The sequence below is a fragment of the Puma concolor genome, chromosome D2 (assembly GCF_028749965.1).
Source record: "Puma concolor isolate L17-30 chromosome D2, mPumCon1.1.hap2, whole genome shotgun sequence".
NCBI lineage: Eukaryota > Metazoa > Chordata > Mammalia > Carnivora > Felidae > Puma > Puma concolor.
In genome coordinates, this window is record NC_141677.1 from 10,468,494 (window position 1) to 11,045,209 (window position 576,716).

General features: G+C 39.8%; 2 protein-coding genes and 1 long non-coding RNA gene across 6 annotated transcripts in view; 1 reads left to right on the forward strand and 2 right to left on the reverse strand.

Annotated features, from left to right (window-relative positions):
* Positions 1-24,396: 24,396 nt before the first annotated feature.
* LOC147575772 (uncharacterized) lies at positions 24,397-302,691 on the reverse strand. The gene is made up of 3 exons (XR_015241962.1): positions 302,509-302,691; positions 163,646-163,734; positions 24,397-24,723 (listed from the first exon to the last, which is right to left on the reverse strand). It is a non-coding gene; the product is annotated as an uncharacterized LOC147575772 (long non-coding RNA).
* A 219,044-nt stretch (positions 302,692-521,735) lies between these two features.
* ZP4 (zona pellucida glycoprotein 4) lies at positions 521,736-529,314 on the forward strand. The gene is made up of 12 exons (XM_086681297.1): positions 521,736-521,907; positions 522,172-522,293; positions 522,360-522,459; positions 523,680-523,829; positions 524,526-524,713; positions 525,252-525,349; positions 526,218-526,348; positions 526,753-526,942; positions 527,019-527,166; positions 527,496-527,574; positions 528,877-528,993; positions 529,211-529,314. The coding sequence occupies exons 1-12, from the start codon at positions 521,736-521,738 to the stop codon at positions 529,312-529,314; spliced, it is 1,599 nt and encodes a 532-aa protein (XP_086537423.1).
* A 42,749-nt stretch (positions 529,315-572,063) lies between these two features.
* RYR2 (ryanodine receptor 2) overlaps positions 572,064-576,716 on the reverse strand; it is a 760,386-nt gene continuing 755,733 nt past the window's right edge. For all 4 annotated transcript variants that reach the window (XM_086679587.1, XM_086679586.1, XM_086679585.1 and 1 more), the window contains 3 exons: positions 575,289-575,389; positions 574,241-574,292; positions 572,064-573,515 (listed from right to left, as the gene is read on the reverse strand). In XM_086679587.1, the coding sequence (XP_086535713.1) occupies positions 573,420-573,515; positions 574,241-574,292; positions 575,289-575,389 (249 nt within the window). In that variant the 3' untranslated portion in view covers positions 572,064-573,419. The remainder of the gene's footprint in view (positions 573,516-574,240; positions 574,293-575,288; positions 575,390-576,716) is intronic.

Sequence of the window (576,716 nt, forward strand, 5' to 3'; positions counted from 1 at the left end):
ATCTCTGTTACGGGCACAGGAGCCCTCATTACCAATCACAGTTGAAGCAAGGTATACAAGACCGGTTCAATGTTAAGTATAAAGACTAAAATGTCTTCCACCTGTGACAATTTGGGGTGGAAGTATACAAATATCACAGAAGGAGAACATGCCCCTCTGATATAATAGATTATCGCTGATGTCACTGATATCATACCCCTCTGAGAGCAGAGACTATCATTGGTTCATTAAAACAAGGAACACATTTCTCTTGTAAGATGCTATGAAAGGTTTGCTAGGCAACAATGGGATGGATCATTATGTTAGTGTGCACAGATAAACACTAAACCTCCATGAACTTTTATTTTATCATCAACAACATGGGGATAATTATTTATTTCTTATTTATTTATTTTTTTAGTACTTTTTTTTTTTCATGTTTATCTTTGAGAGAAAGAGAGGCAGAGGAGGGGCAGTGAGAGAGGGAGACACAGAATCTGAAACAGGCTCCAGGCTCTGAGCTGTCAGCACAGAGCCCGACGCGGGGCTCGAACTCACAGACTGCGAGATCATGACCCGAGCCAAAGTCGGCCGCTTAACCGACTGAGCCACCCAGGCGCCCCAATATATTCTTAATGTTTATGCTGCAAATGAATTTAAATGGTAAAGTTGCAGTTTTATTTTGAAAGCAGTTCTCTAATTCACAGAATACACTCTACTGTGTTACACACATGTATGTACACACATATATACATACATCAAGAATTCATAGGTTTTGTATTCATAACAATCTTAATATTTTTAGTTACAGGTAACCATCAACATCATGTAATGAAAATTTACCACTCTAAAAGCCTGCAAAAAAAAAAAATGTATTGCCTCTGGCTGCTAATTTTTATAAAAATCAGTGATTCAAGGAGCCAGACACCCTAAGCAAGAACAAACAGAAACAGTAGAAGACATCAAAACACTTTACATGTGGGAATTTTGAGATATTGTTCGTTCGATTTAATTCCTTATTTTAAACATATAAACGAAAGTTATAAACTCACTGAATGGATGTATATATAACCAGATGAGAAAGAGTTGGCAGAGATAGTAGAGAAGGGAAAATATTTCACTGGCCATGAGTAAGGGCTTTCAAATTAATTTAAAAATTAAGCAAACCCAAAGCAGGGAAGGCATGAAGAAATCCACAGGCAGAAATGTCTTGGTGAAATAAGAGAATATAAAAGACAAAAGACTTTAAGAAAAGTCTTAGAAACCATCAAAAATATTTTAGGGTCGCCTGGGTGGCTCAGTCGGATGGGCATCTGACTTCAGCTCAGGTCATGATCTCATGGTTGGTGAGTTCAAGCCCTCCATCAGGCTCTCTGCTAACAGCTCAGAGCCTGAAACCTGCTTCAGATACTGTCTCCTCTCTCTCTGCCCTTCCCCCACTTGTGGTCTGTCTCTGTCTCTGTCTCTCTCTCAAATATAAATAAACACTAAAAAATATTTTAGGGGAGGAACCAAGATGGCGGAAGAGCATGGAGGTTTTTTGTGCGTCTCGCATCCATGAAACACAGGCAGACCAACACTAACCCATCCTCCACACCTAGAAAACTGATTGGAGGATTCACACAACAATCTGCACAACCTGAACCACAGAATTCAGCAGGTATGCGGCGCGGAGAGGTGAATTTGGGGAGCGAGAAGCCGCGGAAGTTAGGGAATCGCTTTTGTGGGCTGAGAGAGGATGAGGCTGGGGAGGGAGGGAGAATGGGGGAAAAGCACCCCTCCTCAAAAGCAGCTGGAGAGAAGTGGAAAATTGGAAACAGCCACAGGGACTAAACTAAAAAGGGAAAAAGGAGAAAGGAGAGGGTTTCAATTCCATTAAGACTGTAAACAAGGGGAACGCGAAGGCTGCAACTCCGCAGCTCCCTACCTGGTGGTGCTCTGATGGGAAGGGCGAATCCCCAGGAGCAGAGTGGGGTCCGGGAGGTTCTCGGGCCACACGGGGAAAAGCGGTTCCACTGCTGGAAGGACGCTTGGTGGAGACGGTTGAAGCCACCTGGTCCCGGCAGACCCCAGAAAACTGCCACATTTGCTGGGGCTGGAACAAGGTCCTTAAGGCTGCAGTCTGGTGCCAGATGTGTGTTGTGATTTTCCATAATCCCTGAAAAGCACCTGCTACACCATCTCGCGAACTTTTTCTGGGGCGGCCGGCACCCGGCTGCAGTCTCGGGCACCGGCAGCAGCAGGGTCCAGTAAGCGTTCCTGAGTGCGGCCCACACTCAGCCATTGCTCATTCGGCCATTGCTGGGTGAGACCCTCCGCAGAGGGCGGAACCGGTCAAAGCCGCGGTCCTTCAGAAGTAAGGGGCCGGGGAAAACAGCTGCATCTGAGACAAAACTTGGGAGAGAAGTACTGCCTGGGGCCTGGTCACGGAGAGTGAACAAGTGGGGAGTGGATGAGAGCAGAAGGTAGAGGACTGGTGCGCGATTGCTGATCCGGGAAAACAGAAGGGGTAGATGGGTGGCGCCATTTTTACTGGTCCCGCGCATGCGCATACGCACCTAAGAGCGCCGCAACACTCCACCCGAGTAGGCGAGCTGCGCCATCTAGTGGAGAGCAGAGCCGTTACACCGAGCCCTGACCAACTGGGCCAACTTCCCTCCTCAAGAACACAAGCCTCACCACTGGCTTAGTTTATGGACTATAAAACACTACATAGACTGACTTCCAGGGGAAAACAAAGCACTTTCAGTCCTACTTCAATCTGTTAGCAGGTTCATCTATTCAATTTTCTTTCTTTTTTTTTTTCTCTTTTACAATTCTTTTCTTTTTCTTGAATAAAGAAAAAATTATTTTTATTTTAAATTTTTATTAAAAATATTTTTTTTATTTTTATTACTATGTTTTTTAGTTTTGTGTAAATTTTTTCAAATTATATTTTATTTCCATCGTTTTATTTTAGTCTACTTCAGTGTATTCACCTTTTCAAATTTTCAAACAATTTCCTTTTTTTCTTTCTTTTTCTTTTTTCTCTTTTTTATTTTGTTTCTTTTTTTGAATGCAGAAAGAGAAAATTCATTTTTACTTTCAATTTCTATTAAAAATATTTTTATTAAATTTTTATTACTATATTTTTTGCTTTTATGTAAAGTTTTTCAAATTCTATTTTACTTCCATTATTTTACTTTAGTCTACTACACTGTATTCACTTTTTCAAATTTTCAGATGATTTCCTTTTTTCTTTTTTAAAATCTTTTTTCTCTTTTTTTATTGCTTTTCTTTTTTCTTGAACACAGAAAAAGAAAAAATTCATATTTATTTTAATTTTTATTAAAAATATTTTCTTTAATTTTTTTGTACTATATTCTTTACTTTTGTGTATATTTTTTCAAATTCTATTTTACCCCCATCATCTCATTTTAGTCTACTTCAGTGTATTCATTTTTTCAAGTTCTCAAACGGTTTCCTTTTTTTCCCTCCCCCCTCCCCTTTTTTCTCTAATCTGTCAAACCACTTTCAACACCCAGACCAAAACACACCTAGGACCTAGCATCATCTATTTTATTTGTGTGTGTGTGTTTAACTTTTAATTTTAATATTTTTAATTTAATTTTTTTATTTCAATTTTTCTGCCTCATTAACTCCTTGTCTCCCTTCAAAATGACAAAACGAAGGAATTCACCCCAAAAGAAAGAGCACAGAGAAACGACAGCCAGGGATTTAACCAACACAGACACAAGCAAGATGTCTGAACAAGAATTTAGAATCACGATAATAAGAACACTAGCTGGAGTCGAAAATAGATTAGAATCCCTTTCTGCAGAGATAAAAGAAGTAAAACATAGCCATAGTGAAATTAAAAATGCTATAACTGAGCTGTAATCATGGATGGATGCAGCGGCGGCAAGGATGGACGAGGCAGAACAGAGAATCAGTGATACAGAGGACAAACTTACAGAGAATAACAAAGCAGAAAAAATGAGGGAGATTAAGGCAAAAGAGCACAATTTAAGAATTAGAGAAATCAGTGACTCGTTAAAAAGGAACAAAATCAGAATCATAGGGGCCCAGAAGAGGAAGAGAGAGAAATAGGGGTAGGAGGGTTATGTGAGCAAATCATAGCAGAAAACTTTCCTAACCTGGAGAAAGACACAGACATCAAAATCCAGAAAGCACAGAAGATCCCCGTTAGAGTCAACAAAAACTGACCATCAACAAGGCATATCATAGTCAAATTCACAAAATACTCAGGCAAGGAGAGAATCATGAAAGCTGCAAGGGGAAAAAAAGTCCCTAACATACAAGGGAAGACAGATCAGGTTTGCAGCAGACCTATCCACAGAAACTTGGCAGGCCAGAAAGGAGTGGCAGGATATATTCAGTGTGCTGAATTAGAAAAATATGCAGCCAAGAATTCTTTATCCAGCAAGGCTGTCATTCAAAATAGAAGGAAAGATAAAAGGTTTCCCAGACAAACAAAAATTAAAGGAGTTTGTGACCACTAACCCAGCCCTGCAAGAAATTTTGAGGAGGACTCTCTGAGGAGAGAAAAGAGGAAATATATATATGTATATATGTGTGTGTGTGTATATATATATATATATATATATATATATATATATATATATATGTAGCAACAAAGAGTACAAAGGACCAGAGAGCACCACCAGAAACTCCAACTCTATAAGCATCATAATGGCAATAAATTCATATCTTTCAGTAAGTACTCTAAACGTCAATGGACTCAATGCTCCAATAAAAAGACATAGGGTAACAGAATGGATAAGAAAACAAGATCCATCTATATGCTATTTACAAGAGACCCACTTTAGACCAAAAGGCACCTTCAGATTGAAAATAAGGGGATAGAGAACAATCTAGCATGCTAATGGTCAATAAAAGAAAGCTGGAGTAGCCATACTTATATCAGACAATCTTGACTTTAAAACAAAGACTATATCAAGAGATGCAGAAGGGCATTATATCATAATCATGGGGTTTATCCACCAAGAAGACCTAACAATTTATGTGCCAAATGTGGATACACCCAAACATGTAAATCAATTAATCATAAACATCAAGAAACTCATCAATAGTAATACCATAATAGTAGGAGACTTCAACACCCCACTCACAGCAATGGACAGACCATCTAATCAAAAAATCAACAAGGAATCAATGACTTTGAATGACACACTGGACCACATGGACTTAACAGATATATTCAGAACATTTCATCCTAAAGCAGCAGAATATACATTCTTTTCCAGTGCACATAGAATGTTCTCCAGAATAGATCATATACTGGGACACAAATCAGCCCTAAGAAGCACAGAAAGATTGAGATCATACCGTGCATATTTCCAGACCACAACGCTATGAAACTTGAAATCAACCACAAGAAAAAATTTAGAAAGGAAACAAATACTTGGAGACTGAAGAACATCCTACTAAAGAATGAATGGGCTAACCAAGCAGTTAAAGAGGATATTAAAAAGTATATGGAAGTCAATGAAAATGATAACATCACAGCCCAAAACCTCTGGGATGCAGCAAAGGCGGTCATAAGAGGGAAGTATATAGCAATCCAGACTTCCTAAAGATCTCAGATACACAACCTAACCTTACACCTTAAGGAGCTGAAAAAAGAACAGCAAATAAAACCCCAAACCAGCAGAAGACAGGAAATAACAAAGATTAGAGAAGAAATCAATACTATCGAAACAAACAAAAAAACATTAGAGCAGATCAATGAAACCAGAAGCTGGTTCTTTGAAAGAATTAACAAAACTGATAAACCTCTGGTCAGTTGGATGAAAAAGAAAGACAACAGGACCCAAATAAATTAACTCAAGAATGAAAGAGGAGAGATCACAACCATCACGGAAGAAATAAAAACAATAATAAGAGAATATTATGAGGAACTATACACCAGTAAAATGAGCAATCTGGAAGAAATGGACAAATTCCTAGAAATATGTAAACTACCAACACTGAAACAGGAAGAAATAGAAAATTTGAACAGATCCATAACCAGTAAGGAAATCAAAACAATAATCAAAAATCTCCCCAAAAAACAAGAGTCCAGGGCCAGATGGATTTCTAGGGGAATTCTACCAAACATTTAAGGAAGAGTTAACACCTATTCTCTTGAAATTGTTCCAAAAAACAGAAATGGAATGAAAACTTCCAAACTCTCTCTATGAAGCCAGTATTACCTTGATTCCAAAATCAGACAGATACCACACTAAAAAGGAAAACTATAGACCAATTTCTCTGATGAACATGGATGCAGAAATCCTCAACAAGATATTAGCCAACCGGATCCAACAATATATTAAAAAAATTACCAAGCAGGATTTACACCTGAGATGCAGGGCTGGTTTAATATCCACAAAACAATTAACGTGATTCATCACATCAATAAAAGAAAGGACAAGAACCATATGATCCTCTCAATAGATGCAGAGAAAGCATTTGACAAAATACAGCATCCTTTCTTGATGAAAACCCTCAAGATAGTAGGGATAGAAGAAGCATACCTTGAGATCATAAAAGCCATATAAGAATGACCCAATGCTAATATCATCCTCAAGGGGAACAACTGAGAGCTTTCTGCCTAAGGTCAGGAACAAGACAGGGATGTCCACTCTCACCACTGTTATTCAACATGGTATTGGAAGTCTTAGCCTCTGCAATCAGAGAGGCTGATTTCTACAACACAAAGAAATAAAAGGCATCCAAATCGGCCAGGAGAAGGTCAAACTTTCACTCTTTGCAGATGACATGATACTCTATATGGAAAATCCAAAAGATTCCACCCAAAAACTGCTAGAATTGATTCATGGATTCAGCAAAATTGCAGGATGTAAAATCAATGCACAGAAATCAGTTGTATTCCTATACACCAACAATGAAGTGACACAAAGAGAAATCAAGGAATCCATCCCATTTACAGTTGCACAAAAAACCATAAAATACCTAGGTATAAATCTAACCAAAGAGGTGAAAAATCTATACATTGAAAACTATAGAAAGCTTAGGAAAGAAATTGAAGAAGACAAAAAAAATGGAAAAAGATTCCATGCTCCTGAATAAGAAGAACAAATATTTTTAAAATGTAAATACTACCCAAAGCAATCTACATATTCAATGCAATCCCTATCAAAGTAACACCAGCATTCTTCACAGAGCTAGAACAAATAATCCTAAAATTTGTATGGAACCAGAAAAGACCCCAAATAGCCAAACAGATTTTGAAAAAGAAAACCAAAGCAGGAGGCATCACAATCCCAGAATGCAGCTTAACTATAAAGCTGTCATCAAGACAGTATGGTACTGGCACAAGAACAGATACTCAGATCAATGGAACAGAACAGAGAACCCAGAAATGGACCCACAAACATATGGGCAACTAATCTTTGACAAAGCAGGAAAGAATATCCAATGGAATAAAGACAGCCTTTTCAGCAAGTGGTGCTGGGAAAACTGGACAGCGACATGCAGAAGAATGAACCTGGACCACTTTCCTACACCAGACACAGAAATAAATTCAAAATGGATGAAAGACCTCAATGTAAGACAGGAAGCCATCAAAATCCTTGAGGGGAAACCAGGCAAAATCCTCTTTGATCTTGGCCACAGCACTTCTTACTCAACACATCTCCAGAGGCAAAGGAAACAAAAGCAAAAATGAACTACTGGGACCTCATCAAAATAAAATCTTCTGCACAGTGAAGGAAACAATCAGCAAAACTAAAAGGCAACTGACAGAATGGGAGAAGATATTTGCAAATGGCAGATCAGATAAAGGGTTAGTATCCAACATCTATAAAGAACTTATCAAACTCAACACCCAAAAAACAAATAATCCAGTGAAGAAATGGGCAAAAGACATGAATAGACACTTCTCCGAAGAAGACTTCCAGATGGCTAACCGACACATGAAAAAATGCTCAACATCACTCATCATCAGGGAAACACAAATCAAAACCACACCTTACCTCACACCTGTCAGAATGGCTAACATGAACAACTCAGGCAACAGATGTTGGCGAGGATGTGGAAAAAGAGGATCTCTTTTGCATTGTTGGTGGCAATGCAAGCTGGTGCAGCCACTCTGGAAAACAGTATGGAGGTTCCTCAAAAAACTAAAAATAGAACTACCCTACGACCCAGCAATTGCACTACTAGGCATTTATCCATGGGATACAGGTGTGCTGTTTCGAAGGGACACATGCATCTCCATGTTTATAGCAGCACTATCAACAATAGCCAAAGTATGGAAAGAGCCCAAATGTCCATCGATGGATGACTGGATAAAGAAAATGTGGTATATATATGTGTGTATATATATATATATGTATATATATACATATATATACATATATATGTGTGTGTGTGTATGTATACACACACACACACACACACACACCACATTGGAGTATTACACGGCAATCAAAAAGAATGAAATTTTGCCATTTGCAACTACGTGGATGGAACGGGAGGATATTACGCTAAGTGAAAGTAGTCAGTCAGAGAAAGACAAAAATCATGTGACTTCACTCATATGAGGACTTCAAGAGACAAAACAGATGAAAATAAGGGAAGGGAAACAAAAATAATATAAAAACAGGGAGGGGGACAAAACAGAAGAGACTCATAAATATGGAGAACAAACTGAGGGTTATTGGAGGGGTTGTGGGAGGGGGGGATGGACTAAATGGGTAATGGGCACTAAGGAATCTACTCCTGAAATCATTGTTGCACTAGATGCTAATTTGGATGTAAATTTTAAAAAAATAAAAAATAAAATTAAAAGTAAATAAATAAAGCAAAAATCTTAACTTTAAAAAAGTATTTAAAACTTTTGTAATTTGATGAATATACTATTTATAATGTAAACATATATAAAAACATATAGTGAACCTTGTACAACTGTGTCGAAATACACTGACAGACGTTTTCTCTTTGAACAAACTAACCAGGCTCCTCTGAATCATCTTCTCAACTGGGCTTCGGCACGGCCCTACAAAAACTACAGATGCTCAACACAAAAGATTTTATCCACTCACACTCCTCCCACATTAAAAGACTTAAAAATAATACAAGTTTCCAACAGCTTAACACTGCATGGCTAGGATGACCCAGCCCCTCATAAAGTGTTCGCCTAAGAAAGCTCAAGGCCGCCAATAGAATTTGGTGTTTGTTCAAGCCAACACCTGGGGATAGGCTCCTGGTCACTTTCCAAAAAGGATTTGCAATTGTGAATTCTTCCTTTGTCTCTTTGGGCTGTATCTCCCACCATGCAGTAGTGTTTTCCCCAAGGAACTGAAAAACATTCCTTCGGAACATAACCATCAGCAAGGATGGGGCCTCTGATTCTGGGTCTCTCTGGGCGGATGGAGCCTATCCTAACTCCATTAATTGCCAGCAAGCAGACAAAATTGGCCTAATCAGCATCTACCCTGACTAGCCTCCTTGTACAAATATTTATAGTATATTTTTAGAACTGAGGAAGAATTATTTGCATTCTTCTAATGAGGATCTGCATTCGTTTCTGACAGATATCTAAGGCAGTGCAAAATCCAGGTGATAGGATGTTACATCAGGGCTCACTGGCTGGATCTTTTTCTTGTGTTCTAACACCAAAGTGATTTTTTCCTTAGGTGCTTGGAGAAAGGGAATGGAGGAGATTTAGTTTGGTTCTCTTTTACCATAAGGTCATAGGTCTGGAATTAATAGGTGGGGAGACAAGAGTCTCCTGACGCCCTCTTCATCATGGACAAGCCCCCCTTGCCTGTAGTGAAATCATGAAAACCCCCAACTGTCAGGGTGCTAAATTCAACTCAATGAGTTTTGCCTTCTGGAGGTGCCTTCACCTATGTTCAGGCATGATGAATTCTCCTAAACCAAGTTTGTTTGTTGATACTTTTATCAACACTTAACTATGAGTTGTTTTCTACTGGTAACTAACTTGATTTACCATATTACTACTGGAAATGAATTTCCTGGAAGCCTTTTAAATATTAAAGAAATTGTACAGTCCCCAAATCCCACAAACCTGTGATTTTTCTACCCTTGAAGCTACATCTGAGTTAAGGTTTTTCAGCAGGACTGGCTGGGACTGTTAGCCTTTAAAGCTCCCAGAGAGGAGGCTTATAATCAGAAGTTTGTACTCCAAACTAAAAACAAACAAACAAACAAATTAAAGGGGTGCCTGGGTGGCTCAGTCGGTTAAACGTCCAACTTTGGCTTGGGTCATGATCTCGCGGTACGTGAGTTCGAGCCCCACTTCAGGCTCTGTGCTGACAGCTCAGAGCCTGGAGGCTGCTTCAGATTCTGTGTCTTCCTCCCTCTCTCTGCCCCTCCCCTGCTTGTGCTCTGCCTCTCTCTCTCTCTCTCTCTCTCTCTCAAAAATAAATAAACATTAAAAAAATTAAAAAGTGGCAGTTATAGTCATGTGAAGTTACAGCCAATGTGGCTGTATGAAAATTTCAAAAGTCAGGAAAGGTTTTTCCCCAATGTTCACACATAACAAGAGCTGCGTTCTGAAGGCTTCATGATCCGTACTCTCTCTGCGAAAGCCATGGTTCAATTTAAAACATTCACCTCAGTGGCATTTTCAATCATACTACTTTTAATCAGAAAATATAATCACCACATCATTTACAGCGTAACACTCCTATTATTGTGACTGGCTAAATATCCATGTGCAGGTTAGTAATAATATGTGTACAATAGCAAAAGAACAACGTCCTAAACTTATTGAGTAAACTGAAGGGAAAAGACTATTCCCCAGGGTATTTTGCAAACCACCTGGGAACTGAGTGGTGGGCAGGGGAACACAAGAATCTGGGATAAAATAAATATGCATCTCTTAGCCAGGAGTCTGAACGATTTTTACACAGCTAGAAATTTTAAAGTATGTACCTCTCAATCAAAAATATACCACACACACGTAATAATCAGGTATATAATATCTTGAGCTAAATTAAGGGGAAAAATCTGCCTTCCAAAACAAGCATCTGATTAGCTATTCAAAAGCTATCCAAACTTGGGGTACCTGGGTGGCTCAGTCAGTTGAGCATTCGGCTCTTGGTTTCAGCTCAGGTCATGATCTCACGGTTTGTGAGTTCGAGCCCCACATTGGTCTCTGTGCTGACAGCTCAGAGCCTGGAGCCTGCTTGGGATTCTCTGTCTCCCTCTCTCTCTGCCCCTCCTCCACTCACGCTGTCTCTGTCTCAAAATAAATAAATAAACTTAAAAAAGAAAAAAAAAAGGTAATCCAAACTTTATGTCCTATCACCTCACAGATCGCCTGACTCCTTGAAAGTAGAAATAGCTATGCTCACAGAGAATTGGAGGAATTACATGATATTGGCTTAATGCTAGACTGTATGTGATGAGTACTACCAAGAAATGTTTCTGAGGATTTATTGTAAAAACTGGTGTTTTGGAAAATAATAGAACATTTGGGACTATTATATAAATTTTTTTAATGTTTATTTATTTTTGAGAGAGAGACAGAGCATGAGCAGGGGAGGGGCAGAGAGAGAGGGAGACACAGAACCCGAAGCAGGCTCCAGGCTCCCAGCTGTCAGCACAGAAACCAATGCGGAGCTCAAACCCACGAACTGTGAGATCATGACTTGAGCCGAAGTCAGATGCTTAATCAACTGAGCCACCCCAATGCCCTGGAATTATTTTAAATAGAGAAAATCTAATGAATGAATGAAAGAAAGAAAGAAAGAAAGAAAGAAAGAAAGAAAGAAAGAAAGAAAGAAAGAAAGGAAGGAAGGAAGGAAGGAAGGAAGGAAGGAAGGAAGGAAGGAAGGAAAGAAAGATGGTCAAAAAGTAGAAACTTCCAGTTATAAGATCAATAAATTCTGGAGACATTAACATGTGACAACATGGTGACTATATACTTCACAATACTGTATTGTATATTTGTAAGTTGCTAAGAGAGTAGATCTTAAAAAAAAATGTATCTATATATGGTGATGGCAGTTAACTAGACTTCTTGTGGTGATCATTTGTCAGTGTATACGTGTCCCAAATCATTATGCTGTACAACAGAAATCACCATCATGTTGTATGCCATTTATATCTCAATTTATTAAAAAGAATGAAAAAGGTAATGTAAGGTTTTATTGTTATTGTTAAGTAGTACATTTGTCAGTAGTAAAAGTCTTTATTGCATTTAGCCACTTCAGGATTCCAAATGCTAGTTTCCTCCTTATGAATAAATCAGTTCATACCAGAACATGCTGAAATTCTGATTTAACAACTCCCTGAACAATAGGAGCTAATAAATTTGAGTCAATGACTTATTCATTTGTTTCATCTCTACTATCATTTCTATTATACTAAAAGTCCAAGGTAGTCCAAGGTGACACAATGCCTAACAAATAACAAAAAACGTTATGATTCAGCCATCTATTCAGATATAGTTTTTTTTTTTAATTTTAAGTAGGCTCCCCACCCAACGTGGGGCTTGAACTCACGATCCTGAGATCTAGAGTCTACGAGCTCTACTGACAAAGCCAGGCAGGTGCCCCCAGATTTAGACATTTTCTAATCAGACATTTACAAGATATTTAGAGTAGCAATACTTAATATTTATTTTGTGGCTGGATGCAACTGAAGAAGGTATTACTAGGGCATTGCATGGGCAAAAAAGATTTTAAAATAGCACATAGGACATGTGATCAAAATATTAATTAACTGATACTAATAGTCATTCTGTGACTGCATAGACCTAGTGCATTTTACATGATGATATTTATACATTGCCTTCTTTTGTATGTCTAAATTTATAATCATTAAATATATATTCAATTTTAAATATTCTGGAGGATGATAAGACATTAGAAAATATTGTTTCATATTGTAGTAAATCCAAAAGTCAGGTAAAAGTAAGATTTTTTTTTGTTGCTGTTAGTTCATATTTCACACAAGACTTTGAAGGGACTACAACACTAATATGCACTGAGGAGGTCCAGTGGAGAGATACACAGATCCAATACAAAGACTACGTTTTGAGAAACAAAATAACCTGCATTCTCACTAAGGAATTGTTTCAACACAAGAAGCACTGATGTTTGACTTCTGGAATAATTTATCCTGATCTAACTCTTCATAATTTACTTTGCATTATGTATTCTATAATCAAAGTAATACATTTTGTTTAGAAAATATATGTTGGGGCTCCTTGGTGGCTCAGTTTGTTAAATGTCTGACTTTTGATTTCGGCTCAGGTCATGATCTCATGGCTCGTGAGTTCAAGCCGCATGTCTGGCTCTGTGCTGACAGTGTGGAGCCTGCTTGAGATTCTCTCTCTCTCTCTCTCTCTCTCTGCCCCTTCCCACCATTCTCTCCAAAATAAATAAATAAGCCTAAAAAAACCCATATGTTTGTATTCTCATTATTTAGCATTAAGATTTTCCTATGAAATTAAATGTATGCCCCAAATATGATATTTAATAGCAACATCCTGTTCCATTTGTGGGTAAATTTTGGTAACTATTCCCTGAGTTTGACCATTTGGATGGCTCTTAGTTATGAGTAACAAATCATCTTTTGCCATTTTCTGTGCATGAATATGTTTCAACATCTCTGATTTGTGCCTCGCGGTAGATCCTTATACACAAGCATTGAATTAAGGAGTTTCTAACCCTGTGAGGCTCTCATGCTCATCACGCTCTTGAGAAATTATGTTAAGATATTTTTAAAATCATGTAGATTAAAAAGTTTCATATCTTTTCAATGGTTAATATCCAATCAAACTTACATAACGGAAATGTTTCTAATTACCTTCCTGGATATAAACATTTCACCTATTATCAAGTTCTTTTTTTCTATTAAGGTTTATCAGTCTAGATCTTTGTAAGCTCCTGCGATCTTGACTTCAAGCGATTTACTTCCTGTTGGCGGTCTTTTATCTTGACACATCCGGTGTGCTCCATCTAAGTGCCTCTTCATGGAGACCTCCAGGGCATTAACCGGAGGGGCATGTCTGTATCTGTCATACCCTTACTACCCTCCCTTTCTTACTTGCCTAACATGGGTTCATGGGCAAACATGCTAGGCATTCATCTCCACTGTCCTTGTGCAAGGACTACCCACAAGCAAGGGTGTAGTGCAAAAGTAGTGCAAGGACTACTACACAAGCACAGCAGCCAAAGGGAAAAAAAAAAAAAAAATAAGACCAGGATGCTGCCAAGTCTCCCTCAGAGTTCATGACCCCAATTCTCAAATGCGCACTCAAGGGTAGAGCACAGTGTGGCATACTGACTGAGATAACAGATTCTGCATTTCCTTAAGACTTACCCAAGCAACTTCCACACCATATTTTCATCTCAAAATAAGGATGCTAAAACAGAATGTGCCACAAATTATGTTGTGAGGGTTGAATGAGTTAAACGATGTAAAGCTTGTGTAAATGCTCTGTATGTACTTACTGTTATTTCTGCATTCTCTAAACTTTACAACAAATATTGATCATCTCTTTTTTTTTTTAATGTTTACTTATTTTTGAAGGAGAGAGAGACAGACTGTGAGTGAGGGAGGAGCAGAGAGAGAGGGAGACACAGAATCTGAAGCACGTTTCAGGCTCTGTGCTGACAGCACAGAGCCTGAGGCGGGGCTCGAACCCGCAAGGTGGGAGATCATGACCTGAGCTGAAGTCAGATGCTCAACTGACTGAGCCTCCCGGTACCCCAGTATTGATCATTTCTTTTCTTAGATTTCTAACCCTACCCTTCAACTCTCACTGTCAGCTGATAACTGTGCCTTAACTCTTTGACAAAATAAAAGCGCTAGGGACTAATTTTTTATATCCCCTCCTCCCAATTTATCAGCCTAGCCCCCACTTTTCCTGCTCAAAACAACCTGATCCAGTCACAGGAAAGTACATGGCATGTGAATGGGTCAACAAGCATGTGCGGGACTCTACACAACGAAAGGGTCTGTTGGCACACCAGGTACTTCTGCTCTCCCGATGTCCATTTACCACAATCACTGCAGACGAGCTGTTACCAACAGAGACAGGATCCCCAGAGACAGAGAAATTCTAAATAAGATGAATACAAAGAGCACCAAAGGAAAACTACCACCATGAACAGGAGGCAAAACACTCAGCAAACAGAAAATATCCCTCAAGAGAAAAAAAAAAAAACAAACCCACAAAGGAATTTAAGTGTATGCCCCCCCCCCAATTATAGATAAATAACCCATCCACAAAAGAAATAAAATGTATTGCCAAATTTTGGAAATTAAAATATGATGGTTGAAATAAATGAGTTGATAAGTGAATAACTCAGTTAAATAGACTAATAACATGGCCAAAAAGTGGAGAGGGAAGCTAAAATATCAAACCAAAAAATTCACCAGAATACAAAATTTGAATGTAATAATATTTAAAAGAGCCTATATGGAAAATATTTTAAAAAACATTCTAGATAGATTCGGAACTTTAATACCCATACCAGAGTGGCTTCAGAATAGAGGAAAAGAGAGAATGGAACAAAAGGAAGCAGGTATTTTTAATAATAATAATAAATTTTAAAGCGATAAAAGATTATTACTGACTTCTGATTGAATGGTGGTAGAAAGGGTGAATGAGAAAAATAACTTGAAATTCCAATGCATTTCTTCCTTATCACAGGGCGTTCTGAATCTCTGTGCTTCTAATTTCATTAAAAATACCTGTGGAGGGGTGACTGGGTGGCTCAGTCAGCTAAGCTTCCGACTTCGGCTCAGGTCATGATCTCAGTTCATGAGTTTGCGCCCCACATCGGGCTTTGTGCTGACAGCTCAGAGTCTGGAGCCTGTTTCAGATTTGTGTCTCATTCTCTCTCTGTCCCTCCCCCACTCACACTCTGTCTCTCTCTCTCTCACAATTAATAAATAAACATTAAAAACAAATTAAAAAAAAATACCTGCAGGATATTCATGTGAAGTATTTACAGAATACTTTCTTTTTTAGTCACCATACTGTATATTAGATTCCCAAATCTTATTTACCTTAGAATAACTTCCAGGTATAGTTTCCATTCTAGATGTCAGAAGTTAAATTAAAACAGAGGAGTATGGGGGGGCTCAGTCTCTTAAGCGTCTAACTCTTGATTTCAGCTAGGTCATGATCTCACGGTTGGTGGGACCGAGCCCTGTGTTGGACTCTGTGCTGATGGTGTGGAGCTTGCTTGGGATTCTCTCTCTTTTTCTCTCTTTGCACCTCCTCCATTTGCACCATCTCTCTCTCTCTCTCTCTCTCTCTCTCTCTCTCTCAGAAATAAATAAATAAAAAGAAGGTAAAATAAGTTAAACAAAAACAAATCAACTAACTTTGGGAATTGGTTAGAGAGCACCTGGGTGAATCAGTTGGTTAAGCCTCAGACTATGGCTCAGGTCATGACCACGGTTCGCGAGTTAGAGCCCCGTGTGGGGCTCCATGCTAACAGTGCAGTCTACTTGGGATTTTCTCTCTCTCTCACTGTCTCTTTTTTTCTGCCCCTCCATGACTTATGTTTTCTCTCTTTCTCAAACTAAATAAAATAAACTTTAAAAAAAGGTGTGGGGGGGGGTGGGGGGTGGGAATCAGGTGCCTGGGTGGCTCAGTCGGTTGAATGTCTGACTTTGGCTTGAGTCATGACCTGGCAGTTCTTGGGTTTGAACCCTGCATTGGGCTCTGTGCTGACAGCATGGAACCTGGAGCCTACTTTGGATTCTGTGACTCCCTCTCTCTCTGCCCCTCTCCCGCTTGTGCTCTGTCTCTCTCTGTCTCTCAAAAAATGAATAAATGTTAAAAAAGTTTTAAAAAAAATTAAGGGAATTGGTTAGTTGCCATATGTCTGTAATGTCCTGCTAAGAGTCTGTAAACCTTACAAGTAGATTTCATTCATGGATCACCAAAGTAATCGTACTGAGGAGAAAAATATAAATAGCTATTCTGCTCTGCAAACTAGTTAATAGTTTTAAATATAAATTAAAATTTGGCCAAACATCTATGGTTAATAATAGAGAAGTAGAACAAACAAATTTTCATATTTCTTCCTTGCAATTGTGTATATTACTTTTCTCAGCTATCCACATTCAACTTTAAACTATCTTTCCATGCACAATTTTTCCTAATTATAATTTCTGCAGACAAATTAGCCGAGTTTTATAAATTGAGTGGAGGAAAGACTGCATTTTGTATCCCCAGTCAGTTATGGGTAACCGTATTCCAAATAATTTAGAAAGGTGAACAGTTGAGGCTAGAATTACCTAGGTCTTTCCTGTGTTTTCCTACCGATCAGATAATATCTTCAATTTTCCACACACATTCAGTCAAACTGGCATACAAAAGATGATGTGTTCCCCACCCGTTTGGTTAGGACTAGGAATGTTGTTATGTTTCCACTGCTCTGAAGGATTTTCTTCTTTGGCTTCTGATACACAGAGCTTCAGAGCTTCCTTACATTTAAACTTCACACAACTCTTAAAACCCCAAATCTCTGTCTTCCTCCAACATACATTATCTAACATGTCTCAAATGGGGAAAACGTGCAAAAGAAGAAACATCAGCATTTGGGTGAGAGACACCATTTCATCTGCCTCAGCTCCTCATTGTTTTGTAGAAAGAAAGAAAGAAGAAGAAAGAAAGAAAGAAAGAAAGAAAGAAAGAAAGAAAGAAAGAAAGAAAGAAAGAAAGAAAGAAAGAAAGAAAGAAAGGGAAAGAAGAGAGAAAGGAAGAGAAAGAAAGAAAGAAAGAAAGAAAGAAAGAAAGAAAGAAAGAAAGAAAGAAAGAAAGAAAGAAAGAAAGAAGCAAGCCAGAACGCTAACCCTTCATTCAACATAGGGTCATTGTGATGACTGGGCATTTGGGAATCACAGCATATAATGCTCAGCAAGACCCAATACATGCTAGTTTTCTTCCTTCTTTTCCCAGTTGATGGCGCTGACAGATCTACCTCTCCTGTGCACTACCTGCCCTATACTGGAAAAGACACTGTGATGTTCATCTTCCTTCCATCCAATCTTCACTCCTGCCAGGTGGAAGGTTAGGGCCAATTAAGCTACCTCTTCAGAAGCAGCTCTGCCAGTCATGACAAACTTGACTTTAAAGCACATAAACAGCTCGGAATATAGGGAAAGCCATTTGGGCTCCCCAGGTTGCCAAGGCTGAACATCCCTAGGCAACACTTCAAATGTATTAAATCAATCTTTGGGTGGTGAAATCAAATAATGTGTCTTTTTTCTATGATCCCGAAATGATTGTGATGTACTTGAAGTTTGAAAATTGGCCTTTTAAACCTATCTTCTCAATCCTTATATCAAATTCTTCTCACATGAGAAAAGTGACTTGCCCAAGGGAACACTGCCTGAATTATGGATTAAACAGTGAACCCACTTGAATTTACCCACTTAAAGCTCCTATGAATTAAACCCTTAAGATTTCCTCTCCTATCACTTTAGGCATTACTAAACCTACTGGTTTTGTAGAAACTTGATCTTGTTTAAAATGAAAAAAAAAAAAAATGCTCCCCTCTAAGAGAAAGGAACTATCAGTTTGGTAGGAAAGCAAAACCAAAACCACAAGAATATGATGCATCAGAAATCAATGGGAAAAATAATTTCAAGGAGGAAGGCATTATAAATTCTGTCACATGCTGCTGACTGATCACTAAAGTAAGACAAATATGTTCATTGAGTTTAGCAACTTGTAAGTCCTTGACTATAAATATTTTTACTTGCCTTGGGGCACCTGGGTGCCTCTGTCTGTTGAATGTCTGCTCAGGTCATGATCTTGCGGTCTGTGAGTTCGAGCCCTGCATTGGGCTCTGTGCTGACAGCTCAGAGCCTGAAGCCTGCTCTGGAATCTGTGTTTCCCTCTCTCTCTGCCTCTCCCCTCCTCATGCTCTGTCTCTCTCACTCTCAAAAATAAATAAACATTAAAAAATTAAATATTTTTACTTGCCTATTTGTATTTATTTTGAGGTCTAACGTTTTGATTTTCCTAATTAATTTTACTTATTAATTAGAAATATTAATTCTTTATAACAATTCACTATTTTATATTTCCATTGTTTAACTGACTTTTCATTGTAGACATACAATTTTTCATTGTAGACATACAAATTTTTGCCATTTTGATTTCATATTGTACTTTATTTATTTATTTATTTATTTATTTATTTATTTATTTATTTATTTATTTTAGAGAGAGAGAGAGAGGGCATGAGCAGGGGATAGGGGCAGAGGGAGAGAGAGAAAGAGTCCCAAGCAGACTCCATGCTCAGCAAAGAGCCCAACATAGGGCTCAAAGCCATGAATCATGAGATCATCACCTGAGCCAAAATCAAGAGTCAGATGCTCAACTGACTGAGCCACCCAGCTGTCCTCATGTTTTTTTAATAATAAAGAAAACTGGCTTTATCTTCTGACCATAATTGTTAACTCTTACTCATTAAAACTCAAAAAATAAATGTGTCAGTAAAAAAAAATTACCTGAAATCCTGCTTTTATATCTTAAATTTCATAAATGTAAATGTGTTTGCAAACATTCGTCCAGAAATATTTCTGTACATGCACATACTCCATACACATATTTAAATAAGATTATACTTAAAATGCTGATCTTCATATTTTTACATGATAGTCTATTATGAAAAAATATATATATATATATTCCACTTTTTTCAAGATCTCCATGTGAAACTATTTAGAAGTAGAATAGAGGGTCAAAAGAAAGTACATTTTATGTTTTCATACATATGCCAAATTATCTTAAAGTTCATACCAATTATTTAATCCTTCTCTAGTGCTTTCAGACATTTTCACAAATTGTTTGATTCTTGTTCCTTCAAAGAAGTAGACCTTAATTCCTGTCCTCTTGAGTATGGTCTGTACTTAGTGATTCATTTCTCATAAATAAAATATGCGAAGTGTTGATGTGAAATCCCAAGTGTGGATCATAGAAGTTTACAGATTCTTCTTTGGGCTCTCTCTCTCGATCTCCTTTTTCTCTCTGTTGGATTACTTTCTTTGCAGAAAGCCAGAAGCTATGCTGTGGGGCCATTCTAGCTGCCCCTTGGAAAGGTGTACATGGTGAGAATCTGGGGACCCTGGCTCACAGCCATGTGAGCATAGAAGAAGACCTTCCAGTCCCAATCCAACTGTCAGATGATCGCAGCCCTAGCCAGACTTGGCTACAACCTCATGAGAAACTCCGATCTGGAACCTCCAGCTGAATCGTTCCCCAATTCATGATTCACAGAATCTATGAGACCATAAATGTTTATTTTTCTAAGCTACTAAATTTGGTGGGTAATTTGTTATGCAATGATAGATAACTAATACAGAGTTTAGAACCCAGAAACTGGGGGCTGCCATTACAAAATCATGAAATTTTGGGATTGCTTTGAAACTGGGCAACAGTGAAAGCTGGATAAACTTTGGACAGGGTGATAAAGACAGAATGAGCACAGAACAGACCGTGAAGCATGTGCTGGTAGAAACATCAGGGCCTTTGGGGAGGCTGCAGGTGTGGCCTTAAGGAAAGGTGAGGAAAGTAGCTTGCCAGTTAGCATGCATGGGGTAGACAGAATTCCAGCCTGTGCTTTTAATTCTTAGGCAATATTGGAATCAGAACCCTCTGACTTGGAGAAATTGTAGAAAGCATTTGAACATCATAGGGATTCAACCATGTGATAAAAAGTACTTAGGACTATTACTTTTTAACATTCTTTTCCCCCCTTTTTAAAAGTTTATTTATTTATTTTGAGAGAGGCAGAGACAGAGTGGGAGAGGAGCAGAGAGAGAGAGGGAGGGAGAGACAGGATCCCAAGCAGGCTCCACACTGCCAGCACAGAGTTCAAGGCAGAACTCAAACTCACGAAACCATGAGATCATGACCTGAGCCGAAACCAAGAGTCAGAAAGAGTCAGCTTAAGCGACTGAGCCACCCAGGCACCCTTTAATATTCTTATTTCTAAAAATTGACATGTTAAGGGATTTCAAAAACATTTGTTTAAAAATTAAGAAATCATGGGCCGCCTGGGTGGCGCAGTCGGTTAAGCGTCCGACTTCAGCCAGGTCACGATCTCGCGGTCCGTGAGTTCGAGCCCCGCGTTGGGCTCTGGGCTGATGGCTCAGAGCCTGGAGCCTGCTTCCGATTCTGTGTCTCCCTCTCTCTCTGCCCCTCCCCCGTTCATGCTCTGTCTCTCTCTGTCCCAAAAATAAATAAAAACGTTGAAAAAAAAATTTTTTTTAAATTAAGAAATCATTATCTCCCATTGAGGAAACATCCCTAGATTAAGTGGTATTGGGTTACAGTGTACAAGAAGCTACTTAACTGCACACATTTCAGTTACTCAGTTTTAAGTTAAAAAAATAAAGAGAAATCCCACCCCATTATTTATTAATTATACGTAATTGCAGGGTGTAGACAAGGGAAAGATGAGTTTTTCTAACAAAACTATACATTTAAATGAACACAGACATAAATGTTTAAGACAAAAGAGATAATGGAGAAAACCATGTTGCATTTCCTTTACTAATCATTATTTTATATTCTAAGTTAAAACAGCATATTGAATTCTGGTGGTAATCATCCCTAAAAATTAATTTTACGTAAGCTCTTTCCAAGTATGCTTCCAGAGAGAAGAAGAAATTAAATACCAGTGATTGAATTTCAATGAGTAAGAGTCTCAGTGGCCAAAACAGTAAATAAGTTTTTAAAAGTAAAACAGATTCTTTTTTAAAAAAATTGTTTTAATGTTTATTTTTGAGAGAGACAGAATGCAAGCAGGGAAGGGACAGAGGGAGAGGGAGACACAGAATCCAAAGCAGGCTCCAGGCTCTGAGCTGGCAGCACAGAGCCTGACTCGGGGCTCGAACTTGTGAGATGTGAGATCATGACCTGAGTCAAAGTCGGACACTTAACTGACTGAGCCACCCAGGCGCCCCTAAAAATAAAGCAAATTCTTTAAACAGTTACTGGTATCAAGTAAAACTTTTCACATGTTGAGAGAATTATGGTAGGAGAGCTTGTAAAGTAACCTTTTTTTCTTTTTGTAAGGCAGAGAATAACAAGAAATTGTGTTAATTAAAACTGCAAAGGAGAAAACCCACACCTCTCAGGAATTCCTTAGCCTTGAATTTCATATTTAGAAGGTGTCATATTTGCAAATACTTTCGGGTTTTGCATTGGGCATAACTAATCTTACTATTAATTTAGTGGGTGATTTGCCTTTTATCTGAGGATGGTTATGCCCTGAGTGAAAAAGGATTTGATTTACTTTTCCCAATTCGTATGATTTAATCGTGACTGGATTGAAGCTTCTACATAGAGAATTGCTCAGCTTACTTTCTGTGAAATTAGTGGAGGGAATAATTAGGACTGCAGTGACTTCTGTGGATTGCAATTCATAATGTCTCATCCCCTTCTGCATGGCATTACTTTCCTCCCTCAGGATGGAATTTTGCATTGAGAACAGTCTTTGGAGTATGCTTGCCAGCTTGGTGGAGAAACGTAGAATGAGCTTCTGATTTTCAGAAGCAGTGCCCCATCCATCGAATCTATTTCCATTCCAGGTCAAGATATTTCCATTCCAGCTCAAGATAAAACAATAGTTCTTGTCTACCTTCGTATTTGCATTCATCCTTACAAATGGATTTACTAAGGGAAGCCTGGGTGGCTCAGTCGGTTGGGCGTCTGACTTTGGCTCAGGTTATGATCTCACAGTTTGTGGGTTCAGGCTCTGCATTGGGCTCTGTGCTGACAGCTCGGCAGAGCCTGGAGCCTGCTTTGGATTCTGTGTGTCCCTCTCTCTGCCCTTCCCCTGCTCACACTGTATCTCTCTGTCTCTCAAAAATAAATGAATGTTAAATTAAAAAAAAAAAACAAAACAAAAACAAATGGATTTACTGAGAAAACAAAATCCTACCTAGTACAGTTTGTTGTAAGAATAGAAAAAGTTCAGACTTTTGTCCCAGAATATTTCCAAAGACTTTCTCCAGATCTCTCATTTGCAGGCAGTTACAAATCTGTCAGAGTTTCTATGTTTCTGCCCACAGCTTAATACCAAAAGTAAACATGGTACTTGACTTTTGGCAAACTGCCTCGATCATAATGCTTTGGGTAGAGCCTACCTTGGTTTAATTCACAAAATAGATCTGAATCACCAGTGCACATTCTCTTTTCTTTTCTTTTTTCTTTCCTTTCCTTTCCTTTTCCTTCTTTCTTCTTCTTCTTCTTCTTCTTCTTCTTCTTCTTCTTCTTCTTCTTCTTCTTCTTCTTCTTCTTCTTCTCCTCCTCCTCCTCCTCCTCCTCCTCCTCCTCCTCCTCCTCCTCCTCCTCCTCCTCCTTCTTCTATATATTCAAGTTACCTAATATACAGTGTAGTCTTGGCTTCAGGAATACAACCTAGTGATTCTTTTCTTACATATGACCCTCAGTGCTCATCCCGGAAAGTGCCTTCCTTAATACTCATCACGCATTTAGCCCATCTCTACACCCCACCCCCTCCAACAACCCTCACTTTGTTGTCTGTATTTAAGAATCTCTTATGATTTGCCTCCCTTGACAATGAAAAAAATGAAATCTTTCCATTTGCAACAACATGGATGGAACTGGAAGGTATTATGCTAAGCGGAATAAGGCAGAGAAAGACAGATATCATATGATTTCACTCATATGTGGCATTTGAGAAACTCAATAGATGAACATCAGGGCAGGGAAGGAAAAATAAGATTAAAAAAAAGCACATCCTCTTTTTAACAGATCTCGAGCTTCTTTGTTCCAACTAAGAATCCTTCCTTTTAAATCTTGGCTACTGTCTAAATACCATTTCAGAAGAATTACTGCTGACAAGATGATTAAGGGAAATAGTGACCTCCCTGACATGAGAATGTGACGGCTGCCTGGATTTCTCTTAAGTGACTCTTCATGTCTCAGTCCCATGCCCAACCACTTGGATTTAAATCTCAACTCAGGAAAATTACAAATGACTATGGTTATTGACTTTCTGCATTACTCACAAATAATGAAAAACACACATTTTTAACTTATATAATTTTACATAGCACATATTTACCAGGGTCAAAAATATACATAAAGTCATAGCTGAGCTAGATGAAACAGGATGTCACCTATTGCTTCAAGATCTTTTCCTTGTGACCATATCCCTTTTCTCATTTCTGGCACTACATGTGTCTAGTTGCCCAGAGCCTTCTAGATCTTGCTCAGTTTACCCTAACCTGCTCTCAAGTTGCACACCTAAGCCAGAATGTTCATGATAAACTAACTACAACTGCCCACTGAAAGCTTTTTCTCCACTGTTCTTTGTGAATCCAGAATTTATAATGAATGGTTTGTAAACACTCATTATCATATCATTTGGAGATAAATATCTCTAAGCACATATCTGTGTATATGAACTTGGTCTTCAAGTCTTGAAGTCAATTTAATAATTAAAACAAAAAGATAATTTCAGTAGCAGTGGAAAGCTCACGGCATTAAGATTAGAAGGTTTATGAGGAGTTGGCACTGTGAGGTCACATCAGGGTAAGCCTGTCCTGGTCACTTTCACTAATAAAAGTTAAATCTTTCTCAGGCCATTCATCCAGATGAACATGTTTCAAGCTCCAGAGGTGTTTGAGACAAAACTGTAGGATTGGTTCTTACCTGTAAAACTAGATGTGGTCACCAGACCCCTGTTGACATTTCAGTGATAAGCTGACTCCACTTTAAAAATACACTTCCTAAAAAATAAATAAACAAATAAATAAATAAATAAAAATAAAAATACACTTCCTGATTGGTAAGCCACTTAAAGGGACCTGCTGTGGCTTTGTCAACCCAGACTCTTCTCTAAGTGTTAAATGTACTTCAGAAACATCTTAGAGTCCTAAGGAATATCTTCCCTCCTTTGTTCTTTCAATGAATATTAATTATCTCTCTTCTTTGGGAAAAAAAACTGTGTGGCCTTTGCCAAATTGTGTCATTTAAAAATATATACTCTTCTGAATCATCAGAGTGGTTGATGTGTGTGTGTGTGTGTGTGTGTGTGTGTGTGTGTGTGTGTGTGTGTATTTTTATCTGCGAAGTGGTATGTTTGGATTAGCTGATTGCAAAGAACCTTCTACCCGGAAACTATTTCCATGTGTTTTCTCTATGTATCTAACCACCACTTCAAGGGGGTGAAGTACATAAACTCAAATGAGCATCTATTTTCTAGCATTATGCAACAATATAGTTTTCTGATGCATGATTAGTTGGTAAGAAAGAAATATGAAGAGACGTGTTGTTGTGATATGGTGTTTGAGCTTGTGTTCTAATTCCACCCTTCTAATAACTATAGAACATTATGTCATTTAAACAGTCTGACCCACCATCTTGTCATCTGCAAACTGAGATAACACTATCTATCCAGAGACTTCACAGGGTTAAGTGAAACAAGACTGAAATACACCTTAAAATGTTTGCACCATTACAGAGCTGTACAAATGTCAATTAACTACTTATGTATCCAAACTTATTGCTTTGTTTCAACTTCTCTCATGGAGGAAGTTCGGAGATGATTGAGTTGGATGATAAATAAATAAGGGTGATAAAGATCACAAAAATGAGCCAACCGGGAAAAGAAGAGTTTTTATAGGAAATAAGACCATTGCAAGTGTTTATTTATTTATTTTGAAAGAGAGAGAGTGCCAATGGGGCAGGGGCAAAGAGAGAGGAGAGAGAGAGAGAATCCGAAGCAGGCTCTGCATTGTCAGCACAGACCCTGATGCAGGACTCGATCTCATCAACCATGAGATCATGTCCCGAGCTGAAATCAAGAGTCGGACACTTAACTGACTGAGCCACCCAGGAGCCACAATATTAGTTTTTATGTAAAAATTTAAACAGGTAGTATTTTCCCATCCATGTTCATGACTCTATATATCTTCAATCTAGACCTATTTCTCTTGCACAAAAAATGAAAAAATGGACACAGATAAAATTCAGAAAATGATAAAGATGAAATGATAAATTTCCACGGAGAAGCTTCCACATAAAGTGAGTCAAAATAAAAATCAGAATTCTTTAGCCAGAAACATTTTTAAAATGGTGGAAGATACGATTCAAGAGAATGCATAAGGTGGATATAGATTCTTTTAAGCCAGTTCTAAGACACTATAATAAAAGAATGCTAATGCTGAAGATTATAGCCCCTGCCTCTGCCCACTTCCCAGTTTGACACCCTTAGTCATGTTTTTTCATCTCTTTGTGCTTCCTTCCCCATTTGCAACATAAGGGTCACACTATATCTCCCTTGGATTGTTTATGACCATTAAATGCATTACTATGCTTAAGCATTTAGAGTAGAACCAAGTACATGAAAAGTGTCCATTTTTTTAAACAAAGAGAACTTTTTTGTTTTTAAAAGTTGTTTGTTTGTTTGTTTGTTTTGAGAGAGAGAGAGAAAGCACGAGTAGGGTAGTGACTGAGAGAGACAGGAGAGAGAGAGAATCCCAAGCAGACACCCCACTGTCAGCACAGAGCCCAATGCGGGGCTCAAACTCACCAACTGTGAGATCATGACCTGAGCCAAAGTCGGCCGTTCAACTGACTGAGCCACCCAGGCACCCCTGGAGAGAAAACTTCTCAAAGCTCAAAACAGGTAGGTTTACAGAGAGAAAAAAAGTAAAAAAAGAGGCACTATTTGTACATTGGATATTAACATTTGATATACACGCCTTATCTATTAGGTCACTGGGGTTTTAACATTACACACATATGGCAAACTTGAAATAAAGATTTAGGAACACTTATGGAAACTAAATCCATGATAGTTTTAAATAATTATTTGACACTTACATCTAGTTTTTGAGAATGCTATCTAAATGTCAACCATAAAGGTGTCTGTGCCAAACAGAAACAAGATAATGGTGTTGGTGGAATTCAGGACTGAGTCCATAGAACATTTCTGGGGTTGTTACATCAATTCAGCAAATAAAGCAGATGGTCTTGTCTCTTTCATAGCCATGATGTCGTCTCATGTGCCTCCAAAGAGATTAGTTTTACAATAAGTGTGATGCTTGTTATAATTCTACCTAGACAAGTCAACCTTCGACTTCTCAATTGACAGAAAAGTTTAGATGCAAAATCAGACCTCTGCATATGAAGGAACTCTCAATGGTAAGCAGGACACAAATTTCCAGAATGAGCATTTGCGATAGAAATGTTATGGACAAGAACAAAGAAATTACAAATGTGAGTAAGGCAGCTCTTAGTTAGAAACATGTAGTTAAATTATAGAAATATATACTGGGGCGCCTGGGTGGCGCAGTCGGTTAAGTGTCCGACTTCAGCCAGGTCATGATCTCGCGGTCCGGGAGTTCGAGCCCCGCGTCGGGCTCTGGGCTGATGGCCCAGAGCCTGGAGCCTGTTTCCGATTCTGTGTCTCCCTCTCTCTCTGCCCCTCCCCCATTCATGCTCTGTCTCTCTCTGTCCCAAAAATAAATAAACGTTGAAAAAAAAAATTTAAAAAAAAAATTATAGAAATATAGGCAGTAAAAACATCTACATTAAAGAGTTTTTAAAAAGTCGTTGAAGGGAAGAAAAACATCAAATCCTGCCAACATTAGTTCTTCCTTGAGTAGTACATAGGAAAGCTCTATTTCCTTGTTCCTTAAATTCCTTAAGTTTCTCTAAATGTAAATATTTAAAGTCCTCTTATATTTAAGGGCTTGAAAACAATATTGCTTATTTTTATTTTCTGTAGTAGTAAAATGTGTAAAAGGCAGACTTTTATAAGTGGGATGCATGGCTATCTATAAAACATGATTTTTCCTTAAAATCTTAAGGGAAATTCACTTTAAAATAATAAATGCTTTGAGAGCCTTGTCATGAGAGTTCAATCAATACATTAGCTCATGAAAAAGATGTCCACTAATGACAATATACAAGCACTGTCCAATTCAGTATCATATCATCCCATTCAAATGATCTGCATGGCACTTACCACTGCTTGACCTTTTTTCTCTAAATAGTCATTCAATAAAATTTTACTGAGGACCTACTGTATCTATTGTGTTAAGTGTTGGGTATCCATCAGTGAGTAAAATAAGATAACAAACCCATCCTCTCTGTGCTGACGGCTCAGAGCCTGAAGCCAGCTTCAGACCTATCCACCATAGGTTATCTTCCCTTACAGTCTAAAAAGGTTTAGTAAAGAGAGAATACAGCAGAAATTGCCATACTTAAGGGGTTTCACTAGGAACCTCCTAGAAGGTCAAACTTTAGAAAGTATGGCCCAGAAGTCAAAGTATATAACAAATTTAATGAGTGCTATTCTGGCAGGGGTGAGGTGGGGGTGAGGGATTTGATTCAGAGCTGCAGCCTGCCTCAGGCTACCCCCAGCCCACTCCTAGGCACAGAATTTAACAAAGACCTCTCCCGTTCAAAGATTAACAGTAACAAAGGGGCCTAGAGAGACTGTTCATATAAATTAAATGCTTCAGTGTAAGAAGAGACAAATTACCAGCATTCTAAAAAATATAATCTGGAAAACACAATATAGATAGGCACAAACTCAAAGAGGGAAAAGTTTCTAACTAATGAAATGCTATCCAACAGCAATGACACAGGGGCGCCTGGGTGGCTCATTGAGGGATGGAAGAATGGGCAAACAGGAAGGAATAGATGTTGTTTCAAGTTGTAGCGAAACAATCGGGGCGACTGGATGGCTCAGTTGGTTAAGCATCTGACTTTGGCTCTGGTGATAATCCCAGGGTTGTGGGATCAAACTCCATGTCGGGTTCCAGCTCTGCCCTGGTGGAACCCCCTTCAGATTCTCACCTTCTCCCTCTGTCACTCTCTCTCTCTCTCTTTTAATATGAAATTTATTGTCAAATTGGTTTCCTTACAACACCCAGTGCTCCCCCCAACAGGTGCCCTCCTCAACGCCCGTCACCCATCACCCACTTTCCCCTCTCCCCACCCCCATCAACCCAGTTTGTTCTCAGTATCTAACAGTCTCTTATGGTTTGCCTCCTCCCCTCTCTCTAACTCCCCCCCTTTCCTCCCCCCTGGTCTTCTGTTAAGTTTCTCAGGATCCACATAAGAGTGAAAACATACGGTATCTGTCTTTCTCTGTATGACTTTTTTCTCTTAGCTTAACACTCTCCAGTCCCTCTCTCTTAAACCAACCAACCAACAAACAAATAAAATTGTAGCTAAAACACATAATGCATCCATATTCTCAATGATTTTCATAATTCTCTCATTAACAGTGGCACAAAACAGTTGTTGGGAGCAAACCAAATGCTGAAAAAAATTTTTCCCTGAAATTTAGCAACTCCTTGATTGTTGCTACAGATCATGTTTTTTGTTAAAAGCGAGTAAAAAGTATTCATAGATTACTAAAATAGTGTTGTAATAGTGCAGCTTTATTTTGGAAAATATTCATAGATAAGACGGGTAGATAGATGATATTGATAGGTATGCAAAATTGATGATAGATGATAGATAGATAGATAGATAGATAGATAGATAGATAGATAGATAATAAATAGATAGCCCTCTCTCTCTGTGTACACACACACACACACTGAGAGGGACAGATAAATATTTTAATAATTATGTCAAATGAGGCTTAAACTCTTTCTGCAAGGAGTATTTTGAGGATTTGGGTGTTTACTTTTTTCTTTGCATCTTCTTATATTCTTAATTTTGGAACTCTATAATGAATACGTGTTATTTTATAATTATTATATTATTATAATGTTACTTTACCTTTAAAAGACCATCAATTGGAATATGTATCACATATTAGACATTATATATATATATTAAATATTCACATACAAAATGTTTAGGCCTTGAGTCATTTATTGGCAGTGGAGATGGAAAGAAACTGATAGGTGTGAGAGGTTCTGGAGATATTTCATACAAAGAACATAGAGTATTTCAGGAACATCTGGGTGTCTGGGGTGGAAAAGAATAAGGAGGAGTTGAAAGTACTGAGGAAGAAATATCCAATCAGGAGGAGTGAAAAATGATAGTGTTCTTTGGGGATGAAAAGTATTTGTGGGGTTATTAGGGCTTAGGTGATCATGCAGCAGTTGGATAATTTTTTTTTATGGAGGTCAGGAGAAATCTAAGAGTTTGGCAGTCATTAGGGAATTATTTCCTGAAACCTGTAAGTATAATACATTCAATGGTGGTTGTATATAATTTATTTCATTTCAAAGATGCATGTGAGTTATTATGTAGATTTTAAACATTTTAAAATAGTTTTTGTTATGAATGACTTCTGATAAACAGAAAATTCATAGAATAAGGCAATGCCCATCATTCTGGAGTGATCTACCACCCAGAATTAAAATGTAATGGTACATTTTGGGGCGCCTGGGTGGAGCAGTCGGTTAAGCGTCCGACTTCAGCCAGGTCACGATCTCGCGGTCCGTGAGTTCGAGCCCCGCGTCGGGCTCTGGGCTGATGGCTCGGAGCCTGGAGCCTGTTTCCAGTTCTGTGTCTCCCTCTCTCTCTGCCCCTCGCCCATTCATGCTCTGTCTCTCTCTGTCCCAAAAATAAATAAACGTTGAAAAAAAAAATTAAAAAAAAATGTAATGGTACATTTTGTCTTATTTGCATCAGACTTTATCTAAGACATAAAGCATTGAAAATGGAGTTAAAGTCCGTTTGACCCATACCTGGCCAACCCTCATAATCTCCTTAATGGTAATCAATATCCTGACCCTAATTAGTACGGATGCTTTTTGACCATGCCTTTCTACGAAGTGTGCATACAAATAGCTCCATGAAATCTTAGGACTGGTGTGCCTATTTTTACCCTTAACATCAATATTTTCCTGTAGTTTCAATCACTTAGTAATATTTTTTTGTCATTTCAGGAAAAAGTTGTTTCTGAGATTTATTCTTGTTGAACTGCGCTCAGATAGTACACTCATATTAGTTATCACATGGCATCTTACAAGCAGTACATCACATTTTATCCATCCTTTGTTATCAAATTTTTCAACTATAAAGACTTAGACTTTGAACATTCATAAGCATATCTCCTTGGGTGTGTGGAAATGGAACTCCTGAGTCAAAGGAAGGTATTGTAAAATTGTGTCTGAGGAGTGTTACAACTTATCTATGAGAAGATAGAAGAGTAGCTATTTCCCACATTGGTCAAGGCTTGCTGTTGTCAGACTGTTAAATATTGCTGATCTGATTAAGAGCTGAATTATTTCATCATTTTCTTATTTTTTTCTTTCACTTATTTCTTTCATTTAATCTATTAGCATTGTAGGTAATATTGACACAATGTCTGATGTAAGTTTTGCATATTTGGAATTCTTCTTATATGGTTATATTTCATACACATTATGGCTTCAGGAAGCTCATACATCATTAGGAATTTTGTGTTTATGTTCACAGTGAAATCGATTTAATTGATGATTGCTTATACTCTCATTTTCCAGGTTTGTTATACATATTCCGCTAGGTATTTGAAAAATAAGTTAAACAGGAGCACCTGGGTGGCTCAGTTGGTTCAGCGTCCAACTCTTGATTTCTACTCAGGATCTCTAAGTTTGTGAGATCAAGGTCCACATCAGGCTCTGTGCTGACAGCACAGAGTCTGCTTGGGATTCTCTCTCTCTCTCCCTCGCTCTGCCTCTCTCCAGTTTGTGCACACGTGTGCTCTCCCTCTCTAAACAAACAAACAAACATTTTTAAAAAAGGAGTTAAACAGAATTCCCTAATTTTCCTGTTTTCTTAAAACGGTTCTATCAAATTAATAGTAACTCTTCTCTGAAGGTCTGGTAAATTCAGTTATAAAATACTCTCGGACCTGATACACTTGGTGAAGTGTGTGAGTTTTCTAGACTATTCATTTATTTAAACAGATAGCGATGCATACAATTTTCCTGTTCCTTGGGAGTTGGGGTGAGTAGCTCATCTTTGGTTTCCTCTTCAATGTTCCCACTTTTAATACTGATGCTTCCACACTCTTGGAACTTCCTCAGTGTCATGCCATCCACACAGTTGGTCACTCTATGAGTGGAGTCAATATTGGTCACTTGTGCCGTTAGAAAAGTAAACAGTTTGATGGGATTGTAAAACTTACTGGAGTAAATATGCTTCAAATGTTGTCTGTGTTTTGATCCCATTTGTTCAAAGAATTCCTTAACTCCGTCTGCTCACTTATGCTTGAGATCGGACATGCTGGGAGTTTGTCAGTTTTATTATTCTTTACAAAGAATCAGCCTTGGGCTTATTGATTATTTCTACTGTTTTCCCATTCTTTACCTCATTTATCTCTGAGCTACCACTTTCATTCGATTTCACCAACTTTCTCTGGAATCTTGTTCTCTCTCGACATTATTCATATGGATAGAAACCTATTCATCTATCATCCAGCTGGGAGCCAGACCATAGAATTAGAGGTCACATGCTATTTGTCATAAGAAAGGACATAAAAAGTAGAAAAGTTTTGCAGATTCAGAGGGTAGGGTACCCAAGAATTGAAAAAGAAAGAGTTAATAACCAATTAATCAGTAAAAAATAATTGCCTAATTTAACTACTTCCTTGACCTTTCTTTTATAAAACCAAAGTTTAAATTTTTGCTCAAGATACTCAGCTATGTTTTGTCAATGGATTGTCACTTTATTCCAAAGCTTGTCTTCAAAATTAAAACTGTTAGAACATTAGGTTTGGGTCAACAGAAACCATTTGAAGACATTTAAATGAGCACTGTCCTTAATCACTGGACCTGAAGTCTTTGAATTATTTCCCTTCTCCATTTTTATGATAAATTATCCATTTCTTGGGATGTAGATCTCAAGTCAGTTGGATTGTAAGCAGCAGATTGATGAAAGGCACATCTTTGGAGATGGAAATACATGGCAAGTTGTTGACATTCCTATGTATCATCTCACGCTGAGGAAGAGGAAAATTAACGAAGGCAGAAAGGTGATAGAAATGTCAAAAGATTTGCCATTCATTCATTTTGGTTCCTCTTCAGCAGTGCTGGTTTTCCATCGACTGCTTATGTATTTGGTACTGTATTTCAGAATCGTGTTCCTCCTAGGGCAAATGGAGACAGGTTGGATCAAAGTGGGAGAGACACAGGTGAAGTTGTTGCTGTGATATTTCTGGCAAGCATTTCTCACCCTCATGTCACAGCAAACAAAGAAATGTGATAAATGTATACATATATATATAATAAATATACATATATTTATTAAATATATAAATATGAATATATATAATATAAATAATAGATAAATACATGTATATTTATATTATATATAAATATATAATATATATATTGCTGATTTTAGCAAGAATAAATGGATAAGCCAGGAAAAAGATTTGCAGCAATGCCTTTGTTACAATATTTGCTGTATCTGCAATGTAGTATCTATGTACCTTATCTTGATAGCAGCAATACATTTTTCTTTGCTAAAACCTTCCGTCCAACACTTTATTCCATAGTATATGGGTATATTAATTCTACCCATAGATCCAGAACTGCATATTCATTGACGTTTCTAATCCCTCGGCCAAATTACTTGATATAGAGATGTACATTATCCAAATTGACCCAATTAGCTATCTGAAAACATATCACCTTTCGGTTGATCTAGAAGCCCTATGGAGTTTGACAGTATAATTCTTCAATTTTAAAATTTCCATACACTTGTGACACCAGAATGATCTTAATCAGTGCAAAGTTAACTTTGTGGTTGGACAAATTCGTAGTTTATTAAAGATACCGAATTTGCTTATAAACAAAGAATGACAAATGGTAGACATATTTCTAAAAACAGAACAAAAAGGAAAGTCAGACCTCAATTCAAGGTTTTCTTTACTTTTTCAAATTATTGAATTAACTCTAAAATACTGTTTTTAAGTAAAATTTTCTGAATTTCATAAACCAAGCTCTAGTTTTTTTACATTTCAACATTTTTTTTTTTCTGAGCTGAAGAAAGGTTAAGTCACCAAGGCATAAGCAACTATTTAAAATGCAAAGGTAATTTCCAGGGAGACAATTTCAGACTTTCAGGGAGGTCAGTCTTACATATTTCCTTTTTTTTTTTCCTATGCAAACAAACGATAGAGGGAAAAAATGACAAAATGTTCTTTTTCTCTTTTCCAAACCCTATTTGCCCATGTGCAAAAACACAGCAAACATGCAAATACACACAGTTTGCCACAATATTTGCAGAAGTCGTTCTCTCGGTGACAAGTTAATGGAAGTGGAATACCCTGGCTGCCGGTTGAAAATCAGAAATGATCACAGGTGACTAAATGATAAAACATCCAGAACTGGATTTTATTTTCAATCGAAGTGAATGTATTTTTCAAAAAAAAAATTATTTTCTTTCCAATATTTCAGACATTTCAGCGCAAGTTTGTTAGTGTACTTGAAATCACCATATTTAAACGCAGAGTACTGAGATTACTCAACATCTTAGTATGTAAACAATCATCACCTTCCTTGACAGCTAAGAAAAAGGATCAGTAGGGTTCTTCTTATCGTGCTCTAGGCTTCACTTCGAGAAAATTCTAGGTGATGGACAATGTGCTAAGGGCCATGAGCATAATTAATGGCTAATATCTTTTCTGCTTATCTCACAGACAGTTCCAGTTCTGATTGTGTGTCCTCTCTCTTTCTCTCTTTCTGTCTCTCTATCTGGTCATTTTCTGTCTTTGTCTCTGCTTCTGTGTCCTCTATTTCTGTACTCCTTCCCCCCCCCCCCCCCCCCGTCTCTTCCACCCTCTGGTTCTCATGTCCATCTGTGAACTACAATAGTCTTCACTGTGTCTCTGCCAGCCATGGTAATAGAACCAGGACTTTGGAGGTTAGGCGTACTGGCCAACACGTGGGGAAGGTAATTCTCTTTGCCACTGCTGCTTGCTCACAAATCTCTGTTGAAACATCAAAGAGACGATGCATTGAGTTTTTACACTCTTAGATCTGCTGGTCACTAAACTCCCCAAAACTTCACAAAGATTACTAACTGAGGATATCTTAAGGCTGACAGATTAATACTTGAAGAATGAATAGTAGATTTATGAAAAGAAAGTTCATTTGCTTCTCAATCTCGGGTAAAGCTAACCCCAAACAAAATTCTAATAGCAGAGCAGATATCCCAGGAAATACCAGCTCACACTGTCATAAATTCAGATCTGCTATGACCTAAAAGGAATGAAATACTCCAGAACTATTTCTAATATAACATGAGAAAAGCACTTCTTAATACTTCCATTGGCTAGAGAATCTCAAACAAGATACTTAGTGAAGCCCTCGGTCAACGCAGGAATCATAGATTTCATAAATGATATTTCGGCAAACACAGGATATGCCTCAAAGTGTGATATATATTTCAAGTTTTAGGGTTATTTATTGAAAGACATTTAAAATTATATTCCTGATATCCCTTCCTGAATCTATTTTCATCAGTGTGAATGTTTGAGAGTATTTCCACAGGTTAAATTAATTCCCCAAAGGGATTAAAGAAGAAATAAATCATGCAAGGTCTACCTCACAGAAATTCAAACTTTGCAAGGTATTTGCAAAGTAGGGAAGTTATGAAATGTTTGATGGGAAAATGGTTTTAAACAACTCAGCATGAAATTGACTTATGAGGTCTTTTGGTCTTGGCAACTGTGAATTTGTTCATAAAATCATCTTCCCAAAGTGCCAAATCATTGCATTCCTATATGCCCTGCCTTGAGATAAAGAAGGCAGCCACACAGTTTAACAATATTTTATCTAAGCGATTTTTTTTATCCACTTATAATTGACCATTTCACACTTCAATATGTTTCATCCAGTGCTGAAAGAAGTCAACGATAAAATGCAGGAAAAAGCCCTGTAGGAGATGTTTTCAGAACTAAATCTAGTGACAAAGTGAACACTGTATGGGCAGTAATGCATGTTCTCACTTGCATACTGGTATCGTCAGTCACATGTCTGCAGCAGACACTTGGGTTAGCAAGGATTAAGTATCTTCCCCACACCCACGTTGCCAGGCTCCAGAAATTGGCCCCAGGCTGTCTCTTCTGCAACACTCTGCCACTGCTACTACACCACACAAAACATCTGGTGGGGGGTGAACAAGAAAATGGGAAGAGAAGCCTGTCCCCCTAGGAAAGCAACAGGAATTTGTAGCCACTAGAGCATCTACCCAAGTCCAAGCCTCAGGGAGAACATCTGCAGCCTCCGTATCGGAGTCATAGATGGAAAGCTTTCTGCGGCCTAGAATCAAAGTTGGAGAAGGTAGTGATGGTTTGCTGTGGGAGGGAGAGAAACCAAGATGGCTGCCTGGAGGAGAGGAGAGGAGGAACTTTTGGGAAAGGTGAAGGCAAGCAAGCAAGCAAGGTGATCTACCCTTGATTAACACCCTCCACAAGGAACTGCACCTGAAGGAACTACTAACTGATTCTTTTGTTAATTGATTAATTAAAATGTTTATCCTGTTATTGAGACAAGTGGGGGAGGGGCAGAGAGAAAGATGGGGACATAAAGAGAATCCCAAGCAGGCTCTGCGCTTTCCGCACAGAGCCCCAAGTGGGGCTCGGACTCATGAACTGTGAGATCATGACCTGAGCCAAAATCAACAGACTGACACTAACTGGACTGAGCCACCCAGGTGCCCCTGACTGTTTTAGCTAAAAGATTCTATTTGTTTGCTATGAAATAATTAAGATACAAAAAAAAAGATGCATAGATTGTTGTTTCAAGGGTGACTGGGGTGCTTCAGTTGGTTGAGCGTCCAACTTCAGCTCAGGTCATGATCTCACAGTTGTTAAGTTTGAGCCCTACATCAGGCTTTGTGCTGACAGCTCAGAGTCTGGAGCCTGCTTTGGATTCTGTGTCTCCCCCTCTCTCTGCCCCTTGCCTGCTCGCACTCTGTCTCTGTCTCTCTCTCTCTTTCTCTCAAAAATAAGCAAACATTAAAAAATGATAAAAATTAAAAAGAGTCGTTTTAGACAAGGAAATCTGAAGGAAAGGAAGGTTTATTTTTACCAACTGGTAGAGAAGAGAGCTTCTAACGGAAGTGCTTTGGAATAAGCAGGGAAGGATTTTTCTAGGATTTGGGGGAATGGAGACACTGAGGACAAGTAGCAGAGGTTTTGGGAATGGAAACGCCTTTTCAAGCACTGCATCATTCAACTTTTCAGTCTCTCAGAATGTTGGTGAGCGTGAAAGTGGACATAATGACACTCTGCTGCTCGCTTGAGAAACACACAGGAGGTTATACCCCAATGACTTCACTTTAACAGGGCCAAGTGGTGTGAATTGATCCTGAGGGGAATGTTATGGGAGCAGAAGATTCCAGGTCGTCAGGAAAACTAACTATGTAACAAGTTCTAGAACTTAAGAATAACAATGTCCCACTACAAAAATATGTTCTTTGTATATTCCCTTTCCCACTGCCTCCCATTACCTCCTTGGCAAGTAACCACTATGGAAGATACATTTAGGTGAACCAAGAACTTTTACCCAAAAGTGTATCACAATACTCTTATCTCGGAATGCTACTTTTTCCATTTTATTCTTGTATAAAGAATATTACGTGCAATCTCATTTTTTTTTCTTTTCCGAAGTGTGTTTGCAGGAGTCACGCATGTTAAAGGGGTAGCTCTAGTTCATTCGTTTGCCCCTCACGACCTCTCTCCTTTAGGAATGTACAACTTTTTATCCAGTTGTCAATTGATGGAATCTCGATTTTTAAATTTTTTTTAACGTTTATTCATTTTTGAGACAGAGAGAGACAGAGCATGAATGGGGGAAGGTCAGAGAGAGAGGGAGACACAGAATCTGAAACAGGCTGCAGGCTCTGAGCTGTCAGCACAGAGCCCGACGCGGGGCTCGAACTCATAGACCGTGAGATCATGACCTGAGCCGAAGTCGGACGCCCAACCGACTGAGCCACCCAGGCGCCCCAGAATCTTGATTTTTAAAATAATCTTTACAATTATTAGCAATGCTGCAATGAACACTGCTGTGGCTATCTCTTAGTATATGTATGTGTGGTTTTTTTCTTTTATAATTCTAGATATGGTCATACCTCCGAGGTGGAGAGGGTAAACTCCTTCCAGACACATACAATGATTTCTGGCAGCCTACAGAGCCTGCCAACACTTAGCCCTATCACACGTTTTCATTTTATAAACCAGAATGTAAAAACAACTATCTAATTTGTCAGTAATTTCAATTTTCCTAATCAGTACTGAGGTTGACCATGTTTTCATATGTTTACGAGTATTCTTGTTGACTTTCCTGTGGATTTTGTATTTTTGCACATATAATTAATTTATTACTTTGTGGTAGCTCTAAAATATATTTTAGAACAATAATGTGTTTATGTGTGAAAAATACCTTCACTTTCTAAAGCGTGTAAATAAACAAGGCTTTTTTTTTACTTTGACATAGAAAAAAACTAGTCTTTTATTTTATGATTATACTCAGTAAATAAATCATTCCTTATTTAAAATTTAAAATGCATTATCCTTAATTTTTGTCTAATTTTTTTTTTTTTGAAATGTACATGACTCTTCAGCAAAGGGCTGTCGAGTCTCTGCTTGAAAGAGGTTATTTCTCCCTTGTGGGATCCAGTATCTTTCTGAGACAGTGGTATGAAGAAAGGCATACTAACCACATCATCCAGAGTTAGATGCCGGCTGGTTAATGGCTGTCTCCTTTCCCTTCACACATGTGCACACACATGATTGACCCGGTGATTCCTGGAAAGATTCTTTCTTATTCATTCCTCATCCCACAGCAGAAGGAGAGGAGTTTGATCTAGAATATGCAGACTTTGTCCAACAGTGAATCCGAACTCCTCCCTCTGCCCTGGCTAACAAATGAGAGTTCGGAAAAGCACCTTCAGCTTGCTTGGGGAAAATAAGTTATGACTTCACATCTACATTGTTTCATACCCTCCTGATTATTATCCAACTCTTCCTTCTGGCAGGAAGATAGCTTTACTTTCAAGATGAAATCTGACCCCAATCAGAGTCAACAGACATTGTTTTCTATTTGTAATTTTTCATCTCCAACTCAGAAATTTAACAGGAGTTCAAACAAAATCTTAATGGTGGTGGGAATAAGAAGAAATGTGATGGCGGCACCTGGGTGGCTCAGTCAGTTATGCAACCAACTCTGGATTTCGGCTCGTGTCATATTCTCACAGTTGGTGGGACTGACAGTCGTGTTGGGCTTTGAAATGAGCGTGGAGCCTGCTTGGGATTGTCTTTCTCTCTACCCCTCCCCTGCTCTCTCTCTCTTTCTATAAATAAATAAATTAAATAAATAAATAAATAAATAAATAAATAAGAAAAGAAACATGACCAAGTTATTCTAGGTTTCCTCGACAAAGACTTAGGAATAGCTTAGAAAGTTTGGAAAAGAAATAACAATAGTTAACACTACATTTTGAAAATTTTATTAAGTCACAATTAACCATGCTGTGGAGCTCCTGCACAGATAGATAGTGAAAGGGAATAGGAAAAATCCCAGGAACAAACATAAGACTATAATAAGAGGATATTTTGTAGCAGTGATAGCCAGCCTGTTTTGAATATGCTGTAATAACAACATCATTAATGTGTATATTACAATGACATTGGGAAAATATTCTCTAGCTAACATCAGTCAAATCATTTCCAAAGAACTACCAACATTATGAAGAGTAAATCAATGCTACAACTCAAAGAAAATCAATGTTTAACAGCTATTTGAATTGGAATGATTTTAAAGAAGAAATTCATGGGAAATAAGTATATATTATACTTATTTATACTTATTCATAATTTATATTTATTATTTAATTATTTATACTTATAAGTATAATTATATATATTTAACTATAGGAAAATTTGAAAATACATTAAAAAAAAAAACCCATGGATCAACTAAACAACAACTGAATGAGTTAACAAATACTTGAAAAATGTTTATAATGCAATATATTTTATGTAGTATATATCATATAAAATTAATAATACTTATAAACTATGAAATATATAATGTAAACATATCACTATGTACCTACTTCATTTAATTTTCTGTAAAATATTTTATATTTATATATTTATAATATTCTACATTTTATTTATATAAAATACATAATACAATGTACAATATATTCATAACTCTTACATAAATATAATTTATGATATATAAATACACTATATATTATTGGATACAATGATGTATAAAATTATAAAATGTCCTACTTTAAAGACATTTAATATTATGAAGTATTATTACAATTCAATATTTATTCTTAAAAATGAGGTGTTCCTCCATATTGGTATGTCATTGGTGGAGCTTCTTTAAGGAACATTTAGGAAAAGCCATGAATAAAATAATCATCCACACACTTTAGACATAACAATAAAAATATGCATTTAAAGTACTTTACCATACTACTAATCAAATAAATGGAAAATAGTATAATTTTAACACTCTAGTGCTTAGATATTTTTTAAAAATAATATACAAATCCAGTTAAGACATGGGCAGAAAACATGAATAGAAATTTTTCCAAGGGTCAACATCAGTCATCATCAGAGAAATAAATACAAATAAAAACCATGATGAGATACCACCTTACACCTGTCAGAATAGCTAAAATTAATAGCACAAGAAACAACAGGTGTTGATGAGGATGCAGAGAAAGGGGAACCCTCTTACACTATTGGTGGGAATGCAAACTGGTGCAGCCACTCTGGAAAACAATATGGAGATTCCTCAAAAAGTGAAAAATAGAACTACACAATGACTCAGCGATTGCACTACAAGGTATTTACCCAAAGGATACAAAAATGTTGATTTGAAGGGTCACATGCACCCCGATGTTTATAGCAGCACTATCTAAAAGAGCCAAATTATAGAAACAGCCCAAATGTCCATTGACTGATGAGTGGATAAAGAAGATGTGGTGTGTGTGTGTGTGTGTGTGTGTGTGTGTGCGCGCGCACATGTGTGTGTGTGTGTATGTGTGTGTGTGTGTATAACAAAATATTACTCAGCAATCAAAAAGAATGAAATCTTGCCATTTACAACAAAGTAGATGGGCCTAGGGTGTATTATGCTAAGTGAAATAAGTCAGTCTGAAAAATACCATACAATTTCACTCATAGGTAGAATTCAAAAAACAAAACAGATGAACATAGGGGAAGGGAAAGAAAAATAAAATAACATAAAAACAGAGAGGGAGGCAAACCATAAGAGACTCTTAAATACAGAGGACAAACTGAGGGTTGCTGGAAAGCAGGTGTGTCGGGGGATGGGCTAAATGGGTTCTGGGCTTTAAGGAGGGCACCTGTTGGGATGAGCACTCAGTGTTACATGTAAGTGATGAATCACTAAATTCTACTTTGGGAACCAATATGACACTATATGTTAACTAACTAGAATTCGAATAAAAACTTAAAAATAAATAAAAATAATATACAATTATAAGATGGTTATAGTGCAATGGCACCAGCATACTCTTGTGGTGGTGTAAATTTATGTGAACATTCCATAATATTTAATTAAAACCCATTCACTGTGAATATTTCATATAGGAATTTTCAAATAAAATAATCAGATGTACCCAAAGGTATATGATTAAAAATCTTCAGTGTAGTACTACATTAGCATAAACAAGTTATATTGGAAACCAATTCAATCTTGACAGAAAAAAAATGATACTAGATACAAGATTTATACATTGGAACACCATGCAATGAAAGTTTGATGCCATGAAAAACTCTTATAATAAAATGATAAGTAAAAAGCAAATTTACACCCACATACACATACACACACACACACACACACACACACACACACACACACACACACAAGCTTTATTGGACATACATAACCAGTTATCCCTAGATGTACAAGTGGAATTTTTTTCACTTGTATCTTCCAATGTTTTTTGCAATTTTCAAAATTGCTATACACGTATCATTATTTTACAATAAAACATTTGAATAGCTCAAACTTTTGAGCAGTAAGAAATTGTTTTATGGTTGGAAAGAAAAGTGTTAGTGGAAGGTCTACAGTGTATTTCTCCTTTACAGGGAATGCCTGGGAAAGAGAAAAACAGATGAAGGGGTCAAATCCCCTTACAAAGAGGTGAATGATAGGACACTGTTGGTATTTCTACCATTAGACCAGGGAGAATCCATGAGAGAATGCTTGTCTATGAAATACTTTCAGCAGAATGTACAGTCAAACTAGGTTAATGGAATATTAAAAGGAGATGGCCCATACCAAAGGGGCTCACTTTGTGCAAGTGATGCCCTGATGCCCTATTAGACCCTCACATGTTAACTTTTAAATAGAGCAAGTGGTAATGGAAGAAGAGAGGGATCTCACATTGCTGGTCTTAGACTTCTCCACATTTATTCCTGTTTCTTGCAATTGCCTGTATCCTTTGCGTTAATGGTAAAATTTGGTAGTGGTTAGATCTATGATTATTCTAAGTCTGATTTGATTTGATGCTGTGTGTTGTCTAATAACAAAGTTTCTAAAGGAGGCAAGTGCACAGCATGAACTAGAATTACTTTGTATACTGATGAATTGGAAACACTAGATAATGCTCAGCACATTAGCAGAATCAATATATATTTGTGTTAGGTTTCTATCCCTCATGGTTCTCCACATTACCCATCTCAATTTTGTCTTGTGTCACAGAATGCCTTTCTAAGATTTTTCTGCAATGTTTAACTCTAGTTTACATAAATTAAAGAGAAGAGAAGTGACTCCTCCAGTCCTGAAAACATGGCGGCAGGGAGGGGAATTGGGTTTTGCTAATATGAGAGGAGTGTGTGGAGGAGACAGCTTTTGCTCTGTACCTGGGGTCCATTTATATCTCAGTAAAGAACAACGAAGAACAGACACATTTGTAGAGTGTGCATTATGCTAACGTGACTCTCGAAACAGTTATACAGGATTTAAGAAATTGTACAGGGGCATCTGGATGGCTCAGTCGAGCCTCCAACTCTTGACTTCAGCTCAGGCCATGATCATAGGGTCATGGAATTGAGCCCCACATCAGGCTCTGCACTGAGTGTGGAGACTGATCGAGATTCTCTCCCTCCCTCTGCCCCTCCCCCCAACTTTTCATGTGCTTTCTCTCTCAAATTAAAAAAAAATTACAGCATTATTTATTTCTGACTCAGTATAAAATACTTATTTAGAGGGATTTAGTGCAGCCAGCAGTTCTTCTGAGTCCTGGAAAAAGAAGCAATCCTAAGCTCACAGCTAAAGAATAACCCTTTTTTTCCCCCTCTGAGAAGTTGAGTAATATATAAGCAAGGCAGCGAGCAGAAATTTATAATAAGAATTTGTTAAAAACCTAAGTAGTAAATAAAAGTTCTTGGGAAGCTATCTCTATGATTAGGACAACATAGGCATATAAATGTTAAATTAGTTGTATCAGGAAATTGTATGCACAAAAACTTTTACAACCGCAGATGCACGCACACACACACACACACACACACACACACACACACACACACACACGCACATAACATAGAAAGCAATGTCTATTAGCTAAGCATGAGTTTATGGTTCCTAAGACCTTAGTACTACTCTGTCCTTTTATGAGACTTAAGATTCACCTCCTTGCTCCCCAACTGTAAAAAGAAAATACAGTTTCCTATCTCTTCTGGCTTTAGACAGTTGTCTGAAATGCTTTACCTACTGGCATATTAATCAATATGCACACAAATTCATACATCTTTGTAACTAGTATTTTCCTAATTTCCCATCCTTCTCCATCTTTGCCTCATTCCTAGGCAATAATTACGTTTTAATTGGTACCGTTGAGCATATACCCTGAGCAGGTACCTCACAGCAGTTACTGTGATAGGCATTTGGAATGAGCTTGTTTATTCAGAGATTATATTTGTTCATGTTGTATTTTCACTAGAATTGAATTTTAAGACTTGAAGGAAACTAGAGATTTCTCCATCTCTGGCTTGAGATCATTAAATGTAATTAAATGAAAGCATTGTAGGGCTCCACTTTCTGCACATAATTTAAAATAGGTACTTGGGGTGCATGGGTGGCTCACTCAGTTGAGTGTCTGACTTCAGCTCAGGTCATGATCTCATGGTTCCTGGGTTCCAGCCCCATGTCTAGCTTTGCACTGACAGTGCAGAGCCTACTTTGGTTCAACTGTCTCCCTCTCTTTCTCTCTCTGCCCCTCCCTTGCTCACGGGCTCTCTCTCTCTCTCTCTCTCTCTCTCAAAAATAAAAAAAACATTAAAAAATTTTTAAAAAATAGGTACTCAAAAATTGTAGGGTCAACATATATTTATTACCAAGTATATATTTCATTGTGTTGAAATACCAAGAGATGATAAATCTAGTCATGAATTAAATACTTCAAGTATATTTTACTCCTGGCATTATTTTATAAAAATAAAGGAAGGAAGGAAGGAAGGAAGGAAGGAAGGAAGGAAGGAAGGAAGGAAGGAAGGAAGGAAGGAAAGAAAGAAGGAAGAAAGGAAGGAAGGAAGGGGGGAGGGAGAGAGAGAGACAGAGAGAGAACAGGAGGGAAGAGGAGGGGAGGGGAAAGGAAAGAAGGGGAGGGGAGGGGAGGGGAGGGGAGAAGAGGAAAAGAAAGAAAAGTTTAAGAGATTTTCTTCACATGAAAAGAAATTGTTCACTTACTATTAAATGATAAAAATCAACACTTGTTTCAATTTGAAATTGAAAGAGCCTTGGTGTAGATGCTGATATAACTCCTATCATTTTCTCCTATACATTATTGAACATGTAAATGGAGGAGACACTTCCACAAGTAGTGAAGTAGAAAATAATTAAGAAATTTTATTGGAACAAAAGTGTTTTGAACATTTAATTTCCTTTGAGAACAATTATACAAAAATATTTTGTATATCTTCCAATGCAAACAAATTTTAATTTAATAGCTAGGTATTTGGAGCATTCAGCACATTAAATTTACATCTTATTTCTTTATTGATTCTATGCTGTCTATTTAGTAGATTCTGAATTTTTATCTTCATCTCTGTGGACCTAAAATTAATCTGATTCCTTTTTCTGGGCACTCAGTGCCGTGATTGAGTGGTTTAATCTCTATCCCCAGGGGCAGAACCCAAATTCATCTCCACTGAAATCTTGACTCCTCTGTGACTTGGCTTTGCATCTGTGTTCCCATCTGTCAGACATTTCACTAGGTTTTCTTTGTTCTTTTCTGGGAAGCTGTTTGAAGACAATCGGAAAAAATGCATGGTGGACCCAGCAATGTTCAGCTGCTATAATCATAATATAGCACCTCAAGGTTGTGGTGATTCCCACCATTGGATAAATAAAAAAATGGAACACAAGAAGCATTGTAAGTTAATCAGTGAACTGCTCTGTATTGGCTATTTTTGGAGGCTATTATTTCTCTCTTTTCTCCATGAAGTACATGAAACAATGTTTTAAGCTTAAAGCATTCCTTAATTCTCATATGTGTCTGAAATGATCTAATTAAAAGTTTAATAAGAAAATTTCTCTTTCTTACTTCTCTCAAAACTTTGATATTAAATACTACAAGCCTCTAAGATTATCAAAATTAATGCAAGGAACTTTTATCTCACCTAGGAGAGAATTACGGTGGTATATTTCTCATAGCATGAGTCTTTACACCATTGTTAATTTTTAATAATAATATAAGGAATAATAAGAATATAGCAGTAATTGGAATAGTGTTGGTGCTGTTGTTTATAGTTTGAAGATAAGAGGGAGATACTGAATTCAATGTTATTTTCACAACAAAATATATATATTTTTCATATATATATGATACGTTATACTTGATTTAATATTCAGTTTACTTGGTGCCAAATAATCTATTACTTATGCAAAAATAAATCTGTGTGCCATTTGTACCATAAATTAAAAAAAAAACAAAACTAGTCATGCCATCACAAATTTTTTCTCTGGGTAATAACTTTAGTTGAGGGTTCAGTGATTTATTCATTGTAAAAGTGAACATCTACTTATTTTGTTTACCTACTTGGGGCTCTTATATCTCAGCATTTTTATATTTGGTAGTTTTAGCATATTGGGGATAACATTTCTGTGTTCATTTTTACATGTTTCAGAAAATGTACGGTAGTGGGGCACCTGGGTGGCTCAGTGGGTGAAGCGTAGACTCTTGGTTTTGGCTCAGCTCATGATCTCACGGTTTATGAGTTTGAGCCCCACGTTGGTCTTTGTGCTGACAGTGTGGAGCCTGCTTAGGATTCTCTGTCTCCCTCTCTCTCTGCCCCTCCCCTGCTTGTTCTCTTTCTCTCTCTCACGCATACACACTCAAAATTAATACACTTAAAAAAAAGAAAATATACAGTAGAAATTCAAGGCAAATTCACAATGATAAGAGGAATAGGAAGCATTCATATCTACCAGGCTCTTTGTTTAGGGGAATATAAACATCTTCTCACAGTTTGATAGCATCCTTCAGTGCTCTCCGTCTGTGTGTCTGTCTCTGCCTCTCTCTGTCTCTCATCTCTCTTCCTCTCTCTGCCCATGTGTCTATTTTCACTATATATTCTTGCTGCTTTATTGGATTTTCAGAGAGGAGAACGTGGAAGTTACAGTGAGATGTAGTACAACAACCAATTCATTAAAATAGTTTTCATTTAAGAAAGTAGTTGGAGAGGACTTTTAGACCAGAAGACCTTAAAAATTAGCTTAAAACAATAAAAAATAAAAATCGGCTTGCGACATTTGCTGCTTTGTTCAGTAGGCGAAGGGATTTGGTGAAGACTTGCGTACAAGGAAGTGATATGTTAGAGAGAACCCTAATCCTGATTCCTCTGGCATTACAGGGAATACCTTGAGGCAAAGACTCTATGGCTATCATTGGTACAAACCAGGCAAGCGTGAGATGTGAAGGTCTTGAATCTACTCTAAAGCTAAGTCAACTCTTACCTCCAAGATCCCTGACCTGGGATCTCCAGGTGCCTGACCCAAGGAAGTGAGCAACTTTGGAAGACAAGCATTGTTGTAATAGACTCTTCCCTTAAAACACACGAGACAACCTCCTGGGACAAGGAAAGCACAGGGCATTGTGAAGGACCCTCACTGGGGAGACAAGCATATTGCCACTGGTCTCAACATTCCCTAAATGTATGGCCGTGGGATAGTCTCTTAACACCTAGACATTCCAATTCTCTATTTGATACAAATGGACCAAAATTATCTCTAAGAATCTTCCTGCTACAACCTTGTGACACAAGGTGATCCTGAATTATCCCCTCAGCCTCTGAGTTTGAGCATGGAAAGAATGCAAAACTGTGTTACTGTGCTTTGTGCCACAAAATGGCCGGGCTTTGGGCTCTCACAATGAGCATGTCAGAAGGGGCTCCCTTGCATCAAACTCTGTAACAGCTGGAGACACACGTGATCTTTTGCTCCCCCTTCCTGGGCAGCTGGGAGACTCTCTACCAATGGCTGGTTTTCTGAACTCTTTTATTAAAGTTGTGATTTCAGGAGCACACAGTGGACCTCCTTTTCAGTGAGACTATGAATTCTTTGTGTCCTTAGAAAACTGTCAGAGAACTCAGAAGTGGAGGAGGTCAAGGCACATAAGATTTCCTTTAAGTCTTCTAGAAAATCGATACTCTCCCATTTCGTTTTCCCACCTGCAGTGGAAAAGACCCGACTCGTTGATATTTAATTTTCTATCAATAACTTATTAAAAATGTAAAGAAGCAATCCATCAGGATAAATCTGCTAAATGTTAAGGCTTTTTAAATGGATTAAACATAAGGATGCCTTGTAGTTGCTCAGATCTGTACTCTCCATTCATTTAGCAGAGGGGGAAGGGGAAAAATGAGAAAGAATTTTCTTCAGGCAGGAATATTCACTTATTTTTGAAATGCTATGGATTCTTTGGATCAGAAAATAAGTAGACTTCATGCCATTTTGTCTAAATATTTCATTTCTGTGAATAAGCTGGTTAACTGGCAGGTGGAGAATTGCCTGGGCTCTGGGCAGAGTTAGAACCCTCATATCGTCCCTGGCTGGGGCTCACTCTATGGCTTGTCTGGTAGGAGACATTTCCATCAACTGTGAGTGATCTGGTAGTGCCCATATGCACAATAGAAAGGAACACAGTTGAGGAGGGCCTGGGAGGCTTGGTCGGTTAAGTGTCTGACTTCAGTTCAGGTCATGATCTCACAGGTCGGGAGTTTAATCAAGCCCCATGTCAAGCTCTGTGCTGACAACTCAGAGCCTGAAGCCTGCTTCGGATTCCATGTCTCCCTCTCTCTCTGCCCCTTCCCCTGCTCATGCTCTCTCTCTCTCTCTCAAAAATAAACAGTAAAAGAACAATTAGAAAGGAACACAGTTGAAAGTTTTGAAAAAAATCTGAAGTTTCTGCAAAATCCATATTAGTGCATGGTTTGAGTTCTGACCACATCCATACAACAGAACTCTATTATTTGACATAGTATTAATCATTTATATTTTGTAACTTAGAAACCTGCTTTAAGAGATCAGTTCAGTAGTTTTGCTTCTAACTTTTCCATTAACAGTTAGTTGTATGGAGTGCTTTCAGCCAAACCTTATTTATCTTCTGATGTGTGATGTCTTTTCTGGGTATTTCCTCGCAAAGGCAGTCTCCTTCCCTCAATTAGCTACAAAGTCCTAAAATGTTAAATGGCTATGGGTGCCAATACCACACTGTACTCTAGAAATAGTGTTAAGAGTTACAGAAAACATGTTATCAAGTTTCTAGACACTTCAAAAGCATACGAATGTTGGCACATCAAAGATTCGGATTCATTTTTAAAGTAACACAGAACAAGTGTTTGAACTTAATGATAAATTGGCAATTTGCAATGAGTGAGCTATGGAATGCTGATTGGCTTTGAGCCTACAGGAAGAATTACAGGAAAACTTCCTATTCTGAAGAATCAGTGGAACCCAGCAAATAGAAAAGCATATGTACACTTCCTAAAGTTTGCTGGCTGGTACCATTCCTCTGCCTTGAAAAACTAAACTCATTAACCAATTGAATACAAAGCAGGGCCTTCCACAGTTAATCATGTCTCTCCAGGCACATCAGATTAGCTCTGTTCAGAGAAGCATGATTTTTACTAAGTCCATAGCCTCAGAAAATAGTATCTGGGAATTGGGAGTATCCTATGGATTGAAAATCAGTCAGAAAGGAAATGGAAATAGAGCTTAGAAAATAAAAGACACTCCATTTCCTAGTTAGAATATATAAAAATCCTGGCAGTTTGCTTTCTTGTGGGGCTTGGTATGTATGTCTTGCGGTCAAAGAATACACGGAATGACCACTGTACAATGTGCACTATCTTAAGGAACGAGAGGGCTAAATCTAACATCCTAAATTGCAACATTTTGCAAAATAGTAGGAAATACAGAAACAAGCACAAAATGATAAAACATTTCCAGGCCTGTGGTCCATGCAGATACTACCTGTGTAAAGAGACATAAGAATGGAGGCAGGGGTGCTTGGGTGGCTCAGTCGGTTGAGCGTCGGACTTTGGCTCAGGTCATGACTTCACGGTTCATGGGTTCGAGCCCTGCATTGAGCTCTGTTCTGACAGCTGGGAGCCTGGAGCCTGCTTTGGATTCTGCGTCTCCCTGTCTCTCTGCCACTACCCCATTCAATGCTGTTTCTCTCTGTCTCTCTCTCTCAAAAATAAATAAACAACAACAACAAAGAATGGAGACAGAATAACTCGAGGAATCTGATATTGAAGTATATTTTGAAGTAAGGAATTGAAAACAGTTGGTATACAAGAATATTAAACTCAACGTAATTCACGGTTATCAAGTACACAGTATGCACCAGGCATTCAGCTAGGTACTAGGGATGCCAATGTGAACTGTACCTCATTCCTCTAATAACAGGCAGAAAGGAGAGGAAACCTGCCCTATGTAGGATATCGCAAGCATTTTTGCTTGGAGGATGAATCAGCATTGCATGGCAAGAGGAAATAAGGCAGTATGATGGGAAGTCCAGCTAGAACGTATACTTGCCATTTTAAACAGCCATGTGATAATGGGGAGAAAAAAAATCAATTGGCCTGGAAATGCATTTGAAAGTAGTGTCATTAGAATGTCATGAGAATGATACCAAATTGCCAGTGGCATGCTAGATTTTGCAGTCAAAGCCCCGTCAATATTCAATGATCACTCAATCTGTCACATTGACCATATGGCAATTCAAGTTGAGCTTGGAGAAAGCCAGGGTAAACACACGTTCTCGATGATACATTGTTTTCCAGCTCTGGGTAATGCACTTCATGAAACAGGACTGCCAAGCTCTGATTCTATTGAGCAGAAACCAATGTCAAGAGGCCAAAAACTCAAAGCAAAACACTTCTTCTCCATGTTACTACTACAAAGCACTTGAATTGCTGGGGTATAATCAAGTTAAGTGATTCAGTCATGGGGAAGCAGCTAATAAATGCACACTTCACAACCCAGTGAAAGGATGCTTTTCACAGATGGCTGAGCACTGCAGGAATTATCATACAATGAAGCTAATTCCTTCCCCTTATGCAGGAGGGATTTTCTTGAAGTCTGTACCTCCTTCCTTCTCCAGCAATGCTGGACTACACAACAGAGACTTACGCCATTTGCAAATTAGATGCTGCTGTCTCAATGACAAAATTATGGTCAAGCTCCCAAGACAAGTTCCCAGCAGAAGAAGCAACTTTGAAAGAGACAAGGCAAGTGAATGAGGCCACAGTGGTGGCCCTGGCATCTGGGATCTGCTGATGTGTTCAGGAAGCAACATTTGATTCTTTGAAATATTTTAACACAGGTATGTACTTAAAAAAATAAAAATAAGGCAAGCATCATCTTGCCAAAACATCATTACACTAAAACCACAGGTTAATTTATTTGATGAATACACTCTAAATGGCATTTCATGCTAAGTGCATCAAGAATATGATAAAGAGCTCACCAAACTCCACACCCGAAAGACATATAACCCAGTGAAGAAATCGGCAGAAGACATGAATAGACACTTCTCTAAAGAAGACATCCGGATGGCCAACAGGCACATGAAAAGATGCTCAACATCGCTCCTCATCAGGGAAATACAAATCAAAAACACACTCAGATATCACCTCATGCCAGTCAGAGTGGCTAAAATGAACAAATCAGGAGACTATAAATGCTGGAGAGGATGTGGAGAAACGGGAACCCTCTTGCACTGTTGGTGGGAATGCAAATTGGTGCAGCCACTCTGGAAAACAGTGTGGAGGTTCCTCAAAAAATTAAAAATAGACCTACCCTATGACCCAGCAATAGCACTGCTAGGAATTTACCCAAGGGATACTGGAGTGCTGATGCATAGGGGCACTTGTACCCCAATGTTTATAGCAGCACTCTCAACAATAGCCAAATGATGGAAAGAGCCTAAATGTCCATCAACTGATGAATGGATAAAGAAATTGTGGTTTATATACACAATGGAGTACTACGTGGCAATGAGAAAGAATGAAATATGGTCCTTTGTAGCAACATGGATGGAACTGGAGAGTGTGATGCTAAGTGAAATAAGCCATACAGAGAAAGACAGATACCATATGTTTTCACTCTTATGTGGATCCTGAGAAACTTAACAGAAACCCATGGGGGAGGGGAAGGGGAAAAAAAAGAAAAAAAAGGAGGTTAGAGTGGGCGAGAGCCAAAGCACAAGAGACTCTTGAGGACTGAGAACAAACTGAGGGTTGATGGGGGTGAGAGGGAGGGGAGGGTGGGTGATGGGTATTGAGGAGGGCACCTTTTGGGATGAGCACTGGGTGTTGTATGGAAACCAATTTGACAATAAACTTCATATATTGAAAAAAAAAAGAATATGATAGCACAGGTGCGCCTGGGTGGCTCAGTCAGTCAAGTGTCCAACTACAGCTCAGGTCATGATCTTATAGTTCCTGAGTTTGAACTCCGCATTGGGCTCTGTCCTGACAGCTCAGATCCTGGAGCCTGCTTCCGATTCTGTGTCTCCCTTTTTCCCTGCCCCTCCCCTGCTTGCTCTCTGTCTCTCTCTTGAAAATAAATAAATGTTAAAAAAAAAAAAAAAGAATATGACAGCACAGTTCCCAAACAGCATTATTTGTTCTACTTATCTCATTAACAAATGGACCAGCAGAGAGATTAAGCTATTTTAAAAAGGATTTGAAAAGTGGGGATTTATGTCATCAGTTTTTAAAAGGATACCTAATAAGACTGCTAAATTAATTAGAAAACCGGCTAACTTCTTACAGTCATGAAAGCACCTTCAATTTTTGCAAATAAAATTCTAACTTTTGAGGATGTATTGGTTGAGGATTGCTGGCCACATTAACTGTCACAATAAATTTCATATGGGACTCAAGGAGACTTTCTAGAACATGCACCAACTTGACAGAAGACACATGCTGTGATCATCATTGTCTCTCTCCATGTGTGGGACACATTTTTGTTTCACAAGGAAATTCTCCTTCATTGTATTCATTTCCTTCTGTCCGTCATATATGTTCTTGATTATGCAGACACAGCCCCTCTAGGCTCAGATAAATTTACACACTAACTTCAGAAATCACCACCCTCTTTAAAGAAATCTTGTTACCCCCTACATTTTTCTCATGTTGAGTTAATGGCAAGACAGGGTTAACATGTTACCCAGATCATACAAGTCTTTCAGAAGCGGGAATGGGTCTGGTTCCCAGGGTTCCTGACTTCTCTGTAGGACTCTTTCCAACATAACCATGCTGCTCATCTGTATACAAATTATAAAACTCAGGCATTCTATAAGTTTCATGCATTTCATGTAGGATTAAAGAGGAAAGAAATTTTATGATGGAGTTTTTACTCTGTGGTTCTCACTGGGCTTTATTTCTGTACTTCCTATATTGCATCATTAACTAAGTTTTTAAAGCTGAAATGGAGGAGTTGAGCAGGTAAAGCGATGATTATAATTGCCAGCATGCATGGCTAGTAAGTAAGCCATAGACAGCAGTGCCCTGGGATGACTGACTCCTCAAGATCCCTATTCCTGATCACAAAAACTCAATACTGAAAGCACAGTACTAAAACAGAGACTAAAACACTGGGGGTCATAAAACTCTGTATACACTTCAAGACATGTAGTTCTAGGGAGGAAGATGGCTAAGTCAATGGGTCATCTGTTAGAGTCGAAGCTCTGAACCATTGCCTTGAGGAAGAAAAAAAAATCCTCATTTTCCAACTTTAAATTTCAAAGCTAAAACGTTGCTGGCCCTGAATTTTAATATCTGGTTTCTTTCAGTTAAAAAATATTAAATGGATAATTTTCCCTAAGTTTTATCATGTTGATAGAACTTCAATGCCTTATATTAAACAAGTTCTAAACTACATGTGTGATTTTTGTCCCACAGGATAAAAGTTCATACATATTGAACAAGTAGTGGCAAGGATTCCAAGCAATAAATACCAAAGCATCTTCCAAACTTAATTACAAAAATCGACATTCTAGAATCTGTAGACACACTTCATGTTTTGTTTTGTAGGGGAGTAGACTTTTATAATAACTTCAAATTATCGTTACTAAATGAGCCATATCATGCATATAAATAGTTACTAAAACCTGTTTTCTTTCATTTAATGTAATTGAAGGAGAATGAGCTACCCCAGAATTCTGAAATTGGGGGAAATAGCTAGGAAGAGAGAAGAAAACACTGTAAATTGTTACTAATCATTTATGCATAAAAATTATGCAAAAAAAAGTTTTCCTTTCTCCATTTCCTTTTTACCAGCCAATAAAAAATATGTGAAATGAATGCATATAATTAACTTTCCTATAGATGATATAATGTAGGGTTCCATCTAATTATGTGGTTTTAGAATATTTGTATGTATTTATTTCTTTATTTATTTAGATAGAGACAGAGAGCACGGGTGGGTGGCGGGAGAGAAGGAGAGACAGAGAATCCCAAGCAGGCTCTACACTGTCAGTATGGATCCGGATATGGGGATTGAACTCAGGAACTGTGAGATCGTGACAAGAACCAAAACCAAGAGTTGGATGCTTAACTGAGTGAGCCACCCAGGCCCCACTGTACCATTTTATTTTTAAAACATTTTTAATGTTTATTTTTGAAGGAGAGAGAAGCAGAGCATGAGCAGGGGAAGAACAGAGAGGGAGACACAATCCAAAGCAGGCTTCAGGCTCTGAGCTGTCAGCACAGAGCCCGACATGGGGCTCGAACTCACAAACGGTGAGATCATGACCTGAGCTGAAGTTGGATGCCTAACTGACTGAGCCACCCAGGAGCCCCTCGCACTGTATCATTTTAAATAACCAACTTGACTGTCAAGTGCCATAAACACAAAGCTCTGTATTCTATGACTAATAACACATATTTAAAGTTATGCATAGATACCATCATCATCACAAGAAAATTAAAAAAATATATATATTTTTAAATAGCTCCCTATAACTTCAACAGTTTTGTACTTTTTAGAATGTCTGCCATCTACACGGGGATCCATAATGGTTACTGTTAATGGGTAGACTATCAGATAATGCTTACAGTGATCAAACATATTTATGCCTTTGCTCCTGGTTTTATGGTACCAGTGAGAAATGTAATATCCAGTAGCTATCAGTTATAACAACTGCTCACGTTCCAGTGTTTTATTTAAAACAACACTCCCTAGGGGCGCCTGGGTGGCGCAGTCGGTTAAGCGTCCGACTTCAGCCAGGTCACGATCTCGCGAGGTCTCACGTGATCTCGCGTGAGTTCGAGCCCCGCGTCGGGCTCTGGGCTGATGGCTCAGAGCCTGGAGCCTGTTTCCGATTCTGTGTCTCCCTCTCTCTCTGCCCCTCCCCCGTTCATGCTCTGTCTCTCTCTGTCCCAAAATAAATAAAAAACGTTGAAAAAAAAAAAAAAACCACTCCCTATACCACCTTCAGTGCACAGTATGTGCACCTTCATTTTAGAAACAGAAACACAAAGCTGTTCCAGGCAAACAGGACAGGAACTGGATTTTGTCTCTTGTAGCATTAATCAGCAAAATGCCTCTTTTCATTTCCTATCACTAGTCTAACAAAATCCCAAAGATGCAACCCTCCTTGGACTATATTTCCTTTTATTCACATCCTGAAATCCCTTGATAATGCCATCATTCACTTATTAACTCCACTGATATTTATCGAGCACACATTCTATGTCAACACTGTGAGTGGGAAAGAGAAAGGCAAAGCCATCACAGAGTTGACATTCTAGTTGGAGAGAGAGAGAGTAAATAAAGAAATGTAACTCAAGGCAGTGATGAATTCTAAGAAGAAAAATAAAGCAGGTAAATTGATAAGAAGTGACCCACCAGGATGGAGGAAATATTACTTTTTATAGTGTCTTCATTGAAGACCACTCTGAGGCAACTCTTTAAACAGAGACCCAACTGAATTAAAGGGATACACTAAATGACTGTCTAGGGGAGAGAGGTCAGATAGTGAGAACAGCCAACGTAAGCACTCTGAAGCAGGGAAGTGTTAGAGAAACCAACAAGAAAACCAGTGGGGCTGAGCAGAAGAGGGTAGCAGTGGGTAGAGGGGGAAGAATGGTGCATGCGGTACAAGACGTCTTGAGATCTAGGAAGGGATAATTTCATGCAGGACTTGTAAGAGAAGCAAAGAGTTTGGATTGTATCCCAAATGGGCTGGTAGGCCACTGGAGGGTTTTGAAAAGCAAGTGATGTAGTCTGATTTACCTTTTTAATTTTTTTAATGTTTATTTATTTTTGAGAGAGAGAGAGAGAGAGAGAGAAAAAACGGTGTGAGCCCGACACAGGGCTGGAACTCAGGATCCATGAGATTGTGACCCGAACTGAAGTTGGTCGCTTAACCAATTGAACCACCCAGATGCCAATGATTTACATTTTTAAAAGATAACTCTGTTGCTGTGTGTACATTAAGTGTATAAGGGAAGCACAGCAGGGTGAATACAAATTAGAATGTTAGTAGGTGAGAAAATTAGATTAGTCTAACACTTTGGCAAATGGAGGCAATGAGATGCAGTTGAATACTGGATGCATTTTTAAGTTAAAGCTCACAGGATAGGCTGATAAATTTAATACCAGGTGATAAGCAGGAAAACTGAGGCAAAAATCACACGTAGTGTTTTTGGCTGAGTAACTGGGTTTCTACTAGTGCTATTTAATGAGATGAAGATGGCTATGAGAACCAGGTTGAAGAGGGATAGAGAATTCTGATTTTGATGTATCGGGTGTGGGATACTGAGTAAACACACAAAGATTTTGAGTCGATTATATTCTGGGCTGTTCGGTAGAACTTTGTGTGATAACAGAAATGACTAACAGAGCAGCCATTAAATACATGTGGTTATTAAGCACTTAAAATGTGACTCACATGTGACTGGGGAAACTAAAATTTAATTTTAATTAATTGAAATCTAATTAAACACATGTGGTTAGTGGCTACCATATTGGACACATCAAATTTGGAGGGATGGAAGGGGAGGAAGAGCCAGAAAAGGAGAGTTAAAGGAAGACTCAGGAAGACAGGAGGCATATCCAAATTACGTGACACATGGAAAGACGTTTTTCCAAAAGGAAGTACAGAAAGTGGAGGAAAAGAGATACATATGGAGCCAAATATAAAAACAAAATTATTGGTAGAAATTACAGTTATCTTTTGGACTAATGGAAATGATTCACTAGGAAAGAAAGAAAGATTTGGAATATGCCTATGATGGGGAAATAAACTTGTTCTCTTCTTTTCTTAATGATTCTAACGTCCTCAGTGGTCTCTTTAGTTTAGGAGGGTGGAGTTTTAAATCCCCATTGTACCTTTTGTACTCAGAGCTCCGTCTCAGCTTCTATTTCCCAGGAAACTCAGTACTGCACAGTGAGTACCCGGAGTGTCCAAGAAGGCAAGTGGTAGTATGGGATTTGGGGACCAGATCACGGACTGCAGGGCTGGTAGAGAGGACCCCATCCTACTGCGAGCAGGTAGTACCGACCTCTTCCACACACCCTTCTCTTCTGAAACTTCTCAATATAATCAATGCTTTTTGTGATGTAATTCTTTGTCTTCAAATTATGTGACCTCCGCATAATCTCAGAGATGGCCACTCTCTCCTTCTTGAAATATTCTTAACATTTTGGGCATTCATATCATTTCCTTTTCCTGCTCTTTCTAAACTGACTTTGTTCTCTTTTCCACTCAACCACTAAGTGATGCCACTCTTTGGGGACAGCTTTCAGGCCTCCTTTTAACTTAGTGTCATAACTTCTATGATTGGGTCATGCTTTTTTTTTTTTTTTTCACCGAACAGCAAGATTAGTGCTCTTAAAAATCTAAAGAAGACCATGAGATTTTCCTAATTAAAGTTCTCTGGCAAACTGAAACGCTTTTCCAGCTTGAACTTACACCTGGCTATCTAACTGGCTTCTCATGGAGTGCCACTGTCTCTCACCCACTCGGGGTTCCTTTTTATTTCCTTGAATTGGTCTCACTTTTGTCCAATGCAGGGTCTTTGTACATGGGATCAACAATGCCTGTAATGTCCTTTCTCCCAAATTATACATCAACTCATCCTTTACTTATTATTTGTTCCTGTAAATTAAAAAAAAAAACATTTTAAATGTCTATTTATTTTGAGAGAGAGAGACAGAGAGGAAGGGGGCAGAGAGAGAGGAAGACACAGAATCCAAAGCAGAATCCAAGCTGTCAGCACAGAGCCCAATGTGGGACTCAAACTCATGAACCACAAGATCATGACCTGAGCCGAAGTCAGATGCTTAACCGACTGAGCCACCCAGGTGCCCTATTTGTTCCTTTAAATGTAACCGTTCCATGTAAAGAAGTTGCTTCAATCGTTCTTTATTTCACCATTTTATTTCCTCTGTAACTTTTATTATAATTTGTAATCATTTATTATTCCTGTCTCCTAACAAAACAAAAATGTAAAGCCCATGAAGGCAAGAATGGGTATTCTATTATATTTCTTATCTACCAAAAAATACAGCTTTAATAAATATTGGTAAAATGCATGAATAAATAAATTGATAATCACTTTATAGCCCTGTATTTTTAAAATGAAGATATGAATATCTACCTAAATTAAAAAATATATATTACAGTAAATATATGCAAACATCTGTCACAGTGTCTAGGGCACGGTGTTGTGCAGAATAGAGTAGATACATTTTGAAATTATAATTTTCATCAGTTTTATGGATAAACTCTGTTTATGACAAATACAATAACAAGTTAAAAAATAAAGAAAATATAAAATAAATAAATAGAAGAAACTCCAGGACTTGTTTCTTTATTAGATAAATTCAGGCCAGAGCCCAGGGAAGGACATTTATTATCCACAAAACTTCCCTGATAGAAATTCAAAGTCAAGCCAAGCTGAACTCTTCTCTAAATTTTTAGAAATCCTGGTGTGCAAAACTGAAGACAATAGTTCTTCAGGAACTCCCTCCTTCTTTCTGCTTTCCTCGCTGAGCCCTGCAAAATTCTCACAGACTCAGCTGTTCTCATTTCTGGAAGTCAGAGCTGTATCTCAGCCCTGTCCTGGTCAAACAACGGGCACTGAACGTGTTTGGCAACCACAGCAGGTAATCTGAAGTGACACCCTCCTGGAAGGGTCTTGAAAACAAATCTAAATTGAGACCAAGACATATTTGCGTTGAAAGAAAGAGCCTAAAGAAATTGGCTTTGGTTTGTGTTTTTATTTACCTTTTTTATCCTCAGAAAAAGCATGCCTAATAGTCAATAATGACTCTTGTAGACATACAGATCTACCTAGTAACATAGTTATCTATAGACAGAGATATAAATAGATATAACTCTCTGCCACCCAAATATTGTCTCAGCCATTGGTACTATCAGACATTTTCTAGTATTTGAATCAACTCACTTGAAGAAATAAATGAGCTCTGATCAACTTATTCAAAACTAATGCTAGATGCTTAACTAACCATAGAGTAACTGAGCAATTTAATGCTTGTTTTCTACAATAGAAAAACTGATCTCTTGCTAGAATGTAGTATTAGATAAGTTGCTTCCCTCGACCAGTAAATATTTCAATGGCAGCTTTGTAGCATGGAAATGCTTTTCACCTACCAGCATTGTGATGAGGATTTGTTCCCTGGGCAATCTTCTCTGTCACTGAGGAAGCACCCCAAGCAGCCTGATTAGTGCTGAGCTGAACCAATTCCAACTGAATTTATTTCCTTTGTACCACTTAACAATACTTTCAAATTATCTCTTTCCTCCATACTCCTTCCCCCGTAGGATTCTGTAGAACAAAATGAAGGCAGAATGGGCAAGTATGAAAATGCCCATCTGCTGGGAAGTATTTTCTCAAATAAAACATCTCTGTAGCAATGCTTGCTTGCTAAGAAATGCTGTTAATGAGAACAGTTCGCAACCTTTGAATCTATTAACTTATTTTCCAGCAAATACCCCTATTTCTTGGCTTAATGGAAAATTATCACTTTTAATTTTAATGATACATTAAAGACTATTTCCTTGATAGACTGTAGAAAGTGATTCCTTCAAGTAATACGTTTTTCTATATTCCCTATCTGATTTCTTTCATGTTAATAAAGGGAATCCAGCATACATGCTACTGATACATAATAGCTAATAAAAAAAATCACAGATAAGATATTCAAAGTATGAAATTATTTTAGTGCTTTTATTATGAAGGTTTCCATTACCTTTTTTTTTGTTTGTTTGGCAAGTCAAGAACTCAGTATAACTTAAATATATTTTGGTCAGTATTATTCCACTTCTAGTATATTCAGAGCACAGTCTTCAAACTCTTACCTTCCTAATTTTGAATTTGAGCTGAAATCACATTAACTTTTTATTTTTGGCCAAAAAGATAAAAATGCTAACACATATAGAACTATATACAACTAGTAAATATTTTTCATGTGGCAGAGTCAGTTAAAATGAAAGGTAGGATGATTTAAAGCCTGTTCAGAGGTTTTTTTTTTCAATGAGACAAGAAAGAAAACTAAGAAGTAAACAAGAGATGAATTGATTACCATCACTCTCCATGAGCTCTGAATGTTGTGTGAAGGATGCAAATTCATCTCTTGAGAGTATACCGGGGTTACCTTAGAATTTGTGTGTTTTCAGAGCAACCAAATTTTATTTTAGGAAGTATTGATTTAGTTCTTAAGAACTTCTAATAATAAATTCCAAACTTTTTATTATTTCTTTAATTTGGCTCATGCTTTATTACTCTAAGTTGTGTCTTGTACTTTCTTTGATCTTTCTCATCCATTGATTCTAGGTTTCATTTAATTTTCTTGAGACAATCACACACTTGCTCTCTTAATTTTCTTTCATTGCCCGGAATAGATCTTGGCTCAAAGAAGGAGATCTATGTAGATAGAGTCTAGTGCCTTTTCTCTTCATACTCAAATGGCAAGAGGCAGCTATGACAGGGACCAGCACATCTTTTTAACGTTATATCTATTATTCAGGTATTGTCTTCGGTCCTTTTCCATGTCTACTTTATAAAAAGGAATGGACTTTCTTTGACTTACTTATATAATATCTACATATTTGGGGTAAACAGAATATCTTAAACTAAGCTTACTACCTGTGTAGATCATTAAAAATATATAAATCCGTTTAGTTTAAAATTAACACACTAAATTAAGAAATTAATGAGTATTTGCTTCAACTTCTACTGTAATTATGCAAATTTCTCTAGAGTACTTGAAAATCATGTGTTCTATTGTGGAATACACTCTCTTTATCTATGGTTTATATTTATTGTTGGATTTCCCCTCTTTAGATAGCATATAAGTAACTCTATTAGCCCTGCTTTAGGGGTTATATGTTCTAGTAAATTCCACATTTTTGAGATTTATAATTTTGATATGTTTGCTTAGCTCACGTATCTAAACTTGGATGAGAAAAGGAAGTAGCCTCTTAACTGATATATCAGCATAGAAAATTGTGAATTTCAATTTACTGAGATTAACATACATGCATCAGTGATTTTCCTTCTCTTGGTTACTATTGTGGATAAAATCAAAGCTCAAAATTTGGAAAGAAGCTGGTTTCTTTCTGCACATTAAGCTTCTTAGGAAAATACACATTTGGCTACAGAGTATGCCATCCATCTGAGGAAACGTAAAATATAGGGCTTAGAATTACATTTTTTTTTTATTTTTTTTTCAACGTTTATTTATTTTTGGGACAGAGAGAGACAGAGCATGAACGGGGGAGGGGCAGAGAGAGAGGGAGACACAGAATCGGAAACAGGCTCCAGGCTCTGAGCCATCAGCCCAGAGCCCGACGCGGGGCTCGAACTCGCGGACCGCGAGATCGTGACCTGGCTGAAGTCGGACGCTTAACGGACTGCGCCACCCAGGCGCCCCTAGAATTACATTTTTAATGCAATCTACTACAGATTCTTAATCCTTAGTAATTATAAAAAAATAATTGATATGCTAGGTAGTTGGTATTTGAACATATTTTCTTTTTGTACAAAATTTAAGTGCAACTATCTCTTTAACAATTATTTTTATCCCTTATGATTTTCATAACATCTTTTAACTTAGTTTTATCTCGAGACAGAATCTTTATTTTCTTTAACTTTCTAGAAAACAAAAATTATGTCATAATTTAAAATATTCTCAACCATTTTCAAATTGTATCTTCTTGTTAAGAATAAGAAAAAGATGAGTAACAAACTTCTAACTGTGGAAGTAACTTCATCCAATTTCCTTTTACACAGGCTTTAAAAGTACATACATGCCTCAGACGCATGTAGTTAATTTTTGCTTGAGTTGCTACTATCAAAATCAAGGTCGGGGAAGTTTTGAACTGCTTAAACTTACTTTTTTCTACTATTCATATATGTGTTTCCCAAAATTTTGAGCCAAAATCACCTCATATCATTTGCTAGTCAATAAACATTTACTGAATTTCTACATTGCATACATAGGATTCCCCAGCTTTATGTAATGTTAATATTTTAAGAATTCAGCATAAGTTTTGAAATGTTACGATCTCTCATCATTTGCTAATCAATCTCTCAAGATAAAGATATAAATGGATGAAAAAAGGGATAGATGTGAGTGGCAAATTAAGCTAAAGAAAGCAAACACCAAGCCCACTGCAGTAAATATTCTGGATTATTTTAATGTTTGTGCAAGTAATGGTGCTTGAAAACTGCTTGCAAATCTGCCTAAAAGTCACAGACTACAACATGATCCCTCCTCCCACCTAACAGTGCTCCTGTCTGATATGAGAGAGATAGGAAGCAAAGCTCGGAGGACCAATGTATATTCACTGGAAGTAGCACTGGAATGGTAAAATCCTGAGGTTAACTTCCAGATAAATCATTAGTTGCCCCCATCAGGTTCATTGAAGTTTTCCAATGAGGATTTTGCTTCCATGTCTGTGAACATGATCCAGATCATTGAATCACTCAGTTCTGCTTTTTAAGATACATATCCCCAACTTTAAATATTCATCACCTAGCAAATACTAGTTGAAGAGAAGAGATGTAGTGTGGAAGAGATTTATTCATATGGTAAGAGGATTCTTCACTAGACTGGAGGCTTACACTTTTTACGAGGCTTACACTTTTTGAGCATCACAAGGTTTCCTACAAATAATGTATTATTAAATTTTAGAAATTCACTTCTTGAGAATTTCAAAGTACACCACTACTACACTTGACCTCTAATATATCGTCATGTACTTAGTTTTCCCACCACTTATATTTTGCCTGGCTTAGAGCTGCGCTGTCTATGATTGGGGCATCAACACTGGCATGGTTATCAGCAATCTGGGAATATATTGTCTAAGGAAGTATTTTTTGCTTGTTTTGAAACTGTTTCACCAAATTATGAAATAGAGGGAAAACTTGGTGGAGCCTAACCCTGGTATCTTTGGGGAGTTTTTGTGATATCACTGAAATTCAAAAGAATTTCCATTTTCATACATAGCAAAAACAGCTCCAGACTGAATTAAGGCTTTGAAGCAAGGGTACTAAAAACATGGCTATCTAGTTCCTAAGGAATAACTACATAAAAGGTCATCCATGCATTCTAACAGCCAAATGCTCAGCTTCTGAAAATCGTCTCAAATGAAACAATATTTGCTTTGTAGGAGCTGTTTCAAAGACAGTGATAGACCCTGGGTGATGGCTGAGATCTGGTTGAGCATTCCTGTATTTTGCTTGTCATCGAATGACTCATATTTACACTGAGAATTTGTGTTATCAGTGACTTGGAATAAAAGAGCTTCTTGGAACATGTTTCTTCTGAAGTTTATAAGCAATTAAAATTGGGCTAGAAGTTGCATTGCATGTTAAAATACAGATAAGTTGTTTAATCATGTCGTTTAATGCATTATATCCTTCTAAGCACTAATGAGTTCCTTACATGAATAAAGATGGATGGTAAGACTAACAAAGATTGATAGGAAAGAACAACGTATAATGTGTCATTTGGTTACAGAATGATGAGGATTGCTTTCTGAATATTTTTAGTTTATTTTCTGTTAACTTAAAAATGAATGAAATATATACTATTTGGATGTAAAATATTTTTCACTGCATTCTATCTTTAAGTATATAAAACATAAAAAAAAAAGTTAATTAGCTGGGATATGCTGTTTTTGATGCCAACGGAATATTATATCAAAGCTACCATACACTTTGGCTTCTCTGGCTGCAATGTTGTCTTCAGGCTCTAAGAACGTCTTAAAATGCAACCATCAATTCTGTTTTATTTGACCCAATTTAAATATAAATTTTTGTGTGAAAATTTTATTCCCTTTAGTTTCATTTTACTTTGCCAAGATTACTAACAATCAGGGTGAAGTCTTACAAAATGTAAATTTTTATTCACACTTTAAAATAAAAATGATGAATTTCACATGTACGTAGTTTCAGCACGAAACACACTAGATCCACTCATTCAACAAACATGTACAGAGAATCCACTTCATGCCAGCCACAGACTTAACTGCAGAGAAAAACTACTGTCACACATTACTGACGAACCAATCTACTCATATGTGTGCTGATATAGGTATTGGGTGTCACCCTACTAGAACACAAGCACGTAATAGGTCCTTGATACATGTTTGCCGAATGAAGGAATGGAAGCTAGTAACCAGTACATAGCTTTAGAGCTGCAGGCCTACGTTCACAACCGTCTTAGAAACAAAGATTCAGCTAAAAACATACCATAAATCCAATCTTCTCCAATGGTTGTGTTTCTTTCTCATAGTTCTTTGATACTCTCTACTGCTACTATTTTCTGTTTGAAACATTGCTGTTTTCCAGGCCCAGACATTTTTAACCTTTTAAAAGGAAGATCTTTCAAACCCATTTGTGTTGCAGTGGGGAGAATGTTGAGCCAAGCAATTTTTGAAGACAGTACTCCCAACTTTCACATTCTGACTGTATGATTACAGCTATGAAATGAGACCAAGCCATTAATAGCAACAATACTACACACACACACACACACACACACACACACACACACACACACACAGAGATTTTAGCAGTATTATTGACCATGTCATGACTGTAAATGTGGTTGAAATGCAGAGATTATGTTTGGGCATAATCATTTTTATCCAAATATCAGAGTATCTCCATTGGTCACAGGATATTATGAATTAGCCCCAATAAAAATAGCCAAATATTATGTAATTTTCATCATAAATATACCGAGAGGTCAGATCACCATTTTTTTAACTTTGTTTATTTTAGAGAGAGAGTGTGAGTGGGGGAGGGGCAGAAAGGGGGAGAGAAAGAATGCCAAGCATGCCCTGAGCTGTCAGCACAGAGCCCTACAACAAAGGGCTTGGACCTCAGGAACCTGGAGATTATGACCTGAGCTAAAATCAAGAGTCAGACACTTAACTGAGTCACCCAGGTGCCCCCAGATCACCATTCTAATCCAAGAACACAAAGGATGAAGACAGACATGCTTCCCCCACACTGGAACTGGTTTGCAGATTTCAGCCTTCCCCAGCCCCTCTGCTCATCATCCCAGTAGTTGCATCAATTTAAAAATGCAGAAAGTAGAATGTTTTTTATTTTTTAAAGTTTATTTATTTTTGAGAGACAGAGACAGAGCGTCTGCAGGGGAGGGGCAGAGAGAGAGGGAGACACAGAATCTGAAGCAGGCTGCAGGCTCCGGGCTGTCAGCATTGAGCCTGACACAGGGCTTGAACTCATGAACTGTGAGATCATGACCTGAGCCGAAGTTGGACGCTTAACTGACTGAGCGAAATTTTTTTTGTTAAACAGAATTTAAAAGGGACAGGGTTCTTAATTCAGCAAGTGACATTTATTTTAGTCCTACATATACGTATGGTCCTTTTGCAAAGATTTCAACAGACGTGTGTATTTAAATAAATGTAACCCTCAGTAACAGCTCTTTAGATTTCTAAAGACATTGTTTTCTCAGTTATCAGTTAATCCGTAGTATAGGCTACGGTTTACTGATATGAATAACTTGCTTTCACTATTAAGCTTAGGCATGTAGCTCTATACTTCTTATCTTGTTAAAACTCAAAAGCACTCTTTTGTATTCTTGAGGGTAAAGTGCCTTTGGTAGCCCACTCCAATCTTTTTCTCATACACACACACACACACACACACACACACACACACACACACACACACACACACAGACTTAGACAACACAGCCCAACAAAGCAAAATTAATAATGGAGCCAGTTTATCCCACACAGCAAGTCCACATTTCACAATCTGATCATTTGTATTGGTCTATTTCCAGTGGAGATAAAGAAGTGGAATGACCTTATTTATGAAGGACGTGTTCCTTAGATTATTTGGCAACTTAATGGCAGACTACTAGAATTCCCAACATACTTCTCCTGTGAAAATTTGATTTCACAATTAAAAAAAAAGTTATATGCAACTCTAAAGCAACACATAACTCCAGAGAGCTTAACTCTAGTTAATTGCCAATTAAAAATCATATAATTTGGGGTGGGAAAACTTTGTCATATATAATGGAATTTCCAACCTTCTAATGGCACTTATCTTGTTTGTCCAGCAATCTTTTTGCTTCAGATTCTACATGAGTATTGGTACACTGTCCCAGAGAAACTCAGCGCACTAAGTGTATGATTGATTAACCACTATGTTAAGTTTTAGGAGCCATTGACAGATGCATTGTAATATCTGAGGTAAACTCAGGTAAGCTCGAGTAACTGCTGCATGATATCTTTTCACCAGGAAAAGGTGTAAGCCAACTTTTGCGGTAAGTTGTGCTAAGTGAACATTGTATTTTTCTGGAAGCCTACAGTAAGTAATAACCAGAAGATTGACTCTTGGTGAGATGAAATCTCCCCTTCTCCTGGAGTTCTATGAATGAACATGACTTTCTAGCTTCCTCAGGACCATCCACCTCAGCAATTCTCTTGTGGACGCTGGATCAGGACTGTGGCTTCCCACCCAGGTCATACCTCGTAGGTACGTGGGAAATTTTCCAACATGCTCATGCCTCTGTTCCACAACAGAATGGACAATCAGAAAATTTAGATTCCCCCCCCTTTTTTTTAGAAGAATCCAGTGAACTGTTTTCCACTATGTTTAGTGTAAGTTTTTCTTCAACCTTGTTTTTATGCAAACAGTTTTGAAATAATTTCCAGTTTTCTCCTTGAAATAAATAAACTCAACCCCATAACTCTTTTCTCACAAATCATATTGATACATGGATTATCAATTCTGGAGATTGTCAGTGGTACACCCACCTACAACAAATGAATCCTAATTATGAAAGAAGTTCCTTTTCATTTCATTAATTCAGATGGTGAAGAAAGAAACATCTATTTATTACTGCAAAAATGAATAATTCATGTGATTTTGTAGCATATTTTTACATTTATTATTGTGAGTCATGGTTGATACAACCCCTTAGGAATAGCTGACAGTCGAAGTATTAATGTCACTAGACTTTACATGGATTTCATGTTTTATTAGTTTGGATACATATTTTACAACTTGCAATTTATACTTTCACTACTATAGTGGGAAAATAAGTTATTGCCCATTTTAACCAATAAAACATCCAGTTGCTTACACCTCAGAGACAAAAGTGCACAGAAACTGTGACAGTGAAGAAATTGGCTACACCATCCACCACTTGTATGTTATAGTGGTAATATTCATAAATTTAGGGACTTTATAAGATTTTCGTATTTCAGACCATTAAGTGAATTTAAGGGATTTAGTTAGAGGTCAGTCCAATCAGGCAAATTTTCCGGATTATGCAAGCAAGATTAATAATTTTAACGAACAATTGTAAACACCTTATTGAAATGTATCAATACTGGCCATAGTAGGGTCCTACTTTCTATCAACTTCTTGAGAATATGTAAATGTCCTAACTAGAACTGAGAGATGGAGACAAGATCACTGATTTAAATTCATTAACTTTCTTCATTCATGTTAGCAATTTACCCATCAATAACAGCCAGAGCCATCCCATCATCACACAAAGTGACTTACTTAAAATTATTTTTTCTTCCTCTAAACAGCCTCTAGTAGACATAAGAAACAAAGACATAATGGCAAAATCTGGACAGCACCAAATTGGAATTCCTCTTATGTGTGGGATCTCAACTTGCCATGATTTGAACGTTACAGAACCAGTACTCAGGAAGTACAGACTCTGACTTTTATTTAGCATAACCACCTGCCATGTTCATTTGGAGTAATTTGCAGGTACAAGCTTATATGTGAGATTCAAGACAAGGGCTTGAGACTTATAAATATGATTTTTTAACATTCAAGGGGCACCTGACTGGCTAAGTTGGTTAAGCTTCCGACTTGAGCTCAGGTCATGATCTTGCAGTTCATGAGTTTGAGCCCCATGTCAGGCCCTGTGCTGATGGCTCAGAACCTGGAGTCCACTTCAGATTCTGTCTCTTCCTCTCTCTGTCCCTACCTCGCTGGCACTCTCTCTCTCTCTTTCTCTCTCTCTCTCAAAAGTAAACATTAAAAGAATTAAACTATTTAAATAAATTAACTTGATTTAGACTATTACATTTAGAAAAACTTAAAGCAGAATTTTAGAATATTGAAAGAAAAAAAGAATATTTCTACAATTTAGTTGCAAGCCTAAACATATATACAAATTCTAGCCATGGTTAATGTACAAACTGATGAACCATCCTTATGTAATAAGAGTATATAACAAATTTGTTTTGTCCTAAAGAAATGACCTCTCAGTTAACGCCCCTGAGCAAATGTAAATATCTATATATAGGTTCTGTAAATGATATGTGTTCTATCGAGAGAATAATTCCTCCCAGTAGAAGATAAGGTTTTATTTTATCATTAGCTGAAGTCTGTCTCCAAAATTTAATATAAAATTTCAGTGAGCTAAGCCACATGGTACAGAGATTTCTTTTCCTTTCTTTTTGCTGTCCCTGTCTCTCTCTGAAAAATAAATACACATTAAATAAATAAATAAATAAATAAATAAATAAATAAATAAATAGGGAATATTTCTGAGCTCAGTGGCCACATAAGAAGTCCAATAGAGAAAGGAAGAGAGATTTTTGAGGGCCATCAGGGAGCCAGGCCATGTTTAAAACCGTAGCCCAGGGGCGCCTGGGTGGCGCAGTCGGTTAAGCGTCCGACTTCAGCCAGGTCACGATCTCGCGGTCCGTGAGTTCGAGCCCCGCGTCAGGCTCGCGTCAGACTCTGGGCTGATGGCTCGGAGCCTGGAGCCTGTTTCAGATTCTGTGTCTCCCTCTCTCTCTGCCCCTCCCCTGTTCATGCTCTGTCTCTCTCTGTCCCAAAAATAAATAAACGTTGAAAAAAAAAATAAAATAAAACCGTAGCCCAGTATAGAGGAGAGAATCAGAGAGAACCTATTCACATATTTACAGTATTTTGAAAAACCTTCCAAAGCGTTGCTTGTTAGGAGTGCGCCCAGGAAATTGTCTTGGTATTCAATTCTGTGTGTCAGTACTTTCCCTCCTCCTTACAAACAAATAAAAGATAAAGTTTATATGTATTTTTCAAGTTTATTTCTTTATTTTTGAGAGAGAGAGAGAGAGAGAGAGAGAGAGAGAGAGAGAGAGAGAGAGAGGAGAGTGATGGGAGGGGCAGATAGAGAGAGAGAGAGTTCCCCAAGCAAATTCCTTGCTGTCAGTGCACAGCCCAGCGTGGGGCTTGATCTCACAAACGTGAGATCATGACCTGAGCTGAAACCAAGAGTCAGACACTTAGCTGACTGAACCACCCAGGAGCCCCATAAATAGTTTATATTTTTATCACAAGGAGTTCTGCTGGCTTCCACAGACACTTAGTCAATTTCACTTTTTTTTTTTTAATTTTTTTTTTTAACGTTTATTTATTTTTGAGACAGAGAGAGACAGAGCATGAATGGGGGAGGGTCAGAGAGAGGGAGACACAGAATGTGAAACAGGCTCCAGGCTCTGAGCTGTCAGCACAGAGCCCGACGCGGGGCTCGAACTCACGGAGTGTGAGATCATGACCTGAGCCGAAGTCGGCCGCTTAACTGACTGAGCCACCCAGGCGCCCCGTCAATTTCACTTTTTAATAATTATTGGGCAGATCTACTACTTTTACCACAACTCAAAATATTTATTCAGTACTGATCATCTTCAATACTTTGTGCTTGGCATGGTGAGACATATAAAGGCATGCTACACATATGACCTCCTCTCAAGGGACTTATAATACATCTGACAAGATAAGATACTAGATACAATAGGAGAAACTGTTATGATAACCATTATTATATTTAATTTATTTTTCTAATTTTTTGATAAGCACGATTTAAATTGATGGCACAAAATAGCACTTTTATACGCACAGAGGAAGATGCTATCATTTCTATTTGGGGTTGTCAAAAAAGGCTCAATGTAGTATTTGAAATCTGAATGGGTCTTAAAAGTTGAGTCATATTTGAGTAGGAAGAGAAAGGATACTGCATGTCAGGTGGGAAGTCTTGATAAAAAAAAGGCATGGCAACAGGAAAGAACAAGCTATGTTTATATACATATATATTTGCAATAAAGCTGGAGCAAATATCCAATTTATGTAAGGCACTGTGTTCCAGAGGGCAACATGCTACCTAATTTATAAGACTAGAGCTGAGGATGAAGGGTTCACCTAGGAGTGGAATAAACACAGTCAGTTCTGGAATAAGGAGACATTTGCATTCCTAATAGTTGCTGCACCATGTAAAACTGAGCCATAAAACCACGGGGCTTATCAGAAAAGTGGCATAGGGTGCAAAACTCAAAACTCCATCAGTATACAGGAAAAATAAATAAGTCTAAAAAAACCCAGTAGATATATATGTATTTAAGAAATACCTAAATAACCCAATGAACAAACACCTAAACTTGAAAAAGACTTGAAATGTAGTGTGGAGGTGGCTGTTGGAAGGGTTGCAGTTCATGAGTCGCTGTGAGGTGGAGAAGAGAAGGATATTTGAAGGCAGATAGGAAGTTGGAAGAAGTCGGATGGGGGTAATATGGCTCATAACACATGTAAAGGGAGGCAGCTGGTAGTGGCTCATGATGCGTTGGTGTGTATGTTTGTGCGTTGCTACATAGCTGGGTTCGGCTGTGGGCAGTTTTCTGTGTTCACCTAGTGCTTCTCACAGGCAAAATCACAGGTAACATGCATTAGGTGCTAAGTGTTCCACAATTTATCAACTGTACTGGAACAAAGTCATGTTTTCAGGACAAGTGCTAGAGCCCAGATGATTGTATATGTCGCCATGAGTGCATTCAGACCTGCAGTCTACCCCCAGGGAAACAGTGCTATATGATGAAAATACAGGTAAGCCAGAGAAATAGTGGTTAGGGTGTTCAGTTAGATGAATAAAGGAATAACAAGTGTAATAGTCTAGGCAAAAATTATCTTTTGAAATTCTGTGTTAGTAATTAAACTTTTCCTCTTCTCTTACATAGCTCATTTAGTAACATTTAATTGTCTTGGCCAGGTGCCCCTTCTTAGCAAGGTCATGCAGGGTTCAGAGTCCAGGGTTCAGGGCCTTCCATTATAAGTGCTAAGTCAAAGGTGTAAAATGTATTCGAAAGGTTTATGCAAAATTGGGCTTAGCTGATCTGCAAAGAAGATCAGATAAGGATCTGGAACTAAAACTTAGATAATAATAGAAATTATTCACTTGGGATATCTTTGAGCAAATATTCTTTAAGGGCCTGATAGTCTAGAAGGAGTAACATAGGCAATGAAAATATTGAGGTGTTCACTGATGTTGACATGGTTAACATTGTTTAGCATCAGACATTATCTATGTCTACTCATAGACATAAATACTACTCATTTTCATGGCAATGAAAATGTACTTATTAGCAATATCAAAACGCTACTGAACAAGAAATGGTATGAATTGATAAACAGAAAAAAATGATTTAGAAGGTCAATTCCCTACATATTTGCCCATAAATGTTATGGGATTTGAGTGAAAATGCCAAAGATACCATTTGGGCAAAGATTTTGTTGACAAAAATGAAAACATTTGTCTGAGAAAATATGCATGCTTATATGAGCAGGATATTTCTGGGGAGAAAAGAAAGGGAAAGAGATATGTCTGATTCTTTATATGTAAGACTGGGGCACCTGGGTGGCTCAGTTGGTTAAATATCTGACTCTTGATTTCTACTCAGACCACGATCTCACGGTTTGTGAGATCAAGCTCCGTATCAGGCTCTGTGCTGATGGTGCACAGCCTACTTGGGATTCTCTCTCCCCGTCTCTCTGCCCCCCACTCAAAATAAATAAAGGAACATTTTGTAAAAATACTGGCAAACTTCTTTTAAGCTTGATAAAACACAGTTCTTGGGAGAATGGGGTTAAACACATAATCTTGAATATAAATATAAATTGGTGGGACATATTTGGAGGAAATCTGTTAATATCAATAAAAGAAAGATGGCATATGCCTTTCATGCTGACATGTCACTGTTATGAATTCATCCTACAGATCTCCTTGCAATAGTACACAAGGATGTTCTTTGAGCATCATAAGATATTTAAATATTTTTAAATGTCTTACTTTAAAAATAACAAAATTCCTGGGGCACCTGGGTGGCTCAGTCACTTAAGTGACCAACTCTTGACTTAGGCTCAGGTCATGATCTCATGGTTTGTGAGTTTAAGCCCCACATCCACTCTGCACTGACAATGCAGCACCTGCTTGGGGTTCTCTCTCTCCCTTTCTGCCCCTCCCCTGCTCATAATCTCTCTTTCTCTCAAAATAAATTAAAACATTAAAAAAATTCTTAAATAACAAAATTGCTAATACTTAAAGATTACTTATACATTTTATGTTTTTCAAATTCTTTAAGTCAATATCATCCCAGTCCCTAGATGTGTCTATTGCCATAATAATATTTCTCAAGATGGGTTCCCAACAGTTCTATGAATCAGATAGTCAATAGATTGTAATTAATTTTGTATATCAATATCATCTGGGAACTTTGGAGTTGTAAGAATGCTTTGTTTTGTTGTTTGCCTGTAGTTTTAATTCATTGAAATGGGGTCAGAATGGCTGTTCAGCCAAACAATATACTTATTCCATTAAAACAATACTAAATATGAAATTCTTACTACACTTAGTCAATTCAAATAATATTAAATTTGTATTTAAACACTGTATCTTAATCTGACCTCTTCACCTAGCATAATGGCCTCTAGGTGTCCGTCCACATTGTTGCAAATGTTAAGATCTTATCCCTTTTTATGGTTGTGTAATTACATATATGTCACTTCTTTGCCCACTCATCTACAGATAGACACTTGGGTCACTTCCATATCTTGGATAGTGCAAATAATGCTGCAATAAACTTAGAGGTGCATATATCTTTTCAAATTAGTATTTTCATTTTCTTTGGGTGAATGCCCAGTAGTGGAATTATTAGATGATATTTTTTCTGTTTTATGATGGAATTCACATGTGGAATCTAAAATCAAAACAAATAAATGGAAAAACAAAGAGCAGAATCAGACCTACAAATACAGAGAGCAAACAGGTGGTTGCCAAAGGGAAAGGGGTTGGAAGGATGGGCAAAATGGACAAAGGGGAGTGGGAGATACAGGCTTTCAGTTATAGAATGAGTAGGTCATGGGAATAATAGGTACAGCACAGGGAACATAGTCAGGGATGTTGTAATAGCATTACAATGGTGTCATCTAGCTATATTTGCGGACCTGGGGCTATTAAATCACCATGTTGTACACCTGATGCTAATGTAACATTATGTGTCACCTATACGCAAATTAAAAATAAATAATATATCTTGTTTACACAGAATTGGTATTCTCTTTTTTGTGGGACTTTACTATTCATAGGGCACTCAACCCATTAATATATACTCTCATACAATTCTTAATTTATATCCTCTGAAGAAAAAGGAATCAGAGGAAAGCATATTAACCTAAAATAAATTCGGTTATTATATATAGGTAACATTGATGTTTTTTTTAAATTTTCATTTAAAATATTAAGTATTGGTGGGGTGCTTGGGTGGCTCAGTCAGTTGGGTGTCTGACTTCAGCTCAGGTCATGATCTCACAGTTTGTGAATTTGAACCCCATGTCGGGCTCTGTGCGGACAGCTCAGAGCCGGGAGGGTGCTTCGGATTCTGTGTCTCCCTCCCCACCTCCCCGCCACTCAGCTGCTTGTATTCTGTCTTTCTGTCTCTCTCAAAAATAAAATAAAAACATTAATTTTCTTTTTAAATATTAAGCATTGGCTTGAAGTTTCTATTGAAAGAAAATAAACTGCCAACCAATATTCTGATTAAGTATGATTAAATTCCATAGTCTAAACTAATGTTTTCATATGTTCAGGGAACCAGTCAGAAGCCTAGAGCCCACTGAATTTAATATACTTTTATTCCATCTGACAAGACATTAGTGCAGCAGAGGGATAACTTAGAAATATGCTTTTGAGCTATTTCATTGAGCTAACATTAGGTACAAACACCAGCACTGCAGTGCATGAAAGGTTTATGGTCCCTGTTCTATAGAAAAAAGAACATGCCATGGGAGGCACATAGAAATAACTACATGTGAGGGAAATTTATGTGAGTTCAAAAGAGGTAGAGGGTACATTGCCATCCCAGCAACAGTGCATTAGGCTATGATCTCAGGAATGAGGTAAGGCTTGCATCAAAGCCATAATAATGGGGAGGAATATGGTTCATGCCATGAGAAATATATCAATAAGGGAGAATGAGTCTTCAAATGTGAGACAGATGACCTTTAACTTGAGAGGGAAGGGAGCAAATTAGTGAAGGAAATTCCAGTTAGTGCTGAAACAGTGTAGGATCAAGGCATAGGAAGATTGACAGACACATTGTCCAGTTAGACATTTCAAAGGTTGTTTTAACAGAATTAAGGGAATGTGAAACTGAGAAAAAAAAATAGTTTGAGCCTAGAATGTTAAAAAAATATATATAAGCCAGGACTGTAAGTTTAGACTCCACTGTGTTGGCAATCAGGAATTTCACAAATTGAAACAGAGACAGGTATACACATCAGTGCCCAAAGGAAATTCATCAAGAAACAGTGTATCAGGCACAATACAGGAAATATATGATTAAGGACAGTAATTCACATGAGTATATTCAACATACAGACCACACCACTTAGAAAGTATGAACTGTTAGAGAATTATATTCTCCAAAAATGCTATTGTTTCTTTATAATCTGGCTTCCTTCCTTCCTTTTCTTCCTTTTCTTCCTGCCTTCCTTCTTTCCAGCCTTCCTTCTTCCCTCCCTCTTCTTTTCTTTTCTTTCCTTTCCTTTCCTTTTCTCTTCTCTTCCTTTCTCTTTCTTTCTTTCTTTCTTTCTTTCTTTCTTTCTTTCTTCTGCTTCTCCTCCTCCTCCCTCTTTCTTTTTTGGCATTTGACAGTCCTTTAACTGAAGATATACCTAACAAAGTTATTTATTCTACATAGATCTAAAGGCATTTTTCACATATAAAGATAGACACACTCAGCCCAAAGACTTTAGGACTATCTTTACTAAACTCCTATCTGTAATGAAAGGTCTCCATTCTTCATATACTGTATCTTGGCTTCTGAGATTGGGCATGTTCAGAGGAGTATGGTGGTAGACAAATACACTGTATCTTGGGACAAGGGCTGGAGAGTATGTTTAGGAATGTCGGAACTTTTTATTTTCTCATTCTCAATTCGGCTGTTTGAATATGGACGCCAGAAGTTGGCTCTGAGGGGCTTTCCATCATTTACACGTTTTTATCATATGAGAACACCCACTAAGTATCCCAATAATTGATTTGATACACTTTTTATTTTTTTTTAATTTTTTTTTCAACGTTTATTTATTTTTGGGACAGAGAGAGACAGAGCATGAATGGGGGAGGGGAAGAGAGAGAGGGAGACACAGAATCGGAAACAGGCTCCAGGCTCTGAGCCATCAGCCCAGAGCCTGACGCGGGGCTCGAACTCACGGACCGCGAGATCGTGACCTGGCTGAAGTCGGACGCTTAACCGACTGCGCCACCCAGGCGCCCCTTGATACACTTTTTAAAGATTTTTTTTTAATTTTAGTGTTACACAACAAGTTAAGAAGCCTGAAGATACCGGGGTCCCTGGGTGGCTCAGTCAGTTAAGCATCTGGGTCATGATTTTGGCTCAGGTCACAATCTCAAGGTTTGTGGGTTCAAGCCCTGCATTGTGCTCTGCATTGACAGGGCAGAGCCTGCTTTGGATTCTCTCTCTCCCCCTTGCTCAGCCCCTTCTCTCTCTTTCTTTCTTTCTTTCTTTCTCTCTCTCTCTCTCTCTCTCTCTCTCTCAAAATAAGTAAATAAACTTAAAAAGAAGAAGAAGAAGAAGCCTGAAGATATCCAGTATCAAGTACATGTAAGGAAGTAGATATACTGGATCATTCATTTACTACTGGTGGCAAAGCAAAATCATTTATCAGTTTCTTAAAAAATTAAGTTATAACCACGACATGCTCAATTCATTCCATTGCTAGTTATTCACCCAAGGAAAAAAAAAAAAAAAAAAAAGCACGACCATCCTAGACCAGCACGTGAATGCTTGTGGAAGCTCTATTTATAGCAGCCAACATCTGGTAACAACTTAAATATCTTAGCAACAGATAAATGGATAAACAAAAGATACTGTCTCCATACAATGAATAGATAAACAAAAGGTAATAATTCCATACAATGAATAGATAAACAAAGGTAATACGTGCATATGATGAAATGCTACTCAGCAATAAAAATGAAAGCATGAACTACTGATAAATGTAGCAACACAGATAAATTTTAAGGTTTCGCTGATTTAAACAAATCAGGCCAGGAAAAAAAAAAAAAGAGTGACTCTATTTCTGATCCTATTTCTACAGCTTTCTAGCAACCGTGAACTAATCCATATTGACAAAAAGCAGATTGTAGTTGCTAGGGTTTGCAGTAGCATAAGGGACAGACCACAGTGGAGCATGAGAAAACTTTGGGGATTAATGGAAAAGCTCTGTATTTTATTGTGTTGTGTTTTTCCTCCCACAGGAGAATACATGTGTCAAAGCTCTTCAAAGTGTATTCTTCATACTAATGCAAGTATCGCACTTAAAATATTCCTCAATCGATTTAAAAAAATGAAAAATTATATAATAGCTCAATATAGAAACACAGTGCTCTAGAAAACATGACGGAAGAGGCTCATCGAGTCGTTTCTCTGATACTTACAGTGTGAGTTTAGGAGCAGTATGAAATTTCTTTGGCAATTTCACAACTAAGAATAATTGTTTGACCAGAGTGATAAAAAGATTACCCACTGATACAGTTTCCCTCTTCTGTCAGCAAGAAATCAATATGTTAAGTCTTGTCACTCAAGCAAAAGGATTATGGGGACGTGGTGGTAGGATAAGGGGAGTAAGTGCCATAGACACTCTGTTTTATAAAATAAAAATCCTCCAAACAGCTAAGGAAGATGATCAAGGTTGATAACCATTCTATGTATGGCATCATCCAAAAGGGAAATGCATTTGCAACTAAGAAGTTTTGAAAGCGGGAGGGGGGGGGGTTCTAAATCCTATTTGTCTTCTTCAAAGTGTACCTGATGTAACTCTATTGTATACATTCATTATGGAAACTTACAAAATGTAGTCACGGATTCAAGCTTGGGAGTGGGAAGATTGGGTCACATGGAGGAGTCAATCTTGTGTGTAAGAATGAGAAGTAACTTTAAAGTATTGGAGGATAGGTCTTTCACATACCAACTGTACCAGACAAAAGTGAGAGGCTAAGTTAAATCGTACATTCAGAATAGATTCTAAACCTTTCTTATTGTATCTCTCATCACTAAAGTAGCTGGAGCATAAGAATGTCTTCATTTATTAATTCACTTATGTATTTATTACATAGTTGGCTCTTGTTAATTATAATCATAGACAAAACAATATTATGTACATTACAAAACAGAAGACTCTAGTGTATTATGCTAAGTGAAATGAATCAGAGAAAGATAAATATCATATGATTTCACTCATATGTAAAATTTAAGAAACACAACAGATGAACATGGGAGAAGGAAAGGAAAAATAAATAAGGTAGAACAGAGAGGGAGGCAAACCATTAGAGTCTCTTAAACACAGAGAACAAACTGAAGGTTACTAGGAGGGGTGGACGGGGGATGGGCCAGGTGGGTGATAGGCACTAAGGAGGGCACTTGTTGGGATGAGCACTGGGTGTTCTATGTAAGTGATGAGTCACTGGGTTCTACTCCTGAATCCAGTACTACACTGTATGTTAACTAACTTGAACTTAAATAAAATTACAAAAAAAAAAAACAGAATAAACGTGAAATAAACAAGATTTTAATGAATTAAAATTTGTATTTTCTTTATTAATAGTACAAAAATGGCTGCATACCGCTTTGTAATATAGTTAGAGAAGTGTGTGAATCTATATTAAATACATATATTTTTAAAAAATTTATATTTTGGCTTTAATCATTCCCCAAACAGAAAAAGCAACCTTTGAAAGGTACAGTAATACCTTGGTTTGCGAGCATGCGTTCCAGAAACATGCATGTAATCCAAAGCACTTGTATATCAAAGCAAATTTCCCCATAAGAAATGATGGAAACTCAGATGATTCATTCCACAACCCAAAAATATTCATATAAAGATGATTACAATACTGTAATGTAATATAAAATAATAAAGAAAATACAAAATATAAAGAAAAAAACAATTAATCTGCACTTAACCTTTGAAAACCTTTGTGGCTGGTGTGAAGGAGACAAGAGAGAGGAGGGTAATTGTGTAGGACGACTTTCACTATCACTGATGGAATCACTGCTGTTTGTTGGTTCAATGGAATCTTTTTCTTTTCGTGCAACTTGAAAAAGGAACCTATCCAATGACCTAGAATGAAGCAAAGCATTCCTAAGCTTAGTCTTGCGTGGAAAAGCAAAACACTGTCCACAGATGCCTTAAAGCGACAAAAAATACACTAGTGCCCGTTGTGGGCACCTTCCAACGTCCTGAAACATCACTGATTTCTGCCAAACGTTGTAGTCTGAGACTGAGCATCTGAGCATGGGAGACCAAACCCACAATCCCACAGTGAGAGAGAGAGAAAGAGAGAGAAGAGCCATTGGCTCAGTTGTGATCATGTGACATCCAGCATCATGTACTCCTAGTACTGAAAGACATTGCTCACTGATCAGGTTAAAATTTATTAGAAATGTTTGCTTATCATGAGGAGCACTCACAGAACAGGTTACTCGCAATCCAAGGTTTTGCTGTATTTGGTATAGATGAGAAGAGGACCTAATTTGCTTGTTTTTCGATCCCACCTCTACTTTTGAGGTCAAGTTGCCTTTTGAGTAAGCTTTTATGGAAGAAAGACGTAAAACTATACACACACACACACACACACACACACACACACACACACTCTTAAATTTTGCAAGGAAAACAATAAAAAATGAATCCAAAATTAATAAGAAGTATTTACCTCTTGGCAGAAGGAGAACAAATGTTCAAAACCTAGATCTGACTTTGTCACTCCATTACTTAGGTGATTTACCAAGTCACTCAGGAAGAACACCAAAGCCCTCACTTACTTACTAGTAGGGTTGCTAGTAAGTAAATTTAACCAAAGGTCGGGGTTGGGCAGAGGATGCTTAGACCTGAACTAGCTAATGGTTGTGACAGTTTTTCATGGAGATGAGTCTTTAATTCTTCAATGTCGATGACAGGCTCCAAGGGCATGATGAAGTCAACAAACCTTGATCGTTTGTGTTAGGGTTTCCCTAAAGAGCAGAAGTGCAAGGAGGGGTTAGGAAGGTCACCTATGAAGCTAAGAAAAGGAGTAAAAGCAAATTTTATTCTGCCTCTTTAAACCAGTTACCCTTGGGGCACCTGGGTGGCTGTTTTTAACTGTCCAACTCTTGATTTCGGCTCAGGTCCTGATCTCACAGTTCATGAGTTCCAGTCCCACATTGGGCTCTGTGCTGACAGACAGAGGCTGCTTGGGATTCTCTCTCTCTCTCTCTCTCTCTCTCTCTCTGCCTCTATCCCGTGCGCACCCTTGCTCTCTCTCTCAAAATAAATAAATAAAGTTAAATAAAAAAGTTTAAGTAAACCACAGTTGCCCTCAAGATAGAATGTTAGAAGAAGAAAAGGCTATTTGAATGCAGACAGAATCAGTATCGATTTGTTCTTTAGCAACAGAAAAAAAAAAAAAACTTCATTATTTTAGGGGAGAAATTATTGTAGGATACCAGATAGCTGGCCACACAGCCTTGAGAAAGGTGGAAAATCCTTGGGGAAAAGCCCAAAACCACAAGCAGGTTCCAATATGTTGATTATGCATGAATATATTGTATAACACCTGCATGGTTTAGACTCATCCTCACATGCACACCATGAATAGAAAATATATTGAAAAGAAATATGTTTCAGCATTTACAGGGGCTTTTCTCAGCACTGGCATTATTAATGGATTTTATTATTCTCAATTTCATCTCTTTTTTCAATTATACTAGAAAAAATATATTTTATATTTGAATCAGAAGAAAAGGAATTCATTTCATTAAAAACTACGAACCAGTCAAATTTTAAAGAACACTTTTGATATCTCTTAAAATTGTATGTCAATTTATTTCAAATTACCTTTCCAAGTTTGTGGGGTTTTTTTAGGATACCTTTTCATCTATTTTGAATATTGTGATTTTTTTCTTACTATAGACCCTATATGACCTATGATTCTCTATATCCAATAAATTAAAGTTTTTTTCAAGCTAAATCGTTTTCAGATTTTAACATTTTCAAAATTGGAATGAGTCTTTCAATTGATTTATATATACATTTTTTTATTGTTTGCATCCCTTGGAAGGTTTTTTTCTCATATATATGGTGTCTTTTACATAAAAAAAAAACTTGTTTTTGTTTTATTTGTTTATTTATTCACTTATTTATTTAGAGTGCAAGCAAGCAGTGGATGGACAGAGAAAGGGAATCCCAAGCAGGCCTCTTACTGTCAGTGCAGAGCCCATCATGGGGCTCGAACCCACAAACCACGAGATGATGACCTGAGCCAAAATCAAGAGTTGGATGCTTAACTGACTCAGCCACCCCAGCGTCCCAAGACAAATTCTTAAAATAAAGAAAATATATTATTTATTGAATGTCAGCTATATACTGGGTACTGAGTGCTAAATACTGAAAATACAGTTGTAGACAAAATAAAATCTGTCCATTGAAGTCACATTCTGATAGTGGGTGATGCAGTTGTTACATAGGTCATTGCACAAATACAATTCTCAATTTTGTTACTTTCTCTAAAAGAAACTGCAGACTGTTTTGAGAGTTATAGATTGGGGTCTGGATGAAAAATGATTAGTGATGAAAGAACTCTTTGAAGAAGTGATGATTTAAGATCTGAAAAATAAGAGGTTGCTTGGAGGTGTGCCCACACCTGAGGGAACAGGCAGAACAGAGATGACATACAACAACAGGTCTTTTCAACTCTGGGGACCATGCCTTTTTCTGGGACTTTCTGACATCTAAACTTCGAAGGATGCTTAATGAAGATGTAATGAAATAATGGAAATCACTGATTTATAATGGAATTACTAATTTAGTTGTAAAGTTAGCAAAAGACACAAAACTTTGAAGCAGGCAATACAACCTTTCCCACTAGACAGTGGGCATTAGACTTCCCTTGGGAAAGTCTGTATGTTCTGCTTATGTGAGTAGATGGGCTTAGCCCATTTGGGCTGCTACAGCAACACCCATTGGCCAATGGCTTGTATAGAACAGAAATTGATTTCCCATTGTTCTGGAGGCCAGGAAGTCAGAGATGAAGACTCTGGCAGATTTGGTGTCTCGTAGAGCTGCTTCATAGACAGTCTTCTTGCTGTGTACTCACATGGTAGAAAGGCTTACGGGGCTCTGTAGGGTCTCAAGTACAAATCCCTTTATGAGGGCACCACCCTAATGACCTAATCACTTTCCAAAGTCTCTCCCCTCCAATGCCATCACTTTGGAAGTAGGCTTCAATAAATTTATTTTGGTGATACACACATTCAGTCTATAGCAACTTTTTTTTTTCTATAAGGAGATAGCATGATTTAGGCTATAACTTGATATTTAGTCAAGTGCTCAGATTCATCAATTTCTTTTTTCTTCCTCTTTATAACCTTAAAATTTTTGTCTTTTAATGTGACACCTGCAAATAGCCAGTCTCATCCAATATTCATTAATTATTCATTTCTCACAATGTATTTTTTTCTATTCCTCGAGTACATGGGTGTGGGGCTGAGATGAGTTATAGATTCCAATAGACTGTGTATTCTTCTTGCAGACAAAATCCGTTTCATTGTTTGTTATATTGGTATCAGTGCCTTGGAAAAGTCAAGGAAGACATAAGTACGGCATGACAAGTAGAAAGGAAGGAAGAAGGAGTAAAGAGAAAGGGACAGGGAAAGAAGTAAGAAGATCAGGAAGAGAATTTAACATATAAAGCAAGAATATTGGGGTGCCTGGATGGCTCAGTCAGTTAAGCATCTGACGTCGGCTCAGGTCATGATCTCATGGTTCATGAGTTCAAGCCCCGCATCGGGCTCTGTGCTGACAGCTCAGAGCCTGGAGCCTGCTTCAGATTCTGTGTCTCCCTCTCTCTCTCCCTTCCCCACTTGCTCTCTGTCTCTCTCTCTCTCTCAAAAATAAATAAACATAAAAAACTTAAAAAAAATTAAAACAAGAATCTTGTTTACAAAGGTTATCACTCTAGCTATTGTGCAAGGGTAGCCACCATGTGTTGGCAATTAAACCAGGCATGGTGAAATGCATATGTATTTTCTTTGTTATACCACTGAAAGACACTGCTAGGTGGATATTATTATTCCCATTCAAGAAATTTTGAAAACTAATATTCACCTGAGTAAATTATTGAAAATAATATAGCATGAAATATTGAAATGAAAAAAATGTCCATTGATAATTTGGGAGTTGGAATCCATGTATTTTAAGTTTATTTATGTATTTTGAAAGAGAGAGAGTAAGAGTATGTGCATGAGCAGGGGACGGGCAGAAAGAGAGAGAAAGAGAGAGCGAGCAAGAGAGAGAGAGAGAGAGAGAGAGAGAGAGAGAGAGAGAGAGAGAGAATCCCAAGCAGATTCTCGCTGTCAGCAACAGTTCAATGTGGGGCTCATCCCATAATCCTGGGATCATGACCTGAGCCAAAATCAAGAGTCGGACCCTTACCCAATTAAGCCACCCAGAATCCATGTATCTTGATCTCAGGGACACCAAGGGTTTAACATCAAAAGAACGTCCCATTTTGATGCTTTATTCATTTGTTATTTTTATTTACTATAATTATAAATGACTAGTTTTATTTAACAATACAGTCATTTGGATTGTGCATAATTGAGAATTATTTCATGACATTTTGTGTTTATGTAGTTCTTCCTATTTATGCTTTTAGGATTTTAGGATGCAATGTTCGGCCTTTTCTTTCAAATTTCCACAGTTAACATTTGACTATATATTCCCTCACTACATCGTACATCATGGGTGAAATGTAAATAATTAGTGGTTCAGGGGGAAAGTACCAATATGATAATAAATAATAAACTACTGAGTATAAGTGCTTTCTAAGACTCGTTTCAGTTAATAAAAACAAAAAAAGTTTTCAGTAGGAAATAGAAAAATACAAACTCTTAATTCTGTATAAATCTTCAGTCTCCTGAGCAGAAGTATTTTTCCAATTGAATAGGATTATTTTACACAAATCTGATGTATTTTTTATTTGTATTTTTACTTATTAGATATTCCTTATTGAATTAAAGCAGGTTAACACACTCAGGGAAATTATATAATTTTTGAAATATCAAAAACTTGTGTTAAGGTGATTTAGTTTGCTTAGAGCAATGTCACCATTTAGGAATTTGTAACACTACATAAATGCTTTTAATGAGTGAATAGTTTGTCTCTAACTTGATGAATTTCAACTAGGAAGAGCTAACTACTATAAATAGATGTATGTGATATATAAATCATATATATATATGTGTGTGTATAAATGTATTATGTTTTAGCATCTATACCTATATCACTAAACTATTTGTATCTATCTACATACAGATAGAGGTGATATCAAACATTCCCAGAGGGAAAGAGACACTGAATTAATTTCATTCCAAATATGTCAGACCCATTCTGAAATCCATAAGGCAGCTCAAGAGAACTTTTGCATTAGGTCTCAGAAAGATAAGTTGGATGCTACATTTTTTGATCCAGTGATGAAATATGGAGTAAAAATATTGTGACAGAAAGTTTAGAAAGGGAAAGAGATTTGGAACTTCATAGAGAATGAAACAAAACTCATTTTTAAGCCAATATGTAGCACATAAAATATGAAATTCTCGGTAATATGATGGCAGGGCCTCATGCCTTTTATTATTCCTTACGACACTATCCAGATTATGAGTGTATGAAATAAACACATGCATGGGTGAATTTATTCATCAATCTAAAATTCAATTAAATAAATGTCTGTTTCTCACAAAATAAGCCGTCTTTATAAAAACAAATGTAAAGTTTTGTAGGTCTTTACCAGAACTCTGAGCCACATAGAAACTTCAGGAAGACCCTTTAAATAGTAGAAAGTAGAATCCATATATTCATACATAACTGTGGCACAGTGAGAAAATAATTGAGTGATGGTCTGCCTGCCCATTCTTCTCCAGTCTAAGAGAATATATAAATACAGAACAATAGGGGTTTAGATACTGCTAACATGGCTGAGTACTCAGGGAAGGGGCTCTTGGAGGGAGAGTAAAGGTTATCAAGTTGCTACAACTGAAGAATCATTTCTATCAAGGCATATCCTCAGGTGAATTTTTTGCATTGCTTATCTTTAGGGGAAAGAGCACACCAAGGAAAAAAAAACATCTTGCAGTTAAAATGCATGTTAAATTTGCAAAGTTTAATTGACTTCACAGGCCATGTGAAGAAACAGGCACAGAGGAGCTAACCCACAGGATTCATCAAAGGGAGAACTGAAGGTAGGAAGGAAGGAAAGAGAAAGAAAAAGAGTCTTGGAGAAATGAAGAATAGTAATCAGTACAGACAAAACAAAGTTTTGGTTTTTCCTTAATGATTTTCATAAACACCACGACTCTTAATCATGCATAAAAATGACCAATTATTGATAGTTCACTATATGTTGTGCAAATTTTTTAAATTACTGCCTTAAACAACACCACAAGTTCAAAATTAATGACATCTTTGAGATGGGATTGCACCACCGAAAACCTCACTGCTGCTGATAATGGTGGAAAGTTCTGAACTACTCATAAACTCTGGCATCGCCATACCCTAAATTCAGAAGCTTCTGCTAAAACCTTATCAAGAAAATTGATTTTATTGACCACGGATTTCCTCACATTGTTTTTCCGAATCATTATTGATTGAGATTAAGTCTGATGCTTATGCAAAGGCTTCTAAAAATAGGAAATAAGAATGTAGACTAGGACAAGAGAAACTAACAGTATCGCAAATAATATGAAGCAACATCAGTGAAGGGAGTGGAGGCACTCAGCTCAGGACCTTTCCAAGAACTTACTGAGTAAGTAATCACCAGTAAGCTTGGAAGTGGATCCTTCCCCAGTAGAGCTTCCATTTAAGATTGCAGGCACTGGCTTACGACACCTTGACTGTAGACATATGGTAGGTGGAGAGATAAAGGGCCCAACTAACTAACTAGTGCCTGGATGGCTGAGTCACAGAAACTGCGAGGTGATACATGTGTGTTATTTTAGGTCACTAAGTTCTGGGGTAATATGTTGTCTAGCAATAGATAATGAATATAAGCAATTATTTATCTCTTCATCTCATTAAAATGCTTTCCAATTAGACACATCATAGTCTACCACCCTTCTATTTTATGCATTCCCTATTTCTGTCTTCCTACCCAGAACATAAACCCAAAGTTGTCCTCAGCAGCTCTCATTTTCTTACCTGTAAGAAGTCTCTAAGTGATGTTACACTAATCTACTCTCTGCCCTTTGTCTCTACTAATGCTTCCTTAAGTCAGGCACCCATCATCCCCTCAACCTGTACTATTAGTGACGACCCAGTACTGCATAAGCTTGATTGTCTGACTCAGTTTCAACTTTGACTTTAATTTGATTGAAGAATTTAGAAAGCTGAAAATACACATCCCAGACTCCTTGAAACCCAGAGTCCGGAATCTCAACACTAGATGCATTCACATAATCTTAGGAAGGCAGGGGTAAGGCAGAGGCCATACTCCTTATTTTTATTTATTTATTTATTTATTTATTTATTTATTTATTTATTTTTTTATTTTTATTTTTGGGACAGAGAGAGACAGAGCATGAACGGGGGAGGGGCAGAGAGAGAGGGAGACACAGAATCGGAAACAGGCTCCAGGCTCTGAGCCATCAGCCCAGAGCCTGACGCGGGGCTCGAACTCACGGACCGCGAGATCGTGACCTGGCTGAAGTCGGACGCTTAACCGACTGCGCCACCCAGGCGCCCCCATACTCCTTATTTTTAACACAATATGCGATAGTAGTTACCCTAAAGTTTTGTTATTTTGAAAATCAGCCCCGTAGTTTTGCCTAGAACAAGTCCCTGACACCTTTCCAACGGTATTGTAAACCCTCATTCCCTTCTATTAATTTCCTTTTGATTTAAATACCTAGAATAGTTTTTCATTTACTACATCTCTTACTGACATTGTCTCCACTTTGAAGCTTGCCGATTCAGTCTGTCCTCAGTTTTCTTCTTAAAAAAGAAAGTATTTCAAACATCTCTGCTAAAACTTTCTAACCAGGTAGGGTCTAAATTCTTTGGCTTATGAAACTGGGTTCATGACCGGGTTTTTGAAGGTAAGAAGTAAATCATATTCATATTTTTTACTTCCAGAATTTTGCAAGCTACTTGTCATAGGATAAGTGTTCAATAAATATGTATTGGATAATTATATATTGATAAACATGATTGCTTTAATTAACATATGAGTAGAAGGATAGATGTCCAGAGGAGAGGATAAACTTGAATAGCTGTAGTAACATGCATATATTTATCTATCTGTATAACATTTTATTATATATTGCAGTAGGATTCCATTATACAATTGTGATGGGAATTGAATAAACCTTCCTTACCAGGGCAGAAAATCTGATCATTAAATAAAATGACCTCAATAAAATGATAACTGGTTGCAGGTAATTCACTTAAAGTAATGTCTAAAACAGAGGAATTCCTTTGAATCTTTAATTGAAGACTGAACCAGCCCTCCTCCCCACCCTACCCCACCCCACCCCGCCACAGCTATATCTTTGGGTCACAGAGAAATATTACCAAAGGATACTATAAGCGGTAGAACAAATTTACTCGGAAGAAGCAATGATAAGTATAAAGTAGATGATGAAATGACAATTAGAGTTGTCACAGTATCTTGATGAGAGTGGATTGCTTTTTTTTTTTTTTTTTAACGTTTATTTATTTTTGAGACAGAGAGAGACAGAGCATGAACGGGGGAGGGGCAGAGAGAGAGAGGGAGACACAGAATGGGAAACAGGCTCCAGGCTCTGAGCCATCAGCCCAGAGCCCGACGCGGGGCTCGAACTCACGGACGCGAGATCGTGACCTGGCTGAAGTCGGACTCTTAACCGACTGCGCCACCCAGGCGCCCCAAGAGAGTCGATTGCTCTTGATGAGAGGAAGCTTATAGAAAGATCTAGGATCCAATATACCATGAAAAGGGAAGCCATGACAGATTCTCTCAGGAGAAAGGCAAAAGCCAATCTCATGATCAAGAAATGAGTACTATTAGGAAACCAAAGAATCACTTGGGCACCTGGTGGAAATATATTTTGATCTTAAGTGAAGTTTTCTGTACTTTTAAAAGGGAAAACAAACCAGTCACGGAATAAAGCAAGACAAGAAGGAGAAAACACTGGAGAAGCATTATGTGTCTTCCAGTGCAAGTTCATAATCAAAAAGAATAATCACTTAAAATTGCATTTCAATTACTTGATTGGAATGAGATTAATGATGTATATAATACAGTTTGCCCATAGGAAGATGACAACATTTACAAAGAACTATTAAAGTTGAGTAACTCTATTTTGAGATTTATGGTAAGAATTGTAGCTAGCATACAGAACTTCAGCTATCCAAGAGACAACAGAGGGATTTTAGCTTGAAATTATTTTAATAGGCTACTTCATAAAAAGTCAATGGAGACTTTGACATCCTTAGCTTTTTTTAAAAAATAAATAGCCTATAATTAAATGTGGAACTTTAATGATGAAGAACAAAGATTCAGACTGATACATAGAACAAAATTATTTATGTGCTAACCAAGTATATCAGAGCAATGAATTGAAAGCAATCAGAAGTGCCCTGCTCTTATGGGAATGCGTCTGAGATCCTGGCATGCAGAGGCACTCAGATCATGTTGTAATTGCAATTCTTGATTGGATCGGGGCAACATGCCCCAGTGTGCTTGCTAATCCCTCTCTGGTATTAAAGATCTATTTTTTGTGAACAAATCCACGCTGTTCCATTGAAAACCCTCAAAGGGCTTTATTTAAAGCAAAATTTAATCACTGAATGTGCAAATGAGAAAATTTTAATTTTTTTTTTTCCACCTAAAAAGGCAACAGGAAATAGGGGTGCCTGGGTGGCTCAGTCCGTTAAGTGTCTGACTGGGTTTCAGCTCAGGTAATGATCTTACAGTTCATGAGTTCGAGCCCTGTATTGGGCTCTGCGCTGACAGTGCAGACCCTGCTTAGCATCCTTTCTCTCTCTCTCTCCCTCTTTCGCTCTCTCTGCCCCTCTCGCTCTCATTCTCTCGAAGTCACGAATGAAAAAGGCAACAAGAAATAGAGTTTATGGGGTATGAAAGGAAATATTTTGTTACTTAAGCTTAGAAAAGGCAAATGTGAGGTAGAATTATGTCCCATTAACTATTTACATATCTAAGGAGGCGCTGAAATATGGATAAGTACAGAGAAATATAAGGTAGCATACTTAGGGTAGCATCCATAAGTAATGGGATCTGACAGATAAGATGAAAATAGAAAAAAGTTTGAAAGTAGGAAAAAATCATAGGGAACACAAGGTAAATTGTGTTGTATACATTTGGTGAAGAAAGGAAAATAGAGAAAAATCAGTACTGGGTGCTCAAAGAAGCAAAGCACAACCAAACCGAAGTCAAAGTATTAGTTAGAGATTGACCAGAGAGTGGCTTCAGTGACCAACATAAACCCACCCTTAGTTAACTATCGTATTTTTGCAGCTCATATTCATGGAGACAGAATTTCTATAGTTTTGCATCTTGTGGATTCTGTCTCCCAGAAGTTAACTTTATAGTTTTAAAAACTTTCAAATAACCCTCTTCTCAATGGCTTTTCATTTTCCACTCATTCTACATTGCCATTTAATGATTTGCTGTTTAAAATTTGCCATTCGTACCCTTTAGAATTATTCAATTATCTCAGTATTACTTGTCGATGGTTGAGAGTGTTCATTCTCATAATTGGGTTCCTTTTATCATCCCATTTTATGTTTATTAAATTATCTGAAATTTCCTGTGTTTTGAATTCTGATAGACAAGAAGATTATGCAATACTTGCCTTGTGTTATAATTGCTCCAAATCAGTTTTGATGACAAGGTATTAGAAACAAATTCTTTCAAAGTAAATTCTAAAACCCCGCAGGCTTTAATTTACTTTTTGGTCTACATCATTTCAATTTAGAAAGACAATTTCTTCTTTTCCTCTTGAGGAAAACACTCCAGCTTTATTCCCTCACTGACTAACCCCCCTCCCCTGCACACATATGCACACATACACACACACAACGACATCATTTGGTAGGTAGTTACAATTTTTTATTACAATCTGTATATTTAAAATTAAACCTTTATGTTGTATGTCAGTTATATCTTAAAAAACCTGAAAAAATGAAATTAAACTCTCCCCCTCTTCTGTAGTTACTGAAAAACCAAATGATGCTTGTATGTATATATCACTTATGATAATGACCTACCTCTTCAAACAGCATGATCTGGTCAACCACATATTTGAATGATGAGAGAAGGGAAGTAATTTTACTGAAACTGACTCATTTTATGATATTTTGCTTAAAATAAATGTGTTTTAAGAAATGTAGTATTGGCTTGCATTTAAGAGGAAATCTAAAGCAAAACTTTTTCCTTGCAGTAGAGGAAGAAAATTATATTGAATCCCAAGTAGAATGTCGTATTATATTTATGATGAGACAAATACCTGTTTATAATTATAAACATTTTTAACTGCGGAGACCTGAAGATGTCAAGCGGATACACCAGTGTGAAATACAATTGGAGGAGTTGAAAATATAAACACAAAGTAATAGAGATGAATCTGTAAATACCGCTTAAGTTAAAATTAAATCCAAAACAAAAGGAAAGAAGTGAAAGACAACCAAAAACTGACCTTCTTCTGAAGTAGCCAGGCACCAGGCTTATAATCTAAAATTGTATCTATTATGCATATATAACCAGCTGGTATGTCATATAATAAAAATAGTCATATATTTATAATTATTGTTTCATAGAGCTCCATATACATGGATATATTTTCCCTTGCATTCTCATTCAAAAGTTGGCCAATGAAGCTGTTGGTTGTTGAATTTTCTTCTTCTTCATCAATATGCAGGTTGTAAGTATGGTCATAGTAATCATTTGGATATTTAAATATTTTTACATACAAGAGAAATACATTTATGCCTCTTTCATAAATTGCATATAGCCATAACTATTCATTTAAATATAACACTTCTGGAGACATTACATGCAAACACAGGTGAGCATCATTTACTGTGGCCTAATTTAAACAGACAACTATAAATTCCGCTATATGTGTGTGGGTTTATATATATACCCATAGCCACACACTTTATATGAATAGTACTATATATACTTCGTATATATACTATATATAGTAGTTCACATAAATATAATTATATTAAAATGTCCATTTGAATTAGATTTATGAGACAAACCAGAATTATTTAGATGAGGTTGAGCTCAATTATCTAATCTCTACTTCTATGACCTGTTATGCATCCTCAGTTTCTGTTATTTGCCAGTAAGAGCCTGTATGACTGTTAAGTACCAATCCCTATGTGAAAAGAGCTTATTTCAACGTTCTTTCCACACAAATTGAAATGAGAAAACAAATGTATAGGAATAGCAAAATTCACCAGATTTCCCAGTTTTCTATTCCATAGGGGGAGATTCACTAGCAGATAATCCACAGATAACTATATCTGAGTAAATAGAGCACATAGTCATCCAACCTTAACAATACCCCTGTTGACAAATTCCGCATTTTGTTCTTGGGGTGACTGGGGAATATTTAGGAAAATGGTGTTTAATGGCTCAGGTAGGAAGGAACACAAATGGAGGAGGAAGGGAAAAGTTTGTTTTACAAGAAACAAAATGTGAAAAGAGAGAATTCCAAGAAATAAGACTTCACCCAGCCCTAGCATTGTGCTCAATAATTAATCTGGCAAACAGCTTCGAGATTAGTGACTCCACATTTGGCACAAGTGAAGTTTTCACGGATGGAGCACAGAGGATGAGAATAGCGAAATGAAATTACCCCAGTGGAACATATACCCAGGTGTTTTTTGTTTGCTTGTTTGTTTCCAACATTTAGGCGCTTCACAGCATCACAGACACTCCTGAACAAGGACCCATGATCAGCCTTGGCCACTCTGTGGCTCAGCTACTTAACAAATTTGACTTGAAAGACTTTGAGAAGTAAATAAGTCAATGCGTTCCCCCAGCAGTTCCCAGCTACAGTTTGGGGACCGTTGGATATATTGTGCTCATGTTTACCATATATCAGGTTTAATTTGATATAACTAATAAAATTTTCAGGTTATAAATTAATTACATTCATTAAAATCATCTGAAAGTTCTAGGTCTTTTTTATGTTTACTTATTTTGAGAGAGAGAGAGCACGAGCGGGAGAGGAGCACAGAGAGAGAGAATCCTAAAAAGGCTTCCCACCGACACTGGGCTCAAACTCACGAACCATGAGATCATGACCTGAGCCAAAATCATGAGTTGGATGCTTAACCAACTGAGCCAGCCAGGTGCCCCTGAGAATTGTGTCCTTTTAAGAGGTATTCTCAATCACGTAGAGCCAGCTTGCTGCAAACTGACATCTTAACCAAACATTTATGTTATTTCCAGAAATGAAAAGTACTATAGTCTAGATTTACCTACTCAAGGGTATTGCACACATGAATCTCCTGTCTTATTTGTATTACAGAAGAAAAGGAGGATGAGAATGACTAAGTAGCTACAGATGAAAATTGAAAAATTAAGTGAACAAATGTGTGCAAGAATATGTGTTTGTGTGTATATATTAGTAGGTGTGTGCATGAGCATATGTATATTCTATGTTGTTCCAGCCAAAGCAATTTTTTGGTCTCTCTTGCTCACCATTGGTTCTCTCTTGCCCACTAATGCTCTTAGAACAGCATCTAGCATCATATTAGATACTCAGTAAATATTTGAAGTCTAAGAAAGTGAAGGAAGGAAGTTGTCCTGGAAGAAAAGAACGTGGAAACTTAATGTAAGATGTAGCTATTGCCACAGTGGAAAGGGGGCTTCTCAACATCAGCGCTATTAACATATTGGAGCAGGGAGTTCTTTGCTGTAAGGAATTGCCCCATGCATTAGATGATGTTTCTTAGATCCCTGGCCTCTACTCATCAGATGCCGTTTTACCCCCTTCCCTAGTTGTGACACCAAAACTGTCCCCACAGCAGGGAGAGAAGATGAGACTATTCCTTCCAACGTCTTAGGAAATTAACATGCCAAGTTAAGGTGTTGCGAGGAACACTCTTATCTCATCGTCTGTCCCTGATTTACCTGTACAGGGAGCGGGAGCACATTCTTTGGTAAAACTATTGGTAGTAAGTGTTCTGTTAGTAATAAGGCTACTGCTTCATCTCCTTCTTTCTGATACTTCTGTCTTACTTTTGAAGCTTGTTTCTTACTTGGATGAAAACCTGAAAGTGTCATTTATTGACCCCCCCCCCAAAGAAGCCCCAAATTGAAGAAAATAAGTCTACTTTTCATTTGATTTGATCCCAAGCAGAGAAGCCAGCAAAATCAGTAATTTCTATACAAGGAAGAGGAAGTTGAAATTTGGGGCTTTAATTAGTGTCTGAAAAGTAATAGCTGCTCCATAAATATCTACTAGCTGAATACAGAGGGCATTTGGGTTGGAAGAAACAAATGACCAGTGTCCCTGTATCTACTAAACTCAAAGTAGATATAGAATTGCCTCGAGTTGTCATTAGAGAGATGGCTTGCCGTTGACTAAGTAGAATGTTAATTCAGTAGGTAAAAGAAGGCTGAGAACCCTGTACGTAAATGATTCCCAATACTCTTTAAATTAAGGTGACCAAAATATCTGCATGTTTTTGCATTCCCTTAAAAAGTTGAACTTTATTATGCTATTGAGTAAAAGCCCCTGCTGCAAGCACACAGCTCAGCTCCAAGGACAATAATGACAAAGGTTATTGTTCCCCAGAAATGTGTTTCCTTTAATCAGATGGCCCCTTAGAAGAATTCTATTTCCTTTCCCTGAAACCTCTGCATGTCACACTGTTCTGGACGGTGAGTTAATTAAGGATAGAGTTATTTTAAGTTTTGATAACCTTGACAGATACGGAAAAGATACTTCACGTGTTTTTCAACCCTTTCCAGTAAAAGCAAAACAAGCATTTTCTTCCAACTTATTTTATTCTTATCTTAAGAATCTAGAAAGTATTTTTATTATTTTTATTCCTATTTCATCACTATTTGGGCAAATGTTTATTTTCCCAAAGTTATTCGAGGCTTGAAGGACCCATTTACTAATTCTATTTTTTTTTACACTTATTTATTTTTGAGAGACAGAGAGGAACAGAGTATAAGCAGGAAGAGGCAGAGAGAGAGGGAGACACAGGATTCGAAGCACGCTCCAGGCTCTGAGCTGTCAGCACAGAGCCCGACACAGGGCCTGAACTCATGGACTGTGAGATCATGACCTGAGCCAAAGTTGGATGCTTAACCGATGGAGCCCCTCAGATCCCCCCCACCATTTACTATTTCTAAAAGCATTTTAGAGAATATTATGTACTTCTCAGTGAAATATAGAATATAAAATAAAGAACAAATATAAAAAAACACATATTTTCACACGTCACTATATAGTAAGGCAAATGTCAAGGAATAAAGAGCTGTGTACCTGCCATCCAGGTGAAGACATTGATCATTTCCATTATCGCCGATGTGCCTGTATTCCCATCCTTAACTTCATCTCTTTCCTCTCCCTCCCAGGGAAAACACTATCCTGAATATTATGTTAATATTCCATTGCTTTTCATTATAATGAAAAATTATATTGTATAAATTTATAAAATTTATAATTTAAACTTTATAAATTTTATATATCTCTATATCTGCATGTCTATTTATATAGGTCTACATGTATATATCTATGTGTATATATGTATATATGCCAATAACTCAATGTATAATGTGTGTATAATGCAAGTATGTAAGTGTATGTATATACACTATACACTTATGTAATACTAAAACTAAATATGAAATAAGTCATTAAATCTATATATGCATATAGAATGTATTCATTATTTAGTATATACCATTTACATATATATATAGAATTAACAATGTATTTAGTATTTAGTTTCATGTGCTCTCAACTTCTACATAATAGGAATTGTACTCTGTATACCACTGCAATGCTTTTTCAGTCAGAAAAGTGATTGTTGGGGCACTTGGGGGGCTCAGTCGGTTAAGCATCCAGCTTCGGCTCAGGTCATGATCTCACGGCTCGTGGGTTTGAACCCTGCATCAGGCTCTGTGCTGACAGCTCAGAGCTTGGAGCCTGCTTCAGATTCTGTGTCTCCCTCTGTCTCTGCCCCTCCCCCATGCATGCCCTGCCCACCCTAAAAAAAAAATTAAAAAAAAAAAAAAGTGATTATGGTTAATGCATTATGACGCTTTTGCTGTTATTCATTTTATTTACTGAATACATTTTTATTATATGACAACACCATCATTTATTTTTTAATTTGTGTGTTACTGTACACTTAAGGCATTTCTTGTGTTATAATGAGTTGTGATGATAGGACCCCACTCTTGAAATCAGCATTTGGAGCATGAGAGCAAGAATTTCTCTGTAGATGACATCCAGGAGTAGAAAGTATATTCAACTTCACAAGAAAATGGTCTCTGAACATGGTTTTAACAGATATGTTTTGAAATTAAAAAAATAAGAATTAGCATTAAGCATGAAATCTCCAGTAACTGGATTTGACAGCTTTTTTGTAATTTCCCAGGTCTACTGGATTTAGAATAATATTTTTTGTGGACTCAATATACAATTTCTTAATTACCAGTGAGGTTGAACATGCTTACGTTTTTATTCCCCGTCTGTGTTTGCTCTTCTGCTAAATCCTTCTTGTGCTTTGTCCATTCCTCTAATTAACTGGCTTTTCTTTTCCCAATGTAAGTACAAAAATTGTTAGTACATTTTAATTTATATCTCTTTTCTAGTTATACAAATCAGAAGTATCTTCTGATGATGTGTAACTTGGTTTTATATTTTCACCATATTCATGTGGTATGTGCAGCACATTTTTAAAAATTTAAGGAAATGAATTTCAAATCTTTCTACGATTTCTGGTGTTTGTGTCTTGTTAAGTGATTCTCTACCCTGTAGTCATATACATATTCTTTTATTTTGCCACTAATGATTTTGAAGTTATTTTTCCCACATATAAGCCTTTCCCACATTTAAGCCTTTAATTACATAAAATACATCTGTGCACATAATGCAAAATGAGGATCCATTTCTGTTTTGCTCACATATTGAAAAAAAATTTTGCCCAGTATCATTTATTAATCATTTGATCTTTTCTGTCTGGTCTGTAAAGCCATCTTCGTTATATGCCAAAGACTCCATGTATGCCTGGATGTGTTTCTTAGTTCCATATTCTGTTCCTGGACAGGTAAAAAAGTGGGACAATACCGTAGGGAGCATGGAAGTGAAGATGCGTGATGATGGCATTCATGTAAAGGTATGGCAATACCGGCACCAAGAGAGATTGCTTTTATACAGAGGAGCTAGTCAAAGAAGCAAACATAGTAAGGATAATAGAAGATGGGCTTCTCTCTGTTGAGCAAGGAGTTACAAGTTTGAAAAGGGAGTAAACTACAGCGATCCCTATGATGATGGAGAGACATTGCTGGAGGTAGATGTACAGATGCGTGTATGTTGGATGTGTGTATGCACATATGCACACACATGCACATGAACCATTAGCAGTGGGCATAAAGCATGCCTCGGTTTAATCTCTACATACAGTGTTCCAATAAAAGGAAGCAGGACTCTCTGAAAGAATGGCTGAATCCATAAGTGGCTCAAAGAATACAAGATAAGCATAGAACATCTTCTGGTGCTAACACAGAAATTCTCTGATAAGGATGGGAACATGTCAAAAAAACCACAAAGATTACTTCGAAGGGCCCCCTAGTAGCAGAATTTGGGAGTATTGGAACAGTGAAGGGAATAATAGTAATAGATTATAACCCATTGGGATAATGAATGATGTTCCTTCACCTGCCATATAAGACAGGTCAAAAATGCAGGTATTTGCAGCGTACATCATTTCCACCCATGGGTCTAGAACCAAAATCACATCAGAGAATGATTTCCTTATTCCAGAAGAAAACAAAACCTAGATCGACAAGATAAGAGCAAATACAACCTGGCATATTTTCAGTATTTAGTAGTGAAAATCGTCAAGATATTAATATCCACTTGGCTTTCCCAAAATAGAAACAACTCATAATGTAAGGTCCATGTTAACTGTAACATGAATGGCAGTATTTTTGCAAAACTGTGCCTAAGGATCTAGAGAATGAAGTAATTAAATACAAGACCTAAATAATTTTTTTTGAGAAAGTTGGCATAGTCTATATAATTTTATGAAGGTTTTTATTATAGTGTAACATCTATAAGGCTTACGTATTTTTGTACCCTCCGTGCTTCAGTGGAGTATCACAGCCAAGTAACAGGATGTCTAGGCCTCATTAATCTCACTGATATAGAACACTAATATTCCAGAAACCAACACTTGAGAAAACCACACACATTCTTTTCAAGTGTGCATAGTGTGTTCACCACAACGAATGACATGCTAGGCTATAAAACAAGTCTGACTTGTAACTGAAGGCTGTATGAAGAATATTTTCTGACCATGAGAGAATCAAACTAAATATTAATAACCATAAGTAGCAAACCACAAATAAAACCAAATATGTATAAATTATAAAGATGAGTCAAAGATAAAATATGATGGAGAAAATTATAAAAGTATTCTGGGGGCACCTGGGTGGCTCAGTTGGTTAAGCATCCAACTCTTGATTTCAGCTCAGGTCATGATCTCATGATCTGTGGGTTAGAACCCTGCATAGGGCTTTGCGCTGACAGCGTGGAGCCTGCTTGGGATTCTCTCTCTCCCCCCCCCCCCGCCCTTCCCCCACTGGCTCTGGCGCGCGCTCTCTCTCTCTCTCTCTCTAAAAATAAATAAATAAACTTTAAAAAATTGAAAACAATATTCTGAACTCCATAACAATGAAAATAAAACACCAAAATTTGGAGGCTGCAGCAAATGCTATGCTTTTTAGACATTTATAACTTAAAAGTTTATATTGAAAAGAAGAAAAATCTAAAGTCAATGACCTAAGATTATATTTGAGGCAGCTAGAGGCAAAAAAAAGCACAACAAATAAAAAGCACTTTGAAGAAAAAGAATGTAAAGGTAAGAGCACAAATAAAGAAACTAGGGAACAGACAACAATAAACATAATTAAAAGCAAACGCCGGTTCTTTGAAAAGAGGAACAAAATTTATAAATCCCTGGCTGTACTGATGAACACAGAGGGCACAGATCACCGTAACAGTAATGACAGAGACCACAAACCAGTTTTATAAATGGTCAAGTACTTGAACAGGGTTCACAAGAGAAAGTCTGAACATAAGCATCTGAAAAGATCCCCAATGTCTTTAGCCATGGGGAGCAATGCAAATTTAAACCCTAATGAGAGATCCTTAAGCCTCAGTAACTGACCAGAAGTTTTAAAGGCTAGCAAAACTGGGGCACCTGGGTGACTCAGTCGGTTAAGCATCTGACTTCAGCTCAGGTAAAGATCTCAGGGTTCATGGGTTTGAGCCCCATATGGGGCCCTGTGCTGACAGCTCAGAGCCTGAAGCCAGCTTCAGATTCTGTGTCTCCCTCTCTCTCTGCTCCTCTCCCTCTCGTGCTCTGTCTCTTTCTATCTCTCAAAAATGAATAAATGTTAAATTTTTTTAAAAAATTACTTAAAAAAAGGAAAGACTAGCAATACTAAGTGTCAGGGAGAACGTGAAGCAATCCTCATATTTAGCTTCTGGGAGAGTGAACTGGTACATTTACTTTAAAAAGCAGCTTGGTTAAGGAGACTGTCTTTTTTTTCCATTGGATATTCTTTCCTGCTTTGTCAAAGATTAGTTGGCCATACTTTTGTGGGTCTAGTTCTGGGGTTTTTATTCTATTCCATTGGTCTATGTGTCTGTTTTTGTGCCAATACCATGCTGTCTTGATGATTACAGCTTTGTAGTAGAGGCTAACGTCTGGGATTATGATGCCTCCTGCTTTGGTCTTCTTCAAAATTACTTTGGCTATTCGGGGTCTTTTGTGCAACGTGGATGGAACTGGAAAGTGTTATGCTAAGTGAAATAAGTCATACAGGGAAAAACAGATACCATATGTTTTCACTCTTATGTGGATCCTGAGAAAGTTAACAGAAGACCATGGGAGAGGGGAAGGAAAAAAAAAAAAGAGGTTAGAGAGGGAGGGAGCCAAAACATAAGACTCTTAAAAACTGAGAACAAACTGAGGGTTGATGGGGGGTGGGAGGGAGGGAAGGGTGGGTGATGGGTACTGAGGAGGGCACCTGTTGGAATGAGCACTGGGTGTTGTATGGAAACCAATTTGACAATAAATTTCATATTTAAGGAAAAAAATAAAAATAAATAAAAATTTTTAAAATGTAGTTAAAAGCAAAAATAGATAGATAGATAGATAGATAGATAGATAGATAGATAACAGCTTGGCTGTCTAAATAAAGTCAATCACATATATGCCCATCATTCCACCCCTAGACATTTACAAAAGATAAATTAAAACACATGCTCCTGCTCCCATGCTTGTACGCGAACATTCATAGAGGCTTTATTAAAACTGTCCACAAACCACAAGTAACTCAAATGTCCATCAATGATTCAACGGGGGAAAAAAAGTGACATAGTTTAACAATAAGACAGAATGAACTCTTGATGCCCCAACAACGTCAGGGAAAGGATCCAGAGACAAAAGAGCACATACTTATGAAATCTGTATATATTTATGAAGTTCTAGAACATACAGAGCTAAGAATGGAAATTAGATACAAATTAAAACAATATGACCTCTGAGCATAGAGTAGGAGAACTGACTGGAAAGTGGGCATAAGAGAACTTTCTGGAACAAACAAGATGGCTTATGTCTTTCTTGGCAGGTCTTTACAAGAGTGCACACTAAACTCATTGAACTGCATGCTTAAAATCTGTGCATTTTCTGGGGCGCCTGGGTGGCTCAGTCGGTTGAGCCTCCGACTTCAGCTCAGGTCACGATCTCGCGGTCCTGAGTTCGAGCCCTGCGTCGGGCTCTGGGCTGATGGCTCAGAGCCTGGAGCCTGCTTCCGATTCTGTGTCTCCCTCTCTCTCTGCCCCTCCCCCGTTCATGCTCTGTCTCTCTCTGTCTCAAAAATAAATAAACTTAAAAAAAAATTAAAAAAAAATCTGTGCATTTTTGTTGTATGAGAATCTCGTATTGATTTGAGAAAAATGCAAACATTTTGCAAATGGTTGTAGTGTTTTTAGAGGTCTTCATGGGTTTTTTCAAATGCAAATCTCAAAGTAAAAAACCCTTTACTATATGTAGTTTTTGTCAGGTTTTGTGTTTGCTGAAAGCAACAGAGAGTAATGTTGTTTTATCAAATTTGGCAGTCCAGATATATTTCAAAGTGAGCAAAGAAATAATACCAATGTACTAATGAAAGAGAGGAATAGTATAGGGGATCTGTTGCTTCTCTGCTGAGGCCATTCATGGCTGTGGTATTTGGTGCTGTTTCCAAAAACATTAGTATGGTTTTCAGAATTGTTCATCCAGAAATGCAGTTGTTTCAGTGACCTCAGAAGGTCTCAGGCCCTCTGCTAATGAACCTGATCACAGATGGGTACATAAACCAGTTTCTCCTCTTAGTGTATCTGGGAAAAATTCATAGCAATGAAGATACTTATGAGCATGGTGTCAAAAAGAAAGAGAACGCCTTTTTTGCTTGTTTGTTTGTTTCGGCTGCTTTATTTCAACTATGAGATGGCTAATTGCTATGTTCATGCCTTGTAGTCACCATACCTATCATCTGAGCCATTTGCATTTGCTACGACAAATTCTTATGCTTCTTAATTCTCTACAAAGATAGTATTTAAAACATCTTGCAGGACTATAAATTTATCAAACTGAGCTTGATTTCTACACGAAGCAACACACAAAATACTGCTATTCAATTGTAGTCATATTCTGTTCAGTTCATGGAACAGTGCAGGGAGGCACATGGTTGGGGACAGCTGGAACACCAAATTGAGGGGGGAGAAAAGCAGGGAGATGGGTCTTTCAACTGGTGCCCCAGAAAGGTCAATGGGAAAGGAATTTCAACCATTAACTGGTCATTTTTATAGAAGGCAGAACATTTCCAGGATTTTATTTTAATAGAAGAGGGACATTCGAAGGCTACAGATCTCTAATACCCGTGGGGAGCAAATAAACGTGCTTGTGCTTCGTAGCGATTATGTTGCTGGAAGCAATGCCTTGTAGCAGAACTGCCCTGGGAGGCTGCAGGAGCAAAGTCAGTTATTTTTTTCTTTTGCAACTTTCTTTTTTCCCCCCTCCTAATAGCATCTCTTGAAGGGCACATGGGCCAATATTTGATATATTTAATAGATGTGTTTACTTACTTATTTCCTAGACTGCCTGTCTTTAATTTTTTAAGCACTGGGCTTCTCTCACAAGAAATGGACCATTTTCTTCTGGAGGAAGTAGGAGGACTCAGCATGATGGCAGCCGAGCTATGGGTTGACTTTTAAATAAAGGTTTCTTTGTGGGGTTTGGTGTTAAGTGGACCCATGATGTGAAGCCAAATGAAAAAACAAAACAAAACAAAACAACACAACAACAAAAAACCTTCCATTATTTGGGACACTTACCATCAAACTTTTACCTGTCACCTTTGCTTACATTTTTATACCAGATACACTTGACAATGGGAAACTAACCCAAAGTAGCATAATATAAAGTTAATATAAACTGGAATACTGTCACATGTTTTATCATATTGGTTTTTCATTTTAATATAACTCTCCCCAAAATCAGCCTAGTAGTGATACATCAGACTTCCTTCCTTCCCTTCCTCCCTCCCTTCCTGTCTCTTTACAAATAGTTCCCCCCCCACCTAGTTTATTGAGGTATAATTGACACTCACTTTTGATTGTAGAAATCTATGAGTTTTGATAGATACCTTCAGCCATGTCACCAGCATAGCAATCAATATATAGAAAATTTCCATTATCCAAATTTTTCTTTTGTTCCCCTTCGTTGTCAATATCATCCCATACCTACCACCTGGAAAACACCATGCTATTTTCTATCCCTATTTTGTGTTTTTTAGACCATCATATAAATGGTATCATAGAGTATAAGCATTTGAATCTGGCTTATTTCACTTAGCATAATGCATATGCTGAATATGTTGGTGAATATATTGACATTCCATTTTATTATCAAGTAGTATTTTCTTGAGCGAACATACCTAGTTTGTTTATCCAGTCATAAACCGAAGGACATTTGGGGTTTGTCCAGTTTTTTTTTTAGAGTATAGATAAAACTCCTACAAACTCTCATATAAGTTTTTATGGGACTGTATGCTTCCATTTGTCTTAAATGAATATGTAGCAGTAGGGTTGATGGGCTACATGGTCAGTATATGTTAATCTTTATAAGAAACTATTAACCTGCTTTCAAACCAGCAGTTCTATTTGGCATTCCTGCCAACAAAATATGAGGGTTACTCTACCTCCTTGCAAGCAGTTTGTATGACAGAGTTTTATGGGTATTGTTATTGTTGTTGTTGTTTGCTTCCTTGTTTTGTCATTCTAATAGGCATGTAGTAAGTGGGTTGTTTCTGAGTAAGTAACTAACATGCCACAGTGATCTATCTATCAGAGCTGGCTCTCTGGCAGACTGTGTGTGTCTCTTCTCGATTCTGCAATCAGTTGTGTCACAGTCCATAGCTTGGAATTAGCCCTGAAACCACAGAAACAGTCAGAAGTCAGGGTGGCTGTTCTGTTATTTGTTTTATTTTGTATTTTGTTGTGTTTTCTTTCCATGTAGTCAGCTCCCTAACATTCACCAGCACACCCCTGGTCACTGCCTTCACCAAACACATGTTTTAGAAAAATATGATGAGTGCACCAAAGGGGAAAACAAATGTCTTCCAGAAAATAGGGGGGAAACACCTCACTATAGTGTATTAAGCTATAATAGGGAAACTAAAGGTGTTATGGGTGCCAAATTCAGACACAGATCTTCAGAGTAATTTCAAAGATTAAGTAATGCCTACACTGAGAACCACATAACAAAATGATCTGGGTCAATGTTCATGGTGGGAAGAGCAGAGTCAGGACCCGCTGGTGAGAGACACCATTAGGGAACACAATGAGCCAAGCCTGTAAACACACAGAAGGCACGGCAAAAGGAGCAAAAATGGTGTCTGGAGGTGGAAATCTCTGTCAGGTAGTAAAGGGTCTTGTGAGCTGTGTTAAAAATTTGAACTTCATCCTAGGGATTCACGGAACCTGGATGAGTCTAAAGTGTAGAATGAAATAATCAAAATTTTATTTTCAAGTAAAATGTGGCGATGATGAAAAAATTCATTGGATATAGGAAGACCAGAGCTGGGGCACCACTGCAAAGATGAATGGAAGAGAGTTCAGGAACCACTGGTGGTAGTAGCTATGGTGACCCAGAAATGCGGTGTGAAAGCCCACATTCAAGTATGTTACACGGTAGCTGACCAGATTCAGAGTACCAGGCTGGCCTGAATTACAAGAACTGGTGAAATAATGAGAGACTTGGGTAAGCATGCCATCACCTCAATTGACCATCCCCATACAATCAACACACATCCAGTGCGAAGGGTGTATGGGTCAGGACACAAGGAAGGGTATACACATCATGAGGCACGGAGGTCCTGTGGTATAGACAGAGTGGGGAATTAGCCAGCAGAGAGAGCTTAATACCATGGAAACATTTCATAACACAACAATAAGAGAAGTAGACACTATGTCTTTTCAGCACGTAAAAATTTCCCATATCATTATGTAATAAGGAAATCTTTGCTGTCCTACATTTACTACTTTCTGATTCTACCTCTTATTCTGTCACCCAGTCTTTAGCAAGCTTGACTGTGTCTTCATATAAATGCTTGCATTGAAATGAAACTAAGAGCTGTTTTTTTAAAGAAAAAACACAATTAATAAGCCCCTAGCCAGACTTATCAAAAAGAAAAGAGAAAGGACCCAAACAGATAAAATCACAAGGGAAAGAGGAGAGATCACAACCAACACCACAGAAATACAAAAAATTATGAGAATAGTGTGAGAAATTATATGCCAACTGGGTGATCGGAAAGGAATGAACAAATTCCTAGACACTCACACATTACCAAAACGCAAACAGGAAAAAATAGAAAATTTGAACAGGCTGATAACCAGCAAAGAAATTGAATGAATCAATTATCAAAAATGTCCCAACAAATAAGAGTCCTGGGCCATATGGCTTCCCAGGGGAATTCAACCAGACATTTAAAGAAGAGTTAATATCTATTCTCCTCAAACTCTTCCAAAAACTAGAAATGGAAGGAAAGCTTCCAAACTCATTCTGTGAAGCCAGCATTACCTTGATTCCAAAACCAGAGAAAGACCCCACAAAAAAGGAGAATTCCAGGCCAATATCCCTGATGAATCTGGATGCAAAAATTCTCAACAAGATACTAGCAAATAGAGTTCAACAGTACGTTAAAAGAATCATACACAATGATCAAGTGGGATTCATTCCTGGGCTGCAGGGCTGGTTCAATATTCACAAATCAATCAATGTGATACACCACATTAATAAAAGAAGGGATAAAAACTATATGATCCTTTCAATAAATGCAGAGAAAGTACTTCACAAAATACAGCATCCTTTCTTAATAAAAAACCCTCAAGAAAGTAGGGATAGAAGGAACATACCTTAACATCATAAAAGCCATATATTAGAGGCCCACAAATAATATCATCCTCATTAGGAAAAAAACTGAGAGCTTTCCCCCTAAGATCAGGAACACAACAAGGATGTCCACTCTCACCACTGCTGTTCAACATAGTACTGGAAGTCCTAGCCTCAGCAACTAGACAACAAAAAGAAAGTAAAGGCATCCAAATTGGCAAGGAAGAAGTCAGATTTTCACTCTTCGCAGATGACATGATACTCTGCATGGAAAACCCGAAAGACCCTACCAAAAAACTAAAGAACTGATACACGGATTCAGCAAAGTCTCAGGATATAAAATCAATGTACAGAAGTCTCTTGCATTTCTATACACCAATAATGATGAAGCAGAAGGAGAAATCAAGGAATCTATGCCATTTACAATTGCACCAAAAACCATAAGATACCTAGGAATAAATGTAACTAAAGAGGTAAAATATCTGTATGCTGAAAACTATAGAAAGCTTATGAAAGAAATTGAAGAAGACACAAAGAAATGGAAAAAATATTTCATGCTCAGAGATAGGAAGAACAAATATTGTTAAAATATCAATACTACCCAAAGCAACCTACACATTCAATAAAATCCCTGTCAAAATAACTCCGGCACTTTTCACATAGCTAGAACAAACAACTCTGAAATTTGTATAAAACCAGAAAAGACCCTGAATATCCAAAGTAATGTTGCAAAAGAAAACCAAGCCTGGAGGCATCACAATCCCAGACTTCAAGTTCTATTACAAAACTATAATCATCAAGACATGATGGTACTGGCACAAAAACAGACACATAGATTGATGGAACAGAATAAAGAACCCAGAAATGGACCCACCAATGTATGGCCAACTAATATTTGACAAAGCAGGAAAGAATATCCAATGGAAAAAGTCTCTTGGGATGCCTGGGTGGCTCAGTCAGTTAAGTTTCCGACTTCGGCTCAGGTCATGATCTCGCGTGAGATCATGTGAGTTTGAGCCCTGCATCGGGCTCTGTGCTGACAGCTCAGACAGAGCCTGGAGCCTGCTTCAGATTCTGTGTCTCCCTCTCTCTCTTCCCCTCCTCTGCTCATGCTCTGTCTCTCTCTCTGTCAAATATAAATAAACATTAAAAAAAAAAAAAAGAAAAAAAGACAGTCTCTTCAGTAAATGGTGTTGGGAAAACTGGACAGCGACATGCAGAAGAATGAACCTGGAGCACTTTCTTACACCATACACAAAAATAAACTCAAAATGGATGAAAGATCTAAATGTGAGACAGAAGAAAACCATCAAAATTCTACAGGAGAAAACAGACAGCAACCTCTTTGACCCTGGCCAGAGAAACTTCTTACTCAACACATCTCTGAAGGCAAGGAAAACAAAAGCAAAAATGAACTATTGGGACCTCAAGATAAAAAGCTTCTACACAGTGAAAGAAACAATCATCAAAACTAAAAGGCAACTGACATAATGGGAAAAGATATTTGCAAATGACATATCAGATAAAGAGTTAGTATCCAAAATCTATAAAGAACTTATCAAACTCAACACCCAAAAAGCAAATAACCCCGTTAGGAAATGGGCAGAAGACATGAAGAGATACTTTCCCAAAGAAGACATCCAGATGGCTAAAAGACACATGAAAAGATGCTCAATGTCACTTATCATCAGGGAACTACAAATCAAAACCACAATGAGATACCACCTCACTTCTGTCAGAATGACTAAAATTAACAATTCAGGAAACAACAATGTTGGCAAAGATGGAGAGAAAGGGGAAACCTCTTGCATTATTGGTGGGAATGAAAACTGAAATGAAAAATAGAACTACCCTACAACCCAGCAATTGCATTACTAGGTATTTATCCAAAGGATACAAAAATGCTGATTTGAAGGGGCAATTGCACCCCCAATGTTAATAGCAGCACTATCTACAATCATCAAATTATGGAAAGAGCCCAAATGTCTATCGATTGATGAATGGATAAAGATATGGTGTATGTATGTGTGTGTGGGTGTGTGTATATGTGTGTGTGTGTGTGTGTATATATATATATATATAAATATATATATGTATGTGTGTATATATATACATATATGTATGTATGTATAGTGGAATACTACTCACAGATGAAAAATTGACATCTTGCCATTTGCAACAACATGGATGGAACTAGAATGCATTACATTAAGTGAAACAAGACAGTCAGAGAAATATAAATATCATATGATTTAATTCATATGTGGTATTCGAGAAACACAACAGATGAACATAGGGGAAGGGAAGGAACAATAACATAAAAACAGAGAGGGAGGCAAACCATACAAGACTCTTAAGTACAGAAAACAAGTGGGGGGGGGCAAGGAGTTAAAGGGGTAATGGGCATTAATGAGGGCACTTTACGGGATGAGCACTGGGTGTCATATGTAAGAGATGAATTGCTGGATTCTACTCCTGAAGCTAAGACTACACTGCATGTTAACTAAATTGAATTTAAATAATAAATACATATGTGTGTACGTAATATACATAAGTATATTATATGTCTATACACACATACATATTGAATGAAAAAAAATGAAACGAAATTGGAAAACAAAACTTTCTATCCCATTTAATGACTGAAATTTAAATATTGAATTATGGCATCGAGTTCAGGTTGTTAAGAAACAAAGAAACAAACAAAAAGCTTTGTATCCAAATTTACATAGACATATCTCTCAAAGTTATTTTTTAGATTTCATTTTTACAGTGGTGTCAAAATAATACCACTTCTCCTAAATTCCATATTGATGAAAATATTTATAATGTAAACAAGGGATATTGTGTATTTCAGAGAAGTTAGAGAAGGGCCATGTCAGCTGTTTAATCTTTGAAAAACTGGTTAAATCTCATGAGAAAGTCCTTTTTTTAGAATGAAAATCTCAGGTGACCCCAATTTGGCCCACTCCCTAATCTAGTCTGATTAATTAGGTCAATGTCACATATGCTATGCCCCATCTTTCTGTCAATGGGAAGAGTGGGATCAAAAGAAGGATAAAATAAATACTTGGAATCTCATGACATCTAAAGAATGGTCTTTTATTGTTTTGGATTTATGCATATTTAAAGCCAAAAATATTTGATAAAGAAATGAATATTTATTTTACTAGTTCCTCAATGGAAATACCAGCTTTAATACTGCAATTCAGACATCATTTATATTACCCAATTAATACTGATTTGATATCTAATAGATTATAGATAGATGGAATAATAGATAAATAGATAATAAATAATCTACCTTCTACAGGTGTGTATAAGTTTTTAAAACCAGGAAGAAATCTTATTCAATCCAGAACTCTAATTGGAAAGCTAAACATATGAGAAACTCTGGAAGACCATGTTTCTCTAGCAGAATCCACAGTGTATTTTCTGCTTGAATTCATTCATTCAGTCATTCAAAAAATATTTATGAAGCAACTACTAGGTACTTTTGAGCTCTTCCATGCTCTGGGCCCCAGTAGTAAGTAGAATAGCATTCAAATCCTAACTTTCATGAAGATAAAAAACATTGAGTGGATCTGAGTTGTATTTTAGGACACAGATTAAGGATCTGAGTAATTCAATGTGAGGGATGAAGAAAATGAAGAGTCAGAGACAAGTGAGTTTTGGAAGATAGGGAGGAAAGATTTGGAAGGAGATGTACCAAGGTTTTAACTCAAAGTGTCTTGGAGAATTACTTTGGAAATAATAGGTAGGCACTTGCATGTTAAATTGGATCTTAGAGGAAGCATCTGAGAGAGAAAAATTAGAAGCTGTGAGAATGTGTGTCATATTTTATTTTATTTTTCTAATGCTTATTTAGTTTTGAGAGAAAGCATCCTGGCAGGGGAGGGGCAGAGAGAGGGGGCAGAGAGGATCTGAAGCTGGCTTTGCGCTGACACCTGATGCAGGGCTCGAATTCATGAACCGTGAAATTATGACCTGAGTCAGTAGTTGGACACTCAAGTGACAGAGCCACCCAGCTCCCCTGTGTGTCATATCTTTAAAAAAAATTTTTTAATGTTTATTTATTTCTGAGATGGAGAGAGACAGAGCATGAGTGGGGGAGGAGCAGAGAGAGACAGAGACACAGGGTCAGAAGCAGTCTCCAGGCTCTGAGCTGTCAGCACAGAGTCTGACACGGGGCTCGAACTCCTGATCCGCGAGATCATGATCTGAGCCAAAGTCGGTCACTCAACCAACTGAGCCACCCAGGCGCCCCTCTGTGTGTCATATCTTAAATCATTGGGGTCAGTGATAATACAAGACAGAAAAGAGAACAGGGTGATGACTGAGCCTTGAGGACCCCCAAATGTAGAGATGAAGTAAAAAGGAACAAGCAACAAACACCAGGAAGGAATCGCAGTAAAGGGAACTGGTAAGCTTTTCTACCAGATAGTGTGAGAAAAGCCACTTTATGCTATGCATACACTCGCACTATTTACAATGTTATACCAGCTGAATTTAGGAAGGCACAGTCAATTCCTTATGTCAACCTGGACAAGTCTGAGTTCTCTGTGCCCTCTCTTGCACTTCAAGCAGCAGACGGTACATTTTCACAATTCGTGTCTCTGTGATGTAGCCAGGTTATAAAGAACAATCACTTGAGTTCCATGGCTCTTCCTAGGCCTTACTATGGGGCCTAATGCATTGAAAGACTGGTTACTGGTTACCGGAGGTAGGTTATGAGCAAGAGTGATATTGTGAAGTCGGAGGCAAAAAGGTGAATGTCCCTGAAACTAGGGAGGGAAGAAGAGAGACAGGTCAATTAATTTACCCACGCATCTGGGTACCCTCTTCCCCATCCAGATCTTGCACAGTGGTAATGGAGGAACACCTAAGCAAAAATGCCAATGTGGGGCACGTAGGGAGAATGCAACGCACTATAGATGTTTCTAGTCCCACCAAAGATTTCTCTTTCCCAAGAATGGCCTAGAAGCAGAGAACATCAAAGCAATGGGGAAATTCAAGACTTGGTGGGACTGGGTGTCCTCGGGCAACATCAGAGGGCTCTCCGGTATCCAGTGCTATGGCTTTGAATAGACCTTGGAACTTCAGTGAAAATCAAACACCGAGGAACACAGTGTATCTCTCAGCAGTACAGGCTGATCAGTGACAGATGAAGGCTGGACGTCTAAAATTAAATCAAGTTTTATTTTATTTCTTTTTACTTATTTATTTTTTTAACATTTATTTTTATTTTTAGAGACAGGGAGAGACACAGAGTGTGAATGGGGGAGGGGCAGAGAGAGAGAGGGAGACACAGAACCTGAAGCAGGCTCCAGGCTCCGAGCTGTCAGCACAGAGCCCAACACAGGGCTTGAACACATGAACTGTGAGATCATGACCTGAGCTTAAGTCAGACACTTAACCAACTGAGCCATCCAGGTGCCCCAAGGTTTTAAAAAGGAAGAAATTCCTATTTCTTGCATACACTTCTGAACTAAATTGAATTCATTTCGAAGTGAAGGAATTCACTACCAATATTTCCGACTTAAGGTGTATGGAAAAGTCCTCATGCTTCAAAATATTTTGCTCATTCTGTGAAATAACTCTTTAAATAATAATTGCACATTACTACAAACCTAACCCTCAACAGTGACTAAAACTATTTCACATTTTAACGAAAGGCAACTTAGCCATACACTTTTCTGTACATAATTTGTTGAATTACTTCTTTTTTTTGATGCAGTTAAGGGTAGAATATGGAGCAATTTTTTTATAAAGCTTATTTATTTATTATTTCAGAAAGAGAAAGAACACAAGCAGGGGAAAAGCAGAGAGACAGAAGGAGACACAGAATCCAAATCAGGCTCTAGGCTCTGAGTTGTCAGTACAGAGCCCAACACAGGGCTTGAACCCACTATCCGTGAGATCATGACCTAGGCCAAAGTTAAATCAGATGCTTAACCAACTGAGTCACCCAGGTGCCCCATATATGGAGTCATTTTGAGCATGGAGCCTTCAATAAGATTTGAGATAGTGGGAGGAAAACAAAGGGAGGAGAAGAGCAAGGGTTCACTGATGAACGGAAGGTGGGGAGAGAGTGAAGGGAAATACGGCACAAATTTTAATAAGGGAAGATAACTGTTCTAATTTTACTGAAGGCTGGTACTGCTGATTACCCAGTCTAAGCCTCAACAATCCTAAAATTCTCCTCCAGACCCTACACTGCCTCTGGTATACACTAAAATGATCAGACTAGGAACTTGGACATGAAGTATGAAATGAAATTATCTTGAATTAAAAACAAAAAGTCATGACAAGGATACAGGGAGAGACAACAGCACAGTGAACTGTGCTAGTCTGCAGTTACGGTATTGCATTTCATAGCGCCTTCTAGTGGCCGGGTCTGTGCTGGGTCATTTTATCATCAGAGGAGTTCAGCAGTTATAAAGCACTGGGTGATGTATGGAATCGTTGAATTACTATATTGTACATCTGAAACTAATGTAACACTGTAGGTTATCTGTCTTAGAATTAAAATAAAATAAAATGAAGTTTTAAAAATGCCCAGCTGAAATTGTTTGCTCTTTATTAAATTTCTGAGTAATGATTCAAAGCTCCATTCTTGGTCAAAATAATTGAAGACTATTGTGAGAAATTCCTATCCTACAGAAGATCGTTGTTTTTTTTATAGTTAATTAGAAGTGAAAGTTGTTTCCCACTGTCCTCTCCTCTTTAGAAAGAGAAGGTTGAAATCTGACATCCCTCCCCCCACCAAAGAAAAGGAAAGGAAAATAAATTTACCAAAAGGATTAACATGCGTTTTCTCAGGCACTGTCAGATTCAGAGATTATTCTTTACTGTTTATGGTTTACTCCTCCATAAGTATAGACCTTGAGTTTAAAAATTAATGGAAAAGGGGGCACCTGGGTGGCTCAGTCAGCTAAGGGTCCATCTTTAGCTCAGGTCATGATCTCGCGGTTCATGAATTGGGGTCCCTTGTGGGGCTCTGTGCTGACAGCTCAGAGCCTGGAGCCTGCTTCCGATTCAGTCTCCCTCTCTCTCTGTCCCTCCGCCACTCACACTCTGTCTCTCTCTCTCTCATTCTCAAAAATAAACATTAAAATTTTTAATTAATGGAAATGAATAACAACAGTAGATTTAACACAAATTCCTCAGATTACATGTGTTTGCCAAAAAACCTACCAAACTTCTCAACAAAATGGCACCTCCTATTGTACAGAAGAAATTTAAGGAAATGTGCTGTGAGATTTCACTTTGCCTCAAACGTTTTGCTTTTGAAAACAGCTTTCTGGAACATAGAAGCAATGTACACGCCTTACCCTGGTATTTCTTAAGGTGCCATAACAAAGAGACCAATGGACAGATATGGACATGGGGAGGAGGGATGGAAAACTGCTCAATTCAGAAGTTAAATTGGAGAAGTCCATCGAGATTTATCGGCGTTTACAAGTACAATGGTTTAGTGCAGTGTGTATGCAACCCTGAGGGCCCCGTGCCTGACTGACAAAAGGGGACCTGAGATGCCAAAACCACAGAGCTCAATCTTTCAGAGACGATGTATTTTCTTAAGGTTAACCTTGTGGTTTTCTGTGCTCTGAAGTCCCTTGACCTTCCTTGGAGAATGAATTTTTGGATTAAATCTTAATGGATTTTCAGAGAAGACTGATTATAGGAGCATAAAATAAAATGAATTATGTAATGAGTTTCTTCATTACTGCAGATTGATGGCTTCCTTATTGTCTGGTTGGCTGAGAATGGCTTCCTAAAGAGTTTGAGACAAGGCACCAAATGATGGAAATAATTTACTTCTTAAGACAAATCATTAAAGTGTCATGTAAGTGTAGTGTGTGTGTGTGTGTGTGTGTGCGCGCAGATACCTATTTACACATGCTTCCTGGTGAATCAGTCCAACTCCTTAAAAAGTATTTTCGAATTAATAAGAATTACTCAAGGAACGATTATGCAGAGATACAAAATCCATGAAAAAAAATTTTTGTGGCTCATATTACTATCCAACAGTACATTTTGCACCTATATGTTTGGTCAGCTATCGTTTGTCAGTTCCACGAAAATCAAGAGTCACTGGTGTGTGGGGGGCGGGTGGGGCTTTGTTCTACTTCAAGCTGTATGTTTGGTACCTGGGAAGAGCCTCAGTAACACAGTAGATGCAGAGAGCTATATGAATAAATGAAAGTATATGTTTATCAAGGAAAGGAAGCAAATGTGGCTAGTTAGTAGAGTCTTTGCTTCTGCTACTTGTCAAGAGAAGATAAGTAGTATTTATAATGGCACTCCTCCACAACCAACCTGTGTTCTCTTGACTTTAGGCTGCATCTCAATTGTTTGAAGATCTTTCATTTGTGAAGTGACCTAGTTCTTGACTCTTAAAGGGTCTGAGCCCAAAGCAGTCTCGCCACTGGGTTGATGTACGTGTCCATCCTATTTACCATTAGGCTGGAAATATTAGAAGGACTCCCAGAGGGCATCCTCATACTTTTCTCAGCACCCATTATGTGGTGGAAATCCAATTTCCCCTCTATAATCAGAGGTAATAGCCAGTCAACACAAGAACCACCTTGTGGTACTTATTGGTCCAGTGACACAAGGAGCCACAATGGCCAGGTGGCAGTCTTAATTTCCAATTAATGCAACTATCATGTATCCTGCAGTGGAACCATTTTTTCTTGCAACTGAGCCCAAATATACAGGATAAAAAGCAAAAATGTTATGAGCTAGGCACGATATAATAGAGTGACACTCCCTACATCCAACCTTTGGCTTCCGGACCCATGAGATCTAGCTCTGAGAGAAACGGTTCCAAATACCAGTTGCTTGTTCAGTGCATATACTGTGTCTTGTAGAACAGCACCACAGCCTTGCACAAACTACGTATTCAATAGATCTGTTCATCATTTTATTTAGCTGAGGTGTTTTTACCTAACAAGGGCAGGATAGTATCAATTAATCCCATGGTTGTGAGCTGATTATCTCTTCTATTTCTTTATAAAACAAGCTCTTTATTCAGAACAATTGTTGTGTGAGACACTGCTGGTGGTGAATAAGGCATTCAGTTATTCTCTGGGTCATGACGCCGGCTGATTCTTTATGGTCAAGGTAAGCAATCCCATATCAAGAATAAACAACTCTTGAAGTGACACACACTTTCTCTTCTTCATGAAGGAAACCTGTTTTTCCCTTTATCTAATATGAGCAACTTGCCCTCAGGTGGCTGAAACACAAGGTGCTTTATTGAGGTCTCAGCTTTGTCTCTGCTCTTTGCAGATTGGGAATCGGTAGTGGCGTTAACCATTTCAACCTTGGTGAGGGAAAGTCAATGGATTTAAATTTATATATAATTTCTCTCTCTTTCACTAAAACCACATTGCTCCTGAGCCCATGAGGAAGCACCAGGCAAGGAGCCTTAACAGGCATCACACAACATTGCATCAGGTTATCCTTACAATTTACAGCCATTTTTACAATTGACCTGCGGCATCTTTTGAGGAACATTAATTTCCTCACGCAAATCTCCTCATAATCTGGCCATTTGAAGTCCATTCTTATGTTTTTTCATCAAACTTTCTTGTCATCAATGTTATAATTTTGCCCTATTTCACACTGTATGTCTTTTTGCTCTTTAGTGTATCTTATAATTGTTGGCTTTTATATTTTTCAAATGGCTCTAAGCATTTCTCTGCTTTACCTAGTGAGTTTAACTTGTTAACAACTACTATGTTTATTGTCATACTAAGATTTGGTGATGTCATTCATATTTTCATTTAACAATATTTACCTTCTATTTGTTATTTCTTCATTTATATTTTCTATCAGATAAATCAACTTACGTGCTACTGATTTAAAAGTTATACATTGGGCGCCTAGGTAGCTCAGTCAGTTAAGTGTCCGACTTTGGCTCAAGTCATGATCTCATGATTTGTGAGTTCGAGTCCTGGAGCCTGCTTCAGATTCTGTGCCTCCCTCTCTGTCTCTTCCCCTCCCCTCGTGCTCTGCCTGTCTCTCTCAAAAATAAATAAACATGGGGGGGGGGGGGTGCGAGAAGCCAAGATGGCAGAACAGTACGGAAGCTTTTTGTGTGTTTCATGTCCATGAAACACAGCCAGACCAACACTAATCCATCCTACACACCTAGAAAACTGATTGGAGGATTAACACAACAATCTGCACAACCTGAACCACAGAATTCAGCAGGTGCGGCACAAAGAGGTGAATTTGGGGAGTGAGAAGCCGTGGAAGTTAGGGAACTGCTTTTGTGGGTAGAGGATGGAGACTGGGGAGGGGGGAAGAATGCGGGAAAAGCACCCCTCCGCAAAAGCAGCTGGAGAGAAAGTAGAAAATTGGAAACAGGTACAGGGACTAAACTAAAAAGGGACAAAGGAGAAAGGAGAAAGGAGAGGGTTTAAATGCCATTAAGACTGTAAACAAGGGGAACGCAAAGGCTGCAACTCCGCAGCTCCATACCTGGCGGTGCTCTGGTGGGAAGGGTGAATCCCCAGGAGCAGAGTGGGGTCCGGGAGGTTCTGGAGCCACACAGGGAAAAGCGGTTCCACTGCTGGAAGGACATTTGGTGGAGACTGTTGAAACCACCTGGTCCCAGCAGACCCCAGAAAACGGCCACCTTCGCTGGTGCTGGAACAATGTCCTTAAGGCTGAAGCCTGGTGCCAGATGTGTGTTGTGATTTTCCATAATCCCTGAAACGCTGCAGCTACACCGTCTGGCGAACTTTTTCTCGGGCGGGTGGCACCTGGCCGGAGTCTCAGGGCACCGGCAGCAGCAGGGTCAGCAAGCGTTCCTGGGTGGGGCCGACACTCTGCCATTGCTCATTCGGCCAGTGCTCGGGGAGACCCTCCCCGCAGAGGGGCGGAGCGGGCAAAGCAGCGGTCCTTCAGAAGTAAGGGGCGGGGGGGGGGGGGGGGGGGGGGGGGGGGGGGTGGGAAACAGTCCCATCTGAGACAAAACTCAGGAGAGAGGTACTGCCTGGGGCCTGGTCCCGGAGACTGAAAAAGCGGGGAGAGGACTAGAGCTGAAGACAGAGGACGGGTGCGCAATTGCTGATCCAGAAGAACAGAATGGGTAGCTGGGTGTTTTTTGTTTTTTGTTTTTTACCGCTCCGAGCATGCGCATAGGCACCTACAAGCACTGCAACAATCCACCCCAGTAGGAGAGCGGCGCCATCTAGTGGAGAGTGGAGCTGTTACTCTGAGCCCCACTCAACTGGGCCAACTTCCCTCTTCAGGAACAGGTCTCGCCGCCTGCTTAATTTATGGACTATAAAGAGCTACATAGACTGATTGGTAGGGGAAAACGAAGCAATTTCAGTCCTACTTCAATCTGTTAGCAGGTTCCTCTATTCAACTTTCTTTCTTTTGTTTCTTTATTCTTTCTCTCTTTTACAATTCTTTTCTTTTTCTCTTTATTCTTTCTGAATACAGAAAAAGAAAAAAATTCATTTTTATTTTAAATTTTATTAAAAGTATCTTTATTTATTTTTTGTTACTATATTTTTTACTTTTGTGTAAATTTTTTCAAGTTCTACTTTATTTCCATCATTTTATTTTAGTTTACTTCAGTGTATTCACCTTTTCAAATTTTCAATTTCCTTTTTTTCTTTCTTTTTCTTTTTTCTCTTTTTGTTTCTTTTCTTTTTCTTGAATGCAGAAAGAGAAAAACTTAATTTTTACTTTCAATTTCTATTAAAATATTTTTAATTAATTTTTAATACTATATTTTTTTGCTTTTAGGTAAGTTTTTTCAAATTCTATTTTACTTCCATCATTTTATTTGTCTAATACAGTGTATTCACTCTTCCGAATTTTGAAACGATTTCTTTTTCTTTTTTTTTCTTTTTTATCTTTTATCTCTTTGTTTCTTTTCTTTCTTCTTAAATACAGAAAAGGAAAAAATTCATATTTATTTTTAATTTTTATTAAAAATATTTTTCTTTAATTTTTTCTACTATATTCTTTACTTTTGTGTATATTTTTTCAACTTCTATTTTACCCCCATCATCTCATTATAGTCTACTTCAGTGTATTCATTTTTTCAAATTCTCAAACAATTTCATTTTTTTCCTCCCCCTCTCTTTTTTTTCTCTAATCTGTCAAACCACTTTCAACACCCAGACCAAAACACACCTAAGATCTAGCATCATCTATTCGATTTGTGTGCGTGTGTTTTTAATTTTAATATTTTTTTAATTTTAATATTTTTTTAATTTCAATTTTTCTGACTCATTAATTCCTTTTCTCCCTTCAAAATGACAAAACGAAGGAATTTACCCCAAAAGAAAGAGCGTGAAAAAACGACAGCCAGGGATGTAACCAACACAGATATAAGCAAGATGTCTGAACCAGTATTTAGAATCATGATAATAAGAATACTAGCTGGAGTCGACAATAGATTAGAATCCCTTTCTGCAGAGATAAAAGAAGTAAAAGATAGCCAGAATGAAATTAAAAATGCTATAACTGAGCTGAAATCATGGATGGATGCAGCAGCGGCAAGGATGGACGAAGCAGAAATGAGATTCAGCGATATAGAAAACAAACTTATAGAGAATAACGAAGCAGAAAAAATGAGGGAGATTAAGGCAAAAGAGCACGATTTAAGAATTAGAGAAATCAGTGACTCATTAAAAAGGAACAACATCAGAATCATAGGGGTCCCAGAAGAGGAAGAAAGAGAAACAGGGGTAGGAGGGTTATGTGAGCAAATCATAGCAGAAAATTTTTCCTAACCTGGAGAAAGACACAGACATCAAAATCCAGGAAGCACAGAGGACCCCCATTAGATTCAACAAAAACTGACCATCAACAAGGTATATCATAGTCAAGTTCACAAAATACTCAGGCAAGGAGAGAATCATGAAAGCAGCAAGGGAAAGAAAGTCCCTAACATACAAGGGAAGACAGATCAGGTTTGCAGCAGACCTATCCACAGAAACTTGGCAGGCCAGAAAGAAGTGGCAGGATATATTCAGTGTGCTGAATCAGAAAAATATGCAGCCAAGAATTCTTTATCCAGCAAGGCTGTCATTCAAAATAGAAGGAGAGATAAAAAGTTTCCCAGACAAACAAAAATTAAAGGAGTTTGTGACCACTAAACCAGCCCTGCAAGAAATTTTAAGGGGGACTTTCTGAGGGGAGAAAAGATGAAAAAAAAAAAAATATATATATATGTGTGTGTGTGTGTATACACACACACACACACACACACATATATATATATATACATATGAAAAGTAACGAAAGATTAGAAAGGACAGAGAACACCACCAGAAACTCCAACTCTACAAGCATCATAATGGCAATAAATTCATATCTTTCAGTACTCACTCTAAACGTCAATGGACTCAATGCTCCAATCTAAAGACATGGTAACAGAGTGGATAAGAAAACAAGATCCATGTATATGCTGTTTACAAGAGACCCACTTTAGACCTAAAGACACCTTCAGATTGAAAATAAGGGTATGGAGAACCATCTAGCATGCTAATGGTCAATAAAAGAAAGCTGGAGTAGCCATACTTATTTCAGACAATATTGACTTTAAAATAAAGACTGTATCAAGAGATGCAGAAGGGCATTCATTATATCATAATCAAAGGGTCTATAGACCAAGAAGACCTAACAATTGTAAACATTTATGTGCCAAATGTGGATGCACCCAAATATGTAAATCAATTAATCACAAACATAAAGAAACTCATTGATAGTAATACCATAATAGTAGGAGACTTCAACACCCCACTGACAACAATGAACAGATCATCTAATCAAAAAATCAACAAGGAAACAATGGCTTTGAATGACACACTGGACCACATGGACTTAACAGAAATATTCAGAACACTTCATCCTAAAGCAGAATATACATTCTTCTCCAGTGCACATGGAACATTCTCCAGAATAGACCATATACTGGGACACAAATCAGCCCTATGTAAGTACAAAAAGATAGAGATCACACCATGCATATTTTCAGACCACAGCGCTATGAAACCTGAAATCAACCACAAGAAACAATTTGGAAAGGTAACAGATACTTGGAGACTGAAGAACATCCTACTAAAGAATGAATGGGCTAACCAAGCAGTTAAAGAGGAAATAAAAAAATAGATGGAAGTCAATGAAAACGATAGCACCACAACCCAAAACCTCTGGGACACAGCAAAGGCAATCATAAGAAGAAAGTATATAGCAATCCAGGCCTTCCTAAAGAAGGAAGAAAGATCTCAGGTACACAACCTAACCTTATGCCTTAAAGAGCTGGAAAAAGAACAGCAAATAAAACCCAAAGCCAGCAGAAGACAGAAAATAATAAAGATTAGAGCAGAAATTAATGCTATCCAGACCAAAAAAAACAGTAGCACAGATCAATAAAACAAGAAGCTGGTTTTTTGAAAGAATTAACAAAATTGATAAGCCACTAGCCAGTTTGATCAAAAAGAAAAAGGAAAGGAACCAAATAAATAAAATCAAGAATGAAAGAGGAGAGATCACAACCATTATGAGCAATTATATATTATGCATATTATGAGCAATTATATGCCAATAAAATGGGTAATCTGGAAGAAATGGACAAATTCCTGGAAACATATACACTACCAAAACTAAAACAGGAAGAAATAGAAAATTTGAACAGTCCCATAACCAGTAAGGAAATCGAATTAGTAATCAAAAATCTGCCAAAAAACAAGAGTCCAGGGCCAGATGGCTTTCCAGGGGAATTCTACCAAACATTTAAGGAAGAGTTAACACCTGTTCTCTTGAAACTGTTCCAAAGAATAGAAATGGAAGGAAAACTTCCAAACTCTTTCTACGAAGACAGCATTATCTTGATTCCAAAACTAGACAGAGACCACACTAAAAAGGAGAACCATAGACAAATTTCTCTGATGAACATCGACGCAGAAATCCTCAACAAGATATTAGCCAACTGGACCCAACAATACATTAAAAAAATTATTCACCACGACCAAGCGAGATTTATACCTGGGATGTAGGGCTAGTTCAATATCCGCAAGTGAATTAATGTGATTCATCACATCAGTAAAAGAAAGGGCAAGAACCATATGACCCTCTCAATAGTTACAAAGAAAGCATTTGACAAAATACAGCATTCTTTCTTGATGAAAACTCTCAAGAAAGTAGGGATAGAAGGATCATACCTTGAGATCATAAAAGCCATATATGAATGACCCAATGCTAATATCATCCTCAATGGGGAAAAACTGAGAGGTTTCCTCCAAGGTCAGGAACAAGACAGGGATGTCCACTTTTGCCACTGTTATTCAACATAGTATTGGAAGTCTTAGCCTCTGCAGTCAGACAACACAAAGAAATAAAAGGCATCCAAATCGGCCAGGAGGAGGTCCAACTTTCACTTTTCGCAAATGACATGATACTCTATGGAAAACCCAAAAGATTCCACCAGAAGTGATTCATGAATTCAGCAAAGTTGCAGGATACAAAATCAATGCACAGAAATCGGTTGCATTCCTATACACCAACAATGAAGCGACACAAAGAGAAATCAAGGAATCGATCCCATTTACAGTTGCACAAAAAACCATAAAATACCTAGGAATAAATCTAACCAAAAGGTGAAAAATCTATACACTGAAAACTATAGAGAGCTTATGAAAGAAATTGAAGACGACAAAAAAAAAAAAAATGGAAAAAGATTCCACCCTCCTGGATAGGAAGAACAAATATTGTTAAAATGTCGATACTACCCAAAGCAATCTACATATTCAATGCAATCCCTATGAAAGTAACACCAGCATTCTTCACAGACCTAGAACAAATAATCCTAAAATTTGTATGGAACCAGAAAAGACCCCGAATAGCCAAAGAGATTTTGAAAAAGAAAACCAAAGCAGGAGGCATCACAATCCCAGACTGCAAGCTATACTACAAAGCTGTCATCATCAAGACAGTATGTTACTGGCAAAGAGCAGACACTCATATCAATGGAAAAGAATAGAGAACCCAGAAATGGATCCACAAACATATGGGCAACTAATCTTTGACAAAGCAGGAAAGAATATCCAATGGAATAAAGACAGTCTCTTCAGCAAGTGGTGCTAGGAAAACTGGACAGCGACATGCAGAAGAACGAACCTGGACCACTTTCTTACACCAGACACAAAAATAAACTCAAAATGGATGAAAGACCTCAATGTAAGACAGGAAGCCATCAAAATCCTTGAGGGGAAACCAGGCAAAATCCTCTTTGATCTTGGCCACAGCACTTCTTACTCAACACATCTTCAGAGGCAAAGGAAACAAAAGCAAAAATGAACTACTGGGACCTCATCAAAATAAAATCTTCTGCACAGTGAAGGAAACAATCAGCAAAACTAAAAGGCAACTGACAGAATGGGAGAAGATATTTGCAAATGACAGATCAGATAAAGGGTTAGTATCCAACATCTATAAAGAACTTATCAAACTCAACACCCAAAAAACAAATAATCCAGTGAAGAAATGGGCAAAAGACATGAATAGACACTTCTCCAAAGAAGACATCCAGATGGCCAACTGACACATGAAAAAATGCTCAACATCACTCATCATCAGGGAACTAGAAATCAAAACCACAATGAGATACCACCTGACACCTGTCAGAATTGGTAACATTAACAACTCAGGCAACAACAGATGTTGGCGAGGATGTGGAAAAAGAGGATCTCTTTTGCATTGTTGGTGGCAATGCAAGCTGGTGCAGCCACTCTGGAAAACAGTATGGAGGTTCCTCAAAAAACTAAAAATAGAACTACCCTACGACCCAGCAATTGCACTACTAGGCATTTATCCATGGGATACAGGTGTGCTGTTTCGAAGGGACACATGCATCTCCATGTTTATAGCAGCACTATCAATAATAGCCAAAGTATGGAAAGAGCCCAAATGTCCATCGATGGATGACTGGATAAAGAAAATGTGGTACACACACACACACACACACACACACACACACACACACACACACACACAATGGAGTATTACTCGGCAATCAAAAAGAATGAAATCTTGCCATTTGCAACTACGTGGATGGAACTGGAGGGTATTATGCTAAGTGAAATTAGTCAGTTAGAGAAAGACAAAAATCATATGACGTCACTCATATGAGGACTTTAAGAGACAAAACAGATGAACATAAGGGAAGAGAAATAAAAATAATATAAAAAACAGGGAGGGGGACAAAACAGAAGAGACTCATAAATATGGAGAACAAACTGAGGGTTCCTGGAGGGATTGTGGGAGGGGGATGGGGTAAATGGGTAAGGGGCATTAAGGAATCTACTCCTGAAATCATTGTTTCACTATATGCTAAATAATTTGGATGTAAATTTTAAAAAATAAAAATAAAATTAAAAAAATAAACATAAAAAAATAATAAAAGTCATATTATATTTTAGTTCTGACAGTTGTAGCTTAACTTAAAACCTATCAGTGAGTTGACTGATTTTTTTTTTTTTTTGGAGTTATCAGTATCTTTATCTTTTCTCTAATAAGGCAAGTCCTTAGAAGGCTTCATGTTTCTTTCTTTATATATACCTTTCATGTCACTTCTTTTTTTTTAAATTTTTTTTTTCAACGTTTATTTATTTTTGGGACAGAGAGAGAGCATGAACGGGGGAGGGGCAGAGAGAGAGGGAGACACAGAATCGGAAGCAGGCTCCAGGCTCTGAGGCATCAGCCCCGAGCCCGACGCGGGGCTCGAACTCACGGACCGCGAGATCGTGACCTGGCTGAAGTCGGACGCTCAACTGACTGCGCCACCCAGGCGCCCCTCATGTCACTTCTTAAGAGAACTCCTTGGCCTGGTTTTCTAGCTAATTAATAATTATCCAGCTATATTCACTCTATCATGCCACTCCAAACAAACTTACTTATGGTTCGTCAGCTTGGAGTAATATTATAGTAACTGCAGGGGGTGGTATGCACAGAGCAAATCTTAATGCGGGCTGATAGTGGACGTCTATCGATGTATTTCCAAATTATTGAGAGAAAGTTTTGGTGAACAGGTTTTAGTGGGACTTTGTATAACTGTCCCAACCTGGCTGTCTGATAAGGCATTAAGAACATTCAATGCCACCAAACAATTCATGGTTATTTGACATCCTACAAAGGTATATTTACAAACTTAGCAAATTTGGGAGACAAATGGTTAACCAGTTGCATGAAAGTTTGACTTCCCATGATACTGACATTGTTACCGTATGAGTTTTATTAACATACACGAGTCCCTGAAGTCTTTTGATTCTGGATCAGATTAATAGAATTATTAACACCAGAAACCCGAAAAACAATTCCCTCTATAGCAAAGATGACTGGTGTGAACTTGCTTACATACAATGTAAGTGACAATGTTGCTCTTTATCTGATGCTTTCTGTCACAAGTCAGATCAGTGCCGGTTAGCATTTTGTATGAGCAGTAACTGTGAGTGAATTGATGCTATTTCAAGGGTTCAGAATACATTTTCCAGTTCTTTTTTTACTTTCTTAACTGAACCTTGACAGTATGAGGTTTTTAAAGAGCGGTATTAGCAATGATTAAGCAGAACAATCTAGTAAACTGGCCTGCTGCAGCTGTCTGCACATGAAACTGGATGTAACTGTCATCAGGGATTGAACAGTAACATACATTTTGTTAAGTGTGTGTGTGTGTGTGTGTGTGTGTGTGCGCGCGCGCGCGCGCGCGCGCGCGGGCGTGCGCATGCACATGCACGTAATTTCAACCTGGAACCAGAAGGTTTGATAACGTAAATAAAACATTGTACTTTTAAAAAGGAAAATATTTACTGAAGATGGAAATAAACTAACATTCTCCAGCTTACCTTGAATCAAGGATCAAGGAATAAAGATTCAGTAATACGAGGAAAAAAAAGTCCTTATGGAGGTTAAATTGTTTTCTTATCAATAGATGACCAAATACATTTTTTTTTCCTCATTAGATCAATACATATGGCTAGAACACTTTAAGAGGGGCACCTGGGTGGCTCAGTTGGTTAAGCATCCGACTTCAGCTCAGGTCATGATCTTGCGGTCCTTGAGTTCAAGCCCCGCTTTGGGTTCTGGGCTGACAACTCAAAGCCTGGAGCCTGCTTCAGATTCTGTGTCTCCCTCTCTCCCTGCCCCTCCCCTGCTCATGCTCTGGCTCTCTCTCAAAAATAAATAAACATTTAAAAAATGTTGCATTAGAACTACCCTATGACCCAGCAATTGCACTACTGATTTTTACCCCAAGGATACAAAAATACTGATTCAATGGGGCACATGAGCCCTGATGTTTACAGCGACATTATGAACAATAGCCAAATTATGGAAAAGGGTCAAATGTGTACTGACTGATGAATGGATGAAGATGTGATACACACACACACACACACACACACACACACACATTCATATATAATGAAATATTTCTCAGCCATCAAAAAGAATGAAACCTCACCATTTGCAATAACATGGCTAGAGCTACAGTGTATTATGCCAAGCAAAATAAGTTATTCAGAGGACAACAAATACCAATATGATTTCTCATATGTACAATTTAAGAAACAAAAAAAGAACATGGGGAAACAAACAAACAAACAAACAAAAAAGACAGAGAGAGAAAGAGAAAGAGTTAGGCAAACATAAGAGAGTCTTGCCGTAACTATAGGGAATAAACTGAGGGATGCTGGAGGGGAGGTGGGTGGGGGATGGGCTAAATGGGTGATGGTTATTAAGGATGAGCACTGGGTGTTATATGGAAGTGATGAATCGCTAAATTCTACTCCTGAAACTAATATTATCTTTATGTTAACTAACTAGAACTTAAATAAAAATTTGAAACCTTAAAAAAAAAAGTTCTGGGGTGCCTGGGTGGCGCAGTCGGTTAAGCGTCCGACTTCAGCCAGGTCACGATCTTGCGGTCCGTGAGTTCGAGCCCCGCGTCAGGCTCTGGGCTGATGGCTCAGAGCCTGGAGCCTGTTTCCGATTCTGTGTCTCCCTCTCTCTCTGCCCCTCCCCCATTCATGCTCTGTCTCTCTCTGTCCCAAAAATAAATAAACGTTGAAAAAAAAATTAAAAAAAAAAAAAAAGTTCTGTTACTTTGGGCTCTTAGCAATTCAAAATGGAAGCAAGAACAGTACCTCCCAGAGCTGTTGAGAAAAGTGATTGGTCATATTTTAAACACAAAAGCACATTCCTCTGTTATGCTAGTTGTAAGTTTTTGTGGGGGTAGAATTTGTGTCTTCTCCTTCTCATAGTGCCTCTCTCTACCTTGCGCTATGTGCTACGCAAAACAGGTATTCAATCCATGTCTCTTGACTGGTTGACACGACTGTAGGAAGGTCCCTTTTTTCTCTATAGTCTATATTACATGAGAGATCTGGAGCCAAAGATACTTACGAATCTTCATATCCCCATAACTTCACATCTAGCTTGAATCACATCATGAACTAATAAAAGCTTCTGAGTCTCACATAGCAATAGATACTAAAGACTTTCTAATTAGAGTAATATTTATAAAGTTCCCCAGTGAGTATGGTGTTGCAATAGACATAAAACAGAATTCATCAAAGTGACTCTTGGTTCTTTGAGGATAATATTTTAACACAACATGCTTTAACTCACCAAACAACCACTAACGAAACCAAGATAACTCTGTAAATTATGCTTGGAAGGTACCTCTCTGTTGTTACTGTTGCAAATTCTTTACAGTTACAAATTCGCTTTCAAAAATCTCTGAAAGGACGACACTGCTGTAAGCCTACTCTGTGACCCCTGTATCTTGCATCTCTGCTTAAATTAATATTCTGGAGTGGGGAGGGGTTGTCCCTTGGGAAGGAGAAAACAGCAGTGATGCTCTCTGACGGTACAAGGGCGACCTCAGAAAATGAAATGAGTCACCTGCTTATGCAGTCCGATGAGTGGCTGCAGCAAAGGGGTAAAATGTGAGGTAAAGGGTAATCCTATTCTCCTACCCTCAGGAAGCCTTCTGCCTGCTGGGTCTAGATCCTTTTTTTTTTTTTTTTAATTTTTTTTTCAACGTTTTTATTTATTTTTGGGACAGAGAGAGACAGAGCATGAACGGGGGAGGGGCAGAGAGAGAAGGAGACACAGAATCAGAAGCAGGCTCCAGGCTCTGAGCCATCAGCCCAGAGCCTGACGCGGGGCTCGAACTCACGGACCGCGAGATCGTGACCTGGCTGAAGTCGGACGCTTAACCGACTGCGCCACCCAGGCGCCCCTGGGTCTAGATCCTTAATGTGTCCCGTGGAACAGTTGGGTTGGCACAAGTGTAACTGACTATGTGGGGCTTTAGCACAACTGGCATTAAAGTTAATACATGTCAATAATATTGGAATTAAATATACTATTTAAAATTCAACATCATGTACCGTAAAAAAGCCAGGGTTATTTCTGCCTTGTAGACAGGACCCGATGCCTTCCGATCTTACCGCTGGCTGCCATCACGGACACACAGCATTCTGCTGCTGTGTTTGGATTTAACTCGTTTCTTCTTCTCCAGGCTACATATTTAAAAAATTACTTACTCAGACATTTTTCTTTTCAAAAATTAGGTTCCATGCTCTCTCAGTCTCGCCCAATTCCAGCTTATAGAGTTTTGTAAATTTCTCATGTCTGCACCTCACTTCATATCGCTCCTCCTGTCTGGAATGTCATTCTTTCTTTCCTTTCTCTTCCCCTTTGTCAGGCTCCTGCCCACATAGTAAAATATTGCAACACTGTTAGCAAGGACACTGCTGGAACTTTCTCTCTCCTTTTGCTCTCTCCCCATCAAGCTGCATTCTCTACAAAATACATTCTTGCCTTCCCTAGGATTCCCAAGGCAAACACCCTTAACTCAATTTACCATAATCTTCTTTTTTTTTTTAATTTTTTTTTCAACGTTTTTTATTTATTTTTGGGACAGAGAGAGACAGAGCATGAACGGGGGAGGGGCAGAGAGAGAGGGAGACACAGAATCGGAAACAGGCTCCAGGCTCTGAGCCATCAGCCCAGAGCCTGATGCGGGGCTCGAACTCACGGACCGCAAGATCGTGACCTGGCTGAAGTCGGACGCTTAACCGACTGCGCCACCCAGGCGCCCCTACCATAATCTTCTTACAGGAGAGCCCTGCTTGTTTTTAAAGTTTTTTTTAAAACTTTTATATAGAAAGAGATGGAATCATGATTATATAGAAATTCCCTAGAGAAATGTAATGTCCTACACATATTTTCAAAGTAGAAATTATTGAACTGAATTGCTCTGTCCAACCTGGGATTCGGATGCATTTTACCCACCCCTGTGAAGTTCCTCAAGGGTGTAGACCTTAATGTAGCATCTTTTGAAGAAATACAGTTTAGACTAAGGACAGAAAACTCTGGATCGAGATACACTTTCGGTTGGAATTCGACACCATTTTCTGTTATGTCTGGGACCTTTGGCAGGTTATTTAGTCACTGTATACCCCCTTCCAGATTATTCTTTACAGTGAGCTGTCCTGAGGACTAAATAAGATAATGCATGAGAAGTAGTACAAATACCACAAGATGAAGTTATTAGTTACCAGCTAGTTAATAGTCATTATCGTTTAACTGATTAGCACTGTAAATACTCCTCAAAAATTTTACCAGAAACGTTCATGTATTTTTTTTTTACTTTATATCATTTAATCAATGCATAATGCATTAACTGGGCTAATATATTGAGAAAATATTACTGTTGGGGCACGTGGGTGGCTCAGTCAGCTAAGCATCTAAGTGTCCGACCCTTGATTTCAGCTCAGGTCATGATCTCATGGTTCGTGAGATGGAACCCGGCATCGGGTTCTGTGCTGACAGTGCGGAGTCTGCTTGGGATTCTTTCTCTCTCTCCCTCTCTCTCTTTCTGTCCCTCCCCTCAATAAATAAATAAATAAATAAATAAATAGGCTTTTTTTTTTTTTAAAGCTTATTGCTAGCTGTTGCAGGGCTAGGTTACACAAAAGAAAATTTGAAAAGGACACCTGAGACACAGACAAATTAGAATTAAAAAAAAAAAAAGGAGGTGCACCTGGGTGGCTCAGTCGGTTGAGCATCCAACTGCAGCTTGGGTCATGATCTTTGGTTTGTGGGTTCGAGCCCTGTGTCAGGCTCTCTGCTGGAGCCTGGAGCCTGCTTCAGATTCTGTGTCTCCCTCTCTCTCTGCCCCTCCCCCACTCACGTTCTGTCTCTCTCTCTCTCTGTCTCTCAAAAATGAATAGATGTTAAAAAAAAAAAAAAGAGGCCACAGGTTGAGATGTGCATTATGTTCACACTGTGATAAGTGTGGCAGGATGTAAAAATATTGTCATGAAGCTCACAGGTGTCTACTTGTGCAATCTTTTTAAAAAATTTTTTTACATTTATTTATTTTTGAGAGACAGAGTGAGACAAAGTGAGAATGGGGGAGAGGCAGAGAGAGAGAGGGAGAGGGAGACACAGGATCGGAAGCAGGCTCCAGACTCTGAGCTGTCAGCACGGAGCCCGAAGCAGGGCTCGAACTCACAGACCGTGAGATCAAGAGTTGAAGTCGGACGCTCAACCGACTGAGCCACCCAGGTGCCCCTACTTGCGCAACCTTTAGGTGCTCTGGTAGGACTGCACGGTCACCAGAGTGGATAAGACACAGTGCCTGCCTTTCCAAAGCAACTTGCCACCTGCCACTGTTCAAACTCTGTAGTCCACTTCTACAGAGCACACGCTTTTATGCATCACATAAAAGTGGATCGAATGAAGAGCTGGAATTAGCCAAGTTAAATAAAAGTTTTTGCCAAGTTTATGGCAAAACATACATTTTAGCCAGACAGGGGCAAGAGAGGAAGGAAGTAAATTGTTTCTGAGACAAGAATATTTGTGAAGTTATCTGAATGGAAACCACGGATGAAATTACCCAGAAACACACAAAGCAACTTGCTTCTATTTACAGCTAGAAACAATTGTGTTCACAGTTTGGTCTCTCTGAACGTTTGCTGAATTACATAGAGGAGGCAGCTGCAGTGCACTGGCCTCGGGAGACAATGGATACAGAGAAGGCAGGCAGGGATAGAAACAATCAATGCGATTACAGGAAGGTCAAAGATTTGTGTCCAGAAAAATGGGAGCCACAAGCTTTTGCCTAAAAATAGTGGGAACCTCCTATTAGTATCTATGCCTCCTATGTAATTTCTAGAAAATAGCCTATAATGAAAGTCAAAGGAGAATTCAGAACTGGGAAAGACTGGAGTAATGAGAGGCTAGAAACATCTAAGAAATATGCAAGGAGTGGCAACATAAAAGGTGAGGGAACCAGGGACGCAGTACACCTTGTTCCGGAGATTTGGGTCTCTTCTGTTTCACACCTGCTCCCAAATCACCGGATTCACCCCAATCCTTCCTTCATACTGATGCCAACAGTGCTCTCAACTTCCTTTCTTTTTGCATTGCCTTCTGTGCACTTCTGTGAAAAGCTAATAGGCCACCCTTTAGCTCTAGGAAAAGCTTTCCAATGATAGTTTTCAATGGTTTAAAACCACTCGATTTTGGGGGCACCTGGGTGGCTCAGTCAGTTGAGTGTCTGACTCTTGATTTTGGTTCAGGTCATGATCTCAGAGTTCTTGAGATCATGCTGACAGCTCAGAGCCTGCTTGGAATTCTCTCTCTCTCTCTCTGCCCCTCCCCTACTCTCTCTCTCCCTCAAAATAAATAAACATTAAAAAAATAAAGCCAAAAGATCTTGCGAATCTAAAATCTCACCTTATAACAAGTTACTTTGAATGTGATCATAAATAAAAATGTTAAGCGTGTACCTTCAGTTTGCAAAAGTTTACGTGGACCAAAGATAGCAAAATTCTTAAGAATAAACCCCACGTGTCTGGGTGGCTCAGTCAGTTAAGCATCTGACTCTTGGTTTTGGCTCAGGTCACGATCTCATGGTTAGTGAGTTCAAACCCCAAGTTGGGCTCTGCACTGATGGTGCAGAGCCTGCTTGGGATTCTCTCTCTCCCTCTCTCTGACCTGTCTCTGCTCTCTCTCTCAAAATAAATAAACTTTAAAAAAATAAAAAGAATAAATTCCATGCATGTTATATTGGTCTGTCTCTAGAGTATTCAGCGCAGCACCCGATAATCTTTAGTGAATCTATTGCAAATGCTAAGAGAGAAAGGAATGAAAGTACTTCTGGGTATTTGTACAACTTTGTTTTTGATCAATATGTAGTAGACAAAACGTTTAGGGGGATTTTCTACAAATTTCATAAAGAATTTATCATGATTTATATTTTCATTGAATCATGCAGTAACATGGACTTGAAAGGATAGGACTTAGGAATGTCTACCTAATCTTGAGCAAGGTACTTAACTCTTCATAGTATATTATTTATGCATGAATAGAAATAATTTTTTATATGTGGGTCACAGCTCTGTTATGAGGACAGAATAAGCTCATATTGTAGGGACATTACAAATTGGAAAGTACACCATTTCTAACCAGAAATGGGTAGATTCTAGATATATTTAAAAAATACAGCCAAGAGTAGATCTTTGAAGAAAAAGCAAGGGTCAGAGTGCCAAGATTTAGGACAAAAAGCCTGGAAGGACGAGTTACCGCATACTGAAAGGGGTAAGACAATGAAAGGATTAGGTTTAGGAGTTTGGATTTGTATATATAAATTTAAAAGGACTCCATATCCTCCCAAGAGGAGATATAGAGTGAACAGTTGGAAATATGTGTCAGGAGGTCAGGGGAGGGGCAGGAGGGAGGTAAAACATATGGGAGACATTGGTTTACAGAATGCATTTTATTTATTTATTTTTAAATGTTTATTCTTGAGGGAGGGAGGGGCAGAGAGAGGGAGACACAGAATCTGAAGCAGGTTCCAGGCTCTGAGCTGGCAGCGCAGAGCCAAGTGTGGGGCTTGAACTCACGAACCATGAGATCATGACCTGAACCAAAGTCAGACACTTAACCTACTGAGCCACCCAGGCGCCCCTATCGATTGCATTTTAAAGCATTGAGACTGGATGTGGTCACCACGTGAGTGAGGGTGGGTAACGGGAAACCATCAGAAACCCAAACACTGAAACGCTGTGGTGTTTGAACATTGAGAATAGATGAGAAACCTGCAAGGCCAGATCAGTGGGATAAAAATTAGGAGAGTATGATGTCCTGGAAGCCACGTGAAGAGAGTCTTTTGAGGTGGGCAAGGCATACTGTTTAGATCTATCATATACTGATAAATCACGTATGGTGAAGGAGGGACATTGATCATTGGATTAACAGCATGGGTGCTATGGTGACCATGAAATGAGCCATTTGGTGGAAGGAGAAAGAAGGAGAGTAATTGGAATATAATGAACAAAAGAGAAGAGTTGGAGAGACCAACCACCATAGCCCTACAACCCTTTCATGGAGTTTGGTGTCAGGGATGGGGTCGGTGAGGGGACAACACAAATGGTGACTCAGGGAAACTGAAGGGACCCTATAAAAAAAATAAGCCACTTTTTTTCCTTTGCTTTTTTTCCTGCTTCTGTTCTTGCTAGGACCTGCACCCCTGCCTTACACATATACATATAGTAGATGGCCTCCTTGTAAAGGTCAAGGAGTTAATGATTTCTCTGGAGTCCGCCAGCACCACAGATGATATCTAAGGAGTGACAGGGTGGGCTCATCATAAACCTTCTCTGGGACCACTGAGTCTAAACACTTTGAGACCAAGACTTCTGGCTCCAGGGCATAAGTGACCTATGGAGGACACCAGAGCACTCGTCCTTGACTGAGCAGTTCCTGGATTCCAGAAAGGACACATGCACCTGACCACAACTGTCATTAAAACCCCAGACCCCCAAAGCAAAGACGACACTCACGATCCTTTCCTTCGAGTCTCCCACAAACTCCGTCTGTGTCTGTACTCTCTCTTCACCTTCAGTAAGTTCTGCCCTCACCTCACGTTTGATTTCTATCCTGTGTGAAGCCAAGAACCCTCTTGGCTTAGTCCTGTGGGACCCCCTCTGGGTCCTTGGACCCAGCCCATCAGCATCAATGGGACAAGGCCTGAAGTGACTGTGGTATTTTTGTTTATTTTTAATGGAAGATATTGCAGTATATTCTTTTTTTTTTAAGTTTATTTATTTATTTATTTATTTATTTATTTATTTATTTATTTATTTGAGAGAGAGAGAGAGATGGCGTAAGTCTGGGAGGGAGAGAGGCAGAATGCCAAGCAGGTTCCCCACTGCCAGCTGTGCAGAGCCTGATGTGGGGCTCAAACTCAGGAGCCTTGAGATCATGATCTGAGCCAAAATCAAGAGTCAGGCATTTAACCCACTGTGCCATCCAGGCGTCCTGCAGTATGGTCTTACGTTAATAGCAGTGATCCAGCAGGGGAAGAAACTTTAGTAATGCAAAGAGAGAAAAGGATGAGTAGCTGAAGTCAAGACCTTGAGTAGGGGATGCATTACAGTTTAAAAGTATAAAATTGGGGCGCCTGGGTGGCTCTGTTGGTTAAGTGTCTGACTTCCGCTCCAGTCGTGATCTCACATTTCTTGAGTTCAAGCCTCACATCAGGCTCTGTGCTGACAGCTCGGAGCCTGGAGCCTGCTTCATATTCCATGTCTCCCTCTCTCTCTGCCCCTTCCTGGCTCACTCTCTCTTTCTCTCTCTCTCTCTGTCTTTCAAAATAAATGTTCAAAAAAATTTAAAAAATAAAATAAAATAAAGGGGTGGGTGTAGGAGTGCCTGGGTGGCTCAATGGGTTAAGCTTCTGATTCTTGGTTTCAGCTCAGATCATGATCTTGTGAGTTCGAGCTCCACGGCAGGCTCTGTGCTGACAGTGTGGAGCCTGTGTGGGATTCTCTCTCTCTGCCTCTTCCCCACTCGCACTGTCCCTGTGTCTCCCCAAATAATAAAAACTTTAAAGAAATTTAAAGAAAATAAAGGGTGGGTGTAATTTGCTGCAACACAGAGCATCAAGGACCAACCGCATGCTACAGGTTTCACCCTGGGTATAAAGCTTCAGTTCAGTCTCTTCCTTTGGAAAACCATAGGTAAAGGAGTAAAGGTAGCAACCTATGTGAACTGCACAGGTACTCGATTAATACCACCTTTTGTACTATTTTGATTATTTGTGGCAAAGGTTTTGCCTGTCACTTCCACTCAGACCACCTTGCCCTTGTCAGTGTCAGCTTGTGACTGTTTATTGGCTGAAAGTCAACAAACAAAGCCTTGATTCATTGCTCAGCTTGTCTTCTCCTTCTGGCATGTATTTCAGGAGTGGCATTTCATCTTCATGACTTTTCCACAAATACATAAGTAAGACCTTTTGGTTCTCTTCTGCATTTCACAGTAAATTAGTTCTCAGGCCCCTCAGTGGATCAAGACCCACAGAACTGAGTCTGGATCATTTAACTCTAAGCCTATGAAGGGGGTGAAGGACTTACAGGTTTAAAGGATTCTTAACTCCTGATTCTAGCACTTTGTGGAAACGCTGTGCATGTGGGATATTCCTCAGACCCACAGAACCTGGCTCTCTGCCTCTCCACCTCATATGAGGAGCCCTCGCTCAGAGCCAGATAATTCATATTCTGGGTGAGTTTCCAAGCCTCCTTGAGAAGTGTGCACCATTAGGGTGCTCATGTTTGGGTTTGGAAGCAGTGCAGAAATGCTAGCTTCATTAATATCAGGAAGCACAGAGCGAGGAGCCAAGTTTGTTATAAAAAAGATAACAGAAAAAAAAAATCCAACAACCACTAAGCGACATTCTGGCAACTCAAAGTGATTTTTGGAAAAATGATAGTTGTATTAGGCTAGGGAAAAATAAAATAGAGATGAATACTAGCAAAGAAAAAATTCTTTTTTCCTTAAACTCTGTGGCTCATTTGGAACAGAGGTAGTTAACTTCTTCAACTTGGCATTTAAACCTTCTTTATATAATTGAAGGTTAATTTATTATTTGTAGAATTATGGAGCCATCTACCATTTGCCAGTGAAGTGATCTAAAATCTGGTTTTAGTCACTTCAATTCAAAACTCATCCCTTATTGTGCACCCAAAAATAATATAACACTGTATGTTAACTAACTGGAATTAAAATAAAATAAAGAAACTCATCCCTTAGTATTAACTCTTCCACAGGTAATATGAAACCATTCAACCTTCCATATTGTGAAGATATGCTTTATGTGCAATGTTGATGAACATTTAAAGTGTATGTATCACTTAATTCCCTATGTTGTATTAGAAATTAACTAACACAGGTGCAAAAAGTAAGGATATCTAAAAACTCACTTCTTACCAAATAGCATAGTAGTCGAAAGTGGGCAGTGCGGGGGCAAACATCTGAGTTAGAACTCCAGCTCTGATCCATGACTTACATGCTCTGGGTTTCCAGCAGGTTACTTTACTTGTCTTTGCCTCAGTTTTCTAAAGTACAAAATGAGACAAATAATTGCTCCTACTTCATAGAATCACTATGAAGGATGAAAAGAGGTAACATGCATAAAGCAATTAAATACTCCCTGCACACAGAAAGTGCTCAGTAAGCATTAGCTGACTTTTCAAAATAGTTTTTATTGCTATTTGTTATTGCTATTTGTTACCATTATTATTATTACTACTTGATTATGCATCCCCAGGAACACCAACCACATTCTGGTAGGCTTGAGGACTAAATAAAATATGGCAGAGAATCTTGGTGATGGAAAGGTGCTCACAATATCAGCCAGATCACATGGAAACCTGGCATACAATGGGCACACTGATTTATGTTGGAGGGAGACGTCAGGATTTATAGCCAAATCGTGACTCTCGGGGGCAAATCATCACTGACATGGCAGCAAATTGTCCTTGGGGTGCCCTTCTCTGGGTTGTTCCCCTCTGCCTCATAGCATCCTATAAAATAAGTGGGGGGGGGGTCTGGGAACAGGTGGCTCTAAAGGTCACTAGAGAAACCGTAGACAGAATAAGCTTTTAATCCAAGAAAAATTATGAGAAAATATAGAATCAAAACATTATCAACAATATTGACTTATTTTTAAATACAGAATATAGTGTGAAATATAATACAGAGGACTGAATTAAACATGTATATTTTAACAAATAAAATGACCACTCATGGAAATACCCAACAGGTTAAGAAATAGAACAATGCCAGCACCCCAATATTAGCCACCACCCTGCTGCGGGCTCTGCCCAATCATAGCACGACAGCTTTGAGGGAGACCCTTATCCTCACCTTGGTCATAACCATTTCATATTTTTCTTCTGTATGGTTTTACCAATTAGGTATGCAATGCTAATCAGTATTGATTAGGCTTGCCTATTTTTGAACTGTTTATGAATAACTCATGCCATTTGTCTTGTTTTGTTTCTTGATACTTTTGTTCAACGTTATGTTTATTTGTGTCCAGGTTGTTTGTTTGGTTGTTTGATTAGTTAGTTGTTGAGTTTTGGGTTGTTTTCTTGTTTTGTTTTTTTGTTTTGTTTTGTTTTGTTTTGTTTTGTTTTGTTTTGTTTTTTTTAGGGAAAGGGCTAGAGTATACAAAGCTGACAGAATATTTATGTTATATGCAGTTTGGTGCATATATGGGAGATTTTGTTTAGAATATGCATAAAGGGATAGAGCTGTTATGCCATAGAATGTTTATATTGGGCATTATTAGATAATGCAAATAGTTTTCCAAAGTAATTTTGCCAAATATCAACAAATGCTGCATCATAGTTTCACTGGTCCACATCTTCAATATCATGATCTGTATTACACTTTGTAATTTTACATGATCTATTGAGATACTTACGGTATCTTTTTGTGGTTTTAGTTTGTACTTATTAAGTTAACTGTTTTGCTCGCCTTTTTGGTGAAATGCCTACCCAATTATTTTGTCTACCCAATTACTGTTGTGTTATCTGACCATTTTTAAAAAATTGATTTGTAAGAGTTCTTTGTGTGGTTTGGAAACCAGTTCATCAATTATATGTGTTGCAAATATCGCCTGGCAGTCAGTAGCACATCTTTGTGCTCTATTCATGCTGTTGAAACAGAGAAGCTGTTAAACTTAATGGGGTTGATGTTATCAATTCATTAGTTTATGGTTTGTTCTTTTTATGTCCTGTCTTATGTAAGAAATCCACAATGTCATAAAAGCATTTCCAGCATTAACCTCTAAAAGATTTATAATTTTGGTGTCAACATTTTCACTCTGTGCTGTTAGTTTTTCACAATTTATTATGAAGAATTTCAATTATAGAACAAAACTGAAATAACTTTCCAATGAGCGCCTGTATGCTTTCAATTCAGATTCTAACTTAACCTATTGTTATATGTTTTATCAAGTGCTTATCCATACAGCTATTTACCCTTGTATAATCTATTAATCATCCTTTCTTCATACATTTCAAAGGAAACTGTAGACAGCCAGAGACCTCCCAATAGGTAATCCGCATGCATATTATTAACTAGTGTTCAATACTTCCTTATAGTTTTTCTTTACATGTGAAATTTACTAAAATGAAGTGAACCAATCTGATGTATACATTGACTTTTGAAAAATATATACACCTCTGAAATGCAAACTATTATCAACATATAAAATATTACCACAAAAATATAAAATTTCCTCACATTCCTTTCCAATCAATCCCTGTGCCTCAGCTCTCACAAATAAAGTACTGCTCTTCTATTTTTCACGTACAATAGTTTTGCCTGTCCTAGAGCCATACTTAAAAGAAATTAAACAATACACGATACACGATTATGTATCATTCAGCAAATCTTTTTTAAGTTTCATTTACATTGTTGTGTACATCAGTTTATTCCTTCATTGCACTGACTAGCACTGCCCTGTGACCATGCCACACATGACTATTTCTGGTACCGTTAATCAATTTGTGTGGAGTTTAAATTACATGTGATATCAATTTCCTAATACCTAAGGAAACCACTTCACATTTCTTCTTTCATTCAACTTTATTTTACTTTCATGTTTGAAAGATATTCTTTGTGGGTGTAGAAGTGTAATACAATCTTTTTTTTTTTGAGAGAGAGAGAGAGAGAGCACGCATGCATGAATGGGGGAGTGAAAGAGAGGAGAGAGAGAGAGACAGAGAGAGAGAGAGACAGAGAGAGAGAGAGAGAGAGAGAGAGACCCAAGCAGGCTCCATGCTGTCAGCACAGAGCCCCACTAGGGGCTCGAACTCACAAACCTCGAGATCATGACCTGAACCAAAATCAAGAGTTGGATGCCTAACCAAATGAACCACCCAGGTGTCCCCCTCTGCTTTTTCTTAATTCTTCAAAGATTCTGTTCTTTTCTGGGTTTCATAGTGTCTTACAAAAAGTCTCTTATAAGTGTTATCTTTATTCCTCTGTATATAACATCATTTTTTTCTCTGCATATTTTAAGATTTCTTTTCTTCATCATTTGTTTTGAAAAATAGATTATGTGATTTGACATATTTTTTTTCATATTTCTCTTCCTGGGCTTCTCTAAGCTTTTTGCATCTATAGGTTTATAGATTGCATCGTATTGGCCAAATGTTGGCCATGATTTCTTCAAATATCTCTCAGTCCCTCCCTTTTCTCTGAAACACACACCTTCCTTGTCTTCTTACCACATTTTCATATTCTCCAGTTTCTTTTGTTCCCCTATACTATATGCTTCATAATTTTTTTCTGACTCTTTTTCCGTATCATCTTTTTTACTATCAGCAGGTTCTATTCAGCTGTTAATCCTTCCACTGAGTATTGAATTTTGGGTTGTTTTGCATTTTTTTACTTTAATTTCTAGAAGTTCTAATTTTTCAAATATACTTAGTTATCTTTTAAAGTTCTCTATTTTACTCAAGCTTTTATTTTTCCCTCCATACACAATATGGAGGGAAAATATACTCAAGCTTTTATTTTTCCCTCCATACACAATAACCTAGTTGTTGCATAATCTATTTGAAGTCCAATATCTTGAGTCCTGATTAGTCTAAATATTATTTTTTCTTTATTATTTCTACAGGTTTTCCCTCACTGTGCCTCATTAATGCCTTCTTAACTTGATTTTTTTAAAAAATTTTCTCTCCATGTTGTTCTTTTAAAATATGCAGGTGGAGATTTGCCAAGTCTAGGATGAAAGATTCTTCCTTTGTAGTAGGTTTGAATTTCTTTCTGTCAGGCTCATGGAGGCACTGATAGTCTAGAACCACTTAGAGCAAGTTCCTGTGTAGGGTTTCCTGGACCACAGAGAGACAGTGCATAAGGAAGATGTAAATTCCTGTCAGAACTGGATCTTTGCCACAACCACTTGGGGTCAAGTTTTTCCCTTGTTCTACTCTGCTCACATAGAATCAAGGTATGGTAAATGGCGTTGCTATCCTGACCACACTGTATCACAACTCATCATTTCCATTCATGATGATGGCATCCTACTACAAGTTAGAGATTCATTCTTTGACCACAGGTATATCTTGCAGACAGGGTGGAGATGCTGAGGACGTGGCCATGGACAACTCTGAAAACAACCTTCCATCAATGATGAATGGAAGTTGGTGGAAAATACTGGTTACTTTGTCCTTCTAAGGACAGTTCTGCAGTGTCTCCCAAGGCTCCCCAGGGAGACTGAGCCACAGTTATTCTGAGCAGTAATCAGTTGCTTTACACAACTGACATTGACCCTCTTCCCTTCCTGGGCTCACAGCCTCACTCTCTGGGATCACTTCCTGTCAGTTTGGTTTCCCAGGAAACAAACCCTGAGGTTCTGAGATGTTATATACAGAAGACTTACTGGAGAGTACTTTCTCCATATGTGAAGACAGAAGAAGCAGGATTGGGCAGAGATAAAAGTTGAACCTAATATAATTGCACCTGAAGCCCCAAGTGACCCCACAGGGAGGGAGCTCCAGAGTTAAATGCCTTCAGACATTTCCCACACTGAGACAAAGAGGGCAGGTCTGCGTACTCCTGGCAGAGACTGCTCACTGAGTGTGGGCTGCTGCCAGGGAGGGGATGACCTCCCATGAGAAGCTCTCTTCAGCGGAGTGTATGTCCTGAATAGGGACTCACCTGAGAGCCAGCTGCAGCCTACACTCCTCGGTATAATGGAATGAGTATGTCATTCCTGAAGGGGGAATATAGTATGCATAATACAGCGCCCACTATACCTGCCAATAAACCACTTGCACTCAAATCTAGCTCTAACGTCAGCTTCTGTGGAAACCCAATGTATGGTTCAAAGCAACCATTTCCCTGCTGCCCCCTGTGGTGGGTGAGGTGTAAATGTAGATATAATTCACCTCTACTCTGACAGAGTTGACTTTGGGATCTCAGATTAATGCAAAGCATTGACACCTCTTTTTGAGCAGACAGACCGTGGTCCCACCATCTCTGAGATCCACAAATAACCTCAAGCCTAAAGGGCTGTGGTCATCAGGTCCCCCAGCTATTACGCTCCTTCGTTTCCTCTTAGATGTTGGCCAAGAAGCACCTTACTTTCTAATTAGCAATTTGCTGTTTCTAAGGAGTTTATAGGTAATTTCATTGATAGTTTGATTTGAACACCCCAACTTGACATTACTGTCAAGAATTTCTGATGAAAAAATTCTAGTGGCACCTAAGTGGCTCAGTAGGTTAAGTGTCCAACTCTTGAGTTCAGCTCGGGTCATGATCTCACAGTTTGTGAGTTCGAGCCCCGCATCGGGCTCTAGGCTGGCAGTGCGGAGCCTGCTTGGGATTCTCTCTCTCCCTCTCTCTCTCTCTCTCTCTCTCTCTCTCTCTCTGCCCTTCCCCTGCTTGCACTCTTTCTCAAAATAAATAATAAACTTAAAAAAATTTTTAAATCATAAATGAAGGATTTCTGGTAGTCAGTCAATAGTAAAATGAGCCATTTGGTCTTGAAAAATGCTGCACACCATTCGGTTCTTTGTAAAGCAGATCTTTACCACAAGGAGAAGGAGAAGGAGAAGGAGAAGGAGAGGGAGAGGGAGAGGGAGAGGGAGAGGGAGAGGGAGAGGGAGAGGGAGAGGGAGAGGGAGAGGGAGAGGGAGAGGGAGACGGAGAGGGAGACGGAGAGGGAGAGGGAGAGGGAGAAGAAGAAAGAAGAAGAAGAAGAAGAAGAAGAAGAAGAAGAAGAAGAAGAAGAAGAAGAAGGAGGAGGAGGAGGAGGAGGAGGAAGAGGAGGAGAAGGAGGAGGACTTTCTTGACTCCATGTCAAGAAAAGGAAAGATATATACCCTTATCTTTTTATACTACCAGGAATAAATGTCTGGCTGTCTGAGGAAAGGACTGTATAAAGGCAAGCTGTGTGGAAGGGATAAAATGCAGCTTTGTGGGGGTTCTTGCAGAGATTTGGAATATATGGCCTCAGCATATTCTGCGGCTGACACCTCAGAATCAATGCTCTGGGCATGAAACCATACAAGTGAGTATAACTCAAGATGTCAAAGTTTGCTGATCTCTTATTTTTTAAATAATATAACATATTTGGAAGAAAATAACAAAAAGTCACATAGTCAGTTTTACTCTCAGGTCTACTATAAGTTGAAAGCACCTCCCATTGTGCTGGGTAGTCATGCATGTTTTGCAAGCAGTTCTCATTTTGTGACTTCTAACAGCACTTGAAAAAAAGTTTTTTTGGGGGGAAGGGGTAGGGGCAGAGAGAGAGGGAGACACAGAATCCAAAGTTGGCTCCAGGCTCTGAGCTGCCAACCCAGAGCCTGATGTAGGGCTCGAACCCACGAAACTGTGAGATCATGACCTGAGCCAAAACCAAGAATTGGATGCTTAACTGACTGAGACACCCAGGCACCCTATTTTCCAGAAGCAGTTTGCGTTGCTGTCTTGCTGCCTTGCATCTTCCTCACTAAGCACTCCCTTGGTGTAACTCACACAGGTCTGACGCCAGTCCACTGGCTCACAATATGCAGCAAATCTATCAATATTTGAATACATGAAGAAAATCCCATGAAGATGCAACTTCAAAAATACTGGGAAAGATGGCATGAAAAATCAAGAAGAAGAATTAGGAAAAGACTTTGCGTGGCAGAGAAGTGATTTTTTCTGTTCAATATGACCTAGCTCCATATACTCTCCCCACCTTTTTTCCTTTAGATTTTAATGCCAATCAACCAGAACTGAAAATAAACCTGAATGGTTTAAAATCACATTTGCAACTTGTTCATCTCTGTTTTTCTTGTTTCCGTGATTTTATTTCAGTTTTTTAAAGGTTTATTTATTTTTTAGAGAGAGAGCACAGCGGGGAGGGGCAGAGAGAGAGAAAAGGACAGAGAATCTGAAATGGGCTCTGCACTGACAGCACAGAGCCCGATGCGGGGTTCGAACTCAGGGACCCTGAGATCATGACCTGAGCTGAAGTCGGACGCTCAACTGACCGAGTAACCCAGATGCCCCTTGTTTCTGTGATTTTAATAAGTTATTTGCTTTAACAACTCATCAGAAAAAAATTTTCAGGCAATAGGAGTCTCGCTGGATTAAGTCTGAATTTCACTCTCTATAAAGAAATCCATTTCGTGATGAATTTTTCAGCGGTGTGCCTATTATAGATCAAACCCTGTAGTGATGTTATATGTAAAGCAAATATTCCTCTCTCTCACTGAGTCATTGTAGTCATATTCATAGGAGCCTCCCCTTTGAGCGCTAACCGTGCACTAGATGTGCAACAGACACTGCCGGTGTGCAATCCGGATGCTCGTCCTCGGAGTCACTGACCAGTGCATGTAGGGCTGCACTTGATGGGGGTACACAGTGGGTGGCAGGGCTGAGAAGCAGAAGGAAATGGCAGAAAGGTTTTGACACTCATGCATTCAGCGGCCAGCAGCCTTGATTCAAAAGCCACGTGTCAGAGAGCAGATGAGTTTCTCCAAGAGGCACCTTTCAGACACACACTGGACTTTGCTGACCTCTCAAGGCTTCCTTGCCCAGCTCCGGTTCCCCATCCTCTTTGTCTTTTATTGCTAAAATCTCGTCCCAGGACCGGCCTCTTTTAACAGCACCCAGCTGGTGCACAGGAGACATATGGATTCCTGCGCAGGGGGGAAGTACAGTCCCCACCCCCTTCCTCCCTCCTCACTACACATGCCTTCCACTCCTGGCCAGGGTCTCCCAGCTGCACCAGTACCCCCTTGTATCCGCCTCACTTCTCAGGACATGCTTCAGGACCTTCCTGAACATTCTCACCTTGCCCCATACCATGATTGTGCATGACCACACACCTCTCCAGCACATCTCTGTGCATACCTTCTAGAGACTTCTCCCTTCTAATTTGAACTGGTCTTGGAGAACACACCCCTCGCTCCCTGACAGAAGAGAAAATGCTCCCCTACTGTCATGGGGCTGACACTCTTTTACTCCCATGAATGTTTCCCAAATCCTTTAGTCTTCTCTTATTATAGACCTATGGAGATGGGCGTTTGAAGGTCACAGTAAACCCTGGAGAGGCTCTCAGGCTCCTCCTCAGCTTTACCTTTCGAACGAAAGCGGATTCATCCCTCACCTATTGGTCTCTGCCTTGCAACTTCTGCAGGACGTGTTGTCTCCACTTCAACAAACTTCAGACTTCCAATCACACGAAATTTCAGCCCGCGCAGACTGGACACCCCTCAAGCATCCATGAATAGACGTCTGACGAAAGCGTGCATTGCCTTTGTCCTAAGTCGGTACATGACACCACTTAGGATTTTACTTGCCTGCGAGCATTTTTGTTTTCCAATAAGCATGTGAGTTGGACCCTTTGTTGAATTTTTAGAAGAGGAAGATCTTTTCGTGGCATGTCTCAGAATTGAAGAATCGCTTTCGTGACTTGGCCCCTGTTTGGAATCCTCACCCATAGCCCGCCTGCCATCTTCCTCTCAGCCTTAGGTGGCTGGTAGGGAATAGCACATCACACCCCTTTCCTCACAACCACAGAACTAATTCAAATTCAGCGAGACTCCCCAAATTGAAATCCAGAGCTTGCCTGACCTATCTAATGATTGTTCTCTTCAGCAGCACGCGAGCTCTGAAATGCAGTGTCTTGAGCCGGAGTCTGAGTGGCATTCATCCACATTTCTACTGCTTCCATTTAACAGAAAGTGGCAGGACAAAACCCTTAGTAAATGAGGTTCTGAATTGCCAGCATTTCTAAGAATAAGGGGCAAGTTTATTGGTCTCTGGGCATACTAAACTAAACACGTCGGGGGTGGGGGAGGGATAAAACCGTAATACAGAAACAACCATCTTGGAGAATTGGATGAGGGCAATTGGACAAAAGCCTGGAAATGTGTAAGGAATACATCACAGCACAATTCAGTCAGGGTCACCAGCATATTCATAATGGAGAAATCGCAGGGCAACTGTACCCCATTCATACAGCAATCAGAATGCTGGCCCTTCTCTCTGAGCCAACGTGCCCCGCTGTCTGAGAGGTTTACATACAGCAGGCTTGCTTAACAGGCAGCAGGCCCGGAGGTACCTGCTTTGAAAATGAACAGCCATGACAAGTATGGGAAATTGCATCATTGGTATGCTCCCACAGTAAATGACTTTCCCGAGGCAAATTTCATCGTTTGCCTCTTTATTTCAATAAGTAGAAAATATTTGTGGGCTCTTAATGTCCAAGAAGTGAGCTCAGGCTTTGAGAAAAGCAAAGATAAATATATGTTTCCTACATATTTCTCTTTCTAGCAGTCCTGAAAATAGCTGAAATCCAAGGCTACGCGCAGACATCAAAGCCTTCTGGATGATTCGTGGTCATCCAAAAATCTCATTCACCTCAACTGAACCCAGTGATATGTCCCCACCTTTCCAGTCCATGAAACTACAAAGCATCTTGATTTCCACTGACCTGGTGCTAAGGCCACAAGTCATAGAATTCTGTAGAATTCTATAAGCTTGATGAGGATAACGGATGGCCAGAATCTTCACAGATGTAATATTGATATCATGCATCTGGTTGCCTTATGGATGATCACTCTCCCCTTTCTCAAAAAAGACTGCCATGTTTGTAACTATTTCACTGGAGAGGGAAATCTTGGAGCAAGGAGAGATCTGGGAAACTCCAGACTATTTCCTTGTTTGGGTCAGAGAACTTATTCACCCTGAGTTCCTCTAGAGGATTCTCAGTTCACCGTGTCACCCAGTACTAACACATTGCCATATTACTGTCTTACGATGGTAGAACGGTGCTTTAAATGCTGCATATGTTACATCATGTCATTTTTACAACTTACCGAGGGAGAAGTTCTGCCCTGTTTTACAAATGCAAAAATAGAAATTCATAGAGGTAAGAATTATGTATGCTTGTGGAAGTGAGTAATTAGTAAAGTTAGGCCTAAAAATATAAATTTCATTTTGCAATGTAGTAGAAGTTAGAAAGTGACCCACTGCCTCTGTCAAGCCAGTTGATGGAACTCTAGGGGATCGTGGGTTAACCTTGAAGAAGGAAATGGGGTTTTCATGGAAGGAGCTTGAGCTCTGAGTAGGATAGAAACAGACAACACATTCCATATCTGTCTCAAAAGTCATTTGCCCCCCTGCACAAAACTTCACAGACTTTGTACTAAACCTTAGTGACCAAGGGGCTGCAAATCCAAACCAAGAGACACGTTGCTTTTGCGAGACGTCAGGGTGTAGGCACGAGTAACAAATTGTCAAACCAGCTGATGGTGGACACAGCATTCTCCCCACACCACACAGCTCCATCATCCTGCTGGTAATTCCAGAGATCAAGAATGTGCTACTTGGACACTCTCCAGGGACGCATCTGCAGTGGCAGTGGTAAGTGGTAGCAGAGGAACCAGGCATAGGGCCAAAATGGGAGAGTGAATTGATGATTACACTTGGAACTTAATAAGCCCTTCTCATGAACATCATTGCAACGTGCTCTAGAGACTCACAAAACTAAATGCAGACATTGCACAAAGGTTGGAGACTCTGCGACTACTGGTGGGGGCAAATGTCAAAGTAATAAGAGACTATTGCTCACTGACCCCATTCTAAGCCTTGAGATTATGCGGCCCGAGGTATGAAGCACAAGTCAGGCAGTGAGAGACTTCACTCATATGTGGAATCTAAAAAACAAAACAAAATACAAGACAAAAGAGAAACAAACTCATAGATACGGGGGCGGGGGGGAAATGTTGGTTACCCAAAGGGGTTGGAAGGTGGGAGGTTGAGGAAAATAGGTGAAGGGGATGAAAATATACAAGCTCTCAGTTATAAAACAAGTCATGGGGATGTAATACACATCATAGTCAATAGTCTTGTAAAAACTTTGTATGGTGACAGATGGTAGCTACTTATTGTGGGAATCATCTTATAATGTATAAAAGTATTACATCACTATGATACACACCTGAAACTAACGGGATATTGCATGGAAATGATACTTCAATTTTAAAAAGTGGTTCAAAGAACTCTGGAGATGGATAGTGTTTAAAGAAAACACCATCATCACCATCACCGTCATCATCATCACTATAACCAACAGGAAGACTTGCATGTGAGAGGATTATAAATATTTTTATAATTTAACATTTTAACGTTTCTATTAAAGAAAAAGAGTAAAGTGTGTTTAGGGCAGTTCAGTGTTTCGTGTCCTTGATTCTCCCTTCTTTTTACAGCCATTCGCCCCCGCCTTCCAGCACCTCAGCACAGGGTTCCCACACAGCAGAGGTCTTAGATGCTCGCTGAATGTGATTCTCTGTAGCTCTGCTCTAGATATAACCTCCACAAATCGGTAAACTCAAAGCACAGTCCAGGAGAATAATTCCTATGTTGTTGGAAAGCAAAAACTTTTCCTTGAACAGACTTCAAAGGAAAACCTCAGTGCAGCTGCAGCATATTAAGGGATCTTGCTTCATGTGGGTTATCCCCAAATCCACCTCCACACTATGGTCTGACTTGTAGTAATTCAGTCAGGAATAGGAGAATCAAAGACTTGATTCTCAAAGTGCAAGTGTACCTGACCATGTCCCTGAATGCCAGTGGCGGGACTATAATGCTCACTTATATAAATAACCCTCCAGGAAGAAAATAGTACTCATGTAACCAATAAAAGTGACTCCGTGGAGAATGGATTGCTTCACTTTAATCTTGGCAGCTATAGTTTATTAGAGAAGAATCCACGGTTGCACCGTGATTTTTTTTCCAACTATTTCCGTAGTTTTAGCATAAGTTTACTACAGATTTCCATCAATTCCCAGAGACTGAGACATAATGACCTGCATTCTTTGTTTTTAATAGACATGATATATTGGGAATTAAGTCTTGTTAATGCTTAAAGTACATTTTTGTTACTTACCTAAAGTTCCCTGGCTACAATTTTTTAGCTTCTGTTGAAATGGGACCAAAATATGGAACAAAATTTGTGTCACTAACTGACCAAATGTTTCAGCAGTAGAAGCATTTTTATTTTCTTTTCATGAAGCATGCATAACCACTATCAAAGTAATTAAGGTTTGTTATAGAAAATGTGAGAATATATTAAAAAAAGAAGAAAGTTGATAATCATCCATAGCCTCAGCATCTAGAAAGGTGACAATCAACCATCTTGCTATATTTCTTCAGAAACGTTTTGCTGAGTATTGTATTTATATAGCTGCAGTCTTGTCAAACTTAACAATTATTAGGTGCCTACCTTCTTGGAGGGAATGGGGTAGTTGATACATGATACAAAGTAACATAAGAACTGGGATTAGCATAGTTCATGCATTTTAATAGCTCCAATATATTTTTAAATAAAGAAAACATGCTAAATGTCATTAATTATTTCGGTAAATATTTACTAAGTCTCTACCACATCACCAGGCATTGGACGGGTGTATTTAATATCTAATCAAATGTTTTGTGGTTCATAATGGAATGTGTTTATTATGATGAGCATTGAGAACAATACCCAGAGCTATCTGTCTGTCTGGAGCATCTAATCATAATATGTATGTTGACTGTCTCAATCCTCTGGTTTGGGAAGGGTTATGAGTGGAGCATTTGACTTGTTCTATGCTCACCCTATGTCTTCCTGGTGCACACGAGGTCTGTTTAAATTTTTTGTAATGTTTATTTATTTTTGAGAGAGAGAGAGAGAAAATGACAGAGCGTGAGTGGGGGAGGGGCAGAGAGAGAGGGAGACACAGAATCGGAAGCAGGCTCCAGACTCTGAGCTGTCAGCCCAGACCCAGGCGCCCCTTTCTGGCCCTCATTTAGCAAATGTCACTCAATTGCTGCAGTTCTGAGTGGATGCGAACTTCTGCAGTGTAACCTTACCTTACATATTTGTACACACCTCCACCCTCCCATCAAAGTGTGCTATGTGGATTCAGAGAAAATTTGAAGCGATTGTCTTTAAGAAATGAGTGACATTAGGGGCGCCTGGGTGGCTCAGTCAGTTGAGCATCTGACTTTGGCTCAGTTCATGATCTCAGTTCATGGTTTCAAGCCCCGCATCAGGCTCTGTGCTGACAGCTCAGAGACCGGAGCCTGCTTCCGATTCTGTGTCTCCCTCTCTCTCTGCCCTTCCCCTGCTCGTGCTCTGTCTCCTTCTCAAAAATAAACATTTTTTAAAAATTAAAAAAAGAGAAATGAGTGGCATTAGCCCTTTATGGTTTGTTCCCCACTCCCTTCCTAAATTCTGTGAGGTCCCTTCTCATGTATTCATCACTTCTATAGTCATTCGATCAGTATTTTCAATACCTAATGCATTCCTGAAGACAAAAAATTGATAGGAAATACAGAGACATAGGAGTTGAATAGTTTTTGATAGGTCTATCTAATACGACAGAAAACTGACAGTAAATCCAAAATGGAAAATAGGTTTGACCCACTTTATGGGTGGTGGCTACTGGAATACTGTGAAGATTTGCAAAATGATGTTAGTGGCGGAACAGGGTGCTGCCTGTCAGATGGCCACAGCTGCCACGTGCAAGAGAGGGGCAAGTGGAAACTTCGGAATCGCGATTGGCAATACTTGTCCTCTATGCTTGAGAAAATTAAGAAAAGGTTTAAAATTCACGCTGTGCATATCTGTCTGCTTAAAACTAAGTTTCTCATTTTTTTGTCTTTTTTTTTCAAACTTAGATCACCATTTATATAAAGATTGACTGAATTTGGATTTCTGAACATTCCCAATAGACCATGTTATTGGTACATGATAATATCTGCATGCAACGAAGCATCATGTTGGAGCCACATTCAATAACAGGTGAGCCCATGCCTCGGTAAAACAAATGCTCTGTTCGTTCGCTCCAAATTCACGAAGTATAACATCCTAATGAGGTTGCTCCATGGTATACTACAGTGTGAAACGGTCATGACTAATTGTGGGGTTTATTTGCAGAAAGAATTTCTCTTCACTTTGCATCATGGCTGTAGCAGCGGTGGGGGGTGGGGGGTGCGGAATATAAAACACATCCCTGGATCTGTTAGCTCTTTATCCAATTTATCAAATCCGATTGGTTTAATTGGTATATTGCCAATTATGCACATCAATATCTGTCATCCTCACCTCTCCCCCAATTTCCCTCAATTGCTAAAAACATTATATAACTTTTAATTAGATAACTGATTAATTCAATTTGGATGAAGTACATTTGCTACCTAATGATAAAGAAGAAGTAATGAGGCTTCAAATCAAAAACACCCAACAACAAGGGAATCCTTCCAGCTCATTGGGCGTTCATTGTTGTGGAAAATGTACTGGAGTTTGTATTCACTCTCTGACGGAGGCTTTGTAGAGATACTTTTGCTTTTTTTTTATGTTTATTTATTTATTTTGAGAGAGCGAGAGAGAAAGAGCAGGGGAGGGGCAGAGAGAGAGGGAGAGGGAGAGAGAGAGAGAATCCCAAGCAGGCCCCACACTGTCAGCACAGAGCCTGATGTGGGGCTTGATGCCATGAACTGTGAGATCATGACCTGAGCCTAAATCAAGAGTCTGACGTGTAACCGCCTGAGCCATCCAGGCGGCCCCAGCAACCTTTGCTTCCCACAAATTCAAAAGGGATTCCCCCTAGAAAATCAGTGATTAAATTAAGGTCACATATATGTTATTTAAATAATAGTACCTATGTTTAAAGAGAGAGGGAGAGAGAGACCATTAAGAGAGCAAAAGTTTTGAATTACAATTAACATACAACCCTAAATACAATTCAACTTGGTTTTATCACCAACTTAGTAAATTTGTGATTCACATACTGGAATTTCAGAAATTAAAGTACAGAGCCTTGCAAGTCAAATTCTGCTAATGGACATTCTGCCAGAATGTATGTTGAACATGTCAACTAATATTAAACTTTCTTTCTCCTTTTCTATTATGGCTTTTGACTTTTATTTAGAAGAATATATCTTCTGGATGAAATAACATTGCATTACAATATCCTATTATTCCCCCCAGATGACTATTCTGTGGCAATATCAAACAACATGCTTCCTCACATTTTTGCCACTTACGGATTTACCATTTGGCAGTTCCTTTCTGGTTTAAAAGGCATCCTTGAAAAGTTCTGTGGACATTAAAGGCATACAAGACATGGCCTCTTGTGTCACTGAAAATCCATTGATGGATATAATTATCCAAGTGTAATGTTCTGCCAACCAAAAGAAAGTTATGAAGAATGTTGGAAAATTTCCAACAATGACTGCTAAAATTTAGTCTAAAGAGTAATTGCTTTGAGTGTCTCTTGAAAATGCAGCTTCTAGATGCATCCAAAATTCTAATACTATATATCTGGATGTTATCATCAATCTCCATAAAGCCTAACAAATCCAAAAATCCAAATAAAATAGTCTTTGATCTTGAACACTGTTCTTTCTTATATAGTGTCTAGAAAAAATGCCATTAGGAAGCATTGCTATTTTTATGAATTTATAGCATTCAATCCAAGTAAAAAAAGCATATATAAGATGTTGACACCACATTAAGACAGATACTTTAAGCACTATGACTCCTAAAACTATGTTAAGAAAATGTCTTCTGTAGTACTTGCTATAGAAATGCCAAAGGTGCCTCCAGGACAAGAAATCTGTATTTTTTTAAATGTTTGTTTGTTTATATATAGAGAGAGTGCACATGCAGGGGAGGTGCAGAAAGAGGGTGAGAGAGAATCCCAAACAGGCTCCATGCTGTCAGTGCAGAGCCTAACACTGGGCTTGATCTCATGAACCATGAGATCATGACATGAGCCAAAACCAAGAGTCAGATGCTTAACCACCTGAGCCACCTAGGCATCCCAAGAAATCTGTATTTTTAATAAGCTCCTTCCTGCCCTCATCAGGTAAGTCTGGGCAACTTTCGGATAGAGAGATCAGTGAATCTTTATAGACACGCAGAAAATTTCAAGTTGAGAAATTTCACGCACGGGTGACAATGCAAGATACATTCTAAAAAAGTACATAGATGAATTTATCTGGAGTGTAAGTCACCAGCTATACAGTGACCTGGAAATGGAAAGGTAAATTGTAGACACAGGGCCTATAGTGTGGGCCATGAGGAGCTTTGACATTTGGAGCAGGTGAACGCCACGACCGGAAGTGTGCATGAAGAACTGTGGGTGGTTGGACAGGAGTGGAAACAAAACAGATGCAGACGATGGTTTTGGAACAAGTGTAACCCACATTTGGCAGAAAACAGTGACCTGGAGAAGGGAGAAAGAAAAGCAGAAGCCAATTAGAGACAAAGGTCCCGGTGAATCTGTTTCCAGTCCTGCAGTCCTCACATCTGTGCAGGACTGGCCTCCACAGAGAAGAGCCCCCTCAAGAACACACCGTATAATGGAGGGTCCTTCTCACTGTCTTTCCCTTTGAGAAGATTTGCTTTGTCTCTTTGCCTGAAGGTTGGCTCTTCCATCAACGTGCCCAGGCTCTCACTACTGAAGTCTTAATCAGAAAAATGGCAAGTATCTATATTCCTGGACACAATCAAATGTTTCTGAAAGAACCCCTTTATCTGTTTTTGATTGTCAGGCAAAGAACAGCTTTTGCTTTCCAATTTCAGTTTGTGGACTGCTCAAGTGATACTTAACCTCAGAATAGAGACATTTTCTAAAATGTCACAAAGGACAGATTGGAAATGTCTTAATCACATTTGGTTCCACTCCACCACTTGAATTTATTTTCCAGCATTCATTTTTAATGTCACATTTTCATAAGATGTGATATATTGAAAAAAAAAATTCTCAGGCTGAAGTCAGAAAATGAAAATGTTGATCCTAATCCTTGCCTCTTATTCAGTGCAGTACATCAGCCACGTGCCAGGAAGTGTGTGAGGGTCTGGGAAAGAGGACACATGAGGCAGTTTTTACCTTCAGGAAGCATGCCGTCTGGAAGGGGAGAGAGAGAAATGTGAACATGGAATTGCAATATCATGTGATAAATGGTCAGGCATAAGTTTGCACACAGTGTTCTAGGAGCGCGGATGAGGAGCCTAATGACTTTGGGTGAAGGCTGTGGGAGAAGATGGCTGAGCTGAGCTGAAAGTCAAGGGAAAGACAAGAGCAATGGGCTGGAGGGTGTTCCCTGCAGGGACAACCATGAGCAGAGCTGACAAGCAGCATAGCATGTGCAGTGGTTTCTCCTTGCTGTAGGATACAACACCGCTTCCTTGCAAAAGTGGTCTTAGATGGAGCTGGAAACACAGGAAGGAGGAGGACCACAGAGGTCTTTGAGTGCCCTTCCCAGAGCCTTTGAATCTGTCCTGAAGACACAGGGAGCCATTGAAGGGTTTTAAGCAGAGAATCATACTCTGCAATCTGTCTTAGATGCATCACTATGAGAGAAAGGTGAAATACTAAATCTACAAATGGACAATGGCCAGACCATATGCAAAAAATAAAATTCTGACCCACAACCTGCAGCATCTTGCCCAGGAAAGCAACCACTTATGTATAATAAACAGCCTAGGCTGCTATAGGTCATACTTATAAAAAGACAGACTGCTATCCCCAGTAACAACCCAAAACTCAAACAATAGCTTCTATAAAATTGGCCCAAAGTGGTCAGGACTTGATTAATAACTGACAGTTTTTCTAATTTGTATGTCCCTACTTCCAGCTTAGGACCAACCAGGCAAAACTAAATATGTTCCCCTAACCACAGGATGCCTTGTTTAGAGTTAGCTTGTCTCCAGCTTCCTGATGCCAAAAGCCTACAATCAGGGCATACCTGATGTTTCCTCATTTTTCCTTTATAAAGCTTTCTCACTCTTCTGCCTGTCTCTAGTCTCTGCCCAAATGTCCGTGGTGATGACTGACTTCCTTGCTATAGCAAGCTCTCAATAAATAACCTTTGCTTTTCTCATTTGGTTAGTTTTCATTTATCTTTACCAAGATCAAGAATAGACTACAAGCACTAAAGAAGAGTAAACCTGGAAGTGGGGGGAGGGGCGATCAGATAAGAGGTAATCATAACCAATAATAAAGCAACAACTATAACATGTTCTAAGCATTTACTATGTATCTGTACCACACTAACCACTTTCCCTCTTAGAATTTTACTGAATTCTTGAAACAGCCTGTTACACTATGTGACATCATCTCAAATATGCTATGAGACCGAGAAAGAGAAATTTTCATTTCTTGATGTTTACATCCAGTTAGTTGTAGTTACTAGGTCTTTCTGACAACAAGGCATATACCCTAAGAATTCTGCAAGCTGCTTTAACACCAAAGTCAACGTAGAGTCAGGGCTTACACTCACTCAAGGACTTCATTACATTTCTGTGTAACTCAGATGTGAGATAAAAATGATTATATGGTAAAATTTATTTGGGAAAAAATGAGAATTTGGAAACTGATAGGATACGGCTGATGGACTGAATAAAGAATCCAAGGTAAATCCATGCCCTGAGTGATGGTTGATCCCCAACCCCACCCTGTTTACTGTTGCCCCCCCGGACCTCCCCCACCCACATACAAGCTTTGAGAGAGAGGAACAAGGGCTTTAGGGGCTAACTCTCACTGGGGCATTGGGCTAGTCATCAATTTCATCCATAAAATGGCAAGAATGACTGTCTTGCCTATCTCCCATGACTGTTTTCCATATCAAATAAAATAATGGATATAAAAATACTGAAAAGCTATACACAGACACTGGTTTCACATAATTTCTGGTAATATAGAAAATACTTTGTGACACATCTGGTGATAAATTAGAAGAGTTCCATTGTTTTTCAAACTTAAATTCAAACTCAAAGAATTTAATATGAATATTTATCACACAGGTGACTTAATGATCACTTTTTAAAAATTGTTTAAAGTTTTTTTTTTTTTTTTTTGAGAGAGCGAGAGTGCACAAGCAGGAGAGGGGAAGAGAGAGAGAGAGAGGCAGAACCAGAATCCGAAGCTGGCTATAAGCTCTCAGCTGTCAGTGCAGAGCCCGATGGGGGCTCAAACTCATGAACCGTGAGATCATGACCTGAGCCGAAGTCAGACATTTAACCAACTGAGCCACCCAGGAGCCCTGATTTAATAATCACTTTTATTTTGTATGATCACTTCTGTCTTTTGTTTTCACACTAAAGACCTAAGAAATTGCCTGAAAATGTTGTTGCCTTTCTAGCAAGTAAACACAGCTGAGACTTCTTACATAAGAGTATGTAAAATGTCAAATCTCACTTGGCCAATACTCTTTGTAACATCAGGAAAATAATGTAGTCTAAAAGATATAAGCATGCAGAACCATTCAAAGAATAAAATTTTGCCTCAAAGTAGCCACGATGCTTCAGTTTCCTTTCTGCTTCTTGACTATTTAGCCTGCCTTCCTTGTCACAACATGGTCCTTATTTTTCAAAAGAGTAAACCTATTTTTCAAAAGAGATAGATTTAAATATAAATATCTGTTCTGGGGTGCCTGGGTGGCTCAGTCAGTTAAGTTTCCAACTTCAGCTCAGGTCATGATTTTGTGGTTCATGAGTTCAAGCCCCATGTCGGGCTCTGTGTTGACAGTTCAGAGCCTGGAGCCTGCTTCAGATTCTGTGTCTCCCTCTCTCTCTCTGCCTCTCTCCAGCTTACACTCTTTCTATATCTCAAAAATAAATAAAAATATTTTTTTTAATTATGAAAAAATAAATATAAATATCTGTTCATATAAATTTTGGTATGTAAGTATAGTTATATAATATTTTCCACACTAAGTAAAAAATATAAAAGTAAATACACACACCCATTCCTTTCTTTGGAATTCAATAGTCAAATCAGGACTGCTTATAAAATGCGATGAAAATCAGACACTTGGAATACAAAGAGACAATATGCTAAAATTGCCTTTAGGAACTACTCTGTAGGTAACTTTGGACTTACTGGTCTGAACTCTGTGTTCTGTGAATCCTTTCCCTTCTTGTCTTGGCCAGATAGATCTTAAAGGCAAAGCCACGTCATATACAAAGTGGTATCAGAGGATTCGAATGGTGACTACAGCAATGAACCCCTACTACATACCAAGATCTGCACCATTCCACTTAAAAAAATCTTATCTCATTGGGGTACCTGGGTGGCTCAGTCTGTTGGGCGTCTAACTTCAGCTCAGGTCATGATCTCGCAGTTCATGAGTTCGAGCCCCATGTCAGGCTCTGTGCTGACAGCTCAGAGCCTGGAGCCCACTTCAGAATCTGTGTCTCCCTCTCTCTCTCTCTGCCCCTCCCCTGCTTGTGCTCTCTCTCTCTGTCTCTATCTCAAAAATAAATAAACATTAAAAAATAAAGTTTTTGCTTAAAAAATAAACCAAAAAATTTTGTTTTAATCTTATCTCATTTAGTCTTAATAACCCTAAAATCTAAATACTATTATTCCCCCAATGTATAGCTAAGGAAACAGAATAAGGAAGTTGAGCAGTTAGCTAAATTTCACATAGCTAGTAAATTGTGAAGCAGACGTGTGAACCATTCATCAGTTAGGATAGGTAAGTTAGGCTGCAGCAAAAAATAAACCCAAAATTTCAGTGACTTAACATGATGAAAGCGTATTTCTCTTTCATGCTGTATGTCTATCATGAGCTGATAGCAGGGGTCTGCCCAACAGTTTGTCAAGAATCCAGGCTGATGGACCATCTACCATCCCTAGTTCATCATTACTTTTCTTTTCTTATTTTAGACATAGAGAGAGATCACGAGTGTGGGAGAGGGGCAGAGGAAGAGAGAGAGAGAATCCCAATCAGGCTCCATGATCAGAGTGGGCCCCAAAGTGGGGCTCAATCCCACAACTCTGTGTTCTTGACCTGAGCCAAAATCAAGAGTCAGACATTCAACCAAATAAGCCACCCAGGCACCCCTCTAGTTCACCATTTCTTTTAAGACAACAGAAGATCTTGAAATAGTAATTAAGTGCTTCAGCATAAAATGAACAATGCCAACTAATTTCCCAGAGCTTATGACATGATCCCATGGCTAACTCCCAAAGAGGTCAGGACATGCAATTCAGAAAGCTGGAAACATCTGGGGAGGAGCAGTAGCAACCATCATAAATCATATCTATTCAGAACCTGTAGTAGTGCTCTTTCCATTATACTGGGTCAAACAAAACAATTATTCCACAAGGCATCTGGGTCTTTGACAGCATAAACATAAAATTTCCATTTGGAGTCTATAAATTTTACTATGTATTATAATTTTCTGGTCTCTTTTGAATTAAACAAGAACCTCTTAATATAAAGATCTAACTGAATCAGAGAGATCATTCCATAAACATTGTTATCACCTGCATTGGGTTTTTTACTGCCATGTAATAAACTGCCACAAACTTAGTGGTCTAAAATGATACATATTACCTCACAGGTTCTGTGGGTTAGGAGTCCGAGCATAGTTTAGCCGGTCGCTGTATATAGTGTTTCACAAGACTGCAGTCAAGGTGATGGCCAGAGTGTGTTTTCATTTGGAGGCTTGACTGGGGAAGAATCTCTTTCCAACTGAATGGCATTCAGCAGGCATCGGTGGTATAGTGGCAAGCATAGCTGCCTTCCAAACTGAATGACACATTTGACAGAATCCATTTTCTTGGCAATGTATGACTGAGGGCCCTGGCTTTTTGCAGATTGTGGCCTTAAGCTCTACAGGCCACTCACAGTTTCCTGCCACATGTCCCTCAACATAGGCAGTTCAGAACATGACACCTTGCTTCTTCAATTTCATTAAGAGAGGCTCTCACAGTCTGCTCAGACAGATTCTTATCTAATGTAATAACATCATAGGAGTAAAATCCCATCACCTGTACCATATAATCTTGGTTAGAATCAAGTTATAGGTTCCACGTTCATTGATAAGGAGATTTCAAATAGATACGGACACCAGAAAGCAGAAATTATCAGGGATCACATTACATATCCATCAGATCAACAAAGAGCTCAAATATGAAAACTGGTTCCTTGCATGATGTCTCATCTACCCAAGTTGTCTTTGACTTCTACTATGTAGATCTCTGTTGCTATACCTCTATTCATTATATAACTCTGTAACTCTTTATAAGCTAACCATCTCTTACTTAATAATAGCTATAAATATTCATAATTAAACCTAAAATGTCTTAGTCTTTAAAGTGCATTAGTCTTTAAAGGAATCTCATTTTCTTTTTCTCTTTCTCTTTCTCCCAGACACTTTAATCTTTAAAGTTCTTGGGTTTTTTTTTTTTTTTAAATAAAATCATTAGTGATATTTCTGGTCTCAGGTCCAACATGTAAAGTTCTCAGAAATTATCACTCCATGCTAAGAAAGACCTGGACAATGACTTTTCATGAGTCCATCAAAGAAATGGAGTTGCAGTGTGAATAACCACCCCAAAATCTGGAGAGACAGAGCATATAGAGAGGCTCAGTTGAGGTCACCTTACCTGGAGCAGAGGCCACTAGAGCTATTAACCAATAGGAGAACTTAAATGGTGATTTTGATAAATTGCTGGAGCAGGTGGGAACCTGTGTGTGCCCTCCTGGTAGGCACAGGTTGTGGGCCAAGGTAATGTGGGCTTTACCTTCAGAAACAATACCAGGGTCTCATGGTGAAGGTCCAAGAAGTTCATCGTGGCTCTGGCGGGGGGTAAGGGGCAAGGAAAGAGTAATCCTTGAAAAACACACAGGATCCTTCTTAACAAAGGCCTACTTGTTGGGGTAAAGGACTGTGCAGAGCATTATTCTTTATTCCTCCCACTTTAGCCTCTCTGTTGCAACTAAGGAAGGAAAAGCAAAAAAAATAAAAATAAAAATATACTCAATGGGACAACAGGGATTCAAGGAAATAGAACAGAGGTCAGTGGGGCTGGAGGGGAACACCAGAGAAACATTTATGAAGGTTACAACATGCAAGAATAGGTAATACACAGCATGATGATGCAGAGAAATGGAAACTCTAAGATAAAGTATCAAAAGGAAATGGTAGAAATAACAAACATACAAACAGAAAGGAAGGATACCTTTTACAGGTTTACCAGTAGTCCTGACAAGGCCAAGGAAAGGATCAGAGAACTGCAAGATAGGTCAATAGAAATTTTTCAAACATAAATGCAAAGAGGGAAAAAGATGGGGGGCTGGGAGGGGAGAACAAAATTTCAAGACCTGTAGAATGATTTACAAATGTCTAACATAGATATGATTGAAATACCAGAGGAGAAAAAGTCTGGAAAGCAGTCTGGGAAGACAGGAATCTTAACTATAGAGGGAAAAGAATAAGAAGTTATTCAGACATCTTGTCAGAAATGATGTAAACAAGAAGAGAGTGAAATGAAACACCCCACCAACTTAGAATTCTATATCCAGGGAAATTGTTTTTAAAAACTGATGGGGAAATAAAGACTTTCTTAAATGTACCAAACTGAGGGAATCCATCACCAGGAGATCTTCTTTCAATAAATGTTAAAAGTTCTTCAAGTAGAAAAAAAAAGGATGTATGTAAGAGAGTTGGAACTACCTGAGAAAAATAGGTGTGTCAATAAGAAATAAATGAGGGTAAAATAAAAAATTTCATTTTTATTATCCTTAATATATCTAAAAGGTGCATTTCTGTTTAAAGAGATAAAAGTAATAATGTATTGGGTGGTTATAGTACATGGATAAGTGAAATGAATGACATCCATGTCACAAAGGATGTGAAGGAGGGACTGGGAATATTTTGTTACATTGTATCATCACTAAACAGAGAGCAGCACAGTGTTATTAGAATGAGTATTTATGTTAGCTGACCTATGATCATGCCAACCAGTAGGTTATTTTAAAGTATAACTGATATGCTAAGAGAAGAGATAAAACTGAATTATATAAATACTCGATTAGGCCCAGAGAAGGGAGAAGAAAACAAAACATAAATATTCAGTTAATGGAGAAAAATTACGAACAGGGTAGATATCAATCCAACACTATCAACGCTATAGCAATGAAAATACAGGTCATTAGCCTAGATAGGAAAACAAGACTCAAATATATGTGTTCTAAAAAGACAAACTCTGAAGACTCGGATAAAAGTAAAGGGATAGAGAAAGATATACCATTCTTTCACTAAGCAAAAGAAAGCTGGAGTGGCTATGTTAATCTTAGACAAATCATACTTCAGAACAAGAAAGATTATCCATATTAAGGAGGAGCTTTACATAAGAATAAAGTGGTCAATGCTATGAAAAGATATAACAATCTCAAGGGTTTATGTACCTAATAGCTGAATGTCAAAATACATGAGAGAAAAACCCATAGAACTGAAAGGGGAAATAGATAATCCCACTACTAGAGTTGGAGACTTCAATACCTCCCGTCAATAATTCATAGATCAAGCAGACAGAAAATCAGTAAGGATACAGAGGTCTTGAAAAAGTACTCTCAGTGATTTCTAATCTAATTGATATTTATAGAATATTCTACCCAACAAGCACATTATTTTCAAGCTTGCATGCAATATTCACCAATATAGAGAAGATGAGATTCTGGGCCTGGCAACACACCTTAACCAATTAACAAAATGGAAATCATAAAAAGTATGTTCTTACTCTACAATGGAATTAGACTAGAAATCAATAATAGAAAGAGAGTGGCAAAATTCCAAAATAACTGGGGATTAAACAATATACTTCTAACACCTGGATCAAAGAATAAGTCTTAAGAGGATGACATAATATATTCAGCTAAGTGAAAATGAAAATACAAGTTAGTATTTGTGAGATGCAGCAAAACGAGTGCTTAGATGGAAATTCATACCATTAAGTACATATGTCAATAATAATTAAAATATAAAATAAAGGACGTAGCCTACATCTTAGGAAACTAAAACAGTAAGATAAAATCAAGCCTAATGAAGCAGAACAAAATAAAAAGTAGCTGAGAACTTGGAATAAGAACCTTTTAACACTGAATATGTGCTCAGACCTTCATATCATATTAGAGTTTCCACAATGACATAAAAACTAACTTATATATACTTTTAGTATTTACATATCAAATTTTGTAGCAATTTTTACAAATATAGATGCCTTATATGTATGGGATCTATACATATCATGATACATACCCTATCATTGACATCTTACATTAGTATAGTACATTTTGTCACAATTAATGAATATTTTTTTAATTTTTTAACGTTTATTTATTTTTGAGAGGAGAGAGAGAGAGAGAGCAGGGGAGATGCAGAGAGAGAGGGAAACACAGAATTCAAAGCAGGCTCCAGGTTCTGAGCTGTTCAGTACAGAGCCCGATGCAGGGCTCAAACTCAGGAACTATGAGATCATGACCTGAGCCGTAGTAGGACGCTTAACTGACTGAGCACCCAGGCACCTCAATGAACTAATATTAATATATTATTATTACCCTCTTTCACTGGTGGTGGGAAAACAAACTGGTGCAGTCCCTCTGGAAAATAGTGTGTAGGTTCCTCAAAAACTTAAAAATAGAATTACCCTACGACCCAGCAACAGCACTACAGGGAATTTATCCAAAGGATACATGAGTGCTGATTCATAGGGGCACAAGTACCCCAATGTTTATAGCAAGGCTATCAACAATAGCCAAAGTATGGAAACAGCTCGAATGTCCACCAACTGATGAATGGTAAAAGAGCAAAACTAATGGATTGAAAACAGGAAACAATAAATCAAGTCAAGGAAACCAAAGTCTTGTTCTTTGAACAGATTGATAAAATGTACAAATCTCCAGCCAGGCTGACCAGGGGAAAGAGAAGACACAAATTATTAAAATCAGAAATGAAATTCTGAGAAGTGCATTGTAATTCTTGAGAATTGCTAATTCAGTTGAGCCTAGGATTGGGCAAAGTTTTCTTAAACGCAATAGCAAAAGCACAGGCAACAAAAAAATACATCAACTGGACTTCACCAAAATTAAAAGTTTTGTGCTTCAAAAGACACCATCAGTAAAGTGACAAAACAACCACAGAATGGGAGAAAATCTCTGCAAATCATGTATTTGACAAGAGACTTATAGCTATGATACATAATGAACACTTATCACTCAATTAAAAAAAAGACAAAGCAATTTTTTAATGTTTTATTTTATTTTTATTGTTGAGAGACAGCGTGAGCATGTCAGGAGCAGAGAGAGGAGACCCAGAATCTGAAGCAGGCTTCAGGTTCTGAGCTGTCTTCCCAGAGCCTGATGTGGGGCTTGGAACTGTCCAGGAGATCACGGCCTGAGCTGAAGTCGGACACTTACCCTACCGAGCCACCCGGGCGCTCCAAAGACAACCCATTTTTTAAATGGACATAGAATTTGAATAGAGATTTCTCTAAAGAAGGTTTTTAATTGACTAATAAGCACATGGAAAGGTATTCAACATTATTAGCCCTCAGTGAAACACAAATCAAAACCACAGTGAGATATTCCACTTCACACCCACTTAGGATGGCTAGAAGACAGCCAAGGAGATGGAGATACAGAGGTTAGTATACTGATGGTAGCAATATGCAATGATGCCCTTTGGAAAAAAGTCTGGCTTTTCCTCAAAGGCTAACCAGAGTTACCATGTGACCCAGCAAACCTATTCCTAGTTACATACCCCCCCAAAATAAAAACAAATATAAGCAAAAGTGTCTGTACATGAATATTCATAGTAGCATTGTTCATTGTAGCCAAAAAAAGTGTCAGTTGATGAATAGATAAATAAAGGTGATATATCAATATAATGGAATATCATTCAGTAATAGAAAAGGTCTGCCTTTTGTTGATACTGAAATATTCTACAAGATGGATGAACCTTAAAAATACGATTCTATGTGAAAGAAGCCAGCCACAGAGGGTCACATATATATGATTCCATTTACATGAAATGTTCAGAATAGTCAAATCTATAGAGACAGAGGTGGTTTCGTGGTTTTGTAAGGCTGGGAGTGATGAGAAGATTGGGGACAGGGAGTGATGGTCAAGGTGCACAGGTTTCTTATTGAGGCTGAAAATGTTGCAAAACTGAGTATGGCAATGGATGCACAATTGTAGGAATACACCAAAAGCCATGGAATTGTACACTTCCAATGGGTAAATTGGATGCTGTATGAATTATATCTCAGTAAACGATGTTTGGAAAAAAGCAGGGTCCTAACAAAAGTGCCCAGTGAAGTGCTTAGAACAGTGCCTGAAACAAAGTTAAATGCTATGCATATTTGCTAAATAAATAATCCTGTATACATACCACTTTAAAAAAAAGAAAGAAAAAAATCACAGAGTCTTCGGACTTGGACTTCAGAGGGAGGTAGTTTGTCTTCATCTGACAAGTGGGGGCATTCAGCACTCCGATTTGGGAACTGAAGCAATTTTCCTTTTCTCATATCAGGAATTGAAATATTTTCAAGAACTAGACCTCTACTCTTCCTGATTTCTATTCCAGGGCTCTTTGCTCTGGACTGGACAGCACAATTTTTTTTTTGGGGGGGGGAGGGCTTATTTTCAATCCACTACCCATATTATGGCCAGGCTGATATAGAAGGTAAGTTTTTGGTTTATCTTCAGGATTCATCTATGAAACACAGTTGTACATGGATTGGTACACTCAACTACATTCAGAGCTGCACCAAATATGATGTGGAAATATTTGTTAAATTTTTGTTTACTAGAGCCCTTTTAAGTATGCAATGATTTATGCTGGAGAGTATTGAAATGATATTGTTTAACGATAATTTTATGGATTTAAGTTGTTCTGTTTTGAAGTGTGGCTGAGTAGCAATTGAAATCTGAATTTCAAGTAGCCACCTATCACAAAAACTATTTTGACTGAGCTTACAAATTGCAGCATGTGTCTAAAATGATGTTCTAGTTATTTCCTTCTTACTATAACAATCCTGTGGTTTCTAGATATTGAAGTCATGATGCATAATGATAAAGACCTTAGAAGACAGAAGGGGATAAATGTGAAACCTCATGTTTTTTAATATTGTCTTTATTAGCCAAAAGAAGCTGTTTGATGAAAAGGATTGAAATGGCTTCAGCTTTGAGATGTCAAACTGAGAAAGGTTTTCTTTTCTCTCTTTTTTTTCACCGAAAATGTGACTTTATATTAATTATCTTATGGATTGTCTTAATTAGATCTCAAATGAGACGTTCTGGTGCGTTTTTACAAATACTGCTAATTACAGTCTTTATGTGGTCTACTCTAATCTTAAAAATTAGTGGAAAATATTATAATAAATAATAAATACTACTGCTTTCTTAATCACTATGGCTGAAATTTAGGCACAGTGATAATTCTGAAATAGTATAATTAAAGTTTAAGATTGATTAATGAATATACTGGCTTTTTTTCTCTAGCAGTAATATCTATCCCACTGAAGCAACAATAATGAGTCATGGCTGCAGCTGACATTTACAGAAGTTATCTATCTATTCTGCTCACAAACAGGAATATGTCAGAATTATGCTAGAAAAGGAGGACCTACGCACATATTCTCATCTCTGTTAAGTTGCTGTGCATTTTTCCTTGAAGAAAAAATTTATATTTTACAGTCCTTATATCACAAAACTCCTTCACCTATTAAAATTTTTTCTATCTTGTATCTTTACATTTTTATGTTTTATGTAATTTACCTGTAATGACTCATTGAGGCTAACGAATCTGAAGATCTTTTGTAACTTTAAACTTAGAAAAATTCATAAACAATAAATAATTAATTTGAACTGTAATGCTCCCTAGCAAATATAGCACTTTATAACTAGATAATATTTCTTTGACTGTGTAGAAGTGTGGAACTCTTTAGACTGTCTGGAAATGTGCTTTTCATAGGAAAAGCTTACTTACTAACTAGCTATGTGACCTTAGGTAAACCCCTCCACAGACAATACCATTCACTGCAAGACAGATTTTCTAAAGATAAGAGAAGCGTACTCAGCAAGCCAAAATCCACCTCGGTGACTCTGTGGTTCTAGAAGCGTGTTCAAAATCTTAGGTTAGTTAGCAGTGGACTGAAAGCAGTGAGGATTTCAAAGGAAAAAACCAAACCACAAACCTTGTATTTGAAGTCTGCTTGTGACTTTTAGCAGCTGCTGGTCTTCTGGGTCAATTACAGAATTCTTTTGAAATCCAGTTTCCTTGCATAAAAAATAATGCTAACACCCAAGTAATAGCATCTCTTCAAGTTGATGAGAGTTTTTTAAAGTTTTTTGTTTTGTTTGTTTTTTTACTTTTATTCATTTTTGAGGGACAGAGAGAGAGCGCGAGCAAGGGAGGGGAGAGAGAGGGAGACAGAATCCAAAGCAGGCTCCAGGCTCCGAGCTGCCAGCACACAGCCACAGAGCCAGGTGCAGGGCTCACACCCACAAACTGTGAGATCATGACCTGAGCGGAAGTCAAACGCTTAACCACTTAACTGAATGAGCCACCCAAGCGCCTCAATGATTATTTTATAAAGCAGTATTCTGCCTCTCTGCCAGCCCCTTGGGTCACTCCTCTGCATAGCTGGCTGATGGCATAGTCTGCCTATCCTGCTAAAGGATAAACTGCCTCCCCCAACCCCAGCCCCAAGAAGTGCAGTCAGAGGCTCCCCACTCTCCCTCTCATTCCAGAGATGTTATTTACACCCATGGTTTCATAACCTATAAATAGTTGAAAATCTGAAATCCAGCACTGAACATTGAAGTCAGGGGGTGCATGACAATATATATGTATATAAATTCTAATAACAATAAAAGACATCATGTCATTAGTGAAATAAATGAAAAAATGAATACCCATAAAGTTTTAACAGAGAGAAGGATAATATGTAGTAAGAGACCCTCCATCATTCTTGCTTCCTGCTGTATGAGATACTCCTTTGACAAAATGTTGTGATCAAATTAGTTTCATAAACGTCCCATATTGTATTCTCCTACATTGACATCAGAAAACCAAAGGCTCTAAGGAACACTCCAATGTAGAAATGCCAGCTTTGTTCAACTAGAATTTCAAAAATTATTTGGTGACTGAAATTATTAATATGTAGTACCTATTAATATATTGCACCATATAGCTTAGGAAATGTTGTCAAGACCTGTTCTTTTTAAAAACTTTGATTTACACCTGAAAAAGTCAATGGATTTAAATACCATTGTTCATATCATCCAGTCTAAGGGAAGCACAGTTGGAACTCCCATTGCTCATAGACTGTAAATTCAGCGGATAATTTGATCTGAATTCTCTGCTCCCATTTGGAAGAAATACCAGCTCATACCTTGCAATGAATGAAGATTGCAATATTTCTTCTGTAATATATCACTGAAGAATATCATCATCTTTTTGGAACTGGGCTTTTCCCATAATCTGTATAATAAAGAGCGAGAAAAAATATATACTGAATTTTAATGGGTTTTTTTTCACATGGTAGAACCATAGATAACCAGTCTCCCTTTTTCATGACTAATACACACTTGAATGTGTGTATTCTTACCAAACACAAATACAAATATTCTTTATATAAATGTAACTATCTGTATGGTTGAATTGTATCTTCCAAAATTCATATGCTAAGGTCCTAACCTCCTTCATATGTGACTATATTTGGAGAAAGGGTATTTTTTTTTCATTTAATCCTTTTTTTTTCAGTTTTGATTGATTGATTGTGTGTGTGTGTGTGTGTGTGTGTGTGTGTGTGTGTGTGTGTGTGACAGAGAGAGAGAGAGAGAGAGAGAGAGAGAGAGAGAGACTGCAAGTGGGGTAGGGAGAGAGAGAGAGGGAGACAGAGAATCCCAAGCAGGCTCTGCACTGGCAGTGCAGAGCCCGATGCAGGGTTTGAACTCATGAACGGTGAGATCACGGCCTGAGCTAAAGTCAGGTGCTTAACCGACTGAGCCACCCAGGTGCCCCTGGAGAGAGGGTAGTTAAACAGGTAATTAAGGTTAAATGAAGTCATGAAGGTGGACCCTAATCCAATATGACTAATGTCTTCATAAGAACAGCAGATGAGGACACAGATCCATAGAGAGAAGACCGTGTGAAGACACAGGGAGAGGGCCATCATTTACATACCAAGGAAAAAGACCTCGGAAGAAACAAACCCTGCTGACTTGGAGCCTCCAGAATTGTGAAAAAAAGGACTTTTTGTTAAGCCGTACAGTCTGGTATTTGTCAGGGTAGCCAGCACAGACTAATATGCCATCCGTGTAAAAATGATACTTGACTAGATGAAAGTTAACATAGAACTGAATTTCAACTGGAAAATTGAAATGGAAATTGAAAAAGTTATACACCTGTATCAGCGAAAGATTTAAACACAGAGAGCACAATGGTACCACCACAGTGACCCCATTATCCTTGGCACCCAGCTTCAGTCTGAAGAGGAACCCATGCAGTATCAGCTCTAGCATTTTAGACTTTTTTTCAAACCTTTGCGTTGTGCATAACTGGGCATCTTGGAATCATCTTAGACTATGGGAGAAAGTAATTTCTAGTAAGATCACAGAAAACAAATTCGTTGACATTTATTTCATAACTGCCATTTAAATTTGTACCATTTTGAAAGACTAATATTAACTTAGATCAAAACAATGGAAATATCTGTTTCCAATTATGTCTAAAAGTGGTGAAATAAATCTCAAATGACAATACAGTACACTTAGGGAAAATTTAATAATCTATGTATTTGACATTTTTTTAAGTAGGCTTCGCACCCAGCGTGGAGCCCAATGTGGGGGGTTTGAACTCACAATCGTGAGGTCAAGACCTGAACTGAGATCAAAAGTCAGATGCTTTCTGACTGAGCTACCCAGGCACCCCAATGTATTTCACATTTAATGCCATAATTAGCCACAAGACAATTGAAACATGACTTAATTGATAATATTGAACATACCCATAACTTTTCGAGAATATGTCTTTTAGAGTCAATGTAGACCTCTCTGTCCAGAGTTTAATTTCAGATCAATAGGTTATAAAGCTTCCTCTATCCAGACTTCAGTTTTTTCATCTTTATATTTTGATAATCATATTCTCATTATATAATAAATTACATATGGTTTCAAAGTCTTAATGTTTATGACATTACATGTTTATATTATACAGCGCAGTTAAAAATTATGTTTAGATTTTAATTGTAATTCCTTATGTTGTCTTCATAAAACTCAGAAAGCTTCTGTACTGTTTCTCTGGAGCCACTCTGCCACAAGCTGGAGAGCTAGAAAGTACGGATGTTTATTCTCTCACCATTCTGAATGCCCTAAGTTCAAAATCAAGGTGTCAGCAGGACCACACTTCCTCTGAAGTCTCTAAGAAAGAATCTGTCTCTTCCAGCTACTGGTGGCTGTCTGTATTCCTTGACTAGTGGCCACATCACCCCAATCACTGGCTTTGTGGTCACATTGCCTCTTCTGTGTTCCCTCTTTTTGCCTCTCTCTTAGGAGGACGTGTGGGTTTGCATTTCTAGTCCACCTGGATAACGCAGGATAATCTCATCATTTTAGGATCCTTAACATGATCACATCTGCAAAACTCTTTTTTCAAATAAAGCAACAGTCCATAACCCAGGGATCATGACTTGATATATTAGGGTGGCTCTTACTCAACCTATCACACCTTCTTTCCCTTAAAAAATATAATGATATCCCTGTATTAATTATTATTCAAAACTAATATGTATTATTTGTATTAGATAGAATGTGCTAAATTCTACATTTTTATTGATTGGTTTGTAAGCAAATTTTTTCACCTAATGTATACTTTTCTGACTTACTGAGACACTGATGTATAATTTCCTTTGTTTAGTGTATTTGTTACATTTTCCCTAAACTCTACAGGTTAGATAAATGGGAAGGTTGTAATTGTTCCTATATTTCTCTTGATCTCTTCTCCTCCTAAGTCCTTCACAGATACTAAATATTCCCACTCATTTTCAAACCTTCTCACACCACGATAAGCATCTGTTTCTGTAGAAAACATCCACATAAATGAGGTTTAGTGAAGGTCAAACCTTGTTAAACAGATACTACAACATTGAACATCTCTAATTAGTGAAAAGATTATCAACAGTCCATTGCTGATCGGATTTCAAGAAGTTCCTAACACGACAAATATTGTACGACACAGATAATGTGCAAACTACTCCATGCATATTATAATGAGATTTGACCTGTAATTTAATGATATTTGATGCTTTCGATCCTTCCCTGACCCTTCATCCTCTATTGAATTTAATACCAAGTTTCTGTCTCATCTCATAAATATTTTCTCAGATTTTGCTGCATGTGGCAAGAAGGCAGAAGATTCATGAACAGATTAGGACTTTAAACTTGAATCTGAAGGAGAGTGGGGCAAAGATGAATCATCTTAGATGCAGTTCCTGCTCTCAAGAAGTCTGCTGTTTGAGAAGTGATACGGTTAGTCACCCACACAGTCATACTATAAAGCAATCAGGGATAATTGATACCATAAATCTGAAAACAAAACACAGAAGAATAGGCAACAAATTCGGACTGAAAAGATTGGGGGGATTTAACGAAGACTTGCCATCTCTTCTCCATTTATTAAATGCTTTCCACTCTTCTTTCAAGTATAGCAAGTATTAAGTATATCACCCCCCTGGGAAGGCTGTTCCCATGTCTTCCATGACAACCAATTGATATCATTGAGGCACTCGTTTTGCAAATAATTTTATAAGTAATGTATTCCAGTTAGCATATAGCACATTGTATTTTACTTATTATTGTGTATGCCATTTTTGTTTTTGTCTTTGTGTTACCCTGGGGTTTTAAGATCCTTGAAAAAAGAGATTCTATTCGTTTCCAAATTATCTACGCTAGCACACTCCATGGTCGATGAAGAACTAAGTGCACGTTTTTTGAATAAAGCACTAAAGAAATCCTGAAATGTCCACTTTTGTCCATGAAATTAGTAAAATTTGTCAGAATATTTTTCCCACTGATTTAAACTCATAACCCAGGAAAACAAAAATGAAACAGCTATTTAGAAGGGATGCAAAGGACATGATTTTTGCCACCATCTCAGGTCACCTGGAAGATGTTTCTGCAACACAGTGCAGAGAAAGAGACCCTAGAGAAACATGGAGGTCTCTGTGACTTGAGAAGACAAGGATTATTGTTCCAGGAGACAAAAGTGACCAGGGAAATGAAGGCATAAATGAACACATATTTAGCAGATGAGAAAAATAAGCTTAGAGAATCTAAGTGACTTGCTCAAGTAAACATACTTCTATTACCTTAAACAAATTAAAATACATGAACTTCATCAACACATTGAGGTCATTTTTTTTAATTGCCTTCCTGCAAACCAGGACAAATAAATTCAGAGAGGATATAAGCTCCCCAAATGTACAAGGACAGTAAGAGAACAGAACAAGCATTTAAACCCAGATATTCTGTTACCAAGTTTATCCTCTGAAGCTAAAGGCAATTTGACCTCTCCTATCTCTTCGTATGACTAATCCCTAAATACTTGAACACAAATTATCCTCTCAACTTGTCCAGACAAAATGCCCTCAATTACTTTCATCACATTAACTTTTTAAATAGCTACATCACAATTCTAAATATTCTCAGGTTATCGGTGAACAAATACTGTTAACTGTTTTTTACATATTGACTCAAGAAAATAAGCTCAAATGGTCAGCTACGTACGTATACGATGAAAGAAACTTAGCTTACTGACCAATGTCAGTGTGAGAATAAGGCTTACTGTCAGTAACTGATTATTTACTATTAGTTCAATCTGAAGCAATTCTGATGCCTGACTCCTAAAAATACCTGCTATAACCTTCAACAGTATTATAGGAAGAGAGCACAGTCTCCAATTTGGAAGTAACAATCCCACTTCCTCCAATAACAATGTTGTACGATGTTCATTTCTAGATAACACATAGAGAAACTGAAGTATGTACACAAATGAGTACACACAAATTAAGATACTTAACCTGAAAAATGAAAAATATGGAGAACATTAAGTGTTAATATTTAACATTTAAAAGTCCTCCTACAGAGAAAGGACCAAGCTTATTTTGCATAGCTCCTTCAGATAGATACATGTTTAGAATTGTGAGAATTTGGGGTGAACACAAAGAATAACATCCTAACAAAGTAGTAAAAATTAGTTTCCAATTGCTACTGGAAATATCAGAACAGAAGCTCTGTGATTTTTTCAGAAATGTAATGTAGAGAACATGTAGGCACTCTGATCCAGGTTTCTTTGAGCTAGCCCCAAACTTCCAGACATCCATGGGCCCAGTGAGTAACAGATGTGAGCCACGGCCACAGCGTATCCTTAAGATAATGAGATGGGTCTCTCTTCTCTGTTTCAAATATGCCTACTTTCTTAGTCCTGGCTCTATTTCCTATTGAAAAATGGCTCCTGTCCTTTCTGTTTGTTATTGATATTTGAATTCTCAGAATCTGATTTCTCTTTCTAAGTGTTCTAACTTGGAGTTAGTCCCACTGGGTGTTCGTCTTTCCTCTTTGGAAACTCCCTATTCAACTATGATGCAGTCTAAGGAGCTAAACCAAAAATGGGGTTGTATTGTCAGTACTGCATGGCAGATTGATTAAGATAACCTACAAAGTCCCCAGTTACGCTAAGATCCATCATTCTATTAATATTCCCTGAAATTTCATCAATATAGCCTTCAGATTCTTAAATGATACCAGTAATTAATTGAAACGGTTTTACTTACATATCACAAAACAACAATTTTGGTTATCGTTTTTACAAATTAAAATTTCAGTAAACATGCTTATCAATCAAATTCATCTTTTCTCATCAATGAAATCATTGCCCTGATTTCTGTTGTTCCAGTGGGAACTGGAATAGCTCTGGCTCCCAACTGAGAAATTATTTTATCTTACTTTGATCTCTCCTCACCCTCTTCTCCCTCCTCCTTACCCTCCTTCTTCTTCATACATAGATTTGTCTGTTTCTTTTGCTCCCCACAGTTTCAACTTTATCCTGAATTTAAAATAATCATGTCCATTATTATATGTCATCTTCCTGTACGTGACTGAAACTTTCACTGAGATTAATAAGGAACATGAATTCTTCATTATCTCTTCGTAGTACATATTTCTGTAGAGTTGTCACCCTTACGCCAAGTTTTCTATAAGGTTTAGCAAATTTAGTGGGAATATCATTCTTCACTAATGTAACAAAAGCAAACATCAAGACAAAAAGTCTTGATGACTTTTTAACAATTCTGTAAGAATTTTCTTCTAAATTTTTCAAAAATATAGTTCAGAATGTTGTTTATATATCATCTTTTTCAATTTTCCACAGCTTATTGATCCTGTTAAATCAGTAATAACATGAGGTGGTAAAGAAATGACTAGTTCTTCAAAAACTGGAAAGGAAACAAATGCTATCTAGAAATGTTCTTTTATGTAATTTTTTTCTTTAAGTATTTAACACAAGTATAAATCCATGAAAACCTTCAAATGATCTAGAGTCAATCCATACTGATTTTTTAATAGTAAATTAGAAAAGATAAACCATAAAAAATTTTGAAAGACTTAAGGTTTAATGATTTTCTGATAATTTCAACAATGCAAAAAATATATATAAGTTTTGGATGCCTTGTTACAGGTGGTTCCTGTGACTTATAATTTTTAAATTTATTTTGATTCTATCCTGATTTCCCTGTTATGAAAGTAAACTTTAGACACATTTGATCTATAGTTTGAAATTCTACTTCAATTGAGATTAACCAACTTTAACTTATTTTTAGCACAGGTAGATCGGTGGGCAATTTTTTAACTCATTAGGGCTCAGTAAGTTGCTTTTTGTCTTAATGCCTAAACACCCATATTTTGGTGTAAAAATGGAAAATGTCTGAAAAATCTTCAATGGAAGGCCAACTCATTCATTGACTATGTTTCTACTGATGACAGTTCCAGAGCATTCGTGTGTGTGTGTGTGTGTGTGTGTGTGTGTGTGTGTGTGTCTGAAAATTGAACCTCTAATATGTTGTTTACAAATTTAGGCTTCAGTTCCCATGGCATAGAGACAAAATCAGAGAAAATTGTAAAGAAATCTTAGAATCCTGAATTTTCTACATGAATATCTACAAGAACAAAGATGATAATAAGGATCAGGAACAACATAATTGCTTCATACATTTCACAAAGTGGAAATCTTCTAGTATGGGGATAACAAACTTTCTGTTAATGGTCAAATACTAAATACCTTTAGCTTCGAGGTTGAGAAGGTCTCTGTCACAACAATTCAACTCTAGTGTTTTAGTACAAGGGTAGCCATAGACAATAAGTGAGTAAATGGTCACGGATGTGTTCCAATAAAACTTTATTTGCACGAACAGGCAGTGGGCTAAGTTTTTTTTTAAGGTCCATTTTTGCCAGCATCTGCTTTAGGGCATAGTCTTCTAGTCACAAGTTTCAGTGTGCGGTAGGTACCAGCCCTTACACTTTAGAGAGAGGCACACAGCATCAATTAATCCAGAGAGTAGATTCAGTGAAGAAGTGTTAAGAGTTTTCTACTGTAGTTATAGTATCACAGCTTCATGCATACTACCAGAAAAAATGACCTTGATTTTGAAAGTATAAGTTTAAATAAAATGTCATTCATACTCTTTTTTCAGAATGAGATATTTGACCCATATTTTGTCTTTGGCCCATATTTTAATAAAATTAAGCAAATGACTCACAAAGCAGTATTGAATTTATACTTTATTTTTAATGTCGATTTTAAAATATAAAAGGAGAAGTTTAGTTTGCCTTAGGCATAAGGGGTAAAGTTTAAGAAATGTCCTTTCAAAACATTTGTAAGAAGGAAGCTGGGCTGTGATGCAGCATTGATTTTATGATGTATCAGTCATCAGTTCATTAGAAATGGTACTTAATCTTTAGGATGTGAGTCATCTCAGACCCACAGCCTCCAGAAGTTTTTCATAGAGTCACACGATATAAGGAAGCCATTAGCTGAGGGACAATAACTCCAAAATGACGCATATATGTTATTGGCAGCCTCTAGATTGCCACCCTTTGGCAAAGCCCTCTCACATTTCCGGTGCCCTCTATATCTGATAAACTTTCCATGCTGAGGAAGGCCTTATCTAACCCAGATTTATTTAATGCCCTTGGGTTCCAACTTGGCCCTCAACACCACAGCTTGCTGTTCGAGTTTCCTCTCTTTCTCAAAGAGCATCCCACATTAGCTTGCTGGCCATATTCCCACAAAAATTTACCTGAAGAGGGTCTGAACTACAACCAAAAGTGCTGAAATTTTCAGAATTCAGTATTGCTTTCATAAGGGCAAAACTCTAGGGGCACCTGGGTGGTTCAGTCGGTCAAGCATCCGACTTCGGCTCAGGTCACTATCTCATGGTTCCTGAGTTAAAGCCCCACATCAGGCTCTGTGCTGACAGTTCAGAGCCTGGAGCCTTTCAGAGTCTGTGTCTGCCTCTCTATCTGCCCTCTCCCCCTCACACCCTGTCTGTGTGTGTGTCTCTCTCTCAAAAATAAATAAATAAATATTTTAAAAATCTTAAATAAGGGCAAAACTCTAGGTCAATGGTTAGGGTTATTCATTCAAAACATACACATTTATTCACAACTAGGTATCAGGGCCTTTTTAGGTGCTAAGGGATCAATTTAGTACCTTCCTTCACAATGCATAGTTAAGATGTATGTGTGTGTATGTGTGTATACAATAAATATGTAAATCAATTATTGCAGGAAAATTAAATTATTACAGCATAAAATTGTGCCATGCACAGGTACAATGAGTACGCAAAGAAACAAATCATTACTATCCTGTCATGGATCAGGCAGAGAGGTTAGTTCTGAGGCCTTACAAAGAAAGTGAAATAGTCTGAGCTTTAAAAATGAGAAGGAATTTGTTCATTTATTTATTTGTATGTTTATTTATTTATTTTTAGTTTATATTTTTTGAGAGACAGAGAGTGAGACAGAGAGAGAGAGAGAGAGAGAGAGGCAGGGAGGGGCAGAGAGATAGAGGGAGAGAGAGAAAATCCCAAGTAATAGGGAACTTTGAAAAAGGGAAGCGGGGTAACATAATCAGTTTGGTGATTTATGTTGATTGCTAAATGATTTCCAATGAATGTGTTGGATACAGAACTCACCAGAGAGAGTTCTAGGACGGAGATTCAGGTTTGAGAGTCACCCACACGAATATGATTTCTGAAAAACAGACTTAGACAGTAAACAAAAAAACTAAAAAATAAAATAAGCAGAGAGAGCAAGAAATGCAATTCTAAGGAACATATACACCTGTAGAACAAAGGAAACTGGTGAGCAGTGACCATAGAATAAAAATAGAAAACCAGGAAACAACATTTCTAGAATATGGTCATTATTAAAACATAACATGTAAAATAAGGAGTGAAAAGATGATATAGTATGAAGACCATTATTTTAACAGAGTTATATGAAGTGAGCGGCATGGGTGATAAACAGAAATCTGTTGAAAGGTGAATGGGAGGTGAGAAAGTATAAACAGAAATAAACAGCTTCTGCACAGTGAAGGAAACAATCAACAAAACTAAAAGGCAACCTACAGAATGGGAGAAGATATTTGCAAATGACATATCTGATAAAAGGTTAGTATCTAAAATATATAAAGAACTTATAAAACTCAACCCCCAAATACCAAATAACCCAGTTTAAAGATGGACAGAAGACATAAATAGACATTTTTCAAAAAAAGACATCCAACAGACACATGGTCAACAGACACATGAAAAGATGCTCAACATCACTCATCATCAGGGAAATACAAGTAAAACTTCAATGAGATAGCACCTCACACCTGTCAGAATGGCTAAAACCAAAAACACAAGAAACAATAGATGTTGGCAAGGATGAGAAAGGGAAGAGAAAGGGGAAGCCTCTTACACTGTTGGTGAGAATGCAAACCGTTGCAGCCACTATGGAAAACAGTATGGAGTTTCCTCAAAAACTTAAAAAATAGAACTATCCTATAATCCAGCAACTGCACCATGAGGTATTTTCCCCCCAAAATACAAAAATGATTCAAAGGGATACATTCACCCCGATGTTTATAACAACATTATCTACGATAGCCAAATTATGGAAAGAGCCCAAAAGTCCAGCAACTGATGAATGGATAAAGAAGATGTGGTGTGTGTGTGTGTGTGTGTGTGTGTGTGTGTGTGTGTGTGTGTGTAATATTACTCAACCATAAAAATAATAAAAATAAAAAGCAATGAAATATTACCATTTACAACCACATGAGTGAAGCTAGAGAGTATTATGCCAAGCAAAATAAGTCAGTCAGAGAAAGACAAAGACCATATAATTTCACTCATATGTGGAATTTAAGAAAACAAATGATCGTAGGAGAAAAAAATAAAGAGGAAAGCCACAAAACAGATGCTTAAAAATAGAGAATAAACTGATGGTTACCAGAGAGGAAGTTGGTGGTGGCATGGGTGAAATAGGCGCTGTGGAGTAGGGAATGCACTTGTGATAAGCACCGGATGTTGTATGGAAGTGCTGAATCACTAAATTGTACACCAGAATCTAATATTACACTGTATGTTAACTAACTGGAATTTAAATAAAAAGTAAAAAAAAAAATTTAAGATACCCTCCTTCAACTTTCAAAAATCAGTCAATGTAATTCACCACATTAAAACACTGAGGAAGTACAAAACACATGACCTTCTCATTACAGAAAAATCCTTTGACAAAATTCAATATCCTTTCTCGATAAAACAAAAACTTGTAGCAACCTAGGAAGAGGAGATCCCCTAACCTAACAAAATGATTCTAGAAAATACTTCAGTGTTAATATTATAATTAATGGAGAGACTGAAATTTTTCTATTAAGTTTGGGAACAAGAAAAGGATGTCTTCTCTCACCACACCTATTTTCTATTATAATAGAAGTTCTTGCTAATGCAATAAGACAAGAAAAATAAAGTCATACAAATAAAAACATAAAATTGTCTCTATTCACAGACAACACAATTGTTTATATAGAAAATTCTAAAGAATATTTAGAAGAGCAATACCAAATCTAGCTGTATACCAAAGAGAAATAAAAATGTATATTCACACTTGGCAATTCATACATAGTAGGCAATAAAAAAGTATTAATCAGGCAACATGGATGAATCTTAAATGCATTTTGCTAAGTAAAAGTGGCAAGACCATAAAAGTTACATATCCTATTATTCCATTTTTTCTGACACTCTGGAAAAATAAAAAGTGTATCCTAAGGCAATCAGTTATTGTTGAGGTCAGGAGTGGAGGGAAGAAGGTGTCTGTGAAGGGATATCACAGGAGAACTTAGGGTTGTTGGTATTGTTTTGTATGAAGTACAGTAATGCATATACAGTTCCAAACACTAGTCTAAACTGATTGAACTGTATATCCCAAAAAGTGAATTTTACTATCTGTTAATTTTTAAAGATCTACCAGATTGTGAAAAAAGTGCATTACAAATGAATCACATGATCATACTTAAAGATATGTGGAAGAAATAAATGACTTAGCTAACTGAAAAAATACAAATTTGACTAGATACTGTAATGCTAAAGAAAAAAAAAACTCTACACAAACACTATACTGTAGTTCATAAATTTGTTTCTCATGGGGGTTTGGATTATGAATCTTAACATTATTTTAATTATGTATCAGGACTGAACAGATTAATAATGTGTGGTAAATGATGAAAGCTGGGTTTCTTAATTTTGAAGAAAGAAGTTAAAAATAAGAAAAGTGGGAAAGCTAGAATGAACTCTATAATGCTGGACTGGAGTCAGAGGTATTAATATGGGCTCGTAATTTAACATACAGACACCAATAGACACAGAAATGTAGTTGTATGCATATGCATGAGGTCTTATAAAGGCATGTATATCCTAGTTCTCTTCATTGTAGGATGTTTGAAGAGGTGGTGTTGCGACAGTGAGCATTTCTGGTGCTTAGGTTCTTGTTTCTAAATAACCATGCTGCAATAAGGGATCCAGGGCTCATTGGTGAGACGGGTGATTCCAGGACTGCTGTAGGAAAAATACAAGATGATCCTGGAGTGCTGTGTGTGCTGGCAAGTAAGAAAGTGCCAAAAAATAAAAAATAAAAAAAAGAGAGACATAGATAGAGATGATATAGATATAGATATAGATATAGATATAGATATAGATATAGATATAGATATAGATATAGATATAGATATAGATATAGATATATAGAAATAGATACAGATATAGACACATAGAAACAGAGACAGAGGGAAACAGAAAATCATGAGAATAATGACCAAAGGCAACATGTACCAAGGAATATTAAATCATATATGGTTTTGAGCTACACCAATTCTAACGCCATGTTGTAGGACAATAAAATCACTGTATTGTTGCACAAAACAATAAATAAATTCAAATAATTCTGTGAAAATACATTTCAACATCTATATAGAAATAGCTATAGAAGAAAAAAGGACAATTCAGAATTTCTTGCATATGTTATAAATATTGGGCTTAAAGTTTGAAATTTGGATGGATTAGGGGCACCTGGGTGGCTCAATGGGTTAAGCGTCTGACTTCAGCTGAGATCATGATCTTGCAGTTCATGGGTTCAAGCCTCACATTGGACTCTGTGCTGACAGCTCAGACCCTGGAGCCTGCTTCAGATTCTGTGTCTCCCTCTCTCTCTGTCCTCCCCCATTCTCTCTCTCTATCAAAAATAAATAAACATTAAACAATTTTAATGAAATAAGAAATTTGGATGGATTAAATGATTGGCTAATTCCATGAACATTTCATGTCAACCTTGATTTTATAGTACAGTCACACAAAATTATTACTTTATTTACAATACACTGAAAAAGTCCGTCTGGTTCAGGCCATTGACAAAAAAAATAATTATTAAATATTATTGAACAAGTGAAATTTCTTAAGTGATCCCATTCTCTACTTCCTTGCCCCAGGATCACTTCCCCTAATCCTATGCCTCTTCCTGCATTCCAATGATGAACAATACCACCCTTTGAGCTCCTCTGACCAGAAATTTTGACTCATCTCTTCTCTTCCAGTTCATTCACTATGCCCCCAAGTTATGTGGATTCTCATAAAACAAATCACCTATCCCCATCCCTGCTGCTAACACCTCAGTTTAAGACTGTTTCTTTACTGGGTTATAGCAACCACCTCATAACTTCTCTTCCTATCTCACTCCGGTCAACTGTCAAAGTGATCTTTGAAAGATACAAATCTGAATGTTCCAGTCTCTTCCTTGAGATCTTCCAGTGACTCATGAATTTATGCATGAAAGCTCCTTATGGGTTGTCCTTCCTGATAAAACTCATATTTATATTTCCAGCCCTAATTATTATTTGCAGTTCTCTGTAGGTCACATTTTCCTAAAATGGCCTCTGTACCTGCTCCTTCTCTCCAAGGAGACCTCCCAACTCCCCCTTCCCCAATTCCAATACTGTCAGCCTCCAGCTTTCCTTTAAAGTCCCCTACTTGGCTATCAGCTCCTCTAGAGTCCTCTTATGGGGCCCAATAGCCAGGAATTGGTGCCCCATCTATTGACCCCCCATTCCCTTTGCTCACTCCTACTGGATCACTCTGCTGTTTCCTAACTGCTTGCTTAGTTATCTGCTCCCCTCTATACTGCAAAATCTAAGATAATTACATATTGATTATTGCTTTTAAAATAGGCTGAGACCAGAACTGTACCTGTAAAGGCACATTCAACAATTAATGAAAGAATGGCTTTAAAAGGCGTAGAGCACACTGTGAGCAAACCTACTTGTCACCACTCTTAAGTTGCACTATCAAATGATTTCAAATGACAGTTTCATCACATACCTGTGGTTGCAATTATCCTTAACAATCAAGATTTTCTTATAGATGCCAAATTAAAAGAGTCGGGGCTTTTTTTTTTTTTCTTCCTTACATGGATTATTTTCTCACCATTTGGTCTTTAAGGAAATTACTATTGGACCTTATCCCATGTGAAAAGTGTTAACATATTTCTACTAATTAAAGAGCTTATAAAACACCTACTTAAAATTGCATTAAACTTTATGCACCTTAAATGCTAAATGTACAACTTTTTCATTTAGAAATATGCTCTGAAGGCCTAGTTGAATTTTCTCCTTTTAAAATCTGGAGGATTGAGGGAAGGGATTCATGTTCATAGACTACATGAGCTCATTAAGGATGGGCAATGAATCCTAAGTGCATTCTTCCAGGGAAGTTGCAAAGCAGATTTTAGATACCTCTTAGGCTCCTGAGCTCCCCTGTCTCTGTCCTGGCTCTTGGTGGGCTCTGTGTCCACACAGATGCAGTCTAACAGGACCTCACATCTTGCCTTCCTGGCGCACGCCTAGCCCACCACCACTGGCTTCCCTCTCAATGCTGCTTCAGGGTCCTGCTTGGCGCTCATGCTCACTCACACAGGCTCAACCTGGAGGTTCAGAGGTTAGTGTCTTGCAGGATGAACATTTAAGCAATTGGAAAAGGGGACTGGTAGCTAAAGTAGATAAAGGGAGTTAGTGGAAAACTCACCCTTTGCCCTCTGAGAGATGAGCTGCATGGTACCATCTTATCAAGTGGTCAGTTCTATAACTCATCTTTGCATTGGCTCTCCCCCCTTCCCTGTCTCAGTCTACTTACCTTCCACTTCCGCTTTCTGGGTTAGGCTTTCCAGAAAAGTCATAGCACATAAACTCTCTCCCTCTGTACATACATTCTGGGAATCCCAGGCTAAGATTCCTTGTCTAGGAAATGTGTCTTTGCATGTCTCTACTCTTTGGGTTAATCTTGGGGTTGATAAAATGCTAGGTTTTAGCATAAATCTTTAAAAACAGATCATTTCTTCTGTAGCCTGGCATTCCAACATCTGAATGTACTCTATATCGCTGATTCAAAAGAAGTAGGCCACAATTTGTTACCCTATTCTCACTGCCATTGAACACTATTCTCTGTAGCTTAATTCCAAAGATCTGACAATGACCTATACTTATTATTTCTTTTGATTTCATAGTGCTTCTAGACATGGCCCACATCTCTAAATCTCTAAAATTTATTTATTTATTTATTTATTTATTTATTTATTTATTTATTTATTTATTTATTTTAATTTCTGAGAGAGACAGAGACAGAGCATGAACAGGGGAGGGGCAGAGAGAGAAGGAGACAGAGAATCCAAAGCAGGCTCCAGGCTCTGAGCTGTCAGCACAGTGCCCGATGCGGAGTTTTAACTCACAAACCATGAGATCACAACCTGAGCCAAAGTCGAACGCTTAACTGACTGAGCCACGCAGGTGCCCCTCACACCTCTAAAATTCTGCATTAATTTACAACTTCATTCCATATAAATTCAGTTTAAATTACTTCTGCTGTGTTGGTGTTATTGTTGTTTCTAAGTGCAAGATACTTTGCCAGGCCAGATGTGGATTGCAACCGTGAGTCAGGGACTTTTTCCCTGCCCTCAGTGAGCTCTCTCACTAAAGGGCAGGAATGATAATACATATAACTCCACAAGTCATATAGAGGTGTTGTAACAAGTTCCTGAAAAGGAGGTCTAAAGGAACAGAGAATAGGTAGGGCTACATCACTCAGAGTAACCACAGAAATCAGAATTTCAAAGAGGGGTCACCATTCAACTAAAAGTGTGCATGTTACAGTTCATAAGGTTATAGTTCATAAATATTTAGCAATGATCCACATAATGTAAAAGCCAACCGAATTGCTGACACTGACATAAACTCCAAAGGAGCCCAAAGCAGCAGAGATAAAATGTTTCTTTCTTTTTTTTTTTTTTTAATTTAGTGTTTATTTTTGAGAAAGAGACAGAGCAGAGCATGAGCTGGGGAGGGGCAGAGAGATGGGGAGACACAGAACCTGAAGAGATAAAATGTTTCTTCAAGTCCAAATCAGTTTTTTATAGATCTCTGCAGCCTCCATAAAAACCTTGTATGTGTTAGTCTTCCACACCCTATCAGGACATTAATTGTTTGTAGGAAGGGTGAATGCATAAATTCACAGTAACAGAAGCATGCACAGCAGCTTCTCTCTTCAAAGTCTTTCCCTCATGGCAAACTGCAGCCCAACAGGCTTCTAGCTCCTGGCTCCCCCAGGCACCCTACCTGTGCCTACTAGAATCCACACTCTTAGCCCTTTAAGGTTTGAATGATACCAGCTGTGCTCAGTGCAAAACAGAAAGAGAACGCAAGAACTTTCATTCTACTGGGTAAGGCTCCAGGGAAATGCTAAATAAATGTTAGATACTCTTTGTGCAATGTTCCCCCCCCTCCCCCGCGTAAAGACAAACTGGTATTTATTTGAAGATTAGAACAATGTCGTGCTGATTTCAAAAGTTAAGATGGGGAGATTATTTGGATAACATAGAACACAATTCAACTTCACATTTAAAATGTCTTCTATTTGGAAGGCTATCAGCATTTCCTCAATTATTTCTTGACATTCTCTGGTTTTGTTGCTATGTAGAACTTTGGGAAATATAAGATCACTTTTTTTCTTTTGCTTTCCTTACAATATGTTCATAATTTTGGCTTACTTAGTGTTCTTACCAAAGGCATTCCTTCTGTTAACTGTTTTACATCCCTTCCCCCCGCCCCAGGTACTAACTAGCTAGTCTGAATAGTCTACATGTCCTCTCAGTACTGGGAATAAAGCATCCTTGTAATTCTATGTATCCTCTTCTAGCAATAAGGCATCAGGATGGGTTGTTTGAGCACTAGTGAAACAGAAGATCAGGCAATGACAAGAAGCTTGTATATGTTATCATAGATTCTATTGTTTTGTAACAAATATCCCATTTTCCTGTTTCCATTGACTTTCTGGGGGCTGGAGGTAAAGGTTGGGTGGTTAGACAAACCATGTGACTTGCTTCAGCCCATAACATGTGAGAAGTGATGTGTATCATTTCTGGGCAGAAGCATTAGGTGGCTCATTACGTCTCTTTTACTCTGTCATCATCACTGGCAATGTTCCAGAAAAAGGACGCTTTGTCACTTAGGGTCCTAGAGAGAAGATGATGCAGGGCACAACAGAAACCAAACTTTGATAACTCATGATCATGTTTTCATAAGCCACTGAGCATCTGAAGTTGTTATTACAACACAGTTAAGCCAATATTGACATACATAACCTTTCTTCAGAGAATTCTCTATCCAAAAAAAGGTGTCCTGCCAAGCGGGGTAGGCAGAATGCCCCCCAAAAATGTCGATCCCAAAGACATTCCCTAATCCCTGGAACCTGTGACTATGTTATGTTCCATGGCAAAGTGTGTAACTAAAGCCATGAACCTTAAAAGAGGGAGGTCTTCTGGATTATCCAGGTCAGTCCAGTCTAATCACATGAACCCTTAAAAAATGAAAAAAATTCTCTGGATGGTGGCAAGAGAATTATAGCAAAAGGTGAAGTCAGAGAGATGATTCAAGCATGAGAAGGATTCCATGGAGCTGTGGCTGATTTGAAGTTGGGTGGGGGTGGGAGAGGGGTTCAATGTTACTAGGAGCACAGGTGGCCATAAGGAATTGGGAGAGCCTCCCATCCAAGAGTCTGCAAGGAAACAGGGACCTCAGTTCCCCAACCACAGGGAACAATCAGATTGGCTAACAATCTGAACGGATGAGCTTGGGACACAGATCCATTCCCAGAGCCTCCAGAAAGAAGACATGAATCATTGGAAATTGATTTTGATAGTCTAAACAAAGGACCTAGCCTGAGCTACATACAACTGGACCCAGCATTCTGACCTACAGATCTGTGAGATAATAAACTTGTGGTGTTTTGTTTTTGTTTGTTTTTATTTATATAACTGAATTTGCATTAATGTGTTATGACAGCAGTAGAAAATGAAAATACCAACTTGCACTTGGAGTAATGATATGCATTGACTAGTAAAGGGACACTCGCCTTTCCAGGGAAGATTAGACGATTTAACTGAATTAACCTTGGTGGTCAGTGACAGGGAAAAGCAGATGCTAATAACAAGATTCGGTCTCTCACCTCCCAGCTACTCTGCCTATGGCAAATTACACATTTATAAGAGTTTCCTAACCTACAAAAGAAAACTAAACATGTTTACTTAAAAGAGTTATTGGATACATTTTTTAAGTTAAATGTATATAATCCAGTCTCTGACATATGATCAATGATCAGATATTGACAGTTATAAAAATATAGAGATTAACATACAGTTACTGAAACTTGCCAAATGACCCAATTTGTAGGAGTATTAGGTTTCTTATATCAAGATAAAACAATATTATTTATTTAAATTTTTAATGTCCATTTACTTATTTTTGAGAGAGAAAGAGACAAATTTTGAGTGGGGGAGCATCAGAGAAAGAGGGAGACACAGAATCTGAAGCAGGCTCCAGGCTCTGAGCTGACAGAACCCGATGCAGGGCTCAAACCCACAAGCCGTGAGATCATGACCCGAGCCAAAGTCAGATGCTTAACTGACTCAGCCACCCAGACACCCCTAGATAAATCAATATTCTATCCTATCTATGCCTATCTTTGATGTTTACGGCACATCTGCTTGACATAGACAACACTGTTATTTTCAAAACAGGACAGGAATTACCCACCAATATATTCAATTAATTGCATTTATCTATTAACCTTTAAGTATCTACTATATGAAACTATTTGTAATTTCAACCTTTGTCATGTCTTCAGGTCATATTTACAAATAAGATTGCCTCATCATTTCTAACCATGCCAAGTTAGCCCATGTATTGAGAATATTTCCCCAAATTCTGAAGGAATGAGATGGAGAGAAATTTTGAAAACAATCTTTCACAGGACTGCAGTTTCTTACTCAATCATCCATTCATAATTTTCCTGGACAAACAGTTATTGAACATTTAGCATTTACTTAGTTCTACTTGTAAGTATTAGAATGAGTAGAGATGAAAAAAATATGCTCCTTCTCCTGGTAAAGATCATAATTAGAAAGCCAAACACTGAAACAACCATTAATGTTTCTTCGCTGTGATAATATTGTCTAGCACAAAAGAGGGCAAAAGAGAACTTAGCTGAAAGAGTAGGAAAACCCTTACAGAAGAGGATAAATTTGATTTGGTTCTTGAGTGATTATTTGCACTGCTATTCATTTTGCATTTGCCAACTCAAAATTGTTGTCTTGTGATACACATCATTTCAATGCCAGAAGCCTATCCATATATATATCAAAATTTATATAGTATATATATTTTTGTCATAGTATCTTCTTAAAATGGGCAAGACAAACTTTTCTCTAAAAAGCCAGAGAGTAAATATTTCAGGCTTTGCAGCCACATGGTCTCTATCACAACTACTCAACTCTGCAATCCTTGGGAAAAAGCAGCCACAGATAATATGCAAATAATAGTATGTAAATTGTGGGTAAGGCTGTGTTCCAATAAAAGTTTATTTACAAAAACAGGCAGTGATCCAGATTTTATCTATCCGGTGCTTATTGCCAACCCCTGTCTCAGATAATTAAAATAAAAATATAAACTAATTAAAGGGTATTGTGCTTTGTTCCATGGCTTGTGAAGACACAGAAAAGAAAAGGGAGACTGGTTCCTGCCTTCAAAAAGTTTACCAATGTACAGTCTTCATGTTAAAGGAATTCTACCAAAATTTAAGCTTATAATTTTAGTCTGAAACTCTCAATACCCATATTGAATGAGGAAACCATACTTAATCCGGTTTCATCTCATTTTGATATGTTGCTTCAAGAATTAACCAACTTATTAGGATTTGTTGGTTTGTTTATGTATTTCAACGATCCGTGTCTGTTCTATAGACTTCAGTCCCTTCTGGTCACAGGAAAACATTCTTATGTTTCAACTGAGTTGTGATGCCCAAGGGAGTCCACATTAGGCACAGTTATAAGGTAGGACTGTGTTTCTAGATTAGAATTAGAAACAGGGACCAAAAGGAAGAACCAAAAGAAATTTCATTTTTATGTGTGTGTGGGGAAATAGATTCTACTACATAAATGGGTTAGAAAAAGGCTTAGGGAGGAAAGCCACCACCGCGGGGTGAAAGCACCCAAGATTAGCTAGTGAGATATTGTAATGGGATCATGAGTAACTTGTTAGATCATCTGCAGAAAATTACTTTCCATCTGATGCCAATATACTATTGTACTCTGGCCACAAACTCCACTTGCCCCCCAGACCCTTTGCTTCTTACACACACAAGTTAACAATTACTGTCTGATTGTTTTCTTCATATTCACGTGTGTGAGATCTTGTTTTCTTCACGTTCACCACGTGAGTAATATCTTGTGAGCTCAATAAGTATGGAGACGAAACCCTGTTCAGGGCTCTTGTCTCCTCCTGGACATTAGCCTCTCTCATATTCAATTCTGCATCCACTCTCTTTGTGGACAAAAGAGAACTCCAGACTCATAGTCTGCCACATACATAGTCAGATTTAGTAAAAGGGGAGAAAAGCCTGTGGTTCAGAAATAAAGGATAAGGCTGGAGAGGTAGGTCACCAGGCAGCAAAATATGAGGGTCTGAGATACCCAAGACCCAGCCGACTCCAGGGTAAATTTTATGTGCTGAAGCAGCTTTTTACCATATAACAATACTCTCTTTAGGATATAATTAGTGCCTATTTAGACTAGGGCTGGGGTTAATGTAGGAGTCGAGAGATGTTCAGAGCTTGTTGATAACTAGGCTGGATGTCTAAGCTTCAAATTTGATATGGGACCAAATCAGGGCACTGAGAAATGGAAAGAATTTAAAGGAAGAAAAAAAAAAAAACAAAAACACTGGATCCAAGGAGAATCAGGATACTAGCCCTACCGGAATAGAGGCTTCACATTAGAAAAGACTGGCGGCAGGAGGCACCTGGGTGGCTCAGATGATTAAGCGGCCAACTTCAGCTCAGGTCATGATCTTGCAGCTTGTGAGCTTGAGCTCCACATAGGGGTCTGTGCTGACAGCTCAGAGCCTGGAGCCTTCTTCAGATTCTGTGTCTCCCTCTCTCTCTGCCCCTTCCCAGCTCACACTCTTTCTTTGTCTCTCTCAAAACTAAATAAACGTTAAAAAGTATAAAAAATAAATAAAAGATTGGGAAATAAGATGGAAAACAGGGCAAATAAAGAGTTTGGAGACCTTTGCAAGGAGAGTCTTGATTTGAAACGTTACAGAGGCAGAATTTAGATTTTTCAGCCGAGGAGTGACATATTGTTTGAGAGATATTTTTTGGTGTCATAATTACAGATGAGTTTTGGTGTGGGGACAATATTCTTGAAATCCAGTCAAATGGTTTGCTGAGTAGAATAAAAATGAATCACTATAGGCCCAGATTTAGAAGGTGTCAGGGGGAACAGCAAGAAGTTTTTAATTTTTTGACATCCTGAGAAAAGCAGAGATCTGTCAGAGAGAACTCCAAGGTTTTGAGTGAAAGTAATTGGAAAAATGGTAATATCCTTAGAAGAGACAAGGAAATTGAGGAGAGAATCTAATTTGGAACACATAAGGCAGGTTCACCTAAAGACATATCTGGAGGAAGAACTTTCTATTAACTTTCAATCTGGTGTAAATGTGCAGGAGGCTTTTTTTTTTTTAATAATGGAGAAGTAACTTTGGAAGAAATAAGCACTAAGTTTCTAAGTAGCCTCTCTATCCAGTATCAAGAGTATTTGATTACAAAAGTTGGTTTAGTAACACAAGGCTACTCCTCACACCTGACAAACTCACTTCACACAGACTGCTCTCAGCAGGATATAGACCAAATTTGGCTTCAGAGTCCAGGAGACTTTGGGGGGCCTACACCGCCAAACCTCAGCAGTAACTTGCCTGAGATCTTCCAGCTGTCCAGATGAAGCAAATGGTATAATTTATTCTCTGAGGAAATGTTTTGTTTTATTTTATTTTATTTTATTTTATTTTATTTTATTTTATTTTATTTTATTTTATTTTATTTTATTTTATTGTTTGTGTTTGTTTATTTGTTTGTTTGTTTGTTTTTGAGAGAGAGAGTCGGAGGGGCAGAGAGACATAAAGAGAGAAAGAATCCCAAGCAGGCTCTGCACTGTCAGCACAGAGCTGATGTGGGGCTCGAACTCATGAACCATGAGACCATGACCTGAGCCAAAACCAAGAGTTGGGTGCTTAACCAGCTGAGCCACCCAGGTGTCCCAGGAAAGGTTTTTAAATAAATATCTGTGTGTCAGTGTCTTCATCATGGAATACAATTCATAATTTTGTAGTACCCACTAATAGAACATGGAGACTAATCTGATGTATACTGATTTATGAAGAAAGATTTACATAAAAGTGTAAAGGTCCAATGTGTACTTTGAGACATAACAGTGGAATTTCCTGTGAGTTGAAGGCTGGAATCATCTGTGTATGTAGCCACTGAATGTGAACCTGTAAGAGTAGGTGAGTTCTCCAAGTGTGAGACTATAAAGGAAGGAGCAGAGAGTGGGGACCAACCACAGGAGATGGTTTCACCGACATCTCCCCTACATAAAACTGGTACACAGTGGGAACCATGAAAGGGCTTTCTCATACAAAAACAAAGGCTAGTGTTATGATATCCTGCCAATAAATTAAAACAGGAAATTGAAATGTATTAAATGAACTCTGTAAAGCTTGAGTAAAATGACAAGACTATTACCTGTATGAGAGAAGTGAACAGTATTTTTCCACCAAGAAAAATTTTCCAACTCTCAGAGTAGCCTTTAGTGAATAGAGTTAGAAATCAACGTATCTCTAGGAATCTATCTTGATATCACAAACTTTTTGAGGCAATACAGAATATTGTTTTTTAATGTTTATTTGTTTTTGAAAGAGCACAAGTTGAGGGGAAGAAAGAGAGGGGGACGGATGATCAGAAGTGGGCTCTGCTCTGACAGCAGAAAGCCTGATGTGGGACTCGAATTCACGAAGCGTGAGATCACGACCTGAGCTGAAGTCAAACGCTTAACCTACCGAACCACCCAGTCACCCTAACAATGAATTTTCTTAATGAGACCCTCAAAATCCTTTACTGCAAGTAATAGGTCTTCCTTGTTGGGAGAGGCAGTGAAGAGAAAAGAGACCATCTAAAGAGTATGGAGGGTGAGACTAAGAAACTCAGGGAATAAGTCAGGAGACCTAGGACTCATCCCAATCACCTTGGTGTTTGCTTCTGCTCTTTCCTGCCTTCTTTACTCTGTCCAAGTGCCCCCACCCACCCACCCCAGGTTTAGATCCTCACATAGATACTTGCATTGGCCTTTGCCTCATTTAGCAAATTGTCACACTGTGCTCCAAGCATCTGTATGTCAGTTCCATTGGCAGATCAGATGTCAAAATACCTCTTAGCAATGCTGCTTTGTCTAAAGAATAACAAAAAATTATTTAGGGAACAAAATTGCCTGTTTAAAATACCTTTGCACTCAGACTAAATATATTTGCTATAATTGTACGTTCTCCAAAATTGACTCAAAAGAGAATTGATGGGGAGCCTGGGTGGCTCAGTCAGTTGAGCATCAGCCTCTTGATTTCAGCTCAGGTCGTGATCCCAGCATCAGAGGCTCTGCACTGGGCATGGAGCTTGTTTAAGATTCTCTCTCTGTCCCCCTTTTCTTCTCTCCCCCACTCACACACACACTCTCTCCCTGTCTCTCTAAAGTAAAATTTAAAAAAGAGAGAGAATTGGCTTTTTCTTTTATAAAACCAATGTCCATAGTTGAGAGAATTGGCTCCTCCTGTGTGGTCTTGGTATATGAACGATATGTGTGTTGTCAACCACCCATGTGTCTCCTTTCCCTTGAACTTGAACAGAATCTGTTGTCATATATTTTATCATGACAATTCTCACTTCAGTCAGGAGTGGAGCCAAAGCTTCTCTGGAAACATGGAAAAGATGTAAACAACCTTATTTACTGAAATAATAAGAAAGTGCAGCTCAAAAGAGTAAAATGCTAAAAGGTGGAAATATTATTTGATGTACTAAAAAGTGGAAGAAGTGAAGAAAAAAAATCCCATTATATTGTCAGAAAGTGGGCAGCTTAAAAAGACATAAAGAGAAAGTGATGGATTATAGTTAAAAGGGAAACTTGAAACAGACAAGGAAGTTTTTGTGCATATGTATGGGGAGGGGGGAGAAAAAGGAAGAGAACACTTGAGTGATATGGTAAAAAGCCAGTAGCAAGGCCAAGTTTAAGGTGTAAGAGAAAAGGAAAAGGGAGAATGTTTCATGGATTTAGGTCTAGAGTTGTGAAGAGAGTAGGCAGGTGACAGCTTTAGAAAGGAAAATGTCTTTTTTTTTTCTTTTGTAACTAGGAAGGTAGAGTAATTAGTAGTAATGACACTGGGGAATTTCGAGGTGGAACGGCAAAACTTTAAAAATTTTTTTTAAATTTTTATTTATTTTTAAGAGAGAGAGACAGAGTATGAGTGGGGGAGGGGCAGAGAGAGAGGGAGACACAGAATTGGAGCCTGGAGCCTCTAAGCTGTCAGCACAGAGGCCGATGCAGGGCTTGAACCCACAAGCTGTGAGATCATGATCTGAACTGAAGTCAGACGCTTAACCAACTGAGCCACCCAAGCGCCCCCAAAAAACTTTTAAAAATTGAAATCAAATTCGTTCTTTCTCTTCTTCTGGGAGTAGGAAGAGAGGCCATCTTGGAAAATGAGATCGGACCTTTGAGGGAAGTGAAAAATCAATCAAGCAGCCATTACAGGGCATAACATAGACATGTTACAGAATGATTTATAAAATGACCATAAGAAGAGGTGTCTAATTGAGATCAGGTACTGACATGGTAGCTGATAGACTAAAGGAACAGGGAGAGATGGGGGGAGAGACAGGCATACAGAGCAGAGAGAGTGGGAGAAAAAAGGAGAGAAAGGTAAGAGGAGGGAGGCTTTCATGGAGAAATCATGAAGGTGGCCAAGGTCCCTGGAGGCACCATGAGTGAGGGACACTAAGGGAATAAAGATTTAAGTTACTGAAATTGAAGAATTTGAAGAACGGTCATTTTCTGCAAATATTCTAACTGAAATGCACGGGCCAATCCAAATTCTTAGCTTAGCCCATCAATGCCTGTTCATCTAAACATCTAACTTTATCTACTTAATGCCTATTCATCCTTAAAATCTCAGCTCAAGTATTACCTGCTAAGGAAGTCTTTGCCAACTTCCCAGAGTCAAATGTCCTTTTTATAGGCTCTCATAACACCATGCACTACTTGAGAATTTGGCACAGTTAGTGTGTGTGTGTGTGTGTGTGTGTAAACATTTCACTTATTTCTGGTCTTCTAAATAGACTGCACATTTCATGAAGGCAGGGTCCCTTTCTGGCCTTACAATGTTATGCCCACAAACCTGTCCATGTCAAACAGAACATGTTACATGACGGACTGATGATTGAATGGATCAGGGTCTTGATTATCTCATAGCCTCAGGGTAAAGGATGTTACCTACAACAGAGAAATGGCTAAGAATACGAAACATCTTTTAGGAATTTTTCTTTTTGGGGGGGGGGGATAAGTAATTGTACCATTTACTTTTTTCCTCAGGGGAAAATTGTATTTGTTTTGTCTAATTTGGTTTGGAAGAACTGAAAGAAAGAAAAGAAACTTGCCCCACTTTTACCTTTTTTCTCTCCGTGGACCTTCTATTGCTTTAAGGCACATTCTAGTATGTAATTTTTTGCTCTAGTTTTCTGGTTATTAAAATGACACCTCAGGTAGATCAAGTGGTGAGTTGTGATTATACAGAAATTGTCCCCAAAGAAATAGCAGTTGAGGCTTTGAACTCTTTAGTGAAGATCTAAGTTATCTAGAACAGGCAGTAATGCACGCAAGAGTGGGGGCTATGGAGTTCCAAAACACCAAAGGATTTTATTCTGTGTAAAATCACTCAGATTCCAAATTTTTTTTGACTGTGTAATGGCCAAAAGACCACATCCTGCTATTATCTAGTGTATCAGACATCTTCCTATGGTTTGACTTGATTTGTTTTAAATCCCTAGGCTAAGTAGTAACAGGCTATTTAGATGCAAGCTGTCAAGTCAAAATATGTAGATATGTATACCTACCTACCTACCTACCTACCTACCTACCTACCTATCACTTCACTAACACTGTGCTTTACATCAAATGTTGGAAAAATAAACCCTGAAGTGTAATTGTATACTTGTTAATAGGTTGATGAGATGTTCGATTTAATTGGCTTTCTTCATGCTGTGTTTCTGGTGTCAGGGAAAAAAAAATAGTACTTACTGTCAATTGCTTCCTAATTTATCTTGTATACTATGCCCTCTGCCAACTTACCTATTTAATTACAGCAATATCCATTTATTTTACTTACAGGTTAGCTCTGGAATGACCTGCATATTTGAAAGAGATGATTAAATGAGCATCAACTCTGTTACTTGTGGTAATGGAGGACTGGGATACTATGATAAATGAAATTCACTGGTAATCCAAAAAAAAAAAAAAAAAAAAGCTCATTTTAGATAAACACATCAATATTCTACTAGAGTGACTGTTATTAGTCTTGGCAGCAAGAATCAAATAGTTACTGCATTTCCTTCCTCAATATGTCACTCATTAGAAGTGCAAAAGGGCAAGATATTGACCAATAGGGAAATAGAGAAAATAAGTAAAAGGTCCAGGGGGATATGCACATACCAAAGTCAGCTTAGAGAGAAATAAATGAGCCATTTATTTGTTTTACTTTATTTGATTTGTTTAAATGAAAGCAAATAAATAGGACATTTATCCTGGAAGAAATATTGAAGGATTACTGTGAAAATATCTAATTTTCTTAGCTATTAAAAGATATAATTTTATTGTTAAGGTAAGCAGTAGATAGTCACTCATTTTTATAAATAAGGAAAATATGATTAATACCAGAGGCAAAAATGACAAAAACATAAGTTCTAAAATAAGCAAGAACAGAGGACAAACTTCAACACTGACTTCTACCAAACCACGTTTGTAGTCTTTTCCAAACCATAAGTAATTTGGTATCTCCATTTTTTTCCATCTGTAAAATAGAAACTAATATTAAAGTCTTTTCCTAAAATCACATAGTTTGGAGTCTATTAAATAAAAATAATAAATATGAGTGGTAAAAGCTAGTAATTTTGAAAACTGCTTTAGATATGTTGAAACTACATTTTGGACTAAAACAGAAGGTCATTTGTAATGGTCTTGTCTGACGCTGTTTTTTCCTGATGCTATGCCACTTTCTTATAAAATAACCAATAATTAACACTACTTTGAATCCCTAATTTATTTGAACTGTAAGTAAATTATACTGCATTCATCAATCACCTTAGTTTGATTGCTCATATAAAACGTTTTTAGCAACATAACAAATAGTGAACCTACTGAATGAGAGAAGATATTTTTTCAAATGATGTATCTAGTAAGTTACAAATATATAAAGAACTTCTACAACTCAACATCAAAACAACAAATAATAATAATAATAATAATAATAATAATAATAATCTGCTTAAAATGGACCTTAATAGACATTTTTCCAAAGAAGACATACAGATGGCCAACAAACACATGAAAAGTTGCTCAACATCACTCACCATCAGAGAAATGCAAGTCAAAACCACAGTGACATATCACCTTACACCTGTCAGAATGGCCGAATCAAAAAGACAAGAAATAACAAGTGCTAGCAAAGATGCGGGGAAAAAGAAATCCTCGTGTACTGTTCTTGGGAATGGACATTGATGCAGCTAGTGTGGAAAACAGTATGGAGGTTCCTCAAAAAAGTTAAAAATAGAAATATCATATGATCTAATAATTCCACTATTGGGGATTTACCCAAAGAAAAGGAAAACAGTAACTGGAAAATATATATATACCCCTATGTTTGTTGCAGCATTATTTACAATAGCCAAATACTAAAGCAACCCAACTGCCCATTGATAGAGGAATGGATAAAGATGTGGTACGTATATGCAATGGAATATTACTCAGCCATAAAAAAGATGGAGATCTTGCCATTTGCATCAACACAGACGGACCTGGAGGGTATTACACTAAGTAAAATAAGTCAGAGAAAGACAAATATTATGTGGTTTCACTTATATGTGGAATCAAAAAAAAGAAAAAAAAAAAAACAAATGAGTAAACAAACAAAAAGCAAGAGGTTAGAGTGGGAGAGAACCGAAGCATAACAGACTCTTAAAAACTGAGAACAAACTGAGGGTTGATGGGGGGTGGGAGGGAGGGGAGGGTGGGTGATGGGTATTGAGGAGGGCATCTTTTGGGATGAGCTCTGGGTTTTGTATGGAAACCAATGTGACAATAAATTTCATATATTGAAAAAAAAACAAAAACAAAAACAAAAAGCAAAATCAGACCCACAAATACAGAGAACAAGCTGATGGTTGGCAGACTGGGGAGACTGGCAAAATGGGTGAAAGGGAGTGAGAGATAAAAGTCTCCCAATTATGGAATGAATAAGTCAGGGTGTAAAAAAACACAGCATAGGGAATATAGCGGATGGTACTGTAAAAGTGTTGTATGATGACAGATAGAACATATAGAGATACTGAATCACTATGTTGCATACCTGAAACTAATGTTAATGTTCTGTGTCAACTACACTCAAATAAAAAAATCAGCAAGATTTGAAAACTGTATTAATTTCAGGCTATTGTATCAATTTATTTGATGAACACATATTTAGTTTTCATAGATGTCTCTGTTGTATCTTTTCATTATTATTTATATATGCTTGAATGATTAATTTAGACATAATATTTTTAAATTCTATTTCCATACAAATAAGATTTCATCCTATTCCTCTCTATGCTGCACTGAAAACAAAACAAAATAAACAAACAAAAAAACCATCTACTCACTTGAAATCTTTCACAAACCCACTGTGTTTGATGGCAATGGGATAAGAGAAGAAGATATTTTTAAAGTGAGAAATGTGGTAAATTGGAGGGGAAGTGTAGGAGAAATCTTGAGAGAAGTGTTATTCTCTTCACAAATGTTCTATTTCTGGTCCATTCTGGGGCACCACTACATGTACATTGGATGGAAGGTTTAATAATTTACACAAAATCAACAACATATGAGTGCATCCTGATGTCTCCTAGTTTAAAGAAATGGGAAGAACCTTTTTCTGCCCTCTAATCCCACCCCCAGTAAATGCCCAAGAAAAGTAAATATAATTTTCAGGAAAGAAAAAATAAGGTTGTGGGACATGCCTATAGAGAATGCAAGACTTATCCCAAAACTACAAGTAATTTTGCTGCAGGTTTAGAAAAATACATTACTGGAACAGCATAGACCCCAGATACATGCTGATATGGAAATGAAATATACAGTAGTGATAGAATTGCAGATGTATGGGGAAAGAAAGGTCAGTGAAGTAGATGGTGGTTGGGTGACTACTTATCCACAGGAAAATCTGAGCCCTGCTACACTCTAAACAACAAAATCAGTTGCAAGTAAATTGTAGATCTAATCACTTTTATTTAAGGGTGCATAAACATAAACGAAACAATTAAGCCACAAACAAAAAACCTCATTTCACTTTATATGCTTAGGAAAAACTGTAAGTAGATATTTGTATGACTCTAAAGTTGGAAAGATTTTATTCAGCAGAGCATCAGAAGTACAAACAATAACACCATGACAATGAAAATAATGGTATAGTGATAAATATGACTATTTTTAAATGGTATAAAAAAAGGCACAGTAAATAAAGTGAATAAGCAACTTCAGACAAGGAAAATATATTTGCTGTCCATGTAAATGACAGAGGTTCCATACTCTACACCTAAAAATAACTCCTATAAATTAATAAAGACAAAAAATAGAGAAATCACAAAGGATATGAATAAGCAATTTAACATATGCCTAATACTCAAATGAAAAGGTATTCAATCTCACTAAAAATCAGAGAAGAACAAATTAAAATAATTGATGCATTTCACCCACTGGAACAGAAAAAAATACTGATGTCTGATAATACCAGGTGTAGATAAAGATTGGAAACATCTCTTCTCACACTGCTGATAGGATTGTGAACCTGTGCATCAGGTTTAGCAGTAAATCCTCCAAATCTTGTCAACTTGCACTGCATTGAAGAAGTGATTACATTCCTAATTTCGTACTCTAGACTAGAGGCGTTGATTGATATGTTCAATGTATATGTATATACATTCAAGGAGATATTGGAAAGACTATTCACTGCAACATTGTAAATGACCAAATTGCTCACCAAAACCAGAGCAGATAAATGCATCACAATACTATATTATTCAATTACCTCAAAAACGTAATTTTGAACTCGAAAAGTAATTTGAAAAAGGATGCATAGTATCTGATACACTTCACATTAATTGTGAAATATGGTAGACAATATTCTACAAGGAAATAATGACATTGATTTCAGAAGATTAGTCTTCTCTGAACCTGAGAGTGAAATGAAATGGCAACAGGGAAGGGCATGCCAGAGGCTCATTTGAGTCTGTTATTTTCTTTGAGACTCTGTGAGTCTGTTATTTTCTTTGAGACTCTTTGAGTCTGTTACAAGCAAAGATAAAGGGCGCCTGGGAGGTTCAGTCGGTTGAGTGTCTGACACTTGATTTAGGCTCTGGTCATGATCTCATGGTCCGGAGATCAAGACCCACATGGGGCTCCACACCGAGCTTGGAGCCTGCTTGGAATTCTCTCTCTCCCTCCCTCTCTCTCTCTGCCCCTCCCCCCACTCTCTCTCTAAATAAATAAACAAGCAAACAAACATGGCCTGATAGCAAGGGTATGTATGTAGGTTTACAGTGTTTCACAGTACAATAAATGAATTTAAATAAAAATAAGGCAAACAGTGTGCTATTTCTTACACTGGATATTGTTGAGAAAACAGCAAACAACAACAACAGAACTACACAGAACTCAAGGGACTAGAAAACCCAGTCCGTCTGTTTACCAAATATCAATGATGAAAGCACTAGTTTTCTATACTAATTTTTACTGACCACACAAAGGGCACTTTCTCCATCCCTTTCTGTGTACTAACCTGTTCAATGCCCGCAACAATCCCAAGAGGTAGAAAGAGGCACAACTTATACCAGGTCACTCCCCTCCCAGATGCCAAGATTACCAGATTACTACTACCACCACCACCGGATTACTTCCTGATATGGCGGCAGAGTTCGCAGCTGAGAGGCCTTATCAGCTCTCCATGAACACTGGCATCATAGGCTGGGGTCAGATTGCTACACTTCCAGAATCTTTCTTTGTACACCATAGCTTCTCCATTTTAAAGTAGTTTGGTTATAATAAACATTCAGGGTGCGTTGTGGTGAGCCATCCGAATCCCCTTTTCAGGACTGAGGCAACCTTCCCCAGCTGCCCGAGTGCAGGCTGCGACAGACAGCTCATGGCTAAGGCCCTGTCTCAGAACTGCGCTCAATGGGAGCTGCCTTTCATACAATGACTGGTCGATGTGGGGCTCCAAGGCCTCTGGCGCCTCAATTTACAACTCTGAGTGACCACCCCAGCTCCATGGGATCCCCTGAGGCCTCACTTAAGAGCTGAATCACACACAGTTCTCTTGCTCCCCTGCCTCACCTCCTTGTAGGCTGCGTTCCTGAGAATGCTCCCCACTGAGCCTCCAGCGTGCAAAACTCCCTTTGGGATCTGTCTCCTAGAGAAGCCAGCCTGACAGAGTCAGGGCAGGAGTGATCCCAGGAGTCCAATTCCAAGGCAGGCTGACTGAGCACCCCCTGCCTGCCTGCTGGCCCCGAGGACTGCAAGCTGGCGATGAGCAGAGGCTCGGGAGCTCCGTGCAAGGTGTAATTGTACTGAGTTGTCATCCCCATGGTGACAACTGAGGTGGGAGACCAGTGGAGGGGACACCACCAGCCGATGCATTTGCAGCAGTCATTGCGAGGACAGAAGAACCAGGTGAGTGGTACGGAAGGTCATCAAGCCACTGGGGAAAGACCAGGAAAGCCTGAGGGTGACTGATCCGCAGTGCAAGGTGAAGTGTGAAAGCCTGCGAGGCTCCTCCACGGCATAAGCAGACATTCTCATCTCATCTCATTATGACAGCATAAGAGAGCAGAAAACACTGATCAAGCCCTAGACACAGAGATCAAAGTGACAAGCTACTGCATGGCCAGAGGAGCCCTACCCATTACTGTAATCCACTACATTTAAATGAATCAAAATAAATCAAAATTTCAGTTCCTTGGGTACATTAGCCAGGTGTAGGTGCTCGATAGCATACGGACTGTGTAGACTCAAAGGGGCGTTTCCATCATCACGAAGCTCCAGTGGTTCCTACAGAAGGAGTGATTTCACTGGGGGGGGGGGGGGCACAGGAAGGCCCCATCAGTCTTTATGGTGTGGTTGCTCTCTGGTCAACTTCAGGTTCCTCAGGCAACGAAGGGTGGAACCCAACGGGCTAAGCATTGACGCAGATTATCAGAAGGAGGTAGGGCTGCTGTGGGCACAGGAAGGAGTTGGCTTGGCATCTCAGGGATGCCCTGGAGGGTCTCTCAGAAGTCCCTGGGCCAGTGTTGTTACACAAGGGCTGGAGAATCTGGAGTGGGTGGTGAGAGACAAAGAGCAACTGTGTTCTCAAGAGCAGCTGTCGCAGGGAGGGCTGCAGCCTACCCTTTGGGTTTCCCTTTGGTCAGTTCCCCAAGAAACCAGCCAGCTTTCCGTAAGGCCTATCAACTTATGATACAGAGCAAATACATTCCAGTGGCAACGCCGAGGAGCTCTGTGCGTCCCACCCTCCCAGCTGTTGGGGGTCCTGCTCGCTGGCTACTCACAATCTCTCTACCGCTTGCCCTCAGCTACGGAAAGGTGCCGACTCAAGGTTTTACCGCTTTCCACTGACAAACTGCATCCACTGGTCGATGTAGGGATACAAGAGCCACATCCTGTTGCCTCAACTGAAAGAACTCTGAATGACCCTCTGTATTAGTTTGCTAAGGCTGCCCTAACAAAGTACCTCAAAGTGGGTGACATAAAAACAGACAAGCATTGTCTCAAGCCTGAGATCAATGTGTTGGATGTTGCTCTGTGAATCTTCTAGGGAAGAATCTGATCTCTGCTTCTTTGGTTGGCTTTGACCATATTTGGTGTTCCTTGGTTTCTGCTGCATCATCTGACCTCTGCCTTCATCTGCACACAGCTTTCTCATGATGTGATGTCTGTCTAAATTTCCCTTTTTTTTTTTTTTTTTTTTTTTTTCAACGTTTATTTATTTTTGGGACAGAGAGAGACAGAGCATGAACGGGGGAGGGGCAGAGAGAGAGGGAGACACAGAATCGGAAACAGGCTCCAGGCTCTGAGCCATCAGCCCAGAGCCCGACGCGGGGCTCGAACTCACGGACCGCGAGATTGTGACCTGGCTGAAGTCGGACGCTTAACCGACTGCGCCACCCAGGCGCCCCTAAATTTCCCTTTTTAAAGACACCAGTCATATTCAATCAGGGACCTACCCTATCTATTTGACCTCATCTTAACTAACTATATCTGTAATGACCCTATTTCCTAATAAAGTCACATTCTGAGGGACTATGAATTTGAGGGTAGGGCAAAACTCAACCCACAATACCTTCCTAATATTAATCACTGATGCCAACTACTTCCTAAAATAGCCAATCTGCATCCCAGTGTTTCCCAAAAATCCAACAAAGACAAAGCATCCACAAGGTAATGACTTCTTGGAAGATACAATGTTAATCCTGTATTAACCATAGTTTCATTTCAGTGTTTCGGAAAAAATTTATGGCATACCTGCAATATTCCAGGAATTGTCCTAAGCTTTGGAGAAATCAATAGGTAACAAAGTAGACAAGATCTTTACTAACAGATAGTTTTTAGGGGGTGGAGATACACAAAAAGCAAGTAAGCTAATTAATTGTGATAAGGGTTTGCACCAAATTAAAATAAGACGATATGTTAGTGAATGATTGGATGGTTGCATTACACTAAAAATGTAGTAATTAGTCATTGCTAAGTAGTATCATTAGTAGCACTATTAGAAATTAATTAACATTGGTAATTAATATTAGTCGGTAATTAGTAATTCCTGAATTACTCTCTGCCTCGCTGTCATTTAACCTGGAGTCTAAATAACAAGAAGGAACCAGCCAGGCAAAAGAATAAAGCTTCAGCATCAGGAGTAGCGGCAGCCTGCGGATGGAATGAGGTCATTTATAAGGAATAAAAATAAAGCGAGTGTTTCTGGAGTGTGGTGGATGAGAGACGAAGGAGGTAGAGCTGAAACTCAAGAGACAAAGAGGCTGCATCACAGGTGGGCATCTCCCCACAGGTTAAGGAGATCAGGTACCATTCTACATATGATAGGAGTAATTTGGGGAGTAATATGGCACGACTGACATTTATACACAACTGGTTAATGACCAGTGCTGCAAAAGTGGAAGGAGAAAGACCAGTGAGGGCAATTTGGCAATAACCTAGCTTATTAACCACCCTGCCATTCCCTGGATGATATTCGTGGATATGGAGAGAAGCAGTGGGTTTAGAGTATGTTTTTTGACCTGCATGTAACAGGACTTAGCATGACTGGCCGATACACTGAACGTAGGAGTGAGGAAATTAGATGACTCAGGGTGAATTCATGTTGATTGGCCATTTTAGCGGGCAGTAGGTACCAATTATTGGCATGAAGACCCCAGGAGGAGGTGGATCTCTGGGGATACATCAAGAATTCTTCTTTGGCCATGGTAAGGTAGACACGCATGTTGGATAGCAAATAAATACATCAAGCGTAAGCAGTTGATATATGATTTTAGAGTTCTAGCATTGGTCTTGGCTGGAGCTACAGGTTGAGAAGATATCTGTATATAAAAAACCACTTAAAGCTTTGTTTGGATAAAGAAGAGAATGTGGTTAGAGTAGAGAAGCCCCAGTCATGACAAAGCTCTCAGGGACTCCACGATTTAGAGAATAATTGCTTATGAAATAAAACAGAAATCACCCATGAATTTGTTAACATTTAAGATCTTTGGCAATGTCTACGGAGAAGTAGAGATAGAAGTTCTATGAAATGGTGACAGAACAGAGAAAATAATAATGAGGAAGCAAAGGAAGAGTATAAACTCCTTCAGCAAGTTTTAAATGGCACTGGATAACAGAATGATGGTTAGAGATGCATGGTCAAGGAAAAGTTCTATGTTATTGCTTTTGTTTGTTGTTTGTTTGTTTTTAGGAAGCGTTGGTGACAGGGGCACCTGGGTGGCTCAGTCAGTTAAGCATCTGACTTTGGCTCAGGTCATGATTTCACAGTCTGTGAGTTCGAGCCCCACGTCAGGCTCTGTGCTGACAGCTCAGAGCCTGGAGCCTGCTTCGGATTCTGTTTCTCCCTGTCTCTCTGTCCCTCCCCAGCTTGTGCTCTATCTATCTCTCTCTGTTTCTCAAAAATAAACAAATGTCAATTAAAAAAAAAAAAGCATTGATGGCAATGATTTTGTAGAGCAGGTAAAATTTGCTGATGTAAGAGAAGAGGTAATGATCATAGGATTGCCTTTGCACAGCATGAAGTAGTTATTCTTTGTCACAAGCTAGCACAACCATATTGAATTTCAGATTTCACAACTTTTTATTTCTGAAATGTATCCAACTGTTTCTATTCTCTGCCACCATTGTGACAAATGTAAATAGAAGACCTTAGTTTCTAAGGTGAGTTTCCACACCCAAGATCTCCCTTCTGTAGAAGGCCTATCAGGGACTGAATCACATAGCATCCTGTCAGGAAACAGAAGGCACACTCAAATGGGATTCTTGTTGGAGAAGTGTGAATTGAATCAGAAACCTGGTAGTTGAAGAGGAAGAGAGAACCAAAGAATTGTACTTTGTTAATGTTTTTGGTTTTTATGATAGGAGATTACTAGAGCATATTTATATTCTAATGGTATTGAATTAATGGAAGAAGAAAAATTGCTCAGGAGGGAGAAGTAATAATATTAAAAGTAAAGTTTCTAATAAGTTGACCAAGAATATGACAAAGAGGACAAGTGAAGGAGTTTGCATTTTATACGAGCAAGAATACATCACCTGCAATGTAGCCAACCATGCACTAAGCTAATTCCTCTCTCTGATCATACAACGATACTTTCCATGTATCTTGCATCTAAAGAGGGCCGCGTGATTGGCTGCAACAAAAGGAACACAGAAATAAATGAAGTGTCACTTCATAGCTAGAGCTGTTAGGCCTTCTCTGCCATCAATCTTTGCCTTTATGGTGACCACAGAAGCCATGTATTGAAGATGGCCTCACAACAGGAAAATGATGTGAATCTCTAAAGCATTGGTTGAAGGAGAGCTGCACAGAAAGTCGCACAAAAGCTCCACTGGACTGGACTCCATGTGAGATAAATAGCACGTCACATGGGAAGCCACTGACATGCTCGAGCTCTTTCACTTATATCTCAACCTACCTTAGTAAATATTCAAAGTATGAAAGAGAGCACATCTCTGGACACATATGGATTGACAAACTTCATAATGGGCAGGTGGGGTTAACATCTAAATTTGCGTTATTTAAAAATGAAGCGAGTCCATCAAAGAAGGAGGGAAAGGAGACTGGGTATTGGATGTCTGAGGAGGAAATTGATAATAAATCTGTCATTCTGGTGAATGAGAAGGTGAATATGCTGGAGAAGTTCAGTGGACCTGCTGGGTAATGGCAAAATCCTATTTGAGAGTTGAGTTCACAAATTTAAAGTGCTGCTTGTAAGGTGTTGCTTGTAAGACATCGCAATTCGTGAAACATTAAAATGAACACATAAACTCAAGTTTATCTTAAAATTAAGGTAAAGGAGTCAGACTTCATCTACTAATTACACTGATGAAAAAAGGATATTATAAAATATTTAAGACTAAAGACAATAATTTCAGGTGGACCTAACAATAGGACAAGAAAAGGCAGAGCATGGGGCAATGGCTTTTGTTGCTGTAAATAACACTTTGGGGCTACAAGGGAATCTAAGGGAGAGAAAGTTGTGCAGGAAGTTTGAAATAACTACTGAAGACTTTTTCTCTTGAAACTACGCATCCTGTATGTTCCATTGGTTCCCCATTTTTGGCATCCCTATACCACTCTGCTCCCTATTACTATTTAACTTGCCCTGAGTGTAGCATCCCAAGCTCACCCAATAGCTTGTTGGTTGACAGGGACAATGTAGGAACTTTCTTTGAGTTCTACAGAACCTACAATTCTATTGTGAAGAAGTGCTCAAAAGCACTTTCCTGATGGACTCTTTCCTGGGGAATAATAACACCAGTTTATAGAAGGCTGACCATGTGCCTAATGGTGCCCTAAGTAGGTTACATATATGTAATCCTCACTATAAACCTGTAAAGCAGGAATTAATCTAAAATTTTTTAATGTTTATTATTCATTTTTGAGAGATAGAGTGTGAGGGGGACACAGAATCAGAAACAGCCTCCATGCTGTCAGCACAGAGCCCGATGCAGGGCCCAAACCCATAAACCATGAGATCATGACCTGAGCCAAAGTCGGACACCCAACTTACTGAGCCACCCAGGCACCCCAATAGGCATTGATTTTAATGTCCTCCTTTTAAATAGAGGAAAGGAAGGCTTCATGAGTTTAAGAGACTTGCCTAATGATGAGACAGTAGAAAGTTGTGTGGGGCATGAGATTCAACCCTCTACACCTGACTCAAGAACCACTGGTTTCTGGAAGCCCTACTACCCGCTCCCTCTCTGCTGAGGGCCTCTGGGTAAAATACGCAGCCCTGATTCCTTCATCACCTCACTCCTCTGGGGCTGGAAAAGGAGCTGAGGGAAGCATGAGTGTGCAAGAGACAGTGTGCTTCCACTGGTGTTTCCACAAAATAAATGAACCTTTAACCTTGAAAAAAAATCATTAAAAAGCACAGAAGATGCTGATACCATTCTTATTTTCCTCATTCTCCTAGCAAGTTCCTCTAAAATTTCAAGGAGAGAAACTGCTTATCAAGTTCTGTTTTTAAATGAAGAAGCTATATTTAATCTATGTGGGCTTACTCTTCAGTCAAAATACACTTCGGTCTCTTACTCTGCCACACTATCACTGCTTTGAGGCAATTAATTCTGTTATGTCAATTTTTTTTTAATTTTTTTTTTCAATGTTTATTTATTTTTGGGACAAAGAGAGACAGAGCATGAACGGGGGAGGGGCAGAGAGAGAGGGAGACACAGAATCGGAAACAGGCTCCAGGCTCTGAGCCATCAGCCCAGAGCCTGACGCGGGGCTCAAACTCACGGACCACGAGATCGTGACCTGGCTGAAGTCGGACGCTTAACCGACTGCGCCACCCAGGCGCCCCTGTTATGTCAATTTTAATGTAAAATTATTTGCTCTAAAATGATTTTGTTTCTTTGGAATTAACTATAAAATAAAGGTGCCATGAGATCACCTACATGTCTTCTGTCAAGCATATGTCAGTAATGTGACAATTTCAGTGATTTGGGGTGACCAAAGTTCACCCAAGTGAAACTTGGCATTATGACCTGGATCACTATCTGTGTAAACAAGTCACAAAAACAAATAATTGCAGGGTCAAATTAGTTTCCTCTAGTTCTAATGTTATCTCCTAGCTGATGTGCTGCCCTTGAAAGAGCTAAGATTTCAATATGGCTTTTTCTGTTCTGTCTTCCACATCTGTGAGTATCTTCATCCATCTATATCCTCTGTGTTTTATGAATTGAATGAATCAAGTAAAACTCATTAACTGAGACCACTAGGGAGGGTCCTTCTTAGCCTCCTCATGTAATTGCTGAAGGGAAAGTAGAAAATGAATACATGAAGCCACTTAAAGATGTTAATTCTTGTAGCAGCTAATATAGAGAATATATATAGGTACAGATATATAAAATTATGAAGGAACGTCAGTGATAGCACTGTCCTGAAACATCTGGGTTGCTTTGAAGGCTGGGATAGTGTATCAGTTTCCTACTGCTTCTATAACAAATTACAACAGACTTTGTGCCTTAAAACAATATGGATCTACTACCTTACATTTATGAAAGTCAGAAATCCAAAATCAATTTCACGTGGCTAAGATCAAGGTTTGGCCAGGCTGCATTCCTGCAGGAGGCTGCAGGGGAGAATCTGTCTCCTTGCCTTTTCTAGCTTCTAGAGGACACGTGCATTCCTAGCCTTCTGGTCTTTCCCTCCACTTTTTTTTTAATGTTTATTTATTTACTTATTTTGATGAGAGAGAGAATGCAAGCCCGCATGAGCAGGGGCAGGGACAGAGAGAGAGGACAGAGAGAACCCCAAGCAGGCCTGATGATGTCAGCATAGAGCCCAAGGTGGGGCTGGATCTCACAAACTGTAAGATCATGACCTGAGCAGAAATCAAAAGTCAGATGCCCAACCAACTGAGCCACCCAGCTGCCCCCACCCCCACCTTTAAAACCAACATCTTCTCTCCTTTCTGATCCCTGCTTTCATATGTATATCTTCTCTCTCTGACTCTGACCCTCCTGCCTCTCTCTTATAAGGACCCTGGTGATTATATCGATGTCCCTGGTCATCCAGGGTAATCTCTCCCATCTCAAGATCCATCACTTAACCACATCTGCAAAACTCTTTTGCAGGCACATGTTACTTTGTGGGTAACACATCCACAGGTTCTGGGGAATCACGGTGTGGATATCCCTGAGAGACCATTATTCTGCCTACCACAGGTAGTGGAATCAGGAGAGCTGGATTCTAGTCTCCCTTCAGCCATAATTGGACATGACAGCCGGGGTGGGACTCAGATGATCTGGTGCACCACCACACCCACCCTACTGCCAGACATCCCAGGTCACACCTGAGAATCAAAGCCCAGAGAGGACCCCCAGATTACCCAAAGCCAAAAGCCAAGAAGTATCAGAAGAGGAAGAAAATCACCCAATCTCAGAGGTTGGGAGACCTCTGAGTGTGGCCTCTGCTGTTTCACAAGAACATGTGACCTGGCACACCCAGTGTGTGCCCAGGGGATTGTTGAGAGAAACAAGTGAGATGGTACAAGTGAAAAGTCTTCTGCTTCTAGAAAATGCTATTCTGTAGAAGGCACTTATATTGCTTCCACAGGAATAATACAGTGCTGTCAAAAGGGTGTCAGATCTCTCCCCAATGGGCAAAGACCAAAGCTTTGAGAGGAGAGAACATAGCAAATGAAACTTCAGTGCTTAAAGTAAGGGGGGAAGGGTAATTAAATATCATTTTCTGGCCAGTAGTTTTGCTGAAGGCCAATCCCAGACAGAAATATTAAACCCAGCATCAAACTGGTTATTTGCAAAATGCTTAGATATTTAGAGAGCAAAAGAATTTCAGGAAACATCAGCTTTCCACTCAGTGTCCACGGTGCTGACTCACAGGTCATCTACAGAGATAGAAATTCTAAATTAATCTTCAAATGCAGTTAGGGTCTTTCTCAAAATTAAATGGCCCCGACCATTCACAGAGTCCTATTTAGTCTCTGGTTGTTTCAGGGCTAAATTTGACTCTTTGGCACATGGGAGCATAACGAATGAAATAAAATGATTAACATTTAAATTTCATGGATTAAATTCAGTAACGTGGCAATCATGAGAGAAGACCTAACTTTTGGCTCCTCTGTGGCTTGTGAGGACACCCTTCAAATCCCGGAATTACTTTTGAAGAGGAGGGCCTTCAGGAGAGAGTTAATATGTTGAATTTGGGAAAAGGCAAATGGGCTTCACTCAACAGTTTCATCCCCAAAAGGATTAAATTACTTAAGGGAAAATGGAAGTACAAAATTCAGTGACTGAGTATGTGAGAGGCTGGCCAGTCTCATACAGTCTGAATTTGATTAAAAAAAAAATCCTACAGGTTCTGTGAGCCACTTGTTTTGTTAGTTTATTTATTTTTTGAGAGAGAGAGAGAGAGAGAGAGACAGTGACAGAGAGAGCGTGCAGAGGAGGGGCAGGGAAGGAGAGAGAAAATCCTAAGCCGACTCCACGCTGTCAGCACAGATCCCGATGTAGGACTTGAACTCATGAACCGTGATATCATGACCTGAGCCAAAATCAAGAGTCAGAACTTAACTGACTGAACCACCCAGGCACCCCTGTGAGTCTTATGTTAAGGAGAGGAAAAGCCCTTGCTATAGACCTTACTAGAAATCTGAAAGTAGAAACTCTTACTCATTTTGGCCATTTTTTGTAGCCTTGACATTCCTCTTGTAGCCTGAATCGTTCCATGCAGTGTTTCAAGACTGGAGCCCTGTGCCCAAGCTTATACAATGAGCAGGGCACTTAGCCTGGCAACATCCACCTCCCACACTTTCCCCACTTCACCATAGTTGACAATCTCTGAATTTAGCAGCTTTAACAAACTGCTTTAGACAATAAAAAGCATTAAATAGTCACAAAGACCATTGTGGATTCTATTTCCCAAGTTCAGAGGTTTCTAGGTTACATCTTGGTGTTAGAAAGCAGGGCACCTCGTGTATTGGAGTTCACTTTAGGGAACAAGATGCAGGAACCCCAAAAGGCAAAAGGGAACTGAATCAGGTGCATTTCCACAGACTTGTCACTTGCACATGACCGGGGTACAGGGAACACATGTGGAGGCAGATCACATACAGTAATAAGCCTGTCACCACTCTTTGCCCATCAGAATCTTGGTATCCAAACATCAAAATTATGTCATTCTGAGGCTGGGTCTGCTGGAGAGGAATTTCCTAGCACATATGGGTCCAACCATTCAGTTGATAAAAGATGTTGTATCCTCTCCTCACTGCATCTACAATACACACACACACACACACACACACACACACACACACACACACACACCTGAATCAGCCCTTAACCATGGGTTCTCTATTCTCTACACTTGTGGAAGGAACAACATAAACCATAGAAAAGCCTAAATACTTGTTGTTTTCTGACTTGTTTCACTTAGCATAATGCCCTAGTCTATCTGTGTTGTCATAAATGGCAGGATTTCCTTTTTGTAGGGCTAAACAATATTACATGGTGTGTGTATACATATACATACACGTATGCGTATACATATACATATACATACACATATACATATACATATAATCCATTCATCGTTGACAGAAACTTGGGTCATTGCCATATCTTGGTTATTGTAAATAATGTTGTAACAAAAATGGGAGTGTGGATATCTCTTTAAGATAGTGATTTCAGTTCCTTCAAATATACACCCAGAAGTGGGATTGCTGGATTATATCATAGCTCTGCTTTAAAATTTTTGAGGAACCTCCACACTGTTTTCCGTATCAACTCACATTCCCACCAATGATACATAAATGTTCCCTTTTCTCCACAACCTCACCATCATTTGTTATCTCTTGTCTTTTTGCTAATAGCCGTCCTAAGAGGTGCGTGGTGGTATCTCATTATGGTTTTGATTTGCATTTCCCTGATGATTAGTGATGTATGTTTTTAGCTGCCAAGTTGTATGTGTTGTTTATATTTTGTGGGGTTTTTTTTCAAGTTTTTAAATTTAAATTCTGGTTAGTTACCAGACAGTGTAATAATTAGTTTCAGGTATATAATTTATTGATTCCACACTTGAATACAACACCCAGTGCTCATCACGACAAGTGCCCTCTTTAGTACCCATCCCGTACTTCACCCATTCCCCCCCCCCCCCACCAGCCCATTCCCTTCTGGTGACCATCAGTTTGCTCTCTGTAGTTAAGAGTCTGTTTCTTGGTTTCTCTCTCTCTCTTTCCTTTTCTCCTTTGTTCATTTGTTTCTTAAATTCTACATATGACTGAAATCAGTTGCTTAGATTTTGGATATTGACTTCCTATCAGATAATGATTTATGAATATATTTTCTTATTCTGTAGGTTGTCTTTTCATTTTGCTGATCATTTCTTTTGCTGCACAGAAGATGTACTTGATGTAGTCCCAGTGCTTTTGCTGGTTATGCTTTTAGTGTCATATTCAGAAAATCATTGCCAAGACATGTCAAGGAACTTTTTCTCCCCCTTGTTTTCTCCTAGGAGTTTTATGGTTTCAGGTTTCATATTTAAACCTTTAATCCTATTTAATTTTTGTAACTGCTATAATATAGGGGTTCAGTTTCTTTCTTTTGCATGTGGCTATCCAGTTTTCTATGCACCATTTATTGAAGATATTGCATTTTCCAAATGATGTATTCTGCATTGTTACCAGATACCCAGTGGCCAGCTCCATTGGGTCCCCCAGTGATCCCCATGAGGTGAGACCTGAGTGAACCTTCCGGGAAGCAACCTGTAATTCTGGGGAAGCTCTATATTCACTGTGGGTTTTCTTTTTCCTCTTTGGAATAACTATAGGCTTGGGGCGGGGTTGGGAGGGTGGCGGGCGGGCTCTCAATATTGCACTATGCTGGCCTGGGGGAAGAGTTGTGCACACCTGGTTCTGGGATTTTCACAGTGGTGTCTCATCTAAGGATAGTTGCTAGTTGGTCTTCTAGAAGAAGGCTGAAATCGGGAATACCTATGGCACCATCTTGATGACATCATTCCCCTGAAAGGAAATCTTACGTCCCCTGAAACAGTCTTGTCTGGTATATTTCATGCCACATCCCTGCACAAAATCCATTCCTTGAATTCACACCCTTAATTCTTAAATCCTGTCATGACTGAAGAGAATCTCCTCTTTTGTCATGGAAATCCACCTTTGTTCTGCCTCTTCAGGGTCTTTGTAGCACATGAAGATGGGGAGGGATCTCATTTACACACAGAGCTCAGAGTTCTTCCCCCATCCTCTTTTCTTAGCAAAGCCTGCCTAATGCGTGTGAGGATTACATTGAAGATATTTCCTTTTGGGGGAAATCTCTATAGTTTTAATCCTTCTACAGTCTAAAGATTTCAGGCAACATCTTGAGTTGAAACTAAAAATATTAAGAATCACTTATACAAATGTACCACTTTGGTGGGAGGTGTTGATAATAGGGGAGGCTATGCATGTGTGGGGCAGGGGATGTGTAGAAAGTTTCTGTAGCTTTCCCTTCATTTCACTGTGAACCCAAAACTCCTCTAAAAAATAAAATCTTACTTTAAAAAAAAAAAATCAAGGATGCTAGTGATAACTTCACATCCCTAAGGAAGGGTCTAGTTCTCAACCGAGCACTAATTTGCTCCATCAGGGAACCTCTGGCAATGTTTGGGGACATGTTTGGTTGTCACAATTTGGGGAGGGAAACTACCGGCATCTAGTAACATATTCATATCCATATTTATGTTCTTCCAGATTATGGAATGGACATCTTTGGTAGAGGGGGACTCTGATGCTGCTCACCAGTTACTGGTGTGTAATAAACCTGAGACGGTGATATCTTAGCTCAAGAGGAGTAAATTACAGAATATTATAGATGCATCTGGGTAGTCATGGAACTAAGCTAGGAAATGTATATTTCACTGTGGTTCTTAATACTACCAATACCATGCCTGATCTCCCACAGAACTGAGTGGAAGATAGCAAGTGAAATTGGTCCTAGGTCAAAAAGCTCTAGACTATCAGCAGTAGAGCTCCATAATCTCATTTCTCAAAATGCCTCTCTGCTTACAGCCTTCTTTCTTACTTCTTTCCAAGCACCCCATGCTTCTTTAATAATGAACTATTTCTTGCCTCAATGTTCCTTCTCACAATGTTCCTTCTGTTTGCCTAGTCACATCTGTCATTAGCATTTAAGGTATCCTTCAAACCTCATCTAATCATCCACCAGGTCCTTTCTCTATTACCCAGTTCCCCGCAAGCCAATACCAATCCTTCTTAAATTTCTTGTGACTCTTCATCATCTGTCACATGAGATTGTAAATGTGTAGAAGGAAAAGAGAATGACAGTGCCATGCATAGTTTTCATTAACAAATATCTGTTAGAGTAAGCTGAAATTTTTAAAATTTATTTTTGTGATATATATATATATATATATATATATATATATATATATATATATGTAGTATTTATCATTGTAACCATTTAAAAGTGTGTAATTCAGTGGCATTAATTTCATTCTCAGTGCTGTGCTCCCATCACTGTTATCTATCCAAGACTTCATCATCCCCAACGTACATTAACTCTGTACTCATTAAACGATTACTCCTCTTTCTCTCCTCCTCCCAGCATCTGGTAACCTTATTCTGCTTTCTGTCTCTATGAATTTTCCTATTTTATATACCTCCAGTAAGTGAAATCATATAGTATTTGTCTTTCTGTGTCTGCCTTATTTTACTTACCCCAATGTTTTGAAGGTTCAACCATGTTGCAGCATACATCAAAATTTCATTCTTTTTCATGACTGAATGCTATTATATATTGTGTGTATACTGCATTTTGTTTATCTATTCATTTGTTGATGGACATTAGAGGTTGCTTTCACCTTTTGGCTATTGTGAATATTGCTACAAATGGACATGGCTGTTCAGCTATGTATTCAAGTCCCTGCTTTCAAATTTTTTTTTTTTTTTTTTTTTTTGATACGTAACTCAGAGGTTCTTGCTGGGTCAATATGGTAGTGCTACATTTAACTTTTTGAGAAATTGTCAAACTATTTTCCACAGTGGGTGCACTATTTTACAAATGAAAAGAAAATAATTTTTCTAATTGGTACATTCATTCTACAGCCAAAGCATTTGCTTTGTTGTGCAATCTACAACCTTCTAAGAAGCAGTAAAATATATCATTTATTTTAACCTCCTATTCTCAAAGAGGATAGGTAGCAAATACATCTCTTAAATTTTTAAAATTTTTACAGTTGGTGAATACTGGCAATAATATGGAGGTGTCTATAGGGACCCTAAAGTAACTAGATAAAATATAAGTTTTGTAAACTATATAATATAGGAATGATAGATAAAATAGCATAAACAAATGTAATGATTCTAAACAAATGTTGACAAAACAATCTGACTATTGGATGTGTACCTTGGAAAAAGATGTTATTGAAAGCCATAAAATTTCATTTAACTTTTATAATATATCTGTTAACTAATTTCAACAAACTAAGTAATGTACAGTGTTAAATATCCTGCAAATTTCTTTTCAGTTAGGTCAATTACCTCCCTTTCTTTACAAAGTGAGTTACTTTTTTAAGTCAGATCTAATTTAGAGCACAGGAAGACAGAACTCCCATTCAGCAGTGTCTCATTGTTGGCAGAATTAATTTTTGTTACATTTGTCATATTTGTTAAATAAGAAACCAGAATGTTTTAATTAAGTGATGGTATCGTGGAGGGTTTTTTTTTTAATGCGCACCTTCTGACTTAAAAAGATTCTAATATAGAGTACAATTTAAAAATTAAAACAATGGTGTCTTGACTCTTCAGAACTAAATTGTTGAAATACTAGAAATGTAATGTCTAGGTCAGTTATATGCTGCTGTGATTGACATGTACTGACAAAATGATTTTTTATTTTATCTATAGAGGTCAGAAGAAGAAATTTTACTCAGTATGTTTAAGAAATTTGAATGTTTTGAATTGAGAACGTCACAAGGACTCATTTATTGTAAAGCCAGCAGACAGCACTTAGGTTGCATAAAAAGAACTGCTGTATCTCCTCAAGCATCTTTAAAGACTGTTGATGGTGCCATGTCTCCACCACTTTTAGCTATGGTAACTAGAGACTTTGGTCTCCACCCATAATCTTGCCTTGGTGCTAAGCCAATCCTGATGAGGACAGGAGGCTGTTCAGACAACGTTAGGTCCACCATTTGGAAGAATCTAAGTTATTCTGCCATCAGCCTGGAACTTGGATCACTAAGGATGAGCCATGGGTTTCCATGCACAGTCAAGTCCACATTTCCCTACTCCTGCCAACAACAGAATTTCTTTAAAAGCACTTCTGTGTCCCACAATGACTGGATACTCTCCCCAACTTCCTAAATTAAACTTTTTTGTTTGTTTGTGACTGAAAGGGAATAGGTAGACGGAAAGGCAGAAAAACTGCTATAACTTGTTTGTGTAGTTCCTTCAACCATGTGGGTCTAGTTCCTCTCAACTGACCCTTCTGTTGACTTTACAAACTTCAGAATGAAAATAATACCTTCATGTAAAGCCAAAGAGAAGAGTCTCGGTTCACTTGCATTGTGTCCTGACCAGGTAAGCTTATCTCTTCAGAACAATGTCCAAAAGGGGGCTGGATTATTCATGACACTCTTCTATCCAGCCTTATCCACCGCACTTGTTAGCCTCATTTTCCACCTCACACTTTTGCATTCTCTGCGCTGTGTTCTTGGGGACCCCTCTATGATGTCATCCTCCTGGCTACCTTGCCTTCTTACTTTCTATTAAGTTCTGTCAATGGGATGCACCAGAAGGAGCCTCTGTGGTGGTAGCAGACAGAATTCTGGGTATTGCTTCCCCAGCTCTCTTCTCTCCTCTGGTTCCAGAGGAGGCTGCATCCGTGGGACTAAAGGACTTTCTAGGACAGCCACTTCTCTGTGGTTCCAGCTTTTACCTCCCAAGGGTCTACAAATGGAAATGGGCTCCCAGTTGCCACAGTTACTAGTCCCCGGATGCCTCAGCATCCCCTATTGACTTCCTAAACCCTGAACACATTTACCCTTGTAAATCATCCCTTCATTACACTGTCTTCAGAATCTGATCTGATGGGTCCTGGGCCTCCTGCCAGAATTCTGATTGATAAATCCAAAAGATCTTCCCTGGAGGGGTGAATTTGGACTTAGAAACCCGGGTTGGAACTCTAAGGTCTTATACCTCTATCCCAGCACACTCACGATAGAAAACAAAAGGAGTCGGTGGGAAAGTCTGAAATGTAAAACCCAGATCACATCCAATATGAGGGCATCAGACTGTGACAGGCAGCACACAGAATACTTATTTTCACCCTGTGCAAAGCCCAGCCAACCGATCTGGAGAAAAAAGCGCATCCACTGAATACATTTCAGCTCCCTTCAATCCGATGTGTCATGCTCTGAATCTGTTAGCTCTGACAGGTCTCAAATGTTCAGCTGTGCCAACCTTACTTGTCAACATTTTTGAACTACCTGTAACTATAACCCTTTCAAAAGCCCTTTCAATAAAACAACTCTTCTCCCTGTTTAAAACTCCGTTATTTATCTTGACTAAAGTAGGTTCTGCATGGTAAGTAATATTAAATATTACCCCCGGTGACTTTATAATCTCAAGCACTTAACAGATGGTTAATGAGGATTTGCCCTCCTCCCTCTGCAGAGCTCTTCCCCAGGTGTCAGTCCAAATAAGAAGAAGGAATGAAATGATTTTTCATTATGTTAGTAATTTGAGTCATAATTTTGTTTCCCTTCCATTTACAGAAGCAGCATGGTGAAACAAAATCAATGCCCTCTAGACAAAATATCATTACAATTGGAATTTAAAATGTATTCTCAAATTTGCTGTGTTAATAAACTGCTTCATGGTTACGGTGGCCTGATTCTTTGGAAGGAATTATTAAGTGATATCAACTTACTTTCTGTCCCTTGGTGACACCATCAGTCCCTTGCCCGTTACTGATGGAGTACTGAATAAATGTTGTGCACATGATCAATAAGGACCTACAAGTGCATGCACATTTGTGAGGAAGGCTCCCCGCCAGGGGTGTGTGTATGCATGTGCGCATATGTGTAGGTATGCACATGTCAAAATTTTACCAGAACACACTTCTTTCTGTCAAGGAGAACTGACACAGGATATTTCACTACAAAATACATCTAGATCCTGGTGCAATTCACTCCAGGGTCCATTCAGATTACATAGAATCGTCAAAAGAAATAGAGTAATGAAAGCCTTCCACATGGGATCAGACAGTAGAACTTAATGGGAAGAGGTAAAGATAGCTTTACGTTCCCAGGTGGTTATCCAAGTCCAGTCATCTGAGAAACGCCAGCCTGGTGACCCACCAGCCCAGCCTGGTATAAACCAGAGTCAGAATCACAGAGGAAGCTTCCACAAAGGAATGGGAATCTTGAACTAAGGGGATGGAGAGTTGTATTTTTAACCATTTGTCTTTGGTAGCCTGTGTTTCTCCAATCCCTGCCCCTTGAAGCAATCCTCTGGCTATGCCAATACATATCCTGGCAATGGTTTGGAGTCATTTGCCTGCAAGAACCCATGTAATCTTTAGGCGATTATGGCACAGTATCTGATTCATCAAGATATTCTGTATAGGCATTCAGATTTCTTCTTATCATGCATGTTACCACAATGAATTGATATACTTTGATCTCACATGAAATGAACTAGGTATTTCACTTGGCTGCACATCTTTAATACAGCTAAATGAACATGTATTCATTTTCTGACACACTGAAAATATCTAAAATAAGGAGGAGTCCTGAGTGATTTAGTAGCATCCATTAGAATTATACCCACTACTCTTTTACTTTGTAGCTATGGCTTCTTGGTATTTCTGGATAATTTGGAGCAAGAGAAAGACCCTTTTGATCAAAATATACTTAAAACTGTGATAATCCTGTGTCATTCACCATGCCTTAGGACACAGCTGACAGCCTTCTGTGGATCTCCCCTAAACTTACCACTCTGCTAACACTGTACATGGAGAGCAAGAGGGATGTACCCGGATGCTGTCCTGTTCTGAGCCTCCTGCCCTTCGAATTTGCCATGGTGGACACAACCACCATGGTGACTTTACATTGTCAATTGAACTAGTCCATGTACCAGTATCACTTTATTCCTATTAGGACAATAAGGAAAGCAGAAGACACCTGTGAAACACATAACTGGGTCACTAGAAAGAGCGAAAAGAACAGCAGGAAAGTCAGTTATAACATCACTCAAAGTTATTCAGATTTTAGAAGCAAGTGTAAAACTTTTCTGCCTTCACTGAATTTTCTCTTTGTTTAAATAGCAATTTTATATAATTACCGAACACTCCTTACTAAACAATGTTGGAATGATATACTCTTCTCTGCCCATAAGTGCCTGTAACACAAGTCCAGTTCATGTTTTTCTTGTCTTTTCTGCTAGTATTTCTCTCCCTTATCACACTTGGAGTTACTCTTATGATTTCTACTAGACTAGGTGTTTCCTCAGGAACAGGGAACATTTCTTTCAGTTTTAGTGACTTCAAATGGCAAAATCACTGACAAGGTGGGATCTCAAGAAATAGTTGTTGTAGGGGCGCCTGGGTGGCTCAGTTGGTTAAGCATCCGACTTCGGCTCAGGTCATGATCTCACGGTCTGTGAGTTCGAGCCCCGCGTCGGGCTCTGTGCTGACAGCTCAGAGCCTGGAGCCTGTTTCAGATTCTGTGTCTCCCTCTCTCTCTGCCCCTCCCCTGTTCATGCTCTGTCTCTCTCTGTCTCAAAAGTAAATAAACGTTAAAAAAATAAAATAAAATAAAATAAAATAAAATAAATAGTTGTTGTATTAGTAAAACAATGTTTAAACAAATTAATAATAACATATCTTGATTCCAAAAGAGAGCCTGGTTGTGTCCTCACGTCTCTGATTAAATCTGGAGTCGACTTAAAATAGGGGTGTATTGGGGCGCCTGGGTGGCGCAGTCGGTTAAGCGTCCGACTTCAGCCAGGTCACGATCTCGCGGTCCGTGAGTTTGAGCCCCGCGTCAGGCTCTGGGCTGATGGCTCAGAGCCTGGAGCCTGTTTCCAATTCTGTGTCTCCCTCTCTCTCTGCCCCTCCCCCGTTCATGCTCTGTCTCTCTCTGTCCCAAAAATAAATAAACGTGGAAAAAAAAAATTAAAAAAAAAAAAATAGGGGTGTATTGGGGTGCCTGGGATGGCTCAATCAGTTAAGCATCTGACTCTTGATTTCAGCTCAGCTCATGATCTCATGATTTCGTGAGTTTAAGCCCCACATAGGGCTCCATGCTGACAGGGCGGAGGCTGCTTGGGAATTCTCTCTCTCTCTCTCTCTCTCTCTGCCCTCCCCCATCACGCTGTCTCTGTCTCAAAAATAAATAAATAAACTTTAAAAAAAGTAGGGGTATGTTTTATGCAGCCCCCTCCAGATTGTCCCCAAGGAACAGAAAGGTACAATTTATAAGTAATGCAGAGAAACTCAGAAGATCATCTAAGCCAACCCTTTCATTTCACAAATGAGAAAGCGGGCACAGACATATGAAGTGGCTGATTCAGGGCCACAGTGAGATAGGCACAGAGGTCAGGGATACCATAGTGCAGGACAAGCTGGGGAAGGAGGAGAGAGAAAAATGGGCCAATTTTAGCACCAGCTTCCCCCCTGTAGCCTCAACAGGAATGACAGAAGCCAAGCTAGGGAACGTTCCTCCCCACAGTCATAGCCCTGAAGATGCTCCTTATAATCTGTTTGTGTTTCATAGAGGTTGACTCTCTGATTTCTCAAGAACATACTTGTTAGTTACAAATTTAAAAACATGGATGGGCACCTATGTGGATTAGTCAGTTGAATGTCCAACTCTTGATTTCGGCTCATGATCTCACTATTTGCGAGTTAGAACCCTGTATCAGGCTCTGTGCTGACAGCTCTGTGCTGCTTAGGATTCTGTCTCCCTTTTTATGCTCCCCCGCCCCTTGCTTGCATTCTCTCTCTCAAAATAAATAAAAATAAAATTAAAAAAATGGAAAGACCTGTGGTACATGTTATTGTTACCTACCCACCTGGCACTGATTTTGTTCAGATTGCTGATAAGGGTCAGTGGTTTTGAAAACCAGTGGATTTCAGACTTGAGCCTGCATCAGAGTCAACATGAACACCTTGTTAAAATACAAATTGTTCGGCCTCACACCCAGAAGTTCTGATCCAGTAGTTCTTGGGGGGGGGGGGGGCAAGAGTGTGCATTTCTAACCCATTCTCAGATAATGGTAAAGCTGCTGGTGTGGGAACCACACTTTGAGAACCACATGTCTATACCTATCAGGGCAATTCTATTTCCTTTTCCAGAGATTGGATAGGTGGAATAATTCCAATGGGTTCTCTCAATAAATGTTTATTGTGCACAAATTATGTACAAGACATTGATCTGTGGGCTTGGGATACCTCAGTCAATAAAACAAAGATCCTTGTTTTTCTGGATCCTATATTATGATTAGGGAAACATACAATAAATAAAAAAATAATAGATAAACTTTAAGCTGATGCAAAAAAGAAAAAGTAGAACAAGTAAGAGAATCAGGGATGATACAGAAGTGAATGCTGCAATTTATAGAATTAAATATGATGGTCAGTGTACGTCATACCAAGAGGGTGCGATATGGCTAAAAGGAGGAGGGAGAAGTCAGCAGGAAGTTCTCTGGGGAGGAGTGTACCAGATAGAGGGAATGGCAAGAGCAAAGGCCTTGCTATGGACTGAATGCTGTGTCCCCTCCAAATCCATATGTTGAAGTCCTAACTCGCAATGTGATGGCATTTGGAGGTGGGGCTTTTAGAGGAGGTCATGAGAGAAGAGCTTCCATGATGAAATTAGTGTCCTTATAAGAAGATAAAGAGGGACTCCTGGGTGGCTCAGTTGGTTAAGCGTCAGACTCTAGATCTCAGCTCAGGTCATGATCTCACAGTTTGTGAGTTTGAGCCCCACATGGGGCTCTGTGCTGACAGCTCAGAGCCTAGAGCCTACTTCAGATTCTGTGTCTCCCTCTCTCTCTCTGCCCCTCCCCCACTCGTGCTTTGTCTCTCTCTCTCTCTCTCTCTCTCTCTCTCAAAAATAAATAAAATTAAAAATACTAAAAAAAAGATTTTCCTATTAAAAAAATTAAAAAATTAAAACAAATAAATAAACAAATAAGGAAGAAGGAGGAGGAGGAGGAGGAGGAGGAGGAGAGCAGAGCTCTTTCTCTCTGTCTCCACCATGTGAAGACACAAGAAGAAGGTAGTTGTCTACAAGCCAGGACGAGAGCTCTTATCAGAGCTCAGCCATGCTGGCACTGTGATCCTGGAGTTTCAGCCCACAGAACTCTGAAAACAGATGTCTGTGTTTAAGTCACTCAGGCCATGGCACCTTGTTACAGCATCTTACATGACTAAGACTGGCCCTTAGGCTGGAGTTTGCCCAGAGCATCAGAGGAGCAACAAAGAAGCAGGGGTGGTGGCATAAACACACAGAACACCCAATGTCCAGGTCCTTCATCTCAAAACTCTCACAGGCCTGATAGATTGGTTCATCCAAGTGAGTATAAATGTGCACCACCGTGTGCTGGCTTTCAAGTCAAATAGATGGCTACACTTCTGAGGTTGTGAACTGAATGCTGCATTCCTACATAGCAGCTGTTGAGGAGCACTGGACTAGGAGTCATAGACCAGGGCATTCCCAATGATTCTGTCATCAATTACACAGGTGATATGAGGATAATTACATGAGATCTCCGGGGTCCAGTTTGCTCGGCTCTATAACGAATATGAATATGAATATAGTTTTTTAATGTTTTATTTTATTTTTTGAAAGACAGAGAGAGGCAGAGCATGAGCAGGGGAGGGGCAGGGAGAGAGGGAGATGCAATTCAAAGAAGTCCACAGCTCTGAGCTGTCAGCACAGAGCCCCACGCGGGGCTCAAACCCACGATCATGAGATCATGACCTGAGCCTAAGTCGGACACTCAACTGACTGAGTCACCCAGGTGCCCCTATAAATATGAATATAAATGATGATGCTGGATTGCATCATCCTGCAAGGTCTCTTCCAGCTCCCACGTTCTTTCGCCTCCAGTGAGTTTTCTAAGGCTGTAGTGCAGCAATTACCAGCAGTGATCAGCAATACACTGCTATAAGCCCACTGAAATAACTTCACATGCTCTGGCCTGACTGTGTGGCTGGGAAAGGCCAGAGGTTGATGTATCACAAGTCTGAGAAATATAGTCACATTGTCAAAGAGACTTCAGGTCCAATTTAAAAGCCAAGTCAGAAATGAGGAAAGGCATTCCAGAGAACAGTGCAAACGCTAGCAAAAAAACATACTGTGCTGAAATGTGGTAATGAATATTGATCCTGAGTTAGATTTCAAGTCACAATTGTACCTATAGATCTTAGTCAACACCGCCATATTTGAAATAGATTATACGAAGACTTCCCCAGCTATTAACCTTACTTGTCCTCAGACATAACATATGTGTGTGTGTGTGTGTATATATTGTTACTAGCATTATTTGTTGACCATTTGAGCAAGTTATAGTCCTGATGCCTCACTACCCTCATAATATAACCCTCCAAGTTAGGACATCATCGTGATATGACATCACCTTCCAATCCTTAGATGTCATTCAAATTTTACCAATGATTCCAGTGAAATCTCTATTTTCTTTCAGGTTCAGATTTCCATTCAAGAACACACATTGCATTTCGCTGTCATGCCTCTTAAGTTTTCTCCTAACTAGAAAATCTCCTCCATCTTCTGTGTTCTTCTCGAGCCTCAGAGTTCTGAAGAATATAGCTCTTAAATATTGTCGGATGGCCCTGAATCTGGGTCCACCTAAGGTTTCCTCATTACTAGACTCAGGACATGTTTACTTGGCAGGAAAACCACAGAAGTCGTGCATTTTTTCCATGCTTCACATGAGGACCCCACGATGGTGATACAGCTTACCAGTCAGGAGGTTAACCTTTAACACCTGGTGATGTTCATTCAACCAGGTTTCTCCATATATTCCCCTTCCTCCTCCTCTTTTTGTAACTGATATATTCCAGTTATGGGGAGATAGTCAAGGATTCTGGCAATATCCCGCTCCCCATCGAACCACCACCCATCAGCTCAACCCCCATCGACGATGCCCACCTGAATCAATTGCCACAGTGATAGTGGGCCCGTGATGTCTTTGGATTCCATTATTTTTTCTTACATTTATTATTAGCATTCTACTGTATGGAAGATCTTTAACTTTTCCCCAGTACTTACTGACTCATTCAGCCAGTCAATATTGGTATAGACTCACAAATTCTAATTTTTATTCAGTGGGTTATATTCCATCACTATTATTACCCATTTTGTAGCTCCAACTATCCTCAATTTGGCCAGTGAGTGTATCCAAAGTGGCATTGTGGCATGTTCTTATCATTTGTTAAGCATTTTCTCATTTTCTGACACAAGATATTCCAAGAGAATTTGCCCTAGCCTGGGTATCAACGATTCCTCCAAAGATTCTTGGCTCAGTGTAGGATTTGTATTTGGAAACCAAGTACTATATGCTTATTGTGATCACTGCTATGAGAGTGTCAGCGTGTCTAGGCTTGTTCAGTGGACACAGCCAGGAAGTACACACATGCATGCATGCACACACATACATACATACGCACACGTACATACATGTATCTCTAATTCTGCATCCCTATATACATACAGATACAGATATAAATACAGATATATTTTATCCATATTTATATATTTTAACAATATATAAATACAGATATATGTTAATATTGGTCCATACCAATACTTCCAGTTACATTCCATCGCTTCAGGATATTTTTTCAGCTTTGTTTGTAAATACCTTCTCCAGCAATGGTAAGCTTGGCTTTTATCACCATCCTCCGTATTTCGATTTATGTGATCTGTCTACCTCTTCTCTCAAGCCAAGCAGATTCCCTATGCACCCCAGTGCTCTGCATCCTCGGGCACACTGTTGATGGGCCTTCACACCTGTCAGCATTACCTCCCAACCTAGTACCCCACCCTTGGGAATCTGTGGGTGTGCTCCCGGCAGGCCTCCATGCAGAGTGTCTGCCTTCATCTCATGGCCCTGTGGGCCATGCTCCTCCGTGCCGAAGAGAGAAGGACCAGTATACCTGAAAATGAATGATGACTACAAAAGAACAGAGCTTGTCTGAGGCAAAACCGGATGCTAAGAAAAGCTAAGTTTTGACACCACTCAACCCTCTTCCTCTGTTTTCTGATGTGCTGGCCTCACACTCCCTTCCCAGCACTGTGCATTCTTTAGCCTTATGCCGCTCTCCATCAGCCCAGATGGCCTCACCAAGGAGCCCTGGCCTGCCTTGCCTTTCTTGCTCATTACCAAATCCTCCCTGACCCCTTCTTCCCTGCAGTTTGATTAATCCTCTTTAGGCATGAAAAGAAAAATTTAGCAAAAGAAGAAAAAACAACAACAACAAAAAGCCAAATAACAGAAACAAACTCATAAATATGGAGGACACACTGTCGGTTACCAGAAGGAGGAGGGCGGGGTGGGCAAAATAGGTGAAGGGGATGAAGAAGTACAAACTTCCAGTTACGAAATGAGCAACTCACAGGGATGAAAAAGTATAGCATAGGAGGAACAGTCAGTGATATCGTAGTAACGTTGTATGGTGACAGATGTTAGCTACACTCACTGTGGTAAACAGTGCATGAAATATACAATTGTCAATTCGCTAGGTTGTCACCTGAAACTACTATAACATTGTATGTCAACTATGCTTCAACTTTAAAAAAGGGGGGGGGGCGGTAAATTGGGGTGCCTTAGTGGTTCAGTTGGTTAAGCATCTAACTTCAGCTCAGGTCAGGATCTCACAGCTCATGAGTTCGGGTCCCGTGTCCGGCTCTGTGCTGACAGCTCAGTCGGTTGAGCATCCGACTTCAGCCCAGGTCATGTTCTCACGGTTTGTGAGTTCGAGCCCCGTGTCGGACTCTGTGCTGACAGCTCAGAGCCTGGAACCTGCTTTGAATTCTGTGTGTGTGTGTGTGTCTCTCTCTCTCTGCCCATCCACCACTCACACTCTGTCTCTCTCTTAAAAATAAATGAACATTAATTAAAAAAAAAAAAGGAAAATTAAATGATCTGTCATTGGGGGAATTTTTGACAGCACTGGAAAATGCAATCTCTTTCAAACAGGGACACATTGAGGGGTGGGGTACTTCTCAGTCTCCCTTACCGCACTTTAAAAATATGACTGTACTCTGATTAACTAAGGTTAACACACATGCGCCAATGATTTTCCTTACGATCTTTCAGATTCCATAATGAGAAGCAAAATCACATAGAGAAGAAATGTGAGATGCATTTATTATCAAAGTATTTGAATAACTATTGCAGAGAAGTTTCAATTTTCTGTGTTAGTGAGTAGATCAGTGTTTACAACTAATTTGGACTGATTCGGAAAAAAAAAAAACACTGTTAAGTAGCCAAATTAAGCATTAAATAACAATCATTAAAATAATATTTTTAAACTATAATAAATGTTTTCCTGTAGTGCAGCTTTTTACTTACAATAAATATTTTAAGGTAAAATTTAGATATATCTTAATTATAACCATAGACTCAAACTGTTAATGAAAACAGCAAATAATTATAATAGAGTTCCCGTAACAATGGTGGTGCTATAAATGCTATGTAAACATGGATGTATTTTTCATTTTATCCTCACATTGATGGGCCTAGCCACTGCACACACTGCTACTTATTAATATGGTGACACATTTAATGATTAAAACATATTTTTTTAATGTTTATTTTTGAGAGAAGGAGACAGAGCACAGTGGGGGAGGGGCAGAGAGAGAAAGGGAGACACAGAATCTGAAGAAGGCTCCAGGCTCTGAGCTGTCAGCACAGAACCCCGACACGGGGCTCGAACTCACAGACCGTGAGAACATGACCTGAGCTGAAGTCGGATGCTTAACCGACTGAGCCACCCAGGTGCCCCCAAAACATATTTTAAACAAAGATAGGACTTCTTCTTTTTCTTCTTCTTTTTTTTTTTTTTTTTTTTGAGAGAGAGTGAGCAGGGGAGGAGCAGAGGGAGTGAGGGAGAGAGAGGGAGAGGGAGAAGGAGAGAGAGAGGGGGAGAGAGAGAGACTGACTCTCAAGCAGGCTCCATGCCCAGTTGGAGTTGGGCTCCTCCATTTCAGGACCCTGGGATCAGAACCTGAGCCAAAATCAAGACTCAGATGCTCAACTGACTGAGCCACCCAGGGGCCCCAAGACAACATTTAATTTTTTTTTTAATTTTTTTTTAACGTTTATTTCTTTTTGAGACAGAGAGACAGAGCATGAACGGGGGAGGGGCAGAGAGAGGGAGACACAGAATCTGAAACAGGCTCCGGGCTCTGAGCTGTCAGCACAGAGCCCGACGCGGGGCTCGAACTCACGGACCGCGAGATTATGACCTGAGCCAAAGTCGGCAGCTCAACCGACTAAGCCACCCAGGCGCCCCGACAACATTTGTTTTAAATGGCACTTCTCAAACGGTTCCCATTTGTGTAATATACACGTAATAATGTTACTAAAGTCCTGTGTTTTGAGGACACACAATTACTTTCTCACAATAAGCAATCGGTTTCATAAATGGGATATTAATTTATACCCTCACCACACCTATCCAGCTATGGAGAGTGAATTCAGTTGTTAAGAATACCCAAGCCACAATCCCCATGTGGGCAGGGAATTGAGTATGCGAATATTTTATATCAAAAAGGGGGGATGAAATAAGTGCCATGTTTTAATTCTAAAATTTTAGTGAAATGAAAACAAAACCAGACAAATCACTGCATTCTTTGCCATCTCAGCAAAAAAGAAAAAAAGATTGCCTATAAGAGAGGAAATTTGTCTTTCTTCCTTCTTAGATATGATGTAAAGATTCTCCCTCTTTCCCTCTGCCCCTCTTCCCTGCTCGCACTGTCTAAAATAAAAGTTTAAAAATTAAAAAGTTTAAAAATTAAAAAACACGTAAACATGGATAGGATCAACTCACTCAGGGAGTTGACTGGAAAGATATGCTTTAAAAAATGGCTGTTTGGGGGCACCTGGGTGGCTCAGTGGGTTAAGCGTCTGACTTCGGCTCAGGTCATGATCTCACGGCTCGTGGGTTCAAGACCTGCATTGGACTCTGTGCTGACAGCTTGGAGCCTGGAGTCTGCTTCACATTCTGTGTCCCACTCTTTCTCTCTGCCCCTGCCTGTTCATACTCACTCTCTTGATCTCTCTCTCTCTCTCAAGAATAAATAAGCATTTTTTTAAATGGCTTCTTTCATCTTGATAGGCAAGTGATGGCTTCAGGGAGAACTTTCTCTGTTGCTGCCATCAGCACATTACTATGCAAAATGTGTTGTACAGAACAGCAGCCGTTAGCATCACTGTTGCTTATTAGAAATGCAGATTCTTGGACCCTACTCTAGATCTGCGGAGTAAGACTCTGGATTTTCCGCAAATCCCCAAGGGATGCACTGCTCTAGAATGTGGTAGCGTGCTGACTGGCCCTCATCCAAATTATTTGTCAAGTAGCCACTAGAGGGATTAACAAACCAATCTGCGACATATGTAACCCTATTTAAAACCCTTTTATGGAATTTTGCTGTGCTTCTAATAATTCCCCAACTTCTCCCCATAGCCTCCGAGGCCCTGACATACGTGGTTCCTGCCCCCCCTCTTACCTCATCCCGAGCAACTGTCTCCCAAGCTCATTGAGCTCCCTTCCCATACATTCAGGACCTCACACACGTTTCTTCCGCATGGGATGCTCTTTCCCTTCCCTGTTCATTTGGCTAACTAACTCCTACTCTTACTCTAAGCTCTGCTCAAATGTGAGTGCTTTCCTCAAAGAATCTCTTTCCGAATCCCACACACAATTCATCCCCCATTTCCTGGCTGTTCTCCATTCTTGTTTTTTATCCTTCAGAGCTACTTATCTTTTAGTCACTGTTGCCTGTGTGTTAGAGTGTGCAATCACTCACCTGTCTGTCTCTTTCACTAAACTTATAGTGAGGCTTCTAAAGCCCTCAGAGGGCAGAAACAATTATGTTTTGCTCAAAATTGTATAGTTATTACTTATAGGACCTCCTGAATACTTGTTTTTATTGAATGAATAACTGTTGGAAAAGCAAGTCAAAGAGGAAAAAAAAGGAATTAATCTCTAGTAACTCTTTAAAATGTTATCCTTGGGGTGCCTGGGTTGGGCACAGTCAGTTGGGCATCTGACTTCAGCTCAGGTCATGGTTTTGCATTTCGTGAGTTAAATCCCCACATCAGGCTCGCTGTTGCCAGCACGGAGCCTGCTTTGGATCCTCTGTCTCTCTCTCTCTCTCTCTCTCTCTGCCCCTCCCCTGCTCACATTTTTGCCCTCTCTCTCAAAACTAAATATTAAAAAATAAAAAAATAAAATGTTATCCTTTATTATTTCATACGTATATGTCAAACACAAATAAATGGTATAAAAATTATTAAACTTAAGTCTAGCTTATGGGTTGATTAAATCACTCTGTCCTTTTAAATTTGCTCGACATATCCATAAATTTACAAATATCATTTATTAACTCTGCACAACAGCACAGGTTCTGACCTTTTTCATCTCAAATGCCTGGATCAGTCTTTTGTCTACTTGTTTCTATCCATTTCACAAAAATTACAGAATGTCTTCCTTCTGCCATGCTTATTTAAAGGTCACTTGTTACAATTTCCCTGAAAACAGAACCAAACCCAAAGGGTAACAGTTGACAGATATGAGATTCCTTTGGTTTCTTGTACAGCCCAATGTACTACTAGTCTATTGCCTGGCAGTGTGTTTCTACAACCTCTTTGAATTCCAATGCACGAGTTTTTGCAAAGGCATATTTAGACTTCTTAAGACTGTTACATGCGCTGCTTTTCAACATCACAGAGATCTGTGGAAGAACATTTCAAGTGAAGTCACTATTTACTGGAGATGATGAGGGTCCCAGTTACAGCATTCATGGCAGCAATGGAGAAAAGCTAATACTCCAGAGATATCCTGGGGTACAATCAACAATGCTTGACTACTGCAATCCTGTGGAAGGGGAAGGAGTAAAAATGATTCTAAAGTTGCTTTTCTTACCTTTCTTTTCCTTTTTTCCCAGCTTTATGGAGGTATACTTGACAAATAGAAATTGTATATATTAGGGTATACGATATGATGATTTAATATACATACACATTGGGAAATGATTATTGCAATTAAGTTAATTAGCATATTCATCAACTGACATAGTTATTTTGTGTGTGTGATGAGAACATTTAGAATCTACTCTCTTAAAAAATTTCAAGGACACGTTACAGGATTATTAACTACAGTCACCATGCTGTACATTAGATTCTTAGGACATATTCATATTATAACAGCAAGTTCTGGCATAATTGAAGGGAAAAATAAAAGAAGCATCATTTCAGGTAAATGGTAATGAGTTCAATTCAGTATGTATTGACTTTGAGGTATCATGAGATACAAAAGATAAATTCTATATGTGTGTATGTATGTGTAAATATATGTGTATATGCATATACATATAAATATGTACATATATAAAGATTAGTATACACACAAATATACATATATACACGTATTTGCACATGGATATGAATAGATGCCAGTGAAAGATTAGTGAATAGGAACACCTGTTTCATTCATCCACCAAATATTTACTGAGCACTTGTTACTTGTTAATAAAGGGTCAGATCCCTTATTATGCTCTAGAGATAATAATAAACCAGTAAAAAAAAAAATCCTTGCCTTGTGGGGCTTGCAATCTAGTGAGGGGGAAAATAAAATACAGATGTAGACAGATATAGATATGACATATGTATAGATTTGCATATACCAAGAGGAGATGAAATTTTAAATAAAGTGCTTGGGGAAGACCTCCCTGAGAAAGAGACATTTGAAGAAATACCTGAAGGACGTAAGGAAGAAGTGAGCCATGAGGATATGGGATGAAGAACATCACAGGTAGACAGAGCACTGAATGCAAGCTCCAAGGTAGGACCATCCCTCATCCCAAGATGGGACCGTTCCTCATCTACACAAGGACCACTGTGGTTGGTGAGAAACAAAGGGAGGAGGATAAGAGAGAGAGTAAGAGAGAGTGGGAGATACGGTTGATGGTGAAATTTTGGCTTTCTCTCTATAGGAAGGAACTGATCAAAGCAGTGATAAGATCTGCCTTTCATTTTGATAGACTCTCACAACATTGAGAATACACTGAAGAGGGGGATGGGGAAAGTACTAAATAAAATTAGGAGAATGATACATTTACCCAAGCAAAAAGTATTGGTGGTCTAGTCCCCATGATGATGGCAGAGGCCTGACAAGCAGTTAATCTCTGGGCATATTTTGAGGGTAATAGTAACAGAAATTGCTACTGGAATGGATAGGCAATATAACACAGTGGTAGAATATGGGATAAGACCAGATTTTTTCTGGACCAACTGTAAGGATGGAACTGTTTTATGCTAACATGAGGAAGACCAATAGAGGAACATAATTAGGGATGACACAGAGATGAAGAACCCAGCTTTGGACCTTTTTATTTTTTTTTAATTTTTTTTTAACGTTTATTTATTTTTGAGACAGAGAGAGACAGAGCATGAACAGGGGAGGGGCAGAGAGAGAGGGAGACACAGAATCTGAAACAGGCTCCAGGCTCTGAGCTGCCAGCACAGAGCCCGACGTGGGGCTCGAACTCACGGACCGTGAGATCATGACCTGAGCCGAAGTTGGACACTTAACCGACCAAGCCACCCAGGCGCCCCTGGACCTTTTTAATTTAAGGAGACTTCATTAACCATCACAAAGACTCAGACATCCTACTCGGAGATATCATGGGACCATTGAATTTATAGGAGTGTGGCATTTACAAGTGTGGGGGAGCAGGGCAAGCTGGGAACATCCATTTGGAATGTGTAAGTTGTAGAGATCATATTTAAAGTCACAAGACTGAATGAGATTGGTAAAGGAGTGAGTCAAGAGAGAATAGAAGGATGTAGTCGAAGCCATATAAGTAGAATGTTTTCCTAGGGACTATGTAGAGTCAGAAGGAATGGTGGTCACAGAAAGAATGGAACCCTGTCCACTAAAAGAGTAGTTAGAGGGGAAATGAGAGCCTTGAGAGTGAGGCAGAGAAAAGGAAAGTGCTTTCACATTAGCCTTTGAGAAACAGCGCTTCAGAGAGGAGGCCATGATAACCATGGGAAGGTGGGACCAACCTACTTCCACTGAGAATGGCAGCCAAGAGTGAGTAACCAATATATTGAGATCGCTTTCACTGCGCAGTTTGGTAAGAAGTGAAACTGAAGGGGTGCCTGTGTGGCTCAGTTGGTTAAGTGACCTACTCTCGATTGCTGCTCAGGTCATGATCTCACAGTTCGTGGGATTGAGTCCCATGTTAGGCTCTCTGCTGACAGCCTGCTTGGGATTCTTCCCCCCCACCCCCTGCTTTGCCCCTCCCCTGCTCACACTCTCTCTGTCTCTCAAAAGAAAGAAATAAAATTTGAAAAAAAATTTTTTTTTATTTTTTTTTTTTTCAACGTTAATTTATTTTTGGGACAGAGAGAGACAGAGCACGAACGGGGGAGGGGCAGAGAGAGAGGGAGACACAGAATCGGAAACAGGCTCCAGGCTCCGAGCCATCAGCCCAGAGCCTGACGCGGGGATCGAACTCACGGACCGTGAGATCGTGACCTGGCTGAAGTCGGACGCTTAACCGACTGCGCCACCCAGGCGCCCCGAAAAAAAAATTTTTTTTTAAGTGAAACTAAAGTGGAGTATGAGTAGGATGTTAAGTCGAGAAGATGGCACCTGCAGACTGCTCATGGAAGGGAAGGAAGAAGACAGGGCAGTAAATAGAAGGTGACAGAGAGGTAGGAAGAAATTCTGTCTTTGGTTTTCAGTATTTGTTTTTGTTAAATTTGGGGAATGTATGTGCAACAGTCTTAGCTTTTCTAGACTGAGGAAAAGAAAACAAGGAAGAGGAGCAGGCTGAGGTCGAATAATAAATGAGGAAAACTAATAATGCATGCCCCAGTAAAAATGAAATGGTTAGAACCAAAAGAAGTTGTCATTGGACAAAGAGAGAGATGCCTTTCGGGGTTTTTGTTTGCTTGTTTGATTGATTTTTTGAGATCTAGTAAGTATTTAAGGTGGGTATAAATGCAATATGCCTTAGTAAATCATTAATTTATATATTTACATAGTTAGCAAATAGAATCACTGGGGTAATATATAGTACAATTACAATTTTCAGTTGCAAATTGTTAAGTTTTATTCCAAACATAGTTTAAATTACAGGTCTTAGCTAAACCCTAATAAATACGTGGAAGAGAATATTAATGCACTGTACATGAGAAAAATAGAATTAGTATCAGAAGCAGGCTTGAACACCACTATATATTTAGCTAATAGTCAAAGAAATAAACCCTCAAACAATAATGAGCTATAATTTCTTAACTTGTTAAATTACCGAAAATATTTTAATCACAATCTGCAAGATTGGTTCGGATGAAATAAAAATAGTACATTTATTCATTTATTCATTGCCACTCTGAGTATAGTTAGGACTATATGGGAAAATAGAGATGGGCCATATGGGAAAAAATAAACGTCCTACATAGCTTTAAGGATTATAGAAATGGAATCCATAGATATCAATTTGTCATATGTAAGCAACAGCCATGAAATGCCGATACTTTTTTGCTTCTTGTGAAAATGACACCAGAATTAATTCTGGTACCCACTCCGCCCCGCACACACCATGGGCAGTGAGGAAAGATGATGCCATCCATACCTGCAAGTGTGGGGCATAATTCCCTGGCCCGAGTGGGGCACAGACTGCCATACTCTTCACCAAACATGTTTCTTCTTGTTGTTGGGCCCACAGCTAAGATATTCATCCCAGCCTCCTTTCCACTTAGATGGGGCTGAGTTGCTGAGTCCAAGCCAACCGGATGTAACTGGAAGTTATGTGCATCGAAAGTTTAGTCCTTAGAAGAATTCCCATACAAGCCTCCCTGTGTCAGCTGGCTTAAGGCAGTGAGCATGGTGACCTTGGAAACCACAAGCTGAAGGTGGCAGCGGGACACAATGAGTGAAACCTGGGTCCCTGAGCCACTGTTTAGTGAAGAGGTAACTATCGGTCAAGTGCACCCATGTCTTAGCCATTGTATATTTAAGACGGTTTGGGACACCATTGTCACTACACTAACAAATCAAAAATCTCTTAATTTTGGTGCAGTCACGACAAAACACTAACTTTCATAGAAAGATAATCCTCTGACTCCCCGCTCTTGATCATAAATATTGGTCTAAGAAGGGCCACACACTAGTGTGACTGCAGGAAACATTGGCTAGGGGTTTCAAGGAGAGAAGTTTTTTCTTTGTTTTTGTTTTTGTTTTTCATCTTTTCTAAAGAGCTATGGCAACAAAGCCCGCCTGTCCTCTGGATGGAGTTGTATATGCTGAGCTATCTAGACCTACTGCATGCTGTTTTCTGCCATAAGGGAATCCAGACTGAGGAAAAGTTGCCAGAGATGAAAGGAAGAAACAGCAACAACAACAGAAACGAGGCTTAGCACTAGACTCAGAACTTTAATCAAATAGGATTTCTGGATAGCCAAGAATATGCATCATCTGTATCCTTAAAGCCAGTTTACTTGGATTTCTATTACATACAAATAAGGCATGCTACCTCATAACTCTGGATGGATTATCATTTCTGGAAATGCAGTTAAAGAAAATGCACTCTAAGATTTTAAGTAAAATTAAATTTGATATTTTTGTGTTTTTTTTTTTTTTGAAGGACAGAGAGACACAGCGTGAGTGGGTGGGGGCAGAGAGAGAGGGAGACGCACAATCTGAAGCAGGCTCCAGGCTCCGAGTTGTCAGCACAGAGCCCCACGCAGGGCTCAAACTCACAAGCTGTGAGATCATGACCTGAGCCGAAGTTGGCCACTTAACCAACCGAGCCACCCAGGAGCCCCAAATTTGATTTTTAAAGATAAATTCTTTTGGCTACAGTTGTTCATTGAAAATTTACATGTTTTAAAACGAGGAAATCATCAAAATGTTCGTCAGTAAGGTAAATGTTAATTTAAGCATAGCATATAATTATATAGGATTATGTAGACTAAAAATAAGGACAAAAAAGTGCATGGCAGCATGGATGGGACCACATTCACATACGACAGACTATCCCAACCTGTGTCAGGAAAGATGTACTAGTAAGCTGAGAAAATACTACAAATATCCTGAAAGGTTTCTATATAACTGCACAAATATAATTTCCTTGTGTTTCATGATATGTAAAAGTTGCAGGGAACATGGGGCGCCTGGGTGGCTCAGTTGGTTAAGCGTCTGACTTTGGCTCAGATCATGATCTCATGATTTATGAGTTCAAGCCACTTGTTGGGCTCTGTGCTGACGGCTCAGAGCATGGAGCCTGCTTCGGATTCTGTGTCTCCCTCTCTCTCTGCCCCTGACCCACTTGCATTCTGTCTCTCTCTCTCTCAAAAATAAATGTAAAAATAAATAAGTTGCAGAGAACTGATTCATGCAGTGACCTCTACATGTTCCAGTGATTATATTTGTGCTATTTTGTTCTTCATCTCAAACATTTCGTAGGGCAGGTCTATTGCATTAACAGTGGAACAAAGAAAATGAAAATACAATATTATTTGACAGCCTGGAAAAAACAAAAGGCTTAAGAAATGAAAATAATAGTCAGAGATCTTTTTCTCATTGAAACTGAATCTGCTCAATACTGAATTGCATATCACGTTATGTTTTATTTCTCTTAAAATGTTCAGCTTTTGAAATCCTAGCTCACATGTTGTCAGAATGAAAGTCTGCAAGGCAGGGAGAGCAATATACAGCAGCGGGGAAGACCAGGGATTCCCAGTCCCTTGTTAGTTCCAATTCTGACTCTGAAGTTGCTGTGTGATCTTGGGCAAGTTACCGAAACTGTGCCTTAGTTTCCCATTCTGTAAAGGGGTGGATAATTATAATTTTCACCTCAGGAACTGTTTGACAGTTAAATGCCTATATATATGCATAAAAATATATATGCATATATATTTATATATATATTTATATATAGTCATATATAGTTATATATATGCTTAGCTAAGGATGTGGCAGGTAATAGCAAGCAAGCACTCTAAAAGTTTTATCTATTCTTATTCTAAAGCTGAGACACACAGACATTTCTATCAGGCTGACACTATAATAATTCAATTAGGAAAAAAAATGGAAGTAATGTACAGTATATTGGCAATTGTAGGGTTTTTAAAAAATCATTAGAGGCATACTCAACTCCATTTCCTCCTCAAAGTTATCTTCCACCACCACACTTATTATTTGGCAGCTCAAATGACGAAAATGGCCCCTGTGACAGCAAGGTCAAGACAATCGCTCCTACTGTGAAAGAGGGAACTGCTTTGTGCATCCCGTATTTATAAAGTTATTCAGAAAATATAACGTTACATCCTATAATACCTTCAGGTAAAAGTAATTCTCACTGGACAAACACAAAACAAAATAAAAACACATAGGAGTAAATGATACTGGTAGGTTAGGAAGAAGGTGTAGCGTTTGTACCTAATTCCATTCCACCAAAAAGGAATTGGTGGACTGGACTGCTGTTCAGTTCAGAGTTTTCTCTACACAGGCAAGCTTCCACAATCAGGTGCACGCACCTGCACACTCTGATACAGGAAACAGTGTCCTACTCCTTCTGAGACCATCACTGCTGATATGTAATAGCGTCTATGAAGCAAAACAGTTGGACAGTTTCCGTAAGGGAAGAAAATAAACGGTCCTCCATAGCTTTGGAGACGATAGCAATGGAATCTGTAGATATCACTCATATATGAAGGGGAGAGAAAAGGATAGAAAGAGAAAATTGTATAGAACTTGACATTTTCCAATGCCCTTCCACATTCATTGTTTCTTTTATGCGACACTTTTATCAGGCTGAGTGAGCAACACCAAATTTCACCAACCCTCCCCAAGTCACTGACACCCCCCCCCCCCCCCCCCCCCCCCCGGCACCTTACCGAAACCACTCAACATCTCTCAGGATCCGTGTCTGTAGAAGTTTTTTTTTTTTTTAATTTTTTTTTTCAACGTTTATTTATTTTTGGGACAGAGAGAGACAGAGCATGAACGGGGGAGGGGCAGAGAGAGAGGGAGACACAGAATCGGAAACAGGCTCCAGGCTCTGAGCCATCAGCCCAGAGCCTGACGCGGGGCTCGAACTCACGGACCGCGAGATCGTGACCTGGCTGAAGTCGGACGCTTAACCGACTGCGCCACCCAGGCGCCCCAAAAGTTTTAAGTCCGTCAATAAACAATTAGAGTGCAATTGTGAAGATAAATAAATGTGCAGTCACGTGTGAAAACTCACACACCACACAGAGATAAACTTATTGTTACCATGGTTCCTAAACACAAAAGTAGTTGGCTATGCATTTCTTTTCAAATGCAAGCTACTGATTGAGAGAATTTTGCATATAATTAAGATGCTTTAGTGATATTAGCTGAGTGCAAAATGTCAATTGCTCTCAAGGGCAACGTTTTCTTTTATTGTTCTGTACCAATTATTCAAACGTGAGAGGAATTGAGATATAATTACACATTAGCTGCAAGTATTTTCTGTGAAAATGAAGAGGTCACTTTTTTATCTTCAATCAAAAATTAGAATTTGTTTTTTAATGTTGGGATTTGGATTTATTCTTGGAATATAAACATGAGTAAATAAACATATTAACCTTATTCGTGTCATTTCCCCAAAGAAAATGACAAAAAAGCAAAAGTTGTAAGTGGAGAAACCAAAGATATTATTTTTACACTGGTCTGTGTAACCTTGAAAATGTGCTTTGGCGGGGTGCCTGGGTGGCTCAGTCGATTAAGCTTCTGACTTCGCTCAGGTCATGATCTCATAGTTCATGGATTTGAACCCCACATTGGGCTCGGCACTGACAGCTCAGAGCCTGGAGCCTGCTTCGGATTCTGTGTCTCCCTCTCTATCTGCTGCTGCCCCACGTGTGTTCTCTCTCTCACTCAAAAATTAATACATAGGGGCGCCTGGGTGGCTCAGTTGGTTAAGCGTCCGACTTCAGCTCAGGTCACGATCTCACAGTCCGTGAGTTCGAGCCCCGCGTCGGGCTCTGGGCTGATGGCTCAGAGCCTGGAGCCTGCTTCCAGTTCTGTGTCTCCCTCTCTCTCTGCCCCTCCCCTGTTCATGCTCTGTCTCTCTCTGTCTCAAAAATAAATAAACGTTAAAAAAAAAATTAATACATAAACATTAAAAAAAAAAAAAGAAAGAAAATGTGCCTTTCCATCTATTTATTATATGATAGGATTCCCTACCCCGATTGCCTCGTATGCAATGAATAAAGACATCTCAAGTTTTATGAGCCATTTTGGAAGAGGACTTGACCATTATAGCAGGAATCTCTAAGAAATGGACTTCTAGAAAAATCTCAAAATGACATTTTTCAGTGTTCAAAAACACAATAATAACTGTATCTTTTTCAGGAAGGCCTTATTTTACAATAACGTTGCTATATCTTGTGTGCTGTTAGTTTAGGAAATGTATGTAGGGTCAGTAGTTCCATGAGCAGATTACACCTGCTCATGCAATATGTATGTTGAGAGTGAATAATTGCAGTAATTCAATTCCTCCGATACGTTGACAACTGGGGAAAGAAGAGCCTTGAATGTTTGTTCAGATGTCCTAAATTTCTAGGTTTGGTTCAGTGTATGATAAAAATGTTCAAAGACATATTTAGCAATTGGCCACAGGGGGTGCTATACGTCAGGGTCCTCCAAAGACATCTACCTACTTGGAGGTTACTCTGAAGAAGCACTTTATAGAAGGACTGGAACACATTACCTAAGAGCTTCTGGATGAAAATATCTACACTCCTCTAAAGATAGATTCCGATCAAAGCAACAGCATCAACATAAATACATGCAGTAATACATCCACAAATACACATCATGGATTTGCTATTTTCAAAGTTGTAACATATTTATGCTGATGACCTCAATTCCACTCTTCCCTCATTTTACCTTCCATTCATTTGCCGTTGGATTCCTCTCTCAATCCCTTCACATAAAATCAGAATTAGTAGTGGTTTAACAATCACGATAATCTGGAAATAAGCAATTCTTTTTTTTTCTCCTGTCGTTTCCATCCAAGGACTTACTGCATATCGAGTCACAGACCCAAAAACACTGCCTTCAAGTGACATATGAATCATCACTGAAAATAGTTTTAACACAAAGCAGAAAGCGAATCAGTAGTGTCCACCTGCACTTTGTTTTTTTATCTGTTTTTCGCAGCCCAGAAACATATAGGTACTTCGAAGCTATCTGGTTTTTTTTAAACCATTCATTCCTATTAAAACTTACAATAGAACTCACAGAATGCAAATATAATGTTCTGATTTTTGAAGACACTGTTTAAAACACATAAATGGCAAGTGTATACATTCACAGACCTATTGGAATTATAGGTAGATTTCAGCTTACCATTTTTGAGAAACACTTTAAGAATCTCCAAATAGACTCCGTTCTCCATGCCAAAGAAACTGTCAGAAAACCTGTCAAGTGAGGCCTCATGCTTAACTCAACATGGAGGGGAGGGCGAAAGTGTGAGAAGGACACTCACACAGACAGTGTGAAACCCTCCATCTCCCCCCAAAACTTTAAGAGTGTTATGACTCACTTGCGCAAGACACATAGTTAGCTGGCTTTGGGAATAAAACATCGGCGAGCAAAGGACTCGGAGCATTTATTTGAGTGAAAATATTTCAGAAAAAGAGAGAAAGATCAGTGTGAAGGATGCAATATATTTGTGTTTAAAAAGATGTTGAAGGTTCCAACTATATGGTGCATTCTGGAAAAGGCAACACTATGGAGACAGTAAAAAGATCAGTGGTTGCCAGGGATGAGGGAGAGAGAGAGGGAGAGAGAGGGAGAGGGAGAGAGAGAGAGAGGGAGAGAGAGAGAGAGAGAGAGAGAGGAAGGGAGGGAGGGAGGGAGAGAGAGAGAGGGAGAGGGAGAAACGAACAGAGCACAGAGGCTTTTTAGGGAAGTGAAAAATACTCTGTGTAATGTATATGACTTTATCCATTTGTCCAAACCATAGAATGCACAACACCAAGCGTGAACCCTAAAGTAGACTGTGGACTCTGGGTGATTACAATGTGTCAACGTAGGTTTATCTTGGTCATAAATGCACCACTCTGGTGAGCCATGTGGGGTGAGCTATGCATGCGTGGGGGGCAGGGCTGTATGGGAAATCTCTGAACTTTCCTCTAAATTTTGTTGCAAACCTAAAACTGCTCTAAAAAAATTTGTCTTATTATTATTTTTTTAATCAGATAGGTTGATAATCAAAGATGCAAGCATTTCCTTACACGGTCAAATATGATGGAACCCTTTTATGAATGTTGTGTTAAACATAGGATTTAAAGGCATATAGAGAAACATATCTCTTTATGATTGTGTCTAAATAGAATCTTTATGATAATAGATTGCATCATAATTGGGTTGTAGTATTTACTTTTCCCTACACCAAAAGATTACTCGCATGGTGTGTGCTTCATAATCTATAAACAGAGATGGAGGGAGTCCATAGATGGAGGCTTCCTGTGGTAGTGTATGTGAGCATCTGGGCTCTCCACTCTTGGTTGCTGACTGAAACCAGAGTATGGTAGGATTTCTGTACCTAGTGCAATACTTATAAAATGGAAATGCGATATCTACATTGCAGGATTGTTTTGAAAAATAAATCAAGCAGTATGCTTTACATGGCATCGGCACTCCATAAATGTTAGCTCCTCTCTTTAACAGACTATGTCCTACGTTAGTGAACACTACTCTCTGGGTACCTATGGATTGTACCATAGGAATGGTCATTACATTTTGCAATATAAATTTAACTACTCAAATTCATCGCAGATGACTGTAAGTTCCTGACCTCTTCCCAAACTGGAATATGTTGTAAAGATGTTTTGATTCCCTACCCCCACCCCAGTTTGGGCCAACAATCCTGTCTTCCCGCCCCCCCCCCCCACCTTAGTATTGCTAATCAAATAACAGCTGAACTTTGGGGAGGTCTTTTGTTTTAAAAAGAACCATTCTTTAAAAAGAATGAAAAAGTTATCAAATATCCACTCATTTGTACATACAACATGATTGATTAAATTGGCTTTTATTTACAATTATCCTCAAGCATGGGGTTTCTAAATGAATTCTCCTGTAAACAAAGTACAAATCACCCATTCTGCTCTGATTTTTTTTTTCTTTTGAAACGTTTAAGGGGATTATATACAGCTTGCACCATTTTGTAACAAGGAGAAACTTAGCAAGGCTGACTCTGTTTCCTTCTCAGCCGTGACCTATAGCTTAGAAACTTCTGCTTAGCCCTACAGGTAGGCATGTTAGTCATTGAAGGAATTTTGCTTACAGCTGAGATTTGCAGAAAACTGTTTTTACCCAAAACCTACCTGACTCAAGGAGATAAGGAAGTATGTACAGAAATGACTATAACATGTTTAAGATTTACAAGAACGACATGGCCAGATTCCTGTACACAAAGATCATCTGACCAAGGAAAAAGAAGTTATACAACCTTCCTGTCAGTCACCTTTTGACTCCAACCCCCTTACCCCTCCCCCTAATGTAAAAGAAACTCACATCTCATGCTGGGGGAGATGGTTCTTTGGGACAATAGTCCATCATTTCCCTGGTTCTCTGGCTTGCTGAATAATTGTTAATCATTTCACAATATATACATATATCCAGTATACTTTAAATATATTTTGATTTTATGTGTCATTTATACCTCAGTGAGGCTGGAAATGAAAAAATAAAATGCAATGTCCAGAAAAAATAAATCAGTCTGTATATCTATCTACTGTTTATCTATCTATCCACCTACACATGTTATAGGGTCAATATTTGTAGCATGAGAATAATTTGATTATACAATTACATAACTCAATACAAAATAATAATTTTGAAATGTATCTGTATTATTTTTGGGTATGTTTATTTTCAGATAATATTTGTATGTTTTCAGAATTATTAATGCAGAATAGTCAAATATGACAGGAAGTATTCTAGTGGAAGCAAGAAATATAAAGTAAAATAAAAAAAAATCAGCAAAACCTTGAACGTGTCAAAAATTCTTGTATCACAGTAGAAACTAAAACAGCTAATGGTCAAAATCATGGATTAAAGAAAAAAAGAATCGGGGTACCTGGGTGGCTCAGTCAGTTAAGCGTCCAACTTTGGCTCAAGTCATGATCACACAGTTTGTGGGTTCGAGCCCCAGGTCAGGCTCTGTGCTGACATCTCAGAGCCTGGTGCCTGCTTTGGATTCTTGTCTCCTTCTCTGTCTGCCCCTCCCCCACTCACTCTCAGTCTCTCTCTCTCTTTCTTAAAAATAAATAAACATTAAAAAATTTTAAAGGGAAAAAGATTCATGCATGATAAGACAACACCAGACACTTCAACCAATAACTAACTAAATAAAGACATCATGGGAATCAGAACACCCCCAGGCATAAGACTGAAAGATGGAATATGAAGATACAAGCATGAGTTCATAAAATTGTCAGAGTATGGACAAAGAAAACCAGCCGTTTTGCTTCAATAAATTTTATGATCATTGAGTAAGACCTGGTATTATGAGTAATGAACTCATTCCCTTGTATACAGTTTGTATTCAGAAAACACAGTCCATGGCTTTTAAATTGTGATAAAATAATACCTACAGAGAATCAAGCATAAACATATTTACTACTTTTTAAAAAATCACTTTTTTATTGTAGTAAAATAGACCTCAAATAAAATGTGCCATTTGACCCATTTGAAGTGTTAATTCAGTGGAATTAATCCATTTGCAAGTTGTTCAAACATCACCACTGTCCATTTCCATGACTTTGTATTATCTCAAACAGAAACACCATAACCTTTAAATAATCACTCCCATCATTCCCCAGCTTCTCATCCTTGGCCAAACACCGCCTGTTTTTTTCTAAATTGTAATATTTACACTGTTAGTATAGTACATTTTATTCCAAGACTAAAGTTCACATATATGCTTTTGTTTGTATACTGTGCTCAACAAGACAGAGATCACTGACTTGGAAAAAAATGAAGACCCCAGGAAACACTAAATGGTTATATTGACCTGCTTTACCCCCATATCATTATCCCCACATCAGAGATGTAGCAGAGAGAACAGTGTGCTCACCTCTAAGCATATAAAAGTACTTATCTCAGTATTCACTGTCTTATATAGCATGTCTGCCTTTCAACCAAAAATTACGAGACACACAAAAGGGCAAGGAAAAGAAAAAGAAAAAGAAAACACACACACACACACACACACACACACAGTCTAAAGAAACAAAGCAGTCATCCAGTGCAGACTAAGTAATGACACAGATGTGGGAATTATCAGACAGGAAATTCAAAACGACTATGATTAATATATTAAATGCTCTGATGGAAAAATAAGTGACATTAAAGATCAGATAGGTAATTTCAGCCCAGAGATTAAACTAGAAGAAATGATTCAAATAAAAATGCTAGGATTAAAGAAAATTGGTAATTGATGCAGTTTTGGAGTGGTGGTGAGGATCCAGAGCCAAAAGCCAAGAATGAATTCTTGAGATGTCCTTGTCTTTGGTGCAAAAAGGTGATTCTATGAAAGCTTGGGACAGGACTCAAGGGCAGGAAGAGCTGTACTGGGGTTATGAGGAGAGACTGATTATACAATCTGTAGTTGGGAGAGGTCAAGGCAAAAGGAAAGCCTCCAAAAGGACTTTCATATGCTAAAGAGGACTCTTAAGATAATGGAGGCCTAACCGTCAAGCTAAGGTTGTTTTTCCTCCTAGCATAGCCTTAAAAGTTCCTAGAGAAATGTTATATACTCAGCCTGCCCCAAGTATTTGTCATTAGGCTGTAAGTTATAAGGAAATTGAATTTTATTTACATTTTCCTCTTGTCTCTATTCCCCACACCACTATGGAAGGGAGGGTAATGTTAGGGTTCCAGGAAGCTGTGTCTATGGGTTTCTGGAGGTTAGGCTTTGATAAGATTTACTAAGACATTTGTAAACTAATTTGTTAACCATTTGTTTGTTTTGTTTTGTTTTTTCCTTTTTTAGCTTTAGGGCAGACAGGAGTGCCTGAGGAAGTCCCCCTTACCCCACCTGAGGCGAGGAGGGGGTTTGGAGGGTATCAGCTTGCCTTATGCTCTCTCATTAGTAATAAAGATAAGTAATAACTTTGATAAGCTCATCAGATGGTTCAACTAGGAAATCACTAAGCTGAAGATAAGTTAATGGAAATTATCCAAACTGAAATGTGAAGAGGAAAAAGAGTAAATAGAACAAAACGAAAACAAAACCCAGAGCATCTTGAAAGCTATGAAACAATACCAAAAGGTCTAACATATAGGGCATTGGAATCCCAGAAGGAAAATAAGAGAGAAGAGGGCAGAATAAATACTTAAGAAAACAACCGATGAGGCTTGGAGTGGTGGGGGTTCAGGTAAGATGCCAATGGCCCAGAAAGAATTGAGTCATCTTTGATGCAAAAAAGGTGATTTAATGAAAGCTCTGGGATGGGAACTGTGGGTAGCAAGAGCTGCACTGAGGTTGTGAAGACTGACTGGTTATAGACTATGGAGTTGGGGGAGCTAAAGACAAAACGGGGGGGGGGGGGTGCTCCAGAAAGACTTTCATATGCTAAAGAGGACTCTTAAGATGCCAGGGCCTTGCTATTGTCAAGGTTGTTTTCCTTCTAGTAAGGCATTAACATTGGGACAGTAGGGGGTTCCTGGAGAAATGTTCTACTCTGTATTTGCCTCCAGTATTTGTCCATGGGCTGCAGGTTTATAAAGAAATTTAATTTTACCTGCCATTTTTTTCTTGCCTTTGTTCCCCATATCATTGTGGAGGGGTGATGTTGGGGCTCCAGGAAACTGAGTCTATAGGTTTCTGGAGATTCGGCCATTGATAAGATTGCCTTTTTCTTGCAATTTACTACGATATTTGTAAACTGATGGAGACTCCTGTCCTACATGATTGTGATCTCTACAGTTAACTATTTGTTTTCTTTCCTTTCCTTTGTTCTTGGGCAGCCAGGAGTGCCCAAGGAATATCACACATGTCCCACCTGGGGTGGGGTTGGGGGAGGGTGGTGTTGTTTGCAAGGGGTCAGCTTGTCTTATGCTCCCTCATCACAATGTCCTGGTCTGATTCTGACACCAATTACAATGTGCGTGTGTGTGTGTGTGTGTGTGTGTGTGTGTGTGTGTGTGTGTGTTTTCCACATCACCAAGCAATTAATTCTATTCTAACACTGTTTACTTGAAGATAGCATCAGATCCGACAGGTTCAGGGCTCAGTCCTATGAGACTTTAGACACCAATTACTAATCTAGGTCATCACCTGTGCTTTTGTCCACCCTGCTATTAGATGAGGTTACAAAGACCCCCTCCTTGGGTTTAATGTACTAGAATAGCTCACAGAACTGAAAGAAACATTTTACTTACTACATGACCAATTTATTACAAAAATGTATAACTCAGGGCAGTCACACGGAGGGCATGTGCAGCACAAAGTATGTGGAAAGGGTGTGGAGATTCCATACTCTCTGGGTGTGCCACTCCCCCCAAATCTCCACACGCTCACCAATCCAGAAGCTCTCTGAATCCCCTCCTTTTATATTTTTAATGAAGGTTTACTTACACAGGAGTGATATATACAGGCCAAATCTTTGGCCATTACTGATATGAACTCAACCTCTGGCCTCTCTCTCCTCCCTGGGAGGTCTGGGGTAGGATTGAAAATTCTACCCTCTCATCACATGTTTGGTTCCTCTGGTGACCAACCTTCCCCCAACCCCTGCCCCCCCCACCCTGCCCCCCACCTCCTTAGGTTAACTAGGAGCTTTCCAGAAGTTGCCTCACTAACATAACAAAAGACACTTTAATAGCATTCTACACTTAGGAAACTCCGAAGGTTTTAAGAGCTCTATGTGTGGAGTAAATGCATAATTCCTTATTATAAACCACAATATTGCACTGAGTGTTTTCCAAAATTAGTGATAGATAGCAAACCGTGAATTCAAGAATCTCAGAGATCACCAAGCAGGACAAAAACCCCAACAAAAAGCTCATCTTGGCAAGTCATCTTCAAACTGATGAAAATCAAATATAAAGAAAAAATCTTGAAACAATAGGAGAGGGAATCACATCACTTACAGAGAAACAAGTATAAAAATTACCATGGGCTTTTCATCAGATGTCATGTGAGAAGGAAGACCAGATACTTTAAAGTGAGAACAAAAAAAAAAAAATCTGTGAACTCAGAATTATTTACCCAGTGGAAATACTCTTAAAAAAAGTGGAGAAATAGACTTGCAGACAAACAAAAACAGGGCATTTGGTGCCAGCAGACCTACACTGATGAAAAGTTAAAGAAAGGGGCACCTGGGTGACTCAGGCGGTTAAGTGTCCAACTCTTGATTTTGGCTCAGGTTATGATCTCAAGGTTTGTGAGATTGAGCTCTGCATCTGGCTCTGTGCTGACAGCCTGGACCTGCTTGGGATTCTCTCTCTCTTTTTCTCTCTCTCTGTCCCTACCCCACTCATGCGCTCTCTCTCTCTCTCTCTCTCTTTCAAAATAAATAAATAAACTTAAAAAAATAAAGTAATAACTCACAATTATAGGATGCTCTACAGTTGATTGGCATGAGGTGGAAACTTCACAAATACTAACAAACAACTTTGCCAGAATTCTCTTCTGAACGACAGAAAAAGGGAGATGAGGAATAACAGTTTAGTTACTTTATCCTAGTTTAATAAATCATTTATTCTAAGACATTGTAAGAATACACCATTAGGATATGGTTTTCTCGCTGTTTAGAAAGATCAAGTGATTATCCAATATAACTCTTCCCCAATAGGGGAGGAAGCTCATACTCAGATCAAGTAACTTTCCCATACTCAATGGTATTGGTTGCAGGGTTGAGATGACAATTCAGTTCTAAGTAGATTGTTGCTGAAATGTGACTGGGAAAAGGAATGGGATGAAATAGGACTTCCAGAGAGGACGCCTCTAACCCAAAGGGAAGTGGAGAGCTCTCAAAGCTGAGAGGCTAACCCTGCCAGAGCCCCAAGGGCACAGAAGCTGCAGGGGTCAATTCTCAGGTTCACAGTCAAATTTTAGGTCAACCCCGTGGATACTATTGAGGAACATCCTATGATGGAACAAGTGATCAATCCGATTGTTAAAAGAGTTGCCCTTCCAATGAGTGCAGCTCACGCATAAACATGCCTTCTGGGAAGACTTTACAAACTGCTACTGGAGAAGGCTTTCAGCTCTGAGGCTAATTCAGGTCACCCTCTTCCGGTCCCCTGCAGCACCCTTACCCCCACCTCCTACCCTTTCTACTCACCCACACTAGCCACCATATTTCTACTCAACTCAGCACTAGTTACTTCCTGCCTCGACAGCAGCCCAGTGTAGAATCATTTTCTCATAGGACCACAGAGCTTCCCTTTGCAAGAGATGAGTTTTCACTTCAATCTTAAGCAAATCATTTGCTACCTGCAGCTTTTCTCTGGTTTCCCAACTCCAGAGCAGTGAGTTGGCTGAGAATAAGTAAAATGCAGCCCCAAGATTATGAAGGTCTATAATTTAATGTAAAACACTGGATGCAACCCCTGAAACACTGGTGAGTGTGAACCAGAGTTCACAGTGTCTCTGAGTGTGATCTACCCCAGGATGTCTGTTTCCTGTAGTTACTCAGTCTCTGGCAATGTCACCAAAAGAGCATGTTGACTGCATATCAGTGCCTTTCAATCCAAATGGAAGAATCAGTACAATCAGGTCTTTTGCAAGTTCCTGATACCACCTGCCTCTTACAACTATCATAACTGAATATTAATAAGCCACACAGGATTGTCGCGGAAGGGCACGAAAACATACGGTCCATTTTAATCCACTTACCATAAATCACTCTGCCTTATGTTGGGTGGAAACCCCTGAAGAAAAGTCAAATTCATTTGATTTCACTCCTTTCATTTGAAATATAAAACTCCTCTTTCTAAGGTAACATGACAGGGGTGCCTGGGTGGCTCAGTCGGTTGAGTGTCCGCCCTCGGCTCAGAACGTGATCTCGCAGTTTGTGAGTTCGAGCCCTGGGTCGGGCTCTGTGCTGACAGCTCAGAGCCTGGAGCCTGCTTGGGATTCTGTGTCTCCCTCTCTCTCTGCCCCTCCCCCGCTCACACTCTGTCTCTCACTCTCAAAAATAAACATTAAAAAAATGTTTTAAGTGACATGACACAATCCTAAATGAGTTTTTTGGAACTTGTGCCAGCTTTATCCAGTAAGACAAGCAAATAGATACACATTGTTCATACCATTTTTATATGAATAATTTAAGTTTTTAAATTTTGCTCTCCCCTTGTGTCATTACTAGTACACTAGAAATAGTAATACAAAGAGTAAGTGGCTAGTATTATTTAAATAATAACACCATTTACCTAAATGGTTTTTTCTACCAACTATATGCCAGGACCAATAAATTTGTTATTTATATTATACCCATAATGCTCAGATGTTGAGTATTATAATCCCATATTTATGACAAAATTGAGGTTCGCAGAAGTTACATGATGATCTCAAGATTACACATACAGCAAAATTTTTTTTTCTCTGCTCTATCCTATGCATAAAATAATGTTTGCACAGAGTAGAATGGCCATAAATATTTGTTTAGTGAATAAATGAGCATGAATACACACAGGTCTGCCTGTGTCCAAAGCCTATATTTTACTCTATACTGTGTTTAGCTTCATCTTCTGATGTCTAATAAATATTTCACCGGGTTGTAAGACGGGGCACATAAAATGGGGTGCCTGGGTGCCTGAAGATTTACAGAGTAGTTATTTATTGTGGCTCTAAGTGAGAAGAGGGGGTCTAATTTAGCAGGCTAGGCCTTTTGCTTGAATCAGGAATCTCTGTTTCTCCTATGACCACAGCTTTTGATGGAAAAACTCATCAATAGTCAAGAGAGTTACCAGGTTTTCCACTTGCAGACATTACTCAGCTACAGCAAGAAAACAACATACACAGGGGCACCTGGGCGGCTCAGTCTGTTAAGCGTCTGACTTCAGCTCAGGGCATGATCTCATGGTTTGTGGGTTTGAGCCCCACATGAGCTCTGTGCTGACAGCTCAGAGCCTGGAGCCTGCTTGGGATCCTGTGTCTGTGTCTCTTTCTCTCTGCCCCTCCATCGCTTATGTTCTCTCTCTCTCTCTCTCTCTCTCTCTCTCTCTCTCTCTCTCTCTCTCTCAAATAAATAAATAAAGCTTTAACAAAAAAAGAAAACAACATACACAATAACACAGGTGAAGAACAGTGTTTCAGTTTGACAGTGCTTTCCAGTGGGGTTGAAATGCACGGAGTTAAAACTGACCCACCCTAATTCAAAGGACCCTGTTATAGACAATGATGGTTTCCTCTCCCTGGATCCCCAGCGGATGGATTCACTGACAGGAGGCCTGAGCTGCTCACAGGTCTACTGACAAGAGAGAAAACACATCAATAAGCCACACAGATAAACAAAGCTTGCCACTTCTTTTATATTTTGAAATGGTGGTTTTATAGTATAAGAAAATACCAGGCAGAGTTTTGTTCTCTGTCAGCTATAAATAGTGCCAGCCAATCTGCAAGTATGACAAGATGATTATACATTCATTGGGATGATAATTGTCTCTACTGTTCTGAGTTTTCATCATATAGAAAATTTATCACTTGCAATTCACTCCAAAATATTATTTTGAAAGGGAAAGAAGTATAGATATCATCTTATTTTATAACAGTCACAATTATTACAATTGCACAAACCCAAAAACCTACTACATTTTTATGAGAATTCCTCATTTTATAAGTAATGTGGGTTACTCTGTCACTCAAGGCAAACCTGCTGAAAACTGGAAGGTTGGAAAGGTAATGGTTACTTCAATAGTAGTGTTTCATTAAGGTGTCACAGATGAAAATATGGTTTTTATAGAATGCAGAAATATGAAAGAAACCTGCAACAAATATGTATCAAAGGTAGATATACTTTTAAATTGCAAAAATAAGGACAAAAAATATTTTATTTTCCTTTCATACGATTATATAAATTTCTAACCATTTTGAAATATAAAAGTAGAATACATTGGTTATGGCGTTGAGCAAAAAAAAAAAAAAAAAAAAAATCACCAAACTGATTTTTTTTCTTTTTTTTCCCCTCAGAACCTAGTAGAGTCTGATAAAGGGTAATGTGAGAACACATCGTAGGTCTAAAGGAAGCTCGCTAACTCCTTCAAACTTCAAATGTGGGATGGGTGCGTCCTGGCCTGACAAAACTCAAGGACAACATAGACTCAATTTAGCAATCCTGACACACAGATCAAAGAAAGCCAGCACACCTGGCAGTTAGCAGTGTGGATTCTAGAGGCAGATTCAAAAACACATCGTGTGACCTTGAGCAAGTAAGCTCTTCACACTCTATTCCTCAGTTTCCTTATCTGCAAAATAGGGGTAAAAGCATACCTACCTCACTCCTACCTAAAAACCTACCTTACTTTTGTAAAAATGAATGGAGTTAATATTTGTAACAGGTCTGTAACAGTGATATGTAGTGAGAGTTATGTATTTGCAAGTACTGCCATTATTAGTATGTGGACTCATGATACTGAAGGCACAGTGATAGCACTCACTGAAACGTAGTTCAATTACCGCCTGAGATTTGATAGTATTAATACCACTTCTCTTTTTTTTATTAAAATTTTAAACGTTTATTTATTTTTGAGAGAGGAACAGAAAGCAAGCAGAGGAAGGGCAGAGAGAGGGGGAGACACAGAATCTGAAGCAGGCTCCAGGCTCCGAGCTATCAGCACAAAGCCCATAGCAGGGCTCAAAGCCACAAATTGCGAGATCATGACCTGAGCCGAAGTCAGACACCCAACTGACTGACCACCCAGGCACCCCAATACCACTTCTCTTTTGAGGCTAGAGTTAGGAAAAATATATCAGTCTGGCCTAAGGGGAAGGTACAAATTTCTTTTTGGTCATGGTGTTATCTTAGATAACAGTTGTAAAATTCAACTTTTAGTAAATGTCATTGAGCTTCCTCCATATTGTTGACAATTTGTTGGAAACTAGGAATAGAACAGTAAGTGAAAAAATACCAGTCAACATCGATGGACTTGGTTTTCAAAGTTGTAATACAAAAGGCCATTGAGAACTTTAAAAAAAGGGTATGCATTAATTTTATGAGCATATATATGCAGACACATATACATGCATACACATATACATATATATATAATATATACACATATGTATATACATATATACATATCATATATACACATACACATATATGCACATATACATATATGCACATATACATATATATACACATATACACACATATACATATATAATATACACATGTGTATATACATATACACATCATATATACATACATATACACACATATGCATATATACACATGTGTACATATATATACATACACATCTATCTCCATCCCTAGTGATTCATAGAACTATAAGATGCCTGCCTTTAATAAATTAGTTATTGTTTTCCCTATACCTTGGAAGGTACAAGAGCTGAAAAAAGAGGAAAGATTAAAACAAAACAAAAACATGTCATCAAAAACTAATTCAATACCAATTTGTGGGAGATATGTTAATTCCTGTTACTAAATGCATTAAATACTATTAAAATAACACAAAGACAGAAACTAATCATCACAGAGGTCTATCAGCCTTTATGGTGATGACTGGTGTCATTCATGTGGCAATCAATATATATTTATTGAGTGTCTACGATGGCCCAAACACTGGTCCAGTTTCTAGTGAATATAACACTTAAAAAAAACACTCGTAAAAATATAACACATAAAGTGTGCTATGTACCATGAATAAAGCAGAGTTAAGAGGCTATATAATATCTGAAATCTACTTCAAAGGTTTATATAATCAAAAAAATGTGTCCTTTTATAAAAAGTTTGCATTGCCTACTATCACGGTGTCATGTTACCATCAGTTCTATCACGGTAGTAATCCACATTCCACAGAAAATATAAATTGGGAGGATTTTTATCAGCATATACCTGAGAATCCAACCTGCAAAATGTCTTTCACCTCCAATTTTGAGATCATTCTCCTGTATTTGATGTCGCGGGCTCTGGGAACAGGGTTAGAGCAGCACACTTGTGCAGTGGAGTGTTGATGTGGCAGGACCCAAGACTGCCCCACTGAGCAACGCCAGCTTGCCAGGGGAGCCCTTGGCCAGAGACCAGGAACTGGGATTCCAGGCCAGTTCCCAGCACTGCCTAACTAATGAGAAGGTCCTCCTGTGCCTGTGTTCGTGCTAGTGAAATGTCAGTGTAACCAACATGGTTGTCCCTCCTCGGCTTTCCTCCTGGGAGTGTTGGTTCACACTCAGCAGTGGGTGCCTACATGACCGGCCCTCAATAAAACCCTGGACATGGAGTCCCTCATGAGCCTCCCCAGGGGAGGATGCTTCACAGTTGCTGTCACAATTCAATATTCCAGGACGTAAGGGTGTTGTTAATGACTCTACTGTGAGAAGACTGGATGTTCGCACCCGGTTTCCTCTGGAATTGGCCCCATGTGCCTTTTCCTGTGCTGATTTTCACTGAATCCTTTCCCTGTAATGTATCTTAGCCATGAGTACGATTGTACGCTGCATCCTGTGAGTCCTCCCAGCAAATCACCAAATGTGAGGGTGGTCTTGCGACCCCCAACACAACGCCCAAGATGCGTATTCGCTTTCTCTGCAAGTTGGCAACGAGAGGATTCAGGTAACTGCCCCCCTCTCATAACCTAACTGAATAGAGCAAATATACATCAAAATAGTAAGACAGTCCCACATGGTAAGAAACCCTGCAACAAAGAAATAAGAATTCACAGGGTAACCCAATGACCCTTTAAAAAATTGAGGGCTGCAATGGTACTTAATCATAAATAATAAAGATAAAGGGAATACTAGCCAGATAATATTGCACCCCTTGCACCCTAAGCAACAAACAGTATAAATCCTTCTCAATGTGTGTCATTTTATAAAATTTGTAAGTTAGAAAACAAGTATAGGGGCACCTGGTGGCTCAGTCGATTAAGCCTCTGACTCTTGATTTCAGCTCAGATCATGATGCCTCGATTTGTGAGATCAAGTGGACAGCACAGAGCCTGCTTGGGATTCTCTCCCTCCCTCTCTCTCTGCCCCTCCCCACTTTGGCTCTCTCAAAATAATTAACTTATTTTTTTTTAATATTTATTTATTTTTGAGAGAGAGAGAGAGACAGAGACAGAGACAGAGCACAAGTGGGACAGGAATGGGGCGGGGGGCGGGGGTGGACACAGAATCTGAAGCAGGCTCCAGGCTCTGAGCTGTCAGCACAGGGCCTGATGCGGGGCTTCAACTCGGGAACAGTGAGATCATGACCTGGGTTGAAGTCAGATGCCCAAGTAACTGAGCCACCCAGGTGCCCCTTAAAATAAATAAATAACTTAAAAAAATTCAAATTATTTGAATAATCCTCATATTTTCATTTTAACCCATATAAGCCTCTAATTTTTTTTTCTGAGGAAAGCTTTGGTTTATAAGCTGTTTTTTCTTAACATAGGAAAAATTGTAAAAAAAAAAAAAAGTATAGAAAAAAAGAACTTCAATAGATATTAAATATTTTCAGTGAGTGGATTCACGCCTACTTACTTCAAATCTATTCTGTTTAATCTGAGGTGTGATATGGGTATATAAAGATGAACGACAAACACATCACCCTGACCTCAAGTATCACATAATTGAAAGAAAAGAAAATATACAAACCCCACAAATAAAAAGTTTAAACATATGTAGGCAGTCATGGTGATTTACCTAACCCAGCACATGGGCCTGGGGAGAAGGCTTTCTATCGAGGGTGGACATGAACCGATTCTTATCAAATAAGAAGTAGATAAAATAAGAAATACTTCACTTTCAAAATATATTAATGGGGCACCTGGATGGCTCAGTCAGTTGGGGGTCCAACTTCAGCTCAGGTCATGACCTCGCAGTTCCTGAGTTTGAGACCTGCGCTGACAGCTCAGAGCCTGGAGCCTGCTTTGGATTTTGTGTCTCCCTCTCTCTCTGCCCCTCCCCTGCTCACACTGTGTCTATCTCTCTCAAAGGTAAATAAACATTAAAAAAATAAAAATATATCAGGTAACAATAATTTTTATCACGTGTAGGTATTTAATAGTCAAAGTAAGGGGTGGTTGTTTTGGGGGTGTGTATGAATTATGTTCTAGTTGCATTATTTTGTCACTGTCACAAGTATATAAAATAGATAACAAGTTTATATATTACAACTCTGAAAACATATATCAGGCTCAGAGGAAAATAAGAAAGGGTATTTCTTGATTTGTTCGCTTTCATTTTTTTCACAAAGAGACTGTAGTGAATTGTCAATTAGAGACTCAGATGTGGAATCAGAGACAGACTCAACCAAATAACTTTCTATGAATCATAAAAATTTGGTAAGACAAAAAGAATATCAAGAACATTTGAAACTTTGCACTTTCTTTAAAACCATGACAACTATTGTGGCAAAAAAGAATACGGTGTTAGGTGACGGCAGCTGAATGTGAGACAGAGGCGGTCACAGTTGATGGCTGAAGCCACCCTTAGAGACTCTACAAGCCCCATGGGTCACATCTAGGCCCCTTACTTGATTCTCATTTAAGGTAAAATCAAAGTGAGGTATTTCAGTATATTTTTATACGAAGTATTTACAGGCTCATAAGTTGTCAATAAACAAAGTTCTTCAAAAACAATTTTGGTGGGGAGTGCCTGGGGTAACTCAGTCAGTTGAGCATCTGACATCAGCTAGGTCATGATCTCACGGTTTGTAAGTTCGAGCCCTGCATCGGGTTCCCTTCTGTCAGCCCAGAGCCTGCTTTGGATTCTCTGTCACCCTCTCTCTCTCTGCACCTCCCCTACTTGCACTCTCCCTCCCTCCCTCCCTCCCCCCCTCCCCCTCTCTCTCTGTGTCTCAAAAACAAACATTAAAAAATTTTTGGTGTGGTAAAATATATATAAGATTTGTCATTTTAACCATTTTGAAGTCTATAATTCAGGAGTATGTACATTTACAATGTTGTGGAATCATTATCACTGTTTCTTTTTTTTTTTTTTTCAACGTTTATTTATTTTTGGGACAGAGAGAGACAGAGCATGAACGGGGGAGGGTCAGAGAGAGAGGGAGACACAGAATCGGAAACAGGCTCCAGGCTCTGAGCCGTCAGCCCAGAGCCTGACGCGGGGCTCGAACTCACGGACCACGAGATCGTGACCTGGCTGAAGTCGGACGCTTAACCGACTGCGCCACCCAGGCGCCCCTCATTATCACTGTTTCAAACATTTTTTCATCCTCCCCTCAATAGAAACCCTGTAACCGCTAATCAATAACTCCCTTCCTTCCCCCTTTCTCCCAGCCCTTTGAAACTTTGATTCTACTTTCTGTCTCTAAGAATTTGCCTATTGTAGATATTTCATTTACATGGAATCATGTAATATTTGTCCTTTTGTGTCTGGCTATTTTTTTTTTACCTGGCATGGTATTTTCAAGGTTCATCCATGTGGTAGTGTGTATCAGAACTTAATTCTTTCCATGGCCAAATAATATTCTATTGCATATATATATATATATATATATATATATATATATATATATGTGTGTGTGTGTGTATATATATATATATATACACACACACACACATATATCACATTTTGTTTATCCATTCGATTGTTGATGGATATTTGGGTTGTTTCTACCTTTTAGCTATTGTGAGTAATGTTGCATTGAAGCAACATTTTTTATTCTTTTGGAATACACTCAGGAACTGAATTGCTGAATCTTATGGTAATTCTGTGGTTAGTTGTTTGAGGAACCACCCAAGTATTTTCCACAGTGGCTGTGCCATGTTTCATTTTCCCTAGAAACACATGAAGTTTCCATTTCTTCTGCGTTCTTGCCAAAATCGGTGATGTTCTTTCTTTAAAATTACATATTTATATTTTGTAAGCATAGCCATCAAAAAATGGCATGTTATGGTTTTGACTTTCACTTCCCTAATGACTAATAATGTTGTGCATGTTCACATGTGCTCATTGGCTCCCTGTACACTTTGGAGAAATGTCTATTAAATCCTTTAACCATTGTTTTGGGGGGTTGTCTTGCTTTGTTTTGTTCAGGAGTGGTTATTCATTTGGGATATTAAACCCTTATCAGATATGATTTGCAAATGTTCTCACATTCTGTAGGTTGCCCCTTCACCCTCTTGATAATGTATGCTTATGCAGAGAAATTTTTAATTTGATGATGTCCAGGTCATCTATCTTTTCTTTTGTTTCCCGTGCGGTTGACCTTATATCTAAGAATCCACTTCCAAATTTAAGGTCATGAAGATTTACCACTGTTTTCTTGTAAGATCTGTATGGTTTCATGTCTTACACATTTAGGCTGGAACCCATTTTGAGTTAATTTTTGTGATTGGAGTGTGGCAGGTGTTAGCAACTTCTTTTGAATCTAGACTGAAGCGGGAATGGTAATTGTGGTCTCTTTTTTTCTCAGGAACAGTTCAAGGTATAAGTAAATAATGTGTAAGAATTTGTTGTCTTTAAGTATAGTGTCTCACTCAGAGCAGATTTTCCATGAAGCTAATGAAGCTTAGCCTTTAGGCCTCCACATTTGTGAGGGCTTCTTTCAAGACCCTGAAAGAAGCTTAGCAGGTTCACACGCTCATGTTTTTGTGAAATTGAAATGCTAAGATATTTTTGCTGCAATTGGTTAATGCCGCTGTCTCTTTTTATTTTGACTTTCCCCTTCTCTACTTCCCTCATATCAAGAGGCTTTGAAGTAGCCAGAAGCATTTCTGAAATCCAGCTAAAGGGAAATTGGAAATATGCCATTTTAACTACAATTTAGAAGGACATTTGGGACATTCCCATTTTTTTTAAATGTGAGAAATTTAAGAGGTTTGTCATCCTCAAATTTATTTATTACAGAACAAAGACAAAATTCTGATGAAAAAGTAGAAGAAGAAATAAAGGTAATAAAAATGGGTGATGAAATTAAAACAAATGGTTTGATATCAAGGAGCCAATTATAAACAAGATATTCTTTTTTCAGGTCATACCAAAAGCAGCAATGCATTACAAACAAGAGATAAATTGTGAACAAAATAATGACTAGGCTTTGGCTTCTTCCATAAATCCAATTAATAGACAAGAATGAATCATATGAACACAATAAAAAAGGTTATTTTTTTTCCAAAATGTTATAGTTCATTAACATATAGTATAATTTGGGGTTTAGGAAATTTTATAGTGGAAATTTTGGTTTTACATACAACACCCAGTGTTCATCACAACAAGGGCCCTCCTTAATACCCTTCACCCATTCAACACTGATGAAAATAACATAAAATTCATAATGCATCCCTACACCAAGGATACTGATGATTAATGGATGTAGATAACTGAAAGAATATTTATGATAGTTCTCTGGGCAAAATCTTGTAATGCCCCGAAACCTCTCATACTACTTATATATGAGAAAAACTTGATACATGTTTTTCCAAATTTGGCTGCAACACTTATTAACATTGAGTTGTAAAGGTGAAACTTTTCTAAACTCCCATCAATGAGACAATAACTGATAAACTATGCTAAAGACTGAGTGATCATTTTGTTCTCTCCACCAAAATGGTATCAGACCATCACAGTTGCACAAAGAGGCCGATAAAATACATGTGCTCCACAAATGTAGAACAAAGTGTGTAGAGATGAGTCAGGCAATTAATGAAATTATTGTTATTTTCTGGATTTCAGTGATGTTTGTAGAATTTGGCAGTTTTTCAAAATCAGCACTTCATTGTGGCTTTTATTTTAAGTAAATATTTACTTCTTCTGTACTTAATATTGTACTTGTATTTTTAAATATTTTTTTTTTTTTTTTTTTTTTTTTTTTTTTTTTTTTTGGAGGAGGACCCTCTATAAGTTCTGCAATGACTAATGTTGCCTAAAGATTCCCAGGTCAATTTTTATTTATTTAATTATTTTTAATCTTTATTATTTATTTTTGAGAGAGAGAGGGAGACAGAGCATGAGTGGGGAGGAGCAGAAAGAGAGGGAGACACAGAATCCAAAGCAGGCTCCAGGCTCTGAGCTGTCAGCACTGAGCCGAACGCTGGGCTTGAACATGAGATCATGTTCACATGAGATCATGACCAGAGCCGAAGTCGGATGCTTAACTGACTGAGTCACCCAGGTGCCCCGCAGGTCAATTTTTAAATATATTCTTCATGTATTATTTTATGTAATGCAGTGCCTTTGAATGCATTTGGTTGGGGAATTATGGATCTGTATTTTAATATTTCAGGGAGTTCAGATTATCTTGGCCCAAGAACATCACATGATTCCAATTACTGGAGATATTTACATAAAATTGTAACTGCAAATACACATCCATACACACTTTCTGTATATATGTAATTTATTATATGATTATTTCAAAATATAAATTATAAATATTTGCATATTTTAATATAAATATATATCCTATCAGTTCTCTTGTTTTGAAGAATCTTGACTAATATGGAGTGCTAATGAATTAGCCCTAACAGAACTAATAATGTAATAATGAGTAGACTTCCCGGTTTTTGACATTTGTGGACTCAAATTTCTGTTAAGATGCCTCCCAAGTCTGGGATTTAATGCATTTAATTCTATAATGGCCAAGTAAAAAGAGGTTCATTGGGATGCCTGGGTGGCTCAGTCCATTAAGCGTCCAACTTTGGCTCAGGTCATGAACGGACGCTTTGTGGGTAGAGTCCTGCGTTGGGCTTTGTGCTGACAGCTCGGAGCCTGAAGCCTGCTTTAGATTCTGTGTCTCCCCCTCTCTCTGCCCCTCCCCCACTTACACTCTGTCTCTGTCCCTCTCAAATAAATAAATAAATAAATAAATAAACAAACAAACATTAAAAAAATTTTTTTAAGTGGCTCATTTTTTTAGTCTGTTAAATATCCCTTTAAGGCAACAACAAATATTAATATGTAATTAAATTACCACATTCCCACATTTTGAAAAAGCAACGTTAACTCACACCTACAAATGCCCTCAAGGAAACACTATGTCACTGATCTTTCTTGGTGATAATCATAAGATTACTTAAATATGATTGACACAAGTTCTTCAGATTTTTAATGGCTAGAAATGTCTGTTCAGCCTAACAACAATAGATACACCAAGTAAGAATACCTTACTCAGTAAGTGAGGAAGCAGTCAGTCTTACTAAGTAAAATTGATTGAATTAGAGTACGAGAATAATCCCCACAGAAATAAAAGCCACATTGGAAGTTGCACAAAGGAGAATGGATACTGCTGGGCATGCAGGAAAGGGTGTGCAGACAAGCATGAGAAGAAAGTAACGTCTCAAGTGAAGAAACTTTTTAAGAAGCAGAATGAAAACTGTAGCTATGGAAGACAGAAATGGGGTGCTCAAACACACAAAACTGAAGGTGCCAAAAAGTGAAAATTTGTGAAAAGTGAAAAGAGAGACTATGAAAATCGGGTATTCAATTGACACCTTATTTGACAAAGACTGTACTTTTTTGGTTATGAGTCCATAATGAACCTCAGCCTTGCACCCACCATGGTGTCTGCCCGGGGTCATGCACGTGAGAAGTACCACACAAATGTCCTGGATTAATGTAGGACAGTCTGAGATGCAACCAATAATGTGTACATTTTCTTTACTGAAGTCACAAGTTGATAGTAAAGCATACCCAGTAATTTAAAACATTAATATGTTAACAGGAAAGCTGCCATAGGTCATAATAAAAATTTTATAATTTGAAATCTACTGAGGCACAGAAACGTACTTTTATTTTATTGCAGATATTTTCAACTACACAGCATACTCACTTCCCAGTTTAATAATGGAAAGCAGGCTAATGTCCCATCTGTTATAATACAGCTTTCGGCTTCAACGTGTGGTCTTGGTGAATTCTCAAATAATTAGCTGCTGGATGGGAAGCAAAGATCTTTTTTGACATGTAAAATGCTGTTCATGAATATCCCTCTGTGTGCTCTCACATATTCTAATCCTATCTATAGATTCTCCTACACTAAAACTATTAAATGAGATCTGAGGTGACTTGGAAAACAGTTCTACTTCCTTTACAGTTAGATTTGTTAGATTTAGAAAAGGACACACAGTTATATTCACATTCCAAATAAACAATCATTTTTCAGTATAAGCATGAATGTTTGGGATATACATATACCAAAAAAATAAACTCGCTGGGGGCACCTAGGTGGCTCAGTCGATTAAGCAGCTGACTTCAGCCCAGGTCATGATCTCATGTTTCATGAGTTCCAGCCCTGCATTGGGCTCTGTGCTGACAGCTCAGAGCCTGGAGCCTGCTTCGGATTCTGTGTCTCCCTCTCTCTCTGCCCCTCCCCCACTCGTGCTCACTCGCTCGCTCTCTCTCTCACTTTCTCTCTCTCAAAAATAAACATTAAAAAATATTTTAAAAAATAAGAAATTTGCTGTTTTATTTGAAATTCACATTGACCAGGGCAGCCTATATTTTATCTGATAATTTTTATGATGGAATAAAAGCTCTTTCTTATGTGTAGTATGATACCATTTGTTGCTTTCTTAAATGCAAAAATACAAATCACATAGACCTTATTTTTGGTAGGGCAAACGCGAAAGGATTACTCGTAGTGGTAAAGTGCAGAGCAGGAGAAAACAAGGTGTGTGCCACACAGGGGCTCACTATGGCCACTGTTACATCTTCCAGAGGGCCAGGAAATGGTGTCTAAGAACATGAGGCAACAGACAATGGAGTGTGCGATAGACAAATTGGAATAAAACATAAAACCATAATAGAGGTAGGCGTCCACACAGCAGGCAGAATGTGATACTGGAAAGGCAGGGCATCCCAGGCTGCTTCTAACACGTATGACTTCGTCCAGAAGGAAAGCAGCACCACTAGTGGGAACAAGAGCCCTGGACTCCAAAATCAGAACTTCGAGATTCATGCCCACTGTCACTTCAGGCACATCTTTTACCCTCTCTGACCGTTCATCTCTTTGTATGTAATGAAAGGAGGGTAGTATCTGTGTTGCCAATGGCTGGAGGACCAAATAAGATAGAAACTGTCTTCCATGCCATCCATTATACAAACACAATTTGTTGTGTTTCTTCCACTGCTGATTAATATGACTGAAGTATTATGATATTATCAGTACTAAATTCTAAGCATGCAAGTCAGTAAGGAAGAAGGGATTTAAAAGGTGACACTTTTTCATTAGTAAATACAACTATATATTCAGGTTCTAACTAGATTATATGGCTCAGCATAGAATTATTAGGGAAAATTCTTTCTTTTATGCTCTTAGTTTTTTAGGTGGGGAGAATTTTATTTTATAATCTTACTTCTTTCAGGCACTAAAATATCTCATCATTGGCTTCATCTACTTCCCAATTTCTCCCCCCCAAAATTATTTGGCTTCTATGAAATTTATATTCTTACATTTACACTTTTTGTTCTGCCCTTATATACAGAAGGAGATATTTCAAAAATAAAAGTTTTCTACTGTCCAAAGAAATCTCAGAAAAAAATTTTAAAAAGGTAGATACAATCAAGCTGCCTCTATTGACATTAATCTTTTTTTTTGGATGTGAACATTATTCATGCAGCTCATTTTCATTCAATAAAGGGTGGCACGTTCTCTTAAAAAGAACTACCATAATACAAATAGCTACAATAAGCTCATTTCATCTAGAAAGTCAAGGTTCCGTTTTTCCTCAATGTTCGTCTGCTCAACAAGGTCATGCAGATGTTGAAAGCGATCTTGCATATATTTGTTCCAATAAAATGGTGAAATAAAATGTGACAGGACTCATAAAAGACAGAAGAATCAGATAGAATGGGATTGTCAAATCCTGGCTATATTACACATCTTCCGAACATAAAATAATCGTGTGTGTGTGTGTGTGTGTGTGTGTGTGTGTGTGTGTGTTCTTGACACTTAGTCCAGTAACTAAACAGGCTTCTAATATTTCAAATGCAAAGTTGCAATTTCTAAGATGATTTCTCCTCATACGTTCAGACTTAAAGTGAGATATACATTCCATTCTCACATAAGATGTTCCTCCTTGGATTGTTCAGAGCTGATAGTTGTAAATGTCAGTGAAGGTTGACTCAGTTGGTTAAAACTAAATGCAAGAGCACTACATTTGTAGGTCTCAGCCCCTTGCCTTGTGTGAACTTTTCTCTGTTGAATAAGTATAACCTGTATAACCTGAGTCCTGGTCCACTACTTACATAGCCATGGTCAAGCAGGATGCACGACAATAAAATACGAAAAAGGAATGCAGTGGGCTCCCTTCATAAATATTAATGAGGGTGTCCGATGGGATAGGCACTGTGTTGAGTGCTGGAAATGTGCCCATGGGTAAGACAGATGGAACCTACATTCTAGTAGGAGACAAAAGGAAGGAAGGAAGGAGGAAGGAAGAAAGGAAGGAAGGAGGAAGGAAGGAGGAAGGAAGGAAGGAAGGAAAAGAGGGAAGGAGGAAAGGAAGGAAGGGAGGGAGGAAGGAAGGAAGAGAGGAAGGGAGAAAGGAAGGGAAGGAGGGAGGGAGAGAGGGAGAAAAGGAGACAGGGAGGAAGGCAGAAAGGAAGGGAGGGAGGAAGGAAGAGAGGCAAGGGAGGGAAGGAGGGAGAAATCACAAACTAAGCACTACAGAGAAAAAGCACTGATAAGTAATATGAACTTTAATAAAGAAATGAAATAAAGGTAGATATAAGGAGATTTTTCTTAGACTGGATGATTAAAATATATCTCTCTGATGAAAAAAACCTAACTTTGAGCTAGTTTGGAAATAAGCTAGCCATTACCACTATTTGGAAGCGAGTTCAAATTAATGAGTTCTTCTTTGGATATTATTATACCTAGCATGTCTCAAATTAAACCAGATTTTGTTGAGATAACACAAATTTCAAATTTAAGATGAGATTGGACTTGTCATGAAGTTTAACTTCATCCATAAAAAGCCAGTGTGCTTAGAATATCATTTGAGGGACAAGATAAAAGACTCAATGTATAAATTGCTTTGGGGAGCAAGGTTATTTAAACTGTTAGGGGTGCCTGGGTGGCTCAGTTGGTTAAGTGTCTGACTCTTTGACTTGGGCTTAGGTCATGATCTCATGGATTGTGAGTTTGAGCCCCATGTCAGACTGTGCTGATAGTGCAGAGCCTGCTTAGGATTCTCTCTCTCATTCTCTCTCTCTCTCTCTCTCTCTCTCTCTCTCTCGTTCTCTCTATGCCCCTCCCCTACTCATTCACATGCACGTGCTCTCTCTCTCTCTCTCTAAAAATAAATAAATAAACATTTTAAAAATTAATTAAAAAATAAAAATAAAATACTGATAGGGGCACCTGGATAGTTCAGTTGGTTAAGCGTCCAACTCTTGAGTTCGGCTCAGGTCATGATCTCAGGGTCGTAGAATCAAGCCCCACATAGGGCATACTAGGCATTCTCTTCTGGAGTGTGGAAGGACTGAAATCTGAATAAAATATCCTCGGTCCCTTAGCATATATTCTGAGTTTAACACGTTATTTCTATAAGCAAGTTGTATTTTAGGAAAGAACTGCTTTTACTTCAACTTATTGAAATTAAATCACCAAGTCTTGCATGAATACAAATCTTTCACTAGCTTAAATCACGTGTTTCCACATAGGTGAGACTTTCTGGTGACATCCAGATGGATGATCACCTCTGGAGGAATTCAGTGATACATAAAATTCTTCATGAAACAGACATGTGTCAGTGCCTCACTTTATATCAAACACTACTCTAGGTCCTACGAAGTCCACATTAGAAACAGTAAAAGGCCATTTCTACTCTCAAGGAATTCATATTATCAGAGACATAAACAAGTAAAATCTAATAATAGTACAGTGTGATAAAGGTGTTGCCATATCAGAGACACTCATACAAAGGAGCCAAAGCTTGCCCTTGTCTACTAACCCTTGACTGTGTATTTCTTTATTTTTTTTAAGTTCATTTATTTACTTTGAGAGAAAGAGAGAGAGTGAGCACACAGGAGCAGGGGAGCCACAGAGAGAGTGGGAGAAAATCTGAAGTAGGCTCTGCATGAACAGCACAGAGCCCGAGGCAGGGCTCGAACTCCCAAACCGTGAGATCATAACCCGAATTGAAACCAAGAGCCTGAAGCTTGACCTACTGAGCCCCCCCAGGAGCTCTGGCTGGGTATTTCTTTACAGTGCTCTGAGACCTATTTGCCCACCAGCGGCAAATTCAAATTTTTATATGTCAGTTGTTAAACATCGCTCAAGCAGATTTTTAGCCATTTAGAGTCTCCCTGCTTTGTAAACCTTGCATAACTGTACCCTATGCCTGCTACCCATAGATAGGATAAACCCACAAGTCCCAAGCAGATACCCCCATTAAGAGCTGTCTGAAAAGAAGAGTCCCGGCCAGGGTGCTGAGCAACATCACCTAGATGCAAAGGCTCCTCCCCTTTGGGAGTCTTGCCCTCCTCCTTTTCTAGATGGTGGTCCCCACACCTAACTGTCTCCTGCTGTGGGATACCTCCCCTCCACGCATAAGTAGCAAAATAAGGGGCAGTCGGAGAAAAGGATAAGGGCAATCACAGCAACGTGGACAAAATGTGTAAAGATCTGAAATGTAGTGCATTCTGAATAAAACCTTCCAGGAATTCAGTGAGTGTCAAAGGCAGAATAGTGAGAAATGAGACCAGACAGGTACACAGCAGGTAGACAGTGTCATGCCAAGGGGGATGAATTTATCCTGGCAGCATTGGAGAGCTGTTTAGGAATTTTAAGCAATGGAATAAGTGATCAGCATTGCATTTTAGGAAGATCAACCTGGCAGCAGTGTGGAGAATGGTTTTGAGGAACACAGTACCAGCAAAAAGTTGCCAGAACAAGAAGCCATTACAGTAATATCAGTAAGAAATTATGAGGCCTTCGATAAGATGTGGTGGAAACTGTGGGAAAAAAAATGAGTGTTTTTGTTGTTTTGTTTTATTTTTTTAAGAACAAGAATTGATAGGATTTTTCCAATGGATTTGACATAAAGGGTGAGAGGCTATGAAGGAAAAAAAATAACTTCCTGGTTTGGGCAGAATGGATGCACCGTGGTGAGTTGATTAAAACTGACACAGACAATTTAGAAGAAGGAATAAATTTTTGTGTTGGCAGGTCGACATTAATTTCAACTTTGGAAGTGTTGGGTTTGAGCTTTGGAGTCATTCAAACTATCACAGAACTGACTAGAAGTCAAATGTCAGAAACCGTGGATCTAATCTATGAGCAGTAGCCCATGAGCACTCAGAGGAGTGACAGGATTGTCCAAAGACAGTGATAAAATATAGGAAGGGAGAGTGGATCCCTGGAAACACAAATACATAGTGCGCAGTGAGCGACTACAGAGAGGGGTCGAGGACACAATAGTGATGTGCAAGTGAAGAAAGAGGAAATGCACAGAAAGAAGGAGAGGGATGGAAGCTTTCCACAACCTCTTGATCTGATCAAATTAGTTAATTTTAAATTCAAATCATCGGATTTTTGGTTTTTACCCTGAAATTTCACAATAATTCTGAACTCATGACTATCTTTAAGCTGAGCTCTGCACACTGTGGAATGTGGTCCATGTGCATCAAAGTCACCTAAGACTTTGGTTTAAAATTCAGCTCCGTCTCCAGGAATCTGAGCCAGTGGTCTAGGACGCGGATCCAGGAATCTGAGTTTCTAGACTTTCCAGGTTTCTGGATACATCTTAGTCCTACTGCCTTGCAAGGAGCTTAAGCTAAGAGCTCCCCAAGTAAGGAGAAAAAGTGAAAACCAGGATTTAGGACATGACGTTTGATTCTAAAGATCTTTTTAATCACTTTCTATAGTGTACTCAAAGATGATAAAAAATAGTTAACCATACAAGAAAGATCACACTAGTCATCAGCTTCTGAGTCCAATTGAAAAGTCAAATACTTGGAAAACAGAATAGACTCTATTCATGAACAATTATCTATATATTTTTAACGATCATACTTAGATCCATAAAATACTAATCTGTGCTGAAAATTAACAAAAGGAAATGAGTGTTTCTCTTTCAGTTATTTCAGCAAAGCCAATGAAGTGTAAAATGTCCACTGAATTTTAGTTGAACAGAAATCTTTAAAGTGTATCTTACCTTGTTCTTTTTTAACACAAAGGTTAAGAATAAATGAGTTGTTGAATGATCAGCTCCTGTCATAGAAATAATAGCCCAGGAAACTTTATAAGAACAGGGACCACAGCCATCTGCTTTGTCACAGCATCCCCAAGCTTAGCAGCCTTTCTGGTAAGTAAGGTCCTCAAAAAATATGGTTTAAATAAATGGGCTTGTGATCCAAACAGATCAGTGTTCCAATACACATCTACCAATCCTCTGACCTTGAAAAATCATGTTACCTCCCCGTATTAGTGAGGGTTCTCTGGAGAAACAGAATTAGTAGGTATATTTGGATATATAGAAAGAGGTTCATTACGAAGGATTGGCTCAGAATTGTGGAGACTGAGAAGTCCCAGAGTCTGCCGTCTGCAAGCTGGAGGCCCAGGAAAGCTCGTGGTGTAGCCCCAGTCCAAACCCTAAGGCCTGAGAAACAGGGGAGCCAGTGATGTAAATATCTCCAAAACTAGGCCTGAGAGCCAAGAACATGGATGGCCATGAGCGAAAGATGAGAGAGTGAGAATTCCTTCTTCCTGTGCCTTTGTATTCTGTTCAGGCTCTCAACAGATTGGATGATGCCCACATATTGGTGAAGGGGATCTTCTTTTTTTTTTTTTTTTTAATGTTTATTTTTGAGAAAGAGAGAGAGTGAGTGGGGAGGGGCAGAGAGCGAGGGAGACACAGAATCTGAAGCAGTTCCAGGCTCTGAGATGTCAGCACGGAGCCTGACACGGGGCTCGAACTCACAGACTGTGAGATCATGACCTGAGTCAAAGTCAGATGCTTAACTGACTGAGCCACCCAGGTGCCCCAGAGAGGATCTTCTTTACTCAGTTTACCAATTCAAATACTAACCTATTCAAGAGACACCTACAGACACACCCAGAAATCATGTTCTACTAGCTTTCTGGGCATCCTTTAGCCCAATCAAACTGACACATAAAAGCAACCATCCCACTCTCTCAGACCATTTACCTGTAAACTTATTCCAACATTACATGGTACAGTGTATGACAAGTGACTCACACAGCATAAACCATCTATACATGCAGAGGCAGACTAACCTCAAGCTAACAAAATTTAAGTCAGGGCTCCTCACTCACAAATGCGCCTTCCAAGGCATTGGGGGTCTCTATCAATGGGATAATATGGTCTGGCATCTTTGCAATGTTTACACAAGTAGCATATTTTTCATATTCATTTTACTAAAAGGGTCCCCTAAATAAGCTTTAGGTCCCACAAAACTTGTGAGTTTGTCTAATATATGATAGAGATTACTATCATCATCATCATCATTATTACTATTATGCAACCTATAGAAAATTCCTAGCACATTATTGGCACTCAATAAATAATTTTTATGTATGCTTTAAATTGTTTATTTACAATGTAAGTTTTTCCAGCAAGAACACATGGTGGTTTATAAATATATATACAATACATCAAAATAAAAATGAGTGGAAGATGTTAGAAACGAAGTTTTCTAGCAGAACAGATGTAAGATGAACCCATACACTTTCTAGCAGTCGAAGCAAAAAGGAAATAAAATTAGGTACTTAACAGTATGCAGAAGGCTAAAACAGATGAACTGCTAAGTAGAAACGCAACTATTTCCAGTATGGAGTAAGATATTTATTTTAGGAACTTTTTGTTAAAAGAATACTATATTGGGAGCGACTGGGTGGCTCAATTGGTTCAGCATTGGACTCTTGATTTCTGCTCAGGTCATAATCTCAAAGCATCAGGCTCTGTGCTAAGCAGGGAGCCTGCTTAAGATCCTCTCTCTCCCTCTCCCTCTACCCCTCCCCAGCTTGTACATGTGCTCTGTCTCATTTAAAAAAAAAAAAAAAGAATATTATAATGTAGTGAACAGTATCTTCAGGGCATTCTGAGAGTTCAATCAGCAACTGATATCACATGTATGTTAAAGTCCCAATAAGAAATGTGCGGTCATGATTATAATTCTATTTTTAGATGTCATGAATTCTTGGTAAAAGGATGTGAAAAAAGAAAGATTTAGGTGTGCACTTAGTTGTTGAATGAAGACGTTAATGGAGAAGATAGGAAATGCCAGCTGATGGCAGATGTTTGCTAAACAAGGTTGCATTTGAATGGTAGTAAGTACAGCTAAGGGAGGAAAAATTTGTGTAGTGGCCTGAACAGTGGGAAGGTGGTTAAACACAGATGCGAGTATTTGGGGTGGAAAAATGGATTCAGGAAGTATTTACATAAAATTCTCTGTATAAAGTCTAAAACATAATGGTGGCTGCGAGGCTGTGACATCAAAGTTCAGCAACGTAAGGGATTAAAGGGCATTCTACAAACAAATAATAGGATAACTTTATTTTTCGAAACGGAATCTGCTTTGTCCTAGAGAATGTCAATTAGAAATTTAACATTTTCTAGGCACAATATCTAAATTTTGAATACCCTCAATGAGGGGTTGGCCAACCTTTTCTGTACACGGCCATGGAATGAGTATTTGAGGCTTTGCACGTCACATTGTCTCTGTCTCAACTACTCCCTAGCAGCAAAACAGGAGCCATCGGCTGTGAATGAATGGGGAGGGCTATGTACCAATAGAAGTTCCTTTAGGGACAATGGCATTTGAATTTCCATATGTCAGACTACTATTTTGATTTATAAAGTCATTCTTGAATACTGCAGTGTTCCAAAAGAGATGGCAATCAGTATATCACCATTAGGAAAGAGTTTGCCAACCCCTGGCCTAGATGTCATTCAACAAAGATTCCTTTTTTTCCTCCAATAGAGTAATAATCTTGATTAGATATAATTGGTAATGAACCTAAAAAGAGATAGTGAGGAATAAAATTCTCCTAAATTAAGTATGATGTGACATTTGTCATTTTAAACAAATAAACAAAGTATCCCAAAATATTAGAGAATTTGTCATATCTTGAGAAAATACTTTTTAATAATAGGCAGTAAACTTGTTATATTTTTGGTTGGAATTTTAAAAAAAATAAGTACCAAGATGTCTTATATGTTAATAAGTCTTTGCCTTCTTTAAAATCACTTTGAAAAAATTTTGTCTCCCTCTTTTCAATCTGCGTGTCTGCTTTAATGCCTGATTGATTTTGAGAATATTGATTGAACTAATTTAACTTTTTTAAAAGTCTTAATTTTATAGATAACCTTATCTCCTTAATATATAAATATTTATAAAAGTTTCAAAGTAAAAATCATATGGCCTGAAGCCTTGCCATTCCCCTTTTAATATATAAAATACACATTCAATATCTTATTTTTTACCTCTTCAATTTATATGCAAATATTTGTGTGCTATTTCATATTCAAAAATCCTAGTTCAAATGATCTTCTTTGCAATAAGGTAATTTAAATAATTCTCTCCTAAAAGTTTAAATTTAACCAAAAAAATGTATATATGCATATTTCTTAATTTTAAACCCTTTCTTTCCCACCAAGTACATTTTTGTTATGTACATGCATTGATAATGCCATTTCTTTACTGGTGAGACCCATGGTATCACAAACCAACCAAAAGTACACAGACTATCCCATCACCGTGATTGAGAACTAATTTGTTATGTAGTGGAGACCCTAAATTTCCAGTCTCTGGTAATGGGCATTTCAGTATCTTCATACGCCAAACAGCCAAACCTATTCAATTTTAAGAACATCTTGGTCTCCCTCCCTTCTGCCACAATAAAGTGGATGGCACAGGTCCCACCAAAGATGGCACTTAGTATCTAACCCTCTCTTGCCATCTCAAGGAAGGATCTTACCCTACTGTTAATCGCTTCGATTTCCTGCACATTCAAACTCTCATTGTCAATGGATTCTTTCTAATTGGAGGTGGTTGTTTTTCTGTTGTTATTTTGGACTTAATCAGGACCTAGTTAGATTCATTATAATCCTGTTTCATGACACAATCTCATCATTAATCCATTCATGTGCCTGTTTAATTAATTAGCTAGTTACCAAGTTATTTTAAATAATATAGCAAACAGACCTAAGCCTTCCAACCAAAACACAAAGCCAAGATCTTCACCTATACCTAATATTTCGTCTTCCTATCTGATGTAGCATCATTCTGAATTTCATGCTTATTTCATTGTTCTCTAGATATATAATTTTATCATGTCTATCTATATAGTTAAGAGTATATTTTGCGTACTGTTAGCTTTATAAAAAGGATATCATTCTGTACTCCTTTTGGAGTTTTTCCACTGACTATTCTGATAGTAAGATTTACCATACATTGTTTCATTGTAGCTTACTCATATTGACTGCCTGTATAATATTTCATTGTAGGAATATAACACAGTTTATTCTTCCATTTTCTCACATAGAAGAATTGAGTTGTTTCTGTTTTTATGAAAACAGTGTTGGGCATCTGGGTGGCTCAGTCGGTCGAGCATCTGACTTCAGTTCAGGTCATGATCTCATTGTTTGTGGGTTCAAGCCTCACATCAGGCTCTGCACTGACAGCTCAGAGCCTGGAGCCTGCTTCAGATTCTGTGCCTCTCTCTCTCTCTCTCTCTCTCTCTCTCTCTCTCTCTCTCTCTCCCCCTTCCCTGCTCATGCTCTGTCTCTGTCTCTCAAAAATAAATAAACATTAATTTAAAAAAAAGTGTTTCCATGAATATTCTTATACATGTCTCCTATTAAGGCAAAACTTCCTTTTAGACATGTACCTAGATGTTGAACAGCTAAATCATAGCATATATAAATGCTTGACTTTAGGAGGCAATGTCAAAAAATGTTTTCATAGTGTCTGCACAGTGAGTTTAGATTTCTATTTACTTTCCCACAAGCAAAGTATAGCAGATTCTAGGGACCCACATCTCTCCTACACTTGGTATTAACAAAATTTTTCATTTTGCCAATAGGATGGTTATAAAATGCTACTTAATTATGGTCTTGAATTACATTCCCCTGGTGACCAATAATCTTGAACTTCTCTCCATTTATTTATTCCCTTGCCTTTTTTTTCCTGATGGATTACCTGTGCTCATATATTCTTGATACTAATCTAGTTATGTGTATTGTGAATATCTTTTTCTGGTTTGTAACTTAGGTTTGAAATTTCTTTAATTTGAAAATTAGTATTTGATGAAAAGTGATTAGTCTTGGTATTTTAAGTTTAGTAAACTTGTCTTTTATAGAAAATTGAATCATGCCTTATTCAAGACAATACCCATATTCTGAGCTCTAACAATATTCATTTACAATTTTTTTCAGTGTTCAAATGTTATGTTTTTTTTTTTTTATTTTTTTTCAACGTTTATTTATTTTTGGGATAGAGAGAGACAGAGCATGAACGGGGGAGGGGCAGAGAGAGAGGGAGACACAGAATCGGAAACAGGCTCCAGGCTCTGAGCCATCAGCCCAGAGCCTGACGCGGGGCTCGAACTCACGGACCGCGAGATCGTGACCTGGCTGAAGTCGGACGCTTAACCGACTGCGCCACCCAGGCGCCCCAAATGTTGTTTTTTAGATTTACTCCTAAATCTATAGGGAGGTTATCATTTCATTTTATTTCATTTTTTATTTTAGAGAAAGAGAATGTGAGCGGGAGGGAGGGGGCAGAGGAAGAGAGAAAATCTTAAGCAGACTTCACATTCAGCACAGAGCCCAACAGGGGGCTTGATCCCACGACCCTGGGATCATGACTGAGCCACCCATGTACACCTGGAGGTGAGTGTTTTAATGGTGTGTGGTAGGAATCCAATTTCAACATTTTTCCACATAAGTTATTTTTCCAACTCAATTTATTGAAACATCTCTTCATTCATTCCCTGCTCATCAAACATACTACCTTTGGCATATATTTAATATCTCTACCTACATGCATCAGTCAGTCTCTGATGTATCCTATTGGTTAGTTTGCTTTTCTTGAGCAAAAACCAGTCACATATGCTGCCACTTAATAAAAAGTCGAAGTAATTATTCTTCCTCTACATACATATATGTGTACACACACACACACACACACACACACACACACACTGCTTGGACATTGTAGAATTATCTGTAGGCTCCCTGACAAATCCTGTTCAACATTGCATGGAATGTAAAGATCAATTTAGAAAGAATGACAACTTCATAATATCAAGTTCTCCTATATATGAACATGATTTACCTGCCCATCTGTTTATTCTTCTTCAGTATGTCTCAGTAAAGTTTTTCCCAGTAAAGATCTTAAACATGCTTTGTTATATTTATTCCTGATTCTTTAATATATAGTCTGATAGTCTCATAAGTAATATATTCCCCTTTATTATATTTCCTAATTATTCACTGCTGATAAATAGATTTCTACATTAACCTTATATCCAACTGATATTGTAAACTGTCTTATTGTTTCAAATAACTTATCTATATATTCTTTAGGGTTTTCAATGTAAATGTAAAAATAGATGGAGATCATTAATTTTGAGGCAGTCTTCTTTATAAACTACTTAAGCTATAACTTTGTACCTTCATACGATATTACAGCCCACCCCCCATCGATACAAATAGTTATCACAGTCGTTCAATCTTAAATAATGTTTAAATTTATATTTTTATTATTTTGAAAACCCATGCATCAGTCAGAAGGTTTCACTTTTGCTTCAAAATATTCAGGGTTTTGTTATTGTAGCTTACTTTTCATTATTTAATTCTACATTGATGATTGTGTGGTCAAAGATCTTGATATCAAAGATCTTGATCTGTATGAGATCTATTTTTAAAGTATATGGAGGGGTTTTTTTTCAACATCCTAATAATCATTTTCTATAAATGTTCAATGTGTGCTTGAAATAAATGTGTATTCCTTCATTGCTGGATGCATAAATCTCTTTTAGTTTATTTTAATTCTATTTAAAACACATGGTCCATCTGTTCTAATATATGTCTGCTTCTGTTCAAATCTGTAATATTGAAGACTTTTTTTTTTTTTGTTCAAATGATTTTGCACCACCAAAGTCTTTGTGAGCAATTTTATCTCAGAAGGAGAAGTGTATCTGTAGGATAGGGAGTAATTTATTCAGCTTTTTTATCAAATGAGTCTCTGCAGCAAAGGGACCAGCGATTTTAAATTCCTCTAAATATATTAAAAGGGATAAGGGAATTTGAAATAAGAAAATAGAACAGAATGTAGCTACTTTCTCAAAAATTTGGAAGGCAGAAGGATGGACCATGCTCAGTGGGCAGAGAACAGGTAAAGCCTGAGGGGATGCACATTCCTAAGCACTGCTGAGCCCTATCTATCTACAGAGAACCGCAATTATTCACCCTCTCTAAAAACAATTCTTAGGTCTGATTTTCATCCCTCTCCTAGGGCACCGTGATAAAATACAGATTCTACTTTAGGAGGCCTGGATGGGGCCTGAGATCCTGCACTTCTAACAATCTCCCAAGTGATTTTATGCTGCCAGTCCTAGACAACATTTCAAGTACTAGGCTAGATTAAACTTAGGTTTTGCTTAAACTGGAGGAGCAGCCTCCTCTTCTCAACAGGAAAATGACAGGGAAACCATATCGAAGCACATAGGAGAGGCTTAGACACAATCCGCCCATGGACTCCTCCTCTGGTACAGTGACCCACAACTGGGAGGCAACTCAAAACCTGGAGCTTCTCCCTGAAGAGCAAAGCATTCCAAACCCACATTGGGTGCCCCAGCATTAAGACCAGCACCTGAGAGATGAGCCCCCCAAACATCTGGCTTTGAAGAACAATGGGGCTCACACCATGAGACCTGCAAGGCTGTGGCAAACTGAGGAATGGGTCTTAAGCAATCCGAAACAACAACCAATCCTAAAATTTGTATGGAATCACAGATGGCCCCATAGAGCCAAAGCAAGCTTGAGAAAGAGAAAAGAGCTGGAGACATCATGCTCCCTGATTTCATACTATGTTACAAAGCTATAGTAATCAAAACAGTATGGCATTGGCATGAAAATACATAGAGATCAATGGAAAAGAACAGAAAGCCTGGAAATAAACCCACACATATACGGTCAATTCATTTATGATAAAGGAGCCAAGAATATAGATGGGAAAAAGACAGTCTCTTCAATAAATGGTGCTAGGAGGGGCGCCTGGGTGGCTCAGTTGGTTAAGCGTCCAGCTTCAGCTCAGGTCACGATCTCATGGTTTGTGAGTTCAAGCCCTGCGTTGGGCTCTGTGCCTACAGCTCTGTGTCTCATTCTCTCTCTGCCCCTCCCCCACCTGTGCTCTGTCTCTCTCTGTCTCTCCAAAATAAATAAATGTAAATAAATAAATGATGCTAGGAAAACTGGACAGTCACATGCAGAAGAATTAAACTAAACCACTGTCTCACACCAGTCATTGTAATTAATTCAAAATGGATTAAAGACTTGAACATAAGATCTGAGACCATAAACTCCTGGGAGAAAATATCGTTTAATTCTGCTGTGATCCAAGAACGTATTTTGTATGATTTCAATTCTTGCAAGTGTTTTGAGACTTTCCTGGCCCAGGATATTATTCTGTACTGGCAAACACTCCTGCGTGCGCTGGAAAAGAATATACATTCTGAGGTTTTCACTATTTTGATGGAAAAAGTATGGTGGTCTTCCCTGCCAGTTAGCAGACCGCAAGCTGATAGCCAACTCATAGATAGTTTAAATTTTTCCTCAGTTACACAGCAGTGATAGTCTGACATCAGGTTATCAGGGCTGAGTACATGCTCACAGGTAGGCTTGGCATCTACTGCTACGTTGTACCTGACTTACCCAATCTGATGCGAGAAAAAAAAGGTGAGGTGGGGGCATAAAGTAGCTTTGCCTATCAATGCTCCCTTTAATTTTATACAGAATGCAAATTGGCTAATGGTGGATGAACATAAATAGAGTGTTATCTACCGTTGATCATTAAGCATGAGTGGTAACAAAAAAAAGATGAAAATTTCAAGTCTTTTACTTTTGACACTGCACTGCGTTCCTTTTGTCGCTGCACAGGATTTTTATGAATCTGCAGAATTTCCTCCACAGCTTATTTAAAGACCAAAATTTTTGATGCAACCTCCGTATCTGGATAGTTATGTTTAAAAGACGTTTCATATAATAAACTCTAGGTAGCTAGCTAAGCAGACACCATTCTTTTACACGAGCGTTGGTTTTAAATAGAGGAATCAGGGCAATAACCAAAAGCACTACAGTTTCTGGCTTCTGGAACTATAAAATTAGCTAGGTAATGACATACTTTTCAGCTGATTAATTTTTTTTTTTTCTAGCGGGGACATCTGTTGTCATTTGAAAACTGTCCAGTATGAGTATATGAAACAGATGGGAACAGCATGGAAGATGTCAAATTGGCTTGTGGTTCTAAGTAATATTTGCTTCTTTTGGATAAGCCTTCCACAGAAAAGGATTGCTATTTCCTATCAGTTTCAGCCTTAGGTAGTGGTCAGCAATCACAGGTGGAAGTAGGCTCAGCATTCTGGGGGAACTGCCTTCCATAAAACAAAGTTTACAGGGTGCTACTTAACATGGCCGTGACGGTTGCACGTCGTGTGATTAAACACTCGGTGAGTTCCTAGAGCTGCCAGCTGGACATGATTTGACACCCTTATTAATCTTGAGAAATGTTCCCATTTTCATCCAATTAGAAAGTTTTGGAAAAGCCCTCATGCCATGTGTCTGTGTCCCTTCCAGCAGATAATGCCAGTTGGCGGTTTTCTTTTCATTAACTGGACTGAGCGCTTCCGAATAATTCCTGTTTGTTGTAACTTCATGGGTAAAGGCTGTCAATGGAAAGTGGATGCTGCCTAGGACAGGCACCTGAGAAGTTCTGGAAATCCTTAAAGATCTCCAGCTTCCCTCCTGCCACAATATGGCGTGAGTCCTTTTGTGACGGGTTTCCTTCTGAAGTCTGGCCATGAGCCTCAATTCCTGGCATCTGGGTGTTGGTACATGACTTTGCCAATGTCACGGTCATCAGCTGGGCTCTGCGGCAGAGGAACAAAAGAGCATGGAGTTCTTGAGCCTAAAACTTCAGTCCTTCGAGAATAAAATTGATGTGGAGTACCCATGATGGTTTGGACTTTTTTGTAGGTGGATGCACAAATGACTGAGAGAATACCTATTCTTCGAGATCTCACAGACTAGTGAGCCACGAGACATGCAAAAAATAATTAAATGTAGCAAGTTCTATCATATATTTCTATAAATAATTATGAAAGAAAATAGGGTAGAATGTGGAAAAACAAGTTGTTAATCGAGTCTTTAAGGATCAAAAGAATTCATTAAGCCACACAAATGAGGAAGTATTATTCCAAGCAGGAACAAATATATGCAGGTATAAAAATACATTTGTAGGCATTAGACATGCATCAAATGAAGGAACAGAGAAGAGACATTCAAAGTCAGTGGTGCCCAAACTCCATGGTCTCAAACGTGTTTACACTCTTAAATATTATTGAAAAACCCAAAGAGCTTCTTTTATGTACGTTTTATTTATCTGTATTCACCATATTTGAAATTTAAACTGAGATATTTTTAAAATGTTTATGTATTAATTTCTTTTAAAAGACACATACGGGGCACCTGGGTGGCTCAGTCGGCTAAGCGTCTGACTTTGGCTCAGGTCATGATCTCACGGTTTGTAGGTTTGAGCCCCACAATCAGGCTCTGTGCTGACAGCTTGGAGCCTGCTTCAGATTCTCTGTCTCCCTCTCTCTGTCTGCTCCTCCCCCACTTGCACTTTGTCTCAAAATAAATAAACATTTTAAAAAAGACACACATAACGTGCTAACATAAATATTGCATGAAAATAATTATATGTCCTAAACAATAGAAAATAGTAGAGAAGGTGGTTTTTGTATTTCTGAATATTTCTTTAATTTCTGGGTTGCTGGATCACCATTAGATTTTTGTATCTATTTCTCCATTCAACCAGCTGCACTATAGTGTTTTGCCTGAAGTATATGAAAAAAATATGTGGCCTCACACAGATAGGTAACTGGAAAGATAATGAAATTTTCAATAGCCTTTAGAGATAATTGTAGATATTCTTCTTTAGTACTACACAAAAAACTCAGTAAGTGGTCCTTTCTTAAATGTTTGTTGCAATGACAAATCTGACTATACTAATAGACTTTTCATACTTGGTTACCTTAAAATCCATTGATCTGTCTTGCACTGTGAATGAACCTCTTACCGATGAATGATTTTGTAACATCATATGTTGGCAGTTTGGAAAATATCGGTTCACTAAGTCATGTAGCTCTTCTAAATGTTGACACTTTTTATCACACAATATTAAACTTTACATCTGTTCATATTACCACTAATCCCATGATGAAGGTCCAGAGTGGTAGATACAAGTTTTCTGGAATTCCACTTTTTGCTGGAAATCTTGAGTTTTATTGGTCATTGTCCTTAAAGCAAGAAGCCAAACCTGCACACCTAAAGTCAGTCTGTCAGTCATTCTTCCGACAGAACATAGCAGCAAGTGCAACTTGTAGCTCAAGCTTACAAATGTTTTTTTTTTTTTTTTTTTCTCAAGAAGACCGGAAATACTCACTGTGTGATTCCTATTTCATCATCCAGAATATTGAAAAGGCATGACTCAAGAGTCAAGACTTAATAAAATTAGTAATTTTTTGCTGCTTCATCAAGGACATTCTTACATGAAACTAGCTAACTACCTTTTTTTTTTTTTACCCCCTGTAAGTGTATGGAGGGAAAAAATACAATTGTTCCTTGTAAAGCTTGGTGCCACTGCCCTGATTTGTGCTCCGGCACCGCAGTTTTAAACACCACTGTTTCGGAACTATCGGCACAAATGCCAATGTCATAAAAAGAGAAAATAATTCCCAGTTTTGATTTGAACGTCCTAAAAAGAGTCTTGGGTATCGTATTTTGGAACTTCTATTCTATACACAATTATGCAGTAGATAGAAGACAGGAAACAGAAGAAAAAAATAATACTCATTGAGCAACACTATATATTAGGAACTAAAGAGTATTAGGGTTCATTTGGTTAAAAATGATCAAAAAATGAAAACAGGTAAATGAAACAAAAACTGACAAATTAGCTAAGGCAAAAAGGGATTGTACTGGTTCACAAAGATGAACTGAGGTCAGATTAGGGAAATCACAAGAACTCAAGAATAATTGAAAATTTAAAAACACACATCATCAGGCCATTCTCTGTCTCTCCCTCTGGCCTTGATCTGAAGACTTTATCCTCTGACCAGTTCTTCCCATGAAGTTAGGACTTGGCTGCCACAAACTACTGGCTCATCTTTCTAGCTCTGTAATCAGATATAAGGAGACTCTCTTCCATTACTAGCTCTAATGTGAAATCCCAAGCAAAGACTGCATAATTTGGGGGGAAGTGCCATCTCCATGGCCAGGATGGGGTGGGAGAGGGAGAGATGGGAACACCTTCTGGGACTGGCAGGGCCCACTGGGGTCATCTGCTTGGGCTAAGAACAGGAATCATTCCCCAAAAGTGATATGAGAGTTGTTGCTTTCAGAAGAAAGGAGATGTTTTTGGCAAATTAAAGAGATATCTATTGCATAGACAGATGATAGATGGACAGATAGATAGATAGATATGGATAGATGATAGATTAGATAGATGTAGATAAATATTGAGATATTATTCCCTATATTATATTGAATATATTATTATATGTAATATATATAATTACATATATTATGCATATTACATTACATAGATTATATCTATATATCTATATCTATATCTCCCTCAAAATACATTATTCGTCAGCCAAATTGTATTAGCCATTTTTTTTTTGAAATGAGCAACCTAATGGTCAGAGAGTTTAGGTTTACTGTCCAGCATCACAAAACTATTAATTTGGGGAGCTGAATCTGAATGCCTGGTTCTGAAGCTTCTAATTTCAACTTTGTCTTGCTCTTTTCCAGTGAATGAGTGTGTATTCACTGGAATAGGAGAATGAGTGTGGATGATTCAAAACATAAACCCGTCCATAAAGCACAGAAAATCTGACTGTTTTCAACAGATTTACTTACTGAGTACTGCTTTCTTAGCCAAACGTTAATATTTAAAAATTTGCTGGGGCTCTGTGGTGGCTCATTTGGGTAAGCATCTGACTCTTGACTTTGGCTCATGGTCATGAGCTAGAGCCCTGCTTAAGATTATCTATCTCCCTTTCCCTCTCCCCACTTCCTCAGAAAAAATACTGATTTTATGATAGTAGAAAATGATGAATTTCTCTTAAATGCATGATTGGATGTATGGCATAAACTTTCTGTGATAGTTTATCCACAAAGAGTTGCTATAGTATCAAATTGTGCCATACTGATGACTACTATTTATTGATTACTTGCATGTGTTGAGATCCATGTTAAGCATTTCATACATATTGTGATGATTTAACCCCTTCACCAGCTCTATTAGCCAGGTAAGGATCGCTACCACCATTTCCTGGGTGAGGAATCGGACTTTCTGAGAGGTTAAACACACCCCCAACCACCACATCACCCACCCACACACACTATTAGTCAGGATAGGCTGGGTTATACAGGGTCAAAAAGCTTGGCGGTTTACACACCTTGTTCTTGCCCCCACTTTCAGTTTATTGCAGGGATGAAGGGGTGTGCCGCTCATTATAGCTCCTCCGGGACCCACAATGATGAAGAAGCCAACACCTACGAGGGAGACAGAGTTCTGCTGGGTTTCCCTAGTAACTAAGAGCTCCTGCTGAGAAGTGACACATGAGTCTTTAATGCACAACTCAAGCCAGAACTGGTACAAAGGACTGCCTAACCCCAATAGGCAGAGAAAAAAACAAACCCATGTGTTTAGAAGAAGAAAAACCAAGAATATTTGACAAACAGCACAAATACCAGAAGTATCTCCTACCTCTTCTCATTTGCCTGAAATTATGTCTGGAATCCCAGTGTTCATTGCTTCCACTGAAGATATTACTTTCCATAAGTATAAATTGCTATAAGAGAAATGTTAATGGCTATAAGATTAAAAGCCATTCTTTTTAATCTTTAGTTTATGACACTTGCTGAGGTAGGAATAGAAGTGTTTCAACAATACTCATCCAAACCAAAGATTTTTTTAGAGTCAAATTATATACCTTTAGGCATGGCTTTTAGTTAATAATAGAGGGTTCCATAAATTGGTTATACACCTGGCTATAGTTTATTACAGCTAAAGGATACTGATTAATATTGGCCAAGGGAAGAGGAACATAGGTCAGAGTCCAGGAATATTCTAAATGTGGAGTTTCCAGTTGTCCTCTTAGAGTGGATTCATGGGCATCTTTACTTTTCTAGTATCACTGTGTGACAATAATCATGGAGCCATGCCAAGTAAGGAAGCTTCACCCAAGTCTTGGTGTCTAGAGACTTTATTGGGGCTCCATCACTGAGGTATGGTTAATTGTCCACATGGCTCATCTCAGTCTCCAGCTACTCTAAAGGTCAAGCTGAAAGAGTGACCCAAAGCTCTTACCCCAAATCACATTCTTAGACTGCCTGGTATGACCAAACCCCACTCTCAATCGTATTGCTACAGTCACATCAAGGAATGACATTCCAAGGGTTTAGAGATTACCTAACAGGGGTCAAAGGCAAAGGCCAAGGGATGCCTGGGTGGCTCAGTAGGTTAGGCATCTGACTCTTGATTTCGGCTCAGGTCATGATCTCACAGTTCTTGAGATGGAGCCCTGTGTCAGGCTCCAAGCTGTCATTGTAGAGCCTGCTTGGAATTCTCTCTCCCTCTCTCTGTGCCCCTCCCTCAGTCTCTCTCTCTCTCTCTTTCTCTCTGTCTCTCAAAAATAAATAAATAAGCTTAAAAACACAAGGCAAAGGCCAAAGCTCTCCATGTGTAAGGTTAAATGCACATGCACACACATACACACACACAAACATACATACACATAGAGAGCTATACCCAAATCTTTCACACTGAAGCCCATTCAGAAGTCATATATTGTCCACTGGCAGAAAAAATTGAACAAAAGCAAAATGCTGTTTATTGTAGCCTCTGACAACAACTTCTGTAAATGCTACCTTTCATTGGGAGGATTTTGGAAAGAAACAACAATTATTCCAACTGTTTCAAGAACACATTGTGCAATCTATCTACAAAGTAAAAATGAGGATATTAGTATCCTTAAAATGAATGAGCTTAATTAAGAGTTTATCACTATTTTAAAGAAGCTGGAAAACTCAGCCTTACATACTCTCCTTTCTGTTGACCTAACTAACTTGTTCTCTGGAGACCTCTAGATTCACTCTGAAGTTTAGGGCATGTCACTGCTGATGAACAAATTAATGGTATAGAGGAATCAAAATCAAAATTAGTATGGAATTAGTATCCTACTGCTCTCTTCAGGGAAAACGAAATTTATTAGGAGATGTCTGGATGAGAGAGAATCAACTCTGACAATAAATTTGGTTTTCTTTTTTGACAACTTTTATATAATATTGTCATTAACCCCAGGCTATATCAAAAGCATAACATCTCGGCCCTTATCAAATAATTATTAACTATGATCACTGCAGTATTTATGGTCTTTAAGAAATAAAAGTTTGATACAAAAGAGAGTCTAAGCCATGAAATTGGATTGATTACCCTTTAAATTGATTTTATTTATGTTCACCTGGTAGAGACTCTTGGAGAAGTGGGGGGGGGGGACTGTTACATTTTAATGCAGCTCACTTTAGGGAATCAAAGGAAAGAATATTCATCTAAATGGGCTTTAGAAAATAGTGATAGAAAGAGCCAATATAATAAGGAAGTACCCACTCAAAAATAATCAACACTTAGCCAAAGTTTATATCGTCCATAGCACTTTGGAATTACTATTGTTGTTGTTGTTATTATTATTATTATTATTATGTTTATTTATTTTTGAGAGAGAGACAGAGCATGAGCAGGAGAGGGGCAAAGAGGGAGGGAGACACAGAGTCTGAAGCAGCTCCAGGCTGTGAGCTGTCAGCACAGAGCTGGACACAGGGCTGAAACTCACGAGCCATGAGATCATGACCTAAGGCTGAAGTCATCTGCTTAACCAACTGAGCCACCCAGGCACCCCTATGATTATGCTTATGATTATGATTAATTACTTTTATAGCATGTCATACCAGGGAAACTTCCCAGAAAAAAAAAAAAAAAACAGACTTGGAGAAAGGGATATCATGGGACAACAAAAAATTCAAATGTACATATTACTAGAATCTGTTTCCCATCAGTGTCTCTCTCTCTGATTTTTTCTAATACTTTTTTTATGTGTGTTCCTTATGAAAATTAAGGAAATGTTTATTTTCCAATTGATTTCTTCTGAGCATTATAAACAGGTTGTCTCAAAGTTGAGTTGACATAATTAATATTTGAGAAAGACCATTTAAAATATTTGGAAAATCTAGGGTGCCTGGGTGGCTCAGTCGGTTAAGCATCCCACTCCTGATTACATCTCAGGTTATGATCTCATGGGTTCTTTAGATAGAGCCCTGCATCAGGCTCCATGCTGACCTTGAGGAGCCTGCTTAAGATTCTCTCTCTCTCCCCCCCTCTCTCTCTCCCCCTCCCCTGCTCAAGGTCTCTCTCCCTCTCTCTCTGCCTCTCCTGTACACACACACACTATCTCTCTCAAAATAAATAAATGAACTTAAAAAATATTTAAAGTATGTGAGAAACACACGGTTTTAGGACCAGGTGGTCTAAGACATACTGAATAATCACAAAGCAGAGGAGGTTAGCAAATTATAATCTAACATCGTAACCCTAGGCTTGATTATGTTTGAAGCAAAAATCAAACAATATGTTTGCCTTTCCAGCAAACCCACTGTTGGAGATATTGTCAAATTTGATATTTAAAATCCTCTGTATAAAGTAAATGAAATGTAAAGTAGATCCTTTTAGAATGTAAAGCCAAGGAATGGTTTGCTCTTCTAAAGCAAACACATAAAATACACTTATCTGGTGTATTTTACCAGATAAGAAAACTCTCTAGCAAGTTATGTTTCTCCATGTTGGTTACCAGGAAACTTTGAGCCAAAAATGCTCTCTTCCCAATCTCTTGGTGGTTGTCTTTCTCCCCAAGGGGGAAGGTGGCCTCCAGCAACACAAAGAAATCCACACTTTCTGTACTTAAATCTTAAAATAGGCTCTGGAGATAGGAAGAGAACAATGACTGCACAGTGCTGACATGATCTCATGACCACTGCTATTCCCGTGGTTCACCGTGCTTAAGCCTGGGTGTGCTGGGTATTTCAATGACAAGAGTTAACTAAATGCTCAGAGAGAGCAAGGAGAAAAGAAAACATCAACAATTTCTCTTGTTTCAGCTTCTTCCAAAATATGTTGGCTCCCAAGGTCTCGGAACCCTGCTCCCATTGGGCATCCTACACAGAGAAGGAGAAGATGACCCCTCACTCAGATGCTTCGTTTCCTGGTGAAATTTAGCATCTTCTGGAATTTCTCTTATACGTTTCCCCCCTCCATGTTTTCTTGACTTCAGTCCTTATTTTTAGCTTCCATATGTGTGTTTATATTGTAAATTGTTTCAAATTACCTCTCAAAGTAAAGAGAGACCAAAAAGACAAGTAAATCAACACAAAAATTGAGAGCTGGGCTAATTTATAATGCTAATGAATGCTTCCTGAGGGACTGAAGGCCTAGTTTTGGATCAGATTGGCAGAGCATGTAAATACCTTATGGGTTGTAAAATTCGACAGGCCCTAGGAGATTTGGTAGAAAACAGCACACCATTCACACTCCTTCTCCATATTAAACAATGTAAAATTATTTTTGTATCTCTGTGAAATAGCAATTCAAAGCAAGGGTAAACTTGGTCTGTTTTCTACTTCAATTTTCTTGCTTTCCTTAATCGTGACATGTATTTACTCCCTCTTATAACCAGTTTTTCTGTTTTAGGTCATCTGTTTGCAAGCAGACAAGGGGAGATAGGACACACACCGCCAGAAAAATGAGTCATGCACGTAAATCATTCTGCAAGGGGGAAAGCCTGAGGTTTTGTGCTGTTACTCATGCGATGGGGCCAAAAAAAATTCTATATATTTACCATCTTCCCATATATATTAGCACTATTTCCTTCCGATAACCTCTTCTGATCCTGTTCTCTCCCTGCAAAGAGCTGGGTGACGGCATGGCATTGCTCAGTGGAAGATTTTCTCTTTCCCATTGTATTTGACAATTGCTACATGGTAAATGGAATGACAAAATGGCAAGGTGATAAACAAAGCTAGAATCCCATCTGTTCCTATGGAATTTGAACCTCGCATTTGGCGGGATGCAATACAACTACGATCTGATACTTATTGTATCAGGCTGCACTTGTCCTCTGGACTCTTCCTCATAATGAGCTATACATTCTGTTTCGGCTTCAGTTACCGATACATCATGATTTGCTACAAATGCTGCATTTTCCCCAAAGAGAAGGGAAAGGGGATTGATAAATAAGTCCCATTGCCCTCATTCAGAACAAATGAGAATGCAGGACACAGGGAAGAATGGTCAATTCCAATGTGTTTGATGTGATTCTTTACATAAGTGTTTAAAGATACCATCCAAAAAAGAAATAAAAATTTTAAATGCATATGCAGAGTATGCATGTTCTCAAAATAAATTCTATTACAAAATTCAGATTACTTATATATATACATATATATTTAATATTTAATATAGGAGTTCTGCAGTATGAGTTCTGTAAAATCTGAATTTCTTCAATGCATGTCACTTTAAAACTATATATGTGTTTCCATGTAAGCCAAGTATGTATTTGTTTATATACAGAAATACGTGTGTGGATACATATGTATATATCCAACTACCTATATATATGAGTATGTATATAATGTATCCACATGCATGCACACACACATACATACAACTATAATGCCTGATTGCATTTGAGAATCATAAGCACAGGCTGCTGATATAAAATTCCAGCTTTCATTAAATTCACTCCATTTACTCATTTACTCATCCAACAACTAACCTACTTAACAAATATTTATTAAGCTTTTTGTGCAAGCCATTAGGCTCCTTGATGGACTTTTAAATGATTAAGACTGATGCTTGCCCAAAAAGAGGTTATAATCCATTAAAGGAGATAAGACAATTTACAAACAACTACTATGGAAGTGAGAATGATTAAGAATGACTGACTGGTGTGGATGGAGAACTTTTCTTTCAAATAAATGGAATTTGGAAAATTATGGAGGATGTGTGACCTCAACTAGGACAGTTAAACAAGTACCGTGCCAGAGGTTAAATGAAAATTTAAAACATTTAATTCGAGTAAGTGACAAGGAATACAAAGCAAGCAAAGAAATTTTGGTTGAACCTGAGAGTCATCGAACTTGGTACAATGTCAGCTATATTTTTAGGCATGATTATGATGAAGCTGGACGAGGGAGTTAGATTCGGATGGTAGAGGATCCTAAACGTAGGACCGAAAGGCTGTCTTCGGTTAATATGCACGAGGGAGTGATTGAAGTCTTCAGATCACTAAGTGAAACAAACAGCTCACGCAGCAAGCTTTATCCAGTGGCGGCATGAACCACAGATTGGTGTAAGAAGACACCAAACAGGAAGCTTGTATCAGAGGCCGCGTGGAAGTGATAAGAGGTTGGATAAGAGTGCTGAAAAGCAAAGAGGCAACCTGTGCATGTCTGCATATGTGCCAAACACACACATGCAACGCATTTGGCATGGGGTTCTATTACAGATCTAAGGGACAGATGGCTTTTCTGATATTAGAGGCTTACAAGAAATAAAAATTAAATTATTCCAAGATTCCTGCCTGGGCAACTGAAAATACAGTAATGCCATGAACAGGTGTTGTATAAGGACATCAGGCGGAGAATAGTTCTAGAAAAAGGAGGGAAAAGATACAAAAATGCTGACTCGAAGGGGTACATGCAGCCCAATGTCGATAGCAGCACTATCGACAATAGCCAAAGTATGGAAAGGGCCCAAATGTCCATCAACTGATGAATGGATGAAGAAGATGTGGTATATATGTATACAATGGAAAATTACTCGGCCATCAAAAAGAATGAAATCTTGCCATTTCCAACAATGTGGACAGAACTAGGGGGTATCATGCTAAGCGAAATGAGTCTGTCAGGGAAAGATAAATAACATATGATTTCACTCATATGTGGAATTTAAGAAACACAACAGATGAACACAGAGGAAGGGAAGCAAACATAATATAAAAACAGGGAGGGAGACAAACCATAAGAGACTCTTAAATACAGAGAACAAATTAGGGGTTGCCGGAGGGGTATTGGGTGAGGGATGGGCTAAGTGGGGGATGGGCAGTAAGGAGGGCACTTGTTGGGATGAGCACAGGGTGTTGTATGTAAGTGGTGAATCACTACATTCCACTCCTGAAAACATATTACCCTATATGGTAACTAATTTGGATTTAAATAAAATTAAAAAGTAAAAATAAAAGTAAAATTTTAAAAAGAAGAAAAGATAAAGGAGGGAAGTTCTATCTGGACTTAAGAATGGAAATTTTATTGACTTAGCAGTCCCTTTTGCTTTATTAAAAATGTTGAGGGGCGCCTGGGTGGCGCAGTCGGTTAAGCGTCCGACTTCAGCCAGGTCACGATCTCGTGGTCCGTGAATTCGAGCCCCGCATCAGGCTCTGGGCTGATGGCTCGGAGCCTGGAGCCTGTTTCCGATTCTGTGTCTCCCTCTCTCTCTGCCCCTCCCCCGTTCATGCTCTGTCTCTCTCTGTCCCAAAAAATAAATAAACGTTGAAAAAAAAAATTAAAAAAAAAAAAAACAAAACTGGAAGAGCCTGGGGCGCCTGGGTGGCGCAGTCGGTTAAGCGTCCGACTTCAGCCAGGTCACGATCTCGTGGTCCGTGAATTCGAGCCCCGCATCAGGCTCTGGCCTGATGGCTCAGAGCCTGGAGCCTGTTTCCGATTCTGTGTCTCCCTCTCTCTCTGCCCCTCGCCCGTTCATGCTCTGTCTCTCTCTGTCCCAAAAATAAATAAACGTTGAAAAAAAAAATTAAAAAAAAAATGTTGAGGCAGGGCACAATACCTATTCTATGGATGAAAACTCTTATTTTCCCTTGGATGTGCTTCTTTCAACAATTCTTACCTTCACCCTGAAGCTGTTGATAATTGGATGTGATCCACTGAAACTTGTCATCTACTGTTTTATACGTTTTGCACCATTCCTCCTCTGAAACCCCCAGCAAGCTCCAGTGGATGAATGTTTTACAGTTTCACAAGAGGCAAAGAACTTACAAAGATAAAACCAGACAGCTGGGAGAGGCCCCAGGATGATTCCTCCAGCATCCCACCCCATTTCACAGTTGGCCCTTGTCTTACTTTTATTTGTCCAATATTTCTCTTCCCTATCATGCTGCATCTGAATCTACTAATGAGGCCCTTTTGTACTTTTGGGGGCCGCTATGCTCCTGAGCCAATCTTGTAGGGCACAAGAAGCATAATAATAGCGGTAGTCTGTCCAGTGTGCCAACATGTGATCGGGACTGATCTTCAAACTCTCCCTGACCCTTCCGCCTCCCCCTTCTGCTTAGAAAGACCCTTGGGACTTCATGGCGTCCACTTGAATGATCCAGGATTATCTTCCCTTCTCAAGACACTCCGCTTAATCACCCTGCAAAGTCCTTTTTCCCACACACGATCATAGTTTTGGGGATTAAGACATGGACATCTTTCAGGTGGAGGTTGGGGCATTATTCTGCCTGCCCCTTAAAATCCCTAGTGGTCGAGCCCAGCAATCTGCACTTTCAGGGGCTCTTCAGGTTAAGTTTATGCAAGTGTGGAGGCCTAAGGATTGTTTAAAGTTCTGAACAATCAAAAGATTTTGAAGCTAGACTTGTGGTGTCTATGGCAAATATAATTCTAAAGTGTGGTAGGTTTCCTGTGTGCTTCCAATCAGTCCCATGTGCCATTATCCATGATTAAATTACTTTTCTAGAAATATATATTATGTCTTCATTCTTCTATTTATTCCTCACGCTATCTCTGCCTCCCTGGCTTGCTTCTTAACAGCAGTGATCTCAAAGGCATCTGAACAGGCTGGGCAAAGCAGGAAGGGGCCTTAACTCCCACTGCTTGGGAATTAGGAGCATTTGGTTTTCCAACTATAAAACCCCCAATATCCCAACTTTCTATTCTCCCTTCTATATTTGTCCTTAAACCCGTGATTTTTTTCCTGGAGCTCACCTTCTGTGAAAGATCTAAGCAAAGGCAGGAAATAAAGTCACTATAATAACACTTCCTAAATGGTTCTCCCAAAGCTATAGGCAGTCACAAGGTCTGCCTGTAAGTTAGGACAGTGGGTGTTTTACTAAATGTGGGACTAGGCTTTGTCAACTTCTCAGAGTATAGTATGTGTCATATGACAGTTCCAGCCATCCAACAATAAGGCCAGCGTTTCCTATCACATTTAGCACAGCATCCTACTTCAGGATGCCTCTTTCTATATTAGAGTGCAGGAGCAAATAGACCTAAAATATGTGCATAGCTCATTGCAATAGAAATGTTTTGCTTTATGATAGGCTGATGCATATGTTCCTTGTGATGCATGGTTTTCCCCCAGATGGTGATTTAGAGACCTATGTTCTGTCCACCTGGTGACCCCAGCATCCTTACAGTTCTCACTCATCCTGAAGCACATCCAACCAGTAGAAGGAGAAGACAGCAAGGGAAGGATACAAAAAAAAAAAAAAATGACACCGATCATTTCCACTTACATCCCATCGGACAGAGCTCAGTGACATGAGTTATACGGCACATCCAATTTCAGTTAAATCAGGGAAATGTAATCAATCCACTCTTAGAGGAAGAAAAAGTAAATTTGTTTTGTTTCTGGTAAACAGCTAACAGTCTCTATTGTACCAGCAAATGATATATGCCTGCATTTAGGTTATTTGTTGTCACTTGAAAATAAATAGAAAACTTGCTTCAGCCCATGTAAAACTATTTGCATATATCGCACATAGCCTGAGACACATAAAAAAAAAATTAGCCAAGTCTAATCTAATAATTTTTTTAAGAATCTGGGTCAGACTCTCGCTTCTAGAAATGTAAGGAAGAAAAGAGCTTTCTCATCTGGTCTTCAGAAACCTTATTCCCGTAGTCCCACCCCCCCACACCCCATAAACTGGCACACTATGGATGGCCACTCACAGAAGAACCCCGTGAAGTGTGCTACTGCACAGAGTTCCCTGAACTACCAGAACCATTAAACAACTGGCAAGATATCTCTAATTAGAAAGGGTCATTCCAGTCTACCCTGCTTCTTACTCTTCCCTTTGCGATGGTCCCAGGTGTCCTGGGGGGTCTAGTACAGATTTAGGAATCGGAAATATGCTTGGGGTCCTGTCTCATCTCAGCATTTATCCTCTGTCAAACCTTACTGAATTACTTGTTTCTTTTCACACCCTGTTAGTTTCTCACGCCTGCTATAACAAATTATCACCAAAGTGGTGGCTTAAAACAAAATGGAATTTATTCTCTCGTGCTTCTGGAAGGCAGAAGTTGGAAATAAGTACCATTGGCTGAAATTGAAGTTTTGGAAGTGCCACACTGCATGCTCCTAGAAGCCCTAGGAAAGAATCTGTTCCTTATTTCTTCCAGTTCTAGTGGCTTCCAGCATCCCTTGTCTTATGCCACATCCTTCCATTTTTAAAATCTCTCTGCTCTGACTTCACATCACCTCCCTTTCTCTGTGTAGTGGGATCTCTGCTTCTCTGTTAGGAGGACACTTAAAATGGCATTTAGGAGCCACCCAGGTAATCCAGGATAATCTCCCTATCTCTGTTTTAAGAACCTTATCTGAATTTCGTCTTCACAGATATTTTTCCAAATAAGGTAACATTTGTAGGTTCCAGGGATTAGGAATTGACACTTCAAGGGGATCATTTTTCAGCCTGCCAGTTTATTATCTGTTCTCCAAAGATTCACCTCCATTTCTAATGCAAAATGTATTCACCCAATGCCAGCATCCCTCATAGTCTCTGACCATTATAGTATCAACCCAAGTCTAAAATCTCATCCAACTGTCATCAGCTCCAAAATCTCAAATATCATCTAAATCAGTAAACCAAATATAGGTGAGACTCTGGGTGTGATCCACCACAGGATAAAATTGTTCTCTATCTGCGGATGTCGGAAGCTAGAAAACAAGTTTTTTATTCCCAAAATCCAAGAGTGGAACATGTGTTGCACAACAGTTCTATTCCCATTCAAAAAGGGAGAAAATGGAAGGAAGAAATGAGTCATCAGTCCCAAGCAATTTGAAAATCCAGTAGGGAAAGCACCATTAGGTTTCAAGTCCCAGGGAAAATCTTCTGTGGCTCATCCTTCTGTCCTCTCTACCAACAGCTCCACCATCTGGGCTCAAGACTTCGCCTTAGGAAGTTGCCCCTTTTTTTTGATGTATATACAGCACATGTTTGCAGCAGAATTATTTTATAAACCTGCTTCATGCCTATAAAATTTTAGAATCTGGACAGTCTTCTTTTAATTCATCTTGTCCCTGCCTTAATCAATCCAAATGTTTCCAATGAGGTAACATTTCCAAAAGCCTTGAGCTTCTGCTGTGTATGTCATGAGAATTTACCCCATTAGACAAGAGGGTCCTCCACAGATCTTTCATGGATAATCACATCTCTATTCCTGGCTTTTGCTGAGATTGTTGACTGAGCCCATGAGTCACATACCTAATACCTTCATCACGCAAAACGTTGTCCAGCCAAATCCTTGGCCTTCCCTCCAGAGCATGCTTTCCTAACAGTGAAGCACCTAATATTAGCATTTTCTGCACTCTGCATAGGTACGGAATTTTAATATCAGCAGGTGATGGTTACTTTTTGTCTGACGATCCTTTTCTATCACACTTTATTGTAAGAAGCAAGAAGAAACAAAGAAGTACCTTCAACGCTTTGCTTGAAAATCTTCCCAGCTGAATATCCAAGTTCATCACTCACACGTTCTGTTTTCCACACAACCATAGGACACAATTCAGCTGGGCTTTTGGCCGCAATGTAACAGTTTCAAATAACAATTTCCTCGTTTCCTTCTGAATTTATTCAAGGTCTCTAGACTTTTCAGTCAGATCTGTCATTCCTATTTCTTTTCCTGTGATCTGCTCACTACCCAATTCTGAAGACCACATTTTTTGGTAGTTGATACAGCAGTTTGCCAGTTCCTAGCACCAAATCGGTTGTATGTTTTTTCCCCCTGTGGCCTCTGTAACAAATTACTACACATTTGGTGGCTTAAAAGAACAGAAAATTTCTCTCCCATAGTCTCAGAGGCTGGGAATCCAAAATAAGTATCACTGAGCCTATCACTGGTCAGCAAGACCACACTCCCTCTGGAGGATCTAAGGGAAAATCATACCCTGCTTCTTCCAGCTTCTAGGGGCTGTTAGCATTTGTGATGTCTCTCCAATTTCTGCCTCTATCTTCATATGACCTTCTCCTCTTCTATCTGTAAAATCTAACCTGCCTTTCGCTTCTAAGGACACTTGTGTTGGCATTAGGGCCCATCCTCAATCCAAAGTAATCTCCCCATCTCAGTATCTTTCATTAGTCACATCTGGAAAGATCCCTTTTTCCAAATAAGGTAACATTTACAGATTTCAAGGATTAGGACCTGATAACTTTGGGAGTACCATTTTCAATCTCCTACATACATGCCCAATGTTGAATTTTTTGCTTCAGAGAAACATAAACACAAGAGGCTGGGGTAGACCAGTTGTCGTGTTAGGCATGGGCTATGTTTGCTAATCAAACTGTCTCCATGTCCCCACTTTAATCTCTCCCCAGTGACTGGATAAAAAGCAAGAAGAAATTGGTCTTCTTTCCCCTTTTTGCTTATGCGTCATAAAAGCAAAAAATAGATAAGAGAATTTTAGATAGAACCAAATTATATTGGAGATTTACCTTAGTTTTTACTTGAGTGTTTACTCAAAAGAGTTGAAGATACCATTGAAGGTAAACGCCACCAGTAAGACACGTGCTGTCTGGTATAACTCACCTGTTATAATCTCAAACAGTGACTGGCTTTCATTTTCAGTTGAGAATCATAGACTCCCAGAGCCAAAAGCAGTCTCTGAGATCATCAATTCTAATTGCTTTCCTTTATAGATGAAAAAACTAGGTCCAGAAGGCAGAAGTTTCTTGCTAAAGTCACAGTAGCTAGCTTGCAGAATTACGCTATTGTTCCTTTTTGCCTCCTTGTAGGATCCTGACCTTTCAGAACTATGGCTATGATTGCTTTCTTTATTGTTTTGCAGGTTGGCAGTGTACCATTCTAATCATCCCTAATATAGAAAGGTCTAGATGTTGCCCTCTGAATTCTCTATTCACATTTAGACGTAGAATAAGAACTCTCCCCCAGAATCCACTTCAAATATGTGGAGGCAATGTAGACAGAGAAGATAAAGAAAAAGGCAGGAGGAATATAAAGGAAGTCACTACCACAAGAAACAATATCTGGCCAGTGGGACCACCATTACCTCTTTAATAAGCCTAAATTTTATTTTATTTTATTTTATTTTATTTTATTTTATTTTATTTTATTTTTATATTTCAAGTTTTTATTTAAATTCTACTTAGTTAACATATAGTGTAATATTAGATTCAGGAGTAGAACTTAGCGATTCATCATTTACATATAACACCCAGTGCTTATCACAAGTGCCCTCCTTAATGCCCATCACCCATTGACCCATTTCCCCACCAGCAACCCTCCAGCAACCCTCAGTTTGTTCTCCATAGTTAAGAGTCTGTTTTTATGGTTTGCCTTTCTCTCTTTTTTCCCCCTTTGTTCATCTGTTTTGTTTCTTAAATCCTACATATGAGTGAAATCTGAAGTCTTTCTTTGACTTACTTTTTAAAAAATTTTTAATCTTTACTTATTTTTGAGAGAAAGACAGAGTGTGAGTGGGGAAGGAGCAGAGAGAGATGGAGACATAGAATCCAAAGCAGGCTCCAGACTCTGAGCTGTCAGCACAGAGTCCGACGTGGGGCTCGAACTCACGAAAAACAAGATCATGACCTGAGCCAAAGTCGGACACTTAACCATAACCAACTGAGCCACCCAGGCATTCCTTCTTTGACTTATTTTGAATAAGTGTAAATTTTAAAATAATGTGAAAGTAAATAAAGTGACAAGTAACTCAACTTTGAAAATTAAAAAAGAATTTAAAATATTACCTAGCATAGGGCACCTGGGTGGCTCAGTCAGTAAAGCCTCCAACTCTTGATTTTGGCTCAGGTCATGATCTCAGGAATGGTAAAATGGAGCCCTGAGTCGGGCTCCCTGCTGACAGCATGGAGTCTGCTTCTGATTCTCTCTCTCCCTCTCTTTCTCTCAAAATAAATAAAGTTTAAAAAATATATTACCTAGTATGGAGAGTATAATGCTAAGTGAAATAAGCAAAGGGGAAAAACAAGAGAGAAAGAGAAACAAACCAAGAAACAGACTTGTAACTACAGAGAACTGATGGTCACCAGAGGGGAGTGGCTGGGGGGGATGGGTGAAAAAGGTGATGAGGATTAAGGAGGGCACTTGTGATGAGCACATACTGTTGTATGGAAGTGGTGAATATTGTACACTTGCAGCTAATATAACACTGTATGTTCACTAACTGGAATTAAAATAAAAACTTTAAAAAATAAAATATTAAAATAAAATAGAATAAAGTAGAATAGAATAACAGTCTTTAAAATCATTCTCTGAAGTCCTTACAGAATTCAATATGTTATTCTATATTTAGAGAGAAGCATTATCTGTGAGGCTTTCTTCAGAAAATACAAAGGAGAATTAAGGATATATCAAAAACAGAAACATAACAATCCATGACAAGGTTTATCTCCTTCCCCGGTGTTTACATGCTAGCAACCTATTCAAGCGTCAAAAATACGAATCAATTCATCTCAGCAGTTAAAACAATTTGAAATTATCACCACGGTTCTGGAAAATAAGCGAATGAATGATATGCCATGTTTTCTATGTAAGCATTCCAAGGAAAGCCACTTTAACTCTGGTGTGTGGCAGAGCATTGCTAAACCCAGGCCCTAGATTTATCTCTCATTGGACATGACCTAGAGTTGCTTTGCGAATTCTATAGGATTGATTTTATATTTTGGACATACCTTTATTGAGTGTCAAGCTATTTACGGTTTCAGACCATAAGAGTGAACTTGTATATTCCCAAAGAAATAAATAGAATGAAGTCTGAAATTATGGCAAGTGACTTTAGTCTACCTGTCCATGCAGGGGGTGACAGAAATGCCACATTGGAGAAGAAAAGAGAGAGGCATTTTTGTGAGTGCCTAATATATTCTGTGCCAAGCACTATGTTAAGAATTTATTTTATCTCTATAACTCCCTTTTCCATCCCCTTCCTACTCCATCAGTGGAATGACCATTAGGATACCTTTTCCTAGTCCACCTTTCCCACTGTAGAAGTGAGATCTCAGTGATTTTCTTGCCCTATTGAGATATCAGTTTCCTCATCTTGTTAAATAAAGGATTTGGACTGAGCCATTGCTAAGGTCTCTTTCAGCATGTATGACCTTCAGGGTCTTCCATAAACTACTGGGCCACAGCACAAGTCCCTGTTGTTTCAGTAAATTCCTCCCCAAAATTAGAGATTTACAGTACATCCATTCCTGCAAAGATGGGGCTATGGCTTATAAACCTGAATAGGAGAATAATTCCTATTCAGAAGTAGCTTCTACTAAGACATATTTTGAAAAAAGTTACTTCCTACGCCCTTTGTTAAATTGCTTTGTGACCCCCAAACAGACAGAATATAGCATAATTTGTGTGATGTCAATGATACAGATAATTATTTAATGTATTGTTGTATGTTCCTATCCACCATTCATTTTCTCCTATAAGGAAAATGCATCCAAGATACCAATAGCATTATTAATAATCATGACCTAATTACAATAATAAAATATTACACCCAAGAATGGAAGAATACATATTTTGAGTGCACATGGAACATATACCAAAATTCATCATATGCTGGGCTATAAACAATTATCTGTATGACCTCATTCATACAGAACATGGTTTCAGTTATATACAATATAATTAAGCTGGAAATAGGCAACAATAGGTTATAAGAAAGCTCTGATATTTGGAATTTAGGCATCTATTTCTATATATTTATGAATGAGAGATAAATCAGTGAATGATTTAAATATGACAGAACTTGTATGATATAGCTATGCATTCTATAAAGAGAATATTTAGAGCTTGAAATGTATATAATAGAAACATAAAAGGAAGTATAGTCAATCATTCAAGCATGCATTTCAAGAAGCAAGAATGTAGATCAAAGAAATAACAGATATGGGGCACTTGGGTGGCTCAGTCCGGTGAGCATCCGACTTTGGCTCAGGTCAAGATCTCATGGTAGGTGAGTTCAAGTCCAGCATCTGGCTCTGTGCTGATAGCTCAGAGACTGGAGCCTCCCTCTCCCTCTGCCCCTCCTCTGCTCACCTGCTCACTCTCCAAGTGAATGAATGAATGAATAAATAAATACATAAATGAAAATGTTTAAAAAACTACACTGGTATAAGATTGGAAGTTGGTCTACCCTTGATAAGAAATTGTCAACAAAGTTTTGTTTTTGTTTTTTTGCCTTGAAAAAAAAACAGTTTCTATGCTTTGCCTTTATCACGTCTTTGATTACTTATGAAAACTGAATCTTCTTAATACTGAAAAAGCCAAGTTTAGCTAACAACTAAACAAGTATATAAACCTCTGCAGCATCTCTTATTGCCACAATAAAACCTTCTGGTATTTTTTTTTTGACAGAGTTCCCCAAATTCAAAGTCTAAATGAAGTCTTCTTGACTAAATAGGCTTGTTTATTTGGTATGGGAAGTGTTATCAACTGAGCAGTAATAAACCTTCTTAGGCTACGTTGTATGGGAAAGTGCTATGACTCACCTAGAAATTATATGAAGTCTCTAAAGTTCTAATATCTCCTGGCATAATGTCATCACTTGTATTTCTGATTATTGAGATGTCGTAAGTCACAAAAATACTATAGCCAGCAAGGAATATAAGGTGTCAAAGAAAGGGCTGATGTGGATTAATACCTCAGGTGTCATCAAAGTAAATATTAAGAAAATGTTGAAATCAAGGGGCACCTGGGTGGCTCAGTCAGTTAAGCATCCAACTCTTGGTTTCAACCAAGGTCATGATCTCACAGTTCATAGGTTCAAGCCCCTCATCAGGCTCTATGCTGACAGTGCAGAGCCTGCTTGGGATTCTCTCTCTCTCCTTCTCTCTTTGCCCCTCCCTTTTCTCTCTCTCTCTCTCTCTCTCTCTCTCTCTATCCCTCTCTCTCTCTCTCTTTCTCTCAAACTAAATAAATAAACTTAAAAAAAGAAAATAAAATCTCGAACCAAGCAGCTTGGTTGCAAACCTTCAGCCAAAAAGGAGGATCCCCGATGAGGTCTTACAGGCTATTCAAAGGGCACTACACATCTCACATGGTTTCTCCCCTTTCTGGGGCCACTAATAATCCTGCTACTCTTACTACTTTTTGGACCTCATGTATTTAACTGTTGGCTGCAACTTGTGACCAAGCATATAGAGGCCATGAAATTACAAATGTAGTAACACAAGGGTACAAGCAGCTTGGGGCTAAACCTGGTAACACACAAGCATATCTCAGACTATCTGGGAAAAGTTCTGTTCCCCTACTGCTCCCCATGACAACACCTGGGCCCAGCAAGAAGTTAATAGGTCCAGCACCTGGGTGGCTGAGTTGGTTAAACGTCCAACTCTTGATTTCTGCTCAGGTCATGATCTCCTGGTTGTGAGATGGAGCCCCATGTTGGGCTCTGTGTGGAGCGTGGAGCCTGCTTGAGATTCTCTGTCTCTCTCTGTCTCTCTCTCTCTCCCTCGGCCCCTCCCTCACTCACGTGCACACACACTCTCACATGCTCTCTCCTCTCTCAATAAATAAAAGAACAAAAAAAAAGAATGAGGAGCAGTATAAAACCAGAGGAAACTCCTAGAAGCTTTTGCCTGACAATTTTAACTTTTAGAAACTAACAGACCGCTAGTACAAAAAGAAACATTTGAGGAAGACACCTGTGCAGATGATTCAGAAAGTGCCTTGCCCTTATTATAATGTTAGTAACTCCCTCTGGATATTCCTTCCAAGCCCCAGTAAAAGGATCCTGTTTTCCCCTCATTTGGTGGAGTCACAGCTTTGGAACTTATTCCCTGTGATCTCCTTATTAGAACCAATAAATATGACTCTATGAGGCAACTCCCCCTGGTGTGGTCTCTGGAGCAGACCCACTCCAGTCCAGATAAAAAAGCAGTACAGGTAACGAACAGGAACAGGAAGTTTCCATGAATTGCAAGGTAACTAACTGGGAAATGCTATAGACAAACTGATAATAACATCTAGTGGATTACCATCCATTAAAATCACCATCTAACATTTCCTAAATACATACATTCAGACTTTACAATAGGAAAGAAAAGTACAATTGTCATTTTGTTGATTCTGCATGTCAATTAAAACTGTGGAATGAGGGGGATACAGATGAATTTTACCACCATGAAATCCTTGCCCCCAGACATGACAAGCAACGTAAAGAAGTACATACCTCTTTTTAAACATGCATTTTTTTTGGTGGATCTGTTTAAAATATGGAAACGAGCACAATAATTTTCCTTGACATTTAATTTTTTAAAGACCTTAGTCACTTTCCACAAATTGCACTATTTGAAGTATAAAATAAATTCACTTGAGTTTTACAATATTAAGAAATTAGAGGGGCACCTGGGTGGCTCAGTCGGTTGAGCAACTGACTTCAGCTCAGGTCATGATCTCATGGTTCTTGAGTTTGAGCCCCTTGTTGGGCCCTGTGTGGAGCGTGGAGCCTGCTTGAGATTCTCTGTCTCTCTCTGTCCCTCTCCCTCTCCCTCGGCCCCTCGACAGCTCAGAGCCTGGAGCCTGCTTCAGATTCTGTGTCTCCCTCTCTCTCTTCCCCTTCCCCACTCATGCTCTGTCTCTCTCTGTCTCAGAAATAAATAAATACTAAAAAAAATTAGAGCTTAGCTAGAATTAATTTTATTACAAAAAAAAATAACTAATAAATATCAAAACAAAAGTAAAAGACTTTAACAATTAGAGTCTATTTCAATTGCACGGAAGTCAGTTCAGTGGGCATTGTCTATTTAAATATTTGATTTCCAAAAAAATGTGATCACTTATGTTTCATTGTTTTTAGTGAAAAAAATTAAAAATAATTCTTAGCAAAACTCAAATTGTTTTATTGGAAAGAATATTTTTCATATTAAGGAAAATCTGAATTCTGCATTATAAAGATAATCTTTCTTATTTTACTTGAAAAAAATATTGCAAAGACAGCTTACAGACAGGCTTTTAATTTAAATAGAAGCTGCCAGCCACTCACACTGGTTGAGCTCATTTGATCTACATTAGTGAGGTCGGTAATGAAAACAACAAATGTTAAAAGTAGGATGCATCACGCTAATTTAAGTGGGTTTTTTTAATGTTTATTTTATTTTTGAGAGACAGAGAAAGACAGAGCATGAGCAGGGAAGGGGCAGAGAGAGAGAGAGACCCAGAATCCGAAGCAGGCTCCAGGCTCTGAGCGTCAGCACAGAACCTGATACAGGGCTTGGACTCACGAACCGTGAGATCACGAACTGAGCCTAAGTCGTACTCTTAACCGGCAGAGCCACCTTGGCATCCCTAAGTGTTCTTTGAAGAGGGTGACAAACAGTCCCTAGTGTGCCTCCCCACATTCGCATCTTGTATCATCACCCTGTCCTTGAGTGTGAGGGGGACCTGTGATTGCTTCTAACTCATACAACTTGGCTAAAGTATTGGGATATCAGTCCTAGGATGAGGTTACATTTTATGTCAAGGTAATGAGATGTCACTCTCACAGTTATGCTTTTATATACACATCAGGCTCCACCAGGATAAGGAGAAGTTAGACTCCCATGCTGGCTATGAAAGAGTGGGCTGCCTCCCTGAGAGGGCCTATGGACAGAGCCATGTGGAAGGGGCTATGGAGGGCCTCCACTCCCTTTGGCCCAAAACCATCAAAACTGAACAAACAAATGCAGAATGGAGACAGAGGAGGGGACTTCAGTCCCACAGCCACAAGGAGGTGAACCCTGCCAAACCCCTGAATGAGATTAAGAGTAGACATTTCCCCTGCTGGGACTGCAGCCCGGACTGACATGTCAACAGTAGCTGGGTGCAAACATCACCCAGAGAGCCTCGCTAAGCTTCGCCAGACTTCCCACCCACAAACACCATGAGGCAATACACATATGTGTGCTTTACGCTGAGAAAGTAGAGGGAATTTGTGATATAGCAGTAGAAAACGAATACAAATAGTAATTGTATAAAGTTTTCATGTCAGTTTTAGGAGAAGTGACATTTTCAGACACTGTCTTCTCATGTATGAATATGGCATCTATTTCCACTTGTTCTGATCCTGTCTTATATTCTTCAGCAAGAGCATAAACACGTCCTTATAACTTTTCTATATTTTATGTTATGTATTTCTTCATTGAGGCTTGTATATTTTTGTTAAATTTATTTTTTTATTTAATTTATTTTTAAAATTTTTTAAGTTTTATTTTATTATTTATGTTAAAAGAGAGAGAGAGAGGGAGAACAAGCAGGGGAGGGCAGAGGGAAGGAGAGACAGAATCCCAGGCAGGCTCCACACCATCAGGGCAGAACCCAATGTGGGGCTCGAACTCACAAACCAGGAGATCATGACCCGAGCCAAGATCAAGAGTCGGATGTTTAACCAACTGTGCCACCGAGGCACCCCAAATTTATTTTTAATTGTATTATGATCGTTATCACTATTATGGAAAATATTTTCACAGTTTTAGTTCCAGGTGAATTAGTATTCTCAGTGTACTAATAGAGAAAATGTATTTGATTTGTGTACTTATCTTGCATTCAGGCATCTTATCAAATTCCTTTTCTAACCTACTTGATTGTGAATATTGTCTTCTGGATTTTTAAAGATGCAACCATTTCATCAACAAAAGTGATAATTTTATTCCTTCTTTTACAGTATTTTTTTCCTTTTTTATTGGAACCCTTCTACAGTAACCCAGATGCCGACCCAGTAGCTTCTAGCAATGATCTTACAGTATAAACTCCTCTAAATTCACTTTATATTCTTTCAGCTTTTTATGTTTTATTTTGTTATAGTAGGAGGACTGGTTTGCTTCCCAAAGCTGCCTTTGTCCCTGCATTACTATTCCCGGTGATGACTTTAAATGTCAGAAGAATTTTTTTTTTTTTATTTTTTTTTTATTTTATTTTATTTTTTTTTTTTTTAATTTTTTTTTTCAACATTTATTTTTGGGACAGAGAGAGACAAAGCATGAACGGGGGAGGGGCAGAGAGAGGGAGACACAGAATCGGAAACAGGCTCCAGGCTCTGAGCCATCAGCCCAGAGCCTGACGCGGGGCTCGAACTCTTGGACCGCGAGATCGTGACCTGGCTGAAGTCGGACGCTCAACCGACTGCGCCACCCAGGCGCCCCAGAATTTTTTGAAGCATATAGAAACCATGTAATATTTCTGGAATCAAAGTTATATTAGAGTTTGACATTCCCTTTCTACTGTATGCTATGTAAAATGTGGGAATGTTGAATATAATACATAATACGGGGTATATGCACATAGATGAAGCAAGTGAATCTGGGAACAAGGAGGATTTTGTTTCAGAATCCAAAACAGGAAAGTACTAGGAGAACAGAAAATACTAATTCTCAACAATCAAAATGATTGAACCAGTGATGATTCAATGATAGGCAACAGTATAGTGTCTGATGTGAAATTTAATCAACTAATGATACAAGGTCATTAACGTGCTTACATAATTTTAAAGCACAGCTAACTCTCTGAAAAAACTTTTTCAGAACAAAACAACATCTTCTAGATTAAAGTCACATATTAGACCTCTAAAAGTGAAAAATAAACCAGAAAACAAAATCATAATTTAAGCTTATACCATTTATAGCAAAACCAAGTAAAAATCATATGACCACCAAGGATTTTTAAAAAGCAACAAATTAAATGATTAATAATATTCTGGGATCACCAGGGTGGCTCAGTCAGTTGAACTTCCAACTTTGCCTCAGGTCATAATATCATGGTTCTGGAGTCAAGTCCCACATGGGGCTCTCTGCTGACAGCACAGAGCCTGCTTGGGGTTCTTTGTGCCCCTCTCTCTGACTCTCCCCCACTCGCACTCTCTCCCTCTCTCTCCAAAATAAAAATAAAACATTAAAAACAAAACATTTATAATAATATTCTGGGTGGGGCAACAGTCACCAGAAATATAAGAATGGGGTTCCCATTGAAGCCACTAGACTTAATGTAAAAAAAGAAAAAAAATACACATGGCCTCCATTTCAAGGGGTTCAGTCCTCCCTCTTACATAAAGCAGAATGCTGAGACCAGCTTTGTGAAGAATGTGGACAGTTTCCTTGAGGCATAGTCCTAGGGACATTGGGTTTGAAAAAAGAAGAACAGAACAGGAGGCATTAGCCCACTGTGTTCCAGATAAATATTTTTCTTGCTTTAAGTGAAGACAGAAGAACCCAGATTATTGACTGACTTCTACTCCATTCAGGGTCCCGGTGCATTGGAGAAATTTCTGTACGTGCGAATTACCATCCAAATTACCATTTATTTATTGTTATCATTTTGTTCCCAGTGCCTTACACAGCACCCAGCACCTAGCATCTATTGAACTGGATTAAATCAATTAGAGCTAAGTGACTCCATGACTTCAGGAGGTCTAGAAATAAATGTTCTCCTACCCCAGCACTCAACACACCTCAAAACACCTCCCCAGATTTGGTAACTTTTCTTCCATAACAACAAAGCAAGCTTAAAACGTAACCAGTGCTGGGAGTAGAATGCCAACAACCTAAATTTAAGTCTTGAAGTAAAAGTTTTCTTTAAAAAAAGTTTCTGTCAGTTGGTTAAGCCGTCGGCTCTTGATTTCAGCTTGGGTCATGATCTTACGGTTCAGGATCCTGCCCCGTGTTGGGCTCTGCACTGACAGCATGCAACCTGTTTGGGATTCTCTCTCTCCCTCTCTCTCTCTCTGCCCCACCCCAGCTTGAGCACATGCACACACTCTCTCTCAAAATAAATAAATAAACTTTAAATAAATAAATACATAAATAAAGTTTAAAAAATCTTTCCTAAAGGAGGAAAAAGATATTATCAGTTGAATGTATTGAGATGAAGGCTAATCAAAGAGGAGACATTTCACATAGAATGAAGGTGGGGAGAGGATCCACTTCTGATACTCAAATGCCAAACTTTTAATTTTTTTAACGTTTTCTTTTATATTTGAGAGAGAGAGAGCACGCGCGCAAGCAGGAAAGGGGCAGAGAGACAGAGTTTCTGAAGCAGGCTCCAGGCTCCGAGCTGTCAGCACAGAGCCCGACGCGGGGCTCAAACTCACAAACCATGAGATGGTGACCTGAGCTGAAGTTGGTCGCTTAACTTACTGAACCACCCAGGTGCCCCTTGAAGGCTAAGCCTTTAAAACTCAGAAACCTTTTTCTCTGAAGAAACTTTGGGTGGTTTTCAAAAATCTATCTGAAAGTAAGGATCAAAGCATCATCAGTTCAGTTTTTATGTATCTATTAAAACAATGCTACCTAGAAGCCTAAGTACAGAATTCCTTAAACCGAGAAAGGGAGAGCTAATAAGAAATAATGCGAACACACACACACCATCCTAATATTTCAGAATGCCATGTCATCATATGACCACATGATGCGACAGTATGAAAATCACTTGGAGATTTGACAAGAATAGTTTACTGGCAGTTAGGGGACAGAGAGCAAGATAGAAGTAGATTAAAGAATGTATTTATGGGCATGAGGAAGTTAAGACAATGTGCACATAACTGTTCCGGGGGGAAATGGCAATAAAAGGCTGTATGGGTTACTGACGATCATGTAAATAATGGGAATATTTGGTAAGCTGGTAGGGAGTGGCATTTCCTACAGGAAACAAGGAGGAAAGTTTTATACTGTGGCTTACTGACAGAGAGTATCAGAGTTGTATAATTGTTTCAGAGTTGTTCTTTAAACATTTATTCAGAATTCTATGTGCTATGTATGCGCGTGCTTGTATACACATGGAGGGGTCACACTGAAGAAGACGCACATCCTGTCTTCATAAAAATTAAACTTTAGTGGAAGAGGCAAGACACGAACATAAATCAGAATGGACTCGATAGAGAAAAAGAGAGTGGAAGAAAAACAAAAGAATCGGAAAATATCCAAAAATGGACAATTCAATCAATGAACACATCTCCATAATTAGTTCTGATAAGCTCATTTTGTTAACGCTGTTCTGATTTTTTAGGGACAAAAATGCCATCTTTGCTTAATTCATTGTTGTTTTGAAAAGGTAACGTTACATTTATTCTTATTCTGGTATGTTTTTAAATAACATGCCAACCTCTTTCAGTTCGCTGTTAGGAACTTCCTGTCTGCTGTCTGGTGATGAACTTTTCACCATGTCATGACACCTGACGCTGCTCACGTCACTGTGTCTTACTAAACCTCAAAGCAAAAGTGTCATTCGTAACTTTTGCTGAATGACTGATGAGAGTTGATGGGACAAGTATTGGCTCATATTTTAGAGAACTTATTTTGAAATTTTTAAATAAAACTTATGGTCCATATGTATACAAATCACAGACCTGGGGTAAAAGATGTATCATTTCAACCTAAGAATTCAACGGTTGTAACAGACCACATGCCCAAAGCCACCAAGTTGCCTGTGGGAGCTGGGGAAGGCTTAACACAAAAGGTCACACTTGATATGATTCTTGAAAATGTTATACTAGCCCCACACACTACGGTATTTTGACATCAGACATCTAGAAAAAGCAGGACTGTTCACTCAAAAGAGTCATTCATCTTTATATTGATCTCTCTCTCTCTCTCTCTCTCTCTCTATATATATATATATATATATATAAAACCAAAAGAGAAAAATTATGTTTCACTTATTTAATTGACAAGATACTTAAATCATTCTAGAGAGATGTTTTATATGATCATATTTACTGTCTTTGCCATATTTGTTATAGATTTTCTAAAAAATGCAAATGAGGGGCACTTGGTGGCTCAGTTGTTTGAGAGGCTGACACTTAATTTCAGCCCAGGTTATGGTCCCAAGGTCATGGAAACAAGCCCACATTGGGCTCTGCACTGAGCACTTAGCACTGAGCATGGCGCTTGCTTGAGATTTTCTTCTCTCTCCCTTTGCCCCTGTCACCTGCTCTATCTCTCTATAAAATAATAAATAAATAAAATAGTTCAAAGGAAAAAATCATAATGAAAAGGAAAACTCAATGGTACAATCCAGTTTACAACATACTCATTTCTAATCATGTGTTTTATCAGGACACACATTGCCAACCATTAAAAGATAAACTGAGGGATTTTTCAATTTTCAAGAATTTATGCGTGTATATATACATCTGTTGGAATTGGACACTGCCAAACCTGATGTGGGCCGGGTGTCTTCCACCAGCCAGGGCGAGGGGAGAGAGTTTTATAGAGAAGAGGTGGAAACAAAGGAAGGAAATTATTTCATTGTCTACAGCTTAAGTAGTTGCCTGACTTGAGAAAGCCTGCTTGGCTTATTGTGAGTGGTTGTGCTTACGTTTCTTTTCCTCTGATTCAAAGGTGCTGTCTCTGGTTTAGGTTCTGGTTTGCTTTCGCAGGGGATTAGAACCACCCCCAATCTAATGGCCTCTTGCTTACTTACTTTGACAGGTCTCACCCCTTATCTCACATTTAAAAACTGGACTGATATAAACAGTGGCATTCATGTCTTTTGTCATCAGTGCTCTATGCTCCATCCAAAGCTTCTAAAAACTCAGACCTAAAAGATACTCAGCAGTAGTTCTTTATGTAGATTGGGGGAGTGTGTTCAGAAGTGAGCCCTGCCTGATTGCCTACCCTTCCTAGCGCACAACTGAAATGCACATAAAGCAAATCACTAGTCTACCTCTCAAATTTACACCATTTCCATTGGAAAACAAAGTCAAATGAAATAATCTGACTCAGGAGTGTGGTGGTATTTACATTATCTCCATAGAAATTACAGTAAAACTCTGGCCAGGATATGAAGGAAACACGTACTCCAGTACCACTGGTTTATCAGAAATGTCCCTGATTCCACTGGGGAAAAAAAATCTGCCTAAAATACATGACCAAAAATACGAATTTTATAGTGTCTCTAGTTTGCAAACTCTGTCCAGGCAGGGATTTTGTCCTATTGATCTGTCTTATCTCAAAGATCTTTTGCAATAATGGACCAAAGGGATATAGAATGTCTTAGGGAAGTTTTCTAAATACCCTTTCCCTATCAATTCTTCACATGTTCAAGTGAAAGAATATCTTCACCTTGCAGTGAGTGACGTAAGGCAAAATTGTGTACTATTAACATTTGTTTCTCTAGCATATTGACAGGTATGTATAAGAGTTGAGTAAGTAAATGAATGAAAATGTGCAGATTTCAAGAGCTCTCCCTCATAACTTTTTTTTGGGGGGTGTTTTTTTAATATCTGACAAAAGTTTTGTTTCATATAGTCCAAGTTATCAAGATTTTTATAATTTTTTGTATCATATGCTCACTTCTTCATAACTAAGCTCTTTCACTAAATATACAAGAAAAACCCTCACGGTTCTGCCACTAATTGGCAATACAATTGTAGGGAAATTGTTTAATTGTTTTGTCCCATCAGCTATAAAATTCTGATTCCTAGAGAGAAGAAAAGTATGTTTGAATATCGGTATGATCACTTCTCTGATAGTTTCTTTTAGCATGTCTTCGTGATGCATTGCCTTTTGGCTCATTTTAGTACGTACAGTAAAAATAAAATATTTGTATAGTAATAACATGGTCTTAGAATATATTGCAATGCTCTTGCAAACATTCATGTGTCATTTAATACTGACAAACAGCCCTATGAATTACTTAGTATAATACTATTGTTACGCCCATTTTGCACGGAAAAGACTGAGGATTAGAAAGATTAGATAGGTTGCCCAACATGAGGGGAGGTGAGCCTTGGCACCCCAGCTCTAAATTTGGATGCATGTGACTCTTAAAAACAAAGATGGTCTTCAGCAAAATCATCAGCAGCTGATATGAGTATATTTTTCCTACTTGAAATGGTATAGAAAATATTTATATTCTTGTCTTTAGAATTTATAGGATAACCAAATCAGGCTACCTATTTCTTCACCTTTCTGTATTAATTATGATGAAACATACAATGTATACACAATGTGGACATGTAATATCCAGGTCCAAAAGGAGTATTTAGAGACTTATTTCATTTTCTTTTTATTTCTCTTTGCATCCCCCCCCCCCATTTTAATCTGCTTTTGGAAGGTCAGGCAGGGAGTATTTTGTTTAAGGTAGTAATTTAAGTGACAATGTAATAATAGATGGACCTAACTTCAGAGGCTGGAAAATATTTCCTAGAAAATAGGACTGGAGAAAGATCATTGCTTAGGTCTTTTTAAAAATGTTTTTACCAACTTTCTAAACCAGAGATTTGCCTTATGTGTTTAACATTTTATAAATATTGGTTTTTCAGAGTGGTACTTTAATATTTTACACAATGTCTATAGACTTTAATGTGAGCTGACAAAAAAATCACAAATAACAATATTTAAAAACAATATTCACAAAAGTATGGAACTGTGCTTATTGTCTTATGCACGTAATTGTTATTTTTAGTATTTGTTACCTAAAGGAATAGTTATTACAATTTTTCTCTGATTAATTTTACTCCTTTTGCATTCTTTGACCAACACACAAATGCTTTTTATCACCTATAAGATATACAAGCTTCTTAGAAAGTAGAACAAATTCGAGTGATTGGAGGCAGCTGAAGAAGGGCACAGAAATACTTGTCTGGAAATGATAATGTAAATTCCCAATTATAAATATACATATAAATTCTAGACAGTTCAATCTGGACACAGTTCAGAAAGCATTATTTTTCCAGACTAAAGGGTAGTCTTGTGGATTGTTATGTGGTGATTCACTTTCCACATTCCAGTAGGCATTGATGTGCCTTCTGCACTGCCTGACCTCTGGTAACTTCTATTACTGGGCAAAGAGGAAGTAAGGTGATTAATATTCATGAACACTAATGCAAAGCTGGAAAAGCTAAGGAACAGTGCAATGCATTCATCTGTAACATTTCTCAAAGTAAACCATGGCATAAAATGAATTTCTTTAAGCATGAAACTAGATGTCTACTCTAAATAGATCTCTCACTGCATTAGGATACCTTACTGGCAGAGATTCATCTGAAGTAAGGTTTACTGCATCAAATCTTATTGCAGAAATTCTTAATTGATGATGGTTTACCTTTTCTGTGAGTATGTTCCATGAAAACATAGTTTTAATTTTGATACTATTTCTAACATCCTTCTAAAATTCTATGACTCTAATAATTATATACAGCAGACAGACACTGTTTAAAACTATTTTTGGAATGGTCTTTATATAAAGAATCATGTTCAGTACATCATGACTTTCATCTATATTCTCATAATTTAATATTTTCAAGTTAGATACAGCTGTTAAAATCATGGAACTTATTTGTTTAATGAGTGTCTTCAGGAAATGGTTTTTTTTTTCATGTTCTGAAATAAGAGAGCAAAAAACTGGAAGGAAAACAAATACTGAAGAACAATTTCTGTTCAAAAATTATTTAAAGTTGCATTACACGAAAACAGAATTATTTCTGAAGGGCAGCAGATGAGAAAAGCAATTAAAGCCAGGAATCTGAAGACAAAAATGACTTGAAAAACACAAGTTTTCTCTTATGCTTTTTAAGATGGCTAGCGGGAAGACAGCTGTTAAGAAACACAAAATGCTAATTATAATGTTTAGTTAAGAGGAGTGATTATCAGCAAAAGTAAAAAAAAAAAAAGGAGGGGGTTGGACTTACATTCAATTATCCATTGAGTTGCACAGTGTTGGCATTCAACAGAATCCATTTTATCTTATTCAGAGCAATCAAAGAGGTAAACAAAAAAATTTTCTTCAAGAGCTTGCAAACAAACAGAACCAGAAAACAAACAGTCAGAGCCCAGCTGGCTGGAAGAAAGAAAGGTAAGACGCAGAGCCAGAACTTTGGGAATTTTTATTAAAAACGCATGAGAAGGGGCGCCTGGGTGGCGCAGTCGGTTAGGCGTCCAACTTCAGCCAGGTCACGATCTCGCGGTCCGTGAGTTCGAGCCCCGCGTCGGGCTCTGGGCTGATGGCTCAGAGCCTGGAGCCTGTTTCCGATTCTGTGTCTCCCTCTCTCTCTGCCCCTTCCCCGTTCATGCTCTGTCTCTCTCTGTCCCAAAAATAAATAAACGTTGAAAAAAAAATTAAAAAAAAAAAAAAAACGCATGAGAAAAAGCCCATTAAGCACATTTTCATTGGGCTAATTATTAACCCTATAGCCATATAATTAAAGACACCCTTTTACTTGGGATGTTAGCCCCAAGAACTAGCATCAGTCCCCCTAAAACTTGAAATAATAGTTTTAGCCTGGTAAAAGCAGAGGAGTTCAAATCTCTCTATCCCCTACAATCTATTTATTTATAGGAATAAAAGAGCCACATTCAAAATGTGCCCACATACAGAGTGCACGGATTCATGTTTGGTCCTAATTTCCTTGCAAAAGAAAAGGGGTCCCTGTAACAGCACTCCCTCTCACAGGTTTGAAGACTTGAGGGGTTTTGACCCAAAATACATTCATACAAAGACATCACGAATATTAGATACCTGGGAATTTTTCATTCGACTTCTCAGGTAAGCAATCACTCTTGCCATTTTTTTTTTCTTTAAAAAAAGAAAAAGCAAAATAGGTTGGTGACATCAAAGGTGCCTCAAATGGCAAACCTAGGTAGCACATGAGCTCTGTTTTTTTACATTCTATTCCTGCAGACACAACCAAATGGCTCCAAGCCTCCATCACACAGATCTTAAGATAGATATGCAGCCTTACGTGGTGAAGAGGGAAAACTAAGATAGTTTCTATCTAGACACACTAGACATCTAGACACACTAGAATCTCATACTTCTGAAAGCTTAGAAAGAATATTCTACTCTCCACCATGATAATTCAGTCTAGAAATGAGCAAAACCCATCCAATACAAAAAGCTTCTTTGATGCCCAAAGTAAATCATGTATATTGCTTTTTAATTCAACTAACATATATTGAATTCCTATTGTGTGTCAAGCATTGAACTAGTATGCTATCGTCTACAAAGATTAGTAATGCAGGACCCTTAGTCTTAAGGATTGCATCATATGTGGAAAGCATGGAAATAATGGTAGCCACCATTGATCCAATCCCTATGTAAGCCCAGCTCCAATAGTCACAGAGCCCTACAGTGTCAGTACCATTATCCCTAAGTTAAAGAGGAATCATCGAAGAATGGAAACTTAAATAACTTTTGCAAGATCACACAGTACATAGCAGGACAGTATTTCAAACCTAAGCCTTTCCACCCTATTGCACTTGACACAAAACTTTTGCACTTTACCTGGTGCTAGGTTATTGCACATTGCACAGCTTCCTTCCTTGTAGTTGAAAAACCCCAGGTCCTCTCCCATTTCTACTTGATTATTATGGTGTGTGTAGCTCCTTGGACATTCATTCAACAATGTCTGAGTGCCTGTATGCCTGGGTAATCATTTTGAGTAGCACTAAATGCCCCAGAGCTCTCCATCATTCTTTCTAGCCTCACACATTTTACAGCAAAATAAAAAAAAAATCTTTGTAAGTCCTAGTAATATTTAAACCCTCCCCTAAACATGGTATGCACCACATATGCTCTCTGCAGCTGAAGGACTCTAAAAAGTATTCAGAGAGAAGGGGGTGAGATATGAGGAACTGAGAATGTAAAGACATTGGAATTATTGCTGGAAAGCATAGCATTTTATTCAGGGAATTGTTGCTGTTGCTATGGACATTTTCCGATGCAGCTTTAGGCATTGACAATGACAAATGGTCTACATCGTTAGTTCAGGCTATAGAGCCAGCAGGAAAAGTGTGAATATTAGTCAAAACGTTGACTTAACTGAAGCACTTTAATACCCTCATCAGGTATGGTATGACACATACTATGACATTAATTACTCTCTGGCTTAGTCTAAAGTTTTACCCCACTCTTAAAATTCCTTTGACTTGTGGGTCACAGCATTTGGGATAAAATTAGTCATGACACTCTGGAGCAAGCATATTCATTGACATTCTATTTCATTCCTTAATTATCCACAGGGAAAGACAAAGGAGCAGCCAGTATTAGTATGAAATCTACAACTATAATGCATTTCTTTCACTGATCTAAACAACTAGAAAATATTATTAAGAGAGTTTGCAAAGTATGCCAAAGTTTATCTGCAAAGATCAAACCCCAAAACATTTATTTATCTGTTAATCATAGCACTGAGCACTGTGCCTGGCATTCAATAAGCTTTGTTAAACAAATGAACCTTCCAAATTATTGATCTTCATTGCTCTATAGAAGGACATTTTTATTTTACTTTGAACTTACTTACAGCAAAACTTAACATAAATCCAATCATCCATCATCTTCATGATGATCCTAAAACATCCTACCATGTTTTCTAATTCTTTCAAGAAATATTATATTTTACTCAAGATCACTTTAGTGTTCGGTGCATTATATCATATCTTAGTGCTCTAAAAACTATCAGCCAAGTATGGTCTCTGTCACTTAGCCAGAAGGATGAGTATCTCCATGATTACATTATAGATGTATTATCTTAAGAGCTGCTGTAAAATATTACCACAAACTTGGTGGCTTAAAGCAACAGAAATTTATTTCTCCAGTTCTGGAGGCTCAAAGTGCAAAATTAAGTTGTCACCAGGGCTGTGTTCCCTCTACAGCCTCTGAAGGACAATCCATGTCAGGGAGTTAGGACCCACTCTAGTCCAGTAGGACCTCATCTTAAATTGATTACATCTGCAAACACCTCATTTGACCTTAAAGACATATTTCGACTATAAGGTCACATTCACATGTTGTGATTAGACATCAGGCATTGGACATGAAGAAGGTTAGTGCATTCAGGTTAGTATTGCCACCCTGACGTCAGCAGAGGATTACTTGATTTATCTACTACTAATGAGTTTGTTCATTAATACAAACACTATGTCTGAGCTGAAGAAACTACATAGAACATTGGTCAATAGAATGGTCAATGATAGTCTTTCACGATAGTTCAACTTTATGAAAGGAATGTGTGCAAAGGGTTGATTTGAAATCAACAGGCAGCTTTTATTCCATCATATACAACCACTCGATCACAGCTCTGCAATATGAATAGCTCCAGTAATAAAAACTCTCTACCAATGACTGCAGATAAGCCTATCTCTAACTAACCATTTTCTTTTTTTTCCATGCGGATTTGAAATGCTCTTTTTCGAATTGGTACCCAGTTGCCCCTTCCCAGTGTTTCCTCCTATTTCTCATGCCACCATGTTGCGTCTCGTTCCTCCCAAAGAATCAGATTATCTCATGGGAGAGAAGATTTGAGTTTGTAAAAATAAAGCCATCTCTGCATATGTTCTTTGTGAAAATACCCATTACTTTCTTTACATTTGTAGTTCCCACTGGTTGAGATGCATTTCCTCCAAATAATTAGATGGCTCACCTTCTCATTTCATTATGGTCTCTGCTCACCTATTGGTTCCTCCCAGGGGCTGCCCTGACCACTACCTAAAGTCACCATCCTTCTCCATGAATCCCTAAATTTACCTTGTTTATTTCTTTCCTTCAAATCATTTATCCCAACCCAATGACACAGTTTATTTGTAGCTTTGTTTATTATCTATATATCCCACTAGAATATAAGCTCTATAAAGGCCATGACTCTGTCTCTATAGTTCACTGTTGTATTGCTCGTACAAAAACAATACTAAAAGCTTGCCCCAGATCAGATGCTTAATAGAAATAGATGTTTGCTGAATAAGTGAATGATTTGAAGTACATTATATCTCTGCAAAAAAAAAAAAAAAAAAAAAAACACAACTTTCCTGTACTATCGATTGACTGATTCTATGCTATCTATATTTTATATACCATACTATCATATATATATGATATACTATACATATACACATATATATGTACGTGTGTGTGTGTGTGTGTGTGTATATATATATGTATATATATATACACACACACACACTATCAATATCTGATTCTCATGGATTTCCAGGGATATATACACAAATGGGAAGAAATGCTTTTCTCATGATGAGTTCAAAGCTCTTACAAATATAAAATTACTAATTTATAAATTAGCCAATTATTCATTAAGAATTCTGCTGTCTGGGGATGCCTGGGTCGCTCAGGTAGATGAGAGTCTGACTTTGGTTCAGGTCATGATCTCACAGTTCGGGGGTTTGAGCCCTGCATCGGGCTCTGTGTGGACAGAGCCTGGAGCCTGCTTCAGATTCTGTGTCTTCCTCTCTCTCTGCTCCTCCCCCACTCATGCTCGCTCGCTCACTCTCTCTCTCAAAAATAAATAAACATTAAAAAATAAAAGAAATAAAATCTTAAAAAGAATTCTGCTGTTCACTGGTAATTTTTTTTAATTTTATGATACAATTGGACCAAACATATTTTAGATTAACCAGTTGTAATAACTTATGCTAATAATTATATTTTTAATTTTTTAATGTTTTATTTTATTTTTGAGAGAGAGAGAAAGAGTGTGAGTGGGGAGGGGAAGAGAGAGAGGGAGACAGAATCTGAAGCAGGCTCCAGGCTCTGAGCTATCAGCACAGAATCCAACACAGACCTTGAACCGATGGACCATGAGATCATGAGAGCCAAAGTTGGATGCTTAACCAATTGAGCCACCCAGGTGCCCATAATAATAATCATATTTTTAAATGACAACCAAGAATATACATTATATAAATAATGGAATTCATGCAAGATATTTTTTCCACAACAGTATTATCTGAATGTGAGTTTTAAGGCATCATTCATCAAACTATTTCTGCTATCCCTAAGTTTGGAGCCAATTGAGAAAAGACACAGGATGTATCAGTTTTCCACTCTCTACTTACACATAACCACAAAATCTTAGTGACCTGCACAAGAAACATTTATCTGTGCTCACAAATCTATGAGTTGGCCCAAAGCTCTGCTTAACGTGGCTGGGCTCACTCATGCATCCAAGGCTAGCTGACTGGTCAGCAGAGTGGAGGCTGACTGGTTTAGGGTGCCCTCAGTTGGGGTAAATTCTTTCCTCCAGCTGACTAGTCTGGGCTCATTTTTTGGCCCAGTAAGGGTTCAAAGAGAATAAAGAGAACAAGATATACTGTCACTTCTACCGCACTCTGCTATCCTAGGCAAGTCACAAAACCAGCCCACAGCCAGGGATTAGAGAAATAGACTCCACCTCTTGAGGGGACGTGAATGCAACGTTACACTGCAAGGCACAGACAGGGCTACAGGCAAAGAGTGAGGTCAATTTTGTAGTCAATCCACCACATGCAGACTACACCTTCTTAGTTGGGCAGATCCACTAAGAGACAGAAGGAAAGACAAAGCTGATGCTGCTTATCCCCTCCCCAAATGACGAGGGAGGAACAGAAAGAAAAGAAAAGTGTGTTGCCATCCCTGAAGCCATTCTACAAAATTCCTGATGCCAGGAGAAAAGACGATCTCTCTATCATGTATGTAGGCATGACGTCACCAAAGTGAAATGGAAGAGTAAGGTAAAATCAGAATTTTGTGCAGTAAAAAACAAACAAAAACACGGCTAAGTCTTCTAAAACTAATGAATTGTTTTGCTGACTTTTTATCAAGTAAACGGTCTTGTTTGCTTTTCTCTTTCCTTTTTACTTCTCAGAGAGCTACCATACAGTTGCCTTCTTTCACTTGAAAGATTTCACTCTGCGTGTTAATTACTTCAGATCACAGAGTAGACTGTTGTCCATCTAGAAACAGCATGGCTTCTTTTAAATTCTTCAAGGCTGTAGTTATGGAAAGGGAACATCAAATTTGGGATGAATGCCAAGCAAACAAGCCGTTCCTCCTCACAAGTTCCACAAAATACTTTTAACTTGGTGGAATCATTTGGAAGAATCTGTTTCTTACAGATTTGCTTGAAGAAAGCTACTCTCTAATTAACTGTTGTCGTTACTATCATCAATCACAGGTAATATTTCAGGATTTTTTGGTGGGGAAAAGAAGAAAAAAAATTAAAAATTAAGCAGCATATATTTTAATAGAATACTAGCCCAGTAAAAGCTTGAAACAGAAAAATGAAATTTTATTTTACAATAAAAATATTAACATAGTTATTAACATGTTAAAGACATAAAATATAAAATGCTACTTTATATTGTTTTACACTAAAGAGCCGATTTGCCATGTTACAAAGTTTAATTATTGTTAATAATATCTATTTTAATAGTTTTCCAATGATAACTTTTTAATCGTTTTCAAATTTAATAGACCTTATTTTTTTTATTTATTTATTTTGAGAGAGGAGAGAGAGAGAGAGAATACGTGAATGCATGAGTCAGGGAGGGGTACAGAGAGAATCCCAAGCAGGCTCCACACTGCCAGCATGGAGCCCAATATGGGGCTTGGAGTCACAAACCATGAGATTATGACCTGAGCCAAAATCAAGAGTCAGATGCTTAACTAACTGAACCACCCAGGTGTCCCTCAATTTAATGGAGTTTAAAACCTTGAGAACAGTGGTCTCCAATTCTTTTTTTTTTTATCACACAGCTAGAATGTAAAAGAATTAAATCCCCCTTATATGTATGTATTCATATTCTATAAACATATATATTATATATCTAACAAATTTTGCAAAAAAGACCTTAATAATGAGCTAAAATAAACATTGGTAGAATTTTCAACACTTTTATTCCAAGCTCCCATGATAATTCTACTGACACCAAAATGAATGAGACCATGTAGGGAAGCAAAAGGAAGGCTGGAGGAAATATTTGTTCAAAAAGTCATGTAAGATCTCAAGCTTCTAAAGGCATCTCTGATCCTCACTTCTCAAAAACGTACAGATCTTCAAACAGAAGAGGTGTCCGCGTCAAGCCTTCTCTTTCATCCCTTCTGTATGGTAGGCTTGAGGAAAAGGTCCTCTGGCAGCTATTGTGGTTGTCTGCTCAGATACTTTCCCAACACATACACTAGATTCTCCTCTTCTGATCACAGTGGTAAGTAAGCCCTTGAGATTCCCCCGGCCAGACAGCTTCTCTGTCCTGGGACTGAACACACACGGACAGGTGTGGTGGTAATTACAACTTCCCCCCCGATAGCAGCACATTAGAAGTTTCACAGACTTCCCAGGGTCCCTGGATGACTTACTTGGTTGAGCATCTGACTCTTGATTTCGCTCAGGTCATGATCTCACGGTACACTGGATCGAGCCCTGCGACAGGCCCCGTGTCAGGCTCCACATGGGTCTCCACGCTGACAGCACAAGACACGTGTGTGCTCTCTCTCTCAAAATAAGTAAATAAACATTTTTTTTTTAAAGTTTCACAAACTTCTCTAGGGTGAATATGCAGAACTGTGCTGAGGGCCATCTTCATAAAGCTGGATTATTCATCCCTTTTTTCTATTCCTGAGCTATCTTTGTAGCTTTCCAGTTACCCTGTCTTCTTGCTCAGGCTGCTCAGGGGCAGATTTTGTTGTTTTGACCAAAGAAATGTAACTGTTATTTGCTCCATCACCTACAGCTGATTTTTTTTTAGGTTTATTTATTTATTTTGTGAGAGAGAGAGGGCAGGGGAGGGGCAGAGAGAGAGAGAGAGGGAGAGAGAGAGAGTCTCAAGCAGGCTCTGCACCTTCAGCACAGAGTCCAATGGGGGGTTTGAACTCATGAACCATGAGATCATGACCTGAGTGGAAGCCCAACACTTAACCAAGTGAGCTACCCAGGGGCCCCAACTACAGCTGAATTTTCAACAGCTCGAGTCTCATCCATTCATCCAGTCAATCAGTCTTTCCTTTAACAAATAATTATTGACTACCTTTTATGTGTTAGGTGCCAGGACATAGAATAAAAAGATGCATAAGATATGTTTGCTGTTCTTTGAAAAACAAACTTTAAAACTAGGGAAACAGCTGCATCAGAGGCATCGCTGTGGTGAGTACAAGATGCTAAGAGAGAAGAGGTAGAAAACCCGGGCATGAAAAGGCAGGGGCTGCTTTGAGAAGGGACTGATAAAAACGACAAGCCTTAAATTATTAAGATTTGAGAATGTGAATACTGCTGGGGCATTTTGAGAAGAGGGGAACCACAGGAGCAAATGCCCAGAGGGAGAAACTACCATAGTTGGCCCTGGTAATGTTATGGCACCAGGGCCATAACACAGGGATGAAGTTAGATACAAAAGAGATTGGACACTGTCTCCTATATGTTTGTTTGTTTTTTTTTTTTTTTAAGCCTCCTGATCAAATTAGAATGCTTAGCTCATCTGCGATAAATCTGTTAAATGTTCTTCAAATTCCTGCACTATCCCTGCTACTCGGTCACGACTGAATGATTCACCTTGCAACAAGCAACAAGCCGCCAAGAGGGACGCCAGGTTTATTAGCAGTCGCTAATCTTCTTAAAGCAAATTCAGACACAAACACTGGTTCCATGACCACGGATCTTTTTATCCATATTTAATCAACACAAGGATGTATCAGACCCCTGAAAAGTAATACAGGAAACATGTTGTTGGTGGCAATGTGCCTGGTAAGTTTATGTAGGGTCATAAAATTAAGCTTCATATTAGCAAGATTCTGCTAACCACATAAGTTTTTCTTAATATTGGTATTCTATCTTGTCTAGCTTTACTTTTGGCTTGTCATGCAGCACTGGATACCAAGTATGATTTTTTAAGCCTTTCCTTTCTCTTTTTCCCTTACTGAACACTACAGACTTTAAACACACGCCTTAGATTGACGATCATGAAAGTCCCCCAGCTCAGGTGTCATTCTGGCATTCTGACAGGTGAGTCTTCTGAAGGAAGCAATTATAATACTGACTCCCTCTGGCAAGTTAGGTAGCTGATGCCTAGCATTTTCATGCTCATTTGAGATAGCCAATGTTTTGCTTTTCCAAAGCAGCTGTCTTTTCAAACTTGAAAGCCCTTTGATAACTGAAGTTCTATTGTGAGGTGGGGGGAAGGGGATGAAAAGAGATAAGACCACAAAAAAAATCAAATCATGGATTTTCACCTCTCCTAACCTTTCATCTTGGGCCTGAGAAACAATTTTATCAAATGGCGTCTGCAGGTATCCTTCTGAGATGAGATTAAGTGCGGATAGGTGCCAGGTAATTATTTTTCCCCACACCTGCTTTCTCTCAGTCTGACTCAGACACCTGCACATGTTTTGGAAAATGAAAATTAATTCAGAGAAAGGCACTTCTAAAGACCCTAGTTCCTAATAAAGGATTTTCAACTGCGAGATGAAAAGCCATTTGATTTTCCTTTTGAGATGCTTGATTTCTGGTCCCCCAATGGGGATATAATCCTTCCATCAGGGAACTCCAGTCTCTAAAGAGAACACTGGAGACATGAAAATCCTCATGAAATTATGCCTGAAACACCTTCTTTTCATTAAATGCTGCTGTTTTTCTTCTTTCATCACTTGACCCTTCCCAATGTTTCTTCCTCTTCTAAAGGATACACCAACGAGTACTTGGCTCTGTTATTTCACAGCTTTTCATGAGCATAATAGCTGGCCCTATTCTACCTTTGCAGCTCAGCAAAGCAACACGAGGCTTATCTAAATAAAGGTTAGAGGGAACAAAGTCTACATGACATCTCCCTGTAACCCATCAGGACACATACCATCTGCTCCTGATGAGTATCCCCCTAAGGCTGCTACTGACTCTGACTCTATAGCTATCAGCAAATTTTCCATAACACATAAATTAACGTCTACAGAACTGGTGGAGAAATTCTTCTTCTCCCCCCCCCCCAAAAAAAAATCTTAACTTTGGGCATGAGGCACCACCAGACTGAATGTCACAAGGGCATGGGACTGGACACCAGGGATGATGATATGACTGAGAGCTTCTCATGAAAAGAGGTTGCCTGTTCATGAGGACAAGGAAAGGCCCAACTGGTCCACCAGCATCAGTGGAGAGAGTATTATTTGTTGAGTTCCATTTTGAATTTTCAGTAACCTGCATCCTAGACATGGTTTTTGTCAATCAGTAATTTTTGTAATGGAAGTTGCCAAGGGGCCAATGTGGCAATGCCTACCCACAGCCATATCAAAGACACTAGTTCCAGAACAGATTTCTTCAGCATTTGTTGGGCTAAAAGAAGATGTTGGAGAGAGAAAGTCCACATCAGCCCCTATCCTTAAGCTTGGTCTTTAGTTTCCTTTTTCCTCTGCTAATATTCTCAATCTACTAGTTTGCACCGCATTACTCTCCTATTTTCTAGAAGGAATCTACTGGATTCAACTCTAAGGAAAAGAGAGAAGAGATAGATATAGGGCCTGTCTTCAGGTTGCATAGAGTCTAATGGAGAGTCAGGTTGACAAAGAAGGTACGGAATACCAAGGGAGAGAATCTTAACTTACAGGGTGAACTTTTTTTTACTACGAGTGGGTTTTCACCACACAACGAATCATATCCTTCTTAAGAACAGAACCATAGCTATGGCCTCTTTGTGTTGCCCATGACAACTGACACAGTGACTTGTGTCTAGTGAGTAATCAACATTTGATTTTGAAACAGAATGGCATTACATGTAGTTTTTAAGAATTATTGTAAATACTTAGGAACACACCTGTTTCTCCTGTCAATTCAAAGACTAAATAGATTGAAGCAAAAGTACTTCCACTGTAAACAAATCAATAAATATGAAAGTGTGTCTTAGAGTCGCATGAAATGACTTATAGATTAGCGCTACACTTGTGCCCAATACGCTGACAGCAAATACTAATCTCTTCAACTCAGTGGGTTGAAAAGTCCTCAGAGTCTTGGTGCATAGCTAATATGTGCATGGCTGCCTTGGAAAGATCCTGGAGATCGGAGTAGTCAAGACCTATTGACGGGCAGCTATTGATAAAATTATCTGAGAAGTCCAGGACAACAACTGGGGATATTTTTAAAGTCAGGGTCATGGGAACCATTCGCCAGGCAGAGTACCATTGAGCACCACCAAAGGTGGGTGGTTATGGAGGACACCTAGCTGCTGTGATATGAGAAAGATGCCCCCGAGAGGAGTTTCAAAAAGTGTGGGTAGGGTGATGGAGCCCTCCAGGCAGTACAAGCGGGAATTCAGAAGACCAGAGTTACAGATTTGCACCTGAGAACAAAATCTAGGCCCCCTTTCCCAGGTAACCTGAGAGAGTCAGAAGAGATACCCTGACACAGAGCCTTCCCCCCCATCAGAAGAGGGAGGCCTGAAGTCAGAACAGACACAGTGTCACCACTCCCACTCCCCCTGTGAGCACAGAACTTGACGCTGATCTGTTCCTTTGTGCAAAACAGAGAAAAATCACCAACAGTCTGCACTGTTTACTGCAAAGGGTTTACTTTGAGATGAGGGAGTGAGCTAATCAACAGAAGCAGAAGGCAGAAGCCAAGCAAGACAACAAGGTCAAGAGGAGCTGGAATGGGAGGCTTCCCAGCCTGTGGCAGATGGGAGAAGCTGCCAGAAACACAAAACACACTTCACGAGTTGCAGAGGCACCAGGTGGAAGCAGAGCAATTTTCCTTTCCTGACGCCCTGTGGGAGTTTGAGAGAAAAAACTCTCCTGTGTTTCCCCTCTACTCTAATATGACTTCCTACCTCTGCTCTTCAAATGTGTAGGGGTTTTCTCACACCAAGAATTCTTCAACTCTTCAGCAGACACCAACTGGGTGTCCAATAAACGTAACTCAATCCTAACACTACCCTACCTGGAGTTAGCATAGAACCCACAGGTTAAAGGCTCAGTCCTATAGGACTTCCCCCACCCCCAAGCCCCCACTTCAACACTAATTGCAAGTCCAGGTTGTCACCTGTGCTTCGGACCAAACTGTTATAAATCAGAGATTGCCACAACCTCCTCCTTAGGTTTGATGATTTGCTAGAATGGCTCACGGAACTTAGTTCAGTTGCTACTGCCAACGTATTACCCAAGGATGTAACTCACGAACAGTGAGGTGGAAGGCACGCATTGGGGAAGGTATAGGGAAGGGGTTTGGAGGTTTGGGGCTTCCCCACGCCCTCTGGGTGCGCCACCTGCCTAGCACATCAATATGTTCATCACGCTGGAAGCTCTCTGAGCCCCATATTTTAGGGATTTCTATAGAGGCTTCATTACATAGGCACGATTGATTAAATTCATCAACTATCAGTGATTGGACTCAATCTCCCCTCTTGCCTCCCTGAAATTTGGAGGCTGAAAGTTCCAACTACCTAATTACCTGTTTGCTTCCCAGGGCAGCCAGCCCCCATCTTTAGGGAGTTTCCAAAAGTCATCTTATTTACAGAAGATGTGTGGTTGACAGGGCTTTGTTACGTATAACAAAAGATACCTTTACCTCTCTTATCACTTGGGAAATTCCAAGAGTTTGGGGAACTGTGTCCCAGGACTGGAAGAGGTGATCAAATATGTATTTTTTTTAATTTTTTTTCAATATTTATTTTTGAGACAGAGAAAGACAGAGCATAAACAGGGGAGGGTCAGAGAGAGGGAGACACAAAATCTGAAGCAGGTTCCAGGCTCCAAGCTGTCAGCACAGAGCCCAACACGGGGCCTGAACTCACAGACTGTGAGATCGTGACCTGAGCAGAAGTTGGATGCTTAACCGACTGAGCCACCCAGGCGCCCCTCAAATATGTATTTCTTATTATAAATCATAATATCACAGGATCAGAGTCTAAGATGTCTCCCAATGACCCGCCTCCTCGTATTCATGCCCTTGACTTATCTCCTGTTCTTGACTGTGAATGGGATTTGTGACTTCCTTCCAACCAATGGAATAATACAAAGGTAATGGATGTCACTTCCACGATTCAGTGACATAAAACTATGATCTCTGTCTTCTAGCAGACTCTCTCTATTGCCTTCTTTGCTTACATGGTTTAGTGAAGCAAGAGGTCGTGTTGGAAAGGACACAAGGCAAAAAATTGGTGGCCAAAGGCAACAAAAAGCAAGGAATTAAAGCCCTTGTGCAACAACCTGAAGCAACAAATCTTACCAATTACCAGGTAAGCATGGAAGAAGTTCTTTCCCCTGTGAACTCTTAAGATGAGGCCCAAGTTATGGCTGACATCTTGACTATAGCCCTGCAGGAGACCCAGAAGCAGAGGACCCAGTAAGCTATGCCAGGACTCCCAACCTACAGACAATGAGATAATAAATGTGTGTTGTTTTAGGCTTCTTAACTTTTTTGTAATTTGTTATACAGCAATGGATGATTAATAGAATCTCCATGGCTTGGTAGGTGTCCACAGCCTACAATCTATGAGAGGTACCCATACTGGATTGGTCAGAATATTATCTGGCTATGACTGTCTCTAAGGGGGATCCCTTGAGACTCAGGAAATAGTGTGGTAATTAATATTATGTGTCAATTTGACAGGGTCACAGGGTTCTTGGCTACTTAGATAAATACTATTTTGGGGTTTGTCTGTGAAGGTGTTCTTGGATGAAATTAATATTTGAGTCATTCAATAAAGCAGACTGTCCTCGCCAATGTGGATAGGCTTCTCCAATCCATTGAAGACCTGAATAGAATAAAAGAGAAAGAATTCGTTCTCTCTGCCTGTCTCTGAACTAGTACATCAGTCTTGCCCTGCTTTGGGACTCAGACTTAGAATGAACGTACACCATCAGCTCCCCCATCGGTGTATTAACAGCAGATCTTGGACTTCTCAGGCTTTATAATCACACGAGCCAATTCCTTGTAGTAAATCTCTTTATATGTCTATCTGCATGCAATCTTTCAAATGTCCTTCCTCCTACAAAGAAAACTGCCTTTCTCATTTGTCCTTCACCCAAAGCCACATCCTCAAGAGAATTTCTACCTCTAAGTAATTATAATTTTCATCTGGGAAGGGAGTAACATCAGAGAGAAGAATTTCACTGAAGTTCACTCCAGGTCAAAGGTACCCTTTAGAGCTCCTGAAACATTATAAAAGACTTGATTCCTTTAGGTGAGGGCCAGAAGGGATACAGTTAGCAAAGCTGAGAGCCTCGCTCTGTCCTTCATCACACCCATCTCCGGAGCCCCACACTCACACCGTACTACATTTATTTTGGTCCCTCTATTTTGTTTCAGTTTCTAAACAAACCAATAAACGATAGATGCGTATTTTTATACTAGCTATAGATGTGGCATACATTTTAATTCTACTAAATAGTATTTCCTTTTTTTGGACAAAAGTTGTGGTAAGGGTTTGAGACATTTATTTCAGATATTGAAATAAACCCACATCATTAGAAGCTGAGAAGCATCTAAAAATGCCAGTTTAAATACCACATCCTCTGAAGTATATACCCCGAGACCTATTTTTTTCCAGGGTCTTAAAAATGCTTTACTAACATTAACTTTACGCAGCCTGACATCACCTCTACTAATATTATCATATCCCCATTTGAAAGATATAGAAAGAGTCACACAGAAAACTATAACAGGGAGGGAACCCAAGGTCGCAGGCTTCTGTGCCTGGAATATAAAATCTGTAAGAGTCAGGCTTTGGGGATGTTTTCTCTTTCCCAATTGACAAGAACTAGTCATGCAAGTGACAGCTTAGGAACACTATCATTTGCAAGTATCCCTTCCCTGCCTTTTCCAAGTCTTTTGCATAGCCATTTACATAGAGGGCCATGAATTATACATCAGTAGAATCTCTTTGTATCCTTCATGCACCTACACTTCACATAGTTGTGCGATCTTGAATTCATCATTTTGATTTTTCCATCCGCGCTCTCCTTAATTTCCGGTGAACACTGTTCCTGCTGTCAACACACTACCCCTTGCAACAGCTCTAAGAGGTTAGAGGGCGAGAAAATCCTGCCTTTTCCCTGCTCATGTTTTATCTTCCAAATTAAAGAGCACTCTCTGACTTCTGGCTATGGCTGAAGAAAGAGGTCAGCAGATCCTCTCCCGAAGAGCAACTATAAAGCTGAGAAAAATTAACAAAATAATCATTTCAGCGTGGTAGAAATTGACCAAAGATGTGTAGCAATCTGAAAAGAGTTTTTGCTTGAGGAACTGCTGAACTTCAGGTGAGTTAGTGGGGGTCTCCAGCACTCATACCTACAGCTCCCCATCAAACCCGCGGTTAGTCAGCATGGAGTATCTGCCACAGCAGACTGAGCCTCGAGGACCAGGAGCTTTGCTGCACTGGTCAGTAGGGGCTCACTCAACTTAGAGTGGCGGAAGATGCCTATGCCCAGGGTTCTTGTCAGCAAAAGTTACAATCTTGACAGTGGGTAAGCAAACAGGACCAATGACTCCATTACCTTGCTGTTTTAGATATAGTTGGGGCAAGTCTACACCTAGATAAAGCAGCCTACACAGTGGAGACCAAAGAGGTACCAAGTTATCCACAAATTTCTGGCTTACCCTAAAGTTACACAAACGTACCGAGGAAACAGAAAAGAACCTGAGGAAACGTAAAAGCTGGGCATGCTTGAAAACAGACTGAACTTTTAACGTGCTCCCGTGCCCACAGGTAACTGCACTGGCAGAGGACAGAAGCCTTACTGTCTTGAGGTACTTGAACACACCCCTATCTAATCACTGGCTGACAACCAGCTATGCAGACATTTGGCAACCTTTAGGAAATCAGGCTTAAAAATAAATAAAACAACTTGGCAGAAATCAGCAAAGATACAGTTGACTTAAACAACATAACTGACATATATAGAACACCTAACGCAATGACTACAAATACATTTTTTTCAAATGCCACATTGAACATTCTCCAGAATATACCATATACCAGCCCACAAAGCAATAAATTTCAAAGAATTAAAATCATATAAAATATGTTTTCCAAAAACAAGAGAATTAAATTAGAAATCAACAACAGAATGAACTAAGAACTCACCAAATGTTTGGAATATAACATATAACAGCACTCTTCTGGTAAACACATGGGTCAAAAAAATTGCAAAGAAATTAGAGAATATTTTAAACTAAATTAAAATGAAAACACTATAAAATTTATGAAATGAAGTTAAAGCAGTGATTAAAGGGAAATTTATAGCTTTAAAAGCCTACTCAAGAAAATAAGGAAGGTCTTAAATCAATAAGACTCTATCTTAAGAAACTAGGAAAACAAGGGGTGCCTGGGTGGCTCGGTTGGTTAAGTTTCCAACTCCTGATTTTGGCTCAGGTCATAATCTCACAGGTTCATGAGATAGAGCCCTATGTCAGACTCCATGCTGACAGTGTAGAGCCTATTTGGGATTCTCTCTCCCCCTCTCTCTCTGCCCCTTCCTCACTCACATGAATGCATGTGCACATGCTCTCTCTCTCTCTCAAACTAAATAAACTTAAAAAAAAAAAAAAAAAAGAAGCTAGGAAAACAAAAGCAAGCTAACCCCAAAGCAAGGAGAAGAGAGAAAATAAGAGAAATCAATGAAATGAAACCAGAAATTGAACAGAGACAAATGAATGAAACTAAAGATTGATTCTATAAAAAGATAAAATAAAATTGATGAAACCTTAGTTTAAATAAACTGATGAAGAAACATAGAGATGAAATGCAAATTTCTAAAACCAGGTATGATATAGGGGACATCACTATTGACCCTACAGAAATTATGAGGATTTATGGAAATACTAGGAACAATGTTAGGCAAACAAGTGGAGAATATAGAGGAAATGCAAAAATTCATAAAAACAAAATGCAAATCACCAAAATGAACTCAAGAAGAAACAGAATATGTGAGTAGAGTTAACAAGTAAAGATATTAAGTTAGTAACTGAAAATTTTCCCACAAAGGAAAATCCAGGCCCAGGTGGCTTCACTAGTAAATTCTTTCAAATATGTAAATAACAAATAATAACAATACCTCACAAACTCTTTCAGAAAGCAAAGGAAGAAGGAATCTTTTCACATTTAATATATGAGGCTAGTCTTATCCTGATAGGAAAGCTGGATAAAACATAACAAATAAACCATGAATGAATATTACTCACACTTATACAAATACCCTTAATAAAATATTAGCACATATTATCCAATAACACACAAAAAGGGTCATATACCATGACCTAGTTCGGCTTATCCCATAAACACAAAATGGTTTTGTGAAAATCAACTAATACATTACACAAAGGACAAAATACATAAAGGACAAAAGCAACAATCATTTCACTAGATGCAGAAAACTCACTTTTAAAAATCTAATACACATTGATGAAAAAAAAACCTGTCAAAAATCAGGAATAGGAGGGAACTTGTTTCACCTGATAAAGATTACCTGGTAAAACCCACAGGTAACTTTATGCTAAATTGTAAGAGCCTGAATGCTTGTCCAAGGCAATAATAAGGTAATGATGCCTTCTTGTTATTCCTATTTCACATTATACTGGAATGTATAACCACTATGATAAGAAAAAAAAATTAAAGTCATCTAGATTGAAAAGAAAGATGTAAAACAGGTTTTATGCACATATAACATAATCCTAATGTAGAAAACACCGAGGAATCCACAAAAGCCTACTAGAACTAATAAATGAGTTTAGTAAGTTCACAAGATACAAGATAAACCTACTAAAATATTGTATTTCTATACACTAGCATCTCAGACATCCAAAACTAATTCAAGAAAACAATTTTATTCACAGTAGGATCAAAAATAATAAAATATTTAAATAAATTTAACAAAATGATCGTAGGATTGGTACACTGAAAAGCACAAAACTTTGCTGAGATCATTAAGGAAACTCTCAAAGAAAGAGAAGACACTGCATGTTTATGGATTGGAAGACTCATACTATCAGTATATATCAATTCTCATACTATCAGTATATATCAATTCAGTATCAATTCTCTTCAAATTGATCTCTAAATTCAACACAACCCCTATCAAAATCCAAGAACCCTTTTTTAGAGGAATTGACAATTAGATCCAACAATTTAAATGAAAATTCAAAGAATCTAGAATAGACAAAACAATTTTTTAAAAAGTAGAACAAAATGCAGACCTTTATTTGGTTTCAATCTTACTATAATCTTACAGTAATCAAGACAATGTCATATTGGTGTAAGAAGAGGCATAGATAACAGAATGGATAGTCACTTTATGTTCATGGTGGTCAGTTTATATTTAACAAATGTATCAAGATAATGCAATGGGGGAGACATTAGTTTTTTCAACAAATGGTGTTGAGACAATTGGATATCCACAAATACTTAACTTAGTCCTTCACTCATACATACACAAAATAATAATAACTTAAAATGGATCACAGATTTAAATGTATGAGTGAAACTACACAAGTTCTGGAAGAAAACAAAGAATCTTTGTGACCTTGAGTTAAGCAAAGATACAGAACTAAAAGCATGACCTAGAAAAGAAAAACTAATAGACAACATTAAAAAAAAAAATACAAGCACAGATTGGAAGAAAATGTCTGCAAATCATATACTGATTGATGAAAGACTTATATTCAGAGTATATAAATAACAAAATAATAACAAAACAAACCACCAGATTTTAAAATGAGCCAAAGATTTGAATAATCACTTCACAAAGAAGTTACATAAGTGGTTGATAAGCATATAATAAAGACTCTCACAGGGGCACCTGGGTGGCTCAGTCAGGCGTCCCACTTCGGCTCAGGTCATGATCTCATGGTCCGGTCCGTGAGTTCAAGCCCCACGTCGGGCTCTGTGCTGAAAGCTCAGAGCCTGGAGCCTGTTTCAGATTCTGTGTCTCCCTCTCTCTCTGCCCCTCCCCTGTTCATGCTCTGTCTCTCTCTGTCTCAAAAATAAATAAACGTTAAAAAAAAATTTTTTTTAAAGACGCTCACCATGATTAGTGGATAGAGAAATGCAAATTCTACCCCAACATGACACTATCACACACCCATCAGAATGGCTGTAGCATAAAATCAGAAAATACTAAATGCTGGCAAACATGTTGATAAACCGGGACCCTCATGCACTGGTGGTGAGAGTGCAAAATGGTACAAAACTAATTTTGAAAATGTTTGGCAGTTTCTTAAATAGTTAAGCATAAAATTAACCATGCAACCCAGAAACTCCACCCCAGGGAATTTGTCCAAGAGAAATAAAGACACACATTCACACAAAGGTGAGTGAATGTTCAAAGCAGCATTCTTCACAATAAGCCAAAAGGGGAAACAAGTGAAATACCCATCAACTGGTAAAACAGTAGACAAATTATGATAGATTTGCACAAAGGAATACTGTTCAGCAATAAAAAGAAATTAACCACTGACACATACTACAACAGTAATACATTTCAAGAAAATTAGGCCAAGTGAAAGAAGCCATCTGCAAAAAAAACGAAATATTGTATGCTTCCATTTATATAAAATATGAGGAATTGCAACTGATAGAGAAAGAAATTGGTCTGCGGTTGATTAGTCCTAGAGAGTCATGATCTCATAGCCTCATGGGTTTGGGTCCAGTATTGGGCTCTGCACTGGCAGCATGGAGCCTGTTTGGGATTCTCTCTCCTCTCTCTCTGAGCCCGCTCAAACTTGCACTATTATTGCTGTCTCTCTCAAAATAAATAAACTTTTTTAGGTTTAAGTTTAATTTTTTTAATTAAAAAAAAAAGAACAGCAATGAATGTTTATAAAAATTTTTGCTTTTCACTTTCCTATAATGTTTATCTCAACAAGTTCAAAAGTGACCTAGAAATCAACTATCTTCACTATACAACTGTGGATGTATCAGCCGTGGATATACCTACCGCATATTGACTCAATCATATTTATATAAATTAAAATGTGCTGTTTATGGTGACCTTGAATCAAAAGTATAGAATCAAAAAGAATTGCTGATTTTTTTTTAATGTTTATTTATTTTTGACAGACAGAGACAGAGCACGAGAAGAGTAGAGGCAGAGAGAGATACACACAGAACCTGAAGCAGGCTCCAGGCTCTGAGCTGTCAGCACAGAGCCTGAAGTGGGGCTTGAACTCATGAACCGTGAGATCATGATCTGAGCTGAAGTTGGAGGCCCAACCAACTGAGCCACCCAGGCACCCCAGAATTGATTAGTATTTTAAAAACAACGTTCTTGTCTTTACTCTTTGGCAATTTATTGATTTCTTCTTTAGAAACATTGAAGGGTAACAAGCTAAGATCTAGTTAGAAATCAGTATTGGTTACAAATAAGTTCATTTCCTCTTGATTTTTTTCTATCCAAGCTCTGTATTTCTACGGTATCAAGAACTCATCACTTGTTAAAATACATGCACACACACACGTGCACACACATGCACACGCATGCACATTTATGCACACACATGCATACATGCACACATAGGCACACGCATACATGCACACCAGCATGTTCACATAAGTCTATTTCTTCACATTGATAGGACAGATATTTCATGTTTTATTCATCTTACAAGGCAAATGAATAAGAAGCTAAGTCTACATCAAATTGCAATTCGAAGAGGCATAAATAATATAAAATAACCTGGGGCGCCTGAGTGGCTCAGTCAGTTAAGCATCTGACTTCGGCCCAGGTCCTGGTCTCATGGTTCATGAGTTCGAGACCCGCGTCGGGCTCTGTGCTTATAGCTCAGAGCCTGGAGCCTGCTCCAGATTCTGTGTCTCCCTCTCTCTCTGCCCCTCCCCTGCTCACACTCTGTCTCTCTCTCTCTCAAAAATAAACATTAAAAAAATAATATAAAATAACCCTTTTCTTTCCTAAATTAGATTGTCATAATAGCAACAGAAGTTAGTTTTTGTTGTTAGTTAAATTCCAGAGTAACTGTTCATCTCAAAATAATCTTTGGCAAGTTTGCTTATATAATCAGAAATAGCTCTGTGCGCTGGAAAAAAAAAAAAAAAAGATGTTGCTTTCTTTCCTCCCAGGTGGAAAGATCAGGCCAGTTAAACTGTGCCAACACTAACTGGGAATTTAAGATGTCCACAGTAGATTTTTCTTATCCAGTTAGAAAGCCAATGTTTCACTATAAAAGAGTTGAAAATTTACCAAAACACTGTCCCAAGTCGTCGTTAATAATTTTTTAATACTAAGCTTATGAAGCTAGGAGACTGGACAATTACAAAAATTCAGAGAATGATTATACAGCAGGCTGAATCCAGAAATTAAGTTTAAATTTAAAAATTAACTACATACAACAGACCCACCACAAAAAAATACTTTTAAGACAAGAGGAGATCAAAAGTGAGATCTTGAAAAGACTGAAATGAGATGTAAACATTAAATGTTTTGCTGAGCAGAAATTAAGCACAGCTTGAGGTCTAGGGAGTTGGACAGTACTCTGCGAATTCGTGTCAGTCTGGGAATGAAGCACTGAGCTAGGCCACAACATGGATGAATCTTGAAAACATCTGGAAAAGTGAAAGAAGTCAGTCGCAAAATACCACATGTTGTATGATTCCATTTGTATGAAATGTCCAAAAGAAGAAAAGCGATAGAGACAGAAAAGTATATTAGTGATGGTCTAGGGCTTGGGGGTTTGGTAGCAAATGAGGAATGAACACTCAAGGAAACAGGGTTTCTGAGGTGATTGAAATGTTCTAAAATTGATTGCGACAATGATTACACAATCGTGTCAATATATTAAAAACCATTGAATGGTATGATTGAAATAGGTGGGTTGTATGGTGCATGGATTGTATCTCAAAAAACCCGTTGAGGGGCGCCTGGGTGGCTCAGTGGGTTGAGCGCCTGACTTGGGCTCAGGTCATGATCTCACGGCTTGTGAGTTCGAGCCCTGCATCAGGCTCTGTGCTGACGGTTCAGAGCCTGGAACCTGCTTCGGATTCTGTGTCTCCCTCTCTCTCTGCCCCTAACGCACTCTCATTCTGTCTCTGTCTCTCTCAAAAATAAAATAAAAACATTAAAAAAAAACGGTGAAAATGACTCTGAATTTCAGTCCATTCTCTTATACGTATGACTAATATTGTAAGGCCATATGTTCCAAATATGGCTGATTCCATAGGAATACAGGGATAAAAGTTGCAATCTCTGCTCCAACATGTTCAATACAACAGGAGAAACAAAGTAAAACATCATACCCCACGGCGTGAAATGGGTTTGCTTCAGCAAGCACAGAATGTTACAGGAGCACAGGAATCCCATACACCCAATCTCTCAAGCCTGGAGTTGAGAGGTGAGGGAAGGCTTCCCAAAAGGGAAAACACCTAAGCTGAATCTCAGAGCACACTGAGATGAGAGACAAGAAAAGAGCTTACCAAAGAGTTGGAGGAGGAGGTGGAAGACAGTGAGATATAAAACCGAGGGCTACATATGCCTGAGAACTGTGTTCAGAGGTGGGAAGAATGACAGGTAGGCAGGGTGAGATGGAGTTAGGCACTATACACATATATCGTGTATGCCAGCACACTAAGGACTTGCATCAGTGGGCAACAAAAAGTCGCCATTGGTATGGATTTGGGGGAAGATAGAGAAGATCGGATCTGTATTTTAGAATGCCATTTTGACTGCAAAATCTAGGGATTCAATTAGATGAAGTCAATTAGGAGACATCATTTGCTATAATCCAACTAAAATGATGATAATGGAGACAAAGGGGAAAGGATGCATTTGTAAGATATTTGTAAGATAGAACTGATGTGATATGGCAGAGGATGACACAGCTATCAAGGATGAGAAGGAATCAGGATGATTCTCAAGCTTCTGTGTTTAGAAACGGTATTTGCCAGTGGTGCCCAGGCATCATGATTATGGACTAAGAAGAATGGGGAATGAGAAGTTTAGTGAGGGACTTATTGTGCTTAAGGTGTCAAAGCAGGCATGTCCAAAGTCAGATGGATATAAGGAAATGGAGATCAGGAGAAAGATCTTTCCAGAGAAAAAATAAGACAGTTGGCATGATATATGGACACTGAACTTACTGAAGTGGAAAAACATCCACAGAGATGTTACACTGGGGTGCTTGGGTTACTCTGTCAGTAGAGCGTTTGACTCGATTTCTGTTCTGGTCATGATCTCATGGTTCATGGGATCGAGCCTCACATGAGACTGTGCTGACAGTGTGGAGCCTGCTTGGGACCCTCTTCTTCTCTTTCTGTCCCTCCCCTGCTCACACGTGCACATGCATGCTCTCTCTCTCTCTCTCTCTCAAAACAAAATTTTTTTTCAAAAAGGGTATACCAAGAAGGCAGAGAACAAAACCTATGAAAAGCCAGATTTAATGCCTAACAATTCAGCTTTTTCACTCATTGTCTGTGTACTAGGAACAAGATAATGCTCTGAACTTCAGGATACTTGTCTCTTCAATGAGAGAAAGAAAGGAAGAAGGAAAGCAGAAAGAAAGAAAGAAAGAAAGAAAGAAAGAAAGAAAGAAAGAAAGAAAGAAAGAAAGAAAGAAAGAAAGAAAGAAAGAAAGGAAGGAAGGAAGGAAGGAAGGAAGGAAGGAAGGAAGGAAGGAAGGAAGGAAGGAAGGAAGAGAAGTAAACTCTGTAACTTTTGCTATAGTGCCTAACACATAAATGCTAATTCATTTCTCCATTCCCCTTATGTAAGGAATATTCATTCATTCCGTTAATACTTTTGAGCGCTTACAATGTGTCAGCAGTGCTCTGGGTGCCGGAAATGTGTTGTTCTGAATAGCCCTGTATTACATTCTTAGATGAGTAAATGCTTCCCTTTCCATGTGGCTCTTGTGGAGTTGTTTCTCATGCTCCCTATAGCCACAGTGACGGGAAAGTGACTTAGGTGGTCTTTTGCTAGTCAATAGTGATTGACCTGGGGTAGTGGATGAGATACCCAGGCAGGGCCAATAAAATCCTAGAATCACTAGATCCTTAGGAAAAACAATCCCATTTTTATTGGATTTTCAAAGCTGGGGCTACTAGTTAATACCCTGGCTACCTGGAAGAAGGCCACCTGATTTGTGAGAGAAGTAACCCAAGCCCAGAGATGCATAGAGAGAGTATTAGTGATGTCATTTGAGCCAGTGGAGGCAACTATCACTGAAGTGTGATCCTGGCTGGATTTCCTGGTTAGATGAGGCCCCCTAAATGTTTTTGCTTGAGGTGGCTTCATTAGACTACACCACTTGCAACTGAAAGAACTCTGACTCATACACCTTTCCCGGCTCACATAAAGCTCTTCCAGCCTCAGAAGCCTTTTGTCTATAGAAAGACTATGGCCGTCAAAGGGATTCCACCCTTTGGAGCAGATCTCTCAGGAGCTAACAGGGCTAATACAATCCCTGATTACTTTAACATGTGGGTCATCTCTGTCAAAAAACTACTGACTATATAATTATTCCAAAACATCTATTGAGTATTTATAGTGGGCCAGGATTCAATTTTCAAGTCATATGGCAAGATCACAATCTCCACATTTGAAATTTTATGTTAGGAGGTGAGAAAGACTGGATATTCTTAGAAGACCAGGAAGAATGAGCGCTAAGAAGAAAGACCCACCACTTAGACTGAGATCCTCCTAACCTTCTCTTTATCAAAGATTTCTCCTTAAAGGAGGATATCACCCAGGACAGGTGCAATCAGGACATCCCCATTCAAAGATCATTTATTGCATAGAATGACGGACAAATTGAATAATTCACAATTCAGGAAATACATGAGCATAGGTGGGGGAACATTTTATGATGTCAAAATCACTTTCTATAAAGCACAACCACTGTATAAGAAAAGTTCATCTGACAATGTGAAAATAATATACAACTAATTATTGACTGAGAACATACATCTTTGGAAGCTTTGTTTGCAAAGGGCTATCAAACAAGTGATTTTATAAAAGGTTTCTTATTCTTCCTAAAATATTTATTTGTTCATTTTGCCCTCATATGAATAACCCAAGTCCATCATGGGAAAATTATAAAAATTGGATAAAGTAAAAATAATATAGTCATCCAAACAACTTTAGTTTAGTTAGAACTATTACTATTTTAGTGATAGTTGTGGATGTGCTGGATGTGGGATATGCGTATGTGCTTCCACATACTGATTCCGATATTATCACTTAGTGATATATCATGGAGATCTTATAGTTTTACACGTACATGCACATAATCTGCATAATTATTTAAATAACTATACAGCAACCTAATGTACAATACCTACTGTTCCAATGTACAAGTGTTCTATAATTCATCTAGTCTATCCGATGTTAGACTATTCGTAATTTTTCCAAATTCAGCTATTAATGGGCTGAAAGTGTGTGGGCATGTTTTTAGCTTTTTACATATGGTTGTCAAACTGTCCTCCATAAAAACTGTAACACCTTACATTTCCACTCATCAACAAGCAGGAGAAATCTACAATTCACACCTTCACCAGCATTATCATTTTAAAAATCACTGCAAATGATTTATAATAAAGGTAAAAAATAAACATGCAAATAAATATGTATAAAAACCACAATATTAACTCACTGTACAAATGAGTTGATTCTTTATAAGAAAAAAATCACATTAAACTGAAAAGCTATATTAAAAATATAATTTTACGGTAACTTGCATGCATCTTTATCATAGTAATTTGCATCCATGTAATTCACTTTTCTGTGAGTAACATCAATTCTCTTTCAGGATTATGTCAAATAGACCTGCTTTCAATGAGTCGCAACTGAAAACAGAATTGTTTACAAGATCAAACTTTCTCAAGCGTACTATTAAAACATCAATCAGACTCTTGGATTTTTACTGTTAAAGGGTACATTATGTTGAGAACAAAAGAGGTTTACAGACTGGCACAAATAAATAAAACAATCTACAACTTTGTGAGGAAAATCAGTATTTCCTAAGTTTTAATAATAGTACCATGGCATGAAAAGTCCATAAAGCCTGTTAAAATGATGTTGGGGGTTCTCTCTAAAAAGAAATTATTTTTTAAAAGTTTATTTATTTATTTTGAGAGAGAGAGAGAGAGAGAGCAAGGGAGGGACAAAGAGAGAGGGAGAAAGGGAATCCCAAGCAGGCTCCATGCTGTCAGTGCAGAGCCCAAATCAGGGCTCGATCTCATAACCGTGAGATCATGACCTGAGCCAAGATCAAGAGTTGGATGCTTAATCAGCTGAGCCATCGAGGTGCACCTACATTTTTATCGTTAAATATCTGAGATTTGTGAGTCGTTCGCTACTGCACTTAGACTACCTGCCCCAATATAGAAATTAGTCAGTGTTCAAACCCAAAAGGCAAGCGCATATTTTTTATGCTCCCTTTGTTCTAATAAATGTAAAAGTTACAATCAGATCTTAGTGTGATTTTATTTAAGAACAAAGACAAAAGTAATAATTTGCTACTGTGATTTGTTTTCTGCCCAAAATAAGGGGTGAGGGGAACCACTATAAAGAGTGCTGGGATCATAAATGTTTCTCCTGGGACAGTACATCTAATGAATACATTAGACCATGACTGAGGGACCATATTAGTTTTCTTCTCATTCCCAGAAGATTAGACTTATAGAATGGAAATAAAAGAGCTACCTCAATGCCTTCATCTGGCACCCTTGTGCTAATCACAGGTATATAAACCATTTAATTATGTGATTTATCCCTAGCACAATTGGATAAGCCTTCTGATTCATGGCACATTAATGATTCTGTTTAATTTCCTACTTCAGATCTATTGGATGGTTTTCTCGTGTTTTTACAAATACCAGATCACTTGTGTCTAATAAAAGATACATATTGTGTAAAAATCATATTTAATGTATATTTATTCATTTTGAGAGCGAGAGAGCGTGGGCGAGCGAGCATGACTGGGGAAGGGGCAGAGAGAGAGGGAGACTGAGAATTCCAAGCAGCCTCCATGCTGTCAGTGCAGAGCTGAACATAGGGCTCGATCTCATAAACCATGAGATCATGACCTGCGCCCAAACCAAGAGTCTGACACTTAACCGACTGAGCCACCCGGGCACCCCCAAAATAATACTTTAATACGATCTGTCTTGTTATGTTTACATTTATTTTAAAAGAATACACTTTAAAGCACTTAGAAAAAAACTTTTTTTCTGAAAGTCCCATTTCAAGAAAGTTTTAGCAGAGAAGATACATGAGAAGAAAAAAATCTCTTCTCCTGGAAAAGATCTAATGATTCCCCTAGAAAGAAAAAATTAGAATGAGCGAATGTTAGAGATAATGTCTGTTGATCAAAATGACACACGTATGGAATAAATACAATGAAAACTTAGCTAATAAAAAACTGCCTATTTAAAGATAAAGAATGCCAAGATGAAAATTGAAGTGTCAAGCATTATTTAATGGTTTCATAATAGTTCGGTTTGATAATTGGAAGACTGAATTTTCAAGGGGATGTTCTGATTCTAACGTACCATATCACCAGGTAAGTGTCACCTTTCAGCCCCTCAAATGTAAGCAATATTCAGATGGAATAAAATGCTTCTTAATTTAGAATGAGTAATATTTATAGACATCATAAATTATTAATCTTACCATGAATAATTTATACCAGAAAACTCAGATATTCAAGGAATATTTCAAACTCAGGCACATTTGAAAGAGAGGTAGAATTTTCCAATCCCAGAGATCTACATAAATTATTTTTTTCAAGGACAAATACATTTTCCAGAATGCTTCATATCAACATGAGCAATGGAGGTTGATTTTGTATTTAAATTTATACTTTGCACCTGGTTCCATTCTAGTTCCATTTCCTAATCACTACACTGTAACAATATCTTTTCAAGATATTGACAATGCTGTGATATTTTGGGAATGGTGCTTTAGGGGGGATTTAGTGAAGATAATTATTCAATCTTCATGAATTTATAGCTTAACATTTCAAGTTGATATGTTAGCATATAATCGTGTAAATGTAATTAATGCAGCAGTTCCACAATCAAAATTCTTTTAGCAAAAGCTGAACCTTTTGATTTGTTAATGTCTTTCTTAACTCCTTTTTCCTTTTTACATATTATACCTTTCCAATTAAAGTTTAAATAAGGGTTCAAACATTGCCCTTAGATATTCATTCACAAAATTGACCTGATTATCTGAGGGCAAAGATGAGCACATTACTTCCTGAGAGAATTACACATGTTAATTGAGGGTAGATATTAGCCCTTGATAATAATGGAACTTACTCATGCTCCTTACTCATGTAATTGCATCATTTGGAAACCTTCTATTAGTGCATAGAAATAAAAATGCTGAAAAGCCCTGTTTTTCAACTTGAATGTTCGTGTTTGGTTGAACCTGCCATATAAAGCCACAGTTTTAAAATCTGATTATTATGTGCTTTCTCTCTCTCCTACCACCTCTGCCCCGCTCTCCCTAGTTAGTGATTTTTACCCTTGTAATTATTTATAACCCTTTGACTAACATCTGATTGTCCTGGCTGGTATAAAAGAAGTCCATATAAATAAACTATTTAAAAAAAGAAAAGAAAAGAAAACGAGAAAAGAAGAAAAAAGTATATTTAATATGTTTCTGCTAAATGAATGTGTTTTATTAATTTCTGGGTTGAAATTTACAACTATTTTGTATCTAAGTCCTTTTGGGATTCTGTTAAGATCTGGGCATTCTGTACATAGCAAGCAATCATAACACCTATTTGCAAACTAAGACTAAATAATGTAAAGAATGTGATATTCTTGACACCATATTTTACAAGTACAATGTTGAGAGGGATAAAATATGAACAGGGGCAGGGGTGCCTGGGTGACTCAGGTGGTTAAGCGTCTGACTTCAGCTCAGGTCATGATCTCACGGTTCATGGGTTTGAGCCCCCATTGGGCTCCGTGCTGACAGCTCAGAGACTGAAGCCTGCTTCTTGTGTCTCCCTCTCTCTATGCTCCTCCCCTGCTCATACTCTGGCTCGCTCTCTCTCAAAAATAAATAAACATTAAAGAATTTTAAGAATATATGAACAAGGTCATAGAATGTGTAGCAACAGTAGATTTAGTGACCAATGTTAAAAATCAGAAATTCTGAGACCTATAGCTTATTTCATTCATTCACCTCTGACTTTGAGACTGAGAAGTACTTTTATTATCCTACAACCTGATTAACAGTCTGAGATCACAAATCTTCTGAAATTCACATGCTAACTCAAAACACCGTAACTTTCCTTCCCAAGGTACATCTCCCTGATGACGTAAGCATGGACGAAGCCAGCCAAGTGATGAGCTGAGGAATTCACTCATATCGCCTGTACTTAGCCACTGTCATTCATTAGATGTTGCTAGATGAGCACATTAGCTATGTGTGGAAAAAGCCTCCATTACACAATCACACTATCTTTTTTTAAGTGGTATCTTACCAGTAAAAAGAGAGGATTATCAATAAAGGGTCACCTGCACAAATAAAATGTAAGGGGTCACACGGTACTTCAACAGTAGTAAGTAAAAAAAAGTAAACAGCACAAGGGTTCTTTGGTCCATTTCACTAAAATTGACCCATTTCACTAAAGCAACCCTCTGCCCTGATAAATATTAGTTTGCTTTATTTTATCGTTTTTTTTTTCCCAACAAGCAAAACCACTACTGTTTGTCTTTGTCATAGTGCTAACCTATCCAAGAAGCAAGAACTGTTTCTCTTTGGTTTGGGCAGCAACTGTAACCACATTAGAGTCCCTTTTCTTCCCTCCTGGCTCTCAGCCCAGCTGCCAGCTGTAGAGACAGCCCCCAGAGGGATGGTGAGAGACAGACATGCTCGGGAGCATACATTCAACTTTTTAAAAAAATCAACTCAATTTCAATTGGATTGAAGAAGGGAAAGGCCCCATGCAAAGATAAGTCTAAGTCAGGCTTGAATAAATGTACGTCCTTCCAGACCGAACAATGACTTTATGTCTATAAACATCTGTGGCCTGAAATAGTAAAGCACCATTCATTAAAGTCTAGGGTACTAAGTGAATGGAACATTTTTTTTTTAAGTTTATTTATTTACTTATTTAGTGTGTGTGTGTGTGTGTGTGTGTGTGTGTGTGTGCGTGAGGGGGTGGGGCGGGAATCCCAAGCAGACAGGGCGGAGCCCAATGCGGGGCTCAAACTCAGGAAGAGTAGCTTTGGGAATATTGGTCCAAGTTGAATCCATCTAGAGATGTGGATAACACCATAGTGGTATTTGAGGGGATCGTGGAAAATAGTTGGCCTAACTGGCTTTAGTGCTCCAGAGGGTCACTCTGGATTAAGGTAATGAAGGTCCTGACACCTCACTGCATTATTGGAGAGTCAAACATTGGCCAGAAGTTGGTATTTCTTCTCCTGAAACACATCAACTTAAAATGTGTGGCTTCAAAGAATCATCAATCCAGTATTTTTTTTTTCTTTTCAACAAGGTGGCATGTTGGTTAAATGAGGGAAGTTGATAGTGTTGATGAATTTTCTTGTGGGACCCCAATCTGCCATCTTTTGTCACCAGGGTGTGACGTGAGCTTTAAAATCAAAGTATAGATTTATTCACTCACTTTCACATCCATCTTTATGGATTTCTTTGCCAAAAAGCTGCCCTAGAAGTTCTGGGTAAGCCTTCCTGCTCAAAACTCTCTCCCCCAATTCTATACTTGTCTGTCATGAGACTTTATCATTTTTTTTTAATAAAAGCAATCCTAGTCATCCTGTCTGCTGCTAAAGTGAGCCCATAGAATGTGGGTTTTATTCATCCTGAGATAGAATCTTACACTGACAGGGATGGGAGCCGCTTACAAAGTTCCTGAGAAAACGCCATTCAATCAGTTTGCCCTGGGTTTGAAAAAGCCTTGCCAAAATGCCATTTTTCCAGGTGGGCAAACCAATGCTATGAATTCTACCTGATAATTCCTCCAGGATTTTTGTTAGGTAGGAAAGAATAAGATGCATAGAAATTGAACCCAAGAAAATAGATCTTGACAAGCCAAGGGACCCAAAAGGTTATTCAGAGAACTTCAACAACACATCAGGTCCAACAGCATCAAAAACAACTTTCTTCATTGCTGGACATGAAGTTGTTGGCTCATAAACTGTCCCTCATATGCAAAAGACAAGGTGAGATGAAAAAAGGAGCAGACCTCTCCAGATTGGTAGGTGGCAGGCTTAATATTCAAAGGAACTTAGAGACTAGAAGGCGCCTGCCAGGAGCCTTTTTAAAGGGTTTAGTCAGGTATATCATCCAGATGATCTCAACAACACCTTACTCTCTTAAGGCTGTCTTTGGATCAGCTCCCACTGGGAGAATGGTGGACGGAACATACATTTCAAGGACAGGGGAGGGGGTGAGGAGCCTCCAATTGCCAGTGTCTGGTTCACAGGTGAACTTCAGGTCATGTCCTCTCAATTACCTCCTCCAACAAAATCAAATATTAACATTTATCTGCAGCATCAATTGGAATGATGATTTGGCACATATTTAGCACATGATTTACAGCCCTAGAATAGAGAAACAGTGATCGATTTTTAAATACTATCTCCCAGTATTTTGTAAACCAGTGATGAAAACTGAAACGACATTAAAATAGTAAGATGGCAACTGTCAACACCTCATCTTTAAAAAAAAAAGTGAAATTAAATAAAATGATCTCGTTCTGAAGAATCATTTAATTCTGAAATGCTTACTTGCGTCATTTTTGTTCTTTCCAAGTTAAGCCGCTGTTCATGGTTAAGTATAAATTTCAAATTTTTTCCTGAAGAGGAACAGAATATATCCCCCCCAAAAATGCCATTTTGGCAAACTGATTCTTTTGATTTGAAGTTATTTGAGAAGTAACTCCTCACATGAAAAGTAGCCTGCCTGTACCAGAAAGGAAGAGGGCATCCCTTTCACCAGAAATAGGAAATTCGGGGCCAGGAAGTTCATATGGACAAATCTTATTACTTCACTAATTTACTACCCCAAGCCCAAACCCCTTTGTCTTGACAATTCTTCACAAATTTATTGCTTTTTGTTTTGTCTAAAAGATACAAAAGTTTCCCATTTTGGTCACATATTTGAGTCTCATTTTTTTTTTTAATTTTTTTTTTCAACATTTATTTATTTTTGGGACAGAGACAGAGCATGAACGGGGGAGGGGCAGAGAGAGAGGGAGACACAGAATCGGAAGCAGGCTCCAGGCTCTGAGCCATCAGCCCAGAGCCTGATGCGGGGCTCGAACTCCCGGACCGCGAGATCGTGACCTGGCTGAAGTCGGACGCTTAACCGACTGCGCCACCCAGGCGCCCCGAGTCTCATATTTTTATGGGGTTTCTGTATGTATAAAACTCAATTTGTTTTTCTCCTATTACTCTGTTGTATGGGAAAAAAATTCTTCCTCTGCCCTTCAAGGTCTTCCAAGGGACTAAGAATTAAATTTACATGAGACAGATTAACATGAGAAAAAAAAAAAGTTTTATTACATGTGCACAGGGCCCAATAGTGACATTGAGACAAAGAAGTGACCAACGCCAGCAGTTTTTATACCAAAGAGATTATAAATTTGTGAGGAATTGATAGGATTTTTAATTCAAAGGAAAAAAACAGATATTTGGGAGCATTAATTAGTAAGGAATTCTAAGTGGAATTTGGGCTGAGATAGCAGAATAGTAAAAAAGTAATAAGGTTTGTTTCAATAGCTTTCTTGGCTTTAAAGTTTCTACCTCTGGTGATAAGGATGTCTTTTTATTGCTTAGTACAGGAAGGGCACCACCCACATGGGAGATTTATTTCACACTTTCAGACAGATAGACAGAGTGACCTTGTACGGGCTTTTTCCCAAGTAGCTTCAATTCAAAATAATCAATATGCCATTGTGGTATGTTTTGGGCAGACTGTCCTTGGCCCCTACACTGTCTTATATCAATTTAGTTATTAGACCAGCCAAAGAACCTAGCAGGTTCTTTGAAAGGAAAGGTTTTTCTGCCCCCATACCCCATTTCATTTTGGTAAGTGATTTTTGAAAATCCTAAGAAGGAATCTTTAACTGGGCTGGAAATAATTAGATTTTGAACTGTAAAAAGGCATTACCTAAAGTCTTTCATATTCAATAGATTTCTACTTTATTCTGTAATAATTTCTAAATATAATTTTAGGAGATTAGTATCTCCAATAAAGGATGTGTTGGTGATGGAGGTAAAGGTGGGGTCATGTGATCTACATCCCCTTTAGGTCTTTTGGTCCATTTGCATTTAGAACTGGGCAATTCGTCTCCATGTTCTTTTTGCAATCTTTCCTTCCCTATCCTGACATTCACCAGAGACGTGCCCCTAAATAGGAAACTGGATGCATTGGTGCCCCCATTCACTTCAGGCCCCAAAACAGGTGAGCCATATGATATAGCACTTGAAACTCTAGTTTTATTTTTTATTGAGTGTGCAAATGCTTCTATTGGTTTGAAAAGGCTACATTTTTCTCTCTGAATTGGATTTATTTTTAGATATATTAATATACTTACTCAAAAGTACTGCCTTCCTCCCTCATTCTTTCAACAACTATTTACTGAATCCTTGCTGTGTGTCAGAATATAAGGCAGCAAAAAAAAAAAAAAAAAAAATCAGATATGGTGGTCATTGCCATCTTGGAGCCAAATGTACCATCTTATCAGCGTTTGGCTTCTGGTTCATCCCCTGCCTTTCATTCTCCCTCAAGAAGTCTCACAACCCAAGCTTTTACTGAAACGACCATCCTGCACGTGTTTACATGATTTCCAAGGTGGAAAAACTTTCTTGGAGGATTTCTAGCCTCCTTCCTTGCCTTTCAGGATTTCAAAGACTTACATAAGTAAATTTAATTAACACGCTCATGAGTCCCCACATTCTTACCATGACCATGACCTGAGGAGATGTTATTATTTCTCTAGCATCGGGCACGCAGCGTAATAATCTTGGATACTGTTTGGCACTCACTTTGTTGCAAAAGGAAATCTCATTTCACAGTCCTCTTAAGAGGCTACCAATTTTTGTTTTATGACAAATTATTATGAAGTATCATTCAGAGTTTTTCAAGATGAACTTCAGTTTCCAAATTAACACTTTCCCTCAGAACACTGTGGCTTTGTTAAATTCTAGGTTGGTTGCTTTAAAATAGACCTACTCCCATCAAAACACACGGGTAAGAGGCAAAGAACACCACTGAAGTGGGGAAGAGAGTAGTTTATGGTGACAGCTCCCCAGTTCTTCAAGGTTTTAGCAGAAATAATTAAATTGAGGCTCAAGCCTACTCTAAGCAAGGCATATTTTTATATATCTTACTCACTAAATTATCCCAGACCCAAAGGCCCTATTCCAGGTTAGTGAATACCTCCTGAGGTATGATTTGGGTAGAAAAACAAAACTCCACACTGTACTGCTAATAAATGAAGATTTTTATCTTTCTCTTACATCAAGGCAAAAATACTAGCAAATGGGCCCTATGAGATGAGTACATTTAAAAGTAACATGATGTGTTGGAAATAAAACTGGGCCAAGAGACAGAGTGATGGATGCTAATGTCAGCCTCTGCCACTGAAAAATTTTCGACCTTAGATTAATTTGCTTAATTTCTCTGAGCACAGAGCTCCTAATGCATAGATATAGGTTAGCGATAACTCCGTTCTGGGATTATTAGGGGAAACAATGGGATAAAATACGTAAGTACATAGCATAATGTCTGGCACATGGTCGGACCTCAATAACAATTTTTTCTTTCCTTTTCTCACCTCCGTGCTGGAGAATTCCAGGTAGGACGACGGAAAGTTTAGGTTTCATTGTTCACACCAGGGAGCTATAGACCATACAGGCAAGAAGAGCAAGCATGGTGGCAAGTGGGGGAGCCACTGCCTTTTTGGTGTGACCTCATGCCTGTCAAAACATCCGCTGTGGAACAATGGGCATCTCACACTCACAAGTGTGGTCATGCATAATAGCTGTGCAGAGTTATGCTCTGGTTATCATCCTATTGTTAGGTTGTTGTCACTGAATGCTTTCAATCTAATGCGAGATTTAGCCGTTATTCTCTCTGGTGTTTAATTTCCCTATTTCCTCTTACCCATCTCTCAGAAACATCATCTCTGGCTGCTTCCTTCTTAAGCTCCATGCTGGACTCCTTCCTCTTCCTGACTTCTAAATGCTGGAATGACCCAGGCAACAATGTAAGCGCTGTTCTCTGTATCTAATTCAGGACTCATCCACCTCCCACACTTGAACTTCCAACCATATTCCAGTGACTTACATAGATGTTTCCCACCCCACACCTCTCTCAGAAGTATCATGGCATATCCAAATGCCTACTGCTTAGAAGTGGGGAGGGGAGGGGGGATAATTTTCCCTCTACCCTTCTGATTCTTGGCTGAGACTCTTTTAATAAAAGATTAACAAGAGAAAAACAAAGGCATTATTAACACATATACCTTATGTCCACATAAGAGATACCCAGGAAGAAAAATGGGGGACTCCCTGAAGTGGCTTAGAATTCCAGTTTATGTAACACCTTTAATAAAGAACAATACATTTGTGGAGAAACGATGGCAAAGGAGAGCAGTTGTAGACTTCCAAAGGAGGAAATAAAGGTTAGTGAAGTTTGTTACCTAGATTCATCTGGTGACTTCTCCAGGCTGATAGGGTCTAAAGTTCTCTTGGGGATTAAATCTGCCCTTCCTGGTAGAAGGGGGGAGCAAGAGCACCTTGGTAAATGTATGTCCTGTTTATAAGCATATAATAGGAGACAGAGGAAAGAGAGTTTTTCTTATATCTTCTTCTTCTCATTTGCTTTGAGCTCGAAATAACCCTGATGCCAAAGTGCATTATTTTGGGGTGGTGTTATCCATTACCCTTCAGAGATCTGATAAGCAAAAGGGAAATCTTGATTTTCTTCCCCTAAAACTACTTCCTTGACTCAGTGAGTGGCACTGTCATTCCTTTGGTTGCTTAGGTCAAAAATCTAAAAGCTGGGGCACCTGGGTGGTTCAGTCGGTTGAGCATCCAACTCTTGATTTCGGCTGAAGTCATGATCTCACGGTTCATAGGACTGAGCCCCATGTTGGGCTCTGCACTGACAGCCTGGAGCCTGCTTGGGATTCTCTCTCTCCCTCTCTTTCTCTGCCACCTCCCACTCATGTGCACTCACTCTCTGTCTCTCTCTCAAAATGAATAAATAAACTTAAAAATAATCTAAAAGCCAACATTGATTTCACTCGGCATCCTGTTTTTCACTGCCCCCATTTCCCCAATATCCAGTGGACTTATCAGTTCCATCAGCTCCCCTTTGAAAGTATATTCTAATGTCACACCTCCCAGCAACTGGCCCAAACCACACTCATCTCTGCAGTAGCCTCTTAAACAGTCTCCCTGATCCCACTTGGACCTTCCTGAGGTCTGCCCCTCACCAGTGCAGCCAGAGCGATCCTTCCACGATGTAAGTCAAGTCCTGTCCTTCTCCTACTTCAAGTCCTCCACTGTACTGCTACTCAACTCCTACCCAAGGTTACAAGCCCCCATATTACCTGATGGGGAGTGCCCACATGGCTGCTATGTCCCTCAATGATGTCATGTGCTGCCAATTCTCCTTCACTCATGGTACTCCAGCCACCCTGACCTTCTTGGGGATCCTTCAATGCACCTGCCTCTCTCCTTCTCATAGCACTGCCACCCTTGCAAATCCTCCTGCCGTAAGGTCTTCCTCAGAGCTTCACATTCGTCACTGCTTCTCTTCTTTTTGGGATTTTCCCATTACCTTCAAATGGGCCATCCCCAACCATCCCATCCAAAGCAGCTCTTTTACCCTCCTTGTGGTGATTGTCTTCCCTTCATTGGCATGATTGACTTGGCCTTCTGTCACCAATGGGAATCACTTCATGGATGAGTTTATTGATCACCTGAACCCTGCACTAGAAGGGAAATTCCTTATGGCAGAGATTTCATCTTTCATTCTCTTCCCTGCCACCTCCATGGCATATAATCAGTGCTCAAAGCTATTTTGTGTAATTAATAAGCCTTATTCACCTAGTCACTGGAGCTGTGAAACCCCTAATGGTGTTTAATCTCTTTTTTCTCCCATGACTTCTTCATCACTAGCTCTCATTTACTTTATGTCCAAAAGGATGTCTCCACATTTGTCTCCATCTTCCCGCCCCTCATCATGTCTCATGTGAACCATTACAGTAAACTTCTAAATGATTTTCCAAGTCTACCTCTTTCCTACCCCTTGTTGCAAGAGTCCTCTATCTTTTTTTTTATTTGTTGGCAGTCCATTAAGGATCTCAGCTCTTGCTCAGAGGGACAACTTAGTCTAGAAGTATCTAGAACTCTCTTGGGAACCATGAGTTACTTGGGTTGAAACTCTAGTGAGTCTTTTGTGTGTGTGTGTGTGTGTGTGTGTGTGTGTGTGTGTGACCTTAGAAAAATCATTTGAAACCCCTGAGTCTCAGGTTTCACATCTATATGATGGAGATAACAATGCCTGTCTTATAGGGTGGTTATGAAGATGAAATGAGTTGTCATAACGATAAAATAAGTTAGTTTCTGGGGTGCCTGGGTGGCGTCAATTAAGCATCTGACTTCAGCTTGGGTCATGATCTCACAGTTTGTGGGTTTGAGCCCCACGTCAAGTTCTGTGCTGGCAGCTTAGGGCCTGTGCTGACAGCTCAGATTCTGTGTCTCCCTCTCTCTCTGCCCTTCTCCCTCTAGTGCTCTCTCTCTCTCTCTCAAAAATAAATAAACGTTAAAAAATTAAAGAAATAAGTTACTTTCAGAAATTAGAATAAGACACAGCACATAGTAAGTACCAAATAAATGTTAGCTATTTTAATAGAATTCCTTCCATCTGACATATATTTGTCCATGGCTTTTAGTTTCCATGACATCAACTCTATGCTGCCATGTGACTTCAGTGTTCAACCTCAACTGTCTTTATTTCCTTTTTCTTATGCAAATTCTTCTGAAAGGCATCCTTGAGTCATTGATCACCTTAGGTCCAGTGACCTCAGGCCAGGAGAGAGAAGGGTCAGCTGATGCAATCATGCCAACCTGCACCCACCCCTTCAGCAAGGGCACGGGGGCACTTAGGAGATAGCAAGGGCAGGCTGGGAAGGGACTGGCATGTCTATCGTAGCAAGAAAGATGCCTGCCAAGTGTCATTGGTCCTTTGGGAATAGAAACAATCTTAGTCCAAGAATCCTCTATTTTGAAAAAAAAAATGACTATTTGGATTCTGGTTTTATCTTCTGTATTTTTTTTGGTCTATGCTTATCATTTACTGAAGATCTCTTAGGACCACTATGCTTAACTGAAGCCAAGAGAGTGGTTTGGAATAGGTAGTTACCAATGGGGTTAGGTGCAGGGGAAGTTCTGAGATATATCTGGAGCTTCTTTCCTATCCTACAGGTGGTCCCTAGGAAGGCCATGTCTACATTCTGCTTCAAATATCTCCCCACCACCTCCCTGTCCCTTGATACTCTTTGGATATTTAACTACTAATCACCTGTATTTAAGAATATAAAAGCCATGGTTAATATGTAAATACGTTCATCAGAAGAGTAAGTCCTTAGGAGCTATCACTTAGTAATCTCAAATCCTTATTGGCTTATCAGATTTGCTAGCAGAAGGTGATGTTCCTAGGGAAGAGAAAAGAGGACAGGTCTGTTTTTGTGCTAGGAAGGGAATGTAGAGTCCAGAGATGGAGCATGAACCTGAGGAGAAGATGCTTAGCTGAAGGAATGTACACTGGATGCCACGAGAAAGAACAGATTAGGGGAGCCAAGGAGAAAAAAATAAATAAAAAGGAAAGAAAAGCCTATAATTGGAGATAGAGGGACAGTCTTAAGACATATATTCCAAATGTTTGTTTGAAAGCAGCCCCTTAATAATGAAGACCAATTAGCTTCAGGTTCAAATGAGGGTTGCACCATTGTATGGATCCCAGAGTGGGTGTGGCCAATGGTCCATCCCCAACTTCCCCAGAGCAGCATGGAGTCAGCAATGGCTATGTGTCTCTCAAGTTGATAGACTGCAACATGGTTATCTGTCAACCTGTTTCCACCCCCAAGACTGTCAAGGAATTTGCAAAAGCAAAACTTGCTTAGTGGGTTAAAAGTTGAAAGTCAGCAAGCTCCAAAGCATAAGGCATCTTTGGTGAGCACATGTGCTACGTACCAACTAAGGACACGGTTTTTAAACTTGACTCAAGGTCTTGCTTTGGACCTCAATAGCCAAGCCCAGGGAAGATTACACATTTTTAAAGTTGTGAGAATAGGGTTATTTAGGTCAGAAACAGAATTCACTCTTCAACCCTTTCAAAGAATATGGTAGCTAAGTTCGCCTTTATAAGCAAAGAGTGAAGCATGCCTTACAAAGTCATCATTACCAATAGGCTAAATAGGATGACTTCAACCAAAGTGGACCTATGTGGCTGCCAGGCAAGGACATGGCAGAATGTCCCATGCTGCTCTTCTCAATTAAGAGGATTCATATCATTGTTCTTACTTAAAGTGAGCAAAGAAACATCCTCTGTCTTCCTTAAACATCGATGTTTCGAAGTAAATATTTTTGTTTGTTTGTTTTGAGGGGATTTCTATTTTCTGTGTCAGGAGCACAAAGTCACACTGCTAATGCTCTCAAGGTTTGAATCACAGTGATTTTGAGGACACAGTGATTAAAAGCCCAGATTCTAGAGTCTGATGCTTCCATCCAAGTCCCCACTCTGCCACCCCCTAGCTATGTGACTCCATTTATACCAACCTCCACTGTAGTAAGCTCTGCTAATCTCTCTTATGAGCTAATAAATGAATGCACTTATAACCATGCCTGGGACAGGAGTAAGCACTCATTACTGTTGGCATGCTTCAAGGACCACCTCATTTGGTCTTCACTGTAACCCTCATTCACAGATCACAAACAACCTTCTGAAATTGATACAATTAAAATCCTCATTTTATAGGTGAAGAAACAGGGCTGAAGAAGGTTAAGCTGTGTGCCTGGGGTTACAAAGCTAAGAAGTGATAGAGAGGGAATCAATCCTGGGTCAATCAGACTCTAATTAAGACACAGCCATGTCTGTCATAACCCATCTATTGTATGCTAGCCATTCGTCGAAGATGTGCTAGAGATCTCAATGGTGTTTCTGAGAGACTGGATTGTCCACAGAGATAATTAGAGCATAAATAACAAAAGGAATCTCAACAAACATAAAATTAATTCAACCCTTATCATACTGTATTAACTTGGGGGCGGGGGGCATGGAATAACCCACCTAAAGTCTTGAAGTCTACCAGACTGTCAAACGAAAGTAATCCTGAAGGAGGTAGAGTATGTGCTACGGGACAGATACAAGATGTGGTCACTACCCTTGAGTAGATGACAATCTAGTTGGACAGAATAAACAGTATACTCACCATGCAAAATAATCATCGCAACTTTACCATATAATCACCGATGGGATGTGTAATGCATGACCAGCCTAATATAGGGTTAATCAAGCAAGGATTTTAGAACAAATAATGAGCATGGGATCTTAAAAACATTGAAGTGACATGTATCGTTCAGATATTTAAGGCTATAGGAGTTTGGAGTTGGGGACATAATGACATTACTGTAGAGCAAGAACTTGAATTGAATCTTTGAAAGAAGGCATAGATTTGGATACATGGATGGGAGACTGAAAGGCATCCCAGAAAAAGAAAGCATGACTAATGTCACGGGGTCAGGAAAAAGTGTGACATGCCTGGGGTGAGAAGGAAAGGAAAGGAAAGGAAAGGAAAGGAAAGAAAGGAAAGGAAAGGAAAGGAGAGGAGAGGAGAGGAGAGGAGAGGAGAGGAGAGGAGAGGAGAGGAGAGGAGAGGAGGGGAGGGGAGGGGAGGGGAGGGGAGGGGAGGGGAGGGGAGGGCAGGGCAGAGAAGAGAGACAGAGACAGAGAGGGAAGAAGGGAGAAAGGAAGGAAGGAAGGGAGGGAGTGAGGAAGGAAAGAAGGAAAGAAGGAAGGAGGAGGGAGGGAGGGAGGGAAGAAGGAGAAAGAAAGAAAGAAAGAAAGAAAGAAAGAAAGAAAGAAAGAAAGAAAGAAAGAAAGAAAGAAAGAAAGAGAAAGAAAGAAGGAACGAAAGAAAGAAAGAAAGAGAAAGAAAGAAAGAAAGAAAGAAAGAAAGAAAGAAAGAAAGAAAGAAAGAAAGAAAAAGAAAAAAGGGGTTCATTCAAGAAGGTAAAGCATGTAGCTATCAATGTGATTCAGCTTATAGAGTTTTCACAAATGATCAATTACTACCTAACTGTAAAGTAGAAGTGTGTATCAATATTTCCATTCAAAAAATAAGCTGAAAGTTGAACATATACACAGGTCTGCCTTCAGTCAGTGTTGCAGCCTCTTTTGTTTTCATTACATTACGTATTCCCTGAAGTACATAGGATAGAGAAGAATTAGACTTTTCAAAGTCAGGAAAAGGACGAAATAAGCATTACAGAGTCATATGTAATTCTAATACATCAAATGGAAAAGCACCTGATACAGTCAGGATGTTACTATAGGCTTCTATAAGCTCTCTCTCTCTCTCTCTCTCTCTCTCTCTCTCTCTCTCCCTCTCTTGTCTGTGTCTCATCTGTCCATCTATATCCATACATAAGGTGTCTATTTGAAGCACCAGCTCTTAGTGTTTTTTCCTTAAATTTATTTTCTTTACCTAAAAAGTGAGCTTTGTTCAAAACACATTCATAGAGAATACATTTGATGGATCACTATAGTCTCTTTTCAATGTCTTTCCCTCCCTCTTCTTAAATTTTCAACTTGAGCTATATGCTAGTCGAGAATCTCTGAAGATTCATTTTTCTGAAAATATTCTTCATAAACCAATTGAGATGATAGAATTGTGAAAACATTCATCTCCCACTTAAAAAAAACCCCACACAATAAAGGGAAAGGAAGCTTTATTACTCAGATGGAAAGATCTGGAAAGCTTTCACAGATTTTTTTTTTTTTAACATCCCTCGGTGTCAGAATCCAAATGATTTGTCCATCGTGGTTTATGCTGGAAGCTGAAATTCAGGTTCACATCCAGCATTTCCTGTCAAGGCTCATATGAAGGACCTATCTTCAGTATGTGTTTGTAAGGACTGAGGTTGTTAGGACTGGGAAACTCTGGCTTATAAGAAACTTAGATAAAGCCAGAATTTTATAATATTAACGTTGGTAGCAGTTACTGTTTGTTGATGACTTATAAGTGAGACTCTGTGCTAAGGGCTTTAAACACATGATTTTATCTTCACAGGATCCCTGTGTGGTAGGATTTTTTTCTGCCATTTTTCGTCCAAGCGTAGAGGGGGTGAGCAACATGTCCCTAGTGCCCTAGCCCAAAATATTAAGCGGCAGAACAAAGAATCCATTGTGAATGCCTCTATGAAGGAAAAATGCAAGAGGTGCCTGGGTTGCTCAGTGGGTTAAGCATCTGACTTCAGCCCAGTTGGTGATCTCACAGTTTGTGGATCCGTGACCCATGCTGAGCTCTGTGCCGACAGCTCAGAGCCTGGAGCCTGCTTTGGATTCCGTGTCTCCCTCTCTGCTCCTCCCCCACTCATGCTAAGTCTCTCTCTCAACGATAGATAAACATTAAAAAGAAAATGCTAAGTCTCTCTCTCTCTCTATGATAGATAAACATTAAAAAGAAAAACAAAATTTAAAAGTCACTGAATCTGGGGGTGCCTGAGTGGCTCAGTCGGTTAAGTGTCCAACTTCGGCTCGGCACAGGTCATGATCTTGGTACATGAGTTCGAGCCCCACATAGTGCTCTCTGCTGTCAGTACAAAGGCTGCTTGCGATTCTGTCTCCCTCTCTCTCTGCCCCTCCCCGCCCACGCATGCCCCCTCTCTCTCTCAAAAATAAATAAACATAAAAAAAAGTCACTGAATCTGCTGCCTGCTACAAGGTTGGGCTTTATCATATTTGCTTGAAAATGGCTTTGCTCCAGCTGGTGGGCTTGCTGATGTGGGAGACCACAGGAAGCCACAGGCTCCGGCCAAGTAGGCTGGGTGTTTGTGAGCAATGTTGGGGGGGGGGGGGACAGGGAGCAGGGCTTCCCATCCCAGCTCTACGTCTCAAGTGATGTCCTCCCCTGCGTCCTCCTCTGTGGAAGTCACCGCGTCAACAGCACATAATAATAGGCTTCCATGTGGATGAAACGGCACGTTAATGTAAATAATGGACTTAACGTAGTGCCTCGTATAGAGGAAGCGCTCGAGAAGGGCCATTCACATGCTATGAAAATAGAGTTCCCGTTTAATGAATAGGCCCTTTGTAAGGATTATTGTTTTACCTGTACTAGTTCACCTAAAAATATGAATTCCTCTGAGCAAGAAGAAAAGGGGAGAAGAAGTAAAACAGAAAAGAAAAAAAGCTGCAGTCAATAGGACAGTCTCCAGTATTCCCAATGTCACTAAAATCTCTGCCAAGCACCCGGCAAGAGGGCATCATGTTCCCCCAAATAATCGGTGCAGTGATGGGGGGATTTGGGGGGCAATGCAGTGAGGGGTGCTGAGGCTCCCTAGCCACACCTGTCACCTTCCCCTGCATCCTGAAGAGACAAATGTGCACTTTCATTAAAAATAATCACAGGGGCACCTGGGTGGCTCAGTCGGTTAAGCATCTGACTCTTGGTTTCGGCTCAGGTCATGATCTTATGGTTCCTGAGTTCTGGCCCCACTACGGGCTCTGCGCTGATGGTGCAGAGCCTGCTGGGGATTCTCTCTCTCTCCCTCCTTCTCTCTGCGCCTCCTCCACTCGCTCTGTCTCTCAAAATAAATAAACAAAAAAAAAAAATCACAAACATCACTCCAGACTTGCAAAATCTTTAGTGCTGTTGCAGAAGAATCATACCCAGAGTTCCGTCCCCAGCCGCTCAGATCTCTCAGATCCGTTGTCCATTTGGGACTCAAGCTGCTTGGCCCCTGGCTGCCATCTGTTTCACCCTTCTTGGACCCCCTCATTCCTGCCCACACCCCTGCATGTTGCCGTAGTGTCTTTTCCAGACTGACCCTTCGTGTCACCTGCGTGCACAGCTCTGCTGGGGGACCCTGACACTTCTAGGCCCTCATGTCACTGTGGCTTATTTCTTGCTGTCACTGATGGGTGATCCCACCAGGGAAAGGCGGCCTCTCTAGCAGGAGATGCATCACAAAGCTGGGAAGCAAACAGTCTGGAAGAGCCCTCTGTGGGTGTTCCCGTCATATCACTCCCAGGCGGCTCTAAGCAACTATGGTCCTATTGTACCATCATTTATGTCTAGATTCCTATAGAGGCTTTTCTATTCTAATGATTTAATAGAAGGGAAAAGAGATTCCAGAAATACTCTAAATTCAGCTAATATTTACTTTGCATCATTCACTTAGAACACCTCTATGCCCCCTTAACCACTCAGCCTCTCCCTAAATCTGTGCAAGACAGTGTGAAAGACGTATCCAAGGCCTCCCAGCCAGTCAGTGGTAGAGTTTGAACCGAACTGTGTCTCCTGACTCTTTGTTCTTAAGATCTGGGCTCTGACAAATGGCATGTGTGCTTCAAGTCCGTCTGGGGAAATGCCACTCTATGAAAATACAAAGTCACTGGAGATGGGGTTTGGATTGTCTGGAACTCTAGTCTGTCATGTAACTCTGTGGCAGAGTCCCAAATACAAACGCTGTTTTTCTTTTTGTGTAAAGTTCCAGGAGTAGAAAATACTTTCGCCTTTCGATCAGTAGGACTGACCCAGGAGACCAAGTCTCTAGGAGCCAAAGCTGTCAGAAAGAGAAACAAAATGCCTTTCTTTGCAACACAAGCGCTTGGGGTGGATGTTCTGAGCAGTACATGCTGCAGTCAGCAGTGATATTGTTTCACAGGGTGTAGCCAGAGTCAACCGGCTTTTTATTCCCAGAATATCTTAGCCCAAAGACATAGCATCCTTTCAGAGACAGCCTCAGAAAGTCGACTGCTTGCCTGCAGCCGCTCATTCTGACTATAAAGCAACTTTTCTGCAACAGAAGAAAGAACTAGGACAGGAAGTTTTAAATGGTGGTCCCTTTAGCAAAATGTCGTGGTGAATTTATGCTCCTTGATTATAAATTTATTTATGGAAAATCAGAAGTTATACTATGTAGTATGATACACTGTATTGGTAGGGCTTACATAGTATTACTGCAACATGATTTTTAAATACTAAGGATATGTATGCATATAAATATGGTTAGTTAGTATTTAAAAATGATGTTGCAATCTGGTCTGTGTTGGTAAATCTACACTAGAGCAGTTCACATTTGATTATAGACAATGTTATATTCTCTGGTTTCTTTCTTGAGGGTAAGAAGTGTTTACCTCTCTTCTTTTACAGCCTTCTCCTCCCACTGCTGGGCACTAGTAGGGTTCAAGAAGTAAGTATGATTCACAGCCTCGAGATTCTCTTTTTTTTAAATGTTTATTTATTTTTGAAAGAGAGAGATAGAGAGAGACAGATAGACAGAGTGTGAGCGGGGGAGGGGCAGAGAGAGACGGAGACACAGAATCTGAAGCAAGCACCAGGCTCTGAGCTGTCAACACAGAGCCCGACGCAGGGCTCGAACTCATGAACTGTGAGATCATGACCTGAGCTGAAGTTGGACGCTTAACCGACTGAGCCACCCAGGCACCCCTAAAGCTTCTGATCTTCAGTTCCTTAACTGCTACAAATAAAGACCGCTATTTATTCTATCTTAGAAGTCTGCTGTCTCTGTCTCTCTTAGCCCAAGAGACTATAGTTACATTTTGCTCCAAGTAAGATAAAATGTTGGATGAGCCCCCTGGCCTGACCCCTACCTCCCATCCTATGGTTCCTGAACAGTTAGGTTTCAGTCAGCCCCGAAATTGTAAGCATCTATTGTGGATATGTGCTCATGTGCAGTTTTTTGAAGGTCCTTAGCTTTATTAATTCTCAAAAGATTGTGGATGCAAGACTGAGTACACTGGGTGAGTCTTAGAACATCCTTTAGAGTTAAGCAGCAAGTTTTTCTGTTTTCCTCTGATTTGTGATATCTTATATTGCAGTGATTTTTATCACCCACGGCCCAAGGGTGTCCTGGACAATAGGATGGGCATAAACAAACACTTCTCAGTGTCAGCATATACTGTTCATTCTAGAATCTTGGTGTTTCAGTTAAGAATGACTGGTCACTGTTTTTGAAGAAACAGATGTCCTGAAATAGACCCACATGGAAAATGGTACCCCATCATGTGTCTAAAAACCTAAGGATTGCTTTAAATGCAACTCCTCCTTTTCCCCGTGTTATGATTCCTTTATAGTGGCCACAACTTTCCCGAAACCATCACGGTAACAAAAACCAGTCAGGTTTGTGGAATCAGTCAGGTTTTACTAATGATGTCACCAGCACACCAACACCAAAGAAGCCTTCCACCATTGTGCATGTAATAAAGCCTTTGCTCACACTACAAACAACTGTCACAGTTACCTTCCAGTCATGCCTACTGCCTATAATATGGTAAGACTCTTAAGAACACTTATAAGAAAAACAAAAAAGGGAACCCACATATATGATCTTTGTCCTTTACTAGGAGAATTGTGCCCTCCTAGGTCCAACCAGGGATTCCCAAAAGTTTACAGAACTGACGAACCACCATTTAAAAGCTTCCTTCTGGACCAAGTGTCCCAAATTCCTGATGCTGTATAGACTGCTCTGGTCTGCAGTATCTTCCGTGAGGATAAGTGGGATTATCTAGATCTGTGCCAGTCAGCAGGGTGGCAAATGTCTATATGTGGCCACCAACACTTGAATGTGGCTAGTTCCAACTGTATAAAATACACAACAGATTTTGAATATTTAATATGAAAAAAAGGTAAACAATTCCATAAACTATGCTATGCTAATTTTTTAAAGATTACCATTTAGTATACTAAAATATGTTATACAAAATGGTAATCTTTGGATATGTTGGGTTAAATTAAATACATTATTAAAGGGACACCTGGGTGGCTCAGTCAGTTGTGTCTGACTCTTGGTTCTGGCTCAGGTCATGATCTCAGGGTCATAGGGTCAAGCCCTGAGTCAGATTCTGTGCTGAGCATGGAGCTCACTTAAGACTCTCTCCCTCCCCCACCCCCCATCCCTCTCCCCTGCTTGAGCTCTGTCCCTCTCTCTAAAATAATAATAACAATAAGTATAATAAGTATAGTAAGTATTATAAGTATTATTATGTGGGGAAACAGGTTCTACTTACATAAATGGGTTAGAAACATGCTTAGAGCAGAAAGCCACCACCTCGAGGTAAAAGCACCCGAGGTTAGCTAGTGAGATATTGTAATGGGATCATGAGTAACTTGTTATATCACCTGCAGGAAATTACTTTCCATCTGACACCAATATACGATTGTACTTTGATCATAAATTCCACTTGCCCCCCCCTCCTTTGCTTCTTACACCCACAAGTTAATGATTACTGTCTGATTGTTTTCTCCATGTTCACGTGTGTAAGATCTTGTTTTCTTCATGTTCATCACGTGAGTAATATCTTGTGTGCTCAATAAATACAGAGAGTAACCCCCTGTTTGGGGCTCTTGTCTCCTCCCAGAAATTAGCCTCTCTGGTATTCAATTCTACCTCTGCTCTCTTGCTGGACAAGAGAGAACTCCAGACTCATAGTCTGTAACATTATTATACTTATTTTCTGTTTCTTTTAACTTTCTTAACATGGCTGGTAAAAAAAAAAAAAAAAAAAGAATATCTTATACAATGATGAGTGAGTTCCAGTATATACAGGATATCACTGAGGTAAGTAGAGGTAAGTGCTCTTTGTTGGAGGCCCTTATTAAATATGGCCAAAAATTTTTTTAAAACAAAGGACATCAGCAAGGTCAAAAGCCATATGACAAATTGCAAGAAAATATCTGCAACACATAGGGCAGGTAAATGACTAATATCCCTACTGTACAAATAAAGACACTTTAAAAATTAAAAAAGCACAGCCCACAAATTCTAGAGAAAAATGGGAAAGGCTAGAACATTTAACAAAAACTACATAAAAATGCATATGAAAAGGTGTCCAAACTCATCCAGAGTTACAGAAATGCAAATTAAGACAGGAGTGAGATTCTCATCATCAGAATGACAAAAATTCAAAATCTTGACAATACTGTCTGCCGTCAGAGTGGAGAAGTAGGCACTGCCATGTGTTCCTGGCACAACACAACACAACACAACACAACACAACACAACACAACACAACACAACCTCTCTGACAAGAATTTGTCGATATAGAGCAGAATGCCATTCACATTTGCCCTTGGACCCTTATTTATAAGCTATTCAAACTGCTTCAGATGTGGCCAGTGGGGACGCTTTCGGGCTCGCCCTTCAGTCTTCTTGTCATGCTTCCATCACTCTTGGGGCACTTTCCTACTTTCTATCTCAAGATACTCACATTATTTCAAGCCTTCCCTGCTCCAAGCCCAAAGCCAGGCATTTCCCCAAGGAGACCTGGTTCTTCCTCTAAGAATTTGCACTGAAATTATATTTCCAATAACACAGAAATATCTATGCAGAAAGTGATTCACTACAGCATCCTTTGTAATTGTCAATACTGGAAATATCTAAGTGGGAAAACATAAGGGTTAAAATACTGCTCATCTGGGGAAAAAGAATAAGAAAAAAAAGAATATCTTATAAAATGATGAGTGATTTCCAGGATATACAGGATGTCACTGAAGTAAGTAGAGATAAGTGCTCTTTGTTAGAGGCGCTTATTAAATATGACTCATTGCCTGAAGATTTTATGATATATATTAAAATCAAAGGGAAAATAAGGAATCATACATGGTCTTTTTAATTGTTCAAAAAGAAACACAGAATAAACCAGGAAGTAATGCAATTGGTTTAACCTAAGAGATTGGGGATAAAGGGAAAGAAGTATAAAGTCTGGAAAAGGGAGAGATCTTTTTCTAAGTGCATTTTTTGTATAGTTTTGCTTGTTTGAATCATATTTATGTTCAACATATAAAAAATAACATTAAGTCATCAAGAATGGACAGAACCCACAACTAGGTGCATTGTTTCAAATGAATGAATGACTACACTGAGAGAAGAACCATAGACCCCATCCTAGTAATTTCTTAATGTTATGCTTTGAGTATATCCATCCTCATCTAAAGAGGAATAAAGAGCTACAAACAAATCTTAGTTGGTTTGTTTATATTTTGAAGTAGTATAGGGGTGACAGCTCTGAAACTATTTTGTGTGTATTGTAAGACTGAGTAAAAGTATTGATGTCATTGGAACTCAGGTCTTACTGTGGAAGAAACATAGCTACATTTATGAAATGGGATTAGGTGAGTAATAGCACTACATAGTTCCCAGTTCTGTGTGTGTGTGGTGTGTGTGTGTGTGTGTGTGTGTGTCTAACTGTTCTTTGATAGGTACTATAAGCAAAGAGTACCCCTGGGACCCACAAATTGGTTTCTAAATATCGTTCCTAATGAAAAATAATCATCCTTAGAAAAATGACTGATTACAGGGCTAGTGAAAGGAAGGTAGAAGGTGGGAATTGAACATCTTGCACCACAATTTTTTAAAGTGCTCCAGAAGTAAAAGAATTATGTCAAAAAAACACAGGAGCAAGCTTAAGGCTCTTGCTAGCCAAATGTAGGGCAATTTGATCATCAAAATAAATGAGGATGTTATGAGCTTATAACCCATTATATAAAATGAAGGTCCATGAATCTATACTGATGACTGATACAAATAGATGACAGATAAATAAATAGATGATGGATGGATGGATGGATAGATGGTTAGATAGATAGTAAGACAGACAGATAGATAGACAGACATGTAGATGATAGATACATGTAGACAAGGGAAAACTCTCCCTCGCTCTAGTAGATTAACTTAGAAAAGGAGTGATGGATCAAAAAAATCACCATTTGCAACTGTCATGGTTAACACTGAAGCAAGCATCATCAATGAATGGGAGGGCAGTTTTGATCAGAAACAGAATATTATAAAATCTCAAAATATTTCCTTGCAATATATGTAGTAATTACAGAAGGAAAAATGACAATTAGGTAGTGAGTCTAATAACTGAACCATAGACATGTAAGAAAATATTCTTGTTCTTAGGAAATACACACTGAAATTGTGGGGTAAAATGATATGATCCAAGCAACCTGCTCTCAAATGGTTGAAAAAAATAAAAACATGTATGTATAGAGGGAGAATGATAAAACAAGGGAGGTAAGATACTAAAAATTAGTGAAACTGGATAGAGTATACAGGATTCTTTGTACTATTCTTGCAATTTTTCTGAAAGTTTAAAATTATTTCCAGATAAAATATTTTTATTTAAAAAATGTGTTTTTTTTCAATCTCTTTGTTAGGCTTGTCAGATAAAACAGAGGCAAACTCTATTCATTTCCCAGATAGAACCCGGGAGCTCCAGGCAAGATTTAAAAACTAAATGGCCACATGGACTATCTGGTAAGGGACAGTTTAGCTAATTTGGAAGATTTCTATTATCACTTTTGCAAACAGACTCAGCACAGATTACTGAAGTGCCCAAGAGTGACTGAGAAAAAGGAAAGACAATTGCTCAACTGGATGGGACATAGGCCTTAGACAAGGAGATGGCCACCTGAGCTGACATCTGAATGGCCAGATATCAAGGACTAAGTCCACTTCTGCCTTCCCGCCTCACTCCTACTTCCAACACCTAGCCCATACCTGGTGAAGCATGAGTCTCTTGACAATTAAAATTCAGATTAGAACCCAAATCCAAGGAGACTAAAGTCAGCCATCTTGGCCAAATGGGGGCCTCCAAAACCAACCTGAATGTTAAAAGCAACTGAAAAAGCTCCTGAGATTTGGACTTGGTAGAATGTACTATTTACACTTAACAAATAGCATCTGCCACTTAACTTGACTCTCTAAAGACATATATTTTAGGCAACCTGGGTGGCTCAGTTGGTTGAGTGTCCGACTTTGGCTCAGGTCATGATCTCAGGGTTTGTGAGGTCAAGCCCCACATTGGGCTTGCTCCTGTCAGTGCAGGGCTCACTTTGGATCCTCTGCCCCCGCCTCTCTGCCCTTCCCCCGCTCACATGGTCTCTCTCTCTAAAATAAATAATCATTTTAAAAAAAGAAGCTCACAGACTAATGTGAGAGTTTTAAAAACACATGTTTTAGTATCATATGTGGTTTTTACCTAGATAAAAGCAGCATTAAAGAATTTTCCCTTCAAAGGGAGAATATGTCTGCTGAAATGAAGTCTAATTCTGAAACCAGATCTAAAACAAATTAGTATATGTCAAACATATCCACCCTGACAGCAACCAAAAGTGATTAGGTTCATAGTTAATTTCAGCTCTTTTGATGCAAGAAGGAATCACAAGAAAACACCCATGGACAGCAAAGTGCTATTGACCGGACTTTTCATGGTCATGATCCAATTGCACTACATGCTCTCTCCTGTGGATAGAATTTCCATTTTCTCCGCTTCTTAGAATGATCCAGACGCTAAGAAATCTCCTATAAGATGGTGTAAAATGACCACTGTACCTAGATCTTGCTGCATTCGTGTCTTCTTCTTCTAGTAGCTCTGCCTATACTGTTCTTCACTCAAGCAATCGAACACTTAACAAGTGCAAAACAGTTGTTCTCTGATTTCCATGCTTAAGTGATGCTCTTAGGATGCCTGAGGGTACCCTAAAAGTGACTCAATGTCCTCCACAAGACAAGGGGGCTTCTTTGGCATCCACAGTGAGGTTGCTATCATCCCCAAGGTTACAAAATTGCTAACTGTCCAATCGCAATAAAAGCTGATGCTTCCAAACTACTACCATCCTAATTATAATAGTGTGTATATGAGTGTGTGTGTGTGTGTGTGTGTGTGTGTGTGTGTGTGTGTGTGTAATTCCATAGTTTAGTAAATAGTTTTTATACATAACCTCATTTCAAACTTACACTTTAGTGTCCTCATTAGAAAATAAATTGGCCCCGGGCACCTGGGTAGCTGAGTTGGTTAAGCATCTGACTCTTGATTTCAGCTCAGGCCATGACCTCAAATTGTGAGATCGAGCCCCTTGTTGGGCTCTACACTGAGCATGGAGCCTGCTTAAGATTATCTCTATCCCTCTGCCCTTCTCTCCTGCTCACACTCTCTCTAAAATTAAATTAAATTAAATTAAATTAAATTAAATTAAATTAATTAAATTAAATTAAATTAAATTAAAGAAAAGGAAAGGAAAGAAACTGGCCAAAGACCCATGGCTGGTAACTAGTGGAGAGAAACTCAAGCCTGACCTTCTTGTGCCTGTTTAGTATTAAGCTACCTCAAGGTAAATGTAAACACATGATATGATGGTTAATTTCATGTGTTAAGGGATGCCCCGATATTTGGTCAAACATTATCCTGTGTGTATCTCTGAGGGCATTTGGGATCAATTTAACATTTGAATAGACAGGGGGTGCCCAGGTGGCTCAGTCAGTTAAGCATCCAACTGTTGATTTTGGCTAAGGTCATGATCTCATGATTTGTAAGATCTGGCCCCACATCAGGCTCTGTGCTGGCAGCACTGAACCTGCTTGAGATTCTCTCTCCCTCTCTCTCTGCCCCTCCTTTGCTCACATGTGTCCTCTCTCTCTCAAAATAAACTTAAAAAAAAAAACACATTTGAATAGATTGAGTAAAACAGATCATCCTTCCTACTGTGGGTGGGTCCTATGTAATCAGTTGAAGGCCTGAATGAAGGCTGACTCTTCTACAAATAAAGGTGAATTCCTCCTGCTTGTCTTCAAGTAGGGTTATTGGGATTTTCCTGCCTATGGGCTTCACTGAAACCTCAGCTCTTCGTAGGTCTCTTTGCTCTCCTTTGGTCTTGGACTACATACACCACTGACTCCTGCCTGGTCTTCAAGCCTTTGGACTAGAATAGGACATACACCATTGGCTTTCCTGTGTCTCCAGCTTTCCATCTCACCCTGTAGATCTTAGAACTCCATGATTGTACAAGCCAATTCCTTATAATAAATAAAGAGCAAGATTTCATTTCTTTTTAATGGCTGAGTAATATCCCATTTTGTGTGTGTGTGTGTGTGTGTGTGTGTGTGTGTGTGTGTGTGTGTGTGTATACACCACATCTTCTTTATCCATTCATCAATTAATGGACACTGGGCTCTCTCCATAGTTTGCCTATTGTTGATAGTGCTGTAATAAACGTTGAGATGCATATACCCCTTCAAATCTGTATTTTTGCATCCTTTGGCTAAATACATAATAGTGCAATTGCTTGATCATAGGGTACTTCTATTTTTGGTTTTTTGATGAAACTCCATACTGTTCTCCAGAGTGGCTACACCATTTTGCATTTCTGCCAGCAGTGTAAGAGGGTTCCCCTTTCTACACATCCTCACCAAAACCCGTTGTTTCTTTTGTTAATTTTAGCCATTCTGACAGGTGTGAGATGGTATCTCACTGTGGTTTTGAAAGTTTTTTTAATGTTTATTTATTTTTGAGACAGAGAGAGACAGAGCATGAACGGGGGAGGGTCAGAGAGAGGGAGACACAGAATCTGAAACAGGCTCCAGGCTCTGAGCTGTCAGCACAGAGCCCAACGTGGGGCTCGAACTCACAGACTGAGAGATCATGACCTGAGCTGAAGTCAGACGCTTAACCGACTGAGCCACCCAGGCGCCCCTCTCACTGTGGTTTTGATTTGTATTTCCCTGATGATGAGTAATGTTGAGCATCTTTTAATTTGTCTGTTAGCTATCTGGATGTCTTCTTTGGAAAAGTGTCTATTCATGTCTTCTGCCACACGGGCAGGGGTGGAGAAGGGAAGAGAGGGAAACAAACCACAAGAGACTCAACAATAAAGAACAAACTGGGGGTTTATGGAAGGAGGTGGGTGGGAGATGGGTTAGGTGGGTGATGGGTACTAACGATGGCACTTGTTGTGATGAGCACTGGGGTGTTGTATGTAATTGATGAATCACTGAATTCTACTCCTGAAACCAATATTGCACTGTATATTAACTAAAATTTAAATAAATTTTAAAACAAGGGAAGAAAGATGATAGATGATAAATAGATAGATAGATAGATAGATAGATAGATAGATAGATAGATAGATAATCTCCTATGGGTTCTGTTTCTCTGGAGAACCCAATACGCATGGAACTCAGTTTTGAAAGTTTTACCAGTTTGACAAAGTAGAGTTCCCTTTCTTTAGAAGTTGCAACCTCTTATCTGTGGCCTTACCTACTTCTGTGACTTGTGTGGAATTGCTAGCTTGCTGTGTCTAGCCAATGGAGGGAGGTGACCATGCCTTATGCCATGTTCTAGAAGGCCATGTTCTCTCTACCTTGAATCAACTGCTAAGTTACCCTTGGAAAGGAAAACTTCCAACATTCTCTGGTTTTGCCTCTAATTTCTTGGATTATGCATTAGCCCACAAGAATTTACATCCATTGGAAGAAGTCATCAACAGGATATGTCTACCAGCTGACCCACGAGTAGGACTCAGGCAACTGGAGGCTCCTTACCCCCTCCTCTGTCCTTGGAATATACATTCTAATCTCTGTTCCCATAGCCAGAGCTGTTTTGAGGATGCAGCCTTGAGAATGTCTAGACTGAATGCTTGCCTGAGCTCAGTTAAGGCCTCTATATAAACTTCTAAGGTTGTGGAGGGTAGGTATGGAGATCTATTCATGTTGTAACCTCCCAGGACAACCCTCCATGTAAGTTCCCTTGCTTATTAAACCTGCCATTGACCAACCTGGAGTGGTCTGCCTCTTTCTTTGGTCTCTCCTTGCCCTCCCTGTATGAGGACCAGTTTGCAAATGAACAAGTGGTCACCTTATACAATTATTTGATCTTACACATCAATGTTCACTTCAAGATGGAAAAATGCCAAAACACCATATAATAGTGTAAAGAACTACAGAGCCTGAAAGCATGGTTTCAAAAGCAACCTCCTCCATTTACCAGCTCTGTGAACTTAGTAAATTGGTCCAATTGAGCTTCATTTTCTTCATACGCATGACAGTGATCAGTATGTCCCCTTCACGGAATTGTTGCAAAAATTAAGTGGAATAACTAAGGCAAAAAGCCTGGCCTACAGAAAGAAATAAAATGAACATTCATGCTTTTTTCCTTTCTCCATAGAAGTTTGGGTCCAGTTTGAGGTCACTTCCTTGAATTAAATTTTAACAACATCTTAAGTCTGAAGATTAAGGAAAAAAAAAAGAAAGTTGGCTGCTAGGTTATTTTTGCCAGTGCTATTTTCTTGTCATACCATGCTTCCATATATGATGCAAATTAGAGAGAATTTAGGTATGTTTTTTTCTTACCCTCTACTTGTCATTAAGACATTTTATGTTTATCGTTCTAATGTGATGCAGATTTCAGTGGAGAACCAAGTTCAGTGAGGATTGCTTTTAATTTCCTTAGTGTATAAAACACTGTGCTCCCTTTATATTGTTAATGTTGAAATGAATTACTTGTGTCATCCTCTCCTCTACCCCCTCTTGGACCTTGGCTGGAATCAATGTGAAAAAAAATTTTATGAAGGGATTACATTTCATGGGGGAAAAGTATAACAGAGAGCTCATTAAATAAAAAGACCTGTGGGAGATGAATTTGTAGTTGAGGTTTTGGGGCCTTAGGGAAGAAACAGTGGGTGGATTCCCAACAGCCATGTACAATAAGGAATTTTTCTTTCTCGTTTAATGGAATATAATTATATTTTTCACAAAATTTATCAAAGTGATGTTTTATCATTTTAAATATGTATTATTTGATCAATGCATACAGCTATTCCCATTTTCCCTTCTTTTCCCAATAAAAATGTCTTAGGATCTCCTACCACCAGAGATATTGGTGTGGAGGGGTGCTCTAAGATTGCACTTCATTATTTCTGAAGCCTGGCCAGCTAGAAGGACGTGCAACTTTTATTTTTAAGTTACCAATATTGGCCTCCAGGAGTATAAGGCTGAAAATTGCATTTTCCAGGGTTGAGTATAGATTCTCTGTTCTGAGAAGGACCCCTTGGCAGAGTCTCCTGGTCATTGAGAAGTAAGTCAAGTGTTTAATTACTGTCCATGGGGGAATCCCAAGCACTTGTGAATTCATCCCAATGCAAATGTTCTGACTTGAACAGAAGTATTCTGATTAACTATGCAAAATTATGTAAATGACCCAATAAGGGCTTGGATGGATTTCTGCAGAAAATTTATTTGTATGTTAAGGTATTTTTCAGTTCATTTCCATTCACAAGGAACAGATAGAGAAGGAAAGGAAGAAATGAAAGAGAGGGGCCACTCTGAACAGGAACAGATCCCAGCAATTTAGTGACAGACAGGGAGTAGGAAGCATGACTATTAGAATTTAGTCTAATGAACTCTGATGTCCAACAGAGCAATTCTCTTATTAATTATGCAGTTAATTCTCTAATGGTAGGTCTTAATTTCATTTAGTCTGTCTTGGCCTAGCTCTGATGTAGAATTTATAAAAGGACATCTGGGGGTACTTGGGTGGCTCAGTTGGTTAAGCGTCCAACTCTTGGTTTCAGCTCTGGTCATGATCTCACAGTTCATGAGATGGAGCCCCGCATCGGGCTATGTGCTGACAATGCAGAGCCTGCTTGGGATTCCCTCTCTCTCCTTCTCTCTCTGCCCCTCCTATGCCCATGTTCTCTCTCTCTAGAGATAAATAAATAAACTTAAAAAAATAAAAATAAAAAGGATCTGTTTTCATGAAAGAAACAGAGACCACAGTAAAGTGACCCGGCAAATAGAAGCTTACTCGTTCACGTGAAGAAAGAGAAGTAGGAGGCAGTGCAGGGCTGTTAGGGCCACTCCACTGTGCCATCCAGCATTGAGGCTGCTTCATCTTTCTGCTCTCTCTTTAGTTCTTGGCTTCTACTCAAGTTTGCCCCAAAATCACAGGATGGTTGCTGACATTCCAGGCATCACCTTTGCATTCTGAGCAGAAGAAAACCTCCCAGGTGAGTCAGTCGCCTTTGCCTACTTCCCCACAAGCTTCATCCAAGGACTTGTCTACTTACATCTCACTGACCACCTCTAGGTAGGGGTAAAGGGTGGGGGAGCTAAGAAATGTAATGTTTTAGCTGGATACATGGTTTCCCCAAATAAATTAGTTTTCTGTTAATTTAAAAAAAAAAGAGGAGAATGGATACTGGTAGGTAACAGTTTCTTCCTGGGTTGTACCCATTCCTCCCAGCATGGAGTAAGAAAGATGGGAGCTTCAGGTCTTCTTGGAACTCACAGAGCAGAGAGAACAGAGTATTTCCCAAGGAGCTAGCAAGACCCCAGACTTCCCCCAGCCTATTCACGTGAAAGCAGAAGAAAGGAGAATGGAAGACCAGGCAGGCATCCCTTTGCACAGCCCCGAGAAGCTCAGGAGCTCTTACTGGTTCCTATGGAAGGGAGGACACATTGGCTTTAAGTTTTGAATGCCCCTCCCTGCTACACATCATTTCCCTACAGCATCAAAGTCACTGCTCCGAGTAACTTGGCACCCAATTCTCATCCTGGGCTGTGTTTAATGTGTGGTTCAGAAAATGCCACACATGGGTACTTTCAGAAATCCCGCACAGTTCACCACATGCAGTGGACTCCAATCTCGGTCACACATTCAGGGGTGCAAGAAATCTAACTCCCTTCCTCCTTTTTACCACCAACTCAAAATGTGATTACAATCACCGCATGTACTCCCTTTTCCACAAGTGAGGCTCAAGACCCAACACAGAGACATACAGCACATGAATATTTACAATAAGATGTGCCAAGTGCTTTAATCAGAGAGATCAAAAGGTGCTAAGTAAGGACCAGGGAAGAGCGTCTGACCCATCTTTGAGAGGACAGGGAGGCTCCTAGTTGGCATGGGTTTTCTTCTATATTTAATCTTCAATACTCAATATTTACCTATAAATATCCAAATCTATGATCTGACAGTCCTCAGTGCGTATTTTAGAAATGTGAAACAAATTACTTTTCTTTCTTCAGTTGAGCAGCTTTTCTTAGTTGAATCGCACTACTTAAGAAAAAGTTAACTGTAAATGGTTTCTAATGCCATGTGTTTCCAGGCTTCGACTTGTATCTGCAGACGAGCTGTGGTCTCGGGATGGCTTTTCAAGCACAGCTGCAACACTATCTTGTAGATTTGGTCTTGATATCTATGATCTCACTATATTCACACAAAAACCATGCTAAGGTGACGAGGGAAATTACCTCTTACTCCGCTTTACAGTTCTGCTATATGCAACAGACTCGGTTGATTAAATGGTTTATCCAAGGTCAAAAATATATGGTTTGTAGTAGACTCAGATTGTCAAGCATTTTAATAAAATAAAAAAGCTACAGAAGTGTATACAGGTGATACATAGTGGAGCGGTGAAGGGCAAGTACCCTGGAGCCAGACTGCCTGGAGTTAGATCTCACCTCTACTACTGGCCAACTTTGTGCAAGTTATTTAACCTCTCTGTGGTTAAAGTTTCCTCATCTATGAAATCAGGGTAATAATAGTACCTTCTTCATAGGGCTGAGTTATCAGGATAAGTAAAATTACAACTTTAGAAATAGTGTCTGCAATATTATATACATATTTGCTATTTATTATTAATTTTCATTGAAGATAATAGATTTCACCGATTATACTATTCATCTCCTTCTAGAAGTGTTCTAGGAAGTGGTTGTTTGTAAACTATGCGGATTATTTTCTTCGCCAACCTCTTTCAGATTCTACGTAATAGATTTGCTCAAGATACCTTAACATTACATGGACTTACTATAAGAATATTCAAGGAAGTAAGGAAACCTTCTTGGAAGTTGGGCTACTGAGTGTTATGCAGAACAGGAGAACCATTGAGTGGGAGCCAGGAGCCCCCAGACCCTGTTCCTTACCAGTGTAGCTCCCCCATCCCCATGACCCAGCCTACTCCTATGTGTCCTCACGATACCACAGGTGCAACTTTGCTCTATTCCGACCTGCTACATGCTTTTGGGTCTCACATTCCAAATCCCAACGAAAGGAGACCTGCTTTCATTTATCAGTCTCTTCCCAACATAGAGCATTCTGCCGGCAGATTTCCCACCCCATCCTTGCATTTCGTTTTAGCTTGCCTGCACTGTGGCCGGTCAAGGTCCCCAGTCTGAACGACGGTGGTCAATGTCCCCATGTCATATCTCAAAGCATAGCAAATTTTGAGGAAAGAAATGCACCTATAGAAGCCTTTATGAGAAGGAACCTATGTAGCTGGTAGACACATTGATATGCTGTTTTTCTCATGTAACTGGTAGTAAGTTTTTCCTTTTTTTAATAATGTGTTTTATTTTTTGCCTATTTGCTAATCTGTTTCAAGTAAACATCTCACAGAGTTAAAATTTCAAAGACCTTAAGAATTGCCATTATGCTTTTGTAGCAACGTGGATGGTACTGGAGAGTGTTATGCTAAGTGAAATAAGTCACACAGAGAAAGACAGATACCATATGTTTTCATTCTTATGTGGATCCTGAGAAACTTAACAGAAGACCATGGGGGAGAGGAAGGAAAAAAAAAGAGGTCAGAGAGGGAGGGACCCAAAACATAAGAGACTCTTAAAAACTGAGAACTGAGGGTTGATGGGGGGGTGGGAGGGAGGGGTGGGTGGGTGATGGGTATTGAGGAGGGCACCTGTTGGGATGAGCACTGGGTGTTGCATGGAAACCAATTTGACAATAAATTTCATATTAAAAAAAAAAGAACTTCCATTATGAAAAGCTCTAATTGGTATTGAGCCAAAGCATAGAGTTGACAAAAAAGAGGCTCCTGGGTGGGGCTCCCTGAGAACCAGGGCCAGGAGACTTTCTTTTTCCAGATCTTACTTCTGTTAAGGATCCTGGACTGTATAGTTCAGTCTTTATGTCCAAACTTTAAAGGCACACAATAATCTTAGAGCATATCGCTTCCTTTCTAAAGACTGAAAATTATTCTCAACAAAAATGTTTTTCAAGGGAAAAGAGGTCTTTTCTTTCTGGAGTGAAAATCACTACTCATCATAAGAGCATTCATCTTAAAGTGACAGGGGTTGAAAAATACATCATTAGTTGCCTTTTAGCTGTTCAAAACTTGGAGTATTTTCAACATTTTGGGGCTATCACAAATGTCCATGCTTTTATTTCTAAGGCTTGATCAGGAAAAAAAAAAAATTGCTAGTACTTTACAGACCCTGAGTGACTGTGTCAAAATATTAAGCTACTTTTCTGTCTATTGTGGGAATTAATTTTACATAACTTAATTCTTGATGCCATTCTTAGAAACCAAAACAACAGATATTGAATCCTCACCACCCCTGTTACCCTTCCCACAAGACTGAAAGGGCTTCCTCCAGTATGAGCGGACAGCACTATGTATTTGGATATCTGGCCAAAGGACATACAAATAAATGTTTCCATTTTCCAAGGATGGCCAATCATGCTACAAAAGAGAGGAAGGAGTCCGATTCCAAATCTCACTTACCTACCTGAGGAAGGTTTGCCTTTGAATTAGTCAAGACTTCTACTTGCAAATGCCAGAAAGAAATCAACTGAAACACAGCTCAAGAAAACAGAGGAATGTGATGGAAGAAAACTGGGTTGTAACCAAAAAAATACATTAGCCATTCAATGAGGAGATGGACAGGTGTCTCAGGGTGGCTAAAACTTGGGACCCACAGGTCATCAGAACACTTTCCATATCTTCATGTATTGTTTCTGTTTCTCTTGGCTTCCAGGCTTTGTTCTCTCCCTTCGTGAGGAGGAAGGGTGAAGGTGGGGTCTCAGACACATCACAAAACTTTCCACCTCCCCCAAGACCACCACCACCACACATCCCATCCATGAGAAAACAGACTCCTTCTAATCCCACAGAAGGATTCCTGCTTCAGTCGCCCACCATGAGCCAATGAGCAGGAGGAAAAATCAAGGCAGACATCCACATCTGAGCCAATCTACTATAGTTGGGGAATTAAGGCTTGGAACATGCCAGTTTTCAATAAACCAAAGAGAGAAGATATTTCCCAGAGAAGGCAAGGTTTCCAGATGAAGGCAGTGCACTGAGCAGACAACAGATTTCTGCTCCAAATTCAGAAATAAAAGACCATGAATTTCAATGCGAAAACAATTTAACTCTGAATGGGGACAGCTGACTCTACAATGAGGAAAAAGAATTTGCTCTCTACCTGGTGATGCTGTAAGCATTTCTCCTTTGGGTTGCCAAGAACTAAGTAATGCTCACCAACAAAACAAATATGAGAATGCCTTTTTAGTAGGAGCAAATACATTTTAGTATTTTCCTCTAAGCAAATAAAAAATATTACACTGATGCCTAGCTATAGGCATCACATATGGCATACAATTACTGTAATTTTAAAACATCAACAAAATATTCAAATCCCTGTACAACCTTGGTCCTCTTACATTTCTCTGGAATCTTTATCAGTTTAACCAGTTACTTAAACATTAGACACCTGAATCATCCCTACAGTTTATGGTCCTATCAGGACTTTAATCTCTGTTTTGCCCAGGCCCACAATCTAGATCTACTCCTTTGGAGTAAGAACCAGAAAAGTATTTCTCAGGGTTTTCCTTCTTTTCAAGAAATAAGTGTTAGGTTCTTCTCAAAAAAAAAAAAAAAAAGTTAGCGTTTTAATCTTTATAAGAATACACAGCACAACAGCATAATATTGGAAGAGAAATTGATCCTCCATTTTTAAAACTGCAAGATACCACACAAAATTCTGACTTTCTATAATGACAATTTTTAAGCTTAAATGTATAAAAATTCCTATCTCTTGCATTTCAGGTAGGTTTAATCCAACTCAGTTTTCGTATATCATTGCATTACTTTGTTGTTTGGGAAAAGATATAGAGAAAAGAGAAAGAAATGTTTTCATTATGGTAAAATATGCATAATATAAAATGTACCATTTTAACCGTAAATAAGGGTACAGTTCAGTGATATTCAGTGGTATTACACTCACACTGCCGTACGACCATGTTCATCATCAATCTCCAGAAAGAGAAAGAACACTCACATTTAGACAGATCTTACCCTTTACCAAAAAGACCTTTTTCCAATATTTTAGTTACTAAGAGGAAATAATAAGTTTTGCCCTCAAACATCTCAAGGCCAGATCCACAAAGGGTCTCCCGCCGACTCAAGTACCTTTGGCACCAAAGACCAAAAACCATTCTGGTCAGAACACTATCCTGCCCCATCCCTATACTGGAAACCACACTGTTTACCCCTTGAAATCTCTGAATACTTCAAGGGAAACACACATTCACTCCCTTGCCACCAACACATGACAGTTAATTACAATTTTATGTTGGCCCTGAGAAGCCGCACTGTAGAGCAGGTTTTCACATAAAATCTTGATGGGAAAAGAAATGGAGCAAAGGCATCAATTATGAGGATAGATTATGCCCTCTTCATGCAATCGGAATGAACTTCTGAATCCTGAGTGGCATTCAACGCAGAGCCACCGGGAATAACAAAGAGATAATTGATCCACCTTTCCTCTGCATTTTAAAACATACATAATTGTTTCTTGCTTGACTGAACTTAGCAATCTTCCCTGTCAAGTAAATGTCCGAGCTGTCTTTTAGAAATTAAACTGAAGAAATTAACATTCCTCGAAGCCTTTAGTACAACATATTTTACACCCAATGGCCCACAGATTTAACCTGCTCAGGTGATGACAATGTCTTGGCCTAAGGTGCTAACTGAAAATAATATATTATAATCATTATCATGCCAATATACTAAAAGCTGTCATGTGTGAACCCACTGAAGTTTTCTCTGGTAACCTTTATGAAAATACTATGCTGTTTTGCCATCCTGACCTCTAGTCCCCGACACAACAGATTAATGTTCAGAATCACAGAAATAATTGCAGAGATTATAGCTGAGTAAGAGGGGAGGGAACAAAAAACAGGAAAAAAATTCTATGCTTTTGTTTTCTGGCTGGGGGTTTGCATCATTAACTTAAGACAAAATGCTGGCTCCAACTAAAGATGTCTGTATCCAGATAGTGATTATCATCAGCATTTAAAAATTCTGGCATCATTCCAATTGCTTTTGATACTTTCACCATACAGGTGGCCAAAGCTGTCACAGCCTTTGATTTCAAGGAGGCAAACTTGCAGAAACAATAGGAAATAATTCACGTGCTTATGCATGGATTTCCCCGGGAATGTCGCACCCACATAAAAAAGAGTATTCAGGGGCGCCTGGGTGGCGCAGTCGGTTAAGCATCCGACTTCAGCCAGGTCACGATCTCGCGGTCCGTGAGTTCGAGCCCCGCGTCAGGCTCTGGGCTGATGGCTCAGAGCCTGGAGCCTGTTTCCGATTCTGTGTCTCCCTCTCTCTCTGCCCCTCCCCCGTTCATGCTCTGTCTCTCTCTGTCCCAAAAATAAATAAACGTTGAAAAAAAAAAGAGTATTCAGAAAATGCCGTTTTTTGTTTAAGCCTTGGAAGTTTCCTCTTTGTCACTATAAAGATACATGTTTTAAATAATTTTATCTTGAGAGAGAGAGAGAGCGCACGCATGGAAGAGGAGCAGAGGGAGAGAGCTTTCCCAAGCATGCTCCAAACTCAGAGCAGAGCCTGACACGGGGCTCGATCCCACCACCCTGGAATCATGACCTGAGCAGAAATCAAGAATCAGACACTCAACCGAATGAGCCACCCAGGTGCCCTGCAAGATATATTTTTTGGGGATTGCACACCCACCAGAAATCCGTGGAAGGACAGAATATTAGAATCACAGGGATCATGTAGGTCGTCCCTTCGCCCCTCGGTTACTGGTGGGGAAACTGAGGGCCCGAGGTGAAGGTGACCTGGCAAGGTGACACCCCAGAGATTCAGAATGACCTCCTTCGAATAAAGCATCCTCCAGATCACCACCTTGAATCTCTGTCAACTCCCGGCATCCAGATGGGATAAATGCTAAAGAAGCTCTGCGACCCACCGAGAGGTGAGCTCCCGACCGTAGCCAGATTCATCCATTACAATCCATTGTCCTGCCCCAGCTGTGAGGCAGTGTGGGACAAGAGAGAGGCTTGAAAGGCGGAGCTGATGGTGAAAGCGATCATTGCTTAGTTTCACTGGTCTCAGTTTCAGATAGATAGATAGATAGATAGATAGATAGATAGATAGATAGATGATAGTTGGATAGATGATAGGTAGGTAGGTACACAGATGATGATAGATGACAGATAGATAATAGAGATAGATGACAGATAGATAATTAGATAGATAATAGATAGATGACAGATAGATAGATGAGTAGCAGAGAGAGGGGGACACAGAATCCAAACCAGGCTCTAGGCTCTGAGCTGTCAGCACAGAGCCCGACGATGCAGGGCTTGAACCCACGAACTGTGAGATCATGACCTGAGCTGAACTTGGTCCCTTAACCAACTGAGCCACCCATGCGCCCCTCCACGTCCCGTTCTGTGGCAAATCCACCTCTCTTAACCCTCAAAATACATCCAAGGACCACCCCTTCCCACCATCTCCATGGTTTCCAGCCTCTAAGGCATCATCATCTCTGCCTACGTTATTGCAATAGCCCCAGACTGGCTTCCCTGATCCTCCCCTTTTCTCCCAAAAGTCTTGTTTGGTTTTCCTCAAGATAGCAGCTACTTTTAAGCCTATATTAGATCATTTAACTCCTCTATCCCAAACCCTCTTCTGATAGCTTTCCACCCCATTCAAAATAGAAGTCAAAGTCTTTCCAAGTGCTTGCAAGTCCCTACAGGAACGGAATCCTCACCGTCTAACACCTACCACTGTCTTCCTCCTTCACTCTGTCCTTCTGTGATGGATTCAACGCTGCCTCCACATACACCCCCCACCTCAGCCCCTGCACACTGTTCCCTGGGTATGAAATGCTGCCCACCGCAGAGCTGCACAGGTCACTCCCTCACCGCATTTAATTCTCTGAGTATCACAGGTCACGGGCTTTTATTCTGATCACCCTCTGAAAACCAATATACACACCCTGACCTAGCACACTCCCTTACCCATTTTCTTCCATGTGTCAAGGAAACACTGCACTGAACAAAACGCACAACCAGAAATGCATTTTATTCTGCTACTAAATTCTGGTATTTAGTAGCCATCTATCTCCCGAGATGGGAGAGAGAACGCAGACCAAGCCGAGATTCGCATCTCCTCTGAAGCAAAGGTCAGGAGACTTTTTAGCGCTGGGGTGAGGAGATCTGAGGCCTTCTGTGTTTGCCAACTGGCTTCGGCCAGAGGAAAAGCGAACTTCCTTTTTGTGACGGGCGGTGGTTTTACAATTTGGATCCAGGTGCCCGCCCAGGTTCAGCTCCCTCTGTCCCACAGAGACTGAGATTTAGAGGTGCTGTCTGCCTTGACAATTTCATTTCAAAGGGAGGGCTCCCTGGTCCTTGAGAAAGGAAGTTGTGGGTAGTGAAACAAGCAAGAGGTTTTTAAAAATTTATCCACCTCAAAGAGGCAGAGGAAGAATTTACAATCATACATTTTCAAAAGTAAATGCTCAACAACAAGGAAGGTCAGGGGCCCAGAGTCAGGAAGAAGCCTGTTTAAAGTTTCATGAAGCTGAGGGAATTAACATTCACTTCCCTGGCCTTCTTGGCCACATCACCACTTACAGATCATGGATTTGCTTGGTTGTTTCCCCTCTCCTCACCGGAACCCAAGCTCCAGGAGAGCCAGGATTTGATCAGCTTTGGGTATCCCTCTACCTCAGCACCTGGAAGAGCACTTAGCATATAGTATTTGCTCAATTAGTAGCAGATGTATAGCATTTTAGAATGTTTCAAACTTTACTGTTAGAATGAAATCATTTTGTTTTGAATTGCTTCAGTGACCTTATTAATGATGCCACATATTCTATTCTGCTTTTATGCTTCCAAATTATTTTGAGATAGTGTTTCCTGAGTAGGGCTTAAAATTTCTTTTTTGGGTCATGACTCAGAGCCCTTCCATGGGTGTGTGTAATATATGTGTGCTTATGTATGTATATGTACCTGTATATACTTGTATATACACACAAAAATTCAATATGTGCAATATATACAAAAAATATATATATTGGTTTCTCATTCCTAAGCATGTTCATTAGAACAGGGTTTCAGCAAAATTTATATACCATTTTTTTTTACTTGCCCATACACATTTACTACCTAATTCCATCTTCTATCTTCAGCTGGGCTTTTTTCACTATCTGGAAGACACTCATGAAACAATTTTCAAAACGTTTTAAAAGCACCAGGTCTGAGAGAGAAGGATCCTTCTATAGAGCCCAAAGCAGACCAAAGGTGGTCTCTGGAGGAGGGTCACCCCCATCTTGATGGTGCCCCTGCCCAGGGTGCCTCCCTCTTGCCACCCAGCCCTCCCCCAGCCTGCTGTGAACAAGACCCAGCTGGTCCAGAGCAGGGAGGGGCAGGTGCATCTGGAGGGACCCTCAGCAGAGGACAGCCGCCCCCAACAAGGTGCAGCTGATTAAGGACTACTGGAAGAAAGTGTCATCATCATCTTCACTGAGATCTATCTCCCTCCCCCCCCCACCCCGCCCATCTGGAATTATTGGGGGTATTTAGTAGCCAATGCAATTAATCCAGAGGAAGGTCTTGCATCTAAAAATGAAAGGAGATTACTCCCAGTACCCAGCTGAAGTTGCATGTGGTAATGTTGGGGGGGGCATCCTTCCCCTCTAGAAGCCTTATTACACATCTCCATTTCTTATTCCACTTGGATTCCCTATAGTGCAGAAACCCATTCATTCATGGGTATGTAATCAACTGTATATATAGACTTTTCACTCTGCAGTTTGGGGGGAATCTCTATTCCTTGATTTACGTTTGTCTTGTCCATCCTGGTGCACAATTACCACCATAGAAAAGTATCAATAGCTTCATTTCATAGACACATAAATAACTTCCAAATATTTAACGCAGAAGACTAAAAATGCATCTGGTATTGAAGTATCTGAACGAGTTCTGCAAATGTCTGTGTTTTACATTGTTGTCAATGTATGGAAAGGTAGTTAATTACATTTAAAGTGTGTTCTACCCAACTTGTCAATTTCTACATTCCCCTCTTCCCTCTTCTTTAGGGCTTCCTTTCAGTAAGCACCTTTTCTATGCTTTTAATGGATTTATTTTTAGCAGCAATCCAGACATATTAGGTTGAATGGAAAAGCATTTGACATTTCTGGCCTGGGAGTCACAAAGTGATAAAGCCTTCTATATATTTGGGGAGGTCTTGTCTATCTGTGACAACAGGGTGTTTCCTTATACGCTCTTCTTTTGCTGCTTTTAAAGTTGAGGACACGTCTTCGTCATTCCGGTATTCATTTTACCATGTGAAAGAAGTGACAATACAAGCATTGATTTGGGCAAATTAAAGGGCATGTCCTTCCCTAATATACTAGAAAGAGGAAATAAAACGCACAAGTCCACCTCTGAAACTTCAGGACTTTTCTATGCAGATTCGTGCACCTGTGACAGAGTGTCCAGATTGTCCAGTGATGACCACGTAGACAGTTGGACCACTATTGTGTGTCACTCACTTAACATTTACTGTGTCCCCCCAAAAGCCCTGTGTCACAGTGGAGTTGCATGAAATAAAATCACATTTTACTATGCCTTTGTAACAAGGGCATGCCCATATTTGAAGTGACACAAGAATTTACTACTTTCTGGAATTTACTAACAGTTAAATTTTATGTAAGATGTCATAGGGATGCCCATATTTCTTCATTGTGTTACATTTGTCTAGGGATGCCTGAAAATGCATATAATTGCACTACATTTATTACAGTAAGTGTTTTACCATGGGTCAGTGTGGGAGATCTGTTTCCTGCTTTCAGGGAGACAGCAGAGGGTCTGAGTGTCCTTGCCCTGGCTGTTTCTTAAGTAACTTTTATTTAAAATGATCAGTATCCCTTGGGGCACCTGGGTGACTCAATTGTTTAAGCATCTGGCTCTTCATTTTGGCTCAGGTCATGATCTCATGGTTCTTAGGCTCTGTGCAGAGCCTGCTTGGGATTCTCTCTCTCCCTCTCTCTCTGCCCCTCCCCCACTCATGCTCGCTCGCTCTCTCTCTCTCTCTCTCTCTCTCTCTCTCAAAATAAATAAACTTTGAAAATAAATAAATAAAATGATCAGTATCCCAAGTGCCACCTACACTCTTATCACTCCCTTTTTGATAATGGTATCTTCAAATTCTTTTTTTTAATGTTTATTTATTTTAGAGACAGAGAGAGAGTGAAAGAAACAGAGCACAAGTGGGGAAGGGGCAGAGAGAGGGAGACACAGAATCCAAAGCAGGCTCCAAGCTCCGAGCTGTCAGCACAGAGCCCAACATGGGGTTCAAACTCACAAACCATGAGATCATGACCTGAGCTCAAGTTGGACATTTAATCAACTGAGCCACCCAGGTGCCCTGATATCTTATAGCTTCAATATATGATTATCCCTATTAATGCATCTCATGTTAGATAATAAGGAAATGAGAAGGAAGAGAAAAGAATTGTTAATATATATGCAAATATATTCATAGCAAAGTTAGGAAGAAATCCTCCTACTGATCTAGTCCTTGATTCTGAAACCAGACAACTGGGTGTGTGGTCATAGTATTTATAAAGTTGTTGCTTTTTTTCCCCCACCCATTCCACGTTCCCTTTGTTGTCAGGAACCTCAGCTGGTCATTGTCCCTTGCAGGGTAGGGTGGCCAAAACCTTCACTCGTGAGGGGCCTCTATCTTTTGTTGTCATGGTTGCCACTGGACAAGGGAGCCCTTTGAGGCATGAACTCCTGCATTTCAGAGATTCCTCCCTGTCTCCACTGTGCCACCAGTTCCCCTGGGTCCCCTCAACAGTAATGACCAATTATCTCAGTCACATCCACCACCCCTTTTATCACCTGTAGTTTCTACAATGAGACTGGTTTCATCCTCCATCTTTTTCCAGAGGGTTCCGGGATTCGTGGATTGTATCTACCCTAGTGACAATCTGACCTGGTTCTATTTTTGACGTTAAGTCTATCTGAAAAAGGTAACTATTTCAATAGATGTTATATATATAATTATAGATCAATTATCAGGACTGTTTCCTAACTAGATTCTGAGTTTTCTAGGTTATGTCTTTTTTTTGTTGTTGTTCCTTCAACCAGATTGATTATAAATTTCTTAAGGTCTTCTTCCTCTTTATATCCCAGAGAAATACCTTCATTAACAATTTTTCTTGAGAGGTCTCAAGAAAGTCAATGGAATTTTCTTCTGGAATGTGCTGCCTTCAAAGTGCAAAATTTTAGGAAGAAAGCCTGATACAAATATTTCAACCTTGATCACCTCTGAATTATTCATCCCTGATTCACATTTTACTCGCTGGAAGATTTTGCCTGTGTCTTAGCAACCTAAGCTGACAGGGTCTTACTGAACGAAAAGTAATTTGAAAGCACATCAAGGGTGGCAAAAATAAATGCTAGATTTTCTACTCCAGGTAACATAAATATAACATTCTTGTATTATCTTCTCCACTGATTCCAGTCTTTAGAAGATGGCTGTAAACCTACTAGAATATTCGAGATACTTGCTGTCTCAACATTCTTGAGGGATATGAATAAACATATGAAAAACATCTACACATAGATAAAAGGAAATTTTAGGTTAAATGATTGGCAAAAAATTCACCTGTCCCAAGATTCTCCAGGCCAAGAGCTGTGTCTTGCCAGTCTCTGTAATTCCCTTGTTTAATATGGGATCTGACACAAAGAAGGCACTCTATTATTAGTGGTATCGTTGCTATGACCATTATTATTTTATAGACTGAAGGTGGTGTAGCTGTGTTGGTAAAAGAACATCAAGTCATCTCAAGTGTTTGTCTTCATTGGAAAGCCCTTCTGTTTCTAACTTAGTTTGAGATTCCTCCAGGGAAACAGACGTCCATAGAGAGTCAGGTGCAGGAGCTGGGATGGGACAGGTGTTCAGGATCACACCTGGAGGGAGAGACTGGGCAGAGGAAGAAGCTGAACTGGGGTCGGGCTTCAACAAAGATCTCAGCAGATCAATCCCATAGTAAATTCTGGAGCCAGGAAAGCCCCTCAGAGCTACTCTTCCCTGAGACACGGGGACCTGGCCCTCAAGGACCAGGCATTTGAATGTAGGCTCATCCAGGGAGGGGCACCTCACTTGGGAAAGCCAACTCCAGAATTCAGCCCAGAGACTCTTAGTAATGGGGTTTTAACCATTTGGGTATTGGGTATTTTCTTCCTGATTACTGTTAGTAAACCCGGAATAAAGTATTCATTGTGATTTTAATAATCTCCCAGCCACAGGGAAACCAGTATCTTTGTCCTGAAGGGAGATAAAGACAAGGCACTACACCCTCCATCACATTTTCTCTATGAATTTTCCAAATAATGTCCCCAACTGTTTTTCATTTGGTGTGGTCGGAACTTGAAAGCATATAGTTTGTGTTTTAAACTTTTCTGAACAAGCTGATGTCTGGTTTTCAGTTCTTTTAATTCTGAGATGTACACCAACATGTTCTCTGATAGAGTAAACATACTCTTTAGATGTCATGAATGACAAATGTTAACCAGTACAGTGAATTGGAAAATGTAACAGCACATCAGCAAATGACAAAACCTAGTTCTTCTAAAGGCTCAGCATTAGGCCCATATAGTTCCCTTGTACCCTTCCCTTTCCCCCTCTGTCGTGATTGATGGAGAATTATTTGTAGTTTATTTTCTGTGAAGGGGACTGGGAGGCAAGAGCAAGGGAGTGAAGACAATGAAAACATAGGGCCTTCTTGTTCGCTGTTCAGTAAATTGTAAAATCCCACCGGGAATGTTCCGCATCTTCCGATTCATCCTGTTCTGCAAAGAATCCATTCCTGTGTTATTACAGAACTTTTTGTCTTCCTGTTTTTCCTCCTTCCTTCTCTCATCTCTTATCCCTTCTGTTCTTTCTTTTGACCCCAGATATGAAAATTGGAATAGATCCTATATCTCAATTCACTGCAGATAATCTTCATGCATTTGTGCAAGATGTACCTCTGGCTTGAGAAATATTTTTCATTAATTTTTCATTCAGCCATGCCTCCCCAGCCTTTCAGACAGAGGTACATGCCTAATAGATTTCACATGTATGACTTCATTTGTAAAATATGTAGAATTTGTGCGTATATTTGATTTGTGCAAATTTTACTATGGAACTCATTCTTACTTTTTTCTCACTCAGCACCATTTTCCAGGACCTAGCCTCTCCTCCTTACTTTCACATACAATTCTGCAACTTGGACATGCTTCTTTATGGACAATGTGTGAGCAGGTCTTCATAGACATATACCCAAAGGAGGGGTTGATGGATCGTAGAATACTGTTCCCAGCTAGACCATTCCAGGCTACTGAGAGTGGACAACAGGTGCTCATTTATCAGATGGGTCACGACTTACAATCTCAGTCAAAACTTTGATACCCAGAGTGCCCACACACCAGGCAACACATAGCTCTATAAACCTTCAAAATTCTCTGCCAATATCACAGCCAAGGAAGCAGGGCAGAGATAAGCTGGTTTCCATAGAATCTGGAACCTTGCAGTGTTGTAATGCCATTCAACAAATATTTATTTAAAGCCCACCAGGGTGCAAGCATATCATTCATTTGAGAGGCTGCCACATAGAATACTTTGTGCTAAGTGCTTTGCGGATATGAAGAAAAAAAGAACTTTCTGTTTCTTCAGAATATTTTCAACCGTTTTATGGGAAGACATAAGTAGAAAAAAGCTAAATGACAAAATATACATATGCATCCATATATATGCTGGGTTCTCTAGAATGTTCTTTAGCACTAACACTTTTTTAAATGTATGACAAAATTACCCTAAAATGAATGAATATGGTAATATTGAACGTACAGGAATTATTAATGGCATTAAGTACATGCAACTCACTGGAATAATGGCAGGACCATAGACATCATATGGATCTACTCACTTCATTTCCTGACCAATGTTTCCCCTTTCACTATACCAGTAGGTCATTTCCTTGTTTATTTTTTCCAGAGTGCTTACTTGGTTTCGAGGAAAGAGAATAGTTCTTGGAAAGGAATGGGAAGAAGCAACAAGTTTGTTCTAATGACCCAATAAAGATCAAGTCTGTTGACCAGGGCAGCACCTATATCATCCCCATGGGAATTACAGGTGGCGCCAATGTTTACACCATTAGAGCAGGAATCATGTGTGTGTCTTTGTTGCAACCAGCCACGTGGTGGGCTGGCGAATTAACGATATTATTTGTTAACACTGTATGCATACATTTCTATTCTGGATTCACTGGAATTATTGTAATTTCTTTAACAAAGTATCAAGAATTCAAACTCACATTACACACACAATAATGAGTTTTTAGGTAGGGGATATACATAATTCAGCAAGTAATCTTAAAGTTTTAAATTTTCAAATAGGTATATGTTGTTTCTTAAAAGTATATAGGGATCCACAGGTTTTTTCTTTCAGAAAAAAAGTAAAAGAGCTGTTTACAACTATTCAGAAATTTTCATTTCGTGGTTTCGGTTAATTATTATGCTTTGCATTTGAATAGGGATATATCTTTCAGGCAATTTTCACAATAAGCTCCTGAGAGCAAAGGACTCAACTGTGTTTTACTCACTGTAACTAAACCCGGGAGCAGGGACTCTCAGGAGGGTATTGTGGAGTTCTGTACTGTTTTTGTTTTCATTGTCAACTCTACTTGCTTACTGTATGCAGAAGGTGTTGCCCTTGTTCTTATGATATTGGTTCTATAAATTGTTCACACACAGAATTCTTTGTGGCCATTAATCTGAATAGCAGACATATCACAGGTGAGCTCCCTAGGGTCTCATGATCCCTTAAAGTAGCGACATGTGATGGGAGAGCATGGCAGAGGGGCATGTATCTCTGAGGAAGGTGGGGAGATGAGGCTCCTCTCCCAACACTAATATACTCCTGTCTCTGTCCTACTATATCCATTGTCTGTTCCGTCTATCCTACCACCTATGTCTAAATCGCTCTGGGAACACAATGACAAAGGAAAAGCAAAATGCACTGTCAGAGCTTCCTAGGTGCTCAGTGTATTAATTTCCTAGGGCTGTTGTAACAAATTACCACAAATGGGTGGCCTCAAAAAAACCCAGAAATATATTGTCTAACAGTTCTGGAGGCCAGAAGCTCAAATCAAGATGGTAGCAGGTCCATTCTTCCTCAGAAACCTATAGAGGAGAATCCTTTGCCTTTTCTAGCCTGTTATGTTAGCCGCCAATCCCTGACAAATGCATACAGAGGTGGTCATCACTTTGATCTCTGTGTTACGCCATGACTATCTTCTCCCTGTGTGGCTTTCCTCTTCTTATAAGGACAAGGATGACATTAGATTAAGGACCCACCTTACTTAGGTATAACCTCATCTTAACGAGTTATATCTGGTTTGTGTCCATTTCCAAATAAGGTTACGTTCTGAGATGCCGGGGATTCAGACTTTAACATATCATTTTAGGAGCATAATCCATGCCATAACACTCATCAAACTCATGCCCTCTTCCTCCTCACATAGCTACACTAGAGTTTCTAGCCTCTAAAGCAGACAGGGACATCCATGGAAACCATTTTGGATGACTGGATGAGAGCAGAAATTATTTACAACACTTCTGGCCTAGACGTAGAAACTCCCATGCAGTCTTCCAATATCTCTCTTTCTCTATGTTGTCTGTGTCCAATGGAAGAGACTTTAAAAGACGGTAGAGCCATTGGCTAGAAGAAACTTGAACCCACATAACTGATAAAGCAGAATGCCACTCCCACGGACCCACACTGGACTGTGTCCTTAGCAAAAAATAAACCTTTACAGTGAAAGCCACAGAGATTTTGAGTTATCCTGCTCTGCCTAAAACAGGCACCCCTAGCTGTGACATTCATTCAACCCCAAAACATCATAGTATAAGAGTGCCTGGGTGGCTCACTTGGATGAGTGTGTGACACCTGATCTCCGCTCAGGTCATGATCTCATGGTTGTGAGCTCAAGCCCAGTCATGAGTGTGAAGGCTGCTTTAAAAAAAAAAAAAATCCTAATATAAGCATCATGAAGTAAACATGGGCTGGTTTAGAGTATGGCACAAAAATATAAAAAATATATTTTATATATAAATATAAAATTTAAAATATAAAAAAATATAAAAATTAAACATTCCTTTTTTTGTTCTATCACATTTTTATTAGACTTTTTTATCGATATCATAAGCTTCATCACTTCTGTTATCAGAGGGAATCTTACTCAAATGATCATACTTTTTGTTATTGTCACCATCTTTTGTATTTAAATAATAAAACATAGTAGCAAATCTTCTTTCCTTGAAATGGATGAGGTGGAACAAGGACAACAGTCAGAGTTATAGGAATGTGTACATTTCCTACAGTCAGATCCATATCCTGATACATGTAAGAGCCCAGCCTATGGCCAACCATGGGGATGGCAGCCCCCCAAGGGAGGAGCTGTAGATGTTCTGCCCAACCCTTGACCTCCAGGGCTACTGTTCTATACATGCACCTCCTGGTACCAGTGAGATGGGAGTTCAGTACTAGTCCACAAAATCTTCATATTTAAATAAGTTAAAGTCAACCAGTCATAAAGTTCAATCCATAATCTATTTCCCTCTTAAAGCATACCTTGCTGTACTGTCCAACACAATTCACTGAAAAGGACTATAAACACTAGACTATCCAAGCAGTATATGCTTTTCTAAAACTAGAAAAAAATATTAACTCCTGACTTTAAGTTCCTACAAATAAAATTAAAAATTCAAAACTGGAAGTCTCATTTTGTTTTTTTCAAAAGTGAGGGGGAAAACATCCCTAAGTAAAATAATTTATTCCACTGAGGAGATCAAATTCTGCCTCCCCCCCCCCCCCAATTAAAGTTACAAAATCTTCTCTGAGCAATTTCTCTGTATTTCTTCATGTGAGCCAAAATATTCTTAGTCGGATGCCTGGCTGATTTGCTTTCCCACTTTATCACCTTCAGCAGCCCATGCCATCTTCTGCTGGTACTGATGTAGCTTTTTCAAAGCCCAATTCCAAATCTCTCATGTGTCCTGTATTTTCAAAATTTCAGAACCCAAAGGACACATAGAGCTATCAAGTACCAGCTCCAATTCCATAGCCTTTACAAAGTACCAGCAACTCCATTAGCAGCCTGCCCAACAGTCATTAACTCCTTCCTTCTTGTTGGCAGATCCCTGATTTTGTTCAAGTATCCAGTCTTCTCTACAAAAGCAAGAGCTTTAGGGAACGTGGATCCCAACCCCAGTCATACCTCTCCCACTGTATATCATCATGTCTCTATGTGATGCCTGATTCTCAAGCAGCCAACTTGCAACCACAAGGGGGGCCAATCATGACACCGATGATGGTTTTATCAGTAAACATTCATTCAGAGAAACGAAACTGATAATGAATGATATGGAATAAGGAATTTATTATGGGGAGTCAACCAACCACAATTCCAGGAAAAGCTAGGGGAAATAAATACCCAGAAGGGAACGGTTAAGGAATCATAGAAAAGTAAGTGAAGAAGTCCATGGGACTCCTCATTCTAGTTATGGGTATGAAGTCACTTCAGTTTAGCAGCATAGACAGTTAAGAAGAAGTGCTGAAAGTGAAGTGAGAATAATCAAAGATGGAGTGGAATCCATGAAAAGAAACTGAAATCTGTATCTGTCTCTAATACCCAAGCCTTAACGCTACAGGTGACATAGAAGAAGATAGTACCCTTCACCAAATAGACCTGCACACATCTACCCAAGGACTCAGCAACGCTGAAGAAGGAGATGTGACTGGTGTTAGAGAAGCTGAGGGACTTATCTGCTTTTCTTCTTCACCATTGACCCCAGACAGCAGATCAGAGACCAGTTTGATCCACAAGAGCATCTTCCAAGCTGAGTGGCTGCTGCCTCACCTTTCACTTGCAGATTTCATGCAGATTTGTCTTTGCCTTGCTGTCAACCCCCACTCAGAACTATGGAGGCAAGGGAATTCTCAGAAACACACATTTAGCTTCTCTATCTATATCCCAGTACAAATCCATTACATTGATAAATAGCAAGATGGGAAGAATTTGAGCTCTTGGTTACAACGTCAAGCTGCTAGATAAACCAACTGTGAAGACTATCCTACTATCATATTTCTTATTTATGAGAAAAAAATATATTTTTATGAGACACTATGTCTTTTGAGTTGCAACCTTTTACTTCTAGCCAAAATTATCCTAACTGATAAACCAATATTCTTTATAATCTGGAGATATATTATCACCAGCTAAACACCATAGCAGCAACTTAGTGTTACCTGGAAAAACAAGGAAAAATATACAAATAAAGAGAAACCACTCTTACATAATATTTCACTAGATACCAATCATTATGCCAATGTTTATTCTAAAACCTTTGAATTGAAATTCAAATGGAAGAAACCTCCCATTAGGAAATTGTAATACAATGCTTCCTATATCCTTAGAGGGGAAATACCACCTACACAAGGTTTCTCCTTTATCAGAGGGCAGCATTTAACATACTCCTGACTTCTGAAATGCAAATAACCATACTGCTAAATGAAAGAACCCATATCACCAGATTGATCCAGTGTTTATCATGGGACACAGCACATATATTTAAATAACCTTGAACCAGCGTCTTTCTAGTGTCATACCACAAAACCAGAAGGCCCAGAGGTCTACTTTAGAAACTCTATTAAAAAAAAACATAATGTTTTTATTTATTTTTGAGAGAGAGAGAGAGAGAATACACATGCATGCAAATGGAGGAGGGGCAGAGAGAGAGGGAGAGAGAATCTGAAGCAGGCTCTGAGCTGTCAGCGCAAAGCCTGATGTGGGACTTGAATCCACAAACTGTGAGATCGTGACCTGAGCTGAAGTCAGACCCGCAGCTGACTGAGCCACCCAGGTACCCCTAGAAACTCTATTGTAAGAAGAGTACCCCACTTCTGATAGCCTAGCACTTTTTTCTGTGTTTATATCCCAACTGGAATCCTAAGGCATTTTTGCCCTGTTGTCCAAGCCTCCTGCTCTGGTTTCTGTAAACCTACGAATGCTGCATCTTAAGAGAATCTTCTCATTGGTCCTCATGTCTGACCCGGATGGAGAGTGACCTTCAACACTAAGCTGTGGGACTTGATGCTCCAGAAGCTGTTCACTTCCGGGACTCAGTGGGGGCAGCTGTGTCCGCAGTAGTGTGTCCCTTGCCTTGTTTTCCATTCATCTTTTAATTTCCCAGGCCTTGGGTATATTTGTGCTATCTCAGCAGCAGTGGAAACGTGTACTGCTACTTTTCTCTGTACTCATGGGAGATGCCTCTGGTATCTACCCTACTTCTATCATCACTCTACCTTTTAAGAGATCAGCCAAGGTCCTCTTCCTACTCTACCACAAAAAAAGGCCCATGACTTTCTGCGATGAGCATATTAGTATTTCCTGTTTGTCAATATTCTTATTGCCAGCAAGAGTAAGGCAGCCTTTCTTCCTGAGTTTCTTCCTGTATTTCCTTCTAAAGCTCTTTACTTATGTCGAATTCTGAAGCCTTCGGTTTCTTACTGTACAGTTTCCTTCTGAAATCAAGAATGAATTTGATTTCAAGAGCCAAGCTGACCCAACCACTTAGCTGGGTCATTTTAATCTCATTGGCACTTAATTTTACAATAATTTTATTGAGATTTCCTAAGACGAAAAATGCCCTGTGGAATAAAGGTTCCTATTTTTCATTATCTGCGCATTGATAAAATATTTTATACCACGGCAGTGAACTTTACCTCTGACTCCAAATTCCAAAGCATAATTAGCATCTAACCCAAGTTCAAAATATAAAGTGGGGGAAGGGAAATAGAATGATGCAAGGAATGCTCTAGGCTTGGATGGAGTTCACAGACAAGTAAGGAGGAGCCCTACTTTGGCATGACCAATCTGGTAGAACCAATCAATATCTTAACCCACTTCCTGCTTTAACAGAAGGCGACCTCTCCAGGTCTAAGGAAGACCTTTCCATGTGCCCTTTCCATGCGAGACTCTGCCAACACAAAATATAATTAACCACAGTCAAATGTCCCTACCACAGCTTCCCTGATTTTAGAATGAAATGCATCCTTAGCCAATACTGTAGCCCTGATCTTAAAGTCCTGCCAAAGGAGGAAGTGAGAGTTAAAATTGTCTTATGAACTGCTGGAAATTTGAAGGTTTGTTTTCTCACATGGAACACCTTTGGAAATGCTGGAAAATACATAGGCTAATGAGGCACCTGGGCTGCTCAGTCAATTAAGGGTCTGACTCTTGATTTCAGCTCAGGTCATGATCTCACGGTTCATGAATTTGAGCCCTGCGTCAGGCTCTGTGCAGACAGCTTGGGATTCTCTCTCTCCCTCTCTCTCTGCCCCTCCCCTGCACACACTCTCTTTCTCTCTCAAAATTAAAATTCAGAAAGTAAGAAGGAAGGAAGGAAAGAGAGAGAAAGAGAGAGAGAGAGAGAGAGAGAGAGAAGGGAGGAAGGGAGGAAGGAAGGAACATAGGCAAGGCATTTAAGAAAATCTGCCAACCACTGTCTGACCACTAAATATACTGACACAGTGGTGACCCCTAGGAAGCCAGGCATAACGATAAATACAAGAATTAAAAAAACAATTTTTAACAGAGAACACATGCTATATATTGCAAGGAATCCATATTCTACAGAATGAGTTTAGGAAAGTCTGTAAACAAATGAGCAGCAACAATGAAAATAAGAACAACAAACACCCAGAGGAAAAAACAAACAAACAAACAGACTCTAGGGGGGTGGGGCAGGGGATTAGCTGATGCCAGATTTGTTACAACTTATTATCGAAAATGCCCTAGTTTTAACAAAACATTATGAGACGTGAACAGAACTCTGGAGCTGAAAACTACAATAACTGAACTAACGCACGAGAGGTGAGAAAGGAGAAGAAAGGACCGGAGAGTGACCGCTAATGGGTGCCGGGTGTCCTCTGGGGCGATAAAAATGTTCTAAAATTAGATTGTGCTAGGGACTGTACCATTCTGTGAGTACAATATATTACAAACCACTGAGCTGTATATTTTATATGGATAAGTGTTACCATGCATGAATTACATCTCAACAGTTATTTCAAAATCAGCATAGAAAGCCCAGCACTCCAAATTCAATACTGATTTCTTACACTTTACTCACCTTTCAACCCTATTCTTGCCTTATTTTACCCCGTATTGCATTCCTCCTCGGCTTGAAACTCCTTCATTGTGTCCTCTGGACCTCGAGGAAGGCCATCACAAAATCTGCTTTATCATCATCCTCTGCTCTCAACATGCCCTTCAATGTTCATGCTCTAGCTAAAACCTGGCTCTCCCTGAGGACACTGCTTCCCTGCAAGTTTTTTAAATGGTTCTTATTTTTTCCTACATGTTTCACGCTTTGGGACGTGCAGACATCTTATTGATTTTCTTAAGTAATTGAATAAAGAACTTTTTTAAAACATAGCATTCTGGAAAGACTAGTTCAACACACGGACCACCACTAACACCGACAAGGCCTGGGGATGAACCCAGGTGTGGGGCTCCAGCTTGCAGCTGGCTTCCTCTTCCCACTCCGAGCTCCATCCCACACTGTGAGAGGCCTTATGCACCTGTGTGTAACACCACACCTGCATATCTAAGCTCAGTCAGCCTCACTCTCCCCAGCCATTCTTTGGCTCCTCTTGGGGCCCCACAAGGTCTATCCTTGAGGATGGCATCAGGAAACAGGCTGATCCAGGCCTGGATCATTTGTGCATCATATGTGTCCCACATATCTGGTGTGGTCTAGAAGAGGTCTACCAGTTCTGAGAAACTTGTCCTCCCGGCCCCATGGAATCCATACTCCATGGAGACGGGCATGGCAGCCGGAAGAGGGCCTACTTGTAAAATGTAGGACTGAAAAACAGCGGCCCCACTTGTCTGAGTGTGAGGATGACAGTGCCATTATATTACCTCGTGCATAAATTGTCTTTATGGCCAACTCTATCCATTGACTTGTTTGGAAAGTGAAACTTCCCTCCATCTTTGAACTAGCCAATGCGACACACGGGACTGTAGCAAAGCCTTATCAATACTGCTCTCCTAGCTGATCTGTTCTGTTGAAAACACAATTTGGGGAAAAAGACATGAATCAATAATTAGCCAAAAAAAAAAAAAAAAGAAAAAAGACCAAACTAGCCCTCAAATATAGAAAGAAAAAAAAAGCTCAAAGTCACTCATAATTAGAGAAATACACATTACTACAACACTGAGATGCCACTTATTACCTATCAGATTGGTAAAAATTTACAAGCATGACAACACATTCCATTGGACATTCTGTAAGGAAGCAGACACTGACCTTTCAACGTGTCTATCCTGGTTATAGGAATGTATCCTGAAGGTATACCTCCAACCATATGAAAATATATATGAACAAATGTATTCATTTTCGTGTTGTTTGTAATTGCAAACTAGTGAGAATGACCTAAATCTCCATACAGGAGGTTAATTAATTCTTTAAAGCATAGCACATCCACACAATGGAATACTGTACACTTGCAAGAAAACAATGAGGAAGATCTTTATGAACTGATACAGAATGGTTCTGTGACATACCGCCAGGTGAAAAAAGCCAAGTGCAAAATATCACCCTAGTGGGCTACCCTGCAGGTGAGAAACAAAGCGATATAAGAACATATACACCTGTCTGCTCATTTGTGCAAAGACATACAGGAAGGATAAACTGCAATCTAAAAAGAATGGCTAGCTACAGAGGGTGAGAACTAAGGAGGTGGAAAGAAGGAAGGAATAAGAATAGGTACTGGGGCACCTGGGGGGTTCAGCAGGTTAAACGTACAACTCTTGATTTTAGCTCAGGTCATGATCTCGTGGTCATGGGATCAAGCCCCACATTGGGCTCCACGCTGGGTGTGGAGCCTGTTTGGAATTCTCTCTCTCCCTCCCTCTCTGCCCCTCCCCCCTCTCAAAATAAATAAATATTTAAAATATTTATTTTAAAAAAAGAATAGGTAGCGACAATTCTCAGAGCATACCTTTTTGTATATCTCTGACTCTTGAAACCTTAAGAAGGTTTTCATACACTACAAAATAGATAAACAATTAAAATCAACAATTCCAAAGTAGAATACCAACAATAACAAGTGAGGCTAAGTAAATGGATATTTTAATCACACAGAAGGGATTGAGAAAGAAAAAGAACTAATCACTTTGGAAAACAATATTTTGATTGGATATTGTGAGGCTATAGACAAAACAAGTCTATTCAAAAATTACAATATAATTAGTAGCTTTGTTTCTCCTAGGGGTATTGGTTAGTAATTCTGAAACCATTTTATGTTTACAGTAAGATTAAGCCAATAAGTAAATATATGAAATAATGAAAGCCAAGTTTCTCATTGCCAAAGAACAGTGTTGGGGAATGTATTTCTTGTAAATAAAGAATGAGGGAAGGCTAGAAATGTGTGGTGCGGGATTGGAATTAGAGGTATCAGTACAAGGAGAAACAGGGCATTTGCATAGTATCTAAGTATCTCCCCCAAGATATTTATTAATTACAAAAGGAAAGGGAAAATTACAATAAAGAAATCTATTGGACACCACTTTAACCAAATGATCAAGTTTAAGAGCAACAGCAATATGACACACAGACTTCCTGTACCCCTGATATGATGTACTAAGAGCCAGTGTTCATGGCAAAAATGCTTAATCTCAATCTAATTTTGAGAAGACACCAGATAAACACCATTTGAAGGACATTCTATAAAACAACCGACCCTCTGATTTGTTGACAACAGTGTCAAGGCCTTTTAACAGTGTCAAGGTCATAAAAGACAAGGAAAGACTGAGGAACTGTCACAGATTGGAGAAGACTAAGGACAAATGACCATTAAAGTCAATGTGACCCTCAAACAGAAAAAAGGAAAAACTTTAGTGGAAAAACTGGAGAAATTGGAATAGGGCTGTATTTGGGTTTACACTACTGTACCCATGTTGACTTCCTGGTTTTGATCACTGTGCTATGGTGACATAAGATATTAATATGGGTGGGGGGGAGTGGCTGATGAAGGACAAATGGAAACTTTGGTAAAAATAAAAAATTATTTTTAAATAAAAAGTTTTAAAAATAATGTTTTTTGAAACTCCTTACTTCCTTAGGCATCTGTTACTTGGTTTAGGAATCAGTTTTAAGAGCTAATCTCTGAGCTCAGGAGACTTTGAGATCCATCTCAGAGTCCTAGAAGCTTCCTAAAATTCCAAGGGGGGTGTGAGAGAGGGGATTAGGAGAGCAGGTAGCAGCTAAAAAAGAGGAGAAACATGTAAGAAGGGGCAGTATTACCTGCCAAGAGTATCTGTAATTTGAAGGAGATAAGACAACATAGTGTATCCAAATTAATTCGCCGCACTACTGGGAATGTGAAAGTCCATCATCAACATTTAATGTTTTTGCCATAACTAGACACAAGATCTCTGGTTCTCTATTAAAAGGCATAAAGAGATAACAGGAAGCCATTATCAGCCATTAACACGTCAATGTGCATTTATTCATGTGGCTCTTAACACAAACAGTGCACTGCTTAAGCTAGAACTTTATAGGAGGGGCACCCAAGACATTCATGCTTTAGAAAGAGAAGAGAGGGACACAGTTCAAACATCAACTCACTTGAATGCCTTCCGACCTTGTTTGGATTAAGTGGCCTTCCCAGTGTCCCCTTGGCCTCTGGGTTTTCTAGGCTACAGCATTTAAGGCACTATGACCCTTTGTCTCCCTGACACCTTGGATACATATATTTTTACGCTATTTTAAAATTTTTATTCCTAGAACCAAGGGTGGTATGTATACAAGATATTCAATACTATATTGTTGAAAGATCAAGGAAAACATTTCGACCTATACCTTTTCTACTATTAAACATCAGGTAAAATTTTGTGTACAGCGTCTTTTGGTAGCTACCAATACTGTGAGGATTTTTTAAACCATGTTTGCATTCATTATGATTAGTATACATATTTTTTAACTTTATTTATTTTGGGGAGGGGGTGGTGAGGGACAGAGAGAGAGAAGGAGAGGGAGAGAATCCCAGGCAGCCTTCACACTCTCAGCACAGAGCCTGACTCAGGACCGCGAGATGATGACCTGAGCTGAAGTCAAGAATCAGATGCTCAACCAACCAAGCCAGCCAGGCATCGCATGATTAATATCTTTTAGTCAAATTTGCATGGATCATCTTCACACATCAATAGTTTCTTGTCCATTAAACAGTAAAATTTAGTTATTAAATCATTACCACTTTATATAATGATTTATGTATGTATGTAGGCAACCTAGACTATATTCATATTTTATAGATTTATAAATATTTATATGTTATAAGACATAATACAACATAAAATATAAATCCTTTCTCTGTAACTGATTAGGTACCTGGGCCAATTGAGAAAAGAAATTTCCACTCCCCAACTGCTCTGACTCAGATATTTCTTTGCCTTGGGTGTCTGGATGAAAAAGTATCACAAGGTACGGACTCTTGGGGTGAGGTACAGATCTTTTAGACCATTTGGTGTGGAGGTCAATACAGGAGGCAACCACCTGGAGGTCAATACAAGAGGCAACCACCTATTACCAGACTACTCTTCAGCCTTGCTTATCCTGAATTGTGCTACACATTACAAAGGCTGCAAGAAACACTGCTGACCACAGAGAGGCAATGAGACAAGAATGCAAACTCATTTGGGAGCTGAATTCTTTTTTTTTTTTTAATTTTTTTAATGTTTATTTATTTTTGAGAGACAGAAAGAGACAGGGTGTGAATGGGGGAGGAGCAGAGAGAGAGGGAGAGACAGAATCCGAAGCAGGCTCCAGGCTCTGAGCTGTCAGCACAGAGCCCAAAGCGGGGCTCAAACTCATGAACTGTAAGATCATGACCTGAGCCAAAGTCGGACGCTTAACCAACTGAGCACCCAGGCACCCCATCATTTGGGAGTTAAAGTCTATCACGGCCAAGTAATGGTCCCTGAACTCATCCTCATTCTGGAGAACAAGAGTTAGGAGAGGCTATGCAAGATGATCATGCTTTCATGTCTAAGGCTCATACCGACCCCATCCGAGAATCCTCCCTCTCACAAAGTTTGTATAACCATCTGATCCAGTTTCCTTTATAGTCAGCCCTCTTCAATCTCCATCATCCTTTTATCTTTCCACATAATTATTTTATCTATGAATATTTGATGACAGTTTGCGAGAAATCCATTTTCCAAACTCCTTTTCAGAATATGCCTCTGAGTTTAATAATCTTAATGGGGTAAGCCTATTTTTACACTGAATAGCTCAAAGCCTTGTTATCAATTCAAGTATGCTTATTTATTTATTTATAATCACAATTTCAGCAAGAAGAGTCTCTTAAAGGCCTTTTTTTATGAGCTATAATAATTGCAATATCTCAGATTAAATTTGAAAACTAAAATCAAGTTTTAAATGATTTTGCAATCGCAATTTTATTTCTAACATAAATTTTTATATCCTTTCTTTGTACAGAATAACCACAAGTTTTATTTCCTTATACAGATGAAGAAATTATTAGGTATAACATTTCTGTTGTGTTTGAAAGAGCATATTTCCATAAATAAAGATATACTTTAGGGGAGGAATTGTTTTTCTTAAAAATGTAACAACTTTTTGGGGTGCCTGGGTAGCTCAGTCAGTTAAGCATCTGCCTCTCGATTTCAGCTCAGGTCATGATCCCACAGTTCATGGGTTTGAGCCCCGCATCAGGCTCCACACTGGCAGCAAGGAACCTGCTTGGGATTCTTTCTCTCCCTCTCTCTCTGCCCCACCCCCACTTGTGCTCTCGCTCTCTCAAAAAAAATAATGTTTTAAAAAATTTTTTAAAAGAATAACACCATTGTTTTTAGGATGTAGCTAGTGGGATATAGTCCATTGAACTGAGTACAGTGTTCTTTTTGGTGACCATTTTGTACAACTCAGGCTAACAAATTCTCAGACAGACAAGGGGTGGAGGGTTGGGGAGATGCTGGGGGGAGGTAGGGTCTGAAGTCAAAGGTCAATCATACTTAAACACTGAGTCCTATGAGCTCTCAGAAATCTGTGGGGAGCATACATGTAGGTCCCTGAAGTATGAGGTAGGCTCCATGCACAGAATAGTGTGCACGTACATTCGAGGTGCGTTACAAACGTTGCTTCTCTTCTTTTCATTTGTGTTTCTTGTGAAGCTCCACAGCCACCACAAATTTTGCTTACTTCCCTCTCAGGAGCCCAAGCCAGTTATTCCCAGTTATTCCAAATGTATTTCTCTAGATAATTACTCATTTATAGCCCTAGAGACTCCACTCCAAGACTTTTTATTTGTTAGCCATAGACTTGAAACTTTACCACACATAAAACCTTATAAAGAATTTCAGAGCTACAAAAAAAGAAAAAAATTAACAAGCAAAAACCAGGACAAAGTGGGAAATAAAAACAGCATCACTAGAATTCACCTTGTAGAAATAAATGGTAATGAAAAAGGAACGAGCAAAGGACCTGTGGGAGATGTGGGCAGGTCTCCATCAACTGTCAGGAGTTTAGATGGATCACATTCCTTTCTTTATGGTTCCAATGCCATCACCTAACTGCAATGGCTAGTATTCACATCATTATAAATCTACTCAGATTGAGTTTAAAATTTTAGCCTCAACCTGGAGGCAATACTTGGAATATTTAATCATAGCCATAGGTCAGGCTGTCAGGGAGGGAAGCTAGAAGTCCACGTACAGGTTGAAGCTACTATGCACAGGAAGAATTCCTTCTCTGTCTTGGGGGATCCCTCAGCCCTCCTTGGAAGGTCTTTCAACTGATTAAATCAGGCCCACTTATATTATCAAGAACCATCTCCTTTAGTTAAAGTCAACTTACTAGAGATTTTAATTCCATCTGCAAAATCCCATTACAAGATGGGGTGCCTGGGTGGCTTAGTCAATTAAGTGTCCAACTCCGGATTTCAGCTCAGGTCATGATTTCACGGTTCATGGGTTCTAGCCCCATGAGATTCTCTCTCTCTCTCTCTCTCTCTCTCTCTCTCTGTCTCTCTCTCTACCCCTCCCCTGCACTCTCTCTCTCCAAAAATAAAGAAATAAACTTAAAAAAATCCTATCACAACAAAACCTAGATCAGTCTTAGATTGAGAAATGGAGGACTGCAGCCTAGCCAAGCTGACACATCAAAACAATCATCACAGTCCACCCCTGGCCAACTTCCACACCAACTATCTCCCTACCCACACCACCATCACCCCCAAGACTTGCAGCACAAGAGGATGTTCTCAAACGAACCCAGATAGTGGGCGGTTTTAAATTACCGGTAACATGTGACCCTGCCCAGAATCTGCGATTTTCTCAGATCAAGAACATTTGATCCCATAGTCTCCAAAGTAGAGGCCATGGAAATTGAAAACAAAACAAAACAAACAGTGGTACTTATAATACAGTCCCGTGTCCATCCTCTCATTTTGAGGACTGACATTAAGACATGGTAAGGGTAGGGGTGCCTGGGTGGCTCAATCAGTTAAGCGTCTGACTTTGGCTCAGGTCATGATCTCACTATTCCTGAGTTCAAGCCCCACGTCGGTTTTTGTGCTGACAGCTTGGAGCCTGGAGTCTGCTTAGGGTTCTGTGTGTGTCTCTCTCTCTCTACCCCTCCCCTGTTCATGCTCTGTCTCTCTCTCAAAAATAAATAAACATTAAAAAAAATTAAGACATGGTAAGGGTAACTTATCTGCCCTACTCAGTTCCAAACCAACATTGGAAAATGTCCTTGAATTCAGGAGGTTCCTTTTCCTTTTTAAGAATGAGACAGAATCCTGTCTCTCAAGAAAATTTCTCTGGTGTTCTCTACCAACCGTTATGTGCATTGGGACCATCCACCGCTCTTTGCCGAAACTGCTCCAGTACCAAGCTGATGGCCAAAACTAACTGCTTACCTCCAAGCCAAAGCTTTCAGAAGCTGTCTTTTAAAGTTGTCTAAGGAAGCAGCAACTGAGGAGAAGAGGCCTTGCATTATTCACCTCCCCTGGATATACATTCATTAATATCCTGATATCCATTTTGCCAGCAGACAGGCAGTCCAGCACCACTGTTTCAGACTCACCATCTCCGGCTGCCCAGTACTGACCTGCACTACCTTCTAAGATCCTTATAACTGGAAGCGAGGTGTGCCTGCCAGTGAGTCGGAGATACTGTCTCAGCCACTGGCAAAGGAGACTCAGTTGTGCAGCACTCACAAACTGATTTTAATGAACAATGAGGCAGAAAATGTACCATCTGGCTGACCGAGTGCAAGCAGTGTCATGGGGAAACTCCACTGAGAGCGCTCAATACAGCTGAGCTAAAAGAAGCTGCAAAGCCGGCACCATGTCCCCTCTGTCAGACCCTCTGTTTAGCCCCACAGCCCTGTGCAGCTCCACTTATTAGGGCTTCAGGGGGCAGCCCAGCCTGCAGCATCAGGAGCCTCTATCAGCACCAGGAGAAGCCAGTCTCGCCACCCTCAGAACTCTCTCACATAGAGGTGTGCCTCCAGGATAAAAGAGTAAACAGGTACTGTGTCCAATTTCCTATTCTATCTATCCCCACAGTGAACCCTTGGGGCTGGTGTCCTCTAAAAGAGCATGCTTAAAAAGGGAGTCACTTGGAATGATAGGCAATTAATTTACTAAATGCAAATGACTAAAGCATCTCTTCCTTGTATCTTGGAAGCTAACTTGTGGCTCTCCTGATGTTAAAACTTTCTAGGCATGACAATTTTGACCCAACTCCTACTTGTCATCACCCTGGCATTTTTGCAAATTGGGTTGGTAAAAGTGGTGGCACAGATAGGCTCTTTTGTCTTCAGTCAGCACATCCTGGATCACCTGCTGCTAGAGGAAAGACTGCGTTTCAAGCCTGGGCACCCTCGTGTAGCTTATACCCCTTCAGTGGGGCCGTCTAGTGGCTGGAGCCCTGAAGACCGAGCTAGGTGACAGTATTAGTAAACAGAATTCCTTGTTCTGCCCCCATTCTAAAAGTCAGCAGCCAGGAAAGAGCCGGGGCAGGACGAGCACATAGCATGGCATAACCGGGGAGCATGAGGGGGTCTATCCAGGGTGGGCAGATCCTGCCTCTCAAAAGGCCCAGAGACAACCACAATACCCACCACTCTGAGGAGATCCACAGGAAGGGCCCCACTTGTACGGTCACCACTAGCCCCTGGTCAGCTAGAGCCTCCATCCACCGTACTTTCCACCATGCCTTATCCCCAATATTCCCTCAAGCTTCCAGAGCTGGCATCACGAGGCCAGCTAACACACATGAGGGGTCATTAGTTCCATAAATCGCCCTTCTGCCCTAACAACTCCATCCCTACCTCCCAAGCCCTGGGCGTCTATTGATCCCGGTCAGGAATGAGGAGAAGAGGATGTCTCACACCATTGCTTAAGCAGTGATCCCCACTTAAGCCACAAGGTCATTCTTGGCTAATGCTGCCAACTGCACCAGATAAGACAGGTCAAGAAACAAAGGCTCATCCAGGTTTCTAGGATCATCAGGTCAGCGAATCAGACCCAGTGAGGATGATTTTCACTATGGATAAACGGTGCTATGAATCCACTTTGTCCACTGCCTCCCTTGTTCTTCTTGGAGGTACATCCAAAAGGGGGTGGTCTCAGCAGCCCGCGTAGTATGGGAAATCTTGCAGATGGGAGAAGCCTGGGATTGTGGGCTCACTGACTTCACGTTATTTTGCACTTGAGTGGGGGACATGGGTGGGACAGCATCCTCAAGAATCCTTCTATTACCCTAAGAGAAATTTCTAGCTGCACAACGGTAAAAACCTCATTTCTTCTCAATATTATTTCATGCCATGTCATTGGGCTACTTAGGGATTCAGCAGATCAGCACTTACCCCAGTGAGTGATTCTTTCTCTTTTATTTTTCTAGATTTATGAGTCTTTTTAATGAAAAAGAACATATAATAGAAAAATAAGTTCTTATTTAAATTTTACCCTGGAGGGACATAAGGGAACTTCCCAGGGTGATAACAATGTGAGTATCTTGAAAGAGATTCCGATTTTCACAGTAAGTGTAGTCACCATCTGTCACTAGACAATGTTATTACAATATTATTGACTATATTCCCTCTGCTGTACTTTTCATCCTCATGTCTTACTTTACAGTGGGAAACGTGTACCTCTGAATGCCCTTCACCTATTTAGCCCATCTCCCCACCCATCTGCCCTCTGGAAACCACTGGTTTGTTCTCTGTATTTATGAGTGTTTCTCATTTTGGTTTGTTTGCTTGATTGGTTTTGTTGTTTAGATTAGGTGAGCATTACATTACGTACACAATCGTCTAATCACTATGTTGTGCACCAGAAACTGTTACAATATTGTACATCAGCTATACTTCAATAACGAGAGAGAGAGAGAGAGAGAGAGTTAGTTAGTTCCTGGTTTCACAGATATGCACATTTACCAAAACCCATCAAGTTGTACCCTTAAGATCTGTGCAGTTCCAACACTGTGAATATATTTAATGCCAAAAAATATCATATACTAAAAAATGGCTCAAATGGTAAATTTTATGTATATTTAGCCACAATTTTAAAAAGATCTGGGCATTTCACTATATGTAAGTTGGTCTTAAAAGAAGGCTATTTTAAAACCCCATCCTTGTGTTAATTGAACATTCACAGAACATAAGGAATTATATGTCATACATACTGCCTCCAAACCATAACATCTCAACTCAGCCTGTGATATAGGGTTTTATCCTTTCGGAGCGCATAATTTCCAATTTTATTCAGTCAGGCACCCTACTAGTTCCCTGGCGCTGTTTTTCAGTGAAGAGTACTTTTGGGAACAACTTCTGATGTTCCTTTCACCACTTCTAAGGATTGTCTGGCTGCCCAGAAGCCCAGGTAGCAGTTTCTTTCCAGAGTTACTCTCAAGAGACAGAGTGGGGGCCCCTCAGCATGCTGGGTAATGACCGTGGGCTACGAAGGAACTGTGGAGCTTTGCAGCTGGCAGGTGCGAGGTAACCTGACAGTGACTTACTGAAAAGCCTGCTCCTATAAAGACTACCCACGGCAGTCCCTGGTAAAGACTTTGTGGTTTTTATTTCTCACCTTTGGGCGGAAAAAAATCAATCTCTTTTTAAAAATCTGTGCAGTGAATACAAAAATGCCTTTGTCAGACAAGCACGCTTTCAACAGCAGTTCAAAACAGAGCCAAGCCAACAAGTTAACAGTCTCAGAGTGGAAGAAGAAGGGAAATGGATCTAGGAAAGAATGTTTTGGCTCTTTACTTCTTTTTCATTTGCATGTGTGTTCCAGTGAAGCCCCAGATTTCTAGAAGACATTGTTTCTGAAGCCTTTAACGTAATCAACTGTCATAGTGTTGGTCGTAGTGTATTTTTTTAATGTTCTTATTTTTTTTTTAAGTAGGCTTCATGCCCAGCATGGAACCCAACACAGGGTTCAACCCACGACCCTGAAATCCCTCAGGACCCTTAGACCTGAGCTAAGATCAAGGGTCAGACACTAAACTGACTGAGCCACTCAGGTGCCCCTATGCTGATCACAGTGTAAAGGAAATATGTTTTCCTCCATTAATTGGGCTGATCAAGCTTCCTAAAATAATTCCCAGTGTCTTTCACTCTGGACCAGCATGTGGTCTATCTACCCTAAAACTGACATTCTTCACTGATATCATAGAAAAGTAGAAAAAGAAATCACTTTTGTGGAAAACTAGAACTCGTGCATGAAAAGCGAAACAGATTTCATCCCTTGCTTGGGTCTTCTCATAGGATAAAGTTCAAACTCATTGGCAAACATGGTTTTCAAAAAGAATGCAGATGAGAATTTTTATAAGATTAATATGTAGAAAAATCAGTTTCCGATTTAGCACTTAGGACACCTAAAATCAATAAAAAAGTAAATACAAAATCAATCAAAAATAATCAATAAAAACCAATAAAATCAATAAAAAAATAACATACAGGTTGGATAGATAGATGAGCAGATACTTTCTTGTCTAAAAGGATGCCTTCTAGAAATACTCTCTGCACAATGCTGTATTTACTTAAAAATAGACCTTGGACATTTGTCACTGTCAGTATATCATTGAGACAGGTCCCAAGAAATGGCATTTTGGAGTCAAAAGGAAAATCTGCTCAATCGTACATCTAGCTCTCTCAACAAGTATATGTGCTACACACTATGTACTCTGAATAAACCATGTTATTTGCAATTTCCTAGAAAGCATTCTCTCCCATCCCTGGTCTGGCGACAAGTTAGTTCCACTATCTCGAGCCGTGTTATTCTATCCTTTCTTCTCGCCCAACTTCATTGAACGGACTCCTAAAGACTTCATTTGTCACTGCCTCACAGCCATTCTCAGACCTCTACTGTCTGCCACATTCACACACTCACACACACACACACTCACACACATGCACTCACACACCCATATATGCACACACACACACGCTTGCATACACCCACATGCACACACCCGTACTCTCACACATGCATGGGTACACACACTCGGCCGCACACACCCACATAATCATTCATACATGCACACTTGCACACACCGCTACATTTTCTCCGTCTTTCCATCTCATTCTTGCTCTCGCACCACATCATGACTGCCTTTTTCCTCACCTGTTTCCCTCTTAAATGGCATTTCCTGAGACAGTGGCTTCTTTTTCCCTGTATTCTCTCCTTCTAAGACAATCCCTGGCAAACACTGGCACAAACATTTGCTTAATGAACATTATTTATGATAATAAAGTTACTTTGAGTACTAAGGCATTTCTTTTAATGTTTTATTTTTCCTTCAGCTGCTCCAGAAGATTTCAAGTTCTCCACTTTCTAAGAAAAGAGTGCTTTGTTTATATTCAGTGCTTTGATCTCTCCTTGCAAAGAAAATCATCTTCACAACGATGAACCCAAGAGTCTAAGCGCCTTTCTTTCACCTGTGAAGTCCACAAGAAAAAGTTAGTACTTAAAAATGTATATTCATCTCCAAGGACTGGAACCTGTTGGGGGGAAATGCAGGAATGATGTGTGGTAAGAAAAAAAAAAACCCTAATGTTAAAAAGATTTCTGCTGTACAGGAGTGCATGCACAGGAGACTCAATCAGGTGAAGAGCCTTGCGGACAAAGACAAAAACAATGCCATAACAGGGGCAGAGACACATAGCATGCATGGTGGAAATGAGTAACAGCAACTGACTGGATGAGGGAAAGCAGGAAATCACATCTTTGTAAGCACAACTGGTAACAAATGAGCCCCAGAATTGAATCAAAATGTAGACCCCTGGGAAACCACCCTTGAGGAAAGAAAAATTCAGGGAGTTTCCAAAGAAACACAGCATGTGGAATCTGATGACTAGTCACTACCCACTTTTGGGGGGAGCACTGAATAGCGAATGATTAAAACAACAACAAAGCAGGTTAAGCATTAGAAATGTGCATCGTTGGGGCACCTGGGTGGCTCAGTCAGTTGGGCGACCGACTTCCGCTCAGGTCATGTCCTCACGATTCATGGTTCAAGCCCCGCATCGAGTTCTCTGCTGACAGCTCGGAGCCTGGAGCCTGCTTCGGATTCTGTGTCTCCCTCTCTCTGGCCCTCCCCCACTCATGTTCTGTCTCACTCTCTCTCTCAAAAATAAATAAATATTTAAAAATAAAAAAAAGGGGCGCCTGGGTGGCGCAGTCGGTTAAGCGTCCGACTTCAGCCAGGTCACGATCTTGCGGTCCGTGAGTTCGAGCCCCGCGTCGGGCTCTGGGCTGATGGCTCAGAGCCTGGAGCCTGTTTCCGATTCTGTGTCTCCCTCTCTCTCTGCCCCTCCCCCATTCATGCTCTGTCCCAAAAATAAATAAAAACGTTAAAAAAAAAATTAAAAAAAAAAAATAAAATAAATAAAAAAAAGAAATGTGCATCCTTGATCCAATGGGTTTTCTGACATTAGTTAATTTATTGGAGAAGGCTGAGGAATCTGAGAACATTGAGAGAAAACCACTTTTGAAATAGTGTATCGATAATATAATAATGATAATAATTAAAAGAGGAACCAGCATAGAATTTTATAATCTAATAACAGATTAGAAAATTCACAAGATGAAAGCATACAGATATGAATTAGAATATAGTAAAGGTACTGGGGTACCCGGGTGGCTCAGTCAGTTGAGTGTCCGACTTCGGCTCAGGTCACGATCTTGTGGTTTGTGAGGTCGAGCCATGCTTTGGGCTCTCCACTGTCAATGCGGAGCCTGCTTGGGATTGATTGTCTCTCCTGCTCACTCTGCCCCTCCCTTGCTCACACACTGTCTCTCTCTCTCAAAAATAAATATTAAAAAAAGAGAATATAATAAAGGTACTAATTCAACCACCGGTAATTTACCCAAGTAAAATAAGAAGGGATGCATGCAAATATTTAGCTGTAAGGATATGCATAGTAGCACTTTATAAAATAACAAACAAAATCCAAATTTTCTAGCTACTTAAGTGTATCTGAAGAATGAAACTGCTAGAATATATTAAAAGCAATACTTCAGAAACATGGTCACTGATATGGAAAATATTCATGATATGCACATGATCGGGTGAATACTACAGATTACAAAACAGCACAGACAGCAGGTTAGTGTTGTGTAAATATATCTGCACCTATATACAGATAAAGTCTTCTAAACACATACACAGAAAAACATCTGGGAGTTGATGCTCTAAAATGTTGTCAATTATTCTTTTTTTTTTTTTTAATTAGAAAAATTTTCAGTGTTTATCTGCTTTTTGAGAGAGAGAGGGAGACACAGAATCTGAAGCAGGTTCCAGGCTCTGAAATGTCAGCACAGAGCCCGACACAGGGATCTAACCCATGGACCCCGAGATCAATTACCTGAGCCGAAGTCGGATGCTCAACTAACTGAGCCACCCAGGCGTCCCTGAAATGTTATCAGTTACTCTTGATAGTAACTGATAGATTAGTATAATTATAGATTCTTTTTTCTACTTTATTTTTTAATTTCAGAATATTAATAAATAATATAAAATGCAGCCATAATACCATTTTAAAGGAAATAGACTACTTCTGGTCCCACTGCATGAAATAATAAGGAACAGTATTAGTAGCAGGTAGTTATTTGAAATAAAACAACCTCCAAACTTTCCAAGAGGCACAAGAAAAAAGAGAACAATTCTTTCCTCCCATGCTGAGTCTGTTTAAGGTGGTAAACAGCCATGACCTAGCAGATAAATTAGGTCAATCTTGTAAATTTCTTTTACTGTAGTCTGCAAAGGTTGTCTTGGTACTCAGAATTATTTACACAGTCAAAAAGCAAATTAAAAAGTAGAAAAAAATTGATCTTGGGGTTTCTTCTGTGGAAGTTAAGACTGTAACTGCTGGGGTTATATAGACATCAGTTTTTTTATTTTTTTTTTTATTTTTATTTATTTTTGGGACAGAGAGAGACAGAGCATGAACGGGGGAGGGGCAGAGAGAGAGGGAGACACAGAATCGGAAACAGGCTCCAGGCTCCGAGCCATCAGCCCAGAGCCTGACACGGGGCTCGAACTCACGGACCGCAAGATCGTGACCTGGCTGAAGTCGGACACTCAACCGACTGCGCCACCCAGGCGCCCCTAGACATCAGTTTTAATAACGTCCTCATGCCTCACAGACACATGGCGAAATTGTAATATGCCATTTAGGCAGACATGCACTGCTTCCTTTACTAATATGGAAACAGCTTTATGTTACTGAAGGCTGGGTGACCAAAGATCCTCCATCAGACACAGAGGTGACTATATCCTGCTGATTCTCAAATTTAAGCTTAACAAAGGAATTTAACAAGCTCAAAAAGATCTGCAATCAAAAGCAGCCCTTCAGTAAGCTGAAAAATAAATCATAATTGCTGTTTACAACTGCGTTGAAGGATACAGGCAAAGTCTTTCCAGGGAGAAGAAGAATGTCAATTTTCTCTCTCATTCAATGTCTTTGGTTGCTACTGTATTATTTGAAGTATTCATCACAAATCTCATGCTATCATTTAATAGCATTTTGACATGGCAGCTTTTATTTAACCCTCAACGGTTTTGCTGCAAAGCCTGTGAGTTGCTTAAGGCTCATATGAGTGGGGGGGAAAGACATTGTTTTCAACATTGGCCACTTGGCAATCTGTACCCACCAGCATCATGTATCGAAAAGAAGCCAACTCATTCATTTTATATATCCACTCTGATGTGAAAATTTCTCCAAGTGTTTGCCCAGGCTTTACTGAAAAGTAGAATCTTTACCTTTCTGACCAGGCCTCCACTGTTTTGCTACATACACTGCTACACTCAATGCACAAATACAATGTTCTCTACTAGCTTCATTATTCCTGAGGGAGACAGTATTATTTGTCCAGGACTCCTTCTTCCCTCTCCACCACCACCATGCTTCTCCTGGATGTCACATGTATCCCCACGTCACTGCCTGATAAGGATGCCCCTTAAACAGCAGTTTCCCCTTGCTAAGACCACAGAAAGAGGGGCAGGTGGAAGAGACCGGACCCTTTCCAGCCACTTGGAACCCAGAGTTAAGTCCAGACGAGATGAAGGAGCTCCATGGACCCCTGAGCATGAAAGAAAAATTTGCTGCCATGAACTACCAAGTTCTGAGGTGGCTTGTTACACCACAGAACTCATTTCTAACAATGATGTATCCTCAGAAAGGTATAAGCAAGTTACTCCTAGCCAAAAGAATTCTGAGTAGATTAAGATACTCACACTGAGTCATGAATTCCCAGTGCATTTTCCTGACATAAATAATCCTTTTGGGGTGGCTGTCTCATGGCTCTTGTATGAAATAAATGTCTAGTCTCCACATCTAAAGAGTTACAATCACATACAAAAAAATAAGAAATAGGGGCACCTGGGTGGCTCAGTAGGTTAAGCACTTGACTCCCGATTTCGGTTCAGGTCACAATCTCAGGGTCATGGGATCGAGCCCTGCATCAGGCTCCATGCTGACAGCATGGAGCCTGCTTGGAATTCTCTCTCTCCCTCACTCTCTGCCCATACCCTGCTTGCTCTCTGTCTCTCTCTCTCTCTCTCTCTCAAAATAAACAAACTTAAAAAAAAAGAAATAAACAAGAAGGAATAGACATATGAGTGGAGGAGCAAAATTCAAACACCATGGCAAGAAAACAATGGTTTTATGCAAACCATCTGGATGTACTTTTACTTATACATAAAGATCCAATACACTGATGGATATAAGAGGATTGTCCAAGAAGAGTTTATATTCATGGCCATTATAAGACACTGTCATTCTGAAATCCTGGTACTTGGTTAGATAAGCCTCCTGCATTTTCCCCAGCACCTGCGTTCCCCTCCTTTGTTACAACTGCCTTTGTGCTTCCTGCCTGTCTCACTAGACGATGCAGTCAGGGAAAACCATGCTTCCCTCACTGGATGCTCTAGCTATGGTGCAATTCCTGGCACACCGTAGTGAGCTTTTTGACTGTTGTCTGAATCGTGATACTAAGCATATATCATTAACGAAAACATTTCCATTTTTCCTCATCCTCTGATAAAAGTTTTCACTTATATCAACTGGCCAGGCAAATATAGCAGAGAACAAAGGCAGGATTCAGCTAACAGGACAGAAATTAGTCAAGTCAGAAACAGTTAAAGCATGTAATGTTTTCTCTTAATTCTTCCCGCTCTTCAGTTCAGGGTTCTTTTCTTCCTTTATTTCCCTCCAAAAACACTAGAGCACTGAATCAAACTCACACACCTGGGAGAGGAAAACACAGATAAAATACTGGAAATTGAGGCTACAAGTAAGAACTAACAGTGTACAAATTAGTCACTGAGAAAGGGAGAGCCATGGAATCTTTAAAGAATCACAGAATAAATGTGATGAGCTTTGATAATTCGATTGGTGAATGCAAGTAAAATCAAATTTGAGTTACTTTCAAACGAAGTGGATGGAAGCAAGGACAGGGATTAGCATTCCTGAAAGATAGGCAGGCGAGGCACCGTGACACATTCAGAGGAGACGATGAGTCAACAACGGAAGAGGGGAAATCTTTGCCACAATGTGGAGACCATTCTAACACCAAGTCTGGATCAGAGGGAAGTAAGAGACCTCAGACAGAATTCCTCATTTTAGACCCCTTGCCTACGATGCTATATGATAGTGTTGTGAACTGTTTTGAGTGTTTTCAATAAGTACAACATCGATTAGACTATCAGTTGTGGTCTGAATATGCTCTCAAAGAAAACGAGATCTGTATGTCCTTATTCTTATACGATAAAATCCAAAATTTATAACATTATGCATGTGAGTGTGTGCGTTGTAGATAATAGGGGAGATAGAATTATTAGAACTTAGCTAATTAAGTATTGAATCTATAGGGAAAAATTAAGAGGGACTACAATGATCAAAATGTCTTGGAATACACAGCAGAAACTACCCGGGCTACAAACCCATAAGGCCCAGGACTGGGGCTTCTATTCTTCTGACCTGAGCAACAAAGGAACCCCAGCCAGGCTACAAACGCCTGGTACCTTTGAATGTCCTCCGCCATTTCTCTCCTCTGCACTTTCTCTAGATATTTCCTCTGACATCAATGGATCCAGTTTCCCTAATTCTTCACAATATTTAGCAATAAAGGAATCTAGCCTCACTGCCTGCTATAGATGGCCTTTAAACTTTGGTGAAAGGATCTGCTGCAGGGACTTCACAAACATGTGCAAATGAACACCTTCTGAACTGATCTCTGACAGCTACTCTGGATATGCCATAAGGGGGGCCTGAGACCTCCCAAGGACTGGCAGAGTCCCAGTCCCAGATGAAAATCTGTACATCAAAATTTTTCATTTGTAAACAACAACGATACTGCCATTGCTAGAGGTGAATATGAACTCCACAAAAGGCCTACCCTTGGGCAAGCAACCTAACATTATTGGGTTATTGTCATAAATGGGTGACTCACATATTTTCCTCGTCAGTTTAAGATGGATACCTGAAGAGACGGCTCAGCAATGTTTCCCAGACTGAATCTAAATGCCAGCCCTGAGGGGAAACGGTCTTGTCACTCTGCCCACAACTGACCCTCCCACCCCCCACCATTCTCTTACAATGAGTACTAGAGAAAGTACACTCTAGGAACTGGGGGCGTGAGGTCTGGACCAGCCAGGGGCAAGTCCCAGAGCTTCTTTTTACCGCAGGGGTTAACACTGCACAAAATAACCTGACTTTGGTCTCGTTTCCTTATTCGTAGATGAAGACAATTACAACAAATGCCTCATAACATTGTCGTGAGAACTGTACAAGATCATGTAAGTCAAGTGCTTATCACTGGCAATAAGTGCTCGCTGTTATTGTTGCTATCCACGGCATAGGATTGCCATAACTGCCATGACTGCCCTCATTACCACCACTACTTCAACTCCCTCTGCTGCCACTAATGCATCATATTGGGTCTGAGCCTGGACTCAGCCAATGCTGAGAGGGCCCCTGCTCTGTGGACTCATCATCTATTACAGATGGCGGACAGGTCTCATCATCTATTACAGATGGCGGACAGGTCAACGAATGGGTGCCATAAAGCAGATGCTCTAATAAAACGTCTGCTCAGGGTTCCAGAGAAACACAAAGGGAAGAAGGCAGGAATTGACACCTGGAGAACTGAAGCACCCTGGGATATCCAGGAATCATTCATAGCTCTGCAGGCTGGCCGCTAGGGGAGCGAGCAATGGACTGATGATGGAAGTCGGCCAAATTAGGAAGTGCTGTCAACACTATGTTTGGGAGATAAGAGTCAACATCTCCATCTTTTGAACAACTCCTATGTGGAAAGAACTTACCAGAACTTTTTCTTAGTTTTTTGTAGTAGACAGGATCAAACCAGTTTTAAAGAGAGAAAATTGAGGAAGAGGAGTGAGGGAGAGGGGTTAAATGATAGGCGCAAAGTTACAGAGCTAGTAACTGGGGCTTAAGCTGCTAGAAGCCTACTTGTGTACCACTGGTGAGTGGCGTTGGACAGATGACGGATCACACGATCACACCTATGGTTCAAAGCATCCTCAGGAAACAGTGTGGAGAATAGCCTGGAGGGTTACTGGAAAAGCCAACCACAGTAAAATCATTTTCCCTCAAATGAAGAGTACACAGAGTATACAGAGTATTCTATCTGTTCCACAAAGCTTGGCTCACTGAGATCTGAGCATAGTCCCATGCTCCTACCATACTAGATGAGGCTAGTTTTCTGTGTGAGTTTCTTTAAGGCAAACCAAAGGCTGAAAATTCCTCTTGGATGGGAAAACTCAAACAGCAAGTTCTTAAGTTCATAGCTTGGCTAAAGGTCGACCCATAGCTTGATCCATCACCCATTACCCTTTTTATACCTGAGAACAGAAGGGAATCAAATGACGATGATTTGCAGATTTGTCCACTTCCCTATAGTTCTGGGAAGCTTCTTGCTTCCTGACACAGAGAGAAAGAGTTTACTTAGTATGATGTCAGTAATCATCATACTAAGTAATGTCAGTAATCATCATAACGGCAGTAATGATGTCGTTGACAGGATTTAGCTTACAAAATCGCAATAGACTAATTTTTCTCATTTCACAAATTTATACTCTTTTGTGTGGTTCTTCCTTCTCATTCTCAATGGTCATGTTATCAAGGATTTTTTTTTTCCCCAGCACAGGCTGTCCTCCATTTATATGCTGGCTATGTTTCCCAAGTTCATTTGTAAGTCAGTTGCTGGAAACTCAGAATACATTGTCTCAAACTAGCAATTAAGTTAATGTTGATTAGGTCCCAGGCCAGCCCACAAGATTTAACCCAGAGTGTGACTAAATCTAGTACAGCACATTTCCATCCCACAAAACCACCATTCACTCATATTCCCGTTTCCTCAAGGAAATAGATCCTTAGAAATTCCCGTTTCCTCAAGAAATAGATCCTTCCTCTCTCTGGCACTAGGAAAAGTTAAGACAATCCTGAACAGCTGTCACTTGTTATTGTCCATCTTTGTGCAAAAATAAGTCTCTATGTCTACTTAAGAAAAAGCCCTTCTCGGGGCACCTGGGTGACTCAGTCAGTTAAGCATCTCACTTCGGCTCAGGTCACGATCTCACAGTCCATGAATTCAAGCCCTGCATCGAGCTCTGTGCTGATGGCTCAGAGCCTGGAGCTTGCTTCAGATTCTGTGTCTCTCCCTCTCTCTGCCCTTCCCCTACTCATGCTCTGACTGTCTCTCAATAATAAATAAACATTAATTTTTTTTAATAAATAAATAAACATTAAAAAAAACACCCCTCTCCATCTATGTATTCACCTAGGAGAAAGTTCTGCTTTACGTCAAATACTTTTGGCACTGATTTTTGGAATTTAATATTCATTCAAATTATTCCTAAAGACTCTAATTTAGTCTGTCTGGAGTGAGGCCTAAGAATCTGCATTATAAACAAACTCTCCAAAGAAATTTCTTTTTTTTTTAGTTGGGAGATAATTTACGTGAAAGGATAAAATGCACAGATGTAAGTGTTCCGTTTGATGAGTTTTGATGCTTGGTGTAACCACCACTCCAAACAAGATGTAGAATATTTTCACCCTTTTACAAACTTCCTGATACTCTTCTCAGTTCAATTTTCTCACACCGAGTGAGGAAAACCAGAAATTGGTTTTTATAGTTTTAGAACTTCATATAAATGGAATCATACAATATACCCCATCGTGTGTCTCACGATGTTTGTGAGGTACATCCATATAGTAGCATCCATCGTTGGTATGTTTTTGGAGCTGAGTAGCACTTCCCTGCATGAGTGTACTACCAATTAGTTTGTCACTGTCCAGTCATGGATATCTCCAATTTGAGGCTATTGTGAATATGACTACTATGAATATTTGCGTATGTCTTTTTGTGAACATAATGTTTTTCATAAATCTTGGCTTAAACACCTAGGAGGAGGATTTCTGAGTCCTAAGTAGATGCATTTTTTTTTTGTTATACTCTGAAATTTTTTTCCTAAATAGTTGTACCATTCTACACTGATACTAGTAATGTATGAGATTGTTCTACATCTTCCCCAATATTTTATTTTATCTTATTACCTTTTTATTTCAGAGAGAGAATCCCAAGCAGGCTCCATGCTCAGCACAGAGCCCAATGCAGGGCTTGATCCCACAACTGAGAACGTGACCTGAGCTGAAATCAAGAGTCAGATGCTCAACTGACTGAGCCAACCAGGAGACCCCCCAATCTTTTATATTAGCAGTCTTTTTCATTTTGGCCTTTGAAATATGTATAAAATAGTGCTTTATTGTGGTTTAATTTGCATTTTCTGATAACTATAATTTTTTAAATGTTTATTTTTGAGAAACAGAGCACAAGTGGGGGAAGAGCAGAGAGAGGGAGACACAGAATCTGAAGCAGGCTCTAGGCTCTGAACTGTCAGCACAGAACCCAATGTGGGGCTCAAACCCAACCTAAGCTGAAGTTGGATGCTCAACTGACTGAGCCACCCAGGTGCCCCTCTGATAACTATAATTTGAGTACCTTTTGCATGTACTTATTGGCTATTTTATTATCTTCTTTCAGAAAAAAGTCTGTTCAAGACTTTTGCCTATCTTTTTATTGGTTTGTTTGTCTTCTGTGTGTAGGAATTCTTTTTTTTTTTTTTTAAGATTTTATTTTTAAATAATATCTACACCAACATGGGGCTCAAACCCACAAACCAGAGATCAAGAGTCACATGCTCTAGGGACTGTGCCAGCCGGGTACCCCTGTGTGTAGGAATTATAAACATATTCTAGATTTGGTTCCTATGCCAAATGCATGGATTATGACTACTTCTTCTCAGCCTGGGACTTACCTATGGATTTTCTTAGTTAAGTCCTTGATCTAATTTGTTGAATTAATTGCAGAAAGTTGCCCATAACACTCTCTGATTATCCTGTAAGCATCTATGGTGATATCCTCAAAGCCTCTGGAAAGGTTCTATCTCAGCAGATCCGCCAGTCCCCAGCATCTGGCATCCATACCCACTAAGTGAGGGGCAATGAGAAAGAGAGAGCGAGTGTGTGGAGGCTCACTTTATGGCCGCTTTTCCTCAGTATTCCCATTTATCAGCCCAAGCATATCACTGTTAAAAACTTGTTAAAACTTCTACTGGTTTCTTCTTGCCCCTGTCCATGGTAGATTCTTTCCATTGCCAACACTCTGCCAGGCATGAAAGGAATAAGGTGTCTCTTAGCTCCCGGAAGAGTTGATGGCTGCCTAGATTTTAGTTCATGTAAGTCCATTCCTGTTCTCAGGTCTTGATGGATTTGTTAAACTATGATTTTATAGACTGCCACTGATCTGGCTTATTATCATTAAATAAAAGCAATAGTCTCTCGTGGCTTCCTACATCCCAACCAGAAAGGAAGTCTCCCCAGTTCATGCTGGTGCAAGTGCCCCATGAACAAAACTTGAAAAAGCCTTTCCTGGGTATTCTGAACAAGGAAATAAAGAGTAGCTGGTCCCGTTAGGGTGGAGGTTAAGACACCAGTTCTAAAACTCTCTGCCCCTATGGATATTCATATATCTTGTGAGGAGTTCTTGCTGCTTAGAAAATCTGAACAAATACATGTACTACATTTATTATAGAGTAAAATGGAAAGTTAGGAAGTGTATACTGAGAACGTTAAATCCCAGCCTTGATAAGAACTGCTTTATCATGAAAAACTTAAGCCCTCATTTCTTTTCTCAAGAATGAAACTCTAGAATTAGCAATCTTCAGTCTAACTCTTCAGTAATAAAAAGTTTTTCTTTTACTCCAAACCAGAACAAACTTTATTCCAGATAGTAATGCCTAGTCTAAGGAAACAGTACTTTTAATGAATTTTAAAATTAAACCCAAGAGATGTGCTTTGACAGTTGGAGCAGGAGAATATAATTCCAGATATGTACTTTTCCATGAGAAGTTTTTATTACTTATTTATAACTAGTATTTACCATGTCAAACTGTTCTATTTTCCAATGAGAAAAGAAACTTTCTATCTTTTTGTGTCTGCATTACCTCAACTCTGACAATCTCTGAAGACATTCACATGATTAATAACTTCTAAAAGGTCTTTAATGAAGTACTCAACATTATATATCACATCCACCATAGTTTATTATTTTGTGTTTATTTTTATTTTGAGAGAGCGTATGCACACACACTTGAATGGGGGACGGAGAAAAGAGAGAGAGCAGGGGAGGGGCAGAGAGAGAGAAGGAGAGAGAGAATCACAAGCAGGCTCTGCACTGAGAGATGGGGCTTGATCTCATGAACTGTGAGATCATGACCTGAGCCAGAATCAACAGTTGGACACTCAACCGACTGAACCACCCAGGCGCCCCACATCTGCCATAGTTTAAATTAAGGATTCATGCCTGTGAGGTCATAATTCATTCCTGTGTCTGAGACACACAAATTCAGTTTTACTCTTCTCTCTGAAGCATACCCTGATTTCTAAACAGAGTCATAAAAGCTAGAGTCAAAATAACACCCTCAGGAGAGTGGACAGGATATGTTTGCCTGTACTTCTGTGAGGGTACCATATTTTAAGATCTGGTCCCCAGCCACTCAGTCCACTACAATGGATTTTCTTAATGTATCTTCAGGAACTTGATAACTAGGCACTAATGAAGTGCCATGAAGTAAATATACCTTAAAATAAGGGGCGCCTGTGTGGCTCCGTCGGTTGGGTGTCTGACTTCAGCTCAAGTCATGATCTCACGATTCGTGGGTTTGAGCCCCGCGTCGGGCTCTGTGCTGACAGCTCAGATCCTAAAGCCTGCTTCGGATTCTGTGTCTCCCTCTCTCTCTGCCCCTTCCCTGCTCACACTCTGTCTCTGTCTCTCAAAAATAAAGAAACATTAATTTTTTTTTTCTCAACGTTTTTATTTATTTTTGGGACAGAGAGAGACAGAGCATGAACGGGGGAGGGGCAGAGAGAGAGGGAGACACAGAATCGGAAACAGGCTCCAGGCTCCGAGCCATCGGCCCAGAGCCTGACGCGGGGCTCGAACTCCCGGACCGCGAGATCGTGACCTGGCTGAAGCCGGACGCTTAACTGACTGCGCCACCCAGGCGCCCCTAAAGAAACATTAAAAAAATTATTTAAAAAAAGATATATATATATATATATATATATATACCTTAAAATGGAACACAAAGTGAAAAGCTCATTGATAATAGACCTTATCATTTTTTCATAATCAGTAAGCTTCAGTTCCTACCTAGGACACCCAAAACAAGACACCCAAATCCTGAATTATTTCTCATAAACCTGCTCTGTGATCCTGTCATTCTAACAACAAAGGTAAAATAATTTCAAGGGTATGTTTTATCTGAACTCGGGAAAACTACAACCATATGTTGACCCCACAAGAGGTAATATAAGTTGCTTACTTTGCACAGATGTACTATCAGAAAATATTTTCACTTTTTCTCCCAACTCTGAACCATAAATATATTGATTACATTCCTTGTGACCATGATTTTTCTTTTTCTTAAATATGGTATTATCACAAATGAAATGTTGTGGAGCCTAGCAAAGATTTTTGTGTATATTATTAGGATTCTTCATGGTTCAAATAAAAGAAAATCCAAATACAATTAAAATGGCTTAAACATGGTTTGAACAGAAAAGTACTTCAGTACTTGAGGCAGAGCTTGAATCTAGCCAGGATCTATTCTCCTACTGTCCTTTTTTGGGGGGGGGTCAATGTCACTGCTTTTGGATCTTATCTTAAGTAGACTCTTTCCTCCTGGTCCCAGGATGGCTGCCTCTTACCCCTTGGACCAGCTTTCCTCATTTGTATGCACTGGGAAAAGCAAAGTCTCTTTTGATTGATTTCACAGGGAGGGAAAAAAGGTGTTTCAGGGAAGGTATACTCAAATCTCACTGGCTCTAGCTAGATTATATGCCTGTCTCTGAACCAGCCATTGTGAACTGGGGGTTGTGATGTCCCAATTTTCTGAAGTCAATTAAGACTTGCCTCTGAAAGAAAATGAAGAAGGAAGGAAGGAAGGAAGGAAGGAAGGAAGGAAGGAAGGAAGGAAAGAAAGAAAGAAAGAAAGAAAGAAAGAAAGAAAGAAAGAAAGAAAGAAAGAAAGAGGGAGAGAGGAGGGAAGGATAGGAAGGAAGGAAGGAAGGAAGGAAGGAAGGAAGGAAGGAAGGAAGGAAGGAAGGAAGGAAGGGAGGGAGGTAAAGAAAAAAAGTAGACCTAACTCTGGAGCTTGCAGTAGAATCAGGGCCATCCAAACCCATAGCCAAAATGGGAGTGAGTCAAACACTCCAACAATCCCCACTATGGGCTCCTTAAATAATGAGTTCACTAAAATTAATAAAATCTCACTGTTTCTGGGTCTCCATGATAGTAAGCTACAGGAATTCCCCAAGGGAAGCCAGAGAAACAAGAGAGTGGACATAAAAGTTGCTTCCCCTGGGGGCACCTGGGTGCCTCGGTGGATTAAGCATCTGACTTCAGCTCAGGTCATGATCTTGCAGTTAGTGAGTTCAACCCCATGTTGGACTCTATGCTGACAGCTCAGAGCCTGGAACCTGCTTCAGATTCTGTGTCTCCCTCTCTCTCTGCCCCTTACCCCCTTGCACTCTCTTTCTCTCTCTCAAAAATAAACATTAAAAAAAAACAGTTCCCCCATTTAAATATCTCTGCTAAGAAGAGGGTGGGCAATCCCTACATTCAGGTCACATTTGATGCTTGATGATGGTTAAGATTTCTTCTAATATTCAATCAAAACAGGATGAAAGCACGGAATGAAAACTTACAAAAGTTTTATATGTTAGACTCCTAAGCTTTACACAGCAATCACTCTCCCAGAATCATGCCCACAGTGGCTAGACTAACACAGGAGAAGTCCAGCTGTGGGCAGCACAACATGACACATAATGCAGCCTAGACCTCGGTCAGAGGCATGTGACAAATACAGCCATCCCTCCTTTCCGCCCTCTCCATCTCAAGTGGAGTGTTTGTTCCAACGTTCCTTTTGTCCTTTCTCAACAAGCGGTTTTGGAATAAGCCATTTCAATTTGCTCAACATGCCACACAAAAGCTTTTAGACTCAAATGGTTCCATAGGCCATTCTCAGAAGACCCCTGGACTCCTCTATTTTGCTCACCCTTTCCCCCAGCACCTGCCAGTCTCCACATATCAATAGAAATGAAGATGAAGTAACTTCAGTCCTTTTCACACTCGGAACTGATGCCAAGGCTCTAGGTCAATACCAATGGACTGTGTGGGACCAAAAATAAGGATTTGCCCCCAAACAAATGATGTGTGCTCAAAGATAGCTTAGCAGTCCAACCACTCAAGTGGAAACTGTCACTAAAAATTATCTTTTTAACTGAAAGATATCATAAAAGGGCAGAAGACAAGAAAGGAGGCAAAAAAAGAAGGGAGGGAAAAGTTCTACCTCACGAGAAATCTCATTTTCACTTGCTTTGGTTATAGGAATGAAATAAAAATCACTAGAAATAAAAATTCCTCTGTTAATATCTAATTACTAGGTAGCACAGGAATAAACTCAGTCACGAAAAATGGTCCAAACGTGTGTTTGTTCCTATTTCATTTGATTAGGACATTCAATCATGTTCATTTCTGTTCAGCCATCCTAGCTAGTTCAGTGAGTAACAACTATGTTTTTCCATGTAAGACTTTGGCGAATTCTTGGAGTGACTGGGTGGCTCAGTTGGTTGAGTGTCCGACTCTTGATTTCAGCTCAGGTCATGATCCTGGGATTGGACCCCACGTTGGGCTCTGTGTTGAGCATGGAGCCTGCTTGGGATTCTCTCTCTACCTCTATCTCTCCCTCTCTCCCTCTCTTCCTCTCTCTCCCTCTGCCCCTTTCCTCTGCTCATGCTGTCTTTCTCTCTCTCTAAAAAAAAAAAAAAAAAAAAAAAAAAAAAGACTTGGGTGAATTCTGTAAGCCCATTGCTTTCAATTACATGCACAGCACTGCAGTTTGGCACGGGAAAGAAGTCAAAGGAGGAGGCTCAAATAAACACACATGCCCCTAATCTCAGGTTACAAAGAAACCAAAATCTCCTTCTTACATTAAAATACATATACCAAAAAGTCTCAAAAATACAAAATATGATATATTTATAACACACACACACACACACACACACACACAGTTTGTAGACATATTGAAACCAAGATAAAAGTCTTTGGACTTATAAACCTTAATGTGACTTGTAAACAAAGTAAATTAGGTGTAAAACAAATCATCATTGTACACAAGATTCAAAAACGTAGACATGTCAAGCCTTCACATTTTGAGACTCTTCTATTTCCAGAATTTATTACATTTCAGCTGCAGGAATTATTTATGCCAGCCTGTTTAAAAAAACTGACAGGTTACAGTAGAATACTAAAGAGTAAAACAAAGAAGCGTCAAGAGTTTGAGGTGTGTCTTTGACTATCTGGATATGGGTGGGGTCCAACCCCATATCTGGATGTGGAGGAGACACAGGATGGACTCTGGAAATGCCAAATGAGCAGAGAAGGATCAGGTACAAATAGAATAATTGGGAACATGTGTGTACTAGGTGGGAAGCTGCTGTGATTTTTAATGTGGGATCAAAACATTCTAATTGTGAAGTTATGTGAATTTTTAATCAAAAAATATGTGCTGAGTCTGCATTCTCTTTGTTAGTCTGTTCTAGAAAATACAGAACAGCAGGAGGAGAGGTGGAAGGAACACAAGGGTCAATGCAGCAATGCCTTGGATTCCTTGGTTCCACAAGGCTTAAACACATCAGTAGCTCAAATCATCAGCAACTTTGTAATTTAGAAAAAATGTCTAGACTACAGAAAAATGGAAAAGAATAATACAATAAGGTCTTCTATATCCACCACCTAAATTCAGGTTCTTTTAGCATTTTGTGATAATAAGTCTCACTTGGCTTCCTCTCTCCAAAGAGAGTATATGCTTTTTAAAAAATCGGAATATTTGTCATCTATTAATTTTTTTATTTCATTGAATTACTAATGGCAAAAAAAGGAACTCTAACTTATTTTTAGTCTTTTCTTGTTGTTCATCCATCTTTACCAATGTTGGCTCTTCATCCTCCCGAATGGTTATAAATTCGTTTCTTCCTAATTGCACTACCATTGCTCTGGTTCGAGCTTCCATTGTTTCTCAACGACATTACAGCAACAGACTCCTAACTGGCGCCCTTCCTCTGACATTTCCGTCCTCTACCCCATCTTCTGTTTGCATGGTGGTGCATCTAACATGCATCATAGTCTCACCGCCTCAATGTCTACACAATAAAGCCCAGATTCCTTAGACATCTTGGAAACTGGCCCAGTCTTCCTTTCCACTCCTACCTCCTGCTTCTTCCCTTTAGCCACAAAAACCCTACTGCCGTTCCCTCAAAGAACTTTCCGTGTTCTCGTTTCCCTTTCCCTTGTTCTTTTGAATCAAAACTCACTCAGCATTCAAAATCTCACTCTTGTGTAGTCTTCTTTGACTCTACAAGCTTCTGGATTCCTCTTCTATGTTCCTGAAACAGTTTTGCTTAACATATTTCACTGTACATATTTCACCATTTATTTTCAAATCTGTTTCCTCCCATTGTGTGTATTCCCTCCATTTGCCCCAGAGCTGGAACAATGGACAGTTCACTACTGTCGTTCCCACCTATAAACTGAGGGGCACCTGTGTGGCTCAGTTGATTAAGCGTCTGACTTTGGCTCCGGTTGTGATCTCACGGTTTGTGAGTTCAAGCCCTGCGTCAGGCTCTGTGCTGACAGCTCAGAGCCTGGATCCTGTTTTAAAATCTGTGACTCCCTCTTTCTCTTCCCTTCCCCTGCTCACGCTCTGTCTCTCAAAAAATAAATGTTAAAAAAATTGTTTTAATAAAATAAAATGAGGCACTTAATAGTTTCTAATTATCTGAATTTTAGCAATTTATGAGTAGAAAGAAAATACCTTTAAAACTCAAAAGAAAAGACATTAAAGCTGGTTTTCAACGATTTTTTCCAGTTTCTATGTATGATTTAATACCATTTGCTACTGTATGCTTCTGACACCTATGAAGCCATTGTCTCAAGTATTTTGATACCTGCAGAGACAGAATTTGGCCAATTAAAGACCAGTGGCTGTGGTCTGTGTTGATAACAAAAAAGATCCCAAGACAAGTAAGACACTCCAAGTTAACTAATATATAATGTCCAATAATTAAATTTCACCCCAAAGTGAAAAAAGTGAAGTTTAAGGAACAGAAAGCATAATGCTTATAAGAAATGGATTTTTCATAAGCTGCTAATACAGGGACCAGCACCCATATGCGTATGTACCTAAAATTGCATTACACCATGCCATCTAGCTCTCCATCACATAACATGGTCTTTTTAAATTTTTTAAATTTAAATTTTATTTTATTATTACTAATTTTTAAAATTTTTCTAATGTTTATTTTTGAGAGAGAGAGAGAGGCAGAGCATGAGCAGGGAAGGGGCAGAGAGAGAGGAAGACACAGATTCTGAAGCAGGCTCCAGGCTCTGAGCTGTCAGTACAGAGCCCAATGCAGGGCCCAAACCCACGAACCATGAGATCATGACCTGAGCTGACGTTGGATGCCTAACCCACTGAGCCACCCAGATGCCCCTATTATTAATTTTTTACCTGAGCTCCTGACCTTTGCTTTACATTCAGACCTTCAATTCCTTCTTATGAAAGGCTTAAAATCTAGGGCTACCCATGGAAATTAAATGTAGATACCTATTAGTATACTAGTATTATCTAGAAAGCTGCTAAGAATAGCTTCCTTCTGAGGTTTTACAGCCAATATTTTTCCCCCACATGTCTATAGGAGACTTTTCCTCTCCCTCCCTCCCCTGGTCTCCAGTTCATAGCATTGGCTTCCACCCTTGTCTATTACATTAAAACTTTGGTTTGTGAGCATAATTTGTTCTAGAAACATGCTTGTAATCCAAGCACTTGTATATTAAAGCAAATTTCAAGAATCATTGGCTCAGTTGTGATCATGTAATGTTTGGCATCAGGTACTACTCGTATTGCAAGACACTGCTCGTTTATCAAGTTAAAATTTATTAGGAATATTTGCTTATCTTGCGGAACACTCACAGAACAAATTACTTATAATCCAAGGTTTTACGTATTTCCAAAAGCTCCTGCACTGTGTGTGTAAAGGGCCATCCAGTGCACAAGACGACCAGCAAGTAACCGTATTGGTTTTACCAAGCCACAGCAACAGGACCCATACAACTTCCTATAAGTAAACACTTCTATGAGGATTATTCTTTGACCCAAATATAGACTTCTTTGCCTATCACAATCCCTCTAGAAATAGCTAATTATTAAACTTTTACTCCCTGTCCTTAATACACACACACACACACACCCCTTAATTCTTTTTTTAATGTTTATTTATTTTTGAGAAAGAGAGAGAGAGGGAGGGAGAGAATGTGAGGGGGGAGGGGCAGAGAGAAAGGGAAACAGAGAATCTAAAGTGGGCTCTGTGGTGACAGCAAAGAGCCCAATAAGGGGCTCGAACTCATGAAACCATGAGATCATGACCTAAGCCAGAGTCAGACGCTTAACCAACTGAGCCACCCAGGCGCCCCCACCTTAATTCAATAGAAGTCTGAAGGAATTGCTGGGACTGTGCTCTCAGCTGCTCACTAAGTCCCTGACAACATCAGCATGGACACCGGTCTTCAGGGGCACCCAACCCTTAGCCATTCTGCTAATGGAAAATTCTCCCAGTCTAGAGCTACTTGTGAGCACCATAATAAACTTTTTACTTACCTATTGCATGTCTGCCTCTGTGTGGTAGATGGCCACTCAATAATTGTGTTACTTAGATCTTCTGCACTATTTGGGGAGATGTCATGACTGAAGGCTGTCTTTTCCCAGAGCTTGAATTTGCTGTATATACAGTCCCAGCACCCCTTCTAGGGAGGTAGGTTGCCAGAGAAGAGTTATAGGTCTCACCACAGAAGAGCAGAGTCACTGGCCCAATCTTCTAAACTCACAAGGAAAGTGGCCATACCTGTCCCAGGACTCAATGAAGAACAAAGTGGCAGAGAACCCTATATTTTTTGGAGTAAACAATGTCACCACCCCTTCCTCATCATTCCAGTAAGGATCCAATGGGTTTGCATCTTCTGGCCCACAATGTAATAAAGTTGCCCCCTATGATTATATTAGAGAAACAATAACAACAACAACTGAATATCCCAGTGGCCCATCCTACCTGGACCCATATCTTGAAAACTGCTTGCTCAACTAACATTATCAGCATTGGGATCCCCATTGCAACTTGTATATTTGTTTGTTTGTGGTTTCTTTATACACAAGTAAAAGTAAAATGTCACATTTGCATGGAGAAATGAGAAAAAGAGCTGTCACAAAGCTAAGTCGTGCCACTTGGTTACTACATCAAAAAGTAATAACTTCAGCTCTGAATCCCTGAGTTGTTGCATATATAGTTTATGTCTTCTTCAAACACCTACATTTATTGCCTTATTTCTTTTAGCACTATAAGCCATTTCCATTCAAGATGCTGAATCAAGTTCCCTTGAGAACTGGAAAGTGGTATTTGAGTTTCACTCAATTAGATTACATCACCAGAATGAAATGGTATCTTGTCTATCAGGTGGAGGGATATTTGGGTTTAATGATTATTTTCTCTTTATATTTTCTTTTGAAAATTCTTTGAATTTATTGGGTGGTTATGGACTATATTCAAGGTTTGGAAAATCATATCTAGGCAAGGAAAGCAACTTCTTCTGTATCATCAATAACCTACCTTATAATTATAACTGTCCAACAGTCACTGGCAGTGATCTATATGGTGCGTATTAAACATCTTGCCTTATCAGACAGACAGTAAAATGTGGACTTTTCCCTAATGACTAAATCCTCTCCTTTCTGAACTCTACACTATCAAAATTTAGTGTATTGTGCCAACAGAAAAGATATCCTCACTGATTTTGGTGTTAAAATAAAATAAGTCCTATGAGGCAAGTAATTTAAAAGATAAAGCTTGGGTTCTTTGGGACACCTGGGTGGCTCAGTTGAGTGTCCAACTCTTGATTGCAGCTCAGGTCATGATCTCATGGTTCATAGGTTTAAGCCCCACATGAGGCTCCACACTGTCAGCTTGGAATTCTCTCTCCCTCTATCTGCCTCTCCCCTGCTCATGTTCTCGCTCTCTCTCTCTCTCTCTCAAAATAAATGAATAAAACTTAAAAAAAATATAAAGCTTTGGTTCAAATAAATGTTTGAACAAATATACAAATATTTGAGAAAAATCAATACCAGCAAGAGAGTCCCCAAAGCCATGAAAAAGAGAACTAAAACTGAAAGACTCAGAGTTAATAGACTAACCAGAAGAAAACATAAAATAAGTTTAATTTTTATCCTCAAGGAGAGTCAAGACACATTCAAAATCAAAAGAAGCAGTTACACAGAAAAAAAGTAATGTATTTGGAAATTACAAACAGGATGGTCAAAAATTTTTTTAAATGCAACAGATGAGCCGGATAGTCAAATTGACCTACAGATTGACAGAATGTTTAGAGTTGAAAGTTAAGCTGAAAGATTGTTCAAGAATGCATTCAAACTATGGAAAGAATGCACCAGTATTCATACAAATGGCTGAACGTTTTGTCTCGCATGTCTCCAGAGGAGAATAGAGATATGCTAAAATAATTGTTCCTAATGTATCTTTTTAAAAAGTTTTTATTTTCATTCCAGTTAGTCCACATGCAGCAAGTGTAATATATCTTTATCTCCCAGCATGCAGCACAGTCCTATAAACACACTAAATGACAACTCACATGTCATAGAAACTGAGTAAATGCTTGAAGAACAAAACTGAAATGGAAGGGTGTCAAGCACTTGGAAAAGGAAGGCGACATAGCATAGGAATCCAGACATACGTGGGATCCACTCTGGTTTTGCTACTTAGGGAATTAGGGCAACACCTAGTTTCTCTCAACTCAAATAAAAAATCATGATGTAATGTGTATATCCTAGAGCAAGGATGATGATTACATAACATGAGATAAGCTAGCATAAAACTAAAGAGGTAACATTATCATAAAAGTAAAAAAAAAAAAAAAGGAAAAGAAAAAAATTACAGACAGAATTTAATTTATTTCAGTTTCACAATGCAACAGGAGAAAACCTGGAGATTACAAAATACACAACTCTGGGGCCAAAAAATAATTTGGATTTCTTTGTGGAAAATATGCTTTCACGTAGCTTGAGAAAAACAGGCTGTTAAATAGAATCCCATCCAGGTTACAAGCTGTCTCTATGTTGGATGTAATAACACACATTCACACCACACACACACACACACACACACACACACACACACACACAATTCTAGCAGCCACCGAAGGAAAACAAAAACAGAATTAAATAAGGAAAACGGACATATATTAGGTACGTGTGCCTAGCTGGAGCACGAGATGTGAGCATTATTCCCAATCTGTATACTATAGCACGAGGTGAACAGATGTATCTTTGGAAGTTTAAAACCCTAGCCATGGCTATATCATGGACTCTCTCCTCCAATGACAAGATTTTTCCTTCCTGTGACATCTACAAATAACCTAACCTGTACCTTCTTCCAGTCCATTTCTCCTGTTCTCCTCTTCTCTCAATACAATGTCACTCCTCTTGTGAAAAGCTCATCTTCTGGCTTTGACAGTCCCTACAGATCGTAGGCTTCTAAGATCCCAGATCCTGGGTCTTCTCACATCTTCATAATCACTTTCAATCTTTCTCTTTCTTTAATTATTAGGCACTGCCCAGACTTCTATCCTAAATTGTCATCCTTCCAATCCAGATGCCCCATAGTGACAATTAAATTTCTAGATACGGGACTATCAAATCTATGCAAATACAAACACCCAACCACTGTAGACTTCATGTAGAGAAACATTGACCTATGGGGAACTGGAATTCAGTGTTTTCCTTACTAATACTTGTCTATAAAAGGAACCAGTAGCCAAAGATGTGACTAACAAAGGGGCAATGGAGTGGTAGTCTTTTGGCATAATGAAGAGTTTGATATTCTCATACCATCAGAGTCCCAATAACTGTTGGCAAAGAAGTTAATAAAAGTCTTGTTGCTGCCTTTGTTTTACAAAATCTCACACATCTTGTTCTATTAACACAATGTTTTCCAATATATTGGAGTGCATGAGTCTCTTTTACATTCTACTTCATAATGGGTATTTATTTTATTCTTATTTTAGAAAGCTGTTAAAGATAGATTTGGGGGGGCGCCTGGGTGGCTCAATTGCTTAAGTGTCTGATTCTTGATCTTGGCTCAGGTCATGATCTCACAGTTCATGAGATCAAGCCCTGAGTAGAGTTCTGTGCTGACAGCACAGAGCCTGCTTGGGATTCTCTCTCCCTCTCTCTCTCTCTCTCTCTCTGTCCCTCCCCTGCTCATGCTCTCTCTTTCTCTCTCGAAATAAATAAACTTAAAAAAAAACAGCTTGTACTCTTAAAAAAATAAATAACAGAAAACCCAGAAATAAGCCCATAACTATATGCTCAATTAATCTTTAACAAAGCAGGAAAGGATATCCAATGGGAAAAAGTCTCTTTAATAAATGGTTTTGGGTAAACCGGACAGCAACATGCAGAAGAATGAAACTGGACCATATTCTTTCACCATACACAAACATAGACTCAAAATGGATTAAGGACCTAAATGTGAGACCTGAAACCATAAAAATCCTAGACTAGAACACGGCCAGTAATCCCTCAGACATCGGTTGTAGCAACATTTTTCTAGGTATAACTCCTGATGCAAGGCAAACAAAAGCAAAAATAAACTATTAGACTACATCAAAATAAAAAGCTTCTGCACAGTGAAGAAAACAATCAACAAAACTAAAAGGCAACCTACTGAATGGGAGAAGATATTTGCAAATGAAATATCTGATAATATCCAGAAATATATGAAGAACTCCTACAACTCAACACCCAAACAACAAATAATCCCACTAAAAAATGGGCAGAAGACATGAATAGACCTTTCTCCAAAGAAGACACACAGATGGTCAACTGACGCAAGGAAAAATGCTCAACATCAGTCATCATCAGGGAATGCAAATCAAAACTACAATGAGATATCACCTCACACAGAATGACTATAATTAAAAACACAGGAAACAAGTGTTGGTGAGGATATAGAGAAAATGAGCCTTCATGTATTGTTAGTGGGAATGCAATTTGGTGCAGCCCTTGTGGAAGACTTATAGAGGTTCCTCAAAAAATTAAAAATAGAACTACCATATAATCTAGTAATCACACTACTGGCTACTTACCCCCAAAATACAAAAACACCAATTCAGAGGGATACATGCACCCCTGTGTTTATTGCACCATTATTTACAATAGCCACACAATGGAAGCAGCCCAAGTGTCCATCAATAAAGAAAATGTGATATAGAGATAGATAGATATATCTATAAAGATATATCTATAAAGATATATCTATAAAGAAATAGATATATCTAGCTATATCTATAAATAAAATGTGATATATATAGATACATATATATACATACATATATATTGCATAATATATATACTATAACATATATATATAATATAATGGAATATTATCCAGTCATAAAAAAGAATGCAGTCTTGCCATTTGCAACAAGATAGATGGAACTATAATGGTATGCATTATAGTATAATGCTGAGCAAACAAAATGTTATTCAGAGAAAGGCAAATACCATATTATCTCACACATATGTGGAATTTATGAAATAAGTAAGTGTCCAACTCTTGGTTTCAGCTCAGATCATGATCTCACAGTTCATGAGATCGAGCCTTGTGTCAGGCTCTGTGCTGACAGCACAGAACCAGCTTGGGATTCTCTTTCTACCCCTCCCCTGCTTGTTCTCTCTCTCTCTCTCTCTCTCTCTCCCCCCCACCTCAAAACAAATAAATCCTCTTTTTTAAAAAAGGAAACAAAACAAATCAGCTAAGGGAAAAACAGAGAGACAGAGAGGGAGGGAGGGGGATGGAGGGAGAGAGAGGGAGAGAGAGAGAGAGAGAGAGAGAGAGAGAGAGAGAGAGAGAAACCAAGAAACAAACTCCCTTATTTTCTTCTAACAGACTCTTAACTATAGAGAACAAACTGATGGTTACCAGGAGGATGGGGTGGGGGGGGAATGGGAATTAAAGAGTACACTTATCATGATATGAAATGAAATGAAATGAAACGAAATGAAATGAAATGAAGTAAAATAAAGTAAAAATCATGATGGTAAAGTGAATATCCTAGAGTTAGCATGAAGATTAAGTAACATGAGATTAGGTGGCACAAAATCAAATGAAGCAGCATTATCATAAACCTAATACAATGTAATTTTTGCCCTGGATAAAATGGTGGGCGAAGCTTTAAGCAATCATCTTCAACAACAAACGACGAGAAACAAAAGTACTCCTAACTCCTTTTGACAGTGCAACACACTAAGTTAACCCGTTGTTTAGAAGGATAAGAATCTTCAGTTTCTGGAAATATGGTGGAATACATACTCTGATCATCCTTCCTTCTAGAAAATATCTAGATGATGGATAATATTTGAACAAGTTCAGGGCCAAAAATGAGGAGGGAGCTGAAAATCAAGTGGTAAATTAGCACCGATCCTACAGCTGTTCCCGGATATGTGGCCATACCAGCAGCCTGATGTGCAGTGTTTGCACCACACAATCTTTGTCTTCAGAGGCACAGAAGACAAAATTTTGGCTACACAAAATGTTAGGAGCTGGAAACTAGATTTCCACATGAAGTTCGGTTCTCAATTAGTACACTTATAATGAATGAGGGAGTAAGGAGGGAAAATGTCTTAACCACCAAATGACAAGAAATTGCTCTCCACATAAGCTCTTTCTTGATGGAAAAAAAAAAAAAATATATATATATATATATATGTCAAAATCCATCTTCACTGAGAATTTAATAGTGGTTTAGGGCATGAAGCGAGTCTCAACAAATTTCAAAGAATTAGTATCTAACAGTCCACATTATCCAGCCAAATAAAGTTCAATTGGAAATCAACAATTCAGATAAATAACTTAGGAATCAAAGAAGAAATCTGAATGGCAATCGAAATACACCTTTTGTCAAAAAAAAAGTTGTGTTTTCTCTGGAAGTTTTGATCTTGAAAATTTTAATCTTGAAAATTAACCTGCTAGTTGTGGCCCCACTGATCTTATTGTAATATATTGAAATATAAGATCTTAGAATGAAATTGGGATAATATATGACCTTGGTTTTCTCTTCGTAAGTTAAGACATTATTTGTAAGTATGACATTTATGGACATAAACATAAAATAGGTGAATCGAAGGGATTATCTTTATTATTGATTTATTTATTTTTAAATGTTTATTTTTGAGAGAGAGCATGAGTAGGGGAGGGTCAGAGAGAAAGGGAGACAGAGGATCCAAGCCGGTCTGTACTGCCAGCACAGAGCCCAGTGGGGGGCTCGAACCCATGAACCGTGAGATCATGACCTGATCCAAAATCAAGAGTCAGATGGTTAACCAAGTGAGCCACACAGGTGCCCCCAAAGGGATTATCCTTAAAACACAATATAAATTTCAATTTTCCATATTTCTAAAGCTGGTGGTATATAGTATCTATAGTAGGTATTCAATATTTGTTAGGTATTTTTATAAAAAGTGATATGACAACAGCAATAAGTAAATTTTACCCTCAGTTTTTGTTTTTTTTTAATACTTTTTATCAAGAATACTATGTGGGAACTAGAATTTTCCAAAGCAACCCATAGACCAGCTTTCATTTTTCACTTGAAAACAATAGAGTTCAGGGGTGCCTGGGTGGCTCAGTCAGTTAAGCGTCTGACTTCGGCTCAGGTCACGATCTCGCAGTCCGTGAGTTTGAGCACCGCATCCGGCTCTGGGCTGACGGCTCAGAGCCTGGAGCCTGCTTCCGATTCTGTGTCTCCCTCTCTCTCTGTCCCTCTCCCGTTCATGCTCTGTTTCTCTCTGTCTCAAAAATAAATAAATGTTAAAAAAAATTTTTTTTTAAAAAAGAAAACAATAGAGTTCAAAAATAAATAAATAAATAATAGAGTTCTTCAGATGGGGGAGGGGGAGGGGTGCCAACATGCTCCAGGCAAAGTGAATGTAAACATCACCAGTGATACCAAGGAGTCATGAGCCACTTCATGTCTCCTTCCAAGAATGAAGTGAGAAATCTTCCTGGCGTTCTCCTTGCAGTGACCTATATATTTAACCTATTTACATTTTATTTAATCTTTACCTGGAGTATATCCAGTTACAATTACACCTGCTTATAAAACATATCAGCTTTGTTGTGGACAACACCTCTGACCACTGTAAAACTAGAAAAGAAGTTACACGACATCCTTCCACAAGAGGATGCCTTACAGTAGTTTTGTCATTAAAGGGTCTTTTGATGTGGGTAAAAATGTTCACTTTTAAGTGATTTTTAAATAAATTCTCTACCATCGTGTCTTCTCTATGGACAGTTAATTGTTTCGTGGGTATGTGTTAGTTGTGTGATGCAGTCCTCTTTGTGGAGACTAAAATCTTCCATTTAGCTTCATATTTCATGAAGATTGTAGAACTTTTATGTGTATTTTTAAGGCTTGATGATGTGAGGGTAATTAACTTAAATGGCATATTTTTGTACCTCCTGTACGGTCTTACAATTCTGCTGATTGATGATGGCATCTCATGTTGAGTCAACCACAAATAAAGGTAGTTTTAAATTTGGAAAAGGAAAAAAAGATGAAAAGGAGGCAAATTTTTCATTGTTATTAGATCTTCTTAAGCTTCTCTGAAGCTCAAAACTGGCTCCTCCTGTCGTATGGGAAACGGGGCAGATCCTCAAAGTATTAGAAGTGGAATCGCCATGTGGTCCAGCATTCTACTTCTGGGCTATTCTGAACAAGTATTTGGCTGCCCATGCTCACAGCAGTATTATTCAAGAGAGGCAAAGGGTAGAAGCAACTGAGTGTCCACTAACAGATGGACAGATTAAATAAATGTGGTGCACACATATAATGGAATATTATTCAGCCTCAAAAAGGATGGACATCTTGACACAAGCTACAGCAGATGAAACTTGCAGTCATCATGATAAGTGAAACAAGGACAAATACCGTATGATTCCACTTGGGAGAAGTACCAAGAAGAGTCACATTCACGGGACAGAAAGTGGGATGGTGGTTGCCAGGGGTTGCGGGAGGGGGAATGAGGAGTTGTTGTTTAATGGGGACAGAGTTTCAGTTTTGCAGGATGGAAAGCATTCTGGAGATGGAGGGTGGGGATGGTTGCACCACAGTGTGAATGTACTTAATGCCACTGAAATGTACACTGAGAAATAGCTAAAATGGTAAATTTTACATTATGTGTTTTTTACTATAACTTTTAAAAATGGGGGCCCCTGGGTGGCTCAGTTGGTTAAGTGCCTGACTCTGGATTTTGGCTCAGGTCATGATTTCACGGTTCATGGGATCAAGCCCCATATCAGGATCTGTGCTGACAGTGTGGCACCTGCTTGGAATTCTCTCTTCCCCTCTCTCTCTCTCAATAGATAAATAAGTAAATAAACAAAAACTTTAAAAACTATGGCTCTTCTCACTTTAAAGCATACAATCTGCCCACCCTCCACTGTTGCCATTTTGCTTCAAATTCAAGGGAAGACAAGGCTACTCTTAATTTTGTGAGAACCATTTCTCCTTCTCCTACACTGGGTTTCCCTCCGTTATTTAAAGCAAACCCATCTTTTATGGATTCCTAAGGATGAATGAAATCTGGCAGGAATACTGAACAAGAAACCCCATAGGAACAAAACACATTTATTCTTTTCTGAATATAGCTTAAATTATAGGCTACTCTCCAGCAGTAATAATAGTTAGCATTCAAATGTTAAGAGTCTTTACTTCTACTAAACCAGGCCCTCGTTATTCCACTATAATTTGTTAGGCTCCATTATAACAGGAGTATTTTTAACAAGCAGTACGCACTCACTCACTCACTGTGTAGACGGCCATTTGAGTAGCAAAGTGTGATGGCTCCATTTTGTAAGTGAGCTCCTGGTTTTTTTTCTGAGAAGAGAAATTGTTTTCCCCCATAGAAATGCCTGCAGGGCAATATCCCTGCAGATGAGAAGGGAAGGAAATGTGTGTTAGGAGTATGATTTCTTCTCTAATGTTGATTCTTATTTTTGAATTGAATAAGACTTTTAAATGTGCTTTAAAATATGCAGGGCCTCTTTGAACATTTCCACCAAATCACATTCTGGACCCTAATCTCATTTGCAATAGCTCCACATTAAGCAAGGATGGCTGTTAGTGAGCTGTAGAGTGGTGGAGGGAAGGAAATGACTTATCCCACGGGTCAGCAAAGAACACAACTGAAAACTGCAGTGAGTGTATTAAAACCATGAGCACACTTTTCAAAAATAATCTACCCTTCAATTGCTCCAGCCCCTAAAAATACGAGCGGTAAGCCTTACAGAGATAAGAACTATGTATCACAAACCTCTTTTTTTTTTTTTTCTCCTCCATAGCATAGAGTTCTGTGCTCACCAATTAATTCATGTCCTTACAAATTTGGGAGCAACTGGAATATTCCAGACACGGTTCCAGGCACTGGGGATTCAGATGTGAAGAAAGGAAACAAAGCCCTGTTTCCCTGGCAATTACATTCTAATCTGGAACATGCCATGTGTTCAATAAATTGGAACAGATTTATGCAAAGGAGAAAAAGTTGTTTTTGAAAGAGAGAGAGTGTAAGCAGGGGAGAAGGGCAGAAGGAGAGAGAAAGAGAATCTTTTTTTTTTAATGTTTATTTATTTTTGAGAGAGAGAGAGCAGGGGAAGGGCAGAGAGAGGAACAGAGGATCTGAAGTACGTTCTGCACTGACAGCAGTGAGCCAGATGTGGGGCTGGAACTCACCACCCAAGAGATTATGACCTGAGCCAAAGTTGGACACCTGACCGACTGAACCACCCAGGCAGGTACCCCGAGAGAGAGAGAATCTTAAGCAGGCTCCATGCTCAGTGCTCAGTGCTCAGTGCAGAGCTCAACATGGGGCTCTATATCACAACTCTTTGGCCTTGGCCAAAATCAAGAGTCAGATGCTCAACCGACTGAGCCGCCCAGGCACCCCACAGGAGAAAGGTTTTAATGTCTCTGTGTACCTTTCAGTAATTTAGGACTCAGGTAAGTAGAGGAACTCCAGTGGTAAAGATATTCCTTTACATGTGACAGGTACCTTTACACATGCTATAGAACTTTGTTCTGCCATCTCTTCAAATAAAGGGGCACCTGGGTGGCTCAGTTGGTTAAGAATCCAACTCGCGGTTTTGGCTCAGGTCCTGATCTCACGGTTCGTGAGTTCGAGCCCCACATCAGGCTCCACGCTGACGGCGCAGAGCCTGCTTGGGATTCTCTCGCTCCTTCTCTCGGCCCCTCCCCTGTTCACGCTCTCTGTCTCTCTCTCAAAATAAATAAATAAACTTTAAAAAGTATAATAAAATAGATAAATTCATAAATAGAATGCCATCAAAATAAATGCACTCTATGACTTTCTGCAAACACACACCCCCTCTGACACTATGCAGGGGAAGAGGACCCCTCAGGGCAATACATGAACCTGCTTTGTGAAGTGTCTGCTCCCAGGGGGACCTTTTTACACTTGTAAACAAACCCAGTCCCCTCAACTTCCCCAACTTGGAGGGCCCTCCTCAGCTCTTCTTCACGGTCTCTCCACTACTACTGGAGCACTCGTAGTTCTTAATACTTTGCATGCTAAGTTTCCTTCAACAGTTTCTTGCGAGAAAGATACTTAAGGAGAAGAAAAATACCTTTCTGTGACTTTTTTAAATGAAGAGCATAAAGAAGAAATTCTGAGTTACCTAAAAGTCATTTCCAGAATTGCACTGTATCACTTTACCATCACACTTGATCCGCGATGGCTTCAGAAACAGGCTAAAAATGTCTCCAGTTGTAAAGGCTGCTTATTAGAAATGTATTTCTACAAGAAATGGCTTTCATTGTTCAAGGCACAACTGTTAACAAAGTTTCTGTATACACTTTTCATCTCCTCCTGTTAACAAAGTTTCTGTATACACTTTTCTACCAGCTAGAGATTAAGCTACAACAGTAGATATTGAACTGGTGAATGGATTGTAAGATGCAGAAACATGGTATTTACATTTAGGATTCCATTTCCCTTCACATTTCAAGAATAAAATGTCTGAATTTTGGAAGTGAGACCCACAGAACCCAGCCTCCATGGTCTCTTGGGTTTGGATGAAACAGTTTCCACAAAGGTTGGTCTGAGAACTGACCACATCAGAATTCCTTGAGACTATTTTATTTTATTTTATTTTATTTTATTTATGTTTATTTATTTTTGAGAGAGAGAGAGCGCGTGCCAGCAGGGGAGTGGCAGAGAAAGGGGGAGGCACAGATTCTGAAGCAGGCTCTAGGCTCTGAGCTCTCATCACAGAGCCTGATGCAGGATTCGAACCCACGAACTGTGAGATCATGACCTGAGCCGAAGATGGATGCTTAACTGACTGAACCACCCAGGAGCCCCTCTCTGAGACATTTGTAAAAATTCAACATCTAGGACGTCAATTCACACTAAGATTGAGAACACTCAAGATGCTAACCAAGGCAGTGCATTAAAAAAAATGTTTATTTATCTTTTATGAAAAAAAACAGAGTACGAATGGGGGAGGGGCAGAGAGAGAAGGAGACACAGAATTCAAAGCAGGCTCCAGGTTCTGAGCTGTCAGCACAGAGCCCGATGTGGAGCTAGAACCGTGAGATCATGACCTGAGCCAAAGTCGGCTGCTTAATCAATGAACCACCCAGGTGCTCCAAGGCACTGCATGTACCTTGGGTGATTTTTCTGCACACTGAGAACCAAATATACTAGAGATGAAGAAGTGAGAAAGATAGGAACTAGAAATTTTTTCCTCTTCCATATTCCACCCAATACAAAGTGACTGTTTCTTAAATATGTCGATTCTTCGATCCCTTAGCTAATGGCAGTAATTAGTAGCTAAGAATAGAAAAGGTGACATAGGGAAGAAAAAAATCACCAAGGAAATGGTTCATACACACACACACACACACACACACACACACACACACACACACACACAATGGACCTTGGTTGCTTCTCTTACTTATTTGGATATTGCTTTTTAATAGAATTAAGTCATACCAAATCACTGGAAAGAAAATGTTTACAATTTGATATTCAAATAAATAACATTTTTTTTAATGTTTATTTATTTTTGAGACAGAGAGAGACAAAGCATGAACGGGGGAGGGACAAAGAGAGAGGGAGACACAGAACTGGAAGCAGGCTCCAGGCTCTGAGCCATCAGCCCAGAGCCCGACGCGGGGCTCGAACTCACGGACCGCGAGATCGTGACCTGAGCTGAAGTCGGACGCCCAACCGACTGAGCCACCCAGGCGGCCCCCAAATAAATAACATTTGACTCTAATTAAAACATGTTTAAAACCTGATTCTTGAATACGCTACCGCCTACATCCTAACCCATCGATGAGCCAATCGAGACATTTAATGGTCACCATAGAAGGATGTCTTAACATAACACATAAACATGTTGAATTAATGAGAGTTTTCAAAAATAACAATGAAAGTAAGTTCTGGTAAAAGTAGAACTACAATAGTTACTTTGGACTGCCTTTAAGGGAGACCTGAAAGTTGACAGGATTTCCAACACAAGTGGGATTTTCATAGGTAGAAGAGATTAGAGAAGGCATGCCCGAAGGAGATGGTCAATTGCTTAAATATTTTACAGATCTGTCCGTTGTTTACCAAAGGCAGCATGCAAGGACGTCAGCTTAGTTCAAAAGTAGAAATAAGACCAGGTTTCTTACTTTCCCCAAGATAACAATTCTGTAAGATCTCTTGCCAGGAGAAAAAATTACTCATTTTCTCCTTCTTTTCCCTTCTTTCTACTGTTCTTGGTTATAGACTTTTTTTAAGAGAAAGCATTTTTTAAAAAATAACGTCCAAATAGATTTTGCACTTGGAGATACCAAGGGGAAAGATGAATCACTGCCTGACACGAACGCGGCTTCTTAACAGACCAATTAATCATATGGTCGGGGCCCTGGTCACATATCCAGACACCCACTCCTCGTGCCCAAAGGACATTTTAAACTCACCTTTCAATTCCCAGGTCAAACTTCGTCTCCTCTGCAAATTATTTTGTCGCCCACGATCAGAATCATGTGCTTAACCCCTGTGCCTCTCGGTACTTTCTGACTGTTTTGCAGCAATTATCACCCTGCTTTGCGATACTACTTCTGTCCTCTTGCTCCACTAAGGTATAATGACTAAGTTATGAACTTCTGTAGAATTGGGGTCTTGACTTTTTAAACTTGATTTGTTCATTTTGAGAGAAAGAGCGAGAGAGAGAGAACATGAGCAGGGTAGGTTCAGACAAAGAGATGGAGAGAGAGAGAGAATCCTAAGCAGGCTCCACACTGTCAGCGTGGAGCTGAGCTGGACGCAAATCTCGGGGCTCAATCTCATGAACCATGAGATCATGACCTGAGCTGAAATTAAGAGTCTGACGTTTAACCAACTGAGCCACCCTGGTACCCCTGGGGTCTTGACTTTAAAAAAATAAATAAAAATTTAAAAAGTATGCCCAGAATGGCACATGGCAGATGCTTAATGTTTGATGAATGAATTAATGAAAATATAATATGATACCAAAGAGACCGTGCTAGACCCAGCTGAGCGGGGAGAGCAGAGTCCTGACACCAGCCTCTCTGATCTCCTCCAATCCTATAACCATTCATGTCTCACTGATCTTATTTCAGTTCTAATCCTCTTATGGTAGTTTCCTCTGCCTGCAAGTGTCTCTGATGCTGCAAAGATTAGGAGCAAGAAAATACTCCTGCTGTTGCATAACTGTGTCCACTCCCTGACTGCCCCTTCACTGTCCAGTTGGCAGCAATTTGGTTCTGGAGCATTCCACCTTCCCACTGAAACCACTCAAAGATCACCGGTGACATCCTACTTGGCAAACAGTCACATAAATTCTCACTTTTTAAACTCTTCTGTTTTAAATGAATAAGTTGAACTGTCTTAAAATCTCCTTCTCCCCGGACCTCTGTGACACTCCTCCTTACTTGGGCTTCACTAGGTGAGTCTTGTTGCCTGTCACTCTTTCACTCACTCCTTACTTAAAGCTCAGTCTCCTTGGGACTTTGTGTCTTAGCTCAATGCACATCTACTTGATGGCTCCCCTGAGTGATGGCACCCGCTCTTGTGATGGATGCCAATGACACCAAAATGAGCATCTGACACTTCCTCAGTTTTAGATGCCCTTATTCTATCATTGTCCATCTTCAAACTAAATTGAATTTCCTAGAAGCAGTACTTGAGATGGAGATTCTGGGTTTGTTTTAATTTTTATTTAAATTTCAGCTAGTTTATATATGGCATAATATTAGTTTCTGGTGTACCAGTTAGTGATTCGATACCCAGCGCTCATCACAAGTGCACTCCTTCATCCCCATCACCCATTTCACCCACAAGATATACAGACATCTATCTATTGATCGATCGATCGATAGATACATGTAGATATATATGGCATCACATCATTTTATCCATTCATCAGTCAAAGGACACTTGGGCTGTTTCCATAATTTGGCTATTGTAGATAATGTTGCAATAAACATAGGGCTGCATGTATCTGTTCGAATTAGTATTTTTGTATCTTTTGGGTAAATACCCAGTAGTGCGATTGCTGAGTCCTGGAGTAGTTCTATTTTTAACTTTTTGAGGAACCTTCATACTATCTTCCACAGTGGCTGCACCAGTTTGCATTCCCACCAACAGTGCAAGAGAGTTCCCTTTTCTCCATACCCTCACCAACAACTGGAGATTCCTGTATCAGGGGTTTATTGAGGGAACAACAAAAATAAGGTTTTTGGCTATAAGTCTAAGGTGCCTGTCGAGCACCCAGGTTGAAAGAAAGCAAAGGCATAACCTGAAGTCAGTGTATCAGTTTAAAATACCAAAATGCCCAACTCTAGAGGTTCTAAAAAATCTCAATTTTATTGTAGACTTTTTTTTTTAGTTGAGAGTCTGAACTTTTCAAAATAAAATGTTTTTGTTGATAACTCTGTGGTGATATAACATTTTGAAATACTCTCAAAGATCTCTGGTTTGGGTATTTCTTTTTACCTCTGACTCTTTCCCTAATGCATCTGAGCAAATACACATTCAGCAACTCAAAAAAGGGAGGACAAAACAGAGAGGTCTAAATTCTAGTAAGAAACCCTGGGCATAATATAAATCTGGGCATAGATGTAGGAGAATATCTGATGCCTCAGGACAGGACTTTCACATCCTGAGACTAAAAAAATTCTACAAGTTGGGGCACAGGAGCAGAGAGGATGGCTAGGCGAGGAACAAGCAGGGCTTAGACCTGACTGGACGTTGAAAAGTGGCCTAATGCCTGCTTCTGGAAAGTAGGATCTGACAGAAATCCAGAAAGCTCTCAGGAATACATGAGCTTATTTCCAAGAGAAACGCCCTAGAAGAGAATGGAGATGTGGAGAGTGTAGGCATCTGGTCCTAAGACAGCCACACCAACGTCCTGTGCCCTGGGGGGTGAGGGGACAACATAAGGACACCAAAGTGCCCTGAGGGGGTCCCTGAGGTAGTAAAGTGCCTCAGCAGAGAGGACCTTGTGGTTAGGCATGAGGGGTGACACAGCCGTGACCCAGGAGAATGGCGGGCCTGGGAGAATGGCAGACGTAAAAGAGGATGCTTGGACAGACGAAGATAGAGAAAAAGATACCCCTAATGCCCAGGAGCACAGGGAGCAGCAGAGGAAGGCTCCCCCTGATCTGACTCTGATTACTGATGTGAGCACTTATTAATAAAATTTAACTGATTTTTGAAAATCAAGAAAGTTCTACTTCTTATATAGATCAGGCTGGAAACCCAGATAAGCAACTAATGATTCATCTTGTCTGAAAATATAGCTTGGGCCAAGAAGAAAGTATTTTTACTGCATTATATTTTTCTCATGTGCAAGCAAGAATATTGAGAAGAAATCACCAAATTGTGAGTCCAAGGACATGACTGTGTGTATACACACACACGTGTGTGTGAGAGAGAGGTGTTTTTGATGTCTATGTGTGTGAGAGGGAGTGTGTGTGTGTGTGTGTGTGTGTGTGTGTGTGTGTGTGTGTGTGATGTATGTGTGTGTTAGGGGGAGGAGGTGTGCATGTCGGTGTGTGTGAGGGTGTGTGTATGTATGATATCTGTGTGTCAGGGGTAGTGTGTGTGTGTGATATCTGTGTGTGTAAGGGGAAGTATATGTGCAGCTGTGTGTGTGTGTTAGGGGAGTACGTGTGTGTGTCTGTGTGTATGAGGGGGGGCTGTGTGTGTATGCATATCTGTGTGTGTGAGGGGGAGTGTGTGTGTGTGTGTGTGTGTGTGTGTGTGAGGGGGAGTATGTGTGTGTGTCTGTGTGTATGAGGGGGGACTGTGTGTGTATGCATATCTGTGTGTGTGAGGGGGAGTGTGTGTGTGTGTGTGTGTGTGTGTGTGTGTGTGTGTGTGTGAGGGGGAGTGTGTTGGGGCTACATCTTGATCAAGTGCTTTTGGGGTAACTTATTCAGGGAGAGGGGCTCCAAGCCTCACATAAAATTACCACTTTGTGACAAATCTTTTTTCCTTTGGCCCTCAAAACTAATTAGATATTAGTATTATTAGTACTAAATACAAAACTTGCTCCAATAATTATTACAATTCATCAATTCGAACTGAAACACAAACAGTATTTAAAATCTAGGTATATGACAAGCATGTAGCAGCATCTTCAGAAATTATTGGTGAATTCATTTTCTGAGGGCAGCCTGGTCCTAAATGTCAGGCCATGTTTGGGAAGACTCAAGATCGTTTTCAAATGAACCCATAAGTCAAACCCAATCACCATCCATCCAAGGACAAAATATGGTATTAAGGCTGGGTGGTCACTGTCCCTGGATGGGATGGGAAGGCCTAGATTCCCTCAGGGCCCCACGGGTCACTTTGACACTCTCTGTAATAACTGGTATGGTCTGTGCAACCTGCCTGGGGTGGTGACGACTATGGCATTTTATTCTCCTCGTAAGAATATTCCCCTTTCTTCCCTTACAGATTTATGGAAACACAGAGGGTGCACTAAAGCTGGTTTGAGTTTAGTCTGTAACTTCTGAGTGTGCATTTCTATGTAAAGGTCCAGTTCATTCAGATGGAGAAGAATCTTTTCAGAAATAGGAAATTGGGCTTAACCGAGCTCGTACACATTATGATTATGTGAGGTGAGGTGAATTTTAATGGCTTCGTTTCCTAAATAAATAATAAATAAGTGATGATTAGTTGATCCCTAAGGACCCTCTCAGCTCCAGTATTCTGTAATCAAGGTTAAGTAACAAGCCTGGTGAGAGGGGGGTGGAGGCCAAGGGCACATACGTCTTCCCAGCCCATCTGCTTCCCTAAATATTTTATTCTGTCAACATAGCATTCTCCCAGTTTATTCAAATCCCAGAGTTGTATTATACTAGAGAGAAATATTCACTTCCCAAGTCATCAGGAAGCTCCTCTAAAATGGACTGGGTCTTGTCCCCACCTGTAGTGAATTTATGAAGCAGATTCTTTTAAAATCTAAATATCACATTGAGTTCCCAGACACATCTTCTGTGTCACACACATTTGAAATAGAAAGGCATGCATGGTATTCAGCAATCTTGTATTAACATTTGGTTTCAAATCTCTGAAAAAAAAAAAAAAAGAATCGAAGAATCCCCCATGTAGCTCTGCCCCTCTGCTTGTCCAGACATGTGGTTGTCTCTCCTTTTCTGAAAAGTCTCTGGAAAAGAGATATTTCGATTTCTCTTCTTAATCTGTGTTCAATGTTCTTTATGAAAGAATGGAGCATTCTCCATGCAGGTTTCAATGACAACTGAAGCCTGTTACCCTCCCACCCTTGGCCTACGGTCTACAAAATGGGATCCCTAGGAAAACACTTCCTGCTCATTCCTTGACATGCGATACTCACATGTCGTCCTAAAGCTGGACAGACACTGAGCAACAATATAACACTTCCCCCTCTCATCTTCCTTCCCTTAGAAAGCTCCTTCTTCCCACTCAGAATCTATACATACAGACACCCCTTTTAATTCTGGACAATGTTGTATGGAAAACATGGTGGAATTTTGTATTAGTTATCAGAAAACAAATTGGATAATTTGATGTTAGTTTAGTAAGGGTTTAACTATTTACAAAGGAGGAATCAGAGTTTAAGGAAAGTATCAAGGCATGGGACAGTAGGATGGAGCTTAGAAGACGGGGAGCCAGCACCACCTCTAAACCTGAAAGGGTAGGGGGTGGTTACCCAACCCAAAGAGACTGTTGTTTAGCAAGAGGCTCCTGAGAAAGACTGATCTTTGGAAGAGGTGCTAAGACCTGGGAGGAAGGGAATCAAAGAAAAAAAATGGCTCACTCTCCTCCCAGCCAATACATCTTTTCCTGGGGCCCCCATAGCCTAAATGGAACCAGAAGTCAGAAGGCAATCTAAATGGGTCAGCCTACTGAGCCATCAGGCAGGGTGGAAAAGTGTGGGGTGTAGATACAGAGAGTCAAAGGGAAAGTGATCCATGTCTAGGTTACAAATGGCAGAAAAGGCAGAGAAAACGTGGCTTTTCTCGGATGGCTCTGATTCTGAAATCTTCAGCATCCAACTTATACTGCCTCTGCTGACTTTTAAACCAGGAAGCAGTGTGTATTTTTGGCTATTTCTGCCTAACGAATTACCACAAAGTTTGCAATGTAAAGCAATGTACGCGTGTTGCCGTGGGTCAGCAGTCCAGGAACAGCTTAGCTGGGTTCTCTGCAAGGCAGCAATCAGGGATGGGATCCCATCTAACGGTTCACTTGGGGAAGGGTCCACCTACTTCTAACTCAGGCCATTGACAGATTCTGCTTCCTTGAAGCTATAGAACCAAGGGCCATGGCTTATAGCTGGCCGTACTAGACATGGCCCTCAGATCCTAGGGGCCATCCACTGTTCCTCACCATCTAAAACCCCCAATATGGCCAACTGTTTCATAAAAGCTGGCAAGAAAAAGTTCCTAAAGTGAGTCCGCTAGCAAGACAAATTTTTCTACAGCATAATTTAATAACAGAAGGAGCATCCCTTCACCTTTGATATATTCCATTGGAATATATATTCTACTGGTTTGAAGGAAGTTTCTAGCCCCACCCACATTCAAGGGGAAGAAATGATACAAGGGTATGAATACGACGAAGCGGGGATCACTGGGAGTCATCTGAAAGTCTGTCTACTGCCCAGTACAAAATCAATCGATTTCACCATGATATCATCACCATGCATATATAAGAAAGAGATTTCTTGGAAAGAAAGAGATTAAGGCAGTTGGTAGTGGAATCAAAGGTAAAAGGGTGCCAAAAAGTAAGTTGAGACTCTAGTCAAATACATTCTCAAGTGGAAATTATAAGGAAGTTGAAAAGTTGTGGATGGTAGTTGACGTAAAAACCAACTGGGAGGGGTGCCTGGGTGGCTCATTCAGTTAAGCATCCAACTTCGGCTCAGGTCAGGATCTCACAGTGCGTGAGTTCAAGCCCCGTGTTGGGCTCTGTGCTGACAGCTTAGAGCCTGGAGCCTGTTTCAGATTCTGTGTCTCTCTTTCTCTTTCCTCCCCCACTCATGCTGTCTCTCTCTTCTCAAAAATAAATAAATGTAAAAAAAAAAAACCCAACTGGGAGATGAGAATGAAACAGACACACAAAGGGAAAGACACGGGCCAGGAGGGAAAAGCTGGTTCCTAGGGTTGCTCTAGAGCCTAAGTTTTCCAGTTCTGGGCTACAAGCATCTTTCCCAGAAGGACTCATCCTCTCCAGTTAATTGCAGTGAGTCTCTCTTCTTTTACAAAGACAATTTCCAACATCCCTTCTCTCCTAGGGCTTGATTTTCTTTTTTCTCTCACTTAACAAAATAATTGTACCTACCTGTTAGTTTCACTATACTCTTAGGTCTTACAAAGAGCAGAGTTGCTATGTTTTTGCTTTGCGCAGTTAGCTAAAAACATCTGGCCTCACATTATAGCTGTTTTTAGGCCAAAGTAGAAAATCATGGAACATGAATTTCAAGATATGAATAGCTAAGTAACAGACAGTCAACTAGATGGTATCCCATGTCTTAGTAAAAAGCTTTACCAAAAAATCTTACATCCCTGAATGTTGATTTTGTCAGATTCTTGAATGTCCTTCAATGCCTTTAAGTCAGATAGGAATTCAATGCAGTGATAACCATAGAATGAAACATATATAAATTCATTAACTCCTTTTCTACCTCTGTCATCTATGTAAGTATGTTATAATTAAGCCATATCAGGAGATTATGAAAGTTAATCCTGTTTGTTTATGTCGTATAGTATCAAACATCTTTTCCATATAAGGTACAACCAACATGCCTTTGATATTAAAGGATAAGACATCGCAAAAATATTTAATATTGCTCAGACAGTGCTCAAAATCACTGTGTACATCATAGGCTCTTGGCTTATATTCTTTTAGTAAGCTCTTGATCTTTCTAATTTTTTTTAATTAAAAAAATTTTTTTAACTTATTTTTGAGAGAGAGAGAGAGACAGACAGAATGAGCAGGGGAAGACAGGGAGAGAGAGAGGGAGACACAGGATCCAAAGCAGACTCTAGGCTCTGAGCTGTCAGAGCTAGAGGTGGGGCTCAAACTCACGAATTGCAAGATCATGACCTGAGCTGAAGTTGGACGTTTAACCAACTGAGCCACTCAGGCACCCCGATCTCTCTAATTTTCAACACACATATTTTTATTGCTATTAATTCTTGGGTTTTGTTTAACCATATTATATGCCAGAGATTGTTATCCAAGTTAATATTTTTCTTTGAAGTAATAGTTATAAAGACATAGTATAACAACTATAAGAAATCCATTCAAAATTCAGATAGGAAAGGTTTCTGGTGTGATACTGAATTAAATGACAAAAGATCAGATTGTACATTTTAATCTTAACTACATAAAAAAACTGGATATAGATATAACAAAATATTAACAAAGTATTTTCTTTTTTTAACTTTTTTTAATTTACATCCAAATTCGTTAGCATATAGTGCAACCATGATTTCAGGAGTAGATTCCTTAATGCCCCTTACCCATCTAGCCCATCCCCCCTCCTACAACCCCTCCAGTAACCCTCTGTTCTCCATATTTAAGAGTCTCCTATGTTTTTCCCCCTCCCTGTTTTTATAGTATTTTTGTTTCCCTTCCCTTATGTTCATCTGTTTTGTCTCTTAAAGTCCTCATATGAGTGAAGTCATATGATATTTGTCTTTCTGTGACTCATTTCACTTAGCATAATACCCTCTAGTTCCATCCACGTAGTTGCAAATGGCAAGAGTTCATTCTTTTTGATTGCTGAGTAATACTCCATTGTATATATATATATACCACATCTTCTTTATCCATTTATCCAGCGATGGACATTTGGGCTCTTTCCATACTTTGGCTATTGTTGATAGTGCTGCTATAAACACTGGCATGCATGTGCCCCTTTGAAACAGCATACCTGTATCCCTTGGATAAATGCCTAGTAGTGCAACTGCTGGGTCATAGGGTAGTTCTATTTTTAGTTTTTGAGGAACCTCCATACTGTTTTCCAGAGTGGCTACACCAGCTTGCATTCCCACCAACAATGCAAAAGAGATCCTCTTTCTCCGCATCCTCGCCAACATCTGTTGTTGCCTGAGTTGTTAATGTGAGCCATTCTGACAGGTGTGAAGTGGTATCTCATTGTGATTTTAATTTGTAGTTCCCTGATGATGAGTGATGTTGAGCATGTTTTCATGTGTCAGTTGGCCATCTGGATGTCTTCTTTGGAGAAGTGTCTATTCATGTCTTTTGACCATTTCTTCACTGCATTATTTGTTTTTTGGGTGTTGAGTTTGATAAGTTCTTTATAGATTTTGGATACTAACCCTTTATCTGATATGTCATTTGTAAATATCTTCTCCCATTCTGTTAATTGTCTTTTAGTTTTGCTGATTGTTTCCTTCACTGTGCAGAAGCTTTTTATTTTGATGAGGTCCCAGTTGTTCATTTTTGTTTTTGTTTCCCTTGTCTCTGGAGACACGTTGAGTAAGAAGTTGCTGTGGCCAAGATCAAAGAGGTTTTTGCCTTTCTCCTAAAGGATTTTGATGGCTTCCTGTCTCACATTTAGGTCTTTCATCCATTTTGAGTTTATTTTGGTGTATGGGGTAAGAAAGTGGTCCAGGTTCATTCTTCTGCATGTCGCTGTCCAGTTTTCCCAGCACCACTTGCTGAACGGACTGTCTTTATTCCATTGGATATTCTTTCCTGCTTTGTCAAAGATTAGTTGGCCACACGTTTGTGGGTCCATTTCTGGGTCCTCCATTCTATTCCATTGATCTGAGTGCCTGTTCTTGTGCCAGTATGATACTGTCTTGATGGAAGAGAAATCAAGGAATCGATCTCATTTACAATTGCACCAAAAACCATAAAATACCTAGGAATAAATCTAACCAAAGAGGTGAAAAATCTATACACTGAAAACTATAGGAAGCTTATGAAATAAATTGAAGACACACACAAAAAAATGGAAAAAGAGTCCATGCTCCTGGATAGGAAGAACAAATACTGTTGAAATGTCAATACTACCCAAAGCAACCTACATATTCAATGAAATCCCTATCAAAATAACACCAGCATTCTTCACAGAGCTAGAACAAATAATCCTAAAATTTTTATGGAACCATAAAATACCCTGAACAGCCAAAGCAATCTTGAAAAAGAAAACCAAAACAGGAGACATCACAATCCCGGACTTCAAGCTATACTACAAAGTTTTTTCTTTTTCAAAAAAATGTTTATTTTTGAGAGAGTGAGTATGTGAATAGGGGAGGGGCAGAGAGAAAAGGAGAGAGAGAATCCCAAGCAGACTCTGCACTGGACACTTAACCGGCTGAGCCACCCAGGTGCCCCATTAACATAGTTGTTTCTAGGAATACAATTATACATGTTCTTTCTCCTTCCATCTCTACATTTGCCAAATTTTTATAGTGAGAATGGGTTATGTTTTATTTAGAAGAAAACAAACTTTATTAAATAAACACAACACGTTTATTTGAAACTAGTTAAATTATTATCTTTGCTGAAGATTATCTTTAAGATATCTTCTCACTTTTTATTGTCCGGTGGGATTTAAGTTCATTGTTGCCATATGGATTTCACTTTTTTTTTTTTAACCGTAACAGTGTTGTTATAAAACTTCCCTAACTGTGCTGATATAGTATTCATACTAGTTGTCACAAGATCTCATTTATTCCACAGGAGAAAGAATTTTAAAAATCTTTCACAAATGCAGCCTGTCTCATATTGATCTTGAGTAACATAAAAGTTTAGTATTAAAAGCTTAATTCCTACCCTGAGTCAGACAGGAAAAGGAAACAGGGCACATTTGACTGTCCGAGGACACCTACAAACACCAGGCTGTGCCTTTTGAATAGATATGGGCTATAATAACAGGTCATCCAGGAAGAGCTCATTCCCTCCCATCCTCTCACCAACAGAGCCCTTCCAAGGGAGAGCCTTGAGCTCCAGGACATAGGAATGAGGAGAAACTGTAGAAAACAAATAGGCTGTCCCACACTTGTTATCTGATGGCTGGCCATGTGCTAAAATTTTACCGGCCTTACACAAGCCTCAAAGAAAATCATAAATTTTAATTCCTTCTGATTTTCTTCAAAAACATGGACCTAGTCTGGAACTCCTACGTGGTTAGAATCCACTCGACAACTTTCATAATTCATTTCATACAAATTTTATATTTTATTACTACAGAGTTTGACTTAGCCATTCACATCAGATCATATATAATGTTCATAAGATCCCAAGTTAAAGAACAGCTTATAAATGTTAAAAAACATATTTATGCCTGAATTCAGGACATCCACTATATTATAATAGTCGAGGTAAGTGACAATCCTAACAGAATTCTGCCTTCATTAGGCTTTTTGTTCTCCCTGGGCTTTGCTGCATGCTACATCAATAATTTCAATAAAACCAAAAGCTCAACATGGCTGAATAATATTGAGTGTTTTAGCCTTGTATCACAAGTTATTAAAAACAAAGAGCCAGCTTTAAACCTCATGAAATTCTTTCTTCCTTATCCTTGAGCCATTCATTCAGTGCTTTTACCCATTGCTATTAGGCATGATAAGTGTGATCATATTAAATCATTTTAATCTTATTTTAATCTTTCATAGAGAAAGAAAGGACAATTACAGGTCTCAATATGATTTCTTATGAGCAAACTCAAGGAGCAGAAAGAGACAAAGCATATCCTGGCCAATTTTGCAATAAAGTTACTACCTCCTTCATGTGTAATATCTAAAATGATAAAGACTTTTATTGACTAATAAAATATGGACGCCAAAAGGGATCAAATAAAAATGGCTGCCATACACTGAGCCATCAATAAATATCTGCAAAAAAAAAGAATAATGAATAAATTTTCAAGATGTGTATTTTCTGCAGCCAACTATGATATTATGGACATTTTGGTTATTATGTTCAAAGAAGTTCAAACGAAAAAATTTATACAGACAAGAGGAGGGAGTTAAGCATTGTATGAAAGATTTACAAATCAGATAGTATAAAGTGAAATGAAAAAAAAAAAAAAAACATGGGACCAAGGGCACTAAAAACTATGTAAGCACAAGGAAAATCATGAAAACAAAAATACAAACATTCTCCTGAATACCCAAAGAATTCTTAAAGTAAAGATCAATGAAAATGAATCACACAATGAAACATAGCAATTATACCATAATAACTCTAACATAAAATACAGGACAGGATTGAGACAAGATGAATCAGTCATATCAATAAATATCAATGGGCTCAACCTGTTAAAAGAAAAATGTTTTCTTTGTTTAACTTTCAAAGTAAGATCCAACTCTATGTGATGTAAAAGAAACACACCCAAAACAAAGATATGCTGAAAAGCTAAACCTAAGGGAAAACGCTAAAAGGTAATGGGGGTATGCAGAAAGTCACAGATGTCAGGGAGCAGGAGCTCTCTCTCACTAACCCGTCTAGGACCACCTGGTCCTCAAAATAAGTAATGGTGACAACACAGTATGACACACGGAAGAAAATAAGAACCTGTGAATAAATAACCAAATGGAGAAAAAGAAAAATACCTTGTTTAGAGTAGAGTGCTAACTAATTAATGTAGAAAGAATGATCAAATTATAAAATCACTATCAAGCAAATAATAAACAATTATGTTAGGCAAGAATCGGCAATATTTGCCAAAACTAGTAAATAAAAATTCAGCATCAAACAGGATCTTTAGGTTGTCTTGAGGTATCTTTTCACAATATATTTCTTAATCACAACAGGGAAAACGTTGTCAATTTGTGGTAGAGACACCTAGCAGATTTAACCCTTACCAAGCGACTGAAGTTAGCACCACCTGTGATGGGATACAAACCATCATGTTCCTCCTGACAACATACACTGGAAGGATACAACAGCACTTGTATGGTACTTCTTTGTTTTGTTTTGTTTTGTTTTGTTTTGTTTTGTTTTAATACATAACATGCATCAGTTCATGAGGAAACATGAATGATGTTCTACAAAATAAATGACCTTACTCTTTAAAACTGCCAAGGTCATGGAGGTAAGAAAACAATGACGAATTGTCACAGATGAAAGAAGACTACAGAGGCATGATGGGATCCACAGGTGAACATGACCCAGAATGAGAATGTCCTTATTCTTAGGAAATAAACATGGAAATATTTAGTGTTAGAGTGGCATTACATCTCATATGGATCAGGGGAAAAAATGTCTAAATGTATGTACAGAGAGAATTCTTAAAATAATAAAGCGAAAGTGATGAATTCTTTTTAAAAATGTTTATTTATTTTGAGAAAGAGAGAGAGAGAGAGAGAGAGGGAGAGAAAGTGCATGCAAGTAGGGGAGGGGAAGAGAGATCAGGAGAGAGAATCCCAAGCAGGCTCTGCGGATGTCAGAACAAAGCCTGATGCTGGGCTCAATCCCATAATAGTGAGATCATGACCTGAGCTGAAAGCTAGAGTCAGGCATTCAACCAACTGAGCCACTCCAGTGACCCAAAAGTGATGAATTCTTAATATTTAAGGAATGGGAGTGAAGGATATATGAGAGCTCTTTGCAGTATTTTTTTTAAAATTTTTAATGATTATTCATTTTTTGAGAGAGAGAGAGACAGAGCATGAATGGGGAGGGGCAGAGAGAGAGGAAGACACAGAATCTGAAGCAGGATCCAGGCTCTGAGCTGTCAGCACAGAGTTGTATGTGGGGCTCAAACCCACAGACCGTGAGATCATGACCTGAGCCAAAGTCGATGCTTAACCAACTAAGCCACCCAGGCACCCCTGTATTTATAAATTTCTTCCGTAAGTCTGAAATTATTTCAAAATAAAGTTAACAAAAAATTTACCTTCTAAAAAAAAAACCTAAAAACTAAAAACAACCCAAAACAAATGAATATAAGCATATATCTAATTGTTAATGTTAGAGAGATTTTTTCTTTCTTTTTTTTTTTTTTTTGTACCTTATACATATTTAGTGGGTTGTTGTCTAGGATTAAAAAAACTTGGGGCACCTGGGTGGCGCAGTCGGTTGAGCGTCCGACTTCAGCCAGGTCACGATCTCGCGGTCCGTGAGTTCGAGCCCCACGTCAGGCTCTGGGCTGATGGCTCAGAGCCTGGAGCCTGTTTCCGATTCTGTGTCTCCCTCTCTCTCTGCCCCTCCCCCGTTCATGCTCTGTCTCTCTCTGTCCCAAAAATAAAAATAAAAACGTTGAAAAAAAAAATTAAAAAAAAAAAAAAAACTATCCAAAGTTTTCAAATTTCACTAGTGTTTCACTAAAGTAAATCTTATAGAGTTATTGTTAGTAATAATATCTCTTGTCATTTTTATACTATTCTTTTATAGTATATAAAATATATACTATTATTTTATATTATATAAAATAAGCAAAATAAGGAGTGCTTGGGTGGCTCAGCTGGTTGAGCATCAAACTCCAGCTCAAGTGATGATCTCATGGTTTGTGGGTTTGAGCCCTATCTCAGGCTTTGTGCTAACAGCGTGGACCATGCTTTGGATTCTCTCCCTTTCTCTCTGACCCCACCCCTGCTCATGTGCGCACTCTTTCTCTCTTTCTCTAAAAAAAAAATGTTAAAAAGAAAAGTAAGCAAAATAATTAATTTGGTTAATGTCAAAAACAAGCTTTTGGTACAACTGTGAAATCAAGGAAGAATTAGAACACTGTTAAGTGAAATGAAACTAGAAATTACCAGTATGAACTCAAACTTCTAAACTATCTCTTTTCTTTTTTTTTTTTTTTTAATTTTTTTTTTCAATGTTTTTTATTTATTTTTGGGACAGAGAGAGACAGAGCATGAACAGGGGAGGGGCAGAGAGAGAGAGAGACACAGAATCAGAAGCAGGCTCCAGGCTCTGAGCTGTCAGCCCAGAGCCTGATGCGGGGCTCGAACTTACGGACCGCGAGATCGTGACCTGGCTGAAGTCGGACGCTTAACCGACTGCGCCACCCAGGCGCCCCTAAACTATCTCTTTTCTGACTATGTCCCATGATATTGTAGCTAAGCAATATCACCTCAGCAGCAGTGAGCTTCCTTCAAGCAGATTTTTCTCCCTAATAATATTCACACTACACAGGACGAGTTTTCTTGGATAAATGGCCAATTGCATGCCTAGGACAGAGAAGGCCAAAGATGGGCTTAGGACATCTTGGTAGATCAGAAAACAAAGAAGCTTTAAATGCTGTCTCAACAGGACATGGTGGCCAGCCTGAAGACATGCTCAGTGACTGCAATGACAATTCGAACATGAGAATGAAGAGGTGAATGTAACACATTGCATCTATGTCTATGTGTGAGTCTGTGAAGATACTCACAAGGGCCAGAAAAATCTATTCTTTCACCATTCAGTAAACTATTAAATCAACTTCTTGATCTGAAAATTGGCAACTGAAGGGAAAGAAGTAACCCGTTATTCGGTAACAACTGAATTTCAGGATAACCAAATGCCCCTGTTGACAAGAAAAAGCTCTTTACAAGAATTCCAGTTAAATGTGTAAGAAATGATATCACTTTTTCAAATTCCAAGGAAATTATTGATGAAGGCAAAAACTGATGTTAAAACCATTAGCTGAATGGTTGATGGGTAATAAACACAAGAGCTTGGTTCTGAGAGGCAGGAAAGAAGGAAATGTTGAAAAGAGAAACTCATGGAATTCAGCTATAATTTGAAAAGTTGACCCTGATGAGAAGAAGCCAGTAAAGAAAATTCCATTAACTTCGCTTAATAAGGGAACGACTAGCTTTTAGATTTTCATAATTAGTGTGGCATCTCCTTTTGTAAGATAAATTAACACGAAGTTCTCATCTGTGATTAGAATCCAATTCAAACCCTCCACACAGTATTTGGGGGCCCCAATTTATACTCTCCTTATTAAAGCCCAAAAGTAAAACTCTGTCTTCTTCATCCTGACAACTGGTGGAAACTTGATGCTGGGGAACCTAGAAGCTTTACAATTTTCTGGACAATGGAAGTTGATGATGTTTACTGTGATTCATGTATAGCAAAGCACTGAAACTAAATAACAACTACAGTTGACCCTTGAACAATGCAGGGCTTAGGGCCACCAATCCCCATGCTGTCAAAAATCCATTCATAACTCTTGACTCCCCCAAAACTTCACTACTAATAGCATACTGTTGACCAGAAGTCTTCCTGGTAACATTATTCATTGATTAACACATATTTTGCATATTATATGTGTTGTATACTGTATTCCTACAATAAAGCAAGAGAAAGGAAAATATTACTAAGAAAACCATAAGGGAAAGAAAATACATTTATAGTACTGTGCTGTACTTATCAAAAATAATCTGAGGATAAGGGGACCTGTGAAGTTCAAACCCATGTTGTTCAAGGGTCAATGTACTGTCTTGTCATTGATTGCATACCAATGACTTTCCAAAGGTGAATTACATCTGCTTTTGTGATGTAAAATGTAGTGAGACAAAAAATTTATTCTGCACACAACTCTTACGGAGGGCCCTAAGTGTAAGGTCCCTTAGGGTTGATGGTGAGATGCTGAGGTAGAGATAAAGAATTTAGAAAATCAGTTCTCTTCCAGATGAATAACTGTGCCTCTTATGTTCCTGTAGCAGATCCTATTTATAAAAGCCAAAAGATGAATATCACTCCTCTATAGCACCTTGAACTAATGATACAGAAAAAAAATGAAAATCAAATAATTTTCAAACTATTACTCCCTTACAAAAATGTTGCATTAGATGATTTTCAGAGAAATACACGTATTTAATGTTAGTAAATGCTTTACAACAGCTGTAAAATCACTATGTACAGTTATATCACTGACGTCATAATGAATATATTATCAATTTAACATTTACATTTCACTCTTATTGCCTAACTACAATTAATTCCATGCTGTCAGATTGTTATTAGTGACATTATCTCATCATGTTGGAGCTTTCAGAAAATTTCCCCAATGGTAATATCAGTGAATAGCTTAGCATGAAGATTTTGATACCAATATTCTTTACTTAAGCTAATTTGCATCACTTGATTAGATTTATTCTCAGGATAAAGGCAGAGCTATTTTATGTAATGCTGTTTCAATGAATCGTACATTTCCCACAAAAGCTGATTAATAATTTTATTATTGAAAACAAGCCTCAATTTCTAGCAGAAGACTTCACACAGATTCAGACTGTAACCCTGAGAAATCTACAGGTTTGAATGCCACCCACTCCGAGTCATCAACAGGCCAATACTACTCTAGAACCAGCAACCAGGTATGTTTCTCTGAAGAGGACACCAGGCACTCTGCTCTCGGTTTGAGAGAAGTCACAGCCCCGGAGCAGGTGTGAGGAGCTAACACCTGTGCAGAAAGCCTACTTCCTGTCTAGGTCCTGCTTTCTCTGAAGAAGTCAGCTTGGAGCTGTGTACACCTGGGTAGAATGTCTTTTTTTCAATGTTTATTTTTGAGACAGAAAGACAGACAGAGCATGAGTGGGGGAGAGGCAGAGAGAGAGGGAGACACAGAATCCCAAGCAGGCTCCAATCTCTGAGCTGACACCAGAGCCCAACGCGGGGTTTGAACCCATTGACTGTGAGATCATGACCTGAGCCGAAGTCGGACACTCAACCTACAGAGCCAACCAGGCGCCCCAAGAGTGTGTCTTTATATTGTGGGCTCCATATATCTAAATGAGGAGAATTTTAGCTGGGGTTCCTGTACCAGCCTTAGCTGTTCTTCTTTTCCCAAGACAAGTCACTAAACTTAGCAAGATAATTGAGTTCTCCAGTTACTTGTTTGCAGAGCGACATGGTACCAAGGGAGCACAGCTGTCCACCCCTCCCCTCCAACACACACACACACTTCTCCAGCCTCTCCTGTCTCCACCTCTGCCGTGATCTGGAGCCTCCCACAATTCCACCGGGCAGATTTGTCTTTTATTCTGTTCCCCATCCTGCTTACTTTTGGCTGCAGTTTCTTTGCTTTCTTGCATCCAACAAACTTCCATCTGCCTCAGCCTTCCAGAAATTCATAATCTGCCACTTGTTCTCTTCACTGCATGGGTCAATTCATTAAGCCATCTTATTGTTTGCTTAAGAAGGAAGGAGAGTCACAGCTGTTCTTAGCCTGACATTTTTTGAAAGACTTTTTTTTTTTTTAAGAGTAGTTGTAGGTTTACAACAAAATTGAGAGCAAAGTGCAGAGATTTCTTATTTCTTGTATACTTCCTACCCTAACACATGCATGGCATCTCCCATTATGAACACTGTTCACCAGAATGGTACAATTTTTCTTTTTTATCAAGGATGAGCCTACACTGACATTTCATAATCGCCCGAAGTTCATAGTTTGCCTTAGAGTTCACTCTTGGTATTGTAATTCTAGGGGTTTGGGCATATAATGACAAATATTTATCATTATAATATCACGCAGACTATGTTTAACTACCCTAAGAATCCTCTGTGTTCTGTCTATTCCTCTCTCCCCACCATCGATCTTTTTATTGTCTCCATAGTTTTGCCTTTTCCAGAAAGTTCTATGGTTGGAATTATACCCTATGAAGCCTTTTCAGATTGGCTTCTCTCATTTAGCAGTATGCATTTAAGTTTCCTCCATGTTTTTTTCATGGCTAGATAGAGCATTTTTTCTAGCACCAAATAATATTCCATTGTCTGGATGGACCACAGTTTACTTACCCATTCCCCATTCATTGCTTCTAGAATTTAACAATTATAAATAAAGTTGCTATAAATGCCCATATGTCAGTTTTTTGTGAACATAAGTTTTCATCTGCTTTGTGTAAATACGAAGGAGCACAATTACTAGATCATATAGTAAGAATATATTAACTTTTGTTTTAAGAAACCACCATACTGTGTTTCTAAGTGGCTGCAACATTTCACATTCCCTCCAGTAATGAATAAGAGTTCCTATTGCTCCACATATTTGTCAGCATTTGGTGTTGTCAATGTTCTAGATTTTGGCCATTCTAATACATGTGTAGTGGTATCTTATTGCTTGAATTTGTATTTCTCTGCTGACATATGACGTGGAGCATCTTTCCATTTGCTTATTTGCCATCAGTATCTCTTCTTTGGTGAGGTACCTATTGAAATCCTTGGCCCATTTTTCAGCTGAGTTGTTTTCTTATCATTGACCTTTAAGAATTCTTTATATGTTTTGTGTAACAGTCCTTTATCAGATGTGTCTTTTGCAAATATTTTCCCCCAATCTATGTCTTGTCTCCTAATTCTCTTGATATTCTCTTTTGCAGAGCCATTTTCAATTTTAATGGAGTACAGCTTAACCAATCTTTCTTTTATGAATGTGTTTGGTGTTGTAGCTAAAAAGGTATTGCCATACCCAACACATCATCTAAGTTTTCACCTGTGTTGTCTTTTAGGAGCTTTATAGTTTTGCATTTTGCATTAAGACCCATGGTCCATTTTAAGTTAGTCTTTGTGAAGGGTGTAAGGTCTGTGTCAAGATTGTGTTTTTGTTTTGTTTTCCTGCATATGGATATCCAGCTGTTCCAATACCATATGTTAGAAAGACTATCTTTTCTCCATCGTATTGCTTTTTCTTCTTTGTCAAAAGAAGCCTTGGACCATATTTATGTGGGTCTATTTCCAGACTCTCTATTCTGTTCCATTGGCATATTTGCCTATTCTTTTGCCAAGACCAAACTGTCTCAATTACTTTACAGTAACTGTACAGTAAATCCTGAAGTCCTCATTTCATTTTGCTCCTTCAATCATATGTTGGCTGTTCCGGGTCTTTTGCCTCTCCATATAAATTTTAGAATCAGTTTATTAATATCCATATTTTTAGGGGATTATGATTAGGCTTGTAGTGTGTCAATAGATCAAGTTGGGAAGAACTGACATATTGAAAATATTGAGTGTTCCTATCCATGAACATGGAGCATCTCTCCATTTATTTATTTTTAGACTTCTTTCATTAGAGGTTAATTTTCCTCATATAGATTTTGTACATATCTTGTTAGATTTGTACTTAGGTACTTCAATTTGGGAGGTTCTGATGTAAACGGTATTTTTAAAATCTCAATTCACATGTTTATTGTTGGTATTTAGGAAACTGATTGACTTGTTATATCAATCCTGTATCCTACTACCTTACTATAATTGCTTATTAATTCCAAGAGTTTTTCACTATGCCATTTTTTTTTTAATTTTTTTTGAACGTTTATTTATTTTTGGGACAGAGAGAGACAGAGCATGAACAGGGGAGGGGCAGAGAGAGAGGGAGACACAGAATCAGAAACAGGCTCCAGGCTCCGAGCCATCAGCCCAGAGCCCGACGCGGGGCTTGAACTCCCGGACCGCGAGATCGTGACCTGGCTGAAGTCGGACGCTTAACCGACTGCGCCACCCAGGCGCCCCTATGCCATTTTTAACCAAAAGACTCTTGTCCTTTTTTTCTATCATTGTATTCTTCCCTTTCCTTCTCCTTCCAGTTTCAATCTGTTCATATTAATACCAGTAAAACCAAAATATTTTACTTTTGTTTTATCTGAAACCCTTTACTGTATTTCTGCTTAAGCATCTTCAAAAGAAAAAGGGATTGGGGCGCCTGGGTGGCGCAGTCGGTTGGGCGTCCGACTTCAGCCAGGTCACGATCTCGCGGTCCGTGAGTTCGAGCCCCGCGTCAGGCTCTGGGCTGATGGCTCAGAGCCTGGAGCCTGTTTCCGATTCTGTGTCTCCCTCTCTCTCTGCCCCTCCCCCGTTCATGCTCTGTCTCTCTCTGTCCCAAAAATAAATAAACGTTGAAAAAAAAAAAAAGAAAAAGGGATCAAAATGAAGAAAATGTAAGTAAAATTAACCAAGATTTGGCACAGGCTCAATACATTTAACATTTAACATGTTTTAATACAAAATAACTAGAGTAACCTAGCAAGAAATATACATTTTGTGAAAATAAGTGACAGGCAGGGGGAATGGATGAAAGAAAGAAAAGAGGCTATGATTTGATTATTTTCAAAAATTCCTTCAAAGTTATTTACTTTTGTTACTGCAAAAAGACATATTAAGTATCACATAGAGGTTTTTCCTTAAGAAGGTAATGTTGACCTTGTGCATTTTATTTTAGAATGCCCTATTAATGGATGTCCTATTAGTCCCTTTTATACTGACTTATTAATGAACACTTTCAGAAGTTCATTGATTTGAAAGACATCGTGATCAATTGTTTTATCATCTAGGGAAGGAAATAGCACATGCAGTATTCAAGAGAATTTTGTACATAGTGCTAAGCGAATTAGTATGTTCTGTTGACATATAGCATTGGGACTTTCTTCTACCAATCTAAAAAGCTATGTTTTCACAGTCAAGCTACAGGTCCAGATAATTTCACATGCATTCTAATGCTGGACACAAAGAACCACATCCTCATTATAACAATAGTAAGAAGGGTTTCCATCCTCACCTATAATCTATATGCATAGAAGCAAATCAATCTCTATTTGTCCCCCCCTCTCTCTCCCCTTTATCCCCCTCTATCTCTTTCTCTTTCATTCTATCTCATGTTCTCTCTCCTTTCCCTCTCTCTTTTACTGAAATGTATCTATAACTGTCCATTAAACGTGGCAACTCTTTGGCCACATGATATAAGGACAAAGCACATTAAACCTGCCAGAACATCATTTATCTCTAATATCAGATCCATTTAAGTTATAAATATTGATAAAATATAACCCAAAGTAGCTATAAAGATAAAACTTCCAAGAAAATGTTAGGAGTATGTAAACCAGATCTCTGTGGCCCAAATAAAATGTAACTGATATTCCTTATCATCTCTTAAGAGGTGATTGTATATCGAGAACACGCATTTAGCTTCTATCACTTCTGAAGTCTTTGAGACGAAAGGAGAGAACAAAAGATAATAAATTTATAACAAGACAATAAAAAGGAGAGAGAGATTGTGGAAGAGAGATTCGATACATTTCTCAAACAAAAGAAGAACCAAAAAAACAAAGTGGGAGGGCTCCTGTGGAGTTAGATCCCAATTCTGAATACTCAGGATTGGACGTGGGAGTGGAAAGAATGACAGAGAGCAGCATGACTCATTGCAGATGAGTCTATGGAAGAGCTTTGACAGTCAAACCACCCGGAAACCTCACCCACTGCCATACATGTGAACCACCCGGCAAAGGTGACATTTATCACACGTGACTCCTGGGAGTCTGCCCTCCGAAGCAACTGAATGATTTTCTAGGGGAGGGTTGGTGTCTCTCTTGTAGGTATCTGGGCCCCTCTTTCCTCTGCCATGTGGCCAACCTGCTGGGGCTGCTTCAGCCTGCCTGCTCTCCACCCGTGTGCTCTCAAGTGGAGCCTGTTTGTCATCCGACGCACACACGCACAGAATTCTTGACAATCCCACCAGTCTCTTGGAAGGGTGTGGTGGGCTGAAGGGCTGAGTCTTCACTATCACCATCATCCTCATCACTATAATCAAACGACATCGAAAATCTTTTGTGTGTAGAAGCTACACAAGTGGTACCTCTGTTTCTGCCTGATTGTGGAACCACTTGGGGGATAGAAAACAAAGTCAGTCTGACCAGAGGGTAAAACATTAACTTGATTAATAAAAAAAGCAACTAGAGAAGCTGAATTATGTCTCCAGCAGCAATGGGTTTGCAGTGCTACACCCCATAGCTTAGGAAGGTCTACCAACCCAGTTCCCAGTTTTCCCAGAGTGCAGAGCAAAATGTATACTCTCTCCAGGTTGGCTGGCCCCAGAGAATGGAGAGAAAGGAAGAAGATGAACTATGTATCACTGTCCCTCCTAACAAAGTCACCGATCAGATTAATCACTGCCCCCCCTTGGGGGGAATAGCCCGGATACGTTACTCTAATAGAAGCTTCTCCATACAAAACAAAAACCAGAGAAGAGGCTTCTACCCTTACCACCTTATTAGTCAGCATCCAACCAGAGAAACAAAACCATCTGAGCTTTTTATTACAGAGGGCATTCAATCCAGGGAATTGGTTTCACAGGAGACAGAAGAGGCTGAATGGGCAACCGAGGAATAATCAGGCAACTGGCAAATTAGCAATCGCAGGAAGCCATGGACACCTACATACAAAAAGATGAGGCAGTGTTATTGGAGCCTGAGGGCGTCTCCTTACCCAGAAGAATCTGAAAGTACAGCAGGCATCACCTTTGGGGCTGAAGGGTATGGAAAGACAAAGAAAATTGTCAGATGTGCACCTAAGGCAGAAGGGGAGGAGAAGCCACACCCGGCTTCTCACTCCAGCCAGAAACCAGCAAGACCCACAGCCCCGGGAGCACAGCCTGAAGGGTTTGGCAGAGCCTCAAAGGGGAGAGTGAGGAAGGGTCTAGGGACAGCCAGGGCCCGAGCTGGCACAACTACTGGTGTTTATTTGCATACTTGCTCTGTACCAGATACTAAATGTGCTAAATGTTCTGCACAGCTTGTCTCATTTAATTCTTACAGCAACTCTATATGGCAGATAGTTACTGCTGCGATGGGAAGGAAGCCTACTTAAGTTGACCCAGAGAACTAAGGTAATCATGTAATTAATAACAATCAGGGGAGAGTGGTCTTGTGGGGTAATCAAGAGACAATGTTCAAAACTGACAAATGAAGACTTAAATATATAATAATAGTATTTAGGGTCCTGGAGGAAACTGGTAGAAGTAAGCCAAGAAATACTGAAGATGATCATCTCTGTGCAATATGACTAGGATGGGGACATGTGATTTTTGCTATTTTATTTTATAATTTGCTAAGATATTTGGATTTTCGCCAAATTCCTATTTGGTTTTATAATAAAAAAGGAGGAGAAGAAAGTTACTTGGCAGAGCCAATTTCATAGAACTCTAAAGTTCATGTTTTTACACTCCACCCCACTGTCGGCACAGCAGGACTGACCTGTAAATAATTCCTCTGCCACAGAAACCAGTCCCACCTGTGACCGTGTGATACACTTATTGGACAATCGGGCCACGTGGCAGGAAATCCTGGAGGAAGGGAAAATTGCCTGGGACCTGTAGGGCAAAAGAGCATGCTTCCTGGTGATTCAACACATAGGACAGCCATCAGGCACTTCTTAATCTACTGAAATAAGCATCTGAAGGATGCTGATTGCCATACAGCCAAGAGCTACAGTGAGGCGGCGTTAGCATAGATTTTGATAGTTGATTAGTTACTTTGAGGCATTGCCAGCAAAGTTTCTCTGTGATGGGTTTAAATATTGAGCTTTTCATCTGTGAAGTGTGTACAGGATAAATAATGTAATCAGGTGTTGTGATTGGTTTTATGGAATATCTCTAATCAGTGATAAGGCAATTGACATAAAATTATTTTATAAACCTGAAATGTACTTTCTTCACCTCAGTGAGCACCTGCTACAATCTAAATAAGATCTCATTTGTAATAGCCAAACACATCATCATCAAAGTGAACTTGACTCATCCTCCAATGGCTCATTTAACGACCCCCCAGGAAAAGGAGAATGCAATGCCTAAAGTTTTCTGTAATTTAGTCTCCAATTTCATTGTTTTTCACTAAACCAAAATTATGACTCCACCGTAATATTTCCTTTCTTCTTCCCTCAACCCTGGTGAGGAGGCAGTTCTTTTGTGGAGACATTGTCAGAATAATGCAAATGAGTTACAGGAAGAGAGGCAGCCAGAGTCAGGGAGTTGTCTCTTTCTTGGGTTGGTCTCAGAGACTAAGATGCATGGGAAGACCCTACTGTTTGTCCCAAAGGATGGCGTAGAGAAAGTGCTCACAACCTGGAAGCAGGTTCAGCTTCTTGGGCAAGCAATCTGCGCAATCACACCGAGCCCCGACTCCCATGGACCCTGCATTGAGTTTAATGCCTCTGATATCATCAACTTGAAATTCTTACTTTTTTGTTTGTTTTAAATTAGGGGACTTGCATTTTTGTTTTGCAAATTATGTAGCTGGTCCTGCACTGAGGACAAAGCCAAGACCCTGGGGGGCAAGATTGAGGGGACTATGGGTGAAGATGAAAGAAAGGGAAGAAGAGTAGAAAAAGACAAGGTCCAGGACAGTCAAATGGAGGTGAACTTATTTGGACTGAAAGGAGACACAATGGAAAAAGAAAAGAATCATGTTGCATTATCTTGTGAACTGATCTAAGACTACCCCCACAGGCTTATTTATCCTAATAGTGGATCCATTACAGGGAGTGGAGGCTTTCTTTAGTTACTCTTAACTATCCTATCGATTCTTCTTTCAATTGAAGAATTCACACTTGGTCTTAATTATCTGATTTCATTATTTCCGTCTTACTTTATATTGATTACTTTCCTTATTTTGTTACCTGACCTTATTTGCCAATATATTATTTGACATGGTTGCCTAAATGTTACTTGACATTATTGGGACAATAATCCACAGCTGACTTAGAATTTATACCCACCTTTTTTCATTCCATTAAATGTTTACTTTCTCCAACACTTAAAATCAGAAACATCAGTCCAGTTCAAAATGACAACATACAAGGTTTCTGAACTCACCCCCTCCTATGGAACCACCCCACACTTGCTGCTGCAAACCCACAATCGGGAGGGAACTCAAAACTCTGAGCCTAAGGTTTGAACCCCCATCTGGCACACCAACCTTTAAGATCTATAACTGAGAGATGAGCTCCTGAAACATCTGGCTTTGAAAACTGATAGGGGTAGGGCACCTGGGTGGCTCAGTCGGTTAAGCGTCCAACTTCAGCTCAGGTCATGATCTAACGGTTCATGAGCTCGAGGCCCACATCAGGCTCTGGGCTAACAGCTCAGAGCCTGGAGCCTGCTTCAGATTCTGTGTCTCCCTCTCTTTCTGCCCCCTCTCCCATTTGCACTGTCTCTCTCAAAAATGAATAAACGTTAAAATAATAAATAAATAAATAAATAAATAAATAAATAAATAAATCCAATAGGTCTTACATCCACAAGATCCATAATGGTATTATTGATAGGAGAAATATGAGAAAGATAGGAGAAATCTGAGCTAACAGCTCAGAGCCTGGAGCCTGCTTCAGATTCTGTGTCTCCCTCTCTTTCTGCCCCCTCTCCCATTTGCACTGTCTCTCTCAAAAATGAATAAACGTTAGGGGCGCCTGGGTGGCGCAGTCGGTTAAGCGTCCGACTTCAGCCAGGTCACGATCTCGCGGTCCGTGAGTTCGAGCCCCGCATCGGGCTCTGGGCTGATGGCTCAGAGCCTGGAGCCTGTTTCCGATTCTGTGTCTCCCTCTCTCTCTGCCCCTCCCCCGTTCATGCTCTGTCTCTCTCTGTCCCAAAAATAAATAAACGTTGAAAAAAAAAAAAAATTTAAAAAAAAAAAAAATGAATAAACGTTAAAATAATAAATAAATAAATAAATAAATAAATAAATCCAATAGGTCTTACATCCACAAGATCCATAATGGTATTATTGATAGGAGAAACAGTTCCTGAAAGGTTCACACAGGCTCACCCACCCCAGGACCCAGCAGAGAGAGCCACCTCATCTTTCTGTGAAAGAGGCTTGGGCTGAGGGGCAGGCGTCTAATCTAATACACATCTAGGGATTTACCAAGATACTCTCCAGGGACAGAAGCCAGCAGGTGCTATTTTTGCAACCCTCCTTCTACCTCGCTCCAGGTCACTGGTTTCCCCCACAAGGCGTCCCAATTGTTGTGGCTGCTATGCAGGGGACACCACTTGATTGCCTGGCTCTGGTGGCCAGTGGGACTTATATTCATGGGCCCCACAAGACTTTAACAAATGGAAGAAACAGTTCTCAATCAGCTACTGCCCCTCTGCCCCTGGGCACACTGAGAAGACAACAAACTGAAAGCAGGAGAAGGGCACAGAGAGAGGGAGACACAGAATCTGAAGCAGGCTCCAGACCCTGAGCTGTCAGCACAGAGCCTGATACAGGGCTCGAACCCACGAACCGTGAGATCATGACCTGAGCCAAAGTCAGATGCTCAACCGACTGAGCCACCCAGGTACCCCATATTACCTTATCTTAATAGTGGTGACCAGAGTGGCAGGTTTCCAACTAAAGACACATATAAGGGCAGACTACAATCCCCTCCAGAAATTAGGGAGGCAAGGGGGGTACCATCTTTGCACTCTCTGCTATCCCATTCCAGCATCTCCAAGAAAGGAGCTTGTGTACATGGTCTGGCAACTTGGCTTTGGTGGCTACCACTCAGAGGACACATCCCTCCACAGCCTGGCTCCAGTTGCTAGTGGAGTTTGTGTTTACAGGTTCAACAGGACAATAGCAAACAAAGAAAAGGTCCTTAACTGGCTATCATCCTAGGGCTCAGGGCAGAAGAAACAGGTAGAAATGCCCATCCTCCCAGTCTTCCCTTGAAAGGGGAACTATAAAATGAAATTTTTTCCTGTGGTGCAAAGTTTAGAAACTCTAGTCATGAGCCTATATGAACAGAATGTGAAGATCTGAAGTTCTATGAATAAGGTCAAAGAAATAAACTACACTTTACCCTTTCCTTCAGTGTGATTCACTATCTTTTGACTATTTCGAATACCACGGGACCTTAGGGAGCACTTAGGATAGTGTTTCCTCATGCATCCTTTCTTCTTGTGGGACCTCTCGTCTGTATCAACCTTCATGTCCATAGAACTCCCAGGTTCTTGCCAATTCTGTCCCCAACCACATCCATTGGTTCGAGGGTGCACACATGAACTGGGCCCCTCTAGAACTTCATTTTCTTAACCATTGTTGATTGGTGTAGGGTTGGACACCTTGCCCAGTGGGACGAATGGGTCCCTTCCCTGGGACTTATAAACATAGGACCACCTTCTCTGGTGGTAAGAACTACAAGATGTGAACATCAGAGCTTATTATTGCCATTCTTCCCACCATCTGAAGGAAACTGGTTCAGCAGATGAGAACTCAGCAAAACGAGAGAAACAGAAGAAAATACAGATGACAGAATTTTCTGGAGGTGTTCAAACCTCTGCTTTAGATACTCCGAAAGTCCAGCTACATCTCAATATTTCATCACATCGTGGTTCAACTCTTCATTCAAATACATGAAATAGTCACATAGGCTTGCAAGAAATTCATCTCTTTTTCAAAGTTTTGAGTTGAGATTTATCATTGGGAACCAAAATTATCATAATAGTACAAGGACTACAACGTGAGTATTCTCATACCTCACTACACACAATGTTTGTGGTAAAATATTGAATTTACAGCACACTTTTTTAACAGTTCAAGTGTCTAGGCAAAATGTATGATCCTCAAGAGAGAACTCCATTATAAAAAAAGTAACCTATGGGGGCACCTGGGCGGTTCAGTCAGTTAAACGACTGACTCTTGGTTTCGGCTCAGGTCATGATCTCATGGTTTCATAGGTTTGAGCCCCATGCCGGGCTTTGCACACAGATTATGTGTGAAGCCTGCTTCGGATTCTCTCTCTCTGCTCCTCCCCTGCTTCTGCTCTGTCTCTCTCAAAATAAATAAATAAATTTAAAAAGAAAAAAAAAGGGGCGCCTGGGTGGCGCAGTCGGTTAAGCGTCCGACTTCAGCCAGGTCACGATCTCGCGGTCCGTGAGTTCGAGCCCCGCGTCAGGCTCTGGGCTGGTGGCTCAGAGCCTGGAGCCTGTTTCCGATTCTGTGTCTCCCTCTCTCTCTGCCCCTCCCCCATTCATGCTCTGTCTCTCTCTGTCCCAAAAATAAATAAACGTTGAAAAAAAAAAAATTTTAAAAATAAAAAAAAATAAAAAAAAAATAAAAAGAAAAAAAAAGAAAAGTGACCTATTGTAATCTTTTTTCCTACATAAGTCCTGCACGCTGTCAAAGTAATATTATCATAAATGTTCCTGATAAGAGTCCCTCAGAAAGCTGGAAACAGCAAAGTATTTCAAAACCAGACTCTCAGGTTATGCTTTCTTTGGGCCCAGTTTTTCTTTACTCACTAAACTGTCTATAAATAAGCACTCATGTTGTTTGAGGAACCACAAAATACACAGAAACACACAAACACACATTCTAGTCACTTCAAAATTATTTCAAGAAAGGAGTAAATTTTGGAACTTGCTTAGCCTATGTCAGACTTAGCTAGGCCTTGCTTCCTAGCTGAGAATTCTGGGGGGAGGGCTTAGTTGCCAAGGTGAAAAGGACGCTGGTCCCTGTGAACCACAGGTTACATAACAGAACCCTGTGTGTGTCCATCAGGAAGGAGAAGGCGAGACAGTTGGGCCTTCCCGGTAACAGCCGCTCATGTGACAGCCCCCGAGGGACTTCCACAGCTGCCAACATTGAGGCTCATGGATTCCGTCAAGGAATTAATACCGCCATGAAAAAATAAGCTGTACAATTTTTATAGCTTGGCATCCATAAGCTTTGACAGACCATCTGCTCTTTGCCATTCTCTCCCCTCCTCCCCCCGACGCCCCACTCTCCGTGACACCAGCCGCCTTCAGAGACAAATGGAAGACGGAAACGTGGACAACTGGAGTTTCTCTTTCTTTTCTGTGTGGCACCGTTTCCGAGGGGACTAAGATTTCAGTGGCTTTAATGCAGATGAAAGGAACCAGGAGGTGATTTCATCTGAACGGAGAGAGAGAATCTTAGCCGTATGGAGATGGCAAAACTGAAGGATTCCATAAAAACCTGCTTTGTGCTCCTGTTCCTGCTTCTACTCTTGCTGGGACCTGTACCCCCACTTTATACGTGTGGCACAGTGCCAACGGTGTATGTCCTCCTCATAAGGGACAAGGAGTCAATGATTTTCTAGAATAGAGAACATCTAAGGAAGAACCAGGGGAGAAGGACCAGATGAAGCTATCATATGTGTATTCCAGACCACTGGGGCTTGACATCTCGACACCATACCTCCCTGGTTCCGAGGAATAACTCCTGGGCCCCCATCTTTCTTCTAACCGGTTCCCAGATGCCTGAGGGGACATGAGCACCAGACCTCGATCCTCACTACAAAATGCCAGACCCCAAGCAAAGATTAGACTCTCCGCTTTCCTTTCTAGTCTCTGTCTGTACCTGCTCTCTCCCTATGCCTTCGATAAACTGCTCTCACCTCCTGCTGGCTCACGTTTGATTTCAATCTTATGTGCGGTCAGGGACCCTCTTGGCCGGTCCTGCGGGGCCTCCTCTTGGTCCTCAGACCTGGCCTGTGGGCATCAGTATAAATCTCCCAGAGCAACTCTCATGAACCCTCCCAGGGGACTCTGCGCCTCGAGACAGAGCAAAACCATTTAGCTCTGCCTTCCCCCACCCATCTCCGGCTTCAGGTAAGACTGCCAGCTGGCCTGAACTGAAGCAGCAAGCAGACCTCCTAGGAGCTGACACAAAGCCATTTGTTACAGACTATTGCATTTTTCTAACATCTGACAGAAGTTTTTCTGGGGGAGAAGAAAAGCTAAGTTCAACTGGGTACTGATGTCAGAGTGGATTTTCTCAAAAGAAACTGGGATGACTACAGTCCTTTGCCTTCTGGCTGGTGGCAGGTGGGGATCAGGGTGGAATCAGAAGGTTTATAACTTGAGTTTTATCTCGCTTAGCTAACGGGGCTTTTCAGAATGTTATTAAATACGCATAAAAACTGATACAAGAGTCAGTTGAGTGTCTGACTCTTGACTTTGGCTCAGGTCACGATCTCATAGTTCCTGGGATCGAGTCCCACATTAGGATCTGTGCTGAGCATGGAGACTGCTTGGGATATTCTCTATCTCTGTCTCCCTCTCTTCTCTCTCTCTCTTCTCTCTCAGTCCCCATCCCCCCTCGTTCTTTCTCTAAAATAAAAAAATTAAAATTAAATTAAAAACTAAAAAACCACTGCTGTTATGAATTCCTCAGCAGCATGGACATATAGGGAATGGAAAGAAGCAAAAACTTGGGGCACCTGGGTGGCGCAGTCAGTTAAGCGTCCGACTTCAGCCAGGTCACGATCTCGCGGTCCGTGAGTTCGAGCCCCGCGTCAGGCTCTGGGCTGATGGCTCGGAGCCTGGAGCCTGTTTCCGATTCTGTGTCTCCCTCTCTCTCTGACCCTCCCCCGTTCATGCTCTGTCTCTCTCTGTCCCAAAAAAAATAAATAAACATTGAAAAAAAATTTTTTTTTAAAAAAAGCAAAAACTTAAAAAAAAAAAAAATCCAGTACATACATACACACAAACATAGACACACACACACACACACACACACACACACACACACACAATAAAAACTCGCTGACAGTTTACAACTCTGAAAACATACCACATTGCTCAAGGCCTCCTTCCCAATCTGTTTACACTGAACATTGATCACAAGTTCTTTATGCTCCCTGAGGCAGACAAGAGTTTTGTAAATTGATACAGCTTATTTGCTATCCCCAGTGTAATGAATAAAGCATCTCTCATAACCAACTGGTTCAAATAATGATTTGCAGAAGGAAAACAGTGTTTCTGAAGATGTCCATAGTCTTCCTGGTGTGCATCACCCCAAAGAGAAGGCATCATCTGTGTTTGAACGGACTGTGGGGCTCCTTCAGAGTGCTGATGTCCACCCCTCTCTCCCTAAAGGATCATAATCTTACTCGCAGGAGTAAGATTCTCTCTCCCTACCCCAGGAGCATCCTAAATGCTTCCCACTCCAGTAGCTTCTTTCGTTTTTCCTTCTAGATAGCATCTCCCTCAGCTTATAAAATCTTTCACCTATCTTTGATGCATTTTTTTCCCATCCTGATTTTCAAAGTGCTTGAAATGTGCATTAATGTATGGGGTTCCTTATCCTTTGATTGACCCTTGTCCCACATTCTGTCCTCTGTCTACACTAACACTCTTTTTCTCTCCCCACCTGTCCAACCCACACACTTGTTTTAAGGACATGAGGGAAAGACTCAGATATATGGACTTCAAGGTTGAAAAGCATAATGCAAAATTATGCATGGAGAAACAATACCTCTTTTTTTAAGTGTATTTATTTCGAGAGAGAGAGAGAGAGAGAGAGAGAGAGAGAGAGACAGAGACAGAGAGAGAGAGAGAGAAACAGGCACACCAGTGGGGGAGAGACAGAGACAGAGAATCCCAAGCAGGCTCCATGCTATCAGTGGGGAGCCCAATGCGGGGCTTGAACCCATAAACTATGAGCCTAAATCATTTGTGGGATGCTTAATCAACTGAGCCACACAGGTGCCTGATTAACAATATCTTGTTTGATTGTCCAACACCTAGAACCACCTCTTAATTAAAATAAACACTCAGTGATTTTATCTGGTGACTTTATCAATGGGCCTCTTGTTCAGAGAATGACACATGAAGGAGCTGGCCCAGGAAAAGCCTTGTTTGCATCTGTTGTCCCGACATGATCATGAAGAGTTTCCCTCTCACTCACAAAAATAGGGGTGCCTGGGTGGCTCAGCCTGTTAAGCGCCTGACTCTTGATATCAGCTCAGATCATGATCTCATGGTTTGAGGGACCAAGCCTGGCCTCAGCTGTGCTGACAGCATGAAGCTTACTTGGGATTCATTCTCTCTCTCTCTCTCTCTCTCTCTCTCTCTGTCTCTCGATCTCTCTCTCTCTCTCCCCTCTCAAAATAAATAAATAGACACTTAAAAAATTAAAAATGAAGAGTGTCCTCTTTGCTACAGGTTTGAACAATAAGTTACACAATCACCCCACTTGTAAATATATCATATGTAGTCCCAAATAGGACCAAAAATCCTTCTGGAGATGTGTATTTTATTTTCTGTTGTAAGCATTAGAAGTATAATAAAAGGATGTATACCTATGAAGCAAATAAAAGGAGAAATGGAATGATTTTTAAAAATCTGATTAATCTGGGGCGCCTGGGTGGCTCAGTCGGTTGAACGTCCTACTTCGGCTCAGGTCATGATCTCAAGGTCTGTGAGTTCGAGCCCCGCGTCGGGCGCTGTGCTGACAGCTCAGAGCCTGGAGCCTGCTTCAGATTCTGTGTCTCCCTCTCTCTCTGCCCCTCCCCCGCTCATGCTCTGTCTCTCTCTGTCAAAAATAAGTAAACATTAAAAAAATTTTTTTAATAAAAATTTGATTAATATAAAAGTAAACCAAGGGGTGCTGGGCTGTCTCACTCAGTGGAGTGTATGACTCTTGATCTCAGAGCTGTGAGTTCGAGTCCATGTTGGGTATAGAGATTACATTAAAAAAAAATCTTTAACAATTAATTAATTAAATAAATAAAAAGAAGTCAAGAAACAAGGGGTGGGGGAGAGAACAAAAAAAGATGGGACAAATAGGGAAGAAATACAATACAACACATAGAGAAGCATACAATAGAAACCCAAATGCATCAGTGTGTTTGTTAAATAGAAATGTTTATGTATCCCAATTAAAAAGACTCTCAGACCAGATAATTTTTCAGTTCCACTACATGCTGCCCACAAGAGAGACACAGAAAGTGTGAAAGCAAAAACAAACAAACCAGAAGGTATATTAATATAAATGTTCACAAAAAGAAAGCTGACATAGATGTATTTAGACTTTAAAGGAAGATGCAATCACTAGGTTAAAAGAGGCGCATTTCCTAAAGAGGAGAGGTCAGTTCTAAACACAGACGCAATAATCTGGAATTTATATTCACCTAATAACATAGCCTAAAAGTATATAAAGTCAAACAGCAAAACTACAAGAAGTGGAAAAATCCAGATTTATGGAGATGCTAACATGCCTCTCTTGATAACTTGATAACAAAATAGACAATAAATCAGAAGAGACACAGAAACACTGAACACAGTTAACAAACTGGCAAACAGAGAGCAGAATAGCCAGTAGGTGTAAAATACATGCCCTTTTAACCTGCACATGGCACATTTGGGCCATTAACTAGACCTGGAGAAAGTCTCAAAACATTTCAGAATATTGAAATCCCACAGATTATGTTTTTCAGCCAGGGTGGAATAAACTGGAACACAATAACAAAAAGCTAGAAATTTTCCAAATATTTAAGAACTAATGATCTCAAATAACCCATGGGTCAAAGGAAAGATCACCACGAAAATTAGAAAATATTTTCAACTGAACGCTAATACAAAGAAGATACATACTAAAGCTGTGGTCTGAAGCGGAACCCATACTTATGGAAAAGATGTCAACTTGGATAAATATATTTGCAAAGAAGAAAGATGGAAAAAAACAAAACAACATACTCATGATCCAACTCCAAAAGCTGCAACACAAACAGCAAATTAGAAGCAAAGAATGTAGAATTAAGAAAACAAGAAAGGAAAGAAGTCGAAATGGAAAACCTACAACAGAGAAAATTATAAAAGTAGTTTCCTTAAAACTAGAAGTAGCTTCTTTGAAAGTATTTATAAAATGTATAAACCCAAACAGGACAAATCAAGAAAAAGAAAGTACAAAAAATCAGTATTAGGAATGATAAGGGAGATGTTAGTAACACTAAAGACATTTATTTTTTTAATGTTTATTTATTTATTTTTGAGAGAGGGAGAGAGACTGAGACAGAGACAGAGACAGAAAGAAGGAGGGGCAGAGAGAGAGAGAGTGAGAGAGAATCCCAAGCAGATCTGCACTGTTAGCACAGAACCCAACGCGGGACTCAGTCTCACAAACTGTGAGATCATGACCTGAGCCAAAATCAAGAGCTAGATGCTCAAATGACTGCACCACCCAGGTGCCCCACCCCAACGACATTTAAAAAATAAGAAGAAATGAGGACAACTCTTCATTGTAGAAGAATCCATATAACATATTCAGATAGTACTCCCATAAAAGATGGACCTTAATTCCCTTCCCCTTGAGTGTGAGCAGGACTTACTGACTTGATTCCAAAGAACAGAGTATGAAAAGGGAAAGAAGTAATTCGACAGTGGAGGAGCCTGGTAATTAGTCCAAAATTATAAAAATAATTCACAGGTTAACACAAATCTGCTACTTAGCCAAGAGGAGATTCAAAGACCATGCCTATCTCTCTATGGCAAACATATTTTTTCAGATTTTTAATTTGCTTCCTACAAGAAGAGTCTTTGCTTTGATATCTCCACTTCTTAGTTTTTCTTTCTCTTTTATTCCCGTAATCCTGTAGAACGGAAACACAGACAATATCTAGGAAATGACTGCAGGAGATTACGGAGCACGGCCCCATGTGCTTCCCACTCCTGCAGGCTCCCTTCTTTGCTGTGTGACGTCTGAAGTTTCTCTCCTCAAGGGTCGGATTCCATTTCTCTTACCCTACGTCTAGACTTGCCCATTATTGCACCTCAGCCAATGGGGCAATAGGAAATGCAAGCAGAGATTTGGGACTTGGAGAGAGCCACGTGAAAAGTCCAAGTGAGGCTGCCGAAAGATGGGAGCCACGTGGAACAGAGATCAACTGTCTGCTCTGAGGCCCCTCCCAGACCAACCAGTGGGCCAAACGTCACACATGTGGGTGAGGCCACACATGTGGGGCCCAGCCCCAGCAGGGCCAGCCCACAGTAAAAGAACCGGTGGACAAACCCACAGAATCATGGGAAATAGTACGTTTGTTCCTTCGAGTCACTAACTTTGGGGATAGATCATTATGCAACAGAAGTTAACGGATAACCGTCTTTTCTGGTTTTTATCCCGAGATAGTCATTCCAAAAAAAACCTTTATATTTAATGACCAGATTCCCACTGGCAACACTCTTCGAATCCAGGTAGGAGGTTCTTCACCACACATGTGGAAGTGGAGCGTACCTCCGAATCCAGGCCTGATTCTGACCCTAAATGGTGACATAACCCCAGGGCAATTACACATATGGCCAACTTCCGTCAAACTTGCCACTGGTCTTCCCCTGATTTAGGACTTCTGCTTCTTCAAGCCCCTGGTTTGTGCCCCTGAATCAGTCCATGATTGAGTCCATTTAATTACATTTCCCACATACCTACCTGTGCCAAGATTTGTTCCTGAGGGGTAAAAAAAAAAAGGGGGGGGGGGGAATAAGATAGCCTTGCTCTCAAGATGGGGTGGTACAGGGGAGACAAGCAAACCAAGACTGAACACAGACAAAGCATCATACAGTAGCTGCAATATTTAACTGGTCCCTCAATTCTTTGCTAACACACATTTGTCTGGTTGCCTGAGGCTGCCTGGTGTCTCCATAAACCAGGCTGCTGTTTCTGTCAAACTGCAGTTCCTCTTTCTCAAGCTGCTCATCTGCCTGCCTGAGCCTTCACTGGTCGCTTGCTCTTTGAATCTTTAGACTCACAACTCTCCCTCGGTCCCTTCTTGGATGGAGGCATTGGGGTCCGGGTTTGGTCTGTTTCCTTGGCTCAGGTGATGAGTCTGACTGCTCTCCTCTTCGAGATGTGATTTGTTGATCTCAGACCCACCCCTGTTGTCACATCTCTGCCAATCCATCCCCTGATCCTGTTTCTACCCCCTGCTGGACGGTGTGACCACGACCAATGTTCACCCATCTTCCACAGACAATGCTGGTCCTGCCCCCTCAAGACTCCTCCTGGTGCAACTTACGCTACTTTGGACTTCCCACTGCCACATTGCCACCCTGTTCCATACTCTCACGAATTTGTTCCCCTCCCTACTATTTTCTGTTTTCCGTTCCACCATTTTCCTCTGCTTTCAACATCATTACCTGAGGAGTGCCTGGATGGCTCAGCCAGGTGAGCGTCTCTCTTGATTTCAGCTCAGGTCATGATCCCAGGGTTGTGGGGTCGAGCCCCACATCAGGCTCCACACTGAGCATGGAGCCTGCTTAAGAGTCTCTCTCTTTCCTCTTTCTCTCTCTGCCCCCTCTCTCCTGCTCAGTCTCTCTAAAAAAAAAAAAAAATTAATTAAAATAAATAAACAAACATCATTACTTGACTCGTAATGAATCTTATTAATGTAAATGTCCAAACTAGAAAATATAAACCTAGTATCAATCAGGCAGAATAACTAAATCATTTATATCGATCAAAATCATCCTTTAGAATATATTTATAAGGGCCTAGATGATTTTGGGGCACCTGGGTGGCTCAGTCAGCTAAGCGTCCAACTCTTGATCTCAGCTCAGGTCATGATCTTGTGGTCATGAGATCAAGCCTCATGTCAGGTCCCGTGCAGAGCGCAGAGCCTGCTTGGGATTCTCTCTCTCCCTGTCTCTGCCCCTCCCCTGCTCATGCTTTTTCTCTCTCTCAAAATAAAAAATAAAAAATAAAACATTTAAAAAAAGAGACTAGATACTATTAATGACTATGAGAACATTTTTAAATTTTGTAAATAACAAGAAGTTATGGGAGACTCATCAACATCTCAATGACAAATTCCTTGGAGATATTTTAAAGGATAACTAGCAGATGGGAAAGACGGGGAATCTGGTTCTGTTACTGTCACCTTTTATGGAAAATTAGTGGTGAATCTAGGGAACAACTAGTTGTTCAACTCACTGCCTCAGAATCTCCTGACTAATCCCTCCCCTTCTCTGGGCAGCCTGATTAAAACAAAGGCAGGAAAGAAAGCAGAATGTCTCCTACCAACACAAGCAAACAACAATAATAAAAGGATCCAACAACTGATGAAAACCAGGGCTGTCGTTTAGTCTATGAACAACCTTGAGTTGACATTGAACCCCTATGCAGAACTCAGGTTATTCTGTTGGGGATCTCTGTGCCCAGGCACTCCCTCATCAATCCCCTGACCCCATACAACCTCATTTTTCTCACTGTTGCATGGGTAAATAAAACAAAGCCTTCCCTGAAGGCAAAACTAATGACTGCCTATTAAAATGACACTGTTTGTCCTCAACAAACAGTGGGCAAAGTATCTATAATTCTGCATGAAATGACAGAGATATTTCTTAAATAGCTGGGATGCTAGTAAGATCATGACTGGGCTATATTTAATAACTCAAAATGTTAAATGTAGTCAAGACTCCCCAGAAACCAATTTAAATTGGCAAGGAAAAACATGTCAGGGTTAGAAATGACCAATTTGTGCATATTGTGTATAACTTCTGCTGATAATTGAAAAAAAAAAATTGCCAGGGCTCCAGCACTGGCTGGATCAGAGGCAAGAGAAGAAAACCATGAAATTCTGTGATGTTCCTGGCAGAAGTGAAAGCCAGAAATTTTCAGGGGTGGGGGGAGGAGAGGAGACGTGAGTCGGGTTTATCATGTAAGCCAGATGTTAGCTGCCCTTGAAGAAACTTCTGAGAGTTGCCCTGAATTCAATTCCTTGGCCAGTGACTGCTCACAGCTGCACACCAAGAGTTCCACTCTGAGTCTGTGAGTCCCTCCGCTTCTGTCTGCACCCCCCCCATGCCATATATACCTGGTGCTGTGTGTTTACCGTCACCAGCAACACAAGAAATGTTTCAGATTCACTAATAATGTGGGATCCGCAGGAAGGGATGGAACTGGCCATGCCTCTGACTCAATCTCCACCAGCCTTCTCTTTCTCTGCCATCACCCATCCTTCCTTCCAGAAGCCTTGGAAGGGCTGCCTCCTATTGGCCACGTGCTGATCAACTCTACACACACCCAGGAGTCCCTTCTTTTATCCCACGTACTCACTAGGGAGATTTTACCAATAGGTATAGTTCCTTCTCTAAAGTGAATATTGGTGAAAATGTGTTTTTCTCTATCCTGTTGGATTCCATACATTTTCATCTTTGGAGTGTACTGAAATGCTATTTATATTCTTGATTTTCTTCCCTTTACATTGGCCACTGTTGCTGTTAGTAATAGTACTTTACTTCTCCTAGTTAATTAACACTTCAACAGCTATATTGAGATGTGATGGATATATAAAGAACCGCCCGTATTTAATGTGCACAACTTGAGGAGTCTGGATATACGCGAACGCTCAGGGTGCCGTCATTACAAGGAAGGCAATAGACATATCCACCACCTCCCAAAGGTTCCTTGTGTCCCTTTGTGTGTTTGTTTTGTGGTAGGCAGACTTAACACGAGATCTGTGATATGGCGCTCTCCATGAGGGCAGTGGCAACCAGCAGCTCCTAGGAAGCCATGCAGTTGCAATGATACATTTACCACCATTCTGTGCCCACACAGCCATTCTGTTTTTCCCTTGTGGTACGGTATTCAATAAATTACATGAGATAATCAGCACTTTATGAAAACATGCTTTCTGTTAGATGATTTTGCCCAACTGTAGGCTAATGTAAGTGTTCTGAGTACATTTAAGGTAGGCTAGGCTGATCTATGGCATTCGGTAGGATAGGTGTATTAAATGCATTTTTGACTTAGGATATTTTCAATTTACAATGAGTTTATGGGGACATAACCGTATCGCAAGTCAAGGAAGATCTGTATATATTTATGAAAATCTTTTAGCCTCATAGGAACACTTGTGATTGGAGTTACAATGGATCCCTCACCTCCCCTTGAGGCTGAAATTATTTGGCACAAAACCACCTTCTCTAGCAGGGCGCTTCGACTCTTGCTATATAGACACTGGATCCTTTTTTGCTAAACAAGGAAGATGGATAGTGACCAGAATAACTTTCCTTCAAACAGCAGCAGCAGCAATAACAACAGCAGGAGTGATCTATCATTTTTACTGGCAATGTCAATTGCTTGCATTTAGTATAAATGCCCTCCCTTTAAATTGGCCTCATCAGGAAAAATCTTAGGATTTTAAATTGCTTTCTCTTGCCAAGCACAGAAGTTCTGTCCTTTTCTCAACAAAAAAATGATGTGTTTTCCTAGATAGCAAAGCATTCTATTATCTCAGAAAGAAAAAAAATGTCCTGGAGGGGAGCATTGTGAGAACTCCATCAAATATTAGTGAGAAAAAAATTCCCATAAACTGAGCTTTGAGACTTTGTCCAAAGGGCCAGCCATTAAAGTATCACTAAACTAGAAATTAGGAACTGGTGAACATTTTTTTTCTTGAGCTCAAAAATGGTCACAAATTCCTTTTTTTTTTTTTTCCTTTAGGGTTGTTTTCTTTCTATTTTTTTTTTCTTTTAATTTGAGAGACTGCATGCGTGCAAGCCAGGGAGAGGGGCAAAGGGGGAGAGAGAGAGAGAGATGGAGAGAGAGAGGGAATATGAATGAGAATGAATCTTAAGCAACCTGCACGCTCAGTGCAGGGCCTGATGTGGGCTTGATCCTGTGATCCTGGAATCATGACCTGAGCCAAAACCAAGAGTCAGATGCTCAACCAACTGAGCCCAGGCATCCCCACAAATTCTTGAATGTTAAGTTCCCCTCTTTTTGCCTCCTTACTACATTTAATAACAAAAATCTGATGATGTTATAACCACACTTTAGTTCCCATGCAGAGATTATTTTGACATTAAAAGCTCCCTCTTCATATGGAGAATATTTTAGAGGGATAAAAAGATGTTAATTCTGGTCCTCTATTTCAGAAAGTTTCAGTAAAATTAGTAAAGCTCTTTTCAATAGTCACAATTTTTCTCTAAGAGCTTCTGAACTCCAAAATCTAGAGGGCTTTTTCTTTCTTTTTCATTTTTTTTGAGACACCAGATGTTTTTGCTTTACCACAATTAAAAATCAAACCATCTCCATTAATTTCCATTGACATTTTAAACTTCATGTTCTCTGGGGCAACTTGAGGGTTTTTATAATTTTCTCATTTTAAATGCAAGGAATAGGAATTGAGTTTATTAACATTTGAAAATAGGAAACTATTACTTGTGAGACTTTTTTAAGAAAAAAAAAATGTAGAGAGTAGCAACTAAAGTCTTTAAAAATAATGTACTCTATTCTCCCTGGAACATATATAATTTCTTTGAAGTGAAATGCCTAAAGAAACTAACATAGACTAAAAGGCAAACCCTGAGGGCTAAATTAATGTTCTTCCACTTGTATCTAATTGCTTACCAGGAAGCCATCTGAACAAAAGGAATGTCTTTTAAAATTGAAAGAGTTTTGAGAACCAAAGTCACTAATGGTTACTTATTTATATATTTTGTATTTATCGGCAAGGACTTGCATATTTATATGAAGTAGGATTTCAGACCAAATAATGTAGACTCAACTTACCCATTATTTAGATCCATAAATGATTAGACTAAACTGATAATTTGAATTATTTTATGATTAGCTGTTTTAGTCATTGGTCAGACTATTGGGCACAACACAGCATCTTTACAGCTCAGGCCTTCCATCTGAGGGATTTGTCCTGTGCTTTCCCTACTCCACATGGTAGGACTGAGATACAATTTGAAAGTCCCCCTGTTCCTTTGGTCTTAAACCCTAGCTATTAAAATGTAGTAAGGACCTCCCCAGAGGGAAGGAAGGGCTTAGTTACCAGATCCAAATCTGGGAATTTAGGGAAGTATCACATCCCTACTACAGTTAGTCACTCGTTAATATGTTTCCCAAGCCGTAATTCCTTTGAGAACAGACACGACAATTACTCTCTTCTGTTTAGTACCTAACACCTATAAAGACTCAAAGCCTGTTTACAGAATTGAATGAACAAACGAAAGAATAAACAGATGAACAAATGAATTAATCAATCCTTTTCCCTTGACATTGGTGAACTGCCCTAAGCCTTCAAAGGGGAAGGGTTAAGAAAGACTAGGAAGGCTGGCAAACTATTCTATTCTATCCTATTGGGCACCAAGTACACATTTGTTCACATATATTACTTCATACGGTTCAGAGCTGTTCCATGACATTGACCAAGGTCACACGGCTAGTACACAGTGAGGTTGGGTTTTAAAACTAACTCTGTCTGGCGTTAAAGCCAGTGATCTTTCTGCTATCCCAATACCTTTTACTTTATGCTTGCTTTACAGTGTGTAGGCCTATATATATCTCTCCCTTTAGGGAGGGAGAATTGAGGAGAGAGAATAGGAAGTGAAAGTTTCTCATCCCAAACAGGAGGCTGAATGTTGGAGGACTTGCAATTGAAATGTCTTGAAGACAGAGCGGCTGGGTGGCCCAGTCAGTTAAGCATCCAATTCTTGATTTTGGCTCAGATCCTAATCCCACGGTCATGAGATCGAGCCCCACATAGGCTCCGTGCCCAGCTTAACATTCATTGTTCCTTCCTTCCTTCCTTCCTTCCTTCCTTCCTTCCTTCCTTCCTTCCTTCCTCTCTCCCTCTCTCTCTCTCTCTCTCCCCCCACTCTGCCTCTGCCCTGCTCTCTGTCTCTCAATATACAAAGAAATATATTAAATGGCTTCAGGACAACTTAGGGAAATCAGTAATCATGGAGAAAGAAAAAGCTGGGTCTGTGGTATATTAAGAACCAGGGGAAGAAAAGTACAGTATGTGTAAGTATTCACACCATCCACACACAGCCATCCATCACCTCTGTCGGGGTTCATCAGAGAAGTACCACTGCCTCAATTCAGCACATAAATCATCAAGGCAACAGTTAAGATATCTGCCCCCAATTCCATAAATTACATGTCTTCACCTTGACTCTGGGTCTAGGTCAGTGCATGAATTCCTTAGCATGAAAGTTCAGTCCCCCTTAGCACCAGAACCCTACATACGTCCTGACAAAAGTTGCTGTGGGACAGGTACTCTCTGGGACAGGTGTCCTCATGTCAGCTAATATCCTGCAAACAAAAGCAAGTCCTAAGCAAGGGTCTTAACATGAGTCTAGTGTACCTCTACTGGTTCAGGCTTGGACTTCAGGGAAGGCAAGAAGAACTGACATTTTAGAATTGTTGGCAACAATTGCTCTGTGTGTGTGTGTGTGTGTGTGTGTGTGTGTGTGTGTGTACATACATCTTTTTTTTTTTTTTTTTGGCAGAAGTTCTCTAGCTATTATTAGATTTGAAAGTGGTTTAAAACCAGAAAGGTTAGAGGTTTCTGGGAGAGAAAATACTCCTTGTAATTTTATTTTAAGTTTATTTATTTTGAGAGAGAGAGAGAGAGAGAGAACATCAGCAGGGTAGAGGCAGAGAGAAAGAGAGAGAGAGAGAGAGAGAGAGAGAGAGAGAGAGAATCCCAAACAGGCTCTGTGCTGTCAGTGCAGAACCCAATGTGGGGCTTGAACCCACAAACCGTGAGATCATGACCTGAGTCGAAATCAAGAGTCCGATGCTTAACCCACTGAGCCACCCAGGCACTCTCCTCCTTGTGATTTAAATTCCTACTTTATATTACACTTCTCTGATGCTAACATATGTATTCTCATTTATATTTTATGACTGGATAAGCTATGTTTTTGCTATAAACTTCCAAAAGTAAAAATGTAATAAATGCATCAGTATGTATTTAAGTCAAAGCGGTAGAGACACTGCACGCGGCCAAAGGGGAGCCTGTTGATGAGCACTGGCAAGAGGACGTGGACTCAGAGATGAGACGCCTCTGTTGTCACAGGACAGCCGGGGGGTAGGGAGGGAAGGGTGTGGGTCATTCCAGCTCCACACACTGCCGCTTTCCTAAAGTGCATCCATTGACTCTCTGCACTCAGCAAAGTCCCTGGGAATCATTAGTACTTGTTATTACTCTGTTCACATGGATCAGTACGTTATGTGATTCCTACATACAAATTGGCAAAATAAACCCTAACTGCACCCAAAGAACCAATATGGCACATTACATCAAGAGCATAGCATGAAAGATTCCCTGGGTAGATACTGTTAAGCCACAGTCTCATAGTTTCAATGAAGGTGCTGACTTGTATTGTGTCAAACAGCTGTATGTTAAAGACTCTCTAAATAGATACAGACACGACAAGAATATATTAGCAGCCCCTTGCTGTGCCAATCATCTGAGCCAATGTGATAAGCTGTTGCAGAAAAAACCAGAGTGAACATAGATTAGGTGTGTTGAAATTCAACTAAGTCTAGTCTGTAGATTATAATAACCTTGTCAAACCCCTTGATGTTTTGAATTGAGTGGTTCCACTGCAGTCTTCACAGAGTCTAACATGAAAGCAAAAATGAAGATCAGTGAGCAGCCTGCACTAGTTTGTGCACAGAGCGTTACCACCAACTTCTAGATTTCACATGAGCTATTAAATCCATGAGTGGTACGAGATGCTAAGGAGCCACGGTCAAGATCCTACCCCACGTGTGCCACTGAGTTTCACCTAAGTCTGTGACTGGAGATAAAACACCCAAACGTGAACAGCCACTCTCCTGGGGCTCCAAGCATTCTCCGGGCACCAGGGGACCAAATAGGAAAGGGCCAATTTCTTCTACCGGTGAGCAAGGTCGGTGGAGGAGGAGTGAGGCCCATATTTTACACAAGTCAAAACCAGTCACATTTAAAGCCAGGACCACAACTCTGTTCCTCTTTCCACTATGCCTTGCCGCACGCTCTGTTGAAGATAGAACAGTGGAACCATCTAGACAATCTAGGCCCCTTTTGTATTCCCTACAGAATATCACATGGCACTAAGAGCTTGAGGCTAGTTGGTGGAGTTAGAATAACATTTAAACATCTGTATTTTAATAATAATAATTTTTCTCATTGGAAAAAAGGTAATAAAACTTATAGCCCAACAATCTCAAATACACACATATATGTATGTACATATATACACACAAAAATACAAATATTTTTAAACAGGATCACACTATATATACTATTTTGTTATGAGTTTTTTTTCCTTTATTGACATGTCATAAAAATCAGAGAGCCAAGGCATAAGAGACTCTTAAAAACTGAGAACAAACTGAGAGCTGATGGGGGGTGGGAGGGAGGGGAGGGTGGGTGATGGGTATTGAGGAGAGGGCACCTTTTGGGATGAGCACTGGGTGTTGTATGGAAACCAATTTGACAATAAGTTTCATATTAAAAAGTAAATAAAATAAAATAAAATAAAATAAAATAAAATAAAATATGCCTAATAATACATTGTATGAAGTCATCTGAAGCAGGTGTGACCAGCAGAAAGTCTTCCTGACCTTCAGAAACTAAAATCTATAGCACTGCCAAAGCTTTGAGGCTTGGGCCAAGCAACATTCCTACCTTGATTTTCCTTCAGAGGCCCTATCCAGACCCCTATCTTTAAGGGTTAGAAGCTATGATGCTCCTTTGCTGCCAACTAGTGGTAAATTTCAACTTTTGACCTAGTTTCCTCCTAAGTACAAGGACTTCACATCCTTGGAAAGCCATTACACTTAGACAGGACCCCAACTTCAGACTGTAGGCCGCAACCCCTTAGTGTATTGTGCAATCCATTTCATTTTCCAGGGAACGTATTAGAAGAGAAAGGAATAGAAAAATAACAAGTACATCACAAAGTAATTACACGTGTTGGATCATGAGACTCAACTTTCAGTTATGTGCCTATAGGTTGACTTGGATCACAAGGTAAAATGGACACAAACTGTAAAATTGAAAACAACTAATCGAGAGAAAGGTGCCTTTAGAACAATCAGAATTCCAAAGTTCCCCTAAAATCCCCCTGTACTCAAGAAGAAGAAGAAGAAGAAGAAGAAGAAGAAGAAGAAGAAAGAAAAGGAAAGAAAGGAAAGAAAGGAAAGAAAGGAAAGAAAGAAAGAAAGAAAGAAAGAAAGAAAGAAAGAAAGAAAGAAAGAAAGAAAGAAAGAAAAAGTAAGTTTGATGCATAAATCCATTAAGTCTGGTATTCCTCCAACAGCTTCAGGGCTCAAAGTAGCTGGCTTCCATATTTGTTAAAAGCAAACCTTTGACAGATTCTTTACTGCCTGCTGCTGGGTTCTTGCAGGGAAAATGAAATGTGTGCAGCCTGACTTATTTTAATCATAAAACTGGGCATGTTTCTGGAATAATGAATCTTCTGATTAAAGACCGCAAAGTTCAAAGACTCGTTTTGGCCACAGGAAATAAAATGATTTGGAATTAAAGACGAAGGAACTGAAGCAGGTGACATGTGAAATGGCTCAGCCACTGCTCTCATACAAATCTCTGCCCATCCAACCAGTCTCCACGAGAGGAGATAATCAGAGGCGACAACTGGTGTTGGAACCATGCCAGCTCCTCACAGTATCAGTAAATTTCGGATACAGTAGAAAGTTTCTGTTTTGACTTCTGACACTTAACAATTTTATGAAACAGGACACTAAGGATATCACATGATATCCACAGCTGACTGTAAGATACAGTATTAATTCCAGTAACCCAACATGAGCCACAACTCAAAAATGTGATCGTAGATAGGCAGGGTTTGAACTGAAAGGCTTAAGAATTCACTTTGGGATTTAATTAGGCAGTTCTTAGTCTGTGTCCTTTAAAATAGTCTATTTCTTGTGAATATCATGAGTGGTTATATATCTGTTTAACCCAAGACCTGCATTCTTCAGAAAGCCTTCCCTGACTTTCCTTTTCTTTCCCTTTTAACAGTAGTAACACATTCTGAAACATAATAAGGCATGTAAATACATATTATAGTTGACTATTCACTATTTAATATGTCATAATTTTTTAACCTGGATCCTTACAGGTAAGGACAGTGTTTTGGCTATCATAACCCCCAGATTAACAGACAATACCAACTGCAAACTGGCCCCTCAACCAATATTGATTAAATACTAAAACAGAAATTGAGAAGGAAACCAGCATTTATTGGTATGCTGAACAGCACTGGCAGTTACTCCTTTGTTGCAAAAGAAGAAAACGGAACTCAGTGATGTTCAACAATTCGCAAAGCATTCCCCTAGGTCTCTAGAACCTGGAGATCCTTTTACCACATCAGGGATGGTAAGTATGTGCCACCTCCCCGGCAGACAATCATCGTGCTCTTTCCTACTGAGACAAGACATAACCTCAGAATCCCACTCAACACAGTGGTCTGGGCAGCTTCAACCAACTGATCATAGTTCATTCAGGAGTTGAAAATAAATTTCAACCCTTGAAATTCAGCATATAGTCTCCAAAACACTTAAAGTTTATATATTTATTTTGAGAGAGACAGAGAGAGACAGAGAGAGAGAGAGAGAAAGAGAGAGAGAGACTGAGCAGGGGAAAGGCAGAGAGAGAGGAGAGAGAGAGAGAATCCCAAGCAGGTGTCACACCATCAGCATGGAGGGAGATGCGGGGTTCCGTCCCACGAACCGTGAGATCATGACCTGAGCCGTAATCAAGAGTCAGATGCTTAACTGACTGAGCCGCCCATGCACCCCTTCAAGACACTTTCCAACTCAGTCTATAATTCATACCCATAAAAGAGTGTTACTATAAAAATAATTTTTGAGAGTAAAAATCTTAAATAAATTTAAATAAAATTTTATTATAATTTTCATGTAATAAATTAGAAAAGGCAAAGTCCTAGTTGGACAACGGAGCTTCGCGATGTCACTTTATCAAAAGAGTCCAATTGCCACCAGGTAGGGCTTGTCTGTGTCCCCAGCACCCAGCCTCCCTCCCTGATCTTACCGCTGCCCTGTATGATATGGTAGCACCACCCACATGAATCCACATGAATTATGAGCGAGTTCTAACTGAAATATACTTTAAGTATAAAATAGTCTTTAGATTGTGAAGATATGGTATGAAGAAGAGAAAGTATCTCATTCATATTTTTTTTATGTTGGTCACATCCTGACAGCATAATATTTTGGATACAATTGATTTAAATAGAATATATTGTCGGGCATCTGGCTGGCTCAGTCGGAAGATCATATGACTCTTGATCTCAGGATCGTGAGTTTGAGCCCCATGTTGGGCATAGAGATCACTTAAAAAAATTTTTTTTAAATATATACAGTTAAAATTAGTTTCACGTGTTTCTTTTTCCTTTTTTGTAGTGTAGCTACTAGAAAATGTAAACACACCTGCAGTTCATGCCCGTGGCTTGCACTGTATTGTTATTAGATACCACAGCCATAAAGGAGGTTTCCACCTTTAGTTCTTCTTCTTCCCTGCTTCTGCCTGGCTTCCTGTTCAAGTCTGGATGGCCCTCCATCTTTAGTTGCTGGCTCTGGGCCACAGCCTGCATCTGGCTTTCATGTGGCGGAGAAGCTATTCCTTCTCTCCGTCTGCCATAGTCTCCCCTCTGCAATGACTCTCTCCCACCCGCTGTTGTTGCCAGGAAACCCCTGAACCCTGAGCTGGACTTCAGTTCCTCTGGCCAAACCCCATCCACTTCCAGAAACCTTAGTTTCTGATGAGTTCTCCTAGAGATGCATGTCAAGAGATCAAATTTGGAATGGGAAAGTGGGAAGATCCCCAAATCTCTTTGTCTGCTGTCTAGGAGCATACCTTCTGTTGGAATACACCAGCTCAGAGAATTCCACCGACGGATGATGAGTAAAGCATCAGAAGTAGGCAATCCAGGCCAATGATAGCTTATCAACGGTCAGTGTGAGAAGCAGTAGCAGACGTGGAACATCTGAGGCCACAACTAGGAGCAGCCAGAGAAAGTCAGATTGCTATTAGGGTCTGAATGGAAGATTCAGAGGGAGGCAGAGGGGAACCACAGGAAGATTCAAAGCCAAGAAATCCACCTACAGACTATATAGTAAAAGAGTGAGACAGTCAGATACAAATCTCATTGGTCAAAAATCCAACCACCGGGGTGCTGTGAAAAGATCTGAGTTCCTGTCTCCACTCTAGTTATGTCATTAACTTTTACATCTGTAAACTATAGACAGTGATTCTTATCTTGTTCAGGATTGTGTCAGTTATATAAAACATATGGGGGAGAGGGGAAAGTTGCAGAAAGAGAGGGTAATAGAAGAGGCAGCAATCTCCCCCGAGAGATCTCAATCTCCCCCAATTTCCCATATTGGGGAAAAATGTGTAGCTATAGGGAATGGGATATTAACCATGAAAGCACAGAAAGCAGGTGTGTTCATTATTAAACACAAGTCACACTTCAGTTGCTTCAAAACAACAGAAAAGTACATTTTTTTGAATCATGAGTGCACGTTTTTTCTTGAGAGAGAGAGAGAGAGAGCACGCAAGCAGGAGAGGGGGGCAGAGAAAGAAAGAGGGAGAGAGAGAATCCTAAGCAGTCTCCACATCCAGCATGGAGCCCAATACAGGATTCAATCACACGACCCTGGGATCACGATCCAAAATCGAGAGTCAGACACTCAACTGACTGAGCTACTCAGGTGCCCCCCTTTTTTATTAACATGTATTAAAAGGAAAGAAAAAACAATGGAACTTTGAGGACACTGCTTTTGAAGGCTGTTTCCTGACTATATTGACTTCTTCAAAAGTTTAGGCATGTGAATGAAATCATGGGTATAAAAATTCTCTAGAATCTTTGCCCAGGTTACTCTAGCCTTGTTGCTTTTCGTCAATCATACTAAACTTGTTCCTGCTTCAGAGCCTCCTGACTTGCTGTTCCCTTGCCTAAAATGCTTTTCCCCTGGCTCACTTCATCCTTCCTCTTCTGCTCAGAAGGATCTCCCCTTCTGCCATGCCCACCATGAGACCAAACATGCAGTCTCAGGAGACGGTCCCAGCCATAGCCACCCGTGACACCAGTTTCCTGCGAAGGCTATTTGACAGGAATAAAATCAAACCTGCCAACCCATAGTCTCAGGTGTTTCTCTTCAGCAGTGGGGATACTAGAGTGAGTCAGGTGCCACACTCCACACCAGGGCAGGGACAAGAGAGCCGCTCAGGTGGTGTGGGAGCTGGCCAGGCATACAAGCCTCCTGTCCCACATGAGCCAATAACTCTTACAAGAAATTAATGGGCATATTTTATGGAGTCCCCAAAACCAACACGCCAGCTATAGGATTCATGGACTCAGAAGTCCAAAGTATGGCACCTCTATCAGATGCTTTGAGTTTATTTGTGGTACCTCCTAGCTCAGAGGCTATTTACCAACATGGTATCGTTTGTATTACAAGTAAGTTTGTTGTAAGTTTATTACAACAAAGTTGGCATTGTTACCCATATCAGATCACTGGAGAAATAGACAGCCGGGCTGTAGAACAGATTCTCAGGAAGATTTGGTTAATCCACACCATCGAAAATGACCGTGTGTTCTGTCACTCTAGATTTTCAACCCTCTTCCCCTGTTTTATTTCTATTCAGAGCACACATCATTGTTTACTTATGTCTGTGTTTGTTTTTGCCTGCTGCCCCCAATCGCAGCTCCATTAGAAAGAAGAAATTCTCTGATACGTTCTCTGCTGTACTCAGACTCAAGAAGAATATCTTGCATAAAGTAGGCATTCAATAAACATTTGTTCAGTGAGTAACATCCAATATCCAGGATTCTGTGCAAAGAGAAGGAAACCAGGCTATGACTGGCAGTCTGAGTAGCCAGCAATGAGCAGAGAGGCACGTGGTAGGCAATCCCTCAGCAATCTGTTAGCATAGCCAGTGGTCCTCCTTAGAGACCTGGTCCCAAGAGCACAAGGGCTCAAAGAAAATAATCGTATTTCTAAAAGGGTCAGGGTATCGGTTAAGGCTCTGGTTACAGAGCAGCGATAGTGACCTAGTCCCAGGACCTAAAAAGCCAGGAAACAACTAAACCCAGCAATCCGACTACTGGGATACTGCAAAAGTGCCATTGGAATGGACTCATTGCCAAGACGGCTCCATCAATAGTTGGAGCCCTACAAGGATCCCTCCCCAGCGCAATAGATCAAATCAGCACAACTTCCACCAGGGCTTCCCAGAGAGCTCTGTGAGATAACAGAATAACAGCACTAAACAAATAATATTTAGAAAAGTGGTCTTGCTTGTTAAGTCCCAGTTTAAACCCCTTTGTTTATTAAAAGACTTCTCTTCGTAAATCCCAAAGGGAGAGCACAAATCACACTTTTCACAAACTTCTCAAACTGTAGAACCCCATCTTTCATGGAGCATCTCGCTGTCCCTTGGACCAACTTTCATCAACTCATTTTATACTATTTGGTGGAAAACCATATATTGCATATGCTATGACCACAACTCTCCCAAATGAGGAAACGGGAACTAAGCTGAGAACAAAATTAACATACTCAATGTGCTTTTGAGTGCATAATTTAACTATAAAAACATACCATTTTTAACTTAAAAAGTTATTTTTTTTTTGCAGATAGGTATGTATGTATAGTTAGCATTTAAAAAAAAAATCTGTCCCTGAATAACTAACATTTCCCCTTGTCCTAGATCTGTTCCAGGCTCCACAAGAATGAGTCCTTTCATGTCTTTTTTTTTTTCAACATTTATTTATTTTTGAGACAGAGAGAGACAGAGCATTCCGGGGAAGGGTCAGAGAGACAGGGAGACACCGAATCTGAAACAGGCTCCAGGCTCTGAGCTGTCAGCACAGAGCCCGACGCGGGGCTCGAACTCACGGACCGTGAGATCATGACCTGGCTGAAGTCGGACGCTTAACCGACTGAGCCACCCAGGCGCCCCACATGTCTTTTAATTTTAAGACCTGTGAATATCCATAAAACTATAGTGCTTATAGAACTTGAGTAATTTCAAACACTTAACAGCTAGTTTAATACCTACCTTCGGTAAGAGGCAATCTAAGAAAATAGCAGTTTTATGTTTAATCGGGTACCGAATGGAACCTTCTTTCCCGAATTGTAAACAAAAACAAAGAGAGAAGAAAAACAAATTCGACAATAAATCCACCAGCCCAGTTGATGACCCAGACCTTGCACCAATTATTTGAGGTGAACATCTGGGTATCTAAACGCTACTCTCTGCAAACGTGGGTGGTCCGTGAGGCAGCTGCCCCCGCCCATTCCCTTCCTCCTGGCCTCAGCCAAAAGCACCTATGGAGAATGCTAGCAATCTCAATCGTCCCCTTCTGACACAGGGGAAACTTTCAAAATTTTTCTAAGGCAGAACAATGTGCTACAATGCAGAAAGGCAGCAGCATGCGAAGAAGTCTAAATCAACCCAAAATGATGCTCTTTTTTTTTTTTTAAATTTTTTTTTTAACGTTTATTTATTTTTTTGGGACAGAGAGAGACAGAGCATGAACGGGGGCGGGGCAGAGAGAGAGGGAGACACAGAATCGGAAACAGGCTCCAGGCTCTGAGCCATCAGCCCAGAGCCTGACGCGGGGCTCGAACTCACGGACCGCGAGATCGTGACCTAGCTGAAGTCCGACGCTTAACCGACTGCGCCACCCAGGCGCCCCCCAAAATGATGCTCTTTTATCATGGTGGCCCTCGGATGCTTCCAACAGCCCAATGAAGCCAAAGACCATTTTTTTTAAATAAGGAGGAATAACCATTCATCACTTTCCACCTAAACTACACTACCAGCAAACTAAGAATTTCCTGGTTTGACAACACATGTGAACAAAGGCTGTGTCCAGTATTAATATTCATCTCTTGGAAATACTGACACGTTTACACTTCCTGTCTTCACGACAAGCAATTTATTATACATAAAATATTTTTAAATGCGCGCTTCTGGCAGAATAATCATCAGTTTTTTTACAATGAATGACCAAGGAAACATCTTAATTCCATTTCTCACTGCGATATATTTCACTGCCTCGCTCCTGGCTACAGAACTACAAAACAGGGGCGCCTGGGTGGCGCAGTCGGTTAAGCGTCCAACTTCAGCCAGGTCACGATCTCGCGGTCCGTGAGTTCGAGCCCCGCGTCAGGCTCTGGGCTGATGGCTCAGAGCCTGGAGCCTGTTTCCGATTCTGTGTCTCCCTCTCTCTCTGCCCCTCCCCCGTTCATGCTCTGTCTCTCTCTGTCCCAAAAATAAATAAACGTTGAAAAAAAAAATTAAAAAAAAAAAAAAAAAAGAACTACAAAACATTTGAGCAATCTCCTTCCCCATGTCTTACCCCTAGTGGTGCGAGGGGTGTTTGGCAGGGGAGTAGAAACTTAAAAACTTGATGGGTCCTTCAGTGTTTTGGCAGCCTGCCTACATTTTAAGCACAACACAAATCACAAAACATTTTAAATCCTATCCATCTCAAAGTTTAAAAAAAAATCAAAACTCATTGATGGTTTAGAGAAAGCAGCAAACAAAGTTGAAGTCATTCTTAAAAACAGAAAAGAATCTGCTAGCTCATCCCCAAGTTTGCAAAAATAAACCCTTGCCTGACCATGCGTTTTCAGTGCGTGTGCGAACACAGCTGTAAGTGCACGGTAATAATGGGAGAAACACAGAATGCCTGTTTCGGTGTTTGCTCTTAAATCGGTGAGTGTCAGGAGTGGCAGCACATTCCCCTTGTGGAACCTGCCACCATTTAAGTGCTGCCTGGTTACCCTATTCATGGTAAGCGTGCTTTACAATTTCCTACTTGAGATCTATCACAACAAAAATACCAGGTCTTACATCTAAACGGACCCACATTTAGCCATCTATGATGCCGAAGTAGACGTGAAGTGCTCAGAAACCTGTCCTCTGGGGATGGCCCCATTCCCAAGGCTTTGCTGGGGGCTGACAGGGCACAGGAAGGGACAGTTAAATCCTGGGGGCACCATGTGACCTGGAAAAAATGCCACCGTGCTCCAGATTTCACATTCCAGCGGGGGAGCTTTGTGACCCCTGCCAGGGGAGATGGATGCTCTGTGTGTTCTTCGTAAAGGCCATCTGATGGCAAGTTAAGTGAAACCAAATCAAGCTGGCTTAAGCCATAAAGGTTTGATTACGAGAAAAGAGGGATGTTTCATGGAACCACAGAGGAGAAATTCTTCTGGGGCTCAGGAAGCCTGAAACCAGAACCAGCAAAGCTCCCAAAGGTTTTGCATCCACATTTCTCCGTCTCTGCTTCTGTCTGCACTCCTCTCTCATTTTCTTTTGGCCAACAGGGCGTTTTGGGCTTTGCTCCAGTCCCTAGAATAGAAGGTGGGCATCCCCTATCTCTAAAGAAACTGACAGGCTGGCTCTCAGTCCCAATTCCAAATTTCTGGGAAAGAAGCTAAGTGGCCCAGCCTGGGTTGGGTGTCCACACTGAGCCTGAACTGTATTTAGGGAAATTGGGTCAAGAGATGCAGAAGACTACCCTATGGATCAGTGGTGAAGACAGGCATTCATCCCCAGAAAAGGCAATCAGTGACCCATGGACAATCCGCACCACCAAGAGACACAACCTCCCGTTGGCAATTATGAAATGCAGGGGTTGTGGTTACTGCTTCAGGGAAATTCTCCCTTAAACACAATTTTTTTTATTTTCACCTTATTAATTCAAAGGACATTCAATTATCTTGAGAAATGTGTCCACTATAAAACAGTAGTATTTAATTTACACTGACTCTATCAGATGAAACGGATACAAATCTGCTTATTTGTAATTCTTTTTAAAAGAGAGAATTTGGTAGCAGAACTTTGATGTGAAAAATTGGTTTTCTTTTAAAACTGTATCGGGGCGCCTGGGTGGCGCAGTCGGTTAAGCGTCCGACTTCAGCCAGGTCGCTATCTCGTGATCCGTGAGTTCGAGCCCCGCGTCGGGCTCTGGGCTGATGGCTCAGAGCCTGGAGCCTGTTTCCGATTCTGTGTCTCCCTCTCTCTCTGCTCCTCCCCCATTCATGCTCTGTCTCTCTCTGTCCCAAAAATAAATAAAACGTTGAAAAAAAAATTAAAAAAAAAAACTGTATTGCACACATGTGTACACAAGCATACCGTATTTCACACTTGGTTATGAGGTCACATGGATTTTTCAAGCCCCTCAAATTAGTTCTTGTGATGAAAAGTCATAGACTGTGAGCTCCTATGGGCCACGGTCTAGATCGCACCTCTGTAAACATAGTCTGCATTAAATGTCAGTTTCTCCTTCATAAAATGGAGTTAATAACTCTCTCTGTAGGCTTTTACAAGGATTTTAGGAACACAAAATACATAAAATACGTTACACCATTTGGCTCATAGTAAGTGCTCAGTTAATGCCAATTTCCTTCCTCTAGAATAAAAGGAATATTAAATAAATAGAATTTTTAGAAGGGGAAAAGCGCCAAACACTTAAATCTAGAATAGGCATTACCTTATCAATAAACACGGATTGAGTACCAAAGTCACCTCAGATGGAGTACCCAGCCATAGAGGGCAATTCTGGGCAGCTGCAGGAGGCAACCAGTCTGCCAGGCTGCAGTTGCTAACAACTCACCAGTCCTCCAACTAAGACTAATGATTAATTTTTGCATCTACCATTTTTTATTATTTACTTTTGATGGGGGGTGGTGGGCAAAGAGAGAGGGAGACAGAGGATCCGAAGTGGGCTCTGTGCTGACAGCAGAGAGCCCAATGTGGGGCTCAAATCCAGGAACCACAAGATCGTGACCTGAGCTGAAGTTGGACACTAAACCAACGGAGCCACCCAGGCTTCCCAACATCTACCATTTCTTTTCCTTCTCCAACAATTTCTTTAGCTGGCATCAAGTTTGGTTTCATAAAACGGAACAACTCCAACTAAGAGTGGCTTAAACAAGATAAGAGTTTATTTCCTTCTCCCATTAAAAAAGAAGGAAGAGGAGGACGAGGAACAGGAGGAGGACGAGGAACAGGAGGAGGAGGAGGAGTAAGAGAAGGGAGAGGAGGAAGAGGGAGAGGAGGAAGAGGAAGAGGAGGACAATCAGGAGAAGGAGAAAGAAGAAGAAAGAGAGAAAAAAGGAAGAAGTCCTGAATTAGGCATCCAGGGCTGGTGGGGCAGCCCCTGGAGGTGATCAGGGACCATGTACCTACCTTCCTTCCTGCTCCACCATCCCTGCGCACCTCTACTACCTGCAGACACACTTCGTGGTCCAGTACAGCAGGTGACCTTCCTGCCATCATCATATGGTTCTCCTAAGCCAACAGGAGGAAGGCAATAAAGAGGAGGCCATCCCTTCCTGGACATCCGCATATGCTTTTCTTCCATCTCTCTGGATATAACTTAGGTGTGTGCCATACACAACTGCAAGGAGGTTGACAAATTCATATCTTAGCTGGCAGGACCTGTGCCTGGTGGAAAACCAGGTTTCTGTTCCTAGGCAGCAAGGGGATGATGGATGCCGAGGTACACAATTAGCAATCACCACCATACCAACTGTGCTCAGACCATTTTCAGCCACAGGCTCATAACCAGCCTTCCTCTAATCTGTCACATACACAGGTTAATAATCCTAAAAATGTTCTTCAACGTGCAGAGTACAAGATTAGACCAGGCAATTCAAATCCATATCCCCTAACCTCCTAAATTCACTTCACTCCTGAGAATATTTAAAAACTACCCCTGTAAAACCTTCTAAAGGTTCAGTTCCTTAAGGACCCCAATTGCCCCACCACAAGATGCCCCTTCCCAGGTTTTTCAGCTTGCATCAACTCAGGGTTGAAAGTCCTTCATTCGACATCCTCTGAATGCAGCTCAGGTTTTCCTACCTTTGAAATCTGTCTTTCATTGTTCACCACCCTACAATTCATTCTCTTTCTCATCCTCCCCCCTCTACCTTTCTAGTCAAAATGTTTACATCCTTAAAAATCAAAATAAAGCCCCATCTTCTCTTTGATGTAGAGCCTGGAATTCATCCCCCCCAACTAGATATAATTTATCTGAATTGTACAGCCTTAATGTCTCTCCTATTTATTTAATGCTTATTATTCATCTACTCCAGTCTTACCTCACCTCTAGCGCTGTCACATTGGGTTTATTACTTAGCCATTCTATTCCTTAGAGTTAGCGTGAAGCTTAAACGGCATATTTACCTGTTCGCACCTGCCACAGCTCCCAGGAAACATGTAATAAATACGCAACGAACACTTCTGGTTTGCCTCTCCCTGAGTCTCGCTTTGCATGACCTTAAATTTTATTTAAGATGATATTCTATTTCCCCCAAAATACTGTAAGGCACAGAAAGCTGGTGTTATCCTTTTCTGGCTGATAGAGGGTAGCCAAATTTTGTAGTATTTTAACTTATATCCCCATACTATTTCAGTATTTCTCCTGCCAATGCAGAAAGTCTCACATGAAGCACATAATTTTCATAGCTGCAAATAATCAAGGCGCTTTCCTGAAACTTCTGTTACCTATGTATCACCTTTGTAATGCTTTATCCGGAAATGACTCATGAGGCAAGAAGTGCAGGTATTGTATTTAATGCCAGCAGCTCTATAAGCTACTTTTATGGAAGAGTGATTTTAAACTGATGCTTTTGGAGGGACCACCTAGATAAATCAAAGCAAAGGGACCTGGAGAGAAGTTCACTTTGGATGCATCTATGGTTAAACTCTAGCTCAGAATGGATAATTTGTGTTCATGCGGCCACTCAGAGGCTTCAATATGAGACCGGGCAAGTCAGATCCATATTTCCTACTCTCCTAAATTCACTTCACTCAGCTCCAGAAAAATAATATCCAAAGTACATCCACTGGCACTTTTTGTACAAGTACGGATTATTTGTTTTGACCACAATTCCTTTGGAGGAATCACATTCCCTTAACTTAAATTACCTGCCTAGAAACAATTGAGGTTGGCACATTCCTTCCTGAGCAAGTGAAGAAAATTTACCAAATGTTTTGGAGGCATGGCCTTGGTTTTCAAGAAGCCCAATGCTATATTTTTTTACTTAGATTTCATTACTCTGAAAATATTTTACTTTCCTGAATCAAGTAACACTATGAAACTAATTTTCTAAAAATTGGATCCTTACGCCCTCCTGTAAAGTAAATGCTGAAGCATTTTAACGAACGAGCTTTAGAAATCTTAAAAGAGCAAGTCACAGTCATGATCCTACCCTGCTATGTGATCCCAGAGAAACAAAATTTTCTATCAGCTGAAGCAGGGACATAGTCTAAGTCCTACTGATGTGTTGAGAATAAATACTAATGATAATGACAAACGCTAATATTTACTGATATTCTCCTAGGTGCCTGATGTGGATAGTACTTCCATCCCCATTTGGGGTGAGAAGACCGATGAGCAGAAAGGTTAAGTGACCTGCTTGCAACTGTGTAACCAGTAAATGGCACGGCTGGAATGGGGCCTGGCGGCATCAGACTCTGTGCCCCAGTCATGCTGTTGTTCTGTAATCAGGTAAGGAAGTGATTCTCCAGATGTCAACCAAAAACACCGCTCACCAACAGGTATCAGGTACAACTTAAGAGACAACAGACCTCTCAGAAACATACCTGGCCTGACATCCTGTCTCGCTTACAAGAAAATAAGAGAAAGAAAGAAAAAGCATAGGGAAAATGTAGTAGGCATAGAGAAGACAAATAATTATACTTTCCCAGTTTTCACAAGCACATGCAAACAGTGTAAGAGGCATATTACAGAGTACTTTAAAAATTGGAAATCCCTAGAAACCAATACTTCTGGTTCCACCAGAATAATAAATATTAGGTCTAGAAACATACATCGACATACATATAAAGTTGATCAGGCTGGGATTTGTCGGGATTCGCGAGGGTTTTCAGAAAGTTGTTACCTACGTTTTACTGAATATTCTTTAACAATGCTGATAATTTTCCATTAAAAAACCTCTCATTTCTTTATTTAGCTCATAAAGAACAACAGTAGACACCATAAAGAAGTGGTCTTCTGAGTAATATTAATTATTTCTTTGCAAACCTACAGGAAAAAATGTTTAAATAAAACATAACTTTTAAAAAAAATATGTATATTGGATGCATGTGAAGATATTTGAGTCAATGTAAAAGCATATGGAATTATAAATATATAATTACAAAGTACAGATTTGGGTAATAGCATATGAGGAATAAACTTAATTATATTTTTTCAGATTTATTTATTTATTTATTTAGAGTGAGAGAGAGAGAAACAGAAGGAGAAAGAGACAGAATCCCAAGCAGAATCCCAAGACACTGCCAGAGCAGAGCCCAAAGCAGGGCTTGTGAGATCATGACCTGAGCCGAAATCAAAAGTTGGATGCTTAACCAACTAAGCCACCCAGGTGCTCCAGGAATAAATTTATTTTATTTTTTTAATTCATTTATTTGGGAGGGGGGTGTGGGCAGAGAGAGAGGGAGAGAGAGAGAATCCCAAGCAGGCTCCATGCTGACATGCAGGGCTCAAACCCTCAAACTGTGAGATCATGACCTGAGCTGAAATCAAGAGTCAGATGCTTACTGACTGATACACCCAGGCACCACCAAATTTAATTTCAGGTCATGAGCCCATACAGGGCTCCTTGTTTGTCAGTGCAGAGCCTGCTTCAGATACTCTGCCTCCCTCTCTCTGCCCTCCCCCACTTGCACTCTCTCAATAATAAATTAAAAAAAAAAGTGCAGTCATCATTGAATTTTCACATTAAATACCAGTTGATAATATCCCATGTGTGGTTACTCCAGTTCTAAGAAAATCCTCTTTACTCTTTAAAGAACAAAGACTTAGCATTAAGCTAGCTGCTTTTAGGAATATAAAAATCACCCAGCAAGTGTTGATCTTACTAGGCATTAGCACTATCATCTTCCAAAAGGTCTATCTCTGGCAAGGTCCATATAGATTCCCCCAAAATTATACAAGTCTCAGTTGGGTGAGCCACTGGAGATAGCTGATAAAAGACACTGCTCTAACAGCTTGAATTCTCTAGGTGATTTGGGAAATGTCACAGAAAATAACAGGGAATTTTGGATGATGTAACAAAGTGATGGTCGCTGTCAGATTAGAGCATATATTTTTATCAGTTTCAAAGGATTTGCGAAGAGTGCTCCTACAGCTCCGATCATTCTAAATAATACATCTAATAAATTTATATATTGTTAGACAAAAGTAAAGCTTCTTGAAAGGTTCAAAGTATTTTCTGTTTGAAAAGTCTTGAGTTTCTGACTTATAAGAAAAAGCTGAAGAGGTCTTTCTCAGAAAAACATAATTTTATTATTTAAAATATCTAATGTTAACGTCTGAAAAACCGATATGAACATCAGAATTTTCAGGGTTCTGAAATCGTATTTGGTTAAAATTTTTACTTTTTCAATCAGTGGCTGTGAGACCTAGGGTACTACTCATTTTGTCTGGGTTTAATTTTTGTTTTAAGTACTACATACGTTACATGGTTATCCTAAGTTTGAAATGCAATGTGCACAAGTGTTTAGCATCTTAATTATGACGAACTTTTAAAAAATTCAAATATAGGCATCCCTTATTGTCCCTCTTTCCCAACAGACTGAAGGTGGCACAGTGAGCACAGGAACATCGATTTGCTCATGGCTATGTAAAGCCATGCCTGGTATATTGTGAGAGCTCAATAAATATTTGTCGACTGGATAACTGATACTTTATCATTATTTGAAATGGAAGATCCTATTACTCTAAAGCAATTTTCATAACCTAAAATGTCCTTTTATTATAAAATATAAGAAGGGCTTTCACTACTCATACCATGGACATTAAAAGGATGATAAGAGAATATTATGAACAACTCTATGCCCACAAGTTTCATAACTTAGATGAAATGGATCAATTGCCTGAAAGATGAAGTCTACCAAAACTCACACAAGAAGAAACAGATAATGTGAATTTTAAGACCTATACCTATTAAAGAAATTGAATCAATAATTAACCATCTTCCAAAACAGAGAGCATCAGGCCCAGATGGTTTCCTTAGTGAATTCTACCAAATATTTTAGGAAGGAATAATAACAATTCTCTACAATCTCTTCTAGAAAATAAAAACAGAAGGAACACTTTCTTCATTCTGTGAGGCCAGAATTACCTAATACCAAAACTAGAAAAAGACATTACAAGAAAGGAAAATGACAGACCAATATCTCTTATGAACACAGACGTAAAAATTCCTCAACAAAATATTAGGAAGTCAAATTGAACAATGTATACAAAGAATTATACACGTTATTAACAAATGGTATCAATTGATCCACCACATTAACAAGCTAAAGAAGAAAATTTATATTATCAAATTAATAGAAGCAGAAAAAGCATTTGACAAAATCTAACACTAATATATGATAAAAACTCTCACACAAAACTAGGAATAGAGGTGAACTTCCTCAACTTGATAAAGTATATCTACAGAAAAACCTACAGTTAACATATTTAATGAAGAGAAACTAGATTTTTTGAGAGAGAGAGAGAGAGAGAGAGAGAGAGAGAGCACGAGCAGAGGAGGGGCAGAGAGAGGGGGAAAGAAAGAATCTTAAACAGGCTTCACACCCAGTGCAGGCCTGATATAGGGTGCTTGATCTCGAGACCATGAAATCATGACCTGAGCTGAAATTAAGAGTTGGAGGTTCAACTGCATGAACTACCCAAGCACCCCTAGATTTTTTTCCACTAAGATCAGGAAAAGGCAAGGATTTCCCTTCTCACCACCTCTGTTCAACATTGCATTAGAAGTCCTAGTTAATGCAATAAGATAAGAAATAAAAGGTATACAGACTTGGGATGAAGAAGTAAAACTGTCTTTGTTCTCAGATGATATAATTGTGTAGAAAAATCCCAAGAATCAACAGCAAAACAGCAAAAAAATTGGAACTAATAAGTGATTATACAAGGTTGCAGGATACAACATTAATATACAAAAGTCAGTCACATTTTTATACACCAGCAATGAACACTTGGAATATGAAGTTAAAAACAAATATACCATTAAATAAAGAAGCATTTATATTAGCACAAAAAAAAATGAAATACTTAAGCATAAATCTAGCAAAATATACATAATATCTACACAAAGATCAGATAACTTAGGATAGAGACATTTAAAGAACTGTGTTGAACTTACAGGCAATGTCACATTTTTAATTTTCCTCACAACCCGCTTTTTAGAGCCTAATTCATGCAGAAATCTTTATTTTTAAGGACATCACCATCCCGTAATAGTGACACGATGAGTGTATCTTTAAAATAGATCCATGTTACCTAGGAATAAATCTAACCAAAGATGTAAAAGATCTGTATGCTGAAAACTATAGAAAGCTTATAAAGGTAATTGAAGAAGATATAAAGAAATGGAAAGACATTCCCTGCTCATGGATTGGAAGAATAAATATTGTCAAAATGTCAATACTACCCAAAGCTGTCTACACATTCAATGCAATCCCAATCAAAATTGCACCAGCATTCTTCTCGAAACTAGAACAAGCAATTCTAAAATTCATATTGAACTACAAAAGGCCCCGAATAGCCAAAGTAATTTTGAAGAAGAAAACCAAAGCAGGAGGCATCACAATCCCAGACTTTAGCCTCTACTACAAAGCTGTAATCATCAAGACAGCATGGTATTGGCACAAAAACAGACACATAGACCAATGGAATAGAATAGAAACCCCAGAACTAGACCCACAAACGTATGGCCAACTCATCTTTGACAAAGCAGGAAAGAACATCCAATGGAAAAAAGACAGTCTCTTTAACAAATGGTGCTGGGAGAACTGGACAGCAACATGCAGAAGGTTGAAACTAGACTACTTTCTCACACCATTCACAAAAATAAACTCAAAATGGATAAAGGACCTGAATGTGAGACAGGAAACCATCAAAACCCTAGAGGAGAAAGCAGGAAAAGACCTCTCTGACCTCAGCCGTAGCAATCTCTTACTCGACACATCCCCAAAGGCAAGGGAATTAAAAGCAAAAATGAATTACTGGGACCTTATGAAGATAAAAAGCTTCTGTACAGCAAAGGAAGCAACCAACAAAACTAAAAGGCAACCAACGGAACGGGAAAAGATATTTACAAATGACATATCAGACAAAGGGCTAGTATCCAAAATCTATAAAGAGCTCACCAAACTCTACGCTGGAAAAACAAATAACCCAGTGAAGAAATGGGCAGAAAACATGAATAGACACTTCTCTAAAGAAGACATCCGGATGGCCAACAGGCACATGAAAAGATGCTCAACGTTGCTCCTCCTCAGGGAAATACAAATCAAAACCACACTCAGATATCACCTCATGCCAGTCAGAGTGCCCAAAATGAACAAATCAGGAGACTATAGATGCTGGAGAGGATGTGGAGAAACAGGAACCCTCTTGCACTGTTGGTGGGAATGCAAATTGGTGCAGCCACGAGGTTCCTCAGAAAATTAAAAATAGACCTACCCTATAACCCAGCAATAGCACTGCTAGGAATTTACCCAAGGGATACAGAGTACTGATGCATAGGGGCACTTGTACCCCAATGTTTATAGCAGCATTCTCAACAATAGCCAAATTATGGAAAGAGCCTAAATGTCCATCAACTGATGAATGGATAAAGAAATTGTGGTTTATATACACAATGGAGTACTACATGGCAATGAGAAAGAACGAAATATGGCCCTTTGTAGCAACGTGGATGGAACTGGAGAGTGTGATGCTAAGTGAAATAAGCCATACAGAGAAAGACAGATACCATATGTTTTCACTCTTATGTGGATCCTGAGAAACTTAACAGAAACCCATGGGGGAGGGGAAGGAAAAAAAAAAAAAGAGGTTAGAGTGGGAGAGAGCCAAAGCATAAGACACTCTTAAAAACTGAGAACAAACTGAGGGTTGATGGGGGGTGGGAGGGAGTGGAGGGTGGGTGATGGGTATTGAGGAGGGCACCTGTTGGGATGAGCACTGGGTGTTGTATGGAAATCAATTTGACAATAAATTTCATATATTGAAAAAAATAAAAAATAAAATAATTAAATAAATAAATAAATAAATAAAATAGATCCATGTACCTAGATAAGACAGCTTCAGATTTCTTATGGAAAATCCTAGATTTTCCAAGTGTGGAAGATTCCTCTTAGGTGATATCATTGTTCTCTTTGGAAAATACCATCATCCATCAATTTTTCCACTTATGCAGTCACAATATCCACGCCATATGACTTGAAATAAACCAATGGACCTCTCTAAACTTGGTTTTATTTATTAAATGGAGATATTATTTATTGCATCCTCACTGATTTGAGACTTAAATAAGATCATCAATCTAAAGCTCTTAGCTTAGTGCATTGCAAATAGTAAATATTAGTTGTTCTTTATTTGCTCTTTTATCTAATCTTCAAAGTAAAAAGTTGGGGGGGGAACAAATTGTCATTCCATTTTTCCCAGTCTACTTCTGCATGGAAATCTCTGGCAGGGTTACCTTTCTGCAGCTTGACTAACACATATTTCTGTTATCTGAAGGCATCAGTGAAAATAAGGTCTAGAAATACAAAATACTAAAGATGAAAGTAAATGGATGTTATCAGAGACAAATATAGATCTGGTCAAAATTATATCTAATTGATTTTTGCCAAACAATTAGTAAAAGAAATAAAAGGCATCCAAATTGGAAAAGAAGAAGTAAAACTATCTCTATTTACAGAGGACGTGATCCTAAATATTGGTAATTCCAAGGAATGAATTTTAAAAAACTATTAAAAATAATAAGCAAGTTTAACAAGATTGCAGAATATAAGATCAATTTAGAAAAATCCATTCAATTTATATATAATAGTATTGAAAGGTCCAAAATACTAAAGTAAGAAAATAATTCCATTTACAATAATATTCAAAAGAATATAATACTTAGGAATAAATTTCATAGTTTGGGAGATTCAATATTGTAAATATAACAGTGCCTCCAAATTGATCTACAGATCAATACAATCCCTGTCAAAGTTTCAGCTTGCTTTTTTGCATAAATTGACAATACTAAAATTCATGTAGAAATGCAAGGGACTCAAATAATAAAAATAGTCTTGAAAAAGAAAAACAAAGAGTGAAGACTCACATTTACTGGTCTCAAATTTTACTACAAAGATATACTAATCAAGACCAAGTGGTTCTGGCATTGGTTAGATATATGGATCTATGGAACAGAATAGAGAGACCAGAAATAAAACCTCCCATATGGTCAACTGACTTTTGACAAAGGTACCCAGACAATTCTTTTCAACAAATGGTACTGGGACAACTGGATATTCACATGTAAAAGAATGAAGTTGGACTCCTACCTCACATCATATGCAAAAATTAACTCAATATATGTAGACCTAAATGTAAGAACTATAAAACACTTAGAAAAAAAGCATAGCATAATCATGACTGTGGATTAGGCAAAGGTTTCCTAGATAGGACATGAGAAGCACAAGTGATGAAAGAAAGAAAGAAAGAAAAAGAAAGAAAGAAAGAAAGAAAGAAAGAAAGAAAGAAAGGAAGGAAGGAAGGAAGGAAGGAAGGAAGGAAGGAAGGAAGGAAGGAAGAAGGAAAGAAAGAAAGAAAGAAAGAGAGAGGGAGAGAGAGAGAGAGAGAGAAAGAAAGAAAGAAAGAAAGAAAGAAAGAGAAAAAGAAAAAGAGGGAAGAAGAAGGGGAAAGGAAAGAAGAAAGAAAGAGGAAGAAAAAGAAAGAATAAAGAGAAAGAAGGAGGGAGGGAGGAAGAAAAGAGAAAAAAATAAATCTGGCATTATCAACAATGAAAATTTTTTTTGCTTCAAATGACAGCACCATCAAGAAAGTGAAAAGACCTTACAAAATGGGAGAAAACATTTTCGAATCACGTGTCACTGAAGAGACATATATCCACAATATATTTTTTTTAACTTACTCTTTAACCATAAAAAGACAAATGACCCAATTTTAAAATGGCCAAAAGACATGAATAGACCTTTCTCTAAATAAGATATGGAAAAGGCCAATAAGCCCATGAAAAGATGTTCAACATCATTAGTCATTAGGGAAATGTAAATAGGAACCATTAAGAGATACCACCTCATACCCACAAGGGTGGATATAATCAAAAAGATATACAATTACTAATGTTGGTAAGGATGTGGAGACATTGGAACCCTCATGCACTGCTGCTGGGGTGTAAAATGGTGCAGCCACTTTAGAAAATAATGAGGCAATTACTCAAAATAGAATTTTCCTATGACCCATCAATTTCGCTCTGTAGCGGCTACTTCGAAGTAAATGATCAGAGATCCCATCTTTGAGGATATGTATCAAATCAAAGGAATGTTATGAATTCTTCCATTAAAATGTCAAAGGCCACTTTTACACCCATGTGCAAATCATACTTGGTGAAGTCCTTGTAAATTCTACACAGGCAAACTCTCATTATATCCTTTCCAATATGAGCACTAGTGTTAGTTCCATTTGTTGTTGGTATTGTTCTGCCTATTCAGTGTATCCTAATATTTGATGTCCTGTTACATAGTCGATGTATATTCACACCCATGTGATAGACTTGGCACCGCATTCTGGCATTTTAAACAATTACAGGTTTTCAGTTGTGCCGGCTTTCTTTTGTCCAACACAAAGCTCTCCTTTATTGAAGTTGAACCCCTGGACAGGAAAGCAACCTCAGTGTGTACATTGAGAGAAGTCTCTGTATTCTGACCTAAACTACACAGGCTGTCCAGCCCCTCTACCCTCCAGTCCAATATACGTGTTGTTCCCTCAATAGGCAGGACAGTCTCCTCCATTCTGGACAGTTCCCTCTGCCTGTTACTCCCTCTCATCCTCTTCCTCTTCTTTTTCTCCTTCTCTTTCTCCTTCACCTTCTTCTCCTCCTCTCCTTCTTCTCTCCTTCTTCCTTTTTCTTCTCCTTCTTTCTTCTTCCTCTTCCTTCTTCATTCTTTTTCTCCTTCTCCTTTCTTCTTCCTCTTCTCCCCCCCCTCTCTCCTCCACTCCATCCCTCCCTTCCCTCTCTCCTTTGCTCCCTCTCCATCCACTATTCAAAGTCCTACCATATCTAACTTAAAAAACAACAGCAACAAAATCTAAAGGAAATTTCTTTCTTATTCCCTCCATCATAATGAATGGGTACTTTCTCTGTGTTCCAGCTGAATAAAAATGGTAAATATAACATATCGAGGGTTTACCATGTGACAGACTCTGATGCTAAGCACTACAGAGTGTTGGGGAAAGTCATCAAAAAGACATAACTGCCGACTGACCCATGGGCTGGACCTAGGCATGCAGAGGCTCTTCACCCCCTCCCCTGTTCTTGAAATATGGGTACCTCTTGCCTTTTCCACTGCCAGAGGCTGCTCCAAGGACACTGCCTTGATTTGAGATAGCGTTGTGATGTTGAAAACACCTACATGGTATCTATGACTAAACCCAGTTAAAGACTATAAACTTGTAAGATTTGGTGGGCGGGTGTGGGGATCCACCTGTCTTGCTGCCTCCCCAAACAAGCCTCCTATGTAAGTCCCCTTAGCTTATTAAAACTGCCACCTACCATTTGGAGTGGCCTACCTTTTTCTTCAGTCTCTCCTTGCCCTCCATGTACAGGGGGAAGTTTCAGATTTCATCCTGGAAGCTCCAGATAGGGTTGCAAACCAACACAGAGATCACCTTGTTTACCCTTTCCAATATCCCACACAATGAAGGTTTTATTAATCCCAATTTTACAGAGAAAAACAGATGTAGAAACATTAGGAAGATAGCTGTCATAAGAGGTAGAGTTGGGACTCAAAACCCTGGGCCTTGATCCCACTGGCCAGAATTCTACCTGTCTTCAGGTTACTAGTTTCTGGATGGCCTGCTCTTATTTGACCATGAATCTGCGGATGAGGGGTGGGGACTGGGTGGAAAAGCATCATCATCCTCTTCCTTCTCCCTTGTCAGCCGCTGGCACAATGCCTGGGACATAATGGTGCCCAATTCACATTTGTGGAATTAAATTCTAATAGTGTTCCCATGGGAAATTACAACCAGCTTTAGGATAATGCTTCATAATATTGGTCCAGAAATGTCCTGTGACAAGAAGACTAGATTTCAATGATGTGCTATCCACCCACTCCTCATTACCTGGAATGATCTGCCATATCACCCACTCTTGTTTCTCGGTACACAGAAAGAAGCAATATCTCTGTCCAACCATTGATGAAGAGACAAAATAATGACTATAATAACTACTATCATTATCACTGCAAACATCAGTATTCGAAGTGTCTTGTCCATACATCGTCTCATACAGGCAACAAACCCATTAAGTATGTACTGTTATCTCCATTTAAAAGATGAGAAAACCGAGACTCAGGTTATATAACCTATCTGAGGTCACAGAGTTTGTACGAAGATCAATGCCAGCTGTCTCCCTGCAGGACGCAAGCCCAGAAGTGCCCCCCTCCACCAACATTGCTCACCGATCCTGCGCTCGAACAGGGTTACGTGTGTGGGTGGATCAGGCCAGAGAGTAAGTGGCTCCCAACAAATGTCTTCCAGATCTGAGAAGTCCCACAACACCTTGTTATACCGATGAGCAGCACTTTTTGTAAACACAAAATAATATTCTGTTTCCTTAGTGGGTTTCCCCCTGTTCTGCCACTAGCCTGGACATCACAAAATTGCTAGCAGCACAATGATCACCTCAATTCCGTTTCAAAGAACAAGTCATATATAACCCAGAATACAGTCTTTGTGCTGTTCTCACATGGAGTGAGGGATTTAGAGGTCTGCATTTTAGGCTAAAGGATGCACTCTACAACTGAAAAAGTAGTTCATTGCGTAGTGTTGTGTCGAGTTGTCTTGCCTCATCTTGTTTTGGGTTCCTGGCATAGTAAAAATAGATTAAATGATGGGAAGCCTTGGTGGCTCCGGTTGAGTGTCCGACTTCAGCTCTGGTCATGATCTCGTGGTTTGTGAGTTAGGGACCCACGTCGGGCTCTGTGCTGATGGCTCAAAGCCAGGGGCCTGCTTCGGATTCTGTGTCTCCCTCTCTCTCTGCCCCTCCCCTGCTTGTGCACGCTCTCTTGCTCTCTCTCACTCTCTCTCTCTCAAAAATAAATAAAATTTTAAAAAATAGACTTAATGGTGGTGAAAAACATTTTCTGGGTCATTTCAAAACAGTCATTGGAAATTCCCTTTCCAACACTGAGAGGATTGGAAGGTGTCAATGTCAGCAAACACACACCCTAGTGCCATTTCTGGGCAACCAAAGTGCCTCATTTCTTTTTTCTTTCTTCTTTAATCCCACTTCTTCTCCCCATTGGCATAGTCAGAATGGCACGGACTCATCCTACGTTAACAGGATCCGTTGCCAACACTCCCCAAGAAGCTGAAAAATAAAGTCTCTCCGAGCGCTTGCTTTCTGCAACCTCCCCACCAGGCCTGAAACAACAGATTCCACTGATATGAAAGGAAAGCATTTTTGCAAAGAAAAACATCTTATGGGTGTTTGAACAAAATAATCCCAAGAATGAGTTCTTAGAGGGGAGATAGTCAAATATATTAAATTTGCAACATAAATCCTCTGACCTTTCCATTAATTTGTTTAATAATTAGTCTGGCATTTTTGCTGCTTAATTAAATGGGGGGAAAAATCTGCCCATTCTAAGCATTGCCTAATCAAATTTAACTAATGTTTATGTAAATTTGATCATCTTACTTAAGCAATTAATATCATAACAAGGATGGTTCTTAAATTAAAACATGTGTATCAGGGAAAATCAAGCCTGTGAGAATGGCTCGTCCATTGTTGCCAGCTTCTCTGTTTCCTTTAGGATTCTGCAAACGGGCATCATTTATATTTTTGGCCCAGTTTTCATTTCCCTGGTAACAAAGATCCCACAAATGGAGGACTGTGACTTCATCGAGGTTTAAGGACCACAAGGAAGACTTGCTCAGGCCTCTGAGAATGTGCCTTTGATAAAGAAACAAAGGCAACAAGAAATAATTGACCAGGGAAATTATGTTCACTCTTTATATTCTGTCCCTTTGAATTCTCACTGTTCTACTTTACTTTCTATTCCAAATATTTTACAGACTCATCTTTGACTAAAAGCCAATGAAACTAAATAAACAGGCAAGTGAGGGATGAAATGGAAGCATGGTAACCAGAAAGAGTTGCTACTCCATTTACTTTTAAACTGCAAATTTGGTAAGGGCTATCTGTATTCAGGGCTCAGCTAAAGCCAGGTGGGCAAAGGCCCGGAGGGAAAGCACCCCACCTTCAGCCCTCCTGACAACACAGGTGAGGGTGAGCTAAACCGGAACTGTTAATGTCCACAGCTAGGTGCTTAGTGCCCCTGGCTTCCTACTTTCAAGCTCCAGGACCACCTTCCATGCCCACTTGCATTAATGACCATTGGGCCTGATGCCATGTGATAGAACCTCGCAGAAGCTAATTGAGCAAGTGCATTTGGGCTGAGGCTTTAACAAGTTAACACTAACATTTGGAATCTTCGACACTTAGGTCAAAAGGAATCAATCGGGTGATGTCAAAGATGGAATTCTCTCCAATGAATTAATAATAATTAGCATCTGCTTTTTTTTTTCAAAGCCATTTCTACCTGTCATTGCATTTGCCCTGCAAAATGGAATAACCCTGCAAGGTATTTAATAGCAATAATAATGGCAGTGGTGGAATTCCCTTTTTCTTTTTTTTTTTTTTTTTTAATTTTTTTTTTTCAACGTTTATTTATTTTTGGGACAGAGAGAGACAGAGCATGAACAGGGGAGGGGCAGAGAGAGAGGGAGACACAGAATCAGAAACAGGCTCCAGGCTCTGAGCCATCAGCCCACAGCCTGACGCGGGGCTCGAACTCATGGACCGCGAGATCGTGACCTGGCTGAAGCCGGACGCTTAACCGACTGCGCCACCCACGCGCCCCGGAATTCCCTTTTTAATGGAAGAGTGTACTAAGACCTTCTTGGGAAAGAGGCAGTGGCTTTCTCAAGGTCATGGGACTAATGCCTCAGCAACTCAGGCCCAAGTCTGAGACATCAGCTCAGCACAGTCCCCTCTCCACCTCCAATGAACGAACGAGGCCACCCCATGTACTTCAGGGCTTCTTGGATTTCACTGTCTGCAGCCTATGCTTGTATACACTGCCCATCAAGCCAGCCCTTGACGAGCTCTGATCCTCTGTTCTGGGAGAGAGGGGTTCCCTCCTGCTCAACATCCCCTCACCTACACTGTGTTCAGATACTTTCCAAGGGCCCCACTTGGTAGGAAGAACAATTTCTCTACTTAATTGGCATTCCTCGACTTCCCTATTCTGTATGTTTTTCAAAGAATTTTATTTTTTCTTTTAATGTTTATTTTTGAGAGAGAGAGCGAGAGTGAGAGAGAGAGAGAGAGAGAGACAAAGTGTGAGCAGGGGAGGGGCAGAGAGAGAGGCAGACACAGAATCCAAAGCAGGTCCCAGGCTCTGTCAGCACAGAGCCCGACACAGGGCTTGAACTCACGAAGTGTGAGATCATGATCTGAGCTAATGTGGGACACTTAACCAACTGAGCCACCCAGGTGCTCCTCACAGATTTTTTTTTAAGTTTATTTATTTAGAGAGAGTGAGAGCATGCACATGAGCCAAGGAGGCACAGAGGGAGAGAGAAAGACTCCCAAGCAGGCTCCACACTGTCAGCACGGAGCCCGATGCGGGGCTCAATCCTATTAACCATGAGATCATGACCTGAACTGAAATGAAGAGTCAGAGGCTTAACTGACTGAGTCACCCAGGAGCCTCTTTCCAAATTTCTTATGGAGATGTATTCCTAAGGTTTTAAAATGTTTTCTTCTAGGGGAACACTGACTGGGTGGCCCAGTCAGTTAAGCATCTGACTTCAGCTCAGGTCATGATCTCGTGGTTCGTGAGCTCGAGCCGCACATCGGGCTCTGTGCTGACAGCTCAGAACCTGGAGCTGCTTCAGATTCTGTATTTCCCTCTCTCCCTGCCCCTCCTCAGCTGTGCTCACTTTCTCTCTCTCAAAAATAAAGAAACATTTAAAATAAATAAGTAAATAAAATAAAATGTTTTCTTCTAAACTTCTTGTGTTTAATTCATATTATTCTTTAATGTCATAGTACGAAGAGTAGGACAGTATCAATTACTTATAATCAGTCCCGGCCAGTGGGGAAAATGGGAGAACAAGGGTCAAAGGACTGGAGGGAAAGCGCCCCCACCTCAAGCCCTCCTGACCCCACAGCTGAGGGTTAGCTAAACAGGAACTCAAAACTGAAGATCCCCAAATTTGCAGGGAAACAGATCTGATGGGGACAAACAGCTGACAATATATTTAGAGCCTCTAGAACCACAGTCAACAAAACGACTGGATACAGAACAGAAAGTGACCATGTAGGAAACATTAAAAAATAAAATAATTAAAGTAAGATAAAAGTATAGGGCACCTGGTTGGCTCAACTGGTTAAGCATCCGACTTCGGCTCACGTCATGATCTCGAGGTTTGTGAGCTCGAGCTCTAAGTCGGGCTCTGTGTCGACAGCTCAGAGCCCAGAACCTGCTTCAGATTCTGTGTCTCCCTCTCTCTGCCCCTCCCCCACTCACACTCGGTCTCGCTCTCCTTCAAAAATAAATAAACATTAAAAAAAATAAAATAGGATAAAAGTAAAGAGCAAGAAAGAACATACTATTAAAAACTGAGAAAGCACATATTAAAACAACTTAAATATAACTATTACAAATGAAAAACATAATCTTTGGAACTAAAAATACAGCAGAGAGGTTAAAAAGTACATGAGCCACACCCAAGGAAAAAACTGGGGATTAGTCAATGGGAAGACAGATGTGAAATAATGACTTAAATTGAAGCTCAGAGAGACTGAAGATACAAAATGTGAAAGAGGGGTTAAAATATTAGAAAAACAGATTGGGGCACCTGGATGGCTCAGTCAGTTAAGCATCAGACTTTGGCTCAGGTCATGATCTCGAGGTCTGTGAGTTTGAGCCCCCAGCATTGGGCTCTGTACTGACAGGTCAGAGCCCGGAGCCTGCTTAGGATTCTGTCTCCCTCTCTCTGCCCCTCCCCTGCTTACACTCTATCTCAGTCTGTCTCTCAAAAATAAATAAATGTTAAAAAACATTTTTTTTGTTAGAAAAACAGAATGAGAAATCTGTTACATAATAAAGACTTTGGCTGCCATTTGTCACCAGTTCCTGGCAAGAAGTCTCTAATCTTTGGAATTTCCCTAGTGATGGGGGTGTCTTTGTTTTTAGGGTGTGCTCTGATAGCTTACATTATCATGGTGGCTGGAGGTGGGTCCCTACATAGTTTATACTAACGGGAGACTCACAAGGGGGCCGGCCCCACCCCACGACTAACCTTGTTAGGTCAGTGGGGATTTTGAGCCATGTGATATCTGCCCAATATCCAGAGCGGAAAAGGGGCTGGAGATTGGCCACTGATTCAATCGATCGTGCTTCGATGCTGAAACCCGAATAAGCTTCCCTGGTTAACAATATTCTGTGCATATTCTTACACAATGATGTGCTGGGAAGAGGACTCATCCTGACCTCCCAAGGAAAGGACACAGATAGATGTTCTACATCTATCCCTTCAGACCTCACCCCAACCATTTCTCTTTTTGGTTGGTGCTGATCTGTATTCTTTCTTTCTGTAATAAAACTGTAACAGTAAGTATAACTTGTTCCTGAGCTGTAGGACTCATTCTAGTGAATTATGGAACCTGAGAACGTAGTGAGAACCGCTGAATTTGGAGCCGGTTGGTTAGAAGTGCAGGAGGCCTAGGACCCCTGAGCTTGTGGCTGGTGTCAGAAACAGATAGACTGTGCCCTTCACTTGTGATATTTGGCCTGTCTCTGGCTACTTGGTACCAGAAGTGATTGCAATAATATACTTTTTTTTTTTTTAACATTTGAGAGAGAGAGAGAGAGAATCCCAAGCAGGCTCTGCCCTGTCAGCACAGAGCCCAACAAGGGGCTTGATCCCATGAACCTTGAGGTCTTGACCTGAGCTGGAAACCAAGAGTCAGATGCCTAACTGACTGAGCCACCCAGGTGCCCCTGCAATAGCATACTTTTAAGCAGAGTCCCAGAAGGAGAAAAAAAAACTGGAAATCACAACAAGCCATTTGTGTTTTAGACAGAATGAAAGGTCCAGTGTGTTTGTGAATGAGCCCGTCACAGGTGTTAAGGAACCAGGGATCACAAGGCACAGAATCAAGATCAAGGTCTCAGCTCCAAGTTCAGTCAGGCCTCTGGAAGGCCTGGGATGTCAGGTGGAGATCCACAAACCAACTTCTGCTCGAAAACTATCCCTGGAATGATTCACTCCAGGGTCGCAGTCTGTGTGAGTTCTGCCTGCACCATGGTTGCCCTATATCCTCCTCCTTTGAGCTCATGGGTTCTGCTGCTCTGTGGTTTCTCCTGACTCACATGAGACTTCTCCATTCTTCCTTTTCTGAGTGTCCCTCTTTGAAGTGTTTATGCACAAATTCTGAGTGAGAGGAGATATGATGACCCCACTCCACACAGAGGTCATCTGTCAGGAACAGTGCTCACAGTAAGATTTCTCACAGGCTGCCAACCCTCCTGAAGCCCAGCCTATAAAATATGGACTTCCTTTGGGTCCAGGACTTATCCTCAATCCAACCAGTTATGCCAATGACTACTGTTTCATGTGGCATTCAACATGTGTACCGAGAACCTCTTCTGGCTTGTCTGCACAGAATTAAGCTGCAGACCAGGACAAGTTACACGAGTATTTGGGATTCCTCTCCATGGCTTCTGTGTGTGACTCTTGAAGGGTTCTTGGGTTTTGTTTCCTTCTCTACTTCGATAAAGTATCACTGAGCCAAAGACAGGGACACAACCCTCTCCTTTCATTCAATCCGCTCATCCTTTTGATACTTTCATCAGCCCTGTATTAATAGTCTATTGTTCTCCCATTGATATATGTACTGTGTGATTTCAGACCATGCTGGTGAGAGCATTATAGATCTATCTGCTTCTTTCTTCTGTTTCTACCACTCTAGCATCAGAAAAGCTATATAACAAGATTGATAGTAACGATATCATATCATAGCTGACTTCAATAGTACTTACTTACCATGTACCAGGCACTATTTAAGGAATTTTCAAAAACATTTATTTATTTTTGAGAGAGAGACAGAGAGAGAGACAGAGAGCATGAGCGGGGGAGGTATGGGGGGGGGGGCAGAGGATACGAAGTAGGTTCTGCACTGACAGCAGTGAGCCCGATGTGGGGCTCAAACTCATGAACTGTGAGATCATGACCTAAACTGAAGTCATGATTAACCGACTGAGTCACCCAGGCTCCCCTATTTAAGGAATTTTATTACATATTTGAACTCATGTATCTCTTGTAAAAGCCTCCATACAACAAGTACTATTATTATCCCCTTTTTGCAGGTAGAGAACTGAGTTTAAGTGATTCGGGTCACACAGTTGCTGTAGAGACAGAGTCAGATGGCCTGACCCCAGAGTCTCTGCTCTTCTGCATCGTGCTAATAACTTCCCATATTTAGTGGCCATGCATTGAGGAATAGAGTCAGCAAAACTTGAACTCAAATCCAAGCATTTCTGCCTTAGTTGTGTGGCCTAAGTTCTATTATCATCTGTAAAGTGGAGTTAATTCTCTCACAGCATTGTCAGAATAATTAAATGGGATCATACATTGAAAGCACTTAGCATTGTGTCTAAAAAAGTAGTAAGTAGCTACAACTTGTGGTTCATTAGTACTATTCTGAGCTCTATTCAGAATGGAGCCTCATGTCAATAGTAAATAAATATCAACTATTATTTATCTTATAATGATATACTGAAGGCCCTACAAACAAAAAACAGACAAGCATGGTGTTCACACACAGACATCTTAGAGTCTGAAACCATTAATGCTGCTCTCAAGTTCAAAGTAGAAAGCACAGACAACTGCCCACTGACGAAACTTATGAACTGAACAAAGGATTGGACAAACCCATCAATCTGTAGGAGGGAAGGTAAAAGTGTGGAACATCTGTGGGCAGCTGTGGAACACGCATATGGAGATAGAACCTCATCCCACCATCCAGGAAAGACTTCATGAAGTCATAAGAATGAAGGGAAGCACTAAAGGTGAGGAAGAGGATTGTGCAACTTTTAAGAAGAGAGTAACAAGGAAATTTCCAGATCTCCTTGTGAAGGGAAGGAGGACTGGATTTCCAAAGTTTCTTCTCACTGGACGATCTGCTTAATGAATTGAGCTAACAACATATCCTACTTTGTGTCTTCTCAAATTATCAGATTTGACGAGCCATCTGCTCTGCCAAGCAATCTACTGGATCTCTAGATTTTTAAGGGCAAAGAATGTGTCCGTCTTCCCTAGCTTCTGGCTCGGTGCCCAGAATTTAGTACATGCTCAATAAATAATTATTTGATGAATCTTGGTGACCATCTGCAGTGAAAAACTCCTACATTCTTAATTTTTCAATGGCATGCTTAAGTATGTATCACAGTGTTACTTAATCTCATCATTTTTCTGCCATCGCCATTTTATTTGATGCGGTCCCAGCTGTGAAGACGCATACTCGTTTGTCTAAGGTAAAAAAAGAAAAAAAAAACAAACAGGCTCTGGCAGCATGATTAAAACAAATTCACATTCACATTTGACCAACAGCCATTAAAGGCCTCAAAAAAACAAAAACCAAAAAAAAAACAAAAGAAAAAAAAACCTCACAAAACACACAAACAAACACCATGAGAACACTGAAGAAAAGAATTGGTGCACAGATCTCAGCAAAATAGCTGAAAAGTCTTCATGGAGTTATTCTATTGGCCAAACAGTAATTCAGTATTGACATGAGTTTGGACAAGGTTAACAAAAGGTTTTTCAGTCCCCAGTTTAACTTCAGAGCATTCACATGAAGGCAAATGGCAATAGTAGTTTTAAACTCCTAATATACATATTCTGCATGAATGGCAAATTGCTAAATAAGAAAAAAAAATTCTGATATAATTCCTGCTTCATCAAATACACAGTACAAGAAAAACTAACCTTTCTCAGATACTTTATTTGTATTCAATGAATGCCTCAACTTTTACTTTTCCCTCAAACATGGGTATTTATAATTACTTTTCTTTGTACTTTTAAAAGAAAGGCATCGTTTTAAGAAAAAAGTCCAAATAAGTTATATTTTGTTCATTAACATTAGTCACATTCTTAACATCGCATACACCATTGAAAAGTTAATTCCAATTCAGTGGTTTCAGAAGAGTTTCAGTTGTTGATAATAATTACTAACCTGCTTTAAGCATAAATGTGAGGCATGTGCAGGCAGTTTTTACGCCATCACCAGATTATATAATGCAAATAACTTTTCTGGTCTGATTTTCCAGCTTTGTGATAAAATTAATTATACTTGAGGGGAGTTCTAACTTTTTGTATTAGATGGCTATGTTACTTATAGAAATAGATTGTTATATGCTAAAAAAATGTTGGGAGTAATAAAACACGAATGGTGTACATGTCAGAAAGCTTTTCAAAAGAAGTATTTGCACAGGCTCTGTGCTAATTATCCAACAAAAGAACTCCAGTTCGGTGTGGATTCCAATTTACCCCTCTAATGGATGCCCATGGCAAACACTAGTGGCATTCATTCACTTAGGAACCAGAACTGCCCAGTTCCCTTTACTCTCAGTAGATGAATAGCCTCATCTCCTACATCACAAGAATAGAGATCTCAATTCTCTAATACCAAACTTACACACTTTTTCGAGGTGAAACGTGTCTGTTTCTTCCTATTACTATGCCCCTTCTCCACTGGAGGCTCAGTTCCTCAGCTTATGCTGTGGACCCATTTCCTCTGGTCTTTGCTGGGTTCTTACTTACACTAGCAATGACCTCTTCTCTTCCTGCATTGTTTTCTTCTCTTTCTAGTTAATGATTTCATCTCATCAGTTTTTTAAAGTGTCTGGACTCTCCTCCATCCTAAAATAAAATTCCTTCTACCATTACCACTTACTCTTCCAGCTACTGCCCTGTCTCTTCTACTTGACACAAAAACGTCCAAATAATTGTTGTGTTGTCTCAACTCCCTATGTCTACCTCTCACCTTCCCCCATCTCTTTGCCATGGAATTGTCTAGTCTCTATCTCACTTAATCTTTCAAGAGACTCTGTTGATCCTCCTTCTTAAAATGCTCTCTTCTACCAGCTCTCGTGGCTCTACACACTTTTGGCTTCCTCTGGCTATTCTCCAATCCCCTTGGTTAATTTATCCTTCTCTGAATAACCTTTATTATTGTTTTTGAGAGAGAGAGAGAGTGCACATGCAAGTTGGGGAGGGGCAGAGAGAGAGAGAAAGAGAGACAGAGAGAATCTCAATCAGGCCTCACGCTCAATGTGGAGGCCGACGTGGGGCTCCGTCTCACAACCGTGGGCCAAAATCAAGAGCCAGACACGTAACTGACTGAACCACCCGGGCGCCCTTCTGAATACCCTTTTAAATGAAGGGGGCTTCTCAGAAATTAGCCATAAATTCACCCTCTATTTTCACTTTATACCCTTTGTTTAGGCAAACGCCATCCATTTGTCAATGAGTTCCAATTTAAAAATGTAACCCAGACCTTTTCTTGGAATTCCAGCGCCAATGCATCCAAATACCTACTCAATGTAAATGAAGTGCCAAAGGCATATTAAATTCTGCAGGTCCCAAACCAAACTCAGGATCTTCCTCCAAAACCTAGTCTCCCTCCATCTAGTCTTCCATATCTTAGAGAATGGTACTAACACCATCAGGCTGTGCCCATGAGAAACCCAAGAGCCAGTCCTGACACCACACTCCCTTCTTCACGAGCCCCATTGACTGCTTACCTAATTTGCATATCCTTCGCTCTGTCCTCTCTACCAACACCCTGGACCAAACTACCATCTTGTCCGACCTGAACCACTGCTCAAGCCTTCTAACTCACCCTGCCCATACGCACCATTGACCTTCAATCTGTTTTCACACACCAACCCGAGTAAGCTTTTCAAGCTGCGATCCGCTTATTTCATTCTCTAGCTTAAAACCTCATGATGTACTCCCATTGCTCTTGTGACAAGGAAGAACACACTGATGTGTTCTCCAAGGCTCCACGTGACCTGGCCCAGACATGTCTTCAAAGCACTTCTGCCTCCTCTCTTCCCACACCAGCCACACCAGCCTTCTTTCATTATCTCAGCCAGTCTGATAGCACGCTCTATTTTTTCTTCATTGCATTTATCCTCAGTTTTCCATAATTATTTATTACACATTTATTTTGCATATTTTATTTATCTGTCTCCTCCAAAAAATGGTTTTTAAAATTATCCCTCAGCATCTTGCTCACACAGAGCTGGTGTTCCTCGCACATCTATTGGATGCATATCTGAATTAGTAGATCCAAGAAAGCATCCTGAAAGAGCTGCCGTTCATGGGTACCCAAGGAAGAACGTGTGGGATAGTTACGGTTGCAGGAAATTACGCCAATATGGTATATTTTAAGTAGCTCTGGAGAGGTATTTCCCCAGCATAGCTTATTTCCCCCCCAGTTCTACCCATCTCTCCTGAATTGCTAACGGAACAGAATATGAAATTTCTCGTGGACATACGGTCATCCTTTCCCTGTGGAGCAGAGACTTGCCTTATAGCTTGAGGTAAAGTAAGTACCAACTTCACTTGTTGTCACTGACGTGCAATAGAACGATAATCATCGATTTCCTCCATAGGTCCCCAAGGCATGGCTCCCTCGGGAATTGGTAGCACAGGTGTGTCACACACATATCTGCCAGGTGCAAAGTCTTCGTTGTCTGAGAGGCCGGTCGAGGTGTGGGTAAAGGACCCGCTTGGGTGAAGAGGCTGCGACAAGCCTCCTCTGCTTTCTGAAAGTCACCCGCCAGTCATCTCCCTCCCTTCTCCTAGAAAGGACAGCTTAAATCTCTCAATAACAAGGCAGCAAGTAATCCAGCTGGAATAGTGAGCCTCACCAAAATAATGCCAGATCAAATATAGGGCACTCACTCAAATCTGAATTTCAGGAAAACAACAAATAACTTGTAATAGAAGTATGGCCATGCAATATTTAGATAGAAGGATACTAAGAAAGTATTCATTTATTGGAAATTCAGATTGGCTGGGTGTGCTGTATATTTATTTGCTGAATCAGATAACCCTGACTAGAGTCCACTCATTCATTCACTCATTCATTCATTCAGCAAGTATATACCGAGTGCCAACTGTGAGCCAGTCTCTCTTTTAGCTGCTAAGTCTCAGGAGTGAATGCAACAAAAACCCCTCACCAAGCTTTTAGTCCGTAATGAAAACCAAATCTAGGTTCCTGTAAAATCCGGCAGGCTGCACTGCCTGGGGAGTGGCCCCAACCCACCACTGGGTCCCTGTCAGAAGATATACAGTTGGTCTCAAATATTTGCTTGCATTCTCCTTGTTAGAATATTCTTTTCTTAGGAGAATAGTCACACCAAAATTGTAACAGTGAGATTGTCATTGGGTTTGGGAGTTTGAATGATTTTATTCCTTTTCCTGCTTCTCTGCATTTTCCATATCTTCTAAATGTGTACTAAATGTGTAGTACTTATAAAACCAGTATGTTCCATAAACTCAAGATGCCATACAGTCACTTTTTAAGTTAATGATTCAAGCCCTGATCTGTACCATTAACAGGATCTCCATTATCTACAGCTGAGATGCCCCTTACCTCCAGAATTGTCCGGGCACTTCAGCAGTCCCAAAGCAGGTGGGGCTGATCGTTAGGGGAGAGGGCAGAGATCTCACCACTGAAACAGGGCTAGTGCCTGAACCTACTCCCCATGTCTTGAAGCCTCACCCCTGTGTGAGGTGGGTCCTGTGCCTGCACCAACAGTAGGATCTGAGCCTCGAGGAAATGGTTTCCTGCCCAGGGGCTCTCTACAGCAGGGCCCACCCACTTTTTCAATAATCCAATGTGCACCTGAGGCTGCAGACTGCAGGATTTGAATGTTCCGTTGCCACACCTGGCCACCTCCCAGGGGACCAGCTGGTGTTCTCAGGCGGACTCGGGGCTGGTTCTGGTGTGTTCACTCACCTAGCCTCTCACTGGTCCAGAACCACTGCGTGCACCTTGTCCTCTTGGTCACTGCCCTCCCTCCCTTCCTGGGAATCCATGCTTTAGGGGCCCCCAGCTGTTCCTTTTAAATACACAAAACACAGGCTCAGTGGGTTAAGCGTCTGACTCTTGATTTCTGCTCAGGTCATGATCTCTCGGTTCGTGGGATCAAGCCCCAAGAGAGGTTCCCATGATGACAGCATGGAGTCTGCTTGGAATTCTCTCTCGCTTTCTGTCTCTGCCCCTCCCCTGCTCATGCTCTATTTCCCTCTCTCTCAAAATAAATTAATAAACATTTAAAAATACATACATACATACATGCACAAAACAAAGAATCTGAGTACACTCACTTGTCTCTACACACAGGGTCACTACTCAGCAATACCCGTGGAAAAGAAGCTTCTTCAAGATCCCAGTTACTCCTACCCTTTCCAGCGGAGCCCCAGCAGGGATTCCAGGGAGACCAACACCCATACTGGAGAAATAGGCAATTCCCCTCTAGGGTTCCAAAGCCCTTCCTTGGCTCTTCTTTCAGCAGAGAAAAAAAGGTACAAATGTAATTTCTAGAAGAACATCCCAGTGTACCCGTAGAGAATACACAAAAATAACATAAAGCATTCTGAGCCCGCATCTCACCATTCACCAATGGACTCGCTATGGGTTTCTTAAGCCCTTATGTCAGACAAAGCTTTTCTTTCATAGCCTTTATTTATAATGGTAAGATTCCCCATTCGGAATAATTATTAGAATTAGAAATTAAGCTGAATGGATCAAGGCAATGTGCCCTGACATACAGTTAACAGGAAACTGTTCATTTTTATTTTATTTTTTTATATGAAATTTATTGTCAAATTGGTTTCCATACAACACCCAGCATTCATCCCAGCAGGTGCCCTCCTCAATGCCCATCACCCACTTTCCCCTCCACCCCCCCCTCCATCAACCCTCAGTTTGTTCTCAGTATTTAGGAGTCTCTTATGGTTTGCCTCCTTCCCTCTCTGTAACTTTTCTTTTCCCCCTTCCCCTCCCCCCTGGTCTTCTGTTAAGTTTCTCAGGATCCACATGTGAATGAAAACATATGGTATCTGTCTTTCTCTGTATGGCTTATTTCACTTAGCATAACACTCTCCAGTTCCATCCACGTTGCTACAAAAGGCCATATTTCATTCTTTCTCATTGCCAAGTAGTATTTCATTGTATACGTAAACCACAACTTCTTTATCCATTTGTTAGTTGATGGACATTTAGGCTCTTTCCATAATTTGGCTATTGTTGAAAGTGCTGCTATAAACATTGGGGTACAAGTGCCCCTATGCATCAACACTCCTGTATCCCTTGGGTAAATTCCTAGAAGTGCTATTGCTGGGTCATAGGAAACTGTTCGCTTTTAAAATAATATGTTATTGCACTGGTATTGGTATGATGTCTTATGCCTAATTCATAACTATCTATATATAATTTAGAAAAAATGGAGGTTGCCTTAAACAGAATTTTCATCTTGAGCAAAATCATTAGCAAGACTTTTCAATTCATACATCACAGGCCACAGCTAACATTTTTATTGGAGTGAGTCAAAGTGATAAATAAGCTCACATCTCACAAGACCCAAGTCATGGGATTTTAGTGCAAAGATGCCCAACGAGGATGCTTTTATTTCCCAGCAGAGGACACGGACATCCAGAGAGGCAAGTGTGCAAAATCCCACAACTAGCTTGTCATGCATTCGGCAACATGCTAGTTGACAATTCTTACACGTGAGCCCTAGGATGGGAGGTCCAAGGATAGAAAAATCTACTGGAACTAGGACCCACATCTCCTCAATCCCAAGCCAAAGCTCTTTCTTTCCCTGGAAGACAGGCTGTTGTAATGGCCTCTGCTTCCTTCAGGACATTGAAATGGAATGGCATTTAATGCCTGGTTGCATTAGCAAATACGCAATGTCCCCACACTCTGATGGTTTCACTTACCATCAAGGGGGTCACCTGTGCACCTGTAGACGAATAACCTGTGTTTGAAAATAAAGAAGGTTTGGAAAACTAATTATTTCCAAATATCATACAAATAACTTTGAATCCAATGGTATTATCAAATCCCCACATGACTTTGAATGCTTTCTCCTTCATTTCAAGCCTCTGCTAAATTATCTAGGCCCCAGAGCATGAAAATGCAGTGCATAAATCAAAAACAGGTTGTTGGGGTTTTTTCTTCCTGTGCTGTTGCAGAAATGTCAATTTGCCACATCATTTAGCAGCCAAGGAGCAAGCTACAGATGGAATAGGGGAAGCATGAGCAATCAGCCTGATCACTTGGGAGAAAACTTGGAATTTCTGACCGAAGTGAATTCCTTACAATTTCAGGAAAAGGTATCATTAGCATGTAGATAAAATAGGAGGCCTGAAGACTTGCCTCCTCTTCCCAGATCATCTCAGATTTTATTTGGATTGTATTTGCTCCTAATTCTCTCCCACACACTGCCCCCTTCAGGCCATCTACAACACCATCATCATGCCTGTCATCTTGGTGTTTCCCTTGTAATTCTTTTAAAAATTTTTTCATGTTTATTTATATTTGAGAGAGAGAGAGCACACGCAGGGGAGGGGCAGAGAGAGAGGAAGACACAAAATGCATAGCAGGCTCCAGGCTCTGAGCTGTCAGCACAGAGCCCGACATGGGGCTCGAACTCAGGAACCATGAGATCATGACCTGAGCCGAAGTCGGACATTCAACTGACTGAGCCACTCAGGCGCCCCAATGGTGTTTCCCTTTTAAATTTCCTTTTTTCTAATTGATCAATGCTTTCCCATGCTGAGACAAAATTTGCTTCCATGGAAAAGTCTTTAGGCTTAGGTTTAGGAGAGCTGGATTCTGGTTCCACCTCTGGCATTCAAATGTAAACATGTCCAGATCTAAATGACTCACCTTGTACATTTGCTCCCAATGCAAGGCACATGAGAAGAGCTGAAGCCGTGTCTCCTATCACATTCATCTCCCAACCCAGACCTTCTCCACTGGGCAAGACCCTTCACTGTCTCCCAACTATATCCTGTTGATTCCTTGTTCTACGTGTTCATTCATGGCTTCAGTCACTGAATTCTCGCTGGTCATTCATCCATCAAATCTAGACTAGCCTCCTTCCTTATCATCTATCCTTTCCCACCTGACCATCCTCAACAAGAACTCAAATTCCACCTCTGGATAGCTTCAACTCCGATGTCTTTGGCCTTGCCCTGCTCTGAAGTCCCAGCCCCTTTTGTTTGTATCGCATGTTTTTCACTTGGTTATAAAATGTCTCATGTTATTGTTTTGGAATTTTCTGCATTACTTATTCATTGCTTCACTGTGTTTGCCTTGGCTCCCATCCGAGTTTTGAACTTTTACTCCATATAATCAAAACTCCTAGTTTCTTTTTATTTTTCCTAGTTTCTCATTCCAATTCTCAACTACTCTGAGCAAAACCAACAATCTTCCATTCTCTTACATAAAACATAAGATCTTTAAAATTGCTTCCAGCTCTAATAGTATGTACGTCTGAGATTTTCTTTACTGTTTAAAAATTCAGATTTGGGGTTCCTGGGTAGCTCAGTTGGTTAAGCATCCAACTCTTGTTTCTGGCTGAGGTCATGATCTCACAGTCATGAGATCAAGCCCAGCATTGGGATCTGTACTGAGGGTGGAGACTGCTTAGGATTCTCTCTCCCTCCTTCTATCTCTCTCTCTCTCTCTCTCTCTCTCTCTCTGCCCCTCCCTCCTCCACTCACACACATGCTGCCTTTCTCTCTCTCTCTCTCTCTCTCAAAAAAATCAGATTTTTTTCCTTTGAGTTTTATTATTATTACCACTCCTTTAATTCCTAGCACAATTATGGCATATCATACAGTTGTCCCTTGGACAACAAGTGGTTTGAACTACACGGGTCCACTTACATGAAGATTTTTTTAGAGTACAGTAATGTAAATGTATTTTCTCTTATGATTTTCTTAATATATTATTTTCTCTAGCTTACTTTATTTAACAATACAGTATGGAGCATATAAAATATGCATCAATTGACTGTTCACGTCATTGGTAAGGTTTCCGGTCAACAATAGGCTATTAATAGTTAAGTTTTGAGGGAGTGGAAAATTTACATGGATTTTTGACTGCGAACAGGGTCAGCACTCCTAATTCTCACATAGTTCAAAGGTCAACTGTAGATGCTTAATCAAGGAGAACGTTGAAATGAGGACAGTGAGATCATCTCCCTGGCTATTCTGTGGACATGCCAGAATTCCAAGGTTGAAAGAGGGGTGTTTGGAAGTGTCCCTCAATTCCTAAGGCTTTTGCTACAAAGCTATGAGTGTCAACGAAAGGTCTTTCTACCCCCTTCAAGGCATGGAGAGGATGATATAAACACGGCTCAGTACTTATTGCAAGAAAAAGGCTCCCTAAAAATCCATCTTCAAAGCTTATAATTTTCAACCGATGAGAAGCAATTCCTTTACCTCCAAAGGCCACGAGGCTTCTGTGTTTTTAAATAAAGGGAAAGGCATGGCCTGTCAAACAACAAGCCAACAATGTGACCCATTTGAAGAAGAAAGAAATGAAATGATCACCCGTTTCAGTTGGCAATTTGGAGAGAGAGGGTGAGATCGGAGAATCCTGGCAGACTCCTCATTTTCTGCTTGAGGAAAAAATAAAGGGTATTTATGGGAACTGTCCTGTGTTATTAAAGAGGGATGATTGCTTCAGCCCTCCTAAAATGTTTTGTAATATTAATTTTTCACTAATGACACTTTTAATACACTCCGTGATAAATCCCTGCCAGAGTCTAGCTCTCGCCGGTGTAGGTGCGTGGAGCTGTAACAAGCATGACCCTAGCCTCTTACACAGATTGGACTCATTTATTACCCGGTGCCGTGGCCAATTTGCATCTCCAATCCACAAGCAATCTTTCTCCAGCTGTTACCTCAATTTGTCCTTGCAACAATTTTCATCACTTCTGGAGAAATTTTTGTGATAAAGCTGTGCAAAGTATCACTAGGGGCAGAGGGAAGAGGTGAGGAGGGATTGCGGTCAGCTTCCAGGGGGAGACGCCCAGGGGCAGCCCCCTTGGCCTTTGGGACCTGTGGGTCCCCCAGTCATGGACACCAGCCCCAAAGCTAGTTGTTCGGAGGCTCCTGCTGAATTTGGAGGAATCTTACTTCAAATTCTATCAGCACTGAGTAAATCAGAAGGCTCTGTAAAAGGAAGCCTTTGAAGATTGAAGGGAAAGAAAAACAGCAACCTTGAATAGGTGTTCTAGCTCGGATTCTAACCTTTAACTCCTCCACCATGTGAAGAAAGAAAGGAAAAGGAGGAGAGTGAGAAATAAATACATGAGAAGGCGAATATTGGAAGGATTCTCTATAATGCTTGGCACCTTGTCTCAAAGGACAGCCCCCAAATCACATGCCCTGACACAACCAGCCGCTGGTTGTTCTTAAGTGAAATGTAAACATTTGAAATTGGTTTAGCCTATGAGAGTATAGTTTAATTCATTTATTCACTTTCCAAGTATCCATTGCCAGATACTGGGCTAGGCATAGGAGTCCATGTGTATTTAGCTATTGTTCAAAAGCATCTCATCTGTAAATCCCATGAGATCGAGTACCCCCTATCTACTACTAGACCCCCGAGCCTAGCATAGTACATGGCAGAGTATGTCCGATGAAAGAGATACTGGGATAGAAGGAGAGAACGAGAAAATGAGGACAGGAGAAAGCAGAGTTTTATCCCCAGGATCTAGGAAAGTCTCTGATCCAGAGTAGAGGCTTAGTGAACGTTAGTTGTTGTTTATGCGGAGAGTGGAATTAACATAACTGACACCCAAAGCATTCACTAACTGTATGACTCAAGTTACTTGTGCTCAGGCTGGATAAAAAGATCTTAACACAAACATGTGATGCTTCCATTGATATTTGCTTAGAGTAAAAGGAAGCCAGGTAGCAGCTACCCTTCTCCAAGATATATCTTTGTAGATGCACAAATATGCTTTGGTAAAATCACTGAACTGGTCCCACTTCTAGGGAAGGTTGTGAAGTTAAGAAAACTCTGTTTAACTGAATGCAAACAGGACTGCTAGTCAGGACTGGGACATGCAGGACAGACAGGCAAGAGGGTAGGAGGGGTGTTCAATGGGTTAATTTAAATTTTGTTTAAGCTGCATTCCCAGAACATTATCTGCCCATTTCATTTTTTTTTTTTTTTTTTTTTTTTTTAAAGTAGGCTTCATGCCGAGGGGGAAGCCCAACATAGGGCCTGAACTCACGACCCTGACATCAAGACCTGAGCTGGGATCAAGAGTCAGATATTCAACCGACTGAGTCACCCAGGCACTCTTATTCTGTAATTATTTACTGAGGCCTTGCTATGGTGAAGGCATTAAGCTAGAAGGGACACAGCCTGCACTCAAAGACTCTGTGGCCAAAAAGGGCCCAGACCCAGTAAGTAACAGTTAAGACGCACCAAGAAGGGCTGAAGGAGGCACAAGTCCCCAGGAAATCCCCCAGCCCAACCCTGGGGGCCAGTGGCCAGAGAAGGATTTCCAGAGGAGGCGATGCCTCAGCCAGACCTTTTAAAGAATAAGATGCAATGACGTAAGTTAACATAAGCCAGGCAGGAGCAAAGAAGCAGACAAAGCAGGAGAGGGTGTTCCAGAAGAGAAAACAGCACAGGCCACAGCACAGCGTGAGAGACAAAGGATTGGGTCTGGGAAACCGTTGGACCAGCCACCGGGAGGCAAGAGGCTTCCCTGGACCGGCGGGCAGGGACACGATCGGGGAGGATTCGGGGCCCTGCGAAGGAGTCTGCATCTTAGCCTGAAGAGAACAGGAAGCTTCACTTACATGGTGAGTTAAGCACAAAAACACAGGCTGGCGGCAAATAGGAAGTAGGACTTGCAAAACAGGCCCCCTCTGAAGCATGATGCAAACCATTTAAATAACAGAGTTCTGGGGCCTCTGGGTGGTTCAGTCAATTAAGCATCTTTTTTTTGTTTTTTTCTTTTGAGAGAGACAGAGCACAAGCAGGGGTGGAGCAGAGAGACAGGGAGAAAGAGAATCCCCAGCAGGCTGCACGCTGTCAGCGCAGAGCCCGATGTGGGGCTGGAACTCACGAACAATGAGATCATGACCTAAGCCAGAGCCAAAACCGAGAGTCGGATGCTTAACTGACTGAGCCACCCAGGCGCCCCAACCTAACCCTACTCTTCATTTCGGCTCAGGTCGTGATCTCACATTTCATGAAATCGAGCCCCACATCTGGCCCTGTGCTGACAGCAGGGAGACTGCTTGGGATTCTCTCTCTTCCGGTCCCTTTCCCCTTCCCCTGCGCTTGCTCATGCACTCTCTCAAAATAAATAAGTAATAAGTGTTCATTCGTCTCAAAAATGCTGTCTGAGGACGTGGGCAAATCATGTGGGGGGAATTCAAAGGTGAGTACAACACGGACTTCAAGGACCTTACAAACCAGGAGGGGAAGTAGAGTCCTGGATTGTAACTGTCCCAAGAGCAACACAAAGACAGCTGGAAACCAAATCAAGAGGAAACTGCCTCCAGATGGGGGATCACGAAATGCTTCATGGGAAAGAGGACCTGAAAACCACCACCCAAAAGCCCTGGTCCTCAAGCTTGAGTATGTGTCAGAACCCCCTGGAAGACGACTGTGGGGGCCCGGCGCCAGGCTGAGACCGGGTCGAGCAACGTTCCCCGTTGACTCAAGCCAACCCGGTGGTTCCCCCTCCCACTCCCCCACTTTCAAGGGCATACGAAAGCCTTGTCAAGGCTGAGAGAGTTCGTTCCTGAAGCCTGTGGTCTGCAGGTGTTGGCAGTAATGCTATCTCCCTTTTTCTACCCCGAGTCAGATAGAAACAAACATGGGAACTGTGTTTTGCTAGCAATCTATCAACAAGGTCTTGTGACCCGTTCAGAAAGTTCACAAGGTACACAGAACTAAATGTTTTGGCTGGCAGTGATCATGTGAAACCTGTTTATTCTTAGAATGACCTGATCCATAAGAGTCTTATATTATAAAAGATCGTGTACAGCAACAATAAAGCCGTCACTTGGGCCATCAGCCCAGGGGACCCTCCTGTTCCCAAACTTTCTCTTCTCTCTTTTTTCTTGCATTCCCCTACCCTCAGGACCCTGACCTCGGTGATTGTCACACCGGTCGTGACACACGACTTAACTCTGTGGGTCCCCACCCCAGAGTTTCTGATTCACCAGGTCTGTTGTAAAGCTCCCGAATTTATACTTCTGTTAAGTCCCCAGCTGAGGCTGACATCGCTGGTCTGGGGACGGGTCTTTGGAGAACCTTTGCCCAAGTGAACATAGGGAATTGGGCCAACAGAGAAGGGACCCTATGCATCACATGAAGAGGAAGCCATGTATGTAAAGGCATGTGATTAGAAAAGCAAGGCTATATCCCGGTTGAGGAGAGAACATAAGAAACGTGAGTATACACGATAGAATCAGACACAACATTTGTAAATTAATTACCCAATCAACTCCAGTCAGCTGAGAGCCATTGAACTACAAGAGTTACCACGCATAAGGCAATGACCAAAGTGAGCCTGGCTTCCATGTGGCCTGCATCTTTCCTCCTGAATTTTCTATCCTTCAGCCGTCCTGTCTTACCAGGTCCGCCTGCTCTCTAAACGAAAACAATCCAATTAGTACCAACCACTCAGCCACAGTGTGCATTACTGATCCCTTTCCTCTAAACAAAAAGGAATTTAAAAATCCTTTTAGTTTAGAAGGAAAACTTTAAATTCATTCTATGAGACAAGCATTACCCTGATACCAAAACCAGATAAAGACACCACTAAACAAGAGAACAACAGGCCAATATCCCTGATGAACATAGATGCAAAACTCTTCAAAGATATACTAGCAATCCGATTCCAATAACACATTAAGGAAATCACTCACCATGATCAGATGGGATTTATTCCTGGGATGCAAGGGTGGTTCAGTATTCACAAATCAATGTGATACATCAAGTCAATAAGAAAAAGGAGAGGATCCGTATGACCATTTCAATAGACTCAGAAAGGGCATTTGATAAAGTACAATAACTATTCATGATAAAAACCCTCAACAAAGTAGGTTTAGAGGGAATATATCTCAACATATTAAAGGCCATCTATGAAAAACCCACAGCTAACATCATCCTTAATGGGGGAAACCTGAGAGCGTTTCCCCTAAGGGCAGAAATAAGACAAGGATGTCCACTCTCACCACTGTTATTCAACACGGTACTGGAAGTCCTGGCCACAGCAGACAGACAACAAAAAGAAATAAGATGCACCCAAATTGATAAGGAAGAAGTCAAACCTTCATTATTTGCAGATCACATTTGCCATTTGCAATGACGTGGATGGACCTCGAAAGTATCGTGCTAAGTGAAACCAGCTGGCCAGAGAAAGACAAATAACTTATGACTTCATTCATATGTGGAAGAAACAAAGGAGCAAAGGAGAAAAAGAGAGAGAGAGAGACAAATGAAGAAACAATTCTTAATTATATAGAATAAACTGATGATTACCAGAGGGGAGGTGGGTGGGGGGTAAAGTAGGTGATGGGGATTAAGGAGGGCACTTGTGATGAGTCCCTGATGATGTATGGAAGTGCTGAATCACTGTATTGTACACCTGCTACAAATATTACACTGGATGTTAAACTAACTGGAAATAAAATTTAAAACTTAAAAAATAGACAGATAAAACAATAAATAAAAATCCCTTTAGTTTTGCCAAAGCACGTTTGGGAAATTTTTAAAAAGAATTTTAACAAGTAAATGAAAATTATAAAAGTCAAGAAACAGAGGCACCTGGGTGGCTTAGTCAGTTAAGCATCCAACTCTTGATTGTGGCTCAGGTCTTGATCTCACAGTTCATGAGTTGGAGTTCTGCACCGGGCTCAGTGCTGACGGCGTGGAGCCTGCTTGGGATTTTCTCTCTCTCTCTCTCTCTCTCTCTCTCTCAAAATAAATAAACTTAAAAAGTAAAGAAATAGAGGCATCCACATGCACACAGTTCTCATGTCAACCAAAAAAAAAAAAAAAAAAAAAGCCCAAACAAAGATCGGTTTGGCTGATGCAGCTTGACAATGGCTTGCAAGGTGTTTGAGCTGAATTATGCCTAACAAAGATGTGTTGAAGATAGGGTCTTTACGGAGGTAATGAAGTTAAAATGAGGTCATCAGTGTGGGCTTTAATCCAGTACGTCTGGTGCCCTGCTCTTAAGGAAGTGAGCATAATGGAGGAGGAGAGGCAACATTTTAATAGACATCCCGTGTGGACCAGAAACAGCAACTTTTTCTGTGAATCCCCACCCCAAAGTCCTTAGTTTTAGCTCTTTTTCTCTCTTTAGCAACTTACTCTCCTACCTTCCTTAAACTCCCCTTCCACTTCAAGAGGGAGGAGCCACCAATGTATTGACGTTCCTCTCAAAGTCCAAAAAGCTATTCAGTTGGGTCTTCCTGCCTGTGACAGGAGAAGGATCATCCTCCCCACTGGTGGCCATCAGTTCTGGTGGCAAAGGAAATGGTGGAGCAGGAGAGGCAAGACCACCTCAGAGCAGGGTGGGTACGGGGGAGGTGGGCTGCGTGGCCCAGGATGGAGACAGGAAGTTGAAAGGGGAGACCCAGCAACGGGACCCATCACCTCACGACTGACTCAGGCTTACATCTCATTCTTGCTTGTTGAAAAGACAAACCATGTAAGTACTTACAGTAAATTCAGTTTGCCATCTTCCTTCAGAAGAGAAGTGTCCTAATTTCCACCACATGCCGAGAACAGCTGGGTGCTCCCTCACTGCTCCCTAATTACTGATTAGCACACACAATGGCCTAATCGCTCCTCCATATTTGGGGGTAATTTTGATTACTGCCTTATCAGACTCGGAGAGGGTTTCCTGGGGCTTTGTTTACCCAATATACCTCACCCTCCAGTCAGGAGGACACACTCTAGTCACAGCAAGAGAACCACGGTAAATGTCTGTCCCAAGGGACGGCCATAAGCTTTATAACAATCCTGGTGCTATCAGAATGCAACCGCTCTCTGGAGAAATCGCTGTGTGTGCCCGTATTCCAATAAAGGGAACATTAGTAAACGGCATAGATGTACCCTTGTTCTCTAGTTTAAACACTTTTTTTAAATGTTTATTTATTTTTGAGAGAGACAGAGACAAAGTGAGCAGGGGAGGGGCAGAGAGAGAGGGAGACACAGAATCCAAAGCAGGCTGCAGGCCCCAGGCTCTGAGCTGTCAGCATAGAGCCCGATGCGGGGCTTGAACTCACAAACTATGAGATCATGACCTAAGCCAAAGTCAGATGCTCAACCAACTGAGCCACCCAGGTGCTCCCTTTGTTCTCTGGTTTAAACGGAAACATGCAAAGGTGGTTCAGGAAAAAATATGCCCCGACTGAACAAGGTCTTTGGAAAGTACAGTGTGCCTTGCCCCATTGTCAGAAACTACTCTGTCCTCCCCCCTTACAGAGACCCCTCCATGGCCAGACAATGAATGAGGAATGGGCAGCGTCTTTGTCAAGGTTCTCCAGAGAAACAGAAAGAGTAATAAATAGATATTTGCATGCATGTTTACATCTCTCTATATAGAGATTTACCATGAGGAATTGGCTCATGTGTTTATGAAGGCTGAGAAGTCCCATGAGTTGCTGTCTGTAAGCTGGACCCTTTGGAAAGCCAGTGGCATAACTCCAGCCCGAGTCCGAAGTCCTGAGAAGCCAGGGAGTCCGTAGTGTAAACTCTAGTGTAAGAGCAGTACCCCAGCTGAAGCATGCAGGCAGGAATTGGACAGGAGAGGATTCCTCCTTCCTCATCTGTCATTCTTTTTGGAACAACAGATGTGCCAACCCATCCCCGGGAGAGCCATCTTGAGTCCACGGATTCAACTGCTAATGCCATCCAGAAACACCCTCATGGACACACCCAGAAATAATGTCTAATGTGGGCTCCACATCACGATCAAGTTGACACATGAAATTAACCATTACAAGCAACATAGCCTCCCATGTGGGACTCCCCAGTACCCTGGTAGGTGTCCCAAGAGGGATCCTTCAATCTGTGTATAAAATAGGAATCAAACAAATGGTACAATGATTACAGGGCTTTCGGTAAGTCTCTACAGGTTATAGTGATTTGTAATCTGTATGTAAATCCACTAAAATTATTTTTAAGTGATCAAGTGATTCTGACCTAAAACAGCACTTTCCCTCCCAAACTCAAAGAGCAGAGCATTACTTTCGAGAGAATAGGGGGAGAGGATATTTTACAAGTTAAATGTGGGGCTCCTCGAGGTGGATCACACACTATCAGTGCATTTTCTCTCCTGAAACTGAGCGGTGTAGCCGAATGAACACGTCCTCAGGGGATTTAGCATGGCAGCAAGCATGAAATCACCTAATCCCAGCCCTGCTGGCATATTCTCCTAGGATGCGTCCTTGATCCTGTGGCATCAGAGTGACTGGTATGAGCCTGGGTGGACTTTCAGATGTCTTCCCCGGTTTCAGATTTATATGTTCATGTGTTAACTGTGTAAACACAGAGCCTGACTAGAGGTCTCCCCAGGATAAGCTGTTCCTCAGACCCCCCCGCCCCCAGTCCAAGGAGGCCACTGCATGGCACCTGCTGTCTCAGTGCCTCCCATCTCACCTGTGTCTCCCAAGCACTGCGCTGGTCTTGGTGACACTCCTGACACTGACAATTATGCAGCAAGTTTCGTCGGAAGCACTGTACACGCGTTCTCTTGCTTCATGAAACGATACCTGTCAGTCGTACTAATAGCTCCCACGTGAGGGAGGTATCCTCACTTCCCAGATGCAAAAGTTGCAACTCGCTGACAGAGGTCACAGAGCCAGGAAGTAATGATGTAGCATTTGTTCCCAGGTTCGTTCACGGCCAAAATCCAAATAACCACTACGCTATACTGCCTCCCAAGCATTAGCAAAACGAGCAACCCTCCTCAATCCTTCACTGCTTTACAGAACAGCCTTCGTAAGTCTAGCGGGGAGACTGGCCTTTAAGCCCAAGACATAACACACGTCGCCTTCTTTCTTGTACTTGCAATCACGTGTATAGTTACTCAAAGGAAAAATACCTAAAGATTATGAGTTTGAGCCACATTTTCAATGGGGTTCAGCCTCAGGACATGGCCACTACTGAAAGCACATTCGTTGATTCATTCTTTACTCAGTCAACACTGAGTACACACTATCTGAGGCATTCAGGACACAATAAAAAATAAGAGGCCACTGGAATCCAACGAGGTAAGTCCTGTGGGTAAGGAAATGGGATGTGTCAGGCCAGTGGCCAAACCCAGTGCAGAGGAGGTGAGGAAGCCACATCCCACCCAGGAGGGCAGAGTTCTGCATTCCCTCAGTGTTGGCTGTTACCACATGGTTACATGAGTTATCCAATTTCCCCAGGAAGATATGTTTGTTCTTCTCCATTAGTTGACGAGAAGTAAAGATACCTGTTATGCATTCTCAGTGCTTTGGCTGAGACTTTTTGTTGACCTGGGAAAAGTTTCCATATGATAAATATTGGGCTAAACAGAATCAGAAGACCATTTGGGGGAAATTGGTAGAAGGTCAGAAGCCAGTTTTCAAGTTCTTGCCTCAGCAGTGAGGAGTATATCCATCCATTCCTCAAGCTCTCAGAATGCCTCTATAACCTGGTCTGGTGCTAGGGCCTAAACGGTGCCCAGATCATGCAAACCACAGCTCATAAGGATGAGAACACCAACATGGAAAGCATGCAAATAGCAAACTCCCACGTATTTATGAAAATATGGCTAAAACCTAGGCGAATGGTAAGAGATTTAAAAATATCCATGTAAGAGGCAGAATTTGTTTGGGAAATTTATGTCACGACCCACATTTTCACCTAGGTCTTATTAGGGAGCCCAATAGGACACTATGGCAAACACAGTTTTTGGAATTTGTCAAGAAAAGACTCCAGTGGTGGAATTCTCTCTTAGAGCCAGGGAAGGGTTTTAAGTCAGCTTTTTTTTTTTTTTTTTTTGAATCAAGGTTACATTTTTCTGAGATTTAAGCCAGGTTCCAATTGTGCAGTAACTTCTTGTGAGAGCCTAGAACCATGAAGGTGATGGGGGTCCTTCAAGGCCCCAACAGTGTTGGCTGAGCACCGTGCCAGACACGTGACGTAGAATAGCTCACGTAACCCTCAAGCATACTCCTACCAGGAGATATTATTCCCATTTTACAGAAGAGAAAACTTGAGATTCCAAAAAGTTGTAACTTACCCAGATCACATAGCTCATAAGCAGCGGGGCTCGATTCGTACCCAAATACGCGAAATTCTAGAAGATGGTCTCCTGAAGTCAGTAAGCTGCTAGAATAAAGTGCTACACGGGAGCCATCTTGGAGAAGCCTCTTTGAGCTATAAGGTACCACATTTTTCCTGAGCTCAGAATTGCCTGGATTGCAGTGTTTAACACGATGCAGCTGCAGACCTTGGCCTAAAGTGAATGAGGCTGAAGAGCCACCCTTTCCAAAGGAGCTTCACCTGCATGTCACCCAGGTGTGCACCTGACAGCGGTTTCCTTCTGTATTTAAAGCCACCTCACGGGGCAAAGGGAGCTCTGGTTCATGGGAAACTAAGTACAGGTCTCACAGCCAGTGGGGGCTCCTGATGGCATCATGTGGCTGCTGCAGCCCCTCTTGCTCTGTGTTCCCTTGTCTCTCGCTGTGCGTGGCCAGCAGAAGCCCCAGGTACCAGATTATCCCGGTGAACTCCATTGTGGGCTCCAGAGCCTTCAGTTTGCCATAAACCCGAGCCCCGGGAAAGCGACTCCTGCACTCATAGCCTGGGGTAAGTTGGACAACTCCCCCGGCTTAGGGGCTTAACGCTCTCACCCTCCTAACACTTTCCCCCTTTGGTGACCTCTGCAGGTACTCCTACAGATCAAACCCTCTAAAATGTAACTTCTCTTCTGAATCTGAGCCCCCTCTTGTCCCTCTCTCTCTCTTCGCTGCTGCCCCTCAGGGTCCAGTGGGCAAAGTTGGCGGTCCTTTCCCCGCCCTGGTGAGTGTGGAGACTGACCACCTGTGCTTTTTGCTCCCCTTCACCCCCTAGACCATCGCGGGCTGCCACACAGGCTGCAGAACAACTCCGGCTGCGGTACTTGGGTAAGGGAGAGCCCAGGGGGCTCCGTGCTGTTAGAAGCGTCTTACAGCAGCTGCTATGTCACCGAGTGGGTGAGCACAACCCAATCCCCAGGAACGTCGAGGCCCCCCACCCCAGCATCCAGGGTGACTCCCCAGGACCCCCACTACGTCATGATAGTCGGAGTTGAAGGCACAGATGCGGCTGGGCGCAGGGTTACCAACACCAAGGTGCTCAGGTGTCCTAGGAATCCCCCAGGTAAGGACTGGAAACTCTCGGGTTCTCGGTGGTGCTGAGCTGCCTGGAATGTGTTCTTGGGCCTCTTCTACCCGCTCTGTGCAGCGATAGTGACCCCTGCCACTCCTGAAGGACTCCCCTCCAGCTGCCCTGCGCACGCAGCCCTTAGGATAACCGCCACTAGAGCAACTATTCAGCACGAGGCACTGTGGAGAGTGCTTCGCTGTCCCCTCCCTTGTCCTAACCGGTGCCTTACACGCTATCTATCGCTGCCCCCAGCAGCAAGCTTGGCCAAGGGCCCCTCCCAGTGGGTGCCGGGGCTGGGATTCAAACCAGAATTAGCCCAGAACCTGGAGCTCCTCAACGTTGAGCCGCTTCAGGAGAAAACTGAAGCTACCCAGGACACCTGGCAGATGCCTTCCAGGAGCAACTGTGCCCTGAAAATAGAACTCCACCATTTCAGCTGGAGGCAACTGGATCATTCAGCTGGGGAATTAGCAGGAAACGTGACTCGTACTCGGCTTCGGTGACTCTTGCCTTGTCCTCTGCGAGCCCTCCCTCAAAGTCCTAGTGGATTCCAACCTGTAGTCCCCTCTTCTACCCCACCTTGTACCCAAAATGTAATCCAGAGGGATAGCACTGATGAAAACGCAGGATCCCGGTCCCTGTACCAGCCCTACGGTGCCAGAACCCGCGTTTCAGAACAATCCCCTGGTAATTCCTAGCTCTCAAAGATGGAGTAGCATCTCAGCAGAACGGAAGGAAGGCTATCTTGCGTGAAGCAAAGCATAAAGGGCCCCACTGCACCTACAGCTCTTGCTGGGACTCTCTTCTTTCAAAATGTACTAGTTTCAGGGGACTCTTCCCAGGGGACTTAATATTGACTTAACTTCCTGAAATGTAATTGCTAGTATGTAATATGGATCCACCCTGATCATCGGGCATCTGTGGGAATTTTGATACTTAGTTGTTTTTAAGTTTGCATATTATTGATTTAGAGACAGCATAAATGGGGTAGGGGCAGAGAGGGGGGAGAGAATTCCAAGCAGGTGCCATGCTAGCACAGCTCCGAGCCTGATGTGAGATTCGAACTTTCAAACCAGGAGATCATGAACTGAGCTGAAATAAAGTGTCATCCAGGTGCCCCAAGTTTTGATACTTTGTAATTATCTTTTTTTTTTTTTTCTTGAAAGACCAAGCTTTGGTATCGAGCTTAAGTCCCTCTCCTCTTCAAAACGTAGCACTAGAAGCTCCAAACGCTGACTTGTGTGACTCTGTCCCAATGTGGGACAGGCTACCATGTGCTTCTTCACCCATCACTCAGGGAGACTGCAATAAGCTTGGTTGCTGCTACAAATCAGAGGCAAATTCCTGTTACTATGGAAACACAGGTGAGTTCGTGCATCTCTGAAACCGGTTAAAATCTGGATTACTCGCAACTAAACCCAGAGAAGGGTGATCTTCCCTCCCCCTTACCCCCACCAGAAAACCAATGTTTAAAGATGACCAGAAGTTGAATGTATAAGCTATGAACGCATCCTAGAATACTTGACCCTATGTGCTCACTTTCTACAGCCTTCCCTTGCCAATTCTCCTAGAAACCAAAATATTCAATGAGCTCCAGAAGCAAAAAAGCCAGTTGACAGAAATTGAAGATTATGAGCCACCTTGGGAATAAATAGGTTAAGTGTCCACAGAGCCTCCTCTCAAGACTCCCTGTGTGTCCCAAATCCTACTCTAAGGTTTTCTAATGCAAAACACGTACAGGCAGCCCTCTACTCTAAGCTCTGAATACTGACTGATAGGTATAATAGTACTTTGTCTTCTTGTACGGAGGAAGCTAGAGTTAGGAGGTTATGTGCTTTGCCTCGAGTTGCTCAAGTAGTGGAGGCAACATTCAAACCCAGGGGCTCCTGAGGATACTCATTCAGTGCTTTAATTAGGCTCAGCCAGCTGAACATGCAGCAAGGTCGCTAGCTGGGACTGGCAGCTTCCCGGGGAGGAGGGATCAAAAGTAGCTAAATGTCTAGCTGGCTCAATACCGGGAGGGAGGACCTGCTTTCAGCACAGCAACTCTGATTTCTCAGTGACCTCACGCTGTACCCAAGACGGCCACTTCTCCATCGCCGTGTCTCGGAACGTGACCTCCCCCCCGCTGCTCTTAAATTCTCTGCGCTTGGCCTTCGGGAAGGACCACGAATGTAACCCTGTGAAAGCAACACGTGCCTTTGCCCTGTTCTTTTTTCCATTTAATTCCTGTGGCACCACGAGATGGGTAAGAACAGCTGAGTTTTGGCCCTGTTCCTAACTCGAAGTCAGAAAGAAACGTCCTAGTGACAGGGCAGGAGTGGTGGAGTCTCTTAGCCAGGAAGGATACAGCTGACCACCTCTTGGTCCGGAGGATGGTCTCTAGGACAGAAGAATACTTCATGCTGAGAAAGCAGAAAACTTCCCTGGGTGTTCAGCTAAGATCCTAATTGTGCCAGAGCACTTCTACCGAGCCACACACGAGGACAAGTAATAGGTTCTTCTTGCCACACTGCCCTGGGAAGCAAGCAGGGAAATTGGCTGGCCTTGGTGGTCATGTTCCTGGCTACCTCATCGGAGTGCTCAAAGCCCTATTCTCTTATCCTGAGATAAGTGAGGTGAGAAGGTCCCAGGTCAGTTAATCCACCTGCTGTTGCCTCTGCTCAAGGGGAAGAAAATGCAGCCTATGATGGGGTAGCCTTGCTGACTGCTAGATCAGAGCAAATTCTGAGTGAAAGGGCACCTGGCTAGCAGGAATGGCCACACTTCTTTGCCCATACTTCTAGGTCACTGGAGACCAGGCAGTATATGAAAATGAGCTGGTGGCAGCTAGAGATGTGAGAACTTGGAGCCATGGTTCTATTACCCGTGACAGTATCTTCAGGTAAAGGTCTGAGTTAACCTCACCCTGCTGGACCAGAATGACTTCTCTTCCATAAAACAGGATTCTAGGGTAAAGCCCTGAATCCACAGAACCTCTGGTCATGACCAGAGACCCATCTACTGCCTTGGCTGTCTGATCTTACTGACCATATCGGATCAGATCTCCCTGCATCGCTGCCACTGACTTCATTTAAGCCTCAAACTCCCCCGGACTCCTATTTCACTGACCGGGATTTCCTGGTGTTCATTTTGGCCTTCTCCCTTCTGCCTGCACAGTCCACCCTGTTGCAAAAAGAATCCCTTAACACCTTAGATAAGATTTTACACTCAAAGCTTCCTCCTTGTCCTGACATAGCTTAAACTTGATATGAAGGTAATTTGTAGGACCTTGCATGAAACACTGCCTACTTCCCAGTCTTAACCCATCTTCTGTGAAATGCCATCTCTCTCTCCCTATTTCCAACCCTGGACTGTGGTCTCAGGAGACTATATAGAAGGACCAACTCTGGCCTCTGTTCTCTGCTGTTTCTCTCCCTCCTCTTACCTCTGTTACTACTTCTCTTCCTTCATAGCCACTCCCTGCAGGATCTTCCCTGACTACCTTCTCTACAAAAGGCTCATGTTTCTCACAGTATCACGTCTAGGTCTTGCCTGGTTCTTAGATCTCCAACGCTCAAACACTGATCCTGTCTAGGTCTTAGTCTCCCCAGCTAAGATCTAGTTCCCACAAGCTCCGAAACCATACCCATCCTGTTGACAAACTTGTCCCATGCCTAGCGTAGAATGGTTCCTAAAAACCTTTAAAACCTGAAAGGTGGGGGCCCAGGCTACCACCCACGAGAGCTAACAAAGGTCATGTTTTTCCATAGGCTTCGAGTTAGCTGCAGCTACTCTGTAAGGAGCAATGCCTTCCCGCTTAGCGTTCAGGTGTTTACCATCCCACCACCCCATCTGAAAACCCAGCATGGACCCCTCAGTCTGGAACTCAAGATTGCCAAAGGTGAGACCCTCCTGGCTAGCCTACAGTCTTAAAGCCTTATTACTTCTCTTGGCATTAGGAGACCAACTTGGTTGGGGCATCTGGGTGGTTCAGTTGGTTAAGCGTCCAACTCTTGGTTTTGACTCAGGTCATGATCTCCTGGTTTGCAGCCCCCTGCATCAGGCTCCGGGCTGATGGCCCCAACCATGCTTGGGATTCTCTCTTCCCTTTCTGCCCCACCTCCCACTTGTGTACTTGCTCTAACGCTCTCTCTCTCTCAAAATAAATACTAAAAATATTTAAATAGACCAAATTGGTAATAAGATACTTGCTAGAGGTGCTCCTATGGGCGATGGTCTGTCTCAGGCCATCTAGAGAGTTCTAGCTCTGTCCTTAGTGCTCCAACCCACTTTGGCCTCTTGCAGATAAGCACTATGGCTCCTACTACACTATTGGTGACTACCCAGTGGTAAAGTTGCTTCGGGATCCCATTTATGTGGAGGTCTCTATCCGCCACAGAACAGACCCCTCCCTGGGGCTGCTCCTCCATAACTGTTGGGCCACACCCAGCAAGAACTCCCAGAGTCCGTCCCAGTGGCCCATTCTGGTGAAAGGGTAAGTGGCTTCTCCATGTACCTGTGCTGGGGTCCCCCATGGAAGCCCATCCTGACTGCTGGATATCTTTGCTTAGATGCCCCTACGTTGGAGACAACTATCAAACCCAGCTGATCCCTGTCCAGAAGGCCCTGGATACACCATTTCCATCTTACTACAAGCGCTTCAGTATTTTCACCTTCAGCTTTGTGGACACCATGGCAAAGTGGGCACTCCGGGGACCGGTATGATGTGTATTCTGCCCTGTGTGTTCCTCAGCAGGGCTCCAAATGCCCCCTCCCCAACCGCCAACTTGGAATCCTTTCCACATCCCACCAGTCCTTGGCCAAGGCTGCCCTTTGATTTTGGCTTGTTGGTACTTCCTCAGTGATCACTGATCCCAATGACACAAGTGTCCTCTGCCCTCTAGACTCTAGTTCTTCAGTGCTATTGCGATATTGGCTTGGGGTGTCCAGATTTGCTGTTAAGTTTCTTTCAACCTCTTCCCGGGGAGGTAAGTTTTAAGACTTCTGATGTGGTTCTCCTCCATGATCTCCATTCTGTTGGCTCCCAGGTGTATCTGCACTGTAATGTATCCATCTGCCAGCCTGCTGGGACCTCCTCCTGTAGGATAACCTGTCCTGTTGCCAGGCGTGAGTATCCACACTGTCTACACTGGAGGACAAACTTGAAATAATCTGGAGTCCCACGGCTAACCTCTTTTGCCCTGTGGGCAAACGATTCCAAGTGAAGATTGATTTTTCTTAATGAGGCTGCTTCAAGTATTTTGAGGCAATAGAACAGACAAGCAGCTTCCTAGAATTCCAAGCCTTTTAAATAGGAGCTATCAATCCTCCAGTAACTCTCAGTCTTTGCTTTTTCCATATACATTATGATTAAGCCAGGAATCAAACTGGCTCATGACCTACATATGGCTCAGTCTAACAAAACCCTTGTTATCCGGCTAGTTCACAAATCTAGATATTTACCCCTGCTCGAAGGCAGGTCTGGCAACATGACCTGAAGATTTATAGGTGGCATATGATTGCCGACAGAGTATCTACTTGAGTTGATCAGAGCCAATACTCTTGTTACATGTCTGTATTCCTACCTGGTCCACTAACTTTTACCTGTCTAGCCCCTGAATTACTTGGGATTCGTGAGCCCCTTCTGGCAAAAATATATTCCAGAATATATTGTATATAATGGTAATATATATTATATATATAATATATTCCAGAATATATTGTATATAATGGTAATATACATTACCATTACATTGGTAATGTAATGAGAGTCATGAAATACTGCATTAAATACTTAGGATCTAACTCCAAAAATATTCTGTATACTCCTAAAGAAACTAAAACTTAGATGGACTTTTCCAAAGTCCTATAACTGGTAATAGAAATGGGATTCATAAGCTACCAGTTACCTTTGTAGCTTAGGAAAGGGTGTTGGTATTAACAGGTTACTGTCCAAATGACTCTTCTAGAGGAGGATGGCAGTTTGGGGAAAGGCTAATATCCTAATCTCTATTACCAAATTCTGGCGAAACTGAGGTAGCAGTGTTAATATAAACTCAGACAAGACTTTATATCTAACACCTTAAGGAGGTTCTGTGTTTTCCTTACTGTTTTAAGTTAATTTACTTTGAGCGAGTGCGAGCAGGGGGCAGAGAAAGGACAAGCAAGATCCCAAGCAGGCTCTGCACTGTCAGGGCTGAGCCTGATGTGGGGCTCGAACTTCGTGAGATCATGATCTGAGCCGAAATCAAGAGTCAGACGCCTAACCAACTGAGCCACGTAGGCACCCCAATGTTTTTTTTGTTTTTAACGAGGTTTTCTGAAGGCATGGAATGGAGCTGTACATATTGAGGGACTTAACTCTCCAACTCCCACCCCCTCCGTGTGCAAAAGAGTCTGACTAATCCCTAGCTGTCTTCTCTCCAACAGGAAGACGACGCTCTGACCTCCATCTTCACAGCAGTACTGCGAGCATCTCTAGCAAGGGCCCCATGATTCTACTCCAAGCCACTATGGACTCTGCAGAGAAGCTCCACAAAAACTCAAGTGAGTGAGAAGAGACTTAACTAGCTATTTGAAGCCTCATACCTGAACCACTAGTCAAACCAAAGCTACTTCCTCATCCCCACTTCTTATCCCGTGCTAATACGACCAGTGTGAATCTCCAGTTGACCAGCTTGGTTTTGCTAAAGAGCATGCGTATTTTTCAGGCTATGGTATCACTTGGTTTTGGCATCTGCTAACCTCCTGGTCCATCCTACAGGTTCTCCTATAGACTCCCAAGCTCTGTGGATGGCAGGCCTTTCTGGGACCCTAATCTTTGGATTCTTGTTAGTGTCCTACTTGGCTATCAGGAAACGGAGGTGAATTATTCCAGTTGTGTTAATAAAACCAGATTGCATTACCAGCCTGTGCCCAGCCTCTCATTCGAAAGGTAAACCACTATTGTAAATAAAGTCCTCTATCTGCTCTGGGCATCTCCTCTCTCCAGCCTGGGGCATTATTTTGCATGACGGTAGAAGAAAAACCATGATACCCTAGGTTTTGACTCCAGCCAGCTTTTCCAGCTTCCAAATAGAATAACGTTGCAGTAGACTCATAGTTGGATGACCACCTAAGCAGTGGATACAAGAACTAAACACATCAGATTTAGCAGAGATGGTTTCAAGCTCAAGAGGGTGTGTAGAAAAAAACTCTTCCAAAAGACCAAACTAAGGCAGAATTAATCTAGACCTAGTGTGAAATCTTCTAGACCACAAGTTCTCTGAAAGAAGGCTGCTAAAAAAACCATAATAGGCCCTACCCCCAGAGTTTAAGTAGGTCTGGGCTGATGCTTAAGAATTTACACTTCTAACCACTTCTCAAGTGACCCTGATATTATTCTAATCACCCCACACTGAAATCCAGTGTCTATTAACAGTGACTAAAAGGAAGCATCTGATCATGGATTTGTCAACCACAAGTAGTCTGATCAGAAGAAGCTTAGTTTTGAGCCCGAAACAGTCTTAAGACTAACAGAAAAGCATGGTGACTTCTCCAGGGAAATAAACAGCCTGCTCCAAGGACTCCCTAGGACTGTTGGCCATAATCTGGCAGTCTCTAATCTCTCCAGGGGGGATTTCTGAAATTAATCCTGGTTAAACAAAGTTTCCCCGTTTGTCTTCAGGGAGTAACTTCTAGATTGCTTTATATTTCGGCAAAGTAAAAGGCATTAAACTTGGTACTGAAATACCTGCTTTGTAGACAAGTCAACCTCACTTCAAACTGCTAAGCAGGGACTGTGAATTTCCTTATTCAACCAACAGGGACACTACATGCTTATGTGACAGGAACTATCCTAGATGCCTGATAACACACTTGAGCCTCACGAAAACATGAGGTAGCATGCACCCACCGTGCTTTGTAAACTCCTACTCCAAATGAGGACCAAGGCAACACAACTTGAACTGGGAGGGCAGAAACATGAATTTGGAATTAGGGATGCCTGTTTTAGTCTGAGATCTAGTGTCATTTCACATATTCTGCTTTTAACTCCATCTCCTACTGAAAACCCTCTGCTCCTCCATAGGACTAATTTCCAGTGGCACATAGATTCAGCTTGACAAGGTTTTCTAAAGCTTGCCTGTTGGCCTGATGCTTGCTTAGGGGATGTGGCTTAAATAGATGCCTAGAGAAAAGGGCTGGGAGTACTAACTACCTTCTGTGCTAAAGGGGAAGGGCAATGGTCTTGGATTGCAGTGGAGATAGCAGTTAACTTGTTCACTAAGTAGAACTGTAGTTGACCTGGGAAACCATGAATAGATGTAATTTAGTTTAACCATGAATAGATGTAATGCATCCAAATCCTATCACTTCTGTAAAACCAAATTTAAGCTCTAGTTTTACATCCATGTATATTTATAGTACACCTTAATTTGCAGGTTAAACATTAGCCAGAAGTACCATTATTTAGGTCTTAGAATGTTTACATACCCAAATAGGTATGTAAATAGGCTCACATACCCAAATTGTTCCAAACATTAAGTTTCCGAGTATCGAAATACACTAGCGGTTTCTAAATTTCATTAAATTTCTTAGCCCTACTTTGTGGGTCTATAGCCACATTTGGCTAGGAGCTGCTCAAGCTAGGAGCTACAGCATGACTAGAGTCCACTAAATTCAAACACGTATTGGAGATCCACGATGTGACAGGCATTCTACAACAACCAGGAAACCAAGCAACAACCACCAGGAAAGATGCCCCATCAACAAGGACGGACAAATGTTGGGTGGTAAGTGAGGGGAAAAGTCAAGAAAAGACAGGCAGGGAGAACGGGATTCCAAAGTCCCATCCTGCTCTCTCCGTGATAAAACCAAGGGGATATGAGTTCCAGGCTTATCCCACTAAAACAAAGCAGGTATGTGGGGTTCTGTAAATGAAACTAATTTGCTTATTTCAAGTATTCGGATTTACGAGAGGAGAGTCTTCTAGTAGAGCACCTGGAATGTAGGTTATCTACTCAGTATTGATGTTATTACCCTCCCTCAAAAAAAAAAAAAAAAAAAAAAAGCATCTATGCTAATTCTAGATCCAACCAAAGAGAAAATCCTGGTGCTTAAGCCTTGACCTAGAACCTACCAGATTCTCTCTAGCAGGGCTTCTCAGACTGATTGTCCTTAGCCTCCAAAGGAAGCTAAACACGATTTCCCAAATAGAGTTGGCCATGGAAACTCTTCAGAGAATCTTCCAGGAGTAGTGATCTACACTACTGTAAATCTAGGGTGTTTCTGCTTTCCTAACCATGGAATCCTTATTGGAACTTGGCCTGCTCAAAAGGGAGAAGGAATATTGCAGGGAGAAATTACAACGTGCCTCTGAAGTGAAAAGCCCCTGGCCAAAACTACCTAGCTTAAAGTTAAATCACTGCTCTGAAGTGAAATATCACCCGGGAACTTTAACTGGAATAGCTTATTAATACATAGTCTCTTCACTAAATTAGAAACTCCATTATCCACAGTGGAATCATTATTTTTTTAATGTTTTATTTATTTTTGAGAATGAGAGAGAGAGCATGAGCAGGGGAGGGGTAGAGAGAGAGGGAGGGAGACACAGAATCCGAAGCAGGCTCCAGGCTCTGAGCTGTCAGCACAGAGCCCAATGCGGGGCTCAAACTCACGAACCATGAGATCATGACCTGAGCCGAAGTCGGACGCTTAACCGACTGAGCCACCCAGGCACCCCCACAGTGGGATCATTATTAAACATTCTTAAACTTCTACTACTTTGGTATTTGTCTCATTCTAAGTAGGCTTTTTCTGGTAACTTCTTATGAACTTAGATTGCCACCCAAGCCTCTTCCCTACCTTCACCATAGCTTCCAAATTTAATGACACTGATTTCTAGGTAACAACTTTTACCCATGGATTAAAGGATTGTTCAAATCTAGTCAGAATAATGTAATTTGCCCTTATATACTTTAGGGTTTTCCTGGATAAAATCAGTGCTGATTGTTAATTCCTCTGTGTGGCTATCATTAACTTATCTTGCAGGGTAGTCACGTAATAACATAGCCCTTTTAGGGGCTCGCCGAGGCCTGCTGCATGGCTGCCAGCTTAAGATTTCCCTGTGATGTCTTCCCTTTCTCAGGGGATAACTCCTAGGTCATATTTGAGTTTGTTACCTAGCGCGGGCAGCATATTGAGAAAGAATGATGTATAAGACAAACTCTAAGAACTTAGATGCCTGACACTATCTTTCTCCCTGCCCATCCCCAAACTGGCTCTTGACCATTTAGCTAGGTACCAAAGTATAGATGTGCAGTGGCCTATACTCTACTTTGAAGGTATCACTCTACTGGCTTCTATGTTTGTGTTGTAGCCTGTTATTCTGACTTCTGATCTTTTGCAAAGTGTCCTACCTTGGGCTATTCCATATGCTTTAGAACTTACAATATTCTCTGGGGCGCCTGGGTGGCGCAGTCGGTTAAGCGTCCGACTTCAGCCAGGTCACGATCTCGCGGTCCGTGAGTTTGAGCCCCGGGTCAGGCTCTGGGCTGATGGCTCAGAGCCTGGAGCCTGTTTCCGATTCTGTGTCTCCCTCTCTCTCTGCCCCTCCCCCGTTCATGCTCTGTCTCTCTCTGTCCCAAAAAAAATAAATAAACGTTGAAAAAAAAATTAAAAAAAAAAAAAGAACTTACAATATTCTCTATCACCATTCTAAGTCTTCTCTGGTCTTCTGTGATTAGTTGATGGAAATTTTTAATCGATAGAGTACACAGCTTTTAAGTCAAGGAAAAATTCTCATTTCTGATTTATTCCCTTCCATCTTGTCTCCATCCCCTCGCTTCATTTCCAGATGAAATGTTCTGAAATTGCCTCTCCATTTCCTTGATTTGTCTTGAGTTTTGGCACATGATTTGAGCCTTACAGAGATCTCGTATATCCTGACTTTCAAATACAAATTTGTTTATCCTGCATGGTCTGCTGAGATCTTTTTTCTTGATAGTATGTTTTCAAATATGAATCCTGTCTACTCACATGGTACAAAAGCCAACCGGAGGCTCTGCGTGACTGAAGATGATTAAGTTCAAACACTGGACCAAAAATTACTAGTGTTCAGGTTTCTTTTCCATTTATATGTGTCTATTGTTCAAAGTAATATTGAAAGAGTTTAAAACACCAGATTCTGCTTTCCAGGGTGTCTAACATCCCTAAATTCCAAGAATCCCAGGTCAATCTGCTCACTGTCAGGATGGGAAAAAGCAGATCTCCTAGTCCTATCACAAAGAGATAAGATTTTTTAACAACTCCTATTTCTTTTTCTTTTTTTAACTTACTGAGTCCCAACACATACAACAAAGCATATAAGGTGTACCAATGTTGTAGAAAGTTTGCTGAATATTTCTATCTAACTACCACCTTGGTAAAAGATTAAAAAAAAAAAAAAAAGCATCCTTAGAAAGTTCCTTCATTTTTATTCCCAGTCAACACTTCTTCAGGTGATAACTATTCTAGCACCAGAGATTAGTTTTACTTGTTCTTGAACTTCATATGAACGGAATCCTATACAGTCTTCGGTGTTTAGACTCTTTGATCTAGTGTCTGAGACCTATACTGCAAGTTGGGATAGTTTTTATATACTACATTACATAAAAGTATCAGCTTGGGGCACCTGGGTGGCTCAGAGGGTTAAGCGTCCGACTCTTGGTTTCAAGCTCAGGTCACGATCTCATGGTTTGGTGAGTTCAAGCCCCTCATCAGGCTCTACAGGGCAGCGCCTACTTGGGGATTCTCCATCTCACTCTCTCTGGCCCTCCCCCTCATGCACTGTCTCTTTCAAAATAAATAAACTTCAAAAAATACATCGGTTTATTCTTTCTCTTACTGGTGGGCATTTGAGTTGTTTCCAGTTTGGGGTTACTAGTAACAAACTTTCAGTAAACACTGGTACCCTAGGAAGGAGGCTGGTTGCAACAGTGTTAGGCAATCTCCTCCTACCTGAACCAAACTGGTCCTATGACGACCAGAACACAGTAAAAGTGACAGTGTGACTGAGCATAGGTTACAAAAGACAGTGCAGCTTCTGCCTGGTCTCTGGAGAAGCCAGCTGTCATGCCACACAGTAAGGGAGCGGCAGTGGCCCTCCCAGCCAACAGCCCTGGGAGTGCCTCCTTGGAAGTGAGTCCTCCAGCCCCGTCCACATCTGCTTGCAACCTTCTAAAAGCCCATGCCCTAGCCCCACCACCTGAGCCGATTCTGAATACCTGCTCTACCACAACCATGAGAAATGAAGGATTATTGCTCTTAAAAGGCACTACGTTTTGGGGTGACATCTTAAGGCACAACAAGTAACTAATAAATACTTAAGGGTTTTTTTTGTTTGTGTGGAGATGTCTCCTCTTGAATGAGAAAGAATTGCTCAGTGTATACTTCATCAGCAACCGTCAAACTGTTTTCCAAAGTATTTCTATTTTTATACTCACATAGCTATTAGCTGTGTAAAAGAGTTCCAATTAATCTAAATCCCTTAAGTATAGAAACCTATCTTCAGAGGGAAGATCTGCTTTGATCCAGGGTCAGCCTCTCCTCCTTAGAGTATACCTAGAGGTATACTACAGGGGCCCACAGAGGACATAGACCGCTAGATCCCCAGTGTTAACAAGCTGGGGGATTCTTGCTGCCTGTCTAATCAGCCCACAAGCAAGGGAGCTTTCAAATAAGCCAACGAAATATCTAAAGATTCATAAAACCCATAAAATTGAAAGACAAAAATTAACATTTTCACAGTCAGCAAGGATTGAGATCTGTTTGTCATCAACCACTTAGGGATCTATGAAGTGGTAAGATTCCTTCATTCTGTCACTTTCCAGGGAAATAGAATTTCACTTTAGGACAAATCTAAGAAAAACCCAAAGTAGTTGGCAGATGACTGGAAATGGCATCTTGACTTGAGCCCTATGTCTTGAAATTACTGGTTTGGATCTTCATGTTCAACTAAATAAACTCCCTTTTGTATTAGGAATTGAAATTAGAGCAATCTATTTCAACAACCAACAGAGAACTTACACGGTCTGAGAACGGGAGAAAAGGTAGAAAACCAGAAGTTGAACCGGATATCACAGTGGACATTCTGGAGGAAACCTATTCTTTTTAATAGAAATTGTTGGTTCCTGCCACCCTCACCTTCACCCAAAATATTCACACCAGGATACTAGCTACATGACTGTTTGTAAAACATTTAACCTTGTCAATCTCCACTTTCTCACATCTGAAATAAGGACTAAATTATTTCTATCTTTCTGACTTTAAATCCTTGGCTCTTGGAATATCCTGAATCTCCTTTAGTCATTTTCATTGGTTTTGATTCCCGGCTATCGCTTGGAAATTCTACTTCCTTAATTCCTGGCTCAGGATTTTCATGCTGTGAGCTGGCAATGTGCTTTTGTCCTACGCCATCGCACATTTCTGCCTTCTGAGAGCTAAAGCCTTGCTGTTTTTCAATAAAAGTCTGAGCAAGCCTTACTGCGACGGCCACAGGCCTGGGGGGAGCAGAAATAAGGAGATTCTGCCACTTACCAACCTCTTCTCTTCCCACTTCTCCCAAGAAGTACTGTTCTTTCGGTCTTGCTGACATGGAACTGAAGACAATGACCAAGAGAAATAAGTCACCTTCCCCAGCCCCCCAATAGCTAAGTTAGGTGGTAAGAAATGGCCAAACCCAGTGAAGTGTCTTGAATAAAGCAGTTGGGAGGGGAGAAAGTAAGGGGCAAAGGGCTGACAGTACAAAGATTTATGGTGGTAGGAGCACCTGGGTGGCTCAATCAGTTGAGCACCTGACTTCAGCTTGGGTCATGGTCTCACAGTTCGTGGGTTCGAGCCCTGTATCCGGCTCTGTGCTGACAGTGCAAGCCTGCTTGGGACTCTCTCTCTCCCCCACTCTGTCTGACCCTCCCTGACCTGCACTTTCTCTCTCTCCCATTCTCTAAATAAATAAATAAATAAATAAATAAATAAATAAATAAAGATTTATGGCGGTAAAATAAAGAACAGGCTTCAATGATATTGGACAAAATGAACTCTACCCACCAAGTTTTGACCAATCTCAACATTGGAGTAAGGGGCTGGATTATGAGAACTACCTTCATGTTTACAAGATGTTCTTCCTATGTGCCTGTCTGATCATTTATCCCTTCATCAGGCTCTCTCAGGATGTTGACTGTATTTTGCATGGGTCAAAAGTATCTGAGTTTAGTTTTCAAAGAAGCATCTTCTCTTACCCTCATAATTATTCAGCCTTATTGGGTTCTGCAGGCTAAATACTAGGGGTGTTGGCAGGGAGAGGACAGAGGAGGAGACCAGCACCATCCTAAAGAGAGAAACCCATTGTCCACCAGCCACTATTTCCTCAAAATGGCAAAGGCTGCCCCAAGGAAGTGCCCGGAGACTGACAAAGAGGTTGCTGGGAAGTGTCGTTTCTGGTGCCAGTAGTCTTCACAGCTGGTGGTGCTACCCACACTTATCAAAGTCAGACTTTCATCCTAAAAATTCCCTTGTCCTTGTCCAGGACAAAGGGCCTGGCACAGACCTGGAGCTCACAGAACATTTGCTGAATGAATCACACCAAACTATGACATAATTTGACCAGATTTAAAGGAGCCTAGAAAATTCCCAGAGAATGGCTGAATTTATCTGGAACATACTTTCTGGATAAATTTCTATTTGTTAGAAATTTACATTTTATATTCCAACCAGGAACGTATGAGCGTCCCGTTTCTCCATATCCTCACCACACTTGTTATCTGTCTTTTTGTCTTATCACTACAAGGTAACATTTATAAACTGTTTTTAAATAAAAACAAAGTATAAAGACAATGAAAAGGCCCATAATCCTACCAATAAAAATACTAAAGGGTATGATCAAAAAGAATCCAAACCATATTGAAAAGCCAGATGAAAAGACAAGAACAGCCAGGGCACCCGGGCGGCTCAGTCAGTTAAGCGTCAGACTTTGGCTCAGGTCGTGATCTCACGGGTTGTGAGTTTGAGCCCCATGTTGGGCTCTGTGCTGACGGCTCAGAGCCTGGAGCCTGCTTCAGATTCTGTGTCTCCCTCTCTCTCTGCCTCTCCCCTGCTCGCTCTCTCTCTCTCCCTCTTTCTCAAAAATAAATAAACATTAAAAAAATATTTTTTTAAAGAAAAGAAGAGAACTCCCACCCCTCACCCCCAGTTGCTCTTCCTGAAAGCAACTGTCTTCAATGGCATCTTACAGGTCAGTCCAGAAACAAGCCTCATGTGCGCACGTGCTTCGGTTTACACAAAAGTGACAACCCACTTCCTGCCCTCCTGTGCGCAGTGTCACATTTACTCCTCCCTATGGTAGGTGTTACCTGCCTCTTGTCCAGAAGGCCTATAGCCTCCAAAAAATAAGGACACGGGAAGACCAGCATGCCCAGCAGGAGTCCTGAAGGGCAAAGTAATCTGTTCCCTCCGTGTCTTTCCACGGGCCTAGGAAAGCTCTGTGCATAGAGGAAAGCCAGCATACAAGACCACTTTTATTTGACCATGGTGTGAAGAAGCAGTGTGTGTGTTGGTTTTTTTGCCCAGTGCTCCAAAAAGTAAATCCCGGGCCTTGGGAAGGTGGAAGCCACAGTCAATGGTGCTTTTAGGCACCTGTATCATATTCTACATCAGTCCATTAGACCGGGCTCCGTGCTCTTGATAACACTTTGCACATTACCTTCCCTGTCTCCTTCCAATGGTTTATACCTGCGAGCGTGCAGTTTCTGGCATTTGCTGTTACCCAGGAAGCTACAGAGACAAGTGATGGGAAAGTACTCGTAAGTAAGTCCGTTCATAATGAAGGCCTAGGAAGAAGCCCTCTGTCAAAGTCACATTTAAATTCGATGAGTCAACCCTTTTCGCAATTACCCAGCAGCCAAGCTTAATATAATCTATCGGAGCGGCCTCCATAAGATGACACCGAAGCCCTGAGACACCTCCGGGGTGACTCGGTGCCCTTGGTTTGGGGCCAACTGACTTAATGTTCTGTGTTTCCTGTGAATGAGTCCTTCCCCTCATTTCACCCTGATGGCTACATTACAATTCCCTAAATTCTCTTTTTGCCTTTTTTTTTTTTTTTTTAATCTCTGGTACCTCAGGAACCTTCTTCTTCTGGCCACAAAAGAAAAATACAAAATGGAAATCTGAGTGACTGAAACATGGTAGCACAATGGAAGGACTTCCCCGGCTGAGGCCTGATGAAAACTACACCAGAATAGATTCATGACAAAGTGGACAGAGCACAAAACAGTGTTATTTCAATATTAGGAGTGCAATAACTATTTACTTCATGTTCACGATGCACTGGGTGAGATTAAAAACAAAATGAGATGCAGAATTAATCATGAGTCTACCCTGATGAACTTATCCAAGTGCAAGGTTATTCTATGAAACAGATGGCGTTGAAAGGAAAATATTAATTTGTGCATTTTAACCCCTGAAATAAATGTTTAGAAAGCATAAAGTAATCATTACCATTTTTTAGCACATACAATATGCCAAACACTGTGTAAGCAATCTCCATGGATTATTTTATGTAATGCTCACAATGACCTATGAAGTAGGCAATAATATTATCAACATCTTAAGAAAAGGGAAAGAGGGGCACCTGGGTGACTCAGTCAGTTGAGTGTCCAACTTCAGCTCAGGAAGGCTGAACCCACACCTGCTTTAGCAGGTGGCCTCTTCGTTCTAAGAGGAATCCCATCTCCCTTTATTCACAGCTGGTTGTGGAGTGAATGTGTGACCACACTTGGCTCTGTGACTGGAGAATTCCTCCTGGGGGAACTTGGAGAAATCTCCTCACTCCTAAGAGAGAGCTAGAAGGGATACCCTCTTCTTGCAGGGAATTGTGGGTACGACTGTGCCACCTAGTGTGGCTGCAGCCTGTGGGCTTGGTCTCTACATTCAAAGGCTGCACCTAAGAGGACAGAGTAAAGGCAGAGAAAACTACTTGCATTCCTGAGGACATCCTTGAGCTGTGTAATCAACCTATCTCTGGACTTGTACTTCTATGTGGTAGTAAATGTCCTTTCTGGTTAAGATCAACACCCCCTGCAATATACCACAGCTGTTAAATATAGACACAGAGGCAAAAGCAGCAAAATGTGCTGAATATAGTTTTCTGCCATCCTGCAGAAGATTAGATCATCACAGGAAAGCAAACTCTTACTTAGGTACTCAAAGGGCTCTTTTGAGTTTATCATGGGAGGTTGCATAACACTGTTTCTGGTTTCCCACCCACCTGGTCCTTTCTTGGCGAGAATGAGGGACCCATTCCTTCATAGAAGCCAAAGTAAAATTCATTGTTCAAAGAGATTCTCTTAAACACTCTTTGTCTCGGGGCACCTGGGAGGCTCAGTCCGTCAAGCATCTGGACTCTCGGTTTCAGCTCATGATCTCCCAGTTTGTGAGTTCAAGCCCTGCACTGACAGTGCAGAACCTTCTTGGGATTCTCTCTCTCCCTCTCTCTCTGCCCTTCCCCTGCTTGTGCCCTCTCTCTCTCTCTCTCTCTCTAAAAAATTTAAAAAAAAATACTCTTTATCTTTCAGGCACTGTGTGAGGTAAGAATTGAGGATCAGAACTCACAGTCTAAAGAATAACTGCCTGAGGTAAGTGAAATACAGAGAGAGAGCCAAGGAAGGGTCTTGGCTGTGGCCATGTGTAGGGACCACATGTAAGGGCTTAAAAACCTGGGGGTTATATTGGCATATTATTGGGGTAGGAGGGACAGAGAGAGGAACGGGGGCTTAGAAGGAGAGGAAGGGAGACATTCCCAGCAGAAGAAAAAGCATGAACAAAGTCAGGAAGAGGTGAGAAACAGCTGGATGTGTCTAACAGGTACCAAAGCACATGATAAAGCTATCAATCTGCAAACACTGTGAAAATGGTTCTAGAATGGACAAACGCATCAATAGAACCAAGAAGAGAGCTGAAAGAAAACCAATTCTATCAGTGAATTTTGTATATGGAAAAGGTAGCATTTCCAACTTTTCACTCTATCTCTGTATTGTTTGAATTCTTTACAACATATTTATATCTTATTTATGTTTAATGAAAATAGCAATCATTTATTCCTTTTCATGAATATAAAAGTAGACATATGCATTAAACATTCAGAAAACACATAGAGAGATAACAAACATTACCCTTGGGGATACACTCTTCCAAAATTCTTACATATTATTTTTCTTTTCACCAAAATAGGATTATAATTTATGTCCTGTGTTCCCCTTTTACCCTCCCCCCATTGTGGTTGTTTTAAAATATCTCTTTGACACTTCTCCCACTAAGAGGTAGAGCCTTATTCTTTTCCCTGAATGTGGGTCAGGCTTGGTGGCTGACTTCTTAACCAATAGACTATGTAGGAAGGACAGGGTATAAATTCTAAGGTCAGGTTATAAAAAAGATATTGCTTCTGTCTTCTGTGATGCTGTTCTCTAGCAAAAAGTAACACATAAGCCACTATATCATCAACACCTTAATGTTAATATATGTAAATCTACATTGTTATTAAAGGGGAGAGCAAACCAACCTTAGCCAATCTGACCTTGTATAAATCTCAAGTTCTTTTTTGGTAGATGATGGTAGCCACAGAACATTTAGGTAATTGAGAGTGAATTTTTTCCCATCACAAATGAAAGTAAGCCTCAGTCGAAATTCACACCACACACACACACACACACACACACACACACAGAAAAGCAATGCCGTCTGTTCGGTGAGGTATGTAAAAGCCCAGCTCTGTGGGTTTTTGTTGTTTTTACCAACTTTGCCATGAGGTGGACCCCCAAGACCTGACCTTAACTGCTTCCCTGCTTGTGCCCACTGACCTTTGTACCACATTTTTCCTTAAGGTCTTCTTAACTTCTCTCTTAACTCAGCTTCTCTCTTAACTGAGGCAAAGGACCCAATGGCCCAATGGGCATCATATCCCATGATGGAAGCAGAAACGACCACTCAAGCAATAATGACTGCCCAGAGGAAGAGCTGTGGCGGCCAGTCCATCCAGAATAGCTTGAGCTCAACCCCCGACTCACATCTGCACAGACGGACCATGGGGTGACCTCTAGAATGACCGACAATTACCTTTACATCATTATGATACTAAAATCTCCACCCAAGGAGGACCCTCAGCCTCATTTACACAGCATGCGATGTGTGTATAGGTATGTTTGCTTAAGGTCCATGTGCAACCTTATCCCATTTCTAGACACCATGACAAGTCTCTGCTTTCTGAATATTCATCCTAACCCTAAAGAAGAGGAACCCATTCACCCTTGCTTGGGGAGTCATGGCTTTCGAAGTTATTCCCCCCATCTCCTTATTTGCAGCATATAAAGTTTCCTTTGTGTGAAGTTTCTATTTGTGACTCACCGAGGAGCAAACTCATGTTGGTTAAGTCTTGAGTGAAAGCTTCAGTCAGGCAGCACAGTATATCCTAGAATTCAGGCAGCTAGAGCAACCAGAAACCAGAGTCCAGACCCAAATGGAGACCTGTTGAAAGACCAGCATCAATCAACCACTGGATTCTTAAGATCAAGCCTCAAGGTGTCACTCCTTAGGGTGTGGGCCACAGGCCTTGCTAAATTCTTGCACCCTTTTCAGGCAAAGGTAGGGAGTATTTCAAATAATGAATTCAACCCATCATCTTAAATACCACTGATTCCTCCAATAAGGCCCACCTCTAACAATCATTACGGTAATTAGCACAGTCTGTGGGGCTGAGAAGCAATGGGAGAGAGGAACCCTGGCTGTGGTCACACCAAGTGGGGGCTTCCTAACCAGAACGTGAGGGGTAGCCTGGGGGTCTCCATCGGTTAAGTGTCTGACTCTTGGTGTTAGGTCAGGCCACGATGTCATTGCTCATGAGTTCGAGCCCCACAGCCGGCTGACAGTATGGATCCTGCTTGGGATTCTCTCTCTCTCTCCCTCTCTGTCCGTCCCCCCACCCCCCAGCTCACTCTATCTCTCAAAATAAATAAACATTAAAAAAAAAAAAAAAAAAAAAGAATGTTAACTAACTACCCGTGCAGGAGCTCAAATTTCCGAGACAATAAACAACTATACCCAGATTAAGATTTTATCTTTTTAAATAATCTCTACAGTCAACTCGTGGTTCAAACTCACAACCCCGAGATCAAGAGTCACATGCTCTATTGACTGAGCCAGCCACGTGCCCATAGGGTATAACTTAAAACACTGCCTATGGTGAAATATGTTTTTAATCTTTTTTGTTTTAATGTTTATTTATTTTTGAGACAGAGCACGAGTGGTGAAGGGGTAGAGAGAGAGGGAGACCCAGAATCCGAAGCAGGATCCAGGCTCTGAGCTGTCAGCACAGAGCTCCATGCGGGGCTCAAACTCACGAACTGGGAGATCATGACCTGAGCCAAAGTCAGACGTTTGACTAAGCCACCCAGGCGCCCCGAAATATTTTAAAGCAAGTAACAGACGTCATGGCAAACAACTCCACAGCATTCCAATGTGTGGCTATGCCAGACTTTTGCAAATCATATTCATTTAATAAACACTTATGTCATGGCCCATTTGTTCCTTTTATAAACAATTCAGAGATGAGTGCCCTTAACATACACATTCCGTGTCCTTTTCTAATTATTCTGCAACCGGGGTCTAAGCAGCAGGAGCACCTGACTCTGGGGGTCCCAAACAGACCAGCTGTGGTCACCTGACGCTAACAAAATCCAAAAGGTGAGAGCTGAGTGGTAGTAACACAAGAAAAGGAACTGAGTTCAGAAAGGCCGATGCTGGGAATGATGGGAGAAAAAGGAACAAAGGCCAGACTTTGTTGTGGCTCCTAGTCTGCAGGCAGGATTCCTGAGGCATGTAGACTAACTCCTACAGCTCCCTCAAGAACTTCCTTTTTGATCTGGTTAGTGTAACTTCACTCCCATAATCATAAACACCGCCCCCACACCCCCCCCCCATATATGTCAGAGATCATCTTTCAAACATACGCCCAATGACATACATCTGAAGGGTCTCACCACTAAGGTTCAACTCCACAGCAATGAAACCAACCTCAACAACAGCTAGCCCTCCAAGATCCTGGAGACCTTGTTTTTAACAAGCACGAATTCCTTAGAGACTCAGCTATCCCTAACCCCAAGTAAAATGTATATAATCACTTATTCCTCAAATGTATATCATCAGTTATCCTTACTGGGATAAAGCATTAATCCCGGTGCAGCTCTTTCTGCCCATGGATTTTGTCCCCGTGCTCTCATAAAGCACCTTTTTGCACAGAAAATGTCTCAAGGATTTCTTGGTCTTTGGCTGAGGGCCCCACATCAGGAAGACAGGGGACTAGCATTTCAACTACCTCCAAAGTGCTGAAAATACTTCTACGTCTATATGAGGCGAATGTGGGACAAAGATTGGTGGGTATGAGACAAAGCCGGGGCTGGACAGGGGTCCCCTCAATCCTGACCAAAAAACGCAGCGTTCCCGGAGACCTGAATCCAAGCGCCAGAGTAGCACGCCTTGCAAGAACCCGGGGCAGGATGTTTACCAAAAGGCGACTCCACCACCAAGACCAGCGAAGACAGAACCAAACCAGTCTGCTCTGAGGTGCACCCCAGCGCTGACCTTTCCCTGACTTTCGCCCTCATTATAATACTAACAAGCACGCCCAGGAGTGCAGATTTCACGTAATGAATGAGACCCGGTACAGGGTTTGCTTATTGCGCCTGCGCGCCCAACTTCCTGTCTCTCTCTCCTTGCTGGTTTGAGGTTTAGACGTCATTCCCTTTCCGCGTCAGTGTCTTTAAAATCCTTCCCTGGACTTTGTTCTGGGGCCCAGCAGGAAGGGTCCTTTCCTTTGTGCTGTTCCGCTTGTGCTTGAGCATGAGCCCCTGTGAAAACTTGCCTGGAACTTCCTGGTTTGGCCTCTAGTCAATTTCTATTGTGTAGGTAACAGGCGCATGCAGGTGGTTAGTAAGTGTCAGGTCAGTCTTTGTCTGGGGTCAGTCCTTTGGGGTCAGCCCTGCAGGGCAGTCTTACTGCTGGAGTGGGAAGTTTCAGTTCCCACCAGGTCTTTTGCCCCAGTTAAACTGGAAAGACCTTAATCAGTTAGAAAGTACCAGACTAAGGTCAAAATGGAGGCAATTGCAAGTTCTCTTTCAATTCTTTGGGATAAATTCCTACAGGTGGAATTGCTGGGTCAAATGGTATGTAGCCCATTTTCTCAAAAAAAAAAAAAAAGAAAAAAGAAAAAAGAAAGAAAGAAGAAATGCAAGAACAAAATGTAGGAAAATTGGATAAAGATTTTGAAAGAAACAATACTTCAAAATTAAAGGCAAGTAATAACAAGACAAAGCTCCAAACAGGAAAAGTAAAAGGAACCAGTGTTATCAGACTGCCAATCCCCAAACTAAAATGTGGGCCCAGATTGCTTCCTTCTCAGTCTCACTAGAACCCAGTCTCCCCGCCAACCCCCAGCCCTGTCTCCCCCATTCCTGGAGGGTCCAAGTACATAGTCCTATGCTAACTAATGGAATTGCTTAGAATTAGCGTTTTCCCCTTCAGCATGCAATCCTATTATTTCCTTCTCTTCTGCCCTCCAAGGGAGGAATGGGAAAGAAAATCTTAGTCCTTTCTCCATCTCTCAGTAAAGAGGCAACACAATCCTCTAAGGGTGGATGAGCACAATAGGAAAAGACCCAAACACCTGGCTCCCTGGTTCTAGCAAAAAAAGGATTAGCCTCACTTCAGTTAGCACTCCTAAGAGGAGGCAGTTTGGGTCCAGACCAGAGCAAGCCAGTTCCAATATCTGAATTGAGGAAAAAGCTTAGACTCTTTTAAGTGACCAATTAAATCTTCTTTACGTGATTGAGGCCAATTTACATAAATAGTGCCTCACTTTCAAACAAAGGGACAGCAAACAAACTTCAAGCTACTAAAGAACAGAAGGGACTGGAAAACCTGGCAGTCTCCGGGTTACCTGGGGCAGGATCTGGTACTGGGAGATAAGAGTCCAATCCTGGAGCCCTGGCTGAGTTCCCATGGGGCAAATGCTTGTTTTATTCATTGTCCTATTTTAAACTGCTAGCCAGCTACTCCACCGGTTGAATTCATCTCTACCGAGGAAAAGCGAGAGAAGGAAGAAGCTGCTAGGGCCAAATGACTCCCAGGCAGGATGGACAGGCCGACAACGGCAGGCACCACAGCGTTTTCTTACTGACTCAGTGGCACGGGGTCTGCCCGGCACTGGTAATCGATGGACAGCTGATGACTGAAGAATGAATGTTTGATAAGCCCCCATCACAGCAAGGATCCCAGTTGTTCATCAGGAGTCGTTCCCGCCCTGGACCTTCAGCCACGTGATAGAAACGGGGAAACAGGTGCTGTCAGTCTGTTTTAAGTCTCCAAGCACAGCTGCTGGGACAGCAGCTTCGCACAGGTGCTCGCTGATGAACAAGCAGCAGCCGAAGGAGGAGCTCATCGTTAGTGATCCAGTTGCCATTGGAGCCTAGGCAGCCTTTAATCAAAATCAAACACACTGTGTTTCAGCAATCATACGCACTGGAAGCACCCCCTGCCTTCAGCAGACAGGAAGGTAAGCAACCTCTTTCACCCACCCCATGTCATCCTCAAAACCCATGAGTGGCCTCAAAAAGCGTCCAGACTTATCTGACAAATCGTAAATGAAAGATATTAAATATGTTTATGAAAAAGCCAAAATATTAGTATGGGTTACTTTATCATTAAAAATCTTTTTCTTTTTTAAGTTGATTTATTTACTTTGGGAGGGAAAGAGAGAGAGAGAGAGAGAAAGCAGGGGAGGGGCAGAGAGAGAGGGGGGAGAGAGAGAATCCCAAGCAGGCTCCAAACTATCAACACAGAGTCCGATTCAGGACTCGAACCCAGGAACCTTGAGATCAGACCTGAGCTGAAATTAAGTCGGGCGCTTACCAGACCAAGCCACCCAGGCGCCCCTAAAAACAATTTTTAATGGGAAAAAAGAAAACACCGTGAGTATAAAATCACAGCTTGAGTCAAGCATGTGCCCATTAATATAAAAAAGCATAAACACCACAGGTAATTAGACCAAGATTGCCCTGTTCTGACCCTCTTCTCTGGATGTTTCCAATCTTGGTGGGTGGCACCAACATGCATGCATTTCCCAGGCCAGAAACCCAGGACTTTAAATATTCATCATTCCTTCATTGCCTACAAATTAAGCAACACAGGCTCCCATCTTCAAGGGCACATACACCCACCCTCACACACACATGCCCCCTGGTGTGGTCCCGGCCTCACTCGCCCCTGCCCAGCCACACCTTGGCCCTGGGAAGCCCTGATGACAGGTGCGTCTTCCACGTGGCTTTGGTTAATCGGGAACCTCAAATAGGCCAGCTGTGCTTTGGGAAGAGGCCAGAAACAGCGGCCTTGACCCAAAGGTCAAAACTCTCCTTTAAGTGTGCAGACGAGGCAGTGATAAAGCAGCGCCCCCAAGTGGTCGGGAAGCAGAAGACAGCATCTCGGGGACGCAGGGAGCATAGATCAGAGACACCTGGGTGGGAGGAGGATGTTTACAGAAAACAGAGGCCCCACAATATTCATGCGGGGCAAACGCCAACAAAACTTGGATTATAACTGTGACTGTAACCTCCTTAAACTAACAAGGCTGGGAAAAGTTCAATTAGGCTTAAAACTGATATATTCAATCTATTTGATTTTTGCTCTCACTAAAAGTAAACATTGACAGGATTTTTCTTTGGTTTTTGTTGGTTTGTTTGTTTGAATAAACTTCCAGAACTAAAATTAACATATGAAATTTCGTCAGAAGCAAGCCGTGTGATCTCAGACGGTAGCAGCTCATGGCTCAGTTTTGCTCAAGGTTCAAAATGACAAGAGTGAACTTCCTGATTCCTAAATTTCCTCCCAGCTCAGGAATTCTGTATTTACTCCTGGGGAGTGCATAAGATGCTTATCTCTAGAATGTGTTTGACAATTTTTATTAGAATTGTCATGACTTTATTAAAAGTGGTTTAAGACACAGGGAACAGAGTCGCGCTCACACTGGCTCATATTTCGGGCGTCTGTTGTCAGGACAGGAGGCGTGAAGAAGTGAATCTCAGGAGAAGCCAGGGACACAGGCTGATATTCACCCAAGCCTCAGGGAAAGAAATGGGACGAGAGCCATCACGAGCTCTCTGATGTGGCCTCGCCCTCTCGGAGGCTGAGCACCCCTGGTGGCTTCTCCCCTGACCACATCAGCCCCACTGTCCCCTCTTCCAGGGCGGGGGCGGGAGCTGCTTTCCCTGTTAGACCCCTGGGATCGCTATGTCCGCACAGCTCCTAGAGGCGACCCGGAGTCTGACGCTGCTGCGAGAACTTCACGCTCACCTCCCAGAGCCAATGCACTATTTCCCCATTCCAAACTCGGTGGAGAGAAATATGATTGGAGCCGCTCATCTTTGCAGTCAGGCCTCACTAATCACTAGCAGCCCCTGAATGGCTGTCCTTGCAGCACGTGACCACCCCTGGTCCAATCAGCTGCGGGTGGATGGGAAAGGTCAGGTGACAGAAACCACCGCTGCTGAACTGTGGGTGGGGCAGAGTCCCTTAGCCGGGGTTAGCGTCCGAGTGTAGTTCTGTGCTAACTCCGTAGCCACTAAAACTAGGCACCTGCAGCATTTAAGTTGAATTGATTGAAATAAAGTTAAATTAAAAAACCCAGTTCCTCATTTGCACTATCCACACTTCACGTGACTAGTTCAGGTGTTCATGTGACGCTGAATTGCACAGATATAGATATGGAACATTTCCTTCCTTGTAGAAAGTTCTGTTGAATAGCACTGGCCTCTAAGTAGTAGATAATTCTAGTAGAGTTATTAAATGCCACAGATGATGGGAATCTAAATTCAAGTTCATTGAAATAAAATAATATGTAAAAACCCAGTTCCTCATTTACACTCACCACATTTCAGGTGCTCGGCAACTGCACGTGACCAATGGGTACTACATTAAATTGCACAGATATAGGACATTTTCCATCATTGTGGAAAGTTCTGGCCTTTACAAAATTATTTATCTCTAGTACTTCTTAAATATGAAAGATGACAGGGAAAGAAAATTCTTTCATCAGCTTGTTGTCTATCTTCATCTTACAACCTAGATTCTTAGAGGGAGGCTTTGGAGAAATATAATAGGCAAAGGACATCCAATTTTCCTCATGTACTTGCTGAGGGCCATAAGGCAGCTACGTGACACCCCATCAGCCATCACTTTCTCACATAGGCAGACTGTTTGCTAAGCTGTGGCCTGGTCGATGATTTGGGGATCAGCAAGAAAATCTACAGATACACAAGAGGGGAAAATGAGAATATGGGTTTTTCTGTTGCTGTCAGAAAAGCCACACAGTCAAAGCCGTGAGATTGGGTCTACGTGCCAACAGGGGTTCCATTGTCTGCTCTGTCAGAGTGACCCTCAAAAAAGTGTGTTTGAAGCATGATGCACACATTAGAAGCACAGTGTTTGGTCTGAGCATGATAGGAAAACAATAAAATAGGTCAGGGTCCTATTGCCTCTCCTGTCTTTATTCATATTTGCTGGACACAAAATTACCAGAGATGCCGTTTACTACGTGTTAGTGTCAGGCGTTGTGCGGGATAAAGATAGGAGTTAGAGTCAAAAAGAATTTTTGCAGTTTAAGGCTTTATTGGGAACTAAGGTTCCGGGCGAGGTTCCGTGACTCAAGGAGGGAGTCAGGAAAATCGCGCCCAGGTGTGGTGGGGTAGGGTTTTTAAGCTGTAGCAGTTCCGGGTTTAGGCTCCGGTGGGTCTTTCTCTCGTGCCATGTGCTGTTGCTCGGTAATTGGTTGACCTTCAATTCATTCTGCAGAGCCTCGGGGCTTTCCCTTGGGTTGTGCTGGCGCTCGGTGATTGGTTGCCCTTCAGTTTGCTCCGGCGCCCTGCTCGGGGCTCTCGGTTGGGTCGTGCTGGCGCTCGGTGATTGGTTGCCCTGCGGTTTCTTCCGGCGCGCTGGCGAGAGGGCCGTCCCCTTCCTAACACTAAGCACCTGGGGACTGATATTCCGCACACGGCAGCAGTGAGTGGCTGGGGAACCAGCAGGTTCCTGTGGTGTGACCTTTGGTCTTTCATCCTTGGGGCCTTCCTTGGTTCCTGACTATTTGCCAGTCTAATTCTCCAGCCTCACATCTTCCCAGGAGCCCCCAAGATCCTGCTCAGAAACTGATTTCCTTAGATGGACAGACTGATGCATTATCAATGGTTTGCAAGACAGAGTCATGGCTGAAATACACTTCCATTTGTTTTTTTAGGTTTTATTTATTTAACTAATTCCTGCACCCAAAGAGGACTCAAACTCATGACCTCAATCAAGAGTCACATGTTCTTTGGGCACCTGGGTGGCTCAGTCAGCTCAGTGGTTAAGCATGTGATTTTTGGTTCAGGTCGTGATCTCACAGTTTGTGAGGTCGAGCCCTGCTGCGTGCGGGTGAACACAAGTCCCACTTTGGGTAAAACACAAGCCATGAGTGAGCTCCTCTCCTCTCTCTCTCTCTCTCTCTCTCTCTCTTTCTCTCTCTCTCCCCCCCCCCCCCATTCACTTCTGTTCTCTCTCTCTCTCAAACCAGGAAAAAAAAAAAGTCACATACTGTTCAGACTGAGCCAGCCAGGCATCCCTATGCTTCCATTTTTATTCTTCAAAACCATTTTTGTTTATATTGGTCTGGTTTAGTTTGGACCTGTTAGGCGCTCCTCCTTCTTCTGCCAGAAGAAACTCCCTTGCTTCTCAGTTTCCTTTCACTTACTTCCCTCCCACACAGAGCTCTACGTCTTGCCACACCATTGGGTTAGACATGCAGCCTACACTAAAAGAAATGATCCCATTCTCCTAGACACAGATTGCTCTGACTCCAGAGGGGCCACTACCGCTTTTCTGTGACTGAGGTAGGTAGGCACAGAGAGAAGATGTTTTGTTTTCAGAGAACAGAAGCACTAAGAATCATATTAGCCTGTTTTGCTAGTGGCTATCACTATAGCCAAGTAGAAAGAACCTGATGGAAAATTGCATCAAATCAGAGGACTACACACACAGAGAGAGAGAGAGAGAGAGAGAGAGAAGAAAGAAGTCAGAAGAGAGAAGCATTAACGTGACTTCCTTTGTACCACTTGTTCACCTGCTCCAGAAATACCACCTTTGTAAACACTTAGTACATTTCCTTTTGCTTGAAGGAGTCTAGTTTAGGTTTATTTCACTTGCAGTGAGAGAAATCTTCCTTTTCTCCACATCTTGAAGCCAGCTAATGAGAGAGAAGAAAATTATCTCATAATTAATTTATACTAAGTTGTAAATTACTCATGGCTTAATATTTCATTTACTCACCCAAGTTTAATTCAGATTTTTGAAGGTACACTGAAAAGTTGATACCCTCTTCCCATAACACTCTGTAGTATTTGCTTTTTTGTTATTTTCTTCACTCTTCTTTCATTAACAGCGTTAATTTTTTTTATTTTTCATTTTTTAAATGTTTACTTAGAGAGAGAGAGAGAGAACAAGCAGGGGAGAGGCAGAGAGAGAGAGAGAGAGAATCCCAAGCAGGATCCATGCTGTCAGCGTGGAATTCGATGTGGGGCTTGATCCCACAAACCTTGAGATCATGACCTGAGCTGAAAGCAAGAGCCAGACACTTAACTGGCTGAGTCACCCAGGTGCCCCTATTAACAGGGTTCATTTTTTAAGAGCAGTTTTAGGTTTATAGAAAATCAAGCAGAAAGTACATATTTCCCCCTGTATCCCTTCTCCATTCCCTCAACAATTTGCCCTGTTATTAACATCTTGCATTAGTGAGGTACATTTATCACAATTGATGAAGCAATAGTAATAATTATTAATATAAATGCATAGTTTACATTATGGTTCACTCTTTATGACATTATGCATTCTACGGGTTTTGACAAATGCATAATGTTGTGTATCCGTCATTACAGTTCCACACAGAATATTTTCACAGCCCTCAAAATTCCCTGTGCTCCACCTGTTCATTCCTCTCCCCCCCCCCCCAACCCCTGGTAACCACTGATAATGTTTGCTGTCTCCATTGTTCGCCTTTTCTAGAACGTCCATATAGTTGAAAGCATACAGTATGTAGTCTTTTCAGATTGGCTTCTTTCACTTAGTAATATGCATTAAAATTTCCTCTATGATTTCTCATGGTCGAATAGCTCATTTCCTTTTATTGCTAAATAAAATACCATTGTCTGGATGTACCATGGTTTGTTTATCCATTCACCTACAGGAGGACATCTTGGTTACTTCCAATAATGAATAGAGCTGCTATAGATTGCATGACCTCTTTCCCCGATGGCCAGCCTGTCCTAATTTGAAAGTTGCTTTTCATTTTTCAAGACCTACTGAGATGTCACTGGACTGACAACCTTCAAGCTCCCCAAGATAGTATAAATCATACCACACTCTCTTCCTAGCATCCTTCTTATAGGTTTCTATAATAGCACCATCCCATTATTGGGTGGTTCCTTGGTCTCTGTATTCTTTGTCATGGTGAACTCTTTCAGGATGTCTTCCTCTCTGCTGAGTTATCTAAACTCTTTTTATCTACATTTCCTTGTCTGTAAAATAAAGATGAGAGAGTTGCAAGAATTAAATAGATTAAGTAAATAAATTTAGAATATATATGTATATTTAGAATATAGAGATTATGTATATATTTAGAATATATTTTATATATATATTAGAATACATATATTTAGAAATAGTACCTGACACAGTATACACTGTATACATTTTAGCTATTATTCTTTTTACTTATTTATTTACTGAAAGGGACATTTCTTTCATTTATTTAGTTTTTTTAATGTTTGTTTATTTTTGAGAGGGAACGAGAAAGAGAGAGCACTTGGGGGAGGAGCAGAGAGAGAGAGGTTTACAGAGAAACCCAAGCAGGCTCCGTGATGTCAGTACAGAGCCTGATACGGGGCTCAAATTCATGAAACATGAGAGCATGACCTGAGCCAAAATCAAGAGTCAGATGCCCAGCTGACTGAGCTCCAGGCACCCCAGAAAGTGACTTTTTTTTTTTTAAGTTTATTTATTTATTTTTTGAGAGACAGCGCAAGTGGGAGAGTGGGCAGAAAGAGAGGGAGAAAGAGAATCCCAAGCAGGCTCCGCGCTGTCAGCAGGGAGCCGCATGTGGGGCTGAATCCCAAGACAGCAAGATCATGACCTGGCATAAACCAAGAAGCTTAGCCAACTGAGCCATCCAGGCTCCCAACTATTATTCCTTTTATTATTAATACTAATCTGTGTGTATATAGCAATCAGAATATATATACCATTTAATAAATTTTTGAATCAATGGTTTCCTCATGGCATTGATTGATACGTGACTGAACAGGACTTACAATTTAAAATGATGTGATAACTGTGTCAGAATCTTACCATCTATGCTGGTGGGGCTTCCCCACCACATTGCTCACCATGCATGGCCTTGGAGACTCCAGGCTAGGCTGCGTCTGTGGTGAGGGCCTGACAGGCAATGGCCAGCTGACCAGGCCCGGAATTGTTGAAAGAACCCGTGGCTTTCTGCCACTTCCGGGTCCACAAACGATCCAGAAACTTTATATCTGGTGCTTCTGACTTGATTCATCTCTCAGGAACTGACAGAAACTCAAATAAAATAAACCCAAAAGGCTCTGGGGAGAAAACTAGAACATTAATTCCTTAATTTTCCATAAAATCTATGATTGTCTCTAGAAAACTCGATACCACAGTCCTACCTCAGTCTGTGGGCTTAAAAATATCTCCCCCAGTTTGCATACAACCGGTGCCATTTGAACATGAGGATACAAAACACATCAATGCTTCCTTCATATCCTTCCTGTTTCAGCAAGGAATGATTAAAGTTGAGCTGATGTCAACGTGTGCTGGGCACCCTGGGACCCAAGTCTCAAAGTGAAACATATCTGAGTTCAAATAATCCAACCAGCTTCCAGCTTGTTTCTGCAGTGGAGCGTAGGTCCATCTGCTTCTAGGGGTTGTTGTGGGAATAAACAGAGAATGTATTTCAAACATCTAGCAGAGAGCCTGCCCCAAGTTCACTTGCTTGTCCACCTGGTTGCAAGCTCAGGGAGAGCCCAATTCCTGCTAAGTGCCCACACCCTACTCCATGGGGATTTCTACCTGAACCTCTCTTGGCTAACTTGCCTTAAGGCTTAGATATAACTAGCTTTTCAAAAGTTGAGTCAAAGATTAAATTTTTTTTTTTAAAGTTAAATTTCTTTGGGCCACAACAGCACTTGAGACTTAATTACTTTATAAATGAGCTTTGATCTCTCAGTTGTGACAGGCTTTCCACCCTCCCTCCTACCCACAGTTCAGTTGACTATGCCTAATTATCTTATCTTGCTAAGTCATTAAATATGCATTTGCTAAAGTCATTTCCCTTCTCTCCTCCCTTCCCCCCCCCCCCCAACCCTCTCTGGAGATTTTATCCTAATTACTGATTTGCTTTCCTTCATGAGAGTATGATTAGTTGGTGAATCTTTTGTTCGCTAACGTGTCTATGTGGCGGGGTGGTCTCGTGGCTCCTTCTGTGCCGATGCTAGTCGAGTCCTTTTTCCCTTTTCTCTCCAAAGAAGAGAACTGGTAGAAAGAGAAGTCCAAAGTATACAGTTGGTCTAAACGAGCAATTTTTGGACTGGGTAAACCATTGGTGTCTTAGGCAGGGTTCCTCTATAAGCGAAGACTGAGACAAAATCTGCTGGGCAGGTAGTTTGCCTGTTGGCGGGACATGTAAACCCAGGGACAAGAGTAAGACACCAAGGTGAGGATAAAAGGATGGAGTGAGAGGTAATGCATGGGCATGTTGCCAAGTTCACCACTGTTCTGGTGCACAGGCGTTCCAACCTACTGAGCCTGGGTCTATGTTTCTTCATTCACTTAAACCTTTCCTGCGCTCTCTCTCCATAGTAACTTCATGTGCTGCACACAGGCACATTTCTCCACCACCTTGCAAGAATTATTAATCTTCTCCTTCTGCTCTTTTTCCTGCAGTAAATTACGGGGACCAGGGTTGGGATGCCATTGATAATATCTATCTTGCAAGACCCATATAAGACATGAGGTTGACAAGTGAGAAACCAGGACCTCCAGAGAGTGCTAGGGTGCCAAAAATAGCATATAATCTCAAGAACTTTCGAGGCCTTTCCAGGTCCTTCCCTAACCTCCACGTACATTGCAGATCATACATAAAGCATTCCTAGGCTCAACAGGACAAGGCAGATTTGGGACCAATCCCCTGCCTTCTCATTGGCTGTCCTTCCAGTAATAAAGCTTTCTCTGCTTCAAACTTGATGTTTCAGAGATTTGCTTACTGAGCATCGGACACACGAATCTGATTTCAGGGTTTGGCAACACTGTGGCATTTTCTGAGGATCTTGCCAACACAGGATTCTGAATGTCCTCCCCGGGGAAGTAGGAGACAGCGTGCATCCATTGACTCTGGTTCCCTATCAGTCATAGGACTTGGCTCCCGGGTTGCACCTTGGGGTAGGAGGTGTATGAGTAACCTTGTAAGCGATAGAAACCTCAGGCATGTCATGCTGCAGAGCCAGAAAAGCCCAGAGCAGGAAGCACCAGGTAGATGGTGTAATCCAGGCACCGCACTGTCAGAAGTAGCAGCCTGAAGCTGGTAGACACCTGAGTAGGAGCGGAGGGGACCAGCGCATTAGAGATCAAATTGGCATGTGAACCATCAGCCCTTTTAATTCTCCTTCCAGTCTAATTTCACAAAGGATACAGCCCTTTCTCAAACCCTATATCTGGTGCTACTCATTTTGAACTAAAGGCTAGAAGGAACATCAAAAGTGATTCTCAACGACACTCTTGGTGTATCGATTATTTCAAATAACATTGTAAAACTCTCCAAAATCATTTGAACCTGCATGCGAACATACCGCAGAACACATTTAAGAGGAGTGTTGAGTTGGGGAAGGAGGCATGGAGTCAAGTCAAGCAGCAATGAGATGTCCCCACTCCCCAAAGCATTAGGAGTTTGCTTAAAGCACCTTGACACTGTCCAATGGAAGCTCGTGGCTGGTTGGAAAGCTTCTGCCGCGGATTCTGAATCCCCTTTAGAGTAGGGAGTGGGATGATTTCAAACCTGAGATGATGGAGGCACAGAGAGAACGCTGCCTTACAAACCAGAAAGTCCTGGGGGAAATATTTTCTTCTGACAATGAAGGAGACCATTGTCTGCTTCTGAAGTGGCTTACTTGTGATTCAGACAGAGCGTTTTTATATTTCTTTGGCGTAACAAAAGTAATTTAGAGTCTAAATTTAAATGTGCACGATTCCAGAGGGCAGGGAGTTGATTTATATACTTATCACATTGTGGCTAATCATGTATTTGAAGAACAAGAGGAAATTACACTAAGTAAAGCAGGCAAATATGTAAAGGCCAGAGTGTCTTCAGAAATCAATTACTAGACTCTGGTTAAAAGTCACACGCATGATAACTGACAGGAGAGGTTTACATTCAGATCTGTAGAGAAAACATGACCTTCACCTTCTAAGTTAATGAAAGAACACTTTGCGTTGCCCTGAGGAAAAACAACAATCCTCTAGCTCACAGAAAAGTGAGCTATTTAACTATATAAACTATAGACACGTGCTTGTAGTTTTCATCAGCTGCAATTTCTCATTCTGAGGTTGTTTTCAGGAAGAGAGCCTGACCTTAGGATGCAATAGTAGGATATTTGCCTTAGAAGAGTCCGCCTGTGGGGCGCCTGGGTGGCGCAGTCGGTTAAGCGTCCGACTTCAGCCAGGTCACGATCTCGCGGTCCGTGAGTTCGAGCCCCGCGTCGGGCTCTGGGCTGATGGCTCGGAGCCTGGAGCCTGTTTCCGATTCTGTGTCTCCCTCTCTCTCTGCCCCTCCCCCATTCATCCTCTGTCTCTCTCTGTCCCAAAAATAAATAAAAACGTTGAAAAAAAAAAAAAATTAAAAAAAAAAAAAAAAAAAAGAAGAGTCCGCCTGTAACCCCTAAAAATCTTGCAAGTGTGTTACAATTTCTGGAGGAGAACAGATGCTATGGTATTTGTCTTTGCTACTTCTGCTCTGAGACAATGGGAATTTGAGCAAAGTTGATATCCCAGATGACACTGTGGAGAAAGAGAAAGGCAGAAGGGAGACCCAGCGAGAGAATGATTGAGTGAAGCAGGTGTGTATGGTGGAGGCAGAATGTTGGAGGTAGGACAGAAAGTAGAAAGGAACATTTGTAAGATTAGTCATCTTTATATAGTATGGGGAGTAAAGACAGAAGACAATGTGTCCAGAGAGAGATGGACAAGGTCAAGGCCTTAAGAAACAAAGGCTATTTAGAAGTTTATTTTAGAAGCTGCACGCAAGATCATGATAAGGGGGTTATGCTAAAGGCATGTCTGTATGAATGTGGGATTTAGCGGTAAGCTATAGATACGTTTGGCTATAACTCAAAAAAATGATTGGGGATAAGAAAAGAAAGTTATGACTTTCCTCTCCTGCTTCAATAATAATTGAGAAGATTCACATTTGCTGTTCTGGAATGAAGGCATGGCAAAAAGTTCAGACTGAGCTTGGTAATAACAGGAAAAGTAAGATTGGGGTGTGTGTGAGAGAGAGAGAGAGAGACGCTGTAGGAGGCTTCCACTTAAAACCAGCCTGCCAACATGTTTATATATGTGATCAAGTTCTTTAAATTCTTATCAAGGGGATTAAAAAGATAAATTTTAAAAATACACAATGCTTTATAATTGACTTGGGAACATCAGATGCAGATCATATGGAAGACAAATTTTAGTCAAGGAACACAAGAGAAACTTTTAGAGGTTATCAGCTTCCAGTAAGCCAATAAAATAATAAATGAATAGAAAGACCATAAACTTTCTCTTAAATACCAAGAAAAGCTGAGGCACACACAATTTATCACAGTCTCATTGTGAAGATTGTTATAATGTAATCAGAGACCCTAACCACATTAGATGTTTCAGTATTTTAAAGTATAGAAACAACAAAAAACAGCAAGGAGGATTCAGTACATTTGATTTACCACCTGCTTGAAGCATGGATACAGATTATTAACAGGTATGATAAAGAGTAATATTTACTGAGCATTGTTCAGGCACACAGTAATGTTGGATGCTTTATCTCATGTAAGTCTTCTGACAATGCAAGGAAGTCAGACATTGTTATTTTCATTCTACAGAGGAGAAAACAGATTTAAAAGGTTGGGAAATGTATCATATTCAGTTTCATTCACCCCATGTTCATAGTACCTAGTCTAATGCTTGGCAAATAAAGATATTTAGTAACTATGTACTGAACAAATGAATGATGCTTAAATGAATGAATGAATGAACAGAGTAATGATGCCTACATTCACAGCTTGGACTGCCTAATGTCAAATCTTTAAAACCTTGTCTCTATTGCTTGTAACTAACAGGACTGTGACACACAGTTTGAAATGAGAGTTTCATAATATTAATACTTGAAGCAGCCACCAAGACAAATAAGTTACATCCTTTCTTGGACACTTGGATGACTAATCCAATGGGATATCTACCAAACCAATCCTAACACCTATGGAGAAAATAGGTGTTTAGCCCCTCCTTCATTTTCCAAACCAAAAATTAGTGCCTACATTCAAGATAGGCTTAAAAAACGACTAGGGGGGAAGCATAATCACAAAGTGCCTGCAAAACCCCATCCTTACAAATAAATTAAACCCCAGAGTATTCAACAATCAGGGAGTCATCACAGTCTTTTTTAAAAGCGGTGGCGAGGCGGGGAGAAAAAGAAACAGTGCTTATAGGAGTCAGGAGTGAGGACCCTTCAGAAAAATTTCAAAATATGAACTGAGAAAGAAAACAATCAGAATTGGTGCAACATAGGTGATGTATGCCATGCTCACCACAGCAAGGAGAAGTCCTGTCCCATGTTCACTTATGTATCTTCTTCAGTTGAGCAGTCAAATTGTCTCCACTTGGTGCACCATGATCGCACGATAATTTTATGAGGAGCCGAACACGGTATATGCATGCAAAGTGGAGGTGGAGTCAAACACGCTTGGCAGTGGACTTCGCCGCTGCTCCTTGCTGGTGTCCTCTGTCCGTGATCCCCCAGGAGACAGACATCCAGCCTGGAACTTGGCGCTAAGAGAAATTGCACGTAGTTCCCCTGGTTCAATCGCCGTTTCCTGGGTCTGATTACATCTTGCCTTGTAAAAATGTTTCAGTCAAGTCGTAAGTACAGGGAGGGGACTTCATTTCTGGCAATGAAGTAGGCTACCCATCGTCACCATCTGTCCCTGGTAAGACAAATAAAAACCCTGAATGAAATATAAAAATCGATTTTGGCTTAAATAAACGTTTTCATTAAAGTTTATCATGCATGGAGAAAAACAGTCCAGTAAGTATATAGTTAATTAGCCTAAGGGAACACATGTGGATAATAAACACCCATATCAACATCTGTAACCCCACTTGCATTTCCAAAGCCAGGCTGTGCTCCCTTTGAGCCACAAACCCTCTCTTCTTCCCTCCAGTAGACTTTAAAACCATAGATTACTTTTGCCCATTGGGAATCATGCAGTGTTTATTGTTTTCAGATGTAGCTTCTTTCACTCGACTGTGAGATTCATCCATATTATTCGTGTGCAGTAGTTCATTCATTTTCATTGGGGTGTAGTATTCCATTGTGTGAATATAGAACCTAAAGATAGAATTGACTTACTGAATTGTGGAAGGACATTTCTCTGCGGCGTTTAGATATTACAGACTATACTTCTATGAAAACTATTGTATATATTTCCCCCCATATGTACCGTTGAGTATATGCCTAGTAAGGGAATTTCTGGTTTACAGAGAATGCATATGATCACCTTTATAGATATCATTAATGCATAAAATTCATCTTATTAAACAGCCTTGATGAATTGGCAAGAAAGTAAGGAATAGTTGGGTAACAGAGTCCTTCTTATTTCCTTCCTTCCTACTTACCTTCTTCCCTTCCTTCCTTTCTTCTATCTATCCCTTGTTAATAATTCAGCCTCAGAACCATTAGGTATGGCATCTGGGTGAGGAGAAGGCAGTGGTAGCATCCCTGTGTGGGCTGTAGGAATCCCAAAGAAGTGAGGACAGCTTCATGGGAGAGTGAGAGTTAAGTCTGGGGGGTTGGGAGGGGTGGGAGCAGACCAGAGAGGGCTGAGGGATGAGAAAGGTGTCCAGATTGGAGGAAAGTGGCCAGCCTCGTAGCAGCAGTGAGTGGACATGGGGATGGCTGCATAGGCAAGAACAGCGTTCTAGGGATATCCCAGCCTGAGCGGAGTGACAAGAGTGGTCAAATGGAGGATGGTGTGGCAATGGAAGATTGGTTACACATTATTATTAATCTAACAAATAAATTTATTCAGAATAAAGGGACCCAGGTTTTGAACTGTTGGACAAAAAACTTATAAATATGACAGGGGACATTCTAGAATTAACTCTGTGGTGTTGGACTGGAGTTGGAGATATCAGTTAAATTCATCATTTTCAATATGTAGAAATATAGAAATGTAGATGTGGATGTAAGTGTGCATGTGTGTGTGTGTAAACATACGTATATCCCCTAGGTTTGGCCACTGTGAATATGGATAGTTTTACTCCTTCCTTTTCAATCTGGTTGCCTTTTATTTCTTTTTCTTGCCTAGTTTCTCTGGCTAGGTCCTCTAATAGAAAGTTGAATAGAAATGGTGGTGAGAATGGACATTTTAATTTTGTTCTTGATATTAGGGGCAAAGCATTCTGTCTTCCACCATTAATTATGGTGTTGAGAGGTTTTTGAAGATGTTGTTATCAGGTTGAGAAAATTCCTATTTCTTGTTTAAGTGTTTTTATCATGAAACCGTATTGGATTTTGCTAAATGGTTTTTCTGCATCTATTGAGATGATTGTGTATTTTTTGTGTGCTTCACTCATTTTCTGTTTTTTAAAAATTTTTTTTAAATTTTATTTTTTTACAGAGAGAGAGATTGTGTATTTTTTGTGTGATTTACTCATTTTCTGTTTTTTTAAAATTTTTTTTTTAATTTTTTATTTTTTTAGAGACAGAGACAGATTGTGTATTTTTTGTCTGATTTACTCATTTTCTGTTTTTTTAAATTTTATTTAAATTTTATTTTATTTATTTTTTTAGAGAGAGAGACAGAGCATGAGTGGGGGAGGGGCAGAGAGAGAGGGAGACACAGAATCCAAAGTAGGCTCCAAGCTCCGAGCTATCAGCACAGAGCCCAACATGGGGCTCAAACTCACAAACCACGAGATCATGACCTGAGCTGAAGTTGGACACAACCAGCTGAGCCACCCAGGTGTCCCTATTCATTTTTTAAATAAAGTCCCCATTTTCAGTCTCTTTTCTTTCCATGACTGACTTTCAGTATTTTGCTGTGATTTCTTCAAGTTCACTAATCTTTTCTTTTATAGTCTAAGCTTTCATTAATTCCATCTCACCTACTCGTCATCTCAGACACTGTATTATTACTTTACTGTGTCTCTCCTGGTACTTGTTTTCTCTTGGTATCAGAACAAATTACTACAGATTTGGCATTTTAAACAACACTCATTTATTACCTCAAACTTCGGTTGGTCAGAAGTCCTGGCATCCCCTGATTCAGGGATTCTAAACTTTGCCTCTCTCAGCAATTTCTGATTTGACACGTCTCCAAAGGCAAGGGAATTAAAAGCAAAAATGAACTATTGGGATCTTATGAAGATAAAAATCTTCTGCACTGTAAAGGAAGCAACCAACAAAACTAAAAGGCAACCAACAGAATGGGAAAAGATATTTGCAAATGACATATCGGACAAAGGGCTAGTATCCAAAATCTATAAAGAGCTCACCAAACTCCACACCCGAAAAATAATCCAGTGAAGAAATGGGCAGAAAACATGAATAGACACTCCTCTAAAGAAGACATCCGGATGACCAACAGGCACATGAAAAGATGCTCAATGTCGCTCCTCATCGGGGAAATACAAATCAAAACCACACTGAGATACCACCTCATGCCAGTCAGAGTGGCTAAAATGAACAAATCAGGAGACTATAGATGCTGGAGAGGACGTGGAGAAACGGGAACCCTCTTGCACTGTTGGTGGGAATGTAAACTGGTGCAGCCGCTCTGGAAAACTGGAGTTTCCTCAAAAAATTAAAAACGGGTCTACCCTGTGACCCAGCAATAGCACTGCTAGGAATTTACCCAAGGAATATGGGAGTGCTGATGCAGAGGGGCACTTGTACCCCAATGTTTACAGCAGCACTTTAAACAATAGCCAAATTGTGGAAAGAGCCTAAATGTCCATCAACTGACGAATGGACACAGAAATTGTGGTTTATATATACAATGGAATACTACTTGGCAATGAGAAAGAATGAAATCTGGCCTTTTGTAGCAACATGGATGGAACTGGAGAGTGTTATGCTAAGTGAAATAAGTCATACAGAGAAAGACAGATACCATATGTTTTCACCCTTATGTGGATGCTGGGAAACTTAACAGAGGACCTTGGGGGAGGGGAAGGAAAAAAAAAGAGAGGGAGGTAGCCAAACCATAAGAGACTCTTAAAAACAGAATAAACTGAGGGTTGATGGGAGGTTGGAGGGAGGGGAGGGTGGGTGATGGGCATTGAGGAGGGCACCTGTTGGGATGAGCATTGGTTATTGTATGATAACCAGTTTGACAATAAATTTCACATTAAAGTAATAAACTTTGCATCTCACACGTTGAACTCCAGGTGTTGGCAGGGATGCCTTCCTCTGCAGAGTCCCTGGGGAGGAATACACTTCCAAGCTCAGTCAGGACACGACAGAATTTACTTCTGTGCAGCTATAGGTTAACGTTCCTATTTCCTTTCTGGCGATTGGTCAGGGTCATTCTCAGCTTCTGGAGGGCACTTGCATTTCCTGTCCCAGGTATTCTCTATGTTTAAAGCCAGCACTGGGGCACCCATGGGGGACTGAGCCGGTTAAGCGTCTGACTTTGGTTCCGGTCATGATGTCCTGGTTTGAGCCCTGCATCCAGCTCTCCACTCTCAGGGAGCAGCGCACTTCAGATCCTCTGTCTCCCTCTTTCTCTGCTCCTCCCCTGCTCGCTCTCTCTCTCTCTCTCTCCCCCCCCCCTCAGAAGTAAACATAGAAGAAAAATTTTAAAAGCCAGCACCACTGCTTTCAATCTCTCTAAACATTCTCTTCTGACGAGTCTCTTTTCTGCCTTCAGCCTGAGGAAGTTCTTTCAGATGTTTCTTTTCCTGACCTCAGGTATTTTCATCACGGGCCTCTGTTGATCCTTACCCAGTTAAAGACTGGAGGGGACCCTCCATGCACCTTCAGAGCTTTCTTTCTCTGCAGCTTTCCTCCTTCTCTGGTTCTCTTTGCACAGAACACTAACCACCAAAGGCCCCCTTGGACTCCTGGCAACGTGTAGTTAACTTAGACAAGGTGATGCTATTGTTTTGAGTAAGGGAAGTTAACCAGCACTATCTTAAATAGTTGATTTATATTGAGTTTGACATTAAATATTAAAATTTAAATTTTTATAAAGAATTCACTGACACCAACGATTATATCCTTGAAGATCAGTTTGAGAAATACTGATCTAGATGAAGAAATCAAAAATCATTATTTCAGGACTGTTATGGGTTAAATTGTGTTCCTGTAACAAAAGATATGTTGGTACCCTAGCCCCCAGTACCTCACAATGTGGCCTTTTTTTTCGAGATGGGGCCTTTAAGGAGGTAATCAAATTACAATGAGATCATTATAGTGGGTGGGGCCTAATCCAGAATGATGGGTGACCTTATAATAAAAAGGAAATATGGACATGCACACAGGGAGAATGCTATGTGGAGGTTAAAGTTGCATTGACATAGTGATGCCATATCAAAGATTGCCAGCAACCATGGGCAGCTGGGTGAGAGAGGCATGGGACAGGCATAGGGCACTGTCCCTCACAGCTTTAAGGGGAAGTGTGATTTCAGAATGAACTGACACGATAAATTTCTGTTTAAGCCACTCAGTTTGAAGACAAAATAAACAAACTGAACATCCAACATGTTTCTAGTTTGATAACTATAAGGATGTCAACTTTCTATAATCAATAATTTTAGCACAATTATAATCAAAACTCCAATAGGCATTATTTTTTGGAACTCATGAAAATGATTTAGGTCTTATCTGAAAAGAAAGCATTAGAGAAATCGAGAGTTTGGGGAAAGATAATAAATGAGGATGGGGGGCTTGCTGTATTATAGATTAAAACATTTTGAAGTTTTAGTGATTTAAACATGGTCCAAATGTAGGATTTGTTCAACACTTCTTACTGCGAGGAACAGAAAATTAGTTCAAACCAGGTTAAGCAGTAATGAAAATGTTAGTGTTTTCTATAAATGAAGAAATGTATGGCAGGCTTCTGATGACAGTGTAGTCTAGATGTTCATGATGGTATTAGGAACATAGCTCCATTTCTCTGTGCTTCTTCCTTCTTCCTTTCCCTTCTGTCAGCATCATTCTTGGACTGCCTTCTCTTGCAGTAGCAAAATGTCTGTCTGAACCGTGAGAGCTCAGTGCTTGTCATTCAGATACAAGGGGATTCATAGCCAAGGGGATATATCATATCAAGTCCCATAACTATCCAATAAGAGTCCCAAGCTTACTTCTGATGGACCATCTTTAGTCAACTACCTAACCCTGTAACAATCACAAAGTCAAGGACATGGTTACTTCATTGCTGACCATCTTTGAACTATATAGAGAGGCTCTTCTTATGCAAGAATAATTGAAACGAGAACAAAAGGACACTTGAAATAGTAAGGAAGACACACAGTTGGGTAGAATTCACCAGTACAACCACTTTTTAAGGAATAATTTTTATAACAAATCCAGTGACTATAGTAAATTTAGGGCTACTTACATTTTTTAACCATTTTGTCAGTATGGTATTGTGTTTTTCAGGAATCTGTCCATTTCATTTTAGAAAAACTAAAGTGTCAAGTTTATTGTCAGATAGTTGTTGATAGTACATAATGTCCTATGGACATCTACAGTATCCAGAGTGATATCCTTTCTTTCATTCCTGATATTAATAAATCATGCTTTTCTCTTCCCCTTTTTTCATGCTTAAACAGTGTTGCTATGGATTTATCAACCTTTTTTTTTTTTTATCCCCTTCAAAGAACCAATGTTGGCCTCATTACTCTTTATTTTTTTTTTTTAATTTTATTGATTTCAGCTCACATCTTTCTTCTACTTACTTTGGGTTTAATTTCTTATTTCTATTCTAATTTCTAAATATAGAAACCTGCACAATTGATTTTAAATCTTATAAATACACAGGCATTTAAGCTATAAATGTGCCTCTACTTATTGCTTTAGCTACATCCATAAATTTTGCTATGTTCAATTTTACTTCTCATTCTTTTTGAAATATTTCCAACTTTTAACAAGAATTTTTGTTTCAATTGGCAAAATGGCAGACAGGGCTAACAATAATGACAAATGTGCAAAAGTGGAAAAGTCCTTATAATCATGGTCCCTATTCTCTAGTTCCTAATCAGCTTTTAGCCTTTTGATTTTTATATCAGGGTTGGGAAGAAACAGGGTCATCATTCCCATCTGCTCACCTTCCTTCCAACTTATGACCTTTAACAAAGGACTTGCTGATTCCTTTTTCCTTAGTGGTCCCTTTATCCAGTATTACAGCCAAAAATGAAAATCAAAGCAAGTGGTCAATAATTGACTGCTTTTTGATCTTGGACCTGGATGGACTCAGGTTCCCTGGAAACCTAATATTACTTACCCTTTTAGTACTTTCTCAGAGAAACAACCGGAATCCTATAAACAGACATGAAATGAGAGGTGCCTGGGTGGCTCAGTTTGTTGAGTGTCCGACTTCGGCTCAGGTCACGATCTCGTGGTGTGTGAGTTAGAGCCCCACATCAGGCTCTGTGCTGTCACAACAGCTCAGAGCCTGGAGCCTGCTTCAGCTTCTGTGTCTCCCTCTCTCCCTTCCCCTCCTCCACTGACACTCTGTCTCAAAAACTAAACATTAAATAATTAAAAAATGAGATAATAAACATAAAATCTAAATATTCTCTTTTATAAGCACAGAGAATAAAGTAGAAACAACTAAACTATCAGAATTACAGAGAAAATGCACCATTCTAGATTGCTCAACGAGGCAACTATTCAAAAGTTAAGGCACTGAATTGTACAATTATGAATACACTGAACTGATAAAAATTTCCCTTAGTCTTAGGAAAACTTTAGGTTTAGGGGTGGTTATCTCTTGCACAAATCTCATTTTGTTACATTGCGCAAGTTAATGTCAAGTCCCTTGCTTTGAATCGTGTTATTCAATTCTTAATCTTTGCATAAACTTTGATCCTCAGAATTCTGCCATTAATATCAGAAAAAGTAATCAAGCCTTAGCCAGGTTAAATGAATTCATCAATGCAAGTTAATAAATTTATCAAATATATATGGCTGGTAAGTTCTAGAGCTGGGGCTCAAATCCAGATCACCTGACTCTCAGGTTCGTGCTCTAACACATCACACTGAAGGCCAACGCATCATGTCCTTGTCAAATAGTCATATGACCTTAGGGGCTTCAAGATCATTAATGCAACGTTCCCTTAAACTGTAGTCAGTGAACCACTTATCGCAAGTACTGTGTATTAGTGAAGACTGGATACTGATTCGAGATACAGACTCCCTGGCTTTATCAGACCTTCCAAATCAGAATATTTGGGGGCATGGCTGAGGAATCTGAAATACTTACCAATTCCCAGATGATTTATGCTCCTATACTGAGAGAATCTTTCCTAGGAAGACTGAAAAATTGCCATATAGTCTCTACTTAAATACTTCTCAGGGGAGTAACACCTCCCAAGTTTGCCCAAATCACTGTTGGGCAGAAGTATCAAAAGGCCATCCAGTGGAGTGCCTGGGTGGCTCAGTTAGGCGTCCGACTTTTCATTTCGGCTCAGGTCATGACCTCACAGTTTGTGAGATCGAGCCCCGCGTTGGGCTGTGTGTGCGCTAACAGTGCAGAGCCTGCTTGGGATTCTCTCTGCGCCTCTCTCTCTCTCTCTCTTTCTCTGTCTCTCAAAGAAAAACTTTTTTTAAAAGGCCATTAGAAAGAAATACCTCTATATATTCTGAAAAGTGGTCATTAACTTTTGGGAACAAAAAAGGTTTCTTTTTCCTCTCACATCTTAAAGACTTGTATTTTTCAGATTTGATGAGCAGACCATCTATGCTTTCATTCGATAATTAACTGAACCATTCTCCTTGTTGGAGAACATGAAAGTAACATAAATGTTAAGAAAACTTTGTTCTTTTTCTGTGACCTGTTAGCATGAGGCCATGTTTAACCACGCCTGGAAGCTACTTTTTCCTTGTCTTTCGTTTTTGATTATTAAATATTTCAAGTGTCCAAGAATCAAATGAAAACTTACATGGTAGACACTTGTATCAGACTCAAACCTCATGCACATGTTCAGATTTCTTTCATGCTACTTGCTTCTGGGGTCTCCAGCCTTTGGTTCTGCCTCAGCCTCCTGCACCACAAAACATTTTTGGGCCCTCACAGTTCTGCTTTCTCCTTGGTCAAAGGCTGACCAACCTCTTGCTCTTGACACTTTGGGCCCTCCCACACTCAAGCTAAGCGGCCCCACTTCCTACCTGCCAGCTTGGATCCACCTGCCCACTACAGTGTATGGATCTGATATTCAGGGTGGGGTCTTACAGGCCAGAGGATTCAGTCTGGCAGATGGAAGGGTACTTGATACACCTCAAAGTGAATTCTGACCAATGGGAAACAAGAGATGAGGAGAAATGACAGATTCACTCCCTGCCCTATCTCCTTCCCTTGGACTATTGTAACATACAATTTGTTTTCACAGAATGTCATGGGAGGTCCCAGCATGACAACTGGACACACCTGTGTGGTACCTTTTTCTCTTCCTTGCTTGTGATGGGGCACAGCCATTGCCTGCATGCATTAGTTTGCATTGCTACACATCCTTCCCTGACTCACCCTTGTTGCTTGGCTCTCCTGATAAAGCATAATCACCTCCATCCTTGCTGCAGGCTGCATTCTGGAGAACCCAGGCTATGACAATACCATGTAGTCAGTCACTAGCCAGCATAAATAATGTCGTTCCTTTCCTGACATTATGCCTCGTATAGAATATAAATTATTTTTTGTGTGTAGCATTCTTCCACAGCTCATTCTAAACTTAGCCTTCATGACATTTTATATGCAGGCAGTCATTTCATGATTTATACTCTTCAAACAAAATGATAACGAGTTTCTAGCAGTTTATCTCACTGGTGAAAAACTGCTTAAATAATTTTTTCTCTTCTGTATATATAAAAATAAAGAATAAAATGACAATCATCTGGCTATGAATTTTTATTAATTTATAATATAATATCTTGCCTAGGCTTCTGCTCTATTCATCTTTATGTGGGAGGAAGGCCCTTAGCTTGGTCCTAATATAAAAAGCTAAATAGATATCTCCAATTTCTCTTTCTGCGAGTAAAGAATATGACATCTTAAGATCATCCATTACTTTTCTTCGTGACTTTATATCTTCCTATATTTCTGAATTTGCATATAAAATATTAGGTCTACCTAATGTTAACACGATTTTGGAAATTAGGTTGAAAACTGCAGGTGATTCAAACTACAATGTACAATAACTTCCAGGTCTGGTGATCTTTTGAAAAAAGTTATTAATGCTAGTGTTTCTACTTGTGTGTTAATATAGTATTGTTCATGTTAGAAGCATCACACTTTATAATAGTAATGTTAGCCAGGTCTCTATAAATTTTTTCTCTACAGACAAAAATTGAAAGGCCCATTTAGCCACACTTAATGCAAAGGGAGGACACATAGATCACACTTACAAATTTCTTGAAAAATAAATTTTATGATGTGTGGTAGGAATTGGAACACTGGGTGTGTGGGAGATGGTGGACAAGACAGGGAAATCCGTTGCTCCTTTGCCATTAAAACACTTTTGCCATTAAAACACTGTTGACGTGCTAACACGTACGATTTCTTTGATTCCCTAAAACTTTCCTCAACTGAGGATATCCAAAATGTTTAAGAAAATATGAATCCAAATTATTTTTTAAAAAATTTTTAATGTTTATTTTTATTTTGGACAGAGAGAGGGACAGAGTGTGAGTGGGGGAGGGGCAAAGAGAGAGGGAGACGCAGAATCCGAAGCAGGCTCCAGGCTCTGAGCTGTCAGCGCAGAGCCCGACTTGGGGCTCAAACTCATGGAGTGTGAGATCATGACCTGAGCCGAAATCACATGCTTAACCAACTGAGTCACCCAGGTGCCCATGAATCCAAAGTATTTTAATCATGATGAATATTACAACTGGGTCCAGATCTTTTAGCCACAATTAAGTAACTTATGGACCATTAGGAAAACCAAGGAAACATTCAGTAGAACTCCATCAAGAAGTGAGGTAGATACTGAAATAAAATATCGAGGTGAATGAAACTTCACCTCCTGTCTTGGATTAAAATTGATGTCGTTTCTTTTTTTCAGAAATAGTGCATTTTGACACCAGCTCTTCATTTGATAATCACTTCCAGAATTCCCCTTATCAAAGACGCAGAAGGTGAGTACCAGTGACATTTCATCAAAGCTTTTGTAACTACCTGCTTTCCTGTTTCATTTCTGCTGGGTCATAAAGTGCCTGTTACTTTTCAAGCCAATCTGACCACAATAGGAAAAAGTTTAAACAGAAACTTGGCTTTTTAGAGAAAGCTCCAGCTCTCCCACTGAACCGGGCACTTCTGCAAAGGCATTTAACCTGCCTAGATTGCTCATCTGAAACATGATTGCTCAAATCCTTTCCAGCGCAAACGTTCTAGAAGGCCTTGAATGTCATACATACGAAGAGAATAGTGCTTCTGCTCACTATACTGAGTTGTGACATTATAAATACTCTGCCATTTGGGGAACATGGAACTTTAAGGACTTACTCAGCTGTTTAGCACTCATATTAGCTACACAGTTGAATACTAGAAGTCTAGGTGATATGATGGGTTCTGACCTTGTCCTATTAAGAAATGTGTTGGGGCGCCTGGGTGGCTCAGTCTGTTTGGCATCTGACTCTTGATTTTGGCTCAGATCATGATCTCAGCGTTTGTGAGTTTGAGCCCGGAATTGGGTTCTGTGCTGACATTGTGGGGCCTGCTTGGGATTTTCTCTCTCTCTCTCTCTGTGCCCCTCCCCTGCACATGCACACTCTTTCTCACACTCTCAAAATAAACTTAAAAAAGAGAAATGTGTAATCAGGGGCAGGGTGGCTCAGTTGGTTAAGCACCCGACTCTATTCCAGCTCAGGTCGTGATCTCACAGTTCATGAGACTGAGCTTCATGTTGGGTTCCGTGCTAACAGCACAGAGCCTGCTTGGGATTCTCTCTCTCCCTCTTCCCTGCTCTCTTTCAAAATAAATAACTATTAAAAATGTGTTACATTTATGGCTATTAAAAAACCCAGGTGCCATCCATGTACTTGTACCAACGTGAGATGATATTTTCCAGGTTTTGTCACAGCTATTTCAGAATGTTGGATAGAAACATCACCAGTAAGGTGATAGGGAGGTCATCCTCTTCACCATACAATATTTATAAAATAATTTGGAGAATGTCTAACTGTCCAAACGTATCCATGTCAAGTTTACATGAATTCCATGCTTGGTGAATGTACTAAACACATTTGTTTAAAGTTCTCCTTTACTGTGTCCTGAGTAAACGAGGCACTGGCCACACTGATGGCCACCTAAAGCCCTTTTTAGCAAAGGGGAGGGAGGCCATATTGGTATATTCACCCAGAAAATTGGAGTTTAAGAAAACAGGAACACTTCCCCAGTAAAGCAATGTAGTGAAAAAAAAAAAATCATTTTCACAGCTATGCCTTTGCAATGGCAAAGAATGTAATTTTCATTACAATATGACTTTTAAATAAGGTTTTGAGGAACTAAGAACTGCCTCTTCTGTGTGAGAAAAATGACGATCAGTCCACGGACTAAGTACCATTTAGTGCATCTGGAAATCTTCAACCATGATTCTAAATGTATTTAATGGAGTAGGATCAAGAGAGATTTCTGGGAAGAGAGAGAGAGGGGAAATAAGAATGGCAGAAAAATGTCTGTGTTAAAACAGAAATACGCAGACATTATTTTGTGAATGTTTGAATGTCTAATACAAAATCTCGAAAGGGATGACATTTCTTGAGTTTGAGTCAATCAGTCCAGAGTTTAATCAGAGAAGTGGTGAGCCACGTTGTTGGAGATTCATGTGACATTTCCTGGGAGAATTAATAATGCTGATACATAAAAGCCCCTCTTCTCTTGAGGACTCGAGAAGGGAATAGAGAGGTGATCTCCTCTAAGTGTCAGCCACAGTAAGGCTGGGCAGTGGGTGGCTTTCTAAAGTGACTGGCTTTGCTCCCTTACTCTTCCTCCAACGCCGATGCCCAAAGTTCAAGGGTGGAGGAAGCTCTTTTTCCAGAATTCAGCCTTTTTCTGTTTCTCTGTGAGCACTGTCACCTTCCCAGGCACTAAAGCCAGGAGTGATTAGGAGAGTCAACAAGTCTGCAAACTCCAGGCCAGGAGATGACTAGGGATTTGTTCTCTCACCTCTCACCTGTACTGTTGTTTCACATCAAATCTGACTTTGCTTTATGCATGAAGACCCAAATCTATCAGATTTTATGTCCTGGAGAAATATGTATTCCTTTTCACTGTATGCTTCCTCTGCAGTTTTGTGGCAAACGGGAACATGCTTTTTGATGTTTTATGGAGCTGATCTGATTTATTTTATTCAGACACCTCAGAACATAAGATCACCTCCCTGGGCAGGCTTGGGAATTCCCATGGTGTGGTTGAATTGACTCTATTCCTTCTCCCAAATAAAAATGATCCCAAAAGACAAATGCAAACTCTAGGTACCATAGCTCTCCTGTTGCGTCAACAAGTTGAAAAATGACATGATACCCAGCCCAGGGCTTGGAACACGGCGAATGTTCGATTAGTGTCTGAGTATCTAATAACACCACTTGCTAGTTAGTGTACCGGTTCTCTTTCATATGAAGGCAGAAAATGAATCTGTACTATTACAGGGGGAAAAAACTGCCCTGAGCAAGGAAGAACCTTCTAGAATGAAAGCTGTATAAAAATTAAATGATTTGGGAGACAGTGATCCTTCTGTCATTGGTGGTTTTAACGAACTCCTGATGTCCCCGAGTCAGGGAAAGGGCAGGGGTGAGGCTAGGTGGTTCAAACTGCCTGCTGACTCTGAGTTTCCGTCATCATAAAGGCAGCAAGCTTGCTGGGCCACAAGGAAATCTGAAGGCATTAAAGGCCATAGGGCAGGGTTTGCATTGCCCCAGACCCCTCTCAAGTTAACAGCTCAAGGTTTTATAATGCCTCCCAACTATACATGAAATGGAGAAAGAAGAGAGTGAGAAAGTTAGTTAAATAGTTTAATCAGAGCAGTTTTCCAATTCTAAAATTAACAAGCAGACTTGTAATAAAAGAGCTCCAATGTTTGCAAAATGATCTTGCTTCCATTCTGAATCTGTCTTTTTATTTGTAAAGATAAGCATTACATTTAAAAGGACTCAAAATGGAGTGACTGGTAATTATCACCCGTGGTTTTTTGATGCATCTGATGAACTCCCTGAATGGATATTGCTTCAGCTTTGATATTAAAAAAATGGCCGGACGAGAAGTCCTTAATCAGCAACTGATCACAGGTGGCCAAAAGAAAGAGAAAAACCCAAAACTACTGTCAAGTTCATAACGTATCACATTGTTGGTGGATGACACTGGCTCCAAATATACAATTAAGCCCACGACACTTTATTACTATGAGTAGAATTATCATGAAAGGTCTCTCACGTTCATCAACTTGCTTCTGGAGGTTTTCTTTGTTCTTTTAAACTTGCATAATAAACATGCAATGAATTATTTCTTTTGAAAGTGTATTTTTTTTTTGCAGTCTTTGTGTTTTCATACAAAGATTTCATAAAGTCGCAGTGTTGCACCAGAGCATTACCAAAATAAGAGCACGATCACATGGGGAGGGTAAATGTGAATTTAGTGAATGAGAAGAGCCTCCTCTCGTCCTGAGACAGGCCACCCGTCTTTTTTTTTTTTTTAAAAGGTGCACGCAAACTGCTTTTCTTACCCTCCCCCACCAGAGAAAATAATAAAGGAAAAAAAAAAAACCACAAAATCAATCTGAGAAAAAAAAGATCGACATGAAGAAAATAAAGATGTTTTTTTTCATGCACACATCTTCTGCATAGCTCAACCCACATATAGTAAGGCACTATTTCCCTTCGTAAGTGGTGTCCACGGCAATCTCTTAAGTGCTACAGTGCTCTGTGACCATTAGAGAGTTCCTCTCAGGATGGTGAAATAAAGGGGCCGGATGAGTGTGGCTGTCACGTGTCTCTGTGACTGTCCCATAGCTCAAGGGGACTTCCAGGAGTCTCAGAAGGAAATCAGTCCATTTGCGTTATGACTGAGAGTGTCCGAAATGGTGTCCTTTCCAGAGTTCCTATGTTGTCTGTGTATGAATTTAGAATATTCTTCAGTCTTTATTCTCAAAGAAAATACACAAGGTGGGGGGGAAAAGCACAGTCGGGTCTTCAGAAACAGAGTTCACTGCTCCCAGAAAGCATATAATGCTGGCAATTCACAAATTCAGCAGGATGTCTCCAAGAGAGCAGAGAGAAAGAGTCAGAGAGAGACAGAGACCGAAACAGACAAAGAGTGAATGTGTATGTTTTGGTTTTCAGAGGTGACCAGAGTCTGAGTTTAATTTAGCTGGTCTTCATACTGTTTCCGGAAACAATCCCCTGCTGGGAAGAATTCCCAGCACCTTTCTTGATACATCTTCCAGACATAAGATTCCTGTCAACGTAAAGGAAATGTATTAACACATGTCTTTCCCCAGGATCTGTGCATTACCACAAAATACAAGATAAAAACACACATTTGTTGCATATATATATATCACATACCCATGTAACTGTGTAAGTACACATAATTACCTGATTCGAAAAGCCCAAATTCATCTAGAGAGTGCCTAGCTATACCAGACCTCATATTTCTATTAATAATCCATCTTCATCTGGACCATAATACAATGATTAAAAACACTATTTGTGGCATATGATTTTATGGGTTCTCTTAAGGAAATATTAATTGTATCCTTCAAATTCAAACTGCTAACAATCGGAGGTGAATATTTGTGGAGGGAGAATTTCAAATACTTAAGGAGAACCGTAGATATTTCATACACAATTATTTTTAATTGATCCTAATATTGTGGGCTGGAACTCATCTGAAACCATCTGCTATCTGATTAAGCAATCAAGGACATTATACTTATCAGAACACAAAGCCCTGCGTTTTCAGGTAATTAAAAGCTTACATTTTTTATGTGAACTTACGATTTTACTTTCTCGACAAAGGCAATCTTTGCACGCTCGTCTGGGATAACAGGAATTTTTTGTTAAGATACTATATCTGAAAGTAATCCCAACTCTTCAGGTTTAATGTACACATTTTCCTCACCATGTCCATATTCTCTGTCACTTATTTCAGAAGACAGTGTATGGTCGCTGTTTACCTACCTGTCCTGTGTGCTCTGTTTCATCTTTGTTGATGAGATACATCAGAAAAAACCTACAGATACAGAGAGACGAATCAGAAATGGGTTGTATGGAAATGTCAGCGTTCACAGATACTTCTGATCTGGCTACGGGCTAACTGCACACTGTTGGCAGAGCGGAGAAACGTATCAAAACTGCAAGGCAAAAGACGCCACGGGAACCAAAAGCTTAACCATTTTTAAAAAGTACGTTTTCAAAGTAGCTACAATGTGGGCGTGCGCAGATCAAGTTATACCTCTCGGGAGCTGCTGTACATCAGGTTTCGTGTCAGATCGCACTTAGCCACTCATGGGGCAGGAATCACAATCCCCATTTAGAAAAGCAGGGATTAAAAAGTTTAAATAACTTGCCTAATGTCCCACGGTTGTGAATGCCGAAGCCTGCTTTTTTCTTTTCTTTTTGCTACAGTGCTACTCTGCCTCTCTTCTGTTTGACAGCAAAATTGGGTTAGAAACCAAGAATAATTTTTTAGCAAACTGCAGCTTGGGCTAGTCCTACAGCAACAGCCAGATTTCTATGTATTAAAAAAAATGCAACTTTGAATCATGTTAGAACACAGTGCCTAAAGAGGATAATTGGGCCTAAAGAGATCTGTACGTCCTCAGAAAATGAAGATGGAGATTCCCGAGTCCCTAGGAGGCATCTGGAGTCTGCCTTCTTGAAATGGGAAACACGGCCAAGGCTCTCTGAGAGGCTGAGGATGTATTTCACTTATCATTTTCCACCTTTCCATTTCGTGTTCTAGAAGGTATCATTCACATGAAGGGCTGCAAGTTCTTTTCTTATCACATACCCGTCTGATACCACACCGCATACCAGATACACATACCTCCTGAGGACAAGGGGACCGCTAGCTGTGGGTCTTTCTATCAAAGAGATAGACGAAGCCTGAGTTCAACAGTATAAAGAAAGGAATCTATGTCTCTTCTGCTTCTCAAGCTTGCTAACAGGGGGGCACTCACTGGCGGGTATAAGGAGGGGCTGGAGAGTCTGAGTCAGGCACACTCACAGGTAATTGGCCAGGTTGTGTTCCTGTAAAGTGTGGGTTTCAAAGCCATGTGGCACTGTGTCGAAGTAATCGTTGCCTATCCCACAGATGAAACATTTGGTCTAGAAGACAAAGGGAAATATTTACGTGTCAGATTTCAGAAAGCAAAACGAACACACAACTTGCCACTTAGGGGGCAGCTGCTATGCTTACTCGATGTTTGTAGAAGATCACGACAGAAGGCTGTGCCAACACATGAACGCTAATTTAACTGTTGCCACAACTATATCTGGCTGGAGGTTTAAATGACATAGGTACCAGCAACAAGTTCACATGTAGGAAGAAGCGTACAGGATCACGATGGCTGAAAAGCACTGTCTTTTCCTTATTTCCTCCAGCTTAAGTGAGAGTGCCCAGACTTAGCCATCAGTCTTGTTCATGACATTAACTCAAGTTATGTAGACGGGACTCAATGTGCCCTCAGCTGAAACCACCAGCTTGGTACCTACTGGAACAAAGTCTGATGACCCAGGGGAGGGGGGAAAGGTCCAGATTACTCCCATCTGGAGAGAGCCAAATCAAATATCAAGCTGTGGGGTGTTCGATCAATGACTGAGAGAGGGTCCGCCACGGGTGCAGAATTAACCAATGAACATTCATCATCAGAACTTTCTACTCCAGGAATGAGGTGCCTGCTCTTTGTGCCCCTTGCTCGTTCTAACCAGATCTCTCAGAGCAGCACCTGCTTAGGTCCGTGGTGTGCAGGACCAGCACACAAAAGCTAAAGAGAAGCAGGCCTCCCGTTTCATTATGAGAATTTCACATGTATCAACTCAAGCAAATGTGATAGTTATTGCCCTCGTGTGGCTCCAGATGCTCATCCTGCTTGCAAATTAGCAACTGTTTAATGCCATCGGAGGCATATTTATGATGCCTTAGATTCTAGGGCCTGGACTCAAGATGATTACGATAATTTATTCAATTCCCTCTGCCTTATTGATCAACAACTGTGGACAGCAGGAAGGCCACATTCAGAAAGGCAACAGGTCTTTATACCATTTGATGTCTTGACTAAATGGGCTCATGCTTCGCAGCTTCACCCACGAACCTGCCCCTCCTCTGTGTTACTTGTCGCTGTGACTCTGGAAACCTGGGTAGCGTCCCCGCTTGCTCCAAACACCTCACCTCTGCATCTGGACAATCACCCGCTGCTTGTCATGCCAGCTCCTAAGTACCGCTTTAATCCATCTGGTTCCCACATCTTCGGTGGACGTCTTTCGCAAGAGCCTCATCATCTCCTGCCTAAAACATGCTCCCAGCCCACTTCCCTGCCCCTGATCTTGGTAGTTGCTAATGCACTGCCAGACCCCATCACCTTACTTAAAACCTGTTTCTGATTTTCCACAGGCTGTACGTTACACTATACATCTCTCCAATGAGTTATTATAA

Coding starts and splice junctions, on each gene's coding strand:
- ZP4 (XM_086681297.1), top strand. CDS start 521,736: ATGTGGCTGCTGCAGCCCCTCTTGCTCTGTGTTCCCTTGTCTCTCGCT. Junction 521,908..522,171: donor TCCTGCACTCATAGCCTGGG/GTAAGTTGGACA, acceptor TTCACCCCCTAG/ACCATCGCGGGCTGCCACAC. Junction 524,714..525,251: donor CCTGTGGCACCACGAGATGG/GTAAGAACAGCT, acceptor CCATACTTCTAG/GTCACTGGAGACCAGGCAGT.